Here is a 576,716-nt window from a genome sequence, read left to right on the forward strand (position 1 = left end):
AAGACAGTGAGGGAGGGAGAGAGCATGGGTGTTTTTGTGAGAGACAAAGCATGTGTGTGTGATAGCAAGAGCACATATGTGTGGTTTTCTGTGAGAGCATGTCTGTGCGTGTGAGAAAGAGAGCGTGCGCGTGTGTGTGGAGAAGGTTTGTGCACAACAAGCCCCTGCCCCCCCCCCCCCCCCCCCCCTTATTCTCTGCATGCTAATCCATGACAATCTCAGGGCATCTAGAAATCAAAAGGTCCTAGGTATGGAAAGCAGGGGATTTTTTAACATTCTTATTAGTTGAGTGTTATTTGATGTGTCTGTTTTGAAATATTTTATTAGCATTCAGAAAATGTTTCTATGAGTTTTAAATTATTGGATATAATTCTATTTGTTAGCTGTCTTGAGTTATTCTTTTTATTGGTGTGGTTTTACTACTAGTGATATTTATATTTCTTGATTTTATTGTTTTATGAGGAAGGGTAATATTTCTGTTTTTCCATTGTTTGCACTACCTTCAGAATTTGGCTTCTTGCAGTTTCAGGTTTTTGTCTGCACATTTCTGTTTATAGAGGTTATGGTCCCTTTATTCATTCATTTTATTCATTCATTTATTTATTTTATTTATTCATTTATTTTATTTATTCATTTATTTATTCATTCATTTTATTCATCCTTTATTCATTCATGTTAATTATGTTATTACCCCCATATATCTTAATCCAAGTTAATTCGACCTGTTCATTGTAAGACATTTACTTGTCATTGTTGTTATTGTTTAAAATGTAAACCGAATTGATCAGTAATTCTGTTATTGGAAAGTCGGTATAGAAAAATGCTAAATAAATAAATAAATAAATTTATTCTGTAGGTGAGGGTCTCTGTTCTGCTTTTGGGACTGAGATGAGATATTCCACTAGCATGCAGTTTGTGGGTAGGGATCTATAGCAAGCTGGCTTCTTCTGTTTTCCTAACATGGGATGGTGGGTTGTGATAGTTGCAGTGTTGCCTTTTCATCGATAAGGTTGCTGCTGTCTGTGGGCTGGCAGTTAGTGCTATTTTGATGTAGAAACTTTATTGTATTGTAATTCTGTTTTCACATGGCTTTCTGAGGGCCAAGTCCATCCCAAGATTCATTACAGTAAGCCTAATACCATATGGATTCCAAGTCTCTTGTGATTTTTTACAGGGTTTTCTGTTTGGTACCACCTACAATATACATATTATAAGGGATATTTTACCTCAGAAGGCAGCACTTTGGGAATGAAAAAAAAAAATCAGAGAAAGAGCAGGTGGCTTGCTGAATCTCATTTTTGTTTTAGCTGCCCTGTACATTTTGTAAAAGCTTTGAGGCTCATTTATCAGTTAGTTAGCAATAGATTGGCCTGCACAAGCCAGCAAGTAATAAGCAGAGATGTGATTCGTCAGCCTTTGTTATCGGCCTGCCATGTGAAATTTCATTTCCCTTGGTTCGGGCCGATTTGTTTTTCGGCTGTCCCGAACCGAAACCCCCCCCCCCCCCCAACCCTTCAGATTTAATTAATTAATTAATTAATTACAACCCCCCCACCCTCCCGAACCCCCCCAAAACTTGCCGAACATCCATGGTGGTCCAACAGGGGTCCCGGGAGCGATCTCCCACTCTCGGGCCAACAGCTGCCAGTAAACAAAATGGCGCCAGTGGCTCTTTGCCCTTAACATGTGACAGGAGCTATCGGTGCCATTGGCCAGCCTCTGTCACATGGTAGGAGCAATGGCCGGCTGGCGCCATCTTAAAAAATGGCACGGGCCATCCATTGCTCCTACCATGTGTCGGGGCCGACCAATGGCACCGATAGCCCCTGTCACATGGTAAGGGCAAAGGGCCATCGGTGCCATTTTGATTAGTAGCAGCCAATGGCCTGAGAGGGGGGATCACTCCTGGGGGATCACTCCTGGGGGATCACTCCTGGGACCCCGCTGGAGCACCAGGGACGTTCGGTAAGGCTTGGGGGGGGGGGGGGGCGGGGGGTTGCAATTAAATTTGAAGGGTTGTGGTGGATTTGGGTTTTGTTTTTTTTAAATGTTCCCTTTCTCCCCCTCCCAAAAAACGATAAGAAAACCACACGAAATTTCGTGGGTTTTCCTATCGTTTCGTTGACCCCCCCGAAACGCGACTAAATAGGAATTATCATCTATATTTCCTATTTCATTGCATACAAATGCACATCCCTGGTAATAAGTTCATGCCTAAAGAATTTATCACCCAGCACTGTGTTAAGCAAGGCATCAATTGTAAAGCTGAAGCAAACTTGGGGCTGATGTAATAAGGTGAGCATTAAAACTGTGCTGAAATTTGCTGCAAAATTTCTTAACACACACGTTAAAAATGTTTTTAACTTCCAGTGCAGTAAACTAATGCATCAAGAGTTAAAGTGCTTAAAAGCCAGGGCTGGTGGAAGCACTAGGCAAGCTAGACCGTGGCCTAGGGTGCTGACCAGTAGGGGGCGTGAGCGGCAAAGAGGAGTGGGGAATTTGAATCTCCACTCTTCTTTGCCACCACCGCTCGCAAGAGGTCAGAGTCAAGGCTGCGACCCGGGGGGTGTCTGTGCAAGGCAGAAAGTGCCTAGGGCGCTTAATTCCCTTGTACCGGACCTGCCATAAGTGCAACAAATGCGGAGAAAGAAAATGGTTAGCTTGCATAAAAACTATTTATACACAAAAGTCATGATTTCTGTGCACAAATCATGTTTTTTGTACACAAAAATATTATTTATGCGCACATAAATGCTTTCAGCTCAGAAAACATTGCCCGTGCACATAAATCATATTCTGTGTACACAAAGCAGCTTTTTTGCGCTTGGCTCCAGACCTCCGGATTTCGCCCAGAGACTAACATCAGCCTGGAAACTTTACTCCGCTTCAGACCAGGAGTTAATTTTCCACTGCTAAGCACGCACAAGATAAGCTAGCGCCCCCCTCTGCATGGGATAAGTAATAGCATTAGATAAAGTCTTTGTTATTATTACATTTGCATGAGAGGGTGCTACCCTCTATGCATATTTGCCAAGTGTGCATTTTTTGAGTGCAAAACTCCTTGCTGCGTCAGTAGTAAAGTTTGCGCTAAAAAAATGTGCCATGCATGTGTGTGTGTGCTGCCGAATGCACCTTATTGCATGGCAGAGAACCAGCACTAATGTCTGACCAATGAGCGCTGCAGATCTCAGCGGCTGTGGGAAGGATTCCTGGGGCCAGAAATATTCCCTTTCAAGAGTTTGTTGAAGAAAATGGTATCTGGCATCCCAGAGGAGCTTCCTAGGTTGTGTGCGTTTTAAAGCTTTCTTTGGCTAACCAGTGTTTTAGGAAGCAAGCTCTCTAGCCCAGGGCAATCAACATTGCTGAAAGGCTTCTTCACTCAAGGCAAGTTTCCTCTCTAGCCATGCAGTTGGCTTCCTTTTAACAAAAGTTCCAGATTTTCCTGAAACGCTCTCTGTTCTAGCTCTCAAACAGCAAAAGTTGTTTTTTTATTTTCTGCAAAAATACAAAAAAAAAATAATAATAATAATGAAGAAAACAAAGGAATCATGTCCTATGTTGTAAGAGAAAAAGATTTCATGATAGAAATGTCTCCACTCAATCATTTCTACCCATTGGAGGGGAGGTTTGTGCATCCTTCAAAGCACTCCCGCACAGGCAGCAGGGAAAATGTGAGATTGCCAAGCTGATAAACACACTGAGAAAATATAACAACAAAACTGGAATACTGAGAGGAAGTTTATAAGCTCAGCAGTAGCACTCGTATAACGAAATCTTGTTCAACATTATTTGTTTGGGCTAAAATCTCAATTCAACAACAGCAAAAGAGAGATTTAGGTTTCATTCCGGCCTGCATTTGTCAATAGGATCCGTAGGTCTGTGCATGGGGTGGCAGAAATCTGGGGGCAGCAGGGCTGGCTGAAGAATGGCTGCCTTCTTCCTGCTGTGCTGAATCTCACCCAGCAGAGAACAGCCCTCTGCTTCCTGATCCAGCTGCAGAGAGCAGGAGGGGAGGAGGGCAGCCCGGAGCAGGAAGCAGAGGGGGATCATTTGGGGAGGTTAGAGGGACTGCATGGGGACAGGCGAGGGGCTGGGAGATGAGAAAGGATGGTCGGTCGTAGTGCACGTGTTTGTGTGCGAAAGAAGGGGACAGGGGGAGGGGAGCAGTGCCTGTGTGCGTGAGAAGGAAGGGATTGGTGCCAAGTGTATGTGTGTATATACCAGATTGGGAAGGAGGTTAGAGAGCGGACGCAGGAGGAAGAGGACTAAAGCACAGTAGGGAGACCTCCTTCCCCCCCTCCCCTCTCTGGAATTCATATCTAGTCTCCCATAATTTCAGATTCCATCCCCCAGATCCTGGAATCTCCCTTCCCTCCTTTCTCCTAGATCCTGGAATGCCCCCTCCCCCTCCCCTCCGCCCGGACCCTTAATCTCAGATCCTTCCTTCTCTGATTCCCCACCTACCTCTTTCTCCTTCCATATCAGATTTTCAGTGCTCCCTATCTCCAGTCCTGTATCACGCTCTCTCCTCCCCAATCCCCAGGCGTCTCTCTCCTTTCCCCCATCTCTTGTCTTCTCATCCTCTCCTCCCTGTGCTAATACTTGAGATTCTTTTCCATCAGGCAATAAAAACAAAATTAATTATACGGATACAAGCAAGGTTGGAAAACTATTCGTGATGTAATATAAAAGATGGAAATATTTGCCGATGTGCTTCAGAATTTTCTAATTCCTGCTGTAGGAAACTGTGGAGCTCTGCCTTAGATCTTCTACTTCCTGCTATCTGACCTTCTTGGAGGGAAAGGGGAGTGGGCAGCAATACCAACAGTGCCTAGGGGCTGCAAAAACCTAAATCCATCCCTAGTTTCATTTTATAAATGATATCTGATATTATAAACTTAAAATGCACTGCATAACAAAAAAGAAAATTATCTGAATGGCTGTGTTTGGGTCAATTCGATTTTGGTATATACTCTTCCTGTTAACACAAGTCCTCAGATGCAAGAGCCGTGGAAAAAGCACAAAGGTGGAGCCAGCACCACAGATAAACCCCTCCCACGCGTTCTCTGACCCTGGTCCAAGTGACCCATGCAAAGACAGGTACATTTCAGAATTCCAGATTTCACAGCCCACTGACAGTTCTCTGGAGTCTCTCTTAAGAACATGAGAACATAAGAAATTGCCATGCTGGGTCAGACCAAGGGTCCATCAAGCCCAGCATCCTGTTTCCAACAGAGGCCAAAACCAGGCCACAAGAACCTGGCAATTACCCAATCACCAAGAAGATCCCATGCTACTGATGCAATTAATAGCAGTAGCTATTCTGTAAGTAAACTTGATTAATAGCCGTTAATGGACTTCTCCTCCAAGAACTTATTCAAACCTTTTTTGAACCCAGCTGCACTAACTGCACTAATCACATCCTCTGGCAACAAATTCCAGAGCTTAATTGTGTATTGAGTGAAAAAGAATTTTCTCCGATTAGTCTTAAATGTGCTACTTGCTAACTTCATGGCATGCCCCCCCTAGTCCTTTTATTATCTGAAAGTGTAAATAACCAATTCACATCTACTCGTTCACGATCTCTCATGATCTTAAAGACCTGTATCATATCTCCCCCTCAGCCGACTGTTCTCCAAGCTGAACAGCCCTAACCTCTTCAGCCTTTCCTCATAGGGGAGCTGTTCCATCCCCTTTATCATTTTGGTTGCCCTTCTCTGTACCTTCTCCATCGCAACTATATCTTTTTTGAGATGCGGCAACCAGAATTGTACACAGTATTCAAGGTGCGGTCTCACCATGGAGTGATACAGAGGCATTATGACATTTCCTGTTTTATTAACCATTCCCTTCCTAATAATTCCTAACATTCTGTTTGCTTTTTTGACTGCTGCAGCACACTGAGCCAACGATTTTAAAGTATTATCCACTATGATGCCTAGATCTTTTTTCTGGGTGGTAGTTCCTAATATGGAACCCAACATCATGTAACTACAGCAAGGGTTATTTTTCCCTATATGCAACACCTTGCACTTGTCCACATTAAATTTCATCTGCCATTTGGATGCCCAATCTTCCAGTCTGCTATATGAGACTGATAGATATGATGTAATAAAATTCTAAATCAACAAAATAACATCATACATGTGGAAACTGAATTAATTTTTTGGTTTTTATTTTTAATTATTTTTAATTTATATTTATTTATGAATAATATGAGCGGGAATCTCAAAGTGCTGGATTTAGCAACAGTAGCTTATTCAAAGCTAGACTGCTTAAAGCTTTGAATAAGCTACTGTTGCTAAATCCAGCATTTTATGAGATTCCCACTCATATTATTCATAAATAAATATAAATTAAAAATAATTAAAAATAATAAAAAAAAACAAAAAAAAAAATTAATTCAGTTTCCACATATATGATGTTATTTTGTCAATCTTCCAGTCTTGCAAGGTCCTCCTGTAATGTATCACAATCCCCTTGTGATTTAACTACTCTCAATAATTTTGTATCGTCCGCAAATTTGATTCTCACTTGTCGTATTCCTTTCCAGATCATTTATATATATATTGAAAAGCATTGGTCCAAGTACAGATCCCTGAGGCACTCCACTGTTTACCCTTTTCCACTGAGAAAATTGACCATTTAATCCTACTCTCTGTTTTCTGTCTTTTAACCAGTTTGTAATCCACGAAAGGACATCACCTCCTATCCCATGACTTTTTCGTTTTCTTAGAAGCCTCTCATGAGGGACTTTGTCAAATGCCTTCTGAAAATCCAACTACACTACATCTACCGGTTCACCATTATCCACATGTTTATTAACCCCTTCAAAAAAATGAAGCAGATTTGTTAGGCAAGACTTCCCTTGGGCAAATCCATGTTGACTGTGTTCCTTTAAACCATGTCTTTCTATATGCTCTACGATTTTGATCTTTAGAGTAGTTTCCACTATTTTTCCCCGGCACTGAAATCAGGCTCACTGGTCTATAGTTACCTGGATCACCCCTGGAGCCATTTTTAAATATTGGGGTTACATTGGCCACCCTCCAGTCTTCAGGTACAATGGATGATTTTGATGATAGGTTACAAATTTTAACTAATAAATCAGAAATTTCATTTTTGAGTTCCTTTAGTACCCTAGGATGCATACCATCTGGTCCAGGTGATTTGCTACTCTTTAATTCGTCAATCTGGCCTACTCCATCTTCTCAGTTCACAGTGATTTGGTTTAGTTCGTCTGACTCATCACCCTTTAAAACCATCTCCAGAGCTGGTATCTCCCCAACATCCTCATTAGTAAACACGGAAGCAAAGAATTCATTTAGTCTTTCTGCAATGGCCTTATCCTCCCTAAGAGCCCCTTTAACCCATTGGTCATCCAATGATCCAACTGACTCCCTCACAGGTTTCTTGTTTCATTTTTATTATTAGTTTTTGCCTCTATGGCCAACTTCATTTCAAATTCTCTCTTCAGTTTTAAAGGGGTTCAGTTTATGAAGTGAGAGCACAGAGTAGATGCAGGTGTTAGACATGAAGGCAGATGAGACTGCAGGTGTAGGATGAGAAAAAAAGAGAATATGGGTGTCATCAGCAAATGAGTGAGTTCAGCGCACAAAGAAGTCATGAGAGTGCCCAGGCTGTGCGCACAGGGAGGATATGGAGAGCACCCAGGCTGCGAGTAAAGACAAAGAAACGGAGGACCAAGAACTGACAGAAGAATAGGACAGATCAATGTAAGAGCTGATGATAAGATCCTCAGCAAGGATAGAGAAACTATGTATTACTACAGTCACTAGACCCTATACCCCGACTCTGCTTTCCCTCAAGCTGAAGGACTGGTGTGCAGCCCTGGAAGGGGGAGGAGAAGGAACTGAAACTTGCAAACCCCAAAACCACTGCACCTAGGAGGTGGAGAGTAGTGATGGTGGGCGACTTGTTTCTGAGGGGCACTGAGGCATCCGTCAATCAGACATGTTGTCCCAGGGAGTGTGCTGTCCGCCAGGTGCCAAAATCCATTCATTTTGATTAGACAAACAGCATTGTTTTAAGCTGTGCCTACGTGCACGATGGAAGGCTTTTAAATATTATGCTCTCAGTTGTGCCCCCTATTTTCACCAGTTCTGGAACCTGCCTCCTCGGGACAGAAGGTCTATAAATTTGGAGATAAATACAATTAAGCACTTAACTTGATAAAACACCATTGTGCTGTTCTTTGCACCCGTATTTCCCCTTTCCATTATTTTGCAGACTATTCACAGTCACCCAGCCTTGATCCAAAGATTGTAATCGAGCTGTAGGGCAGTGCACCACAAACTGAAGGCAAAATGTTAGCTCCGGGGTCATAAATAGCCAGGGCTAAGCTTGGAGAAATGAGCCCCTGTAGGACCATGTCCCTCTCTTGGATGACTGTGGCCTATGTCAGTGGGGTTGGAGGGCTCTAAGGACCAGAATACGTCCTTGTGCTTCAGTAGCAGTGCCATCACTCCATTCTGCCCAATGGAGGATGCAACTTTCTCAAAGCTGGTTAGTGATGCACAATCTCGAAATAACTATGAGGGTAAGGCATTGTTTATTTTCTGAAGCTAGAGCAGAACTGAGTACCCGGAAGAGAAGGAATAGGCCCATGGGCTCAGCTGACACTTAGATTTCTGGTAAATCAGTTCCCAATGTGCATTCAAACATTACCTGCACACTAGGTGTATTTTTTTTGTCTGTCAGTGTCCTCCTCCTCCTCTAGGGCCTGTCACTCAACTGGATCAGGCCTCTGCTGGGCCCTTGGTGCCATGAGTCCTTCATTCACAAGCACCTGGGGAAGCTGCCGCCTCACTAGCCCTGTCACAGCAGTGCCTGTCGCTGACTAGGGACCAGAGAGTGCAACTCCCTCTGAAAACCAGGAATGCACGCACTCTGACAATAAGCGTAAATGCTACCTGTAATCTTTGAGTGTTAGCTGAGGCTCCTCCTCCCTCTCCCCCAGCCAGGGGCAGTGGTTCCCCCCTCTTTGGGGGAGGGAGGGCAGCTTGGGCTTGTCATCCCTAATGCTGGCTGATTTGACAAGGGGTAGCCCTGGTCCAGGAATCAAACGCAGACCTCCAGGAATTAATTGCACCGGATATAAGCAGGGCTATAAAACAGGAGACGCTCATTATCAGTTACTTTTTCAGGATCCTGGTATCTGATATTTCCAACAATCACTGAGTCTGCTCTGAAGGAGAACAGGATGGCCAGTGCAGCGAAGTGGTGATTATGCTGGTTTTATAATAATTCTTGCTCAGACCCTTGCTAGAGCTGAATGCCATACGCTGTGCAACCTGCCCTGGTCACGCTCCCGGTAATTTTACTAATTATATTTAGCCTCTGTTGCTTGCTGAATGTGCTTTTCCCTGCTTACCAGTCTTGGGCAGACACACGAGGAGCAGATGCAGAACAGGCTCCTCTGTTTGCTACTTGTGCTTGTTTTTCATGTTTGTGTGTGTGTATGTGATTGATAGCATGCAACCATGAGGGTGTATGTGTGAATGGGAGCCTGCCTGTGGTAGGGGTGTATGTGAATGTGAATAGTAGCCTGCTTGGGTGCGAGTGTGTATGTGGATGGTAGCCTGCCTGGGGGGGGTGTGTGTGTGTGTGTGTGTGTGTGTGAATATGAATGGGAGCCTGGCTGGGTGTGCATGAGTGAATGGGAGCCTGCTTGGGGGGAGGGGATGTGAATGAGAACCTCCCTGAGGGGGTGTGTGAGAGAGAGAGCATGTGGAAGTGAGAACTCGTGATATGGGAGTGGGAGCCTGCATGTGAGAGAAAGCATGTGAGAATGGGAGCCTGCCTATAAGAATGAGAGCCTGTCTATGTATGTATGGAAGTGGGAGCAGCAGCCTGCATGTGAGGGAGAGCCTGTGTGTTGTGTTTGTGGGAATGGGAACATGTGTGTAAGAGCATGTGAGAATGAGAGCCTGGGTGTGTATTTGTAGGAGTGGGAGCCTGTGTGAAAGCAAACATGTCTGAGTGAGAGCCTATATGGTATGTCTGTGTAGGAGTGGGAACCTGTGTGTATGTGAGAGAGAACATGGACAAGTGGGATCCTGTGTGAGAGAAAGTGTGTGTATGTGAGAGAACATGTGAGAGAGAGTCTGTGAGTGTGTATGAAGGAGGAAGGAAAGAAGACAGAATAAAAGAGACCCAGGAAAAGGAAAAGACAGACAAGGGGGAAAAAGACTGGGACCAACTAATTAGAAAAATTTACATTTACATTTATTGGCTTTATGAATCGCCCAACACAGAAAGGCCTGGGCGATGAACATAAAAAACATACATAATCATAAAATTAACATAAAAATACAAAATTAAGCACAGAAAATAAAACAGGAATATCCATCATAAAACAAAATAAAACATAGTTAAAATAACATAAAAGGCAACAATAATTATGGAATTAAAATAGAAGTATGAATTACATAAATAAAAAGGTTCTAATTTGTTTCTTAAAATGTTTAACTGAGTCTGATTGCCTCAGATCAATTGGTAGAGAATTCCATAATGTAGGTCCGGCAATAGAGAAAGCACATTCACGGGTCGTATGTAATCATGCTATCTTTGGTGAGGGAATCTCGAGTAAGTCGCCTTGAGAAGAATGTGGGCTCGTTGTCGGTTGGTAAAATTTTAACCATGAATTAGCCCAATGACATGTCTGGTAATTTAACAACTTAAAAATCAACATTGCAACTTTATACTTAATTCTTTCCTGTATTGACAACCATTGCGATTTTATCAACGCAGGTGTAATGTGGTCGGTCCTTTTTAAACCAGTTCAAAGTCATGCGGCAGAATTTAAATGCAATTGTAAGGGGCACAAAGAAGAATATGGAATGCCAAGATATAGGCTGTTGCAGTAATCAATTATCGGGAAAATGGATGCTTGCAAAACTGTACGCAATCTGAGACATGGAGCAAATTTTTTAGGCCGGCCAAAACGAGAAGCCTATAAAAACCTTGGGAGATAACTTATTTATTTAAAGACTTTTTTTTGATTTGCGGGCCACAGGATAATGTATTGTCTAAAATCACACCAAGACTTTTGATGTGAGTATTAATAGGGAGTAAGAGGTTGTTAATGGTAATAGATTTTTCATTAAAAATACGATATCGACTGTTAATTGCCAAAAACTCTGTCTTGGAAATATTGAGTGAAAGTTTATTGTGCTGTAGCCAAAAATAAGATCGGACAACAAAGGTAAAAAAAATTATTTTGCGTTTCTTTGGGAATCTGCATTTCTTATATATTTGGGGGGGGTTTTTCTTCAGTATTCCAGTGCTCACAGGCTTTCCATTTCCGTTTTATTTGCATGTTTGTTTCTGATTTGTAGTCCCTTATTCTGTCTTAGATAAGGGTCTGTCTGTGTTGTGCATGTGTGACAGAGATGCAATTTTTTGGCTAGCATCTATTTTCTCTGTAGGATTTGTAGCAGTCTGGTTTGTTCTGTTTGCCCATTACGTAGTGTATTAGTGTTCTAGTGCCTGGGGTAATATTTGTCTTGCTCCCTTTTCATAGATAAGGTTGCTGCTGTTTGAGTCCTGAGAGCTACTGCTGTTATGATATGGTAAAGTTTTATTTATTCGCAGGGTTTGTATTACTTCACAAAGGGGTAGATTTTTAAAAACTGCACGATCGCGTACTTTTGTTTGCGCAGCAGGCGCAAACAAAAGTACGCTGGATTTTATAAGATACGCGCGTAACCGCGCTTATCTTCTAAAATCCTGGATCGGCGCGCGCAAGGCTGCCGATTTTGGGCAGCCGGCGCGCGCCGAGCCACGCAACCTGCCTCCGTTCCCTCCGAGGCCGCTCCGAAATCGGAGCGGCCTCGGAGGGAACTCTCTTTCGCCCTCCCCTCACCTTCCCCCCCCTTCCTCTACCTCACCCCCCCCCCCCCCCCCGGCCCTATCTAAACCCCCCCCTACCTTTATTCATGGATTTACGCCTCCCGGAGGGAGACATAAATCCACGCGCGCCAGCAGGCTGCTGGCGCGCCGAGACCCGACCCAGGGGCGGTTCCGGAGGGCAAGGCCACGCCCCAGAATGCCCCTGGGCTGGCGCCACGCCCCGGGCCCACCCCCAAATGCCGTGCCACGCCCCCCAAACGCGGCGTCACTTGGTGACGCCCCCGACACGCCCCTTTTCAGAAACCCCGGGACTTACGCGAGTCCCGGGGTTCTGCGCGCGCCGGCGGCCTATGGAAAATAGGCGCGCCGGCGCGCAAGGCCCTGCTCGCGTAAATCCGGGCGGATTTACGCGAGCAGGGTTTTTAAAATCCGCCCGAAAGTGTTTGGCAGTGAAGGGAATTTGTTTTGCTGTCATTGAGGTGACACCGGAATTTGAATTTTTTTTTTTTTGCGTGTCCTAGTTCTGTTCTGCGCCTGTTACAAATCTTTTTATGATGATTATTATGATTATTGCTGTTTTATTGTAGTTTGTGTATTTTTGGAAAGAGAATTCATAAAAGAATATATTGATATTTGTTTTATTATGTGATTGGATCAGATGTTTCTGAAGTGTTCTTTGTTTATTTTACAGCACAAATAAGAGTGGAGAAGTGATGTGGTACACATAATGGGGAAACCACAATATAATGAAGTGTAGCGCCAAGACGCTTATGGATCCTTAAACTTCAAAAGATGAATCAATCAATAAAACAGGTGGCATGCAACATCAAGTGCTGTGAGATGCTCCAAGCTCTGTTTTGCAACCCCTGCGAGTCCCAGTATTAACTCTACTAATTCCTTATTTTATGTTTATGAGATTTTGGGGATGAACAGTCTTTTAAGCCACCTGGACTTCTTTACACACAACCTGGAGATGCCAAGCTATATTTTTTCTTACATCACATGTTTAAATTACTAGTTTTGGGCTTTTGTCCTGCCCAACACAGTCAGAGTGGCAAAACACGGTCCATGTCAGTGGACCTACTTGTATTTCATGTACATACCTCTATTTACTGATGTCACTTGGCACATGTTGTATTGATTCATCTTCTGAAGTTTAAGGATCCACATGCATCTTGGCACCTCACTTTGTTTATTTTTTACATGGTATTGTATATTTATAAACTGCAATAAATATAAAATAATATAGATAAGGCATTTTTAATGTTGGTAAGTGCTTGAAGTAATAGAATTAAAATATTTTAAAATGTCACTCATGCATGATGGCTGTTATAAACTACTCAGAAATCCATTGTAGGGTGCATGCTAAGACATTATTTATTGATAAGAGTACAATTAGTGGGGCCTAGATCTGTATGTCTACTGCCCACCCATGTTAACCTTGGGGGCCCCCTCACAAAAAAAAAAAAGAAAGAAACATTTTCTGGATAAGCCACTGGTTCTCACAGCCTGAGTGCGTGTAAGCGTCTCTGACAAAGAAAAATGCATCGCTGGAGATTTTTCCCTGGAAAATCTGCAGGATCCTGCAGCCTACGGCTCACAGACCCAGAGGTTCCCACTGGTGCGGTCCCGAGGAGTCCCCCGTGTTTTACAGGAGAAAGCAACAGCAGAGCAAAACCAACAGTGTCTAAAGGAGATGCCAAGGCTCTCTCCCTTCCTTTACCTGGGTAAATGATCCCTCCTGGCATTGGTGGGTGTTCACCATTCGAGCATGTTTTAGTGACATTAAAAAGAAGCGAGGCCAGGTCAGGGGAGTACAGGAAGCAGGCACAGTCTCACTTCTCGCTCCCTAGCCTCCGCCTGCCGGATGCGGAGGCGCAGTGGCCGAGGGACCTTTCTCCTGTGTGCACATCAGCAAACTTCCACAAGACAAGCAAGGTTTTGTTCCTGCAAGTACAGGCCTTGCACCCAGGCAGTGTCCTGAAAATCGCCTTCTGAGTCCTTGCAACTGAGAGCATCACATCTGTAACATTAAGCCCAGATTTAAGTTTTGGCCTGCACGCCCCTTTGCACAGTTCTGAAATAATAACAATCGTCCCCCTACCCCCCCCCCCCCCCCCCCAAGAGTTAATTTCCTGAAATTTCTGCACGAGGAAGAAAAAATTGAAAATATTTTTCCAGCAAAAAATGTCAGTGCGCCGAAATGTGGTTTTGTTCGTTAGTTGGTATTGACCAAGATATTGGGCAGAGCTTCAGCTCAAGTTCTGGCATTTCAGTTTCATTACCCATCACTTGGCAAGGCTCATCTTGGAAAAATAAAATTTGCATTGCATATAAAAGTGGTGCGGTATCTGCCAAAAAATAAACTGTCTGGGGTGGAGACATTGGCCTCAGAAAAGGCTACCAGATTGTAGAAGAGTGCTCAGACCGGCCTTGTGCACCCATCCCCAGCTAGTAGAGTTTTCAAGATATCCCTAATGAATATGCATGAGAAATATTTGCATACATAAGAGGTAGTGCATATAAATACATGTCATGGATATTCATTAGAGATATCCTGAAAACAACCGTCTGGGGGAGCCCTAGTGACCGATATGAGCACCTCTGACATAGATAAATATTCTAATTGTGAGGTCCTAATTTGCCGATTCTGAAATCTCTTGTCATATTACAGTTTAGGTCACAACTATTTAGAAAGGCAAAAAGAAAAAGCTATTTTTACAAAAGCAGCTGCAAGCTGCAGGGCTCGTCTCCAATTGTCATAGGAGCTTGTTGCCAGTTCTTTGTTCTGAAAGATTTTTTTTTTTTTTTTTTTTTTTTTTTAACACAGCAGAACTGAACGCCTCCATAAATCCTTCTCGGATATATTTTGTGGCTGTGGTTTTATAGGCTGGGCCTTTTACCTTTACTGGGCTCCTGTTGTGGGACTGCTCCATCCAACGGGGGTGCCTGTTGGTGCATCCGGGGAAGCAAACTGGAAATTTGCGGGGGCAAGTGCACTCTGCTGCATGCATGCCCCCTAATCCTTAAACAGACTGCTCTGCTACTGAAAAGACGCAGCAAGGTGACTGGCAGGTGGCTATGTCTGCAAGAAAACATGTTGACAGCGTGAACGCAGGAAGGCCAAATGCCATGCAGATAGGGAGAAGTAGAAAACCTGGTACTTGGATTGCATGTGCTTAAGGCTTGCTCCAAGATTAAATAAGCAAAGGTTGATATAGAAAAAAAGGTTGCGAGGATTAAAGGTCACTTTAGACTGCTTGAAATCACTGTTCATTATGAGACATATGAATGTACTCGTCTGCATTTTCATAACTGTGTGTGGATTCAGTTTTTGTGTACTAGCCAACACAGCCTTATTAGTATAATCAAATTATAGTTTATTAGTTTTTAGTTTACTGTTTGAGTGCATTCTGAAACCCACAATGCCCCAGACTTTATTCATAGTGCATTAAATATTGTATGTTTGTTAGTTTGCACCAGTAAGAGGGTATGAAAACCCTAAAATATGTTCCTGTGAAACTCGATTGGAAGAAAAATTGGCAAAAATGCAGTTTTGGGGTTTGTTTGGTTTTTTTTTTGCAATAATGGCCTGCCCTCCACAGGTGCTGGATAGCTCCAGGCTTTTACTTTTCAATTCTAGCCTGTAGCATTGCCCCTGGAAAGAAGGAAAAGCAGAGGGGCAGGTCCGCAATGGCATGTGCGGCACTGTGAAGGACTCCTTTACTCCACGGTGTAGCCTGGGTCTCCTCCGTGCCCCTGATATTTTAGTCCTGTACTAAAATAAGAACCCTCTCCCCCAAACCGCAGAATAAATCAAGAAGGGAAACATGGCTTAGCATTCCTATCCTCGTGATTAATGGCACCATGCCGTCTGTGGAAAAATATGGCTTCCGTGCCCTTAAGAATAACAATTAAAGGATCAGGAATTGGGCCTTAGTGATAAATGTGTATTTTGTACACTACAGCGGGTATTGCTGTCTGCATTCAGAAAAATAATGGCCGGGATGCAGTACCATAAAAAGTCATTCTGCTTGGTTTGCAGAGGGCTGGCACCATTCTGTCTGATGGCTTGGCTGTGCCTTAGCTGTGAAGGGATATGGAGATGGTAAATGCAGTGCAGGGGGAGGAGAGCAAGGCATGAGCTGCTGCTGTTGCTAGCTGCTGCTGTTGTTGTTTACAGAGCGGCATTCACAGTGTGTTAATACCGTGCCTAACATTAGTGATCATCAGCTCCCCAGGCCTACTACACAATCAGTAATTATGTAACAGACAGGACCACTGCAGGAGCTGTTTTTAAACTGCGAGGAATCATTCTTCACGGTAAACTGATCATTGTAAGGTGTCTGTCTAATCATGCTTTGAGGGCTGTTCTGTTTACTGGAGCACTCGTCCCAATTTCTCTGTATATAGCTTTCTTAGACAGCAAGGGAAGATAAAGGCTCTTCTCCATCACTCTCTCTGCTCCCTTCCTGTGCAGATACGGCATGGTTAAAAGGGGAGGTGAAAGAAGCTATTTTAGCCAAAAGATCTTCATTCAAAAATTGGAAGAAGGATCCAACAGAAGAAAATAGGATAAAGCATAAACATTGGCAAGTTAAATGTAAGACATTGATAAGACAGGCTAAGAGAGAATTTGAAAAGAAGTTGGCTGTAGAGGCAAAAACTCACAGTAAAAACTTTTTTAAATATATCCGAAGCAGAAAGCCTGTGAGGGAGTCAGTTGGACTGTTAGATGATCGAGGGGTTAAAGGGGCACTTAGAGAAGATAAGGCCATCGCGGAAAGATTAAATGATTTCTTTGCTTCGGTGTTTACTGAAGAGGATGTTGGGGAGGTACCCGTAATGGAGAAGGTTTTCATGGGTAATGATTCAGATGGACTGAATCAAATCACGGTGAACTTAGAAGATGTGGTAGGCCTGATTGACAAACTGAAGAGTAGTAAATCACCTGGACCGGATGGTATACACCCCAGAGTTCTGAAGGAACTAAAAAATGAAATTTCAGACCTATTAGTAAAAATTTGTAACTTATCATTAAAATCATCCATTGAACCTGAAGATTGGAGGATAGCAAATGTAACCCCAATATTTAAAAAGGGCTCCAGGGGCGATCCGGGAAACTACAGACCGGTTAGCCTGACTTCAGTGCCAGGAAAAATAGTGGAAAGTGTTCTAAACATCAAAATCACAGAACATATAGAAAGACATGGTTTAATGGAACAAAATCAGCATGGCTTTACCCAGGGCAAGTCTTGCCTCACAAATCTGCTTCACTTTTTTGAAGGAGTTATTAAACATGTGGATAAAGGTGAACCGGTAGATATAGTATACTTGGATTTTCAGAAGGCGTTTGACAAAGTTCCTCATGAGAGGCTTCTAGGAAAAGTAAAAAGTCATGGGATAGGTGGCGATGTCCTTTCGTGGATTGCAAACTGGCTAAAAGACAGGAAACAGAGAGTAGGATTGAATGGGCAATTTTCTCAGTGGAAGGGAGTGGACAGTGGAGTGCCTCAGGGATCTGTATTGGGACCCTTACTGTTCAATATATTTATAAATGATCTGGAAAGAAATACGACGAGTGAAATAATCAAATTTGCAGATGACACAAAATTGTTCAGAGTAGTTAAATCACAAGCAGATTGTGATAAATTGCAGGAAGACCTTGTGAGACTGGAAAATTGGGCATCCAAATGGCAGATGAAATTTAATGTGGATAAGTGCAAGGTGATGCATATAGGGAAAAATAACCCATGCTATAATTACACAATGTTGGGTTCCATATTAGGTGCTACAACCCAAGAAAGAGATCTAGGTGTCATAGTGGATAACACATTGAAATCGTCTGTGCAGTGTGCTGCGGCAGTCAAAAAAGCAAACAGAATGTTGGGAATTATTAGAAAAGGAATGATGAATAAAACGGAAAATGTCATAATGCCTCTGTATCGCTCCATGGTGAGACCGCACCTTGAATACTGTGTACAATTCTGGTCGCCGCATCTCAAAAAGATATAATTGCGATGGAGAAGGTACAGAGAAGGGCTACCACAATGATAAGGGGAATGGAACAACTCCCCTATGAGGAAAGACTAAAGAGGTTAGGACTTTTCAGCTTGGAGAAGAGACGGCTGAGGGGGGATATGATAGAGGTGTTTAAAATCATGAGAGGTCTAGAACGGGTAGATGTGAATCGGTTATTACTCTTTCGGATAGTAGAAAGACTAGGGGGCACTCCATGAAGTTAGCATGGGGCACATTTAAAACTAATCGGAGAAAGTTCTTTTTTACTCAACGCACAATTAAACTCTGGAATTTGTTGCCAGACAATGTGGTTCGTGCAGTTAGTATAGCTGTGTTTAAAAAAGGATTGGATAAGTTCTTGGAGGAGAAGTCCATTACCTGCTATTAAGTTCACTTAGAGAATAGCCACTGCCATTAGCAATGGTTACACGGAATAGACTTAGTTTTTGGGTACTTGCCAGGCTCTTATGGCCTGGATTGGCCACTGTTGGAAACAGGATGCTGGGCTTGATGGACCCTTGGTCTGACCCAGTATGGCATTTTCTTATGTTCTTATGTAGCCAAGGACACAAACATGCACTTAGCTTTTCTAATTAGGAAAAGCAGGTATGTGGCTAAGGGTACCGGAGTGCTGATATCACAGCTAACCCCTACAGGAAGAGGATCTGGCATCATCGTGGGCAATAGTTTGAAATCTTCGTCTCACTGTGCAGTGGCCATCAAAAAGCAAATAGAATTAGAAATTGTTAGGAAAGGAATAGAGAATAAATAGAGAATGTTATAATGCCTCTATATCGCTCCATGGTGAGGCCACACCTGGAGTAGCGTGTGCAGTTCTTGTCATTGCCTCTTGAAAAAGATTATAGTTTTATTGGAAAAGTTTTATTTGGGCAACCAGAATTATTTTTTAAGTATATATTTTATAGAAGGGTGACCAAAATGATAAAGGAGATGGAACAGTTCCCCTATGAGGAAAGGCTGAAGAGGTTAGGGCTATTCAGCCTGGAGAAGATAAAGGTCTTTAAAATCATGAGAGGTCTTGAACGAGTGGATGTGAATCGGTTATTTACACTTTCGGATAATAGAAGGACTCCATGAAGTCATCAAGTAGCACATTTAAGACTAATCAGAGAAAATTATTTTTCACTCAATGCACAATTAAGCTCTGGAATTTGTTGCCAGAGAACGTGGTTAGTGTAGTTAGTGTAGCTCGGTTTAAAAAAGGTTTGGATAAGTTCTTGGAGAAGTCCATTAACTGCTATTAATCAAGTTGACTTAGGGAATGGCCTCTGCTATTACTGGCATCAATAGCATGCAATCTTCTTAGTATTTGGGTACGTGCCAGGTTCTTGTGGCCTGGTTTGGCCTCTGTTGGAAACAGGATGCTGGCTTGATGGACCCTTGGTCTGACCCAGCATGGCAATTTCTTATGTTCTTATTCTACTTTTTGGCACTTCGAAGTGGATTACATTCAGGTACTATAAGTATTTCCCTATCCGCATAGGGCTTATAATCTAATTGTGTCCCTGAGGCAACGGAGGGTAAAGTGACTTGCCCAAGGTTACAAGAAGCAACAGTGGGATCTGAATCCAGGTTTCACTGGTTCCTAGCCCATTGCTCTAACCACTAGGCTACTCCTCCACAATAAAGGAGATGGAACGACTCTCCTGTGATGAAAGGCTAAAGAGGTTAGGGCTGTTCATCTTGGAGAAGAGACAGTCAAGGGGGGGTCTATAAAATCATGAGTGGAATAGAACAGGTGAATATAAATCAGTTATTTACTCTTTCAAAAAAGATGATGACAACAGGGCACTCCATGAAGTTAGTAAGTAGTACATTCAAAACAAGTCAGAGAAGATTCTTTTTCACTCAACACACAATTAAGCGCTGGAATTATTGCCGGAGGATGTGGTTTAAGGCAGTTAGCAAAGCTGGGTTTAAAAAAGGTTTTTATGGAGGAGAAGTCCATAAACTGTTATTAACCAAGAAGTCATATGGGTGGATTTTAAATGCCCTGCCCGCGTAAATCTGGCCAGATTTACACGAGCAGGGCCCTCGCGCACCTATTTTGCATAGGCTGCCGGCGAGCACAGAGCCCCAGGACGTGCATAAGTCCCGGGGCTTTACAAAGGGGCGTGTCGGGGGCGTGACGCGGCGTTTGGGGGGTGGGCCCGGGGGCATGGTCGCGCCCTCCGGAACAGCCCCGGGTCGAGTCTTGGCGCGCCAGCAGCCTGCTGGCGCGTGCGGATTTACATCTGCCTCCGGTAGGCGTAAATCCATGGATAAAGGTGGGGGGGGGGGGTTTAGATAGGGCCGGGGGGGTGGGTTAGGTAGGGGAAGGGAGGGGAAGGTGAGGGGAGGGTGAAAGAAAGTTCCCTCCGAGGCCGCTCCGATTTCAGAGCGGCCTCGGAGGGAACGGAGGCAGGCTGCCCAAAATCGGCCAGCCTTGCGAGCGCCGATCCTGGATTTTATAAGATACGCGCGTATCTTATAAAATCCAGCCTACTTTTGTTTGTGCCTGGTGCACGAACAAAAGTACGCGATCGCGCTATTTTTAAAAATCTACCCCATAGGGAATAGCCACTACTTATTACTGTGCAATAGCAAAATGGAATATATTTACTGTTTCGGATCTTGGCAGGTACTTGTGGCTGGATTGGCCACTGTTGAAAATAGGAAACTGGATTTCATGAACCCTCGATAATGACCAAGTATGGCAATTCTTGTGGTTAGAACCCCTTCATAAAAACTGGCAGCACTGCACAGACTGTGTAAGAATAAGCCAGTACAGCTGCTCTTTCACTATGATTGATGACAATTTCTTGACTTCTCCCCGTAAGGCCCGCAGGATTTGGGTATAAGGGTAGACAGAGGAGGTGATTGTATGGTTTGTAGATCCCTCTCTGTGGAAGCTATCACTGGAACTGTCCTAGTATTTTTCTAGAGAGGTCACCATTTTATTCTCATGGATCATTTTTGCTTTTGAGGAGGCAGATGTCCTAGGCTGTACTCTCATTTTTCTAAGTCTTACCTTTAAGCTCCATGGAAACTTTTATCATGGATGAGAGTTACTTTCCACTCTCTTATGCCACCTTTAACTTATTTGTTTTTGGAGTGCTAAACGCATTTGGACTCAGTTAAATATAATTCATTTTTACTCTTCTGGCAATTGGAGGAGATTCCCTTCCTCAAGAGGAACCTGAGATCACCAAGGTCCAAGTCATCTGTGAGAGAAGGAGGAGAGGAGTGAACCACATCAATGGCCCATGAATATCTATTGATGCTTGGGAGATGAAGAGAAAAAGGTATTACCCAAGAGGAAGCAGGAGAGATAAAAAACCAAGAGGCCGATATTCAGCTGCAGAGCAGCTAGTTAAGTTAGCCGGATATAGCTGAATATCTCTATGGGCAGAGCAGAGTTAGCCGCATAGGTGAAGCGGGTTAACTCCCAATATTGGCGCTAGTTATGTGGCTAACTGCAATATTCGGAGTTAGCCGCTTCACCTATGTGGTTAACTGCACCACCCAGAAATGCCTCCTGCTCACCCCCAGAACACCTCCAACTTGTGTATCTAAATTCTAGGTGCTCATCTCATTGCGTGCCTAGAATTTAGGCGCATATGGTGCTGACTATCACTGGCTAGCCATTTACATTTTTTTAATAATTTTTTTCTTTATTGCATTTTTAAATGTTTATACACATTTAACAAGGAAACAAGTATTACAGAAGGAAATTGCTATGTGAAATAATAATAAACCTATAAATCTGTATACTTGACAAATAATCTAGGTGGAGCTTGAAATATTTGCAATTATACATATAATATGTATAGCATTATCACATTATAACACGTGAGAGGAGGAGTCTAATTATCACTGGCTTATTCTCATTATCCCTAAACTGGATTCTCATTCACACTTGATTTATCTTTCAAGAATGTTTCCCAAGTGTAATGGGTCAGAAAAAATAAATTTCTTTGCCTGAAAAGTAATTTGCACATGCATGGAAATTTCAGGGAAAAAAGTGGTTCCAATAGACAAAATTTTACTTTTCATTAAAATGACGTGACTGACTGGCTGACACTAATTCAGCCTGCGTATTACTTGTTGACAAAAAACTTTCATTACCTCCAAACCTCATATGTTCATTTACCTTTTCTTCGTTGATGACCGAAATACTAGGTTGGGGTGGAGAAGTAGGGCCTTCGCCCAGCCTCAGGGTTGCTGAAAAGCATCACTTTGCAGTCAGCTATAGGCGTTCCGTTCACCCCTTACTGCGTGAACGTCCACTGGGCCTCGAGGTGTTTGTACAATTAGGAGAGGAGGCTACTAATCTTGCCTTTCTTCCCATTTCACTGATAATTTCACACTTATATAATAATCAAACAGGGGAGAGTTATCAAACAAATCCGAACAAAGCTGGACAAAGCCGCGCGCCCCTGTGGTCATGAGCGGCTTAGGCGACACGGCGGCAGCGGGATGCCGCCCTGCTGCAAATTTAAAGGGCCGGCGACCACTCCCCTCTGACTTCCTCTGCACGCCTCCAAAGTCCCGATAGGGAGATGCCTGGCTGATCAAAAAGCCAGCACCAGTAAAGCCCTCCACTTGTGCAGGGAAGGTGGAAGGCCCGCACTCCTCTCACCTCCAGAACTCCCCTGGCTAGCCCATATAGGGTTTTTTTTTCTATCCGTATTGCACGCGATAGCAAGTGGGGGCGGAGTCGGGGAGGGGAGGAGTCGGGGCGGTGAGGAGGGCGGACGCGGTGGTATCTTCGCTGGCGACGATAAGGTAAGTCACGTTATCGCCGCCACAGTGGTGCGATCGCTGCTGGCTTTCGCAGGCCCGCCCCCTGTTACCGCCAGGATTCACCATTCTCTGCGAGAATGGAAAATCCAGGCCTTAGCTGGATAACTTTTCAGTTATCTATTCTAAATGGCTTCTGAATAACGGCCTCTAAAACTTTAAAAGTACATATTTGATATTTTAAACAACTGTGGGAGGGAAGAACCAAAGCTTTGCCCAGAACCCTATGGGAAGGAAAAGATCAAAGAAACTGGAAGAATTATATCAATTAGAGTAATATCTGAATTTCAAAGGTACTTTAAGAAGTCACAAACTTATTCAAAGCCCTTTGCATTAGCTTAAAAATGAAGTACACAGCTGTAAAGACTTTAAATCATCAGTGCACCTCATCAGCGAAAGAGAAATGTTGGAAACCACCCAACAACTCATGTGCCTCTGAGTGGAGACTTCATTACTCTTGCTGCTGAGTGTAAGTCTCTGTATACAGCACTGATAATTAGAAAAAAAGTAAAGAGCAATGTGAGGGCTTTGAAAGGAGATTCCCCCTTTCCCCCTGTGTAGGAAACCCTGGAAGTAAATGTAATGGGAGAGCTAATGTGTCCATCTAAACTAGTGCCTCTGGAATAGTTATCCAGGTTCATGCAGCACAGGGGGTTACATATTTTTCAGGATTGTTTATCAGGGTGGGGGTTGGCATTGGAGAGGCTGATCATAATTGTTGAATGTAATATCAAAATCTCAGGATGAGATCCATGAGCCCCAAGTCCCAAGGGTCGGTGTCCTGAGTTTAAGTACTTAGCCACTCTGGCTGCAGGGCAGGAGTGACTGGGAATACTCCTGCCTCATGAAGAAATTTTCAACGCAAGGTAAGAGGGTTCCCGGGGGAGGGCTGAGGAGGTCAGGGAGACCTGGGAGTGAGGACAGGGTTGTCAGCATTGCCAGTCTTATTTTATTTATTAAAGTTCAAGCATGATTAAAAACCTGGCTTTTTAGCGAGGCATATGCAGCCTAAGTGCCCTCCTTTTATTTCTTTTTATCATTTTTAACATTTTACTTATATTACCATTTATTTTCTATGTTTAATTTTATTGGTTCTTTTTTTTTTTTTTCAACACTGTTTTAGGAAAATTACTGTTATATTAGGAACATAATATTATTTTTTCTTAGCCTGTTTTTATATTTACTTTAAAAAATTTTTTATCTTCACTGTTTTTACACGAAGAATGCTATGATAGCAAATGTTTATGTATTAGATTTTTTTTAATTTATTGTATTTGTATTATGTTGTGAACCGCTACGATGGCTTGTCCTAGTGACGGTATATAAAATCCAATAAATAAATAAATAAAAAACAAAACAAGTGAATGAATTTTTGTTTGTTGTAAAAACTAAATGAAACAAAACTAATTTTCTGCATCCCATGATCATGCTCCATGTCAGTAGGGTTTATGGGGAACACAACTTTGCGCAAGCTAACAGTGTTAGACCTTTCCATAGAATCACATTGGGCCCCCAATTCATTAGAACATAGTATTATTGGCAGAAAAGATGAAATGGCCTGATTGACCAAACTGAAGCGTAGTAAATCACCTGGACCGGATGGTATACACCAGAGTTCTGAAGGAACTAAAAATGAAATGTCATACCTATTTCATACCTATTAGTAAAAATTTGTAACCTTATCATTAAAATCATCCATTGTACCTGAAGACTGAGGATAGCAAATGTAACCCCAATATTTAAAAGGGCTCCAGGGGCGATCCGGGAACTACAGACCGGTAGCCCTGACTTCAGTGCCAGGAAAAATAGTGGAAAGTGTTCTAAACATCAAAATCACAGAACATATAGAAAGACATGGTTTAATGGAACAAAGTCAGCATGGCTTTATCCAGGGCAAGTCTTGCCTCACAAATCTGCTTCAACTTTTTTGAAGGATGTTAATAAAACACATGATAAAGGTGAACCGGTAGATGTATGTATACTTGGATTTTCAGAAGGCGTTTGACAAAGTCCTCATGAGAGGCTCTAGGAAAAGTAAAAAGTCATGGGATAGGTGGCGATTGTCCTTTCGTGGATTGCAAACTGGCCTCTAAAAGACAGGAAACAGAGAGTAGTGGATTAAATGGACAATTTTTCTCAGTGGAAGAGAGTGGACAGTGGAGTTATTAGAATTATTAGAAAGGGAATGGTGAATAAAACGGAAAATGTCATAATGCCTCTGTATCGCTCCATGGTGAGACTGCACCTTGAATACTGTGTACAATTCTGGTCGCCGCATCTCAAAAAAGATATAATTGCGATGGAGAAGGTACAGAGAAGGGCTACCAAAATGATAAGGGGAATGGGAACAGCTCCCCTATGAGGAAAGACTAAAGAGGTTAGGACTTTTCAGCTTGGAGAAGAGACGGCTGAGGGGGGGATATGATAGAGATGTTTAAAATAATGAGAGGTCTAGAACGGGTAGATGTGAATTGGTTATTTACTCTTTCGGATAATAGAAAGACTAGGGGGCACTCCATGAAGTTAGCATGGGGTACATTTAAAACTAATCGGAGAAAGTTCTTTTTTACTCAACGCACAATTAAACTCTGGAATTTGTTGCCAGAGGATGTGGTTAGTGCAGTTAGTATAGCTGTGTTTAAAAAAGGATTGGATAAGTTCTTGGAGGAGAAGTCCATTACCTGCTATTAAGTTGACTTAGAGAATAGCCACTGCCATTAGCAATGGTAACATGGAATAGACTTAGCTTTTGGGTACTTGCCAGGTTCTTATGGCTGGATTGGCCACTGTTGGAAACAGGATGCTGGGCTTGATGGACCCTTGGTCTGAACCAGTATGGCATGTTCTTATGTTCTTCTTATGTTCTTATCCAGTCTGCCCAGCAAGCTTCCCATGGCAGCAACTGCCGCTCCGCACAGGTTACCCCCAAGTGTCCGCCAAGGGCAGTAACTGCCGCTCCGCACAGGTTACCCCCAAGTGTCCGCCAAGGGCAGTAACTGCCGCTCCGCACAGGTTACCCCCAAGTGTCCGCCAAGGGCAGTAACTGCCGCTCCGCACAGGTTACCCCAAGTGTCCGCCAAGGGCAGTAACTGCCGCCGCACAGGTTACCCCCAAGTGTCCGCCAAGGGCAGTAACTGCCGCTCCGCACAGGTTACCCCAAGTGTCCGCCAAGGGCAGTAACTGCCGCTCCATGCAGGTTTCCCCCCAAGTGTCCTGTTTTAGGGCAGTAGTAACTGCTGCTCTGTGCTGGTTACCCCACATGTGTCTGTTAAGGGTAGTAACTGCCGTTCCGAGCAGGTTACCCTCATGCCTTATGTTAAGAATAATATACTTACAAGCACAACCAAGCAACTGTCAAACCTATCACACAATTACTGCATCATTTTTACATGGTGAGCAGCCTTCCTGTTAATTGAGACAATGCTCCTTTAATTTTCTTTGCCTTTTGCACTGGCCATAGACACTTCTATCCCCAATGTCATTGTATCAATACCCCAGACCATAAAAGTCAGGGCCCAGCACTAGGCTGTCCTTCAGAATCCCATACCCTTTTTTTCCCATCCCACAAAGTGGAGAGTGATGTTGCAGTTATGTCTAATCAAGGACTAGTTGGTTAAGGTGTTTGTAATCCCCCATGCCTTCTGGTTAAGGGTACTAACTGCCATTCTGTGCAGATTACCCCTATGAACCCTTTTCTTCATCACTCATCTTCACGTCTTTAGGGATCTACAGTGTTATCCCATGCCCTTTTGAATTTGTTACTATTCATCCTCACTCCTCTTCCGGAAGGACATTCCAGTATCCACCACCCCTCTCTATGAAAAAATATCTCCTTATATTGGTTCTGAGTCTTCCCCCATGGATTTTTCATTTTGTAACCTTAGTTCTACTGTTTCCTTTCCAACAAAAAAGGTTTTTAAAGTTTGTGCGTAATTAAAACGTTTCCAGTTTGGTATGAGAAGGTCTATATCATATCCCCCCTGCACCTCACCTGCTCTTCAGGGCTGTACATCTTCAGATCCTTCAGCTCTCCTCATAAGTCTTCCAACACAGACCTCAAACCATTTGGTTACCTTTCTTGGGACTGCATTCATCCTGTCTCTATTCCTTTTTTGAGATACGGGCTCCAGAACTGAACACAGTACTCCAGGGGAGGCCTCACGGAGGACCCTGTACAGGGGCATTATCACCTTTTTTCTTACTGGTTATTCCTCTCTCTGCAGCCCAGCATTCTTCTGGCTTTAGCTATTACCCTGTCACATTGTCTCGCTGCCTTCAAATTAGCAGACACTATCACCCCAAGGTTCCTCTCCCAGTCTGGGCACATCAGTCTTTCACTCCTTTTTGCATACAGTTCTTTTGGATTACCAGACCCCAGATGCATGATTGCGCTTCTTGGCATTGAATCCCAGCTGCCAAATCCTCAATCAGTCTTCAATCTTTCTTAAATCACTTTGCATTCTCTCTATTCCTTCAAGTATGTCCACTCTGTTGCCAAGGCCGGTGCAAGGGGATTAGGCGCCCAAGGCAACTTCTGCCTTGCACTCACCCCCTCATTCACTGTCCCCCCCCCCCCCCCATCGTGCCACTACCCTGTTTTATATTTACCCCCCATTAGGGGGCACGAGCAATGTGGGGCCTTGAGCGGCAGTGCCGCAGTGGCAAAGAGGAATGCCACACCTCCCCCCCAAGTCACACGAGCAATGTGGGGCCACGAGCATCGGTGCCAAAGAGGAGTTGAGATTGCCGAATCTCCACTTCTCTTCAGTGCTGCCATTTGCGGCCACACATGGCTCGCACCCCCCTAATGGTAAGTGCCCTAGTCCCAGGCTTAGTTTGCCTGGTGCTTCTGCTGGCCCTGTCTGTTGCAAATCTTGGTATCAGCCACAAATAGACAAACTTTACCTTCTATCCTTTCCACAATATCGCTCACAAAGATATTAAAGAAAACCTGTCCCAAAACCAATCCCTATGGCATGCCACTTATCACTGTTCTTTCTTCAGAGTAGGTTCCATTACCATTACACGCTATCTCTTATAAGTCAACCAATTCATGCCACTATCTTTGCACTCACTCCCAAGTTTTTCATTTTGTTCACTAATCTCCTACGGGGGACCATATCAAAAGCTTTGCTGAAATCCAAATAAATCACATCTAGTGCTCTTCCTCGATCCAATTCTCTAGTCACTGAATCTAAAATTCAATCAGATTTGTCTGAGAGGTCTTCCCCTGGTGAATCCATGCTGCCTCGGGTCCAGCATCCTACCATATTGTAGATAGTTCACTATCCTTTCCTTTAGCAGTCTCCATTAATTTTCTGACCATGGAGGTGAGGCTAATCGGCCTTTAGTTTCCAGCCTCCTCTCTGCTACCACTCTTGTGAAGTGGAACAACTACTGCTCTTCTCCAATCTCGTGACATCAACTCCCGTTTCCATTTCCAGGGATCTAATGAACAGGTCCTTCAGTGGACCAGCCAGCACATCTCTGAGCTCCCTCGGTGTCCTGGGATGTACCTCATTCAGCTCCCATGCCTTGTCCACTTTCAGTTTTCTCTAACTCTTCTCATACATTCTCTTCTGTAAACTGAGTTTTGACTACTCCACCCCCATCTACGTTCTTGTCAATCAGCAATAGTCCTTCTCCAGGATCTTCTTTATTGAACACCCAACTGAAGTACTTGTTTAATATTTCTGCCATTTCTTCATCTCTTGCCACATATTGTTCCTTATTGCCTTTCAATTTCACTATACCACTTCAGCCCTTCCTTCTTTCTTTGTATATCTCACTTACCTCTTTAGGAATCCTCTCTTCCACTTGACCTTTTGCTTTCCTGATTTCTTTCTTCGTCTCCCTCAGTTTCACCAGGTATTCTTCCCTGTGTTCCTCTTTTTGGGATCCTTTATATTTCTTGAATCCTTTTTCTTTTTGCCTTTATTTTTTTCATTTGCTCCTTTTGGTGAACCAGATATTTCTTATTCCTCTTTACTTTTATTTACTTTTCTAACATATAGATTTGTTTGCCTTTGTAATAGCTCCGTTTAATTTGGTCCACTGTTGTTTCACCTCCCCCATTTCTCCCAGTCTTCTAGTTCTTTCTCCACGTACGTCCCTAGTTTGACAACAGTCCATGTTTTTGAATTCAAAAACTCGGGTCTTCGTATGACTTCTCTGTGTCCTATTTGTGATATGAAAACCATATCATTTGATGATACTGGTGCTCAGGTAGGCTCCCACCCGGACATTAGAGACACTTATCTCCATTAGTGAGCACCAGGTCAAGTATTATACCCTCCCTCATGGGTTCCATTACATTTGTTTGAGCAGAGCCCCCATAGAAGGGATTCTCCAATCTACATCCGGCAGAGATACAAATTCCAGTGAGCACCACTTCTCCCTTCTTTCCCACATTTCAGATTGCCCTTCAACTAGATCTTGTCCAGTTCTTCCATTTGAGTTGGAGGCCTGTAAACCATACCAGTAAAAATGAATACACCATCATTGTTTTATAGGATAGCACAAAATGCTTCTTCTCTACCCCACGTCCCTTGCAGTTCAGTTTCATGGAAATTGTTTTAACATAAAGAGCTACTCCTCCCCCTTTTCTATCTATCCTTCCTTAAAAAGTTATAGCCCGGAATGGGCTCTATCCTAATCATAAGAATCTATGAACCATGTCTCCATAACAGCAACAATGTCCAAATCTGCTTCTACCAGTAGGGCCTGCAGATCTGGGATTTATTGCGCAAACTATGAGCATTGTGGTCATAGCTTTCCATTTTTCCTCCCTTGATTTGCTGCACTTCCTAGTCACCTTTTCTGCTTTTTTGATCTGATCGATTTTGTTATTTTCTCCTCCCATTTCCTGTATTGCTTGGGGGTGACATGCCAATTTCATTAGCCACCTGCTGATACCCCATTCTCCAGTTTAAATGCCTGGTAATATATGATTTGAATTTCTCACTTAATATTTTTTTTCCTGACACAGAAAATGAAGGCCATCCTTACCATATAATATTGCTCCATACATGGCCCCAGCCTCTAATGTATCCAAAACCACTTTCTGTATACCAGGATTTGAGCCAGGAATTGATATTATCTATATGGCATAGTGTTTTTCCTTTTCCATGAGCAGGTTATATTTCTGGGAAGGTCTTGTCATGTATCTTATTTTTTTCTCTAGATTTTGGAAATCTTTTCTGTATTTCGTGGATCCCATTCTATCAAGGTTGTTGGTCCCCAGATGGATGAAAAACATTGATATCAAAGTTCCTATTTTCTTCTACAATAGCTTTGACTATTTGGTTTGCATTTCTACCAGCTGAGGATCCTGGAAGACATTTAAGTGTTGTGTCACCAAAATGAGCTCCCAAATTGGTTCCTCTGATGATAGTCTCCCAGCCGAAGAAACTTTCTTTTATGACATTTGATCCCATTGAAGGGATTCTGCTTGCATTGGGTGTCTTCTCTTTCAGATATCACTTCAAATTCTATTGCTGGGGATAATTTTCCAATGCAGAAAAAGGCAGTATATACAGTGGGGAGAGTGTGTGTCTCTTCATCATAGGCTTCTATTCTGCCAGAGCCCACTGTTATCCATTTAATCCTGGGTTTCTGAATCCTGGATGTATGACATCTCTGTGGGACTGGGGGTTGATATACAGGGTGCTGGAAAATTGGGTATCTCTGTCACATGTCTTGTTCTACCAGAAGCCCACTAGAAACCATTTTTTCCTGGGTTTCTGAATCCTCTGTGGGAGATGGGTGAGAGATACTGGCTGATTCAAGGAAGGGGAGGTTAATTGAAACCTGAACAATTCCTTTTTCAGATGAGTCAGCTCCATTTTCATTGCAGGACAGCTGAAGGCAAAATGGATAATCTTTGATTCTCCAAGTGATAGGCCTTGGGACATAAGCACCAGAATTGTTGCATTGAATGAAAGACATTTTGAAAATTATCATGAATCCCTTAAAATCCTATAAATAAGGTATGGTAAATTTAGGCTGTAGCTTTAATAGGTATTTGAAATAAAAAGTAAAAGTATTAAAAATAAGCCAGAATATGAAAGCCAAATTTTACAAGCAATATGACAGTTTAAGTTTCTATTATCTGAGCTGCAAGGAACTATGTCATGGGAGATGAAGTAATTGAAGATAATTAAGTAGCAGTCTAGGGAAGACTATATAAGAAAAGTAATCTCAGAGGTGGGTTGGGTAGAGGGGGAGGGAGGGAACTAAACAATTGAGATTACTTGCAGGAAAAAACAATTCAGCTTAGCTTGTAGCTACCTCTCACAGGAAGACTTGCAGACAATGGCTAATTTCTGCTGCAAAATGCTGGTCTCCAGGCAAATGAATTCTAAAAAGAGCCCCTCCCCTAGAGATTCTCTGATAATAATACTTAAGGGACTTTTTTCTTTTTCAGCCACAATACACTCTTTTGCCCTTTTGTTCACAAGTAAGAGGACCCCTCCCCCCCCCCCAAATAATGCCAAAATATAGACAAGGGATATACTTAGTTCAGATATTATATACAATTGAGACCTTTTTCCTAGCTTGTGTCTATGAAAAAAAGATCAGGATGTTACAGCATTTTATCTGTTTCATGAACAATAACTTGCAGCTGGATGTTTTACTGGTCATGTAGGGAAAAAGCGGAATCGGGCACAGAGTCCTTTCACAAGCTAAACAGTGACTCTGCCCAAGCCTTACCCCGTATCAGCAGTAACCAATCAGTAAAGGCCAGGGGTGTGCATTCATTAGAAATTAAATGGGAAATGTTAATGAAAATTTCCCAGCCGCTACCCCATGACAAGGGGAAACCTGGGTAATAAAACTGCACGAGAAACATTGGCCCTTGTTCCACAATTTCAGAAGGTGAAATTAGGGGGAAGGGAATGCTAAGAGACATCTTGCACAGTGGATCTCAACTCTCATGTGCCTAATGGCAGAAAAATGAAATTACCAATGCTATCTTCTCTGAATCATAGGTAAAGGTCTCTTTTTGTCAGTGCCTGTTGATTACTAGCCTTTTTATTATATTTTTTCAGAGCAGTGTCTCCACTGGGCTAGATGTGCATGAATCTCACTCATGAGCTTGTGTATGCTGGGTACAATCCATCTCTCAAATGTACTGCTAATGCTCTTCATAGCACTTGCATTGTGCCAAAGAGAGCTTCCTAGTGGAGCCTGTATGGTATGATTATATATACAGATAGATATGAAGGTGAGCGTGGAAGTTCTTTTCAGTCAGGTCACTAGCACCCCAATATATTCAATTATCTTTTCTGCCACATTTATTTTAAAAATCTTATATTTTTATTTATTTAGTTTTTTTTATACCAGTATTTGTCGAAACATCATATCGGTTTACATGTAACGAGTAACAACAGGGAAATACATTAAACAAGGTGAATGCTGAACTTGGCAGGGTATATAGATGAAAGTTAACAAACTTTGTTAGTGTCAAACATTATATGTCACGTAGTCTAAAGTCCTTACATGATGATTCCAAAAACAGAGTAACTTATTTGAACCATCCACAGATTACTAACAGCCACACTATCCAGAACATATCATCATGCCCAGAATTATAAATCAACAAGGGTCCAACAAGACAGATTGTACATGCCAAAGGTTACCTATAATGATCTGAAGGATCCCCAATTGAGTCTTTGCATGCTTAGTAATCTTCTCTCTTTGCATAGGTCATAGAGCATAACAACTGGGCATGGCTACTTCTGGTAGCAATGCTCTTCTTGTGATTTTTCAGCAAGGATATATATATATATTTTTTAGTGTTTTTCAGCTCTGAAGGCAAAGAATGTATGATTCCTTTGCTAAAAACAGAAGGGTCTCAGGTGATTTTAACTTTAGGATTAGCTTTCTTACCTGGGAGGGCTGGTTGTACTAGCTTGAAAGTGTAGGGCATTTATGCAACTTACCTTGCTCTGGTCTTGTCTTGTGGAAGTATGCCGAAAAAGCAAACAGCTGAAATAAGCTTTTGCTGGCGATGGTAGCTCTGCCAGTAGATTAAAACTGAGGCAAAGATAATCCCCAAGAGATTTATGATTTATTTATTTATTTTTATATACTGACATTCAAACTAAAATATCACATTGGTTACAAATAATAAAAGGAGTTGTTTACAATAGCATCTTTACAATATTTCTCACAATAAACTTAAACACATAACTTAATTAAGAAGAAAAATCATTTAACATTCTAAAACATTATCATCTAAAATAATATTAATAAAAGGCATATAAAATAGCATCATCATTTAAAGAGCTACACTGGTTACCTATTCCATACAGATTTCAATATAAAGCCTTAACTCTCATCCACAGAACAATCTATAATGATAAAATAGACTGGTTGAATGCTGCACTCCACTTCCATATTCCTCAAAGGAGCTTACGCTCCGCAATACCGGGCTTCTTCTGATGCCCTCTCCAAAATGGACCCACTTGAACACAGTCAGGGAGCGTGCCCGATCACTAGCAGGTCCTGCTTTATGGAATAACTTACCAAAGAGTTAAGGATGGAATCAACGATTCAAACTTTTAAGAAAACCTAAACACTTGGCTCTTTCAGAAAGCTTTTATATGAATGATATAGTAACTGACAATCACTGAGAAATCTTTATATTGTTTATTCATCTGTGTATCTTTCACATTTTTTATGCTTGATTATAATTCTGATGATGCTATTTTATATGCCTTTTTATTTAATATTATTTTAGATGATAATGTTTTAGAATGTTAAATGATTTTTCTTCTTAATTAAGTTATGTGTTTAAGTTTTATTGTGAGAAATATTGTAAAGATGCTATTGTAAACAACTCCTTTTATTATTTGTAAACCGATGTGATATTTTAGTTTGAATGTCGGTATAAACAAAGAAAGAAAGAAAGAAAGAAAGAATGATTCTACTGAGCATTTAGTCTCTTGTATGATCTTTATCCTGTTGGACTCTATATCCTCCCGGACATAAAGTGCCACACCCCCACCAAGTTGATCGTCCCTATCATCGCAATATAATTTGTACCCTGATATAGCACTGTCCCATTGGTTATCCTCCTTCCACCAAGTCTCTGTGATGCCAATTATGTCAATCTCATCATTTGCTGCTATACACTCTAACTCTCCCATCTTACTTCTTAGATTTCTGGCATTGGCATACAGACATTTTAAAGTGTGTTTTTTGTTTGTACTAACAACCTGCTTTTCAGTTGTTTGGGATAATTCGGAAATCGTTAGCTTCAGTGATTTTTTACATATAGGCACATGGACTATGTTTGCTTTTATTGGAACCTCTCTTTTGGGATGCCCTAACTCTCCTGTTTCATTAGTATCCTTCAAGGATACATTTCTCCGAATCATGCACTGCTGAGTGACTGTCGGCTTTCCCCCTTTGTTCTAGTTTTAAAAGCTGCTCTATCTCCTTTTTGAAAATTAGTGCCAGCAGCTTGGTTCCACTCTGGTTAAGGTGGATCCCATCCTTTTGGAAAAGTCTCCCCTTTCCCCAAAGGTTTCCCCAGTTCCTTACAAAACTGAATCCCTCTTCCCTGCACCATCATCTCATCCACGCATTGAAACTCTGGAGCTCTGCCTGACTCTGGGGACCTGCACGTGAAACAGGAAGCATTTCAGAGAATGCTACCCTAGAGGTTCTGGATTTCGGCTTCCTACCTAAAATCCTAAATTTGGCTTCCAGAACCTCTCTCCCACATTTTCCTGTGTCGTTGGTGCCCACATGTACCACAACAGCCGGCTCCTCCCCAGCACCATCTATAATCCTATTTAGGGGATGAGTGATATCTGCCACCTTCGCTCCAGGCAGGCAAGTTACTAGGCGGTCCTCATGTCCACCAGCCACCCTGCTATCTACATTTCTAATAATTGAATCACCAACTATGATGGCCAGCCTAACCCTTCCCTCCTGGGCAGGAGACCTGGGAGACTTGTCCTCAGTGCGAGAGGACAATACATCACCTGGAGAGCAGGGTCCTTGCTACAGGATCACTTCCTGCTACACCAGGGTGATGTTCTCCTACTGGGAGACCTTTCTGATCCAAGGCAGCACTGGGGCTCCCAGACTGGATTTGGGTCTTGGCTACTATGTCCCTGAAGGTCTCGTCAATGTACCTGTCTCCCTCAGCTCCTCCAAGTCTGCCTAGCCCTCCAGAGATCGGACTCGTTCCTGAGAGCCAGGAGCCCTTTGCACTGAGTGCACACATACAATCTCTCACCGGCAGGTAAAAAAATCATACATGTGACACTCAATGCAAAAGACTGGAAAGCCCCCCTCTTGCTGCTGGACTACTGCCTTCATCTTAGTTTTATTGAGTTCCTAGTTAAGTTTAGGATACTAAAGGAGTTGGAATGAGAGTACTTTTAATTTACTTTTAATTTACACACACACATCCAGGTAAGTTCCCATTCATACACAGAGATACACACAGTCTGAAAGATTCCCATTCACCCACAGACACACACCTTCAGGTTCACATTCACAGACACACACAAACATACACAGGCAGGTTTCCATTCACACACACACCTACAATGATTTTCCCATTCACACACACAGAAAGGTTCCCATTCACACACACACATACAGTGATTTTGCCATTCACACATACACACACACACACACACACACACAGTGTGGTTCCCATTCACACACACAGACACATCCAGGCAAGTTCCCATTCACACACAGAGAGACACAATCTGAAAGGTTCCCCTTCACCCACACACACACCTTCAGGTTCCCATTCACAAACTCACCTATCCAGGCAGGTTCACATTTACATCCACACATACATCCAGGCAGGTTGGCATTCACATGCATAGACACACACACATCTAGGCATGTTCACATTTACACACATATATACACACACACATTCAGGAAGTTTCATATTCACACACACACACACACACCCAAGGCAGTTTCCCATTCACACGCACACAGATCCCATGCAGTCAGGTTCCTATTCCACATATAACCACACGCAGGCAGGTTGCATTCACACATACACACATCCAGGCAGGTTCCCATTTGCACACAGAGACAACAAACAGTCCGGAAGGTTCCCCATTCACACACACACACAGATCCAGGCAGGTTCACATTTAACAACCACACACACACACACACCCACACACACACACACACACACACACACACACAGAGTGGCATGATCCAATTCACACATCCAGGCAGTTTCAAATTGACACACACACACCCCCAAGTCAGTTTCCCCATTCACACACACACACCACCATCCAGGCAGTTTCTCATTCACACACACACTTTCACAGTCAGGTTCCCATTCACAGACACACACACACACCTAGGCAGGTTTCCTCATTCACAGGCACACACACATACCCAGGCAGATTCCCTTTCCCAGGACACACACACCCAGGCAGCTTCCCATTCGCAGATACACACAGAGGCAGGTTCCTATTCACACAAACACCCTGACACACACCCAGGCAGGTTCCCATTCACACACACACACATCCAGGCAGTGTCCCATTCACATATACACACATACACCCACATCCAAGGCATTTTTCCCCTTCACCACACCACATATCCCTTCAGTTTCTCCTTCACTCACACACACGCACAGTCAAGCAGTTTCACATTCACACACACACCACACCTACACACATTGCATGCCCCAGGAGTTTCCCATTTACACACACACATGCACATCCAGGTAGTTTCTCATTCACACACTCACTCACACAGTCAGGTTCCCTTTCACAGGTAAACACCACACCCAGACAGGTTCCCATTCACACCAATACATATCCAAGGCATTTTCCCATTCACACACACCACACTCACACACATCCAGGCAGTTTCCCTTTCTCACACACACACCACACACACACACACATCCAGGCAGTTTCCCTTTCTCACACACACACATCCAGGCAAGTTCCCCATTCCACACACACAGAGAGACACACAATCCGAAAGTTTCCCCTTCACCCACACACACACATTAGGTTCCCATTCACAAACACACCTATCCAGTCAGGTTCACATTTACACCCACACATACACCCAGGCAGGTTGGCATTCACATGCTTAGACACACACACACACACACACACCCACATCTAGGCAGGTTCACATTTACACACATTTATACACACACACCACATTCAGGACGTTTTGTATTCACTCACACACACACACACCCAAGCAGTTTCCCATTCACATGCACACACACATGCAGTCAGGTTCCTATTTCACATATACCACGCAGGCAGGTTGCATTCACACATACACACATCCTGGCAGGTTCCCATTTGCACACAGAGACACAAACAGACCGGAAGGTCCCATTCACACATACACAGATCCAGGCAGGTTCCACATTTTACACACACACACACCCCACAGTGGGCATGATCCAATCCACACATCCAGGCAGTTTCAAATTGACACACACACGCACCCAAGTCAGTTCCCATTCACACACACACACCACACATCCAGGCAGTTTCTCATTCATACACACACCACTTTCACAGTCAGATTCCCACTTCACAGACACACACACACACTAGGCAGGTTCCCATTCACAGGCACACCACACATACCCAGGCAGAATTCCCTTTCACAGACACACACACCCAGGCAGCTTCCCATTCGCAGACACACACAGAGGCAGGTTCCCATTCACACAAACACCCCGCACACACCCCAGACAGGTTCCCCATTCACACACACACCACATATCCAGGCAGTTTCCCATTCACATATACACAACATACACACATCCAAGGCATTTTCCCTTTCACACACACATATCCCTTCAGTTCCCCTTCACACACACACACACACGCACAGCCAAGCAGTTTCCCATTCACACACACACATGCACACGCACGCCCAGGCAGTTTCCCATTTACACACACACACACACATGCACATCCAGGTAGTTTCTCATTCACACACTCACTCACACAGTCAGATTCCCTTTCACAGGTAAACACACACCTAGGCAGGTTCCCATTCACACACACACATATCCAAGGCATTTTCCCATTCACACACACACACACGCATGCCCAGGCAGGTTCCCATTCACACACACACACACACACACACGCATGCCCAGGCAGGTTCCCATCCACACACACACACACACACACACACATCCAGGCAGTTTCTCATTCACACACTCACTCAGTCGGGTTCCTTTTCACAGGTAAACACACACACAGGCAAGTTCCAATTCACACACACACCCGCTCTTACAGACAGGCAGGTTTCCTTTCACACATACACACACACCCAGGCAGGTTCCCACTGACACACACTCAGGCAGGTTCCCATTCACACAGAGACACATCCTGGCAGGTTCCCATTCCCTCACACACACACACACACACACAACCCAGGCAGGTTTCCCATTCTCTCTCTCAACCACACACACACACACACACACAGAGAAACACACCTTCAGATTCCCATTCAGACACATCCACACATCCAGCATCTTCCCATTCACACACCCCCCACAGATCCAGGCATGTTCCTTTTCACACACACACACAAGCACACCCACTTAGGCAGGTTTGCATTCACAACATATACACATATACACAGTGAGGTTCCCCTTCACAGACACAGGAACACACAGTCATGTTCCCATTCATACACAGACAGACACACACAGTCAGGTTCCCATTCATACACACATATACTTCATGTTCCCAGTCACACTCACACTTTCAGGTTCCCCTTCACACACACAGGCACACACAGTCAGGTTCCCATTCATACACACCCACATACTGATACAGTCAGGTTCCCATTCACACACACACACAGTGATTTTACCATTCACACACACACACACACACATAGTGATTTTACCATTCACACACACAGTGTGGTTCCCATTCACACATACAAGCACAGTGAGGTTCCCATTCACACGCAAACAGAGACACACAGTGAGGTTCCCATAAACACACACACACAGATGCACATCCAGGCAGTTTCCCATTCACATACACACACACATCCAGGCAGGTTTCCATTCACACACACATCCAGGCAATTTCCCATTCACATACACAATGCCAAGTTCCCATTCACACACACACACACACACACACACATATACAGTGTCAGGCTCCCATTCACACACACACACACACTGTCAGGCTCCCATTTACTCACACACACACATACAGTGTCAGGCTCCGATTCACACACACACGCAGTGTCAGGTTCCGATTCACACACTCACATACACAGTTAGGTTCCCAGTCACATATACACAGAGTCAGGTTCCCATTCACATATACCCACACACAGCATCAGACTCCCATTTCCACACACACATAGTGTTTGGTGCCCTTTCACACACAGACACACACACACACAAAGTCAGGCTCTCATTCACACACACACCACACACAGTGTCAGGCTCCCATTCACATACACACAGTGTGTCAGGCTCCCATTCACATACACACAGTGTCAGGCTCCAATTCACATACACACAGTGTCAGGCTCCCATTCACACACAAACAGTGTCAGGCTCCCATTCACATACACAGTGTCAGGTTCCCATTCACTCTCACACACACACACACACACACAGTATCAGGCTCCCATTCACGCATACACATAGTGTTTGGTGCCCTCACACACACACAGCCAGGTTCCCATTCACACACACCCAGTTAGGTACCCACTCATACACACACACAGTCAGGTTCCCATTCATTCACACACACAGAATCAGGTTCAAAGTCACACATACATAGAGTGGTTCCCTTTCATTCACACATACTTATACGCAGGCAGGTTGCTATTCACACACACACACACACACACACACACATTCCCATTTACACACACAACCCAGTCAGGTTCCCATTCACACACACACTCCCCCCCCCCCCCCCCCAATCAGAGCAGGTACGTGAGCCCATTTTTTCTGTTCCTTATTGTGTGCTGGCCCTTCTGTTAGTCAAATCTCATGGGGCTAGAACGGCCTCTATGCTGATCTCGTGCATTGCGAGATCAACAAAGTAATGCTAGCTGCACGTGGTTTGGATACCAAGCACTGACACAGAGGAGCAGGAGAACAGGCTCCCTCCTTCCAGGCTTCCCTCTTCTTCCACTGCCAGAGGAATGGGGTCGGGTCCCCCCCCCCCCCCCCCGCAGCCTCAATGTCCTTCCTTCTGTTTTCAGCCTCCATCTTCCCCACCTGATGTGGGCACCCAGCAGCACTGGGCCTATCCGTAGGTCTCTTCCACCTCTGCTGCCGGGCAGGATGGGATCCCCGGCAGCTGTAGGTCCTTTTCTTGGCTGGGTGGGATGAAATCTCTTGCCCCTGGGCACCCATGAGCCTTGGCTCTCCCATGGAGCCTGGAGTTGAGAAGCTGCCTAATGGTTACAGCAGCATGCTAGTAACCAGGGCAGCCAGGGTTCAAATCTGCTTCTTGTGACCTTGGGCAAGTCACTTAACTCTCTATGCCTCAGATAAACTTAGATTAGGAGCCTTCTGGAGACAGGAAATATCTGGAGTACCTGGATGTAATCCACTTTGAAGTGCCGAAAAGCAGAATAAGATAAATAAATACAGTGGAAGAGGGCGAAGCTAACAGCAGTGTTTAAAATGTTTGTCTTTTTTTGTTTAATGAAACAAATAAAAAATAGACAAGGAAACAAGAAAACTGAAATAGAGACAAAGCCCACCTTTCAGTGGAACGGAATCAGCACCGAGTTGATGGCAGCAGTTTAGATACAACGGACCCCCCCCCCCCCCCAGGCCAACACTATCCACCAGCCCCAGCTGCATCTTTTCACATGGGTGAGGCTTGGATAAAGGGAGGAGGATATTATTAATTGATTAAGTGGGAATGCAAGAGGTCGCCTTCTATATGGTGGTATACTGTGGGGGCCAATAACCCCAAATTGCCAAATATTAAATGTTCTCACTATCTTGTAGAAATGTATATAGTTGTGTGGCCTGAGACTATTAACCACGAGTAGATAAGTGTGCTGTTTGACATCCTATTAGCAATGCACATAGTTATGTAGAAATGTATACGCTCATATAATCTAATAAACCTGTAGATATTTGTAGATCCTGCCAGCTTTGTTCACAGTCCCATTTGTTTTCCTGGGGTGAAGGGAGGGAAATCCCACCCACTAACACCATCTTCCCCAGGTGGAGGCATCAGGCCCCAAGAACTCGAGGACTGACGGAGTCTGCCCTGGGGGGTGGGGGGGAGCTCCTGCCATGTCGGTCCCGGACCCAGGTATGCCCCGCGATGCAACCGGTCAAGGGGGCATTACAAATGTAACAGCATAATCCACACTGAACTGTATTTCAAAAGATGCAGAATCTAAGAGTTGAAATAAATAAATCGTTTGGTCTTAAATTTTGCGCTGTATAGCCAAAGTGGACAACAAAGTTACTTCTCTCTTTTAAAATCTCCACATCCTTACTTGGTGGTTAAAGTTTTCTTCTTTGCAGCCCATGCCAGAGTTGTTCCATCTGAGGCTCACATGAGAAGAGAACTGAACCTGTGCCACCTTTCTATGTACGTTTATTTGTCACAGTTTCTGCAAGTTGTTTCTGCCACTAAGTTGAAACTGCGGGATGAGATGGGGCAGAGGGTTGAGAGCAGTGGGGGGGGGGGGGGGGCAAGAGAGACCTTTCATATCTTCATTATATATGAAGAGACCCTATCAGCACAGTTCCATCCCTGCCATGTGAAAGCTAAACAATTCAAGGGCGAGCTTATTCACAGATACAGAATGCTGATAGGCTCGTAGTATCCAATCAAAGTGGATGGTTTTCTACAGCAGGCAGGTTGGTTTGTTTGGGGTTTGTTTTTTTTTAAAGATATTGAAGCTTATAGAAGAATTCTAGAATTTCTGGTCACAGAACACCATGCAACTTTTTAAAATATATCCGAAGCAGAAAGCCTGTGAGGGAGTCAGTTGGACCGTTAGATGATCGAGGGGTTAAAGGGGCACTTAGAGAAGATAAGGCCATCGCGGAAAGATTAAATGATTTCTTTGCTTCGGTGTTTACTGAAGAGGATGTTGGGGAGGGTACCCGTAATGGAGAAGGTTTTCATGGGTAATGATTCAGATGGACTGAATCAAATCACGGTGAACCTAGAAGATGTGCTAGGCCTGATTGACAAACTGAAGAGTAGTAAATCACCTGGACCGGATGGTATACACCCCAGAGTTCTGAAGGAACTAAAAAATGAAATTTCAGACCTATTAGTAAAAATTTGTAACTATCATTAAAATCATCCATTGTACCTGAAGACTGGAGGATAGCAAATGTAACCCCAATATTTAAAAAGGGCTCCAGGGGCGATCCGGGAAACTACAGACCGGTTAGCCTGACTTCAGTGCCAGGAAAAATAGTGGAAAGTGTTCTAAACATCAAAATCACAGAACATATAGAAAGACATGGTTTAATGGAACAAAGTCAGCATGGCTTTACCCAGGGCAAGTCTTGCCTCACAAATCTGCTTCACTTTTTTGAAGGAGGTAATAAACATGTGGATAAAGGTGAACCGGTAGATATAGTATACTTGGATTTTCAGAAGGCGTTTGACAAAGTTCCTCATGAGAGGCTTCTAGGAAAAGTAAAAAGTCATGGGATAGGTGGCGATGTCCTTTCGTGGATTGCAAAACTGGCTAAAAGACAGGAAACAGAGAGTAGGATTAAATGGGCAATTTTCTCAGTGGAAGGGAGGTGGACAGTGGAGTGCCTCAGGGATCTGTATTGGGACCCTTACTGTTCAATATATTTATAAATGATCTGGAAAGAAATACGACGAGTGAGATAATCAAATTTGCAGATGACACAAAATTGTTCAGAGTAGTTAAATCACAAGCAGATTGTGATAAATTGCAGGAAGACCTTGTGAGACTGGAAAATTGGGCATCCAAATGGCAGATGAAATTTAATGTGGATAAGTGCAAGGTGATGCATATAGGGAAAAATAACCCATGCTATAATTACACGATGTTGGGTTCCATATTAGGTGCTACAACCCAAGAAAGAGATCTAGGTGTCATAGTGGATAACACATTGAAATTGTCGGTTCAGTGTGCTGCGGCAGTCAAAAAAGCAAACAGAATGTTGGGAATTATTAGAAAAGGAATGATGAATAAAACGGAAAATGTCAATGCCTCTGTATCGCTCCATGGTGAGACCGCACCTTGATACTGTGTACAATTCTGGTCGCCGCATCTCAAAAAAGATATAATTGCGATGGAGAAGGTACAGAGAAGGGCTACCAAAATGATAAGGGGAATGGAACAACTCCCCTATGAGGAAAGACTAAAGAGGTTAGGACTTTTCAGCTTGGAGAAGAGACGACTGAGGGGGGATATGATAGAGGTGTTTAAAATCATGAGAGGTCTAGAACGGGTAGATGTGAATCGGTTATTTACTCTTTCGGATAGTAGAAAGACTAGGTGACACTCCATGAAGTTAGCATGGGGCACATTTAAAACTAATCGGAGAAAGTTCTTTTTTACTCAACGCACAATTAAACTCTGGAATTTGTTGCCAGAGAATGTGGTTCGTGCAGTAAGTATAGCTGTGTTTAAAAAAGGATTGGATAAGTTCTTGGAGGAGAAGTCCATTACCTGCTATTAAGTTCACTTAGAGAATAGCCACTGCCATTAGCAATGGTTACATGGAATAGACTTAGTTTTTGGGTACTTGCCAGGTTCTTATGGCCTGGATTGGCCACTGTTGGAAACAGGATGCTGGGCTTGATGGACCCTTGGTCTGACCCAGTATGGCATTTTCTTATGTTCTTATGTTCATCCAACTCAAGAGTGCAAAGTTTGCACAAAAACAATTAGTAATAAAAAAAAAAAAAAGTACCACAGGTGCTAAAATCATCAGTAAATGAAAACCAACATTTTTTATTCATATAGAAATTACAGAGCGCACTAACTCAAGTCCAGCCTGTTAAAACCCATTAAATATGTTTTGATAGCATTCCAGTTACAATCTATAGGATTTAACCATAAACATCCTTGGAACTTATTTAAAAACTCCCAGATTTCTGAGCACGCCTCCATACAGCCACCAGAACCAGAAGATTTGCAAACATACCACAGGTGGTTAAATCATTAGTAATATTTATTATGAGGTTGCCACAGAAACCAAAGTTAATGTAGTCAGCTCACAGGACCCAAGGCAGTATGTTTTTTTACCAGAGGAAAATCATATCAAACCATTCTGATCTGAAGAATCAGATCAGGGGTGAGCACAAGATGCGGCATACTTCAATTTCACTATGGTTTTTGTCACTGACACACACACAAAGGCTCATTAATAAGCTGAGCAGGCTAGGGGCAGAGGTAAACCGGGTTGGAAACCAGTTGAGTGACAGATAACAGTGGTGGTGAATTAAGTTCCCACAGGGGTAAGAAGGGTGATCATCTGAATGCCTCATGGGTCAGTACCAGGGCTGTTTCTGGTCTGTAATTTCATAAAGGACATTGCAGAGGAGCTTGTAAAGGTGGCTTGTCTTTTATGTAGATGATACAAAAATTTGAAATGGAGCAGAAAAATGAAGCGCGATCTAGGAAAGTTTAAGGAATGGTCAAGATTTTTGCAATTAAGATTAAATGGGACAAAAAAAGTATAGACGTGAATGTGGTTTGCAGAAATCCAAGAGAACAGATAGAAGGTGAGATACTGATACAGTCCTGCACTGACCGAGGCTCTTTTACATTGCCAGAAACAGATTTCATGGTTCATCCGCTTTTATAAGCCAGCCAAAGAAATAAAAAACAAGACACCCCCCACGGTAAATGTAGTAGGGTATTGTTAGTCCAATAAAAAGTCAATCCTAATATTTAACCTTATTTTTGTACATTCAAGGGGACTAACAAGGCAGCTCTGCTACTTTGTCCACAAACCATCACCTACAGCAAGGAAATCCTTACACAAATCATATCATCAGGGTTGCTTTGGGGACGTCTAGTTATTCTGGATTATTGCACAGCGGTGAAGTTCTGCTCACATTTTGAATGGTTTCAGTTCTGAAAATGTAAATTCTGTGCGCAGACTGAACAAAGCAGAGAACTGCACATTGCACTACATGGAGAAGCAGAGACCACAGGGAGAGGCACAATGAGGAATTTGTGTTCCATCATCATACAACTGATGATTAAAGATGATATAAAAATCACACACACATGTCCTAAGTAGCAGTTTCTTTCTTTAATTTTTTAAAATTTTTTATTGCAGAGTTTTATGCTTGATTTTGATTTGTTTTCTGTCTTGGCTTTCTTTTAATGACTCCTGTTAAGTTTTCCTCATATCTAATATTATTGTCCAAAAGTCATTTTAAAGGAAGTTGATTTGCTGAATTGATAAAATGGAATTCGAGAGGATTTTTTGTTGTTGTTGTTGTTGAGGTGGGATTTTTGGCCTAGTGGCTTCCCTCTGGTCCTCTAGGACTCCAGCTCAACGCCAGCTGTGGCCTTTGTTGGGCTATGACAGCACGCTGATTCGTTCATAGCTACCTGGAAGCACAGGAGCCAGTTTTTCAAAACTATTGCAGGTGCTAAACAAATTACACCCCCACTCAGGACAAAATGAAAGAGAGTTTGCTTCAAACTAGGGACGCTCACAGAGCTGGCTGCTAAGTCAGGAGGGTTTCCCCATGTTTAAGCCTCCCCTCCCATTCAGTCCATCGGTGGGGTGCATAGATCTGGCTGCTAGTAATGATACAATGTGAGTTTTACGTCTAGGTGTCGCTATTTTGCAACGGCTGGGATTCCCTCTTCCTGAGGACAGCGTGCAGCATCTTTTTTCTATGTAGATATCTACTTCCTCTCTACACTTCCATGGCACCCTTCCACATACATTTGTATACATCCATGCAATAATCTCCAGTGGACATGCCATTGCCTGGTAGCTAATTTTGTCTGGATGAAATTATGCTGTTTATAAATCTAAATTAATTTCTTCAGGAAGTTAATTTTCCTTGATATTTATGATGAAAGCAGCAGGTAATGCAAACATTCTGAACACTTAAGTCATGAAAGAGGATCATTTCTGAGGGTCAGCCTGACGACTCAGAATGTAAGGGAAAGACAGGCTTTATCTCTAAACTTCTACTGTGAGTCAAATCTTGGGCTGAAGGTTTTTGGCTCATTAGAAAATTAATACAGCACCTGAAACCAGGGAACTTTGAAACAAATTACATGCAGGTACTGCACTGAGCCTTGGTCACAGAGAGCTCAGAACACCTAGGGCCAGATTTTAAGATTTACGCGCGGGCGTAGATCTGTGAGCACAACCTGGCGCACACAAATCCACGCCTGATTTTATAACATGTGCGCGCAGCTGCGCGCGCATGTTATAAAATCCAGGGTTGGCGCGTGCAAGGGGGTGCACACTTGCTCACCTTGCGAGCACCGAGCTACGCAACCTTCCTCCATTCCCTCCAAGGCCGCTCCGAAATTGGAGAAGCCTCGGAGGGAACTTTCCTTCCATCCCCCCACCTTCCCCTACCTAAACCCCCCCTTACCTTTATCTGATAAGTTGCGCCTGCCTCCAAGGCAGGCGTAGGTTACGCGTGCTGGCCAACGGCCGGTCCGCGATCCTGGGCACAGCGGCAAATGGCCGCTGTGCCTGGAGGCTCCGGCCCTGCCCAGCCCTGTCCACTCCCGCCCCCTTTTTCAAGCCCTGGGACATAGGCACGTCCCAGGGCTTGCGTGCGTCACTGGGCTATGCAAAATAGGCTCGGCGCGTGCAGCAGCGGATTCTCGGGGTTATGCGCATAACCCTTTGAAAATCCACCCCATAGGTAACTGAAGCAAAGAGAGATAAAGTGACTCGCAGTGAGCAGCAATGGTGGGAGCAAAATATGAACTCTCCTTGCTCTCTCTGTCCATTCTTCTCACTGTGCCACCTGCTCTCTCATAAGCAGGAGAGCACTGTAAGTGGCCAAAACTTGTTCTTATCACATCACCCTATTCCTTTAGTTATCTGGAAACCGATGTGATATCTCGATCGAATGTCGGTATACAAAAGAAATAAATAAATAAATAAATAAATAAATAAATCACACATGCAGAGCACTCAGTTTTTGCTACCACCCATATCAAGTTCAGAATCCCATAAAAAATCACCATAATCTTTAGCATGAGAATTAAACCTCTTATAAGAAATTGAAGAGATGAATTCCTAGTAATTATGAGTCTCCTCTGCAACAACCCGTAAGCGAACAGGTCGCCTTCCTTGTTCCTCTGGGATAACAATCACACTTATTTGTAAAATACATTAATCAAATCTAAGTAAGTACCTTACATTTGATTAATGAACCCTTAAAACACTGAAAAAGAAAAGTATGATACCCCTCTAAAGAGAAACTATGAAAATGAGAATGCTAGGCAGGCACAAGGTCTGCCGAGTAACGCAGATGTAAAAAATCCCAACTCCTGTCTTCTGATGTCTACTGGCTGTTTTCCAGCTCCATTATTTATTTCTTCCAATTCTTTTTCCCTTTTCTTGGTGTAAGATTAGGTTTAACATTGATGCTGGACATTATGCACATATTCCTCAGACAGAAAATGTTTTGAGTAATTATATAATAGATGAATAATCAACAAACACAGAAGCAGAACACCTCTCTATTATAGTCAAAAACCAATCGAAGAGAGGGAAAAGGATCAAATGTCCAATCCACAAAATTTACAACCAGTTAGTAGCAAATGACAATATCATAAAGTTTTTTGCTTTGAAAATTCAATCTGCGGCCTCTCGCCTCGCAATGGGCCGCAAGCCTTAATCAGCTTACAAAGCAAGATATAGATTCAATCATTTATTGTCATTTTGCTCGTGCTAAATTTTATTCTAATCTCTTAGTCTATTTTTTATCCCAATTTTTATTTTCAAATCACCCTAAAAAAGGTTTAAATGTGAAACCAAAATTGCACTTCTCACCAAAGTTAAAAATCTTTCAAATAACAAAATTTAGAGAAATGAATACTTAGCCTTGCTCAATGAAATATTAATGCAATCGTTCCCGACATGAATCATGTTTCGATTGTCTAAAACAATCTTCTTCAGGGGATGTTTCTCAAACATATTATGCATAAAGCGGCCAACATTCTTCAATCCCTACTAAACACAAACACAAAATATTACATGTTAAAAAGTGCACCTATTAAATCATACAAGACACACGGTAATTTAACTTTCCATCTAATAAAAGTTAATACTCACTGTCTTATATCGCTAAAGCAAGCTTACCCGGACAAATACTGTCTCAGCTGATAGTTTCAAAAATGGCGCCAAAAGCGTCTCTATCAAGCTCTAAGTATCCCAGCTGTTTAAATCCCACTTCAGGAACCATCGTCACCGGAAGCCACGTCAGCAAAACACTAAAAAACTACAAATCCCTCACAGCAGAAATTTTTGTTGCTTCCTAATTTCCACCAATCAGGTCACATTCACGTCAACCTTAGAACACAAACCAATCAATCTCTCTATTTAATCCTTTAGGGGCAACAGTATCGAAGTAGTATATCCATTTCTGTTCCCTGCGTAAAAGATAGTTATCAAAGTCTCCCCCTCTATTGCCAGGTACCAACTGTTCTATTGCTGCGAATCTAAGCGAATCAAAAGAATGGCAATACTGCAAACAATGCTGCACTACAGGCGCTTCCAAACGTTGTCTCGCAATTGCACTTTTGTGCTCTATTATACGAATTTTTAAATTACGCTTGGTTTTGCCTATATATAACAGGGGACACGGACACCACAAACAATAAATTACCCCTTTGGACTGACAATCCGTATGTGATTTAAATCTAAATTTTATTTTAGCAAAAAATGGTAAAAATTCTCCTGAAAATGATTGTTCACAAACACTACATTTATTGCAAGGGAAATGACCCTTAGGCTCTATATTATCAACCACAACTTCTGTAAATTCATCAGAAAAATCTGAACAGACCATCAAGTCTCTTAAGTTCTTGTTGCGCTTGAATGCAAAGCGAGGAATTTGTTGTAGCTCAGGATGTAAACTGAGTATATGCCAATACTTTTTAATAATGTTCTGTACTAAATAAATCTGAGATGAATACGGAAGTACACATGTAGTTTTTTCAGGTGTTAATGTGGGCTGAGTTGGCAAAAATAAAAGGTCACGATTCACCCACCTAGCACGTTTGTATGTCCACCTGGCGCGATGGATCCTGCACTTGCAACTTTTCGGGATCTTGTCATAAAAGATTTACATACTCTCAGAGGTTTTACTCGAGACGACAAGTCGTTTAATTTAACCATTGATGAACGTCAAGCAATTAAAGATTTGAGATACAACAGTTCCATATTGATTAAATCTGCCGACAAGGGTGGCGCTACAGTGGTTATGAATGTTACCGATTATCGTGAGGAAGCCATTCGTCAATTGGGAGACTCTGAATATTATTCAAGGTTGTCTGAGGATCCGACTTTTGCCATCAAACTGGAGATTGATTCTCTGGTGGAATTAGGAGCTCACAAGTGTTGGATTACATCGAGAGAACGGAGATTTTTAACAGTTGATTTCCCGAAGACGCCGGTATTATACCTTTTACCTAAAATTCACAAAACACTTGTTAAACCTCCAGGAAGACCGATTGTTTCATCTAGGGGCTCATTACTTGAGCCCTTATCGATCTTTGTAGACAAGTTTCTTGCTCCATTGGTAAAATTGATACCTTCATATGTTCGGGATTCATCTGACTTGATGACGCAATTGAATACACACACACAGCATCTTTTTCCTAACTCTGGACTGGCATTAGCCACGATTGACGTAGTGTCTTTATACACTAGTATCCCGCAAAGGGAGGCATCTGAGATAGTGAGATCAAAATTAAGTGAAGTATCCTCTAGGACTCCGTCAGCGTTTATTTCAGCATTAGCTGATATTTCATTGAAAAATAATTTTTTCAAATTTGGTGAGGAATATTTTTTACAGTGCAGAGGAGTCGCTATGGGCGCCGCTATGGCGCCGGACATTGCGAACCTCTACATGGGGGACTTTGAGGATACATTTCTTCCTGAGAATCCCTTTGCCAATCAGGTGAAATTTTGGCGTCGATACATTGACGATATACTGATAGTTTGGGAAGGTGATGAGGATAGATTTGTATCATTTATGGGTTGGTTGAATTCTTGTGACACAAACATTAAATTCACCCATATATTCGACAAATCGTGTATTGCCTATCTTGATATTTCTATTTCATTACACACTACTGGTTTGAGTTTTTCCCTATACCGCAAACCTACAGACAAGAATACCTTGCTGCGCTTTGAGAGCTGTCATCCGTATCATTTAAGATCAAATTTACCCTATGGTCAGTTTTTGAGACTCAGAAGGTTGTGTTCTGATCTCACAGATTATAAATTTAAGGCCAAGCAATTAATGTTAAATTTTCAACAAAGAGGTTATCCTTTAAGCATTATCAAAAAGGCATACAAACGTGCTAGGTGGGTGAATCGTGACCTTTTATTTTTGCCAACTCAGCCCACATTAACACCTGAAAAAACTACATGTGTACTTCCGTATTCATCTCAGATTTATTTAGTACAGAACATTATTAAAAAGTATTGGCATATACTCAGTTTACATCCTGAGCTACAACAAATTCCTCGCTTTGCATTCAAGCGCAACAAGAACTTAAGAGACTTGATGGTCTGTTCAGATTTTTCTGATGAATTTACAGAAGTTGTGGTTGATAATATAGAGCCTAAGGGTCATTTCCCTTGCAATAAATGTAGTGTTTGTGAACAATCATTTTCAGGAGAATTTTTACCATTTTTTGCTAAAAGAAAATTTAGATTTAAATCACATACGGATTGTCAGTCCAAAGGGGTAATTTATTGTTTGTGGTGTCCGTGTCCCCTGTTATATATAGGCAAAACCAAGCGTAATTTAAAAATTCGTATAATAGAGCACAAAAGTGCAATTGCGAGACAACGTTTGGAAGCGCCTGTAGTACAGCATTGTTTGCAGTATTGCCATTCTTTTGATTCGCTTAGATTCGCGGCAATAGAACAGTTGGTACCTGGCAATAGAGGGGGAGACTTTGATAACTATCTTTTACGCAGGGAACAGAAATGGATATACTACTTCGATACTGTTGCTCCTAAAGGATTAAATAGAGAGATTGATTGGTTTGTGTTCTAAGGTTGACGTGAATGTGACCTGATTGGTGGAAATTAGGAAGCAACAAAAATTTCTGCTGTGTGGGATTTGTAGTTTTTTAGTGTTTTGCTGACGTGGCTTCCGGTGACGATGGTTCCTGAAGTGGGATTTAAACAGCTGGGATACTTAGAGCTTGATAGAGACGCTTTTGGCGCCATTTTTGAAACTATCAGCTGAGACACTGTTTGTCCGGGTAAGCTTGCTTTAGCGATATAAGACAGTGAGTATTAACTTTTATTAGATGGAAAGTTAAATTACCGTGTGTCTTGTATGATTTAATAGGTGCACTTTTTAACATGTAATATTTTGTGTTTGTGTTTAGTAGGGATTGAAGAATGTTGGCCGCTTTATGCATAATACGTTTGAGAAACATCCCCTGAAGAAGATTGTTTTAGACAATCGAAACATGATTCATGTCGGGAACGATTGCATTAATATTTCATTGAGCAAGGCTAAGTATTCATTTCTCTAAATTTTGTTATTTGAAAGATTTTTAACTTTGGTGAGAAGTGCAATTTTGGTTTCACATTTAAACCTTTTTTAGGGTGATTTGAAAATAAAAATTGGGATAAAAAATAGACTAAGAGATTAGAATAAAATTTAGCACGAGCAAAATGACAATAAATGATTGAATCTATATCTTGCTTTGTAAGCTGATTAAGGCTTGCGGCCCATTGCGAGGCGAGAGGCCGCAGATTGAATTTTCAAAGCAAAAAACTTTATGATATTGTCATTTGCTACTAACTGGTTGTAAATTTTGTGGATTGGACATTTGATCCTTTTCCCTCTCTTCGATTGGTTTTTGAGTAATTATATTACATCATACTTTGTAAAATGTTTTGGGTTAAACTTCGGTTTAGGGGAGGTGGTGTAAGAGTAATCATCAAATACACAATCATACAATAAAATGCATATTCATCAGTTCAGTGCAAATCATCAACACACAATCATGATTCAGTACAAAAATAATAAACTATCCTAGACCCAACTAAATCCCACGCCCTACTTTCAAGCAAGGAATGGACTAGGTGACTTCACAACAGAAGTAAAATATATATTTTATGTATTTCTCAAAAGCCAGTCATGCATATTAAAGGGGCTCGCTATTGTCTGCCATTTTCCTCCTACTTCTTTTTGAGTTTCCAGCTCAACTGGAACTGGCCTCAGTAGGGCTATGGCTTCCCTAGTTTATATTCTGCTGACTCAGCCCAGCCAGTGTCCTAGACCCCACATGCCCCTAGGGTAGGCCCTGAAGAAGAGGTACCTTTTCTTTTATGGCTCCCTCCTCTCACCAGTTGGTCATAGATAAGGCACCACATTGATCTCTTCTGGCTGAGATGACCAGAAATAGTGGGTGAGGTACTCACCCAATCCCTTGCTTCTGTTAGGAGGCATACCATGCTGCATCTGCTACCTCAGACCCTGAGGAGGCCAAAGCACAGTGAAGGGACCTCTGTTACAACTAGAGGTAGTTTAGTAATCAAAGCACCGAGGCTGGCCTGTTCTGAACTTTTTAAGAAATTTTCAATCACTCCTTGACCAAGGCCAGTTCAACAGTATTAGGCACCATAGGCAAACATTACAGTCTTGTGTACTTCACCATTCCTCCTCCCCAGACAAACACAATTAAACATTTTGCATTTCATATGAAAAAGGACATTTAAAGTACAGTGTTCTGAGGTAAAATATCATTTACAACATGTATATTATATTTATATGCACTGCTGTGCTGCCAAACAGAAAACACTGCAAAAAAAAACAAAAGACACACATTGGAGCCCATATGGTATTAGGCCTATTGTAAAACATGTTGGGTGTGGACTTGGCCCTCAGAAAGCCATGAACAAACAATTACTATTACAATATAGTAAACCTGATATAACAAAACAGCACTAATTGCCAGCACTCAAATAGAAACAACCCCTACCTATGAAACAGCAACACTGTAAATATTACACCAGGTCCTAAAACACCAATACATCTCCTGTTAGGAAAACAAAACAAGCCGGAAACTGCAACAAGAGAAACAATGAAAAAACAGAAATATTTCCATTTCACATAAAATATTGAACAATAAAATCAAGAAATATAAATAGTACAACCATACTAATAAAAAGAAAAAATATTTCAAAACAGAAAATCTCTGGAAAATCTGGGAAAGTAGTCAGGAGAGCAAAGGCATAAATGGAAGACAAAAGAGCTAATACAGTAAAACAGGATGACAGGACCTTTCTTAATAAATAATAGAATAAATAAATGATAGAAGGAAATATAAAAATGGGATTGTATGACTCAAGGGAGGGAGGGAGAGAGCGATGTAGAGGCTGATGAGGAGAAAGCAGAATTGCTCAAATATTTCTGTTCAGTAGTCACTGAAGAAAAGCTTGGAGTAGGACCATAGATAGGAATGGAAGTGAGTTAGATCTCAAACAATTTTCAGAAGATTGTTCTCAAGGCGCTAGCAAAACAAAATAAGTCAAGGCTGCAGGGTATTAGACACCCTAGGCAAAACTTCATTCTTGCACCTTCCCCCTCAAACTGCCTATTGATGGCAGCTCTGGCACAGTATTATCCTCTCAGCTCTCCCTCTCCTCACCCTCTGCCCACAGTGCCCAGCATCCCTTCTATCCCCTGTCTAGCATCTCCTCTTTTTCCCCCTCAAGCCCTGCTCAGCAGACCAGCATCACCCCAATATCTTCCCCCCTTTTAAAGTACCCAACATGTGCTCCTCTGCTCAGCACCCTCTCTCCACAACTTCCTTGTCACCCAGCTTCCTCTGTCTCCATACCTCGTATCTACCCTGCACCCATTCCATTCTCTTTTGGTGCCATGGAGGCACCTGGAGGCTTCTGGGAGTTTTGTTGCTCCCCCCACAAAAAAAAAATGTTGGACCCTAGCAAGCACCTAGTTTGCCTGATAGCTAATCAGTGGATGTATGGGTAGAGTGCATGTGTGCCTGCCCTCATTGAAGGCCATTTTCAAAGCCAGTTCCATGGGTAAAACCATGCTTTGTCCACAGAGATGGCCTTTTACAAAACTGCTCGCCCTTCGTCTAGGTAAACTTACATGCATAGGGCCTGCTGTAAATTTACCTAGAGTGGAAAGAGGTATTTCTGTAGGACAGGGTTTGGGAGCAGTTTGCACATCCATAGTTTTGGATTTTCAAAAGGCTGAGCATATTTCGTAAAAAAAAAAAAAAAAAAAAAGTACCCACACAAATCAGCAGGTGAAAATGCATGTGGGTAGTTTTGGTGAGAATTTACAAATGTAAAAGTACATTCCCGTTAAAAGCTGGGGTAAAGCTGGCAGGTAAAATGTACCCATAGATATTAGACCAATGCAGGCAGTAACAAAATTACCCCCACTGCATGTTACTAAAATATAAGGGACAACATAGTTCATGATTTCTTGCAGGTCACTAGAAACTGACCATCCACTGTAAGCAAGCATTACAGGAGTCAGAAGGAGAAATGATATCAACCACATTATGAAATCTGAATTAAAATTAAATATTTCCTTCAGAGTAATTAACTAGATAAATATACCAAAACTTACTGCGGGTGGGCATGAGACCCAATCACTGGCGACAGCGTGAGCCCTTAGACCACAGCACAACCCCATGGCGAAGCTCTGAGGTACATGCCATTGGTAGGGGAGCACATCAAGGCACGGGCTAGGCAAGGTTTGGAGACTTGGAACACTCAGAGATCCCACTGAACCTGCACGCATAGGAATGAGACCCAGCAACACAATGCTGGTCTCTGGGGTAGCCTTCTGGCCACTCAAAAGCCTTTTTGGACCTGCTGCTGGGAAACAGCTTGTGTGTCAGGACAGACAGAGGTTGAGGACAGAAGATGACTATGGAGACAAGGACTTAGATGAAAGCACTGAAGTCTTGAACTCATCTTGGAATAAGGAACTCAACTTGGAATGAGGAACATCACTTGGAGTGAGGAATATAGAGATCTGCTGGCTGGACAAGCTCCCCGAGACCAGAACTAAGAAACTAAAGTATCAGAACGAGGATGGTGTCTGATAACTTGACCCAATGAAGACGGACTTGGAAGCAGGCCTTGCACTATGAGGTGCCCTATACAGCTGCAAATGCTGCTCACGGACCACACGCTAGCACATGAGGAAACTTAGGTACTTGACTCGATGAAGACAGAGACTTGGCACCAGGACTTGAGCAGCAACACAACCTACACAGCCTGCAGTGGGCTGGTCATGGTCCATGTTCTCGCAGGACTTAGATGCAGAGCTCCGAGGAATAGGAAGACTCAAGAGACTTGAACTAGGTGAAGACTCAGAAGACTTGGACAAGGACTAAGGGCGCTGAAGACAGGAACTGACGAGAGACCAGGAACAAGGACCGAAGAACATGGTGGAGCTCCAAACAAAGAACATGAAGACCTTGAAAAAGTGAGAACTGGAATAGTAACTCCAGGAATGAAGGCTGGAACAGGATCTCCCAGAGGAAGTGATTCTTTACGAGGGCAACGAGGGACTGATAGAGAAGCTATTTTATAGGGCTGCAGGAATGACATCATCAGAAAGGGCCTAAGAGCTTTTCCTCCCGTGGGCCCTTTAAATCATGAACAGGGACAAGTGCGCTAGGATGAAGTCAGATGCAGGAGCAGCAACAAGAGCTGGAGCAGCGAAGCAGCAGCGTTTTCAGGCCTCACAAAGGAGTTAGCATTGGCAGCATCCAGGCTGTGAAGAACACAGCATTGGTGGCGGCATTCCTCTGCCATATGATGGTAGAGGCGGCGTCAGGGGAAATGGCGCTCCAGGCCATGAAGAGCATTGGTGGCATCCCATAGCGGCATGAAGGAGAGGTAGCACAGAAACTCGACCATGGCAGCGGCAAAACTGTGATGGCCAGGCAGCGTGGCATTGGGAATGAGTGAGCTGCTCACAGGCCCAACCGTGAGCAGCAAATGCAACTAAACCAACACAAAATAGTTATACATTGGGAAAAATCTCTTTTTGGTGGAATATAAATCTAAATAAATAAAACTATTGTCATTGTGCAACTTTTTAAAGTCATTATTGTGCAGTCAGGTAGTTCCCAATACCTGACTATAAACCAACTGCAAGAGATGGCCTGAGGTTCCATGCAGTCTACAGCAAGACACATGACTTGTGGGGTGCAACAGGGATCTGTTCTTTCACTTTTTGTTCATTCTCTATTTAGTACTATTGGCTAGTATTAGCCAAGGCTTTGGATTTCAGTACTTTGTGTTTGCAGATGACATTCAATTATTAGTACTTGTGCATTCAGATCAGTCTTCTGTGGTTGGAAATTTAAACCTGCGTTTGAGAACAATAGTTATTTGACTTTTAGATTGCAAGCATAAAACCCAGATAAGTCAGAAGTTCTGCGGTTTGTCACACAAATAATGTACATGGATAGCTCATGTGATGGGGGTCAAACATCAAAGTAAAAAGATTGGTCATAGCTTTGGATTCCTTTTGGACTCTATCTGTGCATACAGATATCTGCAATAGTATGTTCCTCATTCTTCCATTCACAGTTGATCTGCAAATTACAGCCCTTCTTGGAAACAAGGACCTGAAGATGATCACTTATGCTTTGGTCCAGAGCCAAATAGATTATTGTATGTTCTTTATCAAGAGCTCCCAAGAGTAGCATTGATGAGACTACAATTAGTCCAGAACATTGCTGCTCAAATGATTATGGCCTTACAAGTAGGGTTCATATTACTCTCTATGTTGCGTAGATTACACCCTATGTTGCACTCAGTGTGTGAAGTTCAAACGTCTGTGTATTGTACTTAAATGCATCCATAACCATAGTCCAGAATACCTGAGTTGTTTGGTTCCATAAGTTCCTTCTAGAGAGCTGAGATCTTTGGATCAGGATCTGTTGAGAATTCCAGTACCATCACAAGTTAGATTAGTAGCAGCATGGAAGATCACATACGGGTCTGTTGTGCCACCTTGTGGACTAAAGTTCCACTAGAGTTATATCAGGAAGGGAACCATTTGAAACTTCATAAACTTGGATGCCCAGGAAGAGTAGAAGGGTTAATGAGTAGGGTTGACAAGGCTTATTGTGAGGCTGACAATTTTGCAACTGGTGACAGTGATGATTTAATAACTTCCACTTCCAAGAGGCCACTAAGCGGTATACAAAGAAAAACAAATAGCAGATAGGACAACCAAATTATCATTGATTAAGTGGGAGGTGCTTAATTAGTGGAAGGGAGGGTGGGAAGGGCAAAGGGCTTTTGATATAGGTGGGTTGGCTAAGTGTTTTAGTTAATCTTCAAGTGTTTAATTGAATTTATGTAAAATGTGTTTAGGGTGGATGTATTTTTGATGGGTTATTATTGGTTTAATGTAATGAGGATTGTTGATGGGAATGGGGTGGGGGGAATGGTTTTTATTATGTATGAGTTTTGGATTGTACGCGGCCTAGTGAAGAACTGGTTTAGGCGGTATACCACGCATAATTATAGCAGCTACCAAACTGACCACCCAAGCCCTCTTTATCTGAATGTTCACACTTATATCACGGGAGATGGTCTTCTTTGCTGCTTTTTTAATATTTCATTAAACATTTTTGTATAAAGAGAATATAAGCAGAAGCAGTGTACAACAGGCAACCATGATGCAGAGCAGAGATACAAAGAGAAAGGAAAACATTTCAATAATAAACAAAAACAAAGAACCACCACTTAAATCAGCTAAATCACAAATAAGCCCCTTTCCTTCACCACATGATGCCCAAAAACCACAATATAGACAGACAAAATCTGGTCCAAATACAGCAGAAAAAAAATATAGATCATACAATATGAAAAGAGACGTATGCAGAAAGCAATGAATACCAGGAAAGAATGACCACTAAAATGGATCCAGCACCCCTTTACTAACAGAATCTAGAAAGGGCTTCCAAGTTTTTTTAAACATCATGATACGGATCTTTAACCTGTTTCATCAACAGTTCCGTAGCATAAATATGCCATAAAGTTTTGAGCCACAGGGAGATAGCTTGGAGGATGAATTCCAATGCAAAGCAATAGGGTGCATGAGGCCACTAACATATGAAAAGTTAATATAGAAACATAGAAATGACAGCAGAAAAGGACCAAACGGTCCATCCAGTCTGCCCAGCAAGCTTATGGTAGCATCAAAGGTATCAGACTTATTGGTTAAGAGTAGTAACAGTCGCATCAGCAAGTTACCCCAAATCTTATCTGTTTTCCCAGACCTTAAAATTTAGTGTCCTTGTTGGTTGCTGTCTGAACCTGATTCCCCCCCCCCCCCCCCCACCACCACCACCACCATTAAAGCAGAAAGCAATATTGGAGCAGAGAGCAATAATGGAGTTGCATCAACAGTATGAAGGCTTATTGGTTAAGGGCAGTAACCGCTACACCAGCAAGTTACCTACCCCCATGCACTTTTTCTTCATTTCCATCCTCTAGCCTTTAGGGATCCACAGTGTTTATTTCATGCTCCTTTGAAATCTTTCACCGTTTTTTTCTTTACCACCTCTTCTGGAAGGGCATTCCAGGCATCCACCACCCTCTCTGTGAAGAAACATTTCCTGATGTTGGTTCTGAGTCTTCCTCCCTGGAGTTTCATTTCATGACCCCTAGTTCTACTAATTTCTTCCATACGGAGGTTGTCTGTTGATTGAGCATCATTAAAGCCTTTCAGGTATCTGAAGGTCTGTATCATATCTCCCTTGCACCTCCTCTCCTCCAGGGTGTACATATATTTAGGTCCTGCAACCTCTCCTCATAAGTCATTTGATGGAGACCCCCCACCATTTTTGTCGCCCTTCTCTGAACCGCCTCCATCCTGTCTCTGTCCCTTTTGAGATAAGATCTCCAGAACTGAACCCAATACTCCAGTTGAGGCCTCACCAAGGACCTGTACAAGGGCATCATCACCTCCATTTTCTTACCGGTTTTTAATGCTGGGCACCTAACAATATCCAAACAGCGAGCCTTCAGAATATGTCCTAAGAGCACAATTGCAGGACCCAGGGGGAGTTTTAGCTGGCAATGTTATAAATCTATGAAATATCTTCTGACAAAAATATTGTAATAAAATAGGACATGAAAAAAGGAACCCCTACCTCCACACCCTCTCCTACAAAAAAGGATCCCTTTTGGTATATAAAATCTTTAAATAAATAATAAATAAATAAATAAATAAATAAACCCCGTTTTATTCAGTTTCACAGATGTATGGTACAAACAAACAAACAAAAAGATTTACAGAGGCGCTAATAAAGTTCCCTTTACAAAGCTTGAGAAAAACTTCCACCCATTTTATGTCAGAACCTAAATCCCAAATCCTTCAAATGCCTTAAAATTGGTCACCATCAATATTGTGGGCCAGATTTTAAAAGGGTTACGCGTGCCGGGCCTATTTTAAAAAGGCCCGGCGACGCGCGTGTAAGTCCCAGGGCTTGCAAAAAGGGACGGGGAGGGGGCAGGGTGTGGGCGGGGTCAGGCTCCTGGCACAGCAGCCATATTTGCCGCTTGGCTGGCGCGTGCAACTTACTTCAGCCCCAGGGCTGAAGTAAGTTTGGAAATAAAAAAAAAAGCAAAGGAAAAGGTAGGGGGGAAAGGGTGGGGGAGATAGGGGAAGGGAAGGGAAGGTGGGGTGGGTGGGTAGGGAATTTCCCTCCGATTTCATGTGCTTGTCTGCGCGCACATGTTATAAAATCGGGCGTACATCTGCATGCGCCGGGTAGCGCGCGCACATGTACGCTGTGCTTGCTTCTTTTAAAATCTACCCCTTTATTAATAAGAGAGATTAGGCTTTTGTTTTTAGAGGCGCTGAGGACTAGTTTTTCAAAAGCAGTTTGCCCTCTACCACACTTCAAATTCACTGTGGTTTGAAGGGGCCACCTCTTAAGTTGTAAATATTGGAACACCGGGACATTACAGAGGTGATATTTCTCCTAGATAACTCCTTTTTGTCTATTGAAGCTATTGCCAAAAAGTTGACCTACTCTACAAAGGCCACTTGAGGACCACATTGAGAAGTTAGCCTTAGAAAAGTGAGAAAGGGGATCAGGGTTATTTGAGAGTAAAGAGAGGAGAGGAAAAGGCCAAAAGCTTCCATGTAACCGATACAGAGTTCCAAATCAAAGCTACAAAAGTGCATGTTATATGAAAAAGTTCTCTCAACTTACATGAAGCTCAAAGAGGAATAGCAAAATTATCAGTTGCAATTTTCCTTTCCATCAGGATTCAATGCTTATCAGAAAAGTCATTAATCCAGGATATAACACTTCAACAACATAGCCCAATAATAAACTCTGAAATCAGGAAGTGCAAGGCAACCTATACCCCTCTACCCAGACAAAACATAAAAATCAACTCTAGGTTTTTTGCCTTGCCATATAAAATCAGAAATTCATTTTTTTAGTTTCTTAAAAAAACAAACATCCAGAACACGGATAAGCAACATGTCAAACAAACAAACAAAAGACCCTAGGGAGAATATTCATTTTGATAGTAGCTATCCTGCCAAACCAAGAGATTTTCAGGGGGGACCATAATTTAATATCATTCAAACTTTACTAAGAAAAAATAAATAGTTCAACTGGAAGAGTTTCTCGTCAATACTCCACCTAAAAGGGAAAAGCTCCTCAATTCTCCTACATGAAATTTAGCATGCTTTAATTCCCAAAATATCAGCTTAAGCCTCATTATCTATTTATTTATTTATTTTCTTTTATATACCGACATTCGATCGAGATATCATATCGGTTTACAGATAACTGAGAAAATAGGGCGAGGTCCGCCCTATTTTTACATTGTAACATGGTAACTAGTCAAAAAAAACCAAACAAAAAAACAATGTGAAGGGTATCTATTTTAACATTAATAGGATTTAAACATTTGTAAGAAAGGAGGTGATAGTAAATAATATAACATAAATGATATATAAATATAAATAGAGAGATGTTATGCAGTTAGGCATAAGGAAACCTTAGGATTTAAACATATGTAAGATAGGAGGTGATAGTAATCAATATAACAATCAATATAACATAGTAATCAATATAACATAATCAATATAACATAAATAATATATAAATATAAATACAGAATTGCTATGCAGTTAGGCATTAAGGAATTATAGGGCAGTTGTACCTTGTACCTTGAACCTTGGCATTAAGGAATTATAGGGCAGTTGTATCATGAACCTTGTAGCCCAATAATCTGCCAAAACCTTTAGGAGCATCCATTATAACATATAAAGTTTAGAGGAGATTTGTCACAGAGGAGATAATCGGCAAACAGCACTATCCTGTTGTCACTGCCATCAGCACCCTTAACACCCAAATAAGAAGGATGCTGCCAGATCCAAATTGCCAGTGGCTCCACTGCCAGTGCAAATAAGGGGTGAAAGAGGACAGCTTTGCCACATTCCCCTATACATTGGAAATCTCTTGGATATCATACCATTCACTCTTAATCTAAGCCTTGGGATTGAAATAAAGACTTTGAACTCACTTTAGAAAATTCTCCCCAAAACCACATTTCTGGAGAGTTAGATATAAATATGCCCATTCAACCCTTTTAAAAGCTTTTTCTGCATCCAAAGAAATTAGTAAAGCCTCGACCTCTGGTCCCTTGACATGGTGCAGTAAGTCCAGCATACATCGAATGTTATCCACCCCTTGTCTGCTTCTTATAAAACCAGTTGGGTATCTATGCATTAATAAGGGCAGCACACTTTCTGCCTGAAACAAAAATCTTGGTTAGAAACTTGTCATAATTTAGAAGGGAGATTGGACTGTAAGAACCACATTGGATTGGGTCTTTCCTCTTCTTAAGTAAAAAAAAAGAAATAGAGGCCAATAGAGAAGAACGAGCAAGAAAGTCCCTAGTCAAGAAACCATTATGTAATGCCACTAAGCTGGATGCAAGGGAATCGGAAAATATCTTATAAAAAACAGTAAAGAGAAACCATCCTCACCAGGGGAACTTGGCATTACTCAAAGCCAAGATCGCATTCTGAACCTCAAGAACAGAAATAGGAATCTCTAGCCCCTTAAAAGCATCACCCAGGATCCTAGGTTTAAAAAAAAGCCTTAATCTCATCTTTACTAGTGACTAGTTCAGAGGTGTACAGATTACAGAGGTGAAATCCTCACAAATTTCCCTAGCATCACAGGAGATCCCACCCAAAGAGGTCCTGAAAGCAGTAACCACATTAAATTGAATGGAAGCCTTCAGTTTGTGTGCCAACAATTTATCCACCTTTTTCCCTTTGTCATACAATTGATCAACCCTTACCAATTTATTGGGTAATAGATTTTAGGATAATTCTCTTGTGTAGTACAACCTCCTGGAAATGAGTGGAACAGTATCTGTTATTTAACAGCTCGATCTTCCTTAACTCAGCTCTCGACTTTCCTTCCAGTTCCCCAACAACAACATGGGTTCTGGACACACAAAGCCATCACTTCTCTCTCAACATAGCCTCATCAGCCTCCCAAAGAACAGCGCCTGATACATCACCAGTGTCATTACTTTCAAAATATTCCTCAATTGCAACACTTCTAGCTGAGCACACTTGCTCGACCCTTAACAAGCAGTCATCCAATTTCTATCCTCTAGAAGTCTGATCCCAAATATTCAGAACACATTTAAGCAAAATGATGGCATCATCTGACCATTTCATAAGACTCACCTCTGCAGGAAGTTCATGTAATCCTTTGTGGATCGACTATATAAAGCCACTGTGGCTTCATAAGGGAGCTTTTGACTCCATCAAAAATGCACACAAAGAATAGATCCAGAAATACTCAGAGGAAAACTCATAAAGTCCAGACAAAGTCAAAGGGCCACAACCATAGAGAGAGGCTCAAGATCTAAAGAATTCAGCAGGCTATCCTCTCTAGAGAAGACATGGCTCGAAGAGACAGGTAGCAAAAGAGACTTCCAAGAATAGTGCCCAATTAAGCAGAGTCTGAGAAAAAAACAACAAACAGCCATGACAGCTCACCAGAGGTATCGAATTGCACATAATATATTGTGCTGAATAAAGTAGAAAAAAAAATCCTTGCAACAACACTTAGCAATGCAACCTTGAAACAGTTGTGCTTAACTTGTCAATATCATAAGAGATCTACTCCTCCCAGAGCAAGGTGATCCTGCTGCCTTCAAACAGAAACATCAGTAGGATAAATCAGTAAACAAGCCATGATACTGCCCTCTGCAATAGGCCTGGAAAAAGCAATTACAAAACCCCTCAGACTAGAGCGCGACTGAACCATGGAAGATCCAGGACCCTGCTCATGCACATTGTAAGCAGGCCTTCATGCTGCTTGGACACAACCATCAAACTCAGATCTCATCCAACAATTCAGCTAAAATTAATGAGCATAATGGTAAAAGGTGAAATTAGCACACTGCATAGCAGTGCCCAACCAGGATGGTGAGTATTTGCTGGGCCGGGGGAGGGGGGGGGGGGGGAGAAATTGCCTTGGGAGACAAGTGAAAAGGGATCAGGCAGCCATCTTGAATTCAGCCCTCTAGCACCCTCACTTCAATGCTTCTATTGATGGCAAAGCGATTATCCTGATTTGCAAGGAAATAGGAGCTCTGCTCTTTATATTAGAGGATGAGCAAACATGCCAGCTGTGTGCAGGAATAAATAATACAAGTGGAAACACTAGGAAAATTGAGTTTTGTCAAGTCATACTTAGATAAGAGTCCAAATCTGAGACAAATTATTTGGTAAAGGAAAGGATACAGCAAGGAAAAAGGCAAATGGCACCATTGCTTTAACGTACGAGTAACAGGAATATTTTGTTTTTAAAAAGTCTCAAACTTCCACAAAACTCAATAGCTATTTTAGAAATGCTGCATCAATAAGATATCAGAATTTATATTTCATATAACTTTGCAGCATTATATTATGGTGTTTTACAAGTATCATGGGAAGTTGGGAACTAGAAGTTCCTTAAAAAGCTAGAGCAGGTCTTCATAAATAGTCCATGTTGTACTTTCTTTTAAGATGTGTGACAGGATACTGATTTTTTATCCCTAGAAACGTACCCCTGCTCCTAACATTTGGAGGCTTCAGCTGGGATGAGTGCCCTCAATGTGACAGAGGTCACACTAGACCTTGCTCTGCATGAGATGTCGGTGTGCTAAGTGGAAGGGGGGAGGACTGAGGGAACCTAAAAATGTAGTCCTGTTGTGGGTTTAGAGCCTTCTCTCCACAAAGTGGCACCAAAGGACCTCTCGCTTCACAGAGAAGTTTGAGGTTAAGCATTCCGGGCACTCCTGAAGTCCAAAAGTGTGAAAAGGAAGAGGATCTCAAGAACTTCAGAACCAGAGGGGCCCCTGAGGAGGCAAAGGATTTCTCCCCGAGAGCTGGAGACCAGCATACTAGGAAGTGCCAGAGGAGAGGGATCCTGCCTGGGAATGTCTGCCAGAGTCCAAGACTGATTTAGTCACAGCCCGAAATGCCAGAGAAAGAGAGAGAGAGCAAGAGACAAGGAATCTTTGAAGAAAAGAACTCAGCTACCCATTGGGTACTGGGAGGGCCCAGGAAGGAAGGAGGTTCCTGCCCGTAAGAGCTTACCTGTGGGGAACGAGGTGTGAGAAGGTGAAGAGAGACTGCATTTGGATTTTATTACTGTGGTGCATGGTTGTCCCATGTATTCTTCTGGACGTTATTTCCCCTGCCACCAGTCTTCAATAAAGGATTTTGGTTTAGACGCATGCAGGTGTGGAGAATGGTTATTTAGATTGCTTGGACTTGGTGTGCAGAAGAGGTAAACATCCTAAGGGCCTCAAAAAGACTTTGCTTTACCCCCTTTGCAGGAACCCCAGGAGGTCAAAGGGCCTTGCAGATTCCATGGCGCTCCCCATGTGCCCCCATGGCCAGGGCCAGAACAGGTCAAGGGCTACAGATGTCTTAAGCATATAAAATATCTAGGTTTGTTCTCATCCTGTCATGAACTGAAGAGGACATTTTCTGTCTCAGTACACTGGCTGCTAAGATAAAATAATCTGTTACAGCAGGCAGGGGGGAACGTAAAATGTTTATCCAAAGGAAATCTAGCTTATGAGCAGAGTTTAATTTGTGAGGGAGTGGCCTGGAATGCACTTCCACCACTTCTTTTCAGGCTTAGGTGGCAGAGGAGCAGGAGTGTCCTGCTCCCGTCCCCCTCCCCTCTAGGAAGCCTGCAGAGAAGAGGGGGATGAGCAAACAGACCAGAGACTGAGCAGTCACTCTGCCACTCTTGTTCTGCCCCTCCCCTCCCCCATTCTTCAGGGAACAGGAGGAGAGAGTATGATCCTGAAGCACAGACTGCAGCTCATAGGACAGATACAAAGGGGCACAAGTGTGAAACTTGTGAGCAGTAATGCTAATTGTCAGAACCTCAATCCTGGCTCCTGTGCTATTTCTCAAGTTTCAAACTTGTGCTAATCCAACCCCTTCTTGTCTCTCATCTAGGGCATAATTTCTGGGGGAATGACCTAGAAAACAGTGTTCTGCCACCCTTTATTGTCCGACCTGAGGAAGTGGAGCAGAGGCAGTAGTAGAACTCAGTTTTGGTGGACAAAGAACAGCTGGAGGTTGAACACTGGTGTGGACTGGTTATGAAGATTCAATAGGTTTGGGAGAGCGTTCCTGGCCTCACCCCCTCACAAAGGTCACATCAGGCCATGACCCTTTTTTCGCCTCTCCCAACTCCACAGTTGCAATTCCTATTTGTCTACGAATTAAACCCTGCTTATGACCACCAAACCACCCTTTTCTAGACTGTTCTTGGGACTTAAACTCGAAAGATGAGGTAATGAAGAGATTAGTTTATAAAGGGAGAGCACCAAATCTTTTGGTCTGGTTGCATCCCCACAAAGATTATATACCAGCAGAGATGGAACTAGTGAATTCAACTGCTCGGTTCAGCCCTTTCCAGGGTACAAACTTCTAGGGCCGGAGGAACCACTAGGCGAGGTAGGCCTGTGCCTAGGGCCTGGTGCCCAGGGAACAGGAGGAGAGAGTATGATCCTGAAGCACACACTGCAGCTCATAGGACAGATACAAAGGGGCACAAGTGTGAAACTGACCAGCTTTTTTAAATTACGCAGAAGACCCTTTGGACTTTTTTATTAACACTTTTTTTTTATAACCAATTTTAAAGCAGGATCCATGCTATAGAGGTGAGTGTGATGAAGAAATGTCATTTTGGCTCCCCCCCCCCCCCCCCCAACAATCTTCTGTCTAGAGACGCCACTGATTTTCTGTGATCTTAAGTATTAGTATAAGAAGGATTAAGGGGGGGATGCTGGAGAGGTTCACAAATGCATTGGCCCCCGGAGACCCTTGGTGCGCCACTGGGTGCGAGCCATATGGGGCCGCAAGCGGTGGCAGAGAGGAGTGGAGATTTGGTGGGCCGCAAGCAGTGCCCAACCTGCTCATGACCCAGAAAACCACAGTCGGCGGGCGTGATCGAGAATGAGGTAGGAGTCGGGGCCGAGACCGGGGGATGGCAGCACAACCCGGGGGGGGGGCACAAGGGAGATGGCTCACCTAGGGTGCCAAATCCCCTTGCACCGGCCCTGCAAACTTCCCTTGCTAGGAGATGAGCAACAGGCCAAAAGATACATTGTCATATTATATATATATAAATCACACACATATGTATAAAAGCACTGAAGAGCCAGAAGAATGCAGATGGAAAGGTACATGCAAAATAAAGTTCTGCGCTTTTGTGTTATTAGGCCTTACCCCAAAATAGTCATGGACTAGAGTAGGGAAATTGAAATTCTTCATTTCTCCCCAGCCCCAGCCTGAGTAATAAGAACAGACATTTTCTGTCCATGCATGAGCTAGGAATGGATATTAGCTTGATGCATTCAGAAGCATTCACTAACTCCCTGGCTAGGTAAAATGCATTCATCCTACTGTGATTTAATGCTGTCTGTAGTAAACGGGTATTATCAGGCGAAGGCTCTTATTCTGTGCCAAATTTATTTCCATTGGTATAAAGTTTTTCTAACTGTGTTGAATGGTAAAAAGAAGAAATAAAGTGTCAGGCTGTTAGTAATATGAGACAAAAGATGAATGGCTCTGTCAATTCAATATTCAAAGAAAGGAGATTGGAAAAAGCATAATAGAATGTCATATCGGTTATTATTTATTCCTTTCAGTTGCATGGTCAGTGGCAATACTAAAACTTCTAATCTAGACATATTTATTTTAGCAAGATACAGCATTATTTCAGCATTATAGCCCGTGGACTCGATAAATCTATTTAAATTCTGAGATGGGGGAAAACTACAGAGTAGGAATGAAAGTTTAACAGGAGCGGGCAAGGACAATTGCTGACTAATATTACCCGCACACATACATTTACGAACATATTATAGTGAACGTTAGGGGTAGCAAGTTGTGGATGTTGATAGAGCAGATTAAAAAAAACAAACAAACAAAAAAAAAACCCCATGAGTTTGTAATCTCTTTACGCCCACAATCAAAACAGCCACTAGATTATGAACCAAAGTTGTGCCTCTTGCAGAAATCGCCAGAGCTGTCCATCCGCTCAGCTGCCATCACCTCATGCTAAGCCTATTCTGACTGAACTCCATGGTCGATACCACAAGTCAAAAATATTTCTGGTAGTTCCTGTTATTTTATAGTTGTATAAAAGAATGTAATTATGAACCAAGTAAAAGCTGTAAGAAACAAAAATCTTCAAACTCAATTTAGATATATTTAACAAATATCCACAAGAAATGTCTTCCTACTGAAATACTGAGAATTAGGCCATGCAATCAGGAAATCGTGAAATATGAAAAAAGAGAAAACAATTTGTCTCAGTATAGAGTTCCCGAATACAAATGAGGGGAGGAGAAACAAGGGGAAAAAAGAGGGAAGCAAATAAAACCACCACATGGTGGCGTCATACTTCATAATTTCCTGATGGCATGGCCTAAGTCTCAATATTTCTGTAGCAAGACATTTCTTGTGGATGTTTGTTAAATATATATAAGTAGAATTTGAAGATTTTTGTTTCTTAGAGCTTTTACTTGGTCCATAAATACATTCTTTTAATACAAATATAAAATAACAGGAACTACCAGAAATAATACACACTGTCGTCTAAATCTTCAACCCCTGCTCACCCAGTGGCTACAGGACCAGAAAACTTCTTCAGATCAAGAAATCCACGCAACTATTCCAGCCCAAAAAACATACATAGTCCACTTGCGCCTATGAAACTATACATTTACATGAATAGCGCCAAAAGAAAGAGGACCCTAAAGCTCTAGCTTCTTGACATGTGGCTTAGAAAGATCTTCTTCTCTCCTGAGCTGCTTTATAGTGATGTCAAGGTACAAACATGCTGACCCATAAATATTTCAGAAATAACAAAATCCAAATCAAGCTAATAAAAAGTGACTCTGATGGATTCTTCTTGCCCAGATCCTTCCAAAACATTCGCTGCATCCATTTTATCCCTGGATACAGAGGCAAAACGTTTATTAAGAGGTGGAATTGCTTCATCCGGTATAGAGAGAATCTCCAAAAAATGTGTCTTTAAAGTGTCCAATGGAGCTAACTGAGGTAAACTATGAAAATTAAAACAGGATTAAGTTGCCTTGCTTGATTTTCTAAATATTCCAGATGTGAATTGGTTTTTTACTCTTTCAGATAATAGAAAGACTAGGGGGCACTCCATGAAGTTAGCATGTGGCACATTTAAAACTAATCAGAGAAAGTTCTTTTTCACTCAACGCACAATTAAACTCTGGAATTTGTTGCCAGAAGATGCGGTTAGTGCAATTAGTATAGTTGTGTTTAAAAAAGGATTGGATAAGTTCTTGGAGGAGAAGTCCATTACCTGCTATTAATTTAGTTGACTTAGATAATAACCATCGCTATTACTAGCAACTGTAACATGGAATAGACTTAGTTTTTGGGGTACTTGCCAGGTTCTTATGGCCTGGATTGGCCACTGTTGGAAACAGGATGCTGGGCTTGATGGACCCTTGGTCTGACCCAGTATGGCATGTTCTTATGTTCTTATGTTTATGAACCAAAGTCGTATCTTAGATCAGAGCAGAATTAAGAGTTTTCATATTCTTAATCTCATCTTTAAGATTCAAAATATCTTTAGCAACCCTCTTAGAAACATCTTGTCCTTTAGCTAAGATTTAACTGCATTTGCAATACAGATATATCATTAGAAGTAGCTGAGATAGAGAAATTCAGTCTAACCAGATAGACCACAATAAGTCCAATAAGTCAAATGGGGGGTAGGGGGGAGGGAGAGAGGGGAGGGCAATGGCAAGCAAACTCCAGCTGATGAAAGAGATAAGGAGCCGGCAACAGTATCTTCAAATCTGTAATCCAAGGCCTCCGAAGAAAAACACTTCTCTAGGTTCCTCAATTCTTGCTCTCCCTCCTCCAGTTCCTATAGCATCTTCATGCCCAGCAGCTTGACTCTCAGCATCATCTCTATACGATAATTCGAGCATAGAGCTTGGATGTAAAGGGTGAGGTGCTGGTGGGACAGCTGAGTCGAGTCGCTCTTTGCTCGGTGCAGCATGGAGCTTTCCCACTACACCAGACTCCAAACTTTTCTCCAGGAAGATCTCCATTCACTGTTGGGATAATGGGATTGAGGTCACAGTAGGTGGGAACTGTAGTTTAGCCTTCCTTTTGGGAGACATTTCAGGCCAAAGATATGAGGGAAAACAAACTGCAGCAGAATGAACGCTACCAGGATTCACCTTGCCGCCTTAGCTTCTCTCAGTCTTCATTTTCTAACCATGGGATTTGTGGAATTATCAGGGGAAAGAGGGCAAAATAGAACCTAGTGGTGACACAGGCAGCACGCTGCTACCTTGCTAATGTATCAAGTGATGTGGAGCAGGTAGTGGGTAAAAATGACTGCAGTTTTATTAGTCAATATTTCAATATGACACATTCAATGTTCCTGCGTGAGCTAATACAATTTGTATCCTACCAATTAAAATTCACATCCCATCACCATTTACATGACAGTTATGTCCCTTTCATTAACAGCCATCGATCAGTCCCCATCCAGGTGATTCAGGATCTCAGGAGGTAAAGGGAACTAATGTCTGGCCTCGAGAAGAACTGTAATCAACTGGCCTCATTGCATTTGCCTTTCCTCCAATCAGCACAATCTCTGGTGGCAAGGCGAAGACGCTCACCCCAGGAGCTGTTCCTAGCTCACCTACCAGCACAAAAGACAAAAGAATAGCCAAAAAGGCACAGTGTCCTCCGGAGGCCTGGAATAAGAAAATATTAACATTAAATTAGTAGAGTTGATGATTGGATTGCACTAGTCCTTTCTGCCTCCAACTATGCTGACCCTATCCCTATACTTCACATGCCCTGAACATAACCATTATATTGGGTGGAATGTCAACACCCAATGCGCTTAATCACTTCGGGTGGCAGGCTATGGGAGGCTGCAGAGGTGACTGCACCAATCCTGAATGAGTGGGTACTAATAAAACTGTGGTTTAAATGCAACAGCTGCCACACATTTCTTAAGGACTGCCCCAAATTGGAACTATGACACTTGGCTTAAGTACATGTGCACCAGTCAAAATAATCCTCCCTTTGGCTGAACTTCCAAAAATTTGTGTGCATTCACAGCAGGACAGGTTGCTACCGTAAGGGTGTGCCACAGGCAGATCTGCCCATCCTTGCCAAGCTGATTAGTCTTAGATTTGTAAACACGCAAGACTACCTTGCTGTCTGAAACTTGCATGTCCTGCCAAAGCATGTCGATAGATCCAGGGGAATGACGTGCTGGAGGAACTAACTTACTCACCTGAAGGGCCCCAAAAAAGGCAAAGGAAAATGCCACTCAGAATAATGCAGCCTTCACAGGTAAAGAATCAACACATCCCACTGCTTCTAAAAGAATGACAAGAACATATTGCATGATGGGCTGGGTATGTACACCTCTTGCTGCTGACATACTCTGTTGCAAAACTAACTTAACAAGGAAGGATGTTGACAGGTCCTTCTGTCCACTTAGCTTCATGAAGCATACCACCTCAGCCATGCTTGCTGCCAGACCAACCCACTTGTCTAGCACATGCAATGAAATTCACAAGCTCACTGTAGGTCAGAGAACAATCTGTGAGATCCCTGCTGCAACTGGAACTCCTGTAGTTGTCTCCAGCCCCTCACATATGACCATCGTATACTTGGGGCCACTGATGCCTTCAACAACTCAAGTGTGGGATAATGGCCTAGAGGTGGGCTGGTCCTTGGGAGGTCACTCTTCCACTTCTGGAGCCTAAAAACCTGAAACAAGAATATTGTGCCTGAGATAAAGCATCGGCTATGTCATTGAAAGCACCTGGAACATGCCTAGTGGTTAAATGAATATTCAAGACGAAGCATCGGAGTACCAGGAACCTAAGGAGCTCAGTGATATTTGGCCTTTCGCTGTCTGCCTGTTAAATGCCTCTACTGCACCCATTTTGTCAGAACACAGTACTACTCTCCTGTTAGACAAATCTTGGCCCCACACACATAGGGTAACTACTACCAGGAGCAAATCAATCAATGTGACACTAGGAACGCAACCCAATGACCGCCACTTGGTGGTCAAGGGGCAGCAGACCAAGCTCCTTGGAAATACGCCCCAAAATCCATGCCACCAGATGCATCAGTAAACAACTCAGTCTCTGAACTGAACACAGCGGGTGCCTGCTAGATACTAACACCATTAAAATGGGACCACACTTTCATGGTCACCATCACAGGTCTAGTTATTCAGCATGAGAAATGCCCCGTTTGGCTAGCAAACTACCTAATGATGTATGATCTTTAGAGGGTTTATTATAAACTGTTCATTTTTACTGTTTTAAATTTTGAATGTTTATTCTGTACTATGCACTGAATATGTCATGGAAGTTGTAGAATATAAGAAATGCTAAGTAATGAAGACCCTGCTCATTGGAATGACTCTGCAGGTAAAGTTCAATTGTCCCATAAGGGCCTGCACATGACACAAGGTCATCTTTTTAACTCGCAGTGTTCTACTGAGTTCAGCCTTCAGCTTCCTAACTTTCTCCTGGGGGAGTCAGGAAATCAAGTTCAAATCTAACTTGATATCCAAAAAGATCATAACTGCTGCGGGGCTCTCAATCTTATCTTCTGCTAATGGAATAAGAACATAAGAAATTGCCATCCTGGGTCAGACCAAGGGTCCATCAAGCCCAGCATCCTGTTTCCAACAGAGGCCAATCCAGGCCATGAGAACCTGGCCTAGGTGCTGAGCTATCCTGCAGAAAGCTGCAAGAAGCTCCTCACAGACTCCCAAGACCTGGAGACCTATAGAAAGGAAATCATCCAAGTGATAAGCCTCTTGTGGCCCGACACCTGCTCATTTACTCACTGCACAAAGATACTGAAACCCTAAAAAACAGGTGCTGGATATGCAGCAGCCCTTCAGCCTGCACTTGTTAAAGTAATAGGAAGATTCCCATCTAAACTCTAGCAGATAAAAGGAATCTGGCTGAATGGGCAGAAAACCGACCTGATATCTGCCTTTGCCATGCGGGCCTCCACCCCATTCTTCTGGAGCAATGAGAGAGCCTGATCAAAGGATGCATACTGAACTTTGCAAACCTGTTGGTAAAGGTATTGGTTAAGCTGGAATTTTTCCATCTCCTTCTTCAGCACCACCCCCTAGAGAGGATACTTCCAGATTGGGAAAATGGGCCTCAGGAAACAGTTCTGCCATCCGCCTTAGGTTGATTTCTTGCTGAGCTTCTTGTGGATGCTGCCTGGGTGCAAGTAGGCAGATTTAGCATTTTTCACCCTACCCAGTAACACCTCACCTTTACAAAGAACCCTAAAGCCATTGTTAAAACCTTTAAAGAGGGGGGGGGGGGGGCGAAGTTAAGATGGCCGTGTGAGAGGATACTGCATTTCAAGCTGTCTGGGTTTCCTCCTGTTTTGCCTTAATTTTTTCTTTCTTTGTATGCGATATGCCTCACAAGAGGAAGGGTAAAGTGTGGGTCTTCCCATTCGAACCCACTACCCCTTCAGACTAGTGAACCATCTGTCATTGCGCAGTTCCTACCCCCACTCTACTCTCGTCGGGGGAAATCTCTCTGACCCTTCCTACCTATGTCAGCTGCCGCTGGCTTCTCTCTCTGATGGCATCGGGGCGCTTTGCGATGAGGCAGTTCTGTCGCCTCCACCGGATGGGGTCACCAATGAAGCATCCGAGTTAGTGTCAAGTTTGGATGGTGCCCCGGCTCGGTAGATCTCTGGGGAGAGAGGAGTTTTGGTTGGAAATATTCCTCTAGTCTCGCCGTTGGGGAGAGCAAGTGTTTCTGGAGTTGCTCCCCCAGTTTCATCAACAGCGAGTTCCAGTGCTGCTCAACCTAAAATAGAGTTTAAAAAAACTGGTGGTTGTAACTCTGGAGTCCCTTTGGGATCTTATTGCAGGAATGTCTTCTATCTTCAATGACCAGTCTCAGCGTTTGGATTTAGTTTCGGGTAAACTTGATTCAGTAGCTCAAGATCACCAGCGAATCCTCCAAGAACATGCCTCATCTATACAAACTCTTGGAGATGATGTAAAAAATTTACAATCTTCTAAAATAGCAATTTTGCGTGACTATACATATACATTGAGAAGACTGGAAACATTAGAAAAATCTTTAAAACATTTGAATTTGAGGCTGCTGAACTTTCCCAAGGTTCTTGGAGAACTTCCTTTGATTGCCTTTAAGAAATACATGTCTGATGTGTTAAAGATTCCCTCTGATTCAATTCCTTTGGTTAGGAAGATTATTTTTCTTTCTCGAAGGCAAAGAGTATCTCAATCTGGTAAGCCTTTGGATAGGGGGAATATTTCTAATTTGTCTGAATACTTGGAAAGTTCTGATGTTGAATTGGTTGATAATCAGTCTTACTTATTTCATTTTTTCTGAACAAGACCCGAGTCTGGTAATGAGAAACTATTTCAGGAATTTAGAAATTGCCTTTTTGGGGGACAGGGTTTGTATATATCCTGACCTAGCTAGACCTACCCGATTGCGAAGGAAAGCTTTTTTGAATATGCGCTCAGAAGTTCTCAACTTAGGAGCTGGTTACATGTTACACTACCCACGTAAATGTATAATAAAATTTCAAGGCAATACTTATATATTTTTTGTTTCTGAACAATTATGTGAGTTTTTGAATGCTAGAATGTTAGTTCCTGCTACCAATGAGGGTGTGTCATAGTTATAGTTATTATATCAGGATGTCTCACGTGTGATTACTGATGTGAATGGTATTTCCTTACTTCTCCTCTTATTTTCCTTCACCGCCCCCTCCTTCTCATATGTTTCTATATGATGGATGAGAGACTGTTTCTGGATAATTATCCTATAATGTTTATTTGTAATTTTACTACTTTGTTCTCTCAATTACTATTACAAAGTCTTTACTTTGTTAAATTGTGAAAAATCTCAATTAAGAAAAATTTTAAAAAGAGAACCTGTCCCACCATTTTGTTTGGGTAAAGACTCAGCCAGCCAGCCATCCTATCTACCCTGACTGGGGTACCCGCTTTAGTTAGCTGTCCACTGCCGCCCAGGCCTCCCCTGAGGAGAGGGTCCCACACTGATAGCACCTGGAAGTTGGGTGGTCCCCATGTAACCTGGAACAAATGTGCCTGAATTTACACAGGGACCTTCTGCACTGAAATGCCTGCCTATGACTGGCCCAGGTCTCTGCCACACTGCAAGGGTACAGCTACTGCCCCCTACCCCCTAATTGCTGTTCTCAACTTGTCACTAGTGCGCCTCCCTGAAAGGGAGCAGGGTGTGCAGTTGTCATTTCATTGAACCTTATATCTATATTTCTAGATCCCCATGTCTGACCTGTCTTTGACAAGCCATTTTAAAAAATGATCATAATTCAGCCAGGCCCAACCACCATAGGTTCTGTAGGCCCCGATTATCAAATCCATATATTAGAGCAGGCTGGAGTACAATTCTGGTTTCTTTTATCAAGTATTCCTGCAAAAGCCAAGGAGGCTAGAATCCAATTGCTGATTGACCTGAAGAAACCTATGCTTCTCCTTCGTCTCCTCTTTCCCTTTGCTTTCCTCCTGATTCCCCTCATCTACATCCTGAAATTCCTTTGCCAGAATTCCCCCCAAAGAGTATTTTCCTAACCAGCCTGCTGGACACATTGACCCCAAGCAGGGCAATGGGACACGGGGCTTGATCTTCTGCTGCTAGGTTGGCCATCCAAATAGACCCCCAGAGGCCGGTGCCTGGTGACTGTGCTTTCACCAGCTGAAGAATGTTTCAGACTCAGAACTAGACTCATCCAACACACACAGTGCTTGTCCACCTATCCCTGTCCTTCCTATCTACTCTTTTAACATTGCACATATACCAGTAACAATTTTTTTTAAACATATTATTAAGTTAGCATAGGTTAATAGAAAAACAGGCCAAGAACCATGACCAAAAACCAAACCAGGGAATAAACAGCAAATAGATCCTGGCAACTAATATGACTGACTGCTGACACTATTCCTTCAATTTTTCTTATTTAAAATCCTCCACTCAGATACCATATACATATGCAGACACACCACTCTAAGTACAATGTGAACCTATACATGACAAACACAATATAATCTAATGATCTCATTTCAATATGTTTTGAATAGCCTCCCAATATCCAAAATATTATTATTGTAAAATCTTTTTCCTGCAATGAAGAAGTTCCCCTTTTCACAACAATTCCATGGTAGCTAAATTCCTCATTTCTAGTTTCCATTGCTTAAAAGTTGGCAATTCATCCCATTTCCCCTTCATTAAAATATATTTTTTGGCAAGCAGTAAAGACATACAAACAAACAAACTTCTTTCCTCCTGAGGGAAGAAGAAATGGTTGTGAAAAGAGTTGTAAGAAAATCAATAAAAATGACTGATCCACTTTGCAGTTTAAAAGCATTTCCAGATAAAGAAAAATACGACTCCAATACGAGCCAAGTTTAGGACCATGGAAAAACATGTGACAAAAATCACACACTGAAACATTACATTTTTGGCACACATCAGCTTCCTCTTGATCCCTTTCTTCCTAGTAACATAAATACGATGTATGACTCAACTGCATCTCTCTCATAGCCGCTGAATAAAAAATACAGTAAACAGCAGTAAATGCCATATGAATGTGAGAGACCAGTCAACCACACAAATGTAGATCTTTTGGAGTGATTCACAATATAAATCAACTATCTCAATTCTATCACCTCACTTCGTCATTACTCAAAGTTTAATTCATTAAAACCAGTGTCACTTAGGACCTTGTGATTTTACTGCATAAAGAAGAAAATACTTTGAATAAATATATAAAGGTCATAGTGGAAAGTTTCATACATTACTGCATCACCATTACTGACAGGCAATGTGCATTCACTTTATAATCACGAACTATCCACCACCAACCTTTTTTAAAATTTAATTATTAAGCGTGCAAAAAAAAAAAAAAAAATCTTCAAACCATTTTTCTATATCCTTGTATATAATAGTGTAGATTTTTTTTTTTAAGTTTTTATATTTGTTTTTATATAACACTGGAGAGGTAGTGATACCACAATAGCGCCGAAAGCACAAGTCTACACTTGACCAAATCATATAGGGGGTAATTTTCAAAGGAGTTACGCGCATAAATGTAACTACTATTGTAGCAATTTTCAAAAGCCATTTACTCACGTAAAGTGCACTTATGCGAATAAATCCTATGGACGATTCAATGGCATATATTGTAGCAATTTTCAAAAGCCCACTTACTTGAGTAAAGTGCATTTACATTCGTAAAACCCAGATTTACGCATGTAAATCTGCTGTCCTATCACCAATCACCATATAAAGTGACGTCATTACGTCCGTTATACACAGTACATTTTTTGACACATCAATCGATTAGGATATCCAATATTGGATGATAACAATGGACGTAAGCACTTTATACACTAATATACCACAAGCCCAGGCTTTGAAAGTAGTACAGTACGTCTTACAAGACAGCGGGTTCGCAGCGGATCTCATCAGCATTCGTATTACACCTAGCTGAGATAGTGTTATTAAACAACTATTTTGTATTTGAATCGGTCTTTTATCAACAAATTCACAGCATTCCGATGGATTCCCCATTGGCACCCATGGTAGCTAATTTATATATGGCATTTTTCGAATAAGAATTTATTTACAAATCTAAATGGTGGCAATTTATCATCACCTGGGGTCCTTACATTGATGATATCTTTTTTATGTGGAATGCATCAGAAGATCTGTTGAAAGAGTTTTGTGAATGGATCAATACAGTGGACGAAAATTTACATTTCACTGCTCATTGCTCGCAACAATGTGTAACATTTTTGGACTTTCAAATACAATTGATCAATGGAGAATTTTGCACTTCGATATTTCGTAAATCAACTGACCGTAATAATCTTCGTTTTCATAGCCATTATCCCTATTTGTACAAGTGTGGACTTCCTGTTAGTCAGTTTTTTCGTATTAGACGCATCTGTTCTGATATGGGTAACTGAGAAGCAAGCCGGGATATTGTGCCCATTTTCAACAATGGGGGTACCCCAGATGGGCGGTCAGAAATGCTTACAAACGTGCGAAGTTCTCGGATAGACAAGCGCTGTTACAGTATAAACCAAAAAAGGAGAATCCCCAGTTAGTTTGTATTCTAAAACAAACTATGGCCACTGCAGCAATAGCAGCATCAATCTGAAACAACTGGCATATTTTATCTTTACATGGAACTTTTAAGGATTCCCCTTTAATAGTCACTTCACGGGGAAGGAATATCCGTGATAGACTAGTGCTCGCTCAGTTACCTGCGACAACGAATGCTGAGGATACAGGCCATTTTAAATGTGGTCAATGTACACATTGTCACAATTACATTGAAGGAGCAAACTGGATTGACCCAGTGACCAAGTATAGAGTTTTACGTAAGTCTCACACTACTTGCATTTCCACCTTTGTGGTTTATGCTTTGATTTGTCCATGCCCTAAAGTTTACATAGGGAGGACCGCCCGCAGCATATGGACGCGTTTGAATGAACATAAATCTCGGCTGAATAAAAACAACAATTGACAGCTGCCATTGTATCACATTGTCTACATTATCAGCATTGTTTTTCACATTTGAAGTGGACAATATTGGATCGAGTGAAGATTTCATCTGCGGGGGGGGGGCGATCGTACACACACTTTGAATTATTGGAAGTCCTTTTGGATTTTTACATTGAAGACCCAGATACCATCAGGTCTAAATGAAGAACTGGACTGTAATTCTTCAATCTAAGTGGGATGGGTTGATGGACCGCAAGTGGGAGCACCTGTGTATAACGGATGTAATGACATCACTTTGTATGGTGATTGGACAGCTTGAGCAGGTAGTAGAGTATAAGGATGTCAGTAATGTCACTGTGCGTGAGAGCATCTTGAATTTGAAACTGGAGGCACTCGGAGGAACATCTGGGATGGTGACAAAAATCTATGTGCTATAAGGATTTGGCAAAACTTCCGATGGTATTAAGCAGGCTGACATTCCCTGAGGAAAGACCGCGAGGTATTGAATGCTTAGAGAAGCACATACTTTATATGATTTGGTCAAGTGTAGACTAGAGCTTTCAGCGCTATTGTAGTAACACTATCTCTCCAGTGTTATATAAAAACAAATATAAAAACTTAAAAAAAAATCTACACTATTATATACAAGGATATAGAAAAACGGTTTGAAGATTTAAAAAAAAAAAAAAAATTTTGCACACAATAAATAAATTTTAAAAAAGGTTGGTGGTGGATAGTTCGTGATTATAAAGTAAATGCACATTGCCTGTCAGTAATGGCAATGCAGTAATGTATGAAACTTTCCACTATGACCTTTATATATTTTTTCAAAGTCTTTTCTACTTTCTGCAGTACAATCTCAAGGTCCTAAATGATGTTGGTTTTAACGAACTAAAATTTGAGTAATGACCAAGTGAGGTGATATAATTGAGATAGTTGATATGAATGTGAGAGGCATCCAAAGTATAAAATAAGTCAGTACTCCAAGCAGTAGCCAGTTTATCTAGATGTGGAGTTTCCAGAATGTCAAGAAGCAACACATGCTATACAGCCAACCGATTTTACCATGGAGTAGTATACTTCAAAGACTCCTCCATCTGTGAAAGCTAGAGGGGCAAAATCATTGACACAAAGAAACACTGGAATTTGTTACCAGGGGATGTGGTTAGTGCAGTTAGCGTAGCTGGGTTTAAAAAAGGATTGGATAAGTTCTTGGAGGAGAAGTCCATTACCTGCTATTAATTAAGTTGACTTAGAAAATAGCCACTGCTATTACTAGCAACGGTAACATGGGATAAACTTAGTTTTTGGGAACTTGGCAGATTCATCTTAGTAGCAAACAAGGTGCCCCAAACATGTGAGATTTTGCAATACCCAATGTGTAAAAATAGATGTTTCTAATCTCGCCGGAAAATCCATATTATCCAAAAATGTAAGAAAAGGGGAAATAATATCAATTCTGTTTAACTGTGATCACCAGTATTTCCAAGCCCTTTGTATGTCCCTAAATCAAAAGCCCATTTAGATTTGGGAATATGTAATAGGTTTATAGACTTGTAAGGAAATATCCATTTTTTCAAATAAACCCCCCATCATCATATTTTTGGCCCCTGAGATAACAATCTTAAATAATCCTAAGCAATCCAGCTACATTATAAAACCTCAAATCAGGCAAGGCCAGCCCCCCACTTTTTTATTGTATACCAACAGTAGCATAACACATCTGGGCAGTCTTATTTTTCCATATAAAAGATGATACCAAGAGCAAAAAGCTCTAACTTCTCTGACTTTAACCCAAAAAGGTAACATTTGCATCCAACAAAGAATCTTGGAGAAAATAATGGTAACATTTTCCACTTATCAACCAGAGAATGGATAAATTCTAACATAGAAAATAAGACCAGGATAGGAAAACAGTAATAAAAGATTAATTAGGCAATATCTTAATGAACATCGTAGCTGCATAGCATTAAATAAAACTACTGCTCCCACAGTGCAACATTGTATGAATAAGGAACATCAGTATAGCCACCTATGGTGGTTGGTTATTGATTGGATACCCATTCCTATCCCTGGAGGTGATAGTTTGTCATTAAATGAATGTGAACAATTTTGGATCTACACTTTGAAGACTGTCTCCCTATTGGGGTTGAACTTGGAGGTTGATTGGTACTCATTGATTTAATTGCGTGTTTTAATTGCTTGTTATTTTTTGAATATAAATGAACCTGTTTTTAGGAATGACATCAGACGCTCTTACAATTCAATAGGCGTCTGGTATGATGAGGCACATGGAATTGCTGTCCTTTAAATTTGTATGCAAGAAGAAAGAGACTGTTTCCCTGAAGTAGGAAGTGACATCTTCCGAAACATGGTCCACATTGGAAAAGTCCCTCTTCGATATTTTGGATAATTTGACGTTTAACCAGTTAAGATAAGTTTTTATGGACACATAATTCACTTGTTTTCACAGGAGTGGTTGGTGGCATAAACTAGATGATTATATAAAAAGTATATGGGCAAGTGAAAGTTGTTGTACAAAGTGCAACAAAAGCCTATTGAGTATGAGAGTTATGCCTCTTTCTCAAAACGTTTTTTGAAATACATTTACTGGTTCATTTAATTAGTTAAAAAATTGATTAACAAAATTTTGGGGGGCTGGATTAATTAGTGTGTAAATTCTAACATAGCCACAATGTTTAAATTATAGGTCTCTGAAAATGAACATGACAAAATGATCCCCCAAATAATTCAAGTTATTTGATGCCCATTTAAAAGGAAACTCACCAACCCATCTATCCCTAAAATATATATCCAAGGGAAAGGCCTCTGATTTCTTTTAATTTACCTTAAGTCCAGAAAATTTCCCAAAAGCTGATATCATCTCTTTTTAAGGTTTCCAACAAATATATGCATATCTTCAGCAAATAAACTAATTTTCATTTGTTGGGAAGTTCCAAAACAAAGTGAAATACCCTGAAAAGAATGTAAAGATCTTAGCTTGATCCAAAAAAAGGTTCCAAAAAAAGAACAAAAAGTAAAGGCAATAGTAGACAATCTTGTTGCGTGCACTGACTGAAAGCAAATTAATGAGATAATAAACCATTAGTATTTGGGCTTTGGGATTTTTGTAAAGTAAATGCATCCATTGGAGAAAGCCCTCCCCAAAATTATATTTCCTTATAACCCAGTGCAAAAAATCTCAATTAACCCGGTCAAATACTTTTTCAGCATCCAATCCCAACAAAGGTTTATCAGACATTCCTCCTGATGCAGATTCAGTAGCTAATAAAGCTCTCAGAATATTCAAATTAAAAATTCTGCCTTTTATAAAACCAGTTTGGTCATGGTCAACTATAAAAAAAAAAAGATCAGATTAAGTCTAGGCACTAGAATTGCAGATAATATTTTTAAATCCTGATTTAATAGAGAAAATCAGGTGAAGAGACTCTGGATGTGTGAAATCCTTACCCGGTTTAGGGATTAATACCACCGTGGCAATTACGGTCTCTATCAAAGGCTCCTTCCTCTCTAGCCTCAAAGATGGTGCAATGGAGCAACATAAAATACAATAAAATACAGGGCCAAATCCATTAGGGCACAGCACCTTAACCAATTTCAGCTTAGAAATGACTCTCTGAATCTCTGCTAATTGAATAGGGCCGGCCCCTCTCACATGGTAGGAGCAATGGATAGCCCGCGCCATTTTTTTAAGATGGCGCCGGCCATCCATTGCTCCTACCATGTGACAGGGGCCAGCCAATGGCACCGATAGCCCCTGTCACATGGTAAGAGCAAAGGGCCATTGGCGCCATTTTGTTTACTGGCTGCCAACGGCCCAAGAGCAGGAGATCTCTCCTGGGAGCTCCGCTGGACCACCAGGTACTTTAGGAAAGTTTTTTTTGGGAGGGGGGGGATTCTAAATAATTAGATTTAAAGGGTCAGGGTGGGGTTTTATTTTTTCGGCTCGGGACAGCCGAAAAAAAAAGCTGTCAGAACCGTGGGAAACGAAGATTTCCCGTGGTTCTAACAACACGATTCCGGAAACAATTCCAGAACAGATTCACATCTCTAGGATGACCACACTGGCAGTTATGTGATGTGGCAGCAATTTACCTTCCACATGTAGTACTGCCCCCGGAGCATAGGGTGCTACCCATCGTTTATAATGTTCTAGTGGGGAACAACAATCAGTGTCAATAATGTTCTAGTGGGGAATAATTAGTGTCACATATGTGTCTAATTAAACTTGCTTGATTGTAGGTAGCTAAATCTGGGCAATTCAGTCATCCATCCTTTTTAGGCCATATTAGGAACTCTAGTGGAATTCGAGCACATTTTCCTCCCCAAAGGTACTTTTTCAATTCTTTGTTAATGTCTATATGTTGCGTCCGTTGCTGCTTGACACCCTCACTCCGCCCTCTTTACCTCTTTGGCGACTCCCTCCGGGTCTAATGGACGGCTGGCTGCCGCAGCATCTCCATGCCATCTCCCTCCGGGGTCCCCGGACCGGCTTGACGTTGCAGATCCGCCATGTTGCCTGATGACCTAGGGCGCGCGCGCATGCGCACTCTCTGACTGAAGAACCAGCAAGGGCGCGAACCTCAGGGGTGTCCCCCCTGAGATGACATCATCCGCTTCCAATATTTAAAGGTCTCTTATTCACCATCTAACTGAGTTAGCAAGGGAATTGCTTCGGCTTTTCTCCCAAGCTACTCTGCCTCCTCGGACTTACCAGAGGTACCCGCTCCTCGGGGGCCTCGCTCTTTTCTTTACTTTCAGATTACAGATAGGAACCGGTACTCGCTCCTCGAGGGCCCATGTTCCTGGACACTCTGAAGATTCTCTACTGCCTGGAAGCTATCGCTGCTACAAACAATTGTAAGTTACCATCGCTCTGAGAGAGCCTTCCCTGGAACCAGGTACTCGCTCGAGGGCCTAAACCTTTCCAGCTCCTGAGCTTCCTTGAGACCTTATATTAGTTTTGTCATCTAGTTCTGTTCATGAACCTTGTCTACTCTACCTACTCACTTTCTACAGTTTCTCAACAGCTCAGCCATCCTGGATCGTGGTTCCAGTGCCTGAGGGACTACAGCCCTTCCGGGCATATCCGCTCACTACTGCCACCTCTGGTGGTTTCCAAAACCTGTTTAATAAATAACTAATGTATGTCTGTCTCCATACTCAAGCCTAGCTGGTGGTCCCTCTCGGGATATCCTCCCGGGGGCGTGGTCATCTGCCACCAGCCCAGGGATTCACTACTACTATCTCAAATTCATAACAGATTGCTAACTCCCAGCATAGCGGAATATAACAGATATCTGAGACACTACAAGATAGCTGACTCCTCCCTTCTTAGGAGCCATTCATTCAGATTGCTCCTCCCATCTAACGCCCAGCTTTCTTAACAGATATAACAGATTGCTACTCCTCACGGAGAACCCTAACAGATTGCTAACTCCCTAGCAGATTTACATCGCTATAACGTCTCTTTTTTTTAACCAAATGGGAAGCATATTAAAGACATATAGCCATTTTGACGATTCCATCATTTTTAACAGTAAAATTTTACTTGAGAGAGATGGGGTAGATTATGCCAAGACTGTAGGTTTTTTATCAATTTCTTTTTCAGGGGAGTGATGTTCAGCTCATACAATTACTTTGGATTAGCTGAAATATAAATCCCCAGGTATTTAAGTTCCGAGGAGACCCATTTTAAGGGGACGTGACCCGGCCAAGAAGAGTGCAACACCCCCATAACATCTAAAGCCTCAAATTTTTCCCTATTAATCTTTAGCCCAGCAAAACGTCCAAAGGCTTGTTGTAGTTCTAGAACATAAGGCAAAGATGTGACGACCGGATTGCTCAGAAATAGTAACATATCATCCGCAAAAGCTGCTACTGTAAAAATACTGCGGTTGTATGAAAAGCCCTTAATCACAGATGAGTCGGCTAATTTTTGGAGTAATGGATCTAAGGATAATATATATAAAATTGGGGATAGTGGGCATCCTTGACGTACCCCTCTCTGAATTTGAATTGCCTCCGAAATAGTGTCATTTGCTACTATGTGGGATGTGGGATTTTGATACAGTATAGATATAGCTTTTAAAATTGGACCATTAAACCCGAATCTACCCAGGACAAAGAACATATACTCCCAGGATACTCCATCAAAGGCTTTCTCAGAATCGAAGCTCACCACCAAATTGGAGCCTTTGTCAGAAGCGAGGCCTCGATTGCCGAGATAAGCTTAATGATGTGAGATCCTGCATTCCAAGATTGAACAAACCCTGCTTGGTATAGGGATATGAGAGTCGGGATAACAATTTAGATGTATTGCCAGAGTGCGAGCGTATAATTTTAAATCTCAGTTTAGTAGAGATATCGGCCAGAATGAGGAGGCCTGGAGAGGGTCCTTCCCTGGTTTGGATAAAACAGTTATATGAGCTTTATTAAAGGTGGAAGGAAACCTCTCTTTAACGCAGGCATCTCTGAAGAAAATACTCAGAGAGCCTGTTAAAGATAGGCACAAGATCTTATAGTATTCTGCCGTTAATCCATCTGGCCCCAGTGCTTTATTATACTTACTAGTTTTGTTTACCCCTTGGAGCTCAGCCTCTGAAATGGGTCGGTTTAAAAATTCAAGCTAGGCGGCCGAAAGTTGGGGTAGGTCTAAGTCTTGAAAAAATACCGCCTCCTCCTCGTTATTACCCTGTCTTCCTTGTAAAGTGATTCATAAAAATGACATAGGACCTCACAAATCTCAGAGTTTTTTGTAACTAGTCCCTGTAGGCATTTTAAGCCTCTGATAAATACCTTCCTTCTTTTGGCAGCCACCAGGCGAGCCAGGAGTTTACCTGATTTATTACCATAACGGTAAAGGTTGTGCTCTGAGGTCCATAGCACTTTTTGGGCATGAAAATGTAAGTGGAGTTAAGAGTATTTAAACAAGCTCAATAAGAGTCTTTATGTGTTGGAGATGGGTTTTCCGCTAATAGGGCCGGATTTTCAAAAGGTTATGTGCGCCAGGCCTATTTTCAAAAGGCCCGGCGACGCACGTAAAGCCCCGGGATGTGTGTAAGTCCCGGGGCTTTACTAAAGGGGCAGGGAAGTCCGGGGGCACAATGGGGTGGGGTCAGGCTCCCGGCACAGCGGCCATATTTGCCGGGGGGGGGGGGGGGGGGGTTAGAGTAGGGCTAGGGGGGGAAAGATTAGAGGAAGGGGTGGGAAGGTCAGGCTAGGGGGAAGGGAACAGGGGAAGGCAGCACGGCTCGGCGCGCACAAGGTGCACAATTGTGCACCCCCTTGCACGCGCTAACCCCTAATTTTATAACTTGCGCGCGCAAGTTATAAAATCGGGTGTACATGTGCACACGCAGGGTAGCGAGCGCATATGTAGGCCATGCACACTCCTTTTAAAATCTACCCCATAATCTCTTAGCTTGCTGAAGATGGGATTCTAAGGCTAATATTGAATTATTTAATTGCTTATTCTTTCGAATTGTATAAGCTATAATGTCCCCTCGGAGGACTACCTTACTGGTCTCCCAGAATAAGGAGGGGTTTTCGAGGTGTTGTCTGTTGTTTTGAGAAAAGTCCTCCCATTTCTGTCTGATATATCGACGAAAGTTTTTATCATAATTTAAATGGCTAGGAAACCTCCATGTTTTTGAGGAGACTCTTTCAGAGGAAAGCCATATTTCTGCTCATATTGGGGCATGATCTGCTATAATTATGTTACCGATTTCCACTGTTTCCACCCTGGCAAATAAACTGTTGGCTAGCAAGATATAGTCTATTCTTGACATCGTATTATGGGCCCTGGAAACATGCGTATACTCCCTTACCTCCGGGTGCAATACCCACCATATAACCAGGAGCTGTAATCTTCTGCAGAGATAGGCCACTCCCGTCTCAGACCATGATTTATAACCTTTGGGGAGTAGAGATTTATCTAGATTGACATCATGAACACAATTAAAGTCTCTTGCAAGGATCAAGTCACCTTGTAAATTTGTCAAGAGTAAATTAGTTACATTGGTAAAAAACGCTTGATCAAACACATTTGGAGTATAAATGTTGCATAAAGTTATACATTTACCCGCCAAAGTGCCTACAATTATTACATATCTCCCTTCGATATCCTTTATTTCCTTTATAACTGTTAAGGGGGTGTTTTTGTTCACCAGTATTGCTACTCCACCCTTTTTCCCTTTGGCTGGGGAGAAATAGGCTGCAGCCCACTCTCTACACAGCTTAATGCTTTCCACGTCATTCAAATGGATCTCCTGAATGCAAGTGAGATTTACCTTAAGGTGCTGTAAATATTGAAATACTTTTTTGCATTTTATGGGGGAACCGAGCCCATCTATATTCCAGGAAATGAATCTGTTCTTACCCCCCAACTGTTAACTATTATAGGAATAAACCTTTGTATCCGCTGATTTGACATGGGATAGGGTTTAGGCTCCTAGCCTGGCCCTCCCCCGGAGAGATAGGTTCTCTGCCCCCAATATTGCAGTCTCTCTGCCAAGCCCGCTTGTGGATATTGGAAACCCCATAAATGTAACCTGAACCATATATTAAAATTATATAAGTGCCTCAGACCCCCCTGAATACCCCTTTTCACCCCCAACATTAACCATATACCCCAAAAGACTCAGTGAGTCCTCATCGGAGATCATTCTTAAATGTGTCTGGGTAGCGCACCCCTCCTCCACCACCTAAACCATGAGTTACTCAAGCCATTCAAATCGAAGCTATGTCACTTATTAATCTCATCCAGTAACTGGTTTGCTGCTTCCAATGATTCATAGGTGGTCCATTTTCCCCCGAAGTTCACATGGAGGTTTGCTGGGGATTGTAAAAAAAAACAAATTTGTTTCTCAATCAACTTGCTGCATAGTGGGGAGAAAGCTCTCAGTAGCGACGCCACTCTTGCCGAATAATCTGGCGCCAACTGGACCAGAGATCCCTGAAACTGTAAATTCGTATGTTTTCGAGCGGCCTGCAAGATGCCTTGTTTATGGTGATAGTTTAGAATTTTAACAATGACAATATGGGGTCTTGCTGGGTCTGCATTGCGCGCTCCCAGGCGATGGGCTCTTTCAATTTCCAGCTCTGCTTTTAGCTCTGGGAAGCCTAGCACATCCGGTAGCCGTTCCAAAAGTAGATTGCGCAGTGCACTGTCCTCTATTGTTTCTGGGATTCCCAGAAACCAGATGTTTGACCTTCGTGATTGTTTTTCGAGATCGTACATTTTATCTGAATGCTCCTTAAGGGTTTTTTCTAAAGTGTAAACCCTGTTAGTGAGCACCGTTACATTGTCTTCTAAAATAGATGTTCTCCCCTCCACTTGATCGAATCACTGAGCATATTCAGTTATGGTGGCCTGGATGGAGGTAAGTTGCTCTGAGATGCCCGATAATTTACCTTCAAGGGCAGCAATAACCGCCTCCTTTATTTCCACCATGGTCGGATGTAGTTGCATGCCAGATTTTGGGCTCTCTCTGCTCTGGACCTCCACCGCCACCGCCATTTTGCCTTCTGTCACACACGGTTTCTCTCTCTCCTTTTTAGCAAGTTTCGCCAGCATTACGGAGGGCGATTTTTGCATGAAATTGGTTATTGACATATGCGGGAACAGAGGAGCATGTTTCACAGATCCCGACGTGGCCAAATCTTAAGGATGGTGGTGGAGGAAGGGATGCGGCACCCAGAGCTAGCCCAGACACGCCTGTTCCAGCTCACCACATCACGTGATCTCCAAAGCACACTGTTAATAAATCCAATCAAGAGTTCCAGGGGAACCCTCCAAAACCCTCCCTCACAAAAAAGTGAGAAGCTGCAAAGCCCCGTGTTGTAGTAGAAAATACAAATACATACCACAGTCATGCACACACTCCCCTCCTGCCCCCCACCATAGAAACCCCTAACAAAAATAGCCCAAACCCCCCAAAACAGTACGAATACCATGGGAATCAAACTCTTCAGTTCTAGTTGGTTGGTGGATGCACTATCTTCAGGAGAATGCTCCGAGCACAGCGGCATAGGAACATAAACCCAGTATGAAGAAAAGTTAAGCTCTACTAAATCAAGAAGAATCAAGGAGTCGAACTCTGAGATCCAAAGAAACTTTTCAGGTAAAACAAAATTCCAAAAGTCCTCAAAATTGCTCCATGAATGCTTTCTCTTCTTCCTTGTTCACAAAAAATAGTGAAGCTCCTCCATAAAACACCTTTAATTTAGTTGGGTATTGCAGAGAAAATTTTATGCTCTTAGAAACAATTGTGAACAATAGGGGGACAATTCCTTGCACATCACCAAGACCTTGGCAGAGTAATCTAAACATATTAGTTCATACTGAACGTTTCCTTTCTTCTTAAAAGCAGACAAAACTCTCACTTTACCCATGAAATTCAAATATTGAATGATCACTTGCCTGGCTCTGGCTCTATTGTCAACATATGGGCCCACCCACCGAGCTCTCTCCATGTATATAGGGTGCTGAGTAAAGTCTCATGCCCAACATTTCTGGGAGGTCTGACTCACAGCATCGCATTAGAGATTCTCTTTGCAATGATTCTGGCAGTCACAAAATTCGCACATTTCTCCAACTTCTGTTTTCAAGATCATCAACCTTGTCTTCAAGAATTTGACTTGTCTTCCCCAAGATGCTGTAGATGTAGACAAGAATCAACAGAATCCAGCCTTTCCGTACGCTGCATAGAGCCACAATACTATTTGCCTGTTAAGCAAACTTTTCATGCGGCTGATCAAGTGATAATTACATTTTTTGCAGCTGATCATTAACTGCTGCAAAGACTGCTCAAGAAAGATCACAGTGTGGATTCTGAGATGCCTTCCAATGATAGTGATTAGTGAACGCTCTCTTTTGCTGATTCAACATTTCTTGCTGCTTCAAACACCTCTCAGCACCACGTCACCGCCAGAAGACAGCAACACATTTCTTCTCCTTCAGCAAATGTGATTGCCTGCCCCATTAGTGGTCATTCCCCACCACCACCACCCCCCCCCCCCACCCTCCCCACCTATTTGTGATCTTGCTTGGATGTGAAACAGGAATATCAGTTTCTGGATTAGCATTAATCTCATCAACATCCCCAAACATATAACATCAGACCAGCCATTACCCTTCTCATACTCACCACCCACAGCATCCTTGGGAGACGAAGAAGCTGCTGAAGATCTGTGGTTCAATTACCTTGTCCATTCTGCCACGTTTTACTGGGGGCAGACACATGTGTACCTAATCAGAGGATTGCAGCCAAGCTCACACCCACTTTTTACCACTTTGCACCCCCCCCCCCCCCTTGGATCTCTTCCAGCAGCTGGTACAGGTTATCCTTGTATGCCAACCTGAAGCACATTCCCTGGTGCCCTCTGCCCACCTCTGGGGGGAGAGGGGGCTAGTGACAAGTGGTAGCAGATGATGATCCGGGCCTCTGCTTGGTTTCTTAAGTGGGGCTGCTTGTATTTTCCCCTGGTGCCTACTGGCTTCTTTGTGCCAAAGGTGCAGTGCCCAGACTCCTGTCCTTGGATAACTGCCTGTAGAAGTGGCCACTTCTTGGATGGTGCAGGCTTTTTCTCAAGCACTGGTCATCTTTGCCGCCATCCTGTGCTACACTAGGCTGTACTCTGCCTGGACTCCATCTCCTCTTCTGAAACAGTCGTGGAAGACGATCAGAAAGCCCCCTCTTCCTCTCTCTGGGTTTACGTTGGGGCTTTCCCAAGGAACTGCCTGTACAAAACAGGCAGGCTGCCAAAAGAGCAAAACCCCTAGAACTGGCTGCGAAAGAAAAGCCCAGAAAATGGCTTACTGAAATCCCTGATGGTGATAGGAAGCCACGTGAAAGAATTGACCCTAGGCAAGGAAAGAATGCAGGTAGGGACAGCCCAAGAAGATCTGCTGCCTGAGGTGAGGAACGATAGCACCCCCCACCCCAGGCCAAATCAGTGAGAAGGCAAAAAGGGAGGAGGGATGCTCTAGGAGTTTAGCCCTTTTAGCTATTTGAAACGGTGGGGAAGGGGGGGGGGGGGGATACAGGATCAGGATTCCCAGAGGATAAACTCCGCACCAAACTTTGTTCAAGTGGAGAATGTGGACTATAAGCCATTGGATAAATAAATAAATAAAAGCTGGCAGGAACCCTACCACCTGCCTCCCACCCTTTCCCATCATTTGCCCCCTGGGGAAGTGGGAGATGGTTGAATGGTGTTTGGGGTTGTTCTGGTTGTGATGCACTGTTAGGGCTGGTGCCAGAGTATTAGGCATCCTAGGCGAACCTTACAGCCTTGCGCCTGCCCTCCCCCTACACAGTTAAAAATTATGCATTTATAACAGATTTTATATGAAAAAGGACATTTGTCTTCTGAGGTATAAACATTACTTAAAACATGTATATTTACTACTGTTGGGCTGCGAATAAAAACAACCTGCAAAAAAAGCAAGAGAGACATTTGGAACCAATGTGGTATTAGGCCTATTGTTAAGGGCATTAGGTATGAGCATGGCCCTCAGAAAGCCATGAGTAAATTGAATTACAAATTGCAATCTAGTAAACTTCCCATACTAAAATAGCTCTAATTGCCAGCACCCAAACAGTAACAATCTTACCTATGAAAAAAACACTGGAAATATTACACCAGACACTAAAATATCAATTCACTTCCTATTAGGAAAACAGAACAAGCCAGGCTGCTATAAACTCCTACACAGAAACAAATGGTAGCAGAATACTTCATCTCAGTCACACATGCAGAACACAGACAGATCCTCACCAAATACCATATAAAGAGACCATGAAGTACAAATAGAAACATGTAAACAAAAACTGAACTGGAAAATGCAACAAGCCAGACTCTGTATGTAGTGCAACAATGGAAAAACAGAATCACCATCATGAATCAAACAAACATCAAATACAGTCAAGAAATATAAATCATTATAATATTTATTTTATTTAGACATTTTATATGCCATTGTTCCAAATGAAGATCACAATGGTTTTCAAAAGTTACCATTCATATTATAGGTCAACAATAGATATATATCTAAATCTATATTGATGCCCTGGAACATGTTGGCTAAGGTCCAGGGCATTAGGCTGGAAGTACAGAATTTCCTTTTCAACAATTTTCACATACATTGTCTTAAGATTCTTGTAATCTCTCATTACTTATCTTTGTCCTTGTTATTGTAGTCTCTGTGTACAATTGTTTTTAGGTTAGGTTATATGTATTCTTGAATAACCAAGTTTTCAGTTCGTGTTTGAATCTATTTCTTTCTGGTATCAAGCGAAGCGTCTCAGGTATTTATTTATTTATTTATTTGTGGTTTTTATATACCGGACTTCGTAGGATAACATCAGTTCGGTTTACATTATAACTTCAAAATCAGCAAAACAGAGGCTATACATAGAACTTATAGGAAAACAGTGAATAAAATAAAATTAAATAAACTATATAATGAACGAGGCTTAAATAGAGAGACTTAAATAGAGGTTGTTGGATAACTGAGATGGTATTGAGAGAAATGGTTGGGGGATGGAGTGGGGGGAAAGAAAGAAAGGGGTAGAGGGGGAATGAAGATGGACGGAATGTATAGAGGGGATGGGTTGTATATTGCATATAGGGAGGGGAATGAAGAGTTGAAAGGGTTGCATGGGGGAGGGAAAGGAGGAGTTGCAAAGATTGCAAGGAACTATTTACAATAGATGCATTGGGGAGGAAGTAGCATATATGATTATAAAACTATATACAGAGTGTACATTATTGAAGATATGTAAGTCAAGGCATGAAGTAGAAAATCCAAGATGGTAGCAACTAAGAAATTAAGAAGTGTTTGCAATAGACTGTCTCAAGCATCTGATAAGTGTATAGCTGTTGGTAGGGTATAAAATGGAGATATTGGGGCTTTGTATCAAGGAAGTACATATGGTAATGGATCCAATAAAGTCTTTAAAAAATGCAGAGGACCCCCAGATGGCTGTAAACTATCTATTTAGGCCAACATCAATAAAGATCAAATGAATGCATAATCTATAAAATAGAATACACCTCATGAGGGATCGTAAAGTTAGAACTGAGGGATCTGTTAGGGGCAGGGACTCGGGAGAGGAGGGGTGGTGAGGGTAGAGGCATTGTGTGGCAGGGAGAGTGTTTTTTTGGCAAAGAAGATTGAAGGGTTAGCAAAATGAGTGAGTTTTGGTGATATGTACTATTTGAATACCTTCGTGAAAAGCCATGTTTTGAGTTTTCGTTTAAATGTTTTATGGCAAGCCTCTTGGCGTAGATCTACTGGCATAGTGTTCCAAAGGGTTGGTCCTGATACAGAGAGTAGACAAGCTCTAGTTGCGGCCAGTTTGGTGGTTTTGTGAGAGAGGGTTAGCATGGTTGCGTGATATTGGTGTCTTATGGGTCTCTTGGCTTGGTGGAATTTAAGGGAACCGTTAAGCTAGTACATTTCTGGGTTGTAAAGGGCTTTGTGAATGAGAGAGAGGGATTTATACTGAATACGAGAAGTAATAGGGAGCCAGTGAAGCTTCATGAGTATGGGAATGCCATAGTGAATGCCATAGTTTTGGGCCTGCTATGGAAAACATTCAATCTTTTATTTGCTTCAGATGTGTGCTCCTTATTGTTGGCACAGTCAATAGCCCTTTATTTTGAGATCTCAGTGTTCGCTGCGGTGGTATGGTTGTAATGTCACACCTATCAGTCCAGGGTTATTGGTATGGCAGATATTAAATATTAATGTTAGTACTTTATAATAGATTCAGGTTTGTACTGGCAGCCAGTGCAGTGATATTAGCGAGGGTGTAATGTGATCAAATTTCCTTGCACCTAATAGAAGTCTTGCTGCAGCATTTTGTAATAGCTGTAGTGGTTTTAGTAGATTTGTAGGAAGGCCTAGTAAGAGGGAGTTACCGTAGTCTATGTTTGAGAAAATTAGAGTTTGTAGAACAGTATGGAAGTCTTCAATGGTTAGTAATGGCTTCAGCTAATGTAGCATGTGCAGCTTGGCATAGCCTGTATTCATTAATTTATTTATGTGCTTTTGCACTGGAAGGTTTTCATCTATCTGGATCCCTAAGTCCCATACTTGATCTAAAAAAAAAGAATATTTCAAAACAGCTGACAAATAGCTCATTCAATAATTAAACTCATAAAAATGTTTAAATTTTTCAGAAAACTCAAAATATTAAAAAAGGGCAGACAAATCAAATACGCAATAATTAAAACTAATAAGGATAAAAAATTCCCCCCTCTCCATACCTGGGAACTTTTAATTTCCAGTAATCCTGAGATTGGCATGGATTAGTGAGAGAGGAGCTGCACACAAAGCTTTGTCCTCCCTCTCTCATATACATACATTAACACTTTCATGCTCTCTCACACACTCATGTGCACTCTCACATGCTCACGCATACACTTTTCTTCCCCTCTAACAAACAAGCTGCAATACTCCACCTCTTACTTGCTCACTCAACCCACTTCCCTGCCCTTCCTTCTCCTCACACCTCCTCCCCCTCTCCTCTCTCATACCATCTCCCTTCTCTTCCCTCTCACAACTCTACTCCCTTCAATGCCTGCTCACTCCCTCCCTCTTGTCCCTTCATAGTGAGAAGAGAAGGTAAGGGGAACAGAGTTGTCTGAAGGGGAGAGGAAGGTGAGCAAGAACTTCTCTTTCAATCAGCTCATCCTCTTTCCCTCCCTGATAGTCTGATTAACAAAAGACTATGGTGGCGTGGACCACCACCAGCAGGGCCAAGGCTCTCTGCGTCTGGAGTTTGCTTTTCTCGAGAGCCATGGGTGAGGAGACCCCGTTTTTTTGACTGCCACTTGGATTGGTAGCGCCTTTTTGCTGGAGCTGCCATTAATGTGTGGTGAGATGAAAAGCCACGGCAGGGGTGGGGCTGCCAGTTGTTGCAATAGGCTGATATTTCTGGGCAGCAGCAGCAAGCAATGCTCGGTACCAACAGCAGGGACAGCAGTGGCTCGAGCGCCTGCAGCTAGCCATAGAGGCCCAGCATCTTTCAAGCTCTGCCACCCAAGTTACAGGCAGTGTTAGCCCCCTCCCCGGCCTGCTGCTGCTTCTGTCTTTGCCCTCCAGACAGTCTACGGACAGTGAGTGGGGCAAAGAACTTTTAAGCTGCCATGGACGCTTCCGAGTGCTGCTATCTCCTTCCTCCTGCTAAGTTCTTCCTTTCTGCTAGAAGGTGGGAGCCCCGCAAGCAGAACACCAAGATTGCACCACCGTCTTTCTTTTTTGTATGCCAGGGGGGAGGGGGGGGCGGTGTTTGAGACAGGGTGAGACAGCCACAGCAGGGGTATTTGGAGGGGCACTTTATGCTGCTCCAAAATTCTGCTGCCTGAGACCGCTGCCTCACCCTGCCTCATGATAGAACCGCCCCTGGATGCAGGCTGGAGGAAAGCTGGCCACCCACTGTGAAAAAAGCCCCTACCTACGCTATCATGGTCTTAAATAGAGGCCCAGCTAGTGTCACCCAGTTGTGCACCATTCCCTGTTAGCTCTTCAACTGTCTCCATCCCCCTCCACACTGCCCAGAGTTTCACTCTGGCAGGAAGAGGAAGAAAGAAGCCAGAAGGGGGAATGTAACTGAGGCACACTAAACACCCCATTCCTGCTACAGCCGCCCAGCTGAACACTGGGCTTGCACCAGAGGCATGCTAACGATGCAAGGTCGCCCGAGGGACGCCCATTATAAGAATGGGAAAGATTCACACTTTTTTTTTTTTTACCGATGCTTCACGGTAGGATTCCCTTGAAACAGCCAATTCCAGTTCACATCACTAGAATGTGTTTATGAGAGTGGCAAATCACAAAATTGAAAAGCAACATGAAAATTCAAAAAATACAACTGGTTGCCCATTTATAAGAAATATCTACTATCTAGTGTGCATCCTGTATGCCATCCAAGCTTAGCAGATTTAGTCATCGTGCTTTCAAAAAGAAATGCCCTGAACTGCGGGCATAGAAATCCACAAAATGGTGGTTTTTAATGCAGTAATACCTTTCATTATCACATTAGCAAATTAAGCATTGCACCTCAGTGAGGGGTGTATTTATTTTTCAATAAATGCACAGCTAGGGGTCACGGGAGAGAGAAAAAGCAGGAGTGCTGTCACTCATTCTGTCTGATTTCACAATAACTGCACAGCAGGGACTGACCTATTATGCATAGATTAATTCCCCCCCCCCCCCCCAAAAAAAAAACAAAAACCAAACCTAATGAAAACATTTTTATTTCATGCATGTTAAGAATGTGTTTTAATGCTGTTCACACTAGAAGCAAATAAAAAGTCAGAAAGGATTGGCACACAATTTGTGAAAATGAAGATTCTTACAGCCTTAAGCTTGCAACCCAAGCGGAAGGATCTGCGTTAGTCAATTCACTTCCCAAGGAACCCATAGCTGTCTCATAATGTAAATATCTTTTCTAATTCTTTCATAAAATATTGCTCTCCAATCCCAGGTATCAGCATGCAATGCCTATTTAGAGCCAGGGTTTCTGACACTGGGAGTTAACTATTACAACACAGTTATTATTGTGGTGATAGCATCCTAGTTTTGGGTCTAATAGCATTTCTAGATTAAATGACAGCTTTATTTTCACAATTTACTGGGAAAGATGTTTTCCTAAAAAAAAATAAAAAATAAAGAAATTGCCCCACCCATGATCATCTCCCAAAGCCTGTCCATGTGCCAAAGTTCTGAAAACTTGGTTGAGGGGTTTTTGAGCTAGATGGGGGCAACAATAATTTAAAAACGTTAAGCTGTAAACTAATTTCAGACTTCTATTATGACCGAGAGAGATGTTTAAGCATGGAAAACCCCGGGCATTTGCCAGTACTCGCTGCCTTAAGCAGAGCTAGGGGGGGCCAGATAAAACCAAGGGTGGTCATGTCTATGGAGCTGTTTCTTGCAATATGGTATCAAAGTAAAGAGTAAAGACAAAACAGAGAAAGATATCAATTATCTCTTGAAGGCTCTTGTAGGTCTTCTGAAAACCACAGTAAAGTTATGGGTCCCAGATAAAAGCTAGCAAAGTCTCAGTTTTGGCATTTTGACATCCATTACTCAGAACCCTTTTGGACTGTCAGTACCACACAAAATATTCTATGATATCCTGTGACGCTATAAAGTCAAGACCAGCTTTTTTTACCTTTCATCCCACCAAGATCTCAATGTGCTTAACAGCCATAATACCTCAGAAATACACACGCAACCACTTTTAGGGGCCAATGCAATATAGCGCGCTCAGCCCAAGCTCACAGTCTATTATGCAGTTGGACACACGTTTTGGATGCGCTAGCATAACTCCTGATGCAATAAAGGGATCCACGGGTCCAAACCAGCACATAGCTAATACCGCTCATCACATGTAAATGTCATGTAGATGAGGCTATTAGTTATTATACCCAATGCACATGTTTTAACATGCAAAAATTAAACACCAGCCCCAGAACTGGCGTTAAGCATTGAATCACCCCAAAGTTCCACAGAAAAGCAAAAAAAAATACTGCTTTTCTGTGGTTCCTCCTAAATGATATCATCATGATACTAAGTAGGAGGAACCACAGAAAGCAGCATTGGTAAAAAAAAAAAAAAGTCTTGGCGGTGGTCAGGTTAGGAAAACGGATGTCCAGTTTATGAGCATCTGTTTTCCTAATCCGTGGCTGTGCACAGGTTAGGAAAATGGACGCTTGTAAATTGAGCATTAGTTTTCCTAACCCACCACAGCCATGTCTTCTGGGCGCTCGATGACAAGGACACACTAGGGACGCACAATTGATCCCAGCATGTCTTTTTTAACACGGCACCTCATTACCATATTGAATCGTGCACCCAGGAAAGGTAGATGGGCGTGCATTAGGAAAATGGGCGCTCAATACCAGTACCCATATTCTATCTACACACTTGTATTGCACCTGCCCTTGTTTGAGTTCTCCTCCTTATTTTTAGTCTATGGCTAACTCCTACATCTCCCCTCTTTATGCTGTAAATATATTGTGATCCAACATGTTAGAAAGGAATCCAGTTACCAGATCCTAGGATCAGTCAATTGAGATCCTTTGATTTGACATAAGCACCATCAATTTTCTTTACTTCTGCAGTTGGCCAAGGCCAGATTTAAAATTTGGCTGCCCATAAGCACTATAAACTAGAAAAAAATATGCCAATACAGTCACAAATCACTGTTACAGAGACCTTCCATATAGAAGAGTTAATATATCACATTAGCATTGTGAAATCACACACTCATCTAATTATTCATCTCATATACAATGTCCACGTTACTAATTTTCGAGAGCTTATTTACACATAAAAATATAATTTAAAAATAGCACTCATCTTACATATTGAGCTCACATTCACAGCAGAATACCAACTTGCACCATCAGCTTGATACTGTCCGTGTTTTGCTGGTTTCCTTAGGGGCATGTAAACTGACCTTAGCCTGTCCATGTGCCAAATACTGAAATGGCACACAATGAATTTAAACCAACTTGACACCACGCCCCCAAGGAAGCCAGCAAAACGTGGTCAGTGTCAGGCTAACAGTGGAAGTTGGTATTCTGCTGTGAATGCGAGCTTAATATGCAAGATGTGCATTATTTTTAAATGATATTTTTATGTGCAAATAAACTCTCAAAAAGTTAGTAACGTGTGGACATTGTATATGACACCAATGATTAGATAGATGAGAGTGTGATTTCACAATGCTAATGTGATATATTAACTTTTATATGAAGGGTCTTTAATAGTGATTTGTGACTCCATAATGGTGGGGGTTTTTTTCTAGTTTATTGTACATTTATCACCAACAATATAAGGCTTTCTTTTTAGTGGTGCCCATAAGCACTGCCAGTCCTCCCCCCTCCCCATATACACACACAATCATCAGAAGCTGGGGAGTGCCCACATCCCAAAAATCAATAAAGTGTGCAGAAGGGGACCCCTCCACCCCAAGATTACTCCTTTCAGATTTTCTCCTCTCCTCTCAACTTTTTCCACATCACACCATCCCCACCCCACCTTAGGAGATCAGCAGAGCTGGCTACTGCTGTCTTCTAGAACCAGCACCCACAGCAGCAACCACTTGAACAAAAAAAGTCAGCATAGACTCACAGGTCCCCCAAGCTGACTTTTGTTCACATTATTGCTACTGAGGGCGCTAGCAGGCTTGGATAGTGGCAGCACCTATCAGTTTGGCACTGGAGGCAACTGCTTCTGTTGACCCTTTAGCTTCTTTCAGATAACAGCAATAAAGCTTTGGAACAAGTGCAACTCGAGAGTTATGAAAACACCACCCCTAATGATTAGGAAGAATGTGTGCGTTTCACCGTTAAATTTTAGATTTATATTTCATTCTAAGTAAAGTCTTCAAATTAAGCAACCTGATGTCTGGTACATATTCTTGTTGTGAAATCCATAAGCTATTACAATAATAGCACAAAGGGGGTTCTGGTCCTTCTCTGCATACCCTGCTGGGATCTCTTCACTTTCCTCTTGGTATTTAGGTTTCCTCTGGATAGGTGCTAGATTTCTGACTGCAAGAACCCTGTTGTACCTTTTTTATAATCCAATGCTTGAGCTCTGCCCCTTCCTCCTCTGGCTCTTTAGACAAAGCACTGGGTGGGCAGCTCTCTTTCTCATCTTCAGCAAGTGAACAGAATACTTGGATGGCATCTTGGTGGATCAGTTAGTATAGCAGATCTCATTTCTCTGCTCCAAATCCACAGCACACTCCAAAACTCTGTCCTTCACCACCAAATGTCTCAGTTCCTACTTGGAACTTAGACCAGGGGTTCCTTCCCTTAAAGACATTCCCAGGAGTTAGAGACTTTCTCCCTCAGTGTGGGCAAACTTTCCACTCCAAGCGGACAATGCAATATTTGTGCACTGAAAGCAGGCGCTGAACAGTCAGCACCCGCTTTTCTAACGCACCCCTAGGCGCACCTCCTGGGGGCACCATGCAATATTTAAATTAGGGGTCGCATTATCAAGGAGGTGCTAGGGTTGCTTGTGTGCCCCTGGTGCCTCCTTGATAATGGGAACCCACTCGCATCGGCCTTCTGCTGGTTAGGAAAACAGACGCCAATTTTATTGGCGTCTGTTTTCCTAAATGGCGCACAGCCAGGGGTTCAGGAAACAGATGATTATCAACTGAGCGTCCATTTCCTGCACCCAACTGCCAGCACTTTTTTTTTGTTAAACTTTTTTTTTAATTATTTTTTTAAAGATTTGTTCCTCCTACTTAATATCACAACAATATTAAGTAGGAGGCTGTTCAGAAAGCAGAGTTACTTACCTGTAACAGGTGTTCTCCCAGGACAGCAGGATGTTAGTCCTCATAGATGGGTGACATCATCAGATGGAGCCCTGTCACTGAACACTTTTGTCAAAGTTTCTAGAACTTTGACTGGCACACTGAGGATGCCCAGCATACCACCAACCCCATGGCCACACGGTTTCCCCCTTCAGTCTCATTTTTTAGCAAAAATGCTCGAGCGAAAAATAAAATAAGAAAACATCAGCGAACCCAACTCTGCGGGGTAGCAGGTGGGTTTTATGAGGACTAACATCCTGCTGTCCTGGGAGGACACCTGTTACAGGTAAGCAACTCTGCTTTCTCCCAGGACAAGCAGGATGGTAACACCCTGGGCCAACTAGCACCCAATAACGTGCAACAGGCACAACAACAGGGGCGCTGTTGGCAACAAAGGGGCAGCCTGAACATCATACTGGGCCCTAGGTAGGAAGACTTGGGTTGTTATATTGGAAACAAATTATGGAGGACAGACTGGCCAAAGACGCTGTCATGTCGACCATCCTTGTTCAGGCAGTAATGGGCTGCGAAGGTGTGGAGAGAGCTCCATGTCGCAGCCTTGCAGATTTCGGTAATAGGGACTGCCCGGAAGTGCGCCACTGATGCTGCCATGGCCCTTACTGAGTGCGCTTTCACTCATCCTTTGAGCGAAAGGCCTGCTTTCTGGTAGCAGAAAGCAATACATTCCGCCAACCAATTTGAGAGGGTCTGCTTGCCCCTGCAACTCCCAGTCTATTCTTGTCGAAGGAAACAAACAGTTGGGTGGACTGCCTGTGGGCTGCGGTGCGGTCCAAATAAAAGGCAAGAGCACCCTTGCAGTCCAAGGTATGCAGAGCCCGCACACCTGGGTGTGAGTGTGGCCGCGGGAAAAAAGTGGGCAACACAATGGACTGATTTAGGTGGAAGTCAGTCACTATCTTAGGCAGGAATTTAGGGTGAGTGTGCAGTACTACCCTGTCGTAGAAGAACCTCGTATAAGGCAGATAGGTCACTAAGGCCTGCAGCTCACCAACTCTGTGAGCGGAAGTAACCGCCACGAGGAAGAGAACCTTCCAAGTGAGGTGCTTGAACTCGCAGGAGTGCAGAGGCTCAAACGGAGGCCGCATGAGCCACACCAGCACAATGTTGAGGTCCCAGGCCACAACAGGAGGACGAGGCTTCAGCTGAAGTAAGCTTCTCATGAAGCGCCCTACCAAGGGCTGCACTAAGACTGGGGTATCACCCACTCTTCGGTGGTAGGCGCTAATGGCACTCAGATGTACCCGGATTGAGGTTATCTGTAGACCAGACTCTGAAAGGCACCAGAGATAGTCCAAAATCCTCGGCAAGGGGCAAGAGAGGGGGGTCAAGGCCTTCCTGCATGCACCGAGAGAAAAACCTTTTCCACTTCGCCTGACACGATCTCCGCATGGAAGGCTTTTGCAAAGCTACTAGGACCCGCGAGACATTATCAGAAAGGTTGAGGGACCGCAGTATCTGCCTTTCAACATCCAGGCTGTTAGGGACAGTGTCTGGATGTTCGGGTGGCGTAGCCTGCCCTGATTCTGAATGATGAGGTCAGATGAAGTGCCCAGGCAAAGGGGCTCCTGGACAGAGAGGACACAGAGAATGGGAAATCAGATCTGACACAGCCAATGCAGGGCTATGAGGATCATGGAACCTCGGTCCTGCTGTAGCTTCACAAGAGTCTTGCCTATTAGCGGAATCGGAGGGTATGCATATAGGAGGCCTGCACTCCAGGAGTGGGCAAAGGCATCTACAGCCGGTCTCTCCCGGTCCCTGTGCAGGGAGCAGAATCGGTCCACCTTGTGGTTCTGCGAGGACGCAAAGAGATCCACATCCGGCTGACCCCACCGGTGGAAAATCCTGACAGCTACACCAGGGTTCAGGGACCACTCCTGGGGCTGGAACGTCCGGCTGAGGCGGTCCGCCACTACATTCTCGGTGCCTGCTAGGTAGATGGCTCACAGGAGCATGGCACATGACAGGACCCAGGTCCAGATCTGTGCCACCTCTTGGCAGAGCAGATAGGAGCCTGTGCCCCCGTTTGTTTACGGCCCATATGGCTACCTGGTTGTCTGTCTGGATCAAGATGACTTTGTTGGACAGGCAGTCCTGGAATGCATAGAGGGCATACCGTATCACCCAGAGTTCCAGAAATTGATCTGGCAGGCCGCCTAGGCTCTCGACCAGACTCCTTGTGTCTATAAGCCATTGACATGGGCTTCCCCAGCCTAGGTTGGAGGCATCCGTGATCAAGTTCACTGAGCAGCCGGGGCTGAAAGGGAAGTCTCTTGCTCAAGTTGGATTCCTGCGCCCACCAGATGAGGGAGAGCTGGAGTGGGTTGGTTATCTGGACGAGTGCTGAGAGTTTCTGAGTGGCTTGTTGCCACTGAGACTGCAGGGTCCACTGCATGACCCTCATTGCTAGGCGGGCCATTGGGGTGACATGCACCCCAGGTGCCATGTGACCCAGCAACTTCAGGAGCAGATGGATGGAGGCCATCTGCCAGCAGCGGATGGATCTGGCTAGGCTGGTCATGGTGGCTATGCACTTGCTGGGGAGGAATGCCTTGGCCACCATGGTGTCCAGGTCTGCTCCTATGAAGGTCAGTCGCTGGGATGGAGTCAGCTGGGATTTCGGGTAGTTGACAAGAAACCCCAGTGACTGGAGGAGGTGTAACGTCATTCTGAGGGCCTGAGGGCCCTTTCCCTTGACGAACTCTTGATGAGCCAATCGTCCAGATATGGGAACACTTACCCCGTTCCGGCGCAAATGTGCTTCCACCACTGCCAGGCACTTCATGAAGACCCGGGGCATGGAGGCTAGTCCGAAGGGAAGAACCCAGTACTGAAAGTGTCGGTGGCCAATCACAAAACGCAGATATTTGCGATGAGGAGGAAAAATTGCAATGTGCGCGTAAGCGTCCTGTAGATCCAGAGAGCAGAGCCATTCCCCTCGGTGCAGAAATAGAAGCAGGGTGCCCAAGGACACCATTTTGAACCGTTCTCTGCAAAGGAACCTGTTTAAGGCTTGAAAATCGAGGATGGGACGGAGGCCACCTGTCTTTTTTGGAATGAGAAAAATATTGAGAGTAGAACCCTTGCCCCCGCTGAGCCCAAGGGACCGGTTCCATGGCTCTGGACCGTAGCAGGGTTGAGAGTTCTAACTCGAAGGTCTCTGCTTGCTCTACCAGGCTCCATGCTGGGGAGGATGGAGAGATTCTGGAGGAACAGTGAGGAGATTCAGGTGATAACCATGAGCTACGATGGACAATACCCATCGGTTGGTAGTTTTTGAGAACCAATGATTGACGAAGTGGCAGAGACGACCTCCCACAGGTGGGCCGGATGGTGTGGGCAGAGGGGATTGGTTTCTGCTCTCTGGATGCCAGTCAAAACCCAGCTGCAGGAACAGGCTAGGGAGCTGGCTGAACTCTAGGCGCTCTTTGGCAAGGGTACCCTCTTTGGGAGGACTGAGCTACACGAGCACGGGAGGCCGGAGGGTAGCATCTCCGTTGCTTGTAAAATTGCTTCCTAGTACATGACCTCTATGGGTCGCTGAGGGGGAGATCAGAGGTAGTAGTGGATAGCTGATGCAGGATCTCATGGTGGTCCTTGAGTTGGGCCACTGCGTCGCAGATCTTGTCCCCAAATAGGTTTTCTCCTGTACAGGGGAGGTCAGATAACTTTTCCTGGACCTCTGGATGAAGGTCTGAGGCCTTGAGCAGGCCCAGCGTCTGGCACTAATGCCCGCGGCTTAGACTCTTGACGCTGTTTGAAAAACATTATAGCCTGCCCTCACTTCGTGCTTCCCAGCCTCCAATCCTTTCTGGAGGATGGAGCCTAGGTCCTCCTGAAACTGCAGTGGCAGGGTCTCCTAGAACTCCTGAACTTGTTTCCAGAGGTTCCTGTTATACTGATTCAAGTATAACTGGTATTCAGCTATACGCGCGATCAGCATAGACCCCTGGAAAACCCATTGCCCAAGGGCATCTAAGGCCCTTTGGTCTTTTTCCGGAGGGGCAGAGGAGTGAGGGCAGGTCCTCTTGGCCTTTTTCTGGGCCAATTCCACTACCACCGACTGGTGTGGCAACTGGTTCTTTTGAAAACCCAGGGCCTTTAGCACTAGGTAGGTGTCATCCATCTCCTTGTTAACTGGGGGCACAGTACCTGTTCCCACAGACGGTAAAAGAGGTCCAGAAGAACCTCGTGTACCGAGACCACCATCACCTCTTTAGGAGTGTTCACAAATTGTAGGACATCTAACATTTTGTGGCAGCCATCTTCCTCTGACAGCTGAAAGGGAATGGTTTCTGCCATCTCCCTGACGAAACTGGCAAAGGAAAGATCCTCCGGAGGTGAGCACAGTCTCTCTTCCGGGGAAGAAGGCTCTGAAAGAAGGTCCGAGGAGGCATCCCCCATGGGTCATAGGCGGCCTCTTCCTCACCGGCGAAGCCTCTGGGTCTAGGAGAGAGAGGCTAAACCCCAAGGCATGAGGCATGGGCACTGACGGACAGTGCAGTGGCACCGGTATCGAGGGCATTGGGGCCTACGAGGGACACCGAGGCACTGGGAGGCCGGATGGCCCAGGGACGGGCTCCGGCATCGGCGGCTCCAACTGTGGAGATGGGTGCGGAGCTGCATCTTCCTTCTCCGAGGAGCCCGGAATCGGGATCGAGACTGGAGGAGGTGCCAGGGCTGGCTGGGCACCGGTATGGGGGCCGGCATCGGTGGTGGCTGAAGGCCCCGAAGGGCACTGAGCACTGCCTGCTGGACCATGCGGTCCAGCTCCTCTCGAAACAAGGGTGCGGACAAAACAGACCCTGTTATAGGAGGCAGGCTGGGCGTCTCCGGAGCATCCATGGGGTTCCACGGAGGTTTGGTGCCCGGCACCGGTGGGGCATGCCCTGGGCTCCCGGGTCCAGAGGAGGATGGGGCCTCCTCTCCCCGGGACCTCTTCAGAGGGGGCTCGGTCCAGATTGATGCCCCTCCAGTGTCTGTGCCGGTACCAGATAGAGATGACCGTCGATGCCGGTGTCGATGCTTTCCATGGTGCTCGGCCCGGTCCTTCTCCGGTGCTGAGGACGATGATGCAGAAGTCTTTGAATGCGTCGATGCCGGTGAGGGGCAATCTCCCGCTCCTCAGTCTTCTCGGCGGGGCTTCGATGGGGAAGGTCCTGAGTCAGAGTGATCCCCACGACTCGATGCACCCAGCACCGGAGTCGATGGAGCAGATTGCTTGGACTCAAAGAAGTGCTCCATCTTCTCCAGGCAGGCACGCCGGCCTTTGGGGGTCATCTGAGCACAGTTTGGGCATCGATGGATGTCATGGGAAGGCCCGAGACACAGAACGCAGACGTCATGTGGGTCCGTTATGGACATTGTCCGTGGACACTCCGGGCACTTCCGAAAACCGGTCGCCATGAGAAAAAGAGGTGGCATGCGGTCAGTGACCATCAGTAACCGAGAAGTAAACAGCCGGGAACGGACTGCAAAAATGCGAAACGGACTTATCGGACGTCAGTGAAGTCGATGCGCGATGGAGGACCCTGAACAGGGAAAATATTTTGAAGAAAACTTCAAAGTATTCAGTGTGAGGAAAACTTCACACAGAGCTCCAGTAATCTCGAGGCAATCGCTACATGGAAAAAAAGAGACTGAAGGGGGACCCCATGCGGCCACGGGGTTGGTGGCATGCTGGGCATGCTCAGTGTGCCAGTCAAAGTTCTAGAAACTTTGACAAAAGTGTTTTGTGACAGGTCTCCATCTGAGGATGTCACCCATCTGTGAGGACTATCATCCTGCTTGTCCTGGGAGAAAAGTAGTTTTTTTCTGCTTTTCTGTACTACTTTTAGGAGCGCTCAGCAATTAACATCTGCTCCAGGTAAGTGTTAATTTCTGAGCACAAAAATGTGCATCTTAGACGCACATTTTTTTTTGTATTCAGAGTGAATAGCTAATAGCCTCATTCACATGTGATGAGCGCTATTAGTTTCACTCCGCGTTGGACATGCGTTCTGGAGGCGCTAATCCCCATAAGGGGATTAGGTAGCGCCTATACATCCTGCGTCCAACTGCAGGTTATACAGTGCACTCAGCTGAGAGCCCTGTATTGCATTGGCCCCCAACTGTTACACACAGCAAAAGACAGTGACTGCTAAAAGCGCTACCACAGAGATTGTAGCCCCCTGCAACTCAGAGACAGGAGAAGGGCTTTCTCCTGCTCCAAGCTCCACACCTTTCCTTCTCTTAAGAATTATCTGCTGCCTACTATACTGAAGCCTTGGATTGTACCATTATGGTCATCCCTAGAGGGAAGACCACAGCAAACGGTTCAGTTCATGTATTACTCTTTCCAACTCCAATTATGTCCTCAGGGGGAGGACATAATTAGTAAAGGGTGCATAGTCCCCTTTCCATCATCTACTCTATAACATAAAGATTAATTATGGTTTGAATAACCCCGAGTAGCTAATAAGATGGTTCACAGGTATTTGCAGTGACATCCCAGGTGCTGCTGTGTACAACTGCTGCCGATCAACTTGCTGTCTTCTGCTGCGACATTGCTGTCATCACCACATCCGGCCCCGGTAATGCAAAATATAATACCAATGAAGATCTTCAGGATGGGAGGAGGGTTGGGATATCTTTTTTATCCCCCTTCCTCTCGTAAACATCTCTCGATTTTCTGTAAAATGAGATTTGACGCAAGTGGGGGTTTGTCCACAGCTCATGTTACTAATACTTCCTGGTGCACTTTAATGCTTAAATGCGTAAAAGCAGCATTCAAGCAATTTCAGGTGCTGAAATCCAGGTCACGGCAGCTGGAAATGTAAATTTAGGGTGCTCTTCCACTTCTCCATGGTAACCAAGATAAGTACCTTTCCTTGGAGATTAACACCGTTTGCAGTGTTTGCTTTAGGAACTGCAGTTTTTCCCCTTCTATCCTGCGTTGCCTGTAGATGTGAAAAACATTTTATGATCGTATACAGTACATAGCCATTTTCTTGCTAGAAATTTGTTCCCTGATCGTAACAATGAGTTCAGGTCCTGAAAAAAAAATACCTGTATAACATTTTTCTCTGTGTGTATGTATATATACACACACATATATATATGTATACATACATCTCAAATTTGTTAAATTTGAGGATAAAGCGAGCATAATTTGGAATACACTCATCAGGGAGTCTAACAGAATTCCAATTTGTCCAATAAAATTGAAAGTAGCTTTGAATTAGGGAGGCCTATAATATTTCTCTGTGCTTGTGCGTCAACCTACTAGTTGGAAGGAAAAAGCATGTCAGAAACATTATTGGCTGATGGTTGCTCTTAGTCTGAGTCCAGAAGGACCATCAGTTTCTTGTATGCTATTGACCATTGCACTAGGCATTTAAATATGCTTTCAGAATGCATGGCGTTTCACAATTCTGGTCTGTTCAGCTTTATTGGGAGGCTGACAAAGGCACACGTAACACTATGCAGCATTCAAAGGTCAGGGATTTGATTCAAAATTCATGAAATGTCTTATGGCACTCAGTAAGGCAGTGATTCTCAACCCAGTCCTTGGGAGACACCTAGCCAGTCAGGTTTTCAGTTTATCCACAATGGCTATGCATGAGACAGATTTGCATATGATGGAAGCAATGCATGCAAATCTCATGTATAGTCACTGCAGATCTCCTGAAAAGGTGCATGGCTAGGTGTGCCCATAGGATGGGATTGAGAAGCACTGCACTAAGGAATCTACAGAATCGATGTTCTGTTTCGAATTCATATTGTAATTGAGGGATGGAGAGGTGAGTTTTTTTTTTTTTAATTTGGTGAACTAGACAGATGCAAGCAACTGAAAACTGAATACTTTACCTCCCTAAGGCAGGATGAATGAACTAGCTGCAGCCACTATTAAAGGCCTAATTCAGACTGTTACGGGAAATTATTTGGGGAAGGCTCTATCACATAAGTTCCCTCACCTATCCTGGGGAATCCCTAGGCAGTCAGGTTTTCAGGATATCCACAATCAATATTGTTATGAGATAAATCTGCATACAATGAAGGGAGTGCATACAAATCTTCTTCATGCACATTCATTGTGGATATCCTGAAAACCTGACTGACTGGGGGTCCTTAAGGACAGGTTTGGGAACCAGATAGATGGTTCCTTTAGCAAGCGCCTGGTAGACAAACATACATGGATATGGGACAAGAAAATGCATGAGCACGTCAGACGCTGTAGCTCAAGCCACACAAATAGGCTGATGCAATAAGCTGAGTGTTTAAAAACAAAACAAAACAAAAAAAAGTGTTGGTTTCCGGCACATTTTTAACACTCAGGTAAACATTTTGTTTTTAACTCCTGATGCAGTAAGCTAATGTTATACAAATGCATCAAGAGCTAAAAATAAAATGCGAATAAAACTTTAAAATGTGCGTTCGGCACAGGCTGAACACACATTTTAACTCAGGAATAGGGGGGGGAGCTGTCCATGACAGCTGCAGTCGCCACTTAGCCAGATAAATACCAATTTATCCATCTACCTGGCACAGGTCACTGCTACTTAGCGAGATAAGTACTCTATCCAGCTACATAGCTGTAGCCTGCGCCAGATCAACTGATAGGCACTGCCTTATCTGGCACTTAACCTCTGCCAGATTTATTTATTTATTTAACACTTTTCTATACCGACCTTCATGGTTAAAAGACCATATCAGATCAGTTTACATCAAACTGGGGGACTGAACTAAAGACAATAGTATAAAACAGGAAAAAACAAAGTTACATTCAACAAGGAAAATAAAACTTGGTAAAATAAAACATTATAAAAAAAATAAAACAGATAAGACGGATTAGTTGATATTTATACTCCACCAGAGACAGAGCACTCTCAATAGCAGGACCCATCACCTGGAACTCAATGCCACCTGACCTACGCATGGAACCATGCACTCACAAATTTAAAAAAAAAATAAATAGAAAACGTTAGAGATGTGAATCGGAACCGGAATCTGATCGGTTCTGGTTCCGATTCAAATCTTAAAATTTTTATCGGCCGGCTCGAATTTGTTTTTGTTATCGGCTGCGCCCAATCCGATAACAAAAAACCCTCCCACACCCTCCCGAACCCCCAAAAAACGTTTTAAAATTACCTGGTGGTCCAGTGGGGGCGCGGGGAGCGATCTCCCGCTCTCGGGCCATCGGCTGTGTTAATAAAAAATGGCGCTGATGGCCCTTTGCCCTTACCATGTGACCGGGAATCCGTGCCATTGGCCGGCCCCTGTCACATGGTAGGAGCACTGGATGGCCGGCAGCCGATGGCCCTGGACCACCAGGTAATTTTAAAAGGTTTTGGGGGGGTCAGGACGGTGGGGGAGGCTAAGGGGTAAGTTTTAAAGGGTCGGGTGGGTTTTTTTTTTTATCGGGCCATCGGCGCCATTTTTATTAGTGGCAGCCAAAATGGCGCCGATGGCCCGAGAGCGGGAGATCGCGCCGGGACCCTCCCCGCTGGACCACCAGGTAATTTAAAACATTTTTGGGGGGTTCAGGAGGGTAAGGGATTAGTTTTAAAGGGTCGGGGTGGGTTTAGGGGTTGTTTTGGTGGGCCGGTTTTCCCGCCCTCCCCCCAAATACTCCTGTACCCGATTAACGATTTTTCACAATAAGTTGGGGGAATTTGTATTGTATCGCGCACTCTAACGATTTAAAAAATATCGGACAATTTTTTAAATCGTCAAAAAACGATTCACATCCCTAGAAAACGTGGCTCTTCAAGCTAGCCTACTCCTAACCCCTACTTTCTTCCCTGGTACTATCACGCTACATGACATTGTCTACAGTTTCAATGATATAATATATATATAATTTATCTTCAAGCCCACTATTTAACATCATGTACCCTTCTCAGACCTTACCATGTAACCTTGCTCTCAAATATGACTAATGTGTACATAGTTTCTGTTTATATTTTATATTTACATATATATATTTTTCCTCCAACACTTATATACTCTCTGCACTCCATGTTTTGTACCCTCCCGTTTACCATGCCATGCAACCAAATCGTTCCATTTATTTTTTTCTATCTTGTTATACGTTACTTGTAAACGGATACGATGTGCAAACGGCTATCAGTATATAAAAACCTTTAAATAAATAAATAAATCTGGGTAAATGGTTGCAGCCACTACTTAGCCAGATAAGTACCGACTTATCTGCAGACTTTTTAAAAAAAACTTGTTTTCCCCTTTTTTAGGGGTGTTAAGTGCCAGCGCTACTGCCCAGACAACTTAACTCTGGCTTTGACCTGGAGCTAAATCTCCAGCACTAAAAAATGTGTGCTGACCCAATGCAGTCTCCCTACATCTGCGGGGAGGTACTGTTTAATGCCCTCATTTGCATGGGACTTCCATGTGAAGGCACTAAGCCATACTCCTAATTAGGAGCACGCAATTTCTGTACGCAAAACTCCTAACATGTGGATGGAATACTTGCTCGACTTGTCCTCCTTCCCCCATGAAAAATATACAACACATGAACTGGGATTTAAATAGGCCGCAGTTTATTAACGCAAGCTAACCCAAGCCCTTACAAATCAACATTAACACACAACCCCAACTTCCCATCCCTCCCTTTTCTCCACCACCTTGTCCCCAATGGTGAAGTAAAAGCAAACCCATCCCCTACCCCGCCTAGGACCAGCGAGAGTAAGCTCATACCGAGAACCATGCCCCATGGTTCTTCGGTCCTCCCGTGTAGCGGCCCCCCCAGCTACACGAGGCCTGCACCACCGGCCACCACCACCGTATAACCCCTGCCTTACAAATTCCTCTTGGGCTCGGGTTTACTGCCACAAACAAGTTGACATAATCAACTTGTTCCCCCAAACCGAGGCACATTACCATTTCCTAACCTCTCTTTCCAACCCTTCCTGTATGGAGTTATTAAACAGGTCCATACCCACCTCGGATAAATGGACCCTGTCCCCTGCAAACAACCCAACTTCCACCGCCCAGGACCATGGATGTCTAATTCAAGACTCCCCTCTTCCCACCCCATTCATTTTCTCAACTGCCTGTTTAACTTTTTGACTTCAGATTGCCAAATTGCCTCATCCTTATTGTGCAAACGGAGGATTACATCAGACCATCCGATGCGTATTCTAGGCCATCTAATCACTATCTGTGAAATGTCTTTCTTCATGCAGGTAAGTAACTCCCTGCATGATTTGGACCCAATATCATTCCCCCCTAAATGTATGAGGAGAATATTTGGCGCACCCCATATTTCTATCCTCTCATACAGGAAAGGTAGGAGTTTGTCCCAACCCATACCCCTTACTAAACCAGGCTAAACGCCAACCCCACTTCTCCAACTCCAAGTTCTCCCCGTATGGACGCTTCAGCGCTCTTCTTTGTGCCCAATGTATGTAGGAATGGCCCACGATCCAGGCACATCCTTCAAAATGCCTCACCCCCTTTCGCTCTGTAACACAAAACACATGATGTTAGATATCACCCTATCCCTTCCCACGACCTGTCACTCCCTTCAAGGTCTTATGTATGATCGAAAAGCATTTGACATCCACCGACCTAGGCCTTTAATTCCGCAATCTGATAAACCCGCTTCTGCTGCAGTAGTGGCTGCACCTATATGAAACGAATGTGTACTGTACAATCGCTCGTCACCGTCACTTTTTACTATGGTTGCGCTCAATACCCTGCCAAATTGGTAGTGGGTCAAAGGACTCCCATCCCTGTGTACCAAGAATGACCCTCCTATTCGAGGCTGCATTTCCAGATACTTCCTTGCCAGCAGAACTAGACACACTCTTGTGTTCTCATCCGGTACTAAATTAAGAAAGGCACCTTTCCCCTCCTGATCTGTTTTCGACTTATGAATAAACAATCTAACCTTAGCATCATAAACCTGCACGCACTGAACTGTTAAACTGACGTCTCGTTTACTATGCCTAGCTAACGCTACCAATTCACTTACCCTCATAGCTCCAAAGAACCCTCATAGCTCCATGAAAACGAGACCCTAACCAGTATCACTTCATATCATGACCAACATACATCTGGCAATCGTGCTGACAAGTGGGCCAAATCATCGTACCGAATGGGCCGTCTGCTGTCTTCCAACTTGCCCAAGCTGTGCTGCCATCCCCTTAACACTTTTCTCACCCTAAAACTACTTAACGGGTTACCCCACCCATGCATGTTTTGAAAGATAGCAAAACCTGCCAGTTGCGAACAGACTGTAGCTACGGAATACTCTAGCTTCTTGGCTCCGGTTTTGAACTCCACTATGGCTTGATTGGTCACCACGTCCTCGCGCCACCCCCTGGTTTCCAAAAAACCCATCACTGTATTTGCTCCTTGAATGTACACCTTCCTCATCGCTGGGGCTACCGAGCACCGTATCATCTCCCACTCCTCTTCATCACCCTGCAAGATGCTAAGTCCTCGCCGTCCGTCTCCAAGCTGCGGACACCTGTAACATTCTGCAGGGACTTTAGGAACATCGCATTGCTGAAGTCCGCTCTCAACCATCTATTGGTGTCTTCTGTGAGGACAATCTGCCTTGCCTCTTTCCCCTCCTTAGTCTCCCTCCCTCCTTTTTTTTTTTTTTTTTAAATTGCCCTGTTTTACTCATTCACTTCAACACTTCCACTATCCCAATCAACCCACCCGAACGGACCCCCTTCAGTACCCCGTACCAGACCCCCACCCCTGATCCTACCATATTATTATGGATGCTTTCCTTGCTTCAATGCTTTGTTGGCAGGAGACTGCTGCACCGCCATGTATTTGGTCACTGGGTGTGCTCCGTTACATGAAGAGCACACATGCTTAAATCTACATTCCGGGAATAAGCATGTGGCCCTGTTGAATCTCCAACATACATCTGTAGTGAACGATGTTATCCTGGGGTCCGTACTTTTAACCGTATTCCCCGCAACCTTCCCTGGATAGGCCAAACCAGCTCCTGTATTCCCTCCCTCATTCCCACCTGTGTTAGCTCCCTGCATCAACCTCCCTGACCCTGCGCTTTTGTTGGTCATTTGAGTTAACCATAGATTGATATCCTGCGTACCCCACGACATAAACCTATTCCTGGCCATTTTTTCCCTAAAGCGCTCATTGTAGTTGAGCCATGCCCAACCCTTGTAATCCTTGAAGGCTCCCAAGATGCTGTCCCCATAGAACAGCAGGGCACCATATTGCTCTGGCTGGTAATGGCCCACCACGCTAGCTAATCTAAAGAAACCCCTAACCCAATTAATTATGTTTTTTGGAACCTTTATGCAATTCTGCACTCTGCAGTAGTGGAACCTTTGGCAATTCTGCACTCTGCAGTAGTGCAGAATTCCCCCAGGATTAAACAATGAAACATGTACAATATCCACCCCCCAGTCCTTACCCCCTTCTACTGTCCCAAATTTGTAAGTATCTGAAAATAGTATATGCACAGAAGACTCCAGTCTTGCATGTTAAGGTTTAATTGGTGCTATTCACTCCTAAGCGCCTGGCTCCAGGAGGCAGCGATTGAAGATAAAGTTCCCATGTCACAAAGAACAGTAGTCTACACTTGAAGGATGATGTTGATGCTCTATTCTCCATTTATAAAAGGTCATGTAAAGAAACTCGCCACTGCCAGAGTGATGGACCCGTGTCACCTCTCCTTGTCACTAATATAGTTTTCTTCCCTATCAAACATGATTTCCAGGAGAACAATGTATTTCCTTTATTTTAAAAAGACAACAGAGGAAAATGATCAAAAAGTATAGCATCTGGGGTTAGCAGGACCTTATTTTTGAGAGATATCCAACCTACTTTAGTCCAGAACTGGTGAGATTTTGAACTCCAAAAAGTCTGAGTCAGGATGCCTACATCCAGTTGACATCGCTCACACAACTCTACCTCAGCAATGCCAGCCCTATATGCTTGAATCTGAGAAAAATATGCCTGTCTTAAGAACTTGTGTTTGAGCTATTTTTAAATGGAATTGCTCTCACAAGTGCAGAATGGCAGGGAGCTACCAGTATAACACAGGAGCAAAGTTGCACTTAACACATCTGATGTATACACCAAGGGGCGGATTTTAAGAGCCCTGTTCGCCTAAATCCGCCCAAATCCGGGTGGATTTAGGTGAGCAGGGCCCTGCGCGCCGGTGAGCCTATTTTACATAGGCCTACCGGCGCGCGCAGACCCCGGGACTCGCGTAAGTCTCGGGGTTCTCCGAGGGGGGCGTTCAGGGGCGTGTCAGGGGGCGGGCCCGGTCGTCGCGGCATTTAGGGGGCGTGTCGGCAGCGTTTTGGGGGCGGGTCCGGGGGCGTGGTTACGGCCCGGGGCGGTCCGGGGGCGTGGCCGTGCCCTCCGTACCCGCCCCCAGGTCGCGTCCAGGCGCGCTAGCGGCCCGCTGGCGCGCGGGGATTTACGTCTCCCTCTGGGAGGCGTAAATCCCCCGACAAAGGTAAGGAGTCAAGGAAAAAAGAAAAAAAGAAAAAAAGAAAAAAAAAAGAAAAAAAGAAAAAGAAAAAAGAAAAAAAGACAAGGAGTCCCCCAGGGATCTTCCCTCTCCTCCACATTGTTCAATGTTTACCTTACACCGCTGTGCCGATTTCTCTCTAAATTGGGTCTTCAACACTTCATCTACGCAGATGATGTTCAAATACTCATACCCATAACCAGCACAATTACAAATGCACTGAGTACCTGGAAGATAGCCTTATTAGAAATTAAAACTATCCTCACAGACAACCAATTGGCTATAAATACCAACAAAACTGAACTTATCATAATTTCACCTCCAAAAAACACAATATTGATTAACTCTGAGATTTCTCAAAACAACTACCCTATTTCACAACAAGTACGCAGCCTTGGTATCATCATTGACAGTAATCTCACGTTTAAAAAATTCATCGCGGATACGGTAAAAAGCGGTTTCTTTAAACTACTCACGCTTAAACGTATTAAATCTCTATTACACCAATATGATTTCCGCACAGTATTACAGGCTACTATTTTATCAAGGATTGACTACTGCAATGCTCTGTTACTGGGTCTACCTAAAACCACCATTCAACCTTTACAAATGCTGCAAAATGCAGCTGCCCGTATTATCACTGACACAAGCCGCCATGATCACATCACGCCAGCTCTTCAGTCTTTGCACTGGCTACCCGTGGCTTACAGGATAATTTAAAAATCTATGTCTCTGATACACAAAGCCATTCAAAACAGAGAAATGCTTTGGTTCACAGATCAACTACAATTCAAAATTTCCTCCCGCCCAACGAGATTCCAGAATTTAGCCAAATTAAACATTCCTGCACCCAATCTGACTAAACTCTCTAGTACAAAAGAACGATCTTTCATCATTGCTGGATCAACAATATGGAACACCATGCCCTCTGAATTACGCCAGGAACTCTGTCACAAAAAATTTAAACAAAACCTTAAAACCTGGCTATTTAAAAAAGCCTACTATCAATAATCTGAATCCTCATCTACTCTTCCTAACATCCACAATCTATCATATATTGTTTATATGTTATTAATACAAAGTTATACACGGTATTGTATTCAAGTTACCTTGTTATATTGTAAAGCGCAATGCTGAATTACTGTTTGTATGTAAACCGAGGTAATGTTATTTACGTACCCCGGTATAGAAAAATCTATAAATAAGTAAATAAATAAATAAATAAATAAGGGGGGGTTTAGACAGGGCCGGGGGGGTGGGTTAGGTAGAGGAAGGGAGGGGAAGGTGAGGGGAGGGCGTTAGAGGATTCCCTCCGAGGCCGCTCCGATTTTGGAGCGGCCTTGGAGGGAACGGGGGTAGGCTGCGCGGCTCGGCGTGCGCCGGCTATATGTAATCGATAGCCTTGCGCGCGCCGATCCAGGATTTTAGCGGATACGCGCGGCTCTGCGCGTATCTGCTAAAATCCCGCGTACTTTTGTTGGCGCCTGGAGCGCCAACAAAAGTACGCCAACGCGCCTTGTTTGAAAATCTACCCCCCAAAGCGCAAATAAGACATTACTTGGTCATAGTGTAGCACTTAAAATTCCTTTATTTCAACACGGTAACTCCTTTCAGTGAACCACAGTATTTAACCATTCACCAGTCCCGTTGTTAAATACTGTGGTTCACTGAAAGGAGTTACCGTGTTGAAATAAAGGAACTATAAGTGCTATACTATGACCAAGTAAAGTCTTAGTTGCGCTTTTTGGGGCGGATTTTAAGAGCCCTGCTCGCCTAAATCCGCCCAAATCCGGGCGGATTTAGGCGAGCAGGGCCCTGCGCGCCGGTGAGCCTATTTTACATAGGCCTACCGGCGCGCGCAGAGCCCCGGGACTTGCGTAAGTCCCGGGGTTTTCTGAGGGGGGCGTGTCTGAACCGCGTGGCGTTTTCGGGGCGTCGGGAGCGTTCCAGGGGCATGGTTACGGCCCGGGGCGGTGGCCGCGCCCTACGGACCCGCCCCCAGGTCGCGTCCCGGCGCGCTAGCGGTCTGCTGGCGCGCGGGGATTTACGCCTCCCTCTGGGAGGCGTAAATCCCCCGACAAAGGTAAGGAGGGGGTTTAGACAGGGCCGGGCGGGTGGGTTAGGTAGAGGAAGGGAGGGGAAGGTGAGGGGAGGGCCTCGGAGGGAACGGAGGTAGGCTGCGCGGCTTGGCGCGCGCCGGCTATACAGAATCCATAGCCTTGCGCGCGCCGATCCAGGATTTGCACGGCTACGCACGTATCTACTAAAATCCCGCGTACTTTTGCTTGCGCCTGATGCGCCAGCAAAAGTACGCCTATTCGCGCGGTCTGAAAATCTACCCCTTGGTGTATACATCAGTAAAATGTCAGCAAAGCTAGCTGCTGTGTGTAATTTTGGTATCTTGTACACATCAGGTATTGTTTTAAGCAGCAATACAAAAGGCCCTTTGTTTTAGTCTATTCCATACATAAAGAATGGCTACGCAATTTGCTTACTGGTGCAGAATCCATTCACTGTTGGGCAGTTCATCCTTAGAATTTTATTTTATTTTTAGTGAAAGAAAAAAAAAAAAAAGACTGAAAATGAATCCAAATTATTCTTTCTTGTGAATCGAAGAGATCTCACAATAATATGTATACAGAGCTTGCCCCTGGCTATGTGCACACAGAGAACCCATGACCAGTTTAACAAGGTGCAGAAAGCTGATGGGCCCAATTTAAGGGCAGAAGTCCTGCAGTCTCATTTGTGCATCTTTTATCATGTACATATTTTTGGGGTGGGTGTGTGTGTGTGTGTGTGGGGGGGGGGGGGGGGGGGAGGATATCTGTTTCTTCTACTACCAAATTTCTTTGACCAAGTCATCACTATTTCAAATTGTGCACACTTAGGTCCATTGTGGCAGGTTGTACAATATTCAAATGAATAGTAATTCTGAGTTGAGGGAGCAATAGCTCCCGAAAGTCCATCAGCTATTAATGTATTAATTTAGTAGAAAAAGGAATTGCCTTTTGGGTTTTTTTTAAACTTTATTTCCTAGCAATTCTAAGGCAGAATTGATTTTCTCATTTTACATATCACGCAAACATGAAATTCATTGTGCTCAAAAAATACTGTGTTTTGTGCTTCTGCTTTTTCTGATTCTTAATCCAGTCCTTCATCTTATAGGGGAGAACTAGCAATTGAAACATTGGGATGCTGAATGGGGTAGTCAAGGTAAAATAAGTTAGGCACTGTCAACTAATGTGAATTAAACATCTTCTCAGAGCTTGTGTGCAGACTGTCCTAGCTAAGAATCATCATTAGACCATCCTAAAGAGAAAGGTCTGTGGAGTAACACACATCTTATTGAGCTTATGTGAAAACCAGAAGTTCTACCTATAATTTATCATTTTAAATCCAATATTAACAAGCATATACTGGAGAAAAAAAATTGTACAGAATTGTAAATTTCCAAAATAGAAAAGAAAAAAAAGTAACATTCTTTCTTCACACAAAAGTCCGACATGTGAGGGACAGAGTTTACAATAGGCAAAAGAAATAGACATGACAGAACCTCATCTACAGCAAGAAACCAGCAGAACATGGCCCGAGTTACTGCATGGTCATTACAATCACAGGATGATTAGACAGGAAGGCGGCTAACATTCATCAGTTATTCATTTTCCATTGATATGCAGGCTGAATTAGCCATGACATATGGGTGACATCATAAGGCAGCTCTGAAAGAACTGAGAGCGGGGCCTAGCCAAAAGGCTGCTCAACCTGCCACAACTCCCCATGCTCCCCCCGAAGCGGGAACAGATGTTGGATTGGTGCACCGAGGCTCAGAGACCAGAACGAAAATGGAATCCCTAAATTATCTCTCCCCCCCCCCCCTTTTTAATATTTACTCTTTACTTGAACTCAGCCCATCCCAGCTGAGTATAGAGTTGGTCTCTGGATTGGGGGGGGGGGGGGGGAGGGAGGGAGAGGGCAAAGGCCTTCATCACCGTGCTCGGCTTCCTGCACCCACTAGCATCTCAGCTGTTTCGCTCTCTACAGCTAAGTCCATGCCGGAAAACCAGCTACCAGACCAAGGCACTCTATGGAGGGAGGGATTTGCAGCTATCACCTCAGGAAAACTTGACTGCGGGAGGGGCCATAAGGCATCACCACAGGAGAGCAGGGCAAATTCATTTTCTTCTTTTCTCCTAAATTTTCTTTTAAGCAATCCCCAGTAGGGAGATACACATCCATCATCTGCTGGAGACTGAGAATACTGGTGGGCTGATGTCAGTGCAGGGGTATATGTACAGTAATGTCAGCTTTGCTGAGTCTCCATCTGCTGGTAGAGGTGCATAACCCACTGGTTGTGGATTAACCTGTCTGAATGCTAAGAAAATGCCTCTCAAAACCCTCTTACACATCCTGACATGTCCTGAAAATCTGGTGTGGATAGGTCTCAGAAGCTTTCTTCCCTATGGAAAGTAGGCTAGAAGAGACCCACAAAATATAGTTAGCATTTAAGGGAGCTCAATGAGACTGAATTTATTGAACTGCAAAACTGGATTCTTCCTAGAGTCAGACACCTTTTATCAGACCAGTAAAAGAATACCTCAGCAACACTGGCCTGGGAGTGCCTGCATTTATTTATTCTCTAAAGCTAAGCAGAGTCAAGCCTGGCAAAATGAGGGACCACCAAGGAAGACCAGGTGCTATGGACTGCAAAAGGCAATGACAAACCTCTGCAGTGTTCTGCCAAAAAAAGATAAGAGGTTGTGATTGCCTTGCCACTCAGAAAAGGGTAGAAAGATAGGAAGGAAATATAAAACTAATCCAAACATATTATAGTATATAAGTTTAAGATGTAACAAATCTCTCTTTCAGATGTGTTAACTACCAAGAACCAAAAGTGTCATGAGAGCTGGACTAATCAGAATGAAAACATGCATCAGTCCATTCACATTGCAGCCAAAATTTGATGCATGGATTTCACGAGCTGAGTTAGAGCATCATATTCCCAAAGTAGGCAACATCCATTAATATAATAGCGAAGCCAAATGGAGACATATGCAAAGAAGAATTTTTATATGTACTTATCTTCATTTACCAAGAAGCATTCTACAGAATGGCAACTACAGCAGAAACTTTTCAACATCTAACTGGATTGAAAGGAATCATACCTTGATTGTCCCAAGCCCGGTTCTGGAGTTAGAAATTTTGCAAGATGTGCCATGCTGCCATGTTGAAGCTTTGTGTATAATAGAAACATATATGGGGATGAGGGAAGGGAGATGGTGTATGAAGGCAGAAGGTGAGTTGAGACTGATACAACAGGTTCTTGGATCATCCCATTCATGAATGACTTCAACTCAGGGATTTGAAGACTCTAGCCATTTATAAAGTCCCATCACTGTTTCAGCAGGAATTACAAGCTTCCCTTGGACTCACAACTTCTATTGTAGTTTATCGAAAGATAAAGCTATGATTATGAAGCTTTTCCCCTGCCTTTTGGCTGAATACCAGATGAGCCTTTAGAAAGATACTTTCCATATAGTTTAGCAACTATTTTAAGTGGGTCCTATAGGGGACCATCACCCCCAATCCCAGTCCCCACTTTATTGACTCTGAAATGAAGAGGAAACAATAATGGAATTATGTAAGGTTTATTATACAAGTTCACCACATTCATTGCTTACCCTGTGGAGCTGGTCATATAATCCTAAACAGAAATACCTATGTCCTAAGATTTATATCACCTGATTTTCAGTTGCTTCAGAAGTCTTTAGCTAATTGAAGAATTCTTTAGCAAGGGGTATATCTCTGAGCTGCTAGGACCCTTTGCAATGTCTTTGGTTCTCAGTACTTTTTGTTGTCATCTTCCTGCTTTGAGCTTGTGTGCAGATGGTTTTGTATGTTGTCATTTTAGATATCTGGTTCATGAGTGGCTGACTGAGTTACTGGGCAGTTTAGCCAATTCATGCTATCTTATGGCAGGCCTTCCAGATATATGATTGTTTTTTCTGATTCCAGAAGAATGCATTGCCAAGCTTTCATTGGATGAGTTCAGTGTCAGACCTTATTTGGGCATCATGATTTATTCAGAAATAAGTCAATGGTAATTTCCCTCCTTGATTAATTGTTGAGACATTTTCCTGTAATGTGCTGAGCTCTGTCTGGTCTCAGGTCTTTTTGTCAGCAGCTCCTAGTGTTAACTCGCATCCTGCTTTCTTTTAGTATGACATTTAAAACAATTAAATTCAGATCTCTCTCACTGTTCATGTATTCTGCCCCCACCCACCAGGTATTTAGTGGTTTCCTGTTGAGACTTAAAGATTCACAAACAAGAGGTCGTGCTGTTACAGAGAACAGAAAAGAAATCCCTGTATTTTGTGCTTTAAAGCCTATGCAAAAATCTATTCTATTTCTATATAAAATATCTAGGCATGACCTCTACTAACCATTAACACTATCGTGTACTGCAATGAGAGAAAGCCAACAATTCTCACATATACCACCTCATCATATTGCAAGGGTATTATACCAAACCACAATATGCTAGATGAGACTTAGGTCTTCCCTTCCCAGCAGGGTCTGCCGAGCATTCCTGAACTCTCAGATTAGACTAGTGGGCATTAGATGCAAGACTTAGACTTTCTGCATCTGGATTGTGCAATTCATTGCAACTTGAGATTCAGCTGAATGCCAACTCTCTCTCCTTTAGGAGACTTAAGATGTGGTTGTTTAGGTGTGCAATTTACTTGAAGACTTCAAGACACTGATCTGCCACACAATCACTGCACCATATGGCTCACATCAAATAGTCAAGCTGAGTACAGACCGCCAAAGATGGACTTACAGAAGCTCATTGTAGAAGAGGAACTGATCCAACTTGCTTGCTAATTACACATTACACAATGTACCACAATGGCACATGGTCCAGCAGGAATGCACAAAAATCACTTTCTGAAGTCTTGCTTACATCATGACTAGGCTTCAGATTTTAAAGAGAAGTGTGATAAGGTGGCACCACAAAAGATTGGAATGAATGTTCCAGTCTTTGCATGAAACTAAGTCTGGACCAAAGTAGATACCAGCACCCATCACTGAAGTGACTAGAGTTATTTCCTACATTGCAAGAATGCCTGTGAATCTGATCTTAAGTCACAAACTAGATACACCAACCTAACATATGTTTTTTTTTCTGTTCCTGTAGATTCTTTCATCAAGCCTAGTAGATACACCACCACTTTCTTTCAAAAAGGAATGCGTGGAACCATTATCAAATAAAACACTTGTTCAGTTGCAAGTAGTCAAAAGGCATGATGTTGCCACCAATCACTGCACACCCTCCCCAGTGTATCACAAGACACTGTTCAAGTTTGACCCTGACGTTTCAACTATGTCCGTTAGGAGGAAGTCTGATATCCAGCCCAACATGCAAACATGGACATCAGCCTTTAAGCAGCAGTCAAGCTGTTAGAGCACACTGTGCTCAAACCTGAATAAATGCTGCAGTTCTGTCTGTCCAAATTATTTATCATCACTGATATTTGAGAATGGCGACTGCTGATACAGAAAGAAAAATATATCAGTTTCCACATACAGGATACAGAACGTGTGTCACAGCAAGCGTCTCTACATACCTTCCTGCTGATGGTCAAAGTGGCACCAATGATTTTTGTTTGTTCTGTCTCCATTACAGTGAGTGCGCCAAGCTCACCTATCATGGGCCATATATCGTCCCAAGTTATTAAATCCAGCCCAGGAAACCGTATATGCAGGTTGGTACAATACTTATAGTGGAGTTATGGAGGCTAACCTTCAGTTTTTTTCAAATTCACTTTATAGACCTCTTAGAATAGTAACTTGTTCATGGGCAACCCAACTCATTTCCTCAATGCTAACATGGCTTCCACATTTGATATGGTTTTTAAGCCAAGTACTTTATTGATTTTAACACACCATTTTATTCCCATTATGCTATCTAATGGACATTGTTGCTGCAGACTTTTTTTTTTTTTTTTTAAGGCAATGATATCTAGCAAGAAACCTTCTATTCAACCTGCTGCATTTCTTCACTTTGTATGACACCTTTAATCATGCCATAACTGAGCTGGTTACTGAAGGCAATAGTGCTAGACAGAAGTTTAGTTTGGATTCTAGCTCTTTTCTGGTAGATCACACTGTCAATTTCAATCTCCAGCAGGCTTCTGCTATTATTTTATTTAAAATTATTTCTATACCGTTTTTATAAATAAAAATTTTATCAAAACAGTTCACAGAGATAATTTTAAAATAAATCAAATTAAAAAAAAGAATAAAAATTACACAAAACAAGTATAATAATCAATCAAGGTAAACGAATTTACAAAAATTAAACTACTCTTAAAAAAGAGAAAGGGAAAAGAAACAGAGATGTGCCGTTCAATTACCCTAAAAATAAGGCAGTAAGAGGGATAAATTGATGATTTGGTATGATGAAAAATGAAAAGCAGAGGGGAGGGAGGGAAAGTGTACTGGGGGGATGGTCGAATTGTTAAGTGATTACTGTGTATTAGATGAAATTTTGAAAGCTATTTGAAACAGATATGTTTTTAAAGATTTTTTAAAATGCAAAGGGTTTGATAATAAGCGGAGTAGGTTTGGTAGTGAATTCAAGAGGGAGGGTCCTGCTACTGAAAACGCTCTCCTTCTGGTAATGTCTAGTCTTGCTAATTGTGGTGATGGATGTCTAAAAGGTTTTGTGTTAGAGATCTTAAGTGTTGAGCGGGTTTGTAAATACGGAGTATGGAGCAGAGCCAGGTAGAGGAGAGATTGTATATTAAACAGTGAATAATGGTGAGTACTTTACATTGTATCCTGAATTTTATAGGTAGCCAATGAAAAGATTGCAAGATAGGTGAGATATGATTTCTGAGAGAGATGCCAGATAAGATATGTGCTGCAGCGTTTTGAACTAGTTGCAATGGATGAATTGTATTGTCAGGTAGACCTAAATAAAGAGTGTTGCAGTAATCCAAACCAGAGAAAATGAGTGATTGCAGAACAGTATGGAAATCGTGTTGGAAACGTAGAGGACGAAGACGTTTTAGGAGTTGTAGTTTATAAAATGATTTTCTGGTTACTGAAGAGTTGTGTTGTTTCATTGATAAATCCGTATTGATAATGTGTCCTAAATTTGTGGCATAGTGCGATATTGGAATGGAAACACTATTTGTTACCAGGTGAGAAGGTGTACCAATAGAAGAATCTGTAACAGAAGTTAGGTGGACGATCTCAGTTTTTGATGAGTTCAGTTTTAAATGATTGTGAGAAAGCCATGAATTAATGGTGGATAGATATAAAAAAAACCATAGATAGAGCAGTGGACCAGGATGTATTATATGGAACTAAAAACTGAATATCGTCTGCATAGATTTTAAACTGTAAATTTAAGGATGAAAGAATATGACATAGAGGTAACAGATAGATGTTGAAAAGTATGGGAGATAGTGACGAACCCTGTGGAACCCCAGAAGAGATTGTGTATGAATCAGAAGAGTGATGATTTATATTGATTTGTTGAGAGCATCCTGTAAGAAAAGAAGAAAACCAATCTAAAACTGTACCTGTGATACCTATGGATTTAAGACCTGAAATGAGAATTTGATGATCAACCATATCAAAAGCTGCTGAAATGTCAAGAAAGACTATGATGTGATCAGTGTAAGAGTCAAAAGCAAGGAATAAAGTGTCGAAAGAGGCTAGTAAAAGAGTTTCAGTGGAATGTTCTTTGCAGAAACCGTGCTGATTGGTATGAAGGATGCTATTTTCTGATAGAAATTTGGAGAATTGATGTAAAACTGCTGATTCTATAAGTTTTGCTAGTGGGTCTGAAGTTGTTAAAATCTGTTGTATCTTTTGTTTTAGACTTGGTGATGGGTAAAATAGAGTTAATTCTGGTTAGAGAAAACATGATTGAGCCAAATTTTCCAATTTTGAGAACTTTCCAGGATCAGGAAAACTACTGCAAAATTTCTGACACATGATTTCTATACAACACAAATGGCAGGTCAATCATTGGGAACTGTGAAACATCTTTTTAAAATGTTTGTTTTCCATTCTATTTCACCATCTAGCTTTAGGAGATAGACCAATCTGTTGCATGAAAAATTGTACAATTGCAAGGGAAAAATAAAGTGACAGGTAAAGCATTAACATTATCTGGAGAAGAAATTGCTTGAAGAAGCCTTCTTTTGATTGATAGTAAAGGAATTACTTTCATTGTTTCTTCTCAATTGACAATGCTTTCAATAATCATTATTCTTTTGCTAGAAAAAGCAATCATTTAAACCAGATATTTCCTCAGTTCCTGGCTGCATGCTGAATTGGCACATTGTTGCCTTAGCATTAATGGAATTAAATCATTAATAGGAGATTATGATTATATTTAAATACAGGACCTAGTTACCCAAGTAATACAACAAAACGTTCACTGCTGTATTTAAACTGGTAGGCACTAGTAATGTTTAAATCCTTAAGTCACTAAAATAAAACTTGTTGCAAATATTCTGAGAAAGATTTATGGATTCCTTATGTTTCTGTTTTGCAGACTAATATTACGATGATGCAGATGTCTTTGGTAGACCTAATACTATGTGGATACTGGTGACGGTAATGTAAACTTTAGTACAGCAAAGTCTCAGAAGCCCAGTAAAATGGAAGAACTGTACAAAGACACTCAAAACATGCAGATGGATGTTACCAACTCTTCCTCAACTCTAGCCAATAGTAAGCTAGAAAATGGAGTTACTCAACTAATAACTGCTGAAGCATGGAACATCAACTCCACAGGCTTAATGAAAAAAGCACTTTCACCCTTAGTGACTGTCCCAGCTTCTTCCATTTTAACACCATCTACAGAATCCCAAAGTGGCGTTGCCCTGAAAGTAGCTGCAACAGTACTTCAGCCAATTTGTTTAGGAGACAGCCCTGTAGTTCTGCCAATTCACTTGCAGGTAGCAGGAAGTACAGCATCACCATTAAACCCTAACAATATACCATATGTGATGACTACACAAGGTCCTGTCCCATTACCTGTTCTTCTGGAGCAACATGTGTTCCAGCATTTAAATTCCCCATTAGGGTTACCTCAAGGCCCTTCAAGCACAGCAAGCTCTATCCAGAGCCATCTATTTCCAGGCTCTACAGCTTCTGTTGGACAACCTCAAATCCTAGATCAAAAACCATCTAATCAAACACAGGATCCAGTGTTTCCACCAGTTTTTCAAACACCTGGATTTGCTGCAGTTCTGCAAGATTTGTTTCCTTCACAGGGCTCCATTGGTTCATCACCTTGTCAAACAACACCAGATTGCTTCTCTGCTAATCTTCACTCTGTTCCACCTCCAGCTTTCAGCTCACCTTTATCTCCCTTAGTACCACCAGCAACTCTCCTGGTTCCATATCCTGTAATTGTTCCACTTCCAGTTCCACTACCGGTTCCTATCCCAATACCAATTCCTGTACCCCATAATGCAGGATCAAAAGGAAATGCTGACTTGCCCAAATCCTCTGTGCATAAGCACAGTGCCTGCAAAGGTACCCAGACCACGCTAGAAAAAGAGGAGTTTAAACCTTTTGAACTTACACAGAAGAGGGAGTTTTCACAGTTTAATCGTCATACAGTCATCAAAATGAACAATGAAAATGAAGCACTGGATCTGTCAATGAAAACTATGCCAGTAATAAAAAGAAATGACATCAGTCCACAACCATCTCATGAAGATGGCATTTTAGACCTGTCTGTCACTTCATATAGAAAGACAAGCAATACAGACACACATGTCGATAAATCCCATATGTATGGATCAGTGAATGAACGAGTGGGTCATTCCAATGATAAAACCCCTACAATTCTGACCGGTTTCATCCCTCACAACAAACCCAATGAATCCTCAGTAAAGATGGACAGCACAATCGGCAGCAGTAATCAGCCTGACATGCTGAGGCAGCAAAAGTGGGTTGTGGATCAGAACAGCAGAGCAGGCTGTGTCCCTAAAGCTGGAAGCAACATCGAGATTGTTAGCACGTCACAGACTGCAAAAGTCATAGTATCTGTTAAAGACGCTGTCCCTGCCATTTTCTGTGGCAAGATAAAAGGTCTTTCTGGGGTGTCCACCAAAAACTTTTCCTTCAAGAGAGACATGCCACAGGACTCCCTACTGCAGCATTATGACACAAAGAGCCAACCGGAGTCTAGGGAAAATACTGAAGTACTTAGGAAACCAATAAAAAACAGGAGTGTAAAGTTAAAGAAAATGGGTTCACAGGAGATTCATATCCTTCCAATCAAAAAGCAACGGCTGGCTGCCTTTTTCCCAAGAAAGTAAAAACTTTTAAAAAATTAAATTGTAAGATAAAATATGAAAAAGATATGCTTGTTTATGTATTAAAATTATCTTTGTAACTTATTTGGGAAATTGGTGGGGAATAGTGTGATAAGATTGGTTAGAGATTCCCTGTAAGCAGTTTTTTTTTTTTTTTTTTAAATCTTTTGAGGGAAAAGTGAAAAAAGCAAACTATTTTTTAACTGAATCGCACAATTTTGCAGCTTTAATGGAACAATGGATCAGTCAGAGGTAAAAGCTATTTTCACTGCCGTGAAGTGCTTTGATGCTGTAATTCCTAACAATGGGTACAAGGAATATTTCAAAAAGAATAAATGTTTGTATGTGCTAATTGTTTGTGTTATTCAATTATTTATAAATTGCTTTCACTTACTGGGATATTTTGGCAAAGACTAAGGTTAGGAACTTTCATTTTCAGTTTTTATTTTATTTTTCCTGGTAATTTCAATGTTATAACAAGAAAAAAATAAGTGGACAAATGCTTGCTATAACAGTAGAAAAATCAGTGGAAAAATTTTTCCCTCCAATTTTTTCTTTTTGTTATAACATTGAAATTCCCAGGAAAATAAAAACTGAAAATGAAGGTTCATAACTATAACCAATTAATGAATAAAAGTTTACATTGAAATATGATGGCGGCAGATAAGGACCTTAAGGTCCATCTAGTTTGCCCAAGTTCTTTCCTGCTGCAGTGCCACAGATCCCACTTGATCATTGGGTTTTCCCACACTTCTTAACCAGGAATCCTCTTATCCTAGGCTGTTTTGAATTCTGTCACTTTCTGTCTCCATCACCTGTCCTCTGCGAGGCCATTCCCATGCATTCACTACCCTTTCCATGAAGAAATATTTCCTGCTGCTTCTGAATTTACCTCCTAGGAGGCTCATGCCATGACCTCTTATTCTAGAGCACTTTTTCCTCTGAAAAAGGTTCTCTTTTCTGTCATAATCTTGAGGATTACAATGATAAATTATGTATTTTGTACAGGTCAGCAAAACAAACTTTTGTTCTGCCTCAGAAATCTAAGCTCCAGCTCATAGTAGCTCAGCACAATTATTTATAACATTTTACCAATATAGCCAAGAAAAGAATTCTTGTCAGCGGAATACAAATATTTTAAATTTATATAAGGAAAAAAAGATTACTACAATTCATACCTACAATTAAAGAGGATTCAACTTTCAATCACCAAGAAATATATTTAATCAGTCTCCACTCATTTAGCTGTAAAAGCATTGAAATTTTATAGTGGATGCAAATAATTATCATTGAAGGGGATGGAGAGAGAAGGTGATGAGACAAGAGGGACAGTATAGACTTCAAACAAGGTCAACTTACTGGTTCATTAAAAAATATACCTAGATCCTTGATATTTACCGCCACATCTACATGGAGAATTGAACTAAAATTGGCTCTCAAGTTTTAATACTCAGCCTTATAATAAGAAACTACTTTCTCTTCTCTTCTCTTCTCCTCTATCACTTAAAACATTAAGGGCCAGATTTTAAAAAGGTTATGCGCACCGGGCCTATTTTAAAAAGGCCCAGCGACGCGGGTAAAGCCCCAGAACGTGTGTAAGTTCCGGGGTTTGCAAAAAGGGGCGTGAGTGGGGTGCGGGCAGTCCGGGGGCAGGGAGTGGTCAGCGGCTTCTGGCACAGCGGCCATTTGCTGCTGTGCTGGGGATCGCTCGCCGGCAGTTAGCCGGCAGGCACAAAAGGTAAAATAAAAATTTGGGGGGGTTTAGAGTAGGGCTGGGGGGGGGAAGGTTAGGGGAAGTGGTGGGAAAGTCAGGATAGGGGGGAGGGAAAGGGGGAAGGCTGCACGGCTCGGCGCGTGCAAGGTGCACAATTGTGCACCCCCTTGCGTGCGCCAACCCGCGCACAAGTTATAAAATCGGGTGTACATGTGCACGCACATGTACGCCTGCACACACCCTTTTAAAATCTACCCCTAAGGTACTCTTATTTTACAACCCAGAATTATTACTTCTCTTCCGGAAAAAACAAATCGTATCCAGGATGAAAACAAATCCCACAATTAATGTTGAAGAAGAAATTCCCTCCTCCCCAGTTTTATCAAAAACTCCAGATAAATCCAATAAATCAAAAGAAAATTGGGGAACTTGTAAAGAGATTTATTGGATTTAAAATATATATATATTAATTTAAAATTAATTTAAAATTAATTTAAAATATATATATTAATATATATTCTATGTAGAATATATATATTTATTGGATTAAAAAAAAAATATATTTTAAAGTGGAAGATAATGAGCTTTGGATGTAGAAATGGAGGAATTCTCATTTATGATCTCAGAAATATTTCTTTTCAACATATCCAAGGCAACACAATTATTTTGTGTGTGTAATTTAATGCTAACGTTTTCAGGGAAAACATTGCAATTAAACTATTCAACAGTCAGCGGCAGCTCCGAAATTCTATTTGCTGAAAAAGGTTCAAATTCATGCGATTGAAGCAGCATTAACAATGTTTTAGTTAATTTATTTAGCAGTTATAACAAATTTATATTTTAGAGATATTTGTGGCTAAAATGTAAGCACCTCCTCCTTACCAACTCCTACCATTCTGAATCAACTAAGACAAGACAGAGCTGGGTGGATGTCGGTAGAAGCCTATGTATATTAGTATGAAGATGAATGGCTGAGGAGTTGATCTAGGGGGAAAGGGATTTCTGAAAACAAGGAGGGTGGTCAGAAGTGCACAGCTTCAAATCTAAAAACATGTAAAACAATTAGAAATAAAATGTACAAAGCAGATCTAACAATAATATCCAGAACAAATCAATAGGGCCAACCATCCCCTTCCCCACAGAAATGGAGAAATTACTTACCTGATAATTTCGTTTTCCTTAGTGTAGACAGATGGACTCAAGACCAATGGGTATAGTGTACTCCTGATAGCAGTTGGAGATGGATCAGATTTCAATCTGACATCAGCCCTAGTACATATACATCTGCAGGACGTGTAGCTCCTCAGTATTCTCCTCGAAAAGCAATTGTGGATATATGTATGACTGAATGATTTTAATAACTTGGATAACTTGCTTAACTTTATAACTTGGTTGACTTAATTTGAATTGGTTGAATTGGTTATAGCTGGAGACTGCCAGTGCCCTCAACCGAGAAACGTCAACACCTGGTAGGATGGGTGTCCTAGTTGGAGGAAAGCATGGCTTACCCGTGAATCACTTGCTCTTGGGGATGTCACTCGAGAATTCCATGAATAATGGCAGTGTAGTTATACAATTCTCCTATACATCTCAATTAGCAACCTTGAGGTCCATATTCAGATACAGTCCAGATAAAAAGTTAGCCAGATAAGTTTATCCAGCTAATTTTGGAGGCATATTCAACAGTGTGGCCACATTATTGAATATAGCCAGCTATCTTAATTAGTTAGCCGGCTAACTTTAGGACAGCTCTTTGACTTGACCAGTCTTAGGCCTGGATTTACTAACACCGCCGGGCTTTCTGAATCCCGCGGTACAGGGGGGCGGTCCTGAGATAACCGGCAGCGATCACACCTCCGCGGTGCGATCGCTGCCGTCATTGCACCGAATAACTACACCATAAAAGGTGTAGTTATTCGGCATCAAATAGGCAGCGATACGGAAGCTTACCGTTTCGCCGTCAGCGCCATCTTCGCGGCGTCCGCCCCAGTGCCACCCCAACTCCTCCTCTTCCTGTCTTGACACTGCTCACATTTAGTGATCACGCGCGATCGCTTTAGTAAATGACCCCCTTAACTGGCTAAGTCACCCAGTTAATTCTGAATATTGGAGTTAGCTGGTTAACTTAGCCAGCTAAGGGGGTCATTTAGATGGTTAACTATTATGTTATCAGTCTAAATGGTTTCTGAATATGGACTTCAACATTTATTACTCTGAATTGCTCATTTTGTTTGGACTTGATGAAGGAAATATTAGCTCCCAAAAGCTAGTTAAGAAATATAGTGTTTGTCCAATTAAAAGGTATCAACATATTTATTTTATTGACCTTTATTTCCAAGAATTCAAGTGGATACAACAATCACACCATTACTTCTTCTTTGAATGCTATTAGTTCTTTTATATGCTCCCATATTACCTCAGATGTCCTTAACCCTTTTTCAAGTTAGGTACTCTCTCAACTCCACAAGCTGAACCAGAAGAAGAACAAGATTCTGTTCTTTCAGGTTTTGTTTGTTAGAGTTATGGATCCTTGTATTGGAGTGAAGTTGACACCACTTACTGGGAAGGCCCAATAGGCTATTGCTGCCAAATGGCAGAAGATGATGCAGAGATTGAGCTGAAGCTTCGCCTATATCAGTCCATTTCCCCATGGGTTGAGCCTTTGGGTTCTGGGGGCTGGCAGGACATAGGTGAAAGTCTTTGGTAAGACTAGGAGAGGTTTAGTAGTCAAGCAGTGGTCAAGGCAGGCAGCGGACAAGGATGGTCAGGTCACAGGTTATGGTCAAGGCAGGCAGCAGACAAGGATGGTCAGGTCACAGGCTATGATCAATACCGGGGGTCAAACCAAAGTGGTAAGTCTGAAGACACTGGAGGCTGAAGACGTAGGCAAGGCAAGGCTGAAGACACTGGAGGCTGGAGGAGGCTGAAGACGTAGGCAAGGCAAGGCTGAAGACACTGGCGGCTGGACGAGGCTGAAGACGTAGGCAAGGCGAGGCTGAAGACACTGGAGGCTGGACGAGGCTGAAGATGTAGGCAAGGCGAGGCTGAAGACACTGGAGGCTGGACGAGGCTGAAGATGTAGGCAAGGCGAGGCTGAAGACACTGGAGGCTGGATGAGGCTGAAGACGCAGGCAAGGCAAGGCTGAAGACACTGGAGGCTGGACGAGGCTGAAGACGTAGGCAAGGCAAGGCAAGGTTGAAGACATAGGCAAGGCAAGGCTGAAGACACTGGAGGCTGGACAAGGCTGAAGACATAGGCAAGGCAAGGCTAACCAAGGAACCTGGGATTCACCCCACTTATTGGCCATTTTCTCCAACTCGTTCCGAAACAAGAGTGAGCCTTTAAAGGGCAATTTTGTAAGGTTAGCCTTGGAGGTTGCATGAGCCGACCAATTTCTCAGCCATAACTGACATCGGGCTGTTATTACCAAAGCTACCCGTCTGGCTGAGATGCAGACCAAATCGCAGCCCGCATCTGCCAAAAAGATGGCTGGTGGCTCCACAACTGTCCTGAAATTCACACCAGATTCATCGACCTCCTGAAAAAGAAGTAAACAAGCTACCAGGGAACAAACTGCAAGGTCATTGCCACAGCTTCAAATGTTTGCTTAAGGATGGCCTCAATCCTATCATGCGTATCCTTCAAGGCTGCACCTCCCATCATGGGGATAGTCGTCCGCTTGGAGAAGGCACACACAAGCACGTCCCACTTTTGGAAAACACAACCGCTCTTTTGCCACTGGATTCAGAGGGAACAAGTCTTCCAAGTCTCGACCCCCTTTGAAATTAGCCTCTGGGGTGCCCCACTCAAGATAAATCAATTCTTGAATGGCCTCCATAACAGGAAAAAACAAGAGGCTTTGCACAAAGAAACCAAAATGGGATTTTTCTTTGGCTGAGACATGGAATCAGCCCCAGGTACTCCCAGCATCTTTAATGTTTGGGAAATAAGAGCTGGTAACTCATCTCTATGAAAGAACCACAACACAGTCCTATACAGTTCCAGTCCCGGAGGAATTTCCCCATCCTCCAGAGATTAAGGATCGGCCTTATTGTCCGTGCCATCCGTATCCCTATCGGGAAGACTGGCTGCCAATCTAGGTGTAACTTTGGCACTTAACAACAGTACCAGGCATGTGGGAGGTCACCTAATGTGACTCTCACCTGGCAAGATTGGTCAGGGCCAAGAACTGTGCCTGAAGAAAGGATTGCAATCCTTGAAAAAATTCCACCCAAGAAAAGGCAAAAGGATTCATGACAAAACCAGAATGCACCTGTCCTGTGCCCACCGAGCTAACTTCCTCTGCTGACGAACAAGTTAAAGGAGTTCCAAGGTCAGGAACCCCCCTTCTGACATGTCATTAACCCAGGCCTTCATCAGGCTGGGAAGAACTTAGTAAAATCACACGAAGGTAATTCTTCCTGAACCTCTAAGCAGCGCTGGCACAAGTTAGAGGGAACGCTAGGCTGAAACGCCCAAATATGATACACAGCACAGAAGTAAAGGCGCTTAGATTTCTTAGCTATAGCTGCCGTGCCATCAGTCTGTCATCTGAAATATGTGCATCCAACTGAATTCTTGCTGTAAAATATATGCGTCCCAAACTTAGGCGTCCAAACTTTAAGCGCACAACCCTGTGCTTGATGAGCGCCCAAAAAAACTAAAAGCCCACAATGCAGCTCAGATTGTGTGCATAGGCAAACTCGCGCCTAACAGATGCCGTTACCATCTTAATGTCCATGCAGGCATCCAATTAAGCGCCCGAAAACTGGACGTACAATTTGGATGCACAGCCGGATGCACTCGCACAAACCAACAGTCTTGAAGAGGGCAGCCTAACACACAGGAAAAGGCGCGAAAACGCCACTGCAGCTTACCACGTTTCACAAAGAAAAGTCTAAGAGTGGGGCTGAGCCCAAAAGGGTTGCTCAACCCGCCAGGCTGCCCACATCCCTTAACCTCCCTCGGGGGCGGGAACGAACATCAGATTGGTATGCTGAGCATGGAAAGGGCTGAAGAGATTACGGCTGTTCAGCTTGGAGAAGAGACGGCTGAGGGGGGATATGATAGAGGTCTTTAAGATCATGAGAGGTCTTGAATGAGTAGATGTGAATCGGTTATTTACACTTTCGAATAATAGAAGGGCTAGGGGGCATTCCATGAAATTAGCAAGTAGCACATTTAAGACTAATAGAAGAAAATTATTTCACTCAACGCACAATAAAGCTCTGGAATTTGTTGCCAGAGGATGTGGTTAGTGCAGTTAGTGTTGCTGGGTTCAAAAAAGATTTGGATACGTTCTTGGAGGAGAAGTCCATTAACGGCTATTAATCAAGTTACTTAGGGAATAGCCACTGCTATTAATTGCATCAGTAGCATGGGATCTTCTTAGTGTTTGGTTAATTGCCAGGTTCTTGTGGCCTGGTTTGGCCTCTGTTGGAAACAGGATGCTGGGCTTGATGGACCCTTGGTCTGACCCAACATGGCAATTTCTTATGTTCTTAAGCCCTATAAAAAAAAACCCTCCTCGGTTCTGTTTTCTTTTTTTTAAATTAAGCTTTACCTGAGCTCAGCCCGCCCTGGCTGAGTACGAGATGATCTCCGACTGCAGGGGGAGAGGGCATATATCCTCACTGCCAGGCTCGGCTTCTTGCACCCACTGCCTTTCAGCTGTTTCAATGGTTAAGTCCATGCCAGCTGAAAAAAACAGCTACCGGATCAAGGCACTCATCTGAGGGACCATGGAAATCACCTCGAATTCTCAACTCGGGAAAGAACCATTTAGTTTCACCCCAGGAGAGCAGGATGAATTAAATTTCCTTCTTTCTTTCTCCTTCTAAAACTTGAAGCAGGGAGATACTCGTCCTCCATCTTCTGGAGACAGAGAATACTGGCAGGCTGTCACTGCAGGAGTATATATACTGTGATGTCAGCTTTGCTCAGTCTTCATATACTAGTAGAGTTGCATAACCCACTGGTTCTGAATTCATCTGTCTGTACGCTAAGAAATTTATGTTACTATGTATACCACAAAGTAATTTGTTTTATTGCGGTTAATAAGTTTTATATATAAGTAAAATGACTGCAGGGGTGGCCAACTCCAGTTCTCAAGACCCACAAACAAGCCTGGTTTTTATGATATCCATAATGAATATGCAAGAGATATCTGCAAACAATGAAGGCAGTGCATGCAAATCTATTGCATGAATATTCATTGTGAATATCCTGAAAACCCAACCGTTTTGTGGCTCTTGATGACTAGAGCTGGCCACGCCTTTATTGCTCATGTATACTGTATAACTTCCTCTTTTCAGGTTGGCAGGTGGTGATACAAACTAGCTTTAAGCAAAACTCATGGTTCGGCTGTTCTACTTTTTCCTTTTAAATTTTACAAAGGTGTTTCATCCCATAACCAATTTGCTAGTTTCTCATGACCAACAAATGGGGATCGCTTCCATAGTTTTTGAGCACCTACTATAATAAAGACCAGAACAGAAAGAATATGGTTTATCGGTAAGCATATATGTGTGGGCACCGTTGCTTATACTGTTCTAGAATGCACAGCAAGAAAAGCAAGAAATTCCATTCCTGTTAACACAAAAAAAACCTAAGCAAACAATTCAATGCATATCTCTACTACAGAAACGTGACTTTTAATTCAAAAGGAAGATAGAGTCTTTGAGAAACTATTAACAAGGATTGCATTCTACGCAAATATCAAGTTTGATTTTGCTGTTTTTTTCTGCTCCAGTACTACTTCAAGGTATTGAAGATATTTGTTTGCAGTTAGCTGCCAGGCAATTTATGATGAAAGTTGCTTTACAAAGCATTCTGTCTCAGATATACTTCTAAATGGTGAATATAAATTAATCTGGAGAAAGTGAGGAAAAGGGATGATAAAATTGTTTTGGCATTTTAATAAAACTGGCCCTCATAAAACTCTTCCCGAACCTTCTTTTAACACACTTAAAAAGGAGAACGTGCATTTGGTCAACATATTTCCTCCCACTTAACCATTTCCAGTTATAAAATCATATTTTAAATCTGAAGATAATAAAACTAGCACCAAATCCATCTCCTGAGAAAACAAAAGCAGCAAAATACACTTTTGAAATCAGTTCAGCTTCATAAGAAAAGGTGGTCACATTTGGAGACAGACTACCATAAGCTTTAGCTTCCTAAATATAGAGGCAAACCTAGTTTTAGGGTGATTACACTGTAGTGGGTTCTCTCTTTCAAAAGTGACTTTTCTAAAAATCAGTAGAACAATAAATGCAGGACTGTGGCATAGTATAAGCTGTATACATGTCATCTAAGGGTATAGCGCAGTTGCTTACCTGTAACAGGTGTTCTCCTAGGACAGCAGGATGTTATCCCTCACATATGGGTGACATCAATGGATGGAGCCTGGCACGGAAAACTTTTGTCAAAGTTTCTAGAAGCTTTGACCAGCACACTGAGAATGCTCAGCCTGCTGCTATCTGCGCATCCACACGAGGTCCCCCTTCAGTCTCGTAATATAGAAAAATATGAGCGAAAAAAATAAAACAATAAACCAGAGGAGAACCCATCACCGTGGGGAGGCAGGCGGGATTCCTGAGGACTAACATCCTGCTGTCCTAGGAGAACACCTGTTACAGGTAAGCAACTGCGCTTTCTCCTAGGACAAGCAGGATAGTAGTCCTCACATGTGGGTGAGAACCAAGCTCCGGACTGTCCAAATGAACAGAGAAGACCAACAGCAATCAAACAAGGTGCCAACGACGGGCACAACATATGCGATGCTGTAGGTCAGCTGAGGACTATCTGGTTTCCACAGAAGCACGGACAGGAAGAGTTCAGTTCAAGTCTGGATTAGGTTGCTCAGGACGGATTGACAGAAAGCACTGACTGTCCTGACGCCCTTCTTTGTCTAAACAGTAATGAGCCGCAAACTTATGAAGGGAACTCCAGGTTGCGACTTGGCAAATTTCAACAACGGGGACTGCATGCAAATGGGCCACCTACATTGCCATTGCCTGTACAAAATGAGCCTTTACTCTGCTGGCACATAGCAAAAAGCAATGCAATCTGCCAAGCAATTTGACAATGTTTGTTTACCCACCACCACTCCCAGCCTTTTGGAATCAAAGGATACAAAGAGCTGGGTGGACTGCCTGAGGTGGGTCATGAGGTCTAGGTAGAAAGCCAAGGCCCTCTTGCAATCCAAGATATGCAGAGCCCGTCCCCCTGAGTGGGAATGAGGTCTGGGAAAGAAGGTGGGTAGAACGATGGACTGATTGAGGTGGAAATCAGTTACAACCTTGGGCAGAAACTTAGGATGCATACGCAAGACCACACAATCGTGGAAGAACCTTGTGTAGGGCGGGTACATCACCAGAGCCTGCAGCTCCTGATCCTGTGAGCTGAAGTAATTCCCACCAGAAATATAACTTTCCAGGTGAGGAACTTCAGATCGCAGGACTGCAGTGGCTCAAAGGGAGAGCGCATGAGCCGTACTAGGACAACATTGAGATCCCAGGACGCTACAGGAGGCTGAAGAGGGGACTTCAGTTGGAGGAGACCCCGCATGATACAGGTGTGCCAGCAACCCCTTGGTGGTACTCGCTGACTGCACTAAGGTGGACCCTGACTGAGTTGGTTTGAAGCCCAGACTCGAAAAGGTGCCACAGGTAGTCCAGCAGTCGAGGGAGGGGGCATGAGAAAAGATCCAAGTCATGCCCCACACACCAGATGGAAAACCTTTTCCACATTAAACTGTACGACTTCCTGGCAGAAGGCTTCCGAGATGTCACCAGGACCTGGGAGACACAGTCCGAGAGCGCCAGGGGCTGAAGGAATACACACTCAACATCCATGCTGTCAGTGCCAATGCCCGGAGGTTCAGATGGCGCAGGGCGCCCTGATTCTGGGAGATGAGGTTGGGTGCCATCCCCAGCCGGATGGGTGGCCACATCCTAAAGTCCTGCAGAAGTGGAAATCAGACCTGTCGAGGCCAAAAGGGCGCCACAAGTATAATGGTCCCTCTGTCCTGTTCCACATCATATGTGGAACGCTCCTCATGCTTCCCAGCCTCGAGACCTAGCAGGACAATGGCTAAGAGTGCCTCCTGTTGTCATTGAGGTAGGCCCTCTGCGAAGTCCTGGACCTGTTTCCATAGATTGCGGTTGTATTGGGTCATATACAGCTGGTAGGCGGTGATGTGGGCCACCAGCATGGCATCTTGGAAGACTTTCCTGCCCAAGGCATCCAGCTCCCTGTGCTCTCAGCCCGGAAAGGCGGAGGCATGGGTGCAGGAGCGCCGGGCCTTTTTCAGGGCAGACTCCACGAACACCAACTGGTGGGAGAGGTGCCGCTTCTCAAAGCCCAAGGCCTGCTGCACCAAGTAGGTGGCATTAGTCTTTCTATTGACAGGGGAGATAGAAATGGGGTGCTCCCACATGCGGAGGTCATCCTTGAAAATGTCGTGGATAGGAACCGCCACGATCTCCTTAGGAGCATCGACTAACTCTAGAATCTCCAGCATCTTATGTCGCGAGTCCTTCTCGGTGAGCACTTGAAGGAGTATGGCATCAGTCATGGCCCTGACAAATCCTGCAAAGGACAGGTCCTCAGGAGGCAATTAGCGCTGTTCCTCTGGAGGGGAGGGCTCCGAGAGGGGGTCATCTGAATAAATGGAGGACGACTCTGTGGAGTCATCACTCCAAGGGACGTAAGGCCCTTCCTCCTCACTGGGAACAGTCCGTGTGCAAAGTCGGTGAGGGGCATCAGCCCTGAGCTCCAATGGCTTTGGAGGCCTCAAGCGCACTGCGGGAATCGACAGTTCCCCTGGCATCGAGAGGACTGGAGGCCACAAGGACCCGGCAAGGGCTTGGGGAACGTGGCCTGAGAAACACGATACTGGCCTTATCTTCCTCCTCTGAGGATCAGAGAATCGAGAACGATCTGGTGGAGGGCATCTGTGGCTGCTGGGGAAACAGAGGGTCTCTCAGGCACCGGCTGCATCGGAAGGGTGCCCAGGAGAACGTCCAGACGCTCCAGCAGGAATGCTAGCATCGATGGTGGAGGCTCGGGCACTGGTATGGGGGCCGGTGGCACCGGCAGCTCAATGCTCTGGAGAGCCTTAAGCACAGAGGACTGCACCCTACGGTCCAACTCCTTCTTAAAGTCCAGAGTGTCCAGGACTGATGGAGGGGGAACGAGGCATCACCAGCTCTTCCTTGGGTCTCTGAGATGGCACAGTGCCTGGCACCAGTGTCAGTGGGGAATGCCTAGGACCTCTGATGTTGCTTTGGTGGTGGCCCAGTGGCTGCCGGTGCTGCTCCAGAACTGGAGCCGTGCTTCGATGGCAACCGGTGGCGATGCTTGCGGGATCTCCCTTGGTGCTCAGCCCAGTCTTTCCCCAGAGCCGAGGTAAGCGGAAGATCCCAATGTCCAGGAGAGTGGTGAAATAGCGGATCTATCACCGTTCCCTCGATCCTTGGAGGTACTGGCAAGAGGAACAATCAGGGGAAGCATGTCAAGAGGCTCCCTGCAACCTCTCGGCGTCGATGGAGCTGACACAGGAGTAGAAGGAGCAGACTTCAGGACTCCGAAACGTTTCTCTATCTTATCGAGGCACGCCCGACGCCCTTTGGGGGTCATCTGATCACACAGACAGCACCCATAGACGTCGTGCGAGGCCCCCAGGCAGAAGATGCAAACCTCATGTGGATCCGTGATGGCCATGGTCCGCAGGCACTGGGGGCACCGATGAAAACCAGCGTGCGGTCGATGACCGGTGGTCAGCGTGAGGCGAAAAGTCAGGAATCGACCACAAAGTTGGAAAAAAGGCAAGAAAACAACCTACCACGAAGGGGCTCCTGACGAGGAAATCAGGAGAAGTTAAAAAAAATATCGAGAAAACCCAAGAAAACTGAGAACCCCACGAACCGCGAGGCAACTGCACAGTGGAAAAGAAGAGACTGAAGGGGGGCCTCGCGTGGACTTGCGGATAGTAGCAGGCTGGGCATGCTCAGTGTGCTGGTTAAAGCTTCTAGAAAATTTGACAAAGTTTTCCGCATTGGGCGCCATCTGATGATGTCACCCACATGTGAGGACTACCATCCTGCTTGTCCTAGGAGAAAATACCTTCCAAATACAAAGCTGGATAAGAACATATGATTTTAATTAAGGATTCCTATATTAATCAAAATGCACTTCTTTATCCCACACTCATATGCCACAGTTTGTGCATGTGCATAAAAGGTCTGACTCACTAAGCTCTTTTCCTGTAGACAAGGAATGGGAGAAAGTTTTAGCAAATCGGGCCCAAAGTGTGCATTTGTACACACTCCAATGAAACACAAACACTGATGCACAAGGATATACAAGGCAACTCAAACTTTGTTAAAGTCAATGTGTCTCCCAATTTTTTAATGCATAAAAACAATCTGAAAAACAATATTGCTAAATTACAGTTGTATTCTAGTTATTAAAAATATTAAAGCACTCAAAAACTGGAGAACATCAAAACTTGTGAATTATAGGATTTCTGCCAAAACCTGAGGAATACTGAACTAAGCAAGGCATTTTTCAACAAGCAATTTGTAAAAAATACAACATTTTACTATAATTTTTCATATAAAAGGCAATAGGAAATGTAACAAAAATCTACCCATTTGTACTACATCTTCCCTAGCAAATAGCTCTCATCACTTGTACTATTACATACATTCGGTTTTCTACACAGAAATGTACATTCTTGTCCCTGATGTATATTTCATTGGCAGTGACAAATTGTTTCACCATCAACACAGATTCTCATAGCTTATTATAAATGTAATAGACTTTACACAAAGAAACAGAGGTAAAAGGCTTTCTTTTAAATTTAAAAAGAAGTCAGCAACTTCAAAACCAAAATCATTTTCAAAACACAGAGCAAGTCAATGGCTCAACACTAAGTGACGAACAACAAATAATATTGCATAATACAAGGAACATTTCCCATATAAAAATCCATTCAGTGACTGTTCCCAGTACTAGGATGTTATGGAACAAACATACAGTCAGGTGCCTTCACACATAATACAACAGATGAGCACAGATTCTCTCCCCCCTCCCCAACTTGGTACACTTTGCACTGCATAGTGTATAACTGTTTCTGTGGCAGTGCAAAGTACCATTTAATCAATTAAAAAAAATAGTATGTTTACAAAAAAATCAAGATGTTTATATGTACAAATGCCTTGTTTATCACAAATACTAAAATGAGTGTCTGAAATGAATGTTCTATTCCAGAAAAATCTGGAAGTCAGTTCATACCTAAAGTAGTTAACCCCTCCACAAAACAAAAAATACTGGTTGCCTAACTTACCAGAAGACTGATAACCACACTTTATAAAAGCTTATTTGTATTATAAAAAAAAGTCTCTTTGATATGGCTATTCCCCCATGGAAATCTGTATATTAAAAGTCAAACTGAAGATGTCCTGCTCCTTTGGAGCACAAGATATAGCTACAGTCTTTAATAGTGAGATGAAGCCAGCTGCTGTTTCTTCAAACTCCATTCATGTAGTTTGGAATTTTAGGTTTGCAGTCTCTCTTATAAAAGTAATGTCAATACCTGATGCTGTGTTTACTTTCCTTTGGGATTCAGCTCTTTTGGTTCTGAATTTGAACATGTCCATGGAAGGCTGTAACAGAGAAAGTTTTTTTCTATACTGAGTAACACGAAAGAACACTGCCTTTTTTTTTTCTACATGCCGTACCAGGTGAGTGTCATCTACTTTTTCGATGAGTGCTTTACCTGAAAATCTGACAGATTGAAGCTTAAAAATGGATCCTTTCATAACAGGTACAATCTAATGCATTCTGAACGAAAACATTTAAGCTTGTACAAGTCACAAGACCTGTAGATAAGGGACTGTTTTCACAAACCTGAGAGTTAAGGGTGTGAACACCCCCATTGCCTGGGTTAGCTAATACTTTCTTTGTTTAAGTTTCTCAATGTGATAGCACAGCTTTAATGCTGGACCTAGTTTCAATCCCATGTATTTCATCATCATATCGCTCCGCAGTAAAAGTAGTGCCTTTCCATCAATTTCCTGTAGAGGTGAAAAAAAACACTATGTCACTGCTATAAAGAGTTTGATGTACAAAGAAGAAAAATTAGCACATTGCATTTGTATCATTCTTACTTATAATGCAAAAAGAACCCCAAGCATGGAAAACAAATGTAAAAAATCCCAGACTATAGATTACCGAGAAAGGGAAATTAGTTCTTACCTGTTAATTTTCGTTCCTGTAGTACCACGGATAGGTCCAGACAGCGGGTTGAGCCTCCTTTCCAGCAGGTGGAGACAGACTAAAACTTGAAGGATGCCCTATATCAGGACAGAGCCTATCCTCTACTCCTTCAGTATAACGTATATCAAAGCATAAAACAACAAACCCAAGAATAGGATCAAGCAAGTAACTGTAAAGCTCAACGGGCAAATATAGAATAATGTAGAAAACATGGTATACCTATACGCTCTTGCATCAACTTGGTATAAGAAAATGACCAAGGCTTCCGGTGTAATTGCTCAGTAATCTTGCACAAAGAAATATATAGAAATCTGCAGACCTGCAAGAAAACAAGCTTCGAGAGGACAGAAGACAGACAGGGAAGGGTGTCTGGACTGATCTGTGGTACTACAGGAACGAAAATTAATAGGTAAGAACTAATTTCCCTTTCCTGTACGTACCCGGATCAGTCCAGACAGTGGGATGTACCAAAGCTTCCCTAAACTGGGTGGGACCGAGACAGTCCCGCTCGAAGCACTTGCCGCCCAAAGAAACCGAACACCGGAGTGTGTACATCCAGACGGTAGTGCCGAGCAAAAGTGTGCAGAGACGTCCAAGTGGCGGCCCTGCAAATCTCCTGCGGGAGACAGATTGACTCTCCGCCCACGAAGTAGCCTGAGAACGCAGAGAATGGGCCTTCAGAACCTCAGGAAGCGGAAGACCTTGACAAAGATACGTCGAGGAAATGGCTTCCTTCAATCACCGCACAATCGTGATCTTAGAAGCCTGTTTACCGCGGTTGGGACCACTCCAAAGGACAAAGAGATGGTCCAATACCCGGAAGTCATGGGTGACCTGGAGATAGCGAAGCAAGACTCGTTTTACATCTAGCCGACGAAGGTCGCCACCCGCCATACCCGCAATCTCCGGAGAGAACACTGGGAGTTCGACCGACTGGTTGACATGAAAAGCGGAGACAACCTTAGGCAAGAAGGAAGGAACCGTCCTGAGAGAAACCCCGGAATCTGAGAAACGCAAGAAGGGCTCCCGACAGGACAGCGCCTGAAGCTCGGAAATACGGCGAGCAGAGGAAAGAGAGACCAGAAAGACAGTCTTTAGAGTAAGATCCTTGAGCGTAGCGTGGCGAAGAGGCTCGAAGGGAGCCACACAGAGAGCACGAAGGACTAGGTTGAGACTCCATGACGGACACGTGGACCGAGAAGGGGGGCGGAGGTGTCTAACGCCCCTCAGGAAACGAATCACGTCAGGGTGAGCTGCTAAGGCATGACCGTCCACCCGACCCAGGAGAGAGCCGAGCGCAGAGACTTGAACGCGTAGAGAACTGAAGGAGAGGCCCTTAGAGAGACCCTTCTGAAGAAAAGAAAGAATCAAAGGAATCGAGGCGGAGTGTGCAGGGACACCCGCCTCCGTACACGCGGACTCAAAAATTCTCCAGATGCGCACATAGGCCAGAGAAGTCGACTGCTTCCGGGCTCGCAGCAGGGTGGAGATGACCTCCTCCCTATAACCTTTGCGCCTCAGGTGACGCCGTTCAAAAGCCAGGCCGCAAGACAGAAGCGATCGGCCTGGTCGAAAAATACAGGCCCCTGCCGGAGGAGACGAGGGAGATGACCGAGGCGCGCAGGGGCCCGTCCACCGCTAGATTGATGAGATCCGCGAACCACGGCCTTCGCAGCCACTCGGGAGCGACGAGAATCACCGGTCCCCGGTGGAGCTCGATTCTCCTGAGAACTTTCCCCACCAGTGGCCACGGGAGAAACACGTACAGAAAGACGTCCGCTGGCCAAGGTAGAGCCAGAGCATCCATGCCCTCTGCGCCGTGCTCCCTCCAGCGGCTGAAGAACCGATTGGCCTTGGCATTGCGCAGAGTCGCCATGAGGTTGAGGTGAGGAGGACCCCACCTGTCCACTATCAGAGCCATGGCCGCATCCGAGAGTGCCCACTCTCCCGGATCGAGCAACTGCCAGCTGAGGAAGTCGGCTTGAACATTGTCTTTTCCGGCGATGTGAGAAGCCGCAAGGCACTGTAGGTGACGCTCCGCCCAAGCGAGGAGACGGCTGGCTTCTAAGGCTACCAGGGGACTGCGAGTGCCCCCTTGGCGATTGATGTAGGCCACTGTGGTGGAGTTGTCGGACAGGACTCGTACCGCATTGCCACGGATCAGGGGAAGGAACTTCTGAAGCGCCAGGCGGACCGCCAAAGTTTCCAGTCGATTGATGTGCCAGCGTGACTGAGTCTGCGACCATGTTCCCTGGGTGGACTGAGAAAGGCAGACCGCACCCCAGCCCAACAGACTGGCGTCCGTGGTCACTATCGTCCACTGTGGAGCTTGAAGAGGCATCCCTTGCAGAAGATGAGGAAGAGACAGCCACCACTGTAATTTGTCAGCAGTAGAATCCAAGAACGGAAGGACCACGTGGAACTGCTCCAACACTGGCTGCCAACGGGACAGCAAAGCTTTCTGTAACGGACGCATATGAGCAAAAGCCCAGGGGACAAGGTCGATGGTAGAAGCCATGGATCCCAGGACTTGGAGATAATCCCAGGCTGTCGGGGAGGGTAGGGCAATCAAAGTCTGGACCTGATCGATCAGCTTGAGGGCTCGCGCCCGAGGTAAGAAAACCTTGCCTACTCGGGTGTCGAAGTGGGCTCCCAGAAATTCCAACTCCTGGGAGGGCTGAAGCTTGCTCTTGGAAAAGTTCACTATCCACCCGAGAGAGGCAAGGAGCTCCAAGACGCGATCCACCGCCCGCCGGCAAGAGGTCTCCGACTTGGCCCTGATGAGCCAATCGTCCAGATAGGGATGGACGAGAATCCCCTCCCGGCGCAAGGCCGCCGCTACTACTACCATGACCTTCGTGAAGGTGCGAGGAGTGGTCGCGAGGCCGAAGGGGAGAGCTCAAAACTGGAAGTCCTGGTTGAGAATGTGGAATCGGAGATACTTCTGATAGTCGCGGTGAATGGGAATATGAAAATAAGCTTCTGCGAGATTGAGGGAAGCAAGGAACTCTCCGGGGCGGACCGCTGCAATGACCGCCCGCAGGGTTTCCATGTGGAAGTGGAGGATCTTGAGAGCCCGATTGACCCTCTTGAGGTCCAATATTGGGCGGAAGGACCCGTCCTTTTTGGGCACGGTGAAGTAAATAGAATACTGGCCGGCGCCAATTTCCCTTTCCGAGACTGGGACAACCGCTCCCAGATCCAGAAGCTTGGAGAGAGTCTGGACCACCGCATCCCTCTTGGCCCGGCCGCAAGGCGAGAAAAGAAAGAGATCTGGAAGTTCCCTGACGAGGTCGAAAGCGTACCCGTCTCTGATAATGTCGAGGACCCACTGATCCGACGTGATCTTGACCCATTCCTCGAAGAACAGGGAGAGGCGTCCGCTGAGGTAAGGAACCGAGGAATGGGTCGGCTGAACTTCATTGCGTGGCAGGTTTAGCAGCGGCACGCACGGGCTGGCCCTCGCAAAAGGGCCGTCTGCCACGAAAGGACTGCGACCAGGACTGCGCACGAGAAGACCCCCTCGCAGAACTGCCCCGCCCCCGAGAAATGAAGCGACGCTGGCCCCTGAAGCGAGAGTGCGAGGCCTCGAAGGATCGGGAAGACTTAGGGCAGTCCTCTGGGAGCTTATGGACCTTGTCAGCCAAGGAGTCCATAAGCTTCTCAAGATCCTCACCAAAGAGCATCTTACCTTTGAAGGGCAGCGTGCCCAGCCGAGTCTTCGAGGACTGATCAGCCGACCAGTGGCATAGCCAAAGGAGCCTCCGGGCCGCCACTGCCGAAACCATCGCCTTCGCCTGGACATGGACCAGATCGTAGAGGGCGTCCGATACGTAAACGGTGACTGCCTCCAGAAGTTCGGCTTGTTCTGCCTCACCTGGCGGAAGCTCCTGGGCGCAGAGTAACTGTTGGACCCACTGGAGGCCCGCTCGCATCATGAGACTGCTACAGCAAGACGCCCGGATCCCAAGGGCCAGAACGTCGAAGATGCGCTTCAGGTGAGCCTCCATCTTACGATCCTGTGAATCCTTCAAGGCCGTGGAACCTTCCACCGGAATCGTGGTGTGCTTGGCCACTGCAGAAACATAAGAATCCACCGATGGATATCACAACAGCTTCAAGCCCTCCTCCGGGAGGGGATAGAGCTTATCCATCGCACGCCCCACCCGAAGCGCACCCTCAGGAGCCTCCCATTCCCGCAGCATAAGGAGCTTAAGCATGGGGTGGAAGGGAAAGGCCGAGGCCGGAGCCCGGAGCCCTCCCAGAACCAGGTTCATATCCTTAGGGAGCGAGGCCATGAGATTATCCAAGGAGGGACTCTCCAGACCCAGCTCCTGCAAAACAAAAGGGAGGAGGGGCTCTAATTCCTCCTTACGAAAAAGACGGAGGGCTCTAGGGTCATCCCCTTCTAGGGGGGGGGGGCATCCGCCGAATCCAAGGAAGCAGCGGGGTCCAAGGACAGGGGAGACACCGGGGGGGGGGGGGGGAGCACCCCCGGGACCACCCGCACCGGTCCCTGGGGCTCCGCGACCGGTCCAGTGGTCAACGGCGCTGAGCGAGGGATTTTTGGTGGGGGGGGCAAGGGGGGGCTTTTGTCCAGCTCATGCAGGCTAGCTAGATAAGATTTGTGCATGAGGAGGACAAAATCCGCTGAAAAAGGGACCCTGGATTTGGCAGGGGGGGGGGGGAGAGGGAAGGTCAGGACCCCCCTCCTGGGCACACGCGGGGGCCAAGTCGGGGGTTAAATCAAAACAATCTGGCCCCCCAGCCCCAGGGAACACTGAAATCGGCCCCGATGAAAAATCCAAGATGGCGGCCGTTCCCAGGCTCTGCCGACCCGGGAAAGGCCTAGCCATGCCGGGAGGAGTGGAACCTCAGGCTAAATTTGCTTGTCCTGCCGAGGAGGGACCTTCCCCACCCAGCAGGCAAGCAGTGCAGAGGCCCTACCATGAAAAACGCGAAGAGGGCAGCCCACAAGAAAGGCAGGCTGCCAGCCGGGACATAGCTAAGCCGCGGCTGAAGAAAAAGAAGCTGAAAAAAAAAAGCTTGATTGACAGCCTGCACAGCAAGAGAGAGCAGGCGGGATACCTGCTGCCTTCTGCTTCTCTGGCTGCCGGTTCTAGCCCTACTCTGACCAGAAAAAAATAAAAAAGCTGGTCAACTGCTGCAAATAAGTTAGAGGTAGGTGAGTACCTGCAACTTATTGAAAGTTTGAAACTTTTAAACTCCTTCTTTTTTTACTGAGCGCAGCAGCGGGTTAAAAACCCTCTCGGCAGCCAGAGGGGGAATGAGGCCCAGAGAGCGTCGGTCCCCACACTTGGAAGCGTCCACGGACTCAAGACTATGCAGGGAACCCCCTCTTGCAAAAGGGGCAAAGCCCCCCTGAGCCGAGCAAGAGCTGGGAGACTGACATCTCCCACACAAAAACTGTAAAAGCACTAAAAGGAGGCAAAATTTCCTTCATTGATTTTTTTTTTTCCTTTGTTTCTAAAACAAGCGGGAATCAAAGAACTACTTGCTTGAGCCGAAAAAGAAAGAAGAAGAGGCTGACTAGCCTACAGCAGAGAACTGAAGGGGAGATGCTGCACCTGCTGGAGACAGACGAATACTGGAGGGGTAGAGGATAGGCTCTGTCCTGATATAGGGCATCCTTCAAGTTTTAGTCTGTCTCCACCTGCCGGAAAGGAGGCTCAACCCACTGTCTGGACTGATCCGGGTACGTACAGGAAAAAGACTTTGTCTTAACGCGTGACCATCATATCACGCCTAAAAGTATAAAATGAAATTTTCAGTGTACTCTATGGAGATTATAAAGTATGTGTGTCTTCTACTTCCTTATTTATACTTTCTGTAGGAACACTTTACTTGTAAACCTTGAGCAGTTATAAAAGGACGATTATAATTATGGGTTCTGCTGCATATTTATCAGCTTTTAAATTGCATTCTGGCTCGGATCTATATATATTTAAAATCTTTTATATACCTCTTATACAATGGAAGTGGGTCTAAGCGGTTTACAAAGTAAAAACATTCATAATAAAAACCAATTCAGATAGAAATTAAAAAGACAATCAGGTTAAATTCATAATAAACATGAAAGTTCTAACAGTTATAGGCTTCCTAGAGGAATTGGATGGAATCAAGCCACTGCTGACCTGCCAAATGCTATGGAACATTGATGAGTTTTTAAATTTTTTAAATCATTGGTCCATCATTAGTCAATACACATTTTTCTCATTGATTTTCAATTACAGATAAAACTTTTAAATGAAGAAAATGAATTAGCTTCCAGGCTATCTCCCATACTCAGCCCATTCACGGTCCGTATTTCACAATTTGTTTCTTCCTGCATCTTGGAGACAGATTCTTAACATTTCCTGAATATGCTGACTCTAAAAGTGAAAGAAAGAAACCATATTAAAGGTACTGATCAATCAAAAATGCGCATGTAATTAAGTGTGACTGGTAATCTTTAGCATTCAGCCCTTTTGTTAGAAGAACTTTATTGAAAACATCAACAGGTACTAATAAATACACAGGACTATTTAAATGTACATGAAATGCATTAAAAAGTGAATCTATGTAGATACTATATCAAGGAGTACCAGTCTTCCACATAATGGTGGCTGGTTATTGTTACATCAACAAGAATTCTGGACATATACCCTCAGCACAGTTTATCCATCTGGACAATCCTGAAATAGACTGGTACTCCTTTGAAACAGTCCTGTGTAATTATTAGTACCTGTTATTGATGTTTTTAATAAAGTTGTTGCAATAAAATTGCTGAATACTAGAGATTACCAATCACAATCATGTGCGCATTTTTGACTAATCAATGCCTTTAATATGATGGCCTTTGGAGTCAGCATATTCAGGAAATGCTAAGTATCTCCGAGATGAAGAAAGAAACAAATTCTGAAATACAGACCATATTGAGGCTATGTGCATGGGACATAGGCTGGAAGGTAAGCACATTTCATTTTGTTTATAAATTTTATCTACAATTTAAAAATATTTATAAAGTATAATCTATCAATCTGGCAATTTTTTTTTTTAAACTTTTATGTTTGCAGATAAATCCTTTACAACCATTTATCTTGAAAAAGTCCCAAAATTACCACCAGATGTCACTGTTAGTGTTTTGAAATCCTCAAAGGATCTGTATCGGGGGTAACAGGACTTACTTAGTGACTTGATATCAGCACTTTTTTTTCAGACAGAGTAGTTTCTGTTCCTGTTGCAGAGCAGAAAGCAAAATTTCTTACCTTGTAATAGGTGTTATCCCAGGACAGCAGGATGTAGTCCTCACATATGGGTGACATCTTTGATGGAGCCCTATTGTGGAAAACTTTCTGTCAAAGTTTCTAGAAACTTTTGACTGGCCCTGTGAGGCCACTGAGCATGCCCAGCATGCCATGATATTCTCTGCCACAGGAGTCTCTCTTCAGTCTCGTATGTAGCAATAAGCTTTAGCAAAAAAAATAAAATAATAAAACGTATCTGACCCAACTCCGCGGGGTGGCGGGTGGGTTTCGTGAGGACTACATCCTGCTGTCCTGGGATAACACCTATTCAAGGTAAGCAATTTTGCTTTATCCCAGGACAAGCAGGATGCTAGTCCTCACATATGGGTGATTAGCAAGCTAAAGGCCGAGTCATTTTGTAGTGAAGTAACACTGAAGTATTGTTGGTGAAAATGAGACAGCTGAAGATCACAGCAGGTTGGATGTAGAAGGAGTTGGGATTAAACCGGAAACAAGGTCTTTAAGACAGATTGTCCGTAGGCTGAATCTTGTCGTCCTTGTTTGTCCAAACAGTAATGAACTGCAAAGGTGTGAAGAGAACTCCATGTTGCTGCTTTACATATGTCAAGAATTGGCACTGAACGATAGTGTGCTACTGAGGTTGACATTGCTCTTACTGAATGTGCCTTTTCTTGCCCTTGGAGAGGAAGGCCTGCTTTTTCATAGCAAAACTATATGCAATCTGCTAGCCAATTGGTTATAGTATGTTTACCCACTGCTTTTCCCGGTTTGTTTGGATCATAAGATACAAAAAGTTGAGTGGATTTCCTGTGGACTGCAGTGCGGTCTAAGTAAAATGCTAGCGCACGCTTACAGTCCAAGGAATGTAAGGCCCGTTTTCCTTGGTGAGAATGAGGTCTTGGAAAGAATGTGGGCAAAACTAAGGATTGGTTCAGGTGGAATTCCGTAACTACCTTGGGGAGGAATTTTGGATGTGTTCGGAGAACCACTCTGTCATGTAGAAATTTTGTATAAGGTGAGTACGTGACAAGTGCTTGCAACTCACTAACCCTTCTAGCCGATGTAATGGCTATAAGGAAGATAGTTTTCCATGTAAGAAATTTAAGATCACAGGAATTCATGGGTTCAAATGGAGAACGCATGAGTCTTGTTAAGACCAAATTCAGGTCCCATTCTGTGACAGGTGGTTGAATTGGTGGTTTAAGGTGAATTAAACCTTTCATAAATCTACTGATAAGAGGATGTATGGATATTGGTGCATCTCCTATCTTGTTATGGTAAGCTGAGATTGCACTTAGGTGTACTCTGACAGATGAGGTCTGGAGACCAGAGTCTGAAAGATGGCATAAGTAGTCTAGTAGAGAAGTTGTGGGGCAGGAGAAAGGATCAATGTTCTTTTGCGTGCACCACAAGGCAAACCTTTTCCATTTCGAAGAATAGTTCTTTCATTTTGAAGGTTTACGTGAAGCTATAAGCACTTGAGATACATTGGTTGAAAGATTGAGTGGTTGTAAAATCAAGCTTTCAATATCCATGCTGTCAGGGATAGGGATTGAAGGTTGGAATGGCGCAACCGACCCTGATCCTGAGTTATGAGAGTGGGAGCTACACCCAGGCAAATTGGATCCCTGATCGAGAGGTCTAGAAGTGTGGGAAACCATACTTGAGGCCAATACGGGGCTATGAGTATCATGGTCCCCTTGTCCTGTTGTAGCTTCACTAGAGTTTTGGTTATTAGTGGTATCGGAGGATACACGTACAGAAGGCCTGAGTTCCAAGGGCGAGCAAAGGCGTCCTTGGCTAGTTGGAGATTCTGTCTGTATAGAGTGCAGAATGTGTCCACTTTGTGATTCAGGCGTGACGCAAAGAGGTTGCCCCAACGTTGAAATATCCTGGTCACTACTAAGGGATCCAGGGACCATTCGTGTGGTTAGAACTGGTGACTGAGTCGATCTGCCTCTACGTTGTGAATGCCTGCCAAATAAGTGGCCCGGGGAAACATTGAGTGTGTCAGGGCCCAGCCCCAAATCTGTGCAGCTTCTTGACAAAGGAGGTACGAGCCCGTACCTCCCTGTTTGTTGATGTACCACATGGCTACTGTGTTGTCCGTTTGGATCAGAACAGTCTTGTGTGAAAGGCAATCCTTGAACGCATGCAGAGCATAACGTATAGCTCGAAGTTCCAGGAAATGTATTTGAAATGTTGCTTCGGGTTTTGTCCAAGTACCCTGGGTTTTGGAGATTGTCTATATGAGCTTCCCAACCTAAGGTGGATGCATCTGTAGTTAAAGTTATCTGTGGGACTGGTTGCTGGAAGGGAAGGCCTTTGCGCAAATTGTCCTTGTTCGCCCACCAAAGTAGAGATGAACGGAGCTGGTGGCTTACTTGAATTGGAAAGGACAGTGGCTGAATGGCTTGGATCCATTGTGATCTTAAAGTCCATTGGGTTACTCTCATGGCTAACCTTGCCATAGGAGTGACATGAACCGTGGATGCCATGTGGCCCAGTAAGGTTAGAAACTGATGAGCTGTTGCTTGTTTCTTTGAGTTCATCGAATTTGCCAGTAGGGAAAGTGTATCTGCCCGATCCCCGGGTAGAAAAGCTTTAGAAAATAGTGTGTTCAATTCTGCTCCTATGAATTGAAGCAGGTGAGATGGAATGAGGTGGGACTTTTGATAATTGATGAGAAAGCCCATGGAGTGAAGTAGAGTAATTGTTCGACTGAGGGAAGCCAGAGCTCCTTGTTGAGACTGACTTCTGATGAGCCAGTTGTCTAAATAGGTAAAGACATGGACACTTTCCTTGTGCAAGTGTGTTGCTATTACTGCCAGACATTTGGTGAATACTCTGGGAGCAGAGGCAAGTCCGAATGGTAGTACTCTGTACTGGAAATGTTGATGGCCCACCATGAAGCGCAGATATTTGCAATGAGGCGGGAATATTGGTATGTGAGCGTAAGCGTCTTGAAGATCCAGAGAACAAAGCCAATCTCCTGTTTGAAGAAGTGGAAGCATGGTGCCTAGAGAAACCATCCTGAACTTTTCTTTCCTCAGAAATTTGTTGAGATTTCTGAGGTCTAGGATGGGTCGTAGGCCTCCGGTTTTCTTTGGAATGAGGAAATAACGGGAATAGAATCCTCTGCCCTGCTGAGTCCAGGGTACAGGCTCTACTACAGCCCTGGCTCTCAGAAGGGTGGATAATTCTACTTGCAATAGGATCATGTGATTTTCGCTTAGAGAAAGAAGTCTCGTCGGAGAATCTCTTTGAATTGAGAGGAAATTGAGTTAGTAACCTCAAGATATTACTGCAAGTACCCATTGGTCTGTTGTTATTTGAACCCAATGGTTGTAGAAGGAGGATACTCAGCCTCCTACCGGAAGATCTGGTTGAGGATTGAAGAGATGGCCTTGGTCTCTGGGAAAAACCTCAAAAGCCTGCAGTCGGTCCCGCCTGCGGTGGAGGTTGAGGCCTAATCACCCTAGGTTGTCTGGGCTGAGCTCTTTGCTGCGATTTAGTAGATCTGCCCCTTGATGCTGGAGGGTAATAACGCCTCTGTCGATAGTAGGGTCGTCTAGATTCTTTTCTGGGAGGCCGACGAGATGACTGGGCAGCAGAATCCTGCGGAATTGATGAAAGTTGGCGCAGGGTTTCTCTGTGCTCTTTTAATTGTGCAACTGCATCTTGCACCTTGGAACCAAAGAGGTTGTCACCTAGACATAAGTCAACCAATTTTTCCTGGATTTCAGGCCTGAGGTCCGATGCTTTTAGCCATGCCCAACGTCTTGCACTTATCCCAGAGGCCGCTACTCTTGAGGCTGTTTCAAATCCATCATAAGCAGCTCGGACTTCATACTTGCCAGCTTCAAGTCCTTTGTGAATAATTGCTTGGGCTGCTTCTTGATATTGCTGTGGCAATGATGTTGTAAAGTCTTGCATCTGTTTCCACAGATTTCTTTGATATTGAGTCATGTATAATTGATAAGATGAAATTCTGGTATTTAACATGGTTCCTTGGTAAATCTTTCTTCCCAGAGAATCTAAGAATCTATGATCCTTTCCTGGAGGAGTGGAGGAATGCGGCCTTATCCTTTTTGATTTCTTTTGTGTGGATTCCACAACCACTGATTGGTGTGGAAGCTGTGCCTTTTGGTAGCCAGGAACAGACTGTACCAAATAAGTAGTGTCCATTCTTTTATTGACAGCAGGTACTGAGTATGGGCGCTCCCAAAGCCGATGCTGTAAGTCCAGGAGGACTTGATGAACAGGTTTGGCTACTACTTGTTTTGGAGGATCCACAAATTGGAGAACCTCCAATGTTTGTTGCCTAGAATCCTCCTCCATCACCAAGGTGAAAGGTATGGTGTCCGCCATATCCTGGACAAAATTCGTAAAGGATAAATCCTCCGGTGGAGATTTTTTTCTTTGGTCTGGAGGTGAAGGATCCGACAAAGTCTACAGAGGAAGTGTCTGTATGTCCCTCATCCCAAGTATCATATGGATCATCTTGATGGGGAGATATGGGAGAGGATCTTGGTGGATGAGGAATTCCTGAGGGACCTGGTTGCGGGTCATCGAAGAGAATCCGTCCAGGATAACCCTGCGGTCACCCCGCTCTCACCCCTGGCTCGCACTTGCCAGCGCATTCCCATTGGGGAAGGAGCCAGCCACCTCGCCACGGACCCGACCTCTCTGACCTGATCGTGCCCGCCTGACCCGCAGGACACGTGGGTCCCTCTCGACCGCCCCCAAGCCTCTCTGGAGACCTATCGGTGGTTCGGCACGGCCCTGACGCCATCATGGGAGGACGGAAGGTAGGCCCTCTTTAAATTCGGGTTCCTACCTGCGGCCGCCCCGCTCTCACCCCTGGCTCGCGCTTGCCGGCGCATTCCCATCGGGGAAGGAGCCAGCCACCTCGCCACGGACCCAACCTCTCCGGCCTGATCGCGCCCGCCTGACCCACAGGACACGTGGGTCCCTCTCGACCACCCCCAAGCCTCTCTGGAGACCTATCTGCGGTTCTGCGTGGCCCTGATGCCATCATTGGAGGATGGAAGGTAGGCCCTCTTTAAATTCGGGCTCCTACCTGCCCCTTCATGCGCCTCCTATTTCTCCATGCAAGCCAGAGAGCAAGACCCTAATAAACGCGAATCCCCAATTCTCTGGTTTACAACCCTGCACCCTAGAGGAACCAATCGGGAGACATAGATGGCAATCACCGCTAAGACTCACTTTGACAGATAAGTGCTCCCACCACTGGGGTCCATCTTATAAGCTTTCACTCAATCATCGTTTTGTTGCATCCACATAACTCAGCTCATGTATCCTGCCTGTCTTTGAACTTGCATTGTACCCATCTGTATCTTGCTAATTTCTGCTGCAGTGTACAAATTTGCCCCATACTAATATCTGAGAATTCTCAACCCCCAATCCCTCCCTCACGCTCCCTCTCACTACCCCTCTTTTCACTTGTCTCCCGTCTGTTACCCTCCTAACCCCTCACCCCCTGCGAACCTCCGTCCCTTCCCCCGATGCCTCCCCAGGCTTGCGCCCCATCTAACTCCCTCCCCATCCCTCGTATACCCTACCCTTCGTACAGACCACCCTCCCTCAGTTATGCGACTCCTCAAGTCCAGCGTAAATCCCTCCTCCCCATCCTCCTCCCCATCCTCATCTCCCCCCTAACCCAGTTCCTTGGTCTCACCACACTATCCCTTATGCTACTTAATGCCCAGTCCCTCTCCAAAAAAACTCACATCCTTGATGACCTCCTTCACGACCACAAACCTGATATATGTGCAGTCACCGAAACCTGGCTCAAGGACACCGACACTGTGATTCTAAACCAGCTCCCTACACAAACACATTACATTTTCTCGCTGCCTAGGCCGAAAAAAAGAGGCGGCGGCTTACTCCTAGTCGCCAAAAAAACCTTCAACCTCAGGCCTTTGAACATCAGCCCCCCACCCAGGCTAGAAGTTGGCCTATTCAAATCCACGAAGCTACAAATATGCCTTGTCTACGCGCCCCCCCCCCCCCCCCCCAGGCCTTCTGGAACACAATCCCTCCCCTCTCATTGAACTGATATCCAACAACATTAACAACGAAAGACCAGCCATTCTTCTGGGAGATTTCAATCTCCACGTAGATTCCCGACCCCTATCACTGTCCTGTGAAACCCTCTTAACTGCCCTACAGGCCCTTGGCTTTGCCCAAATTATCACCACCCCCACTCACAAAGCAGGGCATACTCTAGACCTCCTTTTCATCAACTCTTACATACAGACCCCTACTACAGCCTCATGCACTCCTGTACCGTGGTCTGACCACGCCCTCATTGAAATAAACCTAACCTTAAGCGCTACTTCCATCAGCAACCATCCACAAAACAACTCCTTCTCCTTCCGCAAATCCTGCTCACCTGAGGAACTCTCCTCAGCACTCGCAGAATCCCTTGTCAAGCTCGATCGATCTTCACCCGACTCTGCTCTCAATTCCTGGGATATCCTCACCCGGGACATAGCCGACAACCTATGCCCCCTCATCACCTGCAGACAACACTCCGCGCCCTCAAGCAAAAAGCCCTGGTACAACTCTGAGCTACGCTGAATGAAACATGACCTTAGACTCAAAGAAAGAATATGGCGCAAAGACCCCACATCTCCTAACTCCTCCGCCTACAAATCTTACCTTCACACATACCACCTCGCTATCCAAAAACCAAGCGTGACTACTATGCCACCAAAATACACCAATACACATTCAACCCCAAGGCCCTCTTCAGCTATGTTGCAGCTCTCACCAAACCTATCCCCCCATCCACCACTGAAGTAGACTCCAGTGCAAAGTGTGAAGAGCTAGCTCATTTTTTCCATACCAAAAATGCCAACTTACTCCTCAGGTTCCCTCCCACATCCACCCCCATGCCTATGACTCATTTGCCCAGTACTTGTAAGCCCAACGACCACCCCCCTTCCCTCAAGCATGTGCTACACACCTTGGACCCTACTTCCCCCAAGGAAATAGAGTCCATCCTCAAAAGTAGTAAGCCTGCTTCCCACCCCTCTGATACCATCCCCACCAAAGCACTCCTCTCCATTCCCAACATCATTGTACAACCTATAGCAGGCATCATAAACTGCTCCTTATCCACTGGCACAGTTCCTGACACACTAAAACACGCAGTAGTCAAACCCCTCATCAAGAAGCCTTCATTAGACCCCAAAGACCCCTCCAACTACCGTCCCATATCTAATCTTCCTTTCATCACCAAAATTATGGAGAAAGTAGTAAACGCCCAACTAATGGACTATCTAGAAGACAACAGCATCCTTCACTCCTCCCAATTTGGCTTCCGCAAGAACCTGAGCACTGAGGCTCTCCTACTCTCCCCTCACAGACTCCTTCCTCATTGGCCTTGACCAGGGACACAATTTTCTCATTGCCTTCCTAGATATCTCAGCTGCCTTTGACACAATAAGCCACAATCTCCTCATCTCCAGCCTCGCAAACATCGGTATCTCCGACACTTCCCTCCTTTATTTCAAATCCTACCTGGCTAACAGACGCTTTTCTGTGAAACTAGGCAGCTCTGAATCCTCTCATTTCTCTCTCGCTCAAGGAGTACCCCAAGGCTCCTCCCTCTCCTCCACCCTCTTTAACATCTACCTCCTACCTCTTTGTCATCTTCTTTCAGACCTTGGTCTCAAATTCTACATCTATGCTGATGATGTCCAGATCATCATACCCCTCCATAAAACTATTTCCGCTACCCTAAGCTTCTGGGAGGAATGCCTATCATCCATCAACTCTCTACTCACCTCCCTACAACTTGCCCTCAACTCCTCAAAATCCGAGCTCCTCCTCATCCACAACCATCAAACCTTTAAGCTCCTCCCCCCCAATGACACTAAGACCCTCTCCTTAACCTCACAGCCCTCTGTCCGAAACCTTGGTGTCCTAATCGACCCTCTTCTGAACCTAAAAAATCACATCAGCTCCGTCCTTAAAGGAGGTTTTTACAAACTTAACATCATCAAAAAGTTCAAGCCACTACTTCACACATATGATCTTAAAACAGTCGTCCAAGCCACCCTCTCATCCAAGCTGGACCTCTGCAACTCCCTATACCTTGGACTCCCCCACTCCACCATCAAACCCCTACAGATACTTCAAAATGCTACGGCAATACTCCTCAGCAACAATTGTAAAACAGACCACATAACCCCTGTCCTTAAGGACCTGCACTGGCTCCCCATCTCATTCTGTATCCTCTTCAAAACCCTCACCATCATACACAAATCTATTTACAAAAATGATTCCTCGGCTCAGCGAACCACTCCAACTCACTCAATCTGCCCGCCCTACCAGAGCAAACCTCGCTTGCACCCTTCAAGTCCCACCCCTCAAGAAGGCCCGCCTCTCTGTAACTAGGGACCATGCCCTACTTATTGCCGGTCCAACTCAATGGAACGCCCTGCCCTCCCATCTCCACCTCGAGCCATGCCCACTGAAATTCAGAAAAATGCTCAAAACATGGCTCTTCCACCAGGCCTTTCCAGCCTAGCCTACCCCCCTCCCACCTATGCCTTCGCCCCTTCCCCTCCCTCACTGTAAATATGTTCTTTTCATTTTCAATTTTGTAAATATGTTCATATCCCACTCCTCCTCCCCCCCTCTTCCTTGTTTGATTTCTCAGGCTCTTCCCTAGAGCCCCTATTCTCTTGTTCTCTGTACTCATTGTTTCCCCCGCCCCCGTTCAATGTCATTTCAACCTTTTGTTATGATGTAAACCGATATGATGTGTATTTTAATGTTGGTATAAAAAAAAAAAAGATGTTAAATAAATAAATAAATAAAGCTTTCTCCCAACCATACATCCTTTGTATTTCGGTTGCATTGATATTGTTTTTGACTTAAGGAAGAATAAAGAGGACAGAAAAGGGGGAAGAGTAGCACTTTAAGTTATAGCCCAGGCTGGCCGTATCCCAGTCCATGAACCATGTCTGCACCGACAACGTCCATGTCCGCCTCCACCATTAGGGTCTGCAGATCTGGGATTTTGTTGCCCAGGCAACAAGTATTTGTGGTCATAACTTTCCAGCTTTCCTCCCTTGGTTTGCTTATCTTCATAGTCAACTTTTCTGCTCCTTTGCTTTTATTATCTACTCTCGCTTCCTATATTGCTCAGGGGTGGCATTCCAATTTCATTGGCCACCTTCTGCCACCCCCCATCCTGTAGTTTAAATGCCTGATTATGTATGACCACATTTCTCAGTTAGGATCTTCTTTCTTGCCACTGTCAAACGTAGGACGTCATTATATAGTCTTATACTGCTCCATATATGACCCCAGCCTCCGATGTATCCAAACCAATTTTATACCATACTTTGAGCCATGTATCGAAATTTTCTGGCTTATCCTTTCTGTGAACTGGTAATATTTCAGAAAAGGCAATATTCTTTACTATGAGTTTAATCTTCTTCCCCAGATACTGGAAATCTTTCTGTACTGCTTAGATACTGTTTCTAGTGAGATTATTGGTGCCCAGATGGATGATAACATTGATATTAGAGTCTTTACTTTCTTCTATAATTGCACATATTACCTTATTTACATTTCTACTAACTGAAGATCATGGAAGGAATTTAATTTTTTTGTCACCTTTGAAAAGAGATCCCAAATTGGTTCCTCTACTGACTGAGTCTATAATCAGAAGATTTCTTTTATGAGGTTTCACAATGTTAAAAAGGGTGTTCGGTTGCATTGGGTGGCTTCTTCCTTTACAGACGGACCACTTCTTGTCTGCTGGAGGAGCAGCTTCGGTTTCCAATGCAGAAAAGGCATTATGCGAGGGTTTGTGGACCAAAGATGTCTTCTCTCTAGGCCTTAATCTACCAAAGCCCACCATATTCCTGGATATTTGAGTCCTCTGTGGGAGTGGGGGCAGATATCCTGAATGTTTCTCAGTTGAGGAGACTAGGTGCCTCTTGGTCACATATCTTGTTCTACCAGAACCTATTGTAATCCACATTTCCCTGGGTTTTAAAATACTCTGTGGAATTTGGCACTGATATTCTGGATGCTGTGAGAAGGATTTTTGAAGCCTAGACAGTTCAAGCTTCCAGAGGAGTCAGTTCCTTTTTCATCGCAGACAGCATCCTGTTTCCAAGTCACAAGTACCTGGCAAGTACCCAAACATTAAACAGATGTCAAGCTACTATTGCTAATAAATTAATAGCAGTTTATGGATTTTTCCTTTAGGAACTTATCCAAACCTTTTTTAAACCCAGTTACACTAATCTCCGTAACCACATCCTCTAGCAATGAATTCTAGAGCTTAACTATGCAGAGTAGAAAAATTTTCTTCAGTTTGTTTTAAATGAGCTACTAGATAACTTCATGGAGTGCCCTCTAGTCCTATTATCTGAGAGAGTAAATAACTGATTTACATTAACCTGTTCAAGTTCTTTCATGATTTTGTAGACCTCTATCATATTCCCCCTCAGTCGTCTTCTCCAAACTGAACTGCCCTAACTTCTTTAACCTCTCCTCATGGAGGAGCCATTCCATGCCCCTTATTTAGGTCATCCTTCTCTGCACTTTCTCCAGTGCAACTATATCTTTTTTGAGATGTGGCGACTAGAATTGAACAGAGTATTCAAGGTGCGGTCTTCACCATGGAGCAATACAAAGGAATTATTACATCCATTGTTTTATTTGCCACTCCCTTCCTAATAATTCCTAGCATTGTTTGCTTTTTTGACCGCCACAGCATACTGAGCCAACGATTTCCATGTATTATCCACTATGACGCCTAGATCTCTTTCCTGGGGAGGTAACTCCTAAGATAGAACTTAACATTTTGTAATTATAGCAAGGGTTATTTTTTCCCTATATGCATCACACCTTCCACTTGTCCACATTAAATTTCATCAGTGGATGGACTGAATATGACAAGGTAGGAGAACGACATTTGCCAGAGCCAAGCTGATCGATGAGATTAAGATGTGCTCTGTATTTGAGTACCTTCTGCACTGTCTATGGAAGTGGCAGAAAGACATACAGAAGATCTGCAACTGGAGTAGATCTGAACTTGCTTTAAAGAATGGAGTACAATTTATTGATTTTTGTGCTGTCTTCTGATGTGAACAGATCAACTGATGGATGACTCCAGAGATTGAATAGTCTGTCATACACTGGTCTAAGGACCACTCATGGAGACAAAAAATTCCTGTTTAGATTATCTGCCAGCAAGGTGGAGATTCTGTGAAGATAAATTGGAAAAAAGCTCTAATTACAAGCTCATTCCTAAATTTTCAGAACTTCCTGGCAGAGGGTCCAGGATCCTGTGACTCCTTGTTTGTTTACATAAAACATTGCCAAGCAGTCAGAAGTTTGGATCAGAATTTATTTTCCCTGCAGAAGATGAAAGAACATTCAACACATGGTGAATGGCTTGTAGCTCCAAGAGGTTGATCTGAAAGCTTTTTCTTTGCCAACCAGATTGAGTTTCAAAAGGGCTTGTGTGTGGAAGCATATCCCCACCATTACTTGATGAGGCAGAGTTGAAGGTGAGCGCCTATTTTCAAGTTCTGTGGATCTAGCCACCACAGAAGAGATGTTTACATCTCTTTCGTAACCTTCATGGAATGTGACAAGGGCTGGAACAGCTGATCCCACAAGATGCGGAGTCACCAGTGGAGAACTTTCATGGTGAAGCACATCAAGGGGACCACATATCACTGTCATGTGTCCAAAGGACAACTAGGATTGCTCAGGCTGGGATCTGATCTCACTGCAGTAAGTTCTGAAGTAGCACTCCAAGACAGGACACCCAATTTAATGGAAGGAATGCTTTCTCCTCCAATGAGTCTATCCACACCCAATGAACTTGATTCTCTAGGTAGGAACCAGGTTCAACTTGGTGAAGTTGATTATGAGCCAGAGCAACTAAAGGAGCCGAAATGTCTTCTTCAGGAAGTCCAATACCCCTGCCTGGGAAGAACCTGTTACCAGCCAATTGTCTAGGTAAGGAAAGACACAAATCTCCGCTGCTACCTGCTAGGCATTTCATGAAGGCTCCTGGGGTTGCCGAGAGCACAAAAAGAACCAACATGTATTGCAGTGAAAAGAATCCACCATGAACTGGAGATATTTCCAATGAGACTGATGGATGGGTATAAAAGCATACCATCTTTCAGATCCAGGGTGCACATCTAGTCTTCTGTCTGTATGAAGGGGGTTCATTTTGAACTTCTTCTGTAAGATTCTTGTTCAGACTTCATAAATCCAGGAAGGGTCTCAATCCACGACTTCTTGGTGATAAGGAAATAGTGGGGGTAGAACTCCCTGCTAACATCTTTGGGAGGAACAATTTCTATCGCCCGCCTATTGAGACTGATCGGGACTGAAGGCTAAACGTTGATGTAGTGCAGGTAGAGAGGAGAAGTGCAAATGGTACCCAGACTCCATAGTTTTGAGGACCCAACAGTCTTTGGTGATCTGCCATTCTTTGAAGAACCGGTGACCTTGTCCTCCTACAGGAGGGGGAAGTTCTGAGGATCAAGACTAGTCAAAAACTCAGACCAGTCTTGGGTTGGTCCTGCTGTGGTGCTTTAGGCTGACATTTCTCACACTGAGCTCCATGAGTAGGAAGCTGCTGCTGTGGAAGAGTAGATAGAACGCGATACCACAGAAATTTACAGAAGAGGTGTCTCTAGAAGAAAAGACACTTAAAAGAAAGGATGTCTAGATGAAGAAAGCTCTTTTGCCCCAGTTGATAAGGCTTGAATGGCTGCATGCTGCTCCCTGATGTGAATGATTCTCTCACCTTGTCCCCAGATTGTCCCCTAAACATGAGATATCAGCCAACTTTTCATGAACGTCCTCGCATTAGCTGCTACCTCTCAAATTTTGCAGTGGTGTTGAATGATTCAGAAGCTAACTGAAAGAGATGCCTCTCGTACTCCTCTGTATCCAGCAGGTTATTCTGATGGCTCTTCTGTCCCCCACTGAGTATTATGGTTATGAGGGGTTGGAGTGGATTCTTGGGTACTGCGGTGATGGCCACTCCCACGGGGAGGAGCCCCATGAGGAACTGCAGTACTAGGCTAGACTCTATACACGCAAACACAGAGAAGTTGTATTCATTGTACAGCTCGATGGTACTGCCCGGGGAGCGGGCAGCAGTGAAGGTAACCCAGTGAAGTAGTCCAGGTGTCCTCAGCAGAGGAGACCAGTCTCACACTCGAGTAAGATAAGCAGCGCGGCATAGCAGGGACAGATCCCAGATGTAGATCCAGAGTGCTGAAGCTGAGACAGACTGAAAGGGTTAGTACTCACTGAGGTAGAAAGCTGTATAGTTGAAGGTCGTGGCAGGCAGACGTTGTTCAGTGGCAGGCACCAGATTAGGGAGAGCAGGCCCTCGAGGAGCTAGTACCCAGTATCCCAAGGTAGGTAGCTGAAATAGAGCAAAAGGGCCCCCGAGGAGCAGGTACCCAGGTTAGTGAAGAATTACCCTGAAGGGAAGAGAGAACATCCTGCGGCAGCTGGGAAGCGGCAGAGCAGCTTAGACCGGAGGCAGTCCAATCCTTGCTAACTCAGTTTGCTAGCAAACGAAGGGCAGGCTAAATACCAGGATGTGATGATGTCATTCGGAGGGGATGCCCCCGAGGTTCCCACCATGACGTGGATGGTATGCGCGCATGCGTGCACCCTAGGAGGCTCCTCAGGAAAATCATGGCAAACACAGTCGCCGTTCCGGGGACGCCGGAGAGAGCGGCATAAAGACGTGGCAGAAGCCATCTTCCCAAGGCTTGAGGAGAGAGAAGGAAGAAAGGTGAGGCACAGAGGTCGAAGCCGTCTGAGACCAACGGATGCAACACTGAGGAACTCTATGAGAGGCTTCAATTTGTCGATGCAGCCATGTAATTATTGTACCATGTAAAGCTAGTGGGCAGCTCCAACCCCCTCCCTGAAGGTGTCCAACTAGAGTCTTTGCCCAGGGGTGGGGTGTTGAAGAAAACCCTGGTCTTTTTAACCTGTTTCAACAGAGACTCCACAGCCACAGACTGGTGTGGTTACTGGACCACACCAAAGCTTCGAGATTGCTTGGACCCTATATCTGAAGTCCAGTTTTCTAGCCATTGTGGAGAAGGCAGAAGATTGGATTACCCCACATGTTTGTTTGTAGAACCCACAGCACTGAGTGAATTAATACTGCCACCAGCTTGACAGGAGTTTCCAAAATTCGAAATATCCCGAAGACCCCCTGCAAGAGGATCCATGTCCCTCCAGACATTGACTCCTATTGCCTCACTCCATTTGTCCAGGAATTTGGAATACAAGAGAGCTTCTGGAAAGAGATAAATGCTCAGGAAGGTGAGGTAAGGGGTCTAAGGGATCCCTGTAGGCCCTTTCTCAGTCTAGAGGAAGGGATACACTAGCCCATGACTCCGACGGGCAATCATGGTGGTGCCCTCTGAGTGGAATACACCTGGGAGCTACCTCAGATGGTGGTGTCCTGGGCTCCATCTTCAGCCTAGCTGGATTCCTCCGCAAAGAGGGAGCGAGGGCTAAATCCTTGAGGGGTCGATTTTCAAAACCACATGCCCAATGATGTGCAGATTTTATAACATTTACACGCATGTTATAAAATCCAATGTCTATGCGCACATGCGCATCGGATTTTAACAGCGCACGCATGTGTAGGTGGATCGCGACTCGCACGCCCGGGGGGAAGGGATTTTCAAATTATGCGCAGCAACGCGATTGGCCTTTTGCCTAGTTTCCTACCCCCCCCTGCCTAACCTTCCATCCTTTTTCCCTTTCCACCCCAACCCAGCTACCCCAAATGTTTTTACTTTACTACTTACCGCTCCCTCCAGAGCAGAAGTATTTTCCACGTGCCAGCTGGCTGCTGGCGTGCACTTCCCCGGAACAGTGGCCCCTTTTTCAGGGCCCAGCACTTCAGCGTGTAACGGGGGTTATGCATGTGGCTGGGATATTTGTAAAATGTGCGCGGTGCGTGCAAGGCCTGGCCACGCGCATAACACCCCTCCCCCCCCCCCCCTTTTTTTTTTTTTTTTAAACACACGGCAGGCTTTTAAAATTTACTTGTGACATTTTGGACAGAAGTTGAAGGGTGCCCTCCTGGTCAATGGCCACTAATGAAGTAAATAAAGTCTTCCCCAATTCAGCTACCTGGTCCATTGGCTGTTGTGCCCTTTGACCCAGAGTTGGGAAAGAGACATCCTCTTCTGAAACCAATATGGGATCATCTTGAGAAGCACATACTGAACTCCATGACAGGGCCCGTTCCCAAGTCAACTGCAATGATAGACAAATGTAGACCAGAGGCACTATGGAACATTTGAAGTCTGGACTCTCCAAACAAAGACCATGGGCAAATGGCAGGGAAACAGCTCCAGGAGGCCAGAGGTCAGGGACAAGGAAGTGAGACAGAGAGGAAGGCACCAACATGAAGGAAGACAACTGTAAAGAGTCTCCTCCAGGTCCTCATAATGCTTCCTCCTGCATCGAATGTCAATGGCACACAGGGCCAATAATGTTGTCAGACTCCTTCGGTGCTGACTACACCACCAATTCAAGAAGTATTGCTTTTTCTTCTGCGTAAATGATCTCCACAGGGAAAGGAAAACACCCTGATGCACAGAAGAGCTCACAGGGTTCCTACGTTCGATGTTTCTGCACCTTGCTCGACCCCTGAACTACAGCAGATTCACAGCCTGGTGCCATAGTTGGAGTTTTACCCAAGAAGCTCCTGCATGACTCAGCAGGGAGGGAGTCAGAGGAGGCCTCACTCTGGGAAATGTGTCCAACTTTTGACTGACCTGTGAAGCTCCTCCATCTTCTACGCCCTGTTCTTCTGGGACCACAGTCATAGCAGTTGGCTGAATCATGCACGGGATCCAGGCATTAGTAACAAATATCTTGGCAGACTGTGATGGATATCTTTCAGCCACAGTCAGCCCTTGAAGCTGGACATAGTTTTTTTGGGTTTTTTTTTTTAACTTTACTGAATTTTAATATAAAGCGAAAACCACCTTTGAAATCAGAAAACATTTGGAAAAACAAAAAGTAAATATTAAAACAAGCAAATCAAGAAACAATTCCAAATTCTAAGTCAAACAACATTGATACAGAAAGCAGAAAGTTTAAGGGAGAATAAAGAAATTGCAAGAGCAAGTTCTCTGCTTAATATATTTAATCCTTATTGACTTCTATTGGGAAAGGTACTGATCTTTTGGAGTCTAAGAATGACTGAAGTTGCTCTGGAGAAAAAAAATATAACAATCATTAAATCCGACAACACGTTTACACAGATATCTTAACATAAAGGTAGCTCCTAACAGTAATGTAGCTTAGCTTGTCTAAGTGCAAGAAAAACTTTACAGCTTTCCTGAGTCATTCTGGCCAAATCTGGGAATATTCTAAAAGGCTGATCATAAAAAACACTTTACATTCCGGAAATAAAGCTGTATACCCTTACTCAAATCTGCCTCAGAAACAAAGGAGACCAAAATTTCAGGACCAGAGTTCTCTAGATAATTTGTCAAATCAAATGGTGAGGAATGAAAAGGTCTATTCGGTAACAAAACATTGTGAGAGGAAATAGGAAGGAAATATATCGTATTGACCAAGGTAGTAAGTCGCAATGCAGTATCTTCAAAATATATTTTCTTAAAGTCACCAATGATTACTGTCCAATAACTTTGGGGAAATTATGGACACAAATATTAAGATGGCTGGAATTATTTTCCAAAAATTCCAGACATTGAGAGAGAGCATTTCTATCTTTAATTAAGGAGTTATTTAATAATTTAATCTTGTGTATGTCCTTTTCCTTAACATTAATCTTAGATGCTTGCTCCATTAATAAACCCTCATGCTGTATCACCATAGTCTCAAATAAGGAGGAAAGGGAATCTTTTTCTTTCACAGCTATTAATAAAGAAGAACAAGGGGATCCATTGTTGACCAGGAAGCAGGTCAGGATCCGAAGGGAGAACTCTGACCTTTCTTCTGCACTTTGGAGGAATAGCTACAGATAACACAAAGTCAATAGGCAACTGTAAATGCCAAGCAGCTCACCTGCAGCCACGATCATGCCACCATCTTACTTCAACAGTGGAGACAGTTATTCTTTTACTTTTCCTTGTGTAGTGGCACTGAAAAATGTTGCTAAGGAGCTGTCGAGGCAACTCTGAAGTCAGTCAGTTGAAGTATGAAACTTCAGAAAAATTAACAAAGTGGTGGAAGGAGTGGAGATGGCAGCATGACTCTGGTTAACATCCTGGTTTTTCTTTTGCCTATTCTTGTGTTTTATTTACCTTAGCTGTTTCTTTGCTGAAACTTTTCTATCACAGTGCCTCCTAAGTGCAAGGGCACACCAAGACTTTTTCCTGAGGTGTCTTTTTACCCCTCTCATGCAACAGAAATTAGACATCATCTTGGAGAGAGCTGTGTGCTAAATGGAGGAATTTCCTGCTGCCGAGTACAGTGTGGGAGAACTTATCTTGGCTGGGAATGACATTTCACGCTCGTCCATGGCCTATACTGCTGGCCCCTGAGGGACCATCCAGGTCCTGTAGTGACCCTGTTGCAGCTTGACAACAACGGGGGTCAAGCTGCAGGGAATGCTGGCATGGTGACTTTGGCACTGGAATAAAGCTTGCTTGATACTGCTTCACTGAAATTGGTTACGCAGAGGGAAGAATCCTTGGATGAAATAATGTAATGTAAATAAATGTTTCTGCAGCAATTAACAGTGATCCTTCACTTGAGCTTCAGAGCATGAATCACGGCCCCATCTGGATGGGAATATGGAGGTAGGCCTCGGACAGATCCAGAGAGGTCAGATATTCCCCCGACTGTTCGGCCATTATCACAGAGTGCAAGGTTTCCATGTGAAAATGAGTCACCTGCAAATGATGGTTGATTCCTCTGAGATCCAGGATAGGACAAAAGGAGCCCTCCTTCTTGGGCACAACAAAATTAATGGAATATCGCCCCAAACTTTCCTGAGACACAGGCACTGGAACCACAGCCTCCGCAGACTGAGGAGCCTTGACAGGGTAGATTCCACTGCCTGCTTCTTCTGCAGGGAGTGGCAGAGACACCATGAACACATCCCGAAGAACACTGCCAAATTCCAACACATATCTTTCTCATATCACATCCAGCAGGACCCAATGATCCGATGTGATTTCAACCCACCTCTGATAAAAGAGAGAGCCATCCCCCTATCTCTTATCTTTGGGGGTGGGTCAGCAAACTTTCATTATGAGGTTTGGGAGGATCCACCACCTGAGCCCACGCCTCTCTTGGGTTGTCTGGGATGAAAAGACTGAGATATGTCGAAGGGCCGAGTCCTCTGAAAGGAATGAAACCGCTTGGAACCCCTAAGATGACCCCTCATACCAAAGGGGCGCTGCAACTGCTTCTTATCCTTCGGCAACTGGGGATTCACCCCACTTACTGGCCAGTTTCTCCAACTCGCTCCCGAACAAGAGGGAACCTATAATACGGCGCACACACCTGACTCAAGTAAGAGATTGTATGTTTTCCATAGCAGGTCCAAAGCTATGGAACTCCCTACCTGAGAACCTAAGGCTAATTCCAGACAGAAAGATTTAAATGTGAGCTAAAAACATGGCTATTCAAAAATGCATGTAACCTAACTTAAAACATCTGAATGTAGAAAGAAACAATAACAAGGTCAAAAGATACTACCTGAAGCATGAAAAGAATGAAAGAATCGATACAACGTAATAACTAAAATGTGAAATCCGTTATATTTTATTTTATTCTATTTTTACTTTCTTTACTCCTTGACCATGTCTTAACCTTGAGTCAAATGTATAGGAACAATTTGATTGATAAATGTCAATGTCTATTTATGAAAACTACCTCCATTACCCTTTAGTACTTGTTGATTTATAACTATGAATGTTAACTTGTGTAAACCATTGTGATTTTTTACATGGAACGATGGTATATAAAATGAGTAAATATATAAATAAAGAACAATTTCATAAGATTAGCTTTGGAGGTTGTGTCGGCCGACCAATTGCACAGCTATAAATAACATCTGGCCGCTATTATCGAAGCCACTCCCCTAGCCGAGGTACAGACCAAATCGCAGCCCACGTGTACTAAAGGGGGCAGCGGGTTCCATAACTGCTCTGGAGTTCACCTCAGAATCATAAACCTCCTCAGAGAGAAGCAGAAAAGAGCGAGCCACCAGGGCACAACAGGAAGCTATCTGCAATGTCATTGCCATTGCTTCAAATGCTTGTTTGAAAATGGCCTCAATTCTCTTATGCACATCCGTCAAGGCCGTTTCTCCCTCCACAGGAATAGTCGTCCACTTAGAGATGGCACAGAATAGCGCATGCACTTTCGGAAAATGCAAATGCTCTCTCACCACTGGATCCAGAGGATACAAGGCCTTCCAATGTCCGACCCCCTTTGAAATTTGCCTCCAGAGCATCCCATTCAAGATTCTTGAATGGCTTCCATAACAGGCAAAAAACAAGAGGCTTTACGCAATGAAACCAAAATGGGATTCTTCTTTGGCTCAGACATGGAATTTGTTCCAGATACTCCTAGCATCTTCAGGGTCTGGAAAATCAGGGCCAGAAGTTCATCTCGATGAAAGAACTACAACATGGTCCAATACGGTTCCAGTCCCAGAGGAATTTCCCCTTCTTCCCTGGAGTGAGGATGTGCCTCATCATCAGTGTCATCAGGGTTCCTGTCGGGAATACCCACAGCTAACAGAGGCGTGTTTCAGCGCTTAAACATAGGACTGGAAGAGGGGCCCATCAGCTGAGGATCCGACCTAACAGGATTGGCCGAAGCTGAGGACTGCGCCTGAAGAAAGGATTGCAATCCTTGAAGAAAACTGTACCCAAGAAAAGGCAGAAGGATCCAGGTCAAAACCAGAAGATACTGGAGTGGGGCCCACTGAGCTGTCATCTCCTGCAGCGGAACCAGTCAAGGGAGTTCCAAGGTTCAGCACACCTCCAGACAAATCCTTAGCCAGACCATCATCAGGATGGGAAGAACAAGGTTTAGCAAAATCAGAGGAAGCCATTTCTCCTTGAGCCTCTAAACAGAGCTGACACAGAGGGCACGTCAGGCTGAGATGCCTGAAAACAACAGGCAACACAAAGAGAAAGGCGCTTAGGTTTCTTGTTTATCGGCGTCATTAGTTCATCTGTTGACTGAGAATGTACATCCAGCTGTCTCACGCTGAAAAATTTTAAACGCACAAAAATTAGGCACCCCAAGAGTAAGCGTCGCAAAAACACAAATGCACAAACAGTGTCCCTAAATCTGGGCGCACCATTGATATGCTTAAAAAATGTGCATGCAGGAAGTGCACCCAAAACTGAGCGCACAATTCGTCCGCAGAGCCAGACGCACTGTGCATGCCAACGATCCTGTAGAGGGCAGTCAAACGCACAGAAACGCAAGAGAACCCTGCCATGGCACGCAATAAAAAGCCTAACAGCAGGGCCTAGCCCACCCAGACTGTTCAACCTGCTAGGCTGCCCAATTCCCTTAACCCCCACGGGAGCAGGAACAAATGTCAGAACAGTGTGCCGAGCATAGAGTCCGGAGGAAGTCCTACAAAACCCCTTTACACTGTCTTCTTTTTTTTTTTTTTTTAACTTACCTGAGCTTAGCATTCCTGGCTGAGTACAGAGACTGTCTCCAGCTGCGGGGGGGAGAGGGCATTTGTCATCATGCCACGCTCAGTTTCCTGCACCTGCTGTCAAATCAGCTAAGTCCATGCTAGTGGAAAACCAACTACCAGACCAACTGGCTATCTGAGGGACCACGGAAAGCACCTCATGGATTCTCAACTGGAGGAGGGACCATCTGGTATTGCCGCAGGAAAGCAGGGCTTTTTTTTTTTTTTAAAGTTCTCTTAAAATCTGAAGCAATCCCCATAGGGAGATGCATGTCCATCCTCTGCTGGAGATGGAGAATACTGGCAGGCTGATGTCACTGCAGGAATATATATACTGTGACATCAACTTGCTCCATCTCCATCTGCTGGCAGATTTGCATAACCCACTGGTCCTAGTCCATCTGTCTTCACGCTAGGAAAGTTGAAATTTTTTTTTAAATCTTCAGTTTACATTTGATTTTTTTTTTAATTATATATTTTTCTGGAATCTTGACTGTTTCTTTAAGAAAGTATCTCTTGTGGAATTATTCTGAAAATGTTAAAAAAAAAAAAAAAAAAAAAAAGGAGGTACAAAAAAAACAAGAGGGCACACATCTACGTGGAAACTTGTATAAAAATAGATTGAGGGGCTTATGTGGGAACTCCCATGCACACTTAGTAGTAAAATCTTTTGAGTTGGAGAGATGACCATTCAGTGCTGTTGGATGGTCATCCACATGTCATGGCTAATTCAGTTCTGCTTGACTGAACACATGCTTCTGAATAGTTGAATACTGTTCATTTTGTACTTTAAAACCAGAATGAAACCAACCTTGACAGAAACAAGATTCTGACAAGTTTACAACACTGTAATGAACTCTTGTCATCTGAAAAGCCATTTTGTATTATTATATTGCTTTGAAACCAGCTTTAAAAAGGCAGTATAGTCAAAGTTAAATGAGCACTATACTATTAGGAAATCCAAGAGAGATATGGTTTCCAAATTACAACTAATAAAGCTTTGGTTTGAGGTGAGGGGTGGATTTTTTTGTCATGAAACACAATGGGAAACAAAGAGGCCTGTTTATTACTAAATGTACAGTAGGACTGGAGATTATAAATACCCTGCAGATCAACACAAAAGCCAGAAAGGTTCCTACATGTCTCCTGAAGAGTTCAGCATGCGGTGCCAATGCCTGAGGATCAGCTTCTCTCACAAATCGTATGACTTCATCTATAGACCAACTGGAAGGATCCTTATTGTATATTCTTGATGGCTCACGATCTGGCACATGAAGATCTGGCCCAGTTGTAGAACTTGCAGCTTCAATCAGAATTAGAAGGCAGAATAATAAAGGTCAATTTACTTTGAAAGAAACCTTCCAAAGTCTTTACTACAATTTTAACATTACTTTCTAATAGTTACATTAACTGTCTGATTTATCTATGTATCACTTAGAGCCACAGGCTGGGGCAGATTTTATAAATCTGCGCACACGTGTAAATACAGATTCTAATACAACTAACAAAACACTTTACATCATTCACTACTTATTGCTCTTTCCACTAACATTATCTCTGATACTGATGTTGAGATTATCAGCATATTGCTATTTTATGTTAAATCGTATGCTTTTCTAAAGAGCCAAGTTTTCAGTTGTTGCTTGAAATTCTCTCTGTTATTTGGTGTATTAATTCTGGAAGAGTTTTCCACAACTTGGGGCCCGCTATGGAGAACATTCAGTCTTTTGTGTTAGGTATATGTTCCAAGTAGAAGGAACCATTAGGAGTCCTTTGTTTTGTGATCTTAGGGCTCTCTGTGGTATGTAAAGTTGAAGTGTAACTCCTAAATAACCTGGGTTATTATTATTGATGATATTGAAAATTAGAGGTAATACTTTATAATGAATTCTGATTGTATAGGAAGCCAGTGCAGTTCTATCAGTGAGGGGGTGATGTGTTCGAATTTCCTTATCCCTAATAAGAGTCTAACGGAGGCATTTTGTAGTAATTGTAGTGGTTTCAGTATACTTGATGGTAGGCCTAGTAATAGGGAGTTGCAGTAGTCCAAGTTCAAGGATATAAGTGTAAGACAGTGCGGAAGTCCTATATTGTTAGCAGTGGTTTCAAAGACGTAATATTCTCAGCTTGGCGTATCCAGTTTTGATTAATTTGTTTATATTTTTTCATAGTGAAGTTCCCATTGATCTGAATTCCTAGGTCTCTTAACTGATTTGAGGGTGTAATATTAATAACTCATAGGTCTAAGGTTGGCGGTTTGATTATTGTGTTCTCTCTCATTAACCACACAATTTCAGTTTTTTTAGGGTTTAGAGTTAGTTTTAGTTGAGAAAGATTTTGTTGTATGTCCGTCACTTATGTTGTCAGAGACGATGCAGTTTTTTCAAGTGTTTTGTTGAAAGGGATATAGAATTGTAAGTCATCTGCATATAGGAAGAATTTGATTCCAAGGTTTGCTAGTAATGCGCATACAGGGCCGGATTTTTAAACCTATGCGCGTGGGGTACATTTGTGCGCGCTACCCAGTGCACGCAAGGTGCACACTAGTGCACCTTGTGTGCGCCGCGCCCTAGGAGAGCCCCGATGGGCTTTCCCCGTTCCCTCAGAGGCTGCTCCAAAATTGGAGCGGCCTTGGAGGGAACTTTCCTTCTGCACCCACCCTGCACCCACCCTGTCCAGCCCCCCAGCCTGAAAAAAAAATAACCTGTACCTTTATCCCAGAAGTTATGCCTGCCACAGGCAGGCGTGCCGGCACGTAATCCCCAGGCCCAGTGGCCGTGGAGAGGCCTCTGGCCACGCCCTGCCCCACCCCGGACCGCCCTTTTTTTCAAGCCCCGGGACTTACATGCGTCCTGGGACTTTGTGTGTGCCGCCGTGCCTTTTGAAAATAGGCCCGGCATGCGTAATCCACCTGGATTTACGCGCGTAGGCTTTTAAAATCTGCCCCACAGGTAGCAAATAGATGTTGAATAGTGAGGCCGAGAGTGCTGAAACTTGGGGGACACCTGTATCGATTACTTCATGTTGGTCTTAATCCTTGTTCTTTTTTCATTCTAATATTTTTCATCTTTTATACCGATACTTATTTTTAACAGGTGCTAATCTTTTCTTGTAGTAATACCCCTTCTGTTTTAAAATCTGAGTCTATTCTTCAGTTTTTTGTCATATACCCATGTTTGATAAGCATTGATGTGTTGCCTGTATGGGGTTTTCATGAGGATTCAGCTGAGCAGGAGCCCAACTTATTTCTGTTCATAGAAGGCAACTGGCAATCGCAAAGTCTGCACTTTTACCCACAGACTTTGCTCCAAACCTCAAACAGAAAGTACAAACATACTTCCCCTCTGAAAAACACCAAAGGGTAAAGTACCCGAAGAGATCTGCACCTATTTTTCCCCTTCAAAACATGCACTGTTTTAAAAATGCAAAATTATATTTTGCCCTGCCCTGGAAACACCTCCACTGAATATGGGTATATTTATTTATTTAAAAATCTTTTCTATACCGTTGTTAAGCGGATGCCATCACAACGGTTCACAATAGGGCACAAAAACTATATGTTAAATATGGTATCTGGAATTCTATATGTACCAGCAGTAAGGATGAACAGTTTCAAAAAGTCATTTTACCAATGGGCTTTGAAAATTGCATTAATCAATATTTTGGGCCAGCCTGGTGACTTAGTGGCAGTGCTGTACACTACCATGCAGAGGGTCCCCAGTTCAATTCCAGATCAGGTGGGGATGATGCAGTCTCACTACCATTAAGAGAGTTACTAGCTTTGATTCCCAGCAACTGGCTAATTTTATAACTCGGAGGCAATTACAAAGTGCTCCACATTTTGTGGGCAAAAAAAATGATTTTTTTCTTTTCAATATGGTGATGTTTTCTTAATTGTATGCACTGTTCTGTACAAGAGTTTTCTTGGTTATATTTGTAAAATGTATAAATAAAATAAAATTAAAAAAAAAAAAAAAAGATGGAGACACCTGGAAGCCAGATTTACAGCCCATGGTATAGGGTTCCAGAAAGAGCCTTGGTGCATGGTTCCCAGTCTTAGAACCATTGCTGCAGCCATCTAACTTGGTATAGGAGGAGGTTGGGCCTATTAAAACAGGGGACAAATCCCTGGGTAGTTGCAGACGAAGGCTCATGGTCATCACAGCACAGGCTCTGATTGAGCTAGAAGAAAAAAAATATATAAAAGGAGGAAGTACTCTGCCAAAAATAAAATGTAATGAACGGCTTAATATCCAATTATGCAGACATTTTAAGATTTGCATTACCTTCAATTCTCCTTTGCATACGGTTCCTGTTTACTTCATAATAGCTAGCGTTCCCAGCAGAACTTGAAGACAACCTCCGTAGAATGGGGGCAGAATTTGAGGTAGCAATCACTGGATGGAGAGAGCCCCTGTAGTATGTAGCATTTCCTGAGCTACGGTAATCAGTGGAATTTCGATGAGAAGGGCTGGGAACATTCACTGAATTAAGTGCAGAGTCCATAGATTCCTCTAAAAATCTGTGTTCTTTGAGAGTACCATTTTCTTTAATTGGTAGTATTTCTGCTATATAACCAAAATCATACAGATGAAAAAATATTTAGCAGGTATACAGTTTTTATGCTTTTCCTATTTTATTCTTTGTCATTAATTTAGCATTTTCTATATTTAGCAGGGAACTTTATATCCTGGTTTCCTCCAAAGTAAGAAGATAAAAAGAAATCCTTATGATATAACTATGCCTTTAAAGGGAATGTATAGTTTGCACAATAACTATATAGATATGTTTTTCATTTAATACATAGATGTTTCTCAATAAGTCATGCAACAAAACCCATTGTTCTCTACTGTACATGAAAATAGAATTGTGTTATCTTAATAGCAGAGATGTATAAAGACCAATTGCTCAAACCAGACAAACTTCAATTCAACCTAACTTGTACTGTTATTTTTTTTCCTCACACTATCTTACTTGCAGTCTTGACTGTGCTGTCAGGTTTCTACTGAAATAGATACAACTGATGCTAGAGTACCTTCAGAAGGGTGAGCTTCTGTTCTGGACAGTTTAGGAGAGAGAGGAGCAGAATATGGTGGAGAATCCTGAGAAAACCTTTTAGTGTTTCTGTTTTCCGATATTTCTTCTTTTGCTATAAAAAGCAAACGTTCTTATAAATGAAAAAGAAAACCTGAGAAATTTGAACAGCGACCATTTAATAAAAATATGTCATTAAATTTTCCTCCTTGTATTGTATTATTTTCTCAAACAATCTGAACAGCTTTTCATAAAATTCATTTACAGCAACACCAGCCCTCAAAAGTATAGTAATGTGTCAATTATCTAACTGGGTATTGGTCCATTCAGATAACTGAATGAATTAAAAAAGCATCAGCATTAGGCCTGCACATGTACAAGTCTATATAATCAACATTGGTATAATTGATGCTCCACTCTCCCAAAAGTAACTGGGTTACACACCAAAGAGAAGTCTTCATTTATTTTCTACTTGGAATTTAGTTTACTAGAATGGATTGCCTTCTGTCTGGTCAAGAGAAAATAGGTACTGACTTATACCTGTCTAGAAAGAAAAAAAAAAACTTTAACCAGTTCCCTTAGTTAATTAAAGTCAAAGAATACAGAAAATCTAAGAAGGGAAAAAAGGGTTGCAGGGTCACTACCTACCTGCTAGAAATGAGATAAAGGTCTAGAAATTAATACCTATTTAATATCTACTAAATCTATTCAAAGTATGAGATGTTTATGATACCAAATGGCCTATAAAATTTAATGTGGACAAGTGCAAAGTGATGCATTTAGGGAAGAGTAACCCAAAATTATAGCAAAATAATACAAGGTATTAGGAGTCCCCACTCAGGAAAAGGATCTAGGATATGTTGAAATTCTCAGCTCAGCGTACAGCAGCAGCCAGGAAAGCAAATAGAATGCTAGGAATTATTAGGAAAGGAATGGAGAATAAAACAGAGACTATCATAATGCCTCTGTATCACTCCAAGGTGCTACCTCTTCTTGACTATTGTGTGCAGTTCTGATTACCACATTAGCAGAATTAGAAAAGGTACAAAGAAGGGCAACCAAAATGATAAAGGGGATGAAAAGATTCCCCCTATGAGGAAAGATTAAAGAGGTTAGAACTCTATCTTGGAAAAGAGACGACTGAGGGGAGATATGATAGAGGTCTAGTGGAATGGAATGAGTAAATGTGAATCAGCTGTTTACTTTTTCAAAGAGTACAATGACTAGGGGACACACAATGAAGTTACCAGGGAATACATTTAAAACTAATAAGAGAAAATATTTTTCTATTCAACGCATAATTAAGCTCTGGAATTTATTGCCAGAGGATGTGGTGAAAGCTATTAGCATAGCTGTGTTTTAAAAAAGGTTTGAACAAGTTCCTGGAGGAAAAGTCCATAAACCATTATTAAGATGGAGCTGCAGAAATCAACTTCTTATCCTTGAGATAAGTATCATGGAATCTATCTACCCCTTGGGATCCTGCCAGGGACTTGTGATCTAGATTGGCCATTGTTGGAAACAGGATACTGGGCTTGATGGACCTTTGGTCTGACTCAGTATTACAAGTCTTATGTTCTTATAAAAGGGACAAATAGTTTATCACAGGCCTGGAATACGGAAAGATGATCTCTTGACAATCTCCCTAGTAGAGAAACTCTAGAAAATTATGCAAATGATGAGGTCTCTGCCTAAAAGTAAAATATAAGGGGGAAAAAGTCTAAACTATGAGGTGAGGGACCAAGAGGAATCCCCATTTTCTAACTCTTAAATGAAGATAAGAGAATCAAGATGAATCTGACAGAAGACAAAAGCACAGTGCGAGACTGTATCCCTGAAAGGGACTTCGTTTGCCTCTGCAATCAAGGGAATATGAAAGACCAGCAATCTTGATAAACTTGATTGGAGGAGTAGCCAAGTGGTTAGAGCAGCAGACTACAAACCAGGGAAACCAGGATTAAAATCTCATTGCCACTCCTTGTAACCTTGGGCAAGTCACTTTATCCTCTGGTACAAACTTATTGTAAGCCCTCTGGCGATGAGGAAATACAGTGCCTGATGAACGTAATCCACTTTGAAGTGTCAAAAAGCAGAATGTAAATAAATAAAAGTGTGACAAAGGTACACTGTTTTGAGGTATTAACAAAAGCTGAAGGGCTCATCATGGGGAGCAGAAAGTTCAGACAGCTGTATATTTCAATATATAAAACAGTACTATACATGGGGGAGGGAACAATCAAGATAGAAAATCCTTAAAATTTTAACCTTTTTAATACTTAGGTCTGAACAAATCTCAAAACCTAAAGTAAAATAACTGTTTGCCAGCTGAATTATGTTTTCTGTTTCATCTGCTTTTAATTCCTAAGTAGTGTTCCTACTCAATCACTGCTACCAAAATAAAGGATAATTTTCAAAGGAAAATACCTAGGTAAACTGACCTGGTGGAAAATTGTATGGGACAAAGCAGCTAAAAATTATTCACAGGGTTCACATCATCTGGACTTTCAGCTGCACTAAAAAGTGGAATTCCCGGGAGTATGTTTTGGTTGGGGAGTTTAAAGTACACATGAGTTTTCAAATCCACACATATACTTTTTACTTCCACTCCTTGACCTGCAGAAAAAGGAGGTGCTTTTGTGCCCACACAAGCACTTTTTCAAACAAACTACATGGTTAGTTTCTTTGAAAATTACCTCTAAGGTCTATGGATACAAAAAGACATGTGGAATCTGTACTTAGGGCAGGCTAATAAAAATTGCCCCTTAAGAATCTAAGGAAAAACTGGGGCACTGCAGTAGTGATTATTATTTGAACTCTATGTAGTAGGCAGGATAGAGGAAAATACAGAAGGGTAACAGATATGGGAAACATAGCGGAGAAGATTAAGGAGGGCAAATCTGAAAAAGCAAGTATTCATACAATAGTGAAACATATACAGTGAAGGAGAGGCTTGAACTTTGGAGGGAGTTTATTCCAGAAGGGGCTAGAAAAGAAAAAATGTGAAACTGGAGGCTTGTTTTGTGTGAATGCAAAGAGAAGAGTATGAGATTGTGAATATTAGGAGTGGTGTGGAAAGTGGTAGGTCACAAGGGCAGAAAAGTCAGTGAACGCCAGACCAGAAACAGTATCTTGATTTGAGAATAGCATTGGACTGATAGCCAATGATGGACAAACAGGGCATGAGTGGCAGAGAACACTGGGCTAAGCTGGAAGAGTAGGTATGTAGCAGCATTCTGAAAAAACTGGAAAAAGTCATAGGGAAGAAGGTAGCCCAACCAGGAGTCTATTACTGTAATCAAGGACCAGATAGAGTGCTTCAACTAGAAAATGACAACAGTCAAAGAGGAAAAGATAGAATTTGTGGATATTATATAGAAAACCTAGAGAGGTACAGCACAGACGACGATATAAAGAGGAGATGGAAAAAGAAAGCAAAGTGAAATTGATAAAGAGAAACCCAGAAGGTAGACAAGGCATGCAGTTGGTTGCATGGAAAAAGGAGCGCAGTCTTGTAGGTATTCATGTTTCTGAAAATACTACCTGAACGTTACAGCACTGAGATAGGGAGTCAGTAGCAGAGAAGATAAGAAAAAAATTGAATGAACAACTGAAAAGGGGCATCTGGAGGAGTTAATCTGTATGCATATATATTTTAAGATTATTTTAGATAAAACAGGTCACTATGTATGTGTGTGATTGAACACTGTGTTCTAAGCAGTTAATTTTAGATTCTGCTATTTAAGATATTGTAAGTAGGTCTTTGTAATTTATGATTCACACTGACAGTGGGTTTAGAATGTTTATATTAAATCAAAAAATTATAGTGTGAACAGAGTAGCTTTTCATTTTATATTGGGTGTTTGGATAGTTTATATTGTATTGCATATTGTGCTATTGTGTATTTTAAATATGTTTCTATTTTACATTAATTTGTAACATTATTGTATTGTATACTATTTCTTGATTGGAGCATTTATTTATAAACAAGTAGGTTAGGAATATAATAAATGAAATACAGGAAATGCTACAAATACTTTGTTTCAAAAATGTGTTAAATACAAGGCAATATACAATAAAGTCAAAGGCAGCCACAAGAGGTTGCAACAGTCAATAAATAAAAATAATATTTTGAGCAGTCTACCTTGTACTGCTATTTTAACTATGTTATAAAAAAGCCACAGAACATATTGGTGCATAAAACCTTCAGAGCATTATCCACTGATGTCCAAAAGTAACAAACTCAGAATATGTGATGCATTTATCTTCTCTAAGCAGTCTATGCAATAAAACTTGCACTAAAAACTGGTAAAAATGTAATGTGCATGTTAATGCCATTGAAAGGGTTATGGAATAAAGTTTACAGTAAAACAGTTTACCTATAACTGTTGTACTCCATGGACAGCAGGATAAATCAATCATATGTGGGTGATATGACTGATGGCACTGAGAAATGAATGTTAAGAGTTTTAAAGGACTAGGCATTTCTACTCATGCAAAGTTCTCGTTCAGCAATGCGATACAAGGAACAATCAAGTAATAGCTTAAAAGCCAAAAAAGTGTTTTTTTTTGTTTTGAACTTCAAAAGGGGAAGTTGGTGGGTATGTGTGATCCATTTATCTTGTCCACAGAGAACTCTTATAGGAATTTAAAATTGCTTATATACCACATACGCCATAGATCATAGCAGTTTGCAGTTAAAACAATCATACAAACAAAATTAAAATACATATCAAAATAATACAATAAAATATTCAATAGAGAAAACAGTAGGTAAGCAACTGTTTTCTCTATGGTCAAGCAGTCGCCAATGTAGTGGATTCACAAGCTGAGGAACACCACCAGAAAACTCGCACAATGGATACTTCGTGGGAAGGAGATAAAATAAACACTTTAGGCATCAAACAAGTTTCTCAGAACTGACTGACCACACTTACTGTCATGAAAAAGCAGCATCTGCACAAAATTGTGTAGTATGGACAGAATTCCACATAGCTGCTCTACATATTTCTTTAATGGAAGAAGAGCCCAGAAGGCAATGAAAGTTGTCATTACTCTGATGTATTGTGAACTTTTACATCTTACCAGCTTTCGTAGTAGAAGTGATGGATAATAGAAATAGTATTTCACATTAAGGATGTGCATTTGTTTTAAAGAAATGTGAAGAATACAATGAATGAATCCATTTTTGGTTGGTTAAACACAAAACTAATCAAAACTAGACTCATTCTGAAATTTCCGGAACATTTTTTGGTAACTTGGGTGCACAAATTACTGAAAACAAATAATCAAAAATTTGAAAGAAAACAACATTTGGACACAAAATGCTCTGAAAATGAAAAATGAACTGAACCAAATTTTGTTTCCGTGCACGTCCCTACTTTCCATGTTAGAAATTTTAACTGGGATATATTTGTGGGTTTGAACAGTGGCCTATCAGTTGAATGAGAACACCAAGATTCCAAGAAATTGTCACAGGTTTTAGAGGAGGTTTAAGATGAAGTAGTCTTGTTATAAAACCATACGAGTAGATATGAAAAGATTGGTTTCTTTCTCCTAGGTTGCAGGACCGCATTAAAGTGAACACAAACCAACTTTGTCTTTTGATCATATTCAGATCAATGAAAAAGACAGTCCAAAAGAATATTCAGCCAGGAGAAAGTGTGTTTTTGTATGAACTCCATATTGTAAATCTTTCATTTAGGAACTTAAGAATGCAAAAATTTGAAACTTTCAAATTTGAGGATGGAGACATTTTTCCCTGTTACTTTTCTTTCCATGAATCCTGCTACATCAGTCCAGTTCTTACAGGTGGGTTATGTCCCCCTACCATCACATGGAGGTAGCGCATACAACCTATCTCCATGAAATCGCCAATACATAGAGCTGGTGCAACAAAGAGAAATTCGGTATTCTTATGACAAAGCACTGAAACAGACTATTCAATTTGAGAACAAAAGAAAAACTCTGAACATATTTGGGGAGAAAAACCTCATATCCAGGTAGCTGTCCAAAACCTGTAAATAGGAACAACTAGTAGGATGACAAGAGGAAGACAACAGACTGAAAGGAGACTTGTGTCCCCCAAATATGCATACAGACATCTAACCGATAAATCTTTCTATGACTCAGAAGTGGCGCCATTTCTTGGGAAGGTCCTGGACTAGTGTAGCTGGATTCATAGAAAGAAAATTAACAGGAAAAACATTTCTCCTTCAGTTTTATCCTGCTACACCAGTCCTTACAAGTGGGAGATACCAGAACCCAACTAAGTAGGAAGGGAGGAAGTAAGAGTTGCTTTGAGAATCCCAGCTCCATATGCTGCATCTTCCTTAGCAAGAACATCCAACCGGTAATGCTTTGCAAAAGAAAACAAGGATGACCAAGTCACCATTTTGCAAATGTCCTCGGCACAATAGCAATTGCTTCCTCCAAGAAGCAGACCGTGCTTTAGTAGAATGCGTGCAAATAATCTCTGGTCTTTATCAACCCTTGAGAAAATACACTGACAATGGAACAGAATATCTAGTTAAAGATAACTCAAGCTTTTGGGGCCCCAAAAGCAACAAACCTCTGCACCTGTCAGAACATCCTGTCCATCCTCTCAGATATAAGACATACTTAGGATCCTTTGTTTTCAGTTTAAACAAATTTTCACCCACAAATTCCCAAATTTTTCCAAAGATGAAAATCAGTTTAAACTGATATCTTCTCATATCTTCTCCTAGGTCACTTGACCCTTTATTTTCTCCTACTCTCCCAAGTTCATCTATATTCCTGTATATGTAACTATCTTTTCCTCTCGGTTCAAAATATTATTCCCCCGTTACCTGTAAACTGATGTGATATGTCTATGAACGTCTGTATATAAAAAGTTTTAAATAAATAAATAAATAAATACATGTGTGTAACTCTATATGGGTAAGTATACCTGTCAACATGCATGTTGACAGGTATACTGTCAACATGCATGTGTGTAGATGTAAACACACGCATATTTGCTTGCCAGTATGTGGATATCTATGACTAAATATATGCATGTTTCTATGGATAGATATCTATACAAATTTATTTTTCTTTCCTTTAATTCAAAAGAATAGGTCATAATACAGAGAAATATAGCCAGCAGGCTAGATCGGAGAGATGTGTGGCAAGAGGGAGTGGGGCCCTCCATATGTAACAATTTAGTTGCCTATGGTGGGGAAAGAGGTATGAATTTGTTTCAGTGATTAGGAGACGGTATGAGAGGGGAGGGTGAAGGGAAGCAGACGGGAAAATGGGGAAGGGGAGGGAATTGGTTCTACAGTATTATACAGATGAAATTGCAATGAGATATTGTTATTCTGTTCTTAAGAGAATAGAAGATTCTAAAAGTTATGACCAACTAGGGCTTAGGCTGGCGAGCCCAGGCTGTCGAAATGTGCAAATCATACAAGAAGCATGTTCAGCAAACTCTAGGAGAATGTCTACAGCTCCAGTGAAATGTATAACCTGGAATGAAGGAGGCATTGATTTGATTAACAAGCGATACAAAGTGTTACAGAACTTACAGCGCCAAAAGGCTAAGGTTGCCATGCTACAGGAGACACATTTAACTACAGCAGAACATCAAAATTGCATCAATGGATGGGACAGTTTTTTCCACCCAAATCAGGCACCTATAAAGCAGGGGTGGTGGTTTTAATTGGCAAAGAGATACCTTTTCAGTAAACAAAACAGATTGTGGATATGGATGGAAGATACTTAATATTGGAAGGCACATTATATGGTAAGACCATAGTGTTCTGCACAATTTATGCTCCTAATAATTACAGTCATGCTTTTTTCATGATACTAGTTAGATTGTTGCTCCCATATGCTCAAACAACCTTAGTAATTGGAGGAGATTTTACATTTTATTCATGATGATCAGCTAAATTGTCGCCTGCTACAAATCTAGCAATTCTCAACTTAAAGGTATTGTGTATCTATGCAAGTGCCTAGATGTGATTGACATTTGGAGAACAAGTCACCCCGGTGAGAAAGAATTCACTCATTGCACGGGCACATAACACACAGTCTCACACTGATTATTTACTTACAAGTCGGGAGGATTTTTCTAGGACAGTTGACACCCAAACTGGTTCCATAGTAATTTCAGATCATGCACTGGTTTGGTTGGAATTGGAAGGGTATCGACCTATAGGTTTGACTAGGTTCTGGAGGTTTCCCAAACATCTTTACACGGATTTGAATTTTAGAAAATACTTACTAAATAGGTTGGAAGATTTTTTTTTTTTTTTTTACTACATAATGAAGCACACCAGGACTCACCAGTTTTGTTTTGGGAGATGGCCAAGACCATTTTGCGAGTAGACATATCTTATATAGTCACATATTGAAAGAAAACTAATGCTGCAATATTGGCCCTAGAAAAACAACTTCACCTAGATAAACAATGGTATGAAAAACTCCCAACCGGAGGGAAAGGAGTCAAGATGGCGGTCTGAACACCAGCTTTGCTCCGTTGTTTCCTTTACATTATTGCCAATTATTTCGTATTTGGAGCTTAGATGTTGTTCTTCATGCCTTCTAAATGGAAGGGGAAGGTACGGCTCTTTCCCTCGGAGCACTTATTGGCCTTGGGCAGTTGACAATCGAGAGCAAGGTTTGGTGCCCTTGTCGAATCCTGGGGTTTTTGGGTCCTGTTGCCGGGGCGAGTGTCGGAGAGCTTAACCTGGTCTTGGACGAGGCACCTTTGAGTCCTCTTGATGATCGCCTGCCGCCAGCTGCATGGAGATCTATGGTCAAACCCTCGATGATGGATTCCTATGAAGATATTCTGTTTGCCGAGAGAGAGGGAGTTTCGGTGTTTGACAGCCCCGTTCAGATACCTCCGGTGGAGTCAGGAGGTTGCTCCAGAGCATCTGGTCTTGGTGTGGTTCTCTCCGCACCTGGAGAGGGTGAGTCTATCTCCCCCGGGTCTTCAGTTCAGCATGAGCATCTTTTCTCCGGAGAAACCAGCAGTTGTTACATTAGACTCTCTTTGGGATCTAATGATTAACCTTTGGAAAGCTTTTTCTGCTTGCACTTCAAAGGTAACTATTGTGTCTCAACAAGTAGGCATTATGGCCAAGAATACTACTTCTCAATTTCAGGAGATGTTGGGGAAGATCAAGGAGGTGGAAGGAGAAATTCACTCCATTAAAGGAGCACAAGCCTCTATTATTCAGGACTGTGGTGCCTTGAATAGAAGAGTTGAACATATAGACATTTAAATCTGTGTTTATTAAATTTTCAAAGGGTAGTGGGGGAAATTCTTCGTGTAACTTTAAAAAGATAACTTTTAGATATCTTAGCTTTTTCCTCTTGATTCTACCCCCATCCTTATAAAGTTGATTTTTTGCCATCTTGCTCAATCAATCTCAATCTTTACATACAGATTTGACTGTCTTTCTTGAATATGAAGTCTCAGAAAGAGCCATCTATTTTTTTTTTTTTTAACAGAATATGATTTGAGTTTAGTTATGAAAAATTATTTTAAAAATTCAAATGTTTTGTTTATCAGTCAAAAAGCAGAGGATATTTCCAGATGTCTCCAGAATCACTCAAGAACGAATTCCTGGCCTTGCACCAGGAAACCAGAGATGTTGGTGCAACTTTTTTCCTGAGATATCCCTGCAAATGCATTGTAAGATATAAGGATTGTTTTGGTTTTTTTTTTGATTCTAAGAAAATGTTGATCCCTATTGGTATGTCTAATTTCTCATCAAACTAATAGATGGAATATGGGTTTTTCAGGCTATGTCATTTCTTTGAGAATTGTTTCTTTTATACTTTCTCCTTTATTTCTTTTTCTCCTCTCTATATTTGGGGATTATTGGATGAAGGTGTATTGCCTTATTTTTTCTTTTCTAATGTAGATTAATTGCTACATCATGTTTGTTTTACAAAGTGGATACTTTGTTATGATGCATAAAATTTAATAAATTATAAGTTAAAAAAAACCCTCCCAACCGGTCACAACAAAATGCACTTTTTGGCCACACAGAATATTCTCAATACACTTCTTCATCAGAGAGCACGAAAAGGTCAAATGTATTACAAAAGTAAAAAGGGCTCCAGGGGCGATCCGGGAAACTACAGACCGGTTAGCCTGACTTCAGTGCCAGAAAAAATAGTGGAAAATGTTCTAAACATCAAAATCACAGAACATAGAGAAAGACATGGTTTAATGGAACAAAGTCAGCATGACTTTTCCCAAGGCAAGTCTTGTCTCACAAATCTGCTTTACTTTTTTGAAGGAGTTAATAAACATGTGGATAAAGGTGAACCGGTAGATGTAGTATACTTTGATTTTCAGAAGGCGTTTGACAAAGTTCCTCATGAGAGGCTTCTAGGAAAAGTAAAAAAAGTCATGGGATAGGTGGAGATGTCCTTTCGTGGATTGCAAACTAGCTAAAAGACAGGAAACAGAGAGTAGGATTAAATGGACAATTTTCTCAGTGGAAGGGAGTGGGCAGTGGAGTACCTCAGGGATCTGTATTGGGACCCTTTTCAATATATTTAAAAATGATCTGGAAAGAAATACGACGAGTGAGATAATCAAATTTGCAGAGGATACAAAATTGTTCATAGTAGTTAAATCACAAGCAGATTGTGATAAATTTTGCAGGAAGACCTTGTGAGACTGGAAAATTGGGCATCAAAATGGTAGATGAAATTTAATGTGGATAAGTGCAAGGTGATGCATATAGGGAAAAATAACCTATACTATAGTTACACAACGTTAGGTTCCATATTAGGTGCTACAACCCAAGAAAGAGATCTAGGCGTCATAGTGGATAACACATTGAAATCGTCAGATCAGTGTGCTGCGGCAGTCAAAAAAACAAACAGAATGTTGGGAATTATTAGAAAGGGAATGGTGAATAGAACAGAAAATGTCATAATGCCTCTGTATCGCTCCATGGTGAGACCGCACCTTGAATACTGTGTACAATTCTGGTCGCTGCATCTCAAAAAAGATATAATTGCGATGGAGAAGGTACAGAGAAGGGCTACCAAAATGATAAGGGGAATGGAACAACTCCCCTATGAGGAAAGACTAAAGAGGTTAGGACTTTTCAGCTTGGAAAAGAGACGGCTGAGGGGGGATATGATAGAGGTGTTTAAAATCATGAGAGGTCTAGAATGGGTAGATGTGAATCGGTTATTTACTCTTTTGGATAATAGAAAGACTAGGGGGCACTCCATGGAGTTAGCATGTGGCACATTTAAAACTAATCGGAGAAAGTTCTTTTTTACTCAACGCATAATTAAACTCTGGAATTTGTTGCCAGAGGATGTGGTTAGTGCAGTTAGTATAGCTGTGTTTAAAAAAGGATTGGATAAGTTCTTGGAGGAGAAGTCCATTACCTGCTATTAAGTTGACTTAGAAAATAGCCACTGCTATTACTAGCAATAGTAACATGGAATAGACTTAGTTTTTGGGTACTTGCCAGGTTCTTATGGCCTGGATTGGCCACTGTTGGAAACAGGATGCTGGGCTTGATGGACCCTTGGTCTGACCCAGTATGGCATGTTCTTATGTTCTTAAATTTTTCCAACATGGGAATAAAATCTGCAGAATCCTGGTGAAAGTCACAAAAACATTGGGGGGGGGGGGGGGGGGGGGGCGCCCTAACTATGAGATTTAACACCAACACAAGTGAAGAAGTGTGGGGCTTTGGCATTCTTGAATGTCGCCATCAGATCCATTCTGGGTGTGCCCCACTGTTCGCAAATGAGCTGAAAGGCTTCGTTGGCCAACTCCCATTCCCCGGGATCGAGACGGTACAGACTGAGAAAGTCTGCCTGAATGTTGTCGACGCTGGCTATGTGGGATGCCGCAATGCTGACTAGATGCTGCTCCGCCCAGCTTATCAACTGTTGAGCCTCCTGCGCTACTGGTTGACTCTTGGTCCCTCCTTGGTGATTGATATACGCCACCAGGGTCGCATTGTCAGACAGGACCCTGACCGACTTCCCATGCAGGAGTGGGAGAAAGGCCTGTAACGCAAGAAAGACCGCTCTGGTCTCCAGGCGATTGATCGACCACCGAGATTCCTGTGGAGACCATAGTCCCTGCACAGATTCCCCCAGGCAGATCGTTCCCCATCCGGAGAGGCTGGCATCTGTGGTAACCACCGTCCACTCAGGCACCACTAGAGGAACCCCTCGGGTCAAATTGTCTGAGAGGAGCCACCAATCTAGACTGGACCTCGCAGTATCCATAAGAAGCAGGGGCAGGTGAAATTGTTCAGAGATTGGGTTCCACCGGGAAAGCAAAGCAGATTGTAAGGGCCGCATATGAGAAAAAGCCCATGGTACCAACTCCAGTGTGGACATCTTTGATCTGAGGACACGAAGGTAATCCCGTACCTTGGGAGACGCTTGGACAACAATTCTCGAACCAGGCCCTGAAGATTGGAAATGCGTTCTGAGGTAAGAAACACTCTCCCCCGCTGCATGTCGAACAGAGCTCCCAGAAACTCTAATGACTAGGAGGGTACCAGTCGACTCTTGGCAAGGTTGACCACCCAACCGAAGGATTGCAACAACTGAAGCACCCTGTGAATCGCCGCCCGGCAAAGATCCTCAGACTTCGCCCGAATCAGCCAGTCGTTGAGGTATGGATGCACCAGGAGAACCTCCCGGCGGAGCTGTGCTGCCACCACGACCATCACCTTGGTGAAGGTGCGGGGTGCGGTGGCAAGACCAAAGGGCAGCGCTCATAACTGATAATGTTGTCCCAGAATGAAAAACTGCAGGAACTTCTGGTGAACGCCCTGGATGCCGATGTGCAGATAAGCTTCTGTGAGATCCAGATCCTGTGATGCTAGGAACTCTCCCTGTCGCACTGAGGCAATGACTGAATTTGTTGCCAGAGGATGTGGTTAGTGCAGTTAGTGTAGCTGGGTTCAAAAAAGGTTTGGATAAGTTCTTGGAGGAGAAGTCCATTAATGGCTATTAATCAATTATACTTAGGGAATAGCCACTGCTATTAATTGCATCAGTAGCATGGGTTCTTCTTAGTGTTTGGGTAATTGCCAGGTTCTTGTGGCCTGGTTTTGGCCTCTGTTGGAAACAGGATGCTGGGCTTGATGGACCCTTGGTCTGACCCAGCATGGCAATTTCTTATGTTCTTATGAGCTCCGGGTCTTCATGCGGAAACGAGGAACTCGAAGACACGGTTGACCTGCTTCAAATCCAGGATGGATTGGAAAGTTCCCTCTTTCTTGGGAACCACAAAGTAAATAAAATAACGGCCTCTCCTCTGCTCTGCAGGAGGAACTGGCGAAATGGCACAGAGTTCGAGTAGACGCTGTAGTGTCTCTTTTACAGCCTTTCGTTTCTCCTTGTAACCGCATGGGGAGACCAGAAACCACTATTGAGGGCGCCATGCAAAATCTAAAGCGTAACCTTGACTTATCACCGTAAGGACCCATTGATCCGACATTATCTTGGCCAGTTCCTTGTAAAAGAGAGAGAGTCGGCCTCCCACTACTGGAACAGAGGAATGGACCGGCTGAACTTCATTGTGAAGATTTTGCTCCAGGAGCAGCCTGAGGATTATTGGATCTACCAAAACGCCAGCCTCGAAAGGACTGGGACCAAGACTGCTGTCTGCCCAAATTCTGCCGAAAGGAAGACTGGGGAGTCCGGAATCTAGACAGAGCCAAAAAGGAACCCCTCGAGCTGGGTCTATCCTCAGGTAATTTATGCACTTTATTCTCGCCCAGGGACTGAATCATGTCCTCCAAGTCCTTTCCAAACAGCAACTTACCCTTAAAGGGCAGGGAACCCAGCTGAGCTTTGGACGACATGTCGGCTGACCAATTTCTCAACCACAGGAGCCTGCGTGCCGAGACAGCCGAAACCATCGATCTGGCTGAAGTCCATAACAGATCGTAAAGCGCATACGCACTATAAGCAATCGCTGCTTCCAGATGACCTGCTTGCAGAGCCTTCCCCATCTGATAGACCAGCATTGGCCTGAAGCTGTTGAACCCAGTGCAGGCCAGCACGTAAAGAAAAATTGCTGCACATGGCAGCCTGCACTCCCAGTGTGGAAACCTCAAAAATGTTCTTCAGCTGAAGCTCCAACTTCCGATCTTGCAGATTCTTCAGGGCTGTCGCTCCCGTGACAGGGATAGTAGTTTTCTTGGTGACCGCGGACACCGCCGCATCCACCTTAGGAACACAAAGAAGTTCCAACGTGTCCTCTGGTAAAGGATAGAGCCTATCCATTGCTTTACTGACCTTGAGCCCAAGGTCAAGAGTGTCCCATTCCTGGAACAATAAGTCAATGGCTGAAAAATGAAACAGGAAAGAAGTAGTCGGGCCCCGTAGGCCCAATAATACTGGGTCCATCTCACCAAGCCGGGATTCTTGTGCTGATATCTCAATGCCTAACTCCCCCAAAATTGCCGGTATAAGAGGACCCAGTTCCTCTTTTCTAAACAGGCGGACCACCTTTGGGTCATCCCCTTCAACCTCGAGAGTTGCATGGGGAATCCTGTTGTTTATCAGCATCCCCATTGGCCCCCGGCAGAGGCTTGGGCTGTCCGGTGTGGTCATCTGTGTCCGAGGAATTGGAAGAGGAATCTGTATCTACGTGCGCGGCAGAACGTAAAGGCCGTTTAACCCTTGACACACCAGCTGTCCCTGTGGACTTAGCCCACTTCCTAGCTTTGGACGCGGAGAGACCCAGAGAAATCTTCTCTCCCCCCTGCTTCTTCAAGGCTTTACTGGCTTTAAAGGCCCTATGTATCCTCAAAATAAACTGACGAAAAAGAGGAGGAGGATGAGTCAGAGGCCCCTCGGGACTATGCTCAGCCACGCCCATGCTGCATCAATCGACCCCCTCTGGGGGCCATTTCCTGCAGCGATAATGGAGGTGGGAGATTCCCCTCCCCCACCGCGGCGGATATGGCAGCTGAAAAGGATGCCAAAATGGTATCCGTTCCCGCACTCCGTGGGAACGGAGCAGGGGAATAAGCTCTGTACCTCTGCCTCTGTTTGTGACCGCTTCCCTTGCCCTCCCCGGTCGGACTGGAGGTTCCTCCCCCGCCAGGGAGGCAGGAGGAGCACAGACTTTCGCGCAACAAGCACACACGTGCCGAGCCACAAGCCCAGCAAGCAGCTCCCCTCGGCATGGCTGCAGGAGCCTCAGCACGCCGGCAAACTCCAGGAAGAAAAAGACGCGGCAGGCGTGCGGGACGGAGGCGATCGAAAAACTTAACAGTCGCGAAGGACAGGAGAGCCCGATAGCGCCACAACAAAAGAAAGTAAACATATTTATTTATTTATTTTTATACAACCTGCTGGGACTGCAGTCTTCGTCGGGTCCTGGTCCAGCTGGGGTGAGTGAGCTGGGCTCCCCGGTATCACCCCCTACGGGACACTGAAAAGGCAGGGCCCTTGACCCTTAGCCTAGGAAGCCTCTAGCACCAGAGGGGATGGTCCCCTCAGGACCTAGCAACCCCCTGGGAGGCTAAACGAAAGCTGCCGAGGTAGCTGTCTTTAAACTTTTTTTTTTTAAATGAAGTATTATCAAACCAACCAATTTGCCTGTCCAAACAACCTAATTTCCCTTTTTAAAGGAACACCAAACAAAATTACACAGACTGAAGGTTTTGCACCTCCACCATCTGCTGGAGACAGAGAAATACTGATGGATTGTAGGTGGCACCTCGGGTATTAGGGCTGAATCCTTTGAGTTTTTCTCTGTCTCCATCTGCTGGAGGGGAGGCAAAACCCAGGAGTCTGGACTGATCCGGGTACGTACAGGGAACTGTGCCTTCAAACGGCTCACACTTAAAGTTGCATGCACAAATAGGCGCCCCAGCAATAAGTGCGGCAAGGCGCACACACTATTAGGTTGCCTAGCAAAGCACGCACACCACGTGCGCAGAGCAGACGTCCTGCAGAGAGTAGTAAAGCACACACAAGCGCGCATGAAAACGCCACTGCGGTCTACCACACAGCACGCCGAGAAAAACCTACCACGGAGCCTAGCCCATCTGGGCCACTCAACCCGGCAGGCTGCCCAGTTCCCCTAACCCTCACAGAAGTGGGAACATCATCAGGACGGCGCACTGGGCATGGAGACTGAAGGAAGGCCTGAAACCCCTGTCTCTGTAGATCAAAGTTTGTTTTTTTTAAACTTACCAGAGCTCAGCGCTTACCAGCTGAGTACAGAGATGGTCTCCAGCTGCGGGGGGAGAGGGCATCTGCCATCACCTCCGCACTTAGCCTTCTGCACCCATTGCCTTTCAGCTGTACAAGCAGTTAAGTCCATGCCAGTAAACTGCTACCCGACCAAGGCACACCTCTGAAGGACCACAGAAATCACCTCAGGAATTCTCAACTTGGGGAGGCACCTTTAGGTATCACCACAGGAGAGCGGGGTATTTGTTTCTCAATTTAAAATTCTCTTTTCAAAATTCACAGCAATCCCCATAGGGAGGTGCACGTCCACCATCTGCTGGAGACAGAGAATACTGGCAGGCTGGGGTCACTGCAGGAGTATATATACTGTAATGTCAACTTGCTCCGTCTCCATCTGCTGGCAGGGGAGCATAACCCACTGGGTCCTGAGTCCATCTGTCTACACACTAGGAAGAGAGGGAACATTCATGTTCAGCTACCCAGAAGAGTAGATAGCAAAGGAGGAAGATGACAAACTGTCTTGAATAAAGTTGATATAATACAAGGGGTCAAGCTCTCTGAAAAGAAATAACAAAATTGTTAACCTCAAAAAAGCCCTCATCTTCCAGACCACTATTCTGGTCAAGAATCAGAATGACCACAATGGTCTTTGGCTGGATGAGCCATGTTAAAGATAAAAAAAAAAAAAAAAAAAGAGAAAGCAAGAGATGCTTACCTGTAACAGGTGTTCTCACAGGACAGCAGGATGTTAGTCCTCACATATGGGTGACATCATCAGGATGAAGCCCAATCACGGAAAACTTCTGTCAAAGTTTCCAGAACTTTGACTGGCCCCTACTGGGCATGCCCAGCATGGCACTAACCCTGCAGCCAGCAGGGGTCCCCCTTCAGTCTTATTTGATAGCTACAGGCAGTGCCGAAAAAATAAAACAACAAAACATTAAGAACCCAACACCGCGGGGCGGCAGGCAGGTTTCGTGAGGACTAACATCCTGCTATCTTGTGAGAACACCTGTTACAGGTAAGCAACATTTGCTTTCTCACAGGATGGTAGTCCTCACATATGGGTGAGTACCGAGTTGAGGATGTTCGAACATGTACCAAATGTACCCAAAGGTGTGCAACAGGCACAACAACTGGGGTGGAATTTGGTAGAGGGCATCCTGAACCCCACCGGGCAGGCGGAAGGGTGTTGGTACGTCACATTGGAAACTGGTTACGCAGGACAGATTAGCCGAAGATGGAATCCTGTCTTCCGGCTTTGTCCAAGCAATAGTGGGCTGCGAAAGTGTGGAGAGAGTTCCAGGTGGTAGCCCTACAAATGTCAGGAAGCGGAACTGATCGTAGGTGTGCTACTGAAGTCGCCATGGCCCTCACAGAGTGTGCTTTATCACAGTCTTGGAAAGGAATGCCTGCTTGCTGATAGCAAAAAGATATGCAGTCCGCCAACCAGGAGAGAGAGTCTGCTTACCCACAGGTTGCCCTAATTTGTTGGGATGGAAAGAGACGAATAACTGAGTGCTCTTCCTGTGGGCAACTGTATGGTCTAGGTAGAACGCTAGAGCCCGTTTACGTCGAGGGTATGCAGAGCCTGTTCCCCTGGGTTGGAGTGGGGCCTGGGAAAGAAGATAGGTAGTATGATGGATTGATTAATGTGAAACTCCGAAACTACCTTAGGCAAAAACGTAGGGTGAGTGCGGAGTACCGCCTGGTCCTGCAGGAGTTTAGTGTAAGGCGGATAGGTAACTAGGGCCTGTAACTCACTAACCCTGCGAGCTGAAGTGATAGCCAAAAGGAAAATCACTTTCCATGTGAGATATTTTAGGTCACAGGAGTGAAGAGGTTCAAACGGTGGTTTCATGAGCCGCCCGAGAACCAGATTAAGGTCCCAAGAAGGGGCCGGAGGACGTAAAGGTGGCTTGATATGGAGCAAGCCTTTAATAAAACGTGATACGAGGGGTTGTTCCGATATAGGGACATCCCCGACACCTTTATGGAAGGCGGCTATTGCACTGACATGCATTCTGATGGAAGAGGTCTTTAGACCTGATTCCGATAAATGCCAGAGATAGTCCAAAAACCTTGGGATTGGACAAGAAAAGGGATCAAGGGATTGCGAAGAACACCATGATGTATACCTTTTCCATTTATAGGAATAAGACTTTCTTGTGGAAGGCTTCCGTGAAGCAATCAGGACACGAGAAACTGAATCTGAAAGGTTAAGTGGTTGAAGGGTCCATGCCGTCAGGGACATCCATGCCGTCAGGGACATCCATGCCGTCAGGGACAAGGTCTGAAGATTGGGATGGCATAGACATCCGTCGTTCTGAGTGATCAGAAGCGGGTGCGTTCCCAAGGGAATGTGCCTGCGGATGGAGAGATCCTGGAGTATGGGAAGCCACACTTGGCGTGGCCAGTGAGGTGCTATCAGGATCATGGTTCCCTTGTCCTGACGGAGCTTCACGAGAGTCTTCAAGAGAAGAGGAAGTGGAAAGAATGCATAGAGCAGACTGGTTGCCCACGAGAGGGAGAATGCATCTCTGGGCTGAGAGCGCTCGCTCCGAATGAGGGAGCAGTAATTGTCCACTTTGTGGTTCTGAGGGGACATAAAGATGTCTATTTGGGGATAACCCCATTGCTGGAAGAAAGAGGTCGCTACAAAGGGATTGAGAGACCACTCGTGCGGTTGGAAGACACGACTCAGTTTGTCTGCCAAGACATTGTGCACTCCCGGCAAATAGGTGGCCCTGAGGTACATCGAGTGGGAGAGCGCTTCCGCCCAAATCTGCGCAGCTTCCTGACACAGAAGGAAGGAGCCTGTGCCTCCCTGCTTGTTGATGTACCACATGGCCACCTGGTTGTCCATCTGAATCAGGATGACGTGATTTGATAGGCAATCCTGAAAAGCTCTGAGAGCATATCGCATTGCTCGAAGCTCCAGGAAATTTATCTGGTGTTTGGTATCCTCTGGAGACCAAGATCCTTGTGTCTGTAGATCGTTCACATGAGCTCCCCACCCGAGGTTGGAAGCGTCGGTGGTGAGAATGAGTTGAGGATCTGGTAGGTGAAAAGGCAGTCCCTGGAGGAGATTGTTCTGATCTTTCCACCAGGCGAGAGACAGACGGAGTGTGTCGGTGATGTGGACAATGGTTGACAGAGGCTGAGTCGCTTGAATCCATTGTGACCTCAGAGTCCAATGCATGACTCTCATGGCCAGGCGGGCCATTGGTGTGAGATGGACTGAGGATGCCATGTGTCTGAGAAGGACAAGGAATTGCCTAGCTGTTGCTATATACTGAGTCTGCAACTGGTGAGCGAGGGACACGAGGGTTTGCACTCGTTGTTGAGGTAGAAAGGCTTTTGCCTGTAAGGTGTCCAAGTCTGCCCCAATGAACGACAAGGTTTGAGATGGGACTAAATAGGATTTCTCGTAATTGACAAGAAATCCTAGAGAAATTAGAGTGTGTAGGGTCAAATCCAGGGACGATCGAGCAGCTTGCTGGGTTGGGGCCCTGATTAACCAGTCGTCTAGATAGGGGTAGACGTGAACACCTTCTTTCCTGAGAAAGGCTGCGACAACTACGAGATATTTGGTAAAGACTAGTGGTGCCGATGCTAGGCCGAATGGAAGCACCCGGTATTGATAGTGCCTTGGGCCTACTAAAAACCGGAGGTACTTGCGATGAGCTGGAGCTATCGCAATGTGGGGGTATGCGTCCTGGGGTCCAGAGAGCAGAGCCAGTGTCCTCTTTGTAGAAGAGGTAGAAGCGAGCCCAAGGTTACCATCTTGAACTTTTCCCGCTGGAGGTACTTGTTGAGGGCACGTAGGTCTAGAATTGGACGAAGCCCCCCGGATTTTTTGGGGATCAAAAAGTACCGGGAATAGAACCCTAGGCCTTGTTGCGAAAGAGGAACGGGTTCTATTGCCCTTAACTGGAGAAGAAGGGGAAACCTCCTGCTCCAGAAGGACAGAGTGGTCGGTTACTCTCCACACTTGTAGAGGTGGTGATTCCGGTGGAAGAGCAAGAAAGTTCAGGTGGTAACCCTGAGCAATGACTGCTAGCACCCATTGGTCGGTTGTGATTGATTGCCACATGCCGTGAAAGTGGCACAATCGACCTCCCACTGGTATGCCTGGCAGAGGAATCAGGCTGCTGCTCTCCAAGGGAAAGTCAAAAACCTGAAGCAGGCCCCGGCTGAGATTTTTGATAAGGCCTCGTAACTCGGGACCTTGTTGGTGGAAGATAGTACTTCCTTGGGCAGAAGAATGACTTCTTAGAGTCCTTCCTGAGGGGCTGTCTAGAAGGGAAGTCAGAAGGTATCGATGAGAGCTGCTTGAGGGTCTCATGATGGTCCTTTAATTCAGCCACTATTTACTGAATCTGTTCACCGAACAGGTTATCTCCTATACAGGGCAGGTCAGATAGCCTGTCTTGTAATTCTGGGCAAAGGTCAGAAGACTTGAGCCAGGCCCAGTGTCTTGCCGAAATGGCAGTTGCAGACACTCTAGTGGAGGTGTCGAAGATATCATAAGCTGTTCTTATCTCATGCTTTCCTGCCTCAAACCCCTTGTTGACAAGGATTTGAAGATGTTCTTGGAAGTGGTCAGGCAGGGTTTCAGAGAAGTCCTGTATTTGCTTGAAAATGACCCTGTTGTACTGGGTCATGTACAGCTGGTAAGAAGCAATTCTGGAGATGAGCATGGCCCCTTGGAACACTCGTCGACCAATATTGTCTAGGAATTTGTGTTCCTTGACAGGAGGGGTAGAGGAGTGAGGCTTCGTCCTTTTTGCTTTCTTTTGAGCTGATTCTACCACAACTGAGTGGTGGTCGAGCTGAGATTTTTGAAAGCCAGGGGCTGACTGTACTAGATAGGTAGTGTCAGCCTTTCTGTGTACTGGGGCAATGGATCCAGGGTTTTCCCAGTTCTTTTTGAGGAGGTCAAGAAGAACTTGATGAATGGGAATAGAAGTGATCACTTTAGGGGCATCCAGGAACTGGAGAAGCTCCATCATCTGCTGCCTATCATCTTGCTCCGTCTGAAGCTGAAAAGGGACCAATTCCGACATTTCCTTCATAAAATTAATGAAAGAGAGGTCCTCTGGAGGAGAACGCTTTCTACTTTTAGTAGGAGAGGGAGGTGAAGGTAAGTCATCGGTGTCTGTGGAAGTATCATCACCCCAGGTGTCATAAGGATCAGCAGGCTGACCTGTAGGACGAGAAGGGGGTTGGATACCCGAAGAGCCCAGCTGAGGCTCCGAGAAAATCAAAGGAATCACCGGGGACATCGTGGACGCCCTGGGGGGTATCGGTGCTGGCATCGAAGGCGCCGATGTGCGTATTGCCCCTGATGAATGAATCGGTGGCGAGGGACGACACGGCATCGATGGCTGAGGCAATACCCCCAAAGGAGAAATGCGGAACGGTGTTTCTCCTCCCGATGAAGCTGTCATCGGGAAGCGCACCGGAGCCATCGGAGACCCAGGAATCACCGGTGGAAGGGCAGTCATGAGTGCCTCCATCCGGGATAGCAGCGTTGCCAGCGCTGCTGGAATCGGGTCGGTGACCGGTTCCACTCTCTGTGCCGGTGGAACCTGGAGTCGTTGCATCGCCTTGTCGATGGCCTCCTGGACCAGCCGGTCCAGTTCTTCCCGGAGACCTGGGGCAATCAGCCCCGGCTCCGTGATGGAAGAGGGAGGCTGAGGCACAGTCGGAGGGACCACCTTTACAGGCGGAATCGCGACTCCCAAACCCCGATCGGGTGAGTGGTCGGTGCCATTCCTGGACGGGGCTTCTTCGATGGTGGCTCGGACGGTGGCGAGGTCGATGATTTCGCTCCCTCGACGGTCCGAGACTTACGATGCCGATGTTTCTCCTTACGATCCCCTCGATCTTGAGAGGGAGAAACGGGAGTCGATGGCCGTGAAGACGTCGATGGCGGGCGGTCACCGGACGGTTGTCGATGCTGGTGCGACTTCGACGGTGCTGGTTCCGATGACATCGATGCAATGGACGGCGTCGGGGTGTGAGCACAGAAAAAGGGTCCCATCTTCTCCATTCTGGCTTTGCGACCTTTTGGTGTCATGAGGGCACATTTGGTGCAAGTCGGGACATCATGCTCACGGCCTAAACACATTACACAGACTCCATGAGGGTCTGTGATAGACATGGTGCGAGTACAGTCCGGGCACTGACGAAACCCCAACGCCATGGCCATAGAAAAAATCGAGCCGTGGTACGGTCGACGGCCAGTAGGCCGCGAGGGCCAAACTCGATGGTAATCGACGAAAAACGGGGAAAAACTTACCGGAGTACCGTGGCCTAAGAAAAGTTAGAGGAGGGACCCCTGTGGGGCAATCTAATTTTAATTAACTCCGTGAGGAAAATTCCTGTCAGGAATCTCTTCAGAGCTCCTAAACCGCGAGGCTACTGCTGCGTGGAAAAAAGAAGACTGAAGGGGGACCTCTGCTGGCTGCAGGGTTAGTGCATGCTGGGCATGCCCAGCAGGGGCCAGTCAAAGTTCTGGTAACTTTGACAGACGTTTTCCGTGATTGGGCTCCATCCTGATGATGTCACCCATATGTGAGGACTACCATCCTGCTTGTCCTGTGAGAAGAGAAAAGTTAAGTTTAATCTTCTTGTTTTGGCAATAGTCATTACACATCACTAAGAAAAGACTATCTTCAGCACATAGCTCAAACCTTATGCTTGAATATACAATCATCATAAGAAGTGATATGAAAGAAAAGTATGCACTCCAAAAGCCAAAAGGCCATCAAGAACTGCAATAATTACCACAACTATACCATCTACTAGTTACTTGAGGTTTGGCCCTTTATTAGAGATAGCAAAACCACTGTGCCTTTATGATTGTAAGTAGCTGAGACCTTTCAAGAATGTGCATGCTAAAAAGCTAGCACCTGGTCTGAGGTAGATGTAAATTTTAGGCCTTTGTGAATGTTCATTAAATAGCTTTTGGAGGAAACCATACTGCACTATTTATCATCACAAGCTGAAACCTTATTTAAAAATGACATTTTTCCATTTAAATGCAGTTTAGTTTTACTAAACAATACATACAATATGTTAATGTGCATGCTAAACTTTATTGCACAAACCCTTTATAGTATTTATTCTGCACATCAAACGAAGATGATTGTTTTTTTTTTAACAACACTTGAAATTGATTCTTGCTGATTGCTAGCAATGAAATAATGGCACATACTTAATAGCCTGTGCAGTTTAAAAAAATATTTTTCTTAACAATAGGGTTCTGTTCCTTACCAGATTTTTAAAGCGGAAAACTGACAACTAACCATACTCTTTTTAGACCAATGTAATGATAAAAGTTACAGTTTTGATAGAATTCTCAACTGGTTTATAGAAACACATATATGGTCAACTACAAGTATGACATTAGAACTAGATAATCTATGATGTTTGACATTACCTGATTTATTTCTATCATATTCCATGGGGCTATGTGCTCTCCCCAGATAAGGGCTGAAAGGCTGGCTGCTAAAGAGATTATCACATTGTAAACTGTGGCAGAGTTTTTCCAGAAATCGCAGGACAAATGATGCACTGCTTACAGGAGGAAGATTGACAGCATGTTTCTCTCCATCAAAGGAGGCTAAAAAATAAAAGCATAATGTTAAACTCCAGCATTTTAACACAGAGTTGCATTATTTCACATACAAGCATTTTAGAAAACTTTAAGACCCATTTATTTCAAGAAATGTTTTAGTTATTTTACTGTTTTAATATATATATATATATATTTTTTTTTTTTTTTAATACTTGTAAATCTATTTTTTATTTGCAATATGTATGTCCAACAAACCAAAGCAGCAGAAATAACAAATAGCAATCATAAGATCTCCTACTCTACACCTCCCCCCCCCCTTTTTGCTTGACAGAATGACCCTTGTAAACAGGGATTCAAATATACCGGCCTACCAATATATATTTTATGATTCATTGTTGATTGTATGTGTTGCAGTTTGACTTGAACAGGAGTGCTGGTAACAAGGCAAGACTACAAATTTCTGTAAATAAAGCTAAGAATAATGAGTGAGGAGGGAGGGGAAGAAAGATATAGGATCCCATCTGAGTTTTTTCTTTTTTTCACACAGATGCAAAGCAGAGAAACCATTAATGTTTTGCCTAGTAACAATACTATCCACAACTTTTAAAAATAATTCACACAGCAATGAATAAAGCAAAATTATTGACACCTATTCCAGTCACAATTTAAGTCAAGAGGAAATCACATCCTATGTAGTTACTTCCACCATTTATTATAGAAAAGTGTAGAACTAAGGGAGCCAGCCATAAGCCTTGGTAGCAGTGAACAGCACTGCCATGTGGAAAGACCTGGGTTTGATTTCTGGCTCAGGTTTTCTACTCCCTGGGCTGGCTGGGGATGTTGTGAAGGCAATGTTCACAGTCCCAGTGGGGAAATCAGTCCTAGTTTAAAAGGCAATGGAGATACCTAGTAGCCAGATTTGGGGTGCATAATTATAGGTCTCCAGATGGTATGGCCCCCAGCCAAAGATTGTTGCTGGGCTATGTGAGCTGGGAGAGCATATAAAATAAGTCAAAAAATCCCCAGGTATTTGTGATAGAAGGCTGACACTGGATCCCAGTCCAACTTTCGACTGAGCTAGAAGCCAAAAGAGCAGACTGAAAACTGTCAAATTCAGATAAAACATGAAACACTTATTTTATATTTTACTTTTTTTGCCCCAAAAATTCATTCTGCTTATTTTGGGCTTCCAGGCCAATAAGATACAATCTCTACTGTGCTACAGCATCACAGAACATTCATTTGAAAATATATGGGGTTCCCTACCTATTTTAGAACCTGCTACCAAAGCCAGCCACTGAAATGATAGTTCTTGACCAGGGACCACTGACCACAGCTCCCTCAAGAAGCCAGTATATGTATGTACTCTGATTCCTTCCAGCTTCTTCAGCCCCAGCAAGGCCAGGGAAGGAAGACCTGAACAAGGCATCAAAACCAGATCCTCTACATGACCACACAGCGCAGCCATGGAACCACCGGGATGGTCCAGAAATAAAATATCGGGATAGAAGGTACAATGCATGTGGAATGTACAGTGAACTTTATAGTATAAATAAGTCTCCAAAACAGATTTACAAGACTGAATTATGGGATTTCCCACAGACTTGTTCAGGCTAAAAAAAAAAACACAAATCTGAATGGACTTTCTAAAAGCATTCACTTTCTCCAAAGAGAAGGCAAGAACTCTATCAAGTCAGACAGGGAAGAGAAGTATCACTTCACAATGGGCATGAGGACAAAAAATATGCTGAATATGTAATTCAGAATTTGTAAAATTGCTGTTAATAGACCTGGGGAGGGGGTGTCTCAGTCATTACTCAATGGTGATATCTATTGGCCATAATCTGGGATCACATATAATGCGTTCTGGAAGGAGCTGGGGAAAAATGGCTAGGTTGGCATGATGGGACAGAGGATTTATAACATGGGGAAACAACCCCATAGTTTCAATTGAAGGGCCCTGGTTCTGTAGACTAAGAGAGACCAGTTTATGAGATGGAAGCAAAAGTAGGACACTGCCAGGAAAAAATATAAAAAATTGCCCAACAACCTATTATAGTCATAAATGAGTCAATTTTCAAATACCATGGGTAGTTGCAAAGTCTCTGGGAACCTTAACCGGGAGACTATGCACCAGCTCTCAACGGGAAAGTATGTGCATTTCCCTTTGAAACTGCCTAGGAAAAAATATACTGACAGATTTGCGCTTACTTTTTTCCTTTCCAAAGGACGCACACAACTTTGAAAGTGTTAAACTACATGCATTGTAGTAGTCCCTACCCTAACCCTACCCACAGGAATGTCTCCGCTCAGTGCAGGAAACATACATACGTTATGTAAAATCTTTTACCTGCAAGGAGGGCAGGCAATTTTCAGTCTGCTGGTTTATGCAGGTAAATGGCTTTTAATAAGTGCCCTCACAATTCCATCATTATAATCAAATATGCATTATCAAAAGGGCTATCTTCCTGTCTCCTCTAAAATTAGTGATTGAAGAATTACTATAATAAAAACTATGTACCGGTTATCACTTCTCCACCATGATGCCCAGATTTGAGGAAGCCAAACACAGTTTTGGAATGATAAGCACAGTCTACACAGGCCTGCACAGCCTGCTGAAGCACCACATTTACAGGGCCTGGTCCAAAGTGATCTGGAAGTTGCAGTACCTTCTTCTTATCTAGGTGAGGCCCAGAGTTTCCATGCTTGTTTACATAAACACAAACTGAAAAAAAATCAAATGTGCTATGAAATATCTGTTAATATTTAGGCTCTACTAGATCAAGAAAAAGAATTTCTAAGCAAGAAACAAAAAAACTGATAAAGTTAGGATTTGGGATAAAAGTTGGTTAAATATAAAACTAATGCATCTTTTCTAATATGGCTGATACAAGGATGGTTGCTCAAAACAGAATTTATAACTCAGAGCAATGCACAGTTTGGTTATACAATGTAAAATACCGCAGTGAAAGAAATATCACATATTTCAGCAGCTTATTTACCTGTAGATATCACTGTTATGGTAGCAGCCACAATGCCACCACCATCTTTAAGTGCTTGTGTTTTGCTGTGGTCTCCATCAGAGGAGTTGATAGGAGAAGGTGGAGGAGGAGACTGTACCACTGGAAGTTTTTTCTGTTAAAAGAAAATTAAAAATTTTCTTTTCATTTATGAAAGTATAGCCACTCAATCACTGCACTTTGAAACTATGAACAGCAGATTAAAACTAACAGTGCACAATCTGCCAAGCAAATTCTCCATCAAAAGAGGAGAAGTTTTAATTGTAGAACATAACAATATGCACCAAAGAGTAGAAATAAATATAACATCAACCTCCAGATCTATTATACAAACATAACTTCTATACACACTAAACACACTTTGCACCAAATTAAATTTTTTTATAATCATTGGTCCCAACAATTTTAATGCAACTTCAGCGTTGCTCTCTGCGTCAACAGCAAGAGATAATGGGGAATTGGACTCAGATAGCAATAAACAAAGGACCTGACTTTTAGTCTGAAAAACTGATAAACATAAAAATGACGGCAGAAAAGGGCCAAATGATCCATCCAGTCTGCCCAGTAAGCTTATGGTAGTATCTGCCGCGCCCTGTAGGTTAACCCATGCTTATTATTTACTCCATGACTTGTATGGCGTGGCAGATACTACCATAAGCTTGCTGGGCAGACTGGATGGACAATTTGGTCTTTTTCTGCTGTCGTTTCTATGTTTCTAAAATACTCCTGCAGCAGCTGGCTCACCTTGCCACCAGACAAGTGTTAAATGATGTAAGAACCACCGTGGTACCGTAAAACGATGTGCCCATGGGGTTTCCCACTCCCCATGGGCTGCAAGATGAGCCCTACAGCAGCAGTGCAGATGGCCTTGGAATTTCTACATCCCACAGGCAGAAAGTAAAAAACACTGGAGGGGAAAAAGGAGGTAAGGCAAGGCAAGAGAAGAGAAAGAAGCAAGAATGAAGGAAAAGGAAAGGTGAGTGAGGTGGAGTCAAGGGAAAAAGATAGAGCTGAGTATATGAGAGGGGAGGGGGTAAATGAAAAAGAAGGGAGGGAAGGAAGAAGGGTTAGGGAAGGGGAGGTGTAAAGGGAGAAGAGAGAGGGGGAGGTGATGAGTGAAACAGGGTAAGTTAGGGCAGAGGGCACGAATGAGAAGAAAGTAGGAGAGAGAGAAGGGGCAGAGGAAAAAAGGAGGAAGGCAAGGAGATCCATGAATCAGAAAGAAGGAAAAGAAAGGGTGTGAGAGAGGCAGAAAAGAAACCCAGCATGGCCACAGCAGAGCTCATTCCACCACAGCTGGAAGAGAGGCCTGGCATGCCTGAAGAGCAGCATGGCCACGATCTGAGAAAGAGGGGGAGATCCTAAGTGTGTGAGTGAGAGTAAGAGCCTTCAGAGGGACAGTCTCTAAGGTGCCACTTGATTCCTGTCATTTTTGTTTCATGCATCTGACGAAGTGGACTCTATCCTCGAAAGCTCATGCTTTAATAAACTGGTTAGTCTATAAGGTGCCACTCGATTCCTGTCATTTAAGAGAGAGCCTGTGTGTGAGAGAGTGTAAGAGTGCGAGTGAGAGATCCTGTATGCCTGTGTGACTGTATGTGGAGAGACAGTATGTGAAAGCCTGTAAGCTTGAGAAAGATTTTGTGTGAGAGCGAGCGAGGACATGCCTGACAGCCTGTGTAGGAGAAAGTGTGTTTATGTAAGTGAAGGAGAGAGAGGGAGTGTATGAGTGAAAAAGGATAAAGTGATTTGAAATAAAAAAAGACAACAGGTATAAAGAGAAGTATTTTTTTTTATTCTTAGTTTTAACTGTTGGGTGTTTGATGTGTCAGTTATGAAATATTTTATTGGCTTTTCAGAACTTTTTACAAATATTTGAGTTTAATTATTGAATCATGTTCTGTTTATCAGCTGTTTTTGAAGAAGAAATTACTACTTACCTGATAATTTGCTTTCCTCTAATGAGGGCAGGTCAATCCCCACCAGTGGGTTATGCACCTCTGCCAACAGAGGGAGACGGAGCAAAAGTTAACATCATGGATATATAGTCCCGCCCTGACATTAGCCTGCCAGTATTCTCTGGAAAAGAAACTGTGAACAAACAGATTATATTTGAACATTTTCATTAACAATCAACCACTCATGCTTCCAACCTAATGGGAACACTGAGCTCAGACAAAAGTAGTAACATATGCACTAAACTAAGGGGCTAGAAAAGCCACTTACCAGTCTTCATCAAAAAGCAGGAATCACACTGAAATGTTTGCCCTGAAAAGGCTAACCATAAATTCAGATACATTCCAGAGTCTGAGATGGCTGCAAATTGCTCTTGGCCAGATTCACCACTTAGCCTAGGTCCTGTAGCAACAAACCACTCTACAAGAATCGCGAAAACTCTCTTTCAAGCTCTTTGCCCAAATCAACCAGTCATCCAGATGGGGTGAACTAGAATTCCGTCTTTGCATAGGGCTGCCGCTACCACCACCATGACCTTGTAAAAGGTCCTGGGTGCCATGGCCAGCCTGAATGGCAAGGCCTGAAACTGGTATTGACTATTCAGAATGGCAAACCGAAGGACCAATTAAAGTTCCAGAGGAATGGGAATATGCAGACATGGCTCCATCAGATCCAGAGATGTGAGGTAGTCTCTCCTGCTTGTGCTGCCATTATGCCACAATGCACCGTTTCCATCCTGAAATGCATGACTAGTAAATGATGGTTTATGCCCTTGAAATCCAGTGTGGGTCGGAAAGACCCTTCTTTCTTGGGCATGACAAAATAAATGGAATAAAAGCTCGAATTTTGCTATTATTCGGCAATGGGAATCACCGCTTTCAAGTCAAACAGCCTTTGTAATGTAGCTTCTATTGCTACACTCTGAGGACAATTGCATGGAGATGTCATAAAGACATCCGGAGGACTGCAAAGAAATTCCAGAGCATATCTGACTCAAACACTTTGAGGAACCATTGATCCAAAGTAAGCTTGACCCACAAGAGATAGATGTCCACTGATCTCCTGCTCCAACAGGTGAACCTGCAAATCTTCATTGCGAAAATTAAGGGGCTCCAATTCCAGAGCCCACTTCCTTTCCAGGCCTTCGGTGGTGAAAGGACTGAGATCTGTGAAAGGGACAGACTCTCTGGGAAGATCTTCCCCTATAAGACCAAAAACGCCAGTAGTCTTGAGAGCAGCCACTTGCCTGAGAAGTCTAGGAAACTGGTTTCTTGTCCTCTGGCAAGCGAGGAAAGCAGAGTTGCTTACCTGTAACAGGTGTTATCCCAGGACAGCAGGATGCAGTCCTCACTGTTTCTTTATGTTACAAATTTTTACTAATAGGTCTGAAATTTCATTTTTTAGTTCCTTCAGAACTCTGGGGTGTATACCATCCGGTCCGGGTGATTTACTACTCTTCAGTTTGTCAGTCAGGCCTACCACATCTTCTAGGTTCACCGTGATTTGATTCAGTCCATCTGAATCATTACCCATGAAAACCCTCTCCATTACGGGTACCTCCCCAACATCCTCTTCAGTAAACACTGAAGCAAAGAAATCATTTAATCTTTCCGCGATGGCCTTATCTTCTCTAAATGCCCCTTTAACCCCTCGATCATCTAACGGTCCAACTGACTCCCTCACAGGCTTTCTGCTTCGGATATATTTTAAAAAGTTTTTACTGTGAGTTTTTGCCTCTACAGCCAACTTCTTTTCAAATTCTCTCTTAGCCTGTCTTATCAATGTCTTACATTTAACTTGCCAATTTTATGCTTTATCCTATTTTCTTCTGTTGGATCCTTCTTCCAATTTTTGAATGAAGAACTTTTGGCTAAAATAGCTTCTTTCACCTCCCCTTTTAACCATGCCGGTAATCGTTTTGCCTTCTTTCCACCTTTCTTAATGTGTGGAATACATCTGGACTGTGCTTCTAGAATGGTATTTTTTAACAATGACCACGCCTCTTGGACATTTTTTTACTTTTGTAGCTGCTCCTTTCAGTTTTTTTCTAACAATTTTTCTCATTTTATCAAAGTTTCCCTTTTGAAAGTTTAGCACGAGAGCCTTGGATTTGCACACTGTTCCTCTTCCAGTCATTAAATCAAATTTGTTCATATTATGATCACTATTGCCAAGCGGCCCCACCACCGTTACCTCTCTCACCAAGACCTGAGCTCCACTGAGAATTAGATCTAAAATTGCTCCCTCTCTCGTCGGTTCCTATGGACTGCAGTGCGGTCTAGGTAATATGTAAGTGCATGTTTACAGTCTAAAGTGTGAAGAACGCTTTCACCTTGGTGACAGTGAGGTCTTGGGAAGAATGTTGGCAAGGCTATAGACTGATTCAAGTGGAAGTCAGTAATCACCTCGGGAAGGAATTTAGGGTGAGTGCGTAGGACCACTCGGTCATGGAGGAACCTGGTGTAGGGTGAGTAAGTGACAAGTGCTTGTAGCTCACTATCTCTTCTAGTAGATGTTACAGCTACTTGGAAGAGAACTTTCCATGTAAGAAATTTAATATCACAGGAATGTATGGGCTCAAAGGGAGAATGCATGAGCCTTGTTAGTACTACATTAAGGTCCCATTCTGTGACTGGTGGCCGTAGCGGAGGTTTTAGGTGAATTAAACCTCTCATAAACCTACTGACAAGGGGTTGTACTGATATCAGAGCATCCCCTATGCCTTTGTGGTAAGCTGAGATAGCACTCAGATGTACCCTGACTAACATAGTCTGGAGACCAGAGTCTGAAAGGTGCCAGAGATAGTCTAATAAAGATGATATGGGACAGGAAAAAGGGTTAAGACCTTTCTGTGTGCACCATGTGGTGAATCTTTTCCACTTACACCGATAGGATTTTCGTGTGGAAGGTTTTTTGAAGCTACCAGCACTTGAGAGACATTAGTTGAAAGATTAAGTGGTTGGAGGATTAAGATTTCAACATCCATGCTGTGAGGGACAGGGTTTGAAGGTTGGGATAGCGCAACCTGCCCTGGTCCTGAATTATGAGAGTTGGTGCTGTGCCCAGGCGAATTGGTTCCCTTATGTACATAGGCCTTAAGCCTGAATGTGTATTTCCTGATTCTGCTGGCAACATATTTCACCACCATGTGCTTTGGCAAAGCTCATTGCCGGAAGAAGGCAACACCCCAGAGACGGTGCCTGATTGGACAATAAAGCTACGTTCATAATTGGATATTAGAAGAAATTAATACACCCAGGATGTGCATCAATGTATTTCTATTGGACAATGAAAAAAGTTTAAAAGTCTCAACCCGAGCAGTCCAGAGCTGAGAAGCAAGCCTGATGCCCAGTTGCCACTGACCTGCGTCTCCAGAGAAACAACGACTTCCTCTTTCCTTGTTCCTCTTTCTAAATTGTCTATATTGTCTTTGTATTGCTATCAATAAATTTGCCTTTTAGATCATAAAGCTGTCTGAAGGTGCTTTCTGAATACCAGCAGAAAACATATGGTCCTTCGAGCCGGAAAACGGAAAAGAAAGCCTAACGCCTGATGCGGGTATCGCGGGCTAGCACACCTTCAGGGATACCTCATTGCCAGCATCGAAGGAAGTGAGGGTGCCATTGATCGGGAGTGGAAAACCGCCCTGAAGCATCCTGAATCTACTTTGAGATTTTTGAGACCTGAAGCACTTCAGCAACCACTTTGAGGAAGTAAGTCTTACTCTCAAAGAAAAGAAAAAAAAACTGCTCAGTAACTTTTATTATCTCCTAGACCTTGGCGCGCACTGCTATCTGGCAGATCTTGTACAGTACCAATCAATAAGCCCAAGTTGAATACTGCGACATAACCACCTGGGGCTCCGGGCTTTTGCCGGGATACGTGCCGGGACGGAGTAGAAACTAGTCAGGTGGATTCCGAAGCGGGATTACGTGCCGCAGAAAAAAGAAGCCTTCAGATCAAGCATTCCACGGGCAAACATACGTGGAGCTGTCTGGAAAGGTAAGTAAAAACTTGTCTTATACGAGTGAGTCATAGGTTTTTCCGTTAGTGTACTAATAAGTTCGAAAACAATTGGCAGACTTGACGCTGCCTTTTGGCCCTATCCCGGTTGTTTCGGCGGTAACGCACTGGAGCCCAAGTAATTTAAGTAGGAACCGGTAACCAGTCGAACGGAAAGGAGTAGATAGGTCTTCAGTACCCCTGTCTGCAGGCTATCTCTCCCTGTCCCGCTGTGAATACCTTCGTGTTTGAAGAAGTACAGCACACCGGAAGCGTGAATTCACGGTACGGTGAAAACTACAATTAAGGTAAGGTTGAACCACTCTTTCTCATAAGAGAGTGGCTACACGAAAATCATTTTTAAATAATTATGTCGAAGTTTTGGTCTGCAATATTAAGAGGTCCCAAGATAGCAGGGGAGGTCTGTCCGTCATGTCCCCTGAGCAGAGTCATTGCTCTGCATAAGCCCAATGAGAAATTAATTCGCAAATGCCACTCTAAGTGGGTTGCGTGGGCAGCAAGGGATAGTTCCCTAGAATGGCCAGTAGGGGGCTCCTTTGACCCGTCCACGCTCATACAGCTAATAGCCTATTTTAAGAACAGGTATAGCAAGCCAAGGGCAAAGGACAATAAGAGGCTAGCGGACCATATACAAGTGTCCAGATGGTTCGTTATGACAGGAACATATTTAGCAGCTATTACTGGTGACGGAGAGGTGTCACCACCCCCATATGATTCACTATATGTTCGTGATTGTTTAGAGCCTGAAGAAACAGTGACTGCAGTGGGTAATTTACATACAGATCCTGCTGTATCTTCAGAAAGGGAAGGAGAACCCCAAGTAAGTCCCACAGTTCCCACAAGCACACCCCAACTCAGTACAGTTGAGATTGAAGATGACCTTTTTGAAGATGCTGTTCCTGCATTTGAGGAATACGGCATGTGGTTAGTAGACCCAGTAGAAAGCCCAGCAATTGTAGATATGCACAATTCAGCAGACACTGGAATGCCAGTAGATTCTGCACTGAGTACTATTCTTGTGCCAGAAGATTTATCACCCCCCCGTCCACCATCTCCTCCCACACCTCTTCCCTCTCCTCCTCCTTCACCTCCTCCTACACCGCCACCTCCAGTATTATCACCACCTTCTGAGATTCCTGAACTGCCACCAATTCCTGAACCTTTTGACCTGTCACCCATTCCCTGTCTCCGACCTATGCCTAATTTGATTGCAGATAGCGATGAGGATACAGAAAGTAGTGAGGAAATTGAACTAGTCACTGTAGCTTCAGCTGCCGCTGGTCCTCCAGCAGCCAAAATTGCTAAATTAGATCATTCATTTTTCTATGTCACTATTTGGGTTGATTCATTTCATGGATGGACACTTGCCTTAAGCCCACAGAAGAGAGTCTGTCCTCTAGAAGGATCCCTGATTGCAATTGCACTGAACACTGTTCGGAGTGCTGGAAGCCGTAACCATGCCTCCAAATGCATGACCAGATGCATGACCTTGGGCCAGGTAGCTTCACTACTGACATCACAGTGGTATAATAAACAAAAACAGTGTCGGCGTGAAATAAATGATTTGGTGAGACAATATAATGGCCTGTTTCAAACCAGATTACGCCAAGTAATGGGGCAAGCAGAAAACATCTGGAAGAAGTGCCTTTCATGGGCCCTTGTATTCCGTTACAGGAAACCTGAGCTTTTAGAGTGCATGTCCCCAGATAAAGTGAGTTCACACCTATCAGAGAAGGTATCAGCGTATGTAGGACCTTACATTGCCACCTTAGTGAAGCTTGGACAGAACACAGTGTGAACCTAATATGAAACACAGTTTTAAATGGAACCACATTTAGTACGACCATCCTTTAGGATGATCTCCCTATTCTGAGCCTTACTTTTATAGCTATTGCTTGCTTTACTGCAATATTCATTTCAGGACAAAGAAGCTAAAATAAGAATTTGCTTACCTAGGATATTTGTGTACACAAGACTAGTAAATCCTTGCCAGCCTTCCCGATGTCTGTCACGTAAGCCGGAGTGACACGCATTGCATACAGGAACCCCCGGTATATAAAATCCTCCGGTATATAAAATCCAAAAATAGATATGTCTCTATAGACTTTGTCTGACTAATTACGTGCTGTCCCTACTACAGAAGACAGCAGCCGTGCACTGGGATCAGATGCATGTGGTCAGTCAGTTGTTATCTGATTGAGAACTTTTGTAGTGCCATCACAGATGTTTAACGCTCTAAAAGTAATAAGCTTGTGGACAGATATAACAGGTTGCTAGGCTTCCCATGTTAATGTATTTGCTGGTCTTATTGTTCAAGCTATTAAGATTTATTTGTGTTACCATTTGCAGGTATATTTTAGTGTAAGCATGTTTAGTATAAGTAAGTTAATTTTTAAACGGTACCATATAGTTTTAAGTTTTAAGTGTAAGTTCCTCTTTTCAATGTGAATGTATTTTTATTAAGGTGTTCACCAAGCGCATGCGATACCTTCCTCTTACAACATGTTATTTCCTTTCTGCTTTGAACTGTACATTTGTGGTAAAAGAGGGATCAAGGGGGGGAGCGAGATACACCTCCCACCAAAATAAATCCCCTTTGCTCTCAACTTTACATACTGATTCTTTATTACGTTACTGACTTCACATTCCTTTAATACTGAACTTGAGTACTGACAAGAACATATACTAGTGTTAGAATTTAGAGTCTGAGCTGCTGAATTATGATTCTGAGAGGAGAATTATGAATTTGAAAGGACATTTTAACTAAAGAGTCAAACTGTATCTTAACAAAAAAAAAGGGAAGTTGTCTCTTGCAAACCTGCAGAGTACAGCTTATCTGTTCTGCCAGCACTAGCTGTGCTACGAACGGAAGAAAGAGAAAAAAAAAGGAGAAATAGTTTCTAGTTTAAAATGTAGCATATTTAAGTATTAGTTATTTGATATTTGAGTTCTAATTATTTTAATTATTTGATATGATACATTGACTATAAGCTCAGAACATTATTGATTAAATTTATTTAATATTATTGGTTGGAAATCTATATGTACAATATTTGTTAATTTGATATTTCAATTGTATGCTAGTATTTACTTTTCAGGTCTTCAAGGACTTCTACCTTTTGGATAGGACTTCTACCTTTTTGACAGAATTCTGAACTTTTATTTTTCATACACATTTTTGAATTTTTGATTTTTAATTCACTTTCCTTTGATACATTTTTTGATATGAATTTTGAGCTCAAATTATATGTTATCTGTTGTTCGTCCTCTGTGATGAAGACAAGGAATGTACATTTGTTGGATGAATGAGTGTATGTCAGTCCAGTGTGACATATGTTTAATGTCATGTCTGAAATACGTGTTATTTGTGGTTTAGCTTACCACAGATTACTTTTCTTTAAATGCTTAATTTGCTTTTATGCTACTTTACCATATTAGGTATCTGAAACTATTAAAGAAGCACATATCCTCATTAGGCCGTGATGAATGAAAAGTTGATACATCTCACTGAAAGCGTGAAAAACGACATTTATGGGACTTACTCCATTCTTCCCATCCCTTCTATGGAAGTCTCAGCCTTAACACAGAATTCATCTTCCACTCATCATTGAACTTTATTACTCTTGCTTGATTATATTTTGCCTTTAGGTTGTTGTACTCTACATTAATGCAGTTCTCATGATTGTGTGAATCTTATTGCCCTGATCAGATTAGATCCATTTTCAATTATTGTCATCTCTTTACACAAAGACTAGCTGTTATGCATTACACCACACTATGTTTTGTCAAATGTTAAATGATAATTGATTGCCATATACTCCAAGCCCATATGCCATTTTGCAAATGCCATGATTTGGATATCTACATACATCTACATACACCAACATGTTACACACCACATTAATTTAAAATACTAAAGTTTTGCTGCTATTCCCAGTTCTCTCATATCCATTATATGATTAATTAAGATGATCATTCATCCCTAGGTCCCATAGATAACTGGTTTGACTTACCATCTATGATTTCATTATTGCTTTCCACGTTATATTCATCTCCAGTTGATATACTCTGCCCTTTTTAGTCCAGACTTGTTCAGACATCTGCGTGTCAGTGAAAGACCGGCGCAGTGTGCCGCAACATAGTTTGTCATTTCAGCCTTCACACCGTTCTTAGGCAGCTCATGTGAATAGGCTGTGCAGACAAGTATGTCCTCTTCAATTCAAGTATGTTTAGTAAGTTTAAAGGTTTAATGTAGTCCCAAATGTTTATATAGTTATTCTTGGTGATTGAAGACAGAATTATGACATTTATTTGATTCCCCTATTCTTAAACATCACATTTAGTAGAGTTTGCAGATACCATCCCATTGGTTACAGAGATTTCTTATCCCTCATCCATATTGATGTCTCCTTCGACATCCTACTTCTAATTTAGATTTGAAGCATTTGTTTATATTCCCAAAATGTTCAAATGCATGGTAGGCCAAGACATAAGCAATAGTACTCCCAAGCATGGTTTTGCTTTTATTAATTAATTCTAACTATTGCTTCTGCTATGTCTCAAATACTCTCAAGTTACTCTCAAGTCACCGCAGTTAGACAACGTCTAATGATGAACATCTCCTTCTGAAGCTAATCTCCTTCTGAAACTAATTAATGAGATTTTCCAAGGGAAAAGATTGCATTTCCATATAATTTGGTTTAATTGATGGGAAACACAGTTTAAAGTGGCTTACATTTCTAAATGAGTTTGCAATGGTTAATTGTGAGAATGAGTGAAGTTTGTTATTTTAATGGCCTAAGACATCATCCTGCATTACTGTGAAGACAACTATGAACTCCTATACCATATTAAAGGAAGCCTTTCATTTATCAGCAGCAATGTTACTTCCTCAGGCTGTTATGCTTAACGATGACGGGTAAGCACCAGGTAGCAAATCATTAGGATTGCGTACCCTGGGCAACCTAAGACAGTGGCATTAACCCTGAGTAGAATGATGGATTATTGCTTCAACCATTGTAACCATTCATTGACAATCAATAATCAATAATTAAGTGGATTAATTGATTTATATGCTGCTAATAGGAACACATTACAGAATCTTGGATCAACTGGAAGAAGGCCAGAACATTACCTGAATGAAGAATGAATATGAGATTGAATGCCAATAAAACAAAGTACAAACTGAGTATGCCCGAACAATTGTGATTGTGATTGTGAGTGTGAGTTGTATAAAAAGAATGATTCAACACCATAAAGAATATGGAAGCCATTTTTAACAGTCCAAAAGGTGGGTCATACTAAATTGATGCTATGACCATTTCAATCCAGGAAATACAATCTCAGCCTTTCATTGGTGAATCGTTTCCCAACGATTCAAGGGGGGAATGTACATAGGCCTTAAGCCTGAATGTGTATTTCCTGATTCTGCTGGCAACATATTTCACCACCATGTGCTTTGGCAAAGCTCATTGCCGGAAGAAGGCAACACCCCAGAGACGGTGCCTGATTGGACAATAAAGCTACGTTCATAATTGGATATTAGAAGAAATTAATACACCCAGGATGTGCATCAATGTATTTCTATTGGACAATGAAAAAAGTTTAAAAGTCTCAACCCGAGCAGTCCAGAGCTGAGAAGCAAGCCTGATGCCCAGTTGCCACTGACCTGCGTCTCCAGAGAAACAACGACTTCCTCTTTCCTTGTTCCTCTTTCTAAATTGTCTATATTGTCTTTGTATTGCTATCAATAAATTTGCCTTTTAGATCATAAAGCTGTCTGAAGGTGCTTTCTGAATACCAGCAGAAAACACTTATCAAGAGGTTGAGGCCAATACGGGCTATGAGTATCATTGATCCCTTTTCCTGTTGTAGCTTCATTAGAGTTTTGGCTATTAGCAGTATCGAGGGATATGCGTATAGGAGGCCTGAAGTCCAGGGGCGAGCAAAAGCATTCATGAATAACTGGTTTCTCTGCTTGTGTAGGAAGCAGAATCTGTTCACTTTGTGATTCAGTTCGGATGCAAAGAGGTCTACTGTTAGTTGACCCCAGAGTTGGAACAGTTTGTTGGCTATTGCAGGATCCAGGGACCACTCGTGGGGATGGAACTGACGACTGAGCCGATCCGCAACTACGTTGAGTATGCCTGCTAGATAAGTTGTTCGGAGAAATATGGAATGTGACAGGGCCCAGTCCCAAATCTGCGCGGCTTCTTGGCAGAGGAGATCAGAGCCCATGCCTCCTTGTTTGTTCAGGTACCACATGGCAACTGTGTTGTCGGTTTGTATGAGAACAGTCTTGTATGAAAGACAGTCCTTGAATGCATAGAGAGCATAATGTATAGCTCGAAGTTCCAGGAAGTTGATTTGAAATGTTGCTTCGAGTTTTGTCAAAGTATCTTGAGTCTGAAGATTTTCTATATGTGCTCCCCAACCCAAGGTGGATGCATGTGTAATTAAGGTCACTTGTGGAACTGGTTGCTGGAACAGTAGGCCTGTTAACAAGTTGTTTGTGTTCGTCCACCAGAAGAGAGATGAACGTAACTGGCAGGTTAATTTATTTGGAGACGATAGAGGTTGAGTGGCTTGAACCCACTGTGATCTCAAAGTTCATTGCGTCATTCTCATGGCTAATCTGGCCATAGGGGTGATGTGAACCGTGGAAACCATGTGGCCCAGCAGAATTAGGAACTGATGGGCTGTAGCTGTTTTCTTTGTGCGCAGAGAAGTTGCCAGTTGGAAGAGCGTGTCTGCGCAGTCTTTGGGTTGGAAGGCTTTTGCAACGGTGGTGTTCAACTCTGCTCCGATGAACTGTAGAAGATGAGATGGTATGAGGTGGGGATTTTTGGTAGTTGATCAGAAATCCCAGCGAGTGAAGCAGATTGATTGTAATCTGGAGAGAGTCGAGAACTCCTTGTTGCGACTGGTTCTGGATGAGCCAGTCGTCCAGATAAGGAAAAACATGTATGCCACCACCACAGCTAGGCACTTTGTAAATACACGGGGTGCCGATGCAAGTCTGAATGGCAGAACCCGGTATTGAAAGTGTTGATGACCCACTAGGAAACGCAGGTACTTGCGATGAAGTGGGAATATTGGAATGTGAGCGTAAGCGTCTTGAATATCCAGAGAACAGAGCCAATCTCCTGCTTGAAGAAGGGGAAGCATGGTGCCTAAGAACACCATCCTGAATTTTTCTTTTCGTAGACATTTGTTGAGATTTTGGAGGTCTAAGATGGGAAGTAGTCCTCCTGTTTTCTTTGGAATGAGAAAATAGTGGGAGTAGAATCCTCTGCCCTGCTGAATTGGGGGAACTGGTTCCACGGCCCTGGCTCTCAGTAGGGTGAATAATTCTGTTTCTAGAAGAGTGGTATGACCTTTGTGTACCCAGAGGGGGTTTGGTGGGGAATCTCTGGGTACTGTGAGAAAATCCAAATGGTAACCTTGTGTTATAATGGATAGTACCCATTGATCTGTGGTGATGGTTGTCCAATTGGGTAGAAAAAAAGACTCTGCCTCCGACGAGTAGATTTAGATTGGAGTTTCTGGAGAGGCTTCTGTTCTCTGGGAGTTTTTCAAAACCCAGATATTTGGCCTATGTGAGGGGGAGGCTGAGGTCTGGATGCCTTTGGTTGCCTGGGATGACCTCTTTGGGTTGGCCTTGTTGTTCTACCACGAGGTGCTGGTAGATAATACCTACATGGTCTATAAAATGGTTTTCTTGTAAGTTTTCTGGATGGGTATCTTGCAGAAGATGGAGTTTCTGCAGTAATAATGAGAGTTGGCGCAGAGTTTCATTATGATCTTTTAGCTGCGCAACAGCATCTTGCACCTTTTCTCCAAAAAGGTTGTCACCAGTGCAAGGAAGGTCTGCCAATTTTTCCTGGACCTCAGGCCTGAGGTCAGATGCCTTCAGCCATGCCCATCTTCTGGTACTAATACCTGTCACTGCCATTCTGCAGGATGTCTCGAAACAGTCGTAGGCCGCACGCACTTCATGCTTACCTGCTTCCAGACCTTTATGAATGATGGAATCGAAGGTATCTTGATGTTGCTGTGGAAGAGATTCTGACAATTCTTGCATCTGCTTCCATAAATTTCGTTGGTATTGCGTCATGTATAATTGGTATGAGGCAATCCTTGATACAAGCATGGAGCCTTACGTCCCAAATTATCCAGAAATTTTTGCTCCTTGCCAGGAGGTGTGGATGAATGTGGACGGATTCTTTTTTATCTTTTTTGTGCAGACTCCACCACAACAGATTGATGTGGGAGTTGAGGTTTTTGAAAACCAGGTATATGCTGCACCAAATATGTGGCATCAGTTCGCCTGTTCACGGTAGAATAGAACAGGGATGTTCCCACAGTCTATGTTGAAGGACAACTAGGACTTCATGCACTGGAATGGCAACTACCTCCTTGGGGGCATCTACAAACTGGAGGACATCCAAAGTCCTTGTTGCGTCCGGACTCAGACGGCTTCGTCCCACATGCCTCAACCTCAATATTCGCTTTCTCCACCAGCCTCAGGAAAATGGCGACCGTTGCGTCTGCTTGCCGCACTCCCCGGCGTCCCCGGAACGGCTATGGCAAGGCATTCCGCCAATATTCACCTCCTAGTGTGCGTGTGCTACCTACATCTTTATTCCAACGTTGGCGCGAACCTCGGGGGCGTCGCCCTCGAGTGACGTCACAACATCCGGGTATTTAGCCTGCCCATTTGCTGACTGACTTTGAGTTAGCAAGAATTGGACACGTCCGGTCTAAGCTGCTCTGCCGCTTCTTGCTGCTGCTGGAGCTCTCTCTACCCTCTGGGGTTATACTAACTTGGGTACCCGCTCCTCGGGGGCCCTATGCTTCTTTCCAGGTGCCTATCCAGTATCCAGGTAGTCGTTCCTCGAGGGCCTGAGTTGTCTACCTTGGTGCCTGCTACCATTACCTTCTACCTGCTGGGAATCTAACATCTACCAGTCTGTCTCACCTACAGCTCCTCATTGGAAATCTGCATCGGAGCTCCCTATACCACCATTGTGGGATGGGTCTCCTCAGCCGAGGACCCAAGACTGCTGCTGCAGGAATCTACTCACTACTTCCACCTCTGGTGAACTCTAAAAGCTGTACAATAAAAACTCTCTCTGTGTTTGTGCATCTGAGTCTAGCCTGGTTCTGCAGTTCCCCGCGGGGCTCCTCCCCGTGGGAGTGGCCATCACTGCAGCACCTAAGAATCCACCAAACACCTCAAAACCATAACAGTCATGTGTCTTGTGTCTTCTTCTGTTAATAACTGAAAAGGAATTGTATCTGACATTTCCTTTACGAAGTTGGAGAAGGAGAGGTCCTCAGGCGGTGACTTTCTCCTTTTCTCTTGTGGAGATGGGTCTGATAATATATCTTCAGAAGAAGAATCAGTATCCACATCCTCCCAGGAATCTGATAAGGTATGATGTTGAGGAGTGGAAGGAGGGATGAGAAAAGGCATCGAAGGATGTAAAGGCATTGATGGTTTTGGCTGAGACTTCAGTGGCACGATGGAGGTGGAATTAATGGCACCGATGGAATAGTCGGGCGATTCGGTTCAGAAAGACCTGATGGTCCTGGTATTGGCTCAGGCATTGGTGACTCAGAGTCTGAGGCTTCATCATCCGAAGAACTAGGAATTGGTATTGGTTTTGGATGTTTGGTCAGTGCCTTTGGCTTCGATGGCGCAGGTTGCATCGGCAGGGCATCGATCAAGATATTGAGTCTTGAGAGCAATGCTGTGAGAACCGATGGCTCCAGCACCAGTGGATGGAGATCTCGAAGAGCCTCGATGACTGCCTGGCGAATAAATCCATCCAGTTCCTCCCTTATAGCTGATGAAGACAGAGCAGCTATAGGGGGTGGCAGAGAAGGCAGAACTGGCTCTTCTACAGGTCCCTGTGGTGGCACAGTACCCGGCACCAATACCGGTGGGGATTGCTTTGGACTTTGAGGTATCGAGGGCGCAGATGGCTCCTCTACCCTAGTCCTCTTCGATGGCAGCTCGATGGCTATCAAAGTCACCCTGGAAGCGAGCTGGCATCGGGTGTGGAAGATCGTTGATGCCGGTGTCGATGTTTCTGTCTGTGCTTGGTACTTTTTTTCTCGTGCACCGAGGTCGATTTAATCGATGACCCTGATGGAGTCGGAGATGGGTAGTCACCGCTTCCTTCAAGAATCTGTCAGCTTTTAATGACCACCTTTTTAGCTGCTCCTGCCGGTGACGACTGCATCGATGTTGAGGTCGACGTAAGTAACCGAATTTTGAATAGGCTTTCCATTTTTTTTTTTTTTTTTTTACAGACGGGCCCGTCTGCCTTTAGCCGTCATTTCGGCACATTGAGGATAAGCAGTAACACTATGTCCTGCGTCCAACCATAGTACACACTCGTCATGAGTGTCGGTGATCGACATCGAACAAGGGCAATTTGGGCATTTTTTAAAACTGGTGGGCAGTTCTATTTTGGGAAAACTTGGGCATGACTTGACCCTATGTGGGCCCTATCGCCCTATTTTCTTAATTAATGTGGATCTCAAATTATTGGCAAAAATCCTGGCTAACCATATGAATAGAGTTATGGCCCGTTTAGTGCACCCTGATCCGGCAGAATTTATTCCCGGCAGGATGGCCACCGATAATGTGCAGAAAATCATGGACCTTATTTGGTGGGTGAAGAAAGAAAAAATACCAACGGTCCTCTTGTCTGTGGACGCTGAGAAAGCTTTTGATCTTGTACATTGGCCCTTCTTATTCCACACTCTAGAGAAGATGAATTTTGGCCCTTTTCTCTCCAACAGCAAGGGTCAAGGTTAATGGTTTCTACTCAGACCCTTTTGAGATCCAACAAGGAACTCGTCAGGGATGACCCCTTTCCCCTTTGCTTTATTTTTAGAACCCATTGCTATGCGGGTTTGTAATTCTTCCACAATAAAAGGGATGGCTGTAGGTGGAGTCGATTATAAAATGTCCCTTTTTGGGGACAATATCTTGTTTACCTTAACCTCTCCAGGATCCTCGTTGACAGAGGCAGAGGAATGTCTGCAAGAGATTAGAAAAGTATCTGGATTTAAACTAAATCTAGACCAGTCAGAGCTGGTAAATATTTCAACCCCAGAGGGCGATATCTCTCGGCAAAAAGCTGCTTTTCCCTTTAAGTCGGCCTCATAAAAGATCAAATATTTAGGGGTTCATATTAGCAACAACATTGACGATTTATTCAATTTTAACTACAAACCCCTTCTTAATAAAATCTTTTTTGATTTAGGCATTTGGTAGGGGCTGACCCTTTCTTGGCTGGGTAGAATAGCATCTATTAAGATGAATGTCCTTCCAAGAATATCTTACTTATTTCAATCCCTTCCTATCTATCTATCTATCTCCAGCTATGTTAAAACAGTGGCAACAATGATTTTTTGCATTTATCTGGCAGAGGAGGTCCCTTAGAGTCACCAGGAATATAATGTACAGGACTCAATTAGATTGGTATTATGTGGCACCCCATCAAAGAGCCCATCTTGATTGGAGTAGAAGGGGGGAACAGAAACCCTGGGTAACTTTGGAGCAGGCCTTGGTTGGCAAAATGCCTTTGTTGGCATTACTATAGCAACCAAGGGAGACTTGGCACCCTATAACTAATTTGCCACCAGCTACATCAACATCTTTGAGATTGTGGCAACAATGGTGTGTTAGGCTGGTAGGCCACCAGAGATACTTTAACTCAGCCATACAGCACAATCTATCCTTCCCAGCGAGCAGCAGTGCTCCTTTTCTTCCTGGGCGGGGAAGGGGCTATATTGGCTGGGCCAGCTCTGGGAATCTGGGACTTTTCTAGCCTTCTCTACTTTAAAGGATAGGTTTCCACCTGTTCCCGTTAGATATATTCTCCTATCTTCAAATCGGCCATTTTATGGTTGCGGAAAGGGTGGAAACGGATTTATCTCTGGGCAGGACACAATTTGAGCATTGGTGCGATCACGCAGATAGAATGAAGGGCCCGATCTCTTGTTTTTACAAATATTTTAATACAGATCAGGTGGTTAAACCAGCATTTGTTATAGCATGGGAGAAGGACCTAAACTGCACCTTGACAGAGGAACAATGGGATAATATATTCTATCATACCAAGAAGGGCTCTCTTTCTGCCCGAATGTCTGAGAATAGTCAAAGTGCTATTGTGCTGGTATATTTCTCCAGTCAGGATTCACAAGGCATATCCTAGGCGAGAAGATCTATGTTGGAAAGAGTGCGGGCAGCGGGGTACCTGTTTTTCATATGTGGTGGGAGAGCCCCAAAATTACTCAATTTTTGGGAAATGTTTACAGTCATTCAGGAAATTATGTTACAGACAGTATCTGGCATACCTGAATGAGTATTAATCTACCTGTTGAGAATCATGCTGATACAATTATAAAATGGATTAATTTGCTTGTAACGACACGATGTGAATTAGCTGCCAACTGGAAATCTAATGTGATTCCTTCTAGAGAGTCAGTTATCTCTCACCTGGAGAGGACCTGTGCCCTATATTGACTCACTGTGCTGAAGAACCATAATATGCCTAGCTATCAAAAGTTCTGGGGTCCCTTCATTTCTTGGGTAAAGAAAAAGCAAACTGAACCAAACAATTGGAGCCTCTTGATACTCTCATGATTCCTTCGAGTATGTAGGCATATCACCGCATGCAGTTTGAATACCATTGGTGAAGCACTATATTTAAGGTTCTAGACCACCTTACCCTTTTGGATGGGGTGGGTGGGAGAGATGGAAATAAGATTGTTTTGTGTAAGAAATAAGAGCTTATCAGCAATATGTTGGGACCTTTCGATATAGAATCTGTATGGGGCTAAAAAATTGTTGATTACAACTTGGTTTCATTGTATTGTTCTTTATTATATCTTGCAATAAAATACAATTTACAAAAAAAAAAAAAAAAAAAAAAAAAAAAAGAATCTAGGAACCCCAATCTAGAGACTGGATGAACACTAACCAGTAATCCCTTGGGATCCAAAGCCCCACAGGAGGACTACTGGCACACTTATGTGACAGCCGAGGGCAGGAAGTTGATTCCATCTGTCTACACTAAGGAAAACAAAATTACCAGGTAATTTCTACATTTCCTAGCATTAGACAGATGGACTCAGGACCAGTGTGATGTACCAAAGCTACTCCAAACAGGGTGGGAGGGTGCCCGCGGTCCAGTCAACACTGACTGTGCAAAAGCTGTGAGCTCCTGGACCTGCACATCTAGACTATAAAACCTGGAAAACATATGTAAGGTCAACCACATTGCAACTCGGAAAATGTCGATGTGAGACAATCTAACCTCTGCCCACGGCACTGCCTGAGCCCTAGTGGAATGAGCTTTAATCTGAGCAGGCAATGGCTTTTCAGCATCCACATATGTGGCCATGACTACCTCCTTAATCCAGCGAGCTATGGTAGCCCGCAAAGCTGGAGCGCCTTGTCTACTCCCACCATGGAGGACAAACAGGCTATCCGTCTTCTAGAAAGTCTCAGATACCTCCAGATACTGCATGACAAGCCTCTCAACATCCAAGGAGAGCAGGAGGCGATACTCCTCCTCATCCCTGACCTTATCCAGGGATGGCAAGGAGATGGACTGATTCAAATGAAAGTACAACACTAGTTTGGGCAAGAAAGAGGGAACAGTACACAGCTGTAATGCCCCTGGAGTCACCTGAAGGAATGGCTCCTGACAAGACAAGGCTTGCAGCTCAGAAATTCGACGTGCAAAACATATAGCCACCAGGAACACTGTCTTCAAAATCAACAAGCACAAGGAAAGGCTAACCAGCGGTCAGAACGAAGGGCCCACCATGAAATCCAGAACCAAGATAAGACTCCACAAGGGGACTGGTAACCTCAAGGGAGGCCTAAGATGATTCACTCCCTTAAAAAAAAAAAAGGATCACATCAGGATAGGACAAGGAATCTCCGTTCACCGGGTCCCTGAAACAGGCACGAGACGCAGCCTGCACATTCAAGGAACTAAGGGCCAATTCTTTATTCAACCCATCCTGCAAAAAATCCAGAATGAGTGGGATCTTAACTGAATGAGGAAGAACACTACGCTCCTCACACCATAAGAACATAAGAAATTGCCATGCTGGGTCAAGACCAAGGGTCCATCAAGCCCAGCATCCTGTTTCCAACAGAGGCCAAACCAGGCCACAAGAATCTGGCAATTACCCAAACGCTAAGATCATCCCATGCTACTGATGCAATTAATATTCTCCAACACCCACTGTTCAAGGGAAACCCTTGCTCGGTGGTTTTGTGCGGTGGCTATGTTTAAGGACAACCACTTTGTAATTGTCCCTCTTTATAGCCCCGTATATTACTCTTTATTATTCACTCTTTATGTCCATTTTTTCTTTTTTGTCCATTTTTATTATTTCGCTTCTCCCTGGCTGCTTATCCGAGCCAAAAAACAGTTTTTTCTCTTATAATGTACTTATCTAGGCTGCCGACCTTACTGCTTCTTGTGGGTTTGGATCCGCCTGCCCGACACTGGCCATGTTTCGGTGTTGCCTGCTTCAGGGACTACGGGAGAACAATCTGCTGTGTCTGTACCGGGTTCACAGTGTTAAGACATGTTCACGTTTGTTCAATTTTCTTAAAGTGAGTGGCTATTCTCTAAGTAACCTTGATTAATAGCCATTAATGGACTTCTCCTCCAAGAACTTATCCAAACCTTTTTTGAACCCAGCTACACTAACTGCACTAACCACATCCTCTGGCAACAAATTCCAGAGCTTTATTGTGCATTGAGTGAAAAAGAAATTTCTCCGATTAGTCTTAAATGTGCTTCTTGCTAACTTCATGGAATGCCCCCTAGTCGTCCTATTATTCGAAAGTGTAAATAACCGATTCGCATCTACTTGTTCAAGACCTCTCATGATCTTAAATACCTCTATCATATCTCCCCTCAGCCATCTCTTCTCCAAGCTGAACAGCCCTAACCTCTTCAGCCTTTCCTCATAGGGGAGCAGTTCCATCCCCTTTATCATTTTGGCTGCCCTTCTCTGTACCTTCTCTATCGCAACTATATCTTTTTTGAGATGCGGTGACCAGAACTGTACACAGTATTCAAGGTGTGGTCTCACCATGGAGCAATATAGAGGCATTATGACATTTTCTGTTTTATTAACCATTCCCTTCCTAATAATTCCTAACGTTCTGTTTGCTTTTTTGACTGCTGCAGCACACTGAGCCGACAATTTAAAAGTATTATCCACTATGATGCCTAGATCTTTTTCCTGGGTGGAAGCTCCTAATATGGAACCTAACATCGTGTAACTACAGCAAATAGGCCTCAAATACTCTCCAAACCCGCAAACAGACTAAGGAAGTGGAGAACTTCTGAGTGCAGAGTAAGGTGGAAATCACCTCGGAAGAATACCCATGCTTCAACGGGTGAGTCCTTTCATGGGCCAAACCATAAGACAGAACAGAGTCAGTTCCTCGTGAAGAACCAGACCCTACTGTAACAGATCCCGGGGCAGCAGAAGCCGAAGAGGGATCTCCACCAGGAGTCTTCGCAAATCCGCATACCATGGATGCCAGGCCAATCTGGAGCCACCAGGAGTACTAACCCCCTGGGGCCTTTGATTTTGTGAAACATCCTGCCCAGCAATGGCCAAAGATGAAAGGCGTAAATCAATGTCTTCCGGCCAGAAATGTACAAGAGCATCTATGTCCAGAGACTACAGATCTCTCCTGCGACTGCAGAATAGAGGAACTTTCGCATTGCGAGAAGTCACCAGCAGGTCTAGGAACGGAAGGCCCCAGCGATCCACAATCGGCTGAAATGCCTCTGCGGACAATACCCATTCTCCTGGATCCAGACTCTCTCTCTCTCTCTGCTGAGAAAGTCCGCTCTTACGCTGTCTTTTCCTGAAATATGAGAGGCCGAGATCATCTGTAGATGACCTTCCGCCCATTCCATAAGTTGGTCTATTTCCTGCGACACTTGCTGGCTCTTAGTTCCTCCCTGGTGATTGATATAGGCAACAGTTGTGTTGTCCGACATCACATGGACCACTTGATCCTGCAGCCTGTGGGCTGAACTGCATGCATGCAAACCAGACCGCCTGGGCTTCCAGGCAATTGATGTTCCAGCGTGATTCCTTGGCATTCCAATGCCCTTGGGCCATCAGCTCCTGACAGTAAGCTCCCCAACCCTGGAGACTCGCAACTGTCGTAAGTACCAACCAGGTTGGGTAGGACAAGGAAACTCCTTTTCTCAGATGAACCTCCTGCAACCACCACTGGAGGCGAGAACAGACTTCCATCGACAAGTGGAGCTGAACCAAATAGTCCTGAGACTGTGGGTTCCACCGAGACAGTAGCAAGCGCTGAAGAGGACGCATATGTACCCTCACCCATGGCACCACTTCCAGGGATGCCGCCATCAAACCGAGCACCTATAGATAGGACCACACTGTCTGACATATAGTGTTCACCAACTGATGCATTTGATTTGAACTTCTGGCAGGAAAACCTTCTCCTGTCCCATGCTGAACCAAATCCCCAGAATCTCCAATGACCGGGATTGTTGAAGACTGCTCTTAGCCAGGGTCATCACCCAACCGAGCTCCTGCAACAATGTTAGATCACCTTGTGCATTTCCAAGGCAGCTCTCTTCCTGAGACTTTGCTCGAATCAGCCAGTTGTCTAAGTATGGGTGCACCAGGATCCCTTCTCAAGGCCACCGCTACTACCACCATAACCTTGGAAAATGTTCTGGGGTGGTGGCTAAACCAAAGGGTAGTGCTCAAAACTGATCATGGTGCCCCAACCTCGTAAAACATAGAAAATGGTGTTCCAAATGGATGGGAATATGAAGGTAGGTCTCGGACATATCCAGGGAGGTCAGAAATTCCTCTGACTGCACTGCCATTATCACACAGCGTAAGGTTTCCATGCGAAAATGAGTCACCTTCAAATGACTGTTGACCCTTTTGAGATCCAGGATAGGATGAAAGGAACCCTCCCTTCTTGGGAACAACAAAATAAATGGAATATCACCCCATACCTTTGAGACATGGGTACCAGAACCACAGCCCTCAGTCTTTCTCCCCTGCCGTTGAAGCAGAGAGCTATGCTGGATGTGTGTGAAGTATCAGTCTTTCTCCCTTGCCATTGAAGCACAGAGCTATGCTGGATATGCATTTCATAACATGTTCATCTATCCTGTCACAGGATCGCGAGAGGAGCAGGAAGGCCCTTTGGGCAACCTAGAGAATGAGAAAAAATGAAGGCAGTATTGTCCAGAGAATGGTGAAAATATGTGGAAAAACGTGGCATATCCTTTCCTGCAGGTATACAGAGATATACCGCAGGGGCCTTAGCTTTACCTTCCCTGCCTTCGACAATCCAAATGGAAGTCAGAAGGAGTGAAAAACACAAGAAGGCAGACCTGAGGACTGCCGGGGAAAGCAAAAGTCGCCCCGTTGTCTATCAACCTTAAATGAAGAACTCACTGCCGAAACCAGCAGGGAGTACCCACTGAGATGGAGCATTCAGTCTTCTTGAAACAGCAGAAACTGAGAGCGATTACCCCAGGGGAGAAACTTCCCCTCCTAAGGGAGCATGTGGCCCAGCAATGGACAATGTTGCATGACCCAGGACTCCTGTCTGCAGACGGGGTGATCCTGAAAAAGGAGAAAAACAGCTTGCACACTACTGCGAGCAAAGTGCAGTGCCCCTGTTGCAGGGTACTCGGCCCTCAACTCCCTCAGCCATGGACATGACAAAAGGGTGAAAGGCACAATCACCCAGCTGAAGGACTGAAACTCTCCTCACAGAGGAAGGTTCCGCAGGCAGGAATGACTGATGATAGCAAACCTTAAGGAAGATGCTCACAGAGTCCAGCAGATTCCAAAGTGACTCCCAAATAGGGAAAACCTGGAGGGTTACCAGGAAGCAACACTGGACAGGCTCCCTCATGAATAGACCCTGCTGCATTTTAAAGCGCCCAAGGGAGAGTGGTATTTTCAACTATTCTTGGGGCTGATGCAAGTCAGTGCAGTGCCATCCCTTGTCCAGGAACGGAAAACGAGGGACACCCCTCGAAGGGGTGCATAGTCTGGTGTCAAGAGGGGAACCCAGTCGAGTCTCCCCTTCCAGAGGGCAGAGGGAAGCAACAGGATCGGGGCCTAGCAACCCCCCAAAGGAGAGTTGAGGCACAATCACCGATTGCTGAGGTGCCGACATGATCAACCCAACACAGACAGCCAGCCTTGGATAGGGGAGGTCGCCACTGCAATCCCCAGAGGGGCCGCAGCTGAAGTCGGTCCAACGATCACCAACGCTGTTCCCCAACCCTATCATCCAAGGAGATGCACAGATTCAGAAGGTCGGGGCTCCAGATCAGAGAAAAAATATTTATTAGGGACTGTTCCACAAGAAAATGGAGAGGGCGAAAGACATATGCCTCTGCTGAGAAAGGAGAGGACGCTGGAGCCACTCTCACAATGTCCACTCACCTCAGACTCTGACCAGGAGTGCAGTCCTAGGCCAGCCCTGTAGCTGCAGAATATAACCTGTTGAGACCACCTAGAGGGAACAATCCACACACACACACACACACACACTCCCCAATGCCCAGGCGACAGAGGACAACTGGAAGCACTCCGCTGTGAAAACACGCTGGGCAGCTTAAGCCGTGGTAACCCATCCATGGATGGTAGCACTCCCATGATCTTGAGCGCAGAGCTTGTGGGAGAGATCCCACGCCAAAGCAAGGACTGAGAACCACGTGCCCAAGTCGGTGACTACACGCCACCCTACGACTAAGCACAGAGTGTGAAATGACACCTCCCCTGCCAGTGCTCCTCAACACTATACGGTATGGACTGACGCGGAGGCTGAAACCATGTCGAAAGATGGCAGAACGCTAGTGTGGCTGAGAACTGCACAGCCAGGGAGAATGCTGCCTGGCAGCGACCGAGGCCCTTGGAACAGATCGCTCTGGATAAGGCATGGTGGATGTTGGCAGTCTATGGTGTTGCCCCATTCAGTATAGGAGAACGCTCCGGAAGGCGGGCCATCGAAACTGCAGTGGAACCAGCTCACCTGCATGTCCTACAGGGAACGACTACAGCAAAGTCCCTGGCGAGCGCAGGTGCTTATGGAGGACTGTGGAAATGCCCTGCAATCTTTAAGCAGTTTGCCGGTAAATAGGGCCATTCCTGGCACCACAGGTGTCTACAGATGACTGCCCAGGGGCCCTGTCGCCAAAGGTATGGCTCAAAGAAGCCATGGACGTCTTCAGGGAGAGGCCCTGCAGCCCCCCCGACAGGTCATTAATATCAAAAGGAACAGACGACCGCTAGTTACAACAGCAGTTTCCCTCGGTTCACCGATTTGTCCGGTAGTGTCGATGTTGTAAGCTTGATAGCCTCACATGCATTATGGCTAACAAGAGCCTTGCTAGCGCTAGTTAATCTTGATGGAGTGCGCATATTGGCGGGGCCCCCAACACTGGGATCATCGGCTAAAGGGGCAGTTCTGCGCTTTCCAGTGCTCTATAGTAGACACCACCCAGAAACCCTGAGGGCACCGGACTACTGCACACAGATGCACCAGTGCACCAGGGTGCCTCAAGTAGATGGTGACCTTTGCGCTTGTTCGATAAGAGGCCAGGAACCCGTGCCCCCCCCCCCCCCCCTTGAGGGTTGCAGGGCCATGCAGGGACTTTAGAGAGTCCTAGCAGTCAACGGACACAGGGGCGACAAGGGCACTGAATGATGAATACAGTGTCTGGTCGGTAGGGCTCAACATAGTCAAGGCAGTAATGAAAGACATCGATGGTCTGAAGGCTTCTCTGGTGGCCCCACATCTTGATGGCCTTGAGGGCGTTAAAGGTATTGGGGCAGCACCGCATCGTGATGACATTGAGGTCATGCTGGCACTGAGGTTGTGCACCTCAATGACCTAGTGAGGTCGAGAGTGAGGGCTTGCCACTGGTTTGACCTCACCAGCCCCTAGGGTGGTCATGCACACACCTTGATGGGTCAAAGACGTTGATGGCATCAAGGGCCCTGCGGGCAGAGTACCACAGGCATCGAGAGCACAAAGACATTGATGGTACCTCGGTCACTACAGCACTGAAAGCCGCAAGGACACAGAGACAACGAGTGCACCGACTGCGGCATCGAGGAACCGTGACATTGAGCGCATCAAAGCCTCTATGCCCAAACCAGAGCATCGAGATTCCAATTCCACTGATGCCGATGGCACCGAAGGCCACTATGGCATTGTGACCTCAGACCTTGACAGTGTCAAGGAGACCATGGTACCCGAAGATGGGACCCGTCCCAAACGTGGACCCGATATCGATGCATTGGACGAACGGTGCACTGGTCACAGCTGTGCACCGGCAACAGTTCAAGGGCATGGCACCGAAGCATGGCAGCAAGCTGCTAGCTCAGGCTCTATTCACCCTCTCTCCCAGGGAGATTGCACTGCCAAGGCTGGCAAGCAGAAGGGGAGGCAATGTCATCCAGGGCTCCTGTCCGTGGAGACTAGTTCCTCGAGATTTGCGGAGGATTAGCTCTCCTCCCCCACAGGAACAGCATGGTTCTCAATCTTTCCACCATCTGGATCCACCAATGCTGAGCGATCGGTGAACCGCCATGAAACTCCAGCCTGTGTAGAATTCAAGCGAATCCCCAGGCTCAGCGGCCTACACAGATCACCATCGAACTGCATAGCCCAGCACTGTGGGAAAAAAGAAAAACAGACAGAGGAAAGAGGACACAAATAAAAAAAAAAGGCTCCAGCAGGTTTTTGTAACAGACTGTCAGGCTGCATGGGAAGAACCCACCATGCGGCCAGCAGACAGTTGGAAAAAGGATAAACTACAAGAAAGAAAAGCTGCAATTCTAGAAAAAATCCCTTACAAAAAAGGAAGTTTGCTTACCGTAAATGGTGTTTCCGTAGATAGCAGGATGAATTAGCCATGCTGTCTGGGAAGCGTCGCAACCCGAAGTAGGCGGAGTTTCCTCAGTGAGTCACAGAGCTCTGACACTGTGCGGCTACGCAGTGTTCTTCACGCGGGTTCCCCTCTTCTCCTCAGTTTCTTTGTAGCCAAGTGAGAGGTCATAAAAAAAGTGTGTCCTTTGTGGGACTGTCTAGGGAGGAGGGAGGGATCGCATGGTTAATTCATCCTGCTATCTACGGAAACACCGTTTACGGTAAGCAAACTTGCTTTTTCCCATCGATAGCAGGGCTGAATTAGCCATGCTGTCTGGGAGTCCCAAGCTCCCAGGTTGTGTCCCTTTGGTCTGTTTTTAGAAGGTCAGGACAACAACCCATATGGTGGTAGACAGTCTCATTGTTTTTGAAATGTCGACAAGACTGCTGTGCCTAGCGCTGCATCAGAGGCCGCCTGCTTTTGTAGACAATAGTATGACGTAAAGGTATGGACGGACGACCAAGTTGCCGCTTTGCAGATATCCAGTAATGGAACTTTGTTCAAGTGGGCAACTAATGCTGCAGTGGTGTGTATTTGATGAAACTGAGGCTTCTTGTGAAGTCTGATTGATCGTTTGTTGAAACAAAATAGAATGCACTGAGACAACCAGCTGGCGATGGTCCTCTTAGAGACTGGTTGTCCAGGATCATTTGGATTAAAGGAAATGAAGGGCTGAGAAGGTCTCAAAGATGACTGAGTCCTTTGTTTATTGTAAGCCAGAGCCCGTTTGCAGTCTAGTGAGTGTAGAAGTTTCTCACATTGGTATGAGGCTTTGGCTTGAAAATGGGTAGAGTGATGGTTTGATTGAGGGGGAAAGTGGAGACCATCTTAGGTATGAAGGTGGGGTGAGGACGAAGGGTAACCTTGTCGTGGTAGAATTCCAAATAAGGAGAGTAGTGAACTAAGGTTTGTAATTCACTTACTCTTCTTGCTGATGTGATGGCTACCAGGAATACTGTTTTCCATGTTAGGTATTTTATGTGGCTGATGTGCAATGGTTCAAAGGGGGGTAGAATTAGCTGCTCCAAGACAATGTTCAGGTCCCATGGCACAGGTGGTTTTGTCACCAGTGGTTGGAGGCGGAGCAGGTCCTTCATGAATCTGGAGATCGGTAGGTCATTATGAGGGTGATGAAAAGCTGCAATAGCACCGATATGCACTCGAACAGATGTGGAAGCCAAACCCACTTGGTGAAGCGTATGAAGATACTCTAGTAGCTGTGTGGTGGTGAATGAGAAGAGATCTAGGTTTCGTGGCTCACACCACATCTGATAGTGATGCTATTTGCTCGCATAGTTACGCCTGGTTGAAGGCTTCCTGGATGAATGAGGATATCCACTACATGCGAAGGTAGGCGTAGGTGGTTTAATATTTGCCTTTCAATCTCCACGCCGTGAGATGGAGGGAGTGATTTATTAGATGGAGGAGGGAGCCTCCTTCCTGTGTTAAAAGCTGCGGATGGTTCTCCAGCAGTATTAGAGGACGTATGGAAAGTCACATGAGATACTCATACCATGGCTGTCTCGGCCATGCTGGAGCTAGGAGGATCATGTCCGCTATGTCGTGAATGCATTTCTGAATCGTCCTTGATATCAGTGGAATCGGAGGGTAGGCATACAGTAAGCCCGCCATCCATGGGATGAGGAAGGCGTCCGGGGCGTATCGAAGTTTGCTGGGGTAGATGGAGCAAAAGACCTGCGTCTGACGGTTGATTTCCGTGGCAAAGAGGTTGATTTTTGGGAAGCCCCACTGATGGAAAATGGTGAGGGCCACCTCTTGATTTAAAGTCCATTCTGTGGGTGAAAAACCCTGCTTAGGCGATCAGCCGTTACGTTGTCCAGACCAGGAAGGTAAGTGGCCTGGAGGGATACCTGGGCGTGTTTTTGCCCATTGGAGTATTCGAATCGCTTCTCGACACAGTGTCCATGAACCGGACACTACTTCCTTGTTTATGTAAAACATGGTGACTTCGTTGTCTGTGTACACCATTTGACGTTTTCCTTGGACTTGAGAAGAGAAGGTTTGAAGTGCTCTCCAAATTGCCCTTAGCTCTAGGAGATTGCTTTGGTATGTGGATTCTTGAGGAGACCAAAGTCCTTGAGTTTTTAAGTCGTTGAGATGGGCACCCCAACCTTTCCTGTAGGCATCCGCTGTGAGCGTTAGCTGATGAGGTGGCAACCTGAAGGGCGCTCCTGAGGATAGTTTGTTGGGAGAGAGCCACCACTGAATGTCAGGTTTCTTTGGTTTGGTGAGCTGAACCCTGGAGTTTAGGGACTGCAGGAACTGCGACCATTGAGTTTTTAGGCCCCATTGTAAACAATGCATGTGGAGTCTCGTGTGGGGAACTACATGGATGGCTGCTGCCATGTGGCCTAGAAGTTGAAGAACCTGATGTGCAGATGCTTGATTTTGGTTGAATAAGTTCTGTGCTAAGCCCGAAAGCGTCTGCATTCTGTCTTGGGCGAGGTAGGCTCTCTCTTGTACAGTGTTGATGAGAGCTCCTATGAACTGTAGATTTTGCATAGGTTGTAAGTGTGATTTCTCATAGTTACTAGAAACCCCAGTGTCTAGAGACAATTGATCATGCGTAGCGTGTGTGCTTGCAGCGTATCTGGATCCGATGCTACTAGTAACCAATTGTCTATATAAAAGAATATTTGGATCGATAATTGTCTGAGATAAGCCACCACCACTGCTAAGCATTTTGTGAATACTCTTGGGGCTGAGGACAGGCCAAATGGCAGAACTTTGTATTGGTAGTGCACATTCTGAACTTGAAAACAGAGGTAGTGCCACGAAGATGGGTGCATGGGTATATAGGAGTACGCATCCTTCAGATTGATGGAACATAGCCAATCGTTGAGTTGTAACAGCACTAAGATGTTCTTGAGCAAAGTCATCTTGAACTTCTCTTTCTGGATATGTTTATTGAGGTTTCGCAAATCCAGAATGGGACGGAGACCCCCTGACTTCTTCGGGATGAGGAAGTATTGGGAATAGAATCCCTGATTTTGTTGTTGAAGAGGGATTGATTGAATTGCAGATTCATAATCTCTGCGTTGAGGGATGAGAAGTGGGAAGATGTATTTCGAGGAGGTGATATGTGGGGAAGAGATGGAAGGGTCAGGAAGTTCAGTCGATAACCTTCCTTGATTATGTTGAGTACCCATTGATCTGTGGTGATGGACTCCCATCTGCTGAGAAAGAAGCGCAGACGTCCTCCTAGAAATGCTGGTGGTGGTGGCTCTCTGGCCCTCAAAAAGCAGGTGGTTGCTTTTGTGGTGGTGCAGTGGATGGTTTGGGTTGTCTTTGTTGATGAGACCTGCCCCTTGATTGATTAGGCTGCGAAAAATGCCATGGTGGACCATATTGCTGTGATCTGTAACGGATAAATGGTCTGGAGGATAGTTGTTGGTAGGACCTCATACGATAGAAAAGATAGAATTATTGATGGGTTTTGTGCGTGTCAGAGGGGGTGGTGAGAAAGTACCGCCATCCTCTGTTCCCCCAAACTTTTCACCAAATAAGTTATCCCCCATGCATGGGATGTCTGCCAACTTTTCGTGAACGTCGTCACGGATTGCACTTGTTTTAGCTAAGCAAGTCACTTGGCTGCTATGGCTGTTGCTAAAGCTCTTGCTGAAAATTCAAACCCTTCATAGATTGATCTGAGTAAGTGCTGAAGACCTTCTTCAATGTCTAGGAAGGACTGTGGGAGGGTATTATCCTCAGATAGGCAGATGGGGCGAAGTTTCTGAAGACACTCATATAAGTATTGTGTCATATAGAACTGGTGATGTTGAATCTTTGTAGACAACATTGTGGAGTGGTAAACTCATCGGCCAAAATAGTCTAAACATTTGTTGTCTCGGCCGGGGGGAGCATTTGCATGCAGCTTGGAATGCTTTGCTTTTGTTAACATCGACAACTACTATGGAGTTATGGTGAAGTTGAGAGGATTCATAGATTGTAGAGTACCGCATTCTGTACTTTATATCTGTCTTTCTAGATGCGACAGTTGTGGAAAAGGGGGTTTCTCACATCTTATGAAGAACGCTATCCAGGACCGAATTGGGGGGGGGGAGGGGGGAGGTAAGGCCGTTAGTTCTGGAGGCATCTCGAAAATCTTAAGAATTCCCATCATCTCAGATCTGGGATCAGGGATTTTCCCAGTCTCCACTTGGAGAATATTTCCTACTTTCTCTATGAATTTAGCGTATGATAGGTCTTCTGGGGGTGAATAAGGCTCTGGTAAACCTTCCGGCGGGTCAGAGGACATTCCCATAGAAGAATTTAGTGAGGATGAAGATAATTGAGTCCGGACTGCATGGCGGAGCCGGTGCTGGAATGTCAGTTGGATCAGATGGTTCAGGTGCAGGCGATGAAGGTGGAAAATGGTTAGGAGACTCTATCGGTGGAACAGTTTTTGCATGTTCAAGATCTTCGAAAAATGAAGTTAAAACCTGGGAAATTTTAATCATGGCTGTAGATGCCAAGGTTCCCGGTTGTGGTAGTAAGTGCACCGGCCTTGGAGATAGTCTTGTAGGTATTGCAGCTAATAATATGTCTTGAGGAGTCGCCCCTTGAGTTGAGGCGAAAGTGGAATGACTGGTGATGGTCTATACCTCTTTGCGAGGGGGTATCTGTAGTGGAGGAACTAGCCTTTTGGTGCGAGACACCGAAGACAGGACTGAATAGGAATCTTCACTGATTGATGTCTGCTTCGAAGATTGAGAAGCCGGGTCAGAAAGGATCTCAATATCAATACCCGGACTGTCACGTGGACGTTTTGGTGTTCCATGGGTGTTTTTGTCCTTCTGAGATCTTTTTTGAGGCAAAGATGGTTGATCTTGACCTGGTGGTATGAGTGAACTCGAGATGTGCGTTGCATATGTCGCAGTGTGTGTTGGACGCTTATGGTGAGTTGTAGGCTTAGAACGCTTCTCATGTGAGTGACTGGATAGAGCAGAGTGCGTCGAAGATGCGCCGTGTGTTGATCTCTTTTTATGCTTTGTGTGCGTCGACTCTTTCGGCGCTAGAGAGCGGGGTCGACCGGGAACAGAGCCCTGTGGCCCAATCGACACACCCGCGACTCTTTTCTTATGGAGGTACCTCTGCTGGAGCCCCGGCTCTCTCGGACGGCTCAAAGGGTCTGTCAACCTCGAGCCTTGTACCTGGACCAGTGTGACGCATCTCGGTCAGTCCGAGGCCCTCTTCGTGGATGTCTTACCCTTCCTTCACCGGTCCTGGCGAAGAATGCAAGGAGGCTGTTGGGGCATAAGAGCCTGTCCTGAGCTGCTCCATTTTCTCAGCGAGCTGGCGCTGGGCCCTGGGAGACATCTGACCACAGTCTCTACACGAGGCCTGGTCGTGGTCAGGGCCTAAACAGATATAGTACATCGGTGATGGACATAATTTTGCCACACTGACAATATTTGAATCCAGATGGCTTCGGAGCCATCTGGGATCGAAAATAGTGGAAAAAAGATCAAAAATCGCAAAAGGATTTCCTGAGGTGGAAAAAATCTTGAGGAAGAAAACCCCGCGTGCGACTGACTCATGGAAAAAAAAGAAAGTGAGGAGAAGAGGGGAACGAGCGGGAAGATCACCGCGCAGCCACACAGAGTCAAAGCTCTGTGACTCACTGAGGAAACTCCGCCTACTTTGGGTTGTGACGCTTCCTAGACAGCATGGCTAATTCAGCCCTGCTTTTGACGGGAAACTATAAGAAGAGAGCAAAGCTGAATACTGTGAAAAACATTTTCCAGCTCCGTGGAAAAGAAGAAATTGAGGGACTCTGCCTAGGGGGCAGGGTGATGACTACAACTGCACATGCTCAATAGGGCATGCTGAAAGCTCTACAATTTTTGAGATCAAAGCTCTGTGCTGGGCTCCATCCGATGCTGTTACCCATGTATGAGGACTACCATCCTGCTTGACCTAGAAAAAATGATGCAAACGTTCAAATATCTAGCAAGCTTCAGTAAAGTACTAAAAAGGTACGGGCGGATTTTAAAAGCCCTGCTCGCGTAAATCCACCCGGATTCACGCGAGCAGGGCCTTGCACGCCGGCGCGCCTATTTTCCATAGGCTGCCGGCGCGCGCAGAGCCCCGGGACGCGCGTAGGTCCTGGGGTTTTTCGAAGGGGGCATGGTCCAGGCCTCTGGACCAGCCCCCGGGTCGGAAGACGACGCGCCAGCAATCCGCAGGCGTGCGTAGATTTACGTCTGCTTCTCGCAGGCGTAAATCTAGGAACAAAGGTAAGGGGGGTATTTAGATAGGGCCGGGGGGGGGGTGGGTTAGGGAGGGGAAGGTGAGGGGAGGGCGAAAGGAAGTTCCCTCCGAGGCTGCTCCGATTTCGGAGCGGCCTTGGAGGGAACGGAGGCAGGCTGCCCAAAATCGTCAGCCTTGCGCGCGCCGATCCAGGATTTTAGAGGATACGCGCGGCTATGCGCGTATTTTATAAAATCCAGTGTACTTTTGTTTGCGCCTGCTGCGCAAACAAAAGTACGCGATCGCGCTTTTTTTAAAAATCTACCCCGTAGCCTTTTCCATAGAATGGAGAGCTCAAGAACAAGAGGAAGCTGAAAGGAGGGAAGCTTAAAAAAATAATCTGTGGAAACACTTTCATTAAGGATGGTGGACATCTGAAATAAGTTTCTAGTGGAGATTAAAGGAGCAAAAAAAGTGGCAGAATTTAAATATACATTGGATAAACATAAAGGGGCATTACTGCCAGAGGGAGGGAAGAAGAATCGATCAAGACCCACCTGTGACAGCACAATTGCCAGGCACAAATGGGCAGACTGGATGGACAAACTGGCCTTGTTCTGCTAACATTTATATTTCTAAATCTCTGTATTCTATTCATTCACAGTCCCTTGGCATATATATAAAAAATGTAATACGTTTATACAATTTAGGCATTATGTACCCAGATGTACACACTGATAATCATTTGAAAATGAAATGTTAACTGACTGCAGAGTAATTTATAATCATTTTGTTTATATTTAAAACTTGTTATATATTTTGAGGCTCTGAAAGCTGTTTCAACAATGTAAGGGGACTTGAACCCTATGTGCCCTGCAGATTAATTAAAGGCAAACTTTTTTTCTTTTTATAAATCTTTAGACAAATTACTTAAAGCATTACATTTCTTAGAATGGCTTTTATTGCGTTAAGCAGGATAAAATATTTTAAATATAGTTATAACTTTAGAACATACAAGTCTAATTCATTAAGACTATAGTAAAACAATGTAACCAAATTGATTCTGGATAAAGAGTAAACAACTACACTTCTTAAAAATAACTAAAATATAATTTGGCCTAATAAAGTATAATTTAGATTTAAGTAAAACCTTTCATACAGAATCTCAGTTAAATACTTCAGGAATAAATGTGGAATTAACCTGAGAGCATATTTTCATTAATGCTTGCAAAGGGATGAGGGTAGAAGCAACAACTAACAACCAAGGAACAGTGAGAAAATAGGAAGATGAAGATAAAAACATCTCAAGGTCACTCCAGAGGTAGGAGGAGACTGGATTTGCATTTCAGGAGTTCAATGCTTTAACTGTAGGCACACTATTATTGATATACCACCATTAACCAAAGCATCTAGATGGATAAAAAATACATAACTGCATAAAATCACACAATAAACAATATAATAAAACAAATCAAATATCCATATAAAACTCTGAACCCTGTCAAGAATATTACATTTATAAAACTGCAGTAGATAATATAATGCCAAAATTTTTATATGACTTATTTTAAAACTCTCCTGTCAAAATCCAGATATAATACAGCAGACTATACTTCTTAGTGGGTACTTTCTAATAAGGCTTTTATTACCTATTTTATGACCTTTTTTTTTTTTTTTTACCTATTTTATGATTTTAAGGCCTTTGTGCATTATTTTAGTATTTAAAGTTACTGATATTTTTTTTAGCAATTTTATTTGAATATAATGATATATTTTAGGTCCTAGTGTTTGTTTTAAATTTTAGCTATTTTAAAATGTTACTTATTTAAAAATTGTCTGGATTATATTTGCTGTTAGTTACTTTTATGTCTTGTAAACAGTTACGATGGTATGTCTTAGTGACAGTATAGAAAACGTAATAAATAAATAAATAAAGGCTCTAGCATACTCTGAATACCAGCAACGTGTCAGGACTATTAGCTTACACAGCTGAAATGGAGCCCCTTCACATTTGCTAGCCAAATGAGACAGAACAGTGATATACTTATTAAAGGGTATCCACTAAGCAGCTGTGGTCTGCTACAAGACTTTAGGGATTTTTAATATCCTTTTAAAAAAGTAAAAAGGGGTGAGATAAGATGGCCCCCACCTGTGAAACACACTGAAGAGCTCTCTCTCCGTTCCTCTCTTACCTTGGAGTTATATTTCCTCTTAACAATGCCTCACACCAAAAGGAAAGCCAAGATAAGGGAGAATATAGTTTCTTCTCCCATATATGAGGATCACCAGTTGCGAATTGATCCAGTGTCTTGTTCCAGTCTTCTGTTCCAGTGTCTTCCCGTTCCAGTGTCCTCCTTTTCCTACGTCTACCCAGGTAGTACCACTCTGACTGTCTTCTCGGTGCTGACCTCTGCCTGTTACTTTGACTACGTTTGATCGCCACCGGGATTTGACCTTTGCCTGTTTTCTTGACCACGTCTGAACGCTGCCCGGAACTGACCTCTGCTTTGTCCATTGACAACATCTGCTTGCTGCCTGGAACTGATATCTGCCTGATCACTGACCACGTCTGACCGCCGCCTGGAACCTGACCTTTACCTGACTGACCATCCTCGGACTGACTACTAGTATTGACCCCTGCTTTGGCTGACCATGCTATCCTCGACTCTGGCCTTGATCCTCGCTCTCCATTCAGAGGCTCTATTCTGGCCTTCTCTGGCTCCTGGACTCCCTGACCTGAACATCGACCGCGCATCCTTGTTCGTGGTGGGCACAACCCTGAATTTTATCTCTCGGAGATCCTGCGAGGCCCAACTAAGAACAGGCGGCCCGGGTAACCAAGGGGTCAATCTGAGGGAACCCCAGGTTGCTGTTGGTGAAGCTCTAGCTAGCCTCTGTCTCCTCTTGTGCTCCGCCTCCTGGTGGCAGGCGCTCTCTGGATCCGACTAGGGAGCCTACCAATCCTGCACCAGGCCAAGGGTCCACCTCCCGGCGCAACATTTCACATGCAACTGACCCTTTGTGAAGTGTTTAACCAGTAGCAGAGAAGATGTGTCTTGCATTGCTACAGGTTATGGTGAACTGTAATAGCACTAAGATGCACTGTTACAGAATTTTGTCTTAAGATCTGATTTAGACAGGTGACAAAAATAGTCAAGATATTTTGAACTGGACTTAGGGCAAAGGTTGACAATGGCAGACCACCTGGCAGGTTCTGGTAGATTGGACTACCACCTCTGAGCAGCCAAGAGGAGAAATCACTGTCCTTTCGCCTTTCATTCAACCATTGCCAATGTGGCAATGGTTGAATGAAGGCCCTAACAGAGTGTGGTTACACACGGTGTTGTAATGAAATGCCTTGCAGGGTCATGAGGTAGCATGGAGAGTTGTTTTAGCGTCTCTGAGTGCTCTCGAAGTTGAGCCACAGCATCCTGAACTTTGGTGCCAAACAAATTATCTCCCTGACAGGGAAGGTCTACTAGTTTGTCCTGGACTTCTGGGCGTAAATCAGAAGCCTTTAGCCAGGCCCACCTTCTGGCACTAATGCCAGATGCTGCTGTTCTCGAAGATGTTTCAAAAGCATCATAGGCTGCTCTGACCTCGTGCTTCCCTGCATCCAAGCCTTTTTGGATTATGATTTGTGCTGCCTCTTGGTGCTGTTGAGGCAGAGAGGGTACAAATTCTTCAATCTGTTTCCAGAGATTTCTCTGGTGTTGAGTCATGTAAAGTTGGTATGCTGCAATTTTGGAGTTGAGCATGGCCCCTTGGTAGATTTTTCTTCCCATCTGATCTAAAAATCTATTGTCCTTTCCTGGAGGGACCGAGGCATGAGTTCTGGTTCTGCGAGATTTTTTCTGAGCAGATTCCACCACAAGGGAATTGTGAGGAAGTTGAGTTTTCTCAAATCCTGGGGCAGCTTGAACTAGATAGGTAGAATCTACCCTTTTATTAACAGCAGGAGTTGTACATGGGTGTTCCCAAATCCTCTGCTGGAGCTGCAGTAGCACTTCGTGGACAGGGATGGCCAGATTGTGCTTAGGAGGATCTACAAACTGTAAAATTTCCAGTGTCTGTTGCCTCTCATCCTTTTCAGCTTGTAGTTGGAAGGGTATGGACTCAGACATCTCTTGGATGAAGGATGAAAATGAAAGGTCCTCTGGAGGTGACTGTTTCTTGGATTGAGGTGGAGAGGGATCATACATGAAGTCCTCTGAAGAGGGCTCAGATTCTGTATCCGACCAGGTATCAGAAGTTGGTGTTGGATATGGAGGAGGCTCAGGCCTTTGAGGTGGAGGTATCCCAGAAGGGCCTTGCAATGGATCTTGTGGATCAGGTGAAGTTTCTTGCTCCTCCTCTTCTTGCCCAGGCATAATGGGCAATGAAGCTAGAAGGTCCTGATATCTCTTAGTGAGCAGGCTGTGTAATTGTGCTTCAGAACTGGAAGTGTCTGGAACTGTGGTAGAAGGCTTTAGCAAAGAATACTTGAATTTCCCCGATGACTTTTGCATGGAAGATGTTCTTCTTTGCAAAGGGGGTTTGGATGGTGCCATGGTATAGAGAGACATCGATTGTGTAACCGATGGCATCGATGATGTAGTGAAGGAAAACATCGAGATAGGAATCATCGATGGTATAGGCCGGGTTGGCATCGAAGGCATCGAGAATGGTAAAGGCACCGATGGTATGAACGCCTGAACCGGATCAGTCATCGATGTAGACGGAATTGTCGAAGATACCGCTGGCATCAGCGTATACGCCGGCATCGACTGAGCTGTCGGCATCATCGGCGGAGTCGCCGGCATCGGCTGTGAAGCCGGTATCGAAGGAACTGCTGACATCGGCGATCCCGCCGGCATCGACATGGTTGTCGGCATCGGTGATGGCGCCGGAATTTGATGCTGTAAGGCATCGGTGACTATTTGTCTGATTAACACAGTCAAGTCAGGAATCGAAGTTGATACTTGCTGTGATGTCGAAGGTATCGATACTGGAACCGATGGAACCGTAGTCACCGAAGTTGAGGAAGACTTTTGCTTCTTAGTGATCGGTTCATCCGGCGGCGGAAGCAATCGATGCCGTCTGTGCTTGTGCTTCGATCTTGGTTCAGATACCGACCTTGTCAATGAAGTGGAGGGTGTTGGAGAAGAGGCATCGCCCGAACCCTCCGGAAGTCTTTTCTTGAGAAGAATCTTTTTAGTAAGGCCTACCAGTGATGATTTTGTGGACGTTGTCGGTGAAGGCCCCGATTGGATTTGAAAAATCTGTTACAAAAAATACCCACATACACACAGTGTACTCCAATACACCACAAATGTAAACAAAGAACAAAGAAATAAATGTATTGGTCTTATTTATACACAGAGCACTCTATCGCCAGACTACTAATGTAAGACCCGCTATTCACGAGTAAAGCATTTTAAATGGCTTCTCGTTTACCATAGGGGTCTAGTTTACTTTAATAATTCCTGCAAATATTTTGCTTGCTTTTTCAAATTTTCTTAAAAGAATCTATCACGTCCTCCTGTGGCGGAAAGGCGCCAAAAAACAGTCAAAGAACATTAAATCGCCGCGAACACCATTGGATTTTTTCATTACATACTGTGGACCCTGAAGGTTTAAATGAGAGAATTAATTGGTATTCTCTTATCTGATGTCGTTTTCCCCTTTAAATTTTCTACTGGAACTGTGAATGGTTTCTTATATGATATGGTATATCATGAACTATTTCTGAAACCATTTTGAATTTTTCTTGAGACCATCCGAGAATTATGAATTATGTTTTCTGTCCACCTAGGATACAAATATCCCGTCTTTAAGTTCGCCAAAAGAGGAACAGATAGGAACCTTCTAACCTCTTTTTCGTCGTAGCATGAGGACGTGATAGTGCACTTCAGCTTTGACATGCGCACCTCTTGGTATATTTGTTAACGCCTCCTTTTTTGAGGATCTGTCAGATGACTGTTTTTTGGCGCCTTTCCGCCACAGGAGGACATGATAGAAACCTTTGTGTCTCCCGGATGGGGTGGTAACGAGTGAGTGTTTCCGGTATAAATTGGAGTCCGAGCGTCTGCCATGATTCAAACGCCGCGGGCTAAATGAGAGCCCGCAAAAAAGTTGTCTCGCAGTGAATTCGCCGCATCAACGTTATTGAGAAGATTATCAAACTACCCGTGATTTCCCCTGAGGCAGGACAACCGTCCGAAACATGGCCATGTCGGGACTTATGGGACTTCATCACCATTTTTGGATAAGTATTCCTCTTTAATCATGCGGTACTAATTGGGAGTTTTCCCCTATAATTTTCGTATGGATTCTTTTAAGAAAATTTGAAAAATCAAGCAAAATATTTGCATGAATTATTAAAGTAAACTAGACCCCTATGGCAAACGAGAAGCCATTTAAAATGCTTTACTCGTGAATAGCGGGTCTTACATTAGTAGTCTGGCGATAGAGTGCTCTGTGTATAAATAAGACCAATACATTTATTTCTTTGTTCTTTGTTTACATTTGAAAAATCTGTGCCATTTTTTCTTGGCGGAGTTTTCTGCCTTTTGCAGTCATCTCCTGGCATTCTGGACAGGCAGCGATGTCGTGCTGTCCTCCAAGGCACCGAATGCATTCAATATGCGGGTCCGTTATGGACATTGTTCGGTTGCAGGCTGGGCACTTTTTGAAGCCTGATGACATCTTGACTCGACGTCCGTCGATGAAAAAACGCTGAATTTATTAGCGAAAGCTAATTTCTTTGTCACCGTCCGGTGACAAACAGTATGAGACCCGAAATGGGGCAAAATTTTTAAAGAAAGTGTTGACTTTTTTTGTCAAGTTGTGAGGAAAACCTCATAGGGCTCCTGTGACCGCGATGTCGATGGCAGCGCAGAAAAAAGAAGAGACTGAAGTGAGACCCCTGTGGCAGGGAATATCATGGCATGCCGGGCATGCTCAGTAGCCCCAGGCTGCCAGTTAAAAGCTTCTAGAAACTTTGCCAGAAGTTTTCCCGCATTAGGGCTCCGTGAGTGACGTCACCCATATGTGAGGACTAGCATCCTGCTTGTCCTGGGATAAGCAAATGTTGCTTACCTGTAACAGGTGTTCTCACAGGACAGCAGGATGTTAGTCCTCACATATGGGTTACCGTCAGTGGACGGAGCCCTGCTACGGAAAAACTTTTCTGTCAAAGTTTCTATAAAGCTTTGACCGACGCTGGCACACTGAGTGCACTGAGCATGCTCAGTCTGAAATTATCCCTGTGAACACAGGTGTCTCCCCTCAGTCTCGTCTTATAGCAAAAAGCGCAAGCGAAATAAAATAATAAAACGAATGTAGACCCAACTCCGCGGGGTGGCGGGTGGGTTTCGTGAGGACTAACATCCTGCTGTCCTGTGAGGACACCTGTTACAGGTAAGAAACACTTAAGCAACACTTGCTTTCTCACAGGACAAGCAGGATGGTAGTCCTCACATATGGGTGAGTACCGAGCTGAGGATGCGCGAGAGTGTACCTGACGCACCCAAGACGTGCAAAAGGCGCAATGTCAGGGGTGGAATTTGGTAAGGAGGGCATCCTGAAACCCTTAACGGGTTTGGTGGAAGGATGTTGGGTAGTGAAACCGAACAGAAGAGGAGTAGACGGACTAGCCAAACATGGAAGCATGCCGGCCAGTCTTATCTAAGCGATAATGGGCTGCAAAGGTATGGAGAGAGCTCCAGGTCGCAGCTTTACAAATATGTACAAGTGGCACCGGCTGAAGGTGAGTTATTGAGTCTGGTATGGCCCTAACAGAGTGTGGTTACACACGGTGTTGTAATGAAATGCCTGCTTGTTAGTAGGAAAAAGAAATACAGACCGTCAATTAGGAAGAATAGGTCTGTTTGCCCACTGGAACTCGCAGCTTGGCTTTTGCCACAGGAGGAAAGAGTTAGGTGTAATTCCTATGGAGTGTACTGCGGTCTGGATAGAATGCAAGTGCACTTTTACAGTCCAAGGAGTGGCAAACCCTCTCGCTCTGGTGAGAGAGAGGTGTTGGGAAAGAGTATATTCTGAGTAAGGTGAGATGCTGCGTCTACCTTAAGAAGGATATGAAGTTGAGTACGTAAAACCACTCGGTCTCGGAGGAACGGAGGGTCGGGTGAGTATGTAACAAGGTGTGGAACTCACTGACCCTGTTGGCAGAAGTGATGACTACGAGGGAAAGAATTTCCCATTGCAGACTGTTAAGTGAGAGGAATGGCAAGGCTCGAACAGGGAACGCATGAGTCTTGTAAGCACTAATATATAGGCCCCATTCCGTAGCCAGTAAAAATAGAGGTGGCTTAATCAGTGGATAACCCATGGTAAGCTGACTCGGAAGGGGTTGAACTGTTAATCGGGTATCCCCACTCCCAAGTGGTACACCAATTGGAATCGAGGCGTACCCATGTAGAGGATGTCTGGGGAGCAGAATCTGAGGGAGTAAGAGAAAAAGAGTGGTGTAGAAATAAAGGGGGTAAAGCCCTTTTTTTTTTTTTTTTTTTAACGACACGTGGTAAATCATGCCATTTTGAATGGTAAGATTTATGTGTAGAAGGTTTTTGAGATGCTACCAGTACCTGAGAACATCAGTGAGTTCATGATATGAGACTGACCTGTAAGAAGGCGAATTGGTTACTGGTATGATAGATTGAAAAGTATGGGAAAGCATACTGGTCTCGGCCAGGACGTGGGTCCGAGAACAGTGAACCCTGTCCCGGTGCAGCAAATTAGGGGTGCTGGCTATGAGAGGAATCGAAAGAGACACATATAAGAGGCCTTTGTTGCAGCAAAGGCGTCCATGGGAACGCATTGGAGACGTGTAGGGAGTAGAATCTGTCCACCGTATGGTTTGATTCAGACGCAGAGGGCAAGTTCGGTTGACCTCAGTGCTAGAAGATTTTCCTCGCTACACATATAATCCAAGACCATCCGAGAGGATGGAAACTTATGAGGAGAAGGTCTGCTAGTGCGTTCAGTAAGTATGTTAGATAAGTGGCCCGGGGATGCATGGAGTGAGTAAGGGCCAAGAGTAGAGCTGCACAGCTTCCTAGCAGAGCATTGTGCGTGCTTGTGTGTTGGAAATATCACAATGTCACTATGCTGTCTGTCTGTATGCACAAAGGTTTGCTGCAGAGGCAGTATTGTATGGCATAAAGGCATAAGTCATGACTCAAAGCTACAGGAAGTTGATGTGAAACTCTGCATGGAGCGGAATAGACGCATATTGGGTTGAGAAGATGTTAGTTCGAACTCTGCACCCCTGAGTAAATGCAAGCATGAGCAGGACCAGTCTAGGTTTTGGTTCTAGATCTGCAATATGGATCAGGGACGATAGTGGTTGAACAGCTTAGGTCCACTGATAATTGGATTTCACTGAATCTTACTCATAGCTATTTTTTGGGACATATGAGTAAATGCATGGTGAAAAAATGCCGTGGCCCAGCAATGAAAGAATTGAGGGGCTGAGGTTATGGTGTATGCGCGCAGAGACATAAGAATTTGTCAGAATGTCTGCGCGGTTGTTGGACAAGAAGTACATTGTGACTGTGGTATCCAGAAGTGTGCTATATGGGATTTATGGTAGTGAACAGCAATCCCAGGTAGCAGATTTATAGTGAGTCATGAAGAAGGTAGAGCTCCTTACTTGGGTTGACTGCTGTTATGCAAGGAAAAGCATGAATGATGTTTTACTCCATAGAGAAACAGCAGTCACTGCTAGTGATGTAATGAAATACCCAAGTTGCCGAAGCTGGTGCAACCGGCAGAGCTTGGGATTGTAATATTGTTGACTCACCATGAAGCACACAGAAAGAATAGAGGAGAAAGGCAACCTACTTACTGCGGTATGGAAGCATGGAGACGAGAGATACCATTTTACCTGCACCTTCTGAAGAAAGTTGATATTTTTGAGGTCCAGGATAGGCGGAGTGTAACTACTTTCTGTTGAAAGAAAGAATAGTGAAATTAAAACTCCCCCACCTCCCCCTTCTACGCTTTATAGAATCCGGGGGACTGTACCCTGAACCTTGGTACAAAGTGGGGTGGCCGCTCTGATATCCGGCAAGTTGAGAGACCAGGAGGTGTCCAACTGGCGGGGCTGACATAATCAGGATATCATGTAATCTCCCACGGGAGCGTGAGCGGTAAAATTCGTACCCGCATTTCTGTGTGCTATACAAGAAAACGTCAAGACCTGTCGCCAGGTCTCGAGGTGGACTTGCAATTGAGACAGTGTTTGCTGAATCTCGTGTTTAGTAAATCAGCGAATACATCTGGAATTTCTGTCCTTAATTAGGAACCAGAAACTAGAGTATTAATCAGTACAGAGTCCCGATGCTAACAACGAGAGGATGTCCTGATGTAATCCCAAATGATTGGTAGAGAGGTTCTCTTGGTATTGTGTCCGACATAGCTGGCAACAGCGATATGTGACACTAATACGGTTCTTGGAAGGCCAGACGACCTAGAACCTTTTGAACCATAAAGCCCGATTTAGAGAACAGGTCTCAATGGGATTGTCGCTGAAGTGGGATTAGAGTAGACCATCCGTCGTGGATCGCAGAAGGAAGAGCCGGCGAAGATTGATGGCTCCATGGATTTCAGGAGTCATCGAGGGATAGCCTGAAGGACGTATACATCTGACTCAACCCTGTAACCTGGTATGGTAGCGCAGGTACAGAGGAGACAGGTTGAGCGTTTCTGGGGCTACCACAGTAATTTGTGGAGGGTCAGAACCCCGCACCGGTGTCGGTGGGGAACGCCTCAGGTACAGGGGAGCCATTATGACTCATAAACCCGGCCCTCTTTTCAGTGGCTCGATGTATCGTGACGCCAATGCAGAATTTCTCTGAACTCGGTCCGGTTATTCTGGAGCACTGAGGACTGCCAGCACTGTGTGGAACAGTGGCAATGGTAGTAGCGATGTTGCTTGGCCCGGTCATTCTCTAGCACCGGGTAGGATAGCACCGATGTGCTGGATGGCGTCGGTGGCGGACGGTCACCATGCCGGTGACAATGAGTGCCACGGTGCTCTGCCCGGTTTTTCCCCAGCGCCGAGGTGGATGCCCTCACTGTCTTGGATGGTGAATGATGACAGACTACCATCCTGCTTGTCCTGTGAGAAAAACTGGAAGCACAGGGCTGCTAGAAAAATGTAATTTGGAGATTCTTGGCAGAGAACGTATTAGGATCAAAGTAGCAGCTACAGAAAGGTGTATTATTAATTGGGAGTCACATTTGAAACAAATTAGAGACTGCAGGAAGTCAGCATGCCTCTTAAGTCAGATAGAACACTGCCTTTTGGCAGAGAGATAGATGGGGAGCCAAAGGAAAAGGACTTACCCAGACCCAGATAACCACAGCCTGTGATTAGGGATTTTGAATCTGCAAAAAGTAGGTTCTATGTGGTCCTAAGGAAATTGGGCTGGCCTATAGCTGTTTATCTTACTGGGAAATCCTGTTGTCTAACAAAAGGAGCTGAAAAGTGTCAAGTGAACACCGATGTCTGGAATAAAGTTATTTTACTTCAAGTGGCTGGCTCTGAGCAGTGCTCCAGAAAACTGTCAGCAGGTCATGCAGCACCTAGGCAGTGACCTGTGACAGAATGCTAAACACTACTGAAGGGTTAAGGGTTGCATTTCTTTTAGGGAGGCATTTGTTTATAGGATGGGAATAATGTCTTTAACAAAGAAATGGCATATCTGAGATCAATATACCGTGGATTCAAAAAAGTGGGAGTAATAACACATAGAAAATATGTCGAATAAGAAACTCATAATAAAAGCAGACATATTTGAGAACAGAACATAAGAACATACTTTATTTTCCTTTAAAACTTCTACCCTTATAAAAAAAAAATGCATAAAACAAAAAATTCTGCTGTATAGTTTGCTGAAGAATGGCAGACACCAGCAGGCAATACTTCATTAAATACCAGAGGAATTGCTGAAAGCTGACCATCTGTCACTTTTAATTGAATGGCACTTTTCAAAACATATATTTAAGACCAAAATTAAACTAACCTTTTTTCCAGGTTTTAGGCCTTTTTTTGTTTTGAGATTCTCATTATGAGAAAAGCTTTTTGCCAAGATGACATTTTTAGGAGGCCTGCCCTTCCTGGGAGCTGTAACAGGTCCAGGTGACCTGCCCTGACCTAGTTTCCTACCCCGCTGTGCTGATACTGGAGAAGACTTCTGTGTAGACTGCATTGACCGAATTGTTTTAGAAGGGGATGATATGCTTGTATTATTCTTTGCGATGGAAACTGAGAAGGAAAAGAAAACAGATGCTAAGACTGGAGGAAATTGGTCAATATATGGTGTTTCATTTTGTTTTACCAGTTATAAATTTACTGTAAGTCATTCTTATAACCTTTATAAATGCAATTGTTTTCCATGAAACAAAAAATACATAATGTTGCAAATTGTGGCAATTATTCATTAAAGTGAGACAGAATGACGGACAGTACCAAAACTACTAACCTATTTACCATTTGTTTTTAATTAGAACAAGCTCAAAGTAGCAATAAAACACTATTTTGTTATAAGCTGAATAACTCTACAAGGAATTTTTGCTTGTAACATATATACAATTTATAAACATGTCCTTTCTGGCAGCAAACTTCAGCTTAACGTCTAACATACTGTGATAAGTAAGCAATCCCCAAAATAAAATGCAACACAATTTAATTGTTAAACTGGGGAAAACAAGATGATAGTTAATGCTACAGCTGTCCATGGGACATATATGAGCACAGAGGCATTTCACATGATTTCCATAGAAACATGCAATTTTTTTAGGAATTTGGCCTGGGAACAACAAAAGCACAGGTTCAAACTTTGAAACTCCACTATCACACTTACTCTTAACCCAGCCAAGGCAACACACACATCTTTCAACTCACTGCAAACATGCAACAGAGGTGAAGCACACTTAGGCAGTCTCCAGACTACTCAAGAGAAATCAGCAGACTCCTTATATTCCAGTCTGCCCATACAGATCTCTACAGTTGGTCTACTGATTTTCCCTGGAAAAGTCTGAGGTCATAACATCTCCTTTGATTTGAATCCTGTAAAAACAAACATAAGAATAAAAAAAAAAAAAAAAAAGAATAGAGCTTTGAGATTTGAACCTGCATTTTCCTCTGCCCAGAGGCATATTCTATAGCAGTAGTTCTCAACCTTTTTTCTGCCATGACACGCCTGACAGATGATGCTCACATGTGTGACACACTGCACATTACATTTAATAGATATACTAAAAAACAAAATCCTAGATATTTTATTGTTCAAAATGATGCAGGAGAAGCATAACATTCTTCAATTTCAATAACTGCTTATAAATTATTATTAAATGTTTTTTTTTTCACAAAAAGTGTAATCTTTGCTTACTGCATCAGTAAGAAATCTGGGACTGATATGCATATGCAGAGCACAGTTTTTTTTGATACAGACAAACTTTCATGCATCTCACTGTCAACCTCAGAAAGGTCTGACCTCTTTTGGAGTTTATACAGAGAAGAGTTAGGAAATTTCCCCTTTCAAATCACCATACAAAAAATCTATTCAAATTCTGATATCCCCTCAGTATTAGTACTTCAAAATCCTTTCCTGCCAGCCACTTTGTGAAATAATATGAAAACCTGCTAAAAAGACATTTAGAAATTATGTAACAGCCATACCACAAGAGCACTAACACCCAGGACTTGAACAGCAACAACCTAACCTATGAAAAAGCAAGACTGCAAATATAGAACACAGAACACTTACTATTGGAAAAACAAAGAAAACCAGGCTGCTCTAGATTCCTACACAGAATCTACATCCTAGTTTGCAGAATCCCTCACCTCTGTCAAACATGCAGATTGACCTTTTGTAATACAGAATAAAAGGCCATAAATTATAAACAAGCATATAGAGAAAAACAAACTCCAAGAAGTGGGGAGGTGCAATGGGATGGCAGGGCAGGATACAGCAACATTTATGGCTTGGATTGATGGTGGCAGTGATTGCCAGGGTTGAGGGGAAAACATCAACAGGGAGTGGTGATGAGAAGCTCCTTGCTCTGCACTCTCCTGAAGTAGCAAGCACATGTGGCTGTTATAGAAGGCATAGTCTTGCTATGTCAAATTTTTGGTGACACTGTTGAGAACCCACTGTTCTATGGGATCAAAATTATGACCTGTGTATTTTTCCAGCTCCAGGACTTTTCCTGCTGCACTCTATGCAGAAGGTAGGCTACTTAAAAGCATGCAAGTACTGTTACTGGGTAATTTTGTGGACTGTTGATTTTTGGGTGAGGCAAACAAGTCATCACAGTTAATAGGAAGCAATAGGCATCCATTCTGTTCATTTCCTATGCACTATCAAGGATTTTTTTTATAGAAAATATCAGGCACTTAAGTAGAAACACCATAAAATCCTAAACAGAACTCAACTGCACGTTCATATACAGCTCTTATGAAGAATACAGATTAATCTGGATCTTTTAAACATTTTCTAAATAGCTTGCTGTCTTAATTACAATTTTATACAATAATCACCAACCCAAAAAATGGTAATTTCCTTTGGCAGGGGCACCTAACTTGTCATTAGGACCATCATGAAAAAGGAGGGAGACAAAAGGGTTCACTACCTATTTTTCAATTATCAATAAATTAAATTGGAGCTTTGGTATATTTCAAAATAACTTCTACCGAAAAAGCTGTGCTGATGACTTCCCTTATTTCAGTAAGGGTTGCATCCCACCCATTGCAAAATTAATTTGAATTTTGTTATGAGTAAGAGATGCTGCTGTTTTAAGGCATTTCAAGGATTCACCAACTACATATCTTAAAATGGTAAAAGGTTACATATTCCATTCAGAGTTTTGCTCATTTCAAAATTAAAAACAATATGTCATTTATATTAACTAGACTGATACACAGAATCTGTGAATAAGATACTGTGACAAACTTGCACATTTTAAAGATGCTGATTAATCGTGCTTTAATTTTGTATAATGCTACTTCTTGGTTAAGCAATCACACAAATCTAGCAGCACATCTATGAACCAGTGCAGGTTTGTATGAATCTAACAGAACTGCATATTAATCTCTACCTTGCACTTTTCTTTATTCATAAATATTTTAGCCAAATTGTTTAAACTTGCAGAATGTCACCTTTAGCACACAAAACTAGAAAATGCTTTATAAACATCATTTTCAGCAACAAATCAAATGATAGCAATCCAAATGTTAACATGAGAGTTAAAATGTTCACTTTTAACACTTTTTGCAGAAATGGCTGACTGCCTTTACTACACATGGTCTAACAGCACAAACAATGGAAACAACTACACATTGCAAATGTTCGTTAATATACATCCTAATACATATACACAGGCAAATTATATCTGAGCAGCAGCTTCCTACCTTAAAATGTATTCATGGGAACTCAACATTAGCAGCACTGGCCATTAAGATACTTGAGCTGCACTTCTTGGATTTTCTTCCTTACCAGGGCTACTGAAACTGAAGTATGAATGCTTTAACAAAGCCCATGCTACTTGTGCAGCCCAGAAACATTAGCAAATGGGGATGCAGTTATTTGCATTTGTTAGTTTAAGCAGAGGGGGAGGAGAAAGGCTGCTAAAGTAATTAGCATTTTGTCTGCAGGCTTCACCGACAGTGATCATCAGTCACCTGCTCATGCTTCCTTCAACCCAGCCTTCAGAGGCAGACCAAAGGTTACACTGGGTCACAGAATCTGGAAAGAAACTAAGACAGGCAAAATCTAGCTGCCAACTCACTGATTTCTGCAGACAAAGGTGCCCCCCTCCTGCTGGACCACATGTTTCGTGAACTAAAGCTCTTTAGAGTCTCAAGAGAACTTGTTAAAATATGTTATTGAAAAAGATGGAGAGAAAACCCTAATGCTGTTTACAATTACTGCATCATTTAACAGACATTTAAAACAGAAACAGCACATTAGCTTTTTAAAGACACTGCTTAGCATTACAATGATATATATGCAGAAGAAAGTGCTAAGAATGTGTTCCATACTGCTTTAGTAATAAAAAAAAATTTCAGTTTCACTAAGTTAACACACTTCTAAAGAAAAACACATAAGGTCAGATTGGTTTTCCATTTTCTTAAAATCGATATTACTTGAAAAAGATTAAACTTTCTGGGGCCAATGTAATAATGTTCACCCTGACTAGTGCATAGCTTAACGAGTGGTTGGATGCATGTTTTGGATGCTCGTCCTTAACTCCCTATGTAATAAGGGAATCAGCGCATCCAAAACGTACATTTATTTATTTATTTTATTTATTTTAAATTTTTATATACCGGAATTCCTGTATGCAATACAAATCAGTCCGGTTTACAAGTAACGAAAGAGGTTGCCCTGGTCTGGGAAGTTAGACCTGGGTTTTTTTACATAGAACATGGAACAATAACAATAAACCATTGAACATTATTACAAGTAACATAGAATGTAACAATCCAAAGTACATCCAAACTAAGGCGTAGCAAATAGCGCTCATTACATGTAAATGCCATGTAGATGAGGCTATCAGCTATTACCCCGTGATGCAAAAAATCGCCACATGCCCAAAGCGCACTTTTTAACCTGTCAAATTTTGCGTCTACCTCAGAGCAGGTATAAAGACTGGCCATGTGGCAAGGGATCTACTTAAATACAAAAAGATACTGCTTTCCTGTGGTTCCTCCACCTATTATCATTGCAATACAAGGAGGAACCACAGAAAGCAGCATTCTGAAAAAATAAAAAGGCTTCACGGAAAAAATATAAATTCTGAGCATACAATAAACATGCACATAATACACGCTCCAGGCCATGTATATTGTGCCAGTAAATTCGCCGCCATGAGATACAATGGACCAAGAGAGGTGAGCGTGCACGTGTTAAAAAAACAAGAGCCCAGTTAGGATGCACGTTTTTTACACATACTTTATTGCATTGGCCTGTCTGTTGGGTATTTCTCATTACATGCTATCAATATTAAGGCTTTAGTTAAGCAGAAATTACTGAGGAAAGAAAGGCTTATTAGTTAGAATGGAATGGACATGGAAACCAAGTAACATTTTTTCTTCTCTGTTGGCTTGAATAAAGTAAAAAGTCAAAAGCATTATGTTCTAATCCACAGATATTGTTTTTTTTTTTTTATAAAAATGACAATTTTTAGAGAGCTCCACACAAGTTCTCTCTAAAATATTTAAAATCAATGATAACGCCACGGGAGGCCTCTTTTACCTTCCTCCTTCCTTCAGCCTGACTTCAGACACTGCTCCCATGCGGTCCGGGGACCGCCCAAGCTGTCCTCAGCATGGCGGGCCTTGCCGCCGTGTCCCGTTACAACAGGAAGACGCAGTCATCTCTCCTATGCGGCCCAGAGGCCGCAGAAGCAGGGGGCCTCTCCCACAGCGTGGAGCTGCTGACGGTCCGTGGTCCAGAGGCTGCACCCTGGACCTCTCCAGCAGCGGTCGCCGCCATCTTCTACAGGCCTGCCCTCATGTGCCAGGAGACACCTACAGCGTTCCCATGTGGCCCAGAGGCCACTAACCTATCTCAGGCCCTCCGTGGGGATAGGGCCTGCTTCCCCGGACTCGCCTGGCAGCTGGAGCCGCCTGTGATCCTCCTTCAGCTGTAGGGAGTTGTCCCTGACGTCGGGGCCTGCCCTAAGGCCTGCTTCTTCTCTGCAGCCGTTGTGTGATAGCAGGGCCGCTGTCCAGGGTCCTGCACTGCTTCCTGCGTTGTCCTAAGTGGCGAAGCCGCGCCTCTCTGCTCTTCTTAAAGGGCCAGTGCAGGTGTGGTTCCTTCCTGACTCCTCCCTGGGTGTTTCCTGCGTCAGCCTACAAAAGGCTTCCACTGTCGGTTCTTCCTCGCCTTCGCAAGGAGCAACTTCCTTCCTGGAGCTGGTCTCCTGAGGATCTCCGTTTCCAGCTCCTGTCTGGCATCTTTGTCTTGGGATCCCATTCCTTGTTCCTGATTTCTTTGATGTTCTATGTCCTGGTCTCTTGTCTCTGTGATGTCTTCAGTATCCTGATGTTCCATTCCAGTCCAGAGATTCCTGAGGTTCCGTCTTCCTGTCCCTCGGGGTCCGTGACCAGTCCGGTAGGGCACGTAGTGGCCCAGTGGTCCGTGACCACCCCGGCTGGGGTGTGTAGGGCGCTGGTGGGATTCCTCCATCTCCGGAGCCGAGGGTACCCATGTTCCTGTCTGTCTCTCCTGGCTCCTGAGTCTTTTGGACATCCGCTTCATCTGTCCCAACTGCTCCTCGAGTGTCCGGGGAGTCTGTTCCAGATCCTTGCCTTGGAGACTAGTCTTCTTCCTTCGATGCTCTGGACTCCAGCTATGCCTAGCCCCCGGCGGGCAGTGCTCCGGTGGATAGCCTGAGGGCCAGTCTGGCCACCGCAGCCTCCTCCCCGCCTGTGGGTGTTAGTGCTCTATCTGGAGTCTCCATCTCGAATTGAAGATCTTCCTCGTCCATCTGAGTACTGTCTCGGATCTTCACTCTCGTCTGATCTTTTTCATGTTCAGGGTTCCGGAGCTTTCCTCCTGTGCTCCGTTTTCAAGTCTAACTTTGGGATACCTTCATGATGTGTCTTCCACGCCAGGTTGGAGGTTTGTCCTCCTGCTGTTGACCTTCTTGATACGTCGATCGCCGGGTTCCCGAGGCTCAGGTCAGGACGGGGCCACCTGGAATTTTGGCCGATTACCTTCATCTGTTTGTCCTGATGTCCTTCTTGGATTTCAGTCCTTCTCTTCAGTACCTATTTGCCATCTTGAAATCTAATGTAATTGAGTCGATGCCAGCCTTGCTGCTTCACCTCCAACGTGGTCCGCGACCATTCCAGCTGGGGTGTGTAGGGCGCGTGGCGTTGCAGCACTCCTTTCAAGTTACCTCAGCCCCTGAGTCTTCGTCTACTCCAATGTCTGAGTCTTTGCCTGCCTTGAGTCGTCTGAATCCTCGTCCTGGGTTTTGTCCTCGTCTGCCTTGTCCTCTGTCCGACCTGCTGCTTCCCGCCGCTCCCTAGCGGCAGTCCGAAAGGGCTTGGATCAGTCGGAGGACCATTCAGAGACCACCATTGTGATAAATTGCAGGAAGACCTAGTGAGACTGGAAAATTGGGCATCCAAATGGCAGATGAAATTTAATGTGGATAAGTGCAAGGTGATGCATATAGGGAAAAATAACCCATGCTATAATTACACAATGTTGGGTTCCATATTAGGTGCTACAACCCAAGAAAGAGATCTAGGCGTCATAGTGGATAACACATTGAAATCGTTGGTTCAATGTGCTGCGGCAGTCAAAAAAGCAAACAGAATGTTGGGAATTATTAGAAAGGGAATGGTGAATAAAACGGAAAATGTCATAATGCCTCAAGGTGCGCTCCATGGTGAGACCGCACCTTGAATACTGTGTACAATTCTGGTCGCCGAATCTCAAAAAAGATATAATTGCGATGGAGAAGGTACAGAGAAGGGCTACCAAAATGATAAGGGGAATGGAACAGCTCCCCTATGAGGAAAGACTAAAGAGGTTAGGACTTTTTAGCTTGGAGAAGAGATGGCTGAGGGGGGATATGATAGAGATGTTTAAAATTATGAGAGGTCTAGAACGGGTAGATGTGAATCAGTTATTTACTCTTTCGGATAGTAGAAAGACTAGGGGGCACTCCATGAAGTTAGCATGGGGCACATTTAAAACTAATCGGAGAAAGTTCTTTTTTACTCAATGCACAGTTAAACTCTGGAATTTGTTGCCAGAGGATGTGGTTAGTGCAGTTAATATAGCGGTGTTTAAAAAAGGATTGGATAAGTTCTTGGAGGAGAAGTCCATTACCTGCTATTAAGTTCACTTAGAGAATAGCCACTGCCATTAGCAATGGTAACATGGAATAGACTTAGTTTATGGGTACTTGCCAGGTTCTTATGACCTGGATTGGCCACTGTTGGAAACAGGATGCTGGGCTTGATGGAACCTTGGTCTGACCCAGTATGGCATTTTCTTATGTTCTTATGGTGGTCTCAAGGAAGCATGCAGGTTCGGTCGAGGCTCAGGGTAAGGATGTTTCACCACAAGGGCACACATTTCATCCTGCGCTCGAGAGCGCCCCCTGGTGCTCTCGTCCATCGCAGCACAACAATTTTAAAGTCAGAATTCAAAGTGCATGTCAATTGATCAGCACAGAAAGGCTATGGAAATTTAGTTGTGTATTAAATATATCATTTAATATTAAGCCTTTCAGAATCAATAACTTATTTTACTACTACTAATTTCTAAAGAGCTACACTAGCCATATGTGTTTTACACATATACATGAAAGAGTCCCTGCTCCATGGATATTACCTTCTAGTTAAGACACACAAAAGACTATGGGAAGTGCACTTAATGAACAAAAGTAGTTAGGATTGGAAAGCTTCAAAAAAGGTGAGTTTTTAGAATGGATTTAAATATAGCAAGAGAAGAAGCATGACATAGGACTCGGGAAGCTTATTCCAGGCATACAGGGCAGAGCTGGCAATGGAGAAAGGCACAGATAAAGAGTGACTTGCCCAATGAACAATGTTCACAAGGAAGGTTTTAGGGATGGAGGACAGAAGATAAGTAAGGAGGAGATGTAGAGTGACTGCATTTGTAGGCGACTAAGCTTGATTCACGGATGCAAGTGAGGAGACATAAGAAGAGGAGTTACACGGTAAGAGATATTTGGTCAAATTTTGAACAGATTGCAGTGGAAAATCCACAAATAGCAGGTTGCAGTCTAAGCAGATTTGTGCTTTGGTAGTATCTCAGAAAGGAATGATTGGATATTAATGAGTTTATAAAGGAAAAAATGAGATGCTTTAACAGTGTTTTTGATGTGTGTTGAAAAGGAGAGAGAGAAACAAAAGATAACCCCAAAGTTAAAAACCATCCATACAGACAGAAAAAGAAAAAAAAGAGGGGAAGTAGATTTGGGAAGAGCCAAGCCCACAGGGGCAGTTCAAGGTAATCTGCTGCCTGAGGCGAGGGATGAGATGGCATGCATCTCACCCACAAGGCATGGCACAGATTAAAGCCTTGAGAGGGCCTCTTCTTTTCCGTTCCGTGCTCGATCTGATATCACCCACATGTGAGGACTACCATACTGCTTGTCCTAGGAGAAGTGATATTACTAAGAAGCTTATAATATTGATAAACTGCTTAATATGATGTAACCAAGAAGCTGGCAACACTGCCACACCCTCAGGAACCCTATGACCTACCTCCCAAGTTTCCCTAGCATTTTCCCCCTGGAGAAGTGGGAAATGGGTGAATAAGGGGGGGTCTGTGGGTGGCAGACTGTCTCCTGGTCAGTACAAGGGTGACCTAGGCAAACTTTACAGCCTTGTGACCCCCTTCCTTCCAGACCTCACCACACACACATACACAATTAAAAATTATGCATTCATAACAGATTTTATGTAAGGACATTCATAGTCTTTCGAGGTAAAAATACCACAGCATGTGCATTATTTTTACATGCACTGCTGCAATACCTACCAGAAAAGCTTGACCAAAAAAAAAAAAAAAAAAAAAAAAAAAAAAAAAAAAAGATTTGGAACCCATATGTATTAAACCTATTATAAAATATATTTCGATAGGGGTCTGGCCCTCAGAAAGCTATGAGCAAACTGAATACAGTAAACCTCCCATACTAAAACAGCACTAAATGCCAGCACTCAAACAGTAACAACCCTACCTATAAAAAGTAACACAAACTATTACATCAGACCCTAAACATCAATGCATCTCCTATTAGGAAAACAGAACAAGCCAGGCCGCTACAGATCCCTACACAGGATATCTCACTGTAGTCTCACATGCAGAACACAGACGGCCCCCACACCAAATATAGAATAAAGATACCATAAAGTAAAAATCGAAACATGTAGACAAAAACTAAACTGGCAAGAAGCCAGATGCTATATGCAGTGCAACAATGGAAAAATAGAAACATTCGTCATAAAATAAAATTAAGAAATATAACAATCATAATAGTAAACTATAGTAATAGAAAGAATACATATTTCAAAAGAGCTGAAAACCAAGTCATTCTATTAAATTATAATTATTTTTTTTAATTATCAAAAACTAATAAAATATTTCAAAACAGACAACCACTACCCAACAATTAAAACTAATAAGAATTTTTTTTTAATTCTCTGTTCTCCATACATGGAATCTTTTGGTTTCCAGTCATCCTGAGATTGTTATGGATTGGGGAAGGGGATGCACAAATTTTATCCCCTCTCTCACACACCCTTACACAACTCCCTCTTTCATACACACACCCATGCTCTCATGCATACAGGCTCAGGGCCTCTCCCTCTTCTTTGGGCTGTGGCAGGCTGGGGTTCGCCATAGCCCTGATGGGCCTCTCTTTGAACCACAGCAGGATGGGGGCTCTCACAACCACGGTGGGCCTCCTAGGAATCCTACGGACACTTTAATAATCACTCTGTGGCAAGGTGAGATGGTCTTTGCAAGAATGTTTTGATAGGAGCACATTTTGCAACCTCACTCCGCCTGACAGAATTACCCCTACAAAAGCACCACAGTTTTGGGTATGCCATCATAATGGCATTGTCTTCTTCCTGCCCACGTGGGCCTACACAACAAATTCCTTATCTGGGTTCGTGTGGGCAGGAAGGAGGAGATGCCATCATGGCACTGGAAGGAGGCTGCAGCTATAGCAGCAAGGCAGGAAGGAGAAGTCGACTGAGCAGTGTCTACCCACACAGACAAAAGAATGTGAAGGAGCAGTATTGTGTCTGTGGGGCTCCATGGGCCGAAGAGTCGCCCTGTTGGCCACAGGAGTTAAATGAGGTGGTGGCTGCTGCTGCTTGTACTTCCAGAGGGACAGAAACGTGAGGAAGAGAATGTGTGTGTGCGCGCAAACATGTGCATGTCAGAGAGAGAGGGAGGGGGAGTTTGTGTGCAACACCCATTCCTCTCCTCCTGCTAACCCACAGCAATCTTAGGGCATATGGAAATGAACCCACTCGGCCACACACCCAAGATTGATCCTTTGTGATAGCAAGTGTTGCTTACCTGTAACAGGTATTCTCACAGGACAGCAGGATGTTAGTCCTCACATATGAGTACCATCATCAGGATGGAGCCCAATCACAGAAAACTTCTATCAAAGTTTACAGAACTTTGACTGGCCCCTACTGGGCATGCCCAGCATGGCACTAACCCTGCAGCCAGCAGGGGTCCCCCTTCAGTCTTATTTGATAGCTACAGGCAGTGCCGAAAAAATAAAACAAAACGTTGCGAACCCAACACTGTGGGGCGGCGGGCGGGTTTCGTGAGGACTAACATCCTGCTGTCCTGTGACACCTGTTACAGGTAAGCAACACTTGCTTTCTCACAGGGCAAGCAGGATGGTAGTCCTCACATATGGGTGAGTACCGAGCTGAGGATGTCCGAGTATGCACCAAATGTACCCAGGTGTGCAACAGGCACAACAACTGGGGTGGAATTTGGTAGAGGGCATCCTGAACCCCACCGGGCAGGCAGAAGGGTGTTGGTACATCACGTTATAAATAGGTTATGAAAGACAGACTGGCCGAAGACAGAATCTTGTCTTCCGGCTTTGTCCAAACAATAGTGGGCTGCAAAGGTGTGGAGGGAAATCCAGGTGGCAGCCCTGCAGATGTCAGGAAGCGGCACCGATCGTAGGTGTGCTACTGAAGTCGCCATGGCCCTCACAGAGTGTGCTTTAACATGGTCTTGAAATGGAATACCCGCTTGCTGGTAGCAAAAGGATATGCAGTCCGCCAACCAGGAGGAGAGAGTCCAGTTCTATGGTTAAACTGCAAGTGTAATAATAATATCATAATTTTAGTCTTAAACTAGAAATTACATTGCATAAGGAGGAAATAACATACTTAAACTAATAGTATAAAGAGAATGATGTGTTCCTACTAAAAAACAGTCTGTATGCTACAAATCACATAATATTGAATCACATACTAGTATCAAGACAGAAGAGAACTAAAAATTATTAAAGAAGAAAGTATATATTCTTTACCCACAGGCTTCCCTAACTTGTTTGGGTGGAAAGAGACAAACAATTGAGTGTTTTCCCTGTGGGTCGCTGTACGGTCTAGGTACAACGCTAGAGCCCGTTTACAGTCAAGGGTATGCAAAGCCTGTTCTCGTGGGTTGGCATGGGGCCTGGGAAAAAAGGTAGGTAGTATGATGGATTGATTTTTAGATGAAAATCCGAAACTACCTTAGGAAAGAATTTCGGGTGAGTGTGGAGTACCGCTCGGTCTTGCAGAAGTTTAGTGTAAGGCGGATAGGTAACTAGAGCCTGCAATTAACTAACTCTGCGAGCTGAAGTGATAGCCAAAAGGAAAATCACTTTCCATGTGCGATATCGAAGTTCACAAAGTGAAGAGGCTCGAATGATGGTTTCATGAGCTGACTGAGAACTAGATTAAGGTCACAGGAAGGGGCCGGAGGACGCAATGGGGGCTTGATGTGGAGCAAGCCCTTCAAAAAACGTGTTACAAGGGGGTGTACTGATATAGAGACATCCCCGATACCTTTATGGAAGGCGGCTACCGCACTGACATGCATTCTAATGGAGGAAGTCTTAAGACCTGACTCTGATAGTTGCCAGAGATAGTCCAGAAATTTTGGGATTGGACAGGTAAAGGGGTCAAGGGACTGAGAAGAGCACCATGACGTGAACCTTTTCCATTTGTAAGAGTAAGCTTTTCTCATGGAAGGCTTCCATGAAGCAATCAAGACACGGGAAACCGATCAGAAAGGTTAAGTGGTTGAAGGATTAACCTTTCAACATCCATGCCGTCAGGGACAAGGCTTGAAGATTGGGATGTCGTAGGCACCCGTCGTTTTGAGTGATCAGAAACAGGTCCTTTCCCAATGGAATGTGCCTGCGGATGGAGAAGTCCTGAAGTAATGGAAACCACACTTGGCGTGGCCTGTGAGGTGCTATCAGGATCATGGTTCCCTTGTCCTGTCGTAGTTTCACAAGAGTCTTCGAGAGAAGACGAAGTGGAGGGAATGCATAAAGCAGACCGGTTGCTCAAGAGAGGGAGAATGCGTCTCTGGGTTGAGAATGTTTCCTGCGAATGAGAGAGCAGTAGTTCTCCATTTTGTGGTTCTGTGGGGACGCAAAGAGGTCTATCTGAGGATATCCCCATTGTTGGAAGATGGAGTTCGCTACCAAGGGGTTGAGAGACTACTCGTGCGGTTGAAAGACGCGACTCAGCTTCTCTGCCAACACATTGTCCACTCCCGGTAACCAGGTGGCCCTGAGGTACATCGAATCGGAGAGAGCTTCCTGCCAAATCGGCGCAGCTTCCTGACACAGAAGGAAGGAGCCTGTGCCTCCCTGTTTGTTGATGTACCACATTACCACCTGGTTGTCAGTCTGAATCAGGATGACTTGATTTGAGAGGCAATCCTGAAAGGCCCTGAGAGCATATCTGATGGCTCGAAGTTCCAGGAAATTTATTTGGTATTTGGCTTCCTCTGGAGACAAAGAGCCTTGTGTCTGCAGATTGGCTACATGGGCTCCCCACCCGAGGTTGGAAGTGTCAGTGGTGAGAATGATCTGAGGATTTGGAGCCTGGAAGGGCAATCCCTGGAGGAGATTGGTCTGATTTTTCCACCAGGCGAGAGACAGACAGAGTGAGTCGGTTATGCGGACAATGGCTGACAGAGGCTAAATAGCTTGAGTCCGAGACCTCAGAGTCCAGTGCATGAATCTCATGGCCAAGCGGGCCATTGGTGTGACATGGACTGAGGACGCCATGTGTCCGTGGAGGACAAGAAATTGGCGTGCAGTCGCGGAGTGCTGAGACTGCAGCTGATGAGCAAGGGACGCAAGAGTCAGTGCTCATTGTTGAGGTAGGAAAGCCTTTGCCTGTAAGGTGTCCAAGTCTGCCCCAATGAATAAGGTTTGAGATGCGACTAAGTAGGATTTGTTGTAATTGATGAGAAATTCCAGCAAAATTAGGGTGTAAGGTTAGATTGAGGGACGACAGAGCAGATTGCTGAGTGGGAGCCCTGATTAACCAATCGTCCAGGTAGGGGTAGACGTGAACACCTTGGGTTCTGAGGAAGGCTGCGACAACTACGAGGCATTTAGTAAAGGCTCGTGGCGCAGACGCTAGGCCGAATGGGAGCACTCGATATTGAAAGTGCTTGGGGCCTACTAGAAACCTCAGGTACTTGCGATGAGCTGGAGTTATCGCAATGTGGGTGTATGCGTCTTGGAGGTCCAGAGAGCAGAGCCAATCTCCTCTTTGTAGAAGAGGTAGAAGCAATCCCAAGGTGACCATCTTGAACTTTTCTCGTTGAAGGTACTTGTTGAGGGCCCATAGGTCTAGAATAGGACGGACACCTCCCGATTTTTTGGAGATTAGGAAGTACAGGGAATAGAACCCTAGGCCTTGCTGAGAGTATGGAATGGGTTCTATTGCTCTTGACTGGAGAAGGAGGGAAACCTCTTGTTCCAGAAGAATGGCATGGTCGGACATTCTCCACGTCTGTAGAGGTGGGGAGTCCAGTGGCAGGGCGAGAAAGTTCAGATGGTAACCCTGAACAATGATTGCCAATACCCATTGGTCGGATGTGATTGGATGCCACATGTTGTGGAAGTGGCACAATCGACCTCCCACTGGTATGTGCGACAGAGGAATGTGGCTGCTGCTCTCTAAGTGGAAATCAAAAACCTGAAGCAGGTCCTGGTTGAGGAGCTGCTTGTGGTTTTTGTTTACGGGCTTGACGAGACTGCGGTTTTTGATAAGATCTCGTGGCATGGGATCTGGATGGTGGCGAGTAAGACTTCTTCAGATGGAAGAATGACTTCTTAGAGTCCTTTCTGAAGGGCTGTTTTGAGGAGAAGTCAGAGTCATCAAAGAGAGCTGTCTTAGGGTCTCATGATGGTCTTTTAATTCTGCTACCGTCCATTGAATCTGCTCACCAAACAGACTATCTCCGACACAAGGCAGGTCGGATAACCGGTCTTGTACTTCTGGGCGAAGGTCAGAAGACTTGAGCCAGGCCCACCGTCTTGCCGAGATGGCAGCTGCAGACACTCTGGTAGAAGTGTCAAAAATGTCATAAGATGTTCTAATCTCATGCTTGCCTGCTTCAAAACCCTTGTTGACTAGGGTTTGTAATTGTTCTTGAAATTGTTGAGGCAGGGAGTCTGAGAAGTCCTGTATCTGCTTAAAAATGACCCTGTTATATTGGGTCATATAAAGCTGATAGGCGGCAATTCGGGAGATGAGCATGGCCCCTTGGAATACTCGGCAACCAATGTTGTCTAGGAACTTCTGTTCCTTTCCAGGAGGAACAGATGAATGAGGCTTTGACCTCTTTGCCCTTTTTTGTGCAGACTCTACAACGACCGAGTGGTGATCAAGCTGAGATTTTTGAAAACCTGGGGCTGATTGTACCAGATAGGTAGTGTCAGCTTTCCTGTGTACTGGAGCAACTGATCCAGGATGATCCCAGTTCTTCTTGAGGAGATCGAGAAGGACCCGATGGATGGGTTTAGATGTGATTACCTTGGGGGCATCTAGGAATTGGAGCAATTCCATCAACTGGTGCCTATCATCCTGTTCAGTCTGCAATTGGAAGGGGACCAATTCAGACATTTCCTTCACAAAGTTTATAATGGAGAGGTCCTCTGGAGGAGAACGCTTCCTACTCTCAGTGGGTGAAGGTGGTGAAGGTAAATCATCTGTGTCTGATGAAGTGTCATCACCCCAAGTGTCGTAAGGATCAGCACCTGCTCCTCTAGGAACTAGAGGGGGACAGGGTGGCTGTAGACCTGAAGGTCCCGGTCTAGGCTCAGAGGGAATCGGAGGAATTATCGGAGGTACCGAAGATGGCATTGAAGGCACCGGTGCAGGCATCAAGGGCATCGATGGATGACTCAGTGGCGCTGACGGACGTATCGGCATCGATGGATGGGTCGGTGGCGAGGGAAGTATCTGCATTGATGGCTGAGGCAGAACTCCCGATGAAGGTATGCGAAACGGTGTTTCTCCTCCCGATGACGCAGTCAATAAGAACATAAGAAAATGCCATACTGGGTCAGACCAAGGGTCCATCAAGCCCAGCATCCTGTTTCCAACAGTGGCCAATCCAGGCCATAAGAACAAGGCAATTACCCAAAAACTATTCCATGTTACCATTGCTAATGGCAGTGGCTATTCTCTAAGTGAACTTAATAGCAGGTAATGGACTTCTCCTCCAAGAACTTATCCAATCCTTTTTTAAACACAGCTATACTAACTGCACTAACCACATCCTCTGGCAACAAATTCCAGAGTTTAATTGTGCGTTGAGTAAAAAAGAACTTTCTCCGATTAGTTTTAAATGTGCCCCATGCTAACTTCATGGAGTGCCCCCTAGTCTTTCTACTATCCGAAAGAGTAAATAACCGATTCACATCTACCCGTTCTAGACCTCTCATGATTTTAAACACCTCTATCATATCCCCCCTCAGTCGTCTCTTCTCCAAGCTGAAAAGTCCTAACCTCTTTAGTCTTTCCTCATAGGAGAGCTGTTCCATTCCCCTTATCATTCTGGTAGCCCTTTTCTGTACCTTCTCCATCGCAATTATATCTTTTTTGAGATGCAGCGACTAGAATTGTACACAGTATTCAAGGTGCGGTCTCACCATGGAGCGCACCTTGAGGCATTATGACATTTTCCGTTTTATTCACCATTCCCTTTCTAATAATTCCCAACATTCTGTTTGCTTTTTTGACTGCCGCAGCACACTGTACCGACGATTTCAATGTGTTATCCACTATGACACCTAGATCTCTTTCTTGGGTTGTAGCACCTAATATGGAACCCAACATTATGTAATTATAGCATGGGTTATTTTTCCCTATATGCATCACCTTGCACTTATCCACATTAAATTTCATCTGCCATTTGGATGCCCAATTTTCCAGTCTCACACGGTCTTCCTGCAATTTATCACAATCTGCTTGTGATTTAACTACTCTGAACAATTTTGTGTCATCTGCAAATTTGATTATCTCACTCGTTGTATTTCTTTCCAAATCATTTATAAATATATTGAAAAGTAAGGGTCCCAATACAGATCCCTGAGGCACTCCACTGTCCACTCCCTTCCACTGAGAAAATTGCCCATTTAATCCTACTCTCTGTTTCCTGTCTTTTAGCCAGTTTGCAATCCACGAAAGGACATCGCCACCTATCCCATGACTTTTTACTTTTCCTAGAAGCCTCTCATGAGGAACTTTGTCAAATGCCTTCTGAAAATCCAAGTATACTATATCTACCGGTTCACCTTTATCCACATGTTTATTAACTCCTTCAAAAAAGTGAAGCAGATTTGTGAGGCAAGACTTGCTCTGGGTAAAGCCATGCTGACTTTGTTCCATTAAACCATGTCTTTCTATATGTTCTGTGATTTTGATGTTTAGAACACTTTCCACTATTTTTCCTGGCACTGAAGTCAGGCTAACCGGTCTGTAGTTTCCCGGATCGCCCCTGGAGCCCTTTTTAAATATTGGGGTTACATTTGCTATCCTCCAGTCTTCAGGTGCAATGGATGATTTTAATGATAGGTTACAAATTTTTACTAATAGGTCTGAAATTTCATTTTTTAGTTCCTTCAGAGCTCTGGGGTGTATACCATCCGGTCCAGGTGATTTACTACTCTTCAGTTTGTCAATCAGGCCTACCACATCTTCTAGGTTCACCGTGATTTGATTCAGTCCATCTGAATCATTGCCCATGAAAATCTTCTCCATTACGGGTACCTCCCCAACATCCTCTTCAGTAAATACCGAAGCAAAGAAATCATTTAATCTTTCCGCGATGGCCTTATCTTCTCTAAGTGCCCCTTTAACCCCTCGATCATCTAACGGTCCAACTGACTCCCTCACAGGCTTTCTGCTTCGGATAAATTTAAAAATGGGGAGGGCATCGGAGCCATCGGAGACCCGGGAACCATCGGAGGAAAAGCACTCATAAACGCTTCCATCCTGGATAGCAGCGGTGCCAGCGCTGCCAGAATCGGGTCGATGATCGGTTCCACAGACGGTGCCAGTGTTGGAGGAACCTGAAGACGTTGTATCACCTTGTCGATGGCCTCCTGAACCATCTGGTCCAGTTCTTCTCGGAGACCTAGAGCAAACAGCCCTGGCTTCGGAACAGAAGAAGGAGGCAGAGGCATAGCCGGAGGGACCACAGTTAAAGGCGGAGTCGCGGCTCCCGATCCCTGATCAGGTGAGGGTTGCCTCGGGGACTCGGTCACAGGAATGGTCGGTGCCTTTCCTGGACGGGGTCTCTTCGACAGCGGCTCGGACGACGGCAAGGTCGATGATTTCGCTCCCTTGATGGTCCGAGTCTTACGGTGTCGATGGCTATGTTTCTCCCTGCGATCCCCTCGATGCTGAGGGGGAGTGGAGGATGTCGATGGCCGAGAAGTCGTCGCTGGCGGTCGGTCACCGGTCGGTGGTCGATGCTGGCGCAAAGTTGACGGTGCCAGTTCCGACAACGTCGATGCGATGGATGGAGTTGGGGTTTGAGCACGGAAGAGAAGTTCCATCTTCTCCATTCTGGCCTTGCGACCCTTCGGTGTCATTAAGGCACATTTGGTGCAGGTCAAGACATCGTGCTTGCGTCCTAGGCACATTACACAGACTTTATGGTGGTCTGTGATAGACATGGTGCGGGTACAGTCTGGGCACCGATGAAACCCCGACGCCATGGCCATGGAAAAAAATCGAGCTGTGGTACGATCGACGGCCAGTAGGCCACGAGGGCCAAACTCGATGGTAATCGACGGAAAAACAGGTAAAAACTTACCGGAGTACCGCGGACTGAGAAAAGTTAGAGGGGGGACCCCTGTGGGGCAATTAACTTTTAGTAATTCCGTGAGGAAAATTCCTGTCAGGAATCTCTTCAGAGCTCCTTTACCGTGAGGCTACTGCTGCACGGAAAAAAGAAGACTGAAGGGGGACCCTTGCTGGCTGTAGGGTTAGTGCCATGCTGGGCATGCCCAGTAGGAGACAATCAAAGTTCTGGAAACTTTGACAGAAGTTTTCCGTGATTGGGCTCCATCCTGATGATGTCATCCATATGTGAGGACTACAATCCTGCTTGTCCTGTGAGAAAATATGGGCAATTTCATCCTTTGTGATTTCAGAAAAGGAAGAAAGTTATGGCAGGGCCACAGAAAAGGGAGGTGAATGTAGGGAAGGTGGAGGAGGTGGCAGTAGAGAATTCATGATTAAACTCTTTTCATGGAAGTCATCGTTGTCTGGGAAGAATATGAAGAGGAGGTGAGAAGTGGCGGCGAATGTAAAAGACAGCAGGGACTAGAGGCAAGGGTGTGCCACAAGGACATAATCTTACTTGATGAGTAATAGCAGACCAGTAATAGTATTAAGCCAGCATAGGAAGAAGATGCACTGCAGAGTGGGTGTAGCAACACAGGGAGCAAACTGGAGATTAGCAAAGTTTAAGGTTTTGCATGCCTTATAGTTTGTCTACTGCAGACTCATGCCTGAGCTTTCATGTTTGGAGGCCCAAGCTTTTAGAATACACTTCTACCGATATTGCTTATGGAAGAAAGTTATAGGTAAGCAAACTTGCATTCTCTATTGACAAGCAGGCATGAATTAGCAATAATGAAAAGCTTGTCCCAAACTAAAGGGTAGATTTTCAAATAGCGCGATTTGGCGTACTTTTGTTGACGCATCAGGCGCAAACAAAAGTACGCTGGATTTTAGTAGATACGCGCGTAGCCGCGCGTATCCGCTAAAATCTGGGATCGGCGCGCGCAAGGCTATCGATTCCGTATAGCCGGCGCGTGCCGAGCCGCGCAGCCTACCTCCATTCCCTCTGAGGCCACTCCGAAATCGGAGCGGCCTTGGAGGGAACTTTCTTTTGCCCTCCCCTCACCTTCCCCTCCCTAACCCACCCGCCCGGCCCTGTCTAAACCCCACCCTTACCTTTGTCGGGGGATTTACACCTCCCGGAGGGAGACGTAAATCCCTGCGCGCCTGGGGGCGGGTCCGGAGGGCGCGGCCACGCCCCCGGACCGCAACCACGCCCCCAGGCCCGCCCCCGAAACGCTCCCGACACGCCCCGAAAATGCCGCGCGGATCGGGCCCGCCCCCGACACGCCCCCCTCTGAAAACCCCGGGACTTACGCGAGTCCCGGAGCTCTGCGCGCGCCGGTAGGCCTATGTAAAATAGGCGCACCGGCGCGCAGGGCCCTGCTCACCAAATCCGCCCGGATTTAGGCGAGCAGGGCTCTTAAAATCCGCCCCTAAGAGTTGCACTGTGAAGCAAACACTGAAATAGACAACCCTGGCTCCACCAGTGGAGAATGGACTAGTGGATGAACATACTGAGCAGAACTGCTTGTCCAAAGTTACTGTCACCGTGGGACATGATGTCCTGATAGTAGTGGAACATAAAAGGTGTGAACAGATGACCAAGTAGCAGCTTTGCAAATGTCCTCAATAGAAGTGGCCATGGTTCTCACCTGATGTAATTTGTAAGTCAGCCAGCACAAAATAGTCTGCTATACAGAACGCTAGCCAAAGTTCATTTGTCAACTGTCCTTCCCAATCTATTGGGATGAAAGGACATAAACAGGGTGACTTGGATGCAATCCTGGAGGCTCTGAGTAGCCTGGCGTTACTGTGACCTCAGGGTCCACTAGGCTCTGCGCATGTGTAAGCATGCAAGGGAGTAACATGGATGGTTGCGGCTATGTGCCCCAACATCCTCAACATTTGCCAGGCTGATACCTACTGGCTCTGTTGAACCTCTGCCACAACAGTCTCCAAGGCGAAGGCCCTCTGGCGCAGCAGAAAGCCCTTGGCCTGAGCCGTGTCTAGCAGGGCTCTGATGAAGTTCAATTGAGGTGATGGACTGAGATGGGACTTCGGTTAGTTGAGAACGAACCTTAGTGACTCCAACACCAAGATGGTCAAGCACATGGACCTGATGGACCCTGCCTGAGATGTGCTCTTAACCAGCCAATCGCCCAGATAGAAAAACACATGCACTTCTGTCTACAGAGGTGCGCCGTCACCATGGCCAGGTATTTCGTGAAGACCTGTGGGGCAGACACAAACACAAACGGCAACACCTAGTACTGGGACTGCTGTTTTTCCACCACAAATCTGAGATACTTTCTGTGACCTGGGAAGATCTCCATATGGGTGTATGCACCCTTTAAGTCAAGGAAGCATAGCCAGCCCCCTTTTTGCAAAAGGGGGATCAAGGTGCCCAGGGAAACCATTTTGAACTTTTCCTTTTTTAGAAATTTGTTCAAGGCCTTTAAGGTCTAGGATGGGATGCAGTCCTGCTGTTTTCTTTGGAATCAGGAAGTACCTGGAGTAGAATCCCCATCCTCTTTGCCCTGGTGGTAGGGGCTTGAACCCTCTGGCCATTAAGAGGGAGGAGAGCTCTGTTCATAGTACCAAATGCTCTGTTGCGCTATTTAAAGTCAATAAAGACTTGTCGTCTCTCTTCCTTACCTTAATTGTAAAATCATTTGAGGAAGGGCATCTTCCAGATAGCCTCAAAAAAGCAGTTATGAAACAGATTCTTAAAGAATCGATATTAGATGGGTCTGATCTAAGTAACTATAGACCCATCTCTTCCTTACCCTTTGTGTCAAAGGTTATTGAGCAACCTGCCTTGACTCAACTAAATAGTCATCTTGAAAATCATGAGATTCTTGATCCCCAACAATATGGGTTTCAAAAATCCATGAGTACAGAACTCTTATTGCTTTCTCTAGTTGATTCATTTAGAAGACGACCTAATGGTAGCAAGTTTCTCCTTATCTCTCTTGATATCTCAGCAGCGTTTGATACAGTAGATCATGATATATTTTTATTTCGCATTCAAGAATTTGATATATGTGACAAGGTTTTGGATTGGTTTACTAACTTCATCAAGAATGGAACGCCACGTGATTTATATGAATGAGTTTTCTCAATTGGCTAGTCTAAAACACAGGAAACCTTCAAGGATCCACCTTTTCAGCCGTTTTAATATTTGTCTAGCCCTGATTGTGAAGGTGCTTGCCACGACATGTGATGGTTATAAGATCAATGCTGTCATACAATTTTTTATCCGTATACGTTCAACTTGGAAAGAAACTTTAGATAGTTTACAAATCTGTTATTCATCGATTCAATCTTGGTTATACCACAATAAGCTGTCTTTGATTATGTCTAAAACTGAAATTCTAGTTTTAAAACAATTGTATTCTCTTAAGAATTATCATTCGCTTTCTTTGAGAAATTGTCTTTTTGAATAGTCTATAAAAAATTTAGGTGTTTTAATTGATTCTTACCTTTCCGGTAAGCCTCAAATTAAAGCTGTAATTCAATTGGGTTTCTATAAGCTTTGAGTTATTGCAGGTTTAAAAAAGTTAATTCTGAATGATTATGCAAGCTATCATTTTCCCCTGATTGACTATTGCAATAGCTTATATTTAGGACTACCTGCCTCTACACTACAACTTCTGCAGCTTGTCTCCTTATTAGTATTAAATGTAAACAGCACATCACTTCAGTTTTAATGTATTTAAACTGGTTGCCCATTAAACAATGCATTGCCTATAAAGTCAGTATGCTTACTGCTAAATTGTTGAACCCAAATACCTGCTCTTGGGCAAATGCTTTATTAAAAGTGTAGAAACCATCCAGAGTGCTTCAAGCATCTCAGCAGGGCTTGTTAGACATCCCCACAATTAAACTTGCTCGTCTTTCTTCTACTAGAGACTCAGCCTTTTCTGTAGCAGCCCCAACAATATGGAACTCTCTACCAAATGAACTGAGACTAAATCCTTATGGCAAGGTGTTTAAGATGATACTCAAGAGTTTTTTCTGCAATAGGCCTCCTAGAAGATTTTTGATTACATTTTCATAGGCATTTGATACAGATGATTTTTAAAATAATTTAACTATTCTTATATATATTTATTGTAGTTTGAACTATTTTTATTTTTTGTCATTTTATTTATGTAAATAACTATTTTATGTATGTTTTATCTTTTACATCGCTTCGGCCGTTTAGTGTGAGGTGATTAATAAATTCATTCATTCATTCTCCAGAAGCAGTATGAGGACGGGTGGCACCGGCTCTATCATTGCTATGGGATCGAAGCCCTGCAGTGCCCACTCCACCCCCAACTGGACTTGACACTCCAGCTCCTCCTCAAACATTGCCGATACCAACTGCTACTGGGAGGAAATAGGGGTGGCCAGATCTTCCTTGGACCCATGAGGGAGATCGGCGATTGGCACCAGGCCTGGTGGAGACTGCGAAATAAAAGGACGGAACGATGGCAGTGGGTTTCAATCGCTGGCAGGTACCACCACCTTGGGGGGGGGGGGAGGGGGGGGGGGGGAACAGACCATGAAAAGAAACTTACCCGAAATGCCGAAAACCCTGACTGGGGACACTATGGGGAAGCACAGAGAGGGACCCAGCGAAGGTTTTAAGAAAAAAAAAAGATTGTGAAAAACCACGAAAAAGGAAGTTCTCCACAAAGCAAAGCTAAGTTTTTAGAGCTTAATCAAACCACGAGGCTCACAGCTCGGTGGAAATAAAAGACTGAAGAGGGACCCTGCGTGACACATGGTATAGGGCATGCTCAGAATGCCAAGTCAAAGTTTCTAGAAACTTTGGCATAAGTTTTCTACATCGGGCTCCATCTGATGATGTCACCCATGTGTGAGGCCTACCATCCTGCTTGTACTCTGAGAAATTGCTTTACAGGTGGTATATGACGTCCAATAACTAATAATAATGAGACAGAGTTTTAGATTTATTTTTTTTTAAATGCAGATTGTATGATCACTGATTGGTGGGGCAGCTGGATTTTCTGATGACCTGGAAAACCATTCTTGTCTGAAGCTCCTGTTGTAGTATATATATTGATATATCTACAACTTGTTTTGAAAGTTCAATACGTTTTAACAAGTTGAATATATCTTCTTTAGGTTCCATCTTGTAGAACAGGAGGAAAAGAATCATGTTGGCCAACTTTTGGAAAAAAGTATGCTGTTTCCTTAGGAGAGATACTCCTGGGAGGTTGCAGAGAGAAGTGTGATAGAAAACCAGTAGAGTCTTATTCTTCTGAATAGCATAATGGAAAAACAAGATTCAGATTCCTCCTATTAATCAGAAATCAGTACTGGTGGTTTCTCTGATGTTGTCCCCTCCCAGAAGAAAGTGAATCATTGTACTTAGCCTAGACAAGACATACAGCTTCAGGAGGGATCGTAGACTAACTTTCTGCTCTGGTATTATTGATTCCAAAATGGGAGAAATTTATTCCAATAATTGAGGAGGAAGAAAATCAGTAAAAGATTTTTGATGATTCTAATGACATCAATCTCGCCATGGAATGGCAGTTAGCTGCAAGAAGTTCACTGGAAGAACTGCCTGATTAGCAATAAAAAATTTTTGGGAAGATGTGATCCTATTTTAATGTTTCCATGCCAAAACTGGAGTCTGAGTGCGAGAGGGCATCTACACAGAAAATGGCACTATGATTTTGTTTGCAGATGGTGCTAGCTTAAGTACAGAGGAGGGATTCCCCCATTGGGGACTATCTTTGCCACGAGGAAGAACTTGTTGGCACGAGACACGTTTCGACACCAAGGTGCTGGATTTACTGTTATCATCCTTAGAGGGTGAACAGTGCCTGTGCCAAGACTTCTCAGCCTTATGGCACCAATCATAAGGATTGCACTTTTTTATATTCAGGCAACTGCTTCTATATCAAAGAATGCTTTATTTATTTCTTTTATTTACTTAATTTTCTATACCGATGTTGGTATTTACCTTCACACCGGTTTACAATGTTTCGTAACTAAAAGTCATAAAATTACAAAAAAATTTCAACCAAACAAGTAACTATAAATATGAATCATTCTTAAATTAATATAAATGAATCAAATCATAAAGTAAATGTTAGAATTTAAAAAAATAATCTAATTAAAACATGCCCATTAACATAAAATAATTAAAAGAAAGCATCAAAATATATAAATATTGAGAATTACTGGCTGACTTCTAATTGGAATGCTTGTACAAAAAGCCACGTTTTTAGTGCTTTCTTAAATGCTTTTAAATCTTTCTGGAGCCTTAATTCTATGGGTAACATATTCCATAGACCTGGACCGGCTATTGAAACAGCTCTTTCCCTAACAGAGGTAAGTTTAGCAGTGGCAATAGAAGGACTTATAAGAAGACCTTTATCTGCTGAGCGCAGGTGTCGTTGTGGAGTATGTATGCGAATAACTGCATTCATCCAGCTTTACTTTTAACTGCCAAAATCAATGCCTGAGAACTTATAAATTCTTTCGACATAGTTTTTTTGAGTTTCTGACCCTTGGAGACATGCAAGCACAGATAATGCAATCTGACCTAGCTGCTGATCTGAGTGTCATTCTAAAAAGCCAACAGGAATATCTCTTGAACCTTGGCTTTTTGTCTGCCATTTTGAAGACTGACACCAAATCTAACTCAATTTTTAAGGAGACCAGTGAAAGAAAAGTAAAAGAAATTAAACGAAGATAAGTGAAAAAGAAAAGGATGCGCTATCTGAAAAAACCCCCCAAAAAACCTTTGCTCTAGTGGAAGAAAAAAATATTTAAGACGACCCATGCGGCGATGGCTGTGCAGGAAAGTAAGCACAAGTTCAGATCTTCTCTGTTTGAGTTCCAAGAGAGCTTTCTATCTCAGGGCCACCTGAGTGGCTGATTCTTGTCCCTTTGTCAAAATGACAGAAAAGATAAAAGGGAAGAAATGGCTTGTGGTAGGAGTGGGGAGGAACAAAAGGTGGCTTATTTTGGTCAAGTTATAGTTGGAAATTCTGGAGGCAATATGAGACAAGCAGGCTGAGATTTGGGACTGGATTCTAGAGTAAAGTTCTGATGAAGAAACAACTCATTAGAATGCAAATATACATTAATGTCTTCTATAATCATGTATTTAAGCTCAATCAAGCAAAGGAATCAACTTCTAACTAATTCAGTTTTGTGTAGCTCCAATATGAAAAAATATTCCTTCCAGCAATGGAAGCAGCAAAGAAAAAGGTTAAATAAGATAATCTATCTATTTATTCTGATCAGTAAAATTAGTTTTGAAGTAAAAACTACATTAGTCAGTGAAATATACACATACACTATACCAGAAAAATAAACAGCTCCTACATCATGACCTACAACAGTAGCATATACTTTTGGTTCCTGAGGGCCACAACAAAGCAGGTTTTCAGGATATTCCTAATGATTATGCATGAGAGAAATCTGCATACAGATGAGATACTGTGCATGCAAATCTCATGCACATTGTTTAGGGATATCCTGAAAATCCAACTAGTTTGCAGCTCGCGAGGACTATCTGTCAATATCATGGCACTAAACATATTAAATAGTGCATGCAGTAAAGAACAGTGTTATAGATTTTTTAGCAGTTAAGTTAGCAAATGAACTAATTATGCCCATTTTTTATATATTCACTTCATTTAGGGGCAATTTTCAAATTGTCCATATTGGGGAAAAGACTGCCTACTTTTTATCCCCAGGCTTTGCATCGATTCTCAGTGAAAGTACACATGTGCTTTCACTTTGAAACTTGCCACCAGTAAGTAATGGGCTTCAGCATGACAGGACAAATAGAGACTTGAGAAAGGAAGTTAAGTAGCTTGCTTATTAACAATTTCACATTACAATTTGGCATTTAGAAGTGTTCACATGCACAGCTTGAATATATATTTAAAAAAACAAACAAAGGATCTATGAAAGGAGAAAATGAGCCTTTAGGAATTTGCACCCTGGGTCTTAACATTCCTACATATATACCATTTCATAAAATATTGGAAAGTAGTTTAGTCTTGGAATTTAGTAGATCAATATAAAATATTGTATGGTAACTTGTACCTACTTTTTCTATGGTTACAATAAAGATTTGAAGATGCCATCTATGTATGTACTTTTCTGCTCTTTGAGCTAAATATGTATATGGGAATGTCTTCTCAATGTGACAAAAATTTTGAGTGTTAAGGAACCATGTGCAGGCTTTTTCACCCCATTGAGGGTGGGCAAATTTTCAGGCAGCCAATTTACATATGCAAAATGCTTTTTGCCATGAAAATCACGTTGAAATCAACCTCATAATTTAACTCACAAAACAAATGAGAATAAAAGACAAAAGCACAACAATACAAAACCTACCCATAAAAAGGTATTTGGCTGGGTAAAATAAAAATGTTGAAATGAACATACACTCAGTTTACTTCTAGTCTCTACTTTACTGCAATATTATCTGAAAAAACCCCAAATCAAAACTACTGTTGTCCATTCTGTAGAAATGTGGTTTCAAATATGAATTTCTGGAAGCTGAATATTTGCTTTCAAAGGGGTAGTGAAAATGTAGGGAAAAATGATTCCCCATGGAATCATATATTCATTAATTAGTCCACCAGCTAATTACTGAATATATGCAGAAGTAACAAAAGATGGAATGCAAAGCAGCATATTTAACATTAAGCTTTTTGCTTGCATGAATTTTCCTGATTTATCTTACCCAACTGAACTATATTTCAGTACCAACCTGCAAAAAGTCTTTTGAAATCGATAGCAAGTAAGGAACTACAGTCTTAGGAACTGGTGTTAATTAGCATCTTTGGCATATATTCTATTTAATACACATTTTTATATTCTAAGTAGCTGAGAAAAGCTGTTCTTGATTATGAAATTTTGCAACACTAATATAAATTCCAAGCAAAATTTCACTTATTTTGGATACTTATACGTAAAAATCAACACTATTAAACTCATGGGAAGAAACATTTTTATAAGGCCCTAAACATCAAGCTGCAAATCCCAGAAATGGGTAGAAATGCCCCACTGACATTAATCGTGAGGAATCAAAACGAAGAATAGATGAAAGTCTTCGTTTTGATTCCTCGCGGCTTTCTTAGACCGTCTTTCTTCCTCTTTGCCTTTTGGGTCCACTGACATTAATGCCTGGTTTAACTAAGCACGTTGCCTTACATTTACCACATCCATTTAATTTTTTTTGGGGGGGGGGGGGGGTTCTGTCTTAAATAATTTCTATTAGTATATATTCACTTTCGATGCATATCCAGCATGGCTCTCTGCTTCAACGGCAGGGGAGAAGAAAAACAACCAATAAGGACTGTATAACATAGTCTGGGTAAAACAAATAAGCATGGGTGTTGCTTGCTTATTGCGGCGGTTACTACCCCTACTACCCCTAACTAATCAAGCTAGATATTTCAATGGTGGGGGTGGAAGGGAAATAGAACCAAGAGCTAAGAGAAACAGATAAGTATGAGAGAAAAAAACGTGTGAAACTTGCTGGGCAGACTGGATGGGCCGTTTGGTCTTCTTCTGCCGTCATTTCTATGTTTCTATGACTAACGTACACAACAAAATCTAACTATAATAAAGAGGAAAGTTGTTCCGCACCTGCATTACTGGAATGCAAACTGAGCTCCACCTCTCCCTCCGTTTTCTCCAGCTCCACCCCGCTCTCTCTATATTGTCCAATCCACTACTACCACACAGTACACCCAAGCTCAGCACAGACTCTACTACCACACATCTCAATTACATACTTCCTACACTTCACAGTATTTCTCCGCCCTTGGACAGGCTTTTATTACTAGTTAATATGTAATACCATCTATCTGCACCTATCTATATCCACCTTGTCTGGTAACCACAGATACCAGAACCCATACTATCATAATGTTCTACTGAATAGAATTACTACAAACATTTTGGAATCCAAGAGTTGGGTTGCACGTTTGAGTATGCAAAACAAATGTTTTGGCGACACCATAAACATAAAAATGCTTTTCAATTATTGCTAAAAAATTTGCAACAATCTAGCATGCAGAAATGTTAGATCTTTTATTATTAGATTTCAAAACGTTGTGCATGGGTAGTAGTGGTAAGAGGACCAAGCGATTTCCTAGTATATAGAGACCTTTCATTGCTCAGCTAAATCCAGCCTTTCAGGCTAGGTTCCCTCTACCTGAACGACCGTCAGCTTTGTGAGCTGTTTTTTGTGATTTAGCTCCCGATGTATATATTTAAAGGGAAGATGAATCACTAGATATTCTCTATCATCAATATTTATCTGGATTGATTCCTTTGTATGGGGGGGGGTGGAGGGGTGCCAAACAACTGATACGAATATAGCCTCCAACACTATACACTTTTTTTTTTCTCTTTTTAAGTAACATCCTACTGGAACATTACTGAGTGATTACCAAATCTTTTTGTATATTGAACTGTTACAACTGGAATGTATTTTGTATGTGTGTACTGTTCTTCATGTTTGGCCTTATAAAGTAGAGACATTTAAAAGAAAACTGCGACAATCTATGGGACAGATGTAATAAAGCACACTATCCTTAGTGCATATTACTACTCGTCTAGTACATATTTATATGCATTAAAATAACTGTCAATTTTATAAAGCTTTAAAAGGCCAATGCAGTAAAATGTGCTCTAAGTTTTTATCACTTCTTCTTAAACAGCACTAAAAAGGTTTTCTATTATTTTAATAGAAAAGGTAATGATATAGAAAATGCACAGTAGTTAAAGAATGTGCACTAAAGTAAAGTGAGCTAAAAATGGTAGTTAATTTTAACTTCACTACTGTTTAGTTTCAATAGATAGAGGTAGAAGTTTAATCTTCCCAGAAACTGGGAACAGCGAGGCCCCCTCCCCCCCCCCCAAACTCAGCAATCTATTCACATACCACTCTGATCCTCATTGAAGTCCCCTCCACCCACCTCTACCCAAGAATTTCACTCACCTAACTCCCCACTCAATAACCCATCCCTACTCTAGCTTCCCAGCCCCTTGCCAACTCCATCCCAGTCATTAATCCATTCCCCCTGCCCCAACTGAAGCTCCCCTAAATCTAGGCACTCTAAACACCCCTTTCTACTTAACCTTTTCAGAAGCCCAGGTCCTTCTTGTTTCTCTTGCAGCCATTTTAAAAAAGGGCACCAGTTCACCTGAGGTCACTAATTTCAGCTGATCTAGCACCATTTTTTAAAAGGCTAGTGAGGAAGCAGGAACACCTAGGCTACAGGAAAATAAGTATAAGAGTTCCTGAAGGGTGCCTAGATTGTGAAAGGAGCTTCAGTCGGGGCTGGGGTGGTTAGTGGGTGCTAAAGTGGGGGGAGGGGGGGGCATTGTTGGGTTGATGGTCTGTCTCAGGGGTCTGGAAATATGAGGTCTTCTGGTCCCAGGGTTGTTTTGTTACAGAGCTCCCAGGTCTAGAAACCCTTGTAATCAGGACACCTAAGTTTGGCTGACCTAGAACCAACACCTCCACACCCGAGGGTCCTTTACTGAAGGTTTTAGGACCCAGTGATCCTTTACTCAGGGATCTCTGATTTGGAGGTACTAGACTCATGGATCTCATTATCTGGGAGGTCCTGATCCAGGGCTCCTGGGGATCTGACTTAGATCTTAGACCTGAAAACCTTGATTCGGGGGTCCTGGGTTCCCAAAGTTGGGAACCCAGGACCCCCGAGTTAAGTTTACAGCACTTTTTAGTATTACTATATGCAGCTCATTATTGTGCATTTGCATGGATCGTGCACTAAAAGTACTGGTCTATAGCCAAAATGCTTCCGAAATTTATGTAGTCAAACTATTAAATCTGGGACGAAAATGCTTAAAATTGTTAATTGATTTTAGTTTTCAAGATATGCTACTAGGTCAGTATATCATGGAAACAGTAACCAATCAGCTAGTTTACTAGGCATATTTGAATTCAGCACATCAACAATAAAAAATGGCACATTTTATTGCTGAAGCAGGCTACTTCTAAAAATGTGTATACCAGTGAAATTAGCACTTTTACGCTACCATTTTAACACCATTTTTTGTACATTAAAATCCTTGTTATATACTCATTTTTGCCCACAAAAAAAGTATCTTAAAACAGAAGTAACAAGACACCAAGCCTAGAACACTATTACAACAGCCTTTGACCGGCAGACTGAGCATGCCCAGCCTGCTGCTATCCGCGTGTCCACATGAGGTTCCCCTTCAGTCTCATAAGACAGCAAAATACGAGCGAAAAAATAAAACAAAATGAAGGTGAACCCAACATCGTGGGGAGGCGAGCGGGATTCCTGAGGACCAACATCCTGCTGTCCTAGGAGAACACCTGTTACAGGTAAGCAACTGCGCTTTCTCCTAAGACAAGCAGGATGGTAGTCCTCACATGTGGGTGATTACAGAGCAACCCACAATAGCCGAACAAGGTGCCAACGGGCACAACATTTTATTTATTTATTTTATTTATTTAATGGCTTTGTATACCATCGTTCAGTTGAGCCATCACAACTGTTAACAAGATAATAAAAGACAAATAGTATACAGTATATAAAACATATGAATACAATTCTTATTTAAAATAATAGCAAGAAAGGGCAGGATAAATATTGTTTGAAAATGATAAGATCAGAGTTAAATACAAGCATTAAAAGAAAAATAAATATTAATAGCAAATCATAAAAGAGATAAAATGTAGTGTGGTTAAATGTGAAGGGGTAAGAATAGAGGGATAAGTGCATTGTTAAGGGTCTTGGTATGCCTTCATAAATAGCCAGATCTTTATATCTTTTTTAAATGTCTTTAGACTCGGTTGTAACCGTAATTCGACAGGGAGTGATTTCCATAACTTTGGGCTTGCTACTGAGATCGCACATTCTCTAACTTGGGAGAATTGTGCAGATCGTACTTCAATATAGGTTGGCAAGTTCCAGTGCTTTATAGCCATGCGTTCAACATCCATACTGTGATGTAGAGAGAAAATTGTAGAAGATGTAGAAGGAAACTCTTCTCCGGGGTGAGGAGGGTTGGGCTGCTTCCCACCTTTTGTGGGGGACTTGCTGAAAATTGAACAAGATACACATGCCATGGTTGCATCAGCCATGCAGAAGCTATTAGTATCATCTTGGCTTGATCCAGCATGCATTTCTGGATTGTTTTCGAGATCAATGGAATCGGGGGAACGGCATGGATAAGACCCTTATTCAATGAAACTAAGAAGGTATCCGCTGCTTCTCTGTATTAGCAGGAGGAGACTTTGGAGAGAGGGTAATGTTAGAATTCAGCCTTCTTCCCAGACTCCTTGGCTTTGGGCACTCACTGCATGGCAGGGAGCCACCACTGCATGCTCTGATACACATATTAGTAGGACCCAGCAAAAAGAAGCATAGGGCGTGCATGCCCACTCTGGTGACCGAGTCAGGTTGTCGCCCCAGTGATGTCACATGCTCAAGACTACTTAGCCTGCTTGGAGCTGGACGCCTTGCCTTAGCAACAGGTTCCATGGCCTGTTCCTGGTTCCTGCCTCATTTGCTGTGTAACTGGTTCTGGGCACCGCTCCTACCTGCTTGTTGTCCTTCTCGACCTTGGACCATTCTGGATTTTGCCTGCTTGCTGGCAATCTCGACCTTGGACCATTCTAGATTTTGCCTGCTTGCTGGCAATCTCGACCTTGAATCATTCTGGATTCTGCATGCTAACTGCCTGCCTCAACCCCAGACTGGTTACTGGATTCTTCTGCGGCGTTGTGGGAAGCAGGGGCAGTCTGGCACCCCAGAGAGCACGATAAGAACAGTTGGGTTCAGGACTGGAATAGGTTGCAGAGGACAGACCGGCCAAAAGCACTGTCCTGGCAACTATCCCTGTCGAGAAAGTAGTGAGCCGCAAAGGTGTGGAGTGAACTCCAGATTGTGGCTCTGCAGATTTCGGCGATAGGGACCACCCGCAAGTGGGCCACTGAAGCCGCCATAGCCCGCACAGAGTGAGCCTTCACCCTGCCGGCCAGCTGGAGGCCTGCCTGCTCGTAGCAGAAGGCAATGCAATCCGCTAGCCAGTTGGATAAGGTCTGCTTCCCCACTGCCGTTCCTAGCCTGTTGGTGTCAAAAGACACAAAGAACTGGGTGAACTGCCTGTGACTCGCTGTACGGTCTAAGTAGAAAGTGAGCGCCCGCTTGCAATCCAGGGTGTGGAGAGCACATTACTCCAAGTGAGCATGAGGCCGTGGAAAGAACGTGGGTAGGATGATTGACTGGTTGATGTAAAAAGCAGTCATCACCTTGGGTAGAAATTTTGGATACGTGCGCAGCACTACACGATCATGGAAGAATTTTGTGTAGGGAGTGTACGTAACCAGGACCTGGATCTCACTAACCCTGCGAGCGGAAGTTATCGCCACAAGGAATATAACTTTCCAGGTGAGGAACTTCAGGTCACAGGATCTGAGAGGCTCGAAAGGATGCCGCATGAATCTCGCCAGGACGACGCTGAGATCCCACGGTGTTGCCGGTGGACAAAGCGGGGGCTTCAGTTGGACCAGGCCCTGCATGAAGTGCCCGACCAGTGGCTGGACAGAAATGGGTGCCCCAGCGACCCCCTAGTGGTAGGCGCTGAGGGTGCCGAGGTGTATTCGGACCAAACTGGTCTGGAGGCCAGACTCAGACAGGTGCCACAGGTAATCCAGCAGGCAGGGGAGCAAACAGGAGAAAGGGTCCAGTCCGCACCAGGTGGAGAAGTGCTTCCACTTTAAGCTGTAAGATTTCTGAGTGGAAGGTTTCCGGGCTTCAATCAAGACCCTGGAGACCCTGTCCAAGAGCTGCAGGGGCTGGAGGATCATGCGCGCAACATCCACGCCGTGAGGGCAAGGGCACAGGGTGCAAGGTGCCCTGGTTCTGTGATAGGAGGTCAGGGGCCATCCCCAGCAGAACCGGTGCACTCATGGACAGGTCCTGGAACAGAGGAAACCACACTTGCCTTGGCCAGGAGGGTGCCACCAGGATCATGGTGCCCCCATTCTCTTGTAGCTTTATTAGAGTCTTCGAAAGGAGCGGAATTGGGGGATACATGTACAGGAGGTCTTGTCCCCAGTGAAGGGAGACGGTGTGGCGGGCCAGATGGCCCTTCCCCGGGATCAGGGAGCAGAATATGCTCACCTTGTGATTGTGGGGAGAGACAAATAGGTCCATGTCCAGCGAACCCCAGCGGCGGAATAGGCTGGCTGCTAACGCTGGGTTCAAGGACCACGCATGTGGCTGGAAGGACCGGCTGAGGCGGTCCGCCAATGTGTTTAGGTAGCCCGGCAAGTATGTGGCTCACAGATACATAACCTTGGAGAAGGCCCAATCCCAGACCTGCAATGCCTCCTGGCAGAGGAGAAAGGAGGCCATGTCTCCCTTCTTGTTGATATACCACATCGCCTCTTGGTTGTCTGTTCTGATGAGGATGACTTTGGAGGAGGGCCTGTCCTGGAAGGCCCACAGGGTGTACCGGATCACCCGCAACTCCAGAAAATGTATCTGACAACGGGACTCGGCCGCAGTCCAGAGGCCGAGTATATAGGCCGTCCGTGTGGGCCCCCCACCCAAGGCGAGGTGCTGATGGTGAGGGTCACCTGTGGTGGGCAGGCTGGAATGGGAGTCCTATCTCCAGATTGGACTGGGATTCCCACCAGGCTAGGGCAAGACGGAGAAGGTCTGTGCCCGTCACTGGCACCTCCAAATCCTGGGACGCCTGTTGCCATTGATACCGCAAGGCCCACTGCGGGTCCCTCATGTGGAGGTGGGCCAAGGGGGTCATGTGGATCCAGGCTGCCATATGGCCCTGCAGGCGGAGAAGCAGATGGGCTGGTATCGTCGCTTCGTTGCGAATGAGGGTGGCCAGCAAGGAGAGGGTGACCGCGTGATCCCTGGGCAGAAAAGCCTTGGCTCGTGGCGTATCCAACCTGGCACCAATGAAGTCCAGCTGTGGAGACGGACTGAGTTGTGACTTGGGGAAGTTGATAACAAATCCCAGAGTCTGTAAGTGGTGACCATCAAGGCTAGAGCGTTCATGGCCCCAGAGTGTGAATCGCTCCGGATCAGCCAGTCATCCAGGTATGGAAAGACGTGGACCGAGCGACACCTGAGGAGCAAGCCACCACTGCCAAGCATTTTGTGAAGACGCGTGGGGCTGATGCCAGCCCAAAGGGCAGCACTTTGTACTGAAAATCTGCCGTTCCCACCAGAAAGCGGAGGTACTTCCTGTGGCTGGGGACAATTGCAATTTGTGCATAAGCCTCCTTTAAGTCGAGGGAGCAGAGCCAGTCTCCTCTTCAGAGAGGAATCAGCATGCCCAGAGAGACCATCTTGAATTTTTCTCTTGCGAGAAAATGGTACAACGCCCTGAGGTCAAGAGTGGGGCGCAGGCTGCTGTTCCTCTTCGGAATGAGGAAGTACCTCGAGTAGAAGCTGTGCCCCCACTGTTCACGGGGAACCGGTTCTACCGCGCCCGCAGCTAGAAGGGCGGAAAGTTCCGATTGGAGGGCAACCTAATGGGCAGATGAATCCCACAATGGATGTGTGGAAGCGGTCTCTGGGAGCCTGCAGAAGTTTAGGCGGCAGCCCTGGTGGACGATGGAGAGGACCCAATGATCCGAAGTGATCGCTTCCCAGCTGCGGGCGAAATAGAGGAGCCTGCCACCGACTGGGGGATCGGCCACCATGGGAACCAGAGTTTGGCTCGTGCCCCTTCGCCGCCAGTCAAAACCCAGCAGACGGGGCTGGTTGGGGCCTCGGTGCCTGCTGCTGTCGGCCTCAGCCCCTGGGGCTGGGTCGAGGCAGCCGAGTATGAGCAGCTGGAGGGAAGTATTTCCTCGGTTGGTAGAAGGGCTTGCGCAGGCCCGCACTGAAAGACCTTCTGGCAGCGGAAGGGCCTTTGGAGGAGCTGGCGGAGAGTTGCTGAAGGGTATCATGCTGATCCTTCAGTTGCATCATGACCTCTTATCTTGTCCCCGAATAGGTTCTCTCCTGTGCAGAGGAGATCCGGAAGCCTGTCCTGCACATCTGGGAGGAGGTCTGAGGCTCTGAGCCAAGCCAGCTGCCTGGCACAGATGCCCCCCGGTGGCTAGGCGGGCTGCGGTCTCAAAAATGTCATAGAACGACCTGACCTTGTGTCTATCTGCTTCCAGGCCCAGAGTAGCGAGGGCCGTCAGGGACTCCCGCTGTTACTGGGGGAGGTTTTCCGCAAAATCTTGGACTTGCGTTCACAAGTTGCGGTCATATTGTGTCATGTACAGCTGGTAGGCCGCAATACGGGCCACCAGCATCGCCCCCAAAACATCTTTCTCCCAATGCCATCGAGCTCCCAGTGCTAACGCCCTGGAGGGGAGGGGGGGCAGAAGCACGTGTCCTGAAGCATCTGGCCTTTTTGAGTGCAGACTCCACCGCAGATTGGTGGGGTAAGTGCTGCCGTTCAAAGCCCACTGCCAGTTGGACCAGGTAAGTCGCATCACCTTTCCTGTTCACCGGGGCCACCGACACCGGGTGTTCCCACATATGGAGGAGGAGCTCTTTAAAGATGTTGTGGACCAGCACCGCCATGACCTCTTTGGGAGCGTCGATGAACTGGAGGACCTCCAGCATCTTATGAAGGGAGTCCTCCTCTGACAGGAGTTGGAAGGGGATGGTCTCTGCCACTGCCCTCACAAAGCTGGTGAAAGATAGGTCCTTGGGGGGGGAGGCTCCAAGAGGGGGTCGTCTGAGAACTCAGATGATGCATCCGAGGAGTCATCACCCCACAGGTCACAGGGGCCCTCGTCCTCACTAGGGTCTGGACGCCAATGGCAGGGACCGAGAGGGGCACCAGGCCTGGGTCCCAAAGGCACGGAGGGCCGTGGAGGCACCGATGGCATCGATGGGCTCTCAGGCATCGAGGGGGGCATCAGCCGAGGTACACTGGAGGGAATCGATGGCGGCCCGGGGAACTATGGCCTCATCCTGCTTGGAGGACCTGGGAATTGGGATAGCTCCAGTGGAGGGCATTGGTGGGCGAGGAGACATCGGGGGCCTCTCGGGCATCGGTTGCGTTGGTAGGGCGCCAAGAAGGACGTCCAGACACTCTAGCAGGGGCATAAGCATGGAAGGCAGAGGCTTGGGCACCGGTATGGGGGCAGGTGGTGCCGGCAGCTCGACGCTTTGAGCACTGCTGATTGCACCCTGCGGTCCAACTCCTCCTGGAAGTCTTATGTCATGAGGACTAATGGAGGGGGATGAGGTGTCACCGGCACAACCTTGGAGGAACCATGAGGGGGGCCCAGCGCCCAGCACAGTTGCCGGTGGGGAACACCTTGGGCTACCAGGGGCACCGGAGGATGGGGCCTCTGGTGGTCGGTGCCACTTCGGTGGTGGCTCGGCGGCTACAGATGCCGCTCCGGATCCAGACCCTGTCGGGTGACTGGTGTCGATGCTTCCTGGGTTTCTGACGCTTGGCCCGGTCTTTCCCCAGCACAGAGAGTGATCCCTTGGTTAGGGGGAGGGGAGAGACCACCGGGGATCAATCTCCCTCTCCGCGATCCTTAGGGGTACTGGAGAGCGGGACCGCCAGGGGGAGAGATGGGGATGGTTCCCCACGGTCCTTAGGCGTGGAGGATACCGACGCAGAGGTGAACGGTTTTGGAGAGCCAAAAGGTTTCTCCATTTTGTCCAGGCGAGCATGACGCCCTTTGGGGGTCACTTGGTCACACAAACGACACCCTCAGACGTCGTGCGAGGCCCCCAGACAGAGGATGCATACCTCATGTGGATCCGTGATGGACATGGTCCGCAGGCACCGTCGAAAACCCGACGCCATAGAAAAAGAGCCTGGCGCGCGGTCGATGACCGATGGGGACCCAGAAATGGGAGTCTGGAATTGACCACGAATTGCGGAGGCAAAACCCAAGGGTACCTACCAGGAACCAAAAGCGAAGGGGGACTCGACACAGAAGAAAAATTCCTGAAAAAACGCAAAACACTGCTGCAAGGGTTTGGAGCTCCACAACCATGAGGCTACTGTACCGCGGAAAAGAAGAGACTGAAGGGGACCTAGCATGGACGCGCGGATAGCAGCAGGCTGGGCATGCTTAGTCTACCAGTCAAAGTTTCTAGAAACTTTGACAAAAGTTTTCCATGCTGGGCTCCAACTGATGATGTCACCCACATGTGAGGACTACTATCCTGCTTGTCCTAGAATGCAGAGAACTGCATTAAAAATTTTGCATTAATTAATGATTTTAAAACACTGAGCGGTAGATTTTAAAAGGAGCATGCGCGCACTTGTACGCCTGACTTTATAACTTGCGCGCGCAAGTTATAAAATCAGGGGTCAGTTCGCGCAAGGGGGTACACAATTGTGCACTTTACATGCGCCGAGCCACGCTGTCTTCCCCTGTTCCCTTCCCCCTAGCCTGACTTTCCCACCCCTTCCCCTAACCTTCCCCCCTAGCCCTACTCTACCCCCTCCGACCTTTATTTTACCTTTTGCGTCTGCCTTGGGCAGGTGCAAATTGCTGTGCCGGGAGCCTGACCCCGCCCCCACCCCACCCATGCCCCCGCCCCTTCAGAAAAGCCCCAGGGCTTTACGCGCGTTGCCGGGCCTTTTGAAAATAGACCCAGCACGCGTAATCTTTTGAAAATCTAGCCCTGACATTTTTAGGACCTGAGGTAAAGTTTTAATTTTCGTTTACCTGCTGTAAGTAAAAAGTTTAACACCCACTCACAGACCCGGGATCTGCAAGTTGGGGGCCCATGAAGTCAGGGACACTTGTTCCTGACACCCTCTGCCCCAGGGGCCCCATATCTTAGGGCTCTTGGATCCAGATAATCACACCAGAACCCTCTATTTTTTGTTACTTCATGATTAGAGGTGGGAGTTAAGTTCAACTTCCACTTCTAACCCACTAAAGTTAAAACTGTAACAAATGTTTGAACTAACAGTGTATCTTTAATTTACTACTGTTTTAGCTCTTGTTTTTAAACTACTATGTGCTTTTTATATCATCAGCTTATTACATGGGAGGTTAATTTTTTACCATGGTACTGAGTGCTGAAAATGTGATACAACTTAGTTTTTTTTTAGATGATGGAAGGTCTTCTGACATCTCTGTCCAGAGGGTACATCAATTTTTTTTTATTTTGAGGTGATCTGATGAAGAGAGTTAACTCTCAAAAGCTCATCAGATGCTTTTAGTTAGTATCACAACTTATTTTGTAGGTCAAAGTGAAAACCCCTTTCTGAATTAATACCAGATTGAACAGCATACACTTAATTTCTAATATGTTAGCAACAGATTACAAACTATAACGTGCCATGATAAAAGACAGTAAAAGGCTGGGCACTTTGCTGTATGATGTCTCTTTCTGATTTTTCTAAAATTCATTTTTACCATTTAACACTTAGTTTCAGAACTTGATTGAACTGTCATTCATGTTTGGTTAAGTTCATTACCATTAGTGTTTAAAAATAGCCTCAACACGTAATGCTTCGTCAGATGATGCTTTGACGTGCTTGAGAGACTGCCCAGTGCTCAGTAAGCATTCCTTGTTTTTTGATCCTGTGATTGAACATTGTCCTTTGTGAAGTGGCATAAAAGTCTTTTGGTAATTTTTTCAGGAAAAATTAAATCGTTCTCGTTGAGATTTATGCTTATGCAAAGTTTCTTAGTATCTTATTCATAGCCCCTGAAGAAGCGGCAGCGAAACATAAGAACATGCCATACTGGGTCAGACTAAGGATCCATCAAGCCCAGCATCCTGTTTCCAACAGTGGCCAATCCAGGCCATAAGAATCTGGCAAGTACCCAAAAACTAAGTCTATTTCATGTTACCGTTGCTAGTAATAGCAGTGGCTATTTTCTAAGTCAACTTAATTAATAGCAGGTAATGGACTTCTCCTCCAAGAACTTATCCAATCCTTTTTTAAACACAGCTATACTAAGTGAACTAACCACATCCTCTGGCAACAAATTCCAGAGTTTAATTGTGCATTGAGTGAAAAAGAACTTTCTCCGATTAGTTTTAAATGTGCCACATGCTAACTTCATGGAGTGCCCCCTAGTCTTTCTATTATCTGAAAGAGTAAATAACAGATTCACATCTACCCGTTCTAGACCTCTCATGATTTTAAACACCTCTATCATATACCCCCTCAACCGTCTCTTCTCCAAGCTGAAAAGTCCTAACCTCTTTAGTCTTTTCTCATAGGGGAGTTGTTCCATTCCCCTTATCATTTTGGTCGCCCTTCTCTGTACCTTCTCCATCGCAATTATATATTTTTTGAGATGCGGTGACCAGAATTGTACACAGTATTCAAGGTGGGGTCTCACCATGGAGCGATCAGAGGCATTATGATATGGTATCGTGTTGGGCTTGGGCTTGCTCGTTGGTTCAATAACGCTGAACGGAAAGCAACACAATTTTTTTGAATTCAGTGTGTTTTTTCGGTTGCAATATAATTTTGGACTTTTTTTTTGTCTTTCTGACTTTTAGGCATTGAGCAACTCCATTTTTCTACCCTATCATCATCTTTCATGTAGGAGAGGTCAAACCCACAATTTAAGTTTGTGTTTGGAAATGCTTAAAACACTTTGAATGTCCACCTGTGCCTAATTTGTAGGTCCTGTATACAATTTTATCTTATGAGATATTTGGCACATTCATCAGCTTCATTCAGATAAGGCATAAACTGGTCTTGCACTTCCAAATATGACAAGCTGAGGTATACCTTATTTTCTGTAGTATATAATTATGATGATTCTTTCCTGCGTTATCTATTACTAGGTGGAGTACTGGAATGCGTTTTAGATCTTCTGCCTTTAAAGGCAGATTCTACCATCACAGATTCATGAGATGATAGTTATACTTTCCTTGTCCTCAATAGAATTGAACTTTATATTTAAGGTCCAGTTTTCTGGCAACTGGAAGAGTGAAGAGGGGAGTCTGCCACATTTTAGATTGCACCTCTTGAAGGGTGTAATGGACCGGGACTGAAATGGCTTGTTTGGGTGCCTATATGTATTTCAGAACCCCAAGTAGGTCTTTGAGTCCATGTCTTTTAATTTAAATGGAATTGCTTTTGCCATTTTTTGGAGGAAAGATGAGGAATTCATGCCTCTAGTGCAGTAGTGCATCTAGCTAGCTCTGGTGAGGAATCTGAAAGCAAGAAGGGAAATCTTCCTCTGAGTTGGAAAACAAAATGTGAAGGGTTCATGGAGGAAGGCTCACCTCTTGAGGAGATGGAGCTATGAGATTTATCACAATGCTCTTGTTGAACTTTCTAAAGAGCAAGAATAGATGACTGGGGATCTAATTGGACAGATCACTTTTCCAAAATGATCTGATGAGTAATGGAGGTAGATGAGTCGATAGGATATTTTCCATATTAGGGATGTGAATCGGGCTTCGGACGATTGAAAATATCGTCTATATTTTCAAAACCGTCAGAAATCGGGGGCTCCCCCGAAACGATAGGAAAACCTCACGATATTGATCGTGGGGGTTCTCTTATCGTTTTGGGGGGAGGGCGGGAAAAACGGCACACAAAAATAACCCCTAAACCCACCCCGACCCTTTAAAACGAATCCCTTTGCTTCCCCCACCCTCCCGACCCCCCAAAAAAACATTTTACAGGTACCTGGTGGTCCAGTGGGGGTCCCGGGAGCGATCTCCCGCTCCCGGGCCGTCGGCTGCCACTAGTCAAAATGGTGCCGATGGCCCTTTGCCCTTACCATGTGACAGGGTATCCGTGCCTTTGGCCGGCCCCTGTCACATGGTAGGAGCACTGGATGGCCCGCGTTGGCGCCGGCCATCCAGTGCCATCCTGAGCAGTTACTATTTTGGTACCAGAATATTCAGCACTGTGGCAACTGAATACTGCTCCAAACAATAATGCAGTAGAATGGTGGCGCCAACTTCATGCATGCTAAAGATGACTTGGTGTGGTGACTTATGGGAATGCTACAAATTCCTCAGTGCCAATGGGGATGATTTATTTTCCTTCTTGAACTCAGAACCTGAAGCCAAAAGAAGGCATGACTTTGGCATCGTGGAAACATTTTTCTTTTCCTACAATGGATAGGAAAATTAGAATTTCAGTTTAAAATTCCTGTATGAGAGAATTCAAGGGGGAATATTCATCCACAAGCCAGGTAGTCACTCATGTCATGAGAAAGGCACAGGCAGTGGGAAGCAGAGACCATGGAAATTTAGAGTGGATGTTTTATTCTTGCATTTACAGTAAATATCGCCATTCCTCACAAAACAAAAATGAGAAATATAATCAATCATAATAATAAGCCATACAAATCAAAAGAATATTTCTTAATCGATTACTACCGTAATAGAATATCTAATAATTAAGGGTGAAAAACATTTCCCAAAAAATTTAATTAAATATCAAGACAGCAGACTATTAAATATCATCCCATAATTAAAACTAATGTGGATAATGAAATTCCCTGCTCTTACCTGGGAACTTCTGATTTCCAGTAACCATGAGATTGTAGTGAATTAGTGGGAGGAGATGGGAACACAAACTTCCTTCTCTTTTTCACATATACACACGTTCATTCTTGCACCCTCTTCTACTTTCTTCTCATTCCTCTCTTCCTTCCTCTCCCTTCCCCTTTCACTCACCTTTCAGTCATTTACCTCCTCACCCCCTCCCAGTCACTCCTCCCCTTCCCTTCACTCTCAATCATTCATCCTTCCAATCTTCTTCCCTTCCCAATCATTCACCCCAACTTCCCATTCACTTCCCTCCCTCACTCACTCCCTCACTCAGACTTACCCTCTCCCATCACTCCCATCACTCACTCTGTCACCCCTCTTCCCTTTCCCATTTCTCACTCCCACTCACCCTCTTCCATTCCCTCATTTTCACTCTCTCCTTCCCCCTTTCATTCCCTTCTCTTTCAGTTACTACTATCTTGATCCACCTTCCTCTTCTACCTGCTGGCTGGGTGCTGGAAGCCCGCTGGCAAGTCACTATCAGGCCCATTGTTGCTTGGGTCCTCTCCTTGCTGGCCGGGAAGGGGGGCGGGGAGAGAACCTGCCAGTGAGCAACATGGAACCATGTGGGGCCTTTATCTTGCTGGCAGGGATGGAAACCAGAAGCACCACCAAATGGTACAGCCACACGGAGTCTTCTCGCTGGTGGGGAGATGGAAACCCCACCAGCACAGCATTACATAGTGCTATCCCTCAGGCCCCTTTCTCATTTGCAGGGGTTGGGAACTCTGCCAAATTGTCATTAAATGGCACCATTGTGCGATGGGAGCACATTTCCAGGACAGTGTGCCAACATCGGTCCTGCCTGATGTCATTAAAGTCATAGAAACATAGAAACGACGGCAGAAGAAGACCAAACGGCCCATCCAGTCTGCCCAGCAAGCTTCACACATTTTTTCTCATACTTATCTGTTTCTCTTAGCTCTTTGGTTCTATTTCCCTTCCACCCCCACCATTAATGTAGAGAGCAGTGATGGAGCTGCATCCAAGTGAAATATCAAGCTTGATTAGTTAGGGGTAGTAGGGGAAGTAACCGCCGCAATAAGCAAGCTACACCCATGCTTATTTGTTTTACCCAGACTATGTTATTCAGCCCTTATTGGTTGTTTTTCTTCTCCCCTGCCGTTGAAGCAGGGAGCTATGCTGGATATGCGTGTAGTATCAGTTTTTCTTCTCCCCTGCCGTTAAAGCAGAGAGCTATGCTGGAAATGCATTGAAAGTGAAGTATCAGGCTTATTTGGTTAGGGGTAGTAACCGCCGTAACAAGCCAGCTACTCCCCGCTTTGTGAGTGCGAATCCTTTTTTCTTCTCCCCTGCCGTTGAAGCAGAGAGCTATGCTGGATATGCGTGAAGTATCAGTTTTTCTTCTCCCCTGCCGTTGAAGCAGGGAGCTATGCTGGATATGCGTGAAGTATCAGTTTTTCTTCTCCCCTGCCGTTGAAGCAGAGAGCTATGCTGGATATGCATGAAGTATCAGTTTTTCTTCTCCCCTGCTGTTGAAGCAGGGAGCTATGCTGGATATGCGTGAAGTATCAGTTTTTCTTCTCCCCTGCCATTGAAGCAGAGCACTATGCTGGATATGGGTTGAAAGTGAAGTATCAGGCTTATTTGGTTTGGGGTAGTAACCGCCGTAACAAGCCAACTACTCCCCGCTTTGTGAGTGCGAATCCTTTTTTCCACATTTCCTCTTGCTGTTGTAGCTTAGAGCGATGTTGGAGTCACAGTAACCATGTGTATGTTTATTGAATAAGGGTATTATCTCCAGGCAGTAGCCGTCATTCTGGCGAGCCACCCACTCTTTATTGACGGCCTCTTGATTTTATGGATCCACAGTGTTTATCCCATGCCCCTTTGAAGTCCTTCACAGTTCTGGTCTTCACCACTTCCTCCGGAAGGGCATTCCAGGCATCCACCACCCTCTCCGTGAAGAAATACTTCCTGACATTGGTTCTGAACCTTCCTCCCTGGAGCTTCAAATCGTGACCCCTGGTTCTGCTGATTTTTTTCCTACGGAAAAGGTTTGTCGTTGTCTTTGGATCATTAAAACCTTTCAAGTATCTGAAAGTCTGTATCATATCACCCCTGCTCCTCCTTTCCTCCAGGGTGTACATATTTAGATTCTTCAATCTCTCCTCATAAGTCATTTGATGAAGACCTTCCACCTTTTTGGTCGCCCTTCTCTGGATCGCTTCCATCTTGTCTCTGTCTCTTCGGAGATACGGTCTCCAGAACTGAACACAATACTCCAGGTGAGGTCTCACCAAGGACCTGTACAAGGGGATAATCACTTCCCTTTTCTTACTCAATATTCCTCTCTCTATGCAGCCCAGCATTCTTCTGGCTTTAGCTATCGCCTTGTCACATTGTTTCGCCGACTTCAGATCATTAGACACCATCACCCCTGCTCCGTGCATATCAGCTTTTCTCCCCCCATCGAATACAGTTCATTCGGATTTCCACTCCCCATATGCATGACTCTGCACTTCTTGGCATTGAATGTCAGCTGCCATATCTTCGACCACTCTTCCATCTTCCTTAAATCCCGTCTCATTCTCTCCACTCCTTCCGGCGTGTCCACTCTGTTGCAGATCTTAGTGTCATCCGCAAAAAGACATACCTTACCTTCTATCCCTTCCGCAATGTCGCTCACAAAGATATTGAAAAGGACCGGTCCCAACACCGATCCCTGCGGTACACCGCTTAAAACCGCTCTCTCTTCAGAGAGAGTTCCATTTACCATCACACATTGTCTTCTGTCCGTCAACCAGTTTGCAATCCAGGCCACCACCTCGGCACTCACTCCTAAGCTTCTCATTTTACTCACCAGTCTCCTGTGCGGGACACTGTCAAAAGCTTTGCTGAAGTCCAAGTAGATGACATCGAGTGCTCTTCCTTGATCCAATTCCTTGGTTACCCAGTCAAAAAAGTCAATCAGATTTGTCTGACAGGATCTTCCAATGGTGAATCCATGCTGCCTCTGGTCCAGCAATTCTCCCGACTGTAGATAGTTCACTATTCTCTCTTTCAACAGTGACTCCATTACTTTTCCCACCACCGAAGTGAGGCTAACCGGTCTGTAGTTACCAGCCTCTTCTCTGTTCCCACTCTTGTGAAGCGGGACCACCACCGCTCTCCTCCAATCATTCGGCACCACTCCTGTTTCTAGGGATCTATTGAACAGGTCACACAGCGGACCCACCAGCACATCTCTGAGCTCCCTCAGTATTCTGGGATGAACTTCATCAGGCCCCATGGCTTTGTCCACTTTCAGTTTCACCAGCTCTTCCCATACATTTTCTACTGTAAATAGAGTTACATCTACTCCATTCCCCTCCAGTTTCTTGTTAACTAGTGACGGTCCTTCTCCAGGGTCCTCTTTAGTGAACACAGAACTGAAGTATTCATTTAATATTTCTGCCATTTCTTCGTCTCTCCACACATTGATCCTTTCCACCTTTCAATTTCACTATACCACTTTGAACTTTTCTCTTTTCACTGATGTATCTGAAAAATGTTTTGTTACCACTCTTTACCTCTTTGGCAATCCTCTCTTCCGCTTGACTTTTTGCCATCTTGATTAATTTCTTCATCTCCCTCAGTTCTACCAGATATTCTTCTTTGTGCTCCTCCTTTTGGGATCTTTTATATTTCTTGAACGCTGTTCTTTTAGCCTTTATTTTGTCAGCCACCTCCTTTGAGAACCAGATAGGTTTCATTTTTCTTTTGCTTTTCTTTACTTTTCTAACATATAGATTAGTTGCCTTGGTAATTGCTCCTTTTAGATTGGTCCACTGTTGATCCACATCTCTCTCGTTTTCCCAGCCTTTTAGTTCTTCCTCCAGGTACTTCCCCATTTCATCAAAGTCTGTGTTTTTGAACATCAAAACTTGGATTTTTGTGCTTCTTTTCCGTGTCCTTTTTGTGATATTAAACCATACCGTTTGATGATCACTGGTGCTGAGGTGGGCACCCACCTGGACGTCTGAGACATTATCTCCATTAGTGAGCACTAAGTCGAGTATAGCTCCTTCTCTCGTGGGTTCCATTACCATTTGTTTGAACAAAGCTACTTGCAGGGCATCTACTATTTCTCTACTATTATTAGATTCTGCAGATGGGATTCTCCAGTCTACATCTGGCATATTAAAGTCTCCAACGATCACCACTTCTCCTTTCTTTGCTATCCTGTGGATGTCTTCAACCAGATCTCTGTCCAGCTCTTCCTTTTGGTTTGGAGGCCTGTAAACCACTCCAATAAAAATGGATGCCCCATCTTTTTTTAAGTCGGCTCATAGTGCTGCTTCTTCTTTGCCCCATCTTCCTTGCAGCTCAGATGCTTGGATATTGTTTCTGACATAAAGAGCCACGCCTCCCCCTTTCCTATCCTCTCTGTCCTTCCTTAACAAGTTATAGCCTGGTATTGCCGTATCCCAGTCATGAGATTCCGTAAACCACGTTTCCGTGACAGCAACAACGTCCAAGTTCTCCTCCACCATTAGGGCTTGCAGATCTGGGATTTTATTACCCAAACATTGTACTTTATTGTGACAAGGGCAACAATTTTGCACACAGGCAGGCATATCTGAGAATCAGCGGGTTGCATATAATATAGTGTTTATACAAGCTCAGAATGCTGGAAGAAAGGCATTGAAGGGCCGGATTTGGCCTACCCCATCTTATGGCAGGCAGAGAGGCCGCTGCCTATGCTCATGTAGAGGTTTCCAAGACTTCTCAAATGCTGCCTTCTGCAGGTCCTCTATCTTCCACACTTGGGTCTGAAGCCACCTCGGAGATATCTGACTCTTGGGACAATTTGGTGCATCATGGTCAGGGCCCAGATAGCAGACAGTGTGAGTATTCATGATAGTTATCCGGGACCCATACCCAGACCTTAAATCTGCTGATCATGAATTTGATTTAACTTTTTGTATATCATACATTTCTTTTCTTTTTGGTAGAAATGAAAAGTTCCGCTGAGGGGCTATTGAGGCAGTGGCATAAAGAACTAAGCAAAACATTTTATTTATTTATTTATTAAGCTCTTACTTACCGTCGTTCAGATTGGCCATCACAACTGTTTCCATGCATAAAATGCAAGTGAAACAAATAACAATAAGTAAAAAAATGAGTTGTTCCTAAAATATGGTAAATTAAACAAATAAGATACATAGAAAACAAATATCAAAATCTTGCCAAGTGAGAGAGGAGACAAGTCTGTGGTAGCTCAGCCAACAAAAGACTGAGGGGCTCACTGTGCAGGGCCCACAACCGGGAACAGAAGCAGTGCCATGCTGCATCAGACCAAGATACATCGAGCCCAGCATCCCGTTTCTGACAGTGGCCAGTCTGGGTCACAAGTACCTGGCAGACCCCCAGAAGTTGATCTATTTCTTGTATTTCACCTTCCAGGGTTAGGCATGGCTTTCCCAAGACTACCTGGCTAATAAGTGTTTATGGACTTTTCCTTCAGGAACTTGTTCAATCCTCGTAAGCCCCATTACGTTAGTTGCCTTAAATCATCCTCTGGCAATAGATTCCTTATCTTTATAGTGGTGCCAAGTGAAAAAAAAAATTCTTCCCTTGCATGTTCAGAAACAATTCAGAAATGGAGCCCATGTCTGCACCACTGAATGATGTCATCCACCTTACTGGCAGACTTCATCCTGCTTGTCAATGGAAAATTGTTTTGTTTGTGAATTTAGAAAGTGTACCATAAAATAAAATAGATTGTAAACCCTAAGAATGGCAGACTTTTTTATCCAAATTATATTTTAATTTGATGTTAAAAATAGGTAGTTTTATTTATTTTTGATTTATATTTTGCTTTTCAACACTTCAAAAGAAACATGGCACATGTGATGTTAATACAGTATGCTAACAGGTTTCATGAGCATTTCTCATTCTGGTGCAAGGCTGTGAGTTGGCTGAGCAGTTGCGTTTTAATACCTCTAACAAACTTAAATGGTGCCACGGATTTAATTGTAAATTATATGCATTTCTACTAAACACCCAATTATATTATTTTTTGGGGGGGCTTGAGGGGGTGAAGTTATATGGTTCAACAGACCTTGTAAATCTTAAGTTTCATTTTTTTATCAACACATCAAACATCTAAACAAAAAAGAAAATCTTAAAAGGTTCAGGTGGACTTACCACTGTTTCCAGGTGGCTGCAGTGCATCACCTGTCAAGCTACACCATCCAACTGGGAAGATATCTCGAGAATCATATTTGCACCAATAGTCGAATGCTCCTCTCCACCCATCAAATGTAATGAAAACTTCATCTCCTTTAACATCGCCAATAGTTGCTGGACAAATCAAATAAGGGTTCTTTTTGTCCACTGCTTCAAGTTTCATTCCCACTTTAAAATAATTTTCAGTTGGCTTTGAAGGTTCCTATCAAAAAGTAAAGTTCAGAAAAATTATTTTGATATGGACAATTGAGGTATAGGCTATTTCCTCTAAATTTCTCTCTCAAATACCACAAAAATTCTTACAATATACACAGAGATGAACTTGGAGAATATAATCCACAGTCCAGAAAAAATATTAATGAAATAACTATAATGTGAGGAAACATGATTGCCAGTCTGTCAATATGAAGTTCTATAAAAATAAGAGGCTACTGAATTTTATTTATTTATTTTAAGCCCAGCAGTTTCCTCCTGCTCCTTTCGGCTTCCAGGCCATATGCCTTCTTTTGCAAACAGATGGAGGAGAGGGGGTGCCACTATTTAATATCTCCTTCCCAACTCACCTAATCCATTCATTAAAACAACAGACCTTGGTAAGGGGCCACACACTAGAACTCCCAGTGGAACTCTACAGGTATGGGTCCTAATCTGGCCTCTAAGCTCCCACCAGCCACACTACTTAAGCAATTTATAAACATTATCTCCTCCAAGGACTTCCTCCTATGGAGCTTTAATTCCCACACATCTTGTCAATATGTTTTCCCTGCAAAGCGGATCCTGCCAAAACGATAAGCAGCAGGAAATTTAGAACTCCATTTAGGAGATGGAATCATGAGGAAGACTTTTCAGATTTCTCCCCTTAACTTCTTCACCAAAAAGATTTGGATAAAGTTCTCTTTAGATGTACATCTGATGCCTACCTACGGACCAAAAATATGTCACTTTGCAAATACTTAAGGCTAGCCCAGTATCTCATTGGCAAGTACTGTATACTGCTATGCAGAAAATCTGTGTGATTCCTGGGTCAATTCTTCCATTCCATAGAACTGCTGGAACTGGGAATACTGCATAGACAGTATTCACAGACCCACAGACTGGGGTGGGGGTGGGGGAGAAGCAGGGGAGAAAAGTCTCAGTCACATCGCAACATCTATATCTTATGACCAGATTTAAGGTCCATATTATCTGAATTCCAGAGGGGAGCTGCAATTTGTGGCCCCTGGCTGAGTTCTGTTGCTGCAGTAATTTGCTGTGTTAGGAGGAAAATATAAAAATAGAAGAAAAACCCTCTGTAATTTGAGAATGAAAGCTTATGATGTTGCAGCCCAATAAAGCAGAGTTGCTTACCTTGTCAGGATGTTAGTCCTCACAAGTGGATGACATCATCAGATGGAGCCCAGCCCGGAAAACTCATGTCAAACTTTTGTCAAAGTTTCTAGAAAAGTTTCTAGAAACTTTGACTAGCACACTGAGCATGACCAGCCTGCCACTATCCATGTGGGGTCCCTCTTCAGTCTCATAATATAGAATCACAAAAAAATAAAATAAACTAGGAGAAAACCATCTCCACAGGGTGGTGGGCGGGTTTCCTGAGGACTAACATCCTGCTGTCTTGGAGAACACCTGTTTATAGGTAAGCAACTCTGCTTTCTCCTAGGCCAAGCAGGATGGTAGTCCTCACATGTGGGTGAATACCTAGCTACAGGCTGTTCCCAAAACAAGGGGACCAACAGTCACTTAACCAAGTGCCAACGGGCACAACAGAGGTAACAGGTAACGCAGGGAATCAGCCTGAAACCGAACAATAGGCCTAAGGCAGGAAGAGTTGGGTTTTATATCTGAAAGAGATTCCAGAGGACAGGCTAGCCAAAACTGCTATTGCGTCGGCAGTCCCTTTCCAGTCAGTAGTGTGAAGCAAAGGTGTGGAGGGAACTCCATGTCAGAGCCTTTCAGATCTCATCCAAGGGGACCACTCATAAGTGGGCCACCAAAGCTGCCATGGTTCGAATAGAGTGAGCCTTGACATGGCCCCTCAGCTGTAGTCTCACATGCTTATAGCAGAAAGAGATACAATCCACCAGCCAGTTAGACACAATATGCTTGGCTACTGCAACTCCTAATTGGTTTCCGTCAAAAGAGAGAAAGAGTTGCATGGATTGCCTATGACCTGCCGCCCGCTCCAGGTAAAAGGCTAAGGCTCTCTTGCAATCCAGGCTGTGGAGAGCCCTTTCCCCCTGGTGCGAATGAGGCTTTGGAAAAAAGGTGGTAAGACAATGGACTGGTTCAGATGGAAATCCATTACCACCTTCAGCAAGAACTTAGAAAATCTATGCAGAACCACCCTATCGTGAAAAAACTTTGTATAAGGTGAGTACAACACCAAAGCTTGATGTTTGCTGACTCTGCACGCCAAGATGACCGCCACTAGGAAGACGACCTTCCAGGTCAAGAACTTTAGGTCACAGGAGCCTTCACATAAGCTGGGCCAGGACTACGTTGAAGTCCCAGGACATTGCAGAGGACCTCAAGGGAGGCTTCAGTTGAAGCAGACCCCGCATAAGCGCCCCACAATAGAATGTACCGAGACAGACACACCATACACCTCCTGGTGGTAAGCCCCAATAGCACTAAGATGCACTCTGACTGAGTTGGCTTTTAGGCTAGACTCCGAGAGGTGTAACAGGTAATTTGGCATCTTAAGGGTGGAACAAGAGAACAGGTCTAAACCATGACTCTCATACCAAGTGGAGAACCTTTTCCACTTTAGGCCATAAGACTTCCTAGCAGACGGCCTCCTGGACTCCATCAAGACCTGGGACACTGCATCTGAGAGGTCCAAGGGCTGTAAAATCAGCCATTCAGCATCTACGTCATGAGGGATAAGGCTTGGGAGTTGGGATGATGCAGCCTGCCCCGATCCTGTGTGATAAAGTCTGGGAAGGCCCCCAGATTGATCAGTTCCCTCGGGCAAGATCTTGCAGGAGCAAGAACCAGATCTGCTGCAGCCAATAAGGAGCGATGAGGATCATGGTCCCCTGATCCTGCTGGAGCTTCAGAAGGGTCTTCGACATTAGTGGAAGCAGAGGATATGCATACATGAGGCCCCTACCCCAATGGTGCACGAAGGCATCTGACGCTGGCTCGCCATTCTTCCCAATCAGAGGGCAGAACTGAGTAACCTTCTTGTTGCAGGGGGAGGCGAACAGATCCACATCCAGGGTTCCCCAAAGACAGAATCTCCTGCTTCAGGGACCATCTGTGACGGCGGAATGAGCAACTCAGGCTGTCCGCCACTACATTCTCTGACTCTGGAAGGTACATGGCACGGAGCAGGATGCCTTGGGACAGACCCGATCTGGACCGCCTCCTTTCATAGGAGAAACATCTCATGCCTCCCTGCTTGTTGAGGTACTACGCTGCCACCTGGTTGACAGTCCGGATGAGGACCACCTTATTGGCTAGGTGATCCCGAAACGTCCAAAGTGCATATCAGTTCGCCTGGAGCTCCAGGAAGTTTATCTAATTGTGCTTCCTGAGCAGACCACCGACCCTGGGTGCGGAGACCCTCTAAATCGGCACCCCACCCGAGGTGGGAGGCATCCGTGGTAAGCACAGCTTGAGCAGAGGAGGTCTGGAAGGGTACACCCCTGTCTCCAAGTTGGATATAGTCTCCCACCATGAAAAGGAGACCCAGAGCAGTTGAGTAACCCGGATGCACACTTGAAGGTCCTGGGTGGCTGGTGCCACTGGGATCAGAGGGATCCCAGTGGTGCCACTAGAATCGGAGGGCCCACTGAGCCCTGCGCATGTGCAGAAGAGTGAAGGGAGTGACATGGACAGTCGCTGCCATATGTCCCAACAGCCGCAGCATACAGTGCGCTGAGACTTTACGACTCCGAGAGATTGCTCCCGCCAAGGCCATTAAGGTGAGCGCATGGTCTCGGGGTAAAAACGCTCGAACCTGCACCATGTCGAACCTGGCCCCAATGAAGTTCAACTGTGGTGCGGGAAAAGTTGAGACTTTGGGTAGTTGACCAGAAAACCCAAGGTCTCCAGTACCCGAATGGTGGAGTGCAGAGACTGCAGTGCTCCCTCCTGGGTGGCACTCTTGATGAACCAATCATCCAGGTAGGGAAAAACCTGCACCTGTAGCCTCCGTAAGTAAGCGCCCACCATCGCTAGGCATTTGGTGAAAACACAGGGCACAGATGCTAGTCTAAATGGCAAAACTCAGTACTGGAAGTGGTTCTCGCCCACCACAAATCGCAGGTACTTTCTGTGGGCGTGGGAAATTTCGATGTGGGCGTAGGTGTCTTATAGATCGAGGGAGCATAGACATTCCCAACTCCACAGGGTGTCGAGAGAGACCATTCTGAACTTTTCACGTTTCAGGAATTTGTTCAAGGCCTGCAAGTCCAGAATAGGATGGAGGTCCCTTGTTCTCTTTGGAATCAGGAAATATCGGGAGTAGAAGCCGCTCCCTCATTACCCCGGGGGGGGGGAAGGTTCGACCAGGGCAGAGAGCTCCTTCAAAACTATTTCCTGATCCGGCAAGAATCCCCAAGCAGTATCCCCAAACAATGGACAGGACCCACTGATCCGAGGAGACGGATGGCCAACGGTCCTCAAAGAACTGTAGCCAACCTCACCGTCGAGGGCATCAGTAACTGACTCACCACTCCCTCACAGCCAGTCAAAACCCCGTGGCAGGGCTTTGCTGGGGCACCGGCGCTGAGGTCTAGGAACTCATGTTTGCCAAGGGCAAGCTCTAGGGCCGGCCCATTGAGACCTCACTCTGGCCGCTGGAGGGTAGTATTCCTCGGACAGTAAAAAGGGCGCCTAGGCCCTTGCTGTGAGGATTTCTTGCCCGAGGACTGTTGGTTCGAGGTGCTGGCTGAGAGATGCTAGAGTGTCTCATGATGATCCTTCAGCTGCGCGACTGTCTCATTAATCTTTTCACTGAACAGATTTTCTCCAGTACAGGGCAGATCCACAAGCCGTTCCTGAACCTTCGGACAGAGGTTGGAGCCAAGCCATAAGAAGGGGACAAATGCCGGTCACTGCCACCCTCGCTGCGACTCAAAGTCATCATATACGGAGCGAACCTCATGCTTGTCCCACTCCAAACCCTGCTGGACCACCTTCAGGAAGTCTTCCTGCAGTTGCTGAGGCAAGTGCTTAACCAGATCCAAGACTTGCTTCCACAGATTCCAGAAATATTGGCTCATATATAGCCGATATCAGGCTATACGAGCTGCCAGCATGGAGCCCTGGAAGACTTTTCACTGTCAAAAATTCTATTAAATTATTTTTACTCAATTTTGTTGTTTTACTGCTAAAACTGTAAACTTTATTAATCACACATTCAAAATACTATAAAAAAAATTTTGATATAGAGAGAAGACCTCAGTATTGGCAAAAAGATCCGATTGTCTCAGAAACTTATTGTAAGCCAATTGTTTCAATCACTGGTCTTTTATACCCCCTTTTTTTTTTGTTTTTTCATTAAAAATTCTTTTTGTTGTCTTCAATTAATTTCTGCTTTCACACAACTAATGATCTTCTTTTATCTTTTGATATCTTCAGTTAGTGTGTACTTTCACCACAGCAAATAGTCTTCAGCCATTTCACTCTATAGCCCCACTTTAGTTTTAGATGGGAAACCTTTTACAGTTCTGAACTTAATCAACAAAACATTAATTTATATGTCCTATTATGTAAACTTCATCCCGACATCTTTTACTAGCAAGGCACTTATCTTTTTCCTCGTTCTCAATTGTTTTTTCTTCTGACGGCAATACCGTGCCTTTCGCCAACACCATATATCATTTAGCTGCCGCCACCGTGGCCGACGATTCGCTTCAACGCTACATCAGGGTGGGCTAATTTTATCTGTACCCTCTTTCTTAGTTGCCAGGTTTAATCATATCAATCTATATCAAAAAAATTTTCATAGTAATTTGATTGTGTGATTATTAAAGTTTACAATTTTAGCAGTAAAGCAATAAAATTGAGTAAAAATAATTTAATAGAATTTTTGACAGCGAAGAATCATACTTACAACTAGTTATTTGTTGGAAACTAATTGTATACTAGTTATTCCTGGATTTTTCTTTTGCCCTGGAAGACTTTTCCTAGGGTGTCCAAAGCCTTGTGTTCTCGGCCTGGGGGAGCCGAGGCATGTGTTCGAGAATGCTTTGCTTTTTTGAAGGCGGACTCCACTACCACAGACTAGTGCGGGAGCAGACGCCTCTCAAACCCCTTGGCTGGCTGAACCAGATACACTACATCGGTCTTCCTGTTAACCGAGGCTACCAAGATGGGGTGTTCCCAGAGCCAGACAATCAAGTCCTTAAAAATGTCATGAACCGGGACAGCCACCACCTCCTTAGGCGCATCCACATACTGGAGGAACTCCAGCATCTTCTACCGGGAGTCCTTCTCTGTCAGGATCTGGAACAGGCCAAACTCTGCCATGGCCCGTATAAAGCTCACAAATGTCAAGGCCTCAGGAGGTGATCGATGGCTCTCCTACGGAGAGAACGGTTCAGAGGGCAGGTTGGAGAATCCAGACTATGTCCCTGGCTCAAGGCACCGATGGCACTAAGGACATCGGGAGCCCTGGGGGCTTTGAGAGACACGGTAGGGGCTCGGGCAACATTGGTCGTGGGGTCAGCCACAAAAGCGGAGCCGGTCCCGATGGCCCACCCTCATCCGAGGAATCGTGATGGGAATGGACTGTCGAGGACAGCATCAGTGCTCCCCGGGGCACCAAGGGCACCAGCTGCATCGGCAGTGCACCGAGGAGCAAGTCCAAGCATTCCAGCAATGTTATCAGCATTGACGATGCAGGCTCTGGCATCGGTGGGGGCCCCAATGGGGCTGGAGGCTCGATGCCTTGTAGAGCTCATCCGACCACCGACCGCACTCTGCTCTCTAACTCCTCCTCAAATGTTGCCAAAGAAAGGACAGTCAGAGGAGGCGTGACCTGGAGTCCTTTGAGCCCTGAGGGATACCAGTGTCAGGCGCCGGAATTGGTGGGCACCACCTCGGGCCTCCGGCTTCTATGAAGATCAACACCTCCTCTGGCCAGGGCCGCTTCGGGGGCATATCGGTTGGTTCCAGTACTTTCCCGAGCTTGGTCTCATTCGAAGACGAAGTGCTTCCTCGATTTTCCCACAGTGCTTGGTCTGGTCTTTCCTCGGCACTGAGGGAGATGAAGAGCAGCCGGACTTGGAACGAGAAGAAATGGAAGCCTGCCAGTTTCCAGCGCTCAATTCAACCTTGGGACCCGGCGGAGAAGACAGCACGGGATCAACAGCCAGCAGCTCACCTTTTCCCTGGGTGTCGACACCCTCAATGTCGATGCCGAGGGACCAGACGTCTTTGGGGTCAAACAGCTTCTCCATTTTATCAAGGTGCACACAGCAATTCTTGGTGGTCACTTGGGTACAAAAGTGATTCCCCCTGACATTGTGCGATGCCCCCAGGCACAAGATACAGACCTCATGAGGGTCTATAGTGGACATGGTCCGGGGCACTGGGGGCACCGGCGAAACCCCGATGACGTCATTTCAAAAAGTAACTGACAAGCAGTCGATGGCCAGCAACCACCGGGGGACAGCACCATCAGGGATCGACCGCACAGAAGGAACAATTCACCATGACACTCTCTAACTAAGGACGGGAGGAGAGCGGAGGGACCTGGCGCAGGAAAAAAAAAAACCAAAGAAACTTTCAAATGTGGTAGCTTTCCTACAAAACTAGTGCGAGCGCCACATCCGCAAGATGACAGTTCCATGGAAAAGAAGAGACTGAAGAGGGACGTAGTATGGACACGTGCATAGTGGCAGACTGGGCATGCTCAGTGTGCCAGTCAATGTTTCTAGAAATTTTGACAAAAGTTTTCCAGGCTGGGCTCTATCTGATGATATCACCCACTTGAGAGGACTACTATCCTGCTTGTCTAGGAGAAAGATCAATTTCAGTTTTCCAACTGAGCTGGGAGCCCAAAGGAGCAGGAGGCAATTACTGGGCCAACAAAGGCTGCAAATATTACAGCACTATCACACTACATAAATTTAATTCAATTTAATGAGGCTATAAAGTGGTTTAAAAAAAATCTTGCACTGTGGAAAAATGCAAAATTACTATGAAATACTAGAACATAGGGGAAAGCAGACAGTTGCTAAAGAGCGTATGGTTCAGAGGGAGGTATATTCAAAGGATACCAGCAAATCAAGTAAGTTAGAATATCCTGATATGTGGTTGTAAAAGCTGGGGAAAAAAAAACCTACTGATGAATTTAAGTACTGAGCACACAGATAAAAATGATTTCCGTGTCATCTGATAAGCAGGTTGTGGGTACATATAAAAATAGAAATATAAAACTACTTTAAAATGTCTGTATGCAAAGACCAGAAGTCTGAAAAATAAGTCAGAATGTATGGCACTAAAAGAAGATATATACATAATGGGCATCTCAGAGACCTGGTAAAAGGAAGATAACCAATGGGACGCTGCAGTACCAGGGTATAATTTATACTGACATGACAGGACATAGAACATTGATAGAGGAGTGACACTATACATTAAGGATGGCACAGAGTCAAGCAGGAAAACTGCATTCTGGAATCATTTACAGATAGAACTTCCAAGGTTTAAGCAGAAGAATATAGTAGTGGGGATATATTACTGCTCGCCTGACCAGGATGAGGAAACAGATTGCAAAATCTTAAAGATTAGACTGGCTAATAAAATGTACAACCAATAATGGGAGACTTCAATTACCTGAGTATTGATTAGGTAAATGCACATGATCAACGCTTCATGCGACAGTTCCTCATGGAATTGAGAGGGGGAACTATATCAGATCTGGTTCTCAGTGGAATGCAGGATCTGGTGCAACAGATAAGGGTGGTGGATCCATTTGGCAACAGTGATAATGTAATAAAATTAGACAATCACAGGAACATTAAGGAAAACTACTGCAGTAGCATTTAACTACAAAAAGGGAGACTATGATAAAATGAAGAAATTTGTACCAAAAAAACATTGAAAGGAGCAATCCACAAGGTTAAAAACTTGCAGGAAGATTGGACACTTTAAAATTAGCATCTTGAAGCCCACATAAAATGTATTCGATATATTAAAGGTTGAAGAAAAACAAAAAAACTGCTGGTATGGTTCAAAAGTGAGGTGAAAGAGGCAACTAAAGTTAAAAAGGCATCATTCAAAAAATGGAAAGCAGGCCCAAATGAGGAAAACAGGGAAGAGCATAATACTGGCAAGTTAGATGTAAAAAAGGTAATTAAACAGGCTAAGAGAATTTGAAAAGTTTAGTTTAATTTCTTGATTGCAATTTGTTACTCAAAGTATTGTACAATTTAAATAGAACATATCAATTGTTATGATATCGAGGTGATTGGTGGATTCTCAGGGGCAACAGTGATGATACCTCCTACGGGGAGGAGCCCCGTAGGGAGACTGATGCACAGGGTTAGACTCAATAGCACAGACACAGAGATAGTTTCTTTTATTGTACAGCTAGGATGTTATGATTCTGAAGGTGGACCCTTGGTCTGAGGTAAAGTTGACACTACCTAAGAGGGTAACCCTTCTTGGGTCCCTACCGTCGAAAGTCTAGGCTGGACTCAGGTGGACCCTTGAAGACAGAGAAGAGTTCTGGATGCAGGCGCTTCCTGCAGGTCGAATAGTCCAGATAGCTGGCGCCTCCAGCAGGTCGAAAGTAAGTCCAAGGGTCAAAACCTGAAGAATGGTCGGCAGCCGGTCCAAGGGTCGAATCCTGAAGAATGGTTGGAAGCCGGTCCAAGGGTCGAATCCTGAAGAATGGTCAGCAGCCGGTCCAAGGGTCGAATCCTGAAGAATGGTCAGCAGCGGGTCCAAGGGTCGAATCCTGAAGAATGGTTGGAAGCCGGTTCAAGGGTCAAAGCCTGAAGAATGGTCGGCAGCCGGTCCAAGGGTCAAAGCCTGAAGAAATCCAACCAACTGGGCGAGAAGCAGAACCAGGAACAGAGAAGACAGGAACTCGGAGCACCAGAATCACCAACTACAAGCCAAGAAGCCAAGGCAAGGTCTGAGGAGCAGACCTTGCCTTAAATAGTAACCTGGAAGGTGGAGTTCACAGGGAGAAGCCACGACAATTTCCTGTCGTGGCCCCTTTAAATAAAAGGTCTCTGCCACGTGCGCGGCTCTAAGGAGACCAGAAGGGGAGGAGTCAGCCCGGCCGAGGGAACACAAGCGGCCGGGCCCAGCAGAGGCAGCGGCCGCGAAAGCATTAGAACAGAGGCCTGCCTGCCTGCCTCTGTGGGATTCCGGAGGCGGCCCGACGCCTCGGGTGAGTCTTCGGCCCCAGTAGTGGACCGCCGCAACCGGCGGCCATAACAGTACCCCCTCCTTTAGGCCTCCCTCTAGAAGGTTTGGGTTTTCCAGGGTGTTCAGAGTGAAAGTTCTGGAGAAGAGTCTTATCCAGGATGTTAGTAGCAGGTTCCCAGGAATTCTCTTCTGGCCCAAAACCTTCCCAGGCTAGGACGTACTCCCATTTGCGACCTCTTCTCCGAACATCAAGAACCTCACGAACCTGGTATATAGTCTCTTCTTAGGCCCTCAGTTGTAGAGCTGCGGGAGCCTTCCGAGAGGGCCAAGTGAGGACCACTGGCTTCAACAGTGACACATGAAACGAATTGTGTATTCACAGTGTGGCAGGCAGACATAGTTGATAGGTCACGGGACCCAATTGCCGAATCATCGGAAAAGGGCCAATATAGCGAGGGGCTAATCTCATCGAAGGAACTCTTAAGCGGATATATCTGGTACTGAGCCACACCTTCTCCCCGGGATGAAACCGAGGAGCCGGTCGATGTCTGTCTGCAAATTTGTTTGCGGTGCTAGCTGCTTTGCATAGCATCTGTTGGGTATGAACCCAAAGTCTCTTCAGTTGCAGGGCTTAAGCTGGGCCGCCGGGGACAACTGGACCTGCATCAATGATTACAGATAAAGTAAGAAAATTGGAAATTGGGCGATAACTATCAGGTTAATTAGAATTAAGGTGTTGCTTCTTTAGCACAGGATGATCTATGATTACCTTAAGGGATTTAGGAAGGGTACCAAGTTCATAGAATTTACAATGTCGGTTAATCAAAAAGAGGTTAAGACCCAACCTTGGATCTTTGATAAATTTAAAAGGCAAAGGGTCTGAGCCTGAGGAAGACAGTATCATCTCTTGTAAAGTCAACAGAAAACCAGGAGAGGTAGCTTTATTGAAAACCAACAATCTGCTTACAGGAACCATTGTACTTTGTAGTCCCGGGGGAATTCTGTGCTACTGTGAAGTGCAGAATTCCCCTCCTATGTAGAATTTGGCAGGCCCCAGCGTGCCACGAGCAGAGGCCACCCCACTTGTGGCGAAGATGGAGCAGGCCCCAGTAAGAGTGAGTGCCTGCGTGTGTGTGTAAGACTAAGAGCCTGGAAGGTGAGAAAGCATCTGCAAGGATGCCAGAGAGAGGGAGCCTACGTGAGGCTATTGTGAAGGAGTGTGTATATGTGTGAGAAAAAGGGATTGTGTGTATGTGAGAGTGGGAGCCTGTATGAGAGTGTATATGTAAGAGCCTGTGTGAAGGGAAGCCTATATGAGGGTGTGTGTGTGTGTGCATGACAGAGAGAGCCTGTATGATGAGGGGGTGCATAAGAGAGAGGGAGCCTGTATGAGGGGGTGAGTGTGTGTGCATGAGAAAGAGGGGGAGCCTGTATGAGGGGGCTGGGTGCGAGAGAGAGAGAGGGAGCCTGTATGAGGGGGTGTGTATGTGCACTAGAGAGAAAGCCTGTGTGTGAGAGAGGGATGGGTTAAACTCTGGGGGTGAAGATACAGTGGAAGGGATTGAGCCTAGAGGGGGAGGGGAGAGGTAGTAGCAGGTGGAGGAATTGGGTCCTGAGAGAGCAAAGTGAAAGGAGACTGGCCAGGGGAGTAGGGAGAGGGTTAAAGACTTACAGTGAACTTCTAGGGAAATTCTGCTCAAAATATTTAAAACTCTGCATCTTTAAGTAATAACTTTTATCTGTATTACATTTTAAATTAATTACTTAAAGACTTTCATGTATATTGTGTTATTTTGAAAAATATAAAGTATGCAGAATTTTAAGTTTTTGTGCGTAGAATTCCCCTAAGAGTAACTTTGTGGAGAAAGAGGTACCGCAAGAGTATAAGAAAGATTTGTGACAAACTCCGCTAGTATGTTATTGATTTTAGCATTAAAAGCTTGAGAAAAACTGTCTGCTGTGAGATTTGCAGAAAAGGAAGACTCCTGAGTTTGAAGATCAGAAAGATGAAATAAGATTAAAAAGTCGCTTAGGCCTATAGCTCGCATTTGAAAGAATGGTTTTTATAAATCGCTTTTCTGGCTTGTTTGACAGCTAAAAGGCAATGTTTGATATTAATTTTAAACCTACTTTCGGCATCGGAATCATGAGATTTACGTCATATCCTTTCCAGATGCTGAACCTGCCTTTTCAGAACCTTGAGGCCTGAATGGTATTAAGGTTTGACTATATTCCTACATGACAGTACATAGGGGCAACCTGGTCTAAACCGTCCCGCAATTTGCTATTCCAGAAGCTTACCATAGAGATTAAACAAGTAGTAAAATCTTTTTCAAGTACATTTGAAGCAAAAAGCCTGTGAGGGAATCAGTTGAGCCGCAAGATGACTAAGGGGTAATCAAGGAGCACAAAGAAATAGCAGAAAAACTAAATTCTTTACCTCTGTCTTTACTGAGCAGGATGTCCAGGTCATAACCACTATGGAAATAATTTTTGATGGAGATGATTGAGCGACTAGATGGAATCACTGTGAAACTGGAGAATGAAATAACTCAGATTGACAGACCAAAGAACAAATCACTGGTACCTGATGGCATTCACCCCAGAGTTCTGAAGGAATTAAAAAATGAAACAGCAGACCTATTTCTGATGATCTATCATTTAAAACAGCCATGGTACCTGAAGACTGGAGGGTAGCCAATGTGATGCCAATTTTTAATAAGGGCTCTAGGGGTGATCTGGGAAACTACAGATCAGTAAGCTTGATCTCAGTACTGGGCAAAATGGTTGAAGCTATTCTTAAAAACGATTACTGACCACATAAAATAGACAAGGATTAATGGAAGAGAGTCAACATGGTTTTTGCCAAGGGAAGTCTTGCCTTCCCAATTTATTAGATTGTTTTTTTTTAAAGGTGTAAATTTGTGGATAAAGGTGAGCCAGCTGATATAGTGTATTTGGATTTTCAAAAGGCATTTGACAAAGTCTCATGAGAGACTCCTCAGGAAATTGGAGGGGGAATCATAAGATCGAAGGCAATGTCCAATTGTGGATTGGTAATTGGATACAAGCCAGGATACAGAGAGTAGGACTAAATGGTCAGTTTTCAAAATAGAGAACGTCATTAGTAGAATGCCCCAGGGGTCTATTTTGGGACCTGGGCTATTTAACTTATTCATAAATGATCTGGAGAAAGGAACTACAAGTTCCTGGGAAAAGTCCATAAACTATTAAGGTGGACTTAGAAATCTACTGCTTATTGCTGTGATAAGCAGCATGGAATCTATCAACCTTTTAGGATCCTGCCAGGTACTTGTGACCTGGATTAGCCACTATCTGAAAAAGGATACTGGGCTTGGTGAATTTTTGGTCTGACCCAGTATGGCAAATCTTATGTTGTTATGTAAGTATAGTGACCAAATTTTCAGATGACAAAATTGTTTCAATTGTGCAGCAGATTTGAAGAATTGTAGAAGGACCTTGTGAGATTAGGAGACTGGGTATCTAAATGGCAGATGCAATTTAAAGTGGACAAGTGCAAAATCCTGCACCTAAAGAAAAACAATCCCAACTACAGGAAGACAATGCTGGGTTCTGTGTTAGAGTCACCACCCAGGAAAAGGACTTCCGAGTTCTTGTGGCCCAATAACATTTTTGGCTCAGTGTGCCACAGCAGTCAAAAAGGCAAATGCCTTTTTGAATTATGAATTATGAATTATGTGGCAAGGAATAGACAACTGAGAATATCTTAATGCCTTTGCATAGATTCATGGTGTGACCACACCGAGTATTGTATGCAGCTCTGGTTGCCTCAAATCAAAAAGATATAATAGATATAGAAAAAGGGTGACAAATGATAAAGGGGATATAAAAGCTCCCTTATGGAGACAAGCTAAACAGATTAGGGCTCTTTAGCTTGGAAGAGAGAGGCGACATGACTGAAATTGATAAAACCATGAGTGAGATTGAAAGAGTAAATAGGGAATGGTTATTTACCCTTTCAAACACTAGGACATTCCATGAAACTAGCAAACAGATTAAAAACAAATCGTATAACTTGGAGCACAATCAGGCTATGAAATCTGTTGCCAGAAGACATGGTTAAGGCAACTAACATAGTAGGGTTCAAAAGTGGTTTGGACAAGTTCCTGAAGGAAAAGTCCATAAACATTTATTAGCCAGGTAGACTTGGGAAAGCCAATGCTTATCCCTGGGAGTGAGATACAAGAAATAGATCAACTACTGGGGAACTGCCAGGTACTTGTGAACGGGACTGGCTACTGCCAGTGACAGGATGCTGGACTCGATAGACCTTGATCTGACTCAGCATAGCACTTATATTATGCTGTTGACAGTGTCAACCATTCTTAATTATACCAATTCCTCAATTCTACCCTGAAGACATCTATCCATTTTTACCACACCGAATAATTGCATCAATACACAATAATACATTAATATCTATATAAAAACAGTTCAGAAAACCTATTGTCTATAGCACAACGTACCTTAAAGAAAGGAAAAGAAGTGCCTATTTATTTGAACTAATGGGTGGTGATCATTTTTATGTCCATTTTTATGGTTTGTCAATTCAGTGCAAATAATTTTAAAATATATTTTTGTCCTTCCAATTTGGAGAGAAAACTTCCATGTACTGGTACCCCCATTATAACGTCATCATGGATCATTTAAGACACTTCTTTACTACATACCCTTTCTTCTTACCTTTTTAAAGATTGCTGCTGGTGCCATTTCAGCTCCATTTAGTGTTCTTAAGAGAAACATTGGCCAAGATGATGCATTCATCCGGAAACCTGTTAAAAATGGGGTTACTGTGGTTGTGCAAAAAATGGCAATGTAATATTAAGAAACAAGTTAGATAATACAGCTTAATATACAGAATCAAATTGTCAGCTGATTTTAACAAATATTTCCCAAATGGCTATTGCAAAGCAGCATCTATTTTTTATTTTTTTAGTTCAAAACTATTTTATATCAAACACAAGTCAAACAGCAACCATAACAGACAACAGGATTGGAGATGCAAGTAAAAATACAAAGCAGAAGTATAACAATTCTCATCCAATACTTAAGAGATACAAATCAAAGACTAGCTATAGACCTCTGTACAGGTTCCCAAATCTGAGACACAATAATTGCCCGATTGGTTTTATCAGTAGCTTGTAAGCAGATTCTGTTTCATGCAACATAGATATATGTCTCAAGAAGGCATGTCCAGGGGAGGAGCCAAGATGGCAGTGTGAACACTCCACAAATTCTGTGTGCCTGGTTGGTCTTTGTTTTATTCCGTTTACCTGACCCAAATGCCTTCAAAAAGGAAGGAAAAGCTCAGGGTTTTCCCCTCAGGCTTCCCGGCTCCCAGGACAATGATCCGAGCAAGGAATTTGTGGTTCCTGCAGTGAAAAGAGGTGCTGCGGAGGTCCACATGGGAGATTCTGGCGAAGGAGTGCTGTTTTTGCCTGGGGAGGAGGTATCTCAGCCCCTCAGACAGTTGCTTGCCACTGGATTTACAGAGCTCTCTATTGCGACAACTGTGACACTGGATGAGGACATCAGACTGGTGCTCATTTCGTAGGGAGTTGCTGCTGGTGTTGGCTCCATTGTGGTTTTACTGTTTGCAGGAAAAAGCTTTGAGTCGGTGATTTCAGACACTATTTCAGACACTACCCATCTGGCTGGAAAATCAATGGATGAATACTAGGGAAGCGTTCACTTTAGCATCCACTGAGCAGGAGCCGATTCCACCTCCGACAAAGTGGAGTTGGAATCGGCTCCTGCACAGCCCTTTGTACTGTCTTCTAAACCGGCGGTGGTCACTCAACGCCATATGGGATCTGATGGCCACTTCTGCTCTGTCTTTTACTGACTGTTCTGCCAAGGTAAAAAAATGTCCCATAGATTGAGAGGTTTTTATCTCAGGATACTTCTACTCAATATCAAGATTCCTCGCAGAAGACTAAAGCCCTGGAAGTTGAATTTTAACAGTTACAGTCCATTAATACTTCTTTAATCAAGGAACAGGAAAGTTTGTCAAGTGGAATATATTGAAAATAACTTAAGACATTTAAATTTAAGGTTCCTACATTTTCCCTGTATTGTGGGTGAGCAACCCTGAGTGACTGAGGAAATATCTGACAAAAATTGTGCATGTCTCTCCAGATAAAATTCCTGTAATTAATACGTTGTCTTTTTTGTATTTTCAATCTGCTACTAGTCAGGAAGCAGCTGCTCACTCCTCTATAGATTTAGTTTGTCTTATGTTGGTATCTTCTTCTCAAGAAATTATTGAAAGAACAACATTATTGGTTTCCTTTATTACTGAATATGAGGTTAGCTATATTATGAGATGTTACTTTAAAAATGTTAACATTATCTTTCTTGGTCAAGTAGCCAGGGTTTTTCCTGATATGGCAAGGGTAACCCAAGAAAGAAGAAAAGGGTTTCTGGCTCTTTGCTAGGAAGTCAGGACTCTTGGAGCCTCCTTCCTATTAAGACACCCCTTCAAATGTGTTTTGAAGTATAGAACAGACATTTTCTTTATACCAGGACAACTTCCTGTTTTCCTAGATTCTAGGAAGTCTACCAGACTTCCATTGAATTAGACTGTGTGTTGAAATGCTGCAGATTTATGTATGCTGTCTCTAGTAAGATATTTCTTTGATCTTTTTTTCCCTGCTTCTTCCCCCAAAATTATTGTGGTCTATAATTAAGAGATCTGAAATGTCAAAGGTAAAGGGTTTTTTTTGTTTTGTTTTTTTAATGGTTTGGGCTGTATTACCATTCTTTTTTCTTGTGTGATCTTATTGTTTACTGTGCAAAGAGGATTTTGTCTGTTAAAAATGCAATAAATATAAAGTTAAAAAAAGAAGGCATGATGAAGCTTTTTCATAAGAAAGCTGTAGCAAACAAATTAATTCATGGTCTCTTTCTTATATATGATTTCTTTTTTTTTTTTTTTGGGGGGGGGGGGGGGAGATGCAATACTATTATGCACCAACCAGAAGAGAGACTTTGTGACAGTCATGCTTGATGATCAAGGTAATGTCAGTGTAAAAAGGCAGTGGGTCAAAGCCACATACATGCCAGGATATTTAGGAGAGACATAACTAGCAGAAAAAATGGAGATGACAATGCCTCTATACAGGTCATTTGTTAGACCTCACCTTGAGTACTGTGTGCAGTTATAGAGAACATACCTCCAAAAAGATATATACAGGCTGGATTTAATCCAGAAAAAATGCTAAATGGTGCAGGTCTATACCAAAAGTGATATGAGATGAGAGTGAGGAGAATATGACAGAGACATTCAAATATATCAAAGTTATAAATATTGACTAAGCAGCAAATGTTTTCATAAGAATGAATGTTCTGAACAAGAAGTTACAGCATGAAACTACTCAGGAGCAACAGAAAAAAAAACGCAGTTGCTTACCTGTAACAGGTGTTCTCCTAGGACAGCAGGATCTTAATCCTCACATATGGGTGACATCATCCGATGGAGCCCGGCACGGAAAACATTTGTCAAAGTTTCTAGAAGTTTTGGCCAGTAAACTGCTACTATCCGCACATCCACATGAGGTTCCCCCTTTAGTCTCGTAACATAGCAAAATACAAGCGAAAAATAAAACAAACCGAAGGTGAACCCAACACCGTGGGGAGGCGGTCAAGATTCCTGAGGACTAACATCCTGCTGTCCTAGGAGAACACCTGTTACAAGTAAGCAACTGCGCTTTCTCCTAGGTCAAGCAGGATGGTAGTCCTTACATGTAGGTACAAAGCTCCAGACTGCCCCACTCAAATAGAAAGACCAACAGCAACCAAACAAGGTGCTAACGAGCACGACACAACTACGGTGCTGCAGGTAAACGGGGGCGGTCTAGGTCCCACAAGATCATGAAGCAAGAAGAGTTGGGTTCAGGACTGGAACAGATTATGAAGCACGGACTGACCAAAGGTACTATCCTGATGGCTGTCCCTGTCTAGGCAGTAATGGGCCACAAACGTATGAAGAGAACTCCAGGTTGCGGCTCGGCAAATTTTCAACAACATGGACTGCACAACTGAGCCACAGACGTCGCCAAAGCCCGCACAGAGTGAGCTTTTACTCTGCCGGCCAGCTGAAAGTCTGCCTACATGTAGCAGAAGGCAATGCAATCTGCCACCCAGTTGGACAAAGTCTGCTTACCCATCGCCACTCCCAGCCTTTTGGAGACAAAGGACATGAAAAGCCAGGTGGACTGTTTGTGGCTCACCGTGCGATCCAGGTAGAACGCCAAAGCCCGTTTACAGTCCAAGGTGTGAAGCATCCGTTCCCCTGGTTGGCAATGAGGCCACGGAAAAAAGGTGGGCAGAACAATGGACTGATTGAAGTGGAAATCAGTCACGACCTTGGGCAGAAACTTGGAGTGCATACGCAAAACCACACGATCATGGAAGAACTTTGTGTTAAGCGCGTATGTGACCAGAGCCTGAAGCTCACTGACCCTACGAGCTGAAGTGATCGCCACCAGAAATATGGCTTTCCAGTTAAGGAACGTCAGGTCACAGGACTGCAGCAGCTCAAAAGGAGGCAGCATGAGTCTTGCCAGGACAACACTGAGGTCCCAGGATATGACCGAGGGCCGAAAGGGGGGGCTTCAGCTGAAGGAGACCACACATGAAACGGCCCACTAAGGGTTGGACCGAAACAGGCATGCCATTGACACCTTGATGGTACGCACTGACAGCGCTAAGGTGCAACCTGATATAACTGGTCTGGAGTCCAGACTCGGACAGGTGCCACAGGTAGTCCAGCAGCTGAAGGAGGGGGCATGAGAAAAGGTCTAAACCATGACCCCCGCATCAGTTGGAAAAGCGTTTCCACTTTGAGCTGTAGGACTTCCTGGTCGAAGGTTTCTGGGACTCCACCAGGACCTGGGAAACACAATCTGAGAGCTGCAAAGGCTGGAGGACTACGCGCTCAACATCCAAGTCGTGAGGGCCAGCGCCCAGAGGTTCAGATGGTTCAGGGTGCCCTGATTCTGTGAGATTAGGTCGGGCGCTGTCCCCAGATGGATGGGGGCCCGCACAGGCAGGTCCTGCAGAAGCAGGAACCAGACCTGCTGAGGCCAAGAAGGTGCCATGAGTATCATTGTCCCCTTGTCCTGCTGAAGCTTCAGTAGAGTCTTCGAGAGCAGCGGTAGAGTGTGGTACGCATACAGCAGGCCCTTCCCCCATTGAAGAGAGAAGGCATCGCAGGCTGGATGGTCGTTCCCTGCTACCAGGGAGCAGAACCTGCTCACCTTGTGGTTGTGAGGGGAGGCAAACCCCAGCGGCGGAACAGTTCGACCACTACCGTAGGGTTGATGGACCTCTTGTATGGTTGGAAGGGCTGGCTTAGGTAGTCCGTGAGCACATTGAGGTGACCTGGCAGGTAGGTCACTCGCAGAGACATCCCTTGAGACAGGGCCCAGGTCCATACTTGCACTGCTTTTTGGCAGAGGAGCAAGTGAGTCTGTGCCACCCTGTTTGTTGATGTACCACATCACGACCTTGTTTTCCATCCGGATTAGGACTTCCTTGAACGACAACTAATCTCTGAACTCCCACAAGGCATACCGCATTGCCCAAAGCTCCAAGAAGTTTATCTGACAGCAGGCTTTGGCGGCATTTCAGAGGCCCTGAAATGAGGAGACCGTTCGTGTGGTCTCCCCAGTCCTGGGGGGAAGCATTGGTAGTAAGGGTCATCTGGGGCAGAACAGACTGGAAGAGAAGTCCTCATTCCAGGTTGGAAAGATCTTCCCACCTGGATAGAGTCACCCTCAGAGGGTCCGTTATTGTGACTGGAGCCTCGAGGTCCTGAGATGCCTGCCACTACTGGGATTGCAGAGTCCATTGGGGCCTCCTCATGCAGAGGCAGGCCAAAGGAGTCACATGGACGGAGGCCGCCATGTGGCCAAGTAGGCAGAGCAGAAGGCAGGCTGGGACTCTTCGACTGTTGCGTACAAGGCTAGCCAGTGAGAAAAGGGTGATCAGCCGGTCCCTGGGCATAAAAGCTTTCGCTTGTGCCGTGTCCAGCCTAGCGCCTATGAAGGGTGCATCTTGGGGAAGTTTATAACAAAACCCACCATCTGCAGGGTCTGCACCATCAAGGCCAGAGCTTGCAAGGCTCCGGAGTGAGATTCGCTCCTGACCAGCCAGTCGTCCAGGTATGGGAATACATGAACCAAGCGACGCCTGAGGTAGGCGGCCACCACCGCTAAGTGTTTGATGAAGATGCGGGGGGCCAATGCCAGCCCAAAGGGCATCAATCTGTACTGATAATGTGCACTCCCGACCACAAAGCAGAGGTACTTCAGGTGGTTGGGGACAATCGCAATGTGCACATATACTTTCTTGAGACTGAGGGAGCAAAACCAGTCTCCTCTTCTGAGGCGCAGGATCAGCATGCCCAGAGAGACCATCTTGAACATTTCTCTTATGAGAAACTTGTTCAATGCCCTGAGGTCGAGAATGGGGCGCAAGCCGCAATTCCTCTTCGTCCGCTGCGAGGAGGGCGGAAAGTTACGTTTGAAGGAGGACCAAATGGGCAGATGATCCCCACGATGGACATGGGGGAGAGGTCTCTGGGAGCCAGCTGAAATGCAGATGGTATCCCTGGCAAATGATACAGAGGACAGCGGTCTGATGTCATCTCTTCCCAGTGACAGGCGAAGCTTAGAAGCCTGCCGCCGACTGAGGGATCTGACGTCAGGGGTATGGCCAGCTAACTTATGCTCCCTTGCTGCCAGTCAAAAGCTTGTGGCAAGGGTTTGCTGGGGGGCCGGTTGTGGTCTAGGCACCCACTGTTGGCGCGGACGGCCCCTGGAACCGGTGCGAGGCGGACAAGTCCGACAGCCAAAGGATAATATTTCCTCTGTCAATAGAAGGGTTTCCAGAACCCTGGCTGAGGACAGGCCCTCCAAGGCGCTAGCGGACAGCTGCTGAAGGGTATCATGATGGTCCTTAAATTGCGCCACCGCATCCCGAACCTGGTCCCCGAAGAGGTCTTCACCTGTGCAGGGGAGGTCAGCTAGCCTGTCCTGGACTTCCGGGGAGAGATGAGAGGCCTGGTGCCATGCCATACACCTGTCGCCAATGCCCACGGCGGCTAAACAGGCTGCCGTCTCAAACACATCGTAGGTGGAACGCACCTCGTATTTTCCCATCTCCAGATCCAGCGAGGCAATGCTAGAAAGGGCTTCCTGCTGTTGTTGGGGGGAGGCCCACCGCAAAATCCTGGATTCGCTTCCAGAGATTGCGGTTGTACTGGGTCATATAGAGTTGATAGGCAGCGATGCGGGCAACCAGCATGGTGCCTTGGAAGATTTTATGACCCAGAGTATCCAACTCCCTATGCTCGCATCTTGGAGAAGCAGAGGTATAGGTACGGGAGCGCCAGGCCTTTAAGACAGATTCCACGACCACCGATTGCTGGAGGAGTTGCCTCCTGTCAAACCCCAAGACCTGTTGCACCAAGTAGGTGGTATCAGCCTTCCTGTTAATGGGGGAAACAAATGGGGTGCGCCCACATGTGGTGGAGGAGTTCCTTAAAGATATCGTGGATTTGCATTTCCACAATTTCTTTGGAAGCGTCAATGAACTGGAGCACTTCCAGCATCTTAAGACTCGCGTCCTCTGTGAGCAGCTGAAAGGGAATGGCCTTAGCCATAGCCCTGACAAATCCCTTGAAGGACAAGTCCTTGAGTGGCGACCGACACTGTTCCTCCGGAGGAGAGAGCTCCAAAAGAGGGTCATTGGAGTATTCCGAGGACGAGTCTGAGTCGTCACCCCAGGGGTCATAAGGCCCCTCCTCCTCACTGGGACCAGCGTGCCGTGGGCGAGGTCCATGCTGGCATTAGCCCTGGGCTCCGAAGGCTTCGGAGGCCTCGAGGGCAATGGCATCAAAGGGTCCCCCAGCATGGAGGGGATAGGCCGTGGCAAGCCAGAGGGATCCAACAAAGGTTCGGGGAACCGTAGGCAAGGGAACATTGTACCGGCTGGAACTTCCTCCTCGAAGGTCCCCAAGAATTGGGCTCGTTCTGGTGGAGGGCATCGAAGGCCCCTTGGGCACTGGCTGCATTGGTAGGTTGCCCAGGACGTCGTCCAGATGCTCCCAGCAGGGGTGCCAACATTGATGGCGGAGGCTCAGGCCGGTGGCACTGGCAGCTCAACGCTTTGCAGCACTTTGAGCACTGCCGACTGCACTCTGCAGTCCAACTCCTCCTGAAAGTCCAGGGTGGCCAGGACTCATGGAAGGGGACGAGGCGACACCGACTCTTCCTTGGGTCTTTGAGGTGGCACGGTGCCCTGCACCAGTGTCGGTGGGAAATGCCTCGGGCTACTGGGGGCACCAGAGAATGGGGCCTCCTATGGCCGGTGTCACTTTGATGGCGGCTCGGCAGCCACCGATGCCGCTTTAAAACCGAAACCGTGTGCCGATGGCGACTGGTGACTATGCTTACCGGATCTTTTCCAGTGCTTGGCCCGGTCTTTCCTTGGTGCCGAGGAAGCTGATGATCCCGATGTCCTGGAAAGCAGGGAGATCTTCAAGGATCGATCCTGCTCTCCCCAGTCCTTGGAGGTACTGGCCAGAGGGACCATGAGGGGAAGCAGGTCGGACTCTCCAAGATCTCTCAGCATCGAAGGGACTGATGCAAGCATAGAGGATTTCAGGGTCCCAAACATTTTTTCCATTTTATCGAGACGTGCTAGACACCCTTTGGGTGTCATCTGGTCGCACAGACAGCACCCCCAGACATCGTCCAAGGCCCCTAGGCAGAGAATGCAAAATTCATGTGGATCTGTGATGGACATGGTCTGCGGGCACTGGGGGCACCGACGAAAACTGTTTCATACCATGAAAAACAACCGGCATGCAGTCGATGACTGACTGACACCGTAATGCGAGGAGTCTGGGATTGACTGCAAAACTTGAGAAATGGCAAAAAAAGACCTACCGTACTGAGGCAGCACAGACCGTGAAGGGGGACCAGATGAGGAATTTGAGAAAAAAGCTCGAGGATGTCAAAGAAAAAGTGGAATAAAGAAGAGCTCCTTGGACAGCGAGGCAACTGCACCGCGGAAGAGACTGAAGGGGGACCTCACGTGGACACGCAGATAGTAGCAGGCTGGGCATGCTCAAGTCTGCTGGTCAAAGCTTCTAGAAACTTTGACAAAAGTTTTCCGTGCCGGGCTCCATTGGATGATATCACCCACATGTGAGGACTACCATCTTGCTTGTCCTAGAATAGTTCTTCACAGAAAACGTAATGGATGCACAACAATTTCGCAGGGATGGTGGTGGTAGAGAAAGCAAATATTGCTTACCTTTAACAGGTGTTCTCACAGGATAGCAGGATGTTAGTCCTCACATATGGGTGACATCATCAGGATGGAGCCCAATCACGGAAAACTTCTGTCAAAGTTTCCAGAACTTTGACTGGCCCCTACTGGGCATGCCCAGCATGGTACTAACCCTGCAGCCAGCAGGGGTCCCCCTTCAGTCTTTTTTGAAAGCTACAGGCAGTGCCGAAAAATAAAACAACAAAACATTACGAACCCAACACCGTGGGGCGGCGGGCGGGTTTCGTGAGGACTAACATCCTGCTGTCCTGTGAGAACACCTGTTACAGGTAAGCAATATTTGCTTTCTCACAGGACAAGCAGGATGGTAGTCCTCACATATGGGTGAGTACTGAGCTGAGGATGTCCGAACATGCACCAAATGTACCCAACGGCATGCAACAGGCACAACAACTGGGGTGGAATTTGGTAGAGGGCATCCTGAACCCCACTGGGCAGGCGGAAGGGTATTGGTACGTCACGTTGGAAACAGGTTACGCAGGACAGACTGGAAGAATCTTGTCTTCCGGCATTCTCTAAGCAATAGTGGGCTGCAAAAGTATGGAGGGAACTCCAGATGGCAGCTCTGCAAATATCAGGAAGCTGCACCGATCGTAGGTGTGCTACTGAAGTCGCCATGGCCTTCACAGAGTGTGCTTTAACACGGTCTTGAAAAGGAATGCCTGCTTGCTGATAGCAAAAAGATATGCAGTCCGCTAACCAGGAGGTTGCTTACCCACAGGTTGCCCTAATTTGTTGGGGTGGAACGAGATGAATAACGGAGTACTTGTCCTGTGGGCAACTGTACGGTCTAGATAAAAAGCTAGAGACCATTTGCAGTCAAGGGTAAGCAGAGCTTGTTCCCCTGGATTGGAATGGGGCCTGTGAAAGGTAGGTAGTATGATGGATTGATTAATGTGAAACTACCTTAGGTAAAAATTTAGGATGAGTGCGGAGTACCGCTCGGTCCTGCAGGAGTTTAGTGTAAGGCGGATAGGTAACTAAGGCCTGTAACTCACTAACCCTGCAAGCTGAAGTGATAGCCAAAAGGAAATCACTTTCCATGTAAGATGTTTTAGGTCACAGGAGTGAAGAGGCTCGAATGATGGTTTCATGAGCCGACCGAGAACAAGATTAAGGTCCCAAGAAGGGGCCGGAGGACGTAAAGGTGGCTTGATGTGGACCAAGCCCTTCAAAAAGTGTGTTACGAGGGGTTGTACCGAAATAGGGACATCCCCGACACCTTTATGGAAGGCGGCTACCGCACTGACATGCATTCTGATGGAAGATATCTTTAGACCTGACTGACAAATGCCAGAGATAGTCCAAAAACCTTGGAATTGGACAGGAAAAAGGATCAAGGGACTGAGAGGTGCACCATGATGTGTACCATTTCCATTTATAGGAGTAAGATTTTCTCGTGGAAGGCTTCCGTGAAGCAATCAAGACACGTGAAACTGGATCTGAAAGGTTAAGTGGCTGAAGTATTAACCTTTCAACATCCATGCCGTCAGAGACAAGGCCTGAAGATTGGGATGGCGCAGGCACCCGTCGTTCTGAGTTATCAGGAGTGGGTCATTTCCCAAGGGAATGTGCCTGCGAATGGAGAGATCCTGGAGTATGGGAAACCACACTTGGCGTGGCCAGTGAGGTGCTATCAGGATCATGGTTCCCTTGTCCTGACGTAGCTTCACTAGGATCTTCGAGAGAAGAGGAAGTGGAGGGAATGCATAGAGTAGACCGGTTGCCCACGAGAGGGAGACTGCATCTCTGGGCTGAGAACCTTTGTTGCGAATGAGAGCGCAGTAGTTGTCCACTTTGTAGTTCTGAGGGGACGCAAATAGATCAGTCTGAGGATATCCCCATTGTTGGAATATTGAGGCAGCTACCGAGGGGTTGCGAGACCACTCGTGCGGTTGGAAGACGCGACTTAGCTTGTCTGCCAGTACATTGTCCACTCCCGGCAAGTAGGTGGCCTTGAGGTACATCGAGTGGGAGAGAGCTTCCTCCCAAATCTGCGCAGTCTCCTGACACAGAAGGAAGGAGCCTGTGCCTCCCTGTTTGTTGATGTACCACATGGCCACCTGGTTGTCCGTCTGAATCAGGATGACTTGATTTGATAGGCGATCCTGAAAAGCCCTGAGAGCATATCACATTGCTCGAAGCTCCAGGAAATTTATTTGGTGTTTGGCTTCCTCTGGAGACCAAGACCCTTGTGTCTGCAAATTGTCCACGTTGGCTCCCCACCCGAGGTTGGAAGTGTCGGTGGTGAGAATGACTTGAGCATCTGGTAATTGAAAGGGCAGTCCCCAGAGGAGATTGAACTGATCTTGCCACCAGGCCAGAGACAGACGGAGTGGGTTGGTGATGTGGACAATGGTCGACAGAGGCTGAACAGCTTGAATCCATTGTGACCTCAGAGTCCAATGCATGAGTTTCATGGCCAGGCAGGCCATTGGAATAACATGTACTGAGGACGCCATGTGTCCCAGAAGGACAAGGAATTGGCGAGCTGTTGCTGTTTGCTGAGACTGCAACTAGTAAGCTAGAGATACGAGTGTCAGCGCTCGTTGTTGCAGCAGAAAGGCTTTTGCCTGCAAGGTATCCAAGTCTGCCCCAATGAACGACAAGGTTTGAGATGGGACTAAAAAGGATTTTTCGTAATTGACAAGAAATGCTAGAGAAATCAGAGTGCGTAAAGTCAAATCAAGGGACGACCGAGCAGCTTGCTGGGTTGCAGCCCTGATTAACAAGTTGTCTAGATAGGGGTAGACATGAACACCTTCTTTCCTGAGGAAAGCTGCGACAACCACGAGACATTTGGTAAATACTCGTGGTGCAGACGCTAGGCGATAGTGCTTGAGGCCAACTAAAAACCTCAGGTACTTGCGGTGAGATGGAGTTATCGCAATGTGTGTGTATGTGTCCTGGAGGTCCAGAGAACAGAGCCAATCTCCTCTTTGTAGAAGAGGTAGAAGCGATCCCAAGGTTACCATCTTGAACTTTTTCCGCTGGAGGTACTTGTTGAGAGCACGTAGGTCCAGAATTGGACGTACTCCTCCCGATTTTTTGGGGATCAGAAAGTACCGGGAATAGAACCCTAGGTCTTGCTGCGAATGCGGAACGGGTTCTATTGCTCTTGACTGGAGAAGGAGGGAGACCTCTTGATCCAGAAGAATGGAATGTTCGGAAGTTCTCCACGTCTGTAGAGGTGGGGAGTCCGGTGGCAGGGCGAGAAAGTTCAGGTGGTAACCCTGAGCAATGATTTCCAGTACCCATTGGTCGGTTGTGACTGACTGCCACATGTTGTGAAAGTGGCACAGTCGACCTCCCACTGGTATGCTTGGCAGAGGAATCCGGCTGCTGCTCTCCAAACAGAAGTCAAAAACCGGAAGCAGGTCCTGGCTGGGGAGCTGCTTGTGGCTTTTGCTTTCGGGCTTGACGAGGCTGAGGCTTTTGATAAGCCTCAGCCTCGTCAAGCCCGAGGCTACTGCTGCGTGGAAAAAAAGAAGACTGACGGGGGACCCCTGCTGGCTGCAGGGTTAGTGCCATGCTGGGCAGGCCCAGTAGGGGCCAGTCAAAGTTCTGGAAACTTTGACAGAAGTTTTCCGTGATTGGGCTCCATCCTGATGATGTCACCCATAAGTGAGGACTACCATCATGCTTGTCCTGTGAGAAAAATAGTAACCAAATTCAAGGCAGCCTGGGATACACAGAGGGGAAAACAGATTAGCTGGGTCTATGGCCCTGCATCAGAAATGAAAATGGGCAGACAAGAGAGCCCTTACAGTCCTCAACTGCCATCAAATATTTCTTGATTACATTTCTAAGAAGTGTTCCCAAGCTATTATAGATCCACTTGAAACATCATTAAATCAGGATTCAAAATAAAATTGATTAAAATTCAAAACTTAACTTAGTAGTGGCTAAAGATGTGCATTCATTTAAATACAAATGGCCATCCCAAAGCAAAAATGGCCATTTCATTTTGTTAAATCCAAAATGAATTAAATGGCCTTGAAAACCCCCAGAAAGTTTGTTTTGTAAAATAGCGCATGCACTATTTGCAAATATTGCGTTATTTTCTAAAACAAATAATGAAATTATACACCCCACCCCCAAAACATTTGGGCCAAAAACATCCCAAAAAGAAAAAGCAAGTTTGCTGACTGTAAACTGTTTTTCATAGATAAGATGAATCAGCCTTGACATGTGGATGTCATCTGATGGTGCCGATAGACCTTTCTCTGTAGCTCAGTAGAGCTTTTAGTACTGAGAATGTGCATGCCAGTGCATGCACTGTCTTGTGAACCCCTTAGTCTATCACAGATGTTAGTTTTAGCTAGTTTACATTCCAATGAGATAGGTGGGTATTAAGTATGGCTAATTCATCCTGCTATCTATAAAGAATGCCATTTACCTGTCAACAAGCAAGGCTGAATTAGCCATGACATGTGGGGAGTCCCAAGTTGAGGGATGCAACAGAGCACTTACTGAAAAAGCAACCCAGATCATACCATGGAGAGTAGACTACTGGGTGAACAGGCTATGCAAAACTGCTTGTCCAAATTTACTATCGCTTCTTGATAGGTTGTCCAAACAGTAGTTGGATGTACAGAAGACAAGCTGCAGCTTTGCAGATGGCTACAATGGAGACAGGACAGCAATGATCTGACCTGACATGGTTTGGACCAGATGCCATGGTTGGATCATAAAGCTTTTTTTTTTTATTAAGAGAGCAGATTAGGGAAATGGGAGGAAGGGGTGAGAGGCATATGGAAAGTGGGGTAGGGGAAATATTGAGAATGTTTTTGATGATCACATGGATAACTTAGTACCTAAGGAGACAGAAGCAGGTGTACATGCGTTACTGGTGCAGTGGGATGAGTAAGTTCGGTGTTAAATGATATAACTCAGATGAGAAGGATTACTATAGGTAAGCAGTGGATGGGCTGGCTTACGCCAGAACTTAGGGAGTTGACAAAAGGGCTCCAGCGCTTAGAGCATTGGTGGAGAAGAACTGGGTTACAGTCAGACCATATAGGCTGGAGCAAAGTGGCCAATAGATATAGGAGGTTAGTGCAGGATACAAAGAAAAATGCTCTTTCTGCTTTTATAGGATCATCCGAGACTACAAGTAAAGAGATCTTTGGGGTAGTGGAGACTTCTGCTTAAGGAGAAGACAGATTTGGTGGGAATGCCAAACTATTACCTTTTGATTTTTTTAGTAGTAAAGATTAAGGTTTTGCTCCAAACAATTATAACTGGGTGGACATAATATAGTTCAGGAGCAGAAAAGCAGGGTGATGGAATTAGGATATCTGTAGTTGATCAGTTGTGTGAGTTCCAACGAATTAATGCTGTGGGGGTGCAAAAGATTCTGGGGGCAATGAAGCCTACAGGTTGTCAACTGGACCCCAGTTTATAATTTAATTAAAATACATTGTCAGGAAGAGGATTATAGTTGACTAATATTATAGTATAGTAGGGTAACTATAAGATGGTTTTATTCCAGACAGTTTGAGGTGGTTTGTGGTAAAGCCAATTCTGAAGAAATCTCATTTGGATCCAACAAAATATGAAGTCAAATTTCTAATTTGCTTTTTTTTTCTTTCCTTCTCCCTAGGGGTGGGGCTGAAGAGTGTAGAGATCTGTGCGCTGCCGCCGGCGGCCAGGCCGGCGGGACCGAAGAATGGAGAGACGCTGTGCCCCACCGCCAGAGGCCAGGCCAGCGACAGCTGCAGAATGAAGAGAAACTGCACGCCGCCGCTGGCGGCTGAAGAGTGGAGAGACCTGTGCACCACCGCCGGAGGCCAGGCCGGCGCGGCCGAAGAGCGGAGAGACCCTGAGCACTGCCAGAGGTCAAGCCAGCGGCGGCTGATAAGCGGAGGCCAGGCTTATTGGGCCAAACAATGAGAAGAGGCTCCGTGTGTGTGTGTGTGTGTGTGTGGTCGAATAAGTGCCTGGGTGCGTGGTACAATGGGTGCATGAGTGGCAGCTTTGTGTGTGTGTGTGGTAGAATGGGTGCCTGGGTGCGTGAGTGGCAGCTTCGTGTGTGTGGTAGAATGGGTGCGTGAGTGGCAGTTTTGTGTGTGTGTGTGGTAAATGGGTGCCTGGGTGCGTGAGTGGCAGCTTTGTGGGTTGTGGTACATTGGGAGCAAGAGCATTTGTGTGTGATTGAGAGCTTGTATGTAAGTGACAGAGCATGTGTGTGATTGAGAGAGAAAGACTGGTCAGAGGTGATGTGTGTCTGTGTGAGAGACACAGACTGGTCAGCGAGGTGACTGGTGTATGTGTGAGAGACACAGACTGGTCAGGGAAGTGACTGGTGTGTGTCAGGAAGAGATACTAGTTATGGAGATACTGGTCTGTGTGCGACAGACTGGTTGTGGGCCATAAGGAAGAAGGACTGTGAGGACAGAGCTTCAGCAGCCACTGCTGCTTCTGATGAGTGCTATTGGCCTGCAGTTGCTGGAGAGGGTAAATAAAGGCGGCTTTTTCAGTTTATTTTTCTTGATTGACTGCCATTTTAATTATTGGGTATTATGTGATGTGTCTGCTGTTTCGAAATATTTTATTGATATTTGGATACGTTTTAATAATTTTTATGAGTTTTTAATTGTTGGATGTTATTCTATTCATCAGCTGTTTTGTAACATTTATTAGTATAGTTTTACAATTATTTTTAAGTCGGTATTGATCTATAGCAGTTTGGCTTGCTCTGTTTTCCTAATAGGAGGTGTATTAGTGTTTAGGGCCTGGTTAAACATTTGTAGTGGTAAATTACTGTCTTTTCATAAGGAGGGGTATTGTGCCTGCAGTAAAGAGTTTGTTTTGCTTTTACTGAGATGTCATCAGAACCAGAATATCTTTTTTTGTATGGTGAGTTGTACGGGTAATGCCCCAGTTCTGCTCTGCACCCATTTTTGGGGGTTGAGGGGGTTCCAGAGGATGCAGAATATATATTTACATTTTGCCCCATGACGGTCACATGTTCAGTGTGTCACGCATGTGAGAACCATCTGTCGGGTGTGTCCCAGCCGAAAAAAGGTTGAGAACCACTGCCTTAGAACGACCTAAGGAGAGTGCTACTGCTTGACCAACTCTCGGAGCTCGTGAGGAACCAAGAGCAACCGCCAGTCAGAAGTGGTGACATCCCTTCCCTGGGAACAGAGAATTAGAGATACCCCTTGTAGGGGGTGGACAATCAGGCATCCAGAGGGGGACCCAGAAGGGTTGCCCTGGAAACCAGTCAAATCTCCCCTCCTGAAATGAGAGGAGTAATGGGAATCGGGGCCTCCCGATCCCAAAAACCTTACAACTCTCCAATTCAGAGTTGAGTTACAATCACTGCTTGCTGAAGTTCAGAAGCAACCAATCCACCACTGGCAGCTACCCTCAGAAGGGGTGGGCCACTACAATAATCAATGGAGCAGCCCCAGCAAACATGGTCTAACGACAGCCGCTGCTGTTCCCCAGCCCTGGCCCGATGCAAATAATTGGAGCTCCAGCTCAGAGATAAACATGCCAGGAATGGCGCGCCTCAGGGGCTTCCCTACAAAAGGGGTCTTGACATGGGAGGGGTCAAAAGACATATTCCTCTTCTGAGGGAAGAGAGGACTCCCAACAATATTCTCCTAGTGGGTTCGATCAGGAATGCAGTCCTAGGTCAGTCCACGAGGGGAAATACACAGACACAGCCATACAATAGAGGGCAACTAGAAAAAAAGAGCCCTCCACTGTAAAAACACGCTGACCAGTACTCATACAGTGGTATTCACTTGCTAAAGTAGGTAACTATGCGTTGCTAAAAGGCAAACAACAGAGTGCGTGATGACACCTTCCCCACCAGTGCTCCTCAGCACTTTGTGGAGCAGAACTGACAAGGAAGCAGAGACCATGGCATGACGATGGCAGAACCCTGGTTTGGCTGAGAACTGCACAGACAGAGAAAATGTTGCTTGCCATTGCCAGAGGCACTTGGAGTAGATGCCTCTGGCAATGGCAAGCATCTTCCTACTCTCCCCTCCGCCTCCCCTCCCCCCTTTTTAGTTACCCGCTCTCCCTCCCCTGCAAGCATCTTCCTACTCTCCCCCCCCCCTTTTTAGTTACCCGTTCTCTCTCCCCTGCCTTCCTCTAGTCCCCCCCCCCCCATTTCTTGCATTTAATCCCCATTCTCCCTGCCCCCCCTTTTTCCTCCTCCCCTCCGAATTGTAGATGACGCTGTTTAGCACCCTCTGCTATATAACCTCTGTGTGTGTGTGTATATATATATATATATATATATATATATATATATATACATACATATATACACATACATATACATACATATACATACACACACATATATACATATATATATATATATATATAGCAAAATTGCTTACTTTGTAATAGGTGTTATCCCAGGACAGCAGGATGTAGTCCTCACATATGGATGACATCAGTAATGGAGCCCTATGTACGGAAAAACTTCTTTCAAAGTTTCTAAGAAACTTTTGACTGGCACCAGAGTGCCTACTGAGCATGCCCAGCATGCCATGATATTCCCTGCCACAGGGGTCTCCCTTCAGTCTGTTTCGTAGCAATTAGTGTTAGCCAAAAATAAAAATAATAAAACGTATCGGACCCAACTCCGCGGGGTGGCGGGTGGGTTTCGTGAGGACTACATCCTGCTGTCCTGGGATAACACCTATTACAAAGTAAGCAATTTTGCTTTATCCCAGGACAAGCAGGATGTTAGTCCTCACATATGGGTGATTAGCAAGCTAGAGGCTGAGTCATTTTGTAGTGAAGCAACAGTGAAGTATTGTTGTTGAAATGAATCAGCCGAAGATCACAGCAGGTTGGATGTAGAAGGAGTTGGGTTAAACTGGAAACAAGTTCTTTAAGACAGATTGTCTATATGAGGAATCTTGTCTTCCTTCTTTGTCTAAGCAATAGTGAGCTGCAAAGGTGTGAAGAGAACTCCATGTTGCTGCTTTACAAATGTCCAGAATAGGTACAGAGCGAAGGTGTGCTACTGAAGTTGACATTGCTCTTACTGAATGTGCCTTTACTCGCCCTTGAAGAGTAAGGCCTGCTTTTTCATAACAAAATTGTATGCAATCTGCTAGCCAGTTTGACAAAGTATGCTTACCCACTGCTTTACCTGGTTTGTTTGGATCATAAGATACAAATAGTTGATTGGATTTCCTTTGGACTGTAGTGCGGTTTAAGTAGAAGGATAGCGCACGTTTACAGTCCAAGGTATGTAAGGCTCTTTCTCCCTGGTGAGAGTGAGGCCTTGGAAAGAATGTTGGTAAAACTATAGATTGGTTCAGGTGGAATTCCATGACTACCTTTGGAAGGAATTTGGGATGAGTACGGAGGACCACCCTGTCATGTAGGAACTTTGTAAAAGGTTCGTATGTGACAAGTGCTTGTAGTTCACTGACTCTTCTAGCTGATGTAATGGCTATGAGGAATACAGTTTTCCATGTAAGATATTTAAGGTCACAGGTATCTATGGGTTCGAATGGAGAACGCATGAGCCTGGCTAAGACTACGTTCAGGTCCCATTGTATGCTTGGGGAATGAACTGGAGGTTTTAAGTGAGTTAAACCTCTCATAAATTTACCTACTAGAGGTTGTGTAGAAATAGGTGCATCTCTCAGCTTGTTATGGTAAGCTGAGATTGCACTCAAATGTACTCTTACAGATGAAGTCCTAAGACCAGAGTCTGAAAGATGATCTAGGTAATCTAGTAGTGAGGTAGTGGGGCAAGTGAAAGGATCCAAAGATTTCTGAGTGCACCACAAAGTAAACCTTTTCCATTTGTAGGAATAATTCTTTCTAGGGGAAGGTTTACGTGAAGCTATCAGCACATTTATTTTATTTATTTATTTAGAACTTTTCTATACCGACTTTCCAATAACAGAATTACTGATCAATTCGGTTTACATTTTGAACAATAACAGTGACAAGAAAATGTCTTACAAAAAACAGGTAGAGATAACTTGGAGATAAATATATGGGGTTAAATAACAAAGAAATACAATATACAAAGCCTAATATAGGCTGAGGCAGATAACATGAGATATAATGGTTGGAAGGTTGAGTGGTTGTAAGATCAAGCTTTCAACATCCATGCTGTCAGGGACAGGGATTGAAGGTTGGGATGACGCAGCTGACTCTGATCCTGAGTAATCAGATTGGGAGCTACTCCCAGGCGAAATGGATCCCTGATTGAGAGGTCTAGCAGTGTGGGAAACCATACTTGTCGAGGCCAGTATGGGGCTATGAGTATCATGGTCCCCTTGTCCTGTTGTAGCTTCACTAGAGTTTTGGTTATGAGTGGTATCGGTGGATACGCATATAACAGGCCTGAGTTCCAAAGGCGAGCAAAGGCGTCCTTTGGTAGGCTGTTCTCCTGTTGTAACAGGGAGCAGTAATTGTTCACTTTGTAGTTCAGATGGGATGCAAAGAGATCTATTGTTGGTTGACCCCAGCGTTGGAAGATCTTGGTTGCTATCATTGGATCCAAGGACCACTCGTGTGGTTGGAACTGACGACTGAGGCGATCTGCTATTATGTTGCGGATGCCCGCCAGGTAAGTGGCTCGTAGAAGAATGGAGTGTGCTAGAGCCCAGTCCCAAATCTGAGCTGCTTCTTGGCAAAGGAGGTAGGAACCTGTCCCTCCTTGTTTGTTGATGTACCATATGGCTACTGTGTTGTCCGTCTGAATCAGCACAGTCTTGTGTGAAAGGCAGTCCTTGAACGCATGCAGCGCATAACGTATAGCTCGAAGCTCCAGGAAATTTATCTGAAAAGAAGCTTTGAGTTTTGTCCACTTGCCCTGAGTCTTCAGAAGACCAATGTGTGCTCCCCAGCCTAAGGTGGACGCATCTGTAGTTAAAGTCACTTGTGGAACTGGTTGCTGGAAAGGTAGACCTTTGAGCAAGTTGTTCATTGATGTCCACCAAAGGAGGGAGGAACGTAGATTGTACGTTATTTGAATGAGAGTGGACAGTGGTTGAATGGCTTGAATCCACTGAGATTTGAGTGTCCATTGCATTAGGCGCATGGTTAGTCTGGCCATGGGAGTGACATGAACTGTGGAGGCCATGTGTCCGAGTAGGGTGAGGCACTGATGAGCTGTAACTTGAGATTGATTTCGAAAAGAATGTGCCAGGAGAACGAGTGTTTGAGCACGGTTTCTTGGGAGAAAAGCTTTTGCTATGATGGTGTTTAGATCTGCACCTATGAAGTATAGTAGGTGAGATGGTGTGAATTGGGATTTTTGGTAGTTGATGAGAAATCCCAAGGAGTGAAGCAAGTTGACTGTGAGCTTGAGAGAACTGAGAGCTCCTTCTTGTGTCTGACTCCTGATGAGCCAATCGTCTAGATAAGGGAATACATGCACCCTTTGGTTTGTGAAGATGTGCCACCGCTACTGCCAGACACTTTGTGAACACTCGAGGTGCTGAGGCTAGGCCGAATGGAAGCACTCGGTATTGAAAATGTTGTCCTTCGACCAGAAATCGCAGGTACTGGCGATGAGAAGGAAAGATGGGAATGTGGGCGTAGGCGTCTTGAAGATCCAGAGAGCAGAGCCAATCTCCTTTTTGAAGAAGAGGTAGCATGGTGCCTAACAATACCATCCTGAACTTTTCTTTCTTGAGAAATCTGTTGAGATTTCTGAGGTCTAGGATGGGACGCAGTCCTCCAGTTTTCTTTGGAATGAGGAAATACCGGGAGTAGAATCCTCTGCCCTGCTGAGACCCAGGAACTGGCTCTCAGTAGGGTGGATAATTCTGCTTTTAGTATATGTTGGAGTGGTGATTCACTGTCCAAGATGAGAGAGGTGGATTTTCGTTTGGTACAGTGAGAAAATCCAATCGGTACCCCTGAGCTGTAATTGAGAGTACCCATTGGTCCGTTGTGATGGAGATCCAGGTTTAATGGTAATAGGTTATGCGACCTCCGACTGGTAATTGTGGAAGAGGATTTTGAAAGGGGCTTCTGCTCTCTGGTTGAATTTCAAAAGCCTGATGTAGATGCAGTCTGAGCAGGTGGTTGGGGCCTAGCAGGCTTTTGCCGAGACTGAGGACGCTGAGTGGGACCTGCTTGTCTAGTCCGGCTTGTTGGAGGGTAGTATCGTCGTGGACGGTAGTAAGGTCTCCTAATTTCTCTTCTAGGAGGTCTTCTAGAAGGTTGATGTGTCCATTACCTGCTATTAGGTTCACTTAGAGAATAGCCACTGCCATTAGCAATGGTAACATGGAATAGACTTAGTTTTTGGGTACTTGCCAGGTTCTTATGGCCTGGATTGGCCACTGTTGGAAGCAGGATGCTGGGCTTGATGGACCCTTGGTCTGACCCAGTATGGCATTTTCTTATGTTCTCCTGAGGAATCAGTGACAGCTGTTTGAGGGTTTCTGTGTGGTCCTTTATGGTCGCCACTGCTTCTTTGACTTTGTCTCCAAATAGGTTTTCACCCAAACAAGGAAGGTCGGCTAATCTCTCCTGGACTTCTGGCCTGAGCTCAGAAGATTTTAGCCAAGCCCATCTACGAGCCGTGATTCCTGAGGCTGATAATCTAGAAGCCGTCTCGAAACTGTCATATGTGGCTCTGACCTCGTGCTTGCCTGCATCTAGGCCCTTATGCACGAGTCGTAAGAAACCCTCCTGAAATTGTTCTGGAAGATCTTGGGTAAGGCCTTCTACCTGTTTCCATAGGTTGCGTTGGTATTGGTTCATGAATAATTGATAAGAATTTTTCCTTGAGACCAACATTGCACCCTGAAAGATTTTTCTTCCTAAACTGTCCAGGAACCAACTGTCCTTTCCTGGTGGTGTGGAAGCGTGTGTCTTAAGCCTTTTAGCTTTCTTCTGGGCTGACTCAACTACCACCGACTGGTGTGGTAGTTGAGATTTTTGAAAGCCAGGTATGGGTTGGACAAGATATGTAGCATCTGCCCGTTTGTTAACCGATGCTACTGAACCAGGGTGCTCCCACAATCTGTACATGAGCTCTTGGAGGACTTCATGTACTGGTATAGCCAGTATTTCCTTAGGTGGATCCACGAACTGTAGCACCTCTAAGGTTTTCTGTCTGGTATCAAGTTCTGAAAGGAGTGAAAAAGGTATGGTCTCTGACATTTTTTTGATGAAATTAGAGAAAGAAAGATCTTCCGGAGGTGATTTTCTCCTATTCTCTGGAGGTGAAGGTTGGGACAACATATCTTCATCTGAAGAGATATCTGAGTCAGACTCAGTTCCAGTGTCCACTGGGTGACCTGATGGTCTGAGAGGTCTGAATGGGATCTCAGGAATTGTTGGAGATTGTGGTCTCCGAGGTTGGAGAATGCCAGAAGGACCAGGTAGTGGTTCTGGAAGTACATCTGGATCCACATCCTGAGGTGTGTGTGAGAAAACCTGGATTAAGGTGTCCAACTTGTCCATGAGAGGCTGAAACATGGAGACTTCTGTTGGCATCGATGGTTTTATCGGTGCTGGCACCGGAATCGGCATCGACGGTCCTGGTGTTGGAATGGCCGGAATCGGCATCGAGGGTACTGGTGCCGGAACGGGTGGTGTCATCGGTATCAAGGGCGAGACCCCAGTCGGTACCGGAATCGGTGTCGATGGCATCGCCGGAGTAGAAGGTTGAGGCCTCTGTAACGCTTCGAGGAATGCGTCCCGTACCGCTTGACGTATGTATACATCAAGTTCCGCCCGCATGGATGGTGGGAACAGAGCACCCATGGGGGGAGGCGGTAGTGGCGATGCCAGTACCTCCTCAGAGCCCTGAGAAGGTACGGCTCCCTGCGCCGGAATCGGCGGGGATCGCCCTGTCGATGGCTAGGAAGCCTGAACGTCGAGCCAGGGTTTCTTAGTCGTCAATTCGATTTCTGTCGATGGCTTCCCGGGAATCGGGTCGGTGGTCGCCGTATGCGGCCTACAATGCCGATGCTTTTCTTTTTCCCGGGCTTTTTCACTACCCGATGTCGATGCCTTTGATGATGGCGAAGGGGAGGAAAGAGGAGCATCTCCCGACTCACCTGGGACTCGTTTTTTCAACACCACCTTCCGAATCGACCCAGCTGGAGATGATTGCACTGAGGATGACGGTGCCGGTAAGAGCTGTATTTTGAACAGTTGTTCCATCTTCTCCAGCCGGAGACGACGTCCCTTTGATGTCATGGTGGCACACAAGGGACAAGCCCTAACATCGTGGTTCTCACCAAGGCAGAGAACGCAGTCTTGGTGGGGGTCAGTAATCGACATGTTTCTAGTGCACTTAGGGCACTTTTTGAATCCCGAAGCCATTTTAGGCCGGACAGCCGTCGACGACCAATGACCAGGGACAAAAATTCTGTCAAAAGGCGGAACGGAACCGCGAGAGAAGTAGAAAAACTTACCGCGATGGTATACTAAGGGGAGACCCTTGCGGCTGAAGTTTTTTGAAACTTTTTAAAAGTTTAAAGTTGAGGAGAATTCTCCACAGGACTCCTAGGAACCGCGAGGCTAACTGCTCCGCGGAAAAAAGAAGACTGAAGGGAGACCCCTGTGGCAGGGAATATCATGGCATGCTGGGCATGCTCAGTAGGCACTCTGGTGCCAGTCAAAAGTTTCTTAGAAACTTTGAAAGAAGTTTTTCCGTACATAGGGCTCCATTACTGATGTCACCCATATGTGAGGACTAGCATCCTGCTTGTCCTGGGATAAATATATATATATTCCTTGTATATAATCCTCGGTATTTTAGCCTGGTGTATCAACCTTGTATATAACCCTTTTGTTGTACAATCACTGTATAAATTCCTCTGTATAATGAAACCATCAGACCCTTTCATCGTCTACCCTTATCTGGTACCCCTCTTACCTTTACCTATCTCTGTCTCCTTCCACCTCAAAGTTTTATTGTAACTTTGCTTTCTGTTTCTGTGTTAAGTAACCCGAGTTCTATGTAAACCGATGTGATCCGTTATATGAACGTCGGTATAGAAAAGCCTTAAATAAATAAATGAATGCCTTGCCATACCTGACCTCGCATGCTGCGCTCCACTGTCTCAGTAACTCACAGTAAACAGGAACAGTGTTAGCGGCTTCCTCAGAACCACTGATGCACTAGGTAAGGCATCGTGGAGGGTGGCATTCTATGGTGTCACTCCCTCCAGCACCTGATAACACCCCAAGAGGCTGGACACAGCCCCTGAAACTGTGTCGGGAATGGCTCACCTTCGATTCCCTCAGGGAATGACAGCAGCGACCTGGCGACCAAAGGTGCCCTTGGAGCCCTGTGGTCATATCCCCGCAGCATCCAACCACATCCACTGGTACCCACAGTGGTGACTGTACCCGCAGAGCCCATAGCACTATCGTGCTCACAAACGCAGGGCACATCAAGGGCAGCAAACGACACCACACCCAGGGCTTCAACGGCGCTTGACTGAATCAGGATCAGTTTGACTGTATACAGCGCCATCTCTGGCGCCACAAGCACCTGCAGACATCAACTGCCCAGTGGCACCGTTAGAGACCCTGGTGCCCGAAGGCATCGATAGTCTGGTGGTATCAAGGATGCCAGAGTTGCCTACAGGCAGAGGCTCTGCAGCCACAACATGGCTCATTGATGCCCAAAGGAACCGATGACTGCCCACGCCATCGACTGTGCCCCTCGGCCCCCCTTTTCTTCCGAGGGTGTTGATGCTGTGAGCTCAATGGCATCTCTCACCAGCGGCTAAGGCTGACGATAGCCTCGCTTGAGCATGAATCCAGGTGGGTCTCTGATGCCCCCCAATCCCAACAGCTCAGGGCCCCTGTGATCATCGGCATCCATGGTGCCCAGTGACCCTAGCCCATAATAGGACAGCACAATGCTCCTCAGTGTCTTGATGGAACACCGCCAAGGAGTCTCGAGGGCACCGGACACTGCACCTGGATGCCTCGCTATACCAGGATGCCTTGGCGTACCAGGTGATCCCTGTCACCTGAGGGCTTCCGTGACACTCAAGGGACAATTCCTCAAGGACTACCAGGGTTCTCAAGGTGATCCTAGTGCCTCGTTGGTGGTGCTCGATATAGTTAAGAGTGGCTATGAAAGGCATTGATGTCTAACATGCCCAATGGCTTCCATGGCATCCCCACACCTGAATGGCATTGAAGGCACTGATGGTATCTGGGCAGCTCCGCACCAACAGCAGAGGATGCGGTAGAGGCCACACATGCATCTCAGTGGAATCAAGGGCGATGGTATTGCTGGCATCGCAGGCATCGAGGGCACCGCGTCGATAGCATCAAGATATTGATGGCATTGGCATCAAGGGGAACCATGGCGCTTGATGGCAGATCTGGTCCTCAATAGTAGAGGTTGGTGCTGCTACTCTGCCACATCAAGGCCCAGGGCTCCTCGTCCTCCGATGTCTACGGCACAGAAGTCTCTTACGGTATCGAGAACTGTCACGCACCTCGATGATATAGAGGATGTTCCGGCATCTCAACAGCGTCAAGGGTGACCAAGGTGCTCAATGGCAATTCTGGTCCCCGACATGGTCCTGAGAGATGCGTCAGATCAACGGTTCTCTGGTCATAGATGTGCATGGGCAACCGTTACAGGGCATGGCACCGAAGGTGCAGCAGCAAGCTGCTTACCGAGGATCCTGCTCACCCTCTCTCCCAGGGAGACTGAACTCCCATCACCAGCAAGCAGGAGGGGAGGCTACGTCATCCAAGACTTCTACCCGTGGAGACTAGTTCCATTGAGTGTGGGATGAGTTCCCCAGCCCCCCCCCCCAGAAACGATCCTCGATCTCTTCACTTCCTGAATCCATCAAAGCCTATTGATCGGTGAAACCACATGGAACTCCTGCCCGGGTAGAACTCAGGCAAGTCCCCACGCTCAGCGCCTACACGGATCACCCACGGACTGCACTCAGTGAGTCCTGCCAACACCAGACAAAGGTACAAAAACAGACAGAGCAAGGAGAGGATACAAATGCTAAACTGCATGTGCAGTATTTTTTTTTTTTTTTTAAAGGGAAGAAAAAGGCTACCAGATTGCACAGTGACTAAGGCCCGCCATGCGGCTGGCAGACAGAGGAAAGATGTAAAAAGGAAAAGAAATAAGACTACCATAAGGTAAAGGAAAGAAAACAGTTGCAGTGCTAGAAAAAGCACTTACAAAACTGTGAGAGTAGATAGCAAAGATGAATACAGTGAAATACATGGCTCCTGCAACCACACGGCTCCACAGGAAAAAAAAAAAAAAAAGACTGAGGGACTCTGCCTAGGGGGCAGGGTGATGTCTACAGCCGCTCATGTTCAGTAGGGAATGTTTTAAAGTTTTAGATTCTTTGAGATCAAAGTTCCATGCTGGGTTCCAACCGATGTCACTCATGTGTGAGGACTACCATCCTGCTTGTCCTCAGAGAAAGAGTGCTGCTGCATTGTTTACCTCCATTGATTACCAGTGTTGGACAGAATAAAATTTAAATTATTAATAGTAGTTTTTCGTTGTTTGTAGAATGATGAGCCAAAGTACTTGTATAAGTTGGAATGGCATGTTTCAGGTCTGGCCTCGCTGTCGTCGCAGGGTTTTCAGTTGTCAACTTCAGTAGGATATGGATTTCTGTTGCAGTGTTTTCATAAAAGAGCTTTTTACTAGCATAGCTCCACAACTATGGAATATGTTACCAACTACAATGCGGTAGGAACTGAACCATCAAAAATTCCAGAAATATGTTAAGGATTTCTTGTTCTCTAATGCTTGAGTGGGTGGGGTAAAGGGGTAAAGGGTTTTGCAGTGAGGAGGGTGATTGTTTTTTGTTTTATATTTTTTATGGATGTTTTTATTGTAAACCGCTCTGATAGTTCTGCTTATGGTGCAGTATATACATTTTTAAATAAATACACAAGTAAATAAATAAATAGATCAAGGGTGGCCAGCTCTGGTCTTCAAGAGCCACAAACAGGTCTGGTTTTCAGGATATCTACAATGAATATGCATGAAATGGATATTTGCACATAGTGGAGATAGTGCATTCATCTCATATATATATTTGTTGTGAACATCTTGAAAACCACTATCTTGTGGCTCTTGAGGACCAGAGTTGGCCACCCTTAGTGTAGATACCCATGCATCATACTTTTAAATTGCTAGCCAATATCACTGATGTAGGCCATATATTACAATGATTTCCAAGGCCGAAAGAGTAGGAAGCACCTCCAATATTGCTCTTTGTTCAAAGAATAAGCTTAAGACCTTATTTTGACTATTCTCCCCAGCAAGCCTCACCACGCCATGATTATTAGAACTATCACTATTTGAAGAAGTATTTACTTAAAAGGTTAAAAAAGGCCAAACAGTGAAGGAAAATCAAAACAATTACTAAGTTTTAAAGACTTAATACTTGGATGCCTGAGCCATGGAAAGCCCCCCCCCCCCCCCCCCCCCCCCCCCCAAGCACAGGGAGACTGAATGTCCATCTCCTCCATTATAAATTTCCTGAACTATTAACACACTCATTCTAAGCCAATTAATTTTCCTAATGCTTCTAAGGTAAACGAGCTAAAAGGTAGACTATAGGAAGCCGTTTTCCATAAGCATGCCATTATTTCTGATACAGTGGGCCAGCGGCACTGTTTTTTTCATACAAAATCACAGAAACCCTTTAATATATTTGGCACACTGACTCTTACCAAGTGGTGGCTGTAGCATATCTCCTTTCTTCTCACAAGTTCCAATTTGCTGTATATCCGATGAATCCACAAGCCTCCAAAAGTCATTCTTATTGTCACTGCCATCTAGTCGTAAACGTAACCTGGCACCAGTGATTCCTATGACTGTTGCTATACAAACTGAGGTCACGTTTCGAGGGTCATGAGCTTCTAGTTTCATACCAACTTTGAAATCATTGCTCGGTGGGTTCCTAGACTATGGGAAACAAAGAATGTGACAACATCCTTATTTTCCCTGACGATTTAAATAACTGTTCACAGTTGTAAATATAAACAAACCATTACTCTCGTTACACAATCCAAACACAATAAAGCACCTTTTTAAAATATGATAAATCAGTGTCGGATCAGAAATAACCTAACAAATTGTGATGATTACTAGCATGCACATCTGCATTAGCTTTTTAATAAATATTATACAAGCCTTACTTGTAATTTTACAAATAAGAAATTTATTATTGTCTGCCTGGGTTCACATTTTAATATAATTCAGATTTTTCTTGAAATTTAAGTACAGCAGTATATTTTAGGCATGACACCTGATCAGCTTAATCTGTGCCACTGTACATGTGCAGCAATAGTGAGATCAATTTTCAAAGCCATTTGCACAGGTAAAATACTGATTTAACTGGATAAATTGGCCTGCATGAAAATTTTCTTCAGAGTGGTTAAAAGCATGCATGAGGTTCATAAGGCATGTAATTCTACCTGCTTTAAAGGGATATTCCTGGGGGTGAGGGGGAGGGTGTTTAGATCACATGAGTAAAAGTATGCATACTTGCCATTTAATCCTGTTCTTCCCTTCCACACAAATAGCAACTGCAAGTATGTGGGCACTTATAGCACGCATATACTTTGCAGTTACTAATTTTCAAAAGGATAATGCTGCATGTTTCTCTTTGAAAACTGACCGCAATGTACAAAAGCTAAAATGGTGTGTGTGCACATATCCCGAGGCTGCATCCTGGCTGGGGCTGAGGAACAATACAGCTGCCACCCGCATAGCCACGGGTATCCCTTAGTCCAGGGTAATATGGTGGTTTGGCCTCTTCCCCAGCCCAACAGGCACTGGCCAGGGAGACCAGGGAGAGATGGACCAGCCCAAGGCAGGGAAGAGGGTACCTATCCAGGACAAGGAATGAGGGGTAGGGGGATGGTACCAGCAATGGGCAGAGCATGCATAGGGTTTTGTCTCTTCCCTCTGCTGCCCGCTTACCAAACACTGGGCAAGTTGACACACATTAAAAAAAAAAAAAATGTCACAGGTGACTAACAAGTGGTGGATGTGAATTTCTTCTGTTCTGGAAACCAACCCAATTAGCTATAAACTGTTGAACTAAATTTGAGGCTTCAACTGTGTAAGTTTTAAAATTACACTTGGCTCAATATATTGCTTCTAAAATCAAAGAGATGACAACAAAAGCTACAAAAAAGGAGAAAAAGTTAAATCCATGGACTGCAGGATGGTGGTGGATACTTTTGTTCCAACACCAGCAGAAATAATGGTAAATAAAACATAACATAAGAACATAAGAAATTGCCATACTAGGTCAGAGCAAGAGTCCATCAAGCCCAGCATTCTGTTTCCAACAGTGATCAATCCAGGCTACAAGTACCTGGCAAATAGCAAAACACTAAGTAGATCTTATACTACTGATGCCAGTAATAGAGTAATTTTCCCTGACGATTTAAATAACTGTTCACAGCTGTAAATACAAACAAACCATTACTCTCGTTACACAATCCAAACACAATAAAGCACCTTTTTAAAATATGATAAATCAGTGTCGGATCAGAAATAACCTAACAAATTGTGATGATTACTAGCATGCACATCTGCATTAGCTTTTTATTATACAAGCCTTACTTATAATTTTGCAAATAAGAAATTTATTATTGTATGCCTGGGTTCACATTTTAATATAATTCAGATTTTTCTTGAAATTTAAGTACAGCAGTATATTTTAGGCATGACACCTGATCAGCTTAATCTGTGCCACTGTACATGTGCAGCAATAGTGAGATCAATTTTCAAAGCCATTTGTAAATACTGATCCACACGCCAAGTATAAACATAAAAAAACCACAGCCAGGAGGAGGTCGGTTGATGATTAAAATTATAAACACCGCTAGATGCGGTGATATATGAAATTATATGAAACCTTCCTCTTCTCAAAAATTTTCTGTTTCTTTAAAAAAATTTTCATGTTCAATTTTGATATAGATACATAAATCCTGATTTGACATACTCGTTATTTGAGTTGATTTCGATTCATATTTATATATCAATAGACTAGCTGAGATTCAATATAGGAGGTGATATCATGTATGAGTGACATGAGTAATAGAGTAATAGCAGTGGCTATTCTCTAAGACAACTTGATTAATAGCAGTTAATGGACTCTTATGGAAGAGATCACAATGGTGGTAGTTACTGCTCAGGAAGCAAAATCTGAAAAAGTTTTTGCTGAACTGGAGATGTCAACTAATTCTATGGCTACCATCACTAAAAGGTGACAAGAGTCACGTGATGTGGTAGGCTCGGTAAGCAGCTAGTAAGCCGAGCTCCTGCTGCCACCCCTTCATTTCAAATCGATCTCCAACCTGCTTTTATTTTTAGGAATTCTCTGTACCAGTTCTGTCCAGTGCATGCACCCAAACATGTATGGCGATTAACCTTTAAAAAAGGAAAAGAAGAAAATAAGAGCGCAGGAGCCTAAGATTGCAGCCACTCAAGCAGACTTGCCAGATCCTCCCAGCGAAGACTCGCTAGAGGAAAAAAATATCACAAGCGGTAATCACTGTCTTGGATGCTAGGCTGCATCAAATCTCAGAACAGATTGCCAGAACTCTCCCAGATTGCCTGGGAGAGTTTGATACCAGGGTTGAGTGAGTCGAAGGCAGGGTCGCGTTAGTGGATGATGATGAAGAGCACTGGAACACTGGACTGAGAAGCTGGAAAAGGCAGCCCGAGGATGGGACGAAAAATTTGACAATTTAGAAAATCATTCCCGTAGAAATTATCTAAGATTTGTTGGTCTTCCCGAGACGATTTCTGACACTGACCTAGTGGCTGTGCTGGAGGAATGGTTGACCTCTCTGATTCCCACTCTCCAGGCCTCAACACTGGGCCTACTCGAATGGGCTCATAGGCTTGGAGTTAAAGCAGGGGCAGAGGGCACCTGAAGACCACGTGTGGTGATTGCCCGCTTTTTGAATTATCTCCACAAGGTGAGAGTACTCCAACACTACCGCAAATTCCAGGAATTCCATTATGGGACTTATAAAGCCTTAATTTGTCAAGACTTTTTGTCATGTGTAACGTGCATGCACAAGGAATTTTCGCCTGTTTGCACAGACCTAGTGACCAAGAAGATCCGTTTCTCTCTCTTCTTTCTGGCCAGATTTGAGATCTGGCACCAGGGGGAAACATATCTTTGAAATTGCATCGGCGGCAGTGGAATTTATAACAAAGATGCCTAGGGTGGCCAACAATCAGACTGGCTGAACTTGAACCACATGGGCAGTTGCAAGTTGTTTTTGTTATTCTGGGAATACCTTTGAAGCAAGACTATTTGATATGTCCTGTACAACTAGCGAGTCTGTGGAAATTGTTAAAATTGAGTTTCAGATTTCTTTAGCTCGGATAAAAGAATGACTCAAATTGGTTATAAACTGGGGATCAAACCATATACTGAACTGGGAGGCAGCTGAGCACATCAGTCAGCTTAGCGACTCCTTATACCCCGATTAGGGGTTGCTTTATATTTGATTTAAAAGAAGAGTTTTTGTTTTTTGAGAAAGGGAAATTCTTTATTCCATTGGTATACTGTTTTTTGGGCTGGGGAGGAGGAGAAGATTGGGTTTGGGTGGGTGGGATTAGATGCTGATCATTCAATGCTATATTGGATCACCATATGCATACAAGCTTGGTGGATAAGTTTTGCACTCCTCAGTTCATCTCGAAGGGGGAAACACCTAGGGCTAATTCACAGTACCTCTATCTGCTGGGAAGGAGATGCGAGGAAGGGTTATCTGGGGTGGATACTGCAAATCTATGTAACAAGATGGCACTTAACTTGGTGACTTGGAATGTCGTTGGCTTGGGCACTCCAGTAAAGAGGGAGAAAGAACTATCCCAGCTTAATAAGCTTCGTTCTAAAATAATTTTCCTTTAGGAAACATTTAACTCAGGTTGAAGCCCTCAAATTAAAGAAACGATGGGTCTCACAAGTGTTCTCTGCTCCTGGAACTTCTAAAAGTTGTGGTGTAGCCATTCTAATCCATAAAACTATTGCTTTTCAAATGGTTAAAAATATGGTGGACCCAGATGGTTGATATATAATCCTTATGGGCAAATTGATGGGATCTCAGGTGATACTGGTTTCCGCTTACGCTCCAAACACTTATGATCACTCCTTTTTCTCTACGTTGCTCTCCCAAATTTCTCAACTGGGAGATTACCCTATCATTTTGGGGGGAGACTTAAAAGTGTATTATTGATCCTGCCCTAGACAGGCAACATTCTCGGGGTGGGCATCCTTTAAGTGACAAAGGACCTCGTTTCCTGTGTAAGAATTTACGACTTTTGTATTTGTGAAGGGTCCTGTACCAGGGAGTTTACCCCATATAGCCTAGGCCCACCCAAGTCGATCCCGAATAGACTACCTATTAATGTTAGAAGATAGTCTATTCAATCTCCAGTCTATGCAAATCTGTCTTATGCATATTCATCATGGATATCTTGAAAACCCAACTGGTTAGCTGAGCCTACAGGAGAGGAGCCTCCAGGAGAGGGTTGGGAAACATTGGTCCAGACCTTGCTTCAGTAAAAGTCGTTAGAGGTGGTTGTGACATCATAATTGGATCAGGGATTTTACTTCAGTTTCCTTATCCCCAAAAGCTCAGGGGGTTTGCATAGGATACAGGCTTTACAACACCTCAACAAATTCCTACACCGGGAGAAATTCAAAATGAATTGTGCAGATAATTCTCCCCTTTACCCTGCAGGGGGAGTGGACGTGTTCAATGGATCTGAAGGATGCATACACCCCTTCTGTTGGGGCTACCTTTGCTTCAAAGTGGATATAGCTCACTACCAATACAAAGCGTTGCTCTATGGCCTCTCACTGTCCCAAGGCTCTTTACAAAGTGCCTGGCAGTGGTAACAGTTCGCCTGCATCATCAGGAGATTCAGGTCTTCCCATATTTGAATGACTTTCTGATCATAGGGCCAGCACTGGATGCTGCAAAATCTGGATTGTGCTATGAAAACTTTGCATCAAAGCCTTGGTTTCTTCACAACTTCTAAAAGTCCTACCTAGTTCCAACGCAGTGCCTTCAGTTCATCTGCACCTGCAAAGACTCTCTCTTGCAGAGAGCATTCCTTCCCGCTGATTAGTGGCAACACTTTGACAGTACAGCGGTTTCTCTTGCAATCCCAGATCTCAAAAAGCAAACCGAAAGATGGTCTGTCAAAGCCAGAAGGTGCAATAGAAACAGGACAGACCCGTCACCTTTATTCGCACAAAACAGCGTTTAAAATAAACAAAAAAAAAAGCCAGACTCTGGCCAAGTTTCGCACATTGGCTACATCAGGGGCTTATTAGAGATCAAATGCTCTTATGGATTCTATTTTATGGAAAAACTTGGGAACAGCGTCCGATCAGTAGAGAAATTCAGTATTAGATGAAAACTAACTATACTCACCAGTGTCTCTTGACTACAGACCTTTAATAATGAAAGACTGCTCACTGTTCTGTCCCCAGCAGTGGGTACATGTTTGTATATTGCAGTTTAACTGTGTTTAGTGCAGTCCTCCCTTCTGAGGATTCTTAATACTGAAGCACTGTTTGTAACCTATGATACAAATCTGTGAGCCTTTGTCTTTAAGAGGCCCCCTCCCCCCTTCTAGCTTGTGGAGGCGTTTCCTATGGCAGCTCTCGACGAGAGTCAGTCGCTCCATGCTTGTTTCTGAGTAGCAGTGCTCCGTGTTACCCCCCTGAAACGGATTGGGTTTCACTTTCCCTCTTATCGCCTTCTTCTAAGGACTAAATCAGCCTCAGATTCCTCTTACCTTCCCACCCTTGCAACACAAGAAACTCCATTCTTCCTTCTCCTACCTCATCTCCAGTTACCAAAGATTCTTGCCTGGGGCTTGCATCTGAAATGCAACAACTGTGAGTAGAATTTACTTGTACAATAAACAATTTCAGACTTACAGAATCTTTGTCATGAGGACTGATTGGGGGGAAAGTTTAGCTGCCTGGATGATAAAACATGGATGTTTTATCTGAGCCAGAACACTCACAATGAAGGCTGTATGGTCACTGGTGTCTCACATTGTACAGAGACACCGGTGACCATACAGCCTTCTACCTTAACATGCACACGCACTTGCATGGGTCCTTATGTACTTAAGACCACAGCCTAGATTTGAACATGTATTTGTGCTGGTACACCCGGTGCTGTTGGGGTGCACTCAGGAGGCCACCTAGAGCCAAATGCAGGAAAACTATGGCACTGGAAACAAAAAAGTTTAAGCGTCTTGCTATCTATGAAGCTTGCCATGTAAGGGCAATCCAGCAATTGCTCTCTCTATGCCTGTGTCAGTGCTGTTCAGATGCTCAAGATGATTTGGCTATTACAAATTTTGCTGATGTTGAGTCATCTCCTCAGCTTATGGTGGCTCTGGAGGGAAGTGGGGTGAGAGGCAGCACAGTGGACAGTACCCCCTGTTCCAGATGGCAGAGGCTTCCCCGAGAGAGTGGTTAGAGTGTGCCAGGTGTGGATCCATTCATCCTTCTCCTGGGTGGAATTTTTCCAGGGCCTGCATGCTTTTATGCAGGGGTGCCCAGTGGAGGTGAAGCAACCTATTAAAAAGGGATCGATGCTCAGGTCTCCCACTTGTCAGCCGCTGCAGGGTGGCTATCCCTGGAGAGGTTCAGGGGAATGTGGATCATAATACATCAGACGACTCCAATGGGGATTTGGGTTTCTCCCTTCTGGAAGAGAAAGAAATTCCACCTGATTTGGAGTCACATCGGATTCTACTCTGGCGTTTTCACAAAGATGAGTTGCCATGTCTGTTCATTCAGACCCTGAAGACACTCAGTGTGAATGGGGGTTATGCTACGTGCTTACAAAAAAAAAAATCCCATATTGGTCACTTTACGCAAAGTATCTTATTTCTTTCCCCTTTTGGATCCAATTCAAGTTAATTCACCTTGAGTGGAATGCCCCGGAGGCAAGTTTTAAAAGGGGGTACGCTTTAGTGGATCCAGAGGCAAGGTTAGTGAAATGCTGAGGAAGCACGTGCAGTTCTGATTGGCATGCTTGTGGTTTTCCAAGAGGTTAGAAGCTTGGGTGGTAAGGATAATATTGGACAATGCCACAATAGTGGCCTACATCAATCAAGGTGGAATCAGAAGCCAACAGGTGTTGGTGGAGGTGGATGCACTCATGGTGTGGGCAGAGCATCATCTCCAGGACATATCTACCTCCCACATTGCTAGGAAGTACAATGTCAGGGATGACTTCCTCATCAGGCAGGTCTTGGACCCAGGAAAGTGGGAGTTTCAACTCATAGTGACATGCTGGAGTTGCCAGTACCTGGATTTACTGGTGAGCTCCAACAATGCGAAGGTACTAAGGTTCCTCAGTTGCAGAAGGGAGCCAAGAGCACTGGTCATAGATGCTCTTTTTCAGATTTAGCTGCAGAGTGGAGTATTTTATGCCTTCCCACCATAGCCAATGATAGGCATGGGCATTTGGAAGATTGTGAGACAGACCAAAACTGTTATTCTTGTGGCTCCATATTGGCTCTGGAGGCTGTGGTATGCCGATCTTCAGAGGCTACTGGTGGACAGTTCTCTCAGACTACCACTCAGGAAGGGACTGTTGCATCAAGGGCCCATACTGCATGACGATCTGGGTCTGTTTTGTCTTATGGCTTGGCCCTTGAGAGGGCTCAGTTGCTCAAGTGTGGATATTCTTCTGCAGTGACATCCACTGCTCCAGGCCAGGAAATTTTCTACATTTCTAGCTTATGTTAGGGTTTGGAGCATGTTCGAGAGCTGGTGTGAGGAGCAAGTTTCTCACCCTCTTAAAGTTGAAATTCCACTGACATTGGAATTTTTGCAAGAAGGTTTGGTTAAAAGCTTGGCCTTAAACATTCTGAAGATGCAGGTAGCAGCTCTCACTTGCTATAGGGGGCTTGTCTTCCCATCTAGGTGTTCAGGTTTTTGAAGGGAGTTGAACATCTACGTCCTCCATGTGGCTACCAGTGTCTATTTGGGACCTTAATCTGGTCTTGAGTTTTTTGGCAGGTTCTACATTTTGGCCACTGTGTGGTTTCTCTTTGAGGCTGCTCACCTTGAAAACAATTTTTCTGGTAGCTATCTGTTCGGCACAGCAGTCTCTGAGCTGCAAGCTCGCTCTTGCTGCGAGCCATTTCTACGAATGCTCCAGGACGACGGTATATAAAAGCATAAATAAATAAATAAATACAGCGATACAGGTACCTTCCTTTTTGCTGAAAGTGGTTTAGGAGTTTCATTTGAATTGGTCTATTTCCCTGCCCACACTGGACATCCAAAGACTGTTGCATGCTTTGGATGTCAAGCAGCATCTAGTGCAGTACTTGAAGATTACTCGTTCTTTCAAGAAGTCATAAGAATATAAGATATGCCATAATGGGTCAGACCAAGGGTCCATCAAGCCCAGCAACCTGTTTTCAACATGGCAAATCCAAGTTACAAGTACTTGGCAAGTACCTAAACGTTAAATAGATCTCAAGCTACTATTCCTTAATGACTGATAGTTTATGGATTTTTCCTTTAGAAACTTATCCAAACAATTTCTAAACCCAGTTACACTAACTGCCATAACCACATCATTTGGCAATGAACTCCAGAGCTTAACTATGCACTGAGGGAGAATTTGTTTTTTCAATTTGTTTTAAATGAGCTACTTGCTATCTTCATGGAGTGCCCCTATAGCCCTTCTATTATCTGAGAAAGTAATAACCGATTTACATTAACCTGTTCAAGTCCTTTTGTGATTTTGTAGACTTTTATCATTTCCCCCCCCTCAGTTGTCTGTTCTCCAAACAGAACAGCCCTAACCTCTTTCACCTTTCCTTATAGGGTAGCCGTTCCATGCCTCTATCATTTTGGTCAACCTTCTCTGCACTTTCTCCAGTGCAAGTATATCTTTTTTGAAATCTGGCAACCAGAATTGCACACAGTATTCAAGGTGCAGTCTCACCATGGAGTGATACAAAAGCATTAAGATAACCCGGTTTTTTTTGCCATTCCCTTCCTAATAATTCCTAACATTCTGTTTGCTTTTCTGACCACCACAGTACATTGAGCCTACGATTTCAATGTATTATCCAATATGACGCCTAGATCTCTTTCCTGGGTGGTAACTCCTAAGATAGAACCTAACATTGTGTAACTAAATAAAGCAAGGGTTATTTTTCCCTATATGCATCACCTTGCACTTGTCCACATTAAATTTCATCTGCCATTTGGAAGCCCAATCTTCCAGTCTCACAAGGGCCTTCTGCAATTTATCACAATCCACTTGAGATTTAACTATACTGCATAATAGTGTGCTCCCTGGTAGAGTTAAACAAGGCAAACCAGCGACACGGATGACTATATCTCATTGGTTGAAAGAAGTCATGGCTGCCTGTGTGGATGCAGATATCCCATTACCTAGACCAGGTCGCATTCCACTAGAGCTCAGGTAGTTTCGTGGGCAGAGCTTCGGTTGTTATCTCTCTTCAAGATTTGCTGAGCAGCAACATGGTCCTCCTTACACACTTTCTCCAAGCATTACTGCTTAGATGTTAAGACTCAGTATGTGCATTTCGCGTGTGCAGTGTTGATGGGACTGCAGGCAGCCTCCCGCCCTTTTTCGGAATAAGCTTGACACATACTGTTGTGGATAGACCTACCTGAGTGCAGAGTAAGGAGAAATTACTACTTACCTGATAATTTCCTTTCCTCTAAGGAAGGCAGGCCAATCCACAACCCACCCTGGGCTGCCTACTTGCTTTTAGTTTGTCCTTTATATGTGGATGATGAAGAGTGTTATTTCTGTTAATTTATTTAAAAGATTGGTAAGTGACATAACCAGCCCTTAAGATTAGTTGATAACTTTTTTGCTTAGCTCAGTGTTTCCCAGTTGGAAGCACGAGTGATTGACTAACAGTCATGTACAAGTATAATCACTTTGTCCACAGTTTGGCTTTTCTAGAGATACTGACGGGCTGAGGTCTGGGCTGGGCAGGGCTATATGTCAGTGTCATCAGCGAGTCACTATCTGCTGGTAGGAGTGCGTAACACACTGGTGTGGATTGATCTGCCTTCCTTAGAGGAATGGAAATTATCAGGTAAGTATTAATTTCTCCTTTGAAAGTGAACATGTTATCCAAAATGTTAGTGGTGCTCCTGTAAGGCTAACAAGCTACAACTAGTTCCCTGAACTACCAGATCTAGATCTGGACTTGTCTAAATTGTCTTGTTTCTGTGCTGATTTTAGTGAGAAAAAGCACAAGTTTCAGCTACTGAATAGAACCTGATATTTGTCTAGCTTATAGAACTCAGAATAATTTGATTTTGAGATTAATTTTGCATGTCTCAGTGGAAAATTCTCTGTGCAGTGATGCCCAGTTTAGCTGGGCAGTCTGGAGAAAAGCCATTTTATGTATAATATTCAAGAACCATCTGATTACTATTCTGGCCTATCTTCACCATCTCTCTTGGGCCCTGTTGTGTGTGTGCATTCAATTTTTAAGGCCACCATCTAATTACAACTCCCTAGGAAGTCAACTCTCTTGAAAACCTTGTAACTCATTTTCTTCAATATTTTGGGGTATGCCTACAAATTGCAAATTGTGTTGTGATCTGTTTTCTAACACCTCCAGCTCTTCTTTGCAGTATTCTGATTTCTCCTTAAGCTTTTTAATATATACAACTGCCATGTATGTATCTACTACCGCAGACTATGTGCTCTATATTTGTCACCCTTTTTTTTTGCAAAATCTCTTTATTAAGGAACGCTGTTGTACAATAAAAACAAAAACTATATAATTGAACTACAACACTTGCACAGCAGCATCCTTTACCAGGATTTTTACCTTTTATACTCCTCCCTCCCCCCATCCATCTCCTGATGCCGATATAAACTTACATTAACTCTATTAGCCTATACAGATTGGTGTTCCACAGATCTGATGCATACAATCCCAAAGGAAATAACTGCTGTAAAGACTGCGGTAGAGCCTGCAAAAATTGGTACCATATGTCCTTGAACAGCAATTCTTCTTGCGCGAAAAGCATTGATATAATGACTCATATTCCAACTGGAACAAGCCTGTCATTAATGCTCTCCACATACCCCCACCCCCACCCCCACCCCATTGCAAGCACTCCTGTGGAAGCCTAAACATGGAGACCAGTGGAGACCAGTGAATTATTTGCCGCTGGCGTTAGGAAATACGCTCAAAGGCAAAATTGGTGGGCCCTTTTAAATACTTCCAGCTCTCCTACCTTTTTCATAATATTTGTTTCCTGGCGGGCATGGAATCACAAGCTTTCTCCACATGGGCAGATCAGGGTATTGCCTATAATCGGACACCTTTGGAAGGAGGGTACAATGATGACTTTAGCTGATTTTCAGGGAAAATATAAAGACTGTGAGCAGCATTTTCTAAGCTTTGCCCAGGTTCACCATTTCTTAAAAGCGATGCAGGAGAACCAAACTTTACGTGTATCTAAGTCCTTGTTTGAATCATATTGTGAACATGCTGGCGAAATTAAAGGGTGATATCAAAGATACACCATTCTCAACATGCACTCGCCCTATACTTTTTCACACAATGCAGCAAGGTCACAGGATTTAGGAGGAGACACTCTTAGAGAGGATGAGTGGGATGTATCAACCTATCCTTCCAACTACAGCAACACATGTATCAGCCTATCCTTCCAACTACAGCAACACATCTCCAATAGACCAATCAGAAGTGCATACCAGAACATGCTTCACACCCAGCCAACAAAAACCTCATTGAGGAAACGAGCTCTGTCCACTGCAGGTCCCCATCTTTGGAACCTGCTCCCACCGGACCTCCGCCAAGAACCATGCCTTCCGACATTCAAAAAGAAGCTAAAGACTTGGCTATTCACTCAAGCTTTCCCTGAGAGCTAAAATTTGGTGAAGCGACAGACGATATACCTACCTCTGTACATATGTTCCTGATTTATGGTTCCCAGTTACATTTAATTGAGTTTATGAAAGTTCTCTTTAATAGTTTTCCTGTATACTTGTGTTAATGTATTCTGCCTTGAGGCGACTGTTTTAATGTATTTCCGCCCTGGAGGAGACTGTTCAGTTCCTTGTAAACCGGTGCGATATGTATTCTTTACAGGAACATCGGTATATAAAAATTAAAAATAAATAAATAAATAAATGTAGTGTTTTTTAGATTATCGAAAAGTTCTCTCTCTGCAGCGATACAGAAGCATTGCTTTAAATTGCTTTATCACTGGCACTTGTTTAAGATTTATGAATATCCTGAGATATAGAAAAAATAGAACATGTGCTAAATGTATTAATAGTTTGATATATATCTCTTTTTTTGAAGCAATTTAGGATATTTTTGTATCAAATAGATTTTGTGTTTTCATGTCCTTCTGTGATGTTTGATGATTACTAAGTAGGACTGTGATTTTGCCCTTGTGATTGTTACCGTATTAAGATACTGTGATGGCCACTCCACAACCTACACTTTCTTCTGCGGCAGCCGCTGAAAGCTCAACTTGGCCTTGTGTTTCAGATCATTGCCATGTTGGAAAATCTAAGTATGCCCCATGTGTAACTTCCTGGCTGATGAATGCAAATTGCCTCCAATATTTTCTGATAAGATGCTACATTCATCCTGCCATCAATTCTGACTAAATTCCTTGTGTTGCTGTAGCTTACACATTCTGGTTTCACGGTATGGATAATGTGCTTCTCTTCATAGAGCTTATGGTTGTGACCATAAAGTTCAAATTTTGGTCTCATCACTCCAAAATATTTTGTTCCAGAAGTTTTGAGGCTTCTTTAGGTGCTGTTTGGCAGATTGTAAGTAGGCAGTTTTGTGCAGCAATGTTTTTTTTTTTCTGGCAACTCTTCCATGCAGCCCATTTTGGTTCAAGTATCTCCTTATTGTGCATGCTGAAACACCCATACCACTTTGCTTCAGAGAAACCAGTATTTCAATAGAAGTTGCTTGTGGGATTTCTTTGCTTCCCAACAAATTTTACTGGCAATTGTGTCTGAAATCTTTCTTGGTCTACCTTAGTAATAACAGAACCCATAATTTTCCACTTCTTGATCAGAGTTAAACAGTACTGATTGGCATTTTCATATCTCTGGATATCTTTTTATATTCTTTTCCTGATTTATAAAGTTGAACTACTTTTGTTCGCAGATCCTGACAGTTTTTTTTGCATTCCCACAAAGTCAGTGCAGCCCTGGATGACATGCACAAGGGTTTCCCAAGAGCTAAGAAACTCATTGACTATTTATACACAGATACTAATTACCGTATTTTTCACTCCATAAGACGCATTTTTTTCCCCCAAAAGTGGGGGGAAAATGTTTGTGCGTCTTATGGAGAGAGTATAAAAAAAATAAAAAAATAATAACTACAACCCCCCACCCTCCTGACCCCCCTCCCCCAAGACCTGCCATTGGTCGACCCTTATGACATAGTAAGGGCCAAGGGCTGTCGGCGCCATTTTGATTACTGGCAGCCAATGGCCCAAGTGCAGGAGATCACTCCCGGACCCCTGCTGGACCACCAAGGACTTTTGGCAGGTCTTTGGGGAGGGGGGGGGTGGGGGTCAGGAGGGTGGGGAGGGTTGTAGTTAATAAAATTTAAAGGGTTGGGATGGGGGGTTTCCCACAGAAAGAGAACGATAAACGTTTTCTGATCTGGGGAGTGGACCAAAATGGCCCTCCCCAGACCCGAAAATGAAATGGGGACAAAAAAAAAATTTTATGCACTCCCCTAATTTGCTCCATAAGACACACAGACGCCCGGGAAGAGAGTCTGTTTAGCACACCATTTTTTTATTTTTTATTTTTCCCTCCTTTGAATCCTACGTGTGTCTTATGGAGCGAAAAATACATTACTATCAAATAAGGCACAGGTGTGGATATCTACCCTTCACTGCTGTCTCAACCCGAGTGTATATTGTCAGCCCAATCATTCAAGGGTATGTAAACTTTTGAACAGGACCAATTTTTTTTTTAATTTCCCTTATTGCTATGGTTTGTTTAGTGATTGTGCTATTCTGTTATGCATAATAGTTTAATTTGAAACATTAAAAGTAACAGACTTTTTTTTGTCTGATCACTCATGTTTTCTTAAAATGCTACACATCTTAAATTCTGCCAGGGTTATGAAAACGTATGAGCACAACTACCTTTTTTATCTTATCTGTTTTGAAATCATATATAGGGGTAGATTTTATAAATTTACGCGAGCGTGAACAAAAGTACGCTGGATTTTATAAGATACGTGTGTAGCTGCACGTATCTTATAAAATCCGGGGTCGGCGCGCGCAAGGGGGTGCACATTTGTGCAACTTGCGCGCGCCGAGCCCGGTGCGCGCTGCCTGATCCCACCAAGGCCGCTCCGAAATCCCCCTCCCTTCCCCTACCTAACCCCCCTTACCTTTGTTGGCAGATTTACGCCTGCCGGAAGCAGGTGTAAATATGCATGCGCCAGCGGGCTGCTGGCGCGCCATCACTCAACCCAGGGGCTGGTCTGGAGGCCGGCGCCACGCCCCCGGGCCGGCACCACGCCCCCGGACCCACCCCCTGACCCCCCCCCTCCTTTTACAAAGCCCTGGGACTTACGCGCGTCCCTGGGCTATGTGCGCGCGCTGGCGGCCTATGCAAAATAGGTGCGCCAGTGCCCTGCACGCGTAAATCCAACCGGATTTACGCGCGCAGGGCTTTTAAAATCCGGCCCATAGTACATTTATTTGTAAACCAGATTTTCAGAATTGTTCAGTTTCTGTCTCCATGCTCTAAGTTATTGGCGCTTCTTCCTTGTTTATATTATAAACTACCACTTTAGGAGCAGCTAATGATATGTCAACTTGATTCATCCAGGGACATGCACTTCTTATCCTAGCTTCCTTGAATAGAGTAGCCCTTTACAAAGTCAGTTTCAGATAACATGATTCCTAGTAGACAGTACTCTGTGCTTGTATAAAGCAAGTGAGAAATGAAGAACACAATGGCATAGAACTACCACAAGGTCCTTTTTATCTTCTCCTTCCTATTGCAATACCACAGACCCTACTTAATTTTCTGCTTTACCCTATCTTTACCACCACTCTGCCCTTGGCCCATACTTTTTAAAAATGTTAATATTCTGTCCCCACGACCTCCATTCTGATGTGACATGAGGGGGGGGGGGGGGGCAAGAAGAGTACATGTACAAAGTAGAACTCAGATGCACACATTTCTATAAAATAATTGTGTACCTGTCTGAAACAATGTGGAGGAGCGGATAGTGAACCAGTCTCTCTCAAGTAACCTTCCCAGTTAAAGTGTTCTAAAAAAAATAAAATAAAATATATATATAATAAAACAAATGATTAAAAAGAGACATACATATACCTTACAAAAAATGTATATACTAAACCAAAAATAAATTTTGATCTTTGTTCATAAGCAGCAAAGATTAGAAAAAAGGCAAAAGCATGGGTTTTTCTAATTGTAAGGTTAAAGACAAACACTAAACTGTAACCCATGCCAAAAGACAGAAGCATGTGAACTATGTTTCCGATGACCATTGAACTGCAAGTGTCTGTTCTTTCCCAGTTGTTAAATGTATACATTCAACCTAAAAGGAGATTTAGTAAGAAGCAATGGACTAGAAAGCTAAGTAGATATATAGTTTCATTTAGAACTAGGATCTGTTAGAGCTGAAAAAGTTGTAATCCATTTGGGTGCACCAATCTCTGACTCAGGCTAAGCATGTTGTAAATATTTTCATCTAAAACCTCTATAAACAGATGCGCTCCTCTGGATGAGCAAAATTTCAAAGGATCCACCTCCCTCAGTGGTTAATTTTCAGGGTGGTATTTTACCTAAAAAAATGGAGAGATTACTTACCTGATAATCTCGTTTTCCTTAGTGTAGGCAGATGGACTCATTACAAGTGGGTATAGTGTGCTCGTGCTAGCAGTTGGAGACGGATCCGACGTCAGCACGCGGTACATATACCCCTGCAGGAAGTGCAGCAGCTCAGTAATCTTCCTTGTAAAAGCTTCATGGATATATGTGTGACTGACCGATTGATTAACCAAACATGATTAACCTGACCGATTGATAGTAGCTGGAGACCGCCAGTGTTCTCAACCGGAAGGAGTCGACACCCGGCAGGGTGGATGCCCTATATAAGAAAACATGGCTTACCTTGAATCGGTGAAACTCCATGTATATCGGCAGCCGGGCGGGATGCTGAGTCCATCTGCCTACATTAAGGAAAATGAGATTCTCAGGTAAGTAATCTCTCCATTTCCTAGCGTGTAGCAGATGGACTCATTACAAGTGGGATGTACAAAAGCTACTCCCGGACTGGGTGGGAGGCTGCCCGAGGTCCGTTTAGGATTGCCCTTGCAAATGCTGTATCCTCCCTGGCCTGGATGTCCAGACGGTAGAATCTGGAGAAGGTATGGAGGGAGGACCACGTTGCCGCTTTACATATCTCTGCAGGTGACAGCATCCTAGTTTCTGCCCAGGAGGCCGCTTGAGCTCTGGTAGAGTGAGCCTTGACCCGTAGAGGTGGTGGTTTTCCCGCTTCTACGTAGGCCGCCTTGATAACTTCTTTGATCCAGCGAGCAATAGTCGCCCGTGAGGCCGCTTCTCCTTGCCTCTTCCCGCTGTGAAGGATGAACAGGTGGTCCGTCTTTCGTACTGCTTCCGACATTTCCAGGTATCTGGACAGCAGCCTGCCGATGTCGAGATGGTGCAGTATTCGACCTTCTTCCGACTTCTTCAAACCTTCCATGGTTGGCAAGGATATGGTTTGGTTGAGGTGGAACTGTGAGATTACTTTGGGTAAGAAGGAGGGAACTGTGCGAAGATGGATAGCCCCTGGGGTGATCCTGAGAAACGGATCGCGGCAGGACAGCGCTTGTAGCTCTGAGATGCGGCATGCTGAGCATACGGCCAGCAAGAACACCATCTTCAAGGTTAACACACGGAGGGTCAGGCTTCGGAGAGGTCTGAAGGCGGGTCCCACTAGGAATTCCAAAACTAGGTTGAGGTTCCACAGGGGCACTGGCCACTTCAGTGGCGGGCGAATGTGTTTGACTCCTTTCAGGAAACGTGAAACGTCTGGGTGTGTGGCAATGCTGTTGCAGTCACTCCTGGGGCCGTAGCAGGATAGCGCTGCCACCTGAACCTTGATTGAATTGAGGGACAGACCCTTCTGAAGTCCATCTTGCAGGAAATCCAGAATGATGGGGATTTTAGCGGCATGCGGATTGGTGCTGCGAGTTTCGCACCAGGCTTCAAATACTCTCCAGATCCTTATATAAAAGTTAGTGATGTGGAGAACTTGCGTGCTCGGAGGAGTGTATCTATTACCGGCCCCGAGTATCCCCTTTTCTTCAGTCGAGCCCTCTCAATGGCCAGACCGTAAGAGAGAATTGAGCTGGATTCTCGTGGAGGATGGGACCTTGTCGCAGCAGGTCCCTGTGAGGGGGCAGGGGTAGAGGATCCCCTGCCAGTAGTCTTCTCATGTCTGCATACCAGGATCTTCTTGGCCAGTCCGGGGCCACCAGAAGAACTAGGCCTCTGTGCTGCTGAATCTTGTGTATAATGGCACCCAGCAGGGGCCATGGGGGAAAGGCATATAGCAGGATCCCCGGAGGCCATGGCTGCACCAGGGCGTCGATCCCGTGGGAGAGAGGATCTCGTCTGCGACTGAAGTATCTGGGTACTTGAGCGTTGGACCTGTCCACTAGTAGGTCCATGCCCAGAGTCCCCCACTGATCCACAATCATCTGGAAGGCCGTGGATGACAGCTGCCATTCCCACGGGTTTAGGCTTTCTCTGCTGAGGAAGTCTGCCGTGGTGTTGTCCTTCCCGGCGATGTGGACGGCGAAGATGTCCTGGAGATTTGCTTCCGCCCAAGCCATCAGGGGGGCTATTTCTAAGGATACCTGTCGGCTTCTGGTTCCGCCCTGTCTGTTGATGTATGCCACCGTGGTGGCGTTGTGCGACATCACTGACTGCTCTGTTTCGAAGTCTGTGGGCAAATCGCAGGCAGGCTAACCTGACTGCCCGTGCCTCTAGTCGGTTGATGTTCCACCCCAACTCTTCTCTGTTCCACCGCCCTTGGGCTGTTAGCTCTTCGCAGTGTTCTCCCCAGCCGCTCAGGCTGGCATCTGTAGTGAGCAGGGTCCAGGTTGGGGAGGACATTTTTGACCCCCGGCTCGTGTGGCCGAGCTGCAGCCACCACCGTAACTGATTCCGTACTCTGGCCGGTAGAGGTAGATGCACGGTGTAGTTCTGTAATCGTGGGCTCCACCGAGATAGGAGGGCGCGCTGTAACGGTCTCATATGAGCCCGTGCCCATGGTATCACTTCCAGAGTGGAGGCCATTAGGCAGAGGACCTGTAGGTAATCCCAAGCTGTGGGCCGGGTGGTGCTCAGCAGATTCTGCAAACGATTCCGGAGTTTTGATCTCCTCTTGGAGGTCAGGCTGATCTTGTCTTCCTGGGTGTCGAATCGGAGTCCTAGGTATTCCAGCGACTGCGAAGGCTGTAGGGAACTCTTGTTTATGTTGACTACCCATCCTAGGCTTTCCAGAAGAGATATAACTGTTGGTTGCCCGGTGGCTCTCCTCCGGTGACTTTGCCCTGATCAGCCAATCGTCTAGGTAGGGATGGACGAGAATTCCTTCCTTCCTGAGTGACGCCGCCGCCACCACTACTATTACCTTGGTAAAGGTCCGCGGTGCGGTGGCTAACCTGAAGGGTAGAGCCCGGAACTGAAAGTGCTGTTTCAGGACTTTGAAGCGTAAGTAGCGCTGGTGATCTCGATGGATTGGGATATGCAAGTAAGCCTCTGACAGATCCAGGGATGTGAGATAATCCCCTGGCTGTATTGCTCTTCGGACTGACCGCAGAGTTTCCATGTGAAATCCTGGGACCCTTAAGTGCCAGTTGACTGACTTGAGGTCCAGGACGGGTCTGAAGGTGCCCACCTTCTTGGGTACGATGAAATAAATGGAGTAATGCCCAGAATTTATCTCCCATGCAGGCACTGGGATTATGGCTTTTAGGGACAGGAGCCTCCCCAAGGTAGCTTCCAGCGCCGCCCTCTTGAGGGGCGGACAAGGAGATTCCACAAACTTGTCCGGAGGGAGATGAAGGAAGTCCAGGTAATACCCTTCCCGGACAATGGCGAGGACCCACTGGTCCGAAGTAATCTCGACCCACCTGTGGTAGAATAGGGTTAGCCTGCCCCCTATGGCTTCTTCCCCCAGATGGGTCGGCTGATTCTCATTGTGGGGTGCGGCCGGGACCCGAACCCAAGCCGGTTCCCCTCTTGTTGTGCCTGGTCCGAAAGGACTGGTTCCTGGTCTGAGAACGAGGTGCTTGGTAGCGAGCCCTGTAAGGGTTGAAGCGTTGAGCTTCTACCTCTGGATGGTCTAGGAAAAGGGCGCTGGTTCCTCCTTGACTTGTCTTCTGGTAGACGAGGTAATGGAGATGCGCCCCATTTATTAGCCAGTTTCTCGAGTTGCTGCCGAACAGGAGGGATCCCTTAAAGGGCATTCTTGTAAGGCGTGTCTTGGAGGAGGAGTCGGCCGACCAATTTCGTAGCCAGAGCTGTCTCCTGGCTGCCACTGAGGATGACACTCCTTTGGCTGCTGTACGGACTAAGTCGGAGGCAGCGTCAATGAGGAACGAGGGCTAATTCCATTTCTTCTCCCGGGGTGTTGTTCCTGGCTTGTGATAAACAGGAACGCGTCACCACGGTGCAGCAGGTCGCAATTCGTAGGGACATGGCTGCCACCTCAAAGGCTTGTTTCAGAATGGCGTCCATGCGCCGGTCATGTGCATCCTTGAGGGCCGTCCCTCCCTCCACCGGAATGGTGGTGCGCTTCACAATTGCGCTAACTATGGCGTCTACCTTTGGGCATGCCAGCAGCTCCTTGGTTGCCGGGTCCAGGGGGTACATGCTAGACAAAGCCCGACCCCCTTTGAATGAGGCCTCATCTAACGGTCCAACCGACTCCCTCATGGGTTTCTTGCTTCAGATATATTTTTAAAAGTTTGATTTTTTGCCTCTACAGCCAACTACATTTCAAATTCTCTCTTGGCCTACCTTAGCAATCTTACACACTTAACAATGCTTATGCTTTTTCCTATTTTCTTCAAATGGATCTTTCTTCCAATTTTTGAAGATTGTTTTGGCTAAAATAGCCTCTTTCACCTTACCTTTTAACCATGCCATAATCGGTTTGCCTTCCTTCCACCTTTTTTAATGCGTGGAATTAATCTGGACTGTGCTTCTAAGATTGTATTTTTAAACAATGTCCACACCTGTTGTACACTTTTAACCTTTGCAGCCGCACCTTTCCGTTTTTTTTCTAATTATTCTCATTTTCTCAGTTTCCCTTTTGAAAATTTTGTGTTAGAGTTGTAGATTTAATATTGTATCCCTTCCAGTCATTAGTTCAAATCTGATCATGTTATGGTCACTATTGCCAAGTGGCCCCATCATAGTTACATCTCTCACCAAATCCTGCATTCCACTAAGAATTAAATATAAAATAGCTCCCTCTCTCATTGGTTCCTGAACCAATTCTCCATGAAGCAGTCTTTTATTGCATCCAGGAACTTTATGCCTCTAGCATGTACTGATGTTAAATTTACCCAGTCAATATTGGGGTAATTGAAATCTCCAATTACTGCACTGCTAAACTGGTTAGCTTCGTTGATTTCTCTTAGCATTTCATCATTTGTCTGATCATTTTGGCCAGATGGATGACAGTACACTCCTGTCCCTATACTCTTACCCAACACACATGGGATTTCTAGATTCTACTGAGCATTTAATCTCTTGTATGAGCTTCATTATGTTGGACTCTATACCCTCCCGTAAAGTGCCACACTAACAGCAAGTTGATCCTCCCTGTCATTGCGATATAATTTGTATCCTGATACAGCACTGTTCCATTGGTTATCCTCCTTCCACCAGGTCTCTGAGATACCAATTATGTCTACCTCATTATTCACTTCTATACACTAACTCTCCCATCCCTTCTTAGATTTCTGGCATTGGCAAACAGACATTTCAAAGTGTGTTTTTTGTTTGTATTAACAACCTTCTTTTCAGTTGATAGGGATAATTTGGATTTCTTTAGTTCAGGTGATTCTTTGCTTATAGGCACATGGACTACTTTTACTTTTATTGGAACCTCTGTTGTGATACCCTAACCCTCCTGTTTCATTAGTATCCTTCAAAGATACATGCCTCCAAACCATGCACTGCTGAGTGACTGTCGGCTTTCCCCTTTGTTCTAGTTTAAAAGCTGCTCCATCTCCTTTTTAAAAGTTACCACCAGCAGCCTGGTTCCACTCTGGTTAAGGTGGAGCCTGTCCTTTCGGAAAAGTCTCCCCCTCCCTCAAAAGGCTGTCCAGTTCCTTACAAAACTTAATCCCTTTTTCCTGCACTATCGTCTCATCCATGCAGTGAGACTCCGGTGCTCTGCCCGACTCTGGGGACCTGCACGTGGAACAGGGAGCATTTCAGAGAATGCCATCCTAGAGGTTCTGGATTTCAGCTTTCTACCTAACATCCTAAATTTGGCTTCCAGAATCTCTCTCCCACATTTTCCTATGTCGTTGGTGCCCACATGTACCAAAACAGTCAGCTCCTCCCCAGCACCGTCTATAATCCTATCTAGGTGACATGTGATGTAACCATAGGCCTAAGCTGAGCATTGAAGGTGTTGAATTTATAATCCTGCTAGCATATAGCAGTACATGATATAGTTTACTAACCAGCTGGACAGTGTACATTTGGTCGCTGCTATGTCCAGTCTGTTAGGATCATAAGATAAATAGATGTGAAACTTGATAAGGCAATAGTCCTTATGAAATAAACCAAGGTTTTTTTTACAGTTTTTTTTTTTACAGTTGCATGCATGCAACTGTTTTACAGTTGCATGCATGCATATGAAGTGAGCTTGCTCACTTCATATGCATGCAACCTTGGGAAGAACATAAGTAACACGATGGCTTGATAGATATGGAAAGCTGACATTACTTTTGGTAGAAACATTGTGTGGGTGCACAACACCACCCTATTGTGGAAGAACTGAATTAGAGGTAGATATTGAATTAAAGCCTAAAGTTTACTGGACTCCTCTGGCTGTTATTATTGCTACAAGGAATATTATTTTCCATGTTAAAAATTTGAGGTCAACTCCAATGGTTCAAACATAGCTTCATCAGTTGTGCCAGAACTACATTTAGATTCCATGGAATAGGTGGTTTCAGAGTGTAGGTTTAGTACACCCTAAGTTTTTCATGAACCTGGAAACTAACAGATGTGGAGAGTGGCTTACTCTCAATTTGAGCATAGTAAGTTGCTATAGCAGTGAAATGTACTCTTACTGGTGAGGTGCTAAGCCCTGAAGCAGAAAGAAAGAGCAAATAGCTTTGCACACAAATTAATTCAAGGAATTGTGTTGACACAATGCGAGGATCTTTTCAATTTAAACCCATAAGCTCTTCTAGTTTTATGGTTTTCTGGCAGATAATACGTCTTCAAGTGCCTTGGGTAAGGCCAATTTGGCAATTGTTGAGTACTCAACATCCAAAGACATCAAGATGAGAGAGAGAGGATTCAGATAGCAAATGTTGCTTACCTGTAACAGGTGTTCTCACAGGACAGCAGGATGTTAGTCCTCACATATGGGTGATATCACAGGATGGAGCCCAATCACGGAACACTTTTGTCAAAGTTTCTAGAACTTTGACTGGCACCTACTGGGCATGCCCAGCATGGCACTAAACCTGCAGCCAGCAGGGGTCCCCCTTCAGTCTTCTTTAAAGCTACAGGAAGTGCCAAAAAATAAAATAAGAAAACATAACGAACCCAACACTGCGGGGTGGCGGGCAGGTTTCGTGAGGACTAACATCCTGCTGTCCTGTGAGAACACCTGTTACAAGTAAGCAACATTTGCTTTCTCACAGGACAAGCAGAATGGTAGTCCTCACATATGGTTGAGTACCGAGCTGAGGATGTCCGAGAAATGCACCAAATGTACCCAAGATGTGCAATAGGCACAAGGACTGGGGTGAAATTTGGTAGAGAGCATCCTGAACCTTAACGGGCAGGTGGAAGGGTGTTGGTACGTCAAGTTGCGAAAAGGTTGCACAAGACAGACTGGTCGAAGATGGAATCTTGTCTTCCGGCCTTGTCTAAGCAATAATGGGCTGTAAAGGTATGGAGAGAACCCCAGGTAGCAGCCCTGCAAATGTCATGAAGCGGCACCGAGCATAGGTGTGCTACTGAAGTCGCCATGGCCCTCACAGTGTGTGCTTTAACACGGTCTTGAAGTCGAATGCCTGCTTGCTGATAGCAAAAAGATATGCAGTCCGCTAACCAGGAGGAGAGAGTCTGCTTACCCACAGGTTTGCCCAATTTGATGGGATCGAAGGAAACAATTGAGTGCTTTTCCTCTGGGCAGCTGTACAATCTACATAGAACACTAGAGCCAGTTTACAGTCAAGGGTATGCAGAGCCTGTTCTCCTGGACTGGAGTGGGGCCTGGGAAAGAAGGTAGGTAGTATAATGGATTGATTAATGTGAAACTCTGATACTACCTTAGGTAAGAACTTAGGGTGAGTGCGGAGTACTGCCTGGTCCTGCAGAAGTTTAGTGTAAGGCGGATAGGTAACTAGGGCTTGTAACTCACTAACTCTGCGAGCAGATGTTATTGCCAAAAGAAAAATCACTTTCCATGTGAGAAAATGAAGCTCACAGGATTGGAGAGGCTCGAATGGTGGTTTCATGAGTCGACCCAAAACCAGGTTGAGGTCCCAAGAAGGGGCTGGAAGATGCAGTGGAGGCTTGAGGTGAAGCAAGCCTTTCAGAAAAAGTGTTACGAGGGGTACTGAAATAGGAACGTTCCAGACACCTTTATGGAAGGCGGCCACCGCACTGACATGCATTCTGATGAAGGAAGTTTTTAGACCTGATTCTGACAAGTGCCATAAATAGTCTAGAAACTTCGTGGTGGAACAGGTAAAGGGATTACGGGATTGAGAAAAACACCATGACTTAAACCTGTTCCATTTGTAGAGGTAACACTTTCTCGTGGAAGGCTTCCGTGAAGCAATCAGGACACGGGAAACTGGCTCCGAAAGGTTAAGTGGCTGAAGAATTAACATTTCAACATTCAGGCCATCAGGGACAAAGCTTGAAGATTGGGATGGCGTAGGCACACGTTGTTCTGAGTGATCAGAAGAAGTGGGTCCTTTCCCAAGGGAATGTGCCTGCGAATGGAGAGATCCTGAAGTATTGGAAACCACACTTGGCGAGGCCAGTGAGGTGCTATCAGGATCATGCATCCCTTGTCCTGAAGTAACTTCACGAGAGTCTTTGATAGAAGTGGAAGTGGAGGGAATGCATATAGGAGACCGGTTGCCCATGAGAGGGAGAATGCATCTCTTGGCTGAGAGTGTTGGCTGCAAGTGAGAGAGCAAAAGTTCTCTACTATGCGGTTTTGAGGTGACGCAAAGAGGTCTATGTGAGGATAACCCCAACGTTGGAATATTGAGTCCGCTACTGTGGGGTTGGGGGACCACTCGTGCGGATGGAAAGCACAACTTAGCTTGTCCGCCAACACACTGTCCACTCCCGGCAAGTAGGTGGCCTTGAGGTACATCAAATGGGAGAGGGCCTCCGCCCATATCTGTGCAGCTTCCTGACACAGTAGGTAGGAGCCCGTCCCCTCCCTGTTTGTTGATGTACACATGGCCACCTGGTTGTCTGCCTGAATCAGGATGACCTGATTGGAAAGGTGATCCTGAAATACCCTGAGAGCATATCTGATTGCTCGCAGCTCCAGGAAATTGATTTGGTGTTTGGCTTTCTCTGGAGACCAAGTTCCTTGTGTCTGCAAATCGGCGACATGGGCTCCCCAGCCGAGGTTGGAAGCATCGGTGGTGAGAATTATTTGAGGGTCTGGAGCCTGGAAGGGCACGCTTTGGAGGAGCTTGATCTGATTTTGCCACAAGGCTAGAGACTGACGAAGTGAGTCGGTGATGTGGACAGTGGTCAATAGAGGTTGGACGGACTGAGTCCATTGTGACCTGAGAGTCCACTGCATGACTCATGGCCAAGTGGGCCATTGGGGTAACCTGTACTGAGGACGCCATGTGTCCCAGCAGGATGAGGAAGTGGCGTGCAGTTGTGCGGTGCTGAGACTGTAGCTGGTGCGCGAGAGAGATGAAAGCGAGAGCTCGCTGTCGAGGCAGAAATGCCTTTGCCTGCAAGGTGACCAAGTCTGCCCCTATGAATGATAAAGTTTGAGATGGGACTAAGCAGGATTTCGCATAGTTGACGAGAAATCCTAGTGAAATCAGAGTGTGTAAAGTAAGACATAGGGACGACAGAGCAGCCCTGATCAACCAATCGTCTAGATAGGGGTAGACGTGAACACCTTGAGTCCTGAGGAAGGCTGCTACTACTACGAGGCACTTGGTGAAGACTCGTGGTGCAGATGCCAGGCCAAATGGTAGCACTCTGAACTGATAGTGCTTGGGGCCTAATTGAAATCTCAGGAACCTGCAATGAGATGGAGTTATCGCAATGTGTGTGTACACATCTTGGAGATTGAGAGAGCAGAGCCAGTCTCCTTTTTGCAGAAAAGGAAGGAGGGAACCCAAGGTTACCATCTTGAACTTCTCAGTGGAAGTACTTGTTTAGGGCATATAGGTCCAGAATTGGATGAACACTGCCTGATTTTTTGGGGATTAAAAAGTACCAGGAATAGAATCCTAGGCCTTGTTGGGAGTAGGGCACTGGCTCTATTGCTCTGGACTGGAGGAGGGAGACCTCCTGCTCCAGGAGTAGTGAGTGGTTGGATGTTCTCCACGTCGGTAGAGATGGGGAGTCCGGTGGGATGGAGAGAAAGTTCAGGTGATAACCTTGAGAGATTATGGCAAGGACCCACTGGTCTGAGGTGATTGTGTGCCACCTGTTGAAATGGCACAATCGACCTCCCACTGGTATCTGAGGCAGTGGAAACTGGCTGCTGCTCTCTATGCAGGAGTCAAAAGCTGGAAGCAGGGCCCGGCTGAGGAGCTGCTTGTGGCCTTTGTTTCCGAGGTTGAAGAGATTGGGCCTTTTGGAAAGGTCTCGTGGAACGAGTTCTAGACGGTGGTGGATAGGACTTCTTTGGATGGAAGAATGACTTTTTAGTATCCTTCCTGAATGGCTGTTTGGAGGAATACGCAGAGGGCATCAGAGAGAGCTGGCGAAGGGTCTCATGATGCTCCTTGAATTCCGCCACCGTCCGCTGAATCTGTTCGCCAAACAGATTGTCTCCTCTGCAGGGCAGATCCGATAATCTGTCTTGTACCTCTGGGTGCACGTCCGAAGATTTAAGCCAGGCCCATCTTCTTGCCTAAAATAGCAGTTGCAGATACCCTGGAAGCGGTGTCGAAGATATAAGAGGATCTTATTTCATGCTTCCCTGCCTCAAAACCCTTGTGTACCAGGGTTTGAAGCTGTTCCTGGAATTGCTGAGGCAGGGACTCTGCAAAGTCCTGTATCTGCTTGAATAAGACCCTGTTGTACTGGGTCATATAGAAACATAGAAATGACGGCAGAAGAAGACCAAACAGCCCATCCAGTCTGCCCAGCAAGCTTTCGCACTTTTTTTTTCTCATACTTATCTGTTACTCTTGGCCCTTAGTAACCTTTTGGTGCTGTTTCTCCCACCCACATTACCTCTTGCCATTGAAGCTTAGAGCAATGTTGGAGTCGCATTACTCGTGTATGTTTATTGAATAAGGGTATTATCTCCGGTAGTAGCCATCATTCCCGCAAGCCACCCACTCTTCATACACATCCTCTAGACTTTATTGATTGACAGTGTTTATCCCACGCCCCTTTGAAGTCCTTCACAGTTTATTTTTTATTTATTTATTTTAACACTTTTTTATACCGGCATTCGTAGGACACATCATGTCGGTTTACAGTCAACTGAGAAAGGAAATTACAATGAACAAGGGCGGGGCTGACTGGGTAATATACAAAATACAAAGGAAGAGAGAGTCAACAGCAGAATTACAACTTTTTGCATTCAAGTTAGGGTTAAGTATGCAAAGGAACTTATATACAAATTAAACGAGGCACGTACACTTGAGAAATTGGCATGTGTGGGCTTATTTACAGTATGGGGAGGCAAGTGCACATATGTATAGTTAAAAGCTAGAGGGGGGAGAAAGTAGGGAGGGAGCAGGGGGAGAGGGGCAGGTGGGGTAAAGTGAAAAAGGGGTACAGTAAGGCACGGGTACTTTGAGGGAGGGGTTACTAGGGGGTGAGAGGGAGGGGTATTGGGGGGCTAGGAGTGCAAGGGAAGGAAGCAGGGGTAGAGTGAAAGGGGTACAGTAAGGCACGGGTACTTTGAGGGAGGGGTTGCTAGGGGGTGAGAGGGAGGGGTATTGGGGGGCTAGGAGTGCAAGGGAAGGAGTATAGCTAGGAGTGCAGTTCTGGTCTTCACCACTTCCGGATCCGAGAAATGAGCATTGGTCCCTGGAAGACACGCCGGCCAATGGCATCCAGGAATTTCTGTTCCTTACCTGGGGGAAAGGAAGAGTGGGGTTTTGATCTTTTTGCCCTCTTTTGGGCAGATTCTACAACCATTGATTGGTGATCCAGCTGAGGTTTCTAGAAGCCTGGGGCTGACTGGACCAAATAAGTGGTATCAGCTTTTCTGTTGACTGGAGCAACAGAACCAGGGTGTTCCCAGTTCTTTTTGAGGAGATCCAAAAGAACCTGGTGAATAGGGATGGAGGTTATTTCCTTAGGAGCATCCAGGAATTGTAACAGCTCCATCATCTGATGTCTAAATCAGTCTGAAATTGGAAGGGAACCAATTCAGACATTTCCTTCACAAAATTTATGAAGGATAGGTCCTCTGGAGGAGAACACTTCCTGCTTTCAGTAGGAGAAGGTGGTGATGGCAAGTCATCAGTGTCTGGAGATGAATCATCAGTCCAGGTATCATAGGAATCAGCACCTGTCCTCTTAGGAACCTGAGAAGGACGGGACGATGGAATTCCTGAAGGTCCTGGTCTAGGCTCTGAAGGTATCGAGGGAAGAACTGGAGGCACCGATGGACGGATTGTTGGCACCGATGGATGCATCGGCAAAACTCCCGATGGAGGAATGTGGAACGGTGTTTCTCCACCCGATGACAGACTAAGCGGGGAAGGCACCGGAGCCATTGGTGACCCAGGATCCATCAGTGGAAAAGCAGCTATAAGTGCATCCATCTTCGAGAGCAGCGGTGCCAATGCTGCCGGAATGGGATTGATGGTCTGTTCCGCAGCCGGCACCAATATCGGCGCCGGGGGAACTTGGAGTCTGTGCATCGCCTTATCAATGGCCTCCTGGACCATCCGGTCCAGTTCTTCACGGAGAACTGGAGCAAGCAGCCCCGGCAGGGAAGAAGGAGGCAGAGGCATAGCCGGAGGGACCACCGTTAAAGGTGGAGTCGTGGCTCCTAATACCCATCCGGGTGAGGGTTGCCTCGGTGACCCGGTCGCAGAAAGGATCGATGCCTTTTCTGGACAGGGTTTTTTCGATGGTTGCTCGATGATTCCTTCCTCGATGGTCCGAGACTTCCGGTGTCGATGCAGATGTTTCTCTCTACGATCCCCTCTATCCTGAGGGGGGGGGGTAGAGGTAGTCGAAGGCCGAGAAGTCGTCGACGCCAGGCTGTCACCAGCCGGTGGCCGTCTTTGACGTGAAGTGGACGGTGCCGGTTCAGACGACGTCGATGCAATAGACGGCGTCGGGGTTTGAGAACGGAAGTGAAGTTCTATTTTCTCCATTCTGGCCTTGCGACCTTTTGGTGTCATTAAGGCACATTTGGTGCAGGTCACGACATCATGCTCGCACAAGACACATTACACAGACTTTATGAGGGCTTGTTATGGACATAGTGTGAGTACAGTCCTGGCACTGACAGGATGCCATGGCCTTTGAAAAAATTGAGCCACGGTACGGTCGACTGCCAGTAGGCCATGAGGGCCAAACTTGACGGGAATCGACCTACCGCGGAGTAAAAAATTCGAAGGAGGGACCCCTGTGGGGTATGAAAGTTTTTAGTAATTCCGTGAGGAAAATTCCTGTCAGGAATCTCTGTGGAGCTCCTTAACCCGCGTGGCTACTGCTGAGCAGAAAAAAGAAGACTGAAGGGGGACCCCTGCTGGCTGCAGGTTTAGTGCCATGCTGGGCATGCCCAGTAGGTGCCAGTCAAAGTTCTAGAAACTTTGACAAAAGTGTTCCGTGATTGGGCTCCATCCTGTGATGTCACCCATATGTGAGGACTACCATCCTGCTTGTCCTGTGAGAAAAAGATGTCCCTCTTTAGGTAGTAAGATGTGATCTGGGCAAGCTTAGAGGACTGCTAGACTGTTGTACTAATTACACAAACCAAATATGCCTGTGCCATGCTGGAGCTATACCAGATAGGCCATGTCTCTGAGCACTTTTTGCACTATTCTGGCTATCTGTGTGCATGAGATCTGCATTCCAATCTAGCAGAAAAGTGTCCTAAGCGAACCAAAATTTGCTGGGAAGTTTTCTGTTTGCTCTTAAACTGAATGTATAAAACAGTGAATAAAGACAAAGCACAAGCCTTGCAGTGACTATAGGGAGCATGTCCCAAGTGTGTAGCTTGAAGTGACACAGGAATACGATTCTCGGAAGATACCAGGATGTCTCGCAAATTACATTTACAGAGAAATGCACAGATCCTCTCAAAACACAGATTAGGGGCTTAGGCACAGCCAGTAACAGCACAAATGTTCTTGCAAAAAGGAGAATATGGATGTACACATGTGATGGCATCCTGCTCATTACTGTTCATGCCTAAAAGAGCATTCAGATTTTTGAAGGACCTTACTTTCAGGCCCATACAGTACAGTGCGCTCCAGCGGAGCGCACTGTTAACCCATGTTTGGATGTGCGTTTGACGCGCTAGCTTTACCCCTTATTCAGTAAGGGCTAATAGCGCGTCGAAAACGCGCTGCCAACCCCCCGAAACTAATAGCGCCCGCAACATGCAAATGCATGTTGATGGCCCTATTAGTTATTCCTGCACGATTCAGTAAGTAAAATGTGCAGCCAAGCCGCACATTTTCATTTCTGCCGGCACCGGGAAAGTGCCGATGGCGATATTAAGTCGGAGGTCCCAAAAGTAAAAAATAATTAAAAAAATAAAAAATTTAAAATCAGCCCGCGGTTCACAGGTTGAAAACCGGAAGCTCAATTTTGCTGGCGTCCGGTTTCCGAACCCATGGCTGTTAGCGGGTTTGAGAACCGACGCCAGCAAAATTGAGCATTGGCTGTCAAACTCGCTGACAGCCGCCGCTCCTGTTAAAAAAGAGGTGCTAGGGACGCGCTAGTGTCCCTAGCACCTCTGTATCGGCCTGTCACTTGGAAGTGACTACGTATCTACAGTTTCCTCGACTTCCTTGCTAAAATGTTTTACATCTAACCTATTATTGTTCAGGATGACTTGTATCAGCCTGCTGTTTCCTTATCCTTATATTACTTATATTAATTTGTTTTATCTTATGTTTTAAATACCGGTATTGTCCCTCCTGACGCAGCTCATGCAAAAGGTGGTGTCAGGGGATCACTAGCACTTGTATTCTTCTCTCTGTGAAAGCCCTTGTAGATTTTCTGAAATAACAGCATTTTACTGCTGAAGTTGTCATAAGTTTAAAATTGTGTGTCTCACACCTTCACAATGTAACCACTTGTGCTTAAAATATTTATGTTGCGCAATATAAGTCCATGGGTAGAACGGGGGGGGGGGGGACAGGTTGCAAAAGCCTTTTTTGGTTTTCTTCTTTGTCCCATTTATTTTATATAAACCTCTACAAATTCATAACCTGCACTTCTACTTCTAATGGGATGAGAGTTTTGACCTTAAATATGTGGGGTTGGATTATATTTAATGTATGTAATTTGTTTTTTGTCTTTTTGTTTTGTATGTGTTTTATTTGTTTGGAAGTAGGTTACTTTAGATTTTTGGGGTTATTTATGGCTGTACGCTGCTTTTTTTTAATTGTACATCACCTTTTGTGGCTTGGATGAAACAGGAAGGCTGAAGACTCACCTCCAGAAGACCTTGGCCGCTGGATCTGCATTTCCGGGCAAAGCCTTGACCTGACTTTGGAATGAATGGGCTTAAACCAAAGAGGAAGGTCCTACTGCCTCTGTACCAAAAAGAACTGACTCTGCACAAACTTGGAATTTTAAGTTTTTCTACATCAACAACTTGCATCACCTACCAGATTAAAAGCAGAAAAACTGCCCCAGCAGCATTATTCCCTCTAAGGACAGGGTTGCTGAGACCAAACATTGATTACATTAACCTGTGAATTTGAACTGCGGTGGGATGGGGCCTGCCACAGCCCTGCTGGGCCTCCTCTTTTCAGGCCATGGCACCCTATGCAAAAAATTGCTGGCACATCCCCTCCCCCCACTCCAATAGATCCCTGCTCCTTGGGAGCAAAAAATTATGAAATCAGATTGGGAAGATGAGGAAGAAGAGCTAACACCCTCCTCCTCAAATTGACATGGATTAGCAAGGGTGGGCATCCTTTATCTCTCCCCTTGACTTAAGCACTCTCACCATTCCCCCACCCACTCCAGAACTGGCCTTAGAAATAAAGAAATACACTTTCTATATATAGAAATATTGCATCTACAGGATAAAAATACTTTTTCATTTTCTATCAAACATGAAATCACTGGATCTGAGCTAAACATTTTCAACACAAACTTCAAATTTCCTCTAACTAACCAAGAAATAGGTCACACCACTAGACTATGCATACCTTCACCTGCCATTAATTATATCTGGCAACTTGGCTATAAGACATTACAAGAAAAATTCCTAAGGGCACTATATGCAATTAAAAAAAAAAAAAAAAAAGTACTGACCAGTTTTAGTCACTGAGCAAAACTACTTTTAAAATCATTCAACAGCACTGCATCAATTTTAGAAAATGGATATATGATCTTATGCAAATATCTACCACCACATTGATTACACAAAAAAACACACAGGTGTCAGTTAACTGTGGGAGACAAAATACAGAATAAGGGAGACCATAAAGAATAAACAGAAATGTGCAAACATCTGATGAATAAAACAGCCAATTAAAAAAATGCTATAAATTTCCCAAAGCAACAATAAAATATTTCAAAACAGCAGAAACAACCACCACCCAATAATTAAAACTAGTAAGAATTAAATCTCCTGCTCTCCATATCTGAGATCTTTTGATTTCCAGTCACCCTGAGATTGTCATGGATTGAGAGGTGGGGCTGCACAAACTATCTTCTCACACAGACACTTACATGTTTATTCTCACACACATCCTCTCTCATATATATGCCCATGCTCTAACATGCACTCCCTCTCACATACACAGGCTGTCCCTCTCCCCAACAAATACACAGGCTCTCTCAAACACATACTTATACATGTTCATTCTCTCACACATACTTCTCATAGGACTGCGAACCAGGAGACCAGGGTTTGAGTCCTCTGTCGCTCCTTGTGACCTTGGGCAAGTCACTTTACCCTCCATTGCCTCAGGTACAAAAACTTAGATTGTAAGCCCTCTGGGGATAGAGAAATACCTACAGTACCTGAATGTAAACCGGTGTGATATCTCAATTGAGATCGAATGTCAGTATATAAAAAAAATAAATAAACAAATAAATATATACACACGCCCTCATTTTTGTATGTGAAAAAGCCTGTGTGTGTGCACGCATCAGCAAGAGGCTTACATATACACACACCGGCCCTCCTCTTCCTTCTTTGGGCTGTGGCAGAATGGGCTCCACTGGCCTTGCTTCTTTTTTCGGGCTATGACCCCGCCAGCCTTCCAGTGCACTAAGGGGGGGGGGGGGGGGGGGGAAGTTGTGTGCTGGAATCCAGTGGTAAACTATCAAACACTGCCCTGTAGCCTGCACCTGGGTCATACCTAAATAAGCCTGACCAAAAAGGACAAGCCAGAAGCATGGGTTGGCAAACAGAGACTAGAGCTACACCCCAGGATACAAAGAAAATGTGAGCTAGAAGACCCTAGCAGGGTTTAATTATTTTTTACTAAGATTGCAGGTTAAATTTATAACAATCTGATCATTTTTTCCCACACACCTAAAAGACAACTATGACTATCGCAAAAAGGCATGTTTCTGTACACTAATGTCTAAAAATGTTGAAATGCTGCCATCCTGTGGCTCTCTATAGTAAGACTACTAGCTATGTCCCCTAGTCCTGACATGGCACTTTAACCCAGGTGCTCTGCATAGCCATACATAGCACAGCTGCTGAAGTCAGTTCAGGATATATTTTTAGGCATGGCTTATATGCCACTGGAAATCAAATTTGTTAACAGAATATATTTTCCTCTAGTTATTACTTTACTCAGTCATTAACACTGTATGTCAGATAAATAGACAAAGGATAAAAAATGCAATAAAAGCCTTGACCATCCCCTTATAACCCAACTCTTCAGGCCCCAAGAAAGAAAAAATTTGAAATTAAGGGAGGGCATTTGTTTGCAATGAAATAGGAAATATTGTTGGTATTTACCTATTTCATTGCATTTCGGGTACAACAAATGATAGGAAACACAATTGTTTTTTCCTATCTTTTTTTTTTTTGGGGGGGGGGGGGGGGGGGTAGAACAAAAAAAATCAACTTTCAAAAACAAAACAAAGAAACAGAACCTGCCCCAACCCTTCTCATTTATTACAATATTGAGTCCCCCATCACCTACCTACCCCCTCTGCTTACCCTCCTAACCCCACCCCCAAGGCTCACCAAAAACACCTGGTTATCTAGTGGGGGACCCAGGAGCGACCTCCCACTCCTGATTCGGAGGCTGTCAGTCAAAATGGCGCCAGTTACCCTTTGCTCCTATCTTGTGACAGGGGCTACCGGTGCCATTGGACAGTCCCTGTCATATAGTAGAATATCTAGAACATTGACTGAGCCTCTCTGAGCATGCTCATTCTTGCAATATATCACGCATCCACACAGGAGTCCTCTCAATCTAATATAGAATTAAATTAAAATAAAGTACTACAACCTCCAAAGTGAAAACCCAACTTCAAGGGAAGCAGGTGGGTTTCATGAGGACCGACATCCTACTGATCTCAGAGAACACCTGTTACAGGTAAGCAACTCCGTTTTCTCAGAGGACAAGGAGGATGGCTGTCCTCACATGGGTGAATCCCTAGCTATAGGCAGCCCCCCACCCAAACAAAAAAGTGGTCCAATAAAACAGGTGCCCTCAAGCACAATAAATTTTATTGGTAACAGGAGGGGGCAACCCAAACAGAAGGAACAGATCCTAAGAGGGAACAGAGTTGGGTTCTACACCTCAAACATGTCCCGAAGGACAGACTGGCTAAAAATGCTGTCACATTGGCCTATCCAGACAGTAATGAGATGTGACATGTCATTCCATCCACTCATTCACAGTTCTGCAGATCTCCTCCATGGGGATTACTCATAAGTGGGCCACCAACACTGCTATGGCTCAAAGAGAGTGAGCCTTGACCTGGCCCCCAAGATGCAGTCCCACCTGGGCATAACAGAAGGAGATGCAGACTGCTAGCCAACTGAAAAGCAATCCCAAGCTTCTTCTGGTCAAAACAAAAATCTGGACAGACTGGGCTTCTGTCTGCTCCAGATAAAAAGGTCAAGGTTCTCTCGCAATCCAAACTGTGTAGGGCTTGTTTGCCTTTGTGTGAAAGGGGCCTGAGAACGAATGTTTGTAAGACAATTGACTGGTTAAACTGAAAGTCCACCACCATCTTAGGCAGGAACTTAGGGTGCACATGCAAGACCATTCTATTATGAAAAAAATTTAGTGTAAGGTGGATAAGTCACTAAGGTCTGAAGCTCACTTACCCTGCATGCTGAAGTGATCACCACCAAAAATATGACCTTCCAGATTAGGAATTTCAGGTCGCAGGAACACAGTGACTCAAAAGCAGCTTTCATCAGAAAAGCCAACACCACACTGATGTCCCAAGACACAGTGGGAGACCTAAGGGGGAGGTTCAATTGAAACGGTCCTCACAAAGTGTACCACCACAGGCTGTGGAGAGATGGGCTTACCCTCTACACTATGCTGATATGCACCAATTTCACTGAGATGAACCCTGACTTGGTCTTCAGACCAGCATCTGAAAGGTATAGAAGGTAGTCAAGCAGTTTTTGTGGTGAGCAGAAGAAAGGATCTACGGCATTTTACTCACATCATACGTAAGAACACAAGTTGCCATACTGGGTCAGATCAAGGATCCATCAAGCCCAGCATCTTGTTTCCAAAAGTAGCAATCCAGGTTACAATCACCTGGAAAATATCTAAACATTAAATAGATCCCATGCTACTAATGCCAGTTATAGCAGTGACTATTTCCTAGGTCAACTTGGTTAACAGACGTTTATGGACTTCTCCAGGAATGTATCCAAATCTTTTTTGAACATAGCTACAATAACTGCCTTAACCACATGCTTGGGCAATGAATTCCAGAGCTTAATTGTGCATAGACAGAAAAATCTCTCTCTGATTTGTTTTAAATGTGATTCCTGCTAACTTCATGGAGTGCCCCCTAGTCCTAATATCTGACAGAGTAAATAACAGATTCACATTTACCCGTACTAGTCCTCTAAAGTTTTTATAGACCTAAATTATATCCCCCGCTATTCGTCTCTTCTCCAAGATGAACAACCCTAACCTCTTTAGCCTTTCCTCACATGGGAGTCATTCCATCCCCTTTATCATTCTGGTCACCCTTCTCTGTACGTTCTCTGGTGCAACAATATCTTTTTTGAGATGCTGCAACCAGAACTGCACACAGAACTCAAGGTGCGGTTTCACCATGGAGCGATACAGAGGCATTATGACATTTTCCATTTTATTCACCATTCCCTTCCTAATAATTTCTAACATTCTATTTCTTTTTTTGACTGCCGCAGCACCTGGAGTCAACGATTTCAATGTATTATCCACTATGAGGCCTAGGTCTTTTTACTGGGTGGAAACACAGAAAACCTCCATTTCACTCCGTAGAACTTTCTAGTGAAAGGATTTCTTGAAGCTAGAGACACACATGCCGAGAGATCAAGCAGTTGCAGGATAAGCCTCTCAATATCCAGGTTATGAGCAACAGGGCCTGAAGGTCCTGGAATCCAGGAACAGCAGTAAACTGAACGAAGGAAGCTGGAAAGCTATGAGCACAAATGCTCGTAGTTTGGGCAATAAAATCCCAGATCTGCAAGCCCTAATGGTAGAGGCGGACTTGGACGTTGTTGCTGAAACAAACGTGGTTTACGGAATCTCATGACTGGGATACGGCAATACCAGGCTACAACTTGTTAAGGAAGGACAGAGAGGATAGAAATGGGGGAGGAGTGGCTCTTTATGTCAGAAACAATATCCAAGTATCTGAGCTGCAAGGAAGATGGGGCAATGAAGAAGCACTATGGGCCGACCTAAAAACAGATGGGGCATCCATTTTTATTGGAGTGGTTTACAGGCCTCCAAACCAAAAGGAAGAGCTGGACAGAGATCTGGTTGAAGACATCCAAAAGATAGGAAAGAAGGGAGAAGTAGTGATCGTTGGAGACTTTAAGATGCCAGATGTAGACTGGAGAATCCCATCTGCAGAATCTAATAATAGTCGAGAAATAGTGGATGCCCTGCAAGTAGCTTTGTTCAAACAAATGGTAATGGAACCAACGAGAGAAGGAGCTATACTCGATCGACTTAGTGTTCACAAATGGAGATAATGTCTCTGATGTCCAGGTGGGCGCCCACCTCAGCAGCAGTGATCAAACGGTATGGTTTAATATCACAAAATGGATACGGAAAAGAAGCACAAAGACCCAAGTTTTGCAGTTCAAAAACATGGACTTTGATGAAATGGGGAAGTACCTGGAGGAAGAACTAAAAGGCTGGGAGAACGAGAGTGATGTGGATCAACAGTGGACCAATCTAAAAGGAGCAGTTACCATGGCAACAAATCTATGTGTTAGAAAATTAAAGAAAAGCAAAAGAAAAAAGAAACCTATCTGGTTCTCAAAGGAGGTGGCTGACAAAATAAAGGCCAAAAGAACAGCATTCAAGAAATATAAAATATCCCAAAGGGAGGACCACAAAGAAGAATATCTGGTAGAACTGAGGGAGACAAAGAAATTAATCAAGACGGCAAAAAGTCAAGCGGAAGAGAGGATTGCCAAGGACATAAAGAGAGGGGCTGCTGAGGAGGCCCTTTTTGTCCTAGCTCTCAGGTGTTCCCGGCTGGGCCCTGGAGAGGACTGAGTGGATCCTCGAGCTGGCTCTGCAATGCAGGACCCTGTTGCTGCCTCCTTCAGCTTCTCTACCTTCACTATCTGCTGCCTGTGAGCTCTTGGGGGACATGTGGCCACAGTCCCTGCAGCTGGATGGGTCATGGTTGGGCCCCAGGCAAATGTAACAGAGCATATGGCCATCTGTTACAGACATCACCTTCCTGCATTGGCAAAGTTTAAAGCCATGCGGTCTTGGCATCTCTAACTTGCTGTTTGCAGCAAGCATTCACAAAAAAATCTTAAATTGTAGCCAAAAAATGGCAACAGTAAGGGAGTTGAGGAGTTGCAGACCAAGGCAGGCTGGGAACCACGTGGGAGCAGAGCTCTGTTGCTTTTGGGAGCTCCGCCACCTAGAGGATGTTCCCCCAGGCAGCATGGCTAATTCAGCCTGCTTATCTGCGGAAAACACTGGGCTGTGAACAGAATGGCCAAGCATGCAAGATAAACTAATTTTACTTTAAGAACTCGGAAAGCCACCTGGGTGTGGCCAATCTTTTCTCCCTTTGCTTGCATCAACTCATGAGCAATACTGGATTTTCTAACATACTCCCAGCTGGATGAGACTTTAACCAGGTCACACATTTATAACATCTGAATATGTGAAAAGATCTTAACTGCATATATGTTGTTGTTTTAACCTATTCTCCATGCTGCACTGTTTTCCCTTTCCCAGTTCCCACTCCCTGTTAAAATGTACTTTCTAACCTGCTGTTCAAATGTAAACTGGTATGATGCCCTACTAATACCGGCATATAAAAGACTTTAAATAAATAAATAAATAAATAAATATGTAGCTGTTAGTAACAATGAGCAAAGATAACATTGTCTTATTATTGTAGTATTGACAACAGACTATAAAGTCCCGATAAAGACCTACAATCTTCTAATAATGAAACAAATGTGCAATGGTAAAGGCAGGTGGAAGTAAAGAGTGAAAGAAATGAGGCAAAAGGGGGCCTAGCATTGGAACCCATTTCAGAATCTTATAAGCTAAAATCATATAAAATAAAGGTCAACGTATGGACAAGACAAAAGCCAATGTACACATAGCAGCAGTATGGCTTCATCATGCTTCCAAGAGTTGGTAAGGTCAATCAATATGAAACTACAGAAAGGTTCTAATATACTGGCAAGGAAATTAGGTAGTCTGGGTAGGCCAGCTAGTGCTTATCTCAACATCTTCTGTGTTTTAACATTTAGTCATAGCCCCATAACCTGAAATTCCTGTTGCTAATATTTATTCCTTGGCCTATAAAAAAAACCAAAAACAAAAAAAACACACACCACCATCTCAAAAAAGCTCTCCATGCCTCCTCTCATTCTACCTCCAATATTTGAAACATTCTTTCTTAACCAGATCCAAAATATACAGTTTCATTTTCCCAAAACTGGAGTGTTCCCCACACTGTTCCCCTTCAAACCCTAGAAGAAAGTATTTTTTTGCTCCTAAGAAGCAATAATGTCACTGGCCCAAAATGACATATGACAAAAGAAGTTGATGTAAAATACTGTAAGGCCATAAAGTATTTTGGGGGATGAACATACCATGCATAAGAAAGAGCCAGTGCTGCTGCTGTGGGCTAGGCAGCCCCCAGGAACTCTTCTTTGTGCACCACCGCTATGACTGATCTCCGTCTCCAATAAAACCATGATATCTTTGAGGGCCACATTTAACACCACTTTTTTTTTCCCATAAAAAAATAAATAAATGGGAGAGAGATCCAAGATGGCTCCCTGAGCAGTCGCACTTACGGACGCTCCCAGAATTTCTTTTTACCACAGAGAGAATTTCCTTAAAACAAAATGCCCCACAAGAGAAAGGGTAAAGTGAGGGTTTATCCACCCGAACCTACACTTTCGAGTGGACAGCGAGTCATCCCGCAGTATGCGACGCCGATACCTTCACATCGGGTCTTGAGCCCCGCTGGCGAGTACGACAGAGGAGAGCCGTCGCCGCCTGGGGAAGTATCATTGACCCCGCCAACACCGCGAGAGCAGCCGAGGGCAACCGCTCTAGCCCCCGCCGAACATGCTGAGTCGACTGCAGATGACGTTGCAGTTCTGTCTCAACTGGGTGGAAGTTTTGGCGAGCTGGCTGGGCAGGGGAATACACCGCCTTCTCCTATGACTCCGGAAAACTCGGTAAGGAGGGAGGAAGATACCAAGAGAACACCCCAAATAACATCGTCGGGTGAAGGAGGAAATGGAGTTGGAGGTGGTTTGAGAAGCCCCTTACAGGTAATAAGACCGGCTGTTATAACCATGGAATCCCTATGGGATTTGATAGTAGGAATGAATCGAGTAGTGAATGAATATACCCGTGAGACGGATCAGAACTCCCTGAAAATATCTTCTTTGGAAAACCAACTAAAAAGAGAGAGTGAAGAACAAACCAATAACTTAGTGCAAGTTAAAAATGACTTGAAACAGATCTCTGATTTAAGTGTGATATCTTTAAAAGAACAAGCAGCCTCATTGCGGAGGCTTGAGTCTGTGGAGAACTATCTGAGACAATTAAATCTACGGATCTTGAATTTTCTGAAGATAGTTCGCGAACCGCCATTAATTACATTTAAAAGATATTTAAAAGAAATTTTAAAGATCCCGGAGGAAATGATACCAACCCCGAAGAAAATTCTCTTTCTAAAGCAGAGACAGAGTCCAATTCAGATATCCCCAGTGGGGGCTACAGGTGATTTTGAGAATATATCTGAATATCTTGAAAGCTCAGGACTGGAAGTAATAGAGAGATTGGTGTTGTTTGTTTCACTTTACTCAGAATATGATAAATCATTAATTATGAAGTATTACTTTAAAGCTTTAAATGTTACTTATTTGGGAGAGCTTGTCCGTATATTTCCTGATTTGTCCAGAGTTAGTTACGCAGGAGAGATTTCTTAAAAATGCGCCCAGAGGTTCGTACACTGGGAGCAGAGTTTCTGCTGAGATATCCTGCTAGATGCGTAATTAGATACTCAGGAAATGTGTATGTTTTTTATAATCCTGATCATTTAAGGGAATTCATAAACACTAAGAAGCTCACTCCTATATCTAATATAGTCGCGTAAAGATTGAAAGAGGGTAAATAACAGTGAGCCTTTCCATAAATTGTTATGTTTCTTTGAATTTCTCCTCAATTGTTCCTTCTCTCTCTCCCCATATTTCTTTGGAAAATGTAAAAGGAAGAATATTGCCCTTTATTGGATACATTGTAGAAATATTTTGCTTATATGTTAACCTTTTGCTGTATTATTAACAAAGATATCTTTGTGTTATTGCAAAATTCAAGAAATAAAAAATTAAAATAAATAAATAAATAAAATAATAATCTGTATGACGGTTCAGAGCATCTTCCTATTCTGTTCCCCTCCAGGAATGGGAACTATAGCCCCCAGTCACTGTAAGCAGTCTTCGGTTCCTTGTACTGCCACCTCATTGGCATGTGGAGCTCGAGGGGAGACAATGTAAGCTGCTTGCAGCATGTCAACATATTCTAACGTGTATCCGTCCATCACACTTGTGAACCATTAGTCTGCTGTCATCTTGGCCCCCTCTTCATAAATGAGAGCCAATCGGATTCCTGATGGCCACTTGCCTCTGAGCTCCTGAAGGGACACTGTTCTACCAAAGTCTCCCAATATCCCAAAAATGGGAACGGGTCAAAAAGGAACTCTTTTCAACCTCCAGCTGGTCCTCAGGCAACTTATGCTCCTTTGGACTCCCCGAGATACTGCATCAACTGTTCCAAGTCCTCTCCAAATAGGAACTTACCCATGAACTGCAAAGCCCCTCTAATTAACACTTGGATCACACATCCGCCGACTAGTTCCATAACAAAAAGAATGTCCTGGCTGACACCTCCGACATAATTCTGGAAGAGGTTCTTATCAGGGCATAGGGCATCTTCCACATAGGCACTGCTGCCTCCAGACACTCCACCTGCTTCGCTGCAAATGCCCACACAGCCTTTTCCACATGCGAGTGCTGAACCCAGCCCAAGTATGCTCCTTTGCAAAAAGCTATTGCAAACCACTGTCTTCATGCCTATTGCTGACACCTCAAAGATCTTCTTGATTTGCACTTCCAGCTTCCGCCCCTGAACAACTTTTAGCTTGGCTGTCTCAGCCATTGGAATGGTGTTCTTCTTAGTTACCGCCACACTATAGAGTCCACCTTAAGAAAGCAGCAAACGTTTGAGCATCTCCAAGGATAATGGTAATTGGTCTGTCTTGGGTAACTCACTCCTTGACCACCCACTTCATTACCAACTTGTGGAAAAGAAGATCCTTTTACAGGACCCCTCTAACCATCCATGAGAAGATGCGCTCCCTCCTGGTCAAATTCTTCGTGCGGATCCTTAAATATTTAGTTCCTGCAGAACATGCAGGATTAAAGACCACAGCTCTGCCCTGCGGAAGAGATGAACACCCCCAGGTATGTCTTCTTCTGCTACAGGAACCTTATCCAAACCATCCTCCAGCTCCAACATGTCCTGGACAGAACCTACTCCAAGAGAGGCATCTGCCAATGCACCAGAGCCTTCTGACTCTCCCAAGCCATCCCTGGGACTACTCAGGTGAGCTGACAGATCCAGTGTCTCCAAATGCTCACAGATTCTTTTTTTTTTTTTTTTTTTTTTTAAATCTTGGATCTCTTCAACCGATGCAGCCAACTCTGGGACCAAAGTCCCTTGTCACCTGCTGCCTTCCTGGCTAGTTATAGCCTGTACAGCAGTAGCACCAACTCAGAAAATAAACGATAAGGAATCGGCAAAATCCTCCCCCAACTGGTCCTCTGCTGCCTCAGCATCTGCCCACTTGTCCATGGGATCCAGCCCGGCCAGCAAGAATGCAGGTGGGGAATCCCCTGCCTGCATGGAGGACTCTGCTGCCCCTACTATGAAATCAAAGATGGCACCGTTCCCGGGCTGATGGGAAGAGCTGTAGAGGCTCCTGTTGCTCATCTGAGCGAAGCAGCGGGGTCTTCCATCCCTGAACTGTCTTCTCTGCCGGAGAGACATGGAGGAAATAACCTGTGCCAAGAAAGGTTCGCCCATGACTCCCCGCAGGAGCATCCACTGTATCTTGGGTCATTCACTACCCAATGAGGCTGAAACTGCGTGCCGGCAGGAGCCACAAGATGCAGTGAGCACCTTTGCACCAAAATCGCCAGACCACAGTGCTTTCCTGGCTCAAAGAGGAGTCCCTACTCAGCGAAATACCTTTGCTGGAGTCAGGGCCCATCCTGCCAGCCAACAATGAACTCTTACTTTAAAAAAAAACCAAAAAAAACCCTAATGGCCAACCCAGAAGCAACAGAAGGGAAGAACACAAAAAAAAAAAAAAAGAAATCAAATACTTCCCTGAAGCTGGGATATGGGCATGCAGTGCTAATTGGGACTCCGAGCTTTCCTAGGGGAAGAGGGAATTGGACCACTAGTTATCAATCCCTACGGAGTTAAGAGTCACCAAACCTTTGCTTGTCCACCTCAGGCCAGGAGGGATGGCCCCAACAGGACCTATCAACCTCTTGGGAGGAAAGCTTGAGAGATCTAAGAAACTTTTCTATTTTTTCTTTTTTATATATATTCCAGGATGCAGATTTCATCAGACAGAGCAATACTGAGGGACTACAGGTGGCACACTAGGATATATGGCAGTGTCAGTGAAATTTTTTTCTCTGTCTCCATCTGCTGGCAGGGAGGTAAAACCCAGGAGTCTGGACTGATCTGGGTATGAATAGGAAGGAAGGGTTATTGTGGATGGGGGGTGAGGAAGGACAGGGAGAGAAAAAGGAGTAGATTGTAGGGAGATGAAAAGAAGCTGCAGTAGGGGAACAAAGTAAAAGCAGAGTTGCTTAGCCGTAACAGGTGTTCTCCGAGGACAGTAGGATGTTAGCCCTCACACATGGGTGACATCAGATGGAGCCCCAATGCTGAAAACTTATGTCAGTTTCTAGAACTTTGACTAGGCACACTGAGCATGCGCAGCGTGCCCTATACCTTGCGTCCACGTGGGGTCCCTCTTCAGTCTCGTAACATAGAATTACAATTAAAATAAAAAATAGGAGAAACCCAACTCTGCAGGGTGGCAGGAGGGTTCGTGAGGACCAACATCCTGCTGTCCTTGGAGAACACCTATTACAGGTAAGCAACTCTGCTTTCTCCTAGGACGAGCAGGATAGTAGTCCTCACACATGGGTGAATACATAACTACAAGCTGCTCCCCAATACAAAATGGGACCAATAAACACCTAACCAGGTGCCAATGGGCACAACACCACCAATGATGTTGGTAAAGGGGGGGGGGGGGGGGGGGGAACAGCCTGAACCCAAACAATTGGCCCTAGGTTGGGAGAGTTGGGTTCTACACCTCGAACAGGTTCCGAAGCACAGATTGGCCGAACCTACTGTCACATCGGCCATCCCTATCCAGACAGTAGTGCGATATGAATATGTGGAGAGAACTCCATGTCACAGACTTGCAGATTTCCTTCATGGGAAGTGCTTGCAAGAGGGCCACCAACACTGCCATGACTCTGACAGAATGAGCCTGACTTGACCCCCAAGATGGAGTCCTGCCTGGGCATAACAGAAGGAGATTCAATCTGCTAGCCAATTGGATAGTGTCTGTTCGGCAACAGCAATGCCCAACCTATTCTTATCAAAAGAAACAAATAGTTGGGTGGATTGCCTATGGGCTTCTGTCCACTCCAGATAGAAAGCCAAGACTCTCTTGCAGTCCAAACTGTGCAGTCCTCATTCGCTTTGGTGCAAATGGGCCCTGGAAACAATATTGGCAAGTCAGAAATCCGTCACCACCTTTGACAGGAACTTAGGATGCGTGTGTAAGACCACCCTGTTGTGGTAAAATTTAGTATAAAGTGGATAAGTCACTAAGGCCTGGAGTCACTGACCTTGCATGCTAAAGTGACCACCACCAAAAATATGACCTTCCAGGTCAGGTACTTTAGATCACAGATGAGCAGTGACTCAATAGGAACTTTCATCCGCTGAGCTAACACCACGTTGAAGCTCCAAGACAAAGCAGGACGACTTATGGGAGGCTTCAATTGAAGCAGGCCCCACATGAAAACGTACAACTATAAGCTATACAGAGATGGGCGAACCATCTATGCCATAGTGGTATGCGCCAGTTGCAGTCAGATGAACCCTAACAGAGTTGGTTTTCAAGCCAGCCTCTGATAGGTGTAAAAGGTAATCCAGCAGTTTTTGTGTGGGGCAGAAGAATGGATCTAGGCACTTCTGTTCACACCACATGGAAAACTCCATTTCAGCCTGTAGAAGCCACCAGGACCAGAGCACATATTCTGAAAGATCAAGCAGCTGCAGAATCAACCTCTCAGCATCCAGGCTTTGAGGGACAGGGCCTGGAGGTTGGAATGCCGCAACCTGCCCTGATCTTGCTTGATGAGATCTGGGGAAGTCCCCAGACTGATCAGTTCCAGATGGACACCATACCTGTCTCAGCCAATGAGGGGCTATGAGGATCATAGTCCCTCTGTCCTTGCAAAGCTTCATGAGAGTCTTTGCCATGAAGGAAATCTGAGTATACACATACAGGAGATCCTTGACCCAAAGACAGGCAAGGGCATCAGAGGCTGGTTTGCCATCTAACCTGGAAAGCGACCAGAACTGAGGTACCTTCCTGTTGCAGTGGGATGCGAACAGATCTACGTCTGGGTTTCTCCAAAGGTGGAATATCCGATTCACTACCCCCTGGTCCAAGAACCACTCGTGGGGTATGAAGGCTCAACTCAGCCTGTCCGCTTCCACATTCTCCGTCCCAACCAGATACATGGCCCTGAGCACCATCCTGTGTGACAGGGCCCATAACCAGATCTGGACTTCTTCCCGACAAAGGAGATACGATCCTATGCCTCCCTGTTTGTTGACATACCACATGACTACCCGGCTGTCAGTCTGGATCAGGACAACTTTGTTGGACCGCCAATCTCTGAAAGCCCATAGTGTGTACCTGATCGCCCAAAGCTCCAGGAAGTTGATTTGACAAGAACATTCCTGAGCAGGCCAAAGACCCTCGGTACCGAGCCCATCTACATGAGCTCTCCACCCCAGGGTAAATGCATCCTTAGTTAGGACAATTTGAGTGGGGAGACTCCGAAATGAGATCCCTTGTTCCAGATTGGAAAGTATCTGCCGAGATGGGGGTGACTCAGATGTAATCCTGGAGTAGCCTGGTGCCACTGTGATCTCAGGGTCCATTGGGCCAAGGAAGTAACATGGACGGTTGCGGCCATATAGCCCAATAACCTCAACATGTGTCAGGCAGATACCTGATGGCTCTGTTGAATCTCTGCCGCAATGGTCACCATAGTGACAGCCCCCTGGCGGGTCAGAAAGGCTTTGACCTGAGCTGTGTCCAACAGGGCTCCTACAAAGTCCAAATGAGGTGACTGGCTAGTTCAGAAAAAACCCTAGTAACTCCAGAACCCAAATGATCAAGTGCATGGACCTGAAGACCCCTGGCCTGAAACATGCTCTTGACCAGCCAATTTTCCAGATATGGGAAAACATGCACTCCCAGTTTATGGAGGTGTGCCGCCACCACCACGGCCAGGTATTCTGTGAAGATGCAAGCCCAAATGGCAATACTCTGTACTGGAAGTATTGTCTTCCCACCACATATCGGAGATACTTCCTGTAACTGGGGAAGATTTCTATGTGAGTATGTGTTCTTTAGGTTGAGGGAGCATAGCCAGTCTCCTTTTTGTAAAAAGGAGATCAAGGTGCTCAGGGAAACCATCTTGAACTATCTTTTTTTATAGAAATTTGTACAAGGCCCTTAGGTCTAGGATAGAACAGTCTTTCTGTTCTCTTTGGAATCAGGAAGTACCTGGAGTAGAATCCTCACACTCTTTGCCCTAGTGGTATGGGCTCAACCACTCTGGCCATCAAAAGGGAAGAGAGTTCCATTTGTTGTACCTCCTGACGCGCTACCAGCCCCCATTGCGGGCACGGAAGACAATTTGGAGGGACACCCAATAGATTCAAGTGGTATCCCTGTCAGACGATAGACAGAACCCACTGGTCCGAGGTTACACTGGGCCACACTTTCATAAAGAACTGCAGTCTGCCCCCGAGCGGAGGTTCCATCATCTCAGGTACAGGCAACTGGCCTGTGCTCCCTACGACCCAGTCCAAACCCAGTCCCTGGAGTTGTCTGAAGATCAATACAAAAATAAGCAACATTATGTCGCGTTTCCCTTCCACCCAAGTATCTACTGACTACTATCTCGATAGCTCTCTTGCGAGGCTCCCTGCACTCGAGACCATTTCATCAGTAGAAATTGAATAGATTTAAAAAAAAAAAAAAAAAAAAAAGAGACCATGCACAGACACCATACCTACTAAAACCCTCCTTACTATTCCAAACATCATTGCCAAGCCCATTTCAAATATTGTCAATAGATCCATTACACTGGGTGTCGTTCCTTGGCAATCTTAAACACGCCATTACCAAACCTATCTTGAAAAAGCCGACACTACTGACCTTACCAACTTTTTCGCCCCATATCAAATTTACCTTTTATAGCTAAAATCCTTGAAAATGCAGTTGACCGGCAACTTACTGATTACCTCGACGAACACAGCATCCTCTCACAATCGCAATTCGGTGACACCACAGCACCGAAACTCTAATTTCACTGTCCGATTACATCCTCAAAAGTCTTGATAAAGGCGTATCACATATGCTGATCCTCCTTGATATCTCAGTTGCCTTTGACACAGTCAATCACAAAATACTCACGCAACGCCTCTCAGATATTAGCATTTCAGGACCAGCCCTGCAATGGTTCCAATCCTATTTGCAAGACAGGCAATACAGTGTTCTTATGTTCTTATGCATGTCCAAAACTATTCCGCTACCACAAGGTGTCCCACAAGGCTCCTCCCTATCATCCACTCTGTTTAACATTTACCTCCTCCCACTCTGCAACCTCCTATCTAAACTAGGCCTCCCACACTTCATTTAAGTTGATGATGTGCAAATTCTTATTCCTGTAAGTGACACTTCAAAAAGCTTCTGAGACCATGAATTCCGCATTAACAGTGATTAATACACTCTTAACAAGCAACTTCCTAGCACTCAACACAGCCAAAACAGAGATACTACACATCACTCCCCAAAGCATTGCCCCTCCCCTACACCTAGGCTACAATCCCCACTGGCTCCAGTGAACATGTTCGCAGTCTTGGCATCACCATTGATAATCACCTTACCTTCAAGAAATACATCAACAACACACTCAAAGCCTGTTATTTCAAACTGCACACCCTCAAAAAAATCAAACCCTTACTACATCTCAGCGACTTTCGCACTATCCTACAAGCATTCATTCTATCCAAAATTGACTACTGCAACACCCTTCTCCTAGGTTTACCCAAAAGCACACTGCAACCATTGCAATTACTTCAAAATTCTGCTGCACGGATACTCACCAACACACACAAAAACGATCACATCACCCGGTTCTAACACACCTTCATTGGTTACCTGTTGCTGAAAGAATTACATACAAAACTCTCACTCTCATCCACAAAGCTCTACACAACCAAAACATGCATTGGCTCACTGCACACTTTACATTTTATAGCTCAAACAGACCCATAAGGCAGCAACACAGAGCAACTCTTCTCATCCCTTCCCCCAAGCAGTCTAAACTCAGTTCCACTAGGGCTCGGGCTTTCTCCTTGGTGGGTCCCGTCCTATGGAACAAGCTCCCACCCTCTCTGCGTCAGGAACCCTGCCCAAAAAAATTTAAGCAGAACCTAAAAACATCCCTTTTTAGACAAGTTTTCACTTTACCACCCACCCTTCCCCTCCGAACCCTCTTCATTCTTAATTTAACTATATTTCATTAACTATGCCTTGATCCCACTTTTATAGTAAACTGTTCAGTCCAATTTTGCAGTTCTTCCCTGTTGTCTCGCCCCTTTGTTTTTGTATTTACCTCCTCAATTTTGTTCAATTTTACGCTCATTGTTCTCTGAAAAGCTTGTTTAGCTGCTTTTTGTTTTATGTAAACCGATGAGATGTTCCCAACGTTCATCGGTATATAAAAGCTTTTAAATAAATAAATAAAATAAATAAATCTGGCTGGGGTTTGGGGGCTCTCTGCTACCTGGATCAGCTGTGGGAGTTCTAATGGTGTTGACTGGATCGAGAAGGCAGCGGATTGTACTTTCTCTGGCAAAAGAAAGACTTCCTTAGCCCCAGTCTCGATGGCCTACCGGATGAGGACAGGTCCGGAGTACTAGAAGAGAGTTGTTGGAAGATCTCATGTTGGTCCCGAATTTGGGCCACAGCATCCCTCACCCTCTCTCTGAAGACATATGCTCCAGTACACACAGCATGTCACCAAGCGTTCCTGTACCTCTGGTCGGAGATCCAAGGCCCGCAGCCATGCCATTTTGCAGGCAACAATTCCTGCTGCAGACTCTCACTGCAGTTTCAAAAACATTGTAAGTCGTACGGACCTCATGTTTTTCACACTCCAGATTCTTGTGCACCAGTGACATGAGTGTCTTGCTGCTGAAGCAGCTGCTCAATCATCTCCTGCACCTGTTTCCAGATGTCCTTCAAGTACTGGCTAATAAAGAGCTGGTAGGCAGTGATGCGGGCAATAAGCATAGCGCCCTGAAACACCTTCCTCCCAAGAGCGTCCAATCTGTGGTCCTTCCTCAGGGGCGCCGAGGAATGGATCTGAGCACGCTTGGACCTCTTGAAAGCGGATTCAACCACCACCGACTGGTGAGTCAGTTTACACATCAAATCCAGCAGCCTTCTGGACGAGGTAGATCCCATCCACCTTCTTGTTAACAGGAGGCACTGTAAGGCAGTGTCCCCATATCCTCAGTAACAACTCCTTAAGGATCTCATGTACCGGGACTGCCATGATCTCCTTAGGAGGTTCCATGAACTAGAGGATCACAAGCATTTTGTGCCTGGCATCATCCTCTGTCAAAAGTTGAAAAGAGATGGCCTTCACCATCACCCTCACAAACCCTGCAAAGGTAAAGTCCTCAGGTGGAGACTTCCTTTGTTCATCTGGAGGAGAAGGGTCTGACGGGAAACTGTCAGAATCCTCTGAGGACGACTCCATCAGATCATCCCCCCAGGAGTCATAGGGACCCTCACCCTCACTGTATGCTACAGGGGATGGGCCCCTAAGTGCTCGGCCTATGTCCACAGATGCAGACACCGGTAGAACTGGAGAGGGGGGGGGGCTACAGGTCTCTGTGGAGCTTCCTCTTCAGAGGAACCAGCAACAACCACCATGTCAGTAGGGGAAAAACTCAATGCCCCGCCGCGCATTAATACTGTCCTGGGAACAGACACCAGCTGGGTCAGTAACACACCAATGAGCACAGTGAACTTTTCCAGATGCTGTATGAGGATGGGTGGCTCTGGCTACGGTGCCGTGGGACCTAATCCCTGCAGCGCCAGCTCCACCACAAGCTGGACATGGCACTCCAGCTCCTCAAACACTGCCGATGCCAACACCGACTGGGAGGAGGGAGGAAGCAGGGGTTGCCAGATCTTCGGACCTGAGAGGGAGATCAGCGACTAGCACCAGAATCAGTAGAGTGTTGAAGACCCCCGGCATCTATAGAGGATGGGCTCTCCTTGCCGCTGAGTGCGTCCCCGCTCTCCTCGCGGCAAAAGGCAGTACATCCCCGTGCCCGGCAACATGCGTCATCAGGGACTGGTGCAGATGCTTCTTAGACTTCCCTCGATGCTCGACCTGGTCTTTCCCCAGTGCCGAGCTCAAAAAATGTTGAACCCAGCATCCTGGGCCCAGAGGATATTGACAATAGTCTGTCTCCGGCACTGTTGACAGAACAGAGTTCCCGCCACTGTCAATGGTGTGGTGTCCATCAGTGCAGCTCAGAGGTGCTTCGATGACGATGGCTCGAACTTCCTCGACCCAAAGAGCTGATACATCTCGTCAAGTTAAAGCGGACATCCCTTCAGGGTCATCTGGGTGCATAAGCGGCAACCCCAGGCAGAGGATACACACCTCATGAGGTTCTGTGATAGACAGTCCTTATGCACCGGAGGCATAGGTGAAAACCAGACATGACCAAGACGGGGCGAAACAAAAGGGCTGCAAAGTTGAGAACGATGAGGGAGGGAGTCAATGGCCAGTGGGCACAGAGGTATCACAACCACTGGGGAGGGGGGGGATAGTTTCCTTTCGCAGTCTTACTCGAAATGCCAAAACCCTAACTAGGGACACTACCTGAGGGCACCTAGGGACACTACCTGAGGGCACTGAGAGGAGCCCAGCAACAGATCTAAGGAAAAAAATGGGAAGAGCAAAAACTTTTCCACAAGGAAAAAACAGCCAAAGTGAGCTCAATCACACTCAGGTCTATCCAGTAAAGTGCGGCCGCGTTTACCCCGCTCCTAACCCGCGTTCTACTCACTTTCCGGCCGCGTTAGCCCTTCCTGCGATCCACAACCCCCTTTAATCTACCCTTACCGCGTCCTAAAATCCCCGGGCAACCCCTTCCGCACGCGGCATGTATATTGCATGCAAACGAGCGAATTAGCTATTCCCTAGCATCCAGTAACCCGCGCCCCGACTATCGCTATTTTACCCTGCCGTTTTGCCGCAAGTTTAACCTGCTAACTTACCGCTTACCCTTACCCCAGCGTTAGAGGCAGGGGTAAGGGTAGGCGGCAAGCTTTCCCCCAGCCCCCGCTCACCTGCCCTGGCCGTGTCCATGGATGCTGGTCTCCGGGGCAGCCCCAGTCCTCTCCCCTCCTCCTGAAGCAAAAAAAAAGCGAAAAAAAGTTGCGAGAGAGAGGGGAGAGGACGGGCAATCCTACGCTCCGCGACTTACTTTTGCAGCCCCCTCTGGACATCGTGGCTTCCCCCGTGCCAGTCTCCTCTCCCCTCCTCCCGAAGCAGGGCGCAAAAAGCAGCCTTGCTCCGGGAGGAGGGAAGAAGGGACTGGCAGTGTAAAGCGGCAAAGCGACTTACTTTTTGCACCCCCCTCCGGACATCGGACGACCTCTCCTGACTCCAGCTGCTCGCGAAGATGGACGCCTGCACGGCCGCTGAAGACATGACATCACATGCCGTGACGCCAAACGTCGTGACGTCACGTCTTCAGTGGCCGTGTAGGCGTCCATCTTCGCGAGCAGCTGGAGGCAGGAGAGGTCGTCCGATGTCCGGAGGGGGGGTGCAAAAAGTAAGTCGCTTCGCCGGGCGCCACGTCTTCAGCGGCCGTGCAGGCGTCCATCTTCCCGAGCAGTTGGAGGCAGGAGAGGTCGTCCGATGTCCGGAGGGGGGTGCAAAAAAAGTAAGAGAGGGGACTGGCAATTCAGACTTCCTGGTATCTGTCATTTCAAATGACATTTGAAATGACAAATACCAGCGTGGCCGTGAAGCGTTAGGCCCGCGCACCCAGGATACTGTATAGGCGCTCTATCCAGTAAAATGGGTTGCGCGGGCCTAACGCTTCACGGTCGCTTCTTAGACGAGGCTTGCATTTGCAAGCTATTTACATACAGGATCGAGCGGTAGGTGAGCTGCACTGTGCGTGCGGCAACCGAGGGTGCGCCGGGCACTAACGCAGCTCTTCCTACCGCTCGTTACTGGATAGACCTGACTGTGAGGTTTACAGCTCCACGGAAGAGAGACTGAAGAGAGACCCTGCATGGATGCGTGGTATAGGGCATGCGCAGTGTGCCTAGTGAAAGTTCTAGAAACTTTGACCAGTTTTCCACATCAGGGCTCCATCTGATGACACCCATGTGTGAGGACTACCATCCTGCTTGTCCTCGGAGAAAAAATAGAGCAAATGAGAAAATTATCCTGGTACAAGGTATGTGCATCTTGGGGGGGGGAGAGAAGGGTAGATTTCTGAAGGCAGTGAGCACAGGGAGGAAACACACAGAAGAGAGACTGAAGAGAGACCCTGCATGGATGCGTGGTATAGGGCATGCGCAGTGTGCCTAGTGAAAGTTCTAGAAACTTCGACCAGTTTTCCACATCAGGGCTCCATCTGATGACACCCATGTGTGAGGACTACCATCCTGCTTGTCCTCGGAGAAAAAAATAGAGCAAATGAGAAAATTATCCTGGTACAAGGTATGTGCATCTTGGGGGGGGGAGAGAAGGGTAGATTTCTGAAGGCAGTGAGCACAGGGAGGAAACACACAGAAGAGAGACTGAAGAGAGACCCTGCATGGATGCGTGGTATAGGGCATGCGCAGTGTGCCTAGTGAAAGTTCTAGAAACTTTGACCAGTTTTCCACATCAGGGCTCCATCTGATGACACCCATGTGTGAGGACTACCATCCTGCTTGTCCTCGGAGAAAAAATAGAGCAAATGAGAAAATTATCCTGGTACAAGGTATGTGCATCTTGGGGGGGGGAGAGAAGGGTAGATTTCTGAAGGCAGTGAGCACAGGGAGGAAACACACAGAAGAGAGACTGAAGAGAGACCCTGCATGGATGCGTGGTATAGGGCATGCGCAGTGTGCCTAGTGAAAGTTCTAGAAACTTCGACCAGTTTTCCACATCAGGGCTCCATCTGATGACACCCATGTGTGAGGACTACCATCCTGCTTGTCCTCGGAGAAAAAATAGAGCAAATGAGAAAATTATCCTGGTACAAGGTATGTGCATCTTGGGGGGGGGAGAGAAGGGTAGATTTCTGAAGGCAGTGAGCACAGGGAGGAAACACACAGAAGCACCAGCATCTAATACTAAGAAGCAACAGCTTAAGTTTTATATTTGGCAACTAAGTCTTTGTGAATCCAGAGACTCGTGTGTGTCTGAAATTAAAAACTGAAGATTCTACCAGTAGATTTAAGATGCTGCTAAAGGCTTATTTACGCAGGCATTTGACAACTAATCACTTCCCAGTTTTTAACATGCTCCTAGTTTGTAAATTTTCAAAGATGCCTTAGAAGCTTCGCTGATTTTACGTAAAATAAGCAGTTTTCTGGAGCTGTTATAGTTTTAGGCAGTTTTTGTTTTTTTTTGTTTTATTCATTTTTAACAACGTTTTAGTTCTTATCTATTTTTTCTATTGTCAATTTTTAGTCTGGATTGATTTAGTCTTTTACTATTTTCGCCATGAATGTTATTGCTTTGTGATATTTATGATTTTTGCTATTATGAATGTTTTATTGTAACCCACCTAATATTTTAGATAAATGGGATATTTTTATGACAAAACAAGATTTTGATGACATTCAATGTGTGCTAAAAAATTTTCGTTATTGCATCACCATCATTATACAATCCTTTTATAAAAGGACCTACCATTACTTGAAGGTGAACTGTCTGCTAGATGACTTTTCCCATGTTTTTCTTTACTGGCATCTTTTTCATCTAGATAAAAATAGTATAAATATATATCATTGAATAAAGCAACAGCAAATGTCATCCTGAATAAGCTACAAAAAGAAACAAACACCACACTGGACCTGCTGCTATATTTTAATGTGTATAAACCACACAGATAAATGAACTGCAGTGTTTCATATATAAAGCAAGTCTGCTTACTGTAAATTGTTTTCCATAGATACCAGGATAAATTAGCCATTACAGATGAGTGACATAATCCAGCGGCACCAAACAGACCCTTCTCCTAGCTAGCAGATAAAATTTAATGTAGATAAGTGCAAGGTGATGCATATAGGGAAAATTAACCCATGCTATAGTTACATGATGTTAGGTTCCATATTAGGAGCTACCACCCAAGGAAGAGATCTAGGCATCAGTGGATAACACATTGAAATCATCAGTTCAGTGTGCTGCGGCAGTCAAAAAAGCAAACAGAATGTTAGGGATTATTAGAAATGGAATGGTGAATAAAACGGAAAAAGATCATAATGCCTCTATCGCTCCATGGTGAGACCGCACCTTGAATACTGTGTACAATTCTGGTCGCCGTATCAGTCCAGACACCTGGGATGTACCAAAGCCCTTACCCAGGGTGGGGTCTGGAGAGTTCTGCTCACAAAACACTCTCGCCAAAGGAAGGGTTTGCCAGAGCCCCGACATCTAAGAGATAGTGCCTTGCAAAAGTATGCAGCGACTTCCAAGTCACCGCTCTGCAAATTTCCTGTGGGAAAACAAGTTGAGATTCCGCCCACGAGGCCGCTCGCGAATGTATGGAGTGAGCACGCAAGCCTTCCGGAACTGGATGACCGCATGTAATATATGCGGAAGAAATAGCCTCCTTCAACCATTGTGCAATACAGGCTTTAGAAGCCTTGGAACCTCTATTAGGACCACTCCACAGCACAAAGAGGAGATCGGACCTCCTAAAGTCATTGGTAATCTCGAGGTAACACAATACAGCTCTCCGAAACATTTAGACGTTTGAGCTCCCTTGCATTAGGATCCAACACTGGTAAGTTAGGAAAAGCCGAAAGTTCCACTGACTGACATAGAACGCTGGCATCTGACGTCATAAGGGGAGTGGCCAAGCCCCGATTCACATGGAGCCGTGCCGCGAGAGAAGCCAGCGTTAGGGAAAAACGCCGACGCCATCGGGAGAGTTCCTGCAGGTAACAGTACCCCCCCTGCAAGGCCCTCCTCTCTTTTCTCTTGGTCTGGGCTTGAGAGGAAAGCGTTGATGGAACTTTTTAAGCAAACGAGGTGCCTGTATATTATGAGCAGGTTCCCAAGTGTTCTCTTCAGGTCCAAAGTTTTTCCAAGAAATTAAATATTGGAGTTGTCCCCTACACCTTCTGGAATCCAGAATGTCCTCCACTTCGAATTGGTTATCATTCTGTATTATGTGCGTATTAGGCCTTCTCCTTCTGGAGGGCCAAGACATAATGGCAGGTTTGAGTAAAGACACGTGGAAGACGTTGTGAATCCGCAAGGAGGACGGTAAACACAGTCTATAAGTAAGTGACTGCATTAATCTGTTTCTCAATAGGGAAAGGACCAATAAAGCGAGGAGCAAATTTTAATGATGGCATGCGTAATCGAAGATTGCGAGTGCTCAACCACACGAGATCTCCAGCCTGGAGTCGAGAAGCAGGACATCTGTTCTTATCCGCTTGGGTCTTCATTCTAGCGGCATTCTTTAATAGTAAGGCTCGTGTCTCCCCCCACAACTTTGTCATAGAGGCGATGGTTGTGTTGACGGCTGGACAAATAGAAGAGGTAGCAATAATCAACGGAGTCGTGGGTGTCTCCCAAAGACTACAAAAAAGGGAGACCTCCCCGTAGCTTGGTTCAAGTGATTATTATGACATATTTCTGCCCAGACCAACAAGGAAGCCCAATTACCTTGTCGTTGATGGACATAAGATCGAAGGAAAGCCTTCAGAGATTGATTCGTCCGTTCCGTGAGTCCATTGGATTGAGGATGGTAGGCTGAAGAAAACTCAAGTTTGATTCCTTGAACACATAAATACTAGCTATAGTCAAATTCCATGGTCAGATCACTTCCTAATCCGATCCAACATTAAATTCATAAAACCAAAAGAAATACAGAAAAAGGAGCCCTTAGAATTTAAATATCATCCCCCCTTTAACCATGACATACTAAAAAACAAACTAGAAGAAAATCTAATAAACCTTAATCACAATAACTGTACAGACGCAACATCAGAGTGGCTAACAAATACAAGTAAACTGGCAGACGACATTAACCCCATAAAAACTATACAAATACATGAGCCCAAACAAAAAAACCCGTGGTTTAATGAAAAAATAAAGGAAATCAAACAAAACCTGAGGAAAAAAGAAAAAAGATGGAAAAAAGACAATTCAGCAGATAACTTAACCAAATTTAGGAAACAACTAGCCTATTATAAAAAAGTAATTCTCGATGCCAAAAAACAATTCTTTAGTTCAAAAATTGAAAAATTTTCAAATAACCCAAGAACACTATTCAACATAGTTAAAAATTTGACCAACGACACTGCAGAGATGCCCCAAACCCCACATGAAAGCAAAAGCAACGAATTAGCACACTACTTCTCAGACAAAATCTCAAACCTTAGAGCCAAGATTCCAATACTAACCAAACAGGAAATCAAAATGCATAAAAGAGATGTGACAATTCTCTGCATTTGATGAAATATCACAAACCGAAGTAGAATCCATGATAAAAAAGTTGAACCCTGCACCACATATAATTGATGCCATTCCCACCACAAATATAAAAAAAAAATAGCTGATATTACCTCCTACACACTAACCAAAATAATTAATTTATCACTCAGCGACGGAGTAATGCCAGACTCTCTGAAAAATGCAATAATTAAACCAATTCTGAAAAAGAAAAACAATGACCCAAACATTTTAAGTAACTATAGACCTGTTTCAAACTTGCCTATGCTCGCAAAATTAATAGAAAAAGCAGTACAAAAGCAACTAGCAGATCATCTAGACAACAATAACATGCTCTACCTGTCACAACATGGTTTCAGAAAACACTATAGCACCGAAACATTACTAATCTCTCTTACAGATAATGTATTACGCGGATTTGATAGCGGAAAACACTACATCTTGATATTACTAGACCTGTCTGCAGCATTCGACACCGTAAACCATAACATACTATTAAAAAGACTGGAAAAAAATTGGATTACAAAAAACAACACTTGATTGGTTCACATCCTACCTGACAAATAGATCCTATCAGGTACATATAAAAAACACAACATCAGACAAGATCGACCTAAAAACAGGAGTTCCCCAGGGATCAGCACTCTCAGCAACCCTGTTTAACATCTACATGCTCCCCCTATGTCACCTTCTGGCGGGGCTAGGTATCATACACTTCATATATGCCGACGACATTCAACTGATTCTACCAGTAGAGGAATCAATTGAGAAAACACTGAATTTTGCAATGATGTACATAGACATAATAAAACAGCTTTTAAACCAAATGGAACTAGTAATAAACATAGAAAAAACTGAATTTATACACCTTGAACGAAAAAAACATTGTAAGAATCCAAAATCCCATCAAAATTAAAAATGACAAGGCAATCGAGCTAACTAATAAGGCTAGAAACCTAGGAGTAATTATTAACACCGAACTCAGCCTTAAGCAACACATATCAATAAAAGTAAGAGAAGGCTATGCCAAACTAATGATCCTTGGAAGACTAAAACCCTTATTAACTCAAGATCACTTTCGCACAGTACTACAGGCACTAATATTTGCTAGCACGGACTACTGTAATACACTTTTCCTAGGTTTACCATACACCACAATCAGGCCACTACAAATACTAAGAACTCAGCTGGAAGAATACTAATGGAAGAGGAAGAAGAGATCACATCACCCAAACACGTGCTGATTTGCACTGGTTCCCAATAGAACAAAGAGTCCAATTCAAAACACTTTGCACAGTTCATAAACTAATAAACGATGAAAATGCCGACTGGCTAAACACTGCCCTACGATTACATGTCCCTCAAAGAAATCTCAGATCAGCCAATAAAGCACTACTAACCATTCCATCAGTCAAAACAGCAAAATTGACCCAAGTTAGAGAGAGAGCGCTATCCTTGGCAGGACCGTTATTATGGAACACATTACCGCTTGAGCTTAGACTTATGAAAAAACTAAAACTCTTCAAAAAGAGCTTAAAAACTTGGCTATTCACAAAAGCATTTCACAGTGAGGTCGCTGAATAACAACAAGACATACAGCTGAAAGTCACCTATAAAAAGCAGAATGTTACTTTATTGTTTTAATCATAATTAAATTTTAAATTAAAACAGTTATCACATATGATTACCACAGAATCATATAAACAGTATCTCCAACACACTTCTCATTTAGAGTATATTTTTGAACTACGTAACCGTAAAATATTGGCACCCCATGAATAACTTAGAAAGCAAACCAAACCTATTTTGTGCCTAAATGTAAACCGTTGTGATGGTGCATCACTAAATGACGGTATAGAAAGGTTTTTAAATAAATAAATTTGTAGAAATTTGCACAGTTCTTTCCAAAATCGAGCTGTGAATTGCACCCCTCTATCTGAAACAATACTGAGAGGTAAGCCATGAAGACGAAAAATATGTTGAAGAAATAGGTGAGCTAACTCTGATGCAGAAGGTAATCCTGGCAGCGGAATAAAATGAGCCATTCTGGAAAAACAGTCCACCACCACCCAAATGACAGAGTTATTTTCAGAAGATCAGTGATAAAAATCGGTGGCAATGCGAGTCCACGGTTTAGTGGGGACAGGTAATGGTTGTAAAAGACCAAAGGGTTTCCGTCGAGGAGTCTTTTGAGCTGCGCATACCGAGCAGGAATCCACATAAGCCTTAATATCTTTCTCCTACCGGGGCCACCAATAATGTCTGGATACCAGATCCTTGGTAAGAACATAAAAAATTCCTGCATGCCCTGCGCCCAACGAAGAACTTTTACTCTCAATCGTTTGGGAACCACAGTTTTCCCAATGGGAACCGTGAAGGTGGCAGCCAGCTGAATCTGTGCAGGATCTATTATGTATCGAGGGGGGTCAGGTATATCTTCACGATCAAAGCTTCTCGAGAGGGCATCCGCCCGCAGATTCTTCTGAGCAGGTCGGAAATGTAGAACAAAATTAAACCTGCTAAAAAAAAGTGCCCAGCGGGCTTGTCGAGGATTTAATCGTTGAGCTTTCACCAGATATTCTAGGTTTTTATGATCCGTGTAAACAGTCACAGTATATCGAGAGCCTTCTAAGAGATGACGCCATTCCTCAAAGGCCAACTTTATCGCTAAAAGTTCCCGATCTCCGATGGTATAATTTCTCTCCGCTGATGAGAACTCTCTCGAAAAAAAGGCGCAGATCACCAGGTTTCCATAGTCTGCTGTTTGTAGCAAGACCGCACCCACTCCTACTGCAGAGGCATCAACTTCTAGGATAAAGGGTTTGGTGGAGTCGGGGCGCTTGAGACGTGTCCTTGGTGAATTCCTTTAATTGAAGAAAGGCATTGACGGCCTCCTCTGGCCATTTCTGAATAGGCGCTCCTCTCCTAGTGAGAGCAGTAAGAGGAGCCACTAAAGACGAGAAGTTCGGGATGAATTGTCTATAATAGTTGGAAAAGCCCAGAAATCTTTGAAAGGCTTTCAAGCCTATGGGTTGGTGCCAGTTCAAAATGGCTTTGAGTTTGCCCGGGTCCATGGATAATCCTTTGTTGGAGATGATATATCCCAGGAATGGTAACTGGTCTTTATGAAACACACATTTTTCTAATTTGGCAAACAGTTTATTTTCCCTGAGACGTTGCAGAACCTGTCGCACATGCTCCTGATGCTGTTTCACGTTGTTGGAAAAAATTAGTATATCATCCAAATATACAATGACATGAGAATAGAGGATGTCGCGAAAGATATCATTGATCATGGCTTGAAATATGGCAGGGGCATTACAAAGACCAAACGGCATTACCATTCGTAATGGTAATGCCGTTTGTCCATCGTGGGTGTTGAAAGCCGTTTTCCACTCATCTCCCTCTCGTATTCGAATCAAGTTGTAGGACCCTATTAAATCCAATTTAGTGAAGATTTGAGCTCCTTTAATCCGATCAAATAGTTCCGAAATAAGGGGAATAGGATATCTATTTTTCTTAGTGATGTTAAGCAGCCCTCGGTAGTCAATACAGGGTCTTAAGGACCCATCCTTCTTTTTAACAAAAAAAAAAAACCCGCTCCAGCTTGTGACGTGGAAGGTCTGATGAATCCTCGTGCTAGATTCTCCTCGATATATTGTTTCAGGGCTGTTGATTCGGGTTCTGATAGGGTGTAAATCCTACCCCTGGGAGAAATCTTCCCGGGGAGAAGGTCGATTGCACAATCGTACAGTCGATGGGGTGGTAAAGATTCAGCTTGTTGTTGACTAAAAACGTCTGTGAAGTCTTCATAAGGGGCGGGAATGCCAGAAGAGAGCTGCGTAGTTTGGATTCGACAAGTCTGAAAGCAGAATGGACTCCAACTGCCAAGTTGTAAAGAGGCCCAACCCAGTCGAGGTTGATGTGTCCTTAACCAGGGTAGACCCAAGATTATCTGGTTGACCGAGGATGGAAGAACATACAGCTGAATGCTTTGATGAAGAACTCCAGAATTCAATAAGATGGGTTTGGTAATGTGAGATATTCGAATTCCCACGGGCTGCCCAGATACCGAGGTAACTGAAAGGGAAATGGGTAATGGTTCCACAGGAATAGGATGGCTTATCACCAGGCTTTCTTCAATGAAATTACCGGCCACCCCTGAATCAATGAAAGCCTGAAGTTGAATCGGTTTGTCCTTAAGAATAATGGTTACTGGAATTAGTAGTTGAGGAGAGGGAATGGTGGGACCCAGGGAGGCCTCTCCTACCCGACCTAGGTCTGAGAGTTTCCCGATTTGTTGGGACATTTGTTGACGAATTGGCCTGAACCAGCGCAATACATGCAGAGATTTCTCAGTCTTCGCCGTTGACGTTCCTCAGGAGTTAATCGAAATCTGTCAATTTGCATGGGTTCCTCAATGTTCACGGGTGCTTCAGTCGGTCGCGGAACGACAACGGGTTGCTGAAAGGTGGGAGCCAGACGAAAAGTCCTTCGAGTGGCAGTCCGTTCCCGCTCCCTTTCTTGAAATCGTAAGTCCAGTCGAATGGCTAGCCGGATACGTTCCTCTAAAGATTCCGGGGGATCCCTGCCAGCCAATTCATCCTTTATATTTTCAGCCAGCCCTTGTCGAAATATAGCGGTGAGACTATCCTCACCCCACGTAAGTTCTGCTGCCAAGGTTCGGAATTGAATGGCATACTCCCCCACTGAACGAGAACCTTGTTTGATTTGCAGTAAATCATTAGCAGCCGAGGTAGAATGCCCTGGTTCGTCAAAGATGAGTCAGAATTCTTTCAGGAACCAATCCAAATTGTCAAGAATAGGGTTGTCTCTCTCCCACAAGGGTGAAGCCCACGCTAGGGCTGGACCCTCCAGTAATGATAATATAAAGGTCGTCCTAGTTTTATCTGATGGGAACAAAGATGGCTGCAGTGAAAAGTGCATTCTACATTGGTTAATAAAGCTCCGGCACAATGCTGAAGTTCCGTTAAATCGTGGTGGAGGAGATAAACGGATAGGGTTAGAAGAAGCAGTGGTATTCGTTACTTGGGCTGCAGGAGCGTGGGCCAGTGCATCCATACGGGCGACTAAGCGATCGAGTACCCCCGTTACTTGATCGAGGACCCCTTGTTGCTGCTGAAGCCGGGAGTCCAAACCTGGGATGGCTTGCAGAGCGGTCAGGTCGACTGGTTCCATGGCTTCGGCCAACTGTTACACGGGTACGTGGAACCAAGGCCGGTGACTGCTTACCTTGAGTAGTTGAGACCCTTGGAACCGGAAACTCGGAGGGTGGTGTCGGGTAGGAAACCCCTGGTGGTCCAGGTAGAGCCAGTAGTGATGGCAGGAACCAGGAAGAGTAGTCCAGAGGCAGGCAGTAGGTAACGTAATCCAGTAACAGTCCAGGTCAGGGCAGGCAGCGAGCAACAGGAACCAAGGCAACTTATCCAGAGGCAGGCAGCAAGCACAGTAATCCAAAACGCAGTCCAGGTCAAGCAAGCAGCAGGAAACACAACAAATAAACTCCAACACACTTGTGGCCGAAGCAAGGCGAAAGAGAAGAGGCTCTCTATATATAGGGCAATTTTCCCGCGCTGCCCCAGACTTCCACCGGCGTCTGACGTCATAAGGGGCGTGGCCAAGCCCCGATTTGCACGGAGCCGCACCGTGAGAGAAGCCAGCAATAGGGGGAAACTCCGACGCCATTGGGAGAGTTCCTGCAGGTAACATCCTGGCACTGAAGTCAGGCTAACCGGTCTGTAGTTTCCCGGATCGCCCTTGGAGCCCTTTTTAAATATTGGGGTTACATTAGCTGTCCTCCAGTCTTCAGGTACAATGGCTGATTTTAATGATAGATTACAAATTTTTACTAATGGGTCGGAAATTTCATTTTTTAGTTCCTTCAGAACTCTGGGGTGTATACCATCCGGTCCAGGTGATTTACTACTCTTCAGTTTGTCAATCAGGTCTACCACATCTTCTAGGTTCACCGTGATTTGATTCAGTCCATCTGAATCATTACCCATGAAAACCTTCTCCAGTACGGGTACCTCCCCAACATCCTCTTCAGTAAACACCGAAGCAAAGAAATCATTTAATCTTTCCGCGATGGCCTTATCTTCTCCAAGTGCCCCTTTAACCCCTCGATCATCTAACGGTCCAACTGACTCCCTCACAGGCTTTCTGCTTTGGATATATTTTCAAAAGTTTTTACTGTGAGTTTTTGCCTCTACGGCCAACTTCTTTTCAAATTCTCTCTTAGCCTGTCTTATCAATGTCTTACATTTAAACTTGCCAACATTTATGCATTATCCTATTTTCTTCTGTTGGATCCTTCTTCCAATTTTTGAATGAAGATCTTTTGGCTAAAATAGCTTCTTTCACCTCCCCTTTTAACCATGCCGGTAATAGTTTTGCTTTCTTTCCACCTTTCTTAATGTATTCTTCCAATACTGGCTTCCAGCAGGACAACGATGCCATCTGTAGTGGTCTCATAAGGGAAAACGCCCATGGAGCCAAGTCCAGCGTGGAGGCCATCGAGCCAAGTACCTGTAAGTAGTCCCAGACCTTGGATACCTGCAACCGCAAAAACCAGCGGATCTGGGCCTGAAATTTCAAGATTCGATCTTCAGAGAGAAAGACTCTGCCTATAAGAGTATCGAACCGAGCTCCTAAATACTCCAAAGTTTGTGTTGGTGATAGCTGACTTTTGTTGTGATTCACTACCCAACCTAGGACTTCAAGAACTCTATGAACAGACTTGCGGCATTGAGACTGACTTGGCTTTGATCAACCAATCATCCAAATATGGGTGAACTAGAATACCCCTCCTTTCGAAGGAAAAGTCTGCGGAGCCGTGGCGAGACCAAACGGAAGAGCCTGAAACTGAAAATGTTGATCCAGAATCATGAAGTGGAGAAAACACAGAGTCCTGATGGATGGGAATATATAGATAAGCCTCCATGAGATCCAAGAAACCAGGAATTCTCCTTTGCGTACAGCCACTATGACCGACCTGAGGGTTTCCATCCTGAAGGATGGCACCTTCAGTTTTGCACTGACCTTCTTTAAATCGAGTATCGGTCGAAACGAGCCCTCCTTTTTGGGGACCAGAAAATAAATGGAGTATCTCCCCTGACGGAGCTCCACTCTGGGAACTGGTACTACTGCACTTAACCAACATAACCGATTTAGAGTCAGTTGTACCGCCGCCCGCTTGACCGGATAACCGCATGGGGAAATTAGAAAAAAAGTTCCCGTACGGGACGAGCAAATTCTAAAACGTAACCGTTTATCATCACATTGAGAACCCACTGGTCCTGAGTGATTTTGGCCCACTCGTCGTAAAGGTGCCATAAGCGACCTCCTAAAATAGAACGATGGAGTGAATCAGCCTGGCATCATTGGGTAGACTTACCTCCTGCCGAGGAGCCACCAGAGGATCCCCTAAAGGACTTTCTGGCTACATGAAGGGATTGTCCCTCATGCTTGCCCCCACGAAAAATATTGTCCGAGGTCCCGGCACACCACGGGTAGGCCTCGATCTTCTGTCGGACTAAAATCGAGACCTTGATTGAAAAAATCTCTTACCCTTAGGTTTATCCTCGGGTAACCTGAGGACTTTATTGATGCCAAGAGACTGGATCAGTGGTCTAGATCCTCGTCAAACAAGGACTTACGTTTGAAAGGCAAGGATGCCAATGTAGAAATTACTTACCTGATAATTTCGTTTTCCTTAATGTAGACAGATGGACTCAGGACTAATGAGTATTGTGCTCTCCTGATAGCAGATGGGAGACTGAGTCAGATTTCAAAGCTGTCACCTTACATATACCCATGCAGCAAGCTTAGCTCTTCAGTATTCTCTTCGAAAAGCCAGTGTTGATATATGTTGCTTAATACTTGATTAACCTTGAAATGGGTTCAACTGATATATATATATATATATATATATAAAAAACTTTGAAACTGGAGACCGCCAGTGCAATCAAACAATAAACACCGACACTGGGCAACTGCAGATGTCTTGAACTAGGGGCAGGCCGTGGCTTACCCGTACTTGCTCAGACTCGAGATTTGATATCAGAGGTTCTCGGTTTCTAGAGCAGCCGAGGGTGGGATGCTGAGTCCATCTGTCTATACTAAGGAAAACATTTCCTAGCGTGTAGCCAGATGGACTCAGGACCAATGGGATGTACAAAAGCTACTCCCCCCTACAGGATGGGAGGCTGCCCGTGGCCCACTTGCGAAAGCTGTATCCTCCCTGGCCTGAACATCCAGTCGGTAGAATTGGAGAAGGTGTAGGGAGGACCATGTCGCCGCCCGACAGATCTTGGCTGGTGACAGCAGCTTGGTTTCAGCCCAGGAGACTGCCTGGGCCCTTGTGGAATGAGCCTTGACCTGTAGAGGTAATGGCTTTCCTGCCTCTATGTAAGCGGCCTTGATTACTTCTTTGATCCAGAGGGCTATGGTCTTTACTGGTGCGCTCAAGTCAGGCACCTCGGATCTCCGGCCTGCCCCACACATACCGGTCAAGGGGGAGGGGGGGGGGAATGGCGCCAACGACCCCGAAGGTAAGATGGTGACCCCCCCTGGAGGGTCTCCACGTGTGTGGACCCTCACACCGAATCGGGGCCTAGCCCGATGAGGGCTGCTCAACTAGATTATAAACCTCATCGGGAGGAAGATTGGTACGGCTATTCGAGCCTTGGAGACCGGAGACTTAAAAGTAAAGGTTTCTACCTTACCTGGTCTCGGCGCTTACCGGTCGTGTGCCGGGCATTCTCCAGCTGCAGGGGGAGAGGGGAATACCTTCACCGCCGTACTCAAATCTGCACCTGCTGCCTTTCAGCCACCCTGGGGCGCTAAGTCCACGTCGGGAGTCGGCTGCCGGACCAAGGCTCACCTCTGAGGGATATTGAATTCACCTCAGGAAAGTCTTGACTGTGGGAGGGACCGTTAGGTTTCACCGCAGGAGAAGCAGGGCTCTCTTCTTAACATGTTAATTTTTTCTCTCTGCTTCGTTGTAAAAGTTACACTATTCTCTTTTGGATAGTATCCGCATCTGCTATGGAGACTGAGAAATACTGAAGAGCTAAGCTTGCTGCACGGGTATATGTAAGGTGACGTCAGCTTTGAAATCTGACTCAGTCTCCCATTTGCTATCAGGAGAACACAACACCCATTGGTCCTGAGTCCATCTGGCTACACGCTAGGAAATTGTGCCTTAGAGGAAACATTCAGCACCCAATTGCGAAGCCAAAGCAACCTTCGGGAGGCCACAGCTGATGCCATTACCCTGGAGGAAGTACACACCAAATCATAGACTGCATCCACACCATAAGCCACAGCTGCTTCCACACGCTCAGCCGTATCTGCGTCCACACCTGATTGAGACAAAATTACCTTGAAACTGCTGTACCCACGCTGCAAGAAACTTGAACAAAGCGCTGCACGCAAACCCAGGGATGCCACCTCAAAAATCCTTTTAAGGTATAACTCCATCTTACAATCTAGTACATCTTTTAAAGCAGCCGAACCAATAAACGGAATCGTGGTGCGCTTAGTCACAGCAGACACCACCACATCTACTTTCGGGAGAAAAAAAAAAATTCAAAACCCTGTTCTGGTAGTGGGTAAAGTTTCCCCATGGCTCTGCCAACCTTTAAACCAGAATCAGGTTCTGGTTTAAACCATTCCTCTTCTACTAACTTTCTAACAGACTGGTGGTAAGGGAAAGAAGTTGGAGGATTTCGGATGGCACCTAGTACCAGATCCTCGCCATCCAAATCCTGGTTCTCCTGAAGTATTTTATCCCCAAGAACATGGTAAGCTAAGGGAAGCAAAACCTCCAGCTCTTCCCTTTTAAAAAGGTGGACCACGTTAGGATCCTCTGCCTCATGAATTAAAGAGACCTGGTCATCCCCTTGACCCACATCCTCTGTAGCTGGAATAACCAGAGCCACCAGGGGAGCTTGGCCAAACCCCGAACCAGTACCACCAGGAGCTATGATAGCGTCCTCCGGATCAACCACCCCAGCTGCATCACCCTGCGGGTGAAAAATCAAGCCCTGTGCTGAGGGAACCCTATTACCTGGCATAGGAGACCTCCTGGGACCCCCCCCGAAGGACCCTCAGTGGGCTAGACTGGTGGAATCTGAGGCTGTGTAATTCCCCCAAGCCGCTTTCTGTCTGACCAAAAAGGCATCATGAACTAACAAAACAAAGTCTGTGGAGAAAAGACTCCCTGCACCAAAACCAGCATGGTCTGGTTGAAAAACAGGCAAACCAGAGCTTTCCTCCCCTTCTAGCCCTCACTGCCCGTTCCCCAACCCGGAACGGGCCGGAGGCAGAGATGGTTGACCCTCCCCCACCGGCAATGTGGGAACTGCCATGGCAAAAATCTAAAATGGCACCGTTCCTGCGCCGGCCAGATGAGGTAAAAAAGAAGTTGCAGCCAGTCCAAAAGACGATAATAGACACTGTTTAGTGGGAGAAGGAGCCACAGACGAACCCTCCCCACAGTCAGCACAGTTAGCGCATAACCCCGACCTATTAAGCTGGGAAGAATCAGAGCCGCATGAACGACATGCTCTGCCGCGAGCCATAACAGTAGAGATAAAATTAAAATCCTCTCGGAGGAAGTGACGTCACTTCCCATGCCGGCTGCCTCTTAGCGGAGCTCCCGACCCCCCAGAGCTTTTTAAGCTATAACTTCGCGATTACCCACGCGATTCGGAGCGTTTCGCCTTGATTCTAGTGGCGGAAGATGGCGAGCACATGGCGGCGCGGAAAAAAGTAGTCAACTTTAAAAAGTTTTCTTATACCAAAGTGGGTGAAGATCCGACCCCGCTGGAAATCAAAATGGCGGCCGCCGATGACTCAGAGGGCTCAGGGTGTGAGGAGGACGACCCGGGAACCCAGGCCTCAGCGCTGCCCTCCAGATCTGAACTACGCTCCTGGTTCATGGAAATAAGGCAAGACATCAAATCCTTTAAAAAAGAAATCGCAGTCATGCTGCAAGAGATGAGAGAAGACCATGCTGACCTATGTCGCAGGCTGGATGAGCACGAGGAGCGCTGGACCCAGCAACACACGGAAGTTACAGCCCTTCAAGCAACTCAGTCGGAGCTGGAAGACAAGCTAGAGGACCTAGAGAATAGGTCTCGGAGGTGCAATTTGCGCTTTAAAGGCATGCCTAAAAAAGAGGAATATTCTGATTGCTCCCTCGTCATTCAGCGAATCTGTACATTGATTCTTGGAAAAGCAGAGACTGAAGGAGGGCCCGCTTCTACTGAGCCACAGATTGAACGAGCGCACCGGTCCTTGGGGCCCCGGATGGGCAATCGGCCATGGGATATAGTGGTCTGTTTTCACTCATTTGCCTTTAAAGAAAGGGTCGCCACTGCTGCCCGGCAGCACCGCATCTGGACCTGGGAAGAACATGAGATTTCTATTTATGCGGATCTGGCTTCCAGCACTTTAAGAAAAAGGTTCACATTTCGAACCATCACTTTAGCCCTGTCAGCAGCATCTATCCGCTACAAATGGCTGTTCCCTTTTAGCTTATGGTTTCAATTTGGAGGCAAGTCATTCCAGGTCCGTACCCTGGATGCAGCTGCACAAGCACTGAAAGAGGTGGGCCTGACGGTGGAACTACCTGGACAGAAGGCAGCCGCTTCCACAAGCTCCAAAGCAGCGGCCCCCCGCTGGCAACGCGTTACTAAAGGAGGCCGAAGACTACGCAGAAATGCCAGTGGCAACCTGAAGGCGGACACTCCCACCTGAACTGCCCTGTCGTCCTGGTTTGACGGTGAATCATCATCTTGCTCATAGCAGGGACATCCAGGAGTCATAATCCTCCTTGGACTGACTGGTTGTTTTGCTCTGTGGGTAATCTCAAATTTAGCTACATTAGCTAACGTTTATTACTGTTCTCTTTATAGCTCCGGGGAGGAGGGTACCTGTTCCCCTGTATGGGTACTTCCTCCCATTCTTTCCGGGAACAAGGATTTCCTTCCTGTGTATTGTTGGGGATAAGGGGGGTGGGGGGAGGGGGGAGGGGTGTATTGCCTCATATGTTTTCTCTTGGTTATAGGGAAGGGTAGTGGAGGTGTATCTCACCGAGGGGGTCACACAACATTGTGGATACGTTAGGCTTGCTCTCGACGCCTGCTGGTTCAAACTCTTGTCACTAGGTGGCAGTTTCCATGGCCTCTTGGCCCTGCTGTGGTTGGGGAGGCGACTGAGCTAGGGTGGGGGGCCGGTCTGTACACGTCTACTGTTACATTTATAGCACTTAATGTAAAGGGTCTAAATTCGGGTCGTAAGAGATGGCTTCTTTATCAGGAGATGGGGCGCCTATCTGCTGATGTGATTTTCCTGCAAGAAACTCATCTCAGAAAGCGATATGAAGGTCTGATGCGCTCAGCCAATTTCCCTCACCAATACTGGGCTGCGGCGACAAATAATTCTAAATATGCAGGGGTGGGAATACTTATACGTAAAGATGTACCCTTTGAACTTCGGAGCTCCTTCCCTGACCCTCAGGGCCGTTACCTTCTTCTCAATGTGACTCTGGGCATGGAATCTTTCACCCTCTGCACGGTTTATGGGCCTAACTCTCACAAGGCAACTGTTTATGAACAGTTATATACTGTTTTGGAGGATAAAGCGGAGGGAAGTGTAATTCTTGGGGGGGGGGGGGGGGGGGGGGATTTTAACCTAACACTTAACCTGCACCTGGATAATTCTACTGGGAATAGTTCGGACTCTGCCCACTCTAGAAAGGCTCTCAAACACATTCTTACGCTTATAGCAGGGGTAGACGTTTGGCGCTCTCGCTTCCCCTCTTCCCGATGTTATTCTTATTATTCCTCACCTCATAACAACTACTCTCGTATAGACATGTTTTTGCTTGATAAAACCAGACTTACCGCTGTGCGGGCGGCGGACATTGAACCTATAGTCTGGTCTGACCATGCCCCCATTTGATTTCAGTTATGCCTCTGTCAATATGACTCCGGTCAGCGATATTGGCGTCTCAATGACTCTCTTTTAGAAGACAGTGATTTTCAGAAACAAATGGTTAAGGAAATTCAGGACTACCTTCGAGTTAACGATACGGGAGAGGTTAGTCCGGGGACGCTCTGGGAATGTCTGAAATGTGTACTAAGGGGATCACTTATAGCCCGGGCGACTTATGTTAAGAAGCGAAGGGAAGGGGAATGCCAACAACTGCTAACCATGTTACAGACCTTAGAACAGGCACATATGCGGGATACTGCTCGTTCCACCCTTTGGGCTTCTATCCAGGAGATTAAAGATAAAATCATAGCACTGGATTCAGCTAATATCGCCCATCAGTTGGAACTGGCTCAACAGAAATTTTTTGAGGGAGGAAATAAAGCGGGCCGTTATTTAGCCCAAACTCTTAAACGGAAACAAGCCCAAGCCCTTATTCCAAAAATCAAAGATCATATTGGGAAGATACTTACTGATAATACATCAATTCGACAGAGGTTTCATCAGTTTTACACTCAGTTGTATAGTAGTAATTCCGCCATACAAGAGGGTAACATTACAGCATACCTGTCCCACACCCCTCTTCCTACCTTGACAGCAGCTCAGCGGCAATTTCTGGATAAGGACATAACGGCCCTAGAACTGCAGGAAGCTATCAAATCTCTCAAACCTGGTAAATCTCCGGGACTTGATGGATATACCCCGAGGTTTTACAAGAAATTTGCCACAGCCCTTACACCTATCCTATTAAAGTTTTTCAATTCTTTAGCATGGGGACCACTTTAGCTGCTCATGCTAATACAGCTGGGATTACGCTCTTGATAAAGCCTGGGCGAGACCCATCCGTATGCGGCTCATATCAACCCATCTCCCTTTTGAATCTTGATGTTAAGCTGCTGGCAAAAATTCTGGCCAATCAATTGATTTGTTTTATTGCTCAGTTGGTGCATACTAATCAGGCGGGGTTTATCCCTGGGCGAACTACAGCTGACAATGTCCACAGAATCCTGGACACTATTTGGCTTGCACAAAAACGTAATACCCCGTCCTTAGCCTTGTCTATTGATGCGGAAAAGGCGTTCAACATGGTGCATTGGCCGTTTCTTTTTCAGACTATGGGAGGAATGGGTTTTGGTGCCCCTTTTTTGGACTGGTTACGTCAGCTGTATAGTTCCCCTAGAGCCTGCCTGAAGATTAATGGTGTAGTGTGTAGGAGTGAGGGAGGGACCGAAATTGGAAGTGCTTGGAACAAATATCAGAGTTTTGGCAAGATATTCATTTTAAAGACAGCCATTCTGCCCAACCAAGATATGTGGTAACGGCTCCATTCTTCCATATCCTTAGCAATCTTTTTCCATAAGCTGTGAATAGGCACATTACCCAAGAGCTCCTGAGCAAGGAGCACCCACGATTTAGGTCGTCTGGTCATGTGCAAGTCCACTAGCTTTTTAAACTGGGCAGCTCTAAAATAACGAGGGAGATCCGGTACGTCGAGTCCCCCTCTTAATTTGGGTTGGGTAAGCACTTTTTTGGCAACCCTGGGTCTTTTTCCTGCCCAAATAAGACATACAGCTCCTTTGCCACTGCTGTAGGAGTGAGGGAGGGACCGAAATTGGAAGTGCTTGGAACAAATATCAGAGTTTTGGCAAGATATTCATTTTAAAGACAGCCATTCTGCCCAACCAAGATATGTGGTAACGGCTCCATTCTTCCATATCCTTAGCAATCTTTTTCCATAAAGGTGTATAATTTATAGCAAGGAGATCCTGAGTGGCACTAAGCTGAATCCCTAAATATTTAATCTGGGATGTGGCCCATTTAAACGGAAACAGCCCCTGTAGGCGACAGACCAACCAGGGCGGGAGATTGATATTTAGTATCTCGGATTTGTCTCAATTAACCCTGAAACCAGAGACTCCGCTAAAGGTTGCCATTTCATCCATCAGCCCTTCCAAAGAGCCTTCCGGGCCTGTAAGAGTAAGTAAGATATCGTCAGCGTACAGGGAGATTTTTATGGAAGTGTCACCGATCTCTAGGCCATTTATATGGGAATCACCCATCCGCCATACAAGAGGGTAACATTACAGCATACCTGTCCCACACCCCTCTTCCTACCTTGACAGCAGCTCCACTTTTGAGGTGGGTAGAGGGACTAGGCAGGGCTGCCCACTGTCCCCGCTGCTATTTGCACTTTTTCTTGAACCCTTTGCCATTAATGTCCGCCGTAACGCCCATATAAATGGCCTAGAGATCGGTGACACTTCCATAAAAATCTCCCTGTACGCTGACGATATCTTACTTACTCTTACAGGCCCGGAAGGCTCTTTGGAAGGGCTGATGGATGAAATGGCAACCTTTAGCGGAGTCTCTGGTTTCAGGGTTAATTGAGACAAATCCGAGATACTAAATATCAATCTCCCGCCCTGGTTGGTCTGTCGCCTACAGGGGCTGTTTCCGTTTAAATGGGCCACATCCCAGATTAAATATTTAGGGATTCAGCTTAGTGCCACTCAGGATCTCCTTGCTATAAATTATACACCTTTATGGAAAAAGATTGCTAAGGATATGGAAGAATGGAGCCGTTACCACATATCTTGGTTGGGCAGAATGGCTGTCTTTAAAATGAATATCTTGCCAAAACTCTGATATTTGTTCCAAGCACTTCCAATTTCGGTCCCTCCCTCACTCCTACAGCAGTGGCAAAGGAGCTGTATGTCTTATTTGGGCAGGAAAAAGACCCAGGGTTGCCAAAAAAGTGCTTACCCAACCCAAATTAAGAGGGGGACTCGACGTACCGGATCTCCCTCGTTATTTTAGAGCTGCCCAGTTTAAAAAGCTAGTGGACTTGCACATGACCAGACGACCTAAATCGTGGGTGCTCCTTGCTCAGGAGCTCTTGGGTAATGTGCCTATTCACAGCCTTATTTGGCAACCCAGGAATACGTGGATAGTAGACCCAGCACTGGGTACTCCCCCCCTCCACACAAATGTTATTACAATTATGGCAACGACATGGATCAGCCTTGGTGGGTAGTAGGGAATACCACTCCTGCACTAGCTTATTTGCCAATAAGGCCTTTCGTCCTGGCTTTGAGAGTTCTGCTTTCCTAACCTGGAGGAGAAGGGGTATCCGACATTGGGGGCATGTTTGGGGTTGAACTGCAATGCGACCTTTTACGGATCTTCAGCGGGCCTACTCCCTGCCTGACTCAGCTTTATACCCATACTTACAATTAAATCATTTTGCGCAGACCAGTCTGCTAGCGTTACACTTTAACTTAGGGAAATCAGACTTTGAAAAGCTGTGTGAGAAGGCTAATGGTTGCTCAAAAGGTTCTGTCGCAGCTATATCAATTGCTATTGCCCCAGACAGCACCTAATTATAATTTTCAGCTACTATGGGAACATGATCTTCAGGTAGACTGGGCTCCCCAGGTCTGGAAATGTATCTTTCAAACCATGGGTAGAGGTCTCATAGCAGCCTCGCTTATTGAGAATTCTTACAAGGTTCTTTAATCGGTGGTATACGACCCCCTCTCAATTACACAAATTTGCACCTCACTACCCAGATAACTGTTGGCGGTCCTGTTCGCAAGTAGGAAGTTATTACCATATGTGGTGGGATTGTCCCAAGTTGCAGGCGCTCTGGGGTGACATTTTCCATTGGCTGAGCATGTTGTTCCCTGGGTTGCCCTCACCCACTCCTGTGCAGGCTTTACCGGGCATAAAGCTACCAGGGCTCTCGGAGGATTATAACAGGCTGGCACATTTTCTTTTAACCGCCAGTCGCTGCGAAATTGCCGTATGTGGAAATCCCCCAATGTCCCTACAATAGTAGACGTTCAACGAAAGGTGCACAAAATTTTTTTATCATCAAAAATTACAGCTTACAAGCATAAGAGAGTCTCTCGCTTCGACTTGATTTGGCGCCCATATCAACTGTGGCTTTCTTCCATGGACCCTGGTACCCAGGAATTATTGTGATCCATTACTTAAACCATCCCTTTTGCTATTGTGTGACTCTCAGTTCTTTAGATTGGCACTCTCTGACTACCTCCTTACATGTAGGGTACTTTGAGGCTTGGGGGGGGATTGTGTATTTCAACACCAAAGCAATGGTATAATCGCTAGGTTATAAACCATTCTTACGCAGTATGTTATTATGTTTTCTAATGCTGCTTACTTCATTGGCAGATCACATTTGTACAAAGTTCTATTACTTAGTTCTGACACATTGTTCTCATTGTACATTTTATGGTTTATATGACCTGTTATTTCGTTTCAATAAAAAACCTTTAATTACAAAAAAAATTAAAATCCTCTCTCTGAAGGTACTCACCACAACAGAAGAAAAGGTCTCCCAAACAAACAGGCAGAGCTCCACAAAAAGCACCTACCTAAGGGGAGGAAGTCGCTCGCCTGTAGAGCAGTGCTCCGGTGCAGTTTTTTTTTTGTTTTTTGTTTTGTTTTTTTAAATTAGCTTTAGTTAAAAATGAACAACCTGCCCTGAAAAATAGGCAAAAATAGCCAAGAATTCTTGTAAAAAATTATTGTAAAGATCAGCGGCCTCGTGAAGGGATGGATGTGGACAACCAGACCAAGCATATACAAGGGTACCAACCCCCGGCTCGGCTGCCTCAACCGGACGGGGAGGAAGGCTCAAAAGAAAAGAAATTAGCTGAAAATAATTAGCCAATTGCAGAACTGCAGGATTAACAGCCTCTGCCATCTGCTGGAGACAGAGAAATACTGACGAGCTGCAGGTGGCACGGTTGCTTAGATACAGTGTCAGTGAGGTTTTTTTTTTTCTGTCTCCATCTATTGATAGGGGGAGATAAACCCAGGTGTCTGGACTGATCCGGGTACATACAGGGAACAATTGATACAGTGCAGTTGGAGGAAGTTTCCCCACGCCAATGCTGTACAGTTACTGCTTGGCATGGACAGCATGTATGCCAAATAAGCCATGGAAGTTAGTGCCAACATGAAATCTAGTGTCAGCTTTATCAACAGTACAATGTATCAACATGCTTTGCTGCTGATACTTCCACGTTCTTGAAGTGCTAAGAGAGGTCTTTGCATATCTTCCTGTCCAACTTCTCAAAGTACCAATGATGATAAGTGTACTGATTGTATTGTTTGTATGTTTTTGTGCCTGGTTCAAATAAAGTTTTTAAAAAATTGAACAGGCCAAAAGTGGACGCATCTGGACATCCTCCAGCTTAGCCAAGGGGAGACGAATCGATGACATTGATAAGTCCTTTTGAGACGATAATCGCTGAATTTGAGAGGCGCATGCCAAGAAAAAGATTTCTAAAGTTCTCTAGGAAATGCTTCTCATCAGTGCCATGGATGATGTCACCTCACTTGTGTAGCTGATCTTGCTGGTCTTTTGGGAACAGGCAAGTCATTCTAATAATCACTCTACAAACATCCCAAAATGCAGACCAAGTATTTCATGATCATCATGAACACCAGTTGCTATTACTTGAACTGTCTCATTAATGAAGCCACTAAAATATATATTTTGAACAGCATATAAGAACTGTAGACCCACATTCTTTGCCAAATCATTATTGTTATTTCTATTATATTGGTGATTTGGCTTTCCACCTACTTTGCTACACATGATTTCATATACCATTAAAAGCCAATCTGCTATTTTATTAGTATTAGTCTTCACAAAAACTTAATCCTTACCTTTCACTGAAGTCCTTCCCATGGTAACCTTCTCAGTGGTCTTTGTTTCCACAATAAAAACTCACGTTGAAAGACTAGATAACTTCTCCTATTACTACAGCTGTTTCCTGTTGAACAACAAATGTAGGTTAGTTGCAGCCTCAACTAAAGGGGAATGCTTCCTAATTGAAAATTAAGGTTCTATAAGTTCATTTACACCAACCTGATACTATAGAGTTTGCTCTTTTCTATTAAGGAAACATAAAAACAGAGTTGCTTACCTGTAACAAGTGTTGTCCAAGGACAGATGTCAGGACTCCCAAGTAGGGAGACCATCAGATGTAGCCAAGCACAGAAAGAGAGAAATTACTTATCTGATAATTTTGTTTTCCTTAGTGTAAACAGATGGACTCAGGACCAATGGGGTTAGGTGCTCCCCTATTAGCAGATGGAGACAGAGTCAGGTTTCAAAGCTGACATCACCTTAGATATACTCCTGCAGTGACCTCAGCTATTCAGTAATCTCTTCAAAAGCCATTGTGGATATACTATTGAAAAACTTGAATAAAATTTGAATACAAAATTAAAATCTATTAAAAACAGGTGACCATAACTGTACTCAACCAAACATAAGCACTGAATCCCAGCAATATTATAGAACCCCTGACCTAGGGATAGGGCGATAGCTTACCCGTAACCTCTTAAAAATCAAGATTCACCTCATGGGTGATTCCTTGGCACTGTTCATGGGCAGCTTTGGGCGGGATGCTGAGTCCATCTGTCTACACTAAGGAAAACAAAATTATCGGGGGAAGTAATTTCTCCATTTCCTAGCGTGTAGCTAAATGGACTCAGGACCAATGGGATGTGCAAAAGCTACGCCCGCACAGGGCAGGAGTCTGCCCACAGTTCGGTAGCACCGCCCTCGCAAAGGCTGAATCTTCTCGGGCCTGGACATCCAGGCAATAGAACCTGGAGGTGGTGTGCAAGGAGGACCATGTCGCTGCTTGGCAGATGTCGATGGGAGACAGTAGCTTAGTTTCCTCCCAGGATACTGCCTGGGTCCTAGTGGAATGAGCTTTAACCTGAAGGGGTAAAGGTTTCCTTGCCTCTACATAAGCTCCAGTGATCACTTCCTTGATCCAGCAAGCAATGCTAGCTCGCAAAGCTGCTTCACCTTGTTTCCTTCCACTGTGAAGAACAAACAATTGGTCCGACTTGCGCACTGGTTCTGAACCTCGAGATACCATACTAAAAGCCTACCGATGTTTAAGTGTCGTAGGAGGCGATAGTCTTCCGTGTTCTTGCATAGTAAGGAATGGTAAGGATGGTAAGGAAACGGACTGGCTCAGGTGAAACTCAGAGACTACCTTTGGCAAGAAGGAACGAATAGTGTGAAGCTTTAACGTTCCTGGATTCAACTGGAGGAACAACTCCTGACATGACAGCGCCTGTAGTTCAGAGATGCGACAAGCCAAGCATATTGCCACCAAGAATACAGTCTTCGGCGTTAACAGGCATAGAGACAGACTGCGCAGCAGCCAAAAGGAAGGCCCTGCTAAAAAGTCCAATACTAGATTAAGGTTCCATAGGGGGACCGGCCACTTTAAGAGTGGTCAGAGGTGTTTAACCTCTTTTAGAAAACGGGCCAAGTCTGGATGTGTCAACAGGCGGGCTCCGTTCACCTCACCTCTGGAATAGGAGAGAGCCGCCACCTGGACCTACAAGGAGTTGAGGGACAACCCTTTGTTCAAGTCTTCCTGTAAAAATTCCAGAATCATGGGGATCTTGGTCATCCGAGTGGGCACCCAGCATGCCTCACACCAGGCCTCAAATATTCTCCCGATCTGCACATATGCCAAGGACGTCAAGAACTTCCATGGGCAGAGCAAGGTGGAAATTATTGCCGCCAAATATCCACGCTTCGTCAGGCAAGGCCTCTCAAGGTCCAGACTGTAAGACAAAACAGAGTTGGGTTCTCGTGAAGGACCAGACCTTGTTGGAGAAGGTCCCTGTGCGGAGGGGGGCATAGGAGGCTCTCCTTCAGAAGACTCTGCATTTCTGCATACCACAGGCATCTGGATCAATCCGGGACCACCAGAAGGACTAATCCTCTATGGCGTTCAATCTTACAAATGACCTTGCCCTACAGAGGCCATGGAGGAAAAGCACACAGTAAGTCCTCCTCTGGCCAGGTCTGGACAAGTACGTCGATCCCTTGGGAGCGCTGATCTCTTCTGAGACTGAAGAATTGGGGGACCTTCGCGTTGTGAGATGTGGCCAGTAGGTCGATGGATGGGAGGCCCCAGCGATCTACCTGGAGTTGGAAGGCTCTGGTCGACAATGCCAATTCTCCTGGATCCAGACTCTCCCTGCTGAGAAAGTCTGCTCTGACGCTGTCTTTTCCCATGATGTGGGAGGCCGAGATCCCAACTCCGCAATGTGGCGAGTGGGTTTCATGAAGACCAACATCCTGCTGTCCTTGGAGAACACCTATTACAGATAAGCAACTTTCTCAGAGGACAAGCAGGATGGTAGTCCTCACACGTGTGTGAATACCTAGCTACAGGCTGCTCCCTAATACAAAATTGGACCAACAAACATCTATCCAGGTGTCAACAGGACACCACCACCAATGGTGTTGGTAATAAAGGAGAAGACAGCCTAATCCCAGAAAATAGGCCCTTGGTTGTCTGTCTGGATCAGGACAACTTTGTTGGACAGCCGATCTCTGAAAGCCCATAGAGGGTACCTGATCGCCTGGGGCTCCAAGCAGTTGATTTGATATTATGGTTCCTGGGCAGACCACAGACCCTGGGTGTGAAGCCTATTTACATAGGCACTCCACCCCAGTGTGGATGCATCTGTGGTAAGGACAATTTGGGGAAGGGAAGTTTTGAAAGATACTCCTTGCTCCAAGTTCGAAAGAACCCGCCACCAGGGCAGTGTTCCAGAGATGGAGTGATGCGGATGCGAGCCAGGAAGTCCTAGGTGGCCTGGCGCCACTGTGACCTCAAAGTCCACTGGACTCTGCGCATGTGTAAACATGCCAAGGGAGTTACATGGACAGTTGCGGCCATGTGGCCCAACAGTCTCAACACGTGCTGAGCTGATACCTGCTGGCTCTGTTGAATCACCTCCGCTACGAATGCCAATGTGATCAACCTGTTGCGCAGCAGGAAGGCTTTTGCCTGTGCCGTGTCTAGCAGGGCTCCTATGAATTCCAATTGAGATGATGGTCTGAGATAAGAGTTTGGGTAATTGATGACTAATGCTAGTGCCTCCAACTCCCAGATGGTCAAGTGCAAGGACCCATCTGCACCCACCTGAGAGGTGCTCTTGATCAGCCAATTGTCCAAATAGGGGAAAACATGTATTTATTTATTTATTTGAAATTTTATATACTAACATTAGTATACAAACATCATACCGGTTTACATTATCAACTAAAAGATGGAAAAAATACAAAGAACGGGGGGGGGGGGGGGGGGGTAACAGGGGTGGATATAATGCAAAACGACAGAAAACAAGGCAGAGGAGAAAAATAGGTCAACTTTGCAAAAATATCAAAAACGGCATTGGAGGTAATATATTTACACAATGAGTATATAGGTAAAGGTATAGGAGTTAATATAAGCACTAGGGGAAATAATCTAAAGGTGTGGGAATGGAGGAGGTAAGAGGGTCTTAATGGAAGGAGAGCCGAAGGGATTAAGGTTGCAAGGTGGACAGTACATGGGGATTAGTCTGGGAAGGCTTGTCTAAAAAGCCAAGTTTTTAGTTTCTTTCTAAATTTTGAGGGGCAAGGTTCCATTCGGAGCACTGTGGGGAGGGAGTTCCAGTGCTTAGGACCAGCAATAGAGAAAGCACGTTCTCTTGTAGTGGTAAGATGGGCCTTTTTGATGGAGGGTGCCTTTATTGATGTCCCTGTTTGGTCGGTTCGAGTGTGTAAGGAGGAGAGGTTCGTCAAGCCAGTTGTTTATGGCAGTATATGGATTTGTGAATTATGGACAGTGTTTTAAAAATAATGCGTGCTGGGATGGGGAGCCAATGAAGGTCTTTGAGTATGGGGCTGATGTGAGCCGATATTCGAGTATTTGTGATGATCCTAGCTACTGAGTTGACTCGGAGATGCCAGAGATAGTCCAGAAACTTTAGGATTGGACAGGAAAAGGGGTCAAGGGACTGAGAAGAGCACCATGACGTGAACCTTTTCCATTTGTAAGAGTAAGCTGTTCTCGTGGAAGGCTTCCGTGAAGCAATCAAGACACGGGAAACTGGTTCAGAGAGGTTAAGTGGATGAAGGATTAACCTTTCAACATCCATGCCATCAGGGACAAGGCTTGAAGATTGGGATGGCGTAGGCACCCGCCGTTTTGAGTGATCGGAAGTGGGTCCTTTCCCAAGGGAATGTGCCTGCGGATGGAGAGATCCTGAAGTATTGGAAACCACACTTGGCGTGGCCAGTGAGGTGCTATCAGGATCATGGTTCCCTTGTCCTGACGTAACTTCACGAGAGTCTTCGAGAGAAGAGGAAGTGGAGGGAATGCGTAGAGCAGACCGGTTGCCCATGAGAGGGAGAACGAGTCTCTGGGTTGAGAGTGTTTGCTGCGAATGAGAGAGCAGTAGATCTCTAGTTTGTGGTTTTGAGGAGACACAAAGATCTATTCGAGGAGCTCCCCATTGTTGGAAGATGGGAGTTCGCCACCGAGGGGTTGAGAGACCATTCGTGCGGTTGAAAGATGCGACTCAGCTTGTCTGCCAACACATTGTCCACTCCCGGCAAGTCGGTGGCCCTGAGGTACATTGAATGGGAGAGAGCTTCTGCCCAAATCTGTGCGGCTTCCTGACACAGAAGGAAGGAGCCTGTGCCTCCCTGTTTGTTGATGTACCACATGGCCACCTGGTTGTCCATCTGAGTCAGGATGACTTGATTTGAGAAGCGATCCTGAAAAGCCCTGAGAGCATATCTGATTGCTCGAAGTTCCAGGAAATGTATTTGGTGTTTGGCTTCCTCTGGAGACCAAGATCCTTGTGTTTGCAGATTGGCCACATGGGCTCCCCAGCCGAGGTTGGAAGCGTCAGTTGTGAGCGTGACTTGAAGGTCTAGAGTCTGGAAGGGCAAACCCTGGAGGAGATTGTTCCACCAGGCGAGAGACAGATGGAGTGAGTCGGTGACGTGGACAAAGGTCGACAGGGGCTGAGTGCTTTGAGTCCATTGTATGACAGACGGGCCGATACAGTAAAGTCTGCCACTCGCCGGTGAGCACGATGCAGTATTTAAATTAGGTCTGGCGGTAGATCCAGGCAAAAGGAGGCGTGTCCCTTTTTGACAGGAGCGTCAGCTGTCAACGGGTTTGACAGCCGACGCTCAATTTTGCTGGCGTCGGTTCTCGAGCCCGCTGACAGCCACGGGCTCGGAAACCGGACGCCGGCAAAATTGAGCGTCCGGTTTTCGGCCCGACAGCCGCGGGCCGAATTCAATTTTTTTTTTTTTAAAGTTTTTTTACTCTTCGGAATCTCCGACTTAATATCGCTATGATATTAAGTCGGAGGGTGCACAGAAAAGCAGTTTTTACTGCTTTTCTGTGCACTTTCCCGGTGCCGGAAGAAATTCCGGCACCGGGAAAGTGCTTTCAGAAAGTACTTTCCCGGTGCTTTCTGAAAGTAGAATGTGCGGCTTGGCTGCACATTTTACTTTCTGTATCCCGTGCGCATAGCTAATAGGGCCATCAACATGCATTTGAATGCGGAGGGCGCTATTAGGTGCCGCGGGTTGGACGCGTGTTTTCCTCCCCTTACTGAATAAGGGGTAAGGGGTAAGGGCAAACGCGAGTCCAATAGCAAGCTACTGTATCGACCTGTCTCATGTCCTAGCGGGCCATTGGTGTGCCGTGGACTGAGGACGTCATGTGTCCCAGGAGGATGAGAAATTGGCGTGCGGTCACAGTGTGCTGAGACTGCAGCTGGTGAGCAAGAGACACGAGAGTTTGTGCATGCTGCCGAGGCAGGAAAGCCTTTGCCTGCAAGGTGTCCAAGTCTGCCCCAATGAACGACAAGGTTTGAGATGGGACTAAATAGGATTTGTCATAGTTGACGAGAAATCCTAATGAGATTAAGGTGTGTAAGGTTAGATTGAGGGACGACAGAGCAGTTTGCTGAGTGGAAGCCCTGACTAACCAGTCGTCTAGATAGGGGTAGACGTGAACACCTTGAGTCCTGAGGAAGGCTGCAACGACTACGAGGCATTTTGTGAAGACTCATGGCGCAGACACTAGGCCAAATGGAAGCACTCGGTATTGATAATGCTTGGGGCCTACTGGAAACCTCAGGTATTTGCGATGAGATGGAGTTATCGCAATATGAGTGTATGCGTCCTGGAGGTCCAGAGAGCAGAGCCAGTCTCCTCTTTGTAGAAGAGGAAGAAGCGAGCCCAAGATGACCATCTTGAACTTCTCTCGCAGGAGGTACTTGTTGAGGGCCCGTAGGTCCAGAATAGGACGAACGCCTCCCGATTTTTTGGGGATTAGAAAGTAACGGGAATAGAACCCTAGGCCGTGCTGAGAGTATGGTATGGGTTCTATTGCGTTGGACTGGAGAAAGAGGGAGATCTCTTGATCCAGAAGAATGGAGTGATCGGATGTTCTCCATATCGGCAGAGGTGGGGAGTCCAGAGGCACGGAGAGAAAATTCAGATGGTAACCCTGAGCAATTATTACCAATACCCATTGGTCTGAGGTGATTGAGTGCCATATGCTGTGGAAGTGGCACAATCAACCGCCCACTGGTATGTATGTGTGGCAGTGGAATCTGGCTGCTGCTCTCTAGGTGGAAGTCAAAAACCTGAAGCAGGCCCTGGTTGAGGAGCTGCTTGTGGTTTCTGTTTACGTGTTTGACGAGACTGTGCTTTTTTAAAAGGTCTCGTGGCACGGGATCTGGTTGGCAGATAGGACTCCTTCGGGAGGAAGAAGGACTTTTTAGAGTCCTTCCTGAAGGGCTGTTTAGAAGAATAGTCGGACGGCATCAGAGAGAGCTGTCTTAGGGTCTCATGATGGTCCTTTAGTTCTGCCACCATGGCCATGGAAATAATCGAGCCACGGTACGCTCGACGGCTAGTAGGCCGCAAGGGCCAAACTCGACGGTAATTGACGGAAAACGGGTAAAAACTTACCGGAGTACCGCGGTCTGAAAAAAGTTAGAGGAGGGACCCCTGTGGGGCAAATTAACTTTTAGTAATTCCATGAGGAAAATTCCTGTCAGGAATCTCTTCAAGGCTCCTTTACCGCGAGGCTACTGCTGCACGGAAAAAAGAAGACTGAAGGGGGACCCCTGCTGGCTGCAGGGTTAGTGCCATGCTGGGCATGCCCAGTAGGGGCCCTGTCAAAGTTCTGGAAACTTTGACAGAAGTTTTCCATGATTGGGCTCCATCCTAATGATGTCACCCATATGTGAGGACTACCATCCTGCTTGTCCTGTGAGAACTTTACAAAACACTTAACAAAAGACATAAAAATAAAATCATGTTTAATTTTGAAATAAAATAAGCTCCCATTTGTACTCTCATACAGGCCGATGCAATATTAGCTCATGTTAAACTGGCACTCATGATCGAGTGCCCATTCTCTTAACATGTGCCAATCCACTCTCCCGGGCACCCAATTTAATATTTACATAGTCTGCCACGGTAAAAAGGAGGTGCTAGGGGAAATTTTGCATCCCTAGCACCTCCTTGGCATCGGGTGACTAGGAGAAGTGGCTGTTAATTGAGCGTCCCCCCTCTTCCTAACCTGACTTCTCTTTTTATTTTTAAATTTAGGGTTCACCTTTTTCGGTTCCTCCAACTTAATACTGCCACAAAATTAAATCCAGAGGAACTACAGAAAAGCAGTATTTTCTGCTTTTCTGTAAACCTTTTGGGCTCCTCAAGAATTAACACCTGCTCTGGGGCAGGCACTAATTTGAGGGTAAAAATGTGGTCAGGCACATTTTTTTTTTTTGCGCATCGGGGGAAACAGCCAATAGCCTCATCAACATGAATTTACAAGTTATGACCACTATGCGCTCAGTTGAACTGGGGTTATGGATACGCATCCAAAAACGCACGTCTATTGCATTGAGCCGTGAACTGCGGCAAGTGCATGGTATTGCATCCGCCTGTTGGAATTGTGTAAGCTTGTTTAAATATGTACATTAACTTCTTCCTAAAATCAGTAAAATCTGAAACTGCCCTTAATTCCTGAGGTAACGCATGTAACAATATGGAACTTGCTACTGAAAAAGCTGAGAGCTCCCTTACCAAGTTCTGGAAAGAGCTCTCCAGACCGACCTATATTTTCTCTCCTCCGGGGTCTTTTACCTTCTGTTTGCCATGACTGCTCTTTCCCCTCCAAGAACCCAGAAAATGCATCCATCTGCTCAGGAGTGGAAAAAGTTCTGTTTTGCTTTTTTGTTTTTAACTCACTTTACCCTTCCCATTCTCTCCAGCCTCTTCTTTGGTAGCCAGTGGTAAGAGCACAGCCTTGTCAGGGGTAGCTCCGCTCCAACAACCCATGACAGTTTTCCCTCCTAGACCTGGATGCAAATACTAGGTGACGAGGGTTTTTCCAGACCTACATGTTGACCATGCGACATCAGAGCACCTCAGAGCTAGGAACATTAAATATTATAATGGCTGACCTAGAGTTGTCAAACTGCACTCCCTAAGAATTGCAAATCAGTCTGGTTTTCAGGATATTCTTAATGAATATGCAAGAGATTTACATACACTGACTCCATTTTATGCCAATATATCTTATGCATATTCATTAGGAATACTCTGACAACAGAACTGATCCCTTCAGGATTTCAGTTTGACATCCCTGGGTTAAATGGCTAGGCAAGTCTTACTGTTCAATCTCTACTTAACCATATAACCAAACCTGGATGAGATGCTTCAGAGATAGGCAGGAATGAGTTGGGTCCAGGAGGACATCTGCCCTTCCAGTTCATGTATTCCAAGTCTCCATCCAGGACCATTTGACATTAAACTGCCTTCCTGTGCAAGGGTCGCTGAAAAAAAACAAACGCATTTGCTGCTGCTCTCACCTCCCCTTAGTATTTAAACGGATAACTATTTACATTTTAGTCGATTAAAGTTACCTTCTAAACCAGCGCTTCTCAACCGGTGTGTCGCGTGCTCCCGGTCTCTCCCGCTGCTCTTCTTTCCCTGCTGCCGTTGCCGCCTCAAGCACAGCGGGAACGGCAGCGGCGCTGGAAGAAGCTCTGGCACCCGTGACTGGTCTTTTCTTCTTCCCGCGCCCCCGCCCCCCTCCGTGACCCGGAACAGGAAGTGATAGCGGTGCGCGGGAAGGAGAAAGAGCCGGCCCGTGCCGCGTGGAAAAGTAGCAGCGGCGGCGGCGGCAGCAGCAGCAGCATCGGCCCCCGAGCAATTGAAGCAGCCGGAAAGGAGAGAGCAGCATGAGCCTCCCGCCGCCGATAAGATTCTTCTTTCTTGGCCTGCGGGGGCTGGAGGAGGAGGCTGCTGCAGTTACCATTTGTGCTCGGGGAGGGGCGGGAGAGGAAGTGAGTGAGAGAGAGAGAGAAGCAGCCAGCCTGTGTGTAAGTGAGAGAATTTATTTGATTGAGAGCATGTGTGTGATTGAGAGAAACTGGTCAGAGAGCTGATGTGTGGGTATATGTGAGAGACAGTGAAAGTGATTGCTCAGGGAGATGACTGATGTGTATGTGAGAGTGCGAGACATTAGTCAGGGAGGTGACTGATGTGTGTGTGTGTGAGGGAGAGAAAAAGCATGAAAGTGAGAAATTTGGGTATGTGAGAAAGCATGGGCATAAGAAGCCTGGTGTTGTGGGGTGTGTGTCTGTGTGTGAAAGAAAGCATGGGAGTGAGAAGCCTGTGTGTGTGTGTGCGCGCGCATGCATGAGAGAGAGACTGGTTGGTAAGGTGACAGTGTGTGTGAGAGAAAGAGACTGGTGTGTGTGAATGTGAGAGAAAGAGTGTGATTCATGGAATGAGAAGCCTGTGAACCTGGAGAGCGAGCATGGAAATGAGAGACTGGTGTGTGTGTAACAGAGAGAAAGTGATTATGGGAATGAGAAGCCTGTGCATGTGAAGAGAGTGAGCATGGGAGTGAGAAATCTGGGTGTGTGTGAGACACAGCATGGGAGGGAGAAACCTGTATATGTAAGACAGAACATGGAAGTGGGAAGCCTGTGTGTGTATGCATGAGAAAGATCAGGTGACTGGTGTGGTTTGTGTGTATATGTGTACATGTGTGTGTGTGTGTGTGAGAGAGAGAGAAAGTGATTATGGGAATGAGATACCTGTGCATGTGAAGAGTGAGCATGGGAGTGAGAAACCTGGGTGTGTGTGAGACACAGCATGGGAGTGAGAAGTCTGTATATCTGAAAGAGAACATGGGAGTGGGAAGCCTTTGTGTGTGTGTGTGTGTGTGTGTGTGTGTGTGTGTGTGTGTGAGTATGCATGAGAGAGATCAGGTGACTGGTATGTGTTTTTGAGTGTGTGTGTGAGAGAGAAAGAAAGTGATTATGGGAATGAGAAGCCTGTGTATGTGGAGAGAACAAGCATGGGAGTGAGAGACTGGTGAGTGTGTGTGAGACAGAGAAAGTGATTATGAGACTGAAAAGCCCATATATATGTAAGTAGAACATGGGAGTGGGAAGCCTGTGTGTGTATGGCATGAGAGAAACTGTTCAGGAAGGTGACTGGTGAGTGTGTCAAAGACTGTTTAGATGATTGGTGTGTGAGAGACAGAAACTGGTCATGGGGGCATGACTGGTATGGTGTGTGTGTGAGAGACATGGGCCCTAAGGAAGAGGACCATGAGTATAGAGCTTAGCCTCTACTGCTGCTTCTGCTGTGTGCTACGGCCTGCGTGGAAGAGGAGTAGGAGAGCTGCTGGAGGGGGTAAGTAAAGGTGGCTTTTTAAGTTTATTTTTCTTGATTGACAGCCATTTTGATTATTTAATATTATGTGATGTGTCTGCTTTTTTGAAATATTTTATTGGTGTTTGGAGTGTTTGTAATAGTTTTTATGAGTTTTTAATTGTTGAATGTTATTCTGTTCATAGCTGTTTTGAAACATTTATTCTGCTTATTAGTATAGTTTTACAATTATTTCTGTGTGGGGATCTGTAGCTGTTTGGCTTATTCTGTTTTCCTAATAAGAGGTGTATTGGTTTTTAGGGCCTGATTTAATATTTGTAGTGTTGCTTTTTCATAGATAGGGTTGCTCCTGTTTGAGTGTATTCCATAATACAGGTGTAACTGTGTGCGGATTAGTTTATGTGCATTACTACAGATCCTGGGAGTATGTTAGGTCGGTTTTGTGTCTGTTACCGAGATATTTTATTAGCATGTAAGCGTTTGTATCAGTCTTATTTGTTGTGTTTTCTCAAGAGGACATGCATTGGTGTAAACTGCTGTCTTTTCATAAGTAGGGCTATTGAGCCTGGAAGTAGAAGGAGTTTGAGTTGCTGTTACTGAGATGACACCAGAACCAGAATATCTTTTTTGTAGGGTGAGTTGTATGGGGAATGTCATAATTCTGCTTTACATCCATTATTGTGGGTCAGGGGGGTTCCCGTGGATGCAAACTGTACTTTTACATCTAGCCCCGTGATGATCATGGGTCAATGTGTCACGCATGTGAGAACCATCTGTCAGGTGTGTCCCGACAGAAAAAAGGTTGAGAACCACTGTTCTAGATCAAAATGATATAGTTTATGGTGCTGCTAGTGAAACGATTCAAAACACTTGTAGCAGCACTTAAAAAATTGTTAAGCTAAATTAGGTCTTCTTCACTCTGTGTCACCTTACAGTTCTTATGGCAATGTAATTCTATGATACTATAATGCTGGCAAATCTTAGCTTGTTGCCAAGATTTATGGCTCTATAGAAGCTGTTTGTGATACAAATCACTTGGCTTAACTTGACAATTGTGCCGAAGAACACTCTATATCACTTTGCAGTTCTTATAACAATATAATGAAGTGATACTGTAATGCTGGCATTTCACGACTTTTTGCCAGTATGGCTCTGTAAAAGCTGCTTGTGGTACAGATCACTTAGCTTATCTTGATGGTTAATCCAGGTTGTATCGGAAGACGCTTGAAATGCTGACGTACGTTTTGCGGGAAATGCTGCGTCAGGGCAGTATCGCGTCTTAAAGGATTACATCTTAAATAAAAGACATTTAAAGATTTTCTGATTAATTTTTTATTAATTTATGATTGAAGCATTCTAAGTTCAAAGTAAACTTGTGTTATACTTGCTACTTCAACATCCGTTTGAGAATTTAAGTCACTTACGGTTTTTTGTCTGTTCAGGCGTTCAATCAGGAGATTCTTAGTCAATAGGCAGAGTGCGTGTGTGTTCAAGAACTAGTTTTATAGGTTGCTCACAAGAAACGTGATGATGTCATGGCTGCCTTCAGGTGTTTCCATCAAGAATTCGAAAAAGGGGATCAATGTGTGGTATCATCTGGAGATGCACCTCTGCCTATTCCATGAGTTGAATCTATTTCCAGCGACACCTGCTGGCTTTTGGTACTGCCCTGCCGATTGAAGTAAGCCATGGTTGTTGCATTGTCTAACATTATGTTAACTGATCGAACTCGCAGCCTGTCGCTGAACTGCAAACATGCTAATTGGATGGTCCTGGCTTCCAGCCGATTGATGTTCCAGAGAGACTCTTCTGCACTCCAGCGCCCTTGTGCTATCAGCTCCTGACAGTGAGCTCCCCAATTAAGGAGACTTGCATCTGTTGTCAGCACCAGCCAGTCCAGTGGAGACACGGAAACTCCCTTTCAAAGATGATCTGCTTGCAGCCACGACTGCAATTGGGAGGAGACCTCCATCGGCAGGTGAAGCCAAATCGAATAGTCCTGAGAGTACAGATTCCAGCGAGATTAGAAAATACTCGTGATGTCAGCTGAAAACTAGAATCAATACAAAACACAAAAATTCAGCTGAAACGGAGTTCCGTTTCAGCTGAATTTTTGTGTTTTGTATTGATTCCAGCGAGATAGCAGGGAGCGCTGAAGAGGATGCATTTGCGCCCTTGCCCACGATACCACCTCCAGGATCACTGCCATTAAGCCAAGAATCTGCAGATAAGACCATACAGTCGGACGCAGAGTGATCAACAACAGATGGAGTTGAGATACCAACTTCTGAATTCAAGCTTCCAGCAGGAACACCTTGCCCAGCTTTGTGTCGAACCAAACACCCAGGTATTCCAGCGACTGGGTAGGTTTAACACTGCTCTTGGCTAAGTTCACCACCTAACAGTGCTTCTGCAACAGGGAAATCACCTTGAGAGTTATCAGGTGGCTCTCCTCCAGCGGCTTGGCGTGATTCAGCCAGTCATCTAAATACGGGTGTACTAGGATTCCATCCTTAACGCTGCCGCAACTACCACCATGAACTTGGAAAAGGTTCAGGGAGCGGTGGCCAGACCAAAGGGCAGCACCTGAAACTGGAAGTAGCACCCCAGAACTGCAAACCGTAGCAAGTGTTGATGCTCTAGTCAGATGGGAATTTGGACATACGCCTCAGACAGATCCAGCGAGGTCAGAAATTACCCCCACTGCATAGCCATTATCAGTGAATGTAATGTTTCCATGCAAAAATGCTTCACTCGCAGATGAAGGTTTACACCTTTGAGGTCCAGTATGGGGCGAAAGAAGCCCTCCTTCTTCGGCACAATGAAATAAATGTTGAGATTACTTACCTGATAATCTCCTTTTCCTTAGTGTAGACAGATGGACTCAGAACGAATGGGTATGGTATGCTCGTGCTAGTAGTTGGAGACGGATCTGACGTCAGCACGGGTATATATACCCCCACAGGAAGCGTAGCAACTCGGTAATCTTCCTTGCAAAAGCTGTTATGGATGTGTGTACTGACGCTCAGTGAAATAGTGAAACAGGATTCCCCTGACCGATTGATAGTAGCTGGAGACCACCAGCATTCCCAACCGGAAGGCGTCGACACCTGGCAAAAGGGGACGCTCTTATGTAAACAAATGACATGCCTTACCTTGAATCGGTGAAACCCATGTACACTGGCAGCTGGGCGGGATGCTGAGTCCATCTGTCTACACTAAGGAAAAGGAGATTATCAGGTAAGTAATCTCAACATTTCCTGGCGTGTAGCCAGATGGACTCAGAACGAATGGGATGTAAAAAAGCTTTACTCCCAGCCTGGGTGGGAGGCTGCCTGAGGACCGTGTAGGACTGCCCTTACAAATGCTGTGTCCTCCCTGGCCCGGACATCCAGACGGTAGAACCTGGAAAAGGTATGGAGGGAGGACCATGTCGCTGCTTTACATATTTCTGCAGGCGACAGCATCCTGGATTCTGCCCAAGATGCCGCTTGTGCTCTGGTAGAATGAGCCTTGACCTGTAGAGGCGGAGACTTCCCGGCCTCTACGTAAGCTGCTCGGATAACTTCTGTAATCCAGCGGGCGATGGTGGGCCAAGAGGCCGCTTCGCCTTGTTTCTTTCCGCTGTGCAGGACGAACAGATGGTCTGTCTTTCGTACTTCTTGTGTCAATTCCAGATATCTGGGCAGCAATCTGCCGATATCGAGATGGCGTAATAAACGCCCTTCTTCAGATTTCTTCAAACCCGCCGTGGTAGGCAAGGATATGGTTTGGTTAAGGTGAAATTGTGAGACCACTTTAGGTAGAAAGGAGGGAACCGTGCGAAGATGGATAGCCTCCGGAGTGATTCTGAGAAAGGGATCACGGCAGGATAGTGCTTGTAGCTCTGAGATGCGGCGTGCTGAACACACCGCCAATAAGAACACCATCTTCAAGGTTAGAGAACGGAGAGACAGGCCCCGAAGGGGTCTGAAGGTGGATCCCGCGAGGAAATCCAAAACAAGGTTGAGGTTCCATAAGGGCGCAGGCCACTTCAGTGGCGGACGAATATGCTTGACTCCTTTCAGGAAGCGAGAAACATCTGGGTGCTTGGCAATGGTCTTGCCGACCCTCCTGGGACCATAGCAAGACAGCGCAGCCACCTGAACCTTGATAGAGCTGAGGGAGAGACCCTTCTGAAGCCCATCCTGCAGGAAATCTAAAACCATCGGAATTGTGGTCGCATGTGGGTTGGTGCCATGAGTGTCGCACCAAGCTTCAAATACTCTCCAGATCCTTACGTAGGTGAGGGATGTGGAAAACTTGCGAGCTCGGAGGAGTGTATCTATCACGGACTCCGAGTAACCTCTTTTCTTCAGTCTAGCCCTCTCAATGGCCAGACCGTAAGAGAGAATTGAGCTGGATCCTCGTGGAGGATGGGACCTTGACGTAGAAGGTCCCGGAGAGGAGGCAGGGGAAGAGGCTCCCCTGCCAGCAGTCTTCTCATGTCCGCGTACCAGGGTCTTCTTGGCCAGTCTGGTGCCACTAGAAGAACTAGGCCCCGGTGCTTCTGAATTTTGTGAATGATGGCGCCCAGCAGAGGCCACGGAGGAAAGGCGTATAGCAGAGTCCCTGGAGGTCATGGCTGAACCAGGGCATCGATTCCGTGTGAGAACGGATCACGTTTGCGGCTGAAGTATCTGGGTACTTGAGCATTGGACTTGTCCGCCAGTAAGTCCATGTCCGGAATCCCCCAGTGATCCACAATCATCTGGAAGGCTGTGGGTGACAGCTGCCACTCTCCCGGATTTAGGCTTTCTCTGCTGAGGAAGTCTGCCGTGGTGTTGTCCTTCCCAGCAATGTGGACGGCGGAGATGTCCTGAAGATTCGCCTCTGCCCAAGACATCAGCGGGGCTATCTCTAGAGAGACCTGTCGGCTTCTGGTTCCGCCCTGGCGGTTGATGTATGCCACCGTGGTGGCGTTGTCGGACATCACTCTGACTGCTCTGTTCCTCAGTCTGTGAGCTAATTGCAGGCAGGCTAGCCGGACTGCTCGTGCCTCTAGAGGGTTGATGTTCCACCCTGATTCTTCTCTGTTGCACCGCCCTTGCGCGGTGAGTTCTTCGCAGTGTGCTCCCCAGCCGCTCAGGCTGGCATCTGTGGTGAGCAGAGTCCACGTGGGGGAGGACATCTTCGACCCCCTGCTCGTGTGGTTGGACTGCAACCACCACCGTAACTGGGTCCGCACTCTGGCCGGCAGAGGCAGGTGCGTGGAATAATTCCGGAAACGGGGGCTCCAGCGAGAGAGCAGGGAGTGTTGAAGAGGTCTCATATGGGCCCTTGCCCAGGGCACCACTTCCAGGGTGGAGGCCATGAGGCCGAGAACCTGCAGGTAATCCCAAGCTATGGGCCGGCTGGCTCCCATCAAGGATCAGAGACGCGTCTGAAGTTTTAACCTTCTCTTAGTAGTGAGACTGACTCTGTCTGCCTGGGTGTCGAACTGTACTCCCAGGTATTCCAGTGATTGGGAAGGCTGTAGGCAACTCTTGTTGAGGTTGACTACCCATCCCAGGCTTTCCAGAAGGGCGATCACTCTGTTGGTTACCCGATGGCTCTCCTCCCGTGATTTCGCTCTGATCAGCCAATCGTCCAGGTAGGGATGGACGAGGATTCCTTCCCGTCTGAGCGCTGCTGCTACCACTACGACCACCTTGGTGAAGGTCCGCGGCGACGTGGCTAACCCGAAGGGCAGAGCCCGGAATTGGAAGTGGCGTCCCAGAACCTTGAAGCATAGGTAGCGCTGATGATCCAGATGGATCGGGATATGCAGGTAGGCTTCTGACAAGTCTAAGGCCGTGAGGAATTCTCCTGGCTGTACTGCGTTCTTGACTGAGCGCAGAGTTTCCATGCGAAACCTCGGGACCCTTAAGTAGCGATTGACTGACTTGAGGTCCAACACGGGCCGGAAAGTGCCCTCTTTCTTGGGTACCATGAAATAAATGGAATAGTGTCCAGAATTCATTTCCCAGGCAGGTACTGGGATGATGGCTTTCAAGGACAGGAGCCTCGCCAAGGTAGCTTCCAATGCTGCCTTCTTGTGTATGGGACATGAAGATTCCACAAACCTGTCCGGAGGGAGATGATGAAAGTCCAGATAATACCCCTCCCGGATGATAGCGAGGACCCACTGGTCCAACGTAATCTCGACCCATCTGGGGTAGAAGAGGGTTAACCTGCCCCCTATGTCTCCGTCCCCCAGACGGATCGGCGGATTCTCATTGTGAGGCACGGCCGGGACCTGAACCCGAGCCGGCTCCCCTCTTGCGCTGCTTGGTCCGAAAGGACTGGTTCCTGGCCTGAGGACGAGGTGCCTGGTAGCGACTCCTATAGGGAATGAAGCGCTGGGAGCTTCTACCCCTGGAGGGCCTTGGAAAGGCGCGCTGGTTCCTTCTGAACCGATCTTCCGGTAGTCGAGGTACTGGAGAGGCGCCCCATGTGCTGGCCAGTCTATCAAGGTCACTGCCAAACAGAAAAGAGCCCTTAAAGGGCATTCTGGTGAGGCGTGTCTTTGAAGGAGCATCGGCTGACCAATTCTGGATCCAGAGCTGCCTCCTGGTGGCTACGGAGGATGAGATCCCCTTGGCTGTTGTACGGACTAGGTCAGATGCAGCATCCGTGAGGAATGAGAGAGCTGACTCCATGTCTGCTGCTGGAGCATTGTTCCTGACCTGTGACAAACAGGAACGCGTCACCACTGTGCAGCAGGTTGCGATCCGCAAAGATAGAGCTGCCACCTCAAAGGTCTGTTTCAGAATGGCGTCCAGTCGCCGGTCATGAGGCTCCTTGAGGGCCGCCCCCCCCCCCCCTCAACTGGAATGGTAGTGCGCTTGACCACAGCGCTAATCAAGGCGTCCACCTGAGGGCACGCCAGCAGTTCCTGAATAGCCAGTGCCAGGGGGTACATGCCCATCAGGGCCCGACCCCCTTTGAATGAGGCCGCTGGTGCAGCCCATTCCAAATCTATCAGTTTTTGTGCCGCTTGCAAGAATGGAAAATGGTGGGCTGTAGGACGAAGACCTTCCAGCAAGGGGTTCTGCGCAGAGGGTACCGTAGCGCTGGGACCTGTAATATCCAACTCCGCCAGGCACTGAGATACCAGGTCGGAGAGATCCTCTTTAGGGAAGAACCGCCTCATGGTTCTGTATGGCTCAATCCCGGAGGGAAGTTCCCCCTCGTCCGGGAGTTTGGACTCGTCCGGTGAAACATCAGGGTCCGTCTGAACCGGACTGTCCGGAGGCGGGAGGTCCTGCCCACGATAAGGGCGTGAAGGTCCAGGGACAGGATCCGCTGGAGCTGCAACCGCAGCAGCAACAGCAGCAGGAACAGCAGGAATGGCAGGGCCTGGACGGGAAGCTGTTTGCATCTGGACAAAAGTATGAATTCCCTTAAAGAGATCCACCCAGGAAATGGAAGCGGTCTCTAATCGCCGGGGTACCAGGTCCCCCGGGATCCCAGGTTGGTCGAGACTGCCCGCTAAATCCGGGGTAGCCCCTGGGGAACTGTCAGCAAACCGTGGCTGAGACTAGTCCTGGCCCGAGGCTCCCACGGCCTCCTCACATTGGGCACAAAGGGAGTCTGGCTCTTCACTGTGCGTGGCTCTAAGCTGGCATGCTGAGCAGAGGCCGAGGGCTTTAATGCCGGAATCAGGAGGCGCCGCCGCTGAAGACGTTGAGGCGTTCTGTTCCATCGAGGAATATACGCCCAATACAATATGCGCTGAATAATATGCGGCAGCAAAAGGGCGCTTAATACAATAATATGCGGCAGCAATGTACGCTTAATACAACAGGCGCTTATTAATATGCGGCAGCAATGTACGCTTAATACAACAGGCGCTTAATAATACGCGGCAGCAATGTACACTTAATACAACAGGCGCTCAATAATATGCGGCAGTAATATACGCTCACTGATATCCAATATGCTCTCAGCAATATGCGGTTAGCAATATACGCACAATGACATATAATATGCAGTCATAGACAGGTGCCTATCATGGGCGCACAATACCTGAACAAGGCCAACAAAATGGCGCCCTCCACGGCGTGCCGCCTACAGGCCATGCCGCCAATCCTCGTTCCTCGGAGACCAAAAAGTAAGAGATGTACGCCTTACCTGATCCTCGGCGCTTCCCGGCTGGAACCCGGGCGGTCTCCGGCTGCGGGGGGAGAGGGCAAGTACCTTCACCGCCGCGTTTGAGGAAATGCACCCGCTGCCTCGTCCACGCCGGGACCGAGGCGCCTCTCTCGCCACGCCCGAGCCTCGCCCGGGGGCTACGTCCCTGCCGCGAGTCGGCCACTGGACCGAGGTCTTAAACCTCCGGGGGATCACGGAAACCACCCCGGGAAACTCAACTGGGGGAGGGACCCCAAGGGTATCACCGCAGGAGTGCGGGGCTCGATGTTGCTGTAGAAGTTTAGTAAGAAGAAAGTAGAAAATAGAAAGTAGATTGGAAACACGCTCAGCGAGCGTGCAGGCTCTCCAAACTGCTTTGGAGACGGAAATTACTGAGTTGCTATGCTTCCTGTGGGGGTATATATACCCGTGCTGACGTCAGATCCGTCTCCAACTGCTAGCACTAGCATACTATACCCATTCGTTCTGAGTCCATCTGGCTACACGCCAGGAAATGGAATATCGCCCCGTTTTTCTTGAGACATGGGCACCAGAACCACAGCCCTCAGATTGAGGAGCCTTGCCAATATAACCTCCACTGCCTGCTTCTTCTGTGGGGAGTGGCAGGGAGACACCATGAATACGTCCCGAGGAATACTACAAAACTCCATTGCATATCATTCACTTATTACCTCAATGACCCATTGATCGGATATGATCTTGACCCACCTCTGTTAAAAGAGAGAGAAGTGACCATCTATCTCTTGTTCCCGGGTGTGGGTTGGCAAACCTTTATTGGGAGGGATGGGAGGGTCCGCCACCCGAGCCTGCGCCTCATAAGAACATAAGAAATTGTCATACTGGGCCAGACCCAGTCCATCAAACCCAGCATCCTGTTTCCAACAGTGGCCCATCCAGGCTACAAGTACCTGGCAAGTACCCAAACACTAAGTAGATCCCATGCTACTGATGCCAGTAATAGCAGTGGTTATTCCCTGAGACAACTTGATTAATAGCAGTTAATGGACTTCTCCACCATGAACGTATCCAAACCATTTTTAAGCCCACCTACACTAACTGCACTAACCACATCCTCTGGCAACAAATTCCAGAGCTTAATTGTGCGTTGAGTGAAAAAGAATTTTCTCTGATTAGTTTTAAATGTGCTACTTGCTAACTTCATGGAGTGCCCCCTAGTCCTTCTATTATCTGAAAGAGTAAATAACCGATTCACATTTATCCGTTCTAGACCTCTCATGATTTTAAAGACCTCTGTCATTTCCCCCCTCAGCCATCTCTTCTCTAAGCTGAACAGCCCTAACCTCTTTAGCCTTTCCTCATAGGGGAGCTGTTCCATCCCCTTTATCATTTTGGTCGCCCTTTTCTGTATCTTCTCCATCGCAACTATATCTTTTTTGATATGTGGCAACCAGAATTGTACACAGTACTCAAGGTGCGGTCTCACCATGGAACGATAGAGAGGCATTATGATGTTTTCCGTTTTATTCACCATTCCCTTCCTAATAATTTCTAACATTCTGTTTGCTTTTTTGACTGCTGCAGCAAACTGAACTGACGATTTCAATGTATTATCCACTATGACGCCCAGATCTTTTTCCTGGGTGGTAGCTCCTAATATGGAACCTAACATCGTGTAACTATAGCATGGATTATTTTTCCCTATATGCTTCACCTTGCACTTGTCCACATTAAATTTCAACTGTCAATTGGATGCCCAATCTTCCAGTCTTGCAAGGTCCTCCTACAATTTATCACAATCTGCTTGTGATTTAACTATTCTGAATAATTTTGTATCATCTGCAAATTTGATTACCTCACTCGTCATATTCCTTTCCAGATCATTTATAAATATACTGAAAAGCACTAGTCCAAGTACAGGTCCCTGAGGCACTACACTGTTCACCTTTTTCCACTGAGAAAATTGACTATTTAATCCTACTCTCTGTTTCCTGTCTTTCAACCAGTTTGTAATCCACGAAAGGACACCGCCTCCTATCCCATGACTTTTTAGTTTCCTTAGAAGCTTCTCATGAGGGACTTTGTCAAACGCCTTTTGAAAATTCAAATACACTACATCTACTGGCTCACCTTTATCCACATGTTTATTAACCCCTTAAAAAAATGAAGCAGATTTGTGATGCAAGACTTGCCTTGGGTACATCCATATTGACTGTGTTCCATTAAACCATGTCTTTCTATATACTCTATGATTTTGATCTTTAGAACAGTTTCCACTATTTTTCCTGGCACTGAAGTAAGGCTCACTGGTCTATAATTTCCTGGATTGCCCCTGGAGCCCTTTTTAAATATTGAGGTTACATTGGCCACCCTCCTGTCTTCAGGTACAATGAATGATTTTAATGATAAGTTACAAATTTTAACTAATGGATCTGAAATTTCATTTTTGAGTTCCTTCAGAACCCTGGGATGCATACCATCCGGTCAGGGTGATTTGCTACATCTGGGTTGTCGGGGATGTATTACGCTCTCCTCCTCCAGAGGGGAGGAGTTAGTAATCTGTTATCGCTCACCCTGCCAGGAGGGCGGAGTTAGCAATCTATTCTGCTTTTCTCCTGAAAGGGGGAGGAGTTAGCAATCTCTCATGATCTGCTCCTCCAGAGAGGAGGAGTTAGCTATCTGTAATGCTTACCCCAAGAGGGCGAAGTTAGTATCTGGTAGCGAACTGCTGTTAGATGCTCCTGAAGGAAGGAGATAGCAATCTGATATGGATCAACTCCTCAGGGAAGAGGAGTTGGCAATCTGTTCAATGATACTCTTCTGAGGAGAGGAGCTAACAATAGGTATATTGTGCTTCGCTACAGAGATAGCAATCTATCATGGTTTCGCTACGGAGTAGCAATCTGTTATATATAGGCTGCTGGCAAGTCCCAAAGAAAGAGAAGGTAGCTATCTATATAATACTTCTGTAAGCGGGGTTAGCGGTCGGTAGTGGTTGGCTCCCACAGAGTGATAGTAGTGTAAGGAATGACCACTTGGAGGAAATGGTGAATCCCTGGGCCGATAGCAGATGACAGCGCCTCCAGGAGGAGATCCTGAGAGGAACCACCGGCTAGGCGAGAACATGAGATAAACACAAATAGTTCTTTATTAGGCTGGAAGCTGGACCACCAGAGGTGGCAGTAGTGACTCGATGTGTTCGGCAGGGCTGAAGTCCTTCTGATACTGGAATATAATCTCTGGGTCGCTGATCTGTAGAGAGAGACTAGAAGTAGTGAGTAGACAGGGTTTACTGGATACAAGATGGTACACTCACAATAGTAGATGTCTGCAATGGTCTCTATGCCACAAAGAGTCTTCAGTATATTTAGGAACAGGAGCCGTAGGTGAGCACTGGTTCCTACAAACAGTCTGTAATAAGAACTCACAATAGCTGTATAAGAAATGGCTTCTAGAGTAGAAGAGAGTCTGTAAAGGATTCTAGGAACATGGGCCCTCGTGGAGTGAGTACCGGTTCCTATCTGCAATCTTGCCAATAGAACTCTCGATCTCTTTACCTGCGATAACGTCTTGGACGGAAGGGGGTCTTCAGAGCTATAGGAATGTAGGCCCTCGTGGAGTGAGTACCGATTTCTATCTACAATAGAACTCACTGTGTTCACGTCTGCGATCGCTTTCAGGCAATGAGGAGTCTTCTGAGTATTCAGGGACGCAGGCCGTCAAGGAGAGAGTACCGAATTCCGTCTTGGCAATCTGAAATCAAGAAGAGAGAGCGGAGCCCCCGTGAAGCGGGTACTTCTGGTAAGTTTGAAAAGGCCGAGCAGTGGAGAAGGATTCCCTTAGCTGTCTCGGATCGTTGTTGCAAGTATCGTGGACTGCCGAAGCAAGTCCTATTGGAGTTCCTTGCTAACTTGTTAGAGGTTAGCAAACAAAGACCTTTTAAAGTGGAAATGGATGACGTCACTACGGGGGGACGCCCCCGAGATTCACGCCCTTGCTGGTATAAAGTCTGGAGCGTGCACGCCCTTACGTCATCAGGAGCATGACGGATCCGTAGCATCAAGCCAGCCCGTGGACACCGGGACCAAGAGGCAGAGAGAAGCCGCGGCTGCATCTGTCCGTCAGAATTGAAGGGAGTTGCTCCCAAGGTAGAGAGGGGGAGCGAGGGGCGAGAAGATGCACGAACGCAACAGGATGAAAGGACTGAGACCAACTGAAGGGTCGGGTCCTCTGGAAGGTCGCTCCTCCATAGGGTCAAAAATCCCCGGATCCTCTAGTACGACCTCTCATGAGAAGGGAGTGCTGCGCTTGTCTCTTATTGTCCGACAAATGAGGAACCAGAGATTAGCCCCACTTACCAGCTAGTTTCTCCAATTCGTTGCCAACAAAAGCGAACCGTTAAAGGGCAGTTTGGTGAGGTTAGCCTTGGAGGTTGCATCAGCCAACCAATTTCTCAACCATTACTGGTACCTGGCCACTACAATCAGAGCCACCCCTCTGGCCAAAGTGCGGACCAAACCACAGTCCACATCAGCCAAAAAGGCAGCAGCTAGTTCCATAAGTGACCTGAGATTCACCCCAGAGTCATCAACCTCCTGGGAGAGAAGCAAACAAGAGTGAGCTTCCAAGGAACAACAAGATGTGATCTGCAAAGTCATTGCCACAGCTTCGAACGCTTGCTTAGCACCTGGTATTCCTAGGTGGTCAACCAACCAAGTACTAACCAGGCCAGTGGTCCATTTGGAGACTGCACACACCAGCACATCCACCTTCAGAAAGCATAAACGGTCCCTCACCACAGGATCCAGAGGGTATAGGCCTTCCAGTAACTGACCTCCTTTGAAATTAGCCTCTGGGGTACCCCATTCAAGATCAATCAGTTCCTGAATGCTCTCCAGCACAGGGGAAAGACAAGAGGCTTTACGCAAGGAGACCAAAATAGGATTTCCCTTTGGCTCTGAAACGGAATCTGCCCCAGGAACTCCAAGCATGGTCAATGTCTGGGAAATCAGAGCTGGCAGTTCATCCCTGTGAAAGAACTGCAGCATAGTTCTATACAGTTCCAATCTGGGGGGAATTTCCCCATCTTTAAGAAAGGCAGGATCGGCGGTGTCATCTGTGCCATCTGGATCCCCAGCAAGAGAAGCCGCTGTCACTCGGTGGGTACCTCTGCATGTAACAGAAGGTCCAGGCAAGGGTTCTACCTGTGTTTCTGCTCTAGAGCATTGGACAGGGCCGAGGACTAAGCCTGAAAAAAGGATTGTAACCCCTAGAGAAATTATTTTTTTTATCATTTATTCTTTATTCATTTTCAGCTTACATAAACAGCAAAAAAACAAACAAACAACATGCATGCCAATGCAAAAATTCGTATAATCATAATCAAGCAAGTTACTAACATCCTTAAACTAACTTTTACATAAAGAAAATTTTTCCTGATTATACATCCAATTTATAAGGAAATAGGAGATCCAAAAATTCCAAATTAGGCAAGCAGGAAATAATTATAATTAAAGAAGGTTACAACAATTATCCCTAAATCCCGTGGTAAGTTCAAGTAGCATTATTTGAGGAAATACGCGTGGTAAGTTCAAGTAGAATTATTTGAGGAAATACGAACCCCTAGAGAAATTCTACCCAGGAAAAAGTAGAAGCCTCCAGACCAGGAGGTACCTGAGGAGTACTGACTGAGCTACCGTCCTCTGCCTACGAACCAGTTAGGGGAGAACCAAAATCAGGTACCCCACCTGAGAGATCTTTACCCAGACCCTGATCCGGCTGGGAAAAAGCAGGCTAGTGAAATCAGAGGAAGACAAGCGCTGTCACAATTCAACGGCACTCTTGGCTGAGAAGCCCGAATATGACAAACAGAGCAAAGAGAAAGGAGCTTAGGCTTCTTAGGCACAGGCAACACTATTTCTGACAATGTGGTGAGTGATGGCCTGAGGAGTACATCTATATTATGTTCTTTATATATATATATATATATATATATATCTATATATACACGTCTATATTATGTTCTTTATATATATATATATAGGTTCCCAACTTAGGCGCCCAAAAATTATGTGTCCAACACTGATGCACACACACACCTAGGTGCTCAACTATGCGCCCAAAATTATGCATCCAAGACTTAAGCGCGCACACCTAGGAGCTCACCTAGGGAGCCAGAACGAAAGCACACAAAAAATGTAAGCACACAGTGCCACTTGTGTACTGATGTAAGCGTGCAGCCACTAGGCAGCGCTGAATGTGGGTTCTCAGAATTCAAGGCTTTACTGTGCGTTCAAAAACTGGGCGCACAACTAGATGCATAGCGAGACGCACACACCAGACCAACAAGCAGGTAGAGGGCAACCTCAGAAAACATGCGAAAATCTGTTGCGGGCTACCACACTGTGCACAGCGAAAAGCCTACCAGTAGGGCCTAGTCAACAGAGGCTGCTCAACCCACCAGGTTGCCCACGTCCCTTGACCTCCCACGGAATGGGATGAACGTTGGAATGGTGCGCCAAGCTCGGAGACCGGACAGGAGGAAGCCCTGCACAGTAAAAAAACTCCCGCTAAGTCTCTGTACATATATAGAAAACTTACTAGAGTTCAGCCTTACCTGTCTGAGCACAGAGATGGTTTCCAGCTGCGGGGGAGAGGGCATGTATCGTCACCGCCATATTCGGCTTCCATTACCCGCTGTCTTTCAGCTGCAAAAGCAGCTAAGTTCACGCTGGTAAAACCAGCTACCGTGACAAGTTACACCTCTGAGGAACTACGGAAATCACCTCAGGAATTCTCAACTGGGGGAGGAACCAATTGGTATCACCGCAGGAGAGCGGGGTGGTAATTTTCTGTCCTTAATTCTCCTACTTAAAACAGAAGCAATCCCCAGTAAAAAGATGCACGTCCACCATCTGCTGGAGACGGAGACTACTGGTGGGCTGAGGACACTGCAGGGGTATATGTACTGTGACATCAGCTTGCTCTGTCTCCATCTGCTGCTAGGAGTGCATAAACACACTTGTTTTGGATTCATCTGCCTGGACACTAAGAAAATAGTCAATATTTTTTTTCCATAGACACAAAATGGAAAAAGTCCTTTTGGAATAACTCTAATGGGGAAAGAAAGCAGGAGCTATTTTAACCTCTCATCAAAAAACCCTGGAGCCTTTTTGGTTGCTCTAAATAAACTTACACACATGTACCCCTCCACCTGGTCTCACCTTCTCAATCCACTACATGAGAAAGGATTTAACAACCTAGTTTGCATTAGTGCATGTGTGTGGAGGAGAATGTTATGTGTTAAATGTATGTCTTGGGGAAAATGTGCATTTGTGTTTACATGTAAATGGATGGAAAGGTGGGTTGTATATTTAATTTTTTTTTTGGGGGGGGGGGGGGATACTGGATAGATGAACGTGTGAGAGCATGTAGGGTGTATGTGGGATTTGTATTGCCAACAGTCTTGTATTCTAAGAGATGTCCCGTTGTTTTAAATTCAAATAATTTTCAATGAATAAACTATCCCTTATTTTTCAGTTAGTGTTAAGGCATATTTGTGTCGGGGAAGTATAGTGTATACCGTATATAGTATAGGGAATGTGTGCAGGAGTATGGGATGTATATACCCGCCATTTATCATGCATGAGGCCATATCTGTAGTGTGTGGGAGTGGAAATAACATATACAGTATGGCATGTATATGCACTCCAACTACTGTGTTGAAGAAGGCGAGAGAGAAGGAAGCCGGGGCGTGCGACAGCACCCAGCTCTTAACAACATCTCCTCTACCCCCGCCTCTCCAGCTGTTCTGCTTTCGACGCTGCCTCTGTTGCTCGGACTACCGAGCCTCGGCGCGCGGGTGGCGGGAACCCTGTCAGCGACCTGCCCCGCACGAGCTCCTCCCGCCCATCTCAGCCATTAGCAGGCCACTCCCGACCTCCCCTCTGCCTCCGATTAGTTCTTTGCGCTGTCCTTCACGGGCCGGTTGCCGTGGGAGGCCTGGCCAGCAGGGTAGGCTGCGACTGGAGGAGGAGGAGCCTGCGTCAGCTGGAGGCGGTACGAGGTTTGGTTACAGAATCGCTGCTGCTGCTGCAGCCTAGGAGAAAACAAGCGGCGGCGAGCGGCAGAGGAGGAGGAGGAGGCGGAGAGCTCGCGGAGGAGCCGACAGGTGAGTGAGTGCCCTCTTGCTGTCAGGTCGAGGCAGGCCCTTGGAACTGCTGCTCTTTATCTTCCGTTCTCTATCAGTGGCGAACAGGATGCTCAGCCCAGTTGGGTGTTTTGATACGGGAGCTAGGAGGGGGTGCTCCGTCTGTTGCCCCCCCCCCTCCCTTGCCTGATCTGCAGCATCCTCTCCTTGTCATTTTTTTTTTTTTTTGCGTGCACTCTGCGCTCGTGCGCTGTCCTATTTTTACAGTAGCGGGGGCTGCGCTGTCTCGTGCCACTTCCTCCTCCCACTCCTCACCCCCGGCCGGGTAATGCGTGAGGAGAGCCGCCCAAGCAGCCTCTGCTGCAACGACTTGGCACCACCGGGGCTTAGGCCCCGAGGCCGGCTGCCACTTATCTGCCTGCCTGTATCTGGTCCTCCCCTTCCACCCCCGCATCTGGCGGGCACAAACCGGCCAACCTGTGGCAGCCCCGAGCTCGGTGCCCAGCTTCTCCTTAACAGCTGCCTGACAGGAAAATACAAATACATCCCTGCATCGTCAGAGGGTGGCCAAAAAAGGAATGTGAACCGAGATGGCCAAGGCTGCACTGCGAGTTAACCTCTTGCCTACGGTACTTGATCTTAGCCCCCAGGAGTGCTTTGCTTTTTTAGTGCTCCTTAAAAGTTCCAGTAAACTGAGCATTGCAGATTATTATTAGTAGTATTTTACTTGGAGATGATTCAGAACTCACTATGGTCTGATTATGGGCCAGGTCACTAAAATGCAGTATTTTGTTACAGTACTAAAAATGTGGATAGAAATAAATATACCAGAACAGATTAATACCGTAACTGCAGTTTTTTACTTGTTGACACTAGTATAAAATTGGTAATGGTAGATTACTGTCACTTTGTTGCAGATTTTTCCATACGTGGTGACTGATTATGTTGTAAACACATAAAGATATATATAGAGAGAGAGAGACAGAGAAAAACAGATGTGCATGTATTAATGTCTTTTTCTTTCTCTCTCTATATATTGTCTCTGTATGTATTATATCTCTGTCTATAATTGGTTAGTAATATTATCCAAGAAAAATAACCTATGCCACAAGTGTCTGTGGAAGTCATTTGATTTCTGCTTTGTCTTTTGTGTTAGATTAATCATTCTTCCAAACATTTATTAATAAGCCATATATTCAGGTTTACAGCAGTCCATCCACAAGCAGGTATGCAGTGGGGAGTGCTTGGATGAAGCTTCCAAGGAGTGCTGTTTTGGGATTTCATATAAAGATATTTATTCTGATTTATGAAGTGGGTCACAAACATGTTAATGTTCTGTTTTATGTTGGGATATATACTTAAATTTGTTTTGATCATTTCTGACTAAGATTAATTTAAAGTGACTTTTAGCTCTGCAACCTTCTTTCCAACATAATATGACCACTGTACATTAGTCCTTACAAAAATTGATTTAAATTTGCAAATTGATTAGCATTTTTGGAATGTAGCAATAATAATTGCTCAGAATGAAGGACTAGTTTATTTGAAAAGTAAATGCCTGAAGACTTGAGTTTAACAGTGCATTTCTACAGTAACATACATAGTATCTCTGTGTGGAAGCTAACTGAGAGATGATTAAATGATGGAGAACATTGTGATTAATATAAAATATTAGTTGCAGTTGTAGTATTCTTATATTGAAGCTGGATTTTATATACCAAAACATAATTTGGAAATTAATTGTAAATTTGAATCTGTGGGCCGGAGCTAGCTTTTTTTGCTGTGCCGTACAAACAATTATTGTGCTGCATCCTCCTTGCTCTATATTTTTTTAATACATATATTTTATTGTTTTTCTAATAGCCAACATACAATAGAAGCAGTCTTTGCCTTTCTCTCTCCCACTCTGTCACTCCCTCAATCTGTCTCAGTTTCACACATTCTTGGTCAGTCTGTGTCCCAAACCCCTCTTCCTTGCTGAAAAAAGCCGATCTCATTCTGGTGATCCAAACTTTAAAAATTGATACCCCCACCCTGAAGCCATCTTGCCCCATCTGTGGATCCAAAATGCCTAAACAGGGCAGGAGTGTTTCCCAGTGTTGTGTCTGTGGAACCTTGGGCCGAAGCAAAGTTGACACACACTGCAGGTTCTCACCAATGGCAGATGGACCCAGGCGAAGCAGAGACCGGTCAAGACCTTTGCCCGTTTCGGCCCATGTTTCCCTCGGGTTGAGCCTTTCGGTACCGGGGTCGGCAGGACTTAGGTGTGGAGTCTGCTGATGGCAGGAGAGATGGTTCGTAGTTAGCTAGGTTTGTGGGCAGGCATTGGTCGGGCTTATCTGGGGTCCAGGCAGTGGACAGACGCAGGCAGCAGTCAGGCGTATCTGGGTTCCAGGCCAAGATCAAAACTAGATATCCGTCCAAAGGAGGAGAAGAGGGGCGGATAGGTATGGCAGGCAGGCAAGGGCCAGAACAAGTGGGATGAAGGCAGAAGATAATCTGAACAAAGACTGAAGACGGGCTGGATGAAGACTGGAAATCTGACAGCAACACGCATTACTAAAGAGTAGCTGGAGCTGTTGCTGAGGCAGTGAAGGAAGAAGAGAGAGAGCTCTTGATAGGGCTTGGCGTGTGATGTCATCAGCAAGCGCTGCGCACTTTTTCCCGCTGCAGGCCCTTTAAATGGAATGAGGTCTGGCACACCCCTAAGGAGGAGCATGGCTGGATGAGGCCGGCAGCGTCCTGCCGCATGTAGAGGTGGTGGCTTCTCACCACATGGGAGCGTAGCATCCTGCCACATGGAGAGCCAGCAGTGTTAGCCTGCGTCAAGAGTCAGTTAAGACAGCCCGGCTAGGGAGGTGAGTGCGGCAGTTTGCAGGGGCAGCCCGCAGACCGTCAAATGTAACAAATATGTTAAAAAGGCATTAGCTGGCCCTAGAGCACCAACCAGAGGTCCAGCAGGTTCCATTTTCACATACTGACAGGGGCAGGACTGCCTAGGGATCACTTCTGCCCCATTTTGGACCTGCAGATGGGAAAAGATGGGTTGGGGGTGGTGGTGTCAATTTTTAAAGTTTGGATCACAGGCTGCTGTAGATCCCTACACAGAAACTACATGCTAGCAGAATACCTTATCCTAATCACACATACAGAGAATGATGATAGATCCTTACCAAATAGAGAATAAAGAATCCATAAAGTATGAATAGAAATATAGAGACAAAAACTGAACTGGAAATTGCAACAGGCCAGACTCTGTATGCAGTGCAACAATGAAAAAAACAGAAACATCACCATTCCTCATAAAAATTCAAACAATACAATCAAGAAATATAAAACAATCATAACAGTAAAACCTACTAATAAAAAGAATAAATATTTCAAAACAGCTGAAGAATAGAGCATGCAGTAATTGGAAACTCATACACAAATTTTAAAAAATTTCTCAAAGAACAAAAAAATATTTCAAAACAGACGCCTCAAATAATGCCCAGTAATTAGAACTAATAAGGATAGAACGATTCCCTGATCTCCATACCTAGAAACCTTTGATTTTTTTCACTCCAAGATAGTTGTGGACTAGTGGAGATGCACATGCCTCTCTTTTTCTCTCTCACACATATACACCCTCTATCACCCATGCCAGGCCTCTCTGTATTTCCTTTCTTCAGTTGCTGGAAGTTGAGCTCTGCTGGCAGCCCTGCCAGTGTGTCTCTCTTTTTTTCTTTGGCCGCTGGCAGGATGGGCTCTGCTGCTGGCCCCACTGGGCTTCTCCCTTTCTTCCACTGCTGTTCACCCTTTCCCCCCAGGTGTGTTGCTCCATACAGTTGCATGGGTTGCTCACCTGGTGGTGCTGGGCCTGCTGGATTAATTTGTTTTTAATATTTGTTGAAACATTGCAGTTTACAATCTTATTATGAGTGATCCTTGTAAAGTATTTTACAGAATATTAAAAAAAAATACATTGACCATTTAATTTGGTGTTTCCTAACCTTTTCAAACCCAAGGCACATGTACTTTTAACAAAAATGTGTGTGCACACCAACTTACTTCCATCTAGCAGGGAATGTGGATATGAAGAGGACTCGTTTAACCAAAAGAAGAACTATAGAAGCAATGAAAGCTACACCAGTTTCTCTTCCAATTTTTAAAACAGAGAGAGGGGGTGGAGACATACGTGAATTTGTCCTGATGAATCAGCTTCCTGTATGTGCAACACATAGGATAAGGGAGATGATGTTGTGATGTGGGCAGCCGACTCAGTTAATTAGCTTGACTGCCACATGTGTATGCCATAGCTTCACTGCTGCTGTTCCCAACATTCAGATTAAGTAGTATCCAGTGCTTAATACATTCTTTCCCCATTTAACTCAGAATTACCACACTTCAGGGCTCATGCTGTAGCTAGGAAGACGAGGTATACATGATTCCCAGTATCCCAGAAAGGAGCTCCTACACGTTTAACAGCCATCACTAGTGTGTGTCTTGTTGCTGTGAGATGCTAAGAGCAGAACCCAGATGCTGGCTCGGATCTGAGTATTGGGCAGTGGTGACTTTTCCATGACACACCTGATCAGGTCTTAAAGCACACTGGTTAGAAACACTGATTTAATGTTTTATAGATGTACATTTTGAGTGATACTGTGGAAGGGTTAGAAGGAAAAGATTTTGTCTTTTTGCAGATGACACTGATTTGCAACAGTCACCACCCCTGAGGGAGTGGTCAGAATGAGACATTTCAGAATGCTTGAGGAGTGGTTGAGTAGTTAATTGCTAAGTTTCAGTGCAAAAAATGCAAGATCTGCACTTGAGGTGCTAAAATCCAAGGGAGCAGTACATGATGGGAAGGTGAGATACTGTTGTTCACTAAGCAGGCCAGATACCTTATGATCCTATCTGATGATCTCAAGGTAGAAAAACAATGCAACAAGGCAGTGGCTAAAGCCAGAGGAATGATAGCGTGCATAGGAAGAGACATAATTGGTGGAAAAATGCTGTACAGGTGAGTCCTCATAGAAGCATGGATTGAATTGAGATTTATTTAGACATATGAAAATGAAAGCACCTGGAGTATTGTACCTGGTTTGGAGGCTGTTTTTCCAAAAGGATGGGTGTAGATAGAGGCAAGTCAGAAAAGGGCTACCAAAATGGTGCAGTGTCTGCATCAAAAGCTGAATGACATAAGCTTTATGTTGCGTTTGGTCCGCAGGCTGCTCCCGTGAACTGCCTCTCTTACCTTCACGGCTGGTCCAGCTGCACTCCTTCCTGGTAGCGCCGGGTAGTGCGCGCAAATGGACGCCCGCACGTAGGTTTTAAAACCTACCCTTTAGTGTGTGTTGCTTCCAGTCTTCATTGCTCAGTCTGTTCTAGGCCTTGTCCTCCTGATCTGCCTCTGCTCTATCCATCCCTCTTCCTTCTCCTCAGACGGATACTTGGTTTTGACCCTTGCCTGGACTCTGGAGATGCCTGATTGCTGCCTGCCTCGACCTTTCTCTGGACTTGTGACACGCCTGATCGCTCCCTGCCTACAACTCTAGCCTGGCCTTGGACCACCTCTCCAATCATCTGCAAAGACCCTTGTCTAAGTCCTGTCACCCCAGCACCCAAAGGTTCAACCCAGGGGGAACATGGGCTGGTAAAGGTGCAGCTCCTGACTGGGACTCTGCTTCACCTGGGTCCGCCTGCTGACAATGAGGACAACATAGTACAAAATGTCATCTCTGTGAGACTTTCCTCACTCCAAATGATGTCAAATATTCACCAAGGTGTACTGTGCTGTTTGTATGTCTCACTCAACATGAAAAACTGGCCCTTAATCCACCACTAACACCTCACCTCGAGCTATCAGATGCCACTCCTATAGGCATATAAATAGTTGCACACTGTGAGGGCCTCCTCAGAGGCTCTCTCTCTCACTCCACTCCACTCTTCTTCCCTCTGCCGTCCCAAACCCAGAAATGGCCGAAATTCAGTTTGACAAATTTATCGCAAATTGCGTTACGGCTGTTTCGGTCATATCGCACAGCTTAATGCTAGGAAAAAAGGTGTAGTTATTTCCGGTGTTAAAACTGTGCAATATTGTCTCTCATTTTCATAAATCCCGCCCAAACTTCTCCCTAATTCCGCCCCTTCCCAAAATTTTCATTTGCGCCGTGCACTAGCATTATTATTGCATGCGTTAACACATGTGTTAACACCATAACGCATTTTGATGAATGACCCTGTAAGATTGGAGAGTTGGAATGTATAGTGCTGAAAGAAAATGTAGATATGATAGGCATCTTGGAGACCTGATGGAAGGAGGATAATCATTGGAGCACTAACATGAGGGTACAAATAAATCAAAATGGTAGGCTAGGTCAAATTGATGGAGGGGTGATGCTATACGTTAAGGATGGCATAGAGTCAAACAGGATATAAGTCTTGCAGGAGACAAAATGCAATGTGAAATCTCTATGAATAAAAATTCCATGTGCGAATGGGAAGAGTATAGCAATGGGGTATGTACCATCTGCTTGGTCAGGATGAAAAGTCAGACAGTGAAATGCAAACAGATATTGGAAAACTAACAATCTAGGCAACACAATAATAATGGGAGATTTCCATCACCCCAATATTGATTGGGTAAATATGTCATTAGGACATGTTAAGGAGGTAATGTTTCTAGATGGCATAAATAACTGCTTTATGGAGCGGGGAATGCTCTAGATCTAATCTTCATTGTAGTGCAGATCTGGTGCGAAAGGTAACTGGAGGGGCTGCTTGATTATAGTAATTTTAATATAAACACATAAGGGAGGACATTAAGAAAAGCTACAGCAGTAGCATTTGACTTTAAAAAAGGGAGACTGATAAAATGAGGAAATTAGAAAAAAAAACTAAAAAGAGAAGTTGCAAAGATTAAAAATTTGCATGTGTTGTGGATGCTGTTTACAAACATGATCTCAGAAGCACAGACCAAATGCATTCCATGCATTAAAAAAGCTAGAAAGAAGACCAAATAACTTTCAGCATTGTTAAATGGTGAGATAAAAGAGGCTATTAAAGTCAAAAGGTGATCCATAAACAACAGACAAGTGAGCCTGATGTTTGTGCTGGGCAAAATGGTAGAAACTATTCTGAAGAACATTTACTGGCCAGCTGGATAGACACAGACTAATGGGGCAGAGCCAGCATGGATTTAGCAGATGGAAATCTTGCCTTTCAAATCTTTTAGATTTTTTTTTTTTTTGAAGGGGTTAACTAGCACATTGATAAGGATGAGTCAGATAATATGTAGTTTTGTATTATTGTGTTCTTTGTATTGTATTTTTATTCTGATATACAAAGCTTTGATTGTTTTTTTGAACCAGAAAGCTTATATACATTTTCATTTAAAATTTGTATCTTGATTTTCAAAAGGCATTTGACCAAGTCCCTCATGAGAGATGCATCAGGAAATTGGAGAGTCATGGGATAGGAGGCAGTGACCTATTGTGTATTAGTAAATGGCTAAAGGATAGGAAACAGAGAGTAGGACTGAATGGTCATTTCTTTCAATGGAAAAAGAGGTAAATAGTGGAGTACCCCAGGGATCTGTCCTTGGACCAGTGCTTTTTTATAAATGATTTGAAAAAGGGAGTGAAGAGTGAGGTAATCAAATTTGTAGATGACTCAAAATTATTGAAAGTTGTTAGATCAAGAACTATTTGTTAATGTGGACTGTAACAAAGTAGAAAAACAGCAAAAAAAAAAAAAAAAAAAAAAAGCAGCATGGTTCCCATCAGGTTAGGGCTGGCACAGAAGCATTGGGATACCAAATGACGCGGTAACCTGCAGTAGTCAAGTGTCCTTGAAGAGCTGGAGAGAGAAGAGAGTAATAGCGAGCCCAACAGTCGGCATATTTCTTGTCCATGGGCTTAGGAGATTTGGGATAATCCATTCGCTTCAGTAATGCCATGTCCATCATATGATGCTGCCAAGCCGTAAGGGACGGCACAGCTAGAGGATCAATCCAGTCAGCAAGTATAGTATGACAGGCTAATAATAAAGCAAGCCTACCAAAGTGATCCTGGGTCCCGGTACATTTCTCAGAAAGCCCCTGCGGTCCAGCCAGCCAAAGTACAACGGACATTTGGAGAGGGAGCTGGATGCATTTAGTGACACAAGCCAGTATCTGGGTCCAGAAAGTTGCTAGGGTCGGGCAAAGAATTAGCCGGTGTAACATGATGCCTTCTACGTTGGAGCATTTAATGCAGAGTGGAGGAAAGGCGGCCCATATGAAAACGTCACACATCGTCACAGACGGTATGATGGAAAATCCGAAAATATAAGTCTCGCAAACCACTGTCTTTCAACCATTTATGGATAGAAGAGAAACAAGAGGCGAGGAAAGGGACAGTGACATCCCCTGCACAAAACTGTGCCCAATAGTTGACCAGAAGATCCAGGTGAGATGTCGGCATCACGCTTTTGATCAGTCTGCTCCAGCCTTTCATGGAGTTGTGGGAGTATGCAAATTCAAACAGAGTTTTTTTAGCAAAAGTGGTTTCTCGTAAGAACTCCTCCAGTCGCCAGCGAAAAGCTTGTAGATAGTGGCAAGCTTGAAGGTAAGCGAAAAAGAACTTGCGTGGTAACTGATAATTTTCAACCATATTCTCATATGATAACACACGAGGAACATCTTCTTCAAAATAGTGGAAGGCATATGTAAGGTCACAGCTGGGCATGGCTACAGGGGGTGTGGGGGGGGAAGCGGCTGTGTATGTTGGTTGAGGTGGTGGTATGGGTGGAATATGTGAGATGTGACTGGTAAGTCTGTTTGCTGGGAGTGTTGATCAGTTGGGGAATTCAGTCTGATTACAGGGGTAGGTGATGTTCTTTAAAAGAGGATATGTATAGCCACTGTGTCAATCATTATTCTGTTGGTATTGTTGTTTTCTGCATATTTCTTCGTGCTTGTGGAAATACATGTCTTCGCAATAAAAATGATTTTGCAAAAAAAAAAAAAGAACTATTTATTTATTTTATTTATTTATTTATTATTTTTGTTATACCGAGTTTCATGATAGGCATCACATCAACCCAGTTTACAAATAACAATGTGTGTAAAGTATAGCGTAACGTAATAAATATTTCCAATACAACTGTGAACTTTAAATACAGAAATTACAAGGAAACCTTGAGAAACTGGGATATTGAGCATCAAAATGACAGATGAAATTTAGTATGGACAAGTGCAAAGTCATGTGTATGAAGGAAAGAATATTCCAAATTATAGGTACATGATGATGGGTTCAGTATTAGGCATCACCATCCAGAAAAAGAATCTTGGAATCCATTGTGGACAATACTTTTAAATCCTTGGCTCAGTGAGCAGCAGGAGCCAAAAAATCAAATAAAATGTTAGATATTATTAGGAAAGGAATGAAAAATAAATCAGAGAATATTAAAATGTGTCTAAATCAATCCATGGTGTGACTGCAGTTTGAGTATAGTGTGTTGTTCTGGATTCCCCATTTTGAAAAAGATATAGTGGAACTAAAAAAGGTACTGAGAACGGCTCCCCTATGAGGTAAAGCTAAATAAGTTAGGGCTCTTCAGCCTGGAGAGGAAACGACTGAGAGGAGATGAGACGTCTATATAAAATTTTGAGTGAGATGAAGCAGATAAATAGGGAATAGTTATTTACGCTTTCCACTAGGATTAGGGGACACTGCATGAAAGTAATAGTGTTACACCCATCGGTCGCAGATGGCTGCGACCTCTCATGCTCGCCTCTTTTTTTTTTTTTTTTTCCCTGCACCGTCAATCCTAGGTAGAATGGCGGCCTCCGCCAGCCAAGGCCGACCTCCCCGGTGTCCCCGGGAAGGCATGAGCGCTGCCGACCGCCATCTTGTTTCCGGAATCACCTAAGATACGCGTGCAAGGGCCTCCTTTGTACACGTCATGGCGGGAACCTCGGGGGCATCCCCTCCGGATGATGTCAACTCGCTGCTGTACTTAAGCTGACCGGCCCGTTGCTTCTACGAGTTAGCAAGGAGTTCCCTCGTTGCTGAATCTGCTCCATTCTTGAACTTCAGTTCCAGATTCTCTCTTGGCGTGTGGACGCTCTGGGTACCCGCTCCTCAGGGGCCCTTCCGTGTTCCTGGCTATCCGCTCCTCGGAGGGCCTTCCTGCCTTGGACTTCTACCTGTCCCGTTTCTCAGGACACTCTCCTGGAACTACCTCTTGTGAGTACATACTACAGACTTCAATGATACCAGCTTACTGAAGCTTCTCTATGGTGTAGCCCGGGCTCCGGGCCACTACCGTCCCCCTCTTCAGTAGAAATTGTTCCTGTATACCCTGTGTTGCAGGGTAGTGCCATTCCAGCTACAAGATCCACTTCCAGTTCCTGCACCTCTGTCTACCTCACTAGCACCATCTTCAGTACAGACATCCTCTGTGTTCCCCGCTCCGCGGGCCACTACCGGATCTGCATTTTTTAGGTAATCTCTAATCATCTACAGGGACTTCCTGGATAACCCTGCGCTGCGGGCCACTACTGGACCTTCAGTGACATCACCCTGGGTATACCCCATTGCTCAGAACTATATTATTTACATCTCCTGCTCTGCGGGCTCTTCCTTCCTTCCTTCATAATAAAGTCTCTGCCTAACAGCTATGTCCTTTGCTGCTGAGACCGCGCCTGCTGTCGGTGAGGCTCACAGGACTCCTTCCTGTGGGTGGGCACACCTCTCACCTCGGCCCAGGGTTCACATCCATACAAAAACATAACAAGTAGCACATTTAAAACAAATCAGAGAGTATTTTTAGACTCATCACATAATTAAACTTGGAACTTATTGCCAGAAGATGTGGTGAAAGCAGTTAGCGCAACTGGGTTTAAAAGGGTTTAGACAAGTTTCTAGAGGAAAAATCCACAAACCATTATTAGCCATATGGACTTGTGAAAGCAATTACATATCCTTATCATAAGCAAGAAGGATTGGATCTGTTCTTTGGGATCCTACTGGGTGCTTGTGACCCGCATGGCCACTGTCAGAGACAGGTGCTGTGCTTGATAGACCTTTGGTCTGACCACCTATGACATTTCTTATGTTTCCTATTGCTCAGAGGTATAAATAACACACAAGAGGAAAACCTTTTCAGTGAAAAGGAGTTATGAGAACAAGACGTCATGATGTATGATTCCCAGAGGGTAGAATAATAAGTAACATTAAAAAAATGTCTTTGTGAAAGTGGTAGTAGATGCATGGAATGTTATTCTAGTGGGGGCAGAAATAATAGAATTCAAGAAAGCTTGGGAAAGCTAGAGATGAACTGAGGTCTATGGCAATGAACTAGGAAGTAAATTGGGCAGATGAGATGGACCTTACGGTCTTTATCAATTATCTTGTTCTCTGTATTTCTCCCGGTGCCTTCCTGCTAAAGGTTGCTTTTTCTCAGTTTCATTTTCGTTTTGTGTTTCAGACAAATGAACAGAACTAAAACCCTTAAAAAGAAAAAAACATTTGAATTCCAGATAGAGCTCTAAAAATTCAGTTTTTTCTTTTGCATTCTAAAATGCTGTGGCTCTGTCTTCATTATACTACACTTCTTGCTTAAAATAACTACTCCTGTCAATATTTTATTTCCCTTTGTTAAATAATTTCTTTTAATTGCGATCAAATTATCCTGCTTGAAACTCTCACTTGAGTTCATGTACCATATATTTTTTGAAACTCAAGATCATCTCACCTTGGTTTTGTTTTTGGGGGGGGGGGGGGGTTTGTTTTTGTTTTTTTACATCTGCCACCATTAAGAAAGCTGACAAGGCAGTCATCAACATTTTGAATTTTGTAATATTTACAGCATGAGTTTAATTTCCTAGCACTGTGAAACACCAGTATCATTATAATAGCATGTGTTTGGAAGTAGTGCTCATTTTTATGTTTTAGTTATTTGTAGGGCTCGTTCTAGGGCATCATACAAAATGAAGGTATTACACAGGCACCATCAAAATGGTCATAAAACTATGAATGGATGGTACCAAAATCTTTTGTACAATTAACTACACAATTTATTTTATAAACATTTAATATATTGCAAAGTATAAATCATACAATACACCCAATCCCATAAAACCAATCCACCCAATATATCCCTGTCCTTACTAGGACCCTCATTTCAATGACATTAGGTCGTCATCTTCAGGGGATACCTTACCATAAAAACAATATACCCCAATAATTTAATATATCATACATATAACAAACAATATTTTGCAAAATGTAATATAAGTCCATACAGTATAAACTGAAAGACAAAAATAGAATATTGGTTTCAAAACTCCTAAATAATTGCACATAAAAATATATTATTAAAAATCGTATTTATATTTACTGTCAAAAAATGCGCTGCTCCTAATACTTCCAAGCGTTTCAAGCCCGATTTTTAAAGCCAATTTAAAATAAACCTGGCAAATTCAATTGTAATTTCAAGTCCAATAGTACCTACAAATAACCAAAAACTTATAACATATCAACAAAACTTAAAGATCATAACCTGACAACCTCGCCAACCCTATTAAAAACTTACCTGTATCATTTAAATGGGAATCTCATTCTATCCGCATCCTTTATTCCATGTATATTCTATATAATTTTAACTTAGCCTACACCCAAAGAAATAGGGCTCATTATTAAATCTACCTAAACAACAAGATTCCTCAAGAAAAACACATGAAAAATACTTACATATTATCGCAACTCAGTCTCCAGGACTGTAAAAATGGCAACCGTGATCCAAAAAATGTCACACATGCACTTCATCAACTATTCTAACCCTTTTAAACTTACCGACTAACACAACCCACAATTATATATTTTGCTATGATTGGGTATAACTGTTACTTATGTAAATACCATTATGTACCTCTTAAAGATTAACACCTCAAAAAAGGAAAATACAAAGGAGTGAAATATTCCCATTGATATATCCACCAATTTGTATATATATATGAGGCAGAACTTCTTACTAAAATATATCTATAGGAAATTACTCCATTCATTATCAATGTTTAAGCCAACCGGCTCCATAGTATCCCATTCATATATAAATCTTTGCTCTTTGCGTATTAATAATTTAGAAATATCACCATCTCTCATGAGGGTAATCTGTGCAATCACAAAAAATCTTAAATCCTCAATGTGGTGTGACATCATCTGCCAATGTTTAACCAAAGGGGCCCCTTCTTTTTCAGTACAAATGCAAGAAAAATGTTCTAAAATTCGATTTCTAATCCCCCGTATCGTCTGCACAATATATATACTATTTCACATGTACAGATGATCACATATACAACCTGTACTGACTGGCAATCAAGCTTAGCTGGAATATAATACATATGTTGTTGGGCTTTAACATAAAATTCATTTGTCACAAACACAATCTCTAGGTAAGTGAAGTAACTGCACAGGAACAGGAATCGGGGAAACCAGCGCTGGGAAGTGCTTTATGCGACCAGCCGTGTCTTCAGTGTCGATGGCCAGTCTGCACTTAATATCCTGTCGTTTGTTTACAACCTTCATATAGGCTGGGCATGTCACTCTGGTCCTAGCATTCTGCCTTTCTCGTGTTACAAACTCTTCGCGCCACTGTCTCTGGTCATCCCCTCTTATTGGTTGTGACACGCAATGGGGTCTTCTTTTCCGGTATTCTCTGGCATCACCATCTTTAACCCCTCCGGTACAATTATTAACAGTTTACTCTTTTTCCCAACTATGTATATGATCATAGAAGTATGAAAACATGTTTTCACTTTCCTGTCCCCTTTGTTTACAGCATTAGAAAGTATTTTAAAAAGCGATGCAATGCCTGCATTGCATTGCATGCTGTTTCCCTCCATGCGGTTCACAGAGCATTTCAAAGCAGCAGGAGATCAGCTCTAATTATTGTAAACAAGCTCACAGCTGCTTAAGACATACATTGCTTTGCATTAAGCATGTCACAGATCTTACTCAGGAAGATCTCACACTTTTCCAGACTTTGCATTAACCCTTTTTGTTCCTCTGTGGTCAAGTTTGTTTTAAATATAGCCCCATCCCTGCATCAAGCAATTTAACTCTTTAGGCACAATTGGGTGAATTTTAAATCGGCCACTCGTGTAAAAAAAATGGGTTACGTGTGTGGCTGAGCCTTGCTTGTGCCGCGCACATTTTCAAAGGGGCTCAGCCACACGTGTAACCCCTGTTTCGTACCGAAGTGCTGGGCCCAGAGAAAGGGGCGGCCCAGGGGGAAGGGCGAGGCTGGAGGCGGCCGGTACAGCGGCCATTTGCTGCTGTGCTGGGGAAGTGCGCATCGGCAGTTGACCGGCGCACACAAGTTGCTTCTGCTCCAACGGAGCAGTAAGCAATGAAACAAAAAATAGGAAAGGTAGGAGAAAGGGTTTAGGGGGTGGAGAGGAGAGGGGAAGAGGGAAGAGAGTTAGGGTAGGGGGATAGGGAAGTTCCCTCCCAGTCTGCTCCTTAATTGGAGTGGACTGGGAGGGATCTGGGAAAAGAGACCATTGTATCGCTGCATGTAAATTAAAAATGTACCCTGCCCCCGCACATGGGAGTCACGGGCCGTGCACATGTGTGCGTCCCTCGTATTTTATAACATGCGCACGCACATGGACGCGCGCATGTATGTTTAAAAATCTACCGCTATGTCTTTTTCTCTATGAGCTCTGTGTACTCCACAGTTGGCCACTGTTGGATACAAGATACTGGGCTTTGATGGACCTTGGTCTGACCCAGTATGGCATATCTTATGTTAAATCAACTGCATAATCACTTTTCTAATTTTAGTGGAGTTCACCAATCAGGCTAGCAATTTTCCTGATTTGCTCCCCCATTGATATAATCTTAATTCATAAAATAACAAAGATTGTTGCACTTTAATAGTCAACACATCAAAAACTCTTTTTTTTTTTTTTTTTTTAAAGCTGTCTTTGGAGACCTGAGACATAATACATATGTGAATTTGTTTAGTCAGCTCCCATGCTTTCTTATCTTTTCTTTCTGCTTGCTTGTTTGATATGCTATGATATACCTCCTTAACACCACTTCTGCAGCATTCCAGAAGGTAACTTGATCACATCAGGTGTAGAGTTAAGTTCAGAGTATTCTCTCCATTTGTCGTGCAAATAAGCTACAAAAATTTTGTCCTCAAATAACCATGGTGACATTTTTCAATGAAACACTCCCCTTCCAGCCACCCCCAGTTCAACATAGTAACAGCCACAGTATGATGTGAGAAAGGAACATCACTAATAACACAAGAGGAGAGTTTGTCAAAAAGATATTCTGCAATGAAGATATAATCAATTTGGGTATAAACCTGATGCACGTGAGAGAAATGTGTAAATTGTTGATCCACAATGTGAAGGGAACGCCACGCATTAATAAGTTTGAGCTCCAGACACAATGCAAATATCAGACTGATGCATTTTTAGAATTTTTACAGGCTTGCATTCTATCAGAGGATCATCTGAAATATTGAAATCACCTCCCATAATAATTGAATAATTCTCCAAAGAAGATATTTTGTCCTAAATAGTATTAAAAAAACTCATATGAGTAGGAATTGGGGACATAAATATTAACAAGCATCACCTTAACACCTTATAAGGTGCCAAAACCTATAACATACCTCCCATTCAGATCCATTAAAACTCATTCTGTATCAAACCTGCACCCTGTTATTAATCGAGATAGCACCCCCCATGCCTAGAATTGAAAGAAGAATAACGATGTCACACCCATTCCCTTTCCAGTTTCTGATGTTCTTGGTCTCTTAGATGCGTTTCCTGTAAAAAAAAAAAAAAAAAAAAAAAAAAAAAACCAACCCTATTTTGCATGTAATCTGTAAGCATTTTTTTCCATTTTTAGTTCAGAAATGTTTTGTTTGCAAGCAATAAGTTACGAACAAATCCCTTTATAATATAGTTTCTTATGCACTCCAAAGGCAACAGAACATATACAAAAACAAAACTTTCTTTTTCTTTTTATTCCCCCCCCCCGCCACTGAATATTCCTCTTCGTACCTTTCCCTATGTCCCCAATATCCCCCCACCAATGTCCCGCATATCCCAACTCCCACTCCTTTTTTTTTTTTTTTTTCCTTTTAAGAACATAAGAATATAAGAAATTGCCATGCTGGTTCAGACCAAGAGTCCATCAAGCCCAGCATCCTGTTTCCAACAGAGGCCAATCCAGGCCACAAGAACCTGGCAATTACCCAAACACTAAGAAGAACCCATGCTACTGATGCAATTAATAGCAGTGGCTATTCCCTAAGTAAACTTGATTAATAGCAGTTAATGGACTTCTCCTCCAAGAACTTATATAAACCTTTTTTGAACCCAGCTACACTAACTGCACTAACCACATCATCTGGCAACAAATTCCAGAGCTTTATTGTGCGTTGAGTGAAAAAGAATTTTCTCTGATTAGTCTTAAATGTGCTACTTGCTAACTTCATGGAATGCCCCCTAGTCCTTTTATTATTCAAAAGTGTATATAAAGTAATAGTGGTCATGAGACATCAGTTAACATTGATATCTCACATAGATTAAAGCATAAATTTTAGTGAGACGGAATCCCCAGCTCAGATCCTCCCCTCCCCCCAAGACTCATCAACAATCTGAACCGCTATCATTCCTGGTGATGCGGACATCCTTAACCATACCCCCAGTCATACAGTTCACACATACATTTGTTCCCATTCCCACAAAACAAACTATTCAAACTAGAAACTCAAGTCCCAGGTTCACCAGCGCAAGGCTCAGCACACTTCTTCAAGAGCTGTCGTCTTCCCATGTGCCACCGAAAAATAAAACCTCGATTAGGCCCCCAGGGCTCCAGGAATCAGCAAAAAAAAAAAAAAAAAAAACCCCGAATTTTATTAAGCCAACTTGCAAGAAACACGTGTAGCATGGCTTCAAGCAGGGGAAAATCTTCTGCCAGCTATTGCTGACTATGCTGCACTCCTAATCTTTTCCACAAAATGAAGTGATGGGTAAAAACAACTTGCCATGTCTGAAAGGATTAAAAATAAAAAGTCACATTACATTCATGGTTTTAAAATTGAGGAATACCCTCATACCAGGGCTAGTGCACACTTCCGCCTACCGGCGTCTTTTACTTTTATGTACTACTGCCCATTTGGCTGCCCAATTTTAATTGCAATCATAGGGTAACCTCTATTTTGTTTTAAACCATGATATACTGCCACACGTTTTTTAGCAGTTTAATTCATTCCTCATATTTTTCTTTTCATTTCTCATTATTTTCTTTTGGATTTTTAAAAAGAATTTTTTTGAATATATTTTTTTCTTTTTATATATTTTTTTATAACGTATTTGCTTTTTAACAACACTTCAAGTCCAGGAAACTCTTTTACTCTCTTTCGTTTTTCATTTCATTTCAAATTGAAAAGTGCTAAAAGACATTTATCTAGCACTTATCTTATTCGTGAGAGTCGGAGTTCCGGTATTCTGCCTGCTCATAAGAGCCGAGGTATCAAATGCTCCACAAGAAAGCCCGACACCGCTGGTGTTTCGAAGTTACTTCTTCGTCAGGGGCTTAAACACTAAATGAAGAATAAAGAAGGATAAAGCAAACAGTTATTACACGTTATTTCTTGAAATGCCAATCCCTTCATTCGGGATCTTAAACTTACGGCGTTTCCTGAATGAAATTCATGTGGCAAACGTTGATCTGCCATTTTGACGCTGGCTTTTAAAGACGTGTTTGAATACTTATAGCAACCAATCATAAAGCTCGTTCCTCAAAAACAGAATATGGCGGCCATCTTAAAGGCCCTTTAACTCAGCATTTGGCAACATTTAAATATTAATGCTCATTTTAAGAAAATGTGTGTGAAAATAGTGAACTGAAGATCAGAGACATTGTTGCCAGTTTTTTCTAATTTTGAATGTCTGAAAGGATAGCAGCAAGCACATCCAAGTGATGCTCCATTCTGAAAACGGTCAAGGAGGTATGCAAAAACGCAGCCCCCTAACCAAACACTGTACCCAGCAGCTGCTATAGGGGGCACAGTCTTTTCAAAAGTAGCTCCAACAGCGCTATTGCAAGAGATCAACAAACTGCTTTGCCTCATCTTTATTATGAAACACTCGGGTCTCTCAGTTGTGGAAGACCTTAAATTGTACAGGATATTGAAGCAAGAATTTCACCCCTTTGTTAAACGGAAGTGAACAATAAGGCATCATCTCTCTCCCGGGTACCACAACTTTCGCTGAGAAGTTGGGGAATAGTAGCAACTTATTGTTTTCATAAAGCAACTCCTTCTGTTTGTGAAATGCATCAAGAATGCTCATTTTGTTAGTAAAATTCAGGTACTTGGCTAACACTTTGATGCGGCTTACTCATAGTATTAGGACTAGGCCTGATAAGGTGTGCTCTTTCTACTAAAATCTGTTGCTCTGTACCTGCCACTCTGAGGGCTTCTGGCAACCACGTTTCACACCAGTGCACCAAAGCTGCTCCCTGAATCGATTCCAGGCCGGCTAAAATACACACATTGGGGTAGATTTTCAAAACTTTATGCGCGTAAATCCCGGGCCGCACGCTGGGCCAATTTTCAAAGGCCTGGCCACTCACAGGGTGCCGGCCACCTATGAGTGGCCATTTAAAGCAGGCACAAAAGGTAATATAAGGATTTGGGGGGGGGGGGGGGATTAGGATAGGGCTAGGGGGCGGGAAGGTTAGGGGAAGGGATAGGAAGGTTAATATAGGGGGTAGGGAAGTTCCCTCCCAGGCCACTCCTAAATTGGAGCGGACTGGGAGAGAACTGCGGAAGGCCGTGGGCATCGGCGCACGCAGGTTGCACAAATGTGCACCCCCTTGCGCACGCCGACCCCCGATTTTATAACATAAAATCGCTCGTCCATGTGTGTGTGCATTCTTTTAAAATCTACCCCATTATTTCTTCTACTTCGGCTTTCTAAGATGTCCATTTTCTTTTCCAATTCACAAATTACTTTTTTTTTAAGCTGTGCCTCCTCCACATCAACATTATCTAGCCTCTCCTCATGGTGAGTGATCTTAGAGTCAAAGGTTGATATAGTGAGCTATTTTCAAATTTATCATGCAGCTCATCAATGAGGATTGCAGCTTCTGAAGCTGGTCTTTCAATGCAGAAGCTACTGCAGTTGTTAACTCTTGGATGAGTATCTCAGACACCACTTCGGACTGAAACGATTTTTCCAGTGCTATCTTCTCCTCCTGTGGGGCCGATGTCCCCCACTCCCCTCCCCCCCCCAGCTGTTTTCTTTTGCTTGCTTGTGATTTACAATTTTTTTTTATCACCGGAAGTCACTTTTGAAAGCATTTTTGAAATAATGAGTTAGTGGTGTACAGTACCTTTCATCCAAATGGGATTCCAAAGTGCTTTACAGTACATTGCCCAGGGAGCCAGTCCAATTACACATTTCTGGCACCTGGGCTGCTGCCTGAGTGCTTCCAAAGACATGATGAGAAATGGAATTTCATTTTATTATATTGCCTTTAGCTGTTCTACATTTTCAAATGCACTACAAAAGTCACATTTCTGGAAATTCATGAAACTAAAATTTAGGCCAGGTGTGCTCTGGGTATTAAGATAATTTGACTGCAGTTAAGAAGAGCTCCTACCACCCAAGTTGACACCCTCTACCACTAACCCTTGGTGTCCTTGAACAAGCTACTTTATTTGCTGGTGATTCCGTTTATTCAGTCACAACAGAGAAGGGAGAACATGACTGTTGTTCATCCTTAAAACTACCGTAATTGAAGCTCAAGTCCTTCTCTCTGATAGGGTTCATTATGACTAATTTTTATCATCATGCGGGATTATAGTTTGCTGAAACTTTTTTTATACACTTAAATGTTCTCTTTAAGACTGTGTTCAGGTCAATAGAACATTAACAGCATCGGGGGAATCCCTATATTACATGGAACAAGAAATTGTTTTATTCTCAGATATTTGTTTAAAGATTTGTATTTGAAAATGTTTCTAGTTTACTGTAAGGCCTCTAAAATCAGAGGTTTAACTCTTAATAGAAGGAGTTCTTTAGGTCAAATTGTAAAATTAGCTGGATAATTATGCATCATCCAATGGATTTTTCAGTTACTGTTCACATTATCCACCTTCTCAGTTTGGGCCAGATATACTACTGTTTTTCCCCTATAGATGCACAATGGGAAAAACTCTTTAGTACACCTGGCTCTTTTTCAGGAACATACATATAATAAATGGTATATTGTATATCTTATGACTTCTCATTAGTGCTTTTTTTTTTCTTGAGGGGGACTTTCATCTCTCTCTCTCTTGCTGTTCCAATCCATTAAATTGTGAACTTTTATTGCCACACCCAGTGGTTGCTCTAAAAATTAGGTTGTTTTTTTTTGGTTTTACGTTACCCTTTCATTCAGAGACCACTCACATTTACTTTCCCTTCATGCTTCTCCCAGACATATGGATCTGAGATGATGGCATTTTTCTTCAATATTGAAAAGTTAGACCCAAGACAGCATTTGTACTCCCTTTAAATCTGATCTATTAATAAACTAGTAGGAGACTTTTTCAGATGTCACAACTTCTCCAGTGATAAAATTCCCAGGCATTCCCTGGCAAACTGTTGACCATGGCTTGAAGGTACTCTCTTAGTTACTGATAGCGATTAAGGTCACATAGCAGTCACACCATTATTGGCCATAGTCACTGGGAACAGCTGTTCTCTTTCTGTAAGGATTAAGTTACAACCTAGGGCTCCCACCTGGCATGGAAGTATAATGGAATGACTGGAATGGAATAGCAAACCAGCCAACTATCCAGTCCTCCAAGAAAGAAGCTGTATTTTTGCTTTCAGTCCAGCAATAGGGCTGTCATTGTCAGGATAACATATTCAAGAGTTTGTATACACCGAACTCAGTGAAAAGAAAAGCCTGCTGAAACTTCCAGAGATGGTATCGCCATCCAAAATTCTGCCAGTTTAACGCTGCTTACTACTCTCAAGTGATATTTGTGCTGCGGTATACATATTGGAGCACATACTTTTTGTCATCCGTACTGGTCAGAAATGTATTATGGCTTGGCTTTGTGTAAGGAGATCCTCAGAAAGGACCCCAAATTATGGTGCCCTCTTTTTCCTTTTGGTGGCCATACAAGAGGCTCTGGATGGAGGAGACCCAGGGAATTTCATGGTTGCTTTGTTTGGAAAAATACTAAATACTAAAAGACCACTGGAGGCATTTTATATAGTGAGCATTGTATTTAATGGATTATGTGTTTGTAGAAAAATGTGTGTGTTCCTTTAAAAAGTGGAAGCTGTAAAAATGAGAACTTTGGGTAGGTTTTGGTCCTTTGGTTCCTTCCCTTATCAAAGAAGGGTAGGTAGTATTTATTTATTTATTTGAAGAGTTTTATATTACCGTTATTCGGTAAAGCCATCATAACGGTTTACATAGTGAACAAATATATCGAAGGAAATTTTGAAAATATTATAACATAGTGAACATTACAGTAAAACATAGTATAACAATTCTAGGAAGTAATGTAAGGTTGGAAGAGGAGGGAAATGTGTTAGATAGTATATTATAGTTATTAGTTCATTTGAGAGTTGGTATGAGCAGATGACTGGGGGTCCGTGAAGAATTTGCGAAACAGTAAAGTTTTTAGGTCTTTTTTGAAGGTTTTTATGTTGTGTTGAGTTCTCAGGTCTTCAGGTAGAGTGTTCCAAAGATTGGGGGAGGCGATAGAGAAGGTTCTCTCTCTTGTTGATGTTAGATGAGCATCTTTGATGGTGGGGATTAATAAGTAGTTTGAGTTATTGGATCGTAGATTTCTTGAGGAGTTTTGAAGAGTTATGTTAAGGGTGTTTAGGCCTTGATGATCGTTGTTAAGAATTTTGTGGATGATGGTCATGGATTTGTATGCAATTCGTGCAGTAATAAGGAGCCAGTGAAGTGAGGATAAAATGGGCGTAATATGGTGGTTTCTTTTTGTTCCAGTTAGGACTCTAGCAGCGGAGTTCTGAAGTATTTGTAGTGGTTTGAGGGAAGAGAAGGGTATTCCCATTAGTAGGGAGTTACAATAGTCGAAGGTGGAGAAGGTAAGAAGCTGAAGGACGGTTCTGAAATCAGTGTTGAGAAATGGTTTAAGATGTCTTAGGGTAAGGAGTCTGTGGTATCCTTCTTTGGTTTTATTTGAGATGTGGTTCGTAAACGATAGTAGGAGTGGAGGAGTAGCCTAGTGGTTATGGCAGTGGGCTACAAACCAGGGAAGCCGGGGTTCAAATTTACTTGTGACCTTGGGCAAATCACTTTACCCTCCATTGCCTCGGGTACAAACTTGCCAGGTCATTCATCAAGCCGCAATGTGCCGGTATCGCATCCGTTAGGGCCTTATTGCACGCGATGCTGGCCGCATCATGGCGGTACAATGCAAATTAGGGGAAGGGGAGGAGTGTGGGCGGGGTTTGGGCTGAGTTGTGTCCTGGCAGCACCATGGGAAATAACTACACCTTTTCCCATGGCGCTATGGGTGTGAAACTGTGCGGCCCGGCTGCAACTGTTGCGGGTGAAAATGCATCGCCACAATGCAGCTGGCTGCACAATTTTTCCACGCAGCTCAACGTTCTGCTATAAATATAGCAGAATGATAAATCTAGGCCTTTAATTTTAAGCCCTCTGAGAATATGGAAATACCAATAGTACATGAATATGATCTGCTTTGAAGTGCCAAAAAGCAGAATATAAATCAAATAAATAAATAGGAACCTCCTGCTTAATTATTTTATTTATTTAAAATCTTTTCTATACGGTTTACAAAAAGGCACATAAAGTAATAGTACTTGTTTAAAAATAGATAACACATTATAGACGTGCCAACAGTGAGCGGTAACAGGGTCCTTTTAATATAAAACTATTTGTTGAATTTTGTTTGTATGTAGGTTGAAAAGTCTCTTTAGCAGTTCATATATAAGGTTAATATTCTAAGGTGTCTTTTATGGTGGTGAAGAAAAAATAAAAAAATAAAAACTATCTGCTGGTGCTGAGTTACGAGCTTATTTGCTTTCTCCATTCTCTTCATAAAAAGCCTGTTTAAAAAGCCAAGTTTTTAGACTTAATTTGAAAAGTTTGAAATTTCTCTGTAGTTGAAGCATAGGTTCAGAGTTCATGGAGGGGAGTTGATGGTTATCCTCCTTGTCCAGTTATTAAACCGCTTAGACGGTCATCCCCTGACTATTTTGTGATATATAAAAAACTTTTAAATAAAATAAAAGAAGATTATTGTTATTCCAGTGTACATAGTTCTGAAGATATTTAGGTGGACTCTCCCTGTATCATCCCATGGCAAAGAAATAAGCCAGCATACTACTCTTCCATAAAGAGAAAATTATTATTCAGATTCCCAAGTAATCCAATATTTTGGTCCAGCAAAAGGGCTGTCATTATCAGGGTAACATTTATACACAACATGACAGCTTATATACACTGAACCCTGAGGGAAAAAACTCACAGAAAGACCCATAGATGATTTCACTACCCGAAGTCAGGCAATCTGACTCAGCAGTCGGAGTGAAAAAAGGAAAAGATCAAAATATACAACCTCCCCCCAAACAAACACAAAACATAAACATAGTTAACACACACAAAATAATTCAAATATAGACTATAAGAAAAGACAGGTGCAAAAGGTACATATTTTTTCTATTGTTTTGTTCTCATTGAATTGATACTGGCATCAGATTTCTTTTTACATTTCATGGTAGCATAACGGGCCACTTGACGCCTGCACAATATCTTTGGTAGTGTTATTACAAGTGCATCAGCTTTTTCCTTGCTAATACAGAAATTGGAATGTTTCCATCATGGATTTTGTGCATTGTATATTTTATGGCCATACTGTGGCCTTGTTCACACTATGCAGATATAGATCTTGTACAGCTTTGCTTGGGTTAGACAGCAAGTGAGCTGAAGTTGTTACATAACCCTTAAAGTTATGAAAAGTGACTTGCAGTTTCTATGTAGGTGCTGAACTCTTGGCAAATGATTTCACTGTCATGGAAGCATTTTTTTTCATGCAGCAAATAGAAGATTATAACTCAGTCTAATTAAGAGCAGTAGTGCAGTTTGCCAGCTAGTTTAAAACAGGGGGGAAAGTTATTTGTGCTGAAGATCTTTGCAATTTCTGACTCCACATGTGGGATGAAGATGACAAACAACATGAGCAATACATTTCCAGATCTTGGTGGAGCAAGAGAAAGAGGTGAGTGGGAGGGGGCACTCTTTGAAATACTGTTGAGCATAGTACTTAAATAATCTTGTTACATCAAACACGTAAAATGGCAGCTAATAATCATTAATGCTTGTTTTGGTGTAAAAGAACTCCAGCTCTTTCGTGTTACTTTTTATCAATTATTTGATTTGCAGTGCTTGTAATTTGGGAATATGGAAAGAAAGCAAATGTCTAGATGGAAGGTGGGAATGATAGAAATAAATGTGGGAGTGTACACTGGGGTTTTTTAAATTATTGATTTATATGCTAGATTTAAAGACTGTGTTTTTCATGCAGACCCATATTTGTGATAACTGAACTCATAGGGGTAGATCTTTAAAAAAGTACGCTGGATTTTATAAGATACGCGTGTATCTTATAAAATCCGGGTCGGCGCGCACAAGGGGGTGCACATTTGTGCAACCTGTGCGCGCCGAGCCCAGAAGTGCTGCCTGTTCCCTCCAAGGCTGCTCCGATTTCGGAGCGGCCTCGGAGGGAACTTTCCTTTGCCCCCCCCCCCCCCCCCCCGGCCCTTTCTAAACCCCCCCACCTACCTTTGCGCGCACCGGCCGGCAGCCCCGCTCGTGTTCCGGTCTCAGGAGCTGGTCCGGAGGCCTTGACCACGCCCCCGGGCCAGCGCCACGCCCCCTCCCGCCGTTTTTCGAAAGCCCCGGGACTTGCGCGCGCCGTCGGCCTATGCAAAATAGGCGCGCGAGGGCCCTGCGCACGTAAATCCGGAAGGATTTACGCGCGCAGGGCTTTTAAAATCCGCCCCATATAGTTTAGTGCTGCAGTGTATGAGAAATCAAAGACTGAATGGTCCATATCTTATCTAATAGTTCTTTTAAGAGACATGATTGTACAGTACATTCTACTTAAATCAGAGAGGAACAGGTGCACGGTTCCAGAAGACATCAAAGGGTAGCATGAATATTAAGTACCGTATTTTCCAGTGCATAAGTCACACCCCCTATAAATTGCCATTTTGATGGAAAAAAGGTGGTAGATAAGTCGTACCTTTGTATAAGTCGCACCTGTTTGTACAGCGAAATTAACATCACAGGCTGAGAGAGAGAGATTGTGACAGTATATAAATTGCACGGGTGTATAAGTTGCAGTCACTGAAATTGCTGAACCCCCCACCACGATTTATACACTGGAAAATACGGTACTTGTATTTATTATTCTCTTATGACCATCCTGGTCAGTTCAGAAAAGTATAACCTCAACCCCTGACCCTGCTTCAGGAAGAAATTATATCCAAAAATACCTGCTGTACAATGAAAAACATTACTTAGCTTTTGCAGCTCTTTCATATTATACCTATATTGGGAAACCATACCCATCCCAGGGAGCTCTTTCATGTCTTGTCTACACAGTAACTGTGTTGTCTATCTTGAGGTCTTCAATTTTGGTATTTTTGGTGTTGTAAAAATTATTTCTTGATTAAAAGTACCTTGTTCAGGTTTGTGAATTGTTAACTGGGTATCAGCTTTTATGTCACAAAAGCAAATGAAAAAATAGACTTAAAATAGATGCTTGCTTTTATATTTTACGTTTCTACCACTTTTATATAAATTAAAGTCTTTATTATTTCTTTGGTCTCGGGAAAAGCATTGAAGGATATATTAGAGATACAGTATATTCATTGATACTCAGTAGTTAAAATAAACCCCATGAATTGTATATAATGGAAAATTAAGTGGTATTACATTTTAGATTAAAGAATCTAAATTTTAACAAGTGGGGCATATAGTGCATCAAGATATTTACAATTCATATAATTGTGTGTGATTGGAAAATAACATATAAAAATATTGGAAAATCATTATAAATGCTTTATTCTAGTTTCATATTTTTTTGGGTTCTTTTTTTATCACAACTTAGATTCCATTGTTTATGCTGTGACTTCAATTATTAGTCAGCAAATCAGAAATACATATGATGAGCTGTAGATTGCTTTTGCAGATATTAAATCTTTATCTTGTACTCTGGAACAAAACCAGAGCATTAACACACACTGCTTATATAAAAAGGATCATCCTTAAATATTTTGGGGTAGATTTTAAGAAAGTGCGCCTTCGCTTACTTTTGTTGGCGCACCAGGCGCAAACAAAAGTACGCGTGATTTTAGTAGATACGCGCGTATCAGCTAAAATCCAGGATCGGCGCGCGCAAGGCTGCCGATGTCGTATAGCTGGCGCGCGCCGAGCCGCGCAGCCTGCCGCCGTTCCCTCCCCTCACCTTCCCCTCCCTTCCTCTATCTAACCCACCCCCCCGGCCCTATCTAGACCCCCCCCCTACCTTTGTCGGGGGATTTACGCCTCCCGGAGGGAGAAGTAAATCCCCGCGCGCCAGCGGGCCGCTAGCGCGCCGAGACGCGACCTGGGGGCGGTTCCGGAGGGCGTGGCCACGCCCCCGGACCGCCCCGGGCCGAAACCACGCCCCCGAAACGCCGCGTCCTGCCCCCAAAACGCCGCGCCGATCCGACACGCCCCCCTCGAAAAACCCCGGGACTTACGCGAGTCCCGGGGCTCTTCGCGCACCGGTAGGCCTATGGAACATAGGCGCACCGGCGCGCAAGGCCCTGCTCGCATAAATCCGGGCGGATTTACGCGAGCAGGGCTTTTAAAATCCGCCCCTTTGGGGTTTTTTTCATCAAAACTATATAATTTATGTTCTGTCTGTATAGCTGTATCTTTTGTTAATAAGAACAACAAGGAAAGAAAAACAAGTGTTATCTTGTTAGAATTATTTGCTGGAACAAAACGCATATTGAATAGATGGAGAAAGAAAAGGGGAGAAGTCAAGGAATTTTTATGGTCTCCCTTAATTGATTTTTGAGTCATATGATGGCAATCAGAGTTGTTCCAGGATATGGTATGTGCTTTTCTAAGCTTCTGACAATCTGTGAGTTGTCCTGTGGATTTAGCCTAAAGGAAAGAAGCAATGTTTCACTTACAATGAAATTATAGGGTTGAAATTTAAGTGCTGATAACAAATCTGAAATCCTTAAAATAAGCCAGTCCAAAAAGTATTAAGTGTGATACTTATGCAAAATCAGTGATGTATTAAAAGCCACATACTATGTATGTGTGCAATTTGCAGCATATACATGCATGTTTTTGATTTGTGTTGTACATTTATCAAAAGTTGGTGCCACAATGCCATCGACTTAAATACTGTGGCAGCCTGATTATGGATTGTTAACTTCCTCATCTACCTGGTAAAGCAACGGGGTGCTGTTGATTGGCATATTAGTTACCCATGCACATGACACATATCGCTCCAGGGGGACGAAGAGAGGTATAGTGTCTGAGCAGGAATGTACCTAGAAGAGGCTGGGTATCCAGGAGCAAATGTTTCTCTGCCCCGAAGGAGAATGGGACCGGAGCAGGGACCAGGAGAGTAGCCGAGGACTAGGACTGGAGTAGGGTTTGGGAAAATAGCTGAGGACCAGGTCAGGACTAAGAACCAGGAGAGTAGCCGAGGACCAGGACTGGAGCAAGAACCAGGAAACATAGAACAAGGCCAGGCACCAGAAAATGGCAGAGCAAACTCTGTATGAGCTGTTGGACCAGTAAAGGTATGTCAGGCTGGAGAGCCTTATATTCAACCCTCTATTTGGGACAAGCCTAATGCTGGTCCAGTAGAGAGCCTCCAGAGGTGGGTCTCACTAACTTTGCTTTGCTTAGTATTTTCTGCAGGGTTCTTGGTGAAGTAGAGTCCCTCTGGCTCCATTGCACCTGGTTTTGAATACCCAGGGCCAAAGGTTTAATCCCTGCTGCCCTGTCAGCCTGTTTCTACTTAGGAAAATTAGATATCTCTTATTTGTGTTTTGAAATCTACCAGAAAAGTTAAACATTTATTTAAATCTTTTATTAACCACTTCCCCATCTCATAAGTCACCCAAGGTAGTCTTGGGAAAGGCACCGCTTATCCCCGGGAGTGAGCAACAAGGAATGGACCTTCTCTTTGTGATCTTCCAGATATTTCTTAATGACCCAAATTGTTAGAGACAGGATTCTGGGCTCAGTTTACCTTTGGTCTGACTCAACACGGCACATTTTATGTTGTATGTTCTCACTGACATCTACTGAGACAATACAACTAGGTATCTGCTATTGTTTATATTATGAAATCTATTGACATCTACTGATCCAATAAAATTTTTTCTTCTAGTGAAGTAGGTTGACATTTTAAAAGACCTTTAATAGAAATGAGTAGAAACACCACATTTTTATTTCATTTAATTTTTCATGTACAGTATAATGCACTTTATTCCAAAGAACCCAAAGCATTTCACAACCCCTGCCAATCAGGCTTCATGCCTCACTAACTGAAACTATACTACTAAGCCTAGTGGATGAACTCAGACTCTACCTTGATAAGGGAAACTCAACCTTATTTGTTTGTTTATTATTTGGATGTATTACTTACCTTTCTGAATATGACAGTCACTCAGAACAGGGTACAAATGTTAAAATAGCATCCTATTGGACCTCTCGGCAGCCTTTGATATAGTAGATCACAGTCTCCTCAACAAACTGTGATAGTTAGCTAGTTCTGTACTTGCTTGTTCACAGCTTTCCTCTAGGACCGCATCCAAGAGGTCCTAGAGGTCCCAGGGCTCCATCCTATCATTCAACATATACCTCATTTCTCTATGTGAACTCAACAGATGTTGCAACATCACCCATTATTCATATGCTGATGACCGCCAACTACTAATTCCCATGGATCCAAATCAGGATCTAACCATTACTCATTTCAATAGATTCTTGGAGAAAATTAACAGTTTGCTACACCAAAATAAACTAAGCCTCAAGTCTCAAAAGACAGAGATGCTTTCGATTTGGAAAAAAGATCCTGTTCAGCCTCTCCCGAATGTAATCCTTTGTGGAACAACCTTTGCTCTCAGTTCACAAGTCTGGCTTCATACTTTATTCCCAACTCAGCACCAGAGCACAGGTACATACGATTACTAAAAGAGTTTTCTTCTAATTCTGCCACATTTCACTATTGCTGGATAACACTGCCTTGATAACTGCTATTCTCACCATGTCATCTCTCACCTGGACTACTACAACACACTATATGATGGAATCCCCAATAACTTAAACTGCTGCCTGTAGCTTACAAAGAATTCTGCAACCATAAGTTTGACCACATTATCTGAGAAAAGGTCTTGAAAAGCCTGCAATGCCTATCGAGGCATTATCATACCAAATTCAAGATTCTGGCACTGACCTACAAGTCTCAAAGATCTGACTCCATCCTACCTCAGCAATGCTGCTATTCGCGGTTATATTTGCTGGTTTGTGAGACAAGCCGCGAGCCAGTTTGCTCATCCCAGTGCCAAAGGACGGCAGGATGCCATCATGCAGCCAGATGCCACCGCTCCTGCAGCCTCCTGACAGAGAGCCATCCTCTCCCTGTTGCTCCCTAGGCACACACTGTCACTTAAAGGACCCACAGTGGGAAACCAGCTGTCCGGCGCTTCCTGATGACATCACATGGCTGGGTATTTAAACCTCTGCTGTGCAACACCAAGGCGCTCAGCAATGGGTCAACTATCTCTTGGTAGTTTTATTTATTTATTTATTTGCAATTTTTGTATACCGACATTCGTTCGGGGAACATCACATCGGTTTCCATACAATACAAGGTAGCCAACTGGGCTTTACAATGAACTGATAGGCGAACTGGGTATCAGGGAAGGTGGGGGGAAGAAAAACAAGGGTAAACTGTACAAATTAACAAGCGATATAGTATGGATGGATATATACAGAGAGGGCATTATATACAAGAGAATTATTTATATAAAGCATCTGGGGGGGGGCGTTATGAAGAAGGGGGAGCGGTTGCTTAATTGGAGGGCGAAGGGAGGGGAGGGGAAGAGGGTGTGTAGTTGTATTGCTGCTTCGGTCTGTTTCTCTAACCTCGTCCAGTCTTCCGTGTCTTCAGCCTTTCTTTGCCCTCATCTTCAGCCTCATCCAGTCTTACATGTTTTCAGCCTTGCCTTGCCTCTCTTGGACTGTCTCCTGGTACTGACCATAGCCTGTGACCTGACCATCCTTGTCTGCTGCCTACCTCGACCTCAGTCTAGCTATGGAACCTCTCTTAGTCTTCACCAGATACACTCACCTAAGACCTGCTGGTCCCCAGAACCCAAAAGCTATTATTGGTGACGCTCCAACCAAGTCTGGATCATTGTCCGCCAGCTGGCAGTAAGGATCTACTGGGCATTCCCAGCAGGTGCTGTCAACATCGCTCCAGCACAAGGGTCCACAACTCTAACATTCGCTGTGAGCCCACTCAAAAACTATGATCACTGTCACAAGCCTACCTTGCAGTCCCATCCTTGAAAACTGTTATTTACTGGCACTATGAACAGAACCTTCACAGGCTCTGCTCCAGCCTTTGGAACTCCCTGCTCCCTTAGATCAGGTTGGCCCTTCATCTCCTATCCTTCTGAAAACTATTAATAAAAACCTGGTTGTTTGAAGCAGCATTTGGTGCTAATCATTAATCATTGGCAATTTCATTGCCTGACCCTTAAAGTGGTGCTCGATTCCTAATTGACTATGGTCACCTGATCATGATATGTACCTTTTGATGATGATTTAATGGTCACTCTCCTTATCTTCTGTTCTATCATCTTGAACCTGATCTTTTTCTAACACTGGGATGCATTGTATCCCCTTTCCAGAGTTCTTTAGATATTATTATTAAATGAAATCCACTGTGATCTTTCTCCTTACTCCCTTCTGTGTAGTACTGTAGCTGATTATTATTTAACTAGTGTAACATTGAACTCTTTTGATGAAAAGGTGTACCATAAATTAAAGATGGTGATGATATTCTATTTATTGATTGTAATTTTACAAGTCACAACAGAATTACATGTCCATCACATAACCAAAATCCCCTCCCAGACACCAGCATTTGTTTCCTGCAGATCACTAGAACATCATTAAAGCAGTTGATCAATATCAATGAGTTTACTTCATGGGTATAAAAGTAAAAGATATACTTCTAATTTATTTCGTTAATATTCCATTTCCTGTCCCTCAAACCTCCTCCCCATCCTCCCAAAAGCTTATAAAAATCTGGTTTATTTAGTAGTCAGATGAATCTTTCCTCATAGTTTAGAAACAATTGTATCTTGACATCTGTGTTTCTTGTGTTTTGGCTTTGGAAGAAATTTATAAGAACATAAGAACATGCCATACTGGGTCAGACAAAGGGTCCATCAAGCCCAGCATCCTGTTTCCAACAGTGGCCAATCCAGGCCATAAGAACCTGGCAAGTACCCAAAAACTAAGTCTATTCCATGTTACCGTTGCCAGTAACAGCAGTGGTTATTATCTAAGTCAACTTAATTAATAGCAGGTAATGGACTTCTCCTCCAAGAACTTAACCAATCCTTTTTTAAATACAGCTACACCAGCTGCACTAATCACATCCTCTTGCAACAAATTCCAGAGCTTAATTGTGCGTTGAGTGAAAAAGAACTTTCTCCGATTAGTTTTAAATGTGCCACATGCTAACTTCATTGAGTGCCCCCTAGTCATTCTATTATCCGAAAGAGTAAAAAACCGATTCACATCTACCTGTTCTAGACCTCTTATGATTTTAAACACCTCTATCATATTCCCCCTCAGCCGTCTCTTCTCCAAGCTGAAAACTCTCTTTAGTCTTTCCTCATAGGGGAGCTGTTCCATTCCCTTTATCATTTTGGTCGCCCTTCTCTGTACCTTCTCCACTGGTCGTCACATCTCAGAAAAGATATAGATGCACTGGAGACGGTACAGGGAAGGGTGACCTATGAGGAAAGGCTAAAGAGATTAGGGCTGTTTAGCTTGGAGAAGAGAGCTGAGGGAGAATATGATGGAGGCCTACAAAATCATGAGAGGACTAGAACAGGTAAATATGAATTGGTTGTTTTACTGTTCCAGATAATACAAGGACTAGGGGGCACTCCATGAAGTTAGCAAGTAGCACATATAAAACAAATCACAGAACATTCTTTCACTCAATGCACAATTAAGCTCTGGAATTCGTTGCCAGAGGATGCGGTCCTTTCCCATGTAATTAGGAAGGTGTCTGGAGACATTCGTAAAGAACTTGGATGGACGGACAGAATTCTTGCACTATGCAGTTTCCAGTCTGATGACCATGGAGGAGTCTGGGTTGCTGTTTATTCTTAATAGGGATGTGCATCGTTTTTTTGATGGATGAAAATATCGTATGATATTTTCTAATACGTCATGTATCGGGGGTCCCCGAAAATGATAGGAAAACCACATGAAAATTTCATGGGGTTTTCCTTTCTTATCGTTTTGGGGGGGGGGGAGAAAGGGCACACAGAACCCCTCCCCCAAACCCACCCGACCCTTTAGATGTAATTATTTACAATCCCCCCCCCCCCAAAACTTTCCTAACCTGGTGGTCCAGCAAGGGTCCCGGGAGCGATCTCCTGCTTTTGGGCCGTCGGCTGCCACTAATCAAAATGGCATCGATGGCCCTTTGCCCTTACCATGTGACAGGGGTTATCAGTGCCATTGGCCAGCCCCTATCACATGGTAGGAGCAATGGAGGCCTGCGCCAATTTTTAAGATGGCGCCGGCCTTCCATTGCTCCTACCATGTGACGGGGACGGCCAATGGCACCGATAGCCCCTGTTACATGGTAAGGGCAAAGGGCCACCGGTGCCATTTTGTTTACTGGCAGCCGACGGCCCGAGAGTGGGAGATCGCTCCTGGGACCTCCGCTGGACCACCAGGTACTTTAGGAAAGTTTTGGGGGCATTGGTGGGGGTGGGGGATTGTAAATAATTAGATTTAAAGGGTCGGGGTGGATTTTGTTTTTTCGGCTCAGGACAGCCGAAAAAAAAAAAACACATCCGGACTGTGGGAAACGGAATTTCCCGCGAGTCCACGATACTGAACCTGGAACCGATTCCTACACCCGATTCACATTTCTAATTCTTAACACTGCACTGCATCTCGCATTTTGGGAGCCCCACAGAGCATGGCTAATTCAGCTCTGCTTATCGAAGAAAAAAAGTATGTTTGCTTACCGTAAATGGTGTTTTCTCTAGTTAGCAGGATGAATTAGCCATGTTGTACCCACCCTACTCCCTGGATAGCAGATTATTCTGTAAGGTTTGAAATAGACTGAGGAGATTCTAGAAGCAACACCCACGCAGGAACTCCCACACATGCCCAGTCAAGCTTAACTCATTATGTCCCAACTTTTTTAAGAAGTTGTCCTCGGATACTGGGTCATAAAGGATTATAGCAACTACTTTGTCCAGTACCATCTATGTCGTTACCCATAGAGCATGGCTAATTCATCCTGCTATCTATGGAAAACAGCATTTACAGTAAGCAAACTTGCTTTACTTGTTTATTATATACCATATAAAAGTCACAGTAAGCAACATTCATAATCAGTTTTGGCATGCAATTGTGCAATGTTTGAGCAAAACTACCAACATTAGGCTAATGCCTGAGGTTCTTATTTGTTTAATGAGTTATCTTGTCTAGAAGCACAATGACTACCTTTAAAATTATATTTATGGAAATCATTCTTGATTGTTTGATCGTGAAATTCTGATTGCTAGAGGATGCTCCTCAGATAACAAACTGTAAACTTACAATGCATGAATTACTATTAATGGAATATCGAAATGGAAAAAGAAATTTAATCTATCTAATTTTGATATATTTTTAAATGTGTAGGAACATAACTTTGTATTCTGCGGGTTACTGCCAATAAGTATTCTTGAACTATTGATGTGAATGGTTTTGTTCTCTCTTAATTTATGGTGATATATTTTTCTGATACTGGAATGGAGTAAAAATTGCCATGTTCTTCAATCTTGCTGTATTCTATGGTATGTATGCAAACTTTTGTGTATGGTATGGTGGGGCAAAAAATAAGGCTGTTATAGGACATATCCAAAAGCTATATAAATAATACCTACCTCCAAATTTATATTTTATGTATTTTTTCTGTGTTGACCAGTTGTTTTTTTTACCATATATGCTCTTTTCTGGTATTTATACCATTGTCTTAAAAACTTAAATTGCTATTCTCACAAATCCACTGTTTCTATTGTAGCTTTGACAGTTATAAAATGTCTAATAAAATATACTAAACTAATGTCCATGTTTTATATCCATTTTCCAAACACGTAATAAAGAACTTAAATTATTGTCTGGCCATGACCTGATTAATTTTGAGTAAATAACAGACATTTTCCCTTAATTTCTGAATACCCCTTAGGGAACAGTGGGAATACTGTTTGTTCCAAGGCAAGGGATTGGCAATCCAAGGTATGCAGGCCATTTTTAGTGGCATAGTAGCGGCAACACGGCACTGTATAGCAGCAGAGTGGAGTCTCTGGCTGCCACTGCTACTGATGCAAGCAGGCAGTCTCAAGCTACACAGGAGCACAACGGCATAGCAATATCCACCTCCCACCCTCACTCAGGCAGCAGGAGTTGCATTTAACCAAATGACATATCCTACTGCTGCAGGGCCAATCTTGCAGCTCTTATTGTGAGACTCGCCTTGCAGCAGCAGGAGATGACATTTGTTTAATTATGATTTCTACTGCCGCACACCCCATGTCTGGCAGGCCGCCATGGTAGAAGAGAGAGAACATAAGAACATGCCAATCTGGGTCAGACCAAGGGTCCATCAAGCCCAGCATCCTGTCTCCAACAGTGGCCAATCCAGGCCATAAGAACCTGGCAAGTACCCAAAAACTAAGTCTATTCCATGTTACCGTTGCTAATGGCAGTGGCTATTTTCTAAGTGAACTTAATAGCAGGTAATGGACTTCTTCTCCAAGAATTTATCCAATCCTTTTTTAAACACAGCTATACTAAATGCACTAACCACATCCTCTGGCAACAAATTCCAGAGTTTAATTGTGCGTTGAGTAAAAAAGAACTTCCTCCGATTGGTTTTAAATGTGCCACATGATAACTTCATGGAGTGCCCCCTAGTCTTTCTATTATCCGAAAGAGTAAATAACCGATTCACATCTACCCGTTCTAGACCTCTCATAATTTTAAACACCTCTATCATATCCCCCCTCAGCCGTCTCTTCTCCAAGCTGAAAAGTCCTAACCTCTTTAGTCTTTTCTCATAGGGGAGCTGTTCCATTCCCCTTATCATTTTGGTAGCCCTTCTCTGTACCTTCTCCATCGCAATTATATCTTTTTTGAGATGCGGCGACCAGAATTGTACACAGTATTCAAGGTGCGGTCTCACCATGGAGCGATACAGAGGCATTATGATATTTTCCGTTTTATTCACCATTCCCTTTCTAATAATTCCCAACATTCTGTTTGCTTTTTTGACTGCCGCAGCACACTGAACCGACAATTTCAATGTGTTATCCACTTTGACGCCTAGATCTCTTTCTTGGGTTGTAGCACCTAATATGGAACCCAACATTGTGTAACTATAGCATGGGTTATTTTTTCCTATATGCATCACCTTGCACTTATCCACATTAAATTTCATCTGCCATTTGGATGCCCAATTTTCCAGTCTCACAAGGTCTTCCTGCAATTTATCACAATCTGCTTGTGATTTAACTACTCTGAACAATTTTGTGTCATCTGCAAATTTGATTATCTCACTCGTATTTCTTTCCAGATCATTTATAAATATATTGAAAAGTAAGGGTCCCAATACAGATCCCTGAGGCACTCCACTGCCAACTCCCTTCCACTGAGAAAATTGTCCATTTAATCCTACTCTCTGTTTCCTGTCTTTTAGCCAGTTTGCAGTCAACGAAAGGACATCGCCACCTATCCCATGACTTTTTACTTTTCCTAGAAGCCTCTCATGAGGAACTTTGTCAAATGCCTTCTGAAAATCCAAGTATACTACATCTACCGGTTCACCTTTATCCACATGTTTATTAACTCCTTCAAAAAAGTGAAGCAGATTTGTGAGGCAAGACTTCCCTTGGTTAAAGCCATGCTGACTTTGTTCCATTAAACCATGTCTTTCTATTTGTTCTGTGATTTTGATGTTTATAACACTTGCCACTATTTTTCCTGGCACTGAAGTCAGGCTCACTGGTCTATAGTTACCCGGATCGCTCCTGGAGCCTTTTTTAAATATGGGGTTATATTGGCTACCCTCCAGACTTCAGGTACAATGGATGATTTTAATGATAGGTTACAAATTTTAACTAATAGATCAGAAATTTCATTTTTGAGTTCCTTCAGTACCCTAGGATGCATACCATCTAGTCCAGGTGATTTGCTACTCTTTAGTTTGTCAATCTGGCCTACTACATCTTCCAGGTTTATAGTGATTTCGATCAGTTCGTCTGACTCATCACCCCTGAAAACCATCTCTGGAACTGGTATCTCCCCAACATCCTCATTAGTAAACACGGAAGTAAAGAATTCATTTAGTGTTTCTGCAATGGCTTTATTTTCCCTAAGAGCCCCTTTAACCCCTCTGTCATCTAATAGTCCATCCGACTCCCTCACAGGTTTCTTGCTTCTGATATATTTTTAAAAGTTTTTATTATGAGTATTTGCCTCTATGGCCAACTTCATTTCAAATTCTTTTTTCACCTGTCTTATCAATGTTTTACACTTAACTTGACAATGCTTATGTTTTATCCTATTTTCTTCAGATGGATCCTTCTTCCAATTTTTAAAGGTTATTTTTTTGGCTAAAATAGCCTCTTTCACCTCGCCTTTTAACCATGATGGTAATCGTTTTGCCTTCCTTCCACCTTTCTTAAAGTGTGGAATACACACGGACCACACCTCTAGGATTGTATTTTTAAACAAGGTCCATGCTTTTTTTTCCCCCCACAGAGCTGTGCGGTCACAGTATTCGACTTTGCGCTCTCCTTACAGTTTTTGTAAGTAAGTTTTTTCTAGAACTGCAGCTGTTTTTCTTTCCTTTCCCTTTTTCCTCTTCTTTTCACTGTCTTCCAGCTGCATGGTGGGCCTTAGTTGCTGTGCAGTCTGGGAGAGTCTATTACTATCCTTATTAAATAAATACTGCACCTGCAGTTTAGTATCTGTCTCTTCTCCTTGCTCTGTCTGTTTTTTGTACCTTTGTCAGGCGCTGGTAGGACTGACTAATGCAGTCTGTGGGTGATCCGTGTAGGCCGTTGAGCCTGGGGACTTGCCTGAGTTCTACCCAAATGGGAGTTCCATGTCGTTTCACTGATCGATCGGCATCGACGGAGGTACAGACAATGAAGAGATCGAGGACCACAGCATTCCTGTTGGGGGGAGAGCTCATCCTCCCCATATTCAAAGGAACTAGTCTCCATAGGCAAGATCCCTGGATGACGTAGCCTCCCCTCCTGCTTGCCTATGATGGCAGTGCAATGTCTTTGAGAGAGAGGGTGAGCAAGAGCCTTGACATGCAGCTGTCTGCTGCACCTTCGGTGCTATGCCCAATAACAGTTGTCCATGCATGACTGTGACCAGCACACACCATTTATCTGACTCAACAATGTCAGGACTGCATGGGGGACCAGGACTGTCATTAAGCACCATGATCACCTTGGATGCCATCGAGGTACCAGGGCACTCTCAATACTGTAAGGGTCTTCTATGCCTTAGGCTTCATCTCGATGGACCGGAGTCATCGAGAGGCTTGGGCCTTGATGTGGCAGAGTAGCAGCACCAACGTCTAGTGTCAGGGACAAGGACTGCCATTGAGCGCCATGGTTCCCCTCAATGCCATCAGAGCTGCCCTCGATACCATCGATGCCCTTGGTGTTATTAATGTCTCAGGGCCTTCAATACCATGAGGCCCTCAAGTCTATTGATGCCATTGTCGCCCTCGATCCCATTGAAGTGTGTGTGCGGCCACCCTTGATGCTGTCGAGGTACGTGGCCTCAATGCTGTAGCAGCCATGTTAGGAATTATTAGAAAGGGAATGGTGAGACCACACCTTGAATACTGTGTACAATTCTGGTTGCCACATCTCAAAAAAGATATAGTTGTGATGGAGAAGGTACAGGGAAGGGCAACCAAAATGATAAAAGGAATGGAACAGCTCCCCTATGAGGAAAGACTAAAGAGGTTAGGACTTTTCAGCTTGGAGAAGAGACAACTAAGGGGGGGATTTGATAGAGGTGTTTAAAATCATGAGAGGTCTAGAACGGGTTAATGTGAATCAGTTATTTACTCTTTCGGATAATAGAAAGACTAGGGGGCACTCCTTGAAGTTAGCATGTGGCACATTTAAAACTAATCGGAGAAAGTTCTTTTTCATTCAAAGCACAATTAACCTCTGGAATTTGTTGCCAGAGGATGTGGTTAGTGCAGTTAGTATAGCTGTGTTTAAAAAAGGATTGGATAAGTTCTTGGAGGAGTAGTCCATTTCCTGCTATTAAGTTCACTTAGAGAATAGCCACTGCCACTAGCAATGGTTACATGGAATAGACTTAGTTTTGGGTACTTGCCAGGTTCTTATGGCCTGGATTGGCCACTGTTGGAAACAGAATGCTGGGCTTGATGGACCCTTGGTCTGACCCAGTATGGCATGTTCTTATGTCTTATAGATGCCATTGAGGTGAGTGGCCTCAATGCTGTGGCTGCCCTCAATGCTGTTGAGGTGTGTGGCCTCTGCCATCACTGTGTGAAGCTGCCTCAATACCATCGACACCCTCGATGCCATCAAAGTGCGGGGCCACCAGGGAGGCCATTGGGCATGTTGGCCACCAATGCCATTCATCACTGTTCTCGATGATGTCAAGCACCATTAACGAGGCACTGGGATTACCGTTGAGTACCCTGGTCATCCGCAGGGCCATCGACCACTGGAACCTTGAGAGCTCTTGAGTGCCAATGAAGCCCTTGGGCGACAAGGGTTTCGGCTTTGGACAGATCGAGCACTGATGTTGCGATCCACTCAAGGCACCCTGGGACACCGAGGCATCCAGGCACAGTGGTCTTGTGCCCTCCAAGCTCCTTGCATTGTTCTGATGGGGCTCCGAGGGGCATCCTACTGTCCCATCACTGGTCTATGGCTATTGGGCACCATGGAGACCGAAGATCTTTGGGATCTGAGCCGCTGAGATCGGGGGTTATTGAAAGCCCTGCCTGGATTCATGCACCATCGGTGCTATTGTGCACTAGTGAGGCTATTGTCAGCCATAGCCGCTTGTGAGGGACACCATTGAACTTGCAGCATCAACGCTGTCAGATGAATAGGTGAGTTAAGGAGAACGGTTGATGGCACGGGCAGTCATCTGTTCCTTTTGGCATTGATGAGACATGTTGGGACCATGTTGGGGCTGCAGAGCCTCCGCCTGTGGGCACCCCTGGCATCCTTGGTTGCCGCTGGTCCATCAATGCCTTCCAGCACCGGGGTCTCTTTGGTGTCTCTGGGCTGTCCATGTTTGCAGACACCTGTGGTTCAGGGGTTGGCGCTATATATTATCGAACTGATCAAGACATAGTCAAGCGCCATTGAAGCTCTGGGTGCAGTGTCGTTTGGTCCCCTTGATGTGATCCATTGTTGGAGAGCGCAAGAGCGCTATTGGCCTTACGGGCGCTGTCCCCACGGTGAGCACCAGAAGACGTGGTTGGATGCCATAGGACATGACTGCAGAGCACCATGGGCACAGTCGGTTGCCGTGGACTTCGCTGCTGCCATTCCATGAGGGTAATGGCGGTGAGCCATTCCCAAAGCAATTTCAAGGGCTCTGTCCATCTGTTATCAGGTACTGGAGGGATGCCACAGAACGCCACCTGCCATACCATACCATAACATAACATAACCAGAGCTCCAATGGTACTGGGGACGCTGTCATCACACTGTTCCTATTCACTCCACTGGAGTTAGTGTAACAGTGGAGCGCAGCATGCATAGTCGGTTATGGCAAGGCATCTGCTCAAAGTACCACGGGTGATGTTAGGCGGCATTCTCCCTGTCTGTGCAGTACTCAGCCATGCCAGGGTTCTGTCATCATTACCACAAAGTGCAGAGCACTGGCGAGGACGGTGTCATCACACACTCTGTGATTGCTTTTTGGCAGCATGCAGCCAATGACTCTTAACAGGTGGTGCTTGGTCCTTGCTGTGCAGTGGGATTCTACCCACAAGCATGGCGAGTGGGTTCATAGGTGGGCCACCATCCATAGGATGGGATACCACTTTGAGTACTAGTCAGCGTGCTTTTACAGTGGAGGGCTGTATTCTTCCAATTGCCCTCTACTGTATGGATGTGTGAGTATGTGTGTTTCCATCATGGCAAGCACAACAGGTTGTGCACCACAGCCACAGAACTGACCTAGGACTGCATTCCTGGTCAAACCTTTAGGTGAATAGATGCCAAGAGGGTAGTATCGGGAGTCTTCTCCTTCCTCAGAAGAAGAATTTGTCTTTCAACTCCTCTCATGTCACAAATCCCTTTTGTGGGGAAGCCCCTGGGGCTCCGTCCCTTGCAGGTTATCGCTGAACTGGAGCCTCAATTCTTTGAATCTGTGCCTCTCCTTGTAGGCCAGGACCAGTGGACAGCAGTCTCGGTCATTGGACCGTTTTTGCTGGGGTCCCTCCGTTGATTACTGTGTTGGCTTACTCCATCTGAGGGTAGCTGTCAGTGGTCGCTTGAGTGATTGTAACTCAATACTAAGCTGGAGAGCTGAAAGGTTTTTCGGGATCTGGAGGCTCCAATTCCTGTTGCTTTCCTGTCCCTTCAGGAAGGGGAGATTCGCCTGGGTTCCAGGGCAACCCTTATGGGTTCCTCTCTGGACGCCCAGTTTTCCACCCATACAAGGGATGTTCTTCGTTCTCTGTTTCCCGGAGAAGGGATATCACTGCTTCGAGAGCGACTGCCAGTCAGGTTCCTCACGGACTCCGAGAGCTGTTCAAGCGGTAGCACTCTCCTTAGGTTGTTCTAAGGCACAGCAAGTTTATTTCATGAGGGAGCAATTCCAGAGTAGCTCCCTAGGGAAGATTAAGGGTTTATCCCATCCAGGAGTCACCTTTGATACCTGCTGAGTTCAATGGGTATTTTTATTTATTTATTTATTTTATAAGGACCACTACTGCCAGTCATTCTTACCTGCAGGACCCTACCTCAGTGAGGAGATTCTAGTCCATCTAAGGCACGTATGCTTTTCTACCTATTGCTATATCCATGGCTGAGGGAGTTGTGGGATGAGGGACCCCGCAACAGAGGTGCTGTTCTTTGGTTGCAGGGACTTACAAGCTATGGGGTAGATTTTAAAAGAAGCGCGATCAGCCTACTTTTGCTTGCGCATCAGACTCAAGCAAAAGTACGCTGGATTTTAGTAGATACGCGCGGAGCCGCGCGTATCCACTAAAATCCTGGATCGGCGCGCGCAAGGCTATCGATTTTGTATAGCCTGCGCGCGCCGAGCCGCGCTGCCTCCCCCCGTTCCCTCCAAGGCCGCGCCGAAATCGGAGCGGCCTCGGAGGGAACTTTCCTTTGCCCTCCCCTCACCTTCCCCTCCCTTCCCCTACCTAACCCACCCACCCGGCCCTATCTACCCCCCCCCCCCCCTTACCTTTGTCGGGGGATTTACGCCTCCCGGAGGGAGACGTAAATCCCCGCGCGCCAGCGGGCCTGCTGCGCGCCGGGCCGCGACCTGGGGGCGGGTACGGAGGGCGCGGCCACGCCCCTGGGCCGTAGCCACGCCCCGTACCCGCCCCCAAAACGCTGCCGACACGCCCCCGGAACGCCGCGACGACCGGGCCCGCCCCCCGACACGCCCCCGACACGCCCCCCTCCGAGAACCCCGGGACTTACGTGAGTCCCGGGGCTCTGCGCGCGCCGGGAGGCCTATGTAAAATAGGCTTCCCGGCGCGCAGGGCCCTGCTCGCCTAAATCCGCCCGGTTTTGGGCGGATTTAGGCGAGCAGGGCTCTGAAAATCTACCCCTATACTTCCCCATTATAGGGATAACCCTGTTTGCGAACAGGGGAGTCCTGGTTCATGAAATGATTGTTCCATTTATTGGACCATGTGCTTCCTTGGGGAAAGTATATGTAATGATGGCTGAGGTATTAATACCTAAGCCAGGTTTGTGGCAATCTGTTCCGAGATCACACTGACCCTGCCCTGGTACCCTTAGGGTTTCCAGGCCAATGAAGAAATCCTGTTTGTCAGGAGTCTGCACTTACAGTACCCTAGCTTCCTGTCTCTTGGTGGAGTATGTCTGGATTTCTTCCCTGGGAGATTCGTTCTGTTTCAGCTGTTTCAAGCTGGCTGAGGGCTCTATTTCGGTGGGTAAATACCCACTGGAATCAGCAGTGAATTATTCACTTGGGGTCAAAATATACAACCTAGCGACTTGTTCTTACCCCTGCAGTCCAGAGGTCTGCCTCCTTGTATTCTTTGGCTCATAGGGTCTGTCACAGATCCTGCCATTGTTGCTGATTATACTTCCGAGTGTTGCTTGGGATTTTCTGCCCATTAGCCAAGCATGGGCACACTTCTGCAGATGTATTCTGTCCTTCGGATGCCAGTGGACTGCAGTTTCTATCTGGGGAGCTCTCGGGCACCAGTTGGTTTGTCGGTTGTCTTGTAACAACGAAGAAAACTATGCAGTCTTCCTCCAAGAGCTTTTTCTTGTTTACATCTCAAGACTTTTTCCTGTTTCCAGGAGGTTCAAGACCTACTGTCAATGTCAGGGTTTACTGATCTGAAACCCTGTTTGTAATATTTTCTGTGATGCGGACTATGTTTCTTGCTGGCACTCACATCATTTCTCTTGGGAGCCCTTGTTATGCTTGGGGGTTTTGTGTCACAGTCGTTTCTATGGCTTTCCTCTTTTCCCACCTAGACCCCTTTGTGGATGAGCTGCCTCACAGGCAAAAGGGAGAGAGATGGTGCTTTGATCATGGTGCGCTTTGTCCTGTTTGACAGCCTATAGCTTGGGAATCGCCCATGTTTGAGGACTACCATCCTGCTTGTCCTCGGAAAATGCAGAGTTGCTTACCTGTAACATGTGTTCTCAGAGGACAGCAGAATGTTAGTCTTCATGAAACCCACCTACCTCCCCTGATTGTTGGTTTCTCCTTGTAATTGTACTCAGATCATGGCCTGAGGGACTCTGCCTAGGGGGGTAGGGTGATGACTACAGTTGCACATGCTCAGTAGCAAGGGTGGCTCTATAATGAGGCAAGGTGAGGCAGTCTCTTCAGGCGGCAAAAATGCCCCCTGTCAAACTGCCTTGCAGCGTCTGCCTCCGTGCCTCACACGAACTCGAAGCGCACACACACACACCACACATTTTTTTAAAAACAAAGCGAGGCAGGCAGCATTCCTCTTCACTGCGGCGGGCAGGCTCACTGGTTTGTGCCTGTCTTGCTGAAGGTCTTCACTGAGCATGTTGCAGGGCTGATGCAACGGTATAACTGGTATCTCATTTGTTTGTTCTGCCGTGCTCAAGTTGCGATGCCACTTGCTGCCTGACTGCCTGTCCCAATGGGATAATTAAGTTTAAAAGAAAAGAAAAAGCAAAGGCCGCAGCACAAGCACATTATTATTTTTAAAAACTTGGTGAATGATGTGCCGGCATTTCATCGTACTCAGCTTCAGTTCCCAGGCAAGACTGAAGTTCCCGTTGCACAGCGGTGGCTCGGCAGGGGGCTTGAAGAAGCACAACCGATTACCGATTGCCTTGAGTAGTCTCAGGGAGGGAGGCATGGCTGCAGAATTGCAACCTGAGCCTGACTGGAAAGTCACAGCAGCACTGTAGGAAGGCAGTGACAGGGATAAAAAGACACTGGTCTGGGGCTAGGGAGTGACGATGACTGAAGAGAGGCAAGAGAGAAAGGTCTGGGGACGGAGTGACACAGTGACTGGAGAGTGAGAGAGAGACTGGTCTTGGGAAGGGGGTGACAGTGAATGAGTGAGAGCAAGAGAGAGACTGGTCTGGGGGAGGGGTGACGGTGAGTGACTGATAGCAAGAAGAGACTGATCTCAGGAGAGAGGGAAGGGGTGACGGTGATTGGTGAGTGAGAAATGTTGGCTTTTGAGTAGGACACATTGGTTGGTCGCCTTGGGCACCGACGGTCCTTTCATTAGGCAGGCTGATGTGGCAGTGCCCTCAGGCAGCAAAATATTGGAGCACCAAAAAGTGCCCGCCCCCCGCCCAAAAAAAAACCAAAACCCTCCTCTGGCAACTGACTCACCCAGCCATAATACACAAAGTTCAGGAGCCCCAGGATTACCAACTTCTGTGGGCCAGAAGAGGAGCCTTGACTTTGCAAAAAAAAAAAAAAAAAAAGATGTGAAGGGAAGAAGAGAAGAGGACCAACCTACTGGTGGAATATAAGGAGAGGTCCTGCTTGCAGGCCAATGTAAAAGAAAAGACCCAGTGGAACCCAACCTTCCAGAGGCCATAGATTAGCAAAGAATATGCGGGCCGCTGGCGGAGCCCAACCTGCCCAATGGCTCCCAGTGCAGCCCAACCTGCTGGTGGCTAAAGAATAGTAAAGTCCCTGTGGGCCACCAGAGGAACCCAAATTGTCGGCGGCTGAAGATTTGCAAAGGCCAGGAGCGGCAGAAGAAAATAAGAGCCCTAGGTGGTCTGCTGAGCTCTATTCCTCCTCTAAGCAAAACATAAAAATTAGATTGAGCCTGGTTGACAGCATGTGAGTGAAGTAGAGGGAGAGAGTGTGTATGTGAGAACGTGCATATGTGTGTATTTGTGTGTGTGTGTGTGTGTGTGTCAGCAAGAATATGTGAGGGGCTTCTATATGTGTGTATGTTTATGTATGAGAGCATCTGCATGTGTGAAAGCCTGTATATGAGAGCATATGCTTGTGTGTAAAAGAGCATCTCTGTATGAGAGCATCTGTGTGTGTGTGTGTGTGAAAGCATGTGCAAGTGTGAGCATGCGTGTAGGTGAGAATGTGTATGTATGAAAGAGCATGTATTGCGTGTGTGTGAGCAAATGTGACTGTGTGAGAAAGCAAGTGTGAGAGTATATGTGTTGTGTGAAAGCATGAGTATGTGTATGTGTGAAAGAGCAAGTATAAAGAGCATATGTGTATGTGAAAGAACAAGTGTGACATCTCTTTTTGAGTGTGTGTGAGAGAGCGCGGATGGGTGTGTGGTGAAAGCATGTGTGAGAGCATCTGTGTGTATGTAAGTGCTTGCGTGAATGTGAATGAACGTGTGTGAGAGAGGGAGGAGAGAGTTCCTCCTCCTTGCCCCAACTCCATTCATCCACAGAAATCTCAGAGTGACTGGAAATCAAAAGTTCTATGATATGGAAAGCGAGAATTTTTTAATTCTTATTATTGCATCCTATTTGATGTTTGCTATTTTGAAATATTTTATTGGTGATGGGAATTTTTTTCTAATTTTTATGAGATTTATTGGATGTTATTCTATTCATCAAGTGTTTTAAAATATTTATTCTTTTTATTAGTATGTTTTTACTATTATGATTGTTTTATATTCATTGATTTTATTGTATACATGTCTACATATTTCTGTTTATACTTTATGGTCCCTTTATTCTGTACTTGCTGAGGGTCTATCTATGTTCTGCTTGTGTGACTGACGTAGTATCCTGCTAATGTGCACTTTGCATAGAGCTCTATAGTAGGCTGGCTTGTTGTGTTTTCCTAATAGGAGGTATATTGGTATTTAGGGCCTGGTGTAATTTTTGCGGTGTTTCCTTTTTATAGTTAAGGTTTTTACTGTTTGAGGACTGGCAATTAGTGCTCTTTTAGTATCGGAGGTTTACTGTATTGTAATTTTAATTCATTTTACTCTGGACTTTATGAGGACAAAACCCACACACATTATGCATTACAATAGGCCTAATATATACATGCTAAGTGTATGTTTTGCTTAATTGCAGGATTTTCTGGTTAGCACCACAGCAATGCATGCCAAAATAATATACATGTTGTGATATTTTTATCTTAGAAAACTATACTTTGTCCTTTTTCATGTAAAATTGGTTATAATAAATACAGAAATTTTAATTGTGTGTGGTGAGAACTAGGGTGGCACAGACACAAGGCTGTAAAGTTCACCTAGGGTGCCTAATGCCCTTGCACTGGCCTGCAGAGAGTGAGCCACACACAGATCACGATCATTCACCCATCTCCCACTTTTCCAGGGGGTAAATGCAGGGGGAAAAGGTAGAAGGCAGACCTTAGGATTCCTGGGAGTGTGACAGGGTTGCCAACTTCCTAGAAATATTATCACTGACCCGCTGTATGCCACTTCTCTGGGGACTCAGACCTTTGCTTTCCCCCTTCTGCAGAATTTCAAATCACCGAAAGGGCCTGATTACAAAGAGACCCCACCCCCTTGCCTCTCTTGATAATTTGATATGTTCTATGCCATGCCTTGGGTGGGGGGGAGTGCCAAATCACTCTTCGCCTCAGGCAGCAGCTTTCCTTGAGCCGCCCCTGCTCAGTAGGGAATGTTTAAAAGTTCTAGAATCTTTGAGTTCACCCATGTGTTAGGACTAACATCCTGCTGTCCTTGGAGAACACCTGTTTCAGATAATCAACTCTGTTGTACAGAGAAGGGCAACCAAAATGATATAAGGGGATGAAACTATTCCCCTGTGGGGAAATGCTAAAGAGGTTGGGACTTTTCAGCTTGGAGAATAGATGGCGGAGGAGAAAAATGATAGAGGTCTATAAAATAATAAGTGGAATTGAATGAGTAAACATTAATCAGGTGTTTTCTCTTTCAAAGAGTACAAAGACTAGGGGACACAAAATGAAGTTACTAGGTGATACATTTAAAACTAATAAGAAAAAATATTTTTTTCAATGCATAATTAAGCTCTGGAATTTGTTGCCAGAGAATGTGGTGAACATTATTAGTGTAGCTGTGCTTAAGAAAGGTTTGAACAAGTTTTTCAAGGAAAAGTCCATAAACAATTATTAAGGTGGACTTGGAGAAATCCACTGCTTATCGCTATGAGAGTGCATATGTGTGGTTGCATCTGGGAGGGAGAGAGAATGTTTGTGTGTGTGTATGTGTCTGTGTGGTTGCATACAGGAGGGGGGAGAGAGTGTGTGTGATTGCATGTGTGGGAGAGAGCGAGCATATGATTACATGTGTAGGTGAGAATGAGCATCTGAATAGATGTGGGAGAGAGTGCATATGTGTGTGCATATGGGAGAGTGTGTAATTACATGGGGGAAGAGAGCAAGCATATGAATGAGTGTATGATTGCTTATGGGAGACAGCTTGTGTGTGAATGCTTGTGGGAGAGAGAGCTTGAATGTGTTGTAAGTTTAACTGGTTTGTGGACCCCTGGTTGCTGTATTGATGACTCCTCCCACGGGGAGGGGACCCATGGGGAAAACCCAGCAATAGGCTGACTCTTCAGTAATGACCACAGAGAGAATAGAAGCTCTATTATACAGCAGTTGGCAAGGCCCGAGAAGCGGGCTGCGTTCCTCAGCCAGTGGAGTAGGTCTCTGATGATATTTCAGACCAGGCACTGAGTTGTATTAAGTGCAGAGAAGGTCTCACCAGAAACTAGAAGTGAAGGGTCCGGTAGTGGTCCGCGAAGCGGGGTATGCCGAGAATCTATTCTGTGGTAAGACAAGGCAGAAATACTGAGAGAGAAGGTACTCATGAAGGCTGGTAGCTGTTGAAGAGATGGTCTCCGTAGAATGGAGATAGAGATGATGCAAGGCCCGGAGCGCCGGAACCAAAATATCCTCTGTACATGCAGGTTAACCCAGGAGGAAGGCAGGTGAGTGCAAGGCCCCAGGGAGTGGGTACCTAGGATCCTGATGAGCTGGGAAACCTGGAGAGTAGATGGGAGTGAAGAAAGGCCCCTGAGGAGTGGGTACCTTGAGCGTCCTTGCTGGAACAGCGAAACCCCGGAGGGTAGGTAGGAGCAAATAAGACCCCCAAGAAGCGGGTACCTAGAACGACCTAGTGTAGCCAGCGTAACCCCGGAGGGTTTGTAGGAGTGAGTATTCAGAGCGGGTGTTTCTCTGAAGGAGTCAAAATTAGCTGGAGCGGAATCCTTGCTAACTCATAGCTGGATTGGAGATCGGAGGCCTAAGTACCCGGAGGTAGTGACGTCATGCGGTGGGGACTCCCCCGAGGTTCCTGCCATGACGTATTCAAAAGAGAGGGCCCTAAGTTACCTTAGTGTAAGAATGGCGAACGCAGTCACCCATGCCGGTCCAGGGACGCCGGAGAGGTCGACGGAGAGAGGCGGAGGCAGCCATCTTGCCCAGATGTGAATGCTTATGGGAGAGAGCGTGTGTGTGTGTGTGAAATAATATGGAGAGAGCATCTGTGAATGCATGTGGCAGGGAGAGAGCATGTATGTGTGATTGCATGTGGGAATGGGAGAGGGAGAGCATGTGTTTGCATATGGAGGAGAGAGCGTGTTTATGATTGCATGTGGGGGAGAGAGAGGGTATGTACATGTGGGAGCACATGTGATTGCATGTGGGGAAGAGAGCATATGTGTGTGTGTGTTCATGTGGCAGAGAGAGACAGCATGTGTATGTGTGTGTGGTTGTATATGGGAGGGGGAGAGAGCATGTCTGCACGTGGTGGAGAGAGCAAATGTGAATGCATGTGGAAGAGAGTATGTGATTGCATGTGGGAGATAGCATGTGTGAGACTGCAAATAGGAGAGAGCACCTGTGCATCATTGCTAGTGAGAGAGCGTGCATGAGGCGGGAGAACCCATGTGTGCATGCATGTGGGGGAGAAAGAGTGCTTGTGTGAGAATGCATGTGGGAGAGAGAGAGAGCATGTTTGTGAGTGCAAGTGGGAGAAAGAAAGCATGGGTTTGTGATTGCCTATGTCATAGAGGGGGATCATGTGTGTGACTGAATGTGAGAGAGAGAGAGAACGTGTACAATTGCATATGGGAGAGAGAGAGCATGTGTGTATTATTGCTTGTGGGAGAGAGAGCATGTGGGGGAGGAGAGTCCACGTGAGTGCATTTGGGGGAGGGGGGAGAGTATGTTAGAATGCATGTGGGAGAGAGCTTGTGTGTGAGTGTATATGGGAGGGAGAGCACGTGTGTGTGGTTGCATGTGGGAGGGAGTGAGAGCGTGTGTGTGTTTGTGATAGCATAAGGGAGAGAGAGTGTGTGTGTTGAAGAATATGTGTATGTAAGAGAGAGAGGAGAGAAAGTTTGTGTGCACCCTCCCCTACTCCACTAATTTATTACAATCTCAAGGTGACTGGAATTAAAAGTTCCCAGGTATGGAGATCAGTTTCTTTTATCCTTAGAAGTTTTATTTATTGGGTGTTTGATGTGCATGCTCTTTAGAAATATTTTATTAGAATTTGGAAAATTAAAAAAAATATTGTGTACGAATTTTTAATTACTGGATGTTATTCTATTCGTCAGCTGTTTTTTTGAAATATTTATTTACTTTTTATTGATATGGTTTTACTATTACGATTGATTGTTTTATATTTCTTAGTTTTGTTTGATTTATTTATTTATTTATTTTATTTACTTATAGTACCAAGATTTTTCCAAAGGTGATAATCCATTTAAACAGATATTCACCCTAATTTTAGGATGATTAAAATGCTGCTTCAGAGCTTCAGATGCATTGTTTCAAGGCCTCCCGATACTGCTAGAAGCCATTGTGGGCCCAAGTACATGTTATGTTTCAAGTCCCGTCCACCAGTGAAAATGCTCACCTTCCACTGCCACCCATGCTTTGTTTCAAGTCCCAGCTTCTCACCCCCCAAGCAGCCTAAGTACCTGCTGTCTGGTGCCATGAATGCATTTGAAGCAGTAGTTCCTGGCAGGCTTTCTGACCCTGCACAAAAGCAGAAGTGCAGTGCTGCAGAGCATGGGAGCCTTAGTAAGCATGGTGCTGAAAGAGAAGAGAGAAGCCTGGAGCCACCACTGGTAAAGATGAATGTTGTTGGAGGGAGAGAGAAATTCTTGGAAGGGTAGAGGGGGAGAGAGGGACATGCTAGACAGGGATGGAGTTAGAGATAGGGATGCTGCTGAGTGTGTGGGTTGGAGAATCTACTTAATATTTTGTTCTGTCTTCTGCCCATCAAAATAAACTGTGATATTTACCCAGTAAAATATGAAGTCATTTGTTTGAAATTATTTTCTTCTATTTTTGTTCTTGTCATAATAAACCCTGATAAATTCCCTGGAAAAATAAAGAACAATAAAAACCAAAACTGAAGGTCCTTATTTATGAGGAATGGTAATTTCTGTTTTTCAATTGTTGCACTGCATACAGAATTTGGCTTGTTGCTGTTTCCATTTCATTTTTTGTCTGCATGTTGCTAGTTATACTTTTTTATGGTCACTTTATTCTGTATTTAGTGAGGTTCTGTATGTGTGACTGAGGTGAGGTATTTTGCTAGCTAGCATGTAGTTTGTGTAAGGATTTATAGCAGCCTGGCCTGTTCTGTTGGGTATATTGGTGAGGAGGGAGAGGGAGTGAGAGTCCTTTTTATAATTATGATTTTCCTCATATAAAAAATCATTTTCAATCATATTTTTATACAAGTCTTGAATATTTTAACTGAAAATTGTCGATTAAAATTTTTATTGAAGAGTTGTGTGAAAGGAATCTGGTAGATCAGGTGCCGACCAGCTTGTGGCACTCGAGGACCAGAGTTACGTACCCCCAATTTTAATCTTGGCACACCACTTCAAAAAGGTTGCCTATCCCTGTTCCAGGGGCTTCAGATTCTACATGTATTAGCCTCAAAAAAGTGTCTCATCTGTAACCATAAAACTCCTTGTTATGCAAGTTGGTACTCTTTAATTCTTTGAAAGTATATAGCAGGGTATTGCACATCAGTAAAATCTGAGGTAACTGGTGAAGTCCCCTGGTTGGCTTACTTTAAAGATTTTCTTCTCTCTCTTTTATTGACATCTATCTTTTGTGATGTCCTATGAGTAGTCTTCTCAAGAAGTTCTTCCAAAAGAAGTGGTGTTATGGCACTTCTCAGAGAATGAATAACTCCAGAGGTTCTAAGGCTCACACTGCCACTCACTCAAAATCAGAATCGGTATTTTGAAGGGAAGGGAACCAAAGATACTTTATTTCTTGTACTTTAACATTTTTTAAATATAACGGAAGAACCTTCTAGTATGTTCACATCTGCTTTTGTGAAAATCTCCTTCCTGAGCTTATTCTTCATTTGATGATGATATAGTTGCATTCTGCATGTATCACTGTGATGCTTACCTGGAGTTCCAATAAGGATCAGCACAGGTGCACCGTGATTGTCTTAAATCCATAATTGTAAACCTTTTCAAGCTTTAATCACTAACACCTTCTCATGAGTAAAATAAAGAAATCAGATTGAAAAGGGAGACACTAATGATTTTAAGAATTTTGCTGTTACTCTTGCTTAAGTTCATAAAACCTGCTTTGATAAGTTGCTTATATTTTACAATGGTCTTACAACTTTTGATGTCTTATATTTTTTTTAATGTAGATCAGAAGTTCTAGCCTTAAAATTATAAATAGACCTTTTATTTGATGATTATATTTTTGGTCCAGCAGTTCCCTCCTCTTCCTTTTGCATTTCCAGCTCATTCAAAACAAGCTTTTATTAGGCTATGCTGCCATGAGCCTTTATTTGCAACTACCTGGGGCAGTTTTTTCCAACCCTCTCCTAGAGGCACACCTACCCATTCAGGTTTTCAGGATATCCCTAATAAACATGTTTGAGATAGACTTGCATACACCGAGTCTCCTGAAAACCTGATTGGGTTGATGTGCCTCTAGAAGAGCATTGGGAAACAGTGATCTAGAGGTTTCCCCCGTGTTTATGACCCCCCCCCCTCACCTAGCTTAGCTTTTGAGGTGAAAGTTCTTGGTCAGGGACCATGTGCCATGATTTCCTATATGTGTGCATCCTGAGTCTGACCAGTGGATGCTAATGATGGGCAATGGCTGAAGTTTTCTCCCTGCTTTGGCTAGCCTAGGAAACCTGAGCAATCACACAAGTGAAGTTTTCTAGCTAAGGTTTGCCTTCCAACAAAAAGGGGGCAATTGTCCTTATTGTGTAAACATAACATTACTGTACCAGGATCACAATCCTGTGAACATTGTACATAATGAAGTTGTGATCACCTGGGATATTTGCATTCCAACCGGTAAAAAGCTTGATGCAAGAAAACCAGATAGTGTGTTAAAGGAGAAAAATACGAGGGGAGGGGGGGGGGCTGATGACGTCACCGGACGGTATGGCTGCTTAACTCCTGAGCTCCCTCGACTTCCGAGCAAATAACTAACCGTATCGCAGTCTATCCACTTTTAAAGAGGCTATTTTTTGCTGGAAACTGTGGATCTATCACCCGATGATGACTTCCAAAAAGAAAGGGCCTGATTTTAAGCAGTTTTCATATGCAAAAGCGGCGCAAGAAGGAGAAGAACATGGCGAGCTGACTGAGGCAGAAAGGCTAGACGTACCCGATTAAAGATGCTGGAAAAAGCTTCAGGCCACATTCCAAATGCACAGGCAGATTTACCCTCGAGAGAAGAATTTCGCCAATGGTGTGGAGAAATCAGAATAGAAATGAAAGAAAATAAACGAGAGGTGATCAAAATGATATCAGACATGAGAGAAGAAATGGCTAACATTGGCCGGAGAGTCAATGAGTGCGACATTCGACTAGAGGCCCAAGCAGAGAAAATAAGCAGGCTACAAACGGTATGCGATAAACTACAACTATCCGACATAGAGCTGTAAAATAAACTGGAGGATTTGGAAAATTGCAATCGAAGATGCAACCTACAATTCAGGGGCATTCCAGAAACAGAGAAATTCGGTGACTGCGATGTGGTAGTGAAACAGATAAGAACATAAGAAATTGCCATGCTGGGTCAGACCAAGGGTCCATCAAGCCCAGTATCCTGTTTCCAACAGAGGCCAAACCAGGCCACAAGAACCTGGCAATTACCCAAACACTAAGAAGATCCCATGCCACTGATGCAATTAATAGCAGTGGCTATTCCCTAAGTAAATTTGATTAGATTTGCTTATTCATTCTAGAACAGGACAATGCCTCTGGAAATATAAATGAACAGCAGACCATAGAACTTGAGCAGGCACACAGATCTTTGGGGGCGAGAACTGGCAATTGGCTCCGCGACATCATTGCGTGTTTTCATCGCTTCCCAGTGAAGGAGAAAGTATTTGCGATTGCTAGATGACAACAATCCTGGACTTGGAATTCACAATCTATTTCTGTATTTGCGGATCTTTCACCAATCCTCGTTAAAAAAACAAAACGCTTAGAATTTCAAGAAATTACAGCCGCTTTGTGCAAGGAAGGCTTCAAATATCGCTGGCTGTTCCCCTTCGGGATAGCCATTACTACTCGAGGTACCACATCTAAAGCGAACACAATCAAAGAGGCGACAGCCATATTGAAGACAGCAGGGATTGCTGTTAAGCTACCCACAGCTCCCAGCAATCGGCCCACTACGATGCACGAAGAAACTCCACGCTAGCAAAGAGTGGGGAAGGGAGGAAGAAGGCTGCGCCGACATTCGGGCGACCCCATACTGATTAATGTCACTGGACTGAGCTGAAAGCTGCGCCTGCATTTGAACTTAAAACCTCCAGTTCAAGGCCAAACTGGGAACGGTTTGAGTGGTTGGTTTGTGTATATGCCCGAAAGTTTTGCTTCTATATGTAGATGGAATGAATGTGAAGGGATGGACGTGAGCAAATGTTGAGATGGGGTAGGGAATCAGGAGGGGGGGGGGGGCTAGGCTTATTGTCCTGTGTAGTTTTCTAGCCTCACCTGCACAGGCAGTTCTGCTACAAAACAGTAGTGCTTGGATATGGGGGGGAGGGGGAAGGGAGGACTAGGGTTATTAATATTACCAATTGTATGTCAGTTAAAAATATCAGCTTCTATCACTAGTGCTCTGTTTCTTCAGTGCACTAGACATAATTATAGATGGGGTAAGGTGGGCTTACCATTTGCTAGACATACGGGCTATGAGTGGTGGACAGTTGATCCGAGGAGCTATCATGCATTGGTGGATGGGCACGTCCTTTCCAGAAGCTATACGAATCTATAAAACACTGTCACGGGATGGCTCACCTTAGGATATTATCTATGAATGTGAAAGGACTGAACTCTCATCGCAAAAGACAATTGTTGTGATCAGAGATATCAGACTCAGGGGCCTCAGTGGTGCTTGTGCAGGAAACCCACTTGAAGAAATGTTATGAACATGTCATGGCGTGGCCTATATTCTCGTTCTATTTTTTTTTTGTACCAGCATCCAAGGAGGCAGAATATTCAGGAGTAGGGATAATGTTTTTGAAGACCCTAGACTGCTCCATTACTCATACAGTAATTGACCCAAATGGCAGATACTTGTTGGTTAAATTTGAGCTGGGGGGTGAAGTTTATACCTTATTGAACTTGTATGCCTTTAATGTTGAGCAAGGCCCCTTTTTTGATAGAATATACCAGATCATTGAGCAGGAGGGGGAGGGATACATTATAGTAACAGGGGACTTTAATTTGACAATCTCACCCCAAGTAGACAACTCACAGGTGGAGGATGGGAACCTGTGCCCACCACAGGCATCTAAAAGCCATGATAAAACGAAGGGACCTATTGGATATTTGGAGGCAGCACTCTCCCAATACAAGGAGTTACTCCTTTTAATCCATTCCCATGACTCATACTCAAGAATTGATCTATTCTTAATAGATGCAACCCTGGCTCATAAGATCATTAGGGTGGAGATAGGCTCCATCACCTGGGCAGATCATGCTCCCATAAGGCTGGATTTTACGAGTAGGGGAATTGACACCGGGAACAGTTTCTGGAAACTTAATGACACACTCATCTCAGAAGAAGGTTATAGTGCCCAGTTTACCGAGTCCATCACAGAATACCTAGATAGACACGAGGGAACGGGGGTTCAGCCCGCTTTATTGTGGGACTGTCTAAAGGCAATTATAAAGGGACAACTGATTTCCAAAGCGACCTATGTGAAAAAAGAAAAAATGCACAAAAAAGATGCTAAAAACATAGCAAAATTGGCGATGCAGCATAAGAATGCACTCTCTAAATCAGTATTCTCCCAACTACAAAAAGCATGGTGCGCATTGCAGTCGGAGATGGATAGAATTGTATTACAGCTCAACTAATTGAAACAAGAACAGTTCGACTGGGGCAATAGATCCAGCTGTTTGCTGGCTCAGCAGTTGAAAAAGCGCATTTCTCAAAATCAGATTACAGGGATAAAGGATAACAAAGGATCATTTTTTAGTTCCCATATTGATATTAGGAAACGGTTTCAGAAATTCTATGGATAGCTGTATAGTGCAGATTCATCAATCTCCGATGCTCAAATTACGGCTTTCTTAGCCCACGTTGATCTTCCGAGACTCACTGAAGAGGAGAAGGGAAGCTTTGACTAAGAAATAGCAAGTTTTGAAATCCAACAAGTAATTGAAGATCTTAAGGCTAATAAGGCCCAGGCCTAGATGGTTTTACACCCCAATTTTATAAGAAATTTTCCTCCTCCTTAGTTACTCCTCTAAGTGCTTTGTATAACTCGTTGAGGGAGGGAAACCCTCTGCACAAAGGTGCAAATACCGTGAGAATTTCAATATTAGGAAAACCCAGGAAGGACTTGACAATTTGTGGATCCTATCATCCTTTTTCTTTGATAAATGTAGATTTAAAGATATTGGCAAAAATTTTAGCCACGCGTTTGAACTGGGTAATGACCCGTCTAGTTCACCCAGATCAAGCAGGCTTTATCCCAGGCCAGATGGCCGCCGATAACGTGCACAAAACTATTGATCTCATATGGTGGGTGATGAAAGAAAAGATCTCAGCAGTCCTCCTAGCAATAGATGCAGAGAAGGCCTTCGACCTAGTCCACTGACCATTCCTATTTAAGGTCCTAGAGAGGATGAATTTTGGCCCCCTATTCCTCAATTGGCTGAAACAGCTATATAACGCCCCACAGGCGAGGGTAAAGGTGAATGGATTTTATTCAGACCCTTTTAAGATCCAACATGGAACTCGTCAGGAATGTCCACTTTCCCCATTGCTTTTTGCTTTATTTTTAGAACCTTTTGCTATACGAATGCGGAATTCCGCCAGGGTACGGGGGGTGAAGGTGGGAGGGGCTGATTATAAAATGTCCCTCTTCGCTGACAATATATTTACTTTAATATCCCTGGAGGAGTCGTTAATAGAGGCAGTGAACATTTTACAAGAGTTCAGTGCAGCATCCGGATTCAAATTAAATTTAGAGAAATACGAGCTGTTAAATATATCTTCATCTGCCGATGTTTCATCTTGGTTAAAACAAAGCTTCCCCTGCAAATGGGTTACCCGGAAGATCAAATTTCTAGGGGTATATATCAGCAACACTCTAGAGGATTTGTACAAACTTAACTATAAACCCTTTCTCCACAAAATGTTTTATGATTTGGACTCCTGGGCTGGGCTCTCTCTATCCTGGTTGGGTAGAATTGCTTCCATAAAAATGAATGTGCTAATTCGTATCTGCTATCTATTTCAATCTTTACCGATTTACCTATCATCTGACATGTTAAAGCAATGGCAGCAGAGGTTCTTTGCATTTATCTGGAAACGCAGTCCTCCCAGAAAGCTAGGAATATTCTGTACAGGTCTAAATTAAGGGGTGGTCTGGGGGTATCTCGCCTTGATTGGTACTATGCGGCTGCGCAGCTTAGAGCAATTTTCGATTGGAACAGAAAGAGGGAACCAAAGCCCTGGGTGCTATTAGAACAGGCCCTAATTGGTAAAATGCCCTTATGGGCATTGACATGGCAACCGTGAGAGTCTTGGCTACCCATCCAAACAATCCCTCTCACCACAACTACCACCTTGAGACTATGGCAGAGATAGAGAACCAGACTGGTGGGTCCCGGAGGTATTTTTTTAGCTCCACTATTCATTATAATTTTTCCACACCGTGGCAAGAGGCCAGTTCTTTTTCTTCATGGGCCGAGAAAGGGCTCACCCGTTTTGGACAATTTTGGGAAGCTGGTGCCATGCTAGACTTCTGAACTCTTAGGGATAGGTCGCAGTTAACCCCATTAGATGTATTCCCATATCTTCAACTACTTCACTTCATGTTAGCTGAGGACATAAGTAAAGACTTATCCCTAGGTATGACGCAATTCGAAAATTGGTGTGACCAGGTTGATAGGATGAAGGGCCTGATCTCTTGCTTGTATAAGTATCTCAATGCGGACATGGGACAAGCCGACATTTGTTAGGGCGTGGGAACAAGACTTGAAACATTCTCTATCAGAGGAACAATGGGATAATATTTTTTATCATATTAAGAAGGGCTCTTTTTCAGCAGCACTCTCTGAGAATGGTTATAAAGTTTTGCTACGATGGTATCTCACACCTGTGAGACTCCACAAGGCTTACCCTCAGAGGTATTAACTATTTTGGAAGGGTTGTGGGAGGAAGGGGACCTTTTTTCATATGTGGTGGGAGTGCCCTAAAATCTCCCAGTTCTGGGACATGATTTACGCCATCATAAATGAAATATTGACAGTATCACTAACAAGTAATCCTGAATGTGTATTACTCAGTCTACCCACGGATCTTCCTGCAGATAAAAATAGGCTAGTCTACCTAATACACAAGTCAGCCCGATGCGAGCTAGCGGCCCACTGGAAAACTAATGTAATTCCTACAAAAGAGGTAGTGTTCCTGTGAATGGTGAGAACCTGCTCCCACTTTCGGCTGACTGTGCTAAAGAATCATACTCTGAATGTATTTCAGAGGACCTGGGAACCATTCTTGACCTGGATAAATGTTCAGGATAAGCATGAGCGACCTACTTGTTCTGTTCAAGTATTGAGAGCCTGTTTATCTATGTTGGAACCACCAACCCTATAACTTATAAAGAGAGTCTTGGGGATTCTTATTATATGTGATATGTTAGCATTTTTGTCTGATGTACAATTGGGTGTTCGATGCAAACTACCACTGGGGAGGTAGGGGTACCATATACACCTATAAGGGAACAAGCGTCAAAGATTCATGCTACTGAGATGGAAAGAAGACCAGAAAATATGACATGTAATGTAAAATAATGTTTATTATATGCCTTTGACGTATTGTACTTTGTTGTGTTATCACTCAGCATTAAAAACTATAATTTATAAAAAATAAAAAAGGAGAAAAATACAAGAACAGCTTACTGCTAGAAGTGCAGTACCAAGAAACTATTCTGTGCATTGCATGGAGAGAGAAAATCCTCAAGTATCAAATGATGCATAGGTCAAGAAAATGTGACAGAAAGCGTGAAATAATCCCTGTTGTAATAGGTGCCACCGGCCTGATAAAAATGAACTTTCAGGTGCATTGAGTCATATTTACTGTATATATAGCACCTTATGAACTACAGAAGGAAGCTCTCTATGGCATAATGCAAGAATTATGAAGGACATTAGCTGTGAATTTGAGAGATTGAGATCAGGCTCAACATATCCTGCCTTATGTGTGAAGTTCATTCCTGTCAAAGTGTGCACAAAATCAACCCATTTGGAGAGACTACCCTGTGAAATTCCCTAGCTAAGGGATACCTTCCAACAAAAAGGAGGCCAATAACAAAACTGCTAGTGGATGGGAAAACATGTTTTGGACAAAGCTCTTTATATATGTGTTTTTCGTAGGATGACAACCCAAAATAATAATAAAAAGGGTCCTAGGAGAAATAGTTTGGATTCTAACCGTTCAAGAGACACTGGAAGAAAGACTGACCAAAACTGATTGTTGCATTGAAAGTCAATATCTAAACAATGGGGATGTGAATGTGTGGACAGAAGTTCACAGCACAGCCTTGCAAATCTTCTCAGTAGAAGCTGATCTCAGATGCTTAACCTGTACAGCTATTGTGCTTAAGTTATGATTCATAATTTGCCAATCTAGTGTTAGATCTGCTTGGTCATAACAGAAGTAGGTGCAATCTGCTGTCTAATAGAGAGTGTTTTGTTTAGCTACAGTATGTTTGGGTAAAAAAAAAAATCCCCAAAAGTTGGGGTAATTTCTAAGTGCCTATAGTCCTCTCAAAAGAGAAAACCAAGTTGCTTAGTTATGAATGTTCAAAGACAGCTTGATAATCAACCTCATTTAACCTCCCTCCTCCCCTTTTAGAGTTTGTTTATGCTTGGATACAAGACTGCACATCTTGGTTGCAGAAAAGGGGGGGGCTTGATAAAATCTCATCCTCTCTATGCCTTCTACAGATGTACAGCTAAGCTATCCTTCTCCTCTCCAAGGGTGGTGGGCCCTGTTTTGTGGTCCTTGCTGGATAATATTATGGTAGTAGTGGTGGGATGATGGTCCTGAGTGAGAACCGAAAACCAAGATCGGAGCAAGTAGACGGGAAACGATAGTATCTCAGCTGTGGAACAACTCACCCGTTCTGTGCCTCCTGTAAATGTACAGCTGGGGGCTCCCCACCTAGCAGTCCTTGCTGGATGTTATCACAGAGAGGCAGGGCTCCAGGAAAGAACCAGAACAAGGTCCAGATCAAGCCGCAGGAAAGCATGGCATCTCAGCTGCCGAGGGGGCCTGATGTAACTTCTTGCCCCCATATGTACTTCCTGCAGATATAGAACTAAGTATCCTCTGTTCTTATCCCAAGCCTTTTGGAAGCCTGTTAAAGTTTTAGCCTCCACCTTCCATTTCAGGAATTGAGTATTCATGTTTTGTTGCATACTGTTTTGTACATGGAGGCTTTTTTATACCATGTTTACATAATAATCTCTTTGCCACATTGTAATGATAGTCTATTGCCTAGCTACACAAGATTCAGGTTATATGTCACAATGAAAAATAAAGTGGAGGGAAATTATTCTGGGTAGGAGTCATCTCCTTAATGAAGCTATGACAAAATGCACATGGGGTGGACATGTGGTGCAGCCGCCTGTACAGTTCACAGCGCAGAAAGCACGCTCGACAATGGTTGTCTCCATGATGAGGAGAGAAGTGCATTTTCAGTAAAATATCTTTATTTGTAAAGGTTTGAACCTTTTTGAGACCAAAGTTACAACAGGTACTGTTAGTGATTGATAGCTGTATTGTTTGATTGCATTTAACATTGGATCTTTAGTAGGTTGCTTGGTTTCTAGTTAAGGGTAGTAGTTATTACCCTTAAACAATAAACCTTGATGCTTTTGATGCAACTGCAACATTGCTTTCTGTTTTGACAATTGGATGGGGAGGACACGTGGATTCAGACAACAACAAACGAGGGCCCTAACTTTTACGGTGTGGGATACTGATAAGCATGGGGGTAACCTGCATGGAGCAGCAGTTACTACCCTTAACAGAAAGTATGGGATTACTATCCTTAACCAATAAGCCTTGATGCTTTTGATGCAACTGAAATATCACTCTCTGCTTCGATGGGGGGGAGGGGAAAGGAGAGAAAAAGTGGAATTGGATTCAGACAAAACCAACATGGGCCCTGACTTTTACAGTCTGGGGTACTGATATGCAGACATAAGGGGAAAAAGCACAGGATTGCTTCTACGGCCAAGTCCAAAAGCAAAGCACGTCAAGCAACATTGTCTGAGTTTTCAAGAAGGCTCCTCACCCAGTAAAAATGTTACTATTGAATACATTTTTATGGGTTTGACAGTTTTTCTTGATTTTGATTGTAATATGACTATGCTTGTCATAAGGCTTGGGCGGGGGGGGGGGGGGAGTGTGGGGGGGTAACTGCACAGATTACCCTTAAGCGAAACATGAGGGTAACCTGCACAGCATGGCAGATATTACTATAAACTTGCTGGGCAGACTGGATGGACCAATTTGGTCCTTTTCTGCCATTGTTACTGTTACTTTGTTACTATGTAGTTATAAAGCCAAAAATTTCTGTGGAGCATCTCTGTTGTATTGTAAAAGGTATATAATTTGACTAATTTTGATGAGCATTAACACTAAAAGCAAAGATGTTTCTTAGACTTTAGGAAATTATTACTAGCACTAGAAAAAAACTTTACTGTATTATTATTTCTAATAAAAGTATTGGAAAGGGGGGTTTTAAAAGGTTATATTGAACCAGAAAATGAGGTTTATAATCTCTTTCATAGATGTACAGAAACTGCTGTACTTCATGGAGCTGGGAAATCTATGAAATAACCAAATGGTTAAGAATTCTGACCATTTCAGTTATAATCTGATCCAGTTATCTTTTAAGAGATGATTTGATTACACAAACACATGTTTTATTTCATTAGATATAATTTTATTTTCCTAGCGTGTAGCAGATGGACTCAGAACAAGTGGGTATAGTGTGCTCGTGCTAGCAGTTGGAGACGGATCTGACGTCAGCACGGGTACATATACCCCCACAGGAAGTGAAGCAACTTAGTAATTTCCGTCTCCAAAGCAGTTTGGAGCGCCTGCACGCTCGCTGAGCGTGTCTTTCCAATAACTACTTTCTACTTTCTAATTTCTAAGAAGATACCAGAAGACGAGCCCCGCACTCCTGCGGTTGATACCCTCGAGTCCCTCCCCCAGTTGAGTTTCCCGATGGTGATTTCCGTGGTCCCTCGGAGGTAAAGGCCTTGGTCCGGTGGCCGAATCGCGGCAGGGATCTAGCCCCCGAGCGAGAAGGGCTCGGGAGTGGCTGAGAGGCGTCTCGGTCCCGGCGAGGACTTAGCCCCGAGCGAGACGAGTTCGGCGGCTTAGAGGGCAGCGGGTGCACTTCCTCGAGCGCGGCGGTGAAGGTATTTCCCCTCTCCCACCGCAGCCGGAGACCGCCCGGGTTACAGCCGGGAAGCGCCGAAGATCAGGTAAGGCGTACATCTCTTACTTTTTGGTCTCCGAGGTACGAGGATCGGTGGCGTTGCCTGCATGCGGCATGCCGTGGAGGTCGCCATTTTGTCTGCCTTGTCCAGGTATTGAGCGCACACGGATAGGCGCCTGTTGATAGGCGCACAATGCAGCATATAGATTACTAAGCGTACGTTATTGAGCTTTAGCGTCTTCTATTGTTAAGCGCATATTCTTCAGCATACATTATTGAGCGCATATTATTGAGCGCATATTGCATATTATTGGCAGCATATTGCATAAGCGCCGGCGCACTGCATTCGCAAGATGCGATGGAACACTTAAATGCCCCGGCGTCTCCAGAGGCGGCAGCTCCTGATTCCGGCGTAAAAGCTCTTGGCCTGTGCTCAGCATGCCATCTCAGAGCCACACAAGAGCGAGGAGGCAGACTCCCTTTGTGCCCAATGTGAGGAGGCGTGGGAGCCTGGGCCAGGACCGGTCTCAACCGAGGTTTACCTACAGTTCCTCAGGGGCCACCCCGGATTTAGCGGGCCGTCTCGAACAGCCAGGTATCCCAGGGGACCTGGTAACCCGACGGCTAGAGACCGCTTCCATTTCCTGGGTGGACTTATTTAAGGGGATCCACGCCTTTGTACAGATGCAGTCCGGCTTCCCGTCCAGGCCCTGCTGACCCTGCCCCTGGACCCTCTCGTCCTTACCACGGGCACCCGCCTCTGGGCAGTCCGGCTCATGGGGATCCTGATGTCTCGGAGGACGAGTCCGGTCTCCCCCGAGGAGGGGGAACTTCCCTCGGGGATAGAGCCATATCGAACTATGAGGCGGTTCTTTCCCAAGGAAGATCTCTCTGACCTGGTTTCTCAGTGCCTGACGGAGTGGCTATTTCCTGGGCCCCAGCACATGGGGGCATCCAATCAGAACCCCCTGCGGAGGGTCTTCGCCGACGGCCCACCATTTCCCCTTCCTGCAAGCGGCACAACAGCTGATCGATTTGGAGTGGAATGCGACGGAGGCCTCATTCAAAGGGGGTCGGGCCCTGTCTGGCATGTACCCCCCTGGACCCGGCAATCAAGGATATGCTGGCGTGCCCTAAGGTGGACGCCATAGTTAGCGCTGTGGTCAATGCGCACTACCATTCCAGTGGAGGGGGGGGGGCGGCCCTCAAGGAGGCTCATGACCGACGCCTGGACACCATCCTGAAACAAACCTTTGAGGTGGCAGCTATGTCTCTGCGGATCGCAACTTGCTGCACAGTGGTGACGCGTTCCTGTTTGTCACAGGCCAGGAACAATGCCCTGGCAGCAGACATGGAGTTAGCTCTCTCGTTCCTCACAGATGCCGCCTCCGACCTAGTCCGTACGACAGCCAAGGGGGTATCATCCTCGGTAGCAGCCAGGAGGCAGCTCTGGATACGGAACTGGTCAAGCCGATGCTCCTTCTAAGACACGCCTCACCAGAATGCCGTTCAAGGGTTCTCTTCTGTTCGGCAGCGACCTAGACAAACTGGCCAGCACATGGGGCGCCTCTCCAGTACCCCCGACTGCCGAAGACAGGTCAAAAAGGAACCAGCGCACCTTTCCTCCGAGGCCCTCCAGAGGTAGAAGCTCCCAACGCTTCACTCCTATAGGAGTCGCTACCAGGCACCTCGTCCTCAGGGCCAGGAACCAGTCCTTTCGGACCAAGCAGCACAAGAGGGGAGCCGCTCGGGTTCAGGTCCCAGCCGCACCTCAACAATGAGAACATCAGCCGATCCATCCGGGGGACGAAGCCATAGGGGGCAGGTTAACCCTCTTCTATACCCAGATGGGTCGAGATTACGTCGAACAAGTGGGTTCCTCGCCATCATCCGAGAGGGGTATTATCTGGACTTCTATCACAATCCCTCCGGACAGGTTTGTGGAATCTCCGTGTCCAATCCACAAGAAGGCGCATTGGAAGCTACCCTGGCGAGGCTCATGTCCTTTGAAAGCCATATCCCATACCTGCATGGGAAATGGATTCTGGGCACTATTCCATTTATTTCATGGTACCCAAGAAAGAGGGCACTTCGACCCGTCTTGGACCTCAATTCAGTCAACTGATACTTAAAGGTCCTGAGGTTTTCGCATGGAAACTCGCGCTCAGTCAAGACCACAGTACACAGCCAGGGGAATTCCTCACGGCTTGGACTTGTCGGAAGCCTACCTGCATATCCCGATCTATCGGGATCATCAGCGCTACCTATGCTTCAAGGTTTTGGACGGCACTTCCAATTCCGGGCTTTTGCCCTTCGGGTTAGCCACGGCACCGCGGACCTTCACCAAGGTGATCGTAGTGGTAGCAGCGGCGCTCAGATGGGAAGGAATCCTTGTCCATCCCTACCTTGACGATTGGCTGATCAGGGCGAAATCACGAGGGGAGAGCCATCGGGCAACCAACAGAGTGATCTCCCTTCTGGAAAGCCTGGGATGGGTAGTCAACCTAAACAAGTGTTGCCTACAGCCTTCCCAATCACTGGAATACCTGGGAGTCCGGTTCGACACCCAGGCAGACAACGTCAGCCTAACTACCAAAAGAAGGTTAAAGCTCCAGACTCATCTAACGTCCTTGATGGGAGCCAGCCGGCCCATAGCTTGGGATTACCTGCAGGTTGTCGGTCTCATGGCATCCACCCTGGAAGTGGTATCATGGGCGAGGGCCCATATGAGAACACTGCAACGCTCCCTCCTCTCTCGATGGAGCCCACGCTTCCGGAATTACTCCGTGCATCTACCTCTACCCGCTAGAGTGCGGACCCAGCTACGGTGGTGGTTGCAGTCCGACCAACACGAGCAGGGGGGTCGAAGATGTCCTCCCCCACGTGGACCCTGCTTCACCACAGATGCCAGCCTGAGCGTATGGGGAGCACACTGCGAATAGCTCACCACCGCCCAAGGGGCGGTGGAACAGAGAAGGAGTCGGGGTGGAAACATCAACCGACTAGAGGCACGGGCAGGTCCGGTTAGCCTGCCTGCGATTTGCTCACAACTGCGGAACAGAGCAGTCAGAGTGATGTTCCGACAACGCCACACTCGGTGGCATAAATCACCGACAGGGCGGAACCAGAAGCCAAAAGGTGTCCCTAGAGATAGCCCCGCTGATGGGCTGGGCAGAGGCGAATCCCCAGGACATCCTCCGCCATCCACATTGCCGGAAGGGACACACCACGGCAGACTTCCTCAGCAGGAAGGCCTAAATCCGGGAGAATGGCAGCTGTCACCCACAGCCTTCCAGATGATTGTGGATCAGTGGGGGGACTCCAGACATGGACCTACTAGCGGACAGGTCCAATGCTCAAGTACCCAGATACTTCAGCCGCAAGCGGAGACCCGTTCTCTCTCACGGGATCGACGCGCCTGGTTCAGCCATGGCCTCCAGGGACCCTGCTATATGCCTTTCCTCCGTGGCCACTGCTGGCGCCCTTATCAACAAGATCAGAGGCACAGAGGCCTAGTTCCTTCTAGTGGCACCAGACTGGCCAAGAAGACCCTGGTAACGCGGACATGAGAAGACTATGACAGGGGAGCTCCTTCCCCTGCCTCCTCTCAGGGACCTGCTACGTCAAGGTCCCATCCTCCACGAGGATCCGGCTCAATTCTCTCTTACGGTCTGGCCATTGAGAGGGCTAGGCTGAAGAAAAGAGACTACTCGGAGTCGGTGATAGATACACTCCTCCGAGCCCGCAAGTTTTCCACATCCCTCACCTACATAAGGATCTGGAGAGTATTTGAAGCCTGGTGCGACACTCATGGCACCAATCCACATGCGACCACAATCCCTATTGTTCTGGATTTCCTGCAGGATGGGCTTCAGAAGGGTCTCTCCTTAAGCTCCATCAGGTTCAGGTGGCGGCGCTGTCTTGCTATGGTCCCAGGAGGGATGGCAAGACCATTGCCACGCACCCAGATGTTTCCCGCTTCCTGAAAGGAGTCAAGCACATTCGTCCGCCACTGAAGTGGCCAGTGCCCCTGTGGAACCTCAACATAGTTTTGGATTTCCTCGCGGGATCCACCTTCAGACCCCTCCGGGGCCTGTCTCTCCGTTCTCTAACTTTGAAGATGGTGTTCTTGCTGGCTGTGTGTTTCAGCACGCCGCATCTCGGAGCTACGAGCGCTGTCCTGCCGTGATCCCTTTCTCAGAATCACTCCTGAGGCGATCCATTTCGCACGGTTCCCTCCTTCTTACCCAAAGTAGTCTCACAGTTTCACCTCAACCAAACCATAGCTTTGCCTACCACGGAAGGTTTGCAGAAGTCGGAAGAAGGGCGCTTGCTCCGCCATCTCGAACATCGGCAGATTGCTGTCCAGATACCTGGAAATGACAGAAACAATACGTAAGACGGACCATCTGTTCGTCCTTCACAGCGGGAAGAAGCAAGGGGAGGCGGCCTTCGTCGGCCCACAATCGCCCGCTGGATCAAAGAGAAGTTATCAGAGCGGCCTACGTAGAGTCCCGGGAAGTCACCGCCTCTGCAGGTCAAGGCTCATTCCACCAGAGCGCAGCTGCGGCCTCTTGGACGGAATCTAGGATGCTGTCGCCCGCGTAGATATGTAAGGCGGCGACGTGTTCCTCCCTCCATACCTTCTCCAGATTTTACCGTCTGGACGTCCAGGCCAGGGAGGACACAGCATTTGCGAGGGCAGTCCTACGCGATCCTCAGGCAGTCTCCCACCCAGTCCGGGAGTAGCTTTGTACATCCACTTGTTCTGAGTCCATCTGCTACAACGCTAGGAAATGTAGAGAGTACTTATCTGATAATCTCCTATTCCTTAGTGTATGCAGATGGACTCAGCATCCCCGCCCGGCTGCCAGTATACATGGGTTTCACCGATTCAAGGTAAGGCATGTCATTTCTTACACAGAGCGTCCACTCTACCAGGTGTCCGACGCCTCCCCGGTTGGGAACGCTGGCGTTCTCCAGCTACTATCAATCGGTCAGGGGAATCTGTTTCATTAATTAATTGATCGGTTCAGTACCATATATCCATAACAGCTTTTGCAAGGAAGATTACTCAGTTGCTTCACTTCCTGTTGGGGTATATGTACCCGTGCTGATGTCAGATCCATCTCCAACTGCTAGCACGAGCACACTATACCCACTTGTTCTGAAGTCCATCTGCATACACTAAGGAAAAGGAGATTATCAGGTAAGTAATCTCTACATTTATTATGTTATGTCCATTTGTCTGTTCTCATTTTAAAAGAAATAAAGATAGCTTAATGCAGAGTGGAAATATCACAAAATGGATAGTTTAATTAAAATGGACTCATAGTCTACCAGAAGCTAATTAAATTTAAATAGGTGATGGGACGCGGATAGGATACATCTAAGAGTATTGAGGAACTGGTTCTTTTCACATTTTTGTGAGTGACAGTGGAAGGATTTATTTATTTAGACGTTTTATATACCGTCGTTCCAAGTGAGAATAACTATATCACAACGGTTTACTTATAATTCATAATTATAAGTGACCAGACAAAGAGGAAAAACACATCTTGAATGCTAATTGAGGCATGGTTCACAGGTAATAAATGTAGGAGATGGTAAAGTCTTTTCATGAATAGGTTTCAGAACTATAATTTTTGTGGGAATCATTCTATTGGAGTTTATTTAGATATTATGGATTTGAGAAATCGGAACATTTTATGTTATTATGAGATTGTGTAATCAGTTTGTTATATGCATTTTGGAACAGCCATGTTTTCAGGTCCTGTTGAGTTTATTTTTATCTGTTGTAGTTCTTAAGTCTTCTGGCATAGAATTCCATAGTTCAGGACCCGCTATAGACAGCACTCTTTCTCTTGTTTGTGACAAGTGAGAGGTTTGTAATGTTGGGATTGAGAGGAGACCTTTATTTTGTGATCTCAGAGTTCGTTGAAGTTTGTGCTGATTAAGTGACACCCCAAGCAGATCATTGTTATTTAGGTTAATGTTATTGAATATGGTCGTTGATGCTTTATATTGGATTCTTGATTACATTGTTAGCCAATGGTAGTGCCTTCAGTGTAGGAGTGATATGTTCATATTTTCTGGCACCAGATAATAGTCTTGCTGCTGCATTTTGGAGAAGTTGAAGAGGTTTTATGTGACATGCAGGAAGACCTAGGAGCAAGGAATTGCAGTAGTTAAGGTTTGAGAATATTAGTATTTGTAACACAGTTCTGAAGTCTGTAGCAGTTAGTAATGGTTTCAAGCAGCTTACTAGCCACAACTTGTTATAAACCGGTTTTAATCAATTACTGATATATCCTTTCATTGATAAGTTTCATTGCGTTGTACCCCTAAGTCTCTTACTGGCGTCGATGGATTAATTTGGCAATTTCCCAATCTACTAGCAGGTGGTATGGATTTTGGGGGGGTTTTGGGTTCAGCCAAATGATTTGTGCTTTTTGATATTTACTATAAGTTTAAGTTGTGATAGCTTTTCTTTTATCGTTGTCATATATTTTGCAATTATGGATGTGGTGTGTTGTATCTTTTTTTTTTTTTTTTTTTTTTAAGTGGTATATAAAATTTAGGTCATCTGTAAAAGGAAAAAGTTTATTCCAAGGTCTAAGAGTAGTTTGAATAATGGTACCATGTAGATGATGAATTGTGTAGCCGATAGAGCTGATCCTTGAGGAACACCAGCGTTACATTGAAAAGTGTCAGATATCTGTTTGTTGAATTTTGCTTGGTATGTTCTCTCGTCTAGGAAGGATGTGAACCATTTTAATACCGTTCCATCTATGCCAATGTTTTTCATCTGTCGGCAAAGTAGTATATGGTCTACTGTGTCAAATGCTGCTATAATGGCAGTATGATTTGCCAGTCGAATCCTTGTAGTATCGGGTCAGTTAACGATAGTAGTAGGGTCTCTGATGAATGATTTTTCCTGAATCCAAATTGATTTGGATATAGAATGCTCCTCTAGTTGGGTGAATACTGTTTTTTCGAGTATTTTAGCTAAGAAAGGTAGGTTTGATATTTGTCAGTAGTTATCCCAGTCATCAATTCTCCCATCTTTATTTTTTAAGATTGGTTTTATGACTGCTTGCTTTAATCCTTTAGGTATCAGGACTTCTGTTAGTGAGAGATTGATTAGGTTTGTGATTGTTGGGTGTAATTACTTGATTTACTTGTTTCAGGGAGTTGGCTGGAATGGGTCTTTGGATGCACAGAAGGTTTTAATTTGTTGATGATTTTACTTATTCCAATTTTGAAACTATTTCAAATGATGTCCAAGTATTTTTGTCGTGTGTTTCTTCCATTGTAATTATTGTATCATTGGTTGTCTTACGTGGGAAGGTAATGTTCTAGTTGTTTTTTCTGTTTATTGGTTTTCCTCTTTACCAGCGGCTGTGTATTCGTTACATGATGTCAGGATTGTCAGTAAAGATTTGCTTTTTGTGGATGATACCAAAATCTGCAACAGGGTAGACAGCCAGAAAGGTAGAGAAAACATGAAGGATCTAGAGAAGTTCAAGGAATGGTCTAGAGACTGGCAGCTGACATTTAATGCTAAGAATTCAGAGTAATTTATGTATTTATTTATTTGATTTATATTCCACTTTTTCAGGTATTTCAAAGAGGATTATGCTCAGGTACTATAGGTATTTCTCTGTCCCCAGAGGGCTCACAATCTATGTTTAGAGAGAGGTACTATACTGGAGGTTGCTTGTTTTTTATATTGTAAATATTACTATCCTTATCTTAAGGATTGGGGGTAACTAGACGGACTGCCCTTAAGAGAAACTTGGGGGGTGACTTATATGACGCAGATATTACCATAAAAAAAGCTTGCTGGGCAGACTGGATGGATCATTTGGTTCTTTTCTGCCGTCATTACTATGTTACTATGGAGGTGAAATTCTTCTAAGCATGAAGAAGAGCAGGATTTGGTGGTAATTTTTTTATTTATTTATTTAAAAAATTTTCTATACCGTCGTTTAGTAGTGCACCATCACAACGTTTACACTTAGGCACGAAATAGGTTTGATAGTTTTCTAAGTTATCCAAGCGGTGCCAATATTTATGGTTACATTGTTCAATAATATACTCTAATTGAAAAGTGGGATGGAAATGCTATATCCGATTGCCGTTCTAATCGTATATTTGCATACTGTTTTTATAAATTAATATTTAAATATGAGTAAAATAAAAATAAAATAAAAAGACAAATAACTCTGCTTTTATAGGTGACTTTCAGCTGAATGTATTTATTGTTTCTTCTGTGACCTTACTGTGGACTGCTTTTTTACAGAGCCAAGTTTTTAAGCTTTTTTGAAGAGTTTTAAATCTTTCATTAGTCTTAGCTCAAGTGGTAATGTGTTCCATAATAATGGTCCTGCCAAAGATAGTGCTCTCTCTCTCTAACCTGGGTCAACTTTGCTGTTTTACTGAGGGTATGGTTAGTAGTGCTTTATTGGCAGACCTGAGATTCCTTTGAGGGACATGTAATCGAAGTGCGGTGTTTAGCCAGTCGGCATTTTCGTCATTATTAGTTTATGAATTGTGCATAGTGGTTTTGAATTGCACTCTTTGTTCTATTGGGAGCCAGTGTAAGTCAGCCAGTGTTTGGGTGATATGATCTCTTCTGCCTTTCCCAGTAAGTATTCTGGCAGCCGAGTTCTGTAGTATTTGTAGTGGTCTTATTGTGGTATATGGTAATCCAAGAAAAAAGTGTGTTACAGTAGTCTGTGCTAGCAAATATTAGTGCTTGTAGTACTGTACGAAAGTGTTCTTGAGTTAATAAGGGTTTAGCCTTCTGAGTATCATTAGTTTGGCATAGCCTTCTCTTGTTTTTATCGCTATGTGTTGCTTAAGGCTGAGTTCTGTGTCTATAATCACCCCTAGGTTTCTAGCCTTATCAGTTAACTCCACTGATTTATTATTACTAAGGTTAATGGGGTTTTGAATTCTTACAATGTTTTTTCGTTGAAGGTGTATCAATTCTGTTTTTTCTATGTTTATTACTAGTTCCATTTGGTTTAATAGTTGTTTTATTATGTCAAGGTACAACATTGCTAGATTCAGTGTTTTCTCAATTGATTCTTCCACTGGTAGAATTAGTTGAATGTCGTCAGCATATATGAAGTGTATGACACCTAGCCCTGCCAGTAGGTGGCAGAGGGGGAGCAGGTAAATGTTAAATAGAGTTGCTGATAGTGATGATCCCTGCGGGACACCTGTTTTTAGATCGATTTTGTCTGATATGGTGTTATTTATCTGTACCTGATAGGATCTATTTGGTGAGATATGATGTGAACCATTCATTGTTTTCATTTGTAATCCAATTTCTTCCAGTCTTTTTAATAGTATGTTATGGTTAACTGTGTCAAATGCTGCGGACAGATCTATAATATCAAAGATGTAGTGTTTTCCCGCTGTCAAATCACTGTAGAATGTTATCAGTTAGAGAGATTAGTAATGTTTCGGTGCTATAGTGTTTTCTGAATCCGTGTTGTGATGGGTAGAGTATGTTATTGTTGTCTAGATGTTCTGCACCAAATAGGTGCATAAAGTGACAGTAAAAGCCAGAAAGATGCTTAGTTGCATAGGGAGAGGAGTGGTCAGCAGAAAAAGGGAGGTGATATTGCTCCTGCTCCTGGTGAGTTCTCATTTGGAATACTGTGTACAATTCTGGAGACTGCACCTTCAAAAGAATATAAATTAGTCTGAGTCGGTCCTGAGGGTGAGTACTAACATGAACAGTGTCTTTCTTCTAAAGCATAAGGGGATAGAGTTAAAGATCTAAACATGTATACCCTGGAGAAAAGACCAGATGGGGAAATATGATAGAGACATTTAAATATTTCAAAGGTTTCCATGTACAGGAGGTGAGCCTCTTTCAGCAGAAAAGAGGCTCTAGAACAAGGGGTCATGGGATAAGACTGAAAGGGAGTTGAATCAGGAGTAATATTAGAAAATATTTCTTTACAAAGAGGGTGGTAAATGCATGGAACAGCCTCATAGGAGAGGTGGTGGAAACAAAAGCTGTATGCAAATTCAAGAAAGCATGGGATGAATACAGGGGATCTCTGAGGCAGTGATGAGAATTGTAAAAGCTAGATAAATTGGATGGATGTGCAGACTAGATGGATCATATGTTCTTTTTTCTGCTGGCCATGTTTCTGTTTCTATTTATCTGATGCCTTCCCATAGCCTAATCCCAGGCGACTTACAATGTATCCTTAATACCAAATCATAAATAACAAACATTTCAGTAAAAGCATCAAAAACAAATTTCAATTAACAATCACAAAGGTCCTACTCATCTTCCTTAAACAAAATCATATTCATCATTCCCCTTTAGACCCCTCCTTACCAGCAACTGCGGCACAAAACTAAACCTTAATTTGCAAAAGCTTGATTAATAAACCAGGTTTTCAGTTCTTTCTTATAATGTAAATTGAAAAATAAATTTCAACTGCATAGGCAGAGCATTCCAGAGAAATGGACCACAACATGAAAAGTTGCACCTTTCTATTATGGTTAATCGTGCCATTGTCACAGTAAACTCTGATCTTAATGAGTAGGCACAAACTCACCACCTGTGAACTAAGATTACTTGGTGCTAACATATTCAGAAAGGTGAATACCAATACCAGAACCTCACACTGAATCTGGAATAGAATGGGTAACCAGTGTAAATTATTTTAACACAGCAAATATTGCTAAATGTATTATATATCATAGTTATAGTTCCATAGAAATGGAAGAGGCCAAAATGTTGTGCTGTTATCATCTCCCCTTAAAACTTTAACTCTTAAACATTTTATAGGGTGACTTGTAGGAACTGAGGGGCAAGGATTGTCAGTGTTGATTTGTCAACTGCAGTTTCAAATTACTTTGAACTAGGCAAGAAAACTAAAACTGTGTTATTTATTAATTTTCCTAGGACAAGCAGGATGGTAGTTCTCCCGCATGGGTGACATCATCAGATGGAGCCCGGCATGGAAAACTTCTGTCAAAGCTTCTAGAACTTTGACTGGCACTAATCCATGCATCACGTGGGGTCCCTTTTCAGTCTCTTTCCGTAGAGCTGTCATCTCGCAGTCTTGGAGCTCATGCTCTTTTTCTGGAAAACTAATCCAATTTTCGGCTGCCTTTTTCCTTGTTCCTGCACCGGGTCCCTCTCGGTTCGGACCTGGTCTTAGTCAGTCTTGCATTGTGGTAAGTTTCGTTAACGGTCTGTTCCCCGTAGCAGTGTCCTTCAGGGCTCACAGGCTCTGTTTTTGTCATGGTGTCATCGGTGTCCCCAGGGCCCTCGGACTATGTTGATTGCAGATCCACACGAGGTGTGCATCCTCTGCCTGGGGGGCATCCCATGATCTTCAAGGGTGCTGCCTCTGGGACCAGATGACCCCCAAGGGGCCAGTGAGCCCACCTCGAACAAGATGGAGAAGCTGTTCGGCCCTAAGAAGGCCGAGCCTTCGGCATCGGTGTGCTTGACACCAAAGGATCGGGGGGAACTGATGGGTGCCAATCCTCACCTGGTGACCCCACGGATCGAGGGGCTGGGGATCAAGCCACATCAGTCTGTTCTAGATGAAAGAAGTCAGGATCTTCACCTTCCACCTCAGAGCTGAGGAAAGACCGGGTCAAGCACCGTAGGAAGTTGAGAAAGCATTGATATTGGTTTCTTCCATAGTGCAGCAAGGATGCCAGCTGAATCTCTTAGAGGTCCCGCCAGATTCTCCACCAAGCCCTTTTTGGGGACCATCAGTGTGCTAGGAGTCTTTCTTGCAGGCGCTCTCCACCCTAGAAACAGCCAGGGTGGTTGAGCCTGTCCCCTCAGGTCAATTGGGATGGGGTTTCAACTTCTGGTATTTTATGAATCAAAAGAAAACCGGGGGCCTCCATCCCATCCTGGATCTGTGGGCCTTGAACAGGTTTCTAAAAAGAGAAAGGTTCAAGGTAGTATCTCTGGGCACCCTGATTCCCCTCTTGCGCGAAAAGGGGACTGGCTATGCTCCCTCGACTTAAAAGATGCCTATACCCACATCCAAATCTTCCGAGGTTACAGGAAGAATCTGCAATTTGTGGTGGGTGAATGCCAGTTTCAGTACCGGGTGTTACTGTTCGGCCTGGCCTCCACACCATAGGTCTTTACCAGTGTCTGGCCATGGTGGGGGGCATATCTGCACAGGCTGTGAGTGCAGTTTTTCTCCTACCTGGATGATTGGCTAGTCAGAAGCACTACCCAGGTGAGGGCAAACGTGTTCCCTGCACTGGAGTCTTTGGGGTTCATTATCAACTACTCGAAGTCTCACCTGGGCCATTGATGCAGCTGTCCTTTATTAGAGCCCAGCTGGAAATGACACAGGTGAAGGTCTTTCTACTCCATAGCAAGGTGCTGTCTCTAGCATCCATGGCAAGAGTGGTACAGCAGAGCCAGTGACTCTCCGCCAGGTAGATGTTGTGGCTGCTTGGGCACATGGCCGCTACCGTCCATGTTATTCCCCTTGCCTGCGTGCATATGCGCAGGACCCAATGGACTCTGAGGTTTCAGTGGCGTCCAGCCACTCAGAACTTCGGGGTCCGCATCTAGGTTACGCCGCCTCTCCAGGGCTCTCTATCCTGGTGGGAGTCCCTCTTCGACCTGAGCGCGGGGTGCCATTTCAGTCTACTCTCCGTGTAGGCTGTGCTCACCATAGATGCCTCCTATCTGGGGTGGGGAGCCCATGTGGAGGAGCTCCGCACTCAAGGCCTGTGGCCCGCCCAGGAAGCACAATGCCAGATCAAATTCCTGGAGCTCCGAATGATCAAGTACATCCTCTGGGCTTTCTGGGATCGGTTGGCCGGCAGAATGGTCCTGATCCAGTCCAACAACCAGGTCGTGATGTGCATCAACAAGCAGGGAGGCAGAGATCGTTCTTCCTGTGCCAGGAGGCGGTCCAGATTTGGTCCTGGGCCTTGTCCCAAGGAATGGTGCTCCGAGCCATGTATTTGGCAGGAATGGACAACATGATAGCGGACCAGCTCACTTGTGCCTTCCAGCCCCACGAGTGGTTCCTGAAGCAGTAGGAGGCGAACCAGATCTTCCATCTCTGGGGCACCCTGGACATGGATCTGTTTGCATTCCCCTGCAACAGCAAGGTGGCTCACTCTCTGCTCTCTGTATCGAGCGGACTGTGTCCCAGCCTTGGCCGCCTTTGCCTGCAGCCGGGGCCAGGGTCTTCTGTACGCATATCCTCCGATCCCACTATTGATGAAGACTCTCTTGAAGCTTTGCCAGGACCAGGGAGGCCAAGGCAGGTCTGGTTCCCGCTCCTGCCAGATCTCTCCCTTCGGGAACCTATCAGCCTGGGAATTTCCCCGTATCTCATCACTCAGGATCAAGGCAGGTTGTGGCACCACCAACCTCCGGGCCCGGTCTCTCACGGCCTGAATGTTGAGAGCTGATTCTGCAAACCACCTGACCTCTCGGATGATGTTTCTCGGTTCCTGGTAGCTTCCAGAAAAGCCTTCCACTAGGAAGTTTTATGGGCTGAAGTGGAAGAGGTGTTTGGTGTGGCGTGAGCAGCGTGGCCTAGATCCTTTTTCTTACTCCATTTACAAGCTGCTTGATTACCTCTTCTGCCTCTCGGAAGCTAGTTTAAAAACCAACTCAAAGGCACAGCCCTTAAATATGCCACCAAAGTCGCATGGCTCTGATGGAATGAGCCTTGACATGACCCCCAAGCTGCAGCCCCGCCTGTGTATAACAAAACGTTATGGTGCACTTGAGCATGATCAGAGCTTACCATCAGGGTGTGGATGGCTCGCTCATCTCTGTGCAACCTTTGGTGGGTCGCTTCATGCGAGGCCTGCTTCAGTTGAGACTTCCCCTGAAGCTTCCCCGTTGTGTCTTGGGACCTCATCACTCGGGCTCAGCTGATGAAGGCTCCTTTCGAGCCGCTGAGCTCCTGTGACCTGAAACTCCTGACCTGGAAGGTCATCTTTTTGGTAGTGGTCACTTCAACATACAGAATCAGTGAGCTTTCAGGCGCTGGTGACTTATCCTTCATGCACAAAGTTCTTTTATGACCGGGTGGTGCTCTGGACGCACCACAAGTTCCTACCCAAAGTGGTGATGGAGTTCCATCTAACCAGTCACTGGTCCTGCCAATCTTTTTCCCCAAACCCCACTTGCACCAAAGCGAGCGGAGGGCCCTGCACAATCTGGATTGCAAGAAGGCTTTAGCCTTTTATCTGGAGCAAACGGAAGGTCATAGGCAATCCATGCAACTTTTTGTCTCTTTTGACAAAAATATATTGTGTTGCCATTGGTAAGCAGACATTGTCCAATTGGTTAGCGGACTGCATCTCGTTTTGTTATACACAGGCGGGGGCTGCAGCTTGGGGGTCATGTCAAGGCTCATTCCATCAGAGCCATGGCGACTTTGGTGGCATATTTAAGGGCTGTGCCTTTGGAGATCTGCAAGGCTGCGATGTGGAGTTCTCGCCACACTTTTGCTCTCAATATTGTCTGGATAGAGATGGCCGATGTGACAGTAGTTTCAGCTAGTCCATCCTCAGGAATCTCTTTCAGCTCTAAACCAATTCTTCCTGCCTAGAGCCCTTTTTTCGGGGTTCAGGCTGTCTCCCTCAGTTACCAACAGTACCACTGTTGTATCAGTTGGCACATGGATAGATGTCTGTTGATCATTTGCCTTTGGGGACAGTCTGTGGCTAGGGATCACCCATGTGGGGGACTACCATCCTGCTTGTCCTAGGAGAAAGCAGAGTTTGCTTACTATAACAGGTGTTATCCTAGGTCAGCAGGATGAAACCGCCCGCCACCCCACAGAGTTCTGTTTGTTTATTTTACTTTTTTCATAATTCTATGTTATGAGACTGAAGAGGGATACCACATGGCCGCATGGAATTAGGGCATGCTGAGCATGCCTCAGTGTGCCAATCAAGTGCTAGAAACTTTGACAGAAGTTTTCCGTGTCTGTCTCCATTTGATGATGACACCCATGTGTGAGGAGTAACATCTTGCTGTCCTAGTAGAACACCTGTTACAGTAAGCAACTCTGCTTTTACAGGATTTGTATTCCACCGTTTTTAGGTATAATTCCCTATTTATGAAGTGGAAACTAGGTATTCATGCTAACCCGGACAGAAATATTCCTTTGTGGATATTGTAAGTACTGAACTTAGTCCAGTTTTAATCGTAAACTTATATCATTCTAGTTTCAGGGGAGAGACAGATCCACCATAACAACTCTTTAAGGGCCAGTGCATCCATTTAGAGACCAGAAAGGAGACAGTGACAAATAACTATTCAATGGGGGATGGGCGAATCGTGTATTACCCACCAGCCATCCACTGGACAGCTTTCTTGAGACCTGTCTGAGAGGGGCAGATCATGCAACAGCCACGTGCACTTGGCTTCAGTTATCTGTCCCCGTTGACTGGAGGAATGCGTATGTGCTTACCAGCATACATGTGCATCCCTTATAGACCTGGCTATGGTGGACTGTCTTTGGCTGCGTTAAGTGGTTGATTGCTGCTGCGCGATCTGCCACGCTCAGACAGGTCTCGAGGAAAGCTGTCCAGTGGATGGCTGGTGGGTAATCTGTAACCCCACCATTTCTTCATAGATCCAGGTATGGCAGGAGGTTGTCTATTCAAGAACAGCAGAGAGCATATGCATACACACTGCAGCAGCTAGCAGACATCCAGTGTCACGATGCTGAGATTACTGCTTGAAGTTCCTGTAGATACTGGTACACTTCCAGCATAAGTAGGAGCCAGAGAAGAAACGGCTGGATGCAATATTATATGGCCCCTGAGTATTCCCTCTTCTGTTCCCCTCCCTTCTCCCCCACCCCTCACTCCCAAACATGTACATGCCCTCCATTCTCCCCAAAGCTATTCAAACCCACAATGCCTATGGATATCCACTTACCATAGCTACAGCTGCTCATACAGACTCACCTCCTACAAGCCCCCACCCACCACACACACGCATCCCCTAGGGGAGCATATGGTGTCGCTAATCATAACACCCAGCTATCCGCTTAGGAGGTAGTCTGAGTTGCGCTTGGGAGTGTGATCTCTACATTCAGCTTGACAGACAAATGTGTAAGTGCCGAGCTATGTGCGCGTTCCCAATTAGGCATATAACTCAAAGACTGTAGATGCAGTCGCTGCAGGAGTGTGCATATGCCCACTGACAAGTAAAAGGGTGCTATGATCAGGCTTAAGGAAGAGTATTCTGGGGTTGGGCTGGGGGAAGAGTGCTGGGATCAGGTTTGAGGGTGGGGAGGGTCAGAGTGTGCTGGGATTGAGTTGGGTAGTGGGTGGGAAAGTGCTGAAGTCAAGCTGGGGAAAGGAGTCTGAATGGTAAGATCTGAGTGGGGAAGAAGAAATCAGCACATGTTGGTTCAGACTTGGGAGTAATATAGTTTGCGTAGGAGGGGGTCTGGAGCATGTTGGATTTGAGCTGGGGAGGAGAGTGAAGAAAGTGCTGGGTTTGTGAAGTACTGGGAAAGAGCTCTATGTTTTGGCTGGGGAAGGGTTGGGAAAGGATGGTCATGTGCTGATGTCAAAATGCAGACTGCTGGAGTAGGGCGGGGAATGGAGGATCAGAAAGTGCTGGGGTCAGGTTGAGAAGATGGGGGCATGGGGTTTGGAGAATGCTGAAGCAGGATCACTTCAAGTTTAAGGCATGATATCAACATGATCTATTTATTTAGATTTATATTCCGCTTTTCGTACATTTTTCAGCACTTCAAAGTGGATTACCTTCAGGTAGGTATTTCCTTATCCCCAGAGGGCTTACAATCTAAGTTTTTGTACCTGAGGCAATAGAGGGTAAAGTGGACTTGCCCAAGGTGTCAAGGAGCAACAGCAGGACTCAAACCCTGGTCTCCTGGTTCATAGCCCACTGCTCTAACCACTAGGCTACTTCTCCACCCTAAGGGCAAAGAAGCAAAAAGTGCATGCCCACTGTTAAATCATCTCTTGGCTATGTGCAAATATGCACTGAAACATACAGCCTGACTCCATAGGATATAGTTGAGGATAAAGACAGTAACTGGACACAAATGGGTAATGCCTTTTATCCCAGGACAAGCAGGATGCTAGTCCTCACATATGGGTGACATCGGTAATGGAGCCCTATGTACGGAAAAAACTTCTTTAAAAGTTTCCGTGAAACTTTGACTGGCGCCAGAGTGCCTACTGAGCATGCCCAGCATGCCATGATATTCCCTGCCACAGGGGTCTCCCTTCAGTCTTCTTTTTCCGCAAGCACTTAGCATCGCGGTATAATTGGAGTCCTGTGGTGAATTCACCACCTTAAAAAAGTTTAACTTTTCCGGAAAAAAATCAATCCCACCGCAAGGGTTCCCTTCGTTAACACCGCGGTAACTTTTTTTCCCTTGGTTTCCGGCCGGTACCGATATTTTTTGGTCATCCTGCTGTCCGGCAAAATGGCCTCCGGGTTCAAAAAATGCCCGAACTGTGCGTGGAATATGTCTATAACAGACCCGCACTTAGAATGTGTTCTTTGCCTAGCAAAGAACACGATGTAAAATCGTGTACATTATGTGCAGAGATGATCTCAAAAGGCCGTCGTCTCCGCGTTGAGAAATGGAGCAATTGTTTAACATACAATTGGCTCCCGAAGGCATCGACTTCGGTTTCAGTCATCGCCATCCGGATCCGTCCGGCAGGTACTACTGAAAAAAACGTCATCTGGAAGCGGGAGACGCTTCTACGCCATCACCGTCAGTATCGTCGAAGGCGTCCACTTCTGGAAGTGAGAAACAAAAGGAGGAACATCGTCACCCGCATCGACGACGCCTAGCACCGATGACCGAAGACCCATCGACAGGTACGGCCCTCACCCGCAAAGATACCTCGGACAAGTGCGGAGGCTTCAAGGCCTACTGATTCAGGGGCGATCCCCACCGATATCGGTGCCGGGCTCCGTACCTCCTCAGGGCTCTGAGGAGGTATCGGCATCGCCAAACCCACCGCCTCCCCCATAGCTGCTCTGGTATCACCAGCTATGAAGAGCGGAACTTGACACATATATACGTCAAGCGGTGCACAGGCTCTGCGCGATGCGATTCCGCCTCAGCCATCGACACCTCCATCGATGCCGATTCCCGATTGCCGAGAGATCCATCGCCATTGATGCCGCCGGCACCGACGATGCCACGGGAACGGCCTACGATGCCTACCCCGATACCCTCACCGGTTCCACCGGGGACTATACCGATGCCATCAAAGGCTGTCTCGATGCTGCATCCATTCATGACTAAATTAGAGACTCTCTCCTGGATATTTTATCCAACAAACACCAGAAGAGCCTATTCCAGGACCCTCTGGAATCCCAAAGCCTCAAGGCCTCATTCTCCTCTTCTACCATCAAGGCCTAGGGAGCCTTTGCTAGTGCAGTCACTCACCAAACTCCACGGGATATGGGGTACTGACACAAGCTCAGAATAACTCTTCAGATGGGGATATTTTTTCTGAACCCTCTCCACCTGACGACCACAGGAAGTCACCTCCTGAAGACCTTTCCTTTACAAACTTTGTAAAGGATATGGCTGACACCATCCCCTTCAACTACAAATGGAGGTGGATGCAAGGCAGAAAACACTTGAGGTTCTGCAATTTGTAGATCCTCCTAAAGAAATGTTAGCAGTACCGGTCCATGAAGTTTTTCAAGACCTTCAGTACAGGATATGGGAACACCCAGGATCTGTCTCAGCAGTCAATAAAAGATCAGAGGCAACTTATTTGGTACAAACCTATACCAGGTTTTCAAAAATCACAGTTGCCACACCAGTCAGTCCGCCCAGAAGAAGGCGAAACGACTGAAATCTTATTCATCTACACCGCCTGGGAAGGAGAATAGATTTCTTGATAATTTAGGCCGCAAGGTTTTTCAGGGTTCCATGCTGGTATCCAAGATAACATCATACCAGCTATATATGAATCAATATCAAAGGAACCTTTGGAAGCAGGTTCAAGACCTAGCCCTGTCTCTCCCTGAGCAGTATCAAGAACCATTCCAGAATATCGTCCATAAGGGCCTCAAATCAGGAAAACACGAGGTCAGAGCTACTTACGACTGCTTTGAGACTGCAGCATGACTTTCTGCTTCAGGCATAGCTGCACGCAGATGGGCCTGGCTAAAGGCCTCTGATCTCCGTCCAGAGGTCCAAGAACGTTTGGCTGATCTTTCTTGCTTGGGGGACAACCTTTTTGGAGAAAAGGTCAAAGAAGCTGTGGGCGACTATAAAGACCACACAGAAACACTGAAGCAATTATCATTAATACCTCAGGATACTCAACCTTCTACAAGGAGAATTCCAAAGCGTGATACCAGACGTCCATACTACTGTCCACGCAGGTATTATCCCCCAGCAAATAGACCCAGAACAGCCCGCCCACCTCAACGCCAACAACCTAGGCAGAGGCCTGCAAGGGCACAACCACCACCACAAACTGCCACTACATCTGGTTTTTGAAACAACTCAGAGAGCAGCAGCTTCATCAACCCATTCCCAAACATACCAGTAGGGGTCGTATAATGTACTTCCAAGCACTTGTGCCTCCATAACCACCGACCAGTGGGTATTATCGATCACAACTCACGGTTACAGACTAGATTTCTTACTGTTCCAAAAGAAAACCCACCACTTCCATCTTGGACAGTAAATCAACATTCCATAATTCTTCAAACAGAATTATCCACCCTTCTGAGAGCCAGGGCCATAGAACCAATTCCTGGACCTCAAAAGGGCAGGGGATTCTACTCCCACTATTTCCTCATTCCAAAGAAACAGGAGGCCTTCGACCCATTCTAGACCTCAGAAATCTCAACAAATTTCTCAAAAAAGAAAAATTCTGGATGGTGTCCTTAGGCACCATTCTACCTGTTCTTCAAAGGGGAGATTGGCTCTGCTCTCTGGATCTTCAAGATGCTTACGCTCACATTCCCATCTTTCCTCCTCATCGCCAGTACCTGCGATTTCTGGTAAAGGATCAACACTTTCAATACAGTGTGCTGCCATTCGGCCTTGCATCAGCCCCACGAGTATTCACAAAGTGCTTGGCTGTAGCAGTGGCACACCTCCACAAACAGAGAGTGCACGTGTTCCCTTATCTGGACGATTGGCTCATCAAGAGTCAATCAAAAGAAGGAGCTCTCACTTCTCTCAAGCTCACTATCCAGGTGCTTCACTCCTTGGGATTTTCTCATCAACTACCAAAAATCCCATCTTACACCAACCTCATCTTATACAGTTCATAGGTGCAGATCTAAATACTGCAATAGCAAAAGCTTTTCTTCCAAGAGACCGTGCTCAAACACTTGTCCTCTTGACTCACACTCTTCGAAACCAATTCCAAGTAACAGCTCACCCAGTGCCTCATTCTTCTAGGGCACATGGCTTCCACAGTTCACGTAACTCCCATGGCCAGATTGACCATGCGGCTACTGCAATGGACACTCAAAGCACAGTGGATACAAGCCACTCAACCAATGTCCACTCCCGTTCATATAACACCAAAGCTCAGATCTGCACTCATCTGGTGGACATCAATGAACAACCTGCTCAAAGGCCTACCTTTCCAGCAACCAGTTCCACAAGTAACTTTGACTACAGATGCATCCACCTTAGGGTGGGGAGCACACCTTGGTCATCTAAAGACACAGGGCAAAGTGGACAAAGCTCGAAGCCTCTTTTCAAATAACTTCCTGGAGCTTCGAGCTATACGCTATGCGCTGCATGCATTCAAGGACTGCCTTTCACCAAGACTGTTCTGATCCAAACGGACAACACAGTAGCCATGTAGTACATCAACAAACAAGGGGGGACAGGTTCTTACCTCCTTTGTCAAGAGGCAGCACAAATTTGGGACTGGGCCCTGACACACTCAATTCTTCTACGGCCACTTACCTAGCAGGCATCCACAATGTAGTAGCCGATCGCCTCAGTCGTCAATTCCAACCGCAACGAATGGTCCTTGGATCCAGCATAGCATCCAAGATCTTCCAACGCTGGGGTCAGCCGACAATAGATCTCTTTGCATCCCATCTCAACTACAAAGTGAACAATTACTGCTTCCCTGTTGCAACAGGAGAGCAACCTACCAACGGACGCCTTTGCTCGCCATTGGAATTCAGGCCTGTTATACGCGTATCCACCGATACCACGCATAAACCAAAACGCTAGGGAAGCTACAACAGGACAAGGGGACTATAATACTCATAGACCCATATTGGCCTCAACAAGTATGGTTCCCCACACTGCTGGATCTCTCAGTCAGGGATCCAATTCACCTGGGAGTAGCTCCCAATCTCATAACTCAGGATCAGGGTCGGTTGCGCCATCCAACCTTCAATCCCTGTCCCTGACAGCATGGATGTTGAAAGCTTGATCTTACAACCTCTCAACCTTCCAACCTCTATATCTCAAGTACTTATAGCTTCACGTAAACCTTCCACTAGAAAGAATTATTCCTACAAATGGAAACGGTTTACCTTGTGGTGCACTCAGAAAGCTTTAGATCCTTTCACTTGCCCCACTACCTCACTACTAGATTACCTTACCATCTCTCAGACTCTGTCTTAAGACGTCATCTGTAAGGGTACACTTAAGTGCAATCTCAGCTTATCATAACAAGCTGGGAGATGCACCTATCTCCACACAGCCTCTCGTCAGTAAATTCATGAGAGGCCTAACTCACATTAAACCTCCAGTTCATTCCCCAAGCATTCAATGGGACCTGAACGTCGTATTAACCAGGCTTATGCGTTCTCCATTTGAGCCCATACATACCTGTGGCCTTAAATACCTTACTTGGAAAACGTATTCCTCATAGCCATTACATCAGCTAGAAGGGTCAGTGAACTACAAGCTCTAGTCACATACGAACCTTTTACAAAGTTCCTACATGACAGGGTAGTCCTCCGTACACATCCAAAATTCCTTCCTAAGGTTGTCACGGAATTTCACTTGAAACCAATCAATAGTTTTACCAACATTCTTTCCTAGGCCTCATTCCCACCAGGGTGAAAGAGCCTTACATACTTTGGACTGTAAGCGTGCGTTATCCTTCTGTTTAAACCGCACAACAGTCCAAAGAAAATCCAGTCAGCTGTTTGTATCCTATGACCCAAACAAACCAGGTAAAGCAGTGGGTAAGCATACTCTGTCAAACTGGTTAGCAGATTGCATACAATTTTGTTTATGAAAAAGCAGGCCTTACTCTTCAAGGGCGAGTAAAAGCACACTCAGTCAGAGCAATGTCAACCTCAGTAGCACACCTTCGCTCTGTACCTATTCTGGACATTTGTAAAGCAGAAACATGGAGTTCTCTTCACACTTTTGCAGCTCACTACTGTTTAGACAAAGAAGGAAGACTAGATTCAGCCTATGGACAATCCGTCTTAAAGAACTTGTTTTCAGTGTAATCCCAACTCCTTCCACATCCAACCTGCTGTGATCTTCGGCTGATTCATTTCAACAACAATACTTCACTGTTGCTTCACTACAAAATGACTCAGCCTCAGCTTGCTAATCACCCATATGTGAGGACTAGCATCCTGCTTGTCCTGGGATAAAGCAAAATTGCTTACCTTGTAATAGGTGTTATCCCAGGACAGCAGGATGTAGTCCTCACGAAACCCACCCGCCACCCCGCAGAGTTGGGTCCGATACGTTTTATTATTTTACTTTTGGCTAATGCTTATTGCTACAAAACAGACTGAAGGGAGACCCCTGTGGCAGGGAATATCATGGCATGCTGGGCATGCTCAGTAGGCATTCTGGTGCCAGTCAAAAGTTTCATGGAAACTTTTAAAGAAGTTTTTCCGTACATAGGGCTCCATTACCGATGTCACCCATATGTGAGGACTACATCCTGCTGTCCTGGGATAACACCTATTACAAGGTAAGCAATTTTGCTTTTAAAGTCCACAAAACTATCCAACGCACTAGGGATGTACATTCATTTGAAACAAAAGCATCAAATGTGACAAATGAGCCCATTTTTATTTTGTTTCAAACAAAACTGAAAAATTTTAAAAGAAACAAAAACATTCATCACTTTTGTTTTTGGGAAATAGCATGCTCTATTTACAGAAAGTACCTCCTATTTTCCAAGAATGAAAAACCAAAACAAAAATCTCCAAAAAATGGAACGAAGACAAAAAAAATTAGATGTAACTTTCAAAGTGGTGCATGGGCACACGTGCACGCATTTGTCAGCCCGTGTCCGGGGACTCTGCCATTGTATAACATGTGTGTATATTAAAAAATAGCCTGGCTGTGCGTACATGTGTGCACTCAAGTTTCAAGTGAATGCGTGCCTGTGCGCGCAAATGTAATTTCTCTGCCATGTAAGTGGAGGGATTTTAAAAGGGACGCACGTAGCCATTGCTCATTTTACCTAGTTGTTCCCAGTTCATCCAGTTAAAGGAAAGGACTACCAAACCTCCTAGTTTAATAGCCTTCCCCCCCCCCCCCCCCCCCCCGCCTCTTAGCCCCGACCTTTTAAAAACATCACAGAACTGCCTAGCTTTTTTTTGTTTTATAACTTACATGTCATCCATAGAAGAAGTAAACTTACGTGGCATGGGACCCTGGCGCACACTAGTGTGCATATGTTTTCACACGCAAATTTTAGATTAAAATCCTGGAACACCCATTCCCTACCTAGACCATGCCCGTGCCCCACCCCTCTTTGAAAACTTTTAATTTGTGTGCACAGTGGCATTAACGGGCGTGTCTGGGCAGCTTTTAAAATCCGCTTGGTGTTCGCCGGCCTGACATATTCATGCATCCCTTAATTGCTGCATGCATTCGGGCTTTTAAAATTCACCTTTTAGTCTGCACAACCCCTACACTCACATTATCAAACTTCTGGCATGAGAATACTTCTGCTTATTGTTGGACTGAAAAAGGGCCATGACAACAGGCGGGAATAGGGCCAGCATTGTCACTTCTGTCAGCTCAGCCCCCTTTCTCTTGGTTTTCCTGGACTAATGTTGGGATAAGTGTACTCTTGCTTGTAAGTGTCAAGAAATGGCTGCAGAAATAGTATCATTTGGATCTCTGTTCTGATACTTCTTAACACGTTCCACATGAGTGGAATATGAAAGAGCAAAGAGACAGAAGGTAGCACAGCCTGGCTTCTATGATTTCATGTGGGAGGAAAGAAAGTCACAATATTCCTTCCAAAGAATATAATGCATGCTGTATGGGATAAAATGGAAACAGCATGGATTTACTCCTGTCCTAGACCAGTGTGTCTCCCTGCCCCTTTTGTCTTCTCTGTAATAATTTTGCTCTCTTTCTAAAGGATGCAGTACAATGTACTGCAATTAAAATTACAACAAACCAAACATCTCATGCCTCCCATGAATCATTTTTTGCCTATTTAGGGGGAATCTGCCTTCCAGTTTGAGAACAGTTATCCTATATAAAAGTAATTACATTTGGAATGGAGGCCCTCCAGGTGGCAAACAAAAGCTGCGTAAGTGGGTGGACGAATAACTTATTGGGAGCTGATTCAGATTCATGGGAAGAGTTGATGGCATTAAAGGAACATTTATAGTGGCTTTATCTCTTACAGGCCTCAAAAATATTTTTTCAAAGTGTAACAACTAGGTGTAGCAAATGGTTGCTTTTAAGACATTTGGTATTTGGGAAATATATCTGGCACTATATGCCAAAGGGAGAGTGAAAATGACAGGAGTAAATTAACTTTTTCTTAGCGTTCAGACAGGTTGATCCAGAACCAGTGGGTTATGTACCTCTACCAGCAGATGGAGACAGACAAAGCTGACATCACGGTATATATGCTCCTGCACAGACAACAGCCTGCCACTATTCTCTGTCTTCAACAGATGGTGGACATGCATCTCCCTACTGGGGCTTGCTTAAAGTTTTAAAAGGAGAAAAGAAGGACATTTATTTGCCCTGCTCTCCTGTGGTGATATCTTATGGTCCCTCCCTCAGTTGAGAGTTCCTGAGGTGATATCTTTGGATCCCTCCCTCAGTTGAGTGTTTTGGTCCAGTAGCTGGTTTTCAGGCGAGGTGGACTTAGCTGTAAAAAAAAAAAAGAAAAGGCTGAAAGGCAAGTGGGTGCAGGAAGCTGGGCGAGGTGGTGAAGGTATATGTCCTCTCCCCCCACAACCAGAGGCAGACCCCTTACTCGGTTAGGACGGGCTGAGTTCAGGTAAGGAATTAAAAAACCCCAAAAAACAGAATAGGAGGGGAGTTTTATAAGGATTCCTTCTCCCTCTGGTCTCTGTGCTTGGCGCACTGATCCGACATTCAATCCTGCCTCAGGGGGAACTCAGGGAATGTGGGCAGCCTGTCAGGTTGAGTAGTCTTTTGGCTAGGCCCCACTCTCAGGCTTTTCTTTTTCACCGCGTGGTAGGCTGCAGTGGCATTTCGCATGATTTTTCTTGTGCGTTATGCTGCCCTCTTCAGTTCCAGCAGTTCATGCTAGTGCACCTGGTTGGGCATCCAGTTGGTTAGGGGTGTCTATCTGGGCAATCGCATGCACACGCTTATCAACACATACAATCTGAGCAGCCTTGTGGGAGCTCAGTTTTTCAACGTTCATCGAGGCACAGTGTTGAGCACCTAAATTTTGGGCGCCTTGTTTTTTTGCAACGTGATTACAGATGGACACACACTTCTTAGATGCCTGTTAGAGCGTACTGACAGACTGATGGAGCCTGTAGCAAATAAACCTAAGCACCTGACCCTCTGTGCTGTTTCTCATATTCGGGCATCTCAGCCTGGCATTCCCTCTAACGTGTCAGCGCTGCTTGGAGGCTCAGGGGGAATTGTCTTCGTCTGATTTTACTAAGCTTGATTCTTCCCAGCCTGTTGCAGGACTGGGAAAAGAGCTGCCAGAAGGGGTCACCTGACTTTGGAGCTCCCCTAACTGGTTCATCAGTGGCGGAAGGTAGTTCAGTGGGTATAGGACAGATGCCCCCTGGTCTTTGCATGGATCCATCTGCCTTTTCTTGGGTAGAATCTTTTTCAAGGACTGCAGTCTTTGCTTCAGGTGAAGTCTTCAGCCAGTCTAAACAGGTCAGGATCGCAGGCATGAAATCCCGCATGCCTGGTATAGCGGGTAAGCGTCGGAGTACCCCTAGATCTGCTGCTGGTCTTTCCGATAGGGACCTAGATGGCATGGATGATGAAACTGATCCTTACTCCCTGGAGGTGGGGAAATTCCTCTGGGATTGGTCGTATAGAACTATATTGCGGTTCTTTCATAGAGATGATTTACTGGCTTTGATTTCCCAGACATTGAAGATGCTGGGAGTACCTGGGGCTGAATCCATTTCTGAACAAAGAAAGATCCCATTTTGATTTCTTTGCGTAAAGCCTCATGTTTCTTCCCTATTATAGAGGCCATTCAAGATTGATTGATCTTGAATGGAGCACTCCAGAAGCTAATTTCAAAGGGGGACAAGTCTTGGAAGGACTGGATCCAGCTGCGAGAGAGCAATTGCACTTTCTGAAGGTGGATGCGCTTGTGTGTGCGCCAAGCAGACGACTATTCCCGTAAATGGGGAGCGGCCTTGAAGGTTGCACAGGATAGGAGAATTGAGGCTATCAAGCAGGCCTTTGAAACAATGACAAGGAATTTGCAGATATCTTCTTGTTGCTCCCTGGTGACTCGCTCTTATTTACTTCTCTCTCAGGAAGTTGATGAATTTGGTGTAAATTCCAGGGCAGTGATGGAACCAGCAGCCACATTTTTGGCAGATGTGGGCTGTGATTTAGTCCACACTTCGGCCAGAGGAGTGGCTTCAGTAATAGCCAGGCGTCAGTTATGGCTGAGAAATTGGTCGGCCGATGCGACCTACAAGTCTAAGCTTACAAAGTTGCCCTTTAAAGGCTCACTCTTGTTTGGGAACGAGCTGGAGAAAATGGCCAATAAGTGGGCTGAGTCCCAAGTCCCAGGTTCCTCGGTTGCCAGAGGATAAGAAGCAGACGCTGCACTCCTTCAACATGAGACGTTGTACTAGGGGATCCAAACATTTTCGACCCCACAGAGGAGCGGCCTTTCAGAGGGCTTGACCTTTGGGTAGGTCTTAGTTCTTTCATCCCAGGCAGTCCAGACGAGGTGTAGGCTTGGGTAGTGGAGCCCGCCAAGACTCCCAATGAAGGTATGCTGACCCACCCTAAGGAACAGGAGATAGGGGTTCGTCTCTCTCTTTTTTTTTATCGGAGGTGGGTCAAAATCATGTCAGACTAGTGGGTTCTGGAGGGTGATACGAGGTAGTTATGCAGTGGAGTTTCGCAGTTTTCCTCAGGATGTGTTTATGTTGTCTCCCTGCAGCTTTCTGCAGAAGACAGGCAGTGGAGTGTACTTTGTCAAAACTCCTCAGTCTGCGGGCTGTGGTTCCAGTGCCCAAGTTTCAAGAAAATACGGGCTGATATTCCATTTATTTCATTGTGCCCAAGAAGGAGGGCTCATTTAGCCCCATCCTGGTTCTCAAGGGGGTTGGTCAATTGTCATTTGCATGTTACTTGTTTTTGCTTGGAAACCTTTCATTCAGTGATAATGGCAGTACAGTCGGGGGCATTTTTGACGTCCCTGGATTTGTCCGAGACGTACCTGTATAGTCTCATCTGGCTAGAGCATCAATGATTTCTGCGTTTTGGGGTGTCATTATCAGTTGGCCACTGTGCCCAGAACCTTTTCCAAGGTTATGGTGGTGGCGGCAGAGTTGAGAAAGGATGGGATCCTGGTACATCCTTACTTGGATGACTGGCTGATTCGGGCCAAGAGTCTGGAAGAGAACCTCTGTGATTCATGCAAGTTGATCTCCTTGTTGCAGGAGCTAGGTTGGGTGGTAAGCCTAGCCAAGAGCAGTCTTCAGCCATTACAATCGCTAGAGTATCTCTGTGTTCGGTTCAGCATGAAACAGGGCAGGGTGTTCCTGCCGGAAGGTCATATTAAGAAGCTGATGGTGCAGGTGCGTCTATTGATGAACACAATATGCCCAACAGTGTGGTCCTATCTACAGGAGTTTGGCTTGATGGCAGTGACCCTGGAGGTGGTGCTGCGAACAAGGGTGCATATGCATCCTCTTCAGTATACTCTGCTGTCTTGTTGGAGCCCAAAGTCTCAGGACTATTTGATTTGGCTTCACCTACCAATGGAGGTCTGCACTTACCTGCAATGGTGGTTAAAAGTGGATCATCTAAGAAAAGGGGTTTCCCTAAGATCTCTGGACTGAGTAGTACTCGCGACAGATGTGAGCCTCCAGATTTGGGGAGCTCAATGTCAGGAGCTGACAGCACAAGGGTGCTGGCGTGCAGAAGAGTCTCTGGAACATCAATCGGTTGGAAGCCTGTGTAGTTGGCTTGCTTGAGGTTTGGCGACTGATTGCAGGGTCAAGCGGTTCACATAATGTTGGACAATGCAATGACAGTGGCTTATGTCAATCAGCAGGGATGAACCAAGAGCCAGCAAGTGTTCCAGGAAATAGCCCAACTTATGGAATGGGTGGAAGTGCATCTTCAGGAGATCTCTGCCTCACACATTGCAGGAAAAGACAATGTATGAGCCGACTTTCTCAGCAGAGTCTGGATCCAGGAGAATGGGAATTGTCAAACGAGGCATTTCAGCTAATAGTGGATCGCTGGGGCCTTCCATGTCTGGACCTGCTAGCAACTTCTCACAATGCGAAGGTTCCTCACTTCTTCAGTCGCAGGAGAGATCCAAAGTATTTGGGCATCAATGCCCTTGTATTGGAGTGGCTGGAGTGCGAACTGCTGTATGCTTTTCTCTCGTGGCCCATGTTGGGCAGAATGATTCGGAAGATCGAGAGTCACAGGGGGATGGTGCTTCTGGTGGCACCAAATTGGCCCAGGAGAGTGTGGTATGCAGATTTACAAAGGCTCTCCCCTTCAGTTTCTGGCGCATAGGAATCTGCTACGGCAGGGGCCTGTTCTTCACGAAGATCTGACTTGATCTTCTCAATGATTGCCACCTTGCTATGAGCGGAAGTTCTCCACTTCCTTAGCCTATGTGTAGGTTTGGCGAGTGTTTGAGGCTTGGTGTGAAGATCAAGGGGTTCTTCCTTATTCAGTTAAGATCCCGATCATTTTGGAATTTTGAAGGATGGATTGAATAAAGGGTTGGCTCTTAATTCATTAAAGGTACAGGTGGCAACTCTTGCCTGTTTCCAAGGTCAGGTGAATGGTGGACCTGTGTCGGCTTGTCCAGATGTGGCCTGTTTCTTGAAAGGAGTTGAAGCATCTTCGTCCTCTCTTATGGTTACTGGGGCCCTTGTGGAGTCTTAATCTAGTTTTGTATTTTTTAGCAGGCCCTACCTTTTGACCGATACATACCCTTTCCTTGAGGTTACTGACCTTGAAAATGGTGTTTCTTGTAGCAATTTGTTCTGTGTATCAAGTATCCGAACTGCAGGCCTTGTCTTTCTGGGTGCCATTTCTACAAGTGACTCCGGGGGCGATCAGCTGCATACTGTTCCTTTCTTTTTGCCAAAAGTAGTCTCGAATTTACACTTGAATCAGTCCATTCCCTGCTATCTCTGGACAGGGAAAGTGATGCTGAGGAATATCGCCTGTTATGGTCCTTGGATGTCAAGAGGCATATCTTGAGGTATTTGGAGGTTTCTAAACCTCTCAGGAAGACGGATCACTTGTTTGTTCTCCATGGTGGAAGTAAACAGGGCAAGCCAGCATCACAGGCTATATTAGCCGCTGGATTAGGGAGGTAGTCACGGCCGCATATGTGAATGTTGAGCAGCTGTTGCCTAGTTAGGTTAGGGCTTATTCCACTAGGGCTCAGGCAGTGTCATGGGCAGAGGTTAGATTGTTGGCTCTCATCGACATTTGCTGAGCTGCGACGTGGTTGACGTTGCACATCTTTTCCAGGCATTATCGCCTGGAAGGACACAGCCTTCGCACATGCAGTTTTGACTGGACTGTGGGCAGCCTCCCGCCCTGTTCAGGAGTGGCTTTGGTACATCCCACTGGTTCTGGATCCACCTGTCTGAACGCTAAGAGAGGAGAAATTACTACTTACTTAATATTTTCCTTTTCTTTAGTACAGACAGGTGGATCCATATTCTCATCCTTGGCTGCCGAATGGTTGTGCTGTGGTCCTCCTGTGTGGCTGCTTATTCCATAGAGTTCTGGTAAGGGGTCAGTCCAGTTCCTAGACTAGGGTTATTGCATTCCTTGTCTGAACTCAGTTGTTTCCTGTTGACTGAGTACTGGAGTGGTTTTTTGTTAATAATCAAGTTTTTGTTAGTTTGTCCACAGTTGGCTTTTGTAGAGAATACTGGCAGGTTGATGTCAGTGCAGGGTGTGCTGTGACGTCAGCTTTGCTCCATCTGCTGGAAGAGGTTCATAACCCACTGTTTCTGGATCCACCCGTCTGTACTAAAGAAAAGGAAATTATCAGGTAAGTAGTAATTTCTCCTTTAATGCATAGGCTAAAATAAAATCTTCTTCCAATCTTCTGCTGTAAATCACAATGCAGCCTATATGTAGCTGTATATCCATACTTATCTTACTCTGATAATATGATTTGCTATTTGGCTTTTATTGGCAAATAATGCAGAAATTCATGGCAGCATATTGGATCTACAAGTAATATGAATCGGCCTCAAAGTTTGATAAACATTTCATGGTTAAAAAATTTCATGTTTCTGTTATTCGGTAAGGATTTTCTGATATTCAGTGAACATTTTGACCTTTTATCTGCTGAAGGATTAATGGCCAGCACACCTAAAGATTTGCTTCCTCATTAAATATTTTGAACTTCTCATTTAATCTTAAACATAAAAATGTTGAAACATTTAAGACATCTTTAAATTGTTTGCCACCTTCACAATTCCTAATCTTTGAATCATGAATGATTTTCCTACATGTTTAAAGTGCTGCCATGTATTATCGTGCACTTTTAAATGGATTGCTGGAAGAGTAAAGCATTTTTTTAGTTTGGTGCTGGAAATAACTGGAACTTTTATAAACTGTGATGACTTTTAAAGGACCAATTAAAAAAATGTTTGTAGTACATGGGTTTTCTAGACCACATCCCTTCTTTCTATGTGTCACAGCTGTGACATATATATATACCAGCCATGATACTAAACCAGAATACCATTTCATGATTATGATTTTTTTCTTTCTCATTAAACAGGTGCTTTATTTATTTATTTATTTATTTATTTATTTATTACAACTTACAGGGGGAGAGAAAGGCCTATCTCAGAGAACAGTCAGATGAGAAAATAAAGGTGAGATGGTGTTCAGTTCAACATCCAAGTAATAGTATTATTGAAAAGGTTTTATCCACATACATCAATGGAATAAAGTTTGTTATTTATCATTCTAGCAAATGGTTTTAAGAGCAAGACAATCTGCATACAAGTGTATCCCCCAATACGTACATGTTTCACTGAAAGCGCTGCTTCTGGAGGGATAAAAAACTCTTGAGAAATTCAGTTATTAAATTAGACTCAACATAGCAACAGACTTGGATGTTGAACTGAATGCCATCTCACCTTTATTTTCTCATTTGACTGTATTTATTACCAAACAGTTACAGACTTAGTGAACAAATTGAAGGTCAAACTTTGCAAATTAAATAATTCTCAGAAGTATCAAGATTTGTTGGTAAAAAGTGAGATCTTGAATTGCTTTTGGAATGAAATATTAAATATTTGAAAGTAGGATTGGCTCAATAAAGTGCTGTGCACTGCCATGCAGGGGACATGGATTTCATTTCGGAGTCAGGTCTTCCACTGCCTGGATTGGCTGGGCTAGGGCTTCTGTGACAGCAGGTTTTATAGCCCTTTAAGGGAAGGGAATCCTAGTCATCGTGCAGTGTTGACACCTAATGGCTGGATGCAAGGTCCATGATTACTGGGTTCTGAAAGGAGCCTTGGTGTGTAGCCCCAGCTGGAGGTTGTTGCTGCAATGACTGGACTAAAGTAAGTCGAGACATATATTTTTTTTAAGAGAAACACTCTCGTCCCTATCCCAGGGTGCTAGAAGCTTCAGAAGTATTAGATGTGGTTTCTATGTTCTCTTTGTAGTTGTGTCATCTGTTTTTCTTATGTACTTTGTTGTTTTCTATTTGAGTCATGCCATTAACTTACAATATCATGGGGTCATGTACTGTATATAGTGCTTTCCCTGCAAGGCTCTTTGATTAGCTGCTCCCAATGCAAGATTTACTTGTTTTTCTATCCTTGTAAACCATACTCAACACCCTCCTGAGTCATATAGTAATTAAATAATTCTCTTTATAATGAGTAGGCTGTTGGTTCCTAAAAGCCAGCCCTGTAGAGAATGGAATGTGCATTGAGGGGTGTCTAGATAAGGCATCATTATAAATGCTGAACATAAATAAGGTGGTGTCATTTTATTTTTCTGAATCTATAAGTTCCAAAACCTGTATGTTGAAATTATTTTAATTCAGAAACATGCAAATAGAAGTGTTTGTATTGTTGGCATTGTGTGCATGTATACACAGTAGCACTTTTATCTGAAGATTAATTATCCAGAAAAATCATGGTCCTTGAGCTGTGTTCTCCTGCTATCTGGAATTGTATTTGGTAGGCCTTGAGCAGGGGTCTGCCTGCCTGTGGAAGTTTGATACTCTGCTAATGAGGCTACAGAATGCTTAAGCTGTGGTAACCTCAGACATGTTATTAGCCCAAGGATCCAGATTGGTTCTCTGGAGGCTCAGAAAGGGTTCCTGGGAAAGGCCCAGTGTTCGGGCAACTTGATGGCTGAGGACTGTACATTAGAGTTGGGAAGTGAAGCTCAGTTGTTGAGTGCAAGTCTGGACTTTGGACAGGGAATAGCAGAGTACTAACTTGGTATGACCAGTCCTTTACAAAAACACCTACTGTGAGTAATAGACTAATGAAGTGGGTTCTGTGTGTTTGTAAAGAAAATCTGTGTCTGTAAATAAAACTCTGGCAATGGATATAAATGAGACCTGTGTCTGTGTCCAGGAAGGGCCCTGACAGGAATTTGGTGCCTGCTTTTCAGTGGCGTAGCTAGACAATTTGGCGCCCGGGGCAAGAGACTTCTTCGGCGCCCCCTCCCTCCATCAATGATTTGCATGGAGCGAACACCCGCTACAGTCTTACCTACTTTATCTTACCTACTTTATCCGCACCGCCACAGTGCCGCCATGTCAGGCAGCACGCGCATGCGCGCAGCTCAAGTGAGAACCCGGGCGACGTTGACGCCTGGAGCTGTACCTCCCTTGCCTGCCTGGTGCTAGAGGATCACATGCGGGAGCCTGAAGGGTGAGAATGGGGAAGGGGAGCTGACGCCGCATGCACAAGATTTTGTGCGGGAGAGCGCTGAAGCACGCGCCACAGGGGAGGATAGGGAGTGGAGAAGCCGGAGGCTAAAAGCGCTTTCCTGTTTGCGGTACTAGAGAATTAAAAGTTGCAAAGTGTATGAAACAAACCAAAACCAAGCGCGATGAGGGTTGAGGGGATAGCTCTCTGCATACATGAAAACAGAAGAAAAGGCTGCGACCCTCGGTGCTAGGAAAAAAGTAGACTGCAGCCTAGAGAGGGCTGCACCTTGCGGGCGGCTTCTCGTCATGTTGGTTCATCCTGCACTCCTGGAGGGCGGGGTGGGGCTCGCCATAACATCCAACTCTGCCCTTAACGCGCTAATCAGGTCTTTCACTTAGCAGCTGTACAGAAACAAAAGCTATACAGCTAAGATAATGGAAGCTTGCTTGCGGCAGGCTCCATCCTTCAACCGCTTTCGCCCACACTCATCGTCAGCCTTGAACCGCCAGAAATGCCGCTCTGGTCCGCCTTCTAGTATGTGATGCCTGATTTAGGGAACCGATCTACTCTCCTTTTTATATTCCTTTGTAAAACTGGCGGACCGGGTGCGATGGATCCCTGGTTTTGGGTCGGCTGAGGCTTAAGTAACAGAAAACCGATTTTTCTACCGACCACCCTGCAACCTGAAATAGGGTCAGGGCTGCTCCTACCCCTCGTTTTCCTAAGTTTCATGCTTGCTAAGTGGAACATGGATTGGGTGTGGGCTAGAGCACAGGCGCCCCTAAGTAAATTGAATTACCATTACTATAAATCTCTCATAACAAAACAAAACAAAAAAAAAGACGATCTGCCAGTATTCAACAACACTTACATCTGGGCTTAAAATACTAATTTCTTTTTTTATTTAAATTGCTTTTTGGCGCCCCCTTAGACCCGGCGCCCGGGGCGGCCGCCCACCCCTCGCTACGCCACTGCTGCTTTTGTCTCACCTCTAACTTCATCAGGACTCCCTACCAGAAGCTGCCTTTCTCTTTCTTGATCCCTTCCTACCCCATGCAGTCTAACCAGCTCCCCCCTCCTTCCTAGTTGCTGCTTCTCAAACTTGCTACTTCAGCACCTCTCCTTCTTGCTCGTGATAGTCTCAGCTCTGTGTTTGAACTATACAGTTCTCCATAGATCATCTATGGAGCATCTTGCGAATCAAACTGTTAAGCTGAAACTGTGAACTGTGTGGAAGGAAGAGGTGCCAAAAGAGCGGGTTTGTGAAGCGTTGTGCTGGCTATGGGAAGCTCTGGTCAAGCCATTCGCGTCGGGGAGGGGAAAGGTACTCCCATTATCTGGAAACATCTATTACCAGGAATGTCAATCTTTCTGGATAAAAGCTACCCTACTGTCTATTCATATATGGCAAGATCCAGAGTCAGAAAATAGTAATCGGAAGATGATATTCAGCTGAAGGTGGTACTGCCTCTTGAAGAGGCAATATTATTCCATTATTGAATGAGACAGGTTCATGTGGGGTGTGGCACAAAATATGAAATTAAGTTAATTAGTTAGGAAAGGTTAAAAACACTGTCACTGACCATGTGATAGAGGTCTTTGGCTTCTGTATTTATCATGGGAAGTGTAGTTGTGAAAACCATTCGTAACCTAGGGAATGTAGTCTGTGCTTAGAAAGACTACCTCTGTCTTTCTGAACTCTTAGAGCACTTTTCTGTCTTCGCCATCATATGACCCACTTGCATGGTTAATTACATGACCCACTTGCATGGTTAATTACTGTCCTGCTTATCCACAAAGAAATTGAGGGTCTGACATCCTTTGGAGTTGTGTTGATTTACCTACAGCACAGCCTGTCCTGTTCTGGAGGAAAAGGGCTGAAAGAGGATTTTGAAATCTGGCTCTGCCTTAAAACAAACAAACAAACAAAACCATGGGGAAGAGAGGTATAGGGCTGCCAAGTTCACTATTGCTTAAATTATGGTTCTGAATAAACAGGTGAGCTGGCAGAAGCTAAGAAACACAGCTGTCATTAGTGACATTTCAACCACTTCAGGTTCTTTTAAATCTCTTTTTCCCTAAACATTTTTTTTTTTTTTTACAAAACAGGCATGAATTCTTCAATATTTAGAAAAAGGAAATTTGGAAAAAATGATGGCTGACTTGTAGTTAGCAACTCTTGGAGAAGGAAGAGCAGGCAAGAAGCTGAAGCGAGAGTATGGGGACAGAAACTGCTGGGAACAGTGGGAGAGTGGGTGGAGGATAGAATAAGCTGCACAGTATTAAAGAGGAACGTGTAGGAGCAGAGTGATGAAGCGGAGCTAGCGATGGTGAAGGAATAGAAAAGGGTCATGCACAGAGTTGTGTGTGTCTTTTTTTTTTTTTTTTCTCTTTGGAAAGCTTTTCTTGTTAATATACCTTTTAAATGGGGAGGATTATTAGCTTGGTATTGTCACCTTATGAAGACAACTTTAAAGGAATTTTGTCCACTAATTGTACACCCCTGAGAGAGGATAAAAGTGTGTGCAGGACTTAAGAGGCATTCAGGTTAGTAGTGGGGGGTTTTAGGTCATGGGAATAAACGCGTGTGAGTTTGGATTTTTGTTGTAGATAAAGCAGATGCAAAGTATGCAGGAACACACTCCTGGTAATTTTCAAAGAGTAAATATTTGCATTGTTTCCCTTTTGAAAATTGGCTGCAAGATCTGAGGGTACCAAAGTACTTGCATACCGTGCAAAAATATGGGCTACTGAAAATTGTCCCCAATATGTATCAAATATAGTTAGGTTTGTGCTTGATATGCAATCAGAAATGTTGGTACCTTATGGAACAGAAGATATTTACCTGAGAATAGAAAGGTGCTACAATACATATGCTGGTAATTTTGGCTAGCAAAATATGCTGCATTTTTGTAGGTCTCCTTAGAAATTCTGTATGGTCACATGGAGAGGAGTAAGCTCTGTATATTGTGCTTGTAGGGACATTTTGAAACAAAGTCCCTTAAGAAGAGGAAAGGAACTGTTCGCCCTCCCCCACCTGTGCTTGCGAGGCCACCATCTTCTTTCCAACCATCAATTGAGGAGTTCATGCAGTCTTTTCGCACCAGTACTCCCTCAAGGCCAAATCAGCTAGGTTTGGGCTCCCATACTGCTTTGACTGGGAATTCCATCACCCTAAACCATGATACTCGCTTACCACCCTCAATGAACTCTGCATTTTCAGCATGTTCTCAAGAGGTATCCCCATTAGTCCATCCGGTTTTGAGCTCTCCCTCTGTGGTGGGGGGACCTGCTGTGATTGAGTTGCAAGATCTGGCTGGAAACACTAATGAGATCTTGCTTAATCCCAGTTCGGGATGTGTTCCCGAAGTTCCAGCCTTAGAGACTCCTTCGCAGATTACTCTGGAGACACTTTGGTTAGCTATTAAAGGTTTAGAGCAGTGTTTGGTGTCTAAACTGGGTTCTGTTAACTCTACTGTTGCACAAATTCAAACTCAAGTCCTAGGACATGATCATATTATTAAGAGCACTACAGAATGTATTACTAATTTAGAGAAACAGCAAGAATCCTTGGGGAAATGTGATTCGTCTTTGATCAAAGGCCAAGATTTTTTGCAACGTAGATTAGAAGCTCTTGAGAATAATTCTCGCAGGTTGAATTTACGTATACTAAATTTTCCTAAAGCTAGTAGTGTTTACCTAATTGATCTGTTAAGAAAATGTTATGTTGATTTTCTAAAGGTTCCTTATGATTCGGTCCCTCCTATTACTAAAGCATATTTTTTTACCTTATAGATCTATTGGGAATTCCAATGGTCAGGCTCCCTTACAGCTGACACATTAGAAAACTTGACAGCTTCATCAGGAATCTCATACAGAGGTTCAAGGTGTTGCTACTTTATTTGTTGTATTTGCTTTGGAACATGATCATATATGGACCATGAAAATGTTTTTTCATTCCTCTAATAAGTTCTTTCTGGGGCAAATTTGGCAATATTTCCTGATATTGCCAAGGCAACTCAACTTAGAGGTTTTTTCTGACTAAAAAGCAACACATATTAAATATTGGTGCAACTTTTTTCTTCTTCAGTTTCCCTGCAAGTGCATTATTAAAATGCTTACTAATACTTATATTTTTTTGATCCAGACCAGTTGGAAAACTTTCTTTTGAACCGGGAAGGACCATCTCCTGCTCTTCCTTAGTGATGTTGCTTCATTATTATGGTAAGTTTTATTATAGATTTATGGTGCATTTCTTATTACCCTATAATTTAGGTCCCCATTATTGTGGTCTTATTGGATAATAATTCTTCTGGTTTTGTCTTTCAATTACTAGCATTTCTTTTGTTTATATATCCATATTCTGGTTGTCTTTATTTGACTTGTTAATTTTTCAAAACATTCTGAAAATAGTGTTAAAAAAAATAAAGAACTAAGTCCCTGGAGGCACAAAAGTGCCCCTAAAATAGAAGATAACTGAATGTGACAGGCTTGCTAAAGTATTTGGACAGGAGGGTCTTACCTTTGCCTATGAGAGGCATAGACTGTGGTAATTACACAAAAGACAGAGTACCCTGCCTGAAACCACAGATAGAATTAATCATGAATCGGATGCTGGAGCTCTCTGATAGCAGAGCTGTTGCAGCCTCACGCATCCCTGCTCTCTAGCCGTAGGACCAGTTTGTTTTTCTTAAATTCCCCTCCCATGTTGTGATTAGAGCTCATGCACATTTCAGTTGCTGATGCATAAGGTATGTGGAATATCTTCTTAATCTGAGCATAGAGGCAAATCTATTTTCAGCCTCCACTGAAGTCTGGGGGCTGAAGCTAAAAACAGGAGTCACAGTTTTATAGATTAAAGGAAGCACTAGCTTTGGTTTCTGAATCAAGATTGTAATCTCTTACTGTAGTTGGAGCTTGTGGAGTCAAATACATGCAGACTTATGCAGTTTGAGATTTAAGTAAAGTTAGATATGACAAACCTTGTTTTTCAGTAGAGTCACAAACTCCTTCACTATGTCCAGGGAGGAGTAATTTGTATTGAGTTTAGCACCCCCAGTCATTTTGAAAAGTTGGCTGCTATAGCCTACAGTAAACATTTTTTAAAACTTTCATTTTGTGGTTTGTTTGGTAGGTAAAGTATCAGCCATTACCAATACTGTCATGTATTGTGTTTATAAAATTATTAACTATTTCTTTAAATGGTTGAAAAGTTTTTCCCTTCAGATCTAGTATGTTTTTAATTCAAAAAGCTATAATTGTTAATAAAAAAAAAAAAGAAGCCTGTTTTCTTCAATGATGAATGTCATTTACCTTAATGGTGAAATCAAGGGCATTTAGAGGATATAGGTAATTTTTTTGATATGAAGAAAACCTCTTTTAGCAGAAGCCTCAGCAATGTATTTGCAGTACAGATGTAAGACAGTGGTGGGGAACCTTCAGTCCATGAGGGCTACACACCAGTCAGGTTTTCAGGCTATTTATGTATTCCATTTGATTAGTCAATATATCCAGGGGATGCTTGCAGCATTTTAAAATAAAATTTTAAAATAAAATACAGTAAATAATCAGCAAATAACACATTTATAATAGCACATACCTCAATTGTATGAAATCTGTCATGCATCGAGTGAGAGGCTGCTGCCTGCATCCTTTCCTAGACTATTGTCAGAAAATACAGAAAGCCAACCAGCCAGGCAAACTTGCATAAACCGCATCTTTTTTTTTTTTTTTTTTGGGTAATTCAAAATGTTTATTGGATGTATTCAATAAGAAAAAAGACAAAGGCAAACTTTAATCAAGCATCCATAATTTCCTATACAATGAAACACCCAACCCTCCCACCCCTGTTATATTCATAATTGAAAACAATACAATATAATACATTACAGCACATATCAGGCTCCTGGTGGCAAAAAATACAGCAAATATTTGACAATGTCACCTAGAATGCTCTATGCGGAGTGCAGAACATCATACAAATACAAAACAAAAGCAGTATTGTACTAGAAGCACCAACATAAATTTTAAAGGCTATTATAGAGAGTAAAAGAAAAGAAAAATAAAAGCTAAATGAACCTAAGGGCACAAAATTCTCAAATTTTTAGTGTTAAACAATCAGTCTCTGGGAGCTCTGTGATTTAACAAAAGGTTCCCAAATTTTTCTCAAAAGAGGCTAAACGATTATGGCGTAAGGCAGTTAAGTAAGCCAATCTGTAATGATGAAGTAATCGATGCATAACTCGCTGGAGAGAGGGTATTGCAGTGTGTTTCCAAAAGAATGTCAATTCCCAGTGAGCAGTTATAAATACTTGGCATAATCGCTGCTGATACTTAGTTGCCCCCATAATCGGCAAGGTAAGCAATGCATAATGAGCATCATGAATATTCCCCACTCCCAGGAGTTTGGGTAGCCAATCAGTAAGTTGATGCCAAAAGGGCAAAATCTCCCTATAGTGCCACCAGATATGCATGAAAGTACCCATCGCCCCACAATTTCTCTAGCATTGATCACTGCACCGCATTTATCCTTTTATCAGTCTAGTAGGGGTGAGATACCAGTGAAACAATAACTTAAAAAAATTTTCCTGAAGAGCAGCATAAATGGAGCATTTACTTGCACAAAAATAAACTGAATCCCACTTTCCAGAACTCAAAGTAGTGCCTAAATCCAACTCCCAGGCTTTAAGATGCGGGTAGGCATCAGTTATATGTCCATTAAGAAGACAATATATTTTAGCAATAATTTTCAAACAGTGAATTACATTGTCAAATGGAGGAAACTCTGTTGTGCTAGTATAAAGTGCCAAATTTGGCCATATTAAAGAAAGTACAGTCCATCCATCTGGTAAGTGTCAGAAATGGCAGCAGAAAGCATAATAGTCCCTTGAGTGAGTAAATGATCTACCCTATAAATACTATGAGCCTTTCCATCCTCAAAGGCTTTAAGCGAGAGACACATGGGGAAAGAAGCATTGAGTGATGGGTGAGAAAAAAGTAAGAATGAGTTCCAACCAATTTAGCTTTCCACTGATTCCAAACCCGCACGGTTGTATGTAAAGCATATGGATAGCAATTCAGTGTGTGCCAAGTAGAGCGGGGCTGCCAGGGGGAGATCGCAGAGAGGCGCATTACCTCAGCCATTGCTTGTTCTAACAGACCCCATTGTCGTAAAAGACGTTTGCTTTTTTTTTTCTTTTTTTTAACCTTTGCTGAGGTGGACACTTCAAAAGCAACAATATCTATGAATTTATTTGTTTTTATATTCTGCTTTTCAACACTTCAAAGCAGATTACATTCAGGTACTGTATGTACTTCCTTTTCCCTGAGGGATTGCAATCTAAGACCTAGGGGCACTAAACCACGATGTTTTATCACAGGAGGGGACCCACTTCTGCAGGGGGGTTGTCACCATGATAGTGGGGCCATCCCTTGAAAAAGCATTTGCGGCTGTATGGTGCGTTTTTTTTCTGTCTTGCGGGCAAAACCTGCAGGACAAAAGAATGTGCCGCTTGGCTCTTTAATGCAATCTCATTTATTTATTTATTTATTTATTTAGGGTTTTTATATACCGGCATTCGAGAACGCAGTCCCATCATGCTGGTTCACATTAAAACAAGTGTGCATCGTAAACAAAACTAAAACAATGGTGCGGAAAAAGGCAGTTACAAATAACAGGGAGATTAGAACTTGGCAGAGAGAGAAGAGAAAGGACAGGTTTTTAATTCAAACATGTAACGATAGTGTAAAATAGTATAAAATTCAAACAAGAAGGTTTGTCATGGTGTATGTGAAGGTAAGGATTGGCGTGGAAGGTAGATCAGTTTGAGTCCGGGAATGCTTGTGTGAATATCCATGTCTTTAGTCTTTTTTTGAAGGTTGAGATGCATGTTTCAAGTCTGAGGTTTGAAGGGATAGAGTTCCATAACGGTGGAATGGCTGTAGAGAATGCCCGATCTCTTAGTGTGATGTGTCTGGTAGATTTGGACGGTGGTACCTGTAGCGATCCTTTGTATGCATCTCTTGTTGGTCTTGTTGAATTATGTAGGGAGGAGGAATAGCCTAGTGGTTAGAACAGTGGACTATGAACCAGGAGACCAAGGTTCAAGTCCCGCCGTCGCTCCTTGTGACCTTGGGCAAGTCACTTTACCCTACATTGCCTCAGGTACAAAAACTTAGATTGTAAGCCCTCTGGGGATAGAGAAATACCTACAGTACCTGAATGTGAACCGGTGTGATATCTCAATTGAGATGAATGTCGGTATATAAAAATAATAAATAAATAAATAAAATGTAGTTGGAGAGGGATCTGTATGTCGATGGGAGCCAGTAGGTGGATATTTTTGTATGTGGTAAGGATGGCCTTGTAAATAATTCTAAAGTGTATAGGTAACCAATGGAGGCTCTTTAGGATGGGAGTTATGTGATCCCTTCTCCTGGAGTTTGTCAGTATTCGTGCAGCTGTATTTTGTACCATCTGAAGCGGTTTAGTATAAGAAGCGGGAAGACCAAGTAGGATGGTGTTACAATAGTCTAATTTTGAAAAAATGATTGCTTGCAGGATGGTTCTGAAATCTTGGGCATGGAAAAGAGGTCTAATTCTTTTCAGCACCTGTAGTTGGTAGAAACAGTCTTTGGTTGTTTTGTTAATGGTGGCTTTGAAATTCAGGCGATTGTCAATTAGGACTCCTAGGTCTCTCACTTGTGTGATTGTTGGTGTGTCTTGTGTTGGTGAAAAGGTGCTGTTCTCAGAGGTGATGAGCAGGAGTTCAGTTTTGCCGGAATTTAGTACCAGGTTTAGGCTGGTGAGGAGGAGTTGAATTTTTTGAAGGCATGTGTTCCAGAAAGTCAGCGTTTTTGCAAGGGAATCCTTAATGGGGATCAGGACCTGGATATCATCAGCGTACAGGAAATGTTTGAGGTTGAGGTCGGTAAGAAGTTGGCATAATGGTATGAGGTAAATATTGAATAGAGTAGGAGACAGGGAAGAGCCCTGTGGGACTCCTACTGATGAAGTGTGTTGTGAGGATTCTTTGTTCTGTAATTTGACCTTGTATCTTCTGTTGCTGAGAAATGATATGAACCAGGAGAGTGCTGTGCCTGTGATACCCAAGGAGGCTAGCTGGTTGATGAGCAGGGAATGGTTAACGGTGTCAAAGGCTGACGAAAGGTCCAGTAGGATCAGTAGGAAGGCTTGTCCTTTATCAAGGCCCAGGATGAGGTAATCTGTTAAGGAGATGAGGAGGGACTCCGTGCTAAGTGTTTTGCGGAATCCGTATTGTGATGGGAATAGGAGGTTGTTTTCTTCTATGTAGTTTGAGAGTCGGGTGTTCACCAATTTCTCCATGATCTTGGCTATGAAGGGGAGGTTGGCGATCGGTCGGTAGTTGTTTGGGTCATTAGGATCTAGGTTTGGTTTCTTGAGTAGAGGTTTGAGTGGGACCACCAATGCCTTAAAGAGCTGCTGGCCTGAAAAAAAGTTGCGGTAAAAAAAAAAAAGGCAGCCTGAGACCCCCAAAATGTTAAAAAAAAAAAAAAAATGTAGATGCACAGTGATGGCTCCCCACCCCTCCCCCCTGAAGACCATCAAGGCCTCAGCCCCTCCACTCTTCAAAGCTTTAAAACATGAAAAAAGGGTCTCCTACCCTTCCGATCCTCCCCCCCCCCTCCAAAGTCAACAATAGGGTCCTGGGACCTACTCTCAAGTCAATAGGGGGTCCCAGCCCCTCCTTCCCACCCCCCAAGTCAGATAGTGTTCCGGCCCCACCTACCTATGCCATCCCTCCCCCAATAACAAAAATTATAGTGCAGGCCCCCCCCCCCCCTTCAAATGGATCCCGCATCTTGGCCAGCTAAACCCTTGCACCCGGCCCGATCTGTGACATTTTCCAAAATGGCGTCAACCTGACCTTACTCCAGCCATGTGGCCTGGGTCCGATCCCTGTACCTTATCCCAGTCACATTGATGGGGCATGGTCAGTTTAGTGCCATTTCGAAAAATGGCATCGACCAGGTCGGGTGCAAAGATACACCTGGCCCCGACATAGGATTCATTTGAAGGCTTGGGAGCTGCAGGAAGGGATTGGGGGTGGGGATTTGCACCCTAATTTTCTGGTTTCCGGGAGGAGGTGGGTATGAGCAGGTGGGGCTGGAACCCTCTTGTTCACTTGGGGGTGTGGGGAGTGGAAATTGGAAGGGGCCAAGATTCTATTTTTTTCTGCTTAAGCTTTGGGGGGGGGGGGGGTAGGAGGGTCCTTCGCCGTACGCCTACATGTTTTATTTTTTTACATTTTGAGGGAGTCCCAGGTTAAGACAGGGATCAGCACTGACCCCCACTCCACCTCCCTGTTTGCCGTGACTTTTTCTTTTTTTAATCTGCACTTTAAATGTGAGGTGGGAGGCCCGGGACCCTATTGCGGGTCCTGGGCCTCCTGCATCACATTTACTGCTTTTCATTTACTGCTTTTAGGTATTTTATTGTGGCTGACCACCTTCTCATTCAGCCGTGATAAAATATTTGCGTAAGATTGCATATGGATGAACTTCTTCGCATGCATTTGCATTATTCACGCATGCAAATCACATGCAAAAGAAGGTCATTATAATAGAGGAAGGAACATGGGCATGGAGATGCAAAATATCATGAATATTATATGTTAGAGCCTTACTGCTGATTCATGCATCTTCCTGTAAGTTTGTATCACAGGCAACGGAGGGTAAAGTGACTTGCCTAAGGTCACAAAGAGTAGCAATTCAGTTCCTTCTCTATAACAGGGCTACTATACTCTTACAGTAGGCAGTATACTCAGGCTTGCGCAAACTATTAAGCAGTCACCTTAAACTTCCTTTAGAACTGTTTGTTGCCTTTCCTCTGAGCCAACCTTGAGCCAAAGGTTTCCTAATCTTTAGAGAGTTTAGAGTGTAGCTCTAAACTTTCCATGGCCCTTCCTGATCTCCTCCCCCTGCTCTTCTGCTTTCTCCATCTTTAGTGTAACAGGAACCTGTCCTTTCCAGGCCCTGTCATCTCCCTCCCTTTCTGCCTCTACAGCTGGCTTTTGTTTCTTTGGCTTGTCACAACCCAAATCCTTGTCAATGTCTCCCAGTGTGTTGGCTCTGTGGACCCACATTACCCATAAGCCTTGACTGCAAGACCATACTATTTCTGTGTTCTCTTGTTTTCCATAGATAAGCAGCTGAATTAGCCATGCTGTCTGGGTATGTCCTCTGTGCCACTAGGTGGCGGAGCTCTCCAAGATCACCCAAAGTCTTTTAGTGAGGTATTCCTTCTTGTATGTTCCCTTCCCTCCTCGAGGCTCCTTAGTCCGTGTCAAAGCAAGACGATATGCAATGCCAGAGCTGTCCCTGGAGGTGGGCAGGTCAACATGGCTAGTTCATCTGCTATCTACAGAAAACACCGTTTACGGTAAGCAAACTTGCTTTTTTCCATAGATAAGCAGCTGAATTAGCCATGCTGTCTGGGAGTCCCCAGCTGAAGTATTGAGCGCAATATTCAATGCGAGTATGCTGTAGGTAGTTTAGCGCTCAATACAGTAATAAGAGGCGGACAGTTCTTATGAGCCTGTTGGATTAGATGATGAAGTGCTTTGTTTTAGAATTATCCGCCCCATCCTGGCGTCATCCCTAGTTTGTTTATCCAAACAGTAGTGGGATGTGAAGGTATGCAGCGAGGACCATGTGGCTGCCTTGCAGATGTCTAGGAGAGGCACATCGTGGAGGTGAGCAACGGAAGCAGCCATCGCACATACTTGATGTGTCTTGGGTGTGGAAGATAGGGATTCTGAATGTTTTTGATAGCAGGAATGTTTACAGTTGGAAATCCAGGATGATAACGTTCTCTTGGAAACAGGAAGTCCTGGTGCGTTTGGATTGAAGGAGAGGAAGAGCTGCGAGGCTCTATTACAGTGAGTGCATTATTTATAATAAGCGAGTGTTCGTTTACAGTCCAATGAATGAAAACGTCGTTCACTGTCGTTCGCATGAGGTTTTGGGTGGAAAGTCAAGAGGGTAATGGTCTGGTTTAAGTGAAAGGCTGAGACCACATTAGGAAGAAAGTTAGGATGCGACCGCAGCGTAACCTTGTCATGGTAGAATTCAAGGTAAGGTGGGTAATGCACCAACACTTGAAGTTCGCTGATTCACCTCGCAGATGTGAGGGCGACTAAAAATAGTACTTTCCAGGAAACGTATCTAGGATGACAAGTGTCTAGCAGTTCAACAGGTGGTAGCATAAGCTGCTCCATAATTAGGTTGACATCCCACGATACTGGTGGTTTCTTTATCGGGGGCTGTAAATGTAGGACACCCTTCATGAATCTGGAAACAAGGGTATGACAGGATATAGGTTCTCTGTTGAGAGGAGTGTGGTAAGCTGCTGTTGCACTGAGGTGAACACGAAGAGAGGCAATGGCAAGACCTTCCATGTAAAGCAGGTGGAGGTAAGTCAGAAGATGTTCTGGTGGACAGGTGAGTGGATCTGTGTCCATTGATGAACACCAGGATGTGTAACGTGCCCATTTGCTTTGGTAGCTTAGTTGCATTGATAATTTTCTGGATGAGATCAGAATATCTTGCAGTTGAGGAGAAATGTTTAGGTTTTGGAATATGACCCTTTCAATCTCCATGCAATGAGATTCAGCGACGTGTGAAGCGGATGGAGTATTGAGCCCCCTTCTTGGATGTGGAGGGTGGGATCGTCCCTAGAGGGATTGGTTTGCAAATTGACAGTTGAATCAGGTAGCTGTACCATGGTTGTCGCGCTCATGCCAGTGCGATCAGGATCAAATCCGCATTGTCTTCGACACACCTCTGTACTGTACGTGAGATGAGAGGAATGGGAGGGAACGTGTAAAGCAGACCTTGGGACCAATCAAGGAGGAATACATCCTGCGCCAACCAGTGGGTGCTGGGGTATACTGAGCAAAATAGATCGACTTTCTTTTGTGTTCTGTTGCAAAGAGGTCGATCTGGGGAAGACCCCAAGTTGAGAAAATTTGATTGGCTACATCCTGATGTAGTTCCCATTTGTGAGGGTGAAATATTCTGTTCAGCTTGTCTGCTTTGGAATTGTTGATTCCCGGTAGGTATGTGGCTTGTAGGAAGATTCCCTTGCTGTGGGCTCAGTCCAGAATCTCAATCGCCTCTTTTCAAAGGTTCCATGAACCGGACCCTCCTTCTTTGTTGATGTAAAACATTGCCACTTGGTTGTCTGTGTGGATCATGACAACATGGTGTTGAAGATTGTGTTCGAAAGTTCGAAGGGCATTTTTGATAACCCGAAGTTCCAGGAGATTTGTGTGGTGATTTCGTTCCTGTTCCAACCATAACCCCTGAGTCTGTAGGTTGGTAAGATGGGCTCCCCACCCTGTGGGGGAGGCATCTGTGGTAAGTACTAGTTGATGGCGAGGGGGTCGTAGCGGTGAGCTCTCTGTTAGTGCTGGTGGGGTTATCCACCAGCGGAGGTCTATTTTCATGCTGGTTGTTAGCGTCAGTGGAGTAGATAGTGGGCTTAGGAACTAAGTCCATTGATTCTTTAGACCCCATTGTAGGCGACAGATATGTAGTCGCGTGTGTGGAACAACATAGGTAGATGCTTCCAAATGACCCAGTATGGTTAAGATTTGACAGGCTGAGGCCGTTGTAAGGTCTAAAAGGCGGTGGGCGAGTGTAGTCAGAGTTAGTGCTTGAGGTTGTGGCAGGAAAGCTCTGTCTTGAACAGTGTCTAAGTAAGCTCCAATGAATTGCAATGTTTGAGTAGGTTGCAAGTTCGATTTCTCGTAGTTTATTAGAAGTTCCAGATTGTCCAGGCAATTGATTGTGCGAACTAAGTTGCCCCACAGAAGAGAAGGATTGGGGACCACTAGCAGCCAATCGTCGAGATAAGGAAATATCTGAACCCCCTGTCTGCAGAGGTGTGCCACCACTACTGATAGACATTTTGTGAAAACTCTGGGGGCGGAGGAGAGCCCGAACGGGAGAACTTTGTACTGAAAATGTCTCTCTTCCGCTTGAAAACAGAGGTAATGCCAAGATTTGGGATGCGGACATATGCATCCTTTAAATCTAGGGAGCACATCCAGTCCTTGGGTTGGAGGATAGGAAGAAAAGAAGTCATTTTGAATTTCTCTCTCCATAAGTGCTTGTTGAGGTAGCGTAGGTCCAGAATTGGTCGAAGCCCTCCAGATGTTTTGGGGATGAGGAAGTATTGTGAATAGAATCCCTTCTGATATTGGGATGGAGTTAACTCCCGTATGCAGTTTTGTGAAGTAGTTGGTCGATTTCTTGAAGGAGAAATTTTTGATGAGCACCCTGATGTTTTGTGGAAACTGGATGCGGGAGAGATGGAGGGGATGCGAAGTTGAGAGAGTAACCCTATCTTATTATGGTTAGGACCCATAAATCTGATGTTATGTTGCTCCATTTATTTATTACGCTACAGAACACCCAGTCCCACCACAATAAACTGTACCTCCTCCACAACTTACAAATTGATGACCCTGTAGACATACTCTGATTAACCGAAGCATGGACACAGAACACTGACACCCACCAGCTCCTACAAATCTGCCTGCCTGGCTTCACCTTCTGCCAATCCACATGTGGAAACGATAGAGGAGGAGATACTGTGGTAATTGCCAGACAATCCCTTGGCATGATCCTCCCACGTGGGAGGTCAAAGAAATAGAATCCTTATTTCCACAAACAGACACCCATCCCACATGGGGAATTCTGCTGATCAAATGCCTGCCATGAGGCTCAGCCAAGGCCCTCCAATATCTTTTCTCTGTTATCTCAAAAATAATCCTACGATATCCAAGGACATTGATCCTAAGAGAGTTCGATATCTACGTGGATGACCCCGATCATGCTCCAGCCTGCCACTTCCTAACCACTGCTGAAATGCTAGGCCTATAGCAACTGGTGCTTGTGCCAGTTCAGTTATAATAACAAATCAAGGACTCACAAACCATTTGATTCTCATGGAATGATTACTGCATGATAAAATTCAACCTGCCTAAACAAACCTTACTGATAGATCACATCCAAGAAACAGATTCTTCTAATCAGATGAACTGCGCAAACAACCCCAGAGGCCTTCCTGACCACTCTTGAAAAACAAACTCTAAAGACCTACCCCAACCTCATCCAACCACCAGGCTGAAAACTGGAGCAAGGACTTTAGCAAAACCTTCAGCAAAATTGCCCCAGTGAAGATCTGCCATATCAGAATCTGAAATGCACTTCTTGGTTCTCCCCAGAACTAATTACTTTAAAACAAACTGGGAGAAGACTTGAGCAAAAATGGTAGAAATCAGATTTACAGGTTGACAGAGAAAACTGCAGAACATACATGTCTATCGCAGCGCTGTGACAGATGCTAAAGAAGTATACTTGTCAGGGTTTGATCAGAGTATAGACACAACAATCAGAGTTCACAGACAGCTTTAATTAAAGAAGCATATATTGAACATAACACGGGGTTCTTTCTTACAATATACAGGAGAAACCAAAGTATTTTAAGAGCACTCCCTTACCAGACAAGCAAAGATTTAGAACCAAGACAGCTTGACTGGATTCAAGGCAATCCTTAAAGACCCGGCCCAGGGAATTAGGATTCATTGCATTAGAAGAGACTGCTGGTCAGGGGTTTAAACAGGGTGTGCTATCAGTGGTGGGTCTCCTTTTGGATCAATGAGGATTTTACTAGATGTGTCCAAGCTCCTAATCCCTGAAAGGTTGGACTAATACTGCTTCCCAGCTCTCCACCACTAGTATGGCTCTCCCTGGAGGTTTTCAGCATGTTGCTCAAACATCCACCGAATCAAATCCTGACATTACTACACCCAAGGCAATCAAGCAAAAAACTTGGCCAAAGAACTATTCAGGATAGTCATCAATCTCCTAACACCCACCTCCTGCATCCCCCCTCCACACCAGCATCAGAAACCCAGTGCAACAACGTAGCTAAATTCTTTGCAGACAAAATTTCATACATCAGAGTTGACCTGGATTCAACCATTGAAACTGAACTTCCTTTGGAGCTGCAAACTACACTATTTCTCATTGTGTTATTTTTCCACCTGCTACTAGAAGAAAATATCATAGCTCTCCTTTCTGATAAGCAGGGCCACTACATGCAACATAGATCCCTGCATCTTCTGGATAATTAAACAGACAGACTTTCTCAACTGTATTACAGCTGTTGTAAATACCTCTTTCGCTGAGGGTCACCTATCCAACAGCCCAAAAAGAACAACAGTGAGGCCAGAGGCATGCGGTCAGGGCCTTCAAGGGATTCGGTAAATCCCTAACCCATAGGCGTCGCTACAGGTGGCAAGTGCCACCCAAATTTATACATTGGATTGGGTGGGGGAAAACCAAACCCCTGTCTGATCCAATCAATGGCATCACTCCTTGCTACCCCCCCCCCCACCAATGGGCAGCAGGAGTCGCATTTATCCAAACGTCATCTCCTGCTGGCACAGGGCCAGTCTCACAGCTCTTACCAGGAGACCAGCCCTGTGACAGCAGGCGATGAGGTTTGAATAAACACGATTCCCGCTGCTGCCTACTCCACAACGCAGCAGCCCACCACAGAAACTTTCCTGCGGTGGCTGAAGAGAGGAGACGGATGCAGTAGCTTCCAGCAGCCACTGGTGGCTAAAGAGAGAGATCAGACACAGTGGCTGCCAGTGGACTGCATCCCACTGGCAGCTGAAGAGAGAAGAAAGCCTCTGTGGCCGACAGTGGACCTCATCCCACTTGCGGCTGAAGCGAGGAAGAGTACGTGATGGCCACCAGCAGACCCCATCCCACTGGCGGCTGAAGAAGGCGGCCCAGGCCCTATGTATATGTGTGTGTGTGTGGATGACTGCCTGTGCGGGTGGGTGGGTGGGTGTCTGCTTCAGTGTGTAGGTGGGTGATGTGTATGTGGATGGCTGTGTGTGCATGGAGGGTTGACAATATAGGTGGGTGGGTGTGGCTGGGTTAGAGCCTGGGGGTGGATGTGTGACTGCCTGTATATGTGTGTGTGTATGACTACCTGGGTCGGTGGGTGAGAGCCTAGGTAGGTTTTTGTGGGTGGATGACATCTGTGTATTTGTTGGTGAGAGCTATGTGGTTGTGTGTGTGAAAGGGGCTGTATGTGGGGGGGGGGGGGGTGTGTGACAGTTTGTGTGGGTGACTGCCTGTGTGTGTGAGAGAAACTGCTTTTGTGTGTGTATATGTGACTGGTTGGGTGATGACTTGTGTGGGTGGACAACTACCTGGGTTGGTGAGTGAGTGTTTGTGGGTGAGATCGTGTGTGTATGTGTGTGTGTGTGTGTGTATGAGATTGAGAGCCTGTGTGTGGGAGGGCTGGATGGGTGAGAGCCGGTGTGTGTATGTGTGACTGCCAGTGTGTAGGTGTGGGTGGATGACTCTTTGTGTGTTTAGGTGGATAGGTGACTGCCTGTGTGGGTGAGAGCCCGAGTATGTGTGTGGGTGGGTGAGAGCCAATGTGTGTGAGTTTGTGTGTGGAGGAGAACATAAGAACATAAGAAATTGCCATGCTGGGTCAGTTCAAAGGTCCATCAAGCCCAGCATCTGTTTCCAACAGAGGCCAAACCAGGCCACAAGAACCTGGCAATTACCCAAACACTAAGAAGATCCCATGCTACTGATGCAATTAATAGCAGTGGCTATTCCCTAAGTAAACTTGATTAATAGTACTAAATGGACTTCTCCTCCAAGAATCTGCTTGTGATTTAACCACTCTGAATAATTTTGTATCATCCGCAAATTTGATAACCTCACTCGTCGTATTCCTTTCCAGATTATTTATATATATATTGAAAAGCACCGGTCCAAGTACAGATCCCTGAGGCACTCCACTGTTTACCCTTTTCCATTGAGAAAATTGACCATTTAATCCTACTCTCTGTTTCCTTTCTTTTAACCAGTTTGTAATCCACGAAAGGACATCACCTCCTATCCCATGACTTTTTAGTTTTCTTAGAAGCCTCTCATGAGGGACTTTGTCAAACGCCTTCTGAAAATCCAAATACACTACATATACTGGTTCACATTTATCCACATGTTTATTAACCCCTTCAAAAAAATGAAGCAGATTTGTTAGGCAAGACTTCGCTTGGGTAAATCCATGTTGACTGTGTTCCATTAAACCATGTCTTTCTATATGCTCTACGATTTTGATCTTGAGAATAGTTTCTACTATTTTTCCCGGCACTGAAGTCAGGCTCACTGGTCTATAGTTACCCAGATCGCCCCTGGAGCCCTTTTAATTATTGGGGTTACATTGGCCACCCTCCAGTCTTCAGGTACAATGGATGATTTTAATGATAGGTTACAAATTTTAACTAATAGATCAGAAATCTAATTTTTGAGTTCCTTCAGAACCCTAGGATGCATACCATCCGGTCCAGGTGATTTGCTGCTCTTTAGTTTGTCAATCTGGCCTACTACATCTTCCAAGTTCACAGTGATTTGGTTCAGTTCGTCTGACTCATCACCCCTGTGTGTGTGTGTATGTGTGTGAGGGAGTTCGAGGGTAAAGTTTGTACAACTCTCCATCCCCCAATCCACAACAACCTCAGAGTGGCTGGAAATGGAAACATCACAGGCATGAAGAGGGAGATTTTTAAAATCCTTATTAGTTTCATTATTGGATGTTTGATATATTTGCTGTTTTGAAATATATTGGTATTTTGGGAAATTTTATAAACATTTGTTTGAGGTTTCAATTATAAGATGTTCTATTCATTTTAAATATTTATTCTTTTGATTAGTATGGTTTACTTTTATGATTAATGTTTTATATTTCTTTATTTTCTTTGTTGTTCTCGTATTTTGCATTTGGTAAGGTTCTGTATGTGTGATCCAAGTGAGGGATTCTGCTAGTTTATTGTTTCTAGGGGTCTATAGCAGTCTGTCTTGTTTTGGTTTTCAATATGAGGTGTATTGGTCTTCTAGAGCCTGTTGTAATATTTGTAATGCTGCTCTTTTCTGGGTAGGGTTGTTGCTGTTGAGTCCTGGGAGTTAGTGTTATGTTGAAATGGCAGATTTGTCTCTTGGGGTAAACTGTATTCTTAGGAGGCTGTGATGGCTTTTATTGGAGCTTTGTAAGTATTATCCAAAACTACTGTATGTGAGTTACTGAGACAATATAGGAACCATCTTGAAATGTGAATGTCTCTGATTTGACATCTGAAGAAAGGACATATGTAGTTTTAAAATCTTTTATACAATATTTTAGGTACATGTATTTTTTTTATTTTACAGGTATTTTAGGCAGCCTGGCTTGTTTTGTTTTCTAAATAGGAGATATATTGTCATTTTAGAGCCTGATGTAATATTGCAGTGTTGCCTTTCGTAAGTAAGGTTGTAGTTTGAGTGCTGGCAGGCAGTGCTGTTTTGGTATAGGAGGTTTACTATATTGTAATTGTTTATTCATGGCTTTCTGAGGGCCAAGCCCACACTTTTATTACATGTTAAAACAGGCCTAATGCCATATGGGTTCCATGTGTCTTTTGAACCTAGGAGAGAGGAGGTTGAGGGAGCGAGACTGCAGTAAACCGGGAGGGGGGGAGGGAGGGTGGACAGGTGGTGCATGTGAGAGGGGGAGAGGGGACTGAGGGAGTGAGACTGACAGGGCCTGAGATCGGTGCCAAATTTGACATCAACAAAATGGTGGCAGTCTTAAGGCCAGCTGATGCTATTTTTGTTATATGGCTATATGTGGATATTTTAGGGAAAAGTTTATTTTCAGTTTATTTGAAAATAGACATTTTTAGTCCAAAAAAATATTTGTTTAAAAATGAATGCACATCCTTACCTGCTATCTCAATAAATAATAAAACTGAGGCCTTTTTGTAGTAAAGAAAATAAAACATATTTTTTTATATTTATGCAAGGCCTTTTGAAATGTTAAATACTAGGAACTTGTTAAAGTTGAAAGTACCGTTTGATAGGAGTAAAAACTTTTCTCTGAAAATAAGGTAAATGACCAGTTATGTAGATGGGTGTCATCATCACTGCTCAATGGATGGAATTTTTAGGAGCTTTGTAAGAATTTCTTGAAAAGTCCTGGGTATGTGCAGCATGCTTCAGTTTGCTTTTCTCCATCAGAATGAATGGATTTTATCTTTTTCTCTTATAATCTCTGGCTTTCCAGAGATATTTTAATGTATTTATTTTATTATATTATTTCTTTATTTACAGGGGCTTTTCCTCAAATTCAATGTACCCCTTGCTTTTTTTTGTTTTTCTAATTTTTTAGTTAGGTTTTGTTGGCATTTCAGGTTTTATTGATTTTTCATGTCACCTGGCCTATTTTGAGCCACAGCCCCATAAGGCCTCAGGTTCTCTCAATTTTTTTTTTAAACTTTGGGAATCATCTTCTCAATTTTAAATGTTTCTGTCTCTGATTTTATATCATCTGTTTTTCTTACCATGTCTGAGAGAACCACAAGTGACTTCAAGTTTTGAGTGAACTGCAGATAGAAAATGTGTATTATTGATCATCACAAGACCCACTACTGTTTGTCTGGGGAAGGATATCATTGCAATATCTGCTCAAATATGACACATCCCATTGTACATCTACTTAAGGATGTCATCAAGACACCACCTCTACAAGTGTGGAGAGTAACCGACCACTCTGTCCTTCTGGAGCAGGAGGTTTCCCTTCTTCTCCAGTTAAGGGCAATAGAACCCGTTCCTCTTTAGCAAAAAGGCCTAGGGTTCTATTCCCGGTACTTTTTGATCCCCAAAAAATCCGGGGGGCTTCGTCCAATTCTGGACCTACGTACCCTCAACAAGTACCTCCAGTGGGAAAAGTTCAAGATGGTAACCTTGGGCTCGCTTCTACCTCTTCTACAAAGAGGAGACTGACTCTGCTCTCTGGACCTCCAGGACACATACACCCACATTGCGATAGCTCCAGCTCATCGCAAGTACCTCAGGTTTTTAGTAGGCCCAAGGCACTATCAAAACCGGGTGCTTCCATTCGGCCTAGCATCAGCACCACGAGTCTTTACCAAATGTCTCGTAGTTGTCGCAGCCTTTCTCAGGAAAGAAGGTGTTCACGTCTACCCCTATCTAGACGACTGGTTAATCAGAGCCCCAACCCAGCAAGCCGCTCGATCGTCCCTGGATTTGACCCTACACACTCTAATTTGTCTAGGATTTCTCGTCAATTATGAGAAATCCTATTTAGTCCCAACTCAAACCTTGTCGTTCATTGGGGCAGACTTGGACACCTTACAGGCAAAAGCCTTTCTACCTCAACAACGAGTGCAAACCCTCGTGTCCCTTGCTCACCAGTTGCAGTCTCAGTATACAGCAACAGCTCGGCAATTCCTTGTCCTTCTCGGACACATGGCGTCCTCAGTCCATCTCACACCAATGGCCCACCTGGCCATGAGAGTCATGCATTGGACTCTGAGGTCACAATGGATTCAAGCGACTCAGCCTCTGTCAACCATTGTCCACATCACCGACGCACTCCGTCTGTCTCTCGCCTGGTGGAAAGATCAGAACAATCTCCTCCAGGGACTGCCTTTTCACCTACCAGATCCTCAACTCATTCTCACCACCGATGCTTCCAACCTCGGGTGGGGGGAGCTCATGTGAACGATCTACAGTTCACAAGGATTTTGGTCTCCAGAGGAAGCCAAACACCAGGTAAATTTCCTGGTGCTTCGAGCAATGCGATATGCTCTCAGAGCTTTCAGGATTGCCTATCAAATCACGTCATCCTGATTTAGACAGACAACCGGGTGGCCATGTGGTACATCAACAAGCAGGGAGGCACAGGCTCCTTCCTTCTGTGTCAGGAAGCTGCGCAGATTTGGGCGGAAGCGCTCTCCCACTCGATGTACCTCAGGGCCACTTATTTGCCGGGAGTGCACAATGTCTTGGCAGACAACTGAGTCGTGTCTTCCAACCGCACGAGTGGTCTCTCAATCCCTCGGTAGCAACCTCTCTCTTCCAGCAATGGGGTCAATCCCCAAATAGACCTCTTTGCGTCCCCTCAGAACCACAAAGTGGAACAATTACTGCTCCCTCATTCGGAGCGAGTGCTCTCAGCCCAGAGATGCATTCTCCCTCTCGTGGGCAGCCGATCTGCTTTATGCATTCCCTCCACTTCCTCTTCTCTCGAAGACTCTCGTGAAGCTTTGTCAGGACAAAGGAACCATGATCCCTGATAGCACCTCACTGGCCACGCCAAGTGTGGTTTCCCATACTCCAGGATCTCTCCATCCACAGGCACATTCCCTTGGAACGCACCCGCTTCTGATCACTCAGAACGACGGATGTCTACGCCATCCCAATCTTCAGGCCTTGTCCCTGACAGCATGGATGTTGAAAGGTTAATTCTTCAACCACTTAACCTTTTGATTCGGTGTCTCGTGTCCTGATTGCTTCACGAAAGCCTTCCACAAGAAAATCTTATTCCTATAAATGGAAAAGGTACACATCATGGTGCACCTCGCAGTCCCTTGATCCCTTTTCCTGTCAATCCCAAGGTTTTTGGACATCTCTGGCATTTATCGGAATCAGGTCCTAAAGACCTCTTCCATCAGAATGCAATGTCAGTGCGGTAGCCGCCTTCCATAAAGGTGTCGGGGGATGTCCCTATATCGGTACAACCCCTCGTAACACATTTTTTTAAAGGCTTGCACCATATCAAGCCACTTTACGTCCTCCGCCCCCTTCTTGGGACCTTAATATGGTTCTCAGGTGCCTCATGAAACCACCATTCGAACCGCTTCACTCCTGTGACCTAAAATATCTCTCATGGAAAGTGATTTTCCTTTTGGCTATCACTTCAGCTCGCAGGGTTAGTGAGTTACAGGCCTAGTTACCTATCCGCCTTACACTAAACTCCTGCAGGACCAGGCGGTACTCCGCACTCACCCTAAGTTTTTGCCTAAGGTAGTTTCAGAGTTTCACATTAATCAATCCATCATACTACCTATCTTCTTTCCCAGGCCCCACTCCAACGCAGGGGAACAGGCTCCGCATACCCTCGACTGTAAACGGGCTCTAGCGTTCTACCTAGACCGTACAGTTGCCCACAGGAAGAGCACTCAGTTATTCGTCTCTTTCCATCCCAACAAATTAGGGCAACCTGCGGGTAAGCAGACTCTCTCCTCCTGGTTGGCAGACTGCATATCTTTTTGCTATCAGCAAGCAGACAGTCCCTTCCAAGACCATGTTAAAGCACACTCTGTGAGGGCCATGGCAACTTCAGTAGCACACATACGATCGGTGCCGCTTCCTGACATTTGCAGGGCTGCCACCTGGAGTTCTCTCCACACTTTCGCAGCCCACTATTGCTTGTGACAAAGCCGGAAGACAAGATTCCATCTTCGGCCAATCTGTTCTGCATAACCTATTTCCAACGTGACGTACCAACACCCCTTCCGCCTGCCCGGTGGGGTTCAGGATGCCCTCTACCAAATTCCACCCCAGTTGTTGTGCCTATTGCACGCCGTTGGATACATTTGGGTGCATGTTCAGACATCCTCAAATCGGTAATCACCATGCCTTTTTTCTGCACCATAGTTCCAGTTTGAAGTTTATTATGCACCCCTGTTTTACTGTGAACCAGCAATGATGTGATTGTTGTCATGAATGCCGGTATAATAAAAAACCTAAATAAATAAAAATATGTGAGGACTACCATCCTGCTTGTCCTGTGAGAAAGCAAATGTTGCTTGCCTGTAACAGGTGTTCTCACAGGACAGCAGGATATTAGTCCTCACGAAACCCGCCCGCCGCCCCGCAGTGTTGGGTTCGTAACTTTTTGTTGGTTTATTTTTTCAGCTCTGCCTGTAGCTATCAATAAGACTGAAGGGGGACCCCTGCTGGCTGCAGGGTTAGTGCCATGCTGGGCATGCCCAGTAGGGGCCAGTCAAAGTTCTGGAAATTTTGACAGAAGTTTTCCGTGATTGGGCTCCATCCTGATGATGTCACCCATATGTGAGGACTAACATCCTGCTGTCCTGTGAGAACACCTGTTACAGGTAAGCAACATTTGCTTTCTTAGTTGTTGTACCATTATGTGGTAGTTGAATCCACCCTGAAGAGGTCTAGCAAGTCCAGATGCAAGTATTGGTATATCATTGATGTGAATGCCTGACCTTGGTCCATTTTTGGAAAATGCTTTTTCAGAATGCTGTGCTCCAAGCCCTCAAAACATCTTATCATCTCTACATGATCTAGCATTTGTTCACCATTCACCATTCTGGGAAGGGCACATGACTTTGCTGAACAACTCCCTCAAAAGAATCAGAATAAATTCCATTAACTAATGGTCCTAGTTAAGGAATGTGAAAAAATATCTTATCTGCTCAGCACATGATGATTTTGAGATGGCATTGAGAGCTTGCCATGGTCATAGAGGAGTGCAGACTCTCATGAATGCATGCATCTTGTTCAGGAGAAGCTCACCGATGTGCCGTGTATTTTCAAGAGAGATTTTTTTTCACAGATAAGGTCATATTGTCCATGATGGAGGAAGTGAGATCGAACCAGCAAACATTAATGTGAATCCTGTTGAGGATGTTCCCATGACACATCATATGAGACAACATTCCACCTGGAATGTTCCCAAGAGCCTAGTGTAAGAGTCTCATAGAAAGCTGGAGTCATCAAAGAAGTAGCTGGCTCACTCTGAAATAGTCATCAAAAAAATAGCTTGATCAGCTTGGAACAGAGTCATCGAAGGAGTAGCTAGAACAGCTTTCACTTGTGCAAAGCTTGAACTGCTGGGACAACTGGAATCACCATTACAGGGACTGAGACTCAGCTGGAGCTGCTGGAATAGATGAGATCACCTTGCATGGACTGCGATGGAGGCTGGACTTGCTGGGGCAGCTGGAATTGTTGGTACACATGCTGAAGCTGCGAGAACAGCTGGGAGTGGAGTCTTTGAATTTGCTGGTACAACCTGGAATGGGCTCACCAGAAGTGTTAGCTACTGTGAAGCGAGCGATCACTCTATAAAACAGATTGCAAGCATAATGTTGGAGACCCCAGCCATGGGGCACCCCTTTGGCCTAATCTCAGGCTTGGGCTGGTCCAAACTGTCAGGGCTCAGCTATCAGAGGCCTCTCCAGATGGAAGGTGGTGTACCTGGAGAGGTTAGGCCTGAGGCATGATAGTGGAACCCAGGGGCTGGACAGAGACCAAATGAACAGATGATCTACGGGGCAGATGCTGAGAAAGTTGTTGGACCAGCATCTGCCTGCCTTCTGGGAGTGTTTGTTAGTCTCAATTTGGGGTACACACCCTATGCTGGTCCAATTGGACTGATGCAGAGGTTTATCTAGTGCTCCCTTATATACAAAAAAAAATTCTATAATTCCCTGGAGAGACAACAGCTTCTATAGCTCAGCTGCCGGTTCCCAGCCTGCAGACTCCCAGAGCCACAGGTTCAAGCTCTGTCAACCTTGACACCTAGCTGCTAAGCTTATGTGTATGCATATGTATATGTGTGAGGCCCGAAACAGTTTACAAGAAATGTTTGTGTGAAAAAGCAGAAGTAACAATTATTAGCCAGGTGGATTTGGGAAAAACCACTGCTTATTTTTGAGAATGGACAACAAGGAATTGGATGTACTCTTTGGGATCTGTTGGGTACTTCATGATGACCCAGATTGATCTCTGTTGAACATAATATTCTCGGCTTAATGGACATTTGGTCTGACCCAGCATAGAACATATTATAGTCTTACCCAGGGCTTGCTTCATTTAAAGCCTGCCATCAGGCCACTTGCAATATCTTGGGACCTCAATGTGGTATTAACATGACTGATGAAAGATCGATTATAGCCTTTGGCTTTTTGTGTGCTAAAATTCCCGATCTGGAAGATTTGCTTTTTAGGTGGTGTTCACTTAACTCAGAGTAAGTGAGCTTCAGGCCTTAGTAACTTATTCATCTTATACTAAGTTTCATCCCAAGAGGATAGTGATGAATTCTTGGATACACATCCTAAATTCTTGCTTAAGATAGTGAAGGACTTCCAGTTTAATCAGTTATTTGTCCTTCCAAAATGCTTTCCCAGGCCACGTGCAAATATAGGTGAACAAGCCCTTTCCACTTTGGATTGCAAAAGACTATCACCTTCTATCTAGAGACAGACTAAAACCGGAGAAAGTCCACTCAGCTTTTGGTTATTTTGCACCAACAAATAGATTGCATATTCTTCTTATTACTAAGCAAGTTGGAACTTAGGATGGGTCTATCAAGGCTCATAATGTGAAGGCCAAGGTAGCTTTTGTGGTCTGTCTCGGAAGCAGTTTGCAGAGGTTCAATGTGGAGTTCACGCCACACATTCACATTCCATTTCTTCCTAGATACTGACTCTGATGCAACAGTAAGGTTTGGTAATCTTTTCTTCAGGGTCTTTTTGAGCTTCCTAGATTCCATTTTTATTATTCAGGGTTGTCTTCTAAAAATAAAAGCAAGTAGAAAGTGTAACATTTTAGATAGCCTTGTTTAAGCCCCCAAATATTTGTTTTCAAAGGTGCCAGCTTTACCACACCTTCCCCCACCAAATCACTTCCCAGCTGTTGCTTTCATTCCATATACCTAAAGTTCCTCATGCCCTCTGTCCAGAGATTTTTATCAAATCAACCATATGATTTACAGTTCAGCATGTGAATTATTACTCATGGATAAATTCTATGCACAAAAATTTAAAATTCTGCATACTTTATATTGGTCGAAATAATACAATATACATGACAGTCTTTGAGTAATAAATTTAAAATGTAATACAGAAAAAAGTTATTACTTAAAGATGCAGAGTTTTAAATATTTTGAGCAGAATTTTTCCTCGCACATACCGTCCCCCCATACAGAGGCTCCCTCTCTCTGTGTTGAACTCACACTCTTCCAGGTTATCGCTTTCTCTTACATACACCCTCACACGGGCTCCCCCTCTCTCATGCACACACCCTCTCACAAGCTACCTCTCTCTCACACACCCCTTGCACACAGGCTCCTTCTCTCTCTCACTCTCTCTGACACACACACGTAGTAACATATACATAGTAACATAGTTATGATGGAAGAAAGGACCAAATGGTCCATCCAGTCTGCCCAGCAGGCTTCCCATTGCAGTATCTGCCATGCTATGCAGGTTACCTTCATGTTTCTCTCAAGGGTAGCAACTGCTGCATGCAGTTTTCCCCAAACCTTATAATAACCCATAAAAATTTACTGCTAGCAACATTTTTACTGGTGATGAACTTTCTTTAACATTCAGACAATGCTGCTTGACATGCTTTGCTTATGAACTTGGCCTTAGAAGCGGTCCTGTGCTTTTTCCCTTATATCTGCATATCAGTACCCCAGACTGTAAAAGTAAGGTCCCATGTTGGTTGTCTGAATCCAATTCCTCTTCCACCCCCTCCCCCTACTGTCAGAAGCATAGAGCAATTTACAGTTGTGTCAAAAGTATCAAGGATATTGGTTAAGGGTAGTAATCCCATGCCTTCTGTTAAGGATAGTAACTGCTGCTCCATGCAGGTTACCCCCATGCTCATCAGTTCCCCAGATCATAAAAGTTGGGGCCCTTGTTGGTTGTCTGAATCCAGTTCCCCTTTTCCCCCTGCTTTGAAGCGGAGAGCAACACCATCCCTTCACACAGGCTCCCTCTCTCACAAACAAACACATACTCTCACTTTCTTACATATACACACATACAATCCCTTTTTCTCACACACAAGATTTAGGCATGCAGGTGAGCTCTGCTTGCAGCCACTGTGGCCTGCCTCCTCTTTACTGTGAGTGGGATGGGTTCATTTGCGGCTGCTGGGGCTTGCTTCATCTTCAACGCAAGTGGGATGGGTTCTGCTCATGGCACTCCAGGGACTGCACCAAATTCTGCGCAGAAAATGGAAACTCTGTGTGGGAAGGGAATTATGCACAAAATTCTGCACGCCACAGTAGTGCAGAATTCCCCCATGAGTACATTTCCCTCCATGCATTTCCTATGGGGAAATTGCCTGTCTTCCTGTACCCCCTTCCCCAAATTAATCCTAAACTTTGAAACCAGAAAGGCTATGTGTCTGCCCGAGACCCTACCTCCTCCCAAGGTTTAGTTCCTATTAGGCAGCAGCAGGAAAGGGAAACATACACAGAAACATTCACATTGAATCACATATTGACATTTAGTACTATTTGATAATCTTTTTCTTATAGAATCGAGGCTAAAAAAAAAAAAGGTGAGTTCTAATCCAACAAAAACAGTTAATGGTGCTGTTAGCAAACTACTTGTTCTCCTTTTATGTTATTGAAAACAACTCTTAGTTAGGGACTCCCATCTGTGTGATTGGTACTTCACCTTGTAATCAGAGAAAGCAAAGTTGCTTTCCTGTAACGTATTCTCTGAAATCAAATGTTCTCTCCCTCTTGCCCTTCCAGAGTTGAGCTTATGAGCTTAATTATGGAGCTAAGGCGTGCTGCATTCCATAGATGTGTGGGAACTCCGCATGCTTAGAGCTCTTTTCAAAAAATTCAGAGAAAGATCTGGAAATTCTGTCTGGTGCCAAGCAGAGGTAATATCATCTATCTATGTGACTGGTGATTCCTTTATCTTCAGAGAACACCTTTACAGGTAAACAGTTTTGTTTTTTGTCAGTTAAAAAATACATTTCTTTTAGGGTGATCATGTTAATACTTACTGCCTCCTTCCCTCTGAGTCTCTGCTTGATTCAGTCTGAGAAACACCTCTGAAAAGGTTGAATTTCTCTAGTACGCTGCTTGTGGTTCAAGTGCAGCTGAGGAGATACAAAGACAAAATGAAAATTCATATGCTACAAAATAATTTTAGTAGTTTTATTTACATCTTTTTTTTATTCCTCTCTAACTCCCTTGATGGTTGCACAAGCTGTATATAGATTTCTTGCTGTTCAAGGATTAGCCAAAGAAAACTGTCTGGTTCCTCTTCAAGATTTTTTTTCTGCCAGTAAGTTTCAGTGCTTTAGCTTACAGCCATCTGCCCTTTCACGCTATATACAGAGGCAATTATTCCTACAATTTCTTCTGATGCCATCAAACAGGAGACCAAAACTGAGATCTCCTGCATTGCACTAATCTTAGGGCCATCAGCATTATTTTATCAAAATAAAGTTTGGGTCGGTTGTAAGAGTCGTGGGCGGTGGGCGGATGGAGGGAGGGTTGGGTTCTCAGGAGTTCTGGGTAATGGGTGGTAGGTTGTTGGGATCTCTTTGATTGTATTTTATGACTATTTTGTAAGTCACTTTGATTCTATGGGAAAGGTGGGATATTAAAAGAAATAAATAAACCAAAGTTGTCTTTCACACGAAAATAGTTGTGATAGGCTTATACACAGCAGATTTAAAAGTCCTTGGTATGGCCCATCTTGCTATGCCTTTGAATATAAAGAATTGTTGAAGGTTTAGAATGTGCTCTATATCTGTCATGGAGATGATTTTCTGCAAAAATCTCTGCTGTACTCTGTTCTATGCATCTTCTTTCTAACAAAATATAAACACAGTAGCCAGTGGCAAGAGTGGGGAGCACTAAAAGATCCCTTTTTGGGGGAGAGAATAATTGAATAGAGCAAATATCTCTTGCAAAGTTTTGCAGTGTACTTTTATGTGGTGACCTTAGTGGATAACATCTAGACCAAATCTCAGCCATGCAACCACTACTATTAAAGTGTGAAAGGAAGAAAAAAGAAAAGTTCATACTGGCAGCACGTCACCTAGGATAAAAGGGTGCCCACCCATGGTGGTATGATAATTCAGAATCTTCAGGTGACGACAACACCCCTGGTGCAGTTATTGGTAATGGTAAACCTGTTCATAGACCCATTGAAGCAGATGACAAACCACAGAAACTAATGAAAAATTAAGAGAACTAACTGCAGTTAGTGGACCCCTGAAGATAAAAAGATAATGTACTGCTATTTTTATGCCACAAACCCTCTAATTAAATCAAGAGAGTTCATAAAAGTGCATGTCTGAAACTGAAAGAAAAAGGAAGACTATCAAAGGAAAATTGCAAAAAGCAATTAAAGCATATTTAAGGTATCTCATTGGAAAAATTAAAGCAAAGAAGTACATGATAACATCCTAAAAAGACTGCATGCTAATGCAGAAAAGAAAAAGAAGAGATCCAGAAAGGAGCACCAGATGAGAGGTGCTGGAACAGCCAGAACAACTGGAGAAGCTAACGGGTGAGATATCAGTGAATGTCGAGGATCTATACAAGGGGAACAAGCAATGTAACACAGACCAAGAAGCAGAGTCAAGGAATAGTGGGTGATGGACCAGGAGATGGAGGAGTTGGTAGCTGAGCTACTAGATTATATGGAGGATGGATAGGTGTGCTGGGGTCCAAGAGAGAAGGACTACCTGACACCCAAAGTAAAATGCATGGTAAGTGAAATGGGGAATGAAGGAGTAGCCTAGTGTTCAGAGCAGTGGAATGAGAACCAAGGAGGCCAGGATTTGAATTCCACTAATCCCACTGACTCTCTTTGTGAATTTTGGCAAGGCACTTCACTCTCCATTGCCTCAGGTACAAACGTAGGAGGTCATCTACTATAGTGCTAATATTTTACCATGGAAAGAGCAAAATATTGCTGGGGAGGGGGCGTTCCTACAGTATTAGGCCTCTCCCTTGTAAAATATTGCAGTCGTTTACCTGTGATATTTTTTATTGTGGGAAAAAACATGCAATAAAAAGGGAAGTGGGGAAAAAACGCATGATGGCAGACCCCTGTCCCATTGTGTCTGATGGGGTCTGTTTAGCCCCCCCCCCTGCCCAAAGGCTGCACAGCCTTTGAAAATTAACAAAAATACAAATGAATGTTGCATGGCAATGCTTCACCCCCTTTCCAAACCCTTCTCTTTTTCAAATTTGCCCCCCCCACCTCCAGCATCAGCATCCCGGCCCCCAGATTCCACTTCAAAACAAAATTCCTGGACCCCCTTTTTTCACATAAAAGGAATCCCTGGTAGTTTAGGGACCCCCCCCCCCCACCTTACCTTAAAAAGATACCCTGGTGCTCCAGCTGCGGCCTGGACACCCCGTGGCCCTGAACCAATTGATACCATTTTCCAAAATGGCGATGACTGGCCTTTGCTCCATCACAGGGGCAAAGGCCAGCCAGTGCCATTTTAAAAGATGACATTGATTGGCCCAAGACCTAAGGGGCACTCTGGCTGCCACTGGACAACCAGGGTACCTTAGGTATGTGGGAGGAGGGGTTCTTAGACCACCAAGCATTCCTTTTATGTGAAAGAAGGGGTGGGGCAGGGCCACTAGACTACTGGATTTTCTTTTACATTGGGTGGTTCCATGGGTTGGGGGGGGGGGCAGATACTGGGGAAGGGATGAGGTGATTTGAATGTTGAGGGGCCAGGTTAAACAAGGGGAAAGGTTTGGCAAGGGGGAGGCAGTGCAGTGTATTGTTACATGACTTTCATTTCTATTTTTTTTTTTTTTTCACTTTTTTAAGGTTGCTCTGCTTTGACAGGTGAGGGGTGGACAAAGGTTGACCAAAACTCCGGTGGAGATTTTTATATTTAGGAGGGGACCAATTTAGGGTTGCTTGCAGGCCTTTAAGAAGTATCCCAGGGACATCAGGATGCATGTTAGCATCCCGATGCCCCTGGGATCAGTCAGCTACAACTCCTGAGTTTTTGTTAAAATAACACAGCTTGCTGTTTTTGAGTTATTAGCGTAGGATTACCTATATATTAGGGACCACTGTATTACATTGCTTACATTTGGAAATTTTACACATGCAAATTTATACAAAGCTGCTAATTTCAATAGGGGGTTGAATTTTGATCAAAATATTACGAAATATTCGATTATTATGTGAGAAAAGCATTTTCCCTGTACATACCAGGATCATTCCAGACGATGGGTTAAGTCCCCTGTCCAGCAGATGGAGTCAGAACAGATTCTGGGGGGGGAGGTGCTACATTACCTCACCACCCTCGTCATCATCCCCAGTATCTTTGACTCCAGCAGATGCGGGTGGGGGAACCTGGGTTCCCCACGACTATACCTTATTTATAGCTTCTTTCTTACTTTTCTTTCAAGGGATCAAGTATTTAAAAAAAAAAAAAAAAAAGGTCAAAATTTGTTTCTAATTGGGAGTAGTTTAAAGTTTTGTTCCTCAGAACTGAGGGAAGGGTGACGGTTTTTTACCTCACCGGGGCTTGCTGACAGGCCTCTCTCTCTCTCTCTCTCTCTCTCTCTCTCTCCCCCTACTGTTTTTCTGTCCCTCTCCTACCGTTTTAGTTGGAAGGGGTAAGTGTTTTCGCTTTTATTAATTTTCAGGTTACCTCAGTTTTTTTATTTACTTCAGGTCTTCGTCGAAGTTCTTTGTCTGCGGGTGCACGCTGGTGGTCCAGCCTCCCCCCACTTCCCCCTCCCCCCCACAACGCTATCTAGTCGACCCGCGGCCCGCCCGCGAAGTACATTCCCCAGGGCCGCCAGCTGCCGGGAAGGAGATACCCCGGCGGCTCGGGTCGGCAGGGGGGAGTTTTCGCTACTCTTTCACAGCTCTTCTCAGCGCGAGGCAACATTTGCCGCGGTCGCCCCTCCCCTCTCCTCATCGTTTTTCAATGCCGCGCCCGGCGGCTGTGTAGCCTGCGGTCGGCAGGGAGTTAAAATCGCCAGGGAGGGGCGTTGCTCGGGCTGCCTCCCCGATGGGGAAACATGCCATGCTGAGGGGGACGAGGAGGGAACGTTGGACCGCGACTCTAGAAACGACAGGCCCCGTTCCCGCTCAGCACGAAACGGCGGCCATTTTAATGTCAGACCGAAGCGGGGTTATCAGAGGAGGACTCCCCGATTATTCGCACCCCTTCGAGGACTCAGCGGAACTTGGCAGATCTGGACCGGAGGGTGAGGCCTCGGGGGCCCCTTCCGGAGGTTTTCTGCTTTTTCGGAGTTTGTTGTTTTAATGCACAAAGCCTTCCTTCATTTCAGGGATGCTCTTGGACATTCCTGTTCCCCCTCCTCCGAAGTTGGCCCGTTATCATCATTGCAGGGGGGTCCCCCTCTCAAGGGACTTCTTCTCCTTCGGGTGATCCCTCAGCCTTCCAAGGATCCTTCAGAGTACCTCCAGCCCCGGTTGGGTGTCCAGGGGGGGACCCTCCGGAGATCCGTCGGGAGATGATCCCACTTGCTCCATCTGGAGGGAGATGATCCAAGGATCTACGTATTTTCCAATCGGAAGAATTAGAGGACCTGATTCCTCATATTTTGACGGAAATGGACATCGACCCCCCACCTGAGCCGGTTGGACCACAACCAAACGTCAGGAAGGGTGATCCTCTCCTTGGGCTAAGGCCTTTGGCCAAGGCTTTTCCCACCATCCTTCTTTTCTCCAACTCATTTCCCGGAGTGGGATACTCCTGAGGCGACCCTCAGAGTTAGTAGAGCTATGGAAGCTCTATCCACTCCCACAGGATTTTCTGGACATCTAAGTCCCGCCGTGGATTCGGCTGTATCAGCGGTGACCAACAACCATATACCGGTCACGGGAGGTACGGCTCTGAAGGACACTCAGGATAGAAATTGGAAGTCTCTCAAAGGATTTTTGAGTTTCCGCACTAGGTATGCGAGCGTCATTTGCAGTGCTGCACAGAGAGCAGGTCTGCGCTGGGTACAGCAGCTTACCTCACAGGAGTTACCAGATGCTGAGGCCCTACAGGCGGATCGCTGGAGCCGTGATGGCTATGGGGCGGATGCTTTTATGACCTACTCAGAGTCTGCCCGTTCCATGGTAGCGGCAGTCTCAGCTCGACGCCTCTCTGGCTGCGAAACTGGTCGGCGGACGCATCCTCTAAAACTCGCCTGGGATCCCTTCCCTTCAAGGGAAGTTTCTTTTGGGGAAGATTGGATCAGATCATTAAATCTGAATGAGAATTCAGTGCATAAGCTTCCGGAAGATCGTCCACGATCCTCAAGGTTTTCTTCTCTACCTCTAGATCTCGATACAGGAATCAGCGGAGGACACGAAACACTCGTCAACAAGCTCCTCGGAACCCATCCTCTCGTTCAGGTTCCTGGAAGGCCCTTTCGAGGGCGCCGTCCCGGCAGGGAGGGTCAGGGACGGGGTTCCTCTAATTCCTCCTCCTTCAAGACAAACCAATGATGCCAGTCGGACCCACGACCCGGTTCCCCGGCTGGGGGGCCGGATCCTCTCTTTTACAGCGAGTGGGTCCAAATTACATCGGACCAGTGGGTCCTGGATATTCTAAAGCACGGCTACGCATTGGATTTTGTCCATCCTCCCAGAGACAGGTTCCTTTTCTCTCCTTGCGGATCCAGTTACAAGCAAGAAGCTGTCGCTTCCACTCTCGACCGACTTTCCGCACTGGGAGCGATATCACCAGTCCCTCCCTACGATTGGGGTCGAGGTCATTACTCCATCTATTTTGTGTCCCAAAGAAGGAGGGTACTTTTCGTCCCATCCTGGACCTCAAGATGGTGAACAGGTCTCTTGTTCCCCGTTTTCGCATGGAGACTCTTCGGTCGTTCTAGCAGCGGTACATCGAGGAGAATTTCTAGCTTCCTTGGATCTCACCGAGGCCTACTTGCATATTCCTATTCTCAAGGATCATCAGCGCTACCTAAGATTCAAGATCTTAGGTCAACATTTTCAGTTCCGGGCCTTACCTTTCGGTCTGGCGACGGCTCCACGGTCTTCACGAAAATCATGGTAGTGGTGGCAGCTGCATTGCGCCGGCAGGGCGTTCTGGTACACCCTTACCTAGACGATTGGCTCATACGAGCGAAGTCATGGGACCAGGGTTGCCGGATGGTCAGAATAGTGCTCCGCATGCTCCGGTCTCTCGGGTGGATTGTCAACTATGCCAAGAGTCACCTAGTTCCTTCCCAGTCCCTGGAATTCTGGGGGCACATTTCGACACGAAACAGGGCATGGTATTCCTCAAGAAAGAAAGGGCTCAGTCCCTTCGCGATCAGGTTCTCCGATTCTTGGATCTTCAAGAACCCACGCATGGGATTACCTTCAGCTCCTGGGCACGATGGCCTCCACTATCGATCTTTCCTTGGGCCTTTGCCCACCTCCGCCCTCTTCAAAGGTCTCTGCTCTCCAGATGGAAGCCGTCCTCACAAGACTACCAGATGGTACTCCCAATTCCGATGGATACCGTCAACAGTCTTCACTGGTGGCTAGAATACCGAAACCTAGCTCAGGGAGTCTCTCTGGACATACCAGTGGATAGTGGTCACCACGGATGCCAGTCTATCAGGATGGGGGGCGGTCTGTCAGGAGAGCTCTCTACAAGGTCAATGGACGGCGGAACAAGCCCGGTGGCCCATCAATCCTGGAGACCAGAGCGGTACGTCTGGCGTTAAAAGGGTTCCTTCCTCGGTTGCGTCACAGAGCTGTCAGGGTCCTTTCCGACAATGCGACCACGGTGTCCTACATCAACAGACAGGGGGGCACACGAAGTCTTCAAGTATCCTTGGAAGCGGACAAATTAATGCTCTGGGCGGAAAGGCATCTGTTGCGTTGGCAGCCTCCCACATTGCGGGAGTAGACAATATACAGGCGGACTTCCTAAGTCGTCAACGCCTGGATCCCGGAGAATGGGAACTCTCGGGGGAGGCGATGGATTTGATAATCTCCCGATGGGGTCCTCCCCACCTGGATCTCATGGCCACAGCAAGCAATGCAAAGACTCCGCGTTTCTTCAGCCGCAGAAGAGAACACGGCGCAGAAGGAATCGATGCTCTAGCCCTGCCTTGGCCGCGGAACATCCTACTTTATGTCTTTCCACCGTGGCCTCTCGTGGGAAAAGTGATTCGAAGAATCGAGAATCACCACGGTCCAGTGGTCCTCGTGGCGCCGGAGTGGCCTCGTCGACCGTGGTTTGCGGATCTTCTTCTCCTGACCATGGAAGGCCCTCTACGTCTCAGCCACATTCCACGCCTACTCCGGCAGGGACCCATATTTTTACAGCAGGCCGATCGCTTCTGTCTAGCGGCCTGGCTTTTGAGAGGCGCAAACTGAGGTACAGAGGCTACCAGGAGGAGGTCATTTCGACTCTATTGCTTGCTCGTAAAGATCTACTTCAGTCACTTATGTAAGAGTTTGGAAGGTCTTCGAAAATTGGTGCGGATCTCACGACATTCAGCCCACCAATGCTTCCGTATCGCAAATTCTCTCCTTCCTTCAGGAAGGACTAGATCTCGGTCTCTTACAACTCACTTCGAGTACAGGTCGCGGCTTTGGGCGCCCTCTTATATAGTGGCGAGGGATCGCGTCTCTCCTCTCATCCGGATGTGGGTCGTTTCCTTAGAGGGGTGCGTCACTTGAAGCCTCCGTTACGTCCTCCTTGTCCGTCCTGGAATCTGAACTTAGTTTTACGAGCACTTAGCGGTTCACCTTTTGAACCCTTAAGTTTCCTCTCTTAAGGATCTGACTTTTAAAACTATCTTCTTGGTGGCAATCTGTTCAGCGCGACGCATTTCAGAACTACAGGCACTATCCTGTCGAGAACCGTATCTCCGTTTTTCAGATGACGGAGTGTCCCTCCGCACGGTTCCATCTTTTCTTCCTAAAGTGGTTTCGGCCTTCCATTAATCAGTCAGTTGAGTTGCCTTCCTTCAAATCAACGAACCCAGGGATTTACGTCTTGGATGTAAAGCGATGCCTGTTGCGTTACTTGGAAGTTACCAATGAGTTTCGTCTTTCCGACCATCTCTTCGTTCTCTGGTCGGGTCCCAGGAAGGGTCACATGGCATCCAAACGTCTATCGCTCGCTGGCTGAAGGGGACGATTGCTTCGGCTTATATGGGGCGGTAAGCAACCTCCTTTGGGGGTTAAGGCCCATTCCATTCGCGCACAGCGGCGTCCTGGGCAGAGTCTAGCTCTGTTTCAGTCCAGGAGATTTGCAGAGCGGCGACGTGGAAGTCTCTCCATACTTTCGCAAGACATTATCGTCTGGATGTTTCCACACCATCAGACGGTTCTTTTGGGGATCGAGTCATCCGAGCAGGGCTATCCACGGCCCGCCCATAGGAGGGAAGCTTGGGTACATCCCATCGTCTGGAATGATCCTGGTATGTACAGGGAAAAGAAAATTATTCCTTACCTGCTAATTTTCGTTCCTGTAATACCATGGATCATTCCAGACACCCTCCCGTTATTGAGAATTTAATTAGGGTGGGCTATCTCTGCTCGACTGTGCTCTCCTCATTTTCTGCTCGCTCTAGCACTCAGAGTTGTTTGTTCATATTTATGTGTTAGCAAGTTCTCTGTTGAGGTTATCATTCTGTTCTTTAACATTTAAATTTTAGTTCAATACAGTTACTTGATCCCTCTCTTCCTCTTGGGCTTGGCTTTGCTAGGCTAGATACTGGGGATGATGACGAGGGTGGTGAGGTAATGTAGCCCCCCCCAGAAATCTGTTCTGACTCCATCTGCTGGACAGGGACATAACCCATCGTCTGGAATGATCCATGGTATTACAGGAACGAAAATTAGCAGGTAAGGAATAATTTTCTTTATGCACAATAAAGGTTTTTTGCACGTTAACTGTGGCTTAGTAAATGTACCTATTTGATTGTAGGCCCTCTGGGGCAGGAAAATACTGACAAGAAATGGCCAGAAGAGGCTGTTCAAGTGTTCATTCACCTTAAGGCGGCATTTCTCAAAGCTCCTTGTCTCCAGCATCTGGACCCATTGAAACCCTCTATCATAGAGGTAGATGGTTCTGCCACTGGAGTAGGGGCTGTCCTTTCACAGCACAATGATAAAGGTAGTCTCATGTCTTGTTTTTTTCTATTCCAAATGGCTTACTCCCACTAAGAGGACTTACACCATTGGTTACAGAGAACTTCTGGCCATTAAGCTTGCCTTGGAGGAGTGGCGCCACTTGCTGGAAGGAGCAACACACTCTGTCACAATAAGCACCAACCATAAGAATCTTCAATACCTCCAACAAGCACAACTTTTAAATTCATGACGAGCCCTTTTGGTCTTTATTTTTTAACTGCTTCAATTTTGAACTCAAATTTTGCCCTATGGAGAAATCATCATGCAGATGCCATGTCTCGATCCTTTGAGACAGAAGATTTGCAAGAACCCCTTGCCATATCATCAACCCTATGGAAATTCTGGCAGCTGTAGCAGTTCCGGTGCCATGGTAAAGATGGTGGTCCCTAATTGCCTTTCAGAGAAAGTACTTCAGTGGGAACATGATCCTGGCTGGCTATCCTGGTATAGCCAAAACACTGGAACAACTACTTCACCACTATTAGTGGCCTCAAGTAAGGCATGATGTTTATTGCAATGTGGAGTCCTGCCCTAATTGTGATATTTACAAGTCCTCTTATGCTTACCCCTGGGGTCTGTTACAGCCATTGCCAGACCCCGAAAGGCTGTGGTCCCATGTGACCATGAACTTTGTTAAAGACCTTCCTCCCTCTAATGGTTGTACTGTCACTTGGGTTGTGGTGGACCAGTTCTCAAAGATGGCCCACTTTGCATTGCTCTTTGGACTTACTTTGGCTCCCAGAACTAGCTTGTCTTTTCTTTCATCATATTTTCTGACTCCACAGCTTACCTGAGCATGTACACTCTGATGCGGAGTTCAGTTTATGGTAAAATTCTGGAAGAGCCTTTGCCAGAAATTTGGGATTTTCTTGGATTTTTGTTCAGCACACCACCCACAAACTTAATTAACAGCTTCCATGTTTGAATGGCAGGATGACTGGGCATCTCTACTCCCCTGGGCAGAATTCTGCCATAACAATCACACAGGAGATGCTGTGGGGTTGTTTCCATTCAAGATTATGTATGCAGACATTTATGGGTTCCCCTTCTGATACCATTGGCAGTCCCATGTCCCTCAGTTGATGCAGTGGGCCAAGACCTTGAAGAACTGTGGCAAAGGATGTGTCGTCATCTTACCTCATCCACTGAGAGGTATAAAAGACAGGCTGACAAGAGACGTCGACCAGCATCTTATCTTAAGCCAGGGATATGGTATGGCTAAACACTCGTAATCTTTGTTTAAAAACTTCCTCCACAAAATGTTCACCTCGTTTCATTGGCCCATTCCCAGTCAGTCAAATTGGGCCAGTCTCTTACCAATTGAAATTACCCTTTACATTTAAAGTCCATAACACCTTACACACACACACACACTCACACTCACACTCAAGCCCTTGCTCTAATCTTGGCCTTCATGTTCCATGACCAAGGCGACTTCTGTAAAGTCTGCCTGGCAACAGACTGAGGACCAGGCCAGGCTGTATGACCTATGTGAACTTGATCTTGTGTCCAGCTGTGGAAACATGTGTGGGCGATGGAGAGAGACAGTTTTGTGCAAAGAGGACCTATGTTAATTTGATAACACGAAGATTACAGCAGGGAACAACAAAGTGTTACCACAAGTGCTGTGGTAAATATCAGTACAGAACAGGCACCTATACGATACTAAGAAAGGGAACTATGTTGGTGGTAGGAGGGGAATAGAGTAACTAGAAATTTATGGTTACTAGAAATTTACAAGAAATCTAATGACGCATGACGGAAAGGCTAAAAATGGTTAGAGAACACAAAATGTATATAAGTGTAGCTGTGACAGGCATTCAGGGAAGGAGGAACACGAGGCATACCCAAGCTTTCTGGGGTGTCAGTTCAACTTCCCAATACTTTGAACAAGGCATATCAATAAAGCTTATATCTATTGCTTACCTTGTATCCTGAGGATTGTTATTAGGGGCGAACACACATTTTCAAAGAAGATACAGAGTCCAAAGTACAGGATATTCTTGACTCTAAACGTATCAGAAACAAATTACACTATCTCATTTCATGAAAAGGATTCGGCCCTGAAAAGAACACATGAGAACCAGCCAAAACATTTAGATAGACATGGGTTAATGGGACACAGCCAGCATGGATTTACCCAAAGGAAGTCTTGCCTCACAAATCTCCTATTTTTCTGAAGGGGTGAATAAACATGTGAACAAAGATGAACCAGCAGATGTGGTATACTTGGATTTTCAGAAGGTGTTCGACAGAGTCCCTCATGAGAGGCTTCCAAGAAAACTAAAAAGTCTTGGGATAGGAGGTGATGTCTTTTGTGGATTGCAAACTGGTTAAAACAGGAAACAGTAGGATTAAATGGTCTATTTTCACAGTGGAAAAAGATAAACAGTGTAGTGCTTCATGGATCTATTCTTGGACAAGTGCAAGGTGATGCATAGAGGGAAAAAGAACCCTTGCTCTAGTTAAACGATGTTAGGTTCCATCTTAGGTGTTAACATCTAGAAAAGAGATCTAGGCATCATAATGGATAACACATTGACATAGTCGGCTCAGTGTGCTGTGGTGATCAAAAAAGTAAACAGAATGTTAGGAATAATTAGGAAGGGAATGGCAAATAAAACGATGGGTGTCATAATGCCTCTGTATCGCTCCATGATAAGACTGCACCTTGAATACAGTGTGTAATTCTGGTTGCTGCATCTCAAAAAAATATAGTTGCACTGAAGAAAGTGCAGAGAAGGGCAACCAAAATAAGGGGCATGAAGTGGCTCCCCTGTGAGGAAAGGCCAAAGAGATTAGGGCTGCTCAGCTTGGAGAAGAGATGGCTGAGGGGGGGATATGATAGAGGTCTACAAAATAATGAAAGGACTTGAACCAGGTTAATATAAATCGGTTATTTACTCTCTCAGAAAATAGGACTAGGGGGCAATCCATGAAGTTAGCAAGTAGCTCATGTAAAACAAATCAGAGAAAATTCTTTTTCACTTAATTCATAGTTAAGCTCTGGAATTCATTGCCAGAGTATGTGGTTATGGCAGTTAATGTAACTTGGTTTAAAAAAAGGTTTGGATAAATTCCTAGAGGAGAAGTCCATAAACTGCTATTAATAAGAAATCGTAGCTTGAGATCTATTTAAAGTTTGGACTTGGACACCTTGCAAGCAAAGGCTTTCCTGCCTCGACAACAAGCATTAACTCTCGTGTCTCTCGCTCACCAGCTGCAGTCTCAGCCCGCTGCGACCGCTCGCCAATTTCCCGTCCTTCTGGGACACATG

The 576,716-nt window shown here is 44.6% G+C and overlaps 2 protein-coding genes across 11 annotated transcripts; one reads left to right on the forward strand and one right to left on the reverse strand.

Moving 5' to 3' along the window:
* Positions 1–121,626: 121,626 nt before the first annotated feature.
* Positions 121,627–126,682, forward strand: RAI2 (retinoic acid induced 2). Its single transcript, XM_029603326.1, has 2 exons — positions 121,627–121,743; positions 124,554–126,682. The coding sequence occupies exon 2, from the start codon at positions 124,660–124,662 to the stop codon at positions 126,331–126,333; it is 1,674 nt and encodes a 557-aa protein (XP_029459186.1). The 5' UTR covers positions 121,627–121,743; positions 124,554–124,659; the 3' UTR covers positions 126,334–126,682.
* Positions 126,683–139,433: 12,751 nt separating this feature from the next.
* Positions 139,434–422,334, reverse strand: SCML2 (Scm polycomb group protein like 2). Of its 10 annotated transcripts, none has more exons than XM_029603328.1 (17): positions 422,175–422,334; positions 421,955–422,084; positions 413,058–413,164; positions 391,560–391,628; positions 353,044–353,114; positions 337,448–337,682; positions 310,103–310,191; positions 295,001–295,244; positions 246,400–246,641; positions 201,138–201,270; positions 200,657–200,860; positions 197,998–198,180; positions 174,358–174,471; positions 173,609–173,890; positions 170,462–170,625; positions 140,964–141,130; positions 139,434–140,719 (listed from the first exon to the last, which is right to left on the reverse strand). In XM_029603328.1, exons 3-16 carry the CDS (start codon positions 413,077–413,079, stop codon positions 141,005–141,007), a joined length of 2,178 nt encoding a protein of 725 aa, XP_029459188.1. In that variant the 5' UTR covers positions 413,080–413,164; positions 421,955–422,084; positions 422,175–422,334; the 3' UTR covers positions 139,434–140,719; positions 140,964–141,004. The 10 variants fall into 10 exon arrangements, with proteins under 10 accessions (XP_029459188.1, XP_029459189.1, XP_029459187.1 ...); XM_029603331.1 differs by lacking the exon at positions 139,434–140,719 and adding an exon at positions 147,639–147,724 and having other exon boundaries at positions 140,995–141,130; XM_029603329.1 differs by having other exon boundaries at positions 139,434–141,130; positions 173,609–173,887.
* Between the last annotated feature and the right edge of the window lie 154,382 nt (positions 422,335–576,716).

This window comes from Rhinatrema bivittatum, chromosome 5, assembly GCF_901001135.1.
Source record: "Rhinatrema bivittatum chromosome 5, aRhiBiv1.1, whole genome shotgun sequence".
NCBI lineage: Eukaryota > Metazoa > Chordata > Amphibia > Gymnophiona > Rhinatrematidae > Rhinatrema > Rhinatrema bivittatum.

Bases quoted from the DNA above. Each gene is read 5' to 3' on its own strand.
- RAI2 (XM_029603326.1), top strand. From the start codon at position 124,660: ATGGAAGAACTGTACAAAGACACTCAAAACATGCAGATGGATGTTACC.
- SCML2 (XM_029603328.1), bottom strand. From the start codon at position 413,079: ATGGGAAGGACTTCAGTGAAAG. The intron at 170,626-173,608 runs GTAATGCAAATC...TTCTGATTGAAG, and splicing joins TATGCAAAGGAGAATTGAAG to CTGCAAGTTCTACAACTGGG. The intron at 141,131-170,461 runs GTAGGAACCTTT...TCACCTCTACAG, and splicing joins CTGAACTCTTCAGGAGACAT to GAAATTGATGGAAAGGCACT.